A 555934-nucleotide genomic window follows, 5' to 3' on the forward strand; every position below is an offset into this window, starting at 1 on the left:
ATAACAAAGCAAAAGAGAAAAAATTCAGAATTATCTGGCTTTTAAAATATGAGTTCAAAAAGCTAAAATTGACCTTAACCCCACTGACACCCAGTTAGGAAATACCAAGAAAATATGAAGGGACAAAAAAATCAAGATCTGTTGCCCTCGTCGCCCCATCCCTAGATCTTAAATCCAAACTCTAAAAGGTGATGACATAACTGCCCCTAGGGAGGAGGCCAATGACCCAGGTTAGGATACTGCCCCTCTGGGGCCACTTTTGTCTAGAGATCACAATATTGTTCCAATTAGAAGCATATTGTAATGTTCTCAGCTATTCGCGTTTAATTTTAGCCAAAACGATGGACCTGGGGGCGATGTGGTTGTACACTGTCACAGGTGATTTCAACTAGAACTGAATGGCTGAGCAGGTGTCCTTCCCTACACGGTATGAGTCCCACTGTGGAACGTGGCCAACTTTTCATACCCAGAAGGGCCCTTGCTCACGCAGAGGTGTTCAGGTTAACCAGAATCAGAACCGGGTGTCACATTCTTCGAAAACAGACACTGCCCTCAGGGTAGTGTGGGTCTGCCCGTGTACGTAGCTAATACTGATTGCTCCAACTGAATTTCCATCTGTAATTGAATGTCTTTATCTTCTCTGACTACTCTTGGATGAGTTTGTGGTTACCAAGTCTACCAGACCCATGTTTACTTTCTTATTTCCCTAGTGTTGCTTGAGAATTCCACTCGTCACTTGGCTATTTTCCAGGTGCGTCTCTTCTAAGATGCTTTATTCAAGTGCTTTGGTGCATCTGGCTATGGGTATTCACTTATACCAGGTAGTATTTCCAACAGTCTAGTTGTTGCAACCTAATACTTTCTGATTTCCTTGCAAAAAAAAAAGGTTTATAATGAAATAATTTGGAGGTAAATTTTATGATACTTTTTTTGGTATTATTTATAGTACTCTGACATATAACAAAAGCAGTACTGAAAATAAACGTGTCATTTTTTCTGCCAGAAAATATCTACTTGTTTTGTTTAATGTATATAAAACTCTGGGAAAAAATTATGAAATATCAAAGGTAATAAAAGGATTCCGACTAACCTCTTGCTGAGATCTTTTTTTTCAAATAATAATTTACCTCAGAAAAGTTATACTTGAGATAATAGTGTCTACATATGTTATCTTCCAATCTAAAATACAATGTTTGGTTTCTGCTACCAAGAGTGGATACAGCTTTATATCAATATACTTTTGGCGATATCATTTGCTACTCAGCTAGTGGCAATTATCCAAAACAATATATGATTTTTAAATTCAAATTCTATGAATACAGCTATCTAACAGTTTGTGTGAAAACATGGTCTTCCTATAAAGCTAGCAATAGCAACTTCAATTTTAAAATATTTTAAATATAGGTGGAAAGTAAAAAACCATACTTCAATTATTTTCAAATAATTATATATTTCCCAAATGTACATTTCTATAGCAAATATAGAAAATGAAAAGGTTTTTTTTTTTTTTAATTGCAAGGATTCTTTTTTCTAGGAATTCAGTCACCTGATATCTGTAGCTGACTGAGTGGATCCTTTAATCATAATTTTACTGACATACATATATTAAATTATCTTGAAAAAAAGTGAACATTTTCATGCTTTTTAATGTGTAGTCATGTGATCACTTTAGTACAGCTTTCAGTTTGCCCAAGAGTACTGCTCTGGTTTTTCCCATAATTGGATCTCATCCAGTTAATGTATGACCCCTTTTAGCCCTTGTAATATCTGTTCCATAATGAGCACGGGGAAGAAAAAAGAAACTGTTGAAACTATCACGTAGTAACTGTACCAAGAAGAGGAGGTGGTTAAATTTAATATGTAGCATTACTAACCAGTGATGTGAAACATTCACTGTGAGCTTGCACTTGTGGGGTGCCGCTTCCCTTACCTCTTGCAACTATGGAAGAAAATAAATCTCAGGCTTTCATTATGTGGAGGATGGGAAAGGGTCATAAATTACAGATTGATATGTATTTCATAGCCTTTCCCCTTTTCGTCTGTTAATGGTATACAGTTGAGGCCATGCAAATATGGATTAACTTAAACTACTTGAAAATCTGGTTATGCCTTTTATGAAATCATACACTTGTTTCTGGAGAGAGAACAATGTATAATAATGGGATCAGCTTTACTTGGAATATGGCAGCTTTCTTGTGTAATTTTCATGCAGAACAAATTAGCAAAACAACTTATAAAATAATAGAAAAAATGATTGTCTGGATATTTTACATTTCATTCAGCTGAGCAAAAGGCATGTAGACAGTGATCCTGTCGAAAGGTTTGGGCTGTGCGTGTGTGTGTGTGTGTGTGTGTGTGTTTTGTTTCAGTGTGCATTTTCAGATTTTCATCCATCTAAACTTAGTCTTTAATCTGGAGAGGACTGATGAATATCATTAAAGGTCAATTGGAACTAGCATTATGACAGAAGAAATTTCTTCTTGTCTGAAACAAGTTAAAATGTTTATGATCTAAAGGATTATACACAAAGGCATTGAAATAACTTTCAAACATGACTCCATAAACTTCAGAAAAAATTAGAGAAGGTGGAAATATTTCTATACAAATGAAGAAATGTAATTGAACAGATTTTTTTAATATTTTTTTAAGTTTATTTATTTTGAGAAAGAGCACAAGCAAGGAAGGATCAGAGAGAGGGCTGGGGAGAGAGAGAGAATCCCAAACAGGCTTTGCATTGTCAGCGCAAATCCCTATGCAGAGCTAAAACCCACAAACCGTGAGATCAGGACCTGAGCTGAAATCAAGAGTCACATGCTTAACCAATTGAGCCACCCAGGCGCCCCTGTACAATTTTTTGAAGGGTAGATCATGAAAGGATTCTGGAAACTGTAGACTTGCAAATTTGATATGAATTTCTTATAGTAGTCAAGAATAAATATCTAGAAAATGTTGAACACAGTGATGAAGAATCATAGGAGGAATGATTGAAAAAAAGCTCAAAAACTTATGTTGAAGTAAAAAAGTTGCACAATAGGACACAGAATAAGAGCTTTCCTCAAAAGAGTTCATGTGTTGGGGTGCGTAGGGTGGCTCAGTCGGTTGAGTGTCCGACTTCGGCTCAGGTCGTGATCTCGTGGTTTGCGGGTTCAAGCCCCATGTTGGGCTTTGCGCTGACAGCTCTGAGCCTGGAGCCTTCTTCAGATTCTGTGTCTCCCTCTCTCTCTGCCCCTCCCTTACTCATGCTCTCTCTATATCAAAAATAAATAAACATTAAAGAAAAAGAGAGAGATCATGTGAAAGAGAAATCAGATTGCAACATGGCTCTAAAGGGCAGGTCAGTGGCCAAACTCTTTGGGGGGGAAAGAGTGATAGATTTTCCCGTAATCTGAATGATTTGTAAATGTAATGGATTATAACAGTAATGATTATCAAGTCACTTGGAGTTGAAGCAGAAGTTCGAAAACTACTGCACATGTTTTAAAATAATAATAAAACAACCTCCACCCCCAGGGGAAACAAACAAACAAACAAACAAACAACTTCCTGTATTGTGTCAGATGAGGGAGATGACTTCTAAAGTTCTTCTTATTTGAATGCATGTCTGTTTCTTCTATCTCCATAAAACACTCCTATTATCTCATTTTTAATCAAATATAATTTGTTCCTTAAAATTTTATTTACAATAATGTAGCTTTGATGGCAAGATTTTAAGTTTATTAGGCTTAGATTATGACTTAACAGGTAAAGAATAAATAATTGGATTTCTGTATCTTCACAAATAATGCCTCCAGATAAATGTATCTTTTTTTGTTGATGTTGGCTATTTATCTAGAGATTCACGTTGTTCATGCAAACTATGAACATAGGAAATGAAAATACCCAACTTTATCACTCTCTGCTCTGAAAATACACAAAAATGTAACAAACGTGAGAATTGAAATGCAATAATTATAAGGATATTTTTATGCTCAGGCTTGAAACTCTTTCAGCCAGTATTGGATAGACTCAAGGAAAAAATAAAAGTAAAAGTGTTTATATGTTCATAGGCTCACAGGATGTCTGGCCACATGGTTGAAATTTCAAGTTTGGCTCCTTGTGGCTCCTTCCTTTCTGAATTAATTATAGCATTGAATACATTTTGAATCAACTAAAGGAAAGCATTACATGTAAATAGAAATCCTGCTGTGTTTGATTGCTTATGCCTCTGGAGATCAGGCACCATAGGTAAGTTCTCTTCTTTGGTTTATAAGAGGGAAGCAACTGTGTAATCAGGTAAATCAATTAGTAAGTTACTGTGACAAAGTAAGATTCCATGGAAGATTATGGGGACAGTAGTGTAAGAAGGATAAAAATGGACAAATTCTAGATCATTTGTGACAATACTACCAAAAGATTTTTCAGATTTTTCTTTGATGGATCTGAAGGTGAATAAGAGTCAGAACTGACTTCCGAACCTCCAGGCTTGTGTTGATGTCATTTCTGAAACAGAACATTCAGGAGGGAGCAAGTGGGTGCTTTTTTAGTGGTAGACTGGAGGGAGAGAAAGATCAAATATAAACATGTGAATTTTTAGATGCTTATGAGGCATTTATGAGGATATGTCAAGTGAGATGCATGAGTCTGGCACTTAGAATTATCTCGGCTGGAGATAACAAATTGAAAAATCTATATTTATGTGTTATTTAAAGCTACAGAAAAGTATAAAATCATCAAGGAGAGTTTAGAGAGAAAATGAGAGAAATGGAGACTGACCTATAAACAGATAGATAGACAAGGCTAGTTTACGTTTTCTTTAAAGGGGTCTAATCACAGAAAGGAGCACAAATGTGCCCAAGCATTCAATGGCAACAGCTGAACTTCTTACCCAGATGCTTCTGAATGGATCCAGGAAAACATGTGAATTCTAATATTTAGGACCGAGTTTAGCAAGGGTTAAGAAGACTAGGCTGGGATGGACTTGGAACTGGGAGACATGACTCAGCTGCAGGAAGCAAGATCTGCAGTGGAGGAGGCACACATATCCATGCACACAAACAAGAACAGGCCAACAAATCAGAGTCAGGGACGTCACTAACGGAAGTCAGTAATAGATTGTAACTGGTGCAGCACAGTAAGAGAATGTTACATTTGACGGTCCATGTGCAGCTACAGATGAATAAGAGGAACCAAACCTTGAGTGATTCTCCCTTCTCGCGAGGATGCAAGCTGTACCCAGGAACTCAGCACAGGGTCACTGTCACCAGTTCTGAGTTCAACAACTTTAGAATCGTCCCTATTAAAATCACACTGGCATGTGGAGCTCAACATTGACCCAAGTGCACATCACATAGCGCTATAATCCACGGTCCCCTTTTTCCTCACTATGGACATGCTTGTTACACTTCTTGATTACTCCTACAACGCACTCCAGTTAATGAGGTAAAGGTAAATCAGTTCATATCATACTCCTTATGAAACCCCTCCAAGGGATTCCTTTTGAACATATAATAAAATCCATGACTCCAAGGGTTCTTAATGTTCAGTTTCTTGACCCACTTTCCCTTCTACCTCTTACCTATTGTCCTCTGGCCAACTGGCCTTTCGTACTTGTAGATGCACTAAAATCTAACCTCAGTAATTTTACTTGGTTCTGATGTGCACAGAATGCACTTCACCCTACTGGTAAGGCAGGTGCTATCCTTTCCTCAGGTTTCAGCATAAGTGTAAATGTCTCTTTCTCAGAGGGGTATTACCGACCATCCTATTTAAATTGTTCCCCTCTTTTATTCTCTCAGCTCATTTTGTTCCTTTTTTCCCCACATGAGTTAGAAACAATATATTTCCTACTATATATTTGCTTGCTAGACATCTGTCTATCCTTCAGTGCATTAACTCCCTTAAGGGAAAGAATTGCAGATTTTTAAGAAATTATTGTATCTCCAGTATTTAGCATACGGGATGTTAACATTAGCAATACTTACTAAAGGAATGAATAAATACATGAATAAATGAGTGAATTAGTGAGTGAGCAAGTGAATGAATTAATAAACAGAGGAAGAAACTTTCTATTAACATTTGGTTTTTTAGTGCGTGAACACAAACCACTAGCAACAATAGTAGGGTTCAGGCAATCAACTTCTTTCTGACGTATGTGAAGCTATAAAATTTAATAGTCTTACTCCAGTAAGTAAAATGTCATTACAACATCTGTTCCTGGATTTTGATGTTTTGATACTTGATTTAGGCTTTTGGTTTTAAATTATGTTTGGAAGTATGGTTAATACATTTATACTTTAATTGATTTAGAAATTTGCTTTTATTTTAAACAATTTATGTCCAACTAATAAAGAATAGCTAATTGGCTTAATCTAGTCTGAATGTGATTCTAATTTCACAACGTACTAAATTTCTCTGCTCCATTCAGAATTTAGAAAACAATTGTTCTCTGGGTTTTAGTGAGTGACTTGGGAATTCCAACTTTAGTTGGGTTTATTATCATTCAGGAACAGAATAAAGTATGATTGGAGAGTAAATCCTAAACTACCTCCAATTTTCACATCTAGTTTCCACATAAAATTTATATTAATGTCCAAAACAAGGATTGAGGAAATGAGGCCAGTCTTTCGTTCTGGGGTTAAAAATATTTGTTGGAATAGCTGTTGTATAGCCTGCTAAAATATCTGGTTGGAGTAAGGAAAAAGGTATTAATTAGTTTTCATTTCAGAACAAATTTTCTCTGAAATCACAAATCATTGTGACTTTTGTACCAAACTAGATCCAGTAGGTAATAGGACATCAACAGTGTTAAATAATGAAAAAGAGTCTTCTCATATCAAAATTCAAACACTGATGTAGGCAGTCCTCATTCCTCAAGGTTCCGCTCTGCACCGGTCTCAGTTACCATGGTTTAGTTATGTTACACCCACCTCCAAATGACATGGTTTAAACTTCAGTTGCCACAGCATATTCGCTGTGAATGATTGCATAAATAAAGTACACTCTTTGCTGCTGGCTCTTTAGTTCACAAATATCCCCGTGTAAACAATGGATGCGAATCATGTCCAGTGACCAAACCTGCTACCTCTTCCAGAGTCTGTCAGTGATGGGTCACTGTGCGCTTGTTATTCTGTTCACACACAGACAGGAAAGTGTGAAGTGGTGTTGCCTCCTTGTCTCCTAGTGATAAACCTAGGTGACATTTTACAAAACAAATAAGCAATAAAGGGAATTGGACAACAAAGATGGAATTTCAGTAAAAAAGAAAAAGAAAGAAAGAAAAAAGAAAACTGATAATGCTTGCGGTGAAATTTGAATAGATGGAAGAATACAAGAAATACCTGACTATGGGAAGAGACTCCACCCATGCATCCAGAGGAGCTTCATGAAGATGAATTTATCAACATAATTGAAAAGGATGAGAAGGATGGCAAAAGAAGATAAAGATGTCCCAAGGAAGCCACAACAGCAAAATAAAGGGATTCTTGGAGGTAGTTCATGACTTTGAACATGCAAAAGATAAAATGCAGGAGGTGGATCCAAACTTAGGAAGGAATATGACAAATCACTAAGTCATAGAAAAGATGCTCACTCTGTATATTATGTTATGTGATACATTACATTATAAGAAAGAGGCACGCACTATCTAAACTACTCTTCATAAGATGTTTACAACAAAGCTAAACACTTTATCAATATTTCTAATGTTTTGCATCACAGTGTTCTAAATAAATATTGAGTTTACTATTTTCATTTCCCCATATGTTAATCACTAATAGTAAGAGGTCTTAATGTTTTAGAAAAAAGAAACTTTAAATATCATGGAAAAGTCACAATTATCCAATTGGTTATTAGGATCATTTTGTGCATTTTGTTTGTGTGTCCTATTTATAGTCCCACACTACCATGAAAAGCAAGGACTGACTGTATTAATTTCTTTCCTTATCTAAGTGATCAAAAACCAAGTTCAGTACATTTTATCAGGTCATAGGTACTGAGTGGTTTCCAAATGATCACTAATCCCACTTATTTGAAAGAAAGTACAGTTAAAGAAAGTACAGTTTTGATGTGCTCTGGAAATTATTAATATTCTAAAATTAAAGACAGTTACTGGTATAAACCTTTAAACATGAATATTAACTGACCCTGCTACTGATCAGCATCAACAAGGGTAATAGAGCATATACAGTTTTCACTGATCATGTTTAATTGGAAAATATGTCATAATTGAACACTGAAAAAAAAGTAATTTAGGAAGCATAATTTAAGCTTTGAAGGATATATTCTAAAGTTATGATTTATTATTTTGAAAAAAGCCTCATCTACATTTTCGCCTATCCCGAGAAAGATGTCATGATTTTTTGGGGAAGAGTTATAAATTATTTTCATATCTCCCCAGGTCATAAATAAATTAATTGCATTAAGATTTGCTCCCATTTTAGGAGCAAAGAGATAAATTAATAATGTGTTTTAGTGTTAAAGAAGTACAAGTAAAGGCTTATATTAGCCTTTCTATTAGCCTAAGCTGAACCACAAACCAGTAAGCAGACTGGCAACTCTGTCAGTGAGAGCTTACGCTAGAAACAGAACATAACTAAAATTGTTTAAAAAGACTCTAATAAATGATATGAGCAGAATTAAAACAACCAACAATATTTGTTGAAGCAGCCAGAGATTAGCAAAAGTGAGAAGACTTCATCACCCTTGGCCTCAAGGGTTAAAGAGAAGACATTATGTTAACATCCCAGAGAACTTTGATGTGGAGGGGTAAAGGCTACTGGACAAGAGCTGTAATCTTGGAGGATCCAGCCACTGCTGGAATGTGGCCTAGATCAGGAAGAGAGAGGGCAAGAAAACACCCCGATTTCTGCTCCTGTTTCCAATCTCTGCCCAGTGGACCCCATTGGCTAAATCCCACAGGGAGCAGCCAACAAGGGGAGAGAAACATGTGCTATCCCACACAAAGCAACAAAGCCTCTATGCATTACAGAGAGGCCAACTTCCCGAAGCCCTCCACGGAAAAAGGAGTCTGGCTCTGGGGCTATGCCAAACAGAGTAACCATCATAATAAAAAGACATTACCAACATTCTTGTGCGCTACTGAATTAGATTTCAGAAGTGACTAAAACACATCTCAGAATTTGAAAGTAAGCAGAAGTTAAATAAGCTCTACTTGAATTTAAAAAAAATATGTTTATTGTAATAATGCTAAAATCTCACAAAGGTGTAATCCTCATTTTCTTATTTAATTTTACTTAATCCTTATTTACCCACTTCCTTTAAGCCATTTCCTTCTATACCTATATTTTGAGTGCACTATAGGCACTTACCTGGGAGAGATCAAAGATATAAACAAAATAATTGAAATACAGCATGGCATTACCTAAAAGGAGTGTGTTCAATGCTGCTTGCCTATTAAAAGGTGGTCAGGGGATGTCATTATGTAAGATTATTAAAGGTGAGCAGGCATCCACCATCCCAAGAGAGCTGAGGCAGCATATTCAAAGGTAAGGAAGCAGGAAGCAGCATGATACTTTCCTAAATCAGCAAGTATGCACTGGAGCACAGGGTAAGAATGTGATGTAATGGAGATTTGGAGAAGGACGGCCTTCTCTAAATGACACAAACTCATGTGTCTTAAAAGTGAAGTTGGATTTTATATTTTAAAATAAGATGAAGAAAAGAGTGAGAGTTAAGGGAGAAGTAGCTACTTTGAAAGCTTGTTCTGCGGGTCAGAAAGATTCTGCTTTCTGAGCAAGAAAAGGCTGCAGCAATTTAACTCAGGATTAAACCGTTTGTTACACCAGGGGTGATAAAAACATGAAGAAAACTAGAAATGGTGATTATACTGTTTATATAGTGATGAATAATGGGTTCTAAAATGCCTTACAGCGACAAGGTCAAATATTTAATTGATAACTATAAAGAGGAAGCTATAAATGTTGCATCAGACCGTGTATTTGGCAGTGGCTACAGCATCAGTCCTTAGGTTTCAAGACAAAGCACATAAAACAGTGTGCATAAACATGGTTGCCATTTATAGCTACATATTTGTGTGAATCTGGGGGTTTTGATAAACCATGACTTGAAGACCTAGAAGAACTTGGATGGATACTAAAGCAGACAGGCAATGCCAGATCTCCAGCTCTTCTTGGAAAAACACGCAAGAATTTGCTGATTTATATAGGGAAATCTTAGAGGAATACATGTGAGAATGAATTCTTAGTTGACAGAGTAAAGAAGGGAGAAATAATTTTAAAGGAGGCTGCATTTAAAAACTTTGATATACTTACCAGGGAATCTATTTATAATAGCACAAGCAGTTGTGACCAGTTTGAATTGTTTGCTAGTTTGGTTTGATTCAAAAGCGGACCAACACAGTTGAGATGCCAGAAACTTCCTGAATAATGTAGAAAAGAAACCCAAGATTTTAGAAGGTATTCCTTCTTAAGAGACCTAGATACCCTTTCCTTCATCCAGACACTAAAAAGAAAGAGAGAAAGAAAGAAAGAAGAGAAAAGAGGGGTGTATTGTCATGTTAGAAAAATAATTTAGTGGAGATTTTTTACATACCAAAGATGTTGACAGTAGAGTCCATAGTTGATTTCAACATGAAGACAGAGGTTAATCATGCCAAGTAGCGACAGTGAAACACTAACACCAGGTGAGATTGGTAACCAGGATAGGCATCAGGATGAGCCTACTCACCAAAGTGGTCTCACTGGCATAGAATAACTGATTAGAGGGCCTTTTGGGTTGAAAGAAATAGGCAATCCACAAAAATATTCTTTTTTTTATTAGGGAAAAATTAGCTTGGTAAAAGAGCCTGGGATCAGATGCCAAAACAAAGAATTGTTGACCCCTCACCCCATTTCCAGATCAATTCATGGTTCCTTCAATTAAATACCCTGAAGAAAGACCCAGAAATAATATTCAAAGTGCATATTCTAAATTTTCCACCAACTATCCCCCAAATAAACTGTCTTTTGTCACCACACAATTTTGCACTGGGAAAACAAAAATATTAAAAATTTCAGATATTATAAGACCCTGAATTTGAGGTAGTTTTGATTCCTGAGGATCCAGAATGTCTCCGTGGGCTCTCAGTCAGATGTCAGTGTTTCTGAAGGTCCTTTAATAATGGCCTTTTTATTTGAGCTCACATTATAGTAGCTCATTGGGTCCTGAAACTCATTTCATAGCCCCATCCTCAGTTCCTCAGTGTTTAGTTGAAATAGATATTTTCAGCAATTGGCAGAATCCTCATGTTGGCTCTCCAACCAATAGATTGATTATGCAAGTCTAAAGGGAAGCTTCTGGAACTCCCACTCTTCACCAAACTATTAAACCAACAGTAGTTTTATGCAGCTAGGGAAATCACAGGGATTAGTGACACTATCAGAGACTTGCAAAATGCACAGGTGGGGATTCCTGTCACATTGGCTTTGAATGCTCCAATTTAACCAACACAAAAGGCAGATGAGTTTTGGAAAATGGCAATGGGTCATGGACTATTTTAAATTTAATCAGATGGCAACCTCAATTGCTGTTGCCATGTCGGATGTTGGCCTTAGACATATTAAAACAGGAGTTCGGTAAAGATTATCACATGAGCCAGAGAGGAGGCCCTACATGATAAGAAACAAAAGAGAAAGGGAAAGAAGGGAAAATAAAAACTATTACACTCTCTGGCAATTCTTTATCCACAATAACTAGAGGGGGAAGCTTTCTATTGAGGGGGAGGGGAGGCAATATTCCAAGAAAAATGGACAGAACCAGAGAGGAAGTGGTAAGTGACTTTTATTGCAACTACTATTCCAAAAGTGGAATATTTTATATATTTTGAATTTTTCTGCCCCAGTCTCTCTTCTCTTTCCTTTTGTGAATTCAATTTCATATACGTTAAACTGCTTGTTATTGTCCCACAGGTTATTAAGGCTCTGCTCATTTTCTTTTTTTAGCCTTTTTTTCTCACTGAGTTTCAATTTGAATAATTACTACTGCACTGCATAATTACTATTGTGATCTCTTCTTCTGTAGTGTCAATCTGCTGTTAAGCACACCTAGTGAATTTTTCATTTCAGTCATTGTGTTTTTCAGTGCTAGGATTTGCATTTGGCTCATTTTTATAGTTTCCATGACTATACTTAGAGTCCTCATCTTTTCACTTGTTATGTATATCTTCTTCTTTATATTTTAAACTTATTTTAATAAAAGGTTTAAAGCCATTGCCTGCTAGAGACTCACATTTTACCATTTCTTCTCGTGTCTAGTAATTTCAAACTGTTTGCAGCTATTATGGATACACTGTTAAAGTCTGACTATTATTGTCTTCTTTTCAAGACACCAAGAATTTAGTTCTGGAAGGCAGGTACTATACTTGCAGATAAGCTTGATCTTTTTGAGGCTTGCCAGTTGTTTTTGTATAGTAGACTTCATCCTAGGACTACAGTAGCCTTATTTCCAATATGTAACTATTCTGGGAACCCAGTTAAATGCTTGGATGGTTCCATGTGTCCTCTACACTCTGGATCATTGGAAATCTTACACCTCCCAACATGGTGAGGTCCCTAAGGTCTCTGTTCAGCTCACAGCTCACTTGTCTTTTGTCAGACCTTACATTATCTCCCTCTGCTCCCGCACAGTTAACATGTGGACCAAAACAACAGAAACTCCTAGGCAGATTTCTAGATCACTTCTAACAGCTTTCTTCTATTGTGTCTCCTGCCCTGCATTCTCAATCCATCTCATAGCTTGTTTTTTCTCACTCTATTGAGATGCTCTTTCAATATTCCACAAAATAAATACAGAATTATAAAGGCAATCACCATCAGGGCAGTAAGAAAATATTGGTAAGAAAAATTATAAGTAATATAAAGAAAACTGTGAATGGATAAAGAAACACAATAAAGGATAAGAAACAAGAAATTAATTAAAATATATACATGTAAACAAAGAAGAAAGAACAGATAGGTTATAAAGGTTGGGGAAGCATTAAAGCTATATTGTTAGTTCTTCTAGGTGAGAGCATTCAGTATCTGTAGAAATAATTTTTCCCCTCACCAGTTAGCCTAGAAATAATTGAATATAGTACAACTGAGGGTGTTAATTTTTGGCAATAAAATATTAAAAGAAAAAATCTAAACATGTTCTTATGTATTTATACCATTTTAGAATTTTCAACCTATTGTTATAACAAGTCAAACTTGTGGTATCAGTTTCAAAGGTATCATTGAATATTGGTTTAGACTTAGGATTTTAAAATTAAATTATGTTAGTGCATATTTAATATAAAAACATTTAAGAAAACATAAGGTTCACTGCATTTATAGGCTCTTTTAATTATATTTAAAAAATATTCACTGCTTGTAGATTTTGTTTGTGGTTTGCTGGTTATACAACAAATACTTTAAAGATTTTTTATTTAATTATAAAGAGAGATTGTGTGTGTGAAAGGAGAAGAAGGGGAGGGAGAGTGAGAGAGAGAGAGAGAGAGAGAGAGAGAGAGACAAAAAGACAGAGAGACAGAATCTTAAGCAGGCTCCACCCTCAGCATGGAGCCTGATTCAGGGCTCAATCCCACAACCCTGGGATCATAACCTGAGCCGAAACCAAGAGTCAGATGCTCAACTGACTGAGCCACCCAGGCACTCCACAATTGAAATACTTTATTATTTTTTAATGTTTATTTATTTTGAGAGAGAGAGAGAGAGAGAGGGAACAGGGGAGGGCCAGACAGAGAGGGAAAGAGAGAGAGAGAGGGAGAGAGAGAGAGAGAGAGAGAGAGAATCCCAAGTAGGTTCTGTGCTGTTAGTGCAGAGCCCATATGGGGCTCAAATCTGACTCTGATGAACCATGAGATCATGACCTGAGATGAAATCAAGAGTCAGGAGCTTAATTGACTGAGCTACCCAGGTGTCCTTGAAATACTTTAAAAGAAAATAGAATATAATAAACATAAATGGAGCTTAAAATGTTTAGATGAGTGCAATTAATTAAGACTAAAAATTAAACCAAACAATTGAGGCCCTATTTAAATTACTCTTCAAATTAGCTAGATATAGAAATAGGAGTAAAATTTGAAAGATGAACTTAAAAAGCTTAAGTAATAACTAATAGCAAATTATATTCTTAAACAGCATTAATCACATTAATACTCTTTGGTGCACAGAATCTGCCACCAAGGATGTTTAAAATTCGATCCACAATGCTTTTTTTTTGTTTTACTTTTTTTACTTTTTTACTTTTTTTTAATGTTTACTTATATTTGAGATAGACAGAGAGAGAGAGAAACCATGCATGAGCAGGGGAGGGGCAGAGAAAGAGACAGAGACAGAATCCGAAGCAGGTTCCAGGCTCTGAGCTGTCAGCACAGAGCCCCATGTGGGGCTCAAACTCACAAGCGTGATATCATGACCTGAACCAAGTCAGACGTTCAACCAACTGAGCCACTCAGGTGTCCCGATCTACAATGCTTTTATAGCATTGTGCATAGCACTTCGTGTACTTACAAATGTAATTTTGCATGTGTATACTTAGCTAATTTCTGCCCCCACTATTGACTGTAAACTTCATGAAGGCAAAGACCATGTTGGATTTTGCTATTTAATCTCCAGTGGAGTGTTCAAAATTGGTTCTCAAAATATATCTTAAGACATGATGAATAATATTAACAGCATTTTTCTATTCTATAACAAGTATGAATCATCTTTGTAGTTAAGTAAACATAGATACCTGTGCAAATATGATGCAAAAGTTCCATTTATTTCTCAGGTGAAATATAAAGCAAGAGCTTTCTACCTTACAGGAAGACAGCGTCAGGTACTGTCTTCTAATACTGGGGATACCTGCGCACTTATGCTTTCCACCATGTGGGAAAGAGAGAAGGCCCCTGGAGCAGATCATTGTTGACATTGGTAAGATCTGTTACGGGGGGCGCCTGGGTGGCGCAGTCGGTTAAGCGTCCGACTTCAGCCAGGTCACGATCTCGCGGTCCGGGAGTTCGAGCCCCGCGTCGGGCTCTGGGCTGATGATAGCTCAGAGCCTGGAGCCTGTTTCCGATTCTGTGTCTCCCTCTCTCTCTGCCCCTCCCCCGTTCATGCTCTGTCTCTCTCTGTCCCAAAAATAAATAAACGTTGAAAAAAAAAATTAAAAAAAAAAAAAGATCTGTTACGGAAGATTGGCTGTAAAAGGAATATACGGAGAATAGAAGTATAGACAGTATTGACATTTTCCTGGTTTTATGTGATATTTTTAAAAAAGATGATAGTGATTTGGTTACATTTCTTTTCTTGTTTTTATAATGTTTATTTTTGAGAAAGACAGGCAGAGCACGAGTGTGGGAGGGGCAGAGAGAGAGAGAGAGAGAGACAGAATCTGAAGCAGGCTCCAGGCTCTGAGCTGTCAGCACAGAGCCCATCGCGGGGCTCAAACTCATGAACCGCGAGATCATGACCTGAGTCGAAGTCAGACGCTTAACCGACTGAGCCACCTGGGCGCCCCTACATTTATTTTCTTATAGAGGAGGAGAATGGCCCGTGCAAGGAGGAAATGTTAATGGAGGGGCTGGCCAGCATGGCATGAACACTAAGAGGACTTGACCGTGAGTAGGGGGAGAGGAAATGTTTCCTCTCAGACAAGAGGGAAAGATGAGCATGGATGCAGATATATGCAGGTGACATAAGGGATACTTCGGCAATAAATTTCAGACAATCTTATTGCCCTCTCCCTTTCTCCAAATGCTCTTAAGTTGAAAGTTGCCTGAAATTTTGATTTTTAGATAAAAAATGATTTTATTACTCAAAGTTTGGAAAATTTTCTGTATTAGTCATTTTTATCTTAAGTTGAATATTTATTAGAAATATTCCTAGTAAAATTTTTGAATATGACTGGTTTGACTAATGACCATCAGAACCAAGTAGCATGAGTAATTTATTTCCAAAATTTGACTCCACAAAAAAGTATGGGGTCAAGTGGCAGTACAAAGAAATATATAGAAAGAGCAAATGTGTGGTGAAAAGAAAGTGCAAAAGACATACAAAAAGGTAGAAACACGCAAAGACCATTTGTTTTACCTATAATCCTTAGCAATAGTACCTAAGAACTTTTAACAAATGCTCCATCCTTTACTTCCCAATTTAAAGATTCCACAATGGAGCAAGTGACCCTAAGGCACCTTAGTAACAAGGTGGTGATTAGTACCTGAGTTTCCACTTTGCTCTTAGCCATTGATTCAGGCTGCCTCCCTGAGGACATACAAGACATTTCTAGGCAAACCACAACCAACATTTAACTACTTTATTGATCATTAATCTTCCATTTTAAGTGTACGAATCTGAAAGTAAATACTAATCACCTTTCCTGGAAAGACTAAAACTTTAAAGGTTCACATAGAAGGGGATAGAATGACAGGGGAAATACTATAAGTTATGAAAATGACTCTGAAGGCTGAACCCCCAAGGATCCTAGAACATGATGCTCTTTTCGTAAGCCTCATATTCTACATCCTGCTCTTATCCCAGTTCGTCACTCCCTAGGATTCAATGGTATGCAACATTCCTACTCCTTTCCATTGGTAAAGAGACTTATGTTAACGTAAATCCATCAGAAAATTTCAAATATGAGTTTAAAAAAGTGATAAAATCCTGTATTTTAAAAATGGAATATTTCCCACTTCATGTAAAGTTCAACAAAAGCAGAGTGCTTTTCTTTTATTCACAGATTTATCCTCAGCACCTAGCATAGTACTTCATTCACTTTATTGACAGATGAACTGTCAATAAATATTTGATGGCTAAATGAATGAATGAGCTATATTTTATCAAATCTAACCAATATCATAGGCATGCAACTGTGCTAAGTACTAAAAGGTAGACAAAAATGAGTATTCCATTTACTCGATGGTATACTAGAAAGAACATTCTTATGAAAATGGACAGTTGGAGACCCTGGCATTTAGGAAGCCACTAAACATACTTGAGACTCTGTTCCTTAATCTCTTATTAAGTCTCACCGGCTTCTGTGAATATTAAACAATGTATGTTATGACTTCCAAAAATTTTCCTCCTAAGTACCTGTAGGAGATTGAATTGTTTTTCCCAACTTTTCACTCCCTCCTCTCCTTACAAGAGAATTATGCATCTCTTTCCCACCAGTGTTGGTGGCTTGTTTTGGCCAATGAATGGGAGTGGGTGGGATATTCTCCTCATACACAGGCACTGGCTGCAGGAGTTTATCAAAGCAGAGTAAGTCACATACCTCTACCATGTGCTAAGCAAAGCTACTCCTGCAGCCTAATTACCAAAGCAGAAAGTGAAGGGAAAAGCAAACCTGAACCTTACTCACAGCCAGAAGCAAAAACACAGCAGCCTACCTGCAGCTGCCAGTGTCTAATGTGAACAATAAAGAGCTACTGCGGAAAAGCACTGAGTTTTTGAGCTTGTTTGTAATGCAGCGTGAGCTTGTGAAATCTGACTAATTCAGTGCTTAACCATGAAGGCAATTGAGTGGGTACCCCTTTCTCTCCAGGTCATAAAATCAACTGGGTAGTCAGAAGTCCAGAAGTTCTTTAGAGTCTTGTGCTCTCAAATATATATTAATTTTGCATTCCAGGTCATAATACTTGCATTTTGGTATGAACAGTGTTTTAAAATATTTACAATGAAGTCATACTCCCTTCTTGGAAGATTTCAAATTATACGTATGTGTGGCACATCACAGCCCTTGTGATATTCACAACTCTGAAACTGTGTTGCACAAAATTGGGTGTTTTTTTCTCCTTGAAGTAGAGTAAGTCTAAACTTATACATTTTTAAATAACTTTTTAAAATGTAAAATTTAAACATTTTATACTGCAAGACTTATAAGATAGCTTGACTTTAAAAGTATATAAACAAAATACATAATTTACAAACATGAATGGGGCTGAGCAGGGCTGGTAGGCATGCATGTTTATGGGCATGCATGTTAATGTTAATTAATTGGCAGATATTTTTTAAATTAAGTATTATTTATTATTATTATTAATTTTAGGATTTGTCATCAAATCATTTTCATAAACAAAAGAGCATCAGGCATCCCTTGAGCTTAGAGTCAGCTGAGCCTGTGTAGAATACTGACTCTGCCTTGTTGGTTAGCATTTTGACTATGTGCAGTTTCCTTTTGTAAGCCTCAATTTCCTCACCTATCAAAATGCAACAACTCAAACATATCCAACAGAGTTGTTTTGAGGATTAAAAAATTAACTTAAGTTTCTCAAGACAATTTTTTTTATACCACAGGCTCACAAATGAATGTAGTTTTTTTTTTTCCCTTTTCCTTCCCTTGACATAAAAACCCTATTTTGTGGTTCTTCTATCCATTTCTAGGGGCTCTCTTATATATTATCTCATTTTGCCTTCACAGTAACACTTAAGTGTAAAAAACATCATGCCAGTTTGCAGATGAGGGAATTGAGACATAGAGGAGACCAAAACTTGTTTCAGTTCCTCAGACTCTGAACGACTGAGAACAATCTGATGGTTACTAGGGGCAGGGGGGTGGGTGAAACAGTGAAGGAATGCACATGTTGTGACAAGCACAGGGTGACGTGCTGAAGTGCTGAATTACTATATGGTACACTTGAAACTAATATAACACTGTATGTTAACTAACTGAATGGGACTGAAATAATTTTGTTTTAAAAACTTGCCTTAGTTTCTAAATAAGTTCTGTAAGAACACCTAGACTCTGAGACTCTAGATGATTAAAATGCCTATCACCTGAGAAAATGCAAATGTGAATCACATTCATTCTAGATAAGTCTAGTCCAAAAAGTGAAAAGTTGCATTCATGGAAGAAGATTAACATTTTTATTCCTGCCCTGTGATCTCAGCAAGTTCCGTCAATACACCAAGCCTCAATTTCTTCACTAGCGAAACAAGAATAATCAAGGACAGCTACTTCATGGGTTAATTATAAGGATTAAAGGGAAACATGTTTGTAGAGCATTTAGCACAATGCCTGCTATAACAAGCATTTAATAAAGTTACTTATCTTAGTAAATATTGGCTACTTAAAATGGATGAAATGAAACTTATCTTTCATCATTTGTGTCTTCCTTGCTTTTTTGACAGATATTCTAGATAGGCATGAGCATTTATTAATCAATTTGAAGTCATCTCATTTTTGTAAAATGTACTTAAAGTATATGTGTGAGGACAATAATGTTTGATGGAAGTTATCTCTAGATGGTGAGATTATAGGTGATTTTTAGTTTATTCTATTTACCAATATTTTTATATTTCTGGTAAACATGCATGAATTTTATGATGAATTTTATGATAAATGTACATATATATACACACACACATGTATATACATAGATATATTAATTATTAAGAAAACAATAGAAAATCAGGCTTATACTTTCAGCTGTGGGTATTTCATATTAGAAAATACTGTGATGGGGGCCCCTGGGTGTCTCAGTTCTTTAAGCATTTGACACTTGATTTTGGCTCAGGTCAGGATTTCAGTTTTGTGAGTTCAAGCCCCATGGTGGGCTCTGCATTGATAGCGTGGTACCTGCTTGAGATTCTCTTTCTCTCCCCGGCCCTCCCCTACTCATGCCCTCTCAAAATAAATCAAGAAACTTAAAAAGAGAAAAACTGTGGTAAATAATTATTGAGTTGTTGCTCTGTTCTAGCTGCTATGATAGACACTAGGGATAAATGATGAAAGATTAATATTATGCAGTTGTCCATATGCACTTATAAAGTCAGATGAGGAAACTAGATGCTGAACAGTTAAGCAGAAAGAAATAAAAGAATATAATAATGGGACGGAAACTAATTTAAACAAGAAGGTCAAGAAAGTTCTCAAAGAGGAGCTAGTGTTAAGGTTGGGCCCTGAAAGATTAGATGCCATAAGTCAAGGGAACAGAAGGAGTTGGAAAAGAGAAGGATGCATTTTAAGGAACTTTCCAAGTCCAATGTGACTGTGATGTAGAGAAAAAGAAGAGTAGACTGAGAAGGCATGAGAGAGATAGGCAAAGTTGGATTATACCAGGCTTCGAAGACCATTTAATGGATTTTAAGTTTAATGTTCATGTAGGGGCAAGGGCTTTGCAATGGCTGCATGGAGAATGGTTTGGAGGGATCAAAAGCAGAAAATGGAAAACACGTTTGGAGGCCATTTCTTTAGATCATGGGGTAAATGATGAATGCTTAGAAGAAGGCATAGAATTGGGGATGATGAAGGGATTTGAAGTATATTCTGGAGATAGAACATTCTGGATGTGCAGATGGATTGGATGTGTGATATAAGAAAAAGAGAGGTGTCAGGGATGACTCCTAAGCTTTTGACCTGAGCAATCAAACATATGTAGTTGGCTCTACATTCATTGTGGTGAGGAAAATTTGGGGAAAAGTATGTTTCGAATAGTAAATCAAGAGTACCCTTTAGCCAGATGAGGATAGTGTATTGGTGATGAGTTTAATGTAGTGTATAAGAGAGAAATTCAGGTTTCTGTCTTTTGCAATTGAATGGAAGGGGGTACCATTTACTGAGATGGTTACTGGGATGAAAGGAATAGGTCTGGTTCTTACCCTAAATTGGTGAGATTATCAGATCTTTATTTTCAGGGCATGACTATGACATAAGAAGAAATGCTGAATATGACTTGGGCCTGTACATTTGATATGCAAAGGAGAGATCTGGGATGGAGATATTAATTTTGGAATCAAAATATATAAATGTTATTTCAAGCAAGGGGAATAAACGGGGAGACAGAAGAGAACCTGGCAGCAAGACAGTCGTATATTTTGTAGTTAAAACAAAATAAAAGATCTTATTTCCATTCTAACATTTATGTATAATAGAAAAATCTTCAAATAAATTCTAAAGGTTTTAAATACATTCCAGCCTATGTATATGAAAGCACACATTCTTCAAATCATATATAATAGTTTAGAAACTTTTGGCTACTTCTCAGAGACTGGGCCATTGAAGGAGCCTGTCTAATTTATAACACTGTTTTTCAATCAGTACACTATTCTAATTAGTGCTATTTAAAAACTATTCCATTCACTACTTAGAAGGATTTACTAGTTACCAGGATCTCTGCTAGATGGGGTTAATTGGTATTCAACACTCCCTCTGTATTTGCCTTTTCTGTAAAGTATGGAATAAAACTTACCCTTCCCATCTCCCTACAAAACAGTATTAGCAGTGAAAATTAGATTCCTCCACTCAGATGTACCAAGAGGCTGAAGTCAACTTACTGATGGTTTTGGCTGTTTTCTGTTGCCAAGTCATGCAGATGCCAATGTCAATTTTGTGGAAGTTGAGAGAGACCACAGTGGTGGTCAGGATTTTTGTCATATCAATCTAGTGCCCATCTTCTTGGGTGTTAATGGTAGTTTAGCAGCAATGACTAGACTCTGTTTCCAAGACCTAAACAGTTGTGGAGGTTGGGACCTGATTCTGGCTTTCTAATCCCCATATCATGGCAAAAAGTCTGTGTATCCTCACATTCAATAGCTGTAGTCCATAGCCTCCTGATTCCCCACCTTCCTGGCTCTGTTGGAAGTAATTCATCCAGTAAATCACAGTATTTTGTCAATCACTTTGGGAAGGCCCCCATAACACCCATTATCCCAATACTTGCAATAGTTTTTAAACCTCTGTCTACACAAAAATACCTACAACCAGTCCTGTCTCCTTCATTGAAACAAGATCCATAGTCCAGTTTGATTCTGGGTTAAGCAGGGTATCAACTGGGATGAAACACTATAAAACTGTTGATAGAGGAGATCCTTAGAAGCAGCAATTTTTCATCATTTAATTTAGCATACTACATCCATTTATTATGGATTTACAGTGAGAAATATAGCTAAACTTAGTAGCCAGTGCCCAATTTCAAAATTTATGAGATAATTCCTAGGTAAAAATAAGTGACATGCAGGCATGATTAACAGTTCACAAGATTGTGCTTAATGTCCTCATCCATTACACACAAATTGAAGTAATTTATTTCTAAAAGCATTTTATTAGCAGAAAAAGGGGGGTAAAGTCATTTATGTAACTAAGCTTATAATAAAATTGTCAGGATCATTCTATTAGAAGAAACAAGCTACCTTCTTATAGACACAAATATATCCCTTTTTATGGCTAAAATATTTGATATAATTGTGATTTATGGCATCACAATTGGGCAACTAGGAATGTAAAATGTACTCTTTAGACTTTGTCATAAATATTCAGAGTATTCTCAAATTATGTTCATTATCTCATATTGCTATATTTCAAAAAATACTGAAAGAACAGGAATTTGCGACCGACAAAAGTTAACTTTAGTATTTTCTTACGGAGAATTAAAAATAGAACGCATTTTCCAAGCCAGAAGAACAGGTCCAGCACAGTGTCTAGCATATATCAGGTGATCAATCATTCATTATGTGTTGAATGAGTAATGTCTTAAGAGAATCTAAACAAGAAAAAAATATGAGGTTTGGAAAAACATCATGGACGAGGTTAGCCTGAAAGACTTAAACACAATAGTTCTTAAGCAGACATATGGAGAAGAAGGCCAAGCATGTGCTTTGAACCCAGTTAAACTGGCTTTGTTTCCTGGAGATGTCCCTTATCTAATGTATTAGATTTGCAAATCATGAAAAATCTTCAAGCTTGAGTTTTTTCATCTGTAAAATAGGAATAGCATTTCCCTTGCACAGTGTTGATTAGGATTACATGACAGGGGCTCAAAAAACAGTAGTTACAAGCAATGCATGGACATTAGAAAACTCAACGATTGTCTTTACTTCTTTAAAAGAAATAAAGCCAAGGGTTTTCTGGAAGGCCTGTAAAGCTCTTTACATGCCTCATTATTCCCTCTTCTTCTATGAGTGCCCTTCACTCCCATTTGCTACATTTAAAAGAAGATTAAATTCAGTATTAATGTGAATCCTTTCTGCAGTTTAATTCTCTGCATATGGATTCTTCCCACTGATAGGAAAACAAGTATTAAAATATAAAGCCATTTCTGCTTCAGGTTCAATATTATGGGAGTATGATTTTTCATGCTTTACAGTTGTGTTCATGAATGTTAAAACTACAGATGTGTCTTTATATGTACATGTAAGTATTCATGCCAAATTTGCCCATACACATAGCATTATGTATGTTTTCCATGGAAGCTGATAAATAATCAGACAGGACATGGGTGCATGCATGTCCTTCAAGGACAATCAGAAAGGACCAAATGTGGCAAATTTGCCTCCAAATGTGGCAAAGCTGGCAATGAGGAAGAGACACAATAGTTTGACTAATTCTCAACATGCTTTTGAAATCAACTCTTCTGTGTAAAAGCTGTGGTTAAGTCCCTGAAATGCTATGTAAAATTTAAGACATTTCTTAATTTATTAATTCTACAAGTTGACACAATCTACCAGATTCTGAAAGACAGTGTCTATTTGCTAGTGTATCATCCAATGGACAGCATCACAATGATAAAAGAAGCAAACATAGTTTTAGTGTTTGGGGTTCAATTCAAAAGATCTCATTGTAGCAGAAATGTCTAGTGTGCATGAGAACCATGGATTAAAGTTAATTTACTCATACTTGTTTTCCAAATGAATTTGTTAAAAATTGATTAGATGTAAGTTATGTCTGCCAATTCTCATAACAGCACACTTTCATAGGCATCAGGATTTGTCCTGAATCTAAATGTTTAAAATACCAGTACCTATTTAAAGGTAAATTTAAGAAATTTTGCTTATGGAATAATCACATGTGGCACAGGACAAAGTAACCAATGAAAGAATAAATAAAATTCATCCAGGAGCCATGATGCAAAATGTTTTTTTTAATAAAATATTTAAAAGAAAGAGGAACTATCAATGCACATATTCTTTATACATAAGACATTTGGAAATAGGGAAATCAACAGCTAAATTGATAATTACTTTGTACTATTACACCTTAATTAAAGAGCTTAGATGAGTTTTATCACTACATAAATATATGGTAAAATTTGGAATGATAGACCCATTAGGCAGTATAATGAATAATTAATACACTCAAGTACAAATGGAGTTATACTTTCACAGAGAATTCAATAAACAAGAACCTGCAAACAATGAGATGTTAATTAGTAGAAGATTAACAACCAGTCACAGGTGACAGTGAGCTCTAGCCAATCAATAGAAAATACTGTGCTATGACCAGGGAACTGCATGACCTAACACAAGATTAGATATACATACAGAGGATTATGAAGAAGGGCATGCTGAATCTACAGTAAGATGTCCCTAAATTGTGTTACTCTATCAGATAAGACCCAATAACATGAAAAATTATTCATCTCTGGACTTTAAGTTAATAGATTAGAATATTAAATTGATAAATTTAAGTTGTTAATTGTTTTAAGATTGTTAAGAATCTTAAATTCATTCATTTTCTTTTTTAATTTTTTTAAGTTTATTTGGATTTTTGAGAGAGAGAGAGAGAGAGAGAGCGCACAAGGGGGTGAGGGACAGAGAACAAGGAGACAGAGAGAGAATCCCATGAGAATTCTCCCATGAGAATCCATGTTCAAGCCCGACATGAGGCTTGAACTCAAGAACCATGAGATTATGACCCGAGCCACAGTCAAGAGTGGGATATTTAACCCACTGAGCCACCCAGGTGCCCCCATTCATTTATTTAAAATTTTGGTTGCCTTTCCTGTTATGTTATTGAGACAGCAGAGGCAGATCTGTTGGTTAAGTTATAAAACATGAGTATCCAAGGAATAAAAATGCATGGGGAGACATCAGGGAACATGGGGTGGTTTGGCTTTCAAGGTTTTTGTAATCCCCCTCCCCTATACTTGTCTTTCTATTTATAGTCAACTAGGATTTGTGATACAACTTAGGGAGCCTGCTAACCTGTTTCTTTAAAGTAAGTGTGTGTGTGTGTGTGTGTGTGTGTGTGCGCGTGTGTGTGTGTGTGTGTTATTCACTGTTGGGAATATATTGTGGAAACACCATAAGCCTCTTGTCTCAAAGATCAGTTATTTGGAAGTTCATAATAATATCTATCCTATGTTATGCATTAATGTTAGCAATCTAAGGCTTTCTCTAGCATAGGGAAATAGAGGGAAAAAAACAGTTTACCAGCTAGGAAAAATATTTTTATTCTAGGTTTAACATTTTTTTTCTTGGTAAAATTATCGAGTGGCATTTTAGTAATACTAGTGAATGTGACAGTTATAAGCTATAATGGAATTTTTTTAAAAGATCACGAATTAATACTCCATTTTCTCTTTTTACTCTAAAGTAACATCCCACAGATGTAAAATTTGTATGTAGATTTTAGAGCTGTGTTATTTGTTGTGCTGATACAAACCATGGCCCTTGAAAATCCCTACCTTTATTCCTTTTCGTTATAAGAAAAATAGTCAAACTTAGTACATAAGAGATCATCTGCAAATAAATAGGAAATGTTCATACTAAGCATTTTCTTTTCTGTTTTATCCAGTATCTAATAAGAAGGTCTTTATTTTATTATTTGTCTGGAAAGCAACTAGCTGAAGATACTCCACTTGAAAACTGTCATAAAATATAGCACAGTATTATTGTAGTCTAGCGTGATAATTAGTTTTGTACTTCTCTTGTTTTTTTTTAATATATATTAACTCCCACAAGGATATATCAACAATTCTGCTGCAAAATTTATTATGAAAACTACTCTTAAGTTTCCTTGATCAGATTTAAAACTTTCTCAGTGCTTCGAAATCCTTTGTTTTTATACCCTCAAACAGTAAAATGACCAAACTACAGAAAACATATAAATTGATATATGTATATATAATTAACATTAATATGTATATTAATATTATACATATCTCTTTTGAGAAATTATTTCATTTCTCTCAAGAGAACCCAGTCAATCTTTGAAACTCTTCTAGTGTATGTCATATTATACACCACAGTGGATGTATGGAGTGGGTTAAGAAAACACACTAGTAGGAAAATAAATGAAAGAATTGTTTTATTCCAGTGTTCCTTTCAGAGTAGCCTCTACTGAACCAAAGGCAAAAAGACTGAAACATGAAATAGTCTTCCTGTAATCCTGTTTCCCACCTAACCAGTGGGAGGCTGAACTGTATATGCTTGTAAAGACTTGAGCTGTGTACAAAAATCTAGATTGTCTATGCTTTTCTTTGTTTGGTTCTAAAGAATTTACATTATGATCTATTTATTAAGAGCTCTGAGGTGGGTCATTGTGAGTTCAAGTGCAAAAGAGGATCTCTATTTGCATTTGAATTGCCATTCTACTCATATAACCAATCAAGAAATGGATCATTTTGAAGGGCAGATGGGTGGGAAGAAAGATTAGTAAATATAATTTATATTCTGCAGGAGGTATCAGATCTTTCCCCCTATACTATTTTTCAAACTAGGAAAAGAATGGAAGAGGTGAGTGATTATTACTGTCCTTGCATTTGGAAGACAAGGAAATAGCCATACCAATCATTTTTCCTACTTCATCTCCCTGAAGGGAAAGATCAATTAGTATGGTTATTTTCTTTGGTGTATGGTAATTTTACAGAAAGTATTAATGATTCATGTCATTTGTCTAAATGTGTACCACATATTATCCCACAAGATTCTGTAGTAATATGCATCATAAAACTACATAATTCTTGTTTAATAAGAAAATATAAAAGACTCTAAGATTTGTTTCTCATCAGATCCCCTAACATTTCAAACATTAAAATTAAAATTCAACATTTAGGGGTGTCTGGGTAGCTCAGTCAGTTAAGCTTCTGTCTCTTGATTTCGGCTTAGGGGATGTTCTCACAGTTTATGAGATTGCACGCTGCATCTGGCTCTGTGCTGACAGCACGGAGCCTGCTTGGGATTCTCTCTCTCTCTCTCTCTCTCTCTCTCTCTCTCTCTCTCTCTCTCCCCTTCCTCCATTCTCTCTCTCTCAAAAATCAATAAATAAACCTAAAAACAATTTTAGCATTAATCATAATCAATGCACTAGAATTAAGTAGGAAAAAAAACCAGACATTTTGTTGTGCTCTGTCAGAATAATTGTTGAAACAAATGTTAAATCATTTTTCATTAATGGTTGAAAAGGAAAAAAAAATTAAAACCATAGTTAATGGAACCCAGAAGAAGCATTTATAAAATTGGCAATTTTCATAATATAAATACACATTTTACATGCATTAAAATTATATTAGTATGCATTACATGATTAGTATACATTAAAATGTATCCACTGCTACCAATGACCATATCAGCATTTACTTAATGGGCTAACTATATTCATATTAGTTATTTTGAAAGTGAGGATGAAATTGAGTTCACTTTGCAGCTTCTTTAAAAAGACTGTATACGTGATATTATGAAGAAGCAGCCTCAATAGCTTCACCAAATTGACCCATTTATGGTTATATTTATGCTATTATAACAGCTAATTAATGAGCAGTTAATAATTGCCATTTGGTCACCATATGGACAAATTAATTTCATTATTTCAAATGGCCAAAATAATATGAGGAGTCATCTCTCCATTTTGTTAATCTGCTAAAACCTTATGTATAAATTTGATCAATAATGCAATCAACTGGATCTTAAACTTCAAATTCAAGCTGGCAATAATACCTATTTCTTGTAAGAAAAATATAAATCTAAATGATGTAAATGTGCTGCTCACTCAATCTGAGAGCCGAACATGGCTCCATTCCATACTTGAGTGCCAAATTTGTTGTCTGGCTGCTCTGGGATTCAGGTACATCCAAATAGAAGCATATGCTTAAAATATATGGAAGTCTACAAATATGCAAAATGCAATTTTCTGTAGTTTTAAAACTGGATGGGACTATCCATAAAGAGAACTACAAAACAGCAGAAGATTTGGAACATCTAGAACTAGCCACCAAGTGAAGAGACATTTTTACCATGCTCCCCTCTTTCATCATGATTGTGTAAATCAGCATTGAAAACCATGTGGGTGATTAAGCTTAGAATCACACCCAAAACTTTCACAATCAGTGCACATATATGGTATTTTGGCTACTTATATTTCTGAACATCTGTCAAAATGGCAAAAGGCCCAATTCAAAGTTGCCAGACCTAGCAAGTGGGCATCAGATGGTTATGGGTTTCAAGGGATGTTTTAAATAATAAGCAATACTCATTTAAGGATTTCTGGCAGTCAATAAAAAGGTAAATAGTAATTATACTTCTTTTTGTTCCAAACTAAATACTGTCTAGAGAAACAATATCAAATTTCCTAGCAAGTGAAGTAAATAAATAGGAGTATCTTAAAACAGTGATTAAAATTATTACTTCCAGATTTTTGCTTTAATCATTGCCTCCTTTATTTTTTTTAAAGTTTATTTATTTTGGGAGAGAGAGAGAGAGCAGGAGCAAGGGAGGAACAGAGGAAGAGGGAGAGAGAGCATCCCAAGCAGGTGTTGCACTGTTTCGAGCCCAAAGTGGAGCTCGAACTCAGGACCCCGAGATCATGACCTGAGCCAAAACCAAGAGTCCAACGTCTACCCAACTGAGCCACCCGGGGAACCCCAATCATTGCCTCCTTTAAGTAGAGATTTTAGTTTAAGTATTTTATTTTTCAATAATGAATGTAAGTTAGTGACCTGAAGTGGACATAGGGGTGGAATTTGTGAAGGAGACACTGATTTGGAAACAGAGTCCTGTATGAAATAGAAAGTCCAGTAACCTGGAAACCAAAACTCCTGGATTCTTACTCCTCTTTGCCTTTTATTTTGATGACTCAGAAAATCACTTAACAGATCCAAGTCTCCATCTTTAAAATGAGGCAATTGAACTAGACAATTGCTAAAACATTTTTGCTAGTAATATTTTATACTCTAGAATGAATAGAATACTCTCCGTTCTTCGATGCCCACACCAAAGTTCTCTGTGCATTTGTTTTAAAACTCTTTCCCCTCTTGCCCAATCAGGATTATTTCCTTAAGGATTATTTCCTCATTTGTGTTCCTATAGAATTTTGTTTATAAATCTATGGTACACTTGGGTGGTTCAGTCGGTTAAGCGGTTAAGCGTCTGACTTCAGCTCAGGTCATGATCTCGCGGTTTGTGAGTTTGAGCCGTGAGTCGGGCTCTATGCTGACAGCTCAGAGCCAGGAGCCTGCTTCAGACTGTGTGTCTCCCCTTCTCTCTGCCCCTCCCATGCTCATGCTCTCTGTTTCCCAATAATAAATAAATGTTAAACAAAATAAAAAAAAAATCTATGAGTACTTAGTATATTATAGTATATGTCTATGTTTGTATGCGAACTCTCTTTCTGCCAAACATAGATTCTCAAGAGCCAATGTTAATGGGCTTTCTCATCCCTATTAATATGGTGTTTGGTGTAGAGTATCGACTGTATGGATATTTATTACAGGAAATATAGTGAACAAGTATGTGAAATATTAACACAATTGTAAAGAACTTTAGAAAAATAAAATAAAACCATATGCACACACATTATACATTTTTTTGTTGCAAATTTTAACACTCTGGGATGAGTATATCTTGCCCCTAATACACAGGAAACAAATTCATTCTATGATAAAAGCTACTGCTTTTTTATTTATGCATCAATAATAGTTCATAAGATTTATCCCTGCCAACCTTTTAATTAGGTGAGAATTCGTACATTGTTTTAGAAGTTGTAACTAATTATTGCTTTTAGACACTTTCTTCACAAAGATGTTTCTATCCATCTGTCTTCCTTGTAGACTTTGTCAATACTTGATTGAGTTCTATTTCAAGACAAGCTTGCTACTTTCTCATCACCTGCTATCAACCCCACTCTCTCAACTACAGTGTTTCGTCAGGATCCCTGCATTCACTTCTCATTTTCTGCATGGCATCCAGAACAGATGGCTCCAGAGTCCTATCATGAGAACCAGCCTCGCTTGACCCTGTCCTCCCTTATAGATTTACTCCACGTGCAGAGTCCCTTTAACAACTTTTACTCTAGTACAGTCTTAAAATGACAATAATTCCTAACACTCCAATATGGGTAAAGGTAGTAAGTAGTGGAGCGGGGACTTGAACCTGGGTCATGTCTTTCTGACTTTATGGACTTCCTTTTTCTGGTTGTTCTTTCAGCTGACCCCTTTGATCTGCTTACTACTCTCTCCATTATTGGCAGCAAGTTCCTGTGCACAGTATTGCCTGGACTTACTCATTTGGTACCTGGGAACCTTGGGTTCAAGATGAGAAATAGGAATCTGCTATCTCTAAGAACCGTGTAGATTATACTTTGAGAACAAGCCTAATGAGTCTGTAGTAACAAAAGCGTTGTGTACCGCATATGGGCATAGTTCAAGATGTGAGATCAAAGAACAGGACTGCTTGGATAAAATAATAAAATTTGAATATTTCCAAATGACTTACTTGAAGAATATAATTAGTAAATTGAACTATCCTTTCATTTCCTAAATAAATATTTCATAAAACAATTGCACAAGCCTTTCTTTGCATTATGTACTACTGAATGTTGGTCAAACATGCTGAATATTCAGCAATAGTAGGATCTGTGATGCAAAATGATAATTTTGCTTGAAGTCGTGTTTCCTTTAAAGTCCATCCTTATTTAAATAAATTTGCTTTACCCACATACTAGCCTTGATTCATTTCATTTTTGCTTTTTAAATGGCATTGACTTAAAGATAATTTTGTAAGTTGAATTATAAAGTTCATATTGTACTGCTTATCTTTCTAGTCTCAACAAAATTTTCTAAACAGACGTAATCTATACCCATATAGAGTTTGTGGGACTTAAAAAAAAGAAGAGAAAATATGAATCTAATTTGAGTTTGGCTCAACATCTGAAATAAAATGTGGGAAAACCAGAAGTATGTCGTTTATGCTAGGACCTGAACTTTAGCTGGAAAGCGTTTTGGTTTCTGAGAAGGAAATATCAAAACTGCAAGTAAGCAGATGTAATTTAATCTAAACACTTTTAGTTTAAACAGATAGCTCTTTCAAAAAATTAAGAATAGAAAAGACCATTAATTACCTTTCCAGAAATTTTACTTCTCCTGGAAGGAAAACACCCCCTTGTCTTATTTCCATGCAGTTAATCATGACATTGCACAACTATTTATTAAGAAAAAATATGCCTTATGGTCTGTGGCATATAATTTTCTAGATAAAATGGAATGTGGGCTATAGACCAATGCATTCATTTATTTCCTAAAATAGTAACAGCCTAAAATCTCTACAGTGAACTTCAGGTTATTTCCAAACAAGGGCCATGTTCAGAGTCATTTAGTAGAGATACTGCTTTGATTCTTGTATCAGAAAACATGTTGGGAATATTAAATGCTTAGCATACAAATATTTAAAATAGGAAAATGCATATCTAGAATTGACCTTTAAGTAAGTATTAATATTTTTATTATGCAAATATGAGAAAAACTCACTCAGGGTTTCTTCTTTTAATAAAATCATGCAAAAGCAAATTACATATAAATGTATTTGAGTGTCCCTAAAGTGATGAAGAATTGTGTAGCTCAACAAAGCTTTCTTTTAAACATGTCCAAGGCATTTCATGAGCTTGTGGAGTGATGCTTAGGATTTGGCTGAAAATGTGTTTCTACAAAGCCGTGGTTCACTTTTCCCAGTGCTTCCCCCCACCGCCCCCCCACCCCAGTGTATTTTCAAAGAGATTTAATCATCAGGAGTCTGATTAATTTACCTTCCTCTCATCAGAATGCTATTTTGCAAGAGTTGGATATTGGATATCCAGTGTATCTATTCTGGACATTTTTCTTTATATGTGGAAAGACATACTTTGCCAGGAGCAAATAGGAATCAACTAGCAAGATGACATGGGTTTGGTATGAGGTTTTGTGGGCTCCAAAGGTATATAAATAAAAGAAACTGGTTCTGAAACTCCCCATCTCATTGCGTCGTGAATGAAGTGGTCTTTTCCATAACATTAATTTTAATAATACTTAAGCCCTTTACCATGGGCCAAATATTGCTCTGAACACTTCATGCTAGCTAATTTAATTTTCCTACCAAATCTGTGATGGGGATACTGTGAAATAACCCTTTTATAGATGAGGAGGTGTTAAGGAACTTGCTCATGGCAGAGCTGTCTCCCGGAGCTGTGATTTTAGTCATTTTGCGGTACCACTGCTGGCTCAAGTTTGCAGATTAGGACAGTGAGGCCCAAAGGTGCTTCTGCAGTGAAGGGGCCACGATGAAAGGCTCATGGATTTTACTCAGCAATCTGAAGGTGCTCATTTGACCTGAGCCATTCTCAAGAGTGGATGGTAATTCCAGGAAAACAAGTAATGTGGATTCAATAAATTCAGGACTCAGGAGTTCCTCTAGGGCTCCTTCTCCCTCCCACTGTCATCTTGCTCTGTGGGTGCCTATTATCAGTACAGACTTCTATATTGCTTTCACAGTTTGGGATGTATAGCAGATATTTCAAATTACCCCAAATTTTGCTCTTCTTAAGAATCCAGGCAATTTTAGGGCTGTCCATTGAGAGTTTGCACCATATTTAAGGCCAGTGAATATAAGTATTTGCCACGTGGGTGGTTTTGGCCAAGTCATTCAACTTTGCTATACCAAAGTTTCTCACCTGTAAAATGGTGATGAGCTAGTGTGGGGTAATGTGTTATAGGGAGGGAAGGACAAGTTATATTCCCTGTAGCTTTAGAATGGGAAGAGCAATTGCAATCCTAGAATGTCTTAGGAATCTCAAAGCTGAGAAACCTGGGAAACACTGGTAGATCATACCCTTGGGATGGACATTGGATTTTCTCATGCGGGCATAGGTTGATGGTAATGGGGAAAACCCCCACCATACAGGAGTGTTTGAGGCAGTGGAGAAATGTGGAGGAAGGGAGGGCAGGGATTCAAGGGCTTGTGAAGACTGCATGATGAACAGAGTAGACCCTTCTCTGACTTTTCTAAAAATGCCAAGATGAAACCTTGAGGAAAGCAAGCTGAGAATTCTACTTTTGGAAAATACATGTACATATGTACAAGTTAGATAGTAACTCTACTAACACCTACTTTGAGGCCAGTAAAGAAAACTCAGGTTATGTTCTTTGTTTTGTCACTCTAACTACATTGTAACATCTTCATAGAAAGCCTTATTGTATGAGAAGGTCCCAGTGTAGAACCCAACATATTATCATCCCACTTTGTCCTCTTCAATGCTTTGCATAAAGACTGACCCTAGAACTTTACGGATCATCTTAGGCCCTGTCAGAGTTTAATGTGCTTTTGTTTTTGTTTTTTTTTTTTGGTTTATTTTATGTACCTCTTATCAAGTGTTGGGGAGTGAATGTCCTCAAGTTCTTCCTCAACCTCTCATTCTCAGCTTCCTAATCTTCTGTTTCTTTATCATTTAGGGACAGTTTGTTTTGCTTCTTCTTTTTGAAATCTTACGAATGTCTTTCCTCTATGATACAACATGTGTTCTAACATAAGCTTCTCTGATGCTGTGTAAAATATCCCTGAAGGCAGTAAATATCTGCAAAGAAAAAAAGAATTAAAAAATATATAAAATATATACACACATATATATACACATATATGTATATATATACACACATATATATGATAGATATATAATTTTTTAAGAGATAAAATAAAACAATAGAAAAACTTGTGAAATGCATTACATTTACACTGGGGGTGGATGGGAACAATGATACAATTAGGGATCATCACCTCCTAAGACTTTTTTCTAAACATTAGGTAACACGATCATATTATCAATTTCAGTGGTAATAAATTTCATACAAAGAATACAATTTTAAAAGTAGAGGAGGAAAAAAAAGGAACAAGAATCAGAGGCTCCAATATACGAAAACTTGTTAGACAGATGCATTTTTTTCCTCACTTCTTTAATGTTGTAGGAATTGTTTTCCAGGACCTCGGATCACTGAAAGAATTCAAACTTTGCTTTTTCTTTTTGGGATTTTATATTAGATTAGTGTATAATTTCACTTTCTTTGCTGGGATTTTCAGACAGTGGAAAAAATGCCAACACTCTTTCCTCAACAGGACTTGTTCATGCCTAATCCATTTTTTCCTATTATTCTTGCATTTCTAGCTGGGATACACCACACCAGAATATGCTCCCCAACACATCCAAGAAATATAGTGAGAATGTCGACTGGCCCATATCATTTATTACTTCCTTTGCCTTAGTTTTCAGTTGTGCCTGCTCCTTTTCCCCTTTGTTGGCAAATAGATCAATTTGAGGTGTCTGCTTTCTGTCTCACGAGCATATGTAAGCATTTATTTATGGGTTTCCTCTTAATGCATTCCATATTAGAAAAGGCCAAGAGTACAACATTTCTTTAAAAATTCAAATTTCTTGAGAAACAAGGAGGTGGTGAAGAGGAGGGAGTGTTAACTTGGCAGACTGTGTTTAAAATATTCTGCACAAGGGGCCCCCTGAGGAGCTGCCCATTAAACTCCCACTATTTTGCTGTGAGAAGTGAATGTTTTTTCTGGCTCTAAATTTATGTGATTCTTAAATGTTCTCACAGGTTGAAATAAAAAATATATAACCATTTAAATGTATACTTGACTATCCATGACTGAATTGTCTCTCGATTATAAAAATAATTTGTTTTTTGCTTGAATTCACACTTCTTTTTTTTTTATTTTTCCTATAGAAAGCATACCATATGGATATATTTTATCAATATTCTAAGAACGCTGAGAAAGAACCTCAGGTTTATGCCACAATTTTTTTCCCCCTTGTTTGCATTTGCTTGATTTTGGAGTGCTTGCTATTCACAGACTCAGTAAAGCAGTTACATCTTTGAAAAGCACAAAAAGCACAAAATAAATTCTGTTCACTGAGTGGGTAATTGTTCAAGGTCATCCATTCGTTGTCTTTGTCTTGATTGTTTGAATTAGTAGCTAATAATGGTACTGAAATGTGAATGAATTATTAGCAATGGGGCATATTTTGGGGAGTGTCAGGAAATATTACAGGGCAATTAATGTTATCCAATAGCAAAGCTGTGTTCCCAGCAGATGTCCTATAATTACTGTGTTTAAAGAGTGTGAGGCTTAAACTAAGATTATAGCTTTTATATTGTCTGCCTTTAGAAGTCATATTTGGAATTTGTTCAGTTTATTCTCCTGCCCTTTCTCTTTTGTTCTGATTCTGTCACTTACATTTTGATTTAAATATAGTCTTTTTATGAATTAAAATAAGTATCAGCAGATGGTACGCAGTATAGATGTTTATAAAATAGGAAATTGTTGCAGAAATATTTAAAATGTCTATTGATAAATAATTTATATTGATATTTACTTGTTATTCATTTCTTAATTTCTGTAATTCAAATGTTTTTACATTTCAAATAGTTCCAAGCTGGTATATATGAAAGTGTTGTCCTAATTTACTCATACGTAGCAAGGAAGTAAAAATCATTTCAGGAATGTTGAGCTACGTATAATCTGTGATGCTCCTAATGTTTAAAACAACACTGGCAGCACATTTAATTTCTCCTTTCAACACTGACCTATCAAAGTTGGCTTTGTTTCCTTATGTTTTCAGGAGAAGATTTTAAAATGAGTGAAGAGAAAATTCTCTCCTCCCCTGTAATAACCATTTTTGATTTGCATTTAAGGCATCGGGAAATGGCCCAGCATGCCTTGGTCGCATCTGTTCTGAGTGCACTTGACACAGAGAAGGTGGGGAACTGCTTTAAAAGCTCATTGCAAAAGACGTTAGGTTTCCTCTTATTGACATGTGCTACATTATAAGGTCAGGTGAACTATTTTGAAAAGTATTCTTACTCAAATCTGAAAGTTGTGTTATTTGGTTAACTGGTAAGTTATTGGAGAACAAAGAGAATGAGTGGATAAGGAAAGAAATGTAGCAAAGTGTCACTATCCTTCCTGAACTACATAGAAAGTTCAAGAGTTAAGAAGACAAAAAAAAAAAAAAAAGAATGAGAGTTAAGACAAAAAATTCAGTGTTAAAATGGAAAGATCTCCAGTTTAGACTTACAAAGGTTGCTCACTGCTGTATCCCTCACTGAATCCAGCAGATGATCTGGCTAATAAAAAGGTTGTTAGCAATATTGCCAATGAGACCTTGCATTTTTTAAATGCACTTAATTTTTCATTCTAATGTATTTGGGAAATTATAATTGGGGATTTCCTAATTATTTTTGAATAAGTTATTCAAAACTAAATTTTATTAGAACTTTGGGATAGTTTTACAAGTAGTTCAAAGCCTTAAACAATCAGTTGGCTGCATCTTGGATTTCTCCTAACAAATGGCAAAACACAAAAAACTCTTCTAGTTAGAATACTGTAGCCACTGCCTTTGATAGATTCATCCTGAGTATTAACAGCAAATAAGCATGTGCGTTTTTACATGTTTTCAAACTTCTGTGTAAAACTCAACAGTTGTTGGGTATCTGCTCTGAGTACACACAGTGATAAACATTCAAGGAAGAGTGAATTCTGGAAAAGACACCCTTTCTCCCCTCAAGGACAAAAGTGCTTTCTTGTGGATCCATTTGTCATGTGTTATGTACGGTGATTCAAGGTAGAATGCTGCCAGTGCTATTATGGGGGTCGAGTATACAGTGGGAGCATAGGAGGAAAAACAGTAATATGTCAATTCAGATGAGTCAAGAAGGTTTCTGGGCCTACGGGATTTTCATGTCTGGGAAAATGGAAAATAAAGGTAGGCGCGTACTCCAGGCCTGGAAACCAGCCTTGAAACTTATAGAAATGTGAAAGGACTGTCTTCTTTAGAGTTGAGAAAATAATCATTTATAACTAGAACAGAGATTTAATACATTGATGAGTAAGAAATAAACGTGGGTGGTTGGGTTGGAGTTAGACTGGTTAGGGACTTAAATGTCACACAGAGGAGTTTAATGTGGTCAGGGAGTAGTTGTTCTGGGCTTTGAGCAAAGGAGTGAATGACCAGATCTGTGATTAGGAGATAATTTTGGAAGTTCTGTGAAGGATGGGATTAAAGGGAAAGATGGATGATAGAGAAATCAACATAAACCACACTAAAATAGTTCAGTTGAGTGATGGAGTCACAGAAACCAGCAATTGTGTACCTCAACATTCTTTGTATCTGCTCATGATATCGTCTCACATAGAAAACCTTCTCCTTTTAGCCCCAATTGTTTTCATAAAAACACAAAACTTTTTCAGTTCTTTTTTTTTTTAATGTTTATTCATTTTTGAGACAGAGAGAGACAGAGCACGAATGGGGGAAGGTCAGAGAGAGGGAGACACAGAATCTGAAACAGGCTCCAGGTTCTGAGCTGTCAGCACACAGCCCAACACGGGGCTCGAACTCACGGACCGGGCGATAGTGACCTGAGCCGAAGTCGGACGCCCAACCGACCGAGCCACCCAGGCGCCCCCGCCTGTTTCAATTCTTAAAAAAAAATTAAACAAATATGTGTTAGAGCTTTTAAAAAATCAAGTAATAACTCAGATTGTAACAAAAAGCTGTAGTCCTCTGAGGTTAAAATAAAAAGAAACACTGAGGTGTGATTTAAATAAAAATTGTGATTGGGGCTCCTGGGTGGCTCAGTCGGTTATGTGTCCGACTTTGGCTCAGGTCATGATCTCACGGTTCATGGGTTCAAGCCCCGCATTGGGCTTGTGCTGACAGCTCACAGCCCGGAGCCTGCTTCGGATTCTGTGTCTCCCTTGCTCTTTGCCCCTCCCCCACTCGCGCTCTGTCTCCCTCTGTCTCAAAAATAAGTAAACATTTAAAAAAAATTAAATAAAAATTGTGATTTGTGATATAATTTTACCAAGAAGAAGCAGAGAGGAGATGTGGGCATTTGGTATCACAGTGCAAAACTGCCTAATTGTGTTACATAATAGGAAATCACTGATAGCAGGAATATATAATATTTAGTAATAAGGAGATTGAAGAAGGAGATAACAGAAAACTTTTATTATTATTCTATCTTCCTTATTTATTTATTCCATTATTTTGGTGAGTATATCTTCCCACAAAAGATTGTATCACAAGTAACATAGTTTGAGATCTCATATACCTGACGTTGGCATCATTTAACTTTTCTGCTCTGATTATTTTTAATAGGGCCTAGAATTTTATATTGAAATTAAATTCCCTTCAGAAGTCTAGATATGGGGCTCCTGGGTGGCTCAGTTGGTTAAGCCTCCGACTTCAACTCAGGGCATGATCTCATGGTTTGTGAGTCCAAGCCCCGCATTGGGCTTTCTGCTGTCAGCCCAGAGCCCGCTTCAGATCATCTGTTCCCCTCTCTCTCTGTCCCTCCCCTGCTCCTGCTCATGCTCTCTCTCTGAGCAAAACAAAACAAAACAAAAAATGAAAAAACATTAAAAAAAAAAAGTCTAGATGTTATGTTCTAGTTCCCATTTATCCAGCTTATCTCCCTAGAAGTTTTTGTATTGTCTCCTTTTTACATTCAATGTCCACAAATTTCACAATAATGTACTTTATTTTTTTTTACTCTATTATGTTGGCTCTTCAGCACACATTTTCATTTGTTTATTCAAAAAATATTCATTGACTGCTGTCAGCATGCTATGTACTATCCTAGATATGGGGAAAATTAGAGATCTGCATTCTTAAATTCTTGGAAATTCCACTCAATTATTCATGGTTTCCTCTCTTGATTGGATCCAATAAAAATCACATTATAAACATGAAAAAAAATTATACTCCCCAATTATATTAATGTTAGTTGTTTCTGGACATATTGCCATTACTTTGCTTATCTGCATATTCTAAGTCCTGACAATGAAAATGAATTACACTTGCGATAAGAAAAATATTCAACATACTCTTCTTAATCCTAAAATCAAATGTTTTGACCCACCTATAAGCAGTAAATAATGACCTGCAATTACCTCCAATTCATTCAGTATGATTTAATGTAGGCTCTTTATACCAAGTTCAAATACTGCATGATAAATTTAAAGATAAATAATCACCAGAAAACGCAGTCTTGGTTGTGTTTTCAGTACAAATTTATGATCCAAAATTAATTATTGATATATTAATGTTCAAGGCATATTGTAACAAATTATTCTCAGAAGTAAAGTAGACACACAGAAAGTTTAGGGTTTCAGCTTTCCTATTACGTGGAATAAAACTAAAACTTTCTGGTCTAAAACTTCATCGGTCTCAATGTCTATACATTCTTTGGGAGGTTTCAGGACAGTTTTAAGCCTTTTGACATCTCCATTTGAATTTTAGTAGGCATGTTATAAAAATCAGAAATTGTACTCATCAGAAATAATCTAATTTGAAAAAAACATCATTTAAAAATTTCATTTCTATTGATGATATTTTTGTAATAGATCATAAGAATTATCTGGGGGCACCTAAGTGGCTCAGTGGGTTAAGCACCCGGCTTTGTCTCAGGTCATGATCTGTGGTTCGTGAGTTTGAGCCCCACTTTGGGCTGTCTGCTATCAGCACAGAGCCCACTTCGGATTCTATGTCTCCCTCTCTCTCAGCCCCTCGCCCGAGCTCGCTCTCTTTTTTTTTTCTCTCTCCCTCAAAAATAAATAAACATTTTAAAAGAAAAAAGAATTCTGAACTGACAAACTCTTACTTCAATAGGTTACCTTAGGAATGTTAGAGGCTAGTGTAAGGGCCAGGAGACATGCAGGGAAACTAAGCTCTTTTAAAGGTTGGTTCAGACCATAAAGTGGTTTTAAAAAATGGTGACTTTCTTCCTCTCAGAAAATACATTACTTTCACCTTTGACTTTACTCTAAATTAACTTGCTTTTGTAGCTTCCACTTTAGTAAAATCCAGTACCACTACAATCTTTAAAGCCCCATCATTTCACTACTAGAAAAACTTAATGAATGCCACATTCTACATTTTCCTTTGTAAGTAAACTGAAAATTGCATTATTTGCATTTGCATGGGTCTTAGACGTAATTGTATCACAATCATTATAGGTGCATCCCTAGTATTAGTAGTTAATTGAACCTTTTCTGATTTAGCCTGGAATTTTCGCCCTGGGAAAGAAAACTGGTAGATCACCTCTGTCCTTGATGGTAGCATTATGAATACAGCAAGAATGTGTTCTGGGATTAAAAAGCAACGCTTTCTTCAATAATTCAAAACTTCAGGCAAAATTTTTAAAATATAGAAAATGCAAATGACCGAATCAATTTTGATCATTGTATAATAAAGCATGTGAAATACATAGCACTGACATGGGTAGCCAGGTGGACAATTCAATTTTTATATTATGAAGTGTTCCAAACATCAGCTGTTCTTAACAATGATGTTAATGTTCAAGGAGTATTGTGACAAATTATTTTCAGAAGTAAAGTAGACACACAATTAGAAAGTTCAGGGTTTCAGCTTTCCTATTATATGGAATAAAACTAAAACTTTCTGGTCTAAAACTTGGAAGAGACTTGGAAAGAACAGGTTTTTTTTTTCTCCCTTTAATTTGATCAGTATTTTCAATATTTTCAACTTTATAACTTACTAGAGAGATCACTGAGAATTTTCCCGAGGATAATTCTGTATTCTGGAATATCAACACATTTCTTTTACGGTTCAACTTTAATTTAATCGTATTTTGTTGTTGGTCTGATTTTCCTAAATGTAGGATAATAACATCTTGCCCTATCTGTTGTCACAATGGGAAAGAATCATTTTATATAGGATTTTGGTTAGCTTCTAGTTGGCTTTGTCAAATTTAGAACCACTTGAACATTGTGGTTTCTAAATTTAGTCAAACCCTTTGAGCTTTAAGTTCCGTTTGGCACTGGCTGAACATGAACTGCTGTTTGAAAAAAATTCCCTTGGTACTATCAGAATCTAGATGTGTGCACAGCACAGACCTCCTCTTATTTAAAAGAAATACATTCACTTTTATTTGAAAGTTGGGAGCTCCAAGGGGATAAATAATAAAATATGAAACTTTTAAAAATGGGCCATATTTCAAAACAGTTCTCAAGAAGAATTGGGCTCTTGGGTTTAGAGCATGATATTCTTAAAAAAAAGAAGAAGGCCCATTTTAGTTATTTTAAAATGTATTTTCTTCAACTTGGCTCCACGTTTTAAAGCAAAATCTGTCTATTAAGCTGCCATTTGTTGGTTTTACTAAAGAGAATCTTGTTGAACTATTTTTTCTTTAGCAATAAACTATTCTCCATAGCATGAGATAATCAGGGCGTACATTCCCCAGTCAGATGGCTTTATTTTTCTCTTGTCATACATTTGCTACAAACGCTGGGTAACGTTAATAAAAAATAACACTTATGTAGGAGGTACATCAGGCAAAGTCCCAAGCTGTTTACATACACTAATTCACTTCATGTAACCATCTTTTAATATCCCCAATTCACAGATCACAAGCCTGAGGCTGAGTGGTGAACTAAGTTTCTAGATGCCATACAGCTAGATCCAGGTTCAGAACCAGAGCCATCTGTCTCCAGATGTAACCACTGTAACCACTACTGTGCAATTACTGTGCAGTATCTCAGAGAGCTAGACTCAGTTTATAGACCACAATGCTTGGGGATCTAAGTTCCCCCCACAGTCTGTCCCCATCAAGCAAATTAGCATGTATTTATATAGCAAAGTTTGTTTTCCCCACTTACGCACCCATTCTTTGGGTGCACGTACTTATGTAAATCCCACCACACCTGACGTTCAAATTGTAATTTAACAAGAGGTTCCAAAATCCTGAAGGTTTTCTGAGGTTTTGCTGGTGTCTGAAACTTTGCATGTTCTGTTCCCCTGCTTGGTACTCCCTGAGAACATACACACACACCCACACACCCACACCCACACACACACACACACACACACACACACACACACACACACTTCACATGATTTCTTGCGTCTTCAGTCTCAGTATCCTTTCCCATCCTTGTTGGTTCAAGCCAGGGTTGGACTTTCTTAATTTATGTGTTAGCCTTAACATTCTCTATTATATTTCCCTATATAACTCTTCTCCCAAAGGCCTCATGCATAGTACATTTCAACAAATACTAGTGTTGAATAAACGAATGAATAGATGAAGGAATTTCTGGGACATAGAGAGTCACATTTCACTGTCCCTGAGATGTCATTCTTTAAATACAAACAGGGGTGAGAAGATATTTTGTGGGCATATGCCTGAAGGCAGATTAACTCTTCTTTAGCCCGAGAATAACCAAAAACTTGAGAGGTGGGATACAGAAAGTTTTTCCTATGTGCCTACTGCCTATCTTGCAAAAAAAAAAAAATCAGAGTGCTCCCCTAGAGAAATAAGAGGATCAAACTGAAATGTCACTGAGATCCCTTCTGAAAACACTTTGGGATAAAAATCCCCACCACTTATGAGCCTCTCATTGGCAGCAAATGAGACAGAACACTTAGCTATGTTTGCTGTTTCAAAGCAGTGTAAAGCTGATATATAAAATTTCCTAAATCATATTTTTGTGTGTTAGTTTACTTTTAGCTTTTGACTCTTATTTTTCCTTTATAAGGATGATGGAAAGCAAAGAGATTTGTTAGCCCTTTGTACAGGAATTAATCAACATCAACCAGCCCTGCCCAGCAAAGAAGTCGTCTCTTGAGCCTTTTTTGATTTAATCTCCCTCTTATAGTACTTACCAGAACTTCCTGAAGTGTAGCCATAATATTGGGTATTCAGTAAATGTTTGTTGAGCTGATATGCATTGAATATTTAAGCACTTAACTTTGATGATCTTGGAACATCATTCTCACAGTAACACACTGAGTAAGAAGTGCACAAATTGTCTCCATTTTATGCTGGATTATACATGACATTTCTAGGAAGTAAAAAATGGAGAAAATTGCATGAGCAGTAATTTTTGGAGTATTGGAGATAGAAATACCAACAAAATGATGTACTTGTAGCTCATCTTCTATTTGACTCTAAGTAGTTGGATTCTATCCTGTATCTTAAAGTTATTGTCACTTCGGTGTCATAAATTATAGCGACATACACCATAGGTATTTCTTACATTCCTCTTTAGCAGAGTAAGCAAAATCACCAATGTCACATACTCTGTGTAGTTTCCTATAGATGGGACTTTAAGGCAGTTTGAATGGGAATAAAGGGTAGAAGGATTACGACAACCCAAAATAAACAAATCTGTAAAGCTCTGTCATCTTGCATCTATTTTTTCCATGCACCCCGATGTACAAATCCCTTTTCAACCACCAGACATAGAGGACAGATAGTGTCACTACCCCAATATAAGGCAAGAGTGAAACTAAGAAGTGTGTATACAACTGCAGCCAGAAGGAAATCCAGAAATTTGCCCACCCACCCTTACATTAGCTGAAATTTCCTGTCTCCTTCTCTTACTTTTCCCTTTCAGAATCCTAATTTCCCCCTTGTTTAACCTGGAAAATTACTGATTTAACAACAGTCTCTATTATTAGTTCTTCTCTACAGGTTTTGTTTGTTCCTAAGAAAATAGGTTTTCATGGAAATATGCTTTGATGAGTGAATAGCATTTAGAACATCATCGTCTTCAAAGTATGCACTCAAAATTTGATGGAATAAATTAATGTGTTTTACTTCATGTAAATGCACCTTTTTCATTCTACAGCTTCAACTAAGAAGATTTTAAGAGAGATTGTAAAGAGAGGGATCATATTTGCAATCCATCCTAGTTCCAGTCTCCTCTGTCATCCGTTTTGGGCCATCTTTGTCTAAAACGTCAAAATTAGTCCCCGAATAGGGCACGAAGCAGCCTTAATCTCTACTTAGCAAACATGAAAAATGTAACTGTCAGGATGTGATAAAATTATCAAAATTCTATTAAATCTGAAAAGCAACTGGCAGAATACACACAAGACTATTGAACGTTTACCTGGGGAGAAGGGTGATAGGGGAAAGTCTGGGGAAAATTTAGTTTCTTTCACTAAATTATAAATTTTATAGTTCAAGAGTCATTACTTATTTGTTTACCACTGTGGACCTAACTTCTACTAGAGGGTGTGAACATGGTATAGGCTCAAGAAATACTCAATGATTGAATGATATTTTATTCATTTTTATTTTCTTTAGGTTTTCACAAAGAGCAAATATACTTTTCTACTCATAAAAATAAACTATAAAGATTGAAAAAAAACCTATGCCACATGGCACATTGTAGAACCTCCATAAATCTTTGTTGAATGACTGAATCCAAGGAAAGAGCATGAAATCAGCCACACGAACTGGGAAACAGGAGTTGTTGTTCAGCAGTATGAAAACCACACATTTTCATCAGGATAAAATTGAAAGCCTAACACGGGAATGCGCTGGTAATCTATGATCCTACCCTTCCCAATATTTTATGTGATTTTCCTGGTACTTAAGAGACCAGAGCTTTCCAGTATGAGCTTATTCACTATATATCTGCCCCAATTCAAATGTATCTCTATCCCCATGCATTCTCTTCTTTCTCTTTCCTCAGAATTAGAGAAAGTGCTGTTTTATGTCTCAAAAGCTAATCTCTCCACCCATGACCCTAATTCCATCTTCCAGCTTCTTATTTCAGGGTCCAGTTTTATCACGCATCCCTTCTCTTTCTGGAATGCAGCTCCTTCCCCATTGCTGCTGTCATTCAGTCCACCACCGTGAATGACTCATGTCTCCTAAAAATAAAAATCCAAACTCCCAGCACACAAATAGTTGATCAAACAATTGTCCACTTAGCAACTTCCCTTCATCTTCCAAAGGTAAACTATTCCCTGATAATCTGGGTGCATGTGAAGACCTAGGGAGACTGGCAAGGTGGGATGAATAGCAAATTTTGAAGTAGCCTACAAACCAGCAAGGAACCACCCACTAGGGTTAGCTGGACTTCTGCTCCCTTGGTACTCCTGCCAATTCATTATTTCAATTCCCAATTCCCAATTCTGACTATTGTATTTGTCTCATGCAGCTCTGAGTCAGCTCTAATTGGAACACTTGGTAATTAGCCTTGTTATTTACTTGTTGTCCAAAACCAGCTATGACCTTCCCTGGCTGCCTTCACAACTACCTGAGACAGTTTTCCCCAGTTTTAGGTTGCCAATAACGTAGGACAAGCTTTTTGTTTCCGGATCACCCACTTTCTTCTTAAATCTTGTACTTTGGGTTCTGCCTTCACTATTTATATACCTTGAAGGACCTCTTATTTGCAAACTCAAGGGTATTCTTCAATTTAATTTTTATTCTCCTCTGTGAATCATTTTTTTTTAAATTCTAGCCCAGAGATCACAAACTGGATTAGTGTAGACCAAATTAAGATTATAAGTGTAATTTTATATATGGGCATTGTTTTAAAAAATCTATTTCTTTTAAAGCAAATGACTTTATGGTGCACCTGGCTCAGTTGGTAGAGCATATGACTCTTAATCTCAGGGTTGTGAGTTCAAGCCCCATAATGGAGGTGGAACCTACTTAAAATAAAGACAAATTTAAAAAAATTGAAAATTTAATATAAGATACATACATTTCATTTGCCTCTGTCCCACCCCTTCCTATTACTTCATACTTGACTTGCTCCAATGAAATTTGCTTGACTTTTCAGTGGAATTAAGTATGCAGATCCTGTTTAGACTATCCTCTCCTCTGAGAAACATTTCCAATTTGGGCACTCTCTTGTATTAGTTTGTTTGTTGAATTACTGTTATGACTATGCTCTCTGTTTCTGCTCCCACAAGTTCTTTCAATTCTGTTTCCTCATTCCATCTTTGAAATATAGAAATTTTATAAAGATGAGTTCCTCGTCCTTCCCTCACTATACCTGCTCCCTTGATGACCTCACTCAATCTTGCACACTCATTGCCACTCTTACCTAGTGACTATGAAGAGTCTACCCGCCTACTCCCAGCTGACTCATGAGTTCTAGCATACATTTCAAAGTGTGCACTATACAGCTTCCCTTATAGTTCTGGAAATCCTTTACATTTATTATGTACAAATTAATTTTTTCTCTTCACCTTAAAACCTAATGCCTTACCAACATTCCTTATCCTTTTGGTTACCACTAATCTCATAATCATCTGGGCTCAAAATATTCATTATTTTTATCTTTCTGTGATGTCCCTTTATTGTCAGGTTCTATTTCCATTTGTCACTCTTCTTTATGCTGATTTCCACTTCTCTCATATGTTGCTCATGAAAAAAATTAGCAATCAGTTTTCCTAATTGATAGTGCTATTTATCAATAGTTAGAGAACAAATTTAAAATCTCTGCAAAATAATACATACCTAGTATTTTCTTAGATGAACTACTGTTAATCTTTTAAAATGTATAGCCTATAGAAGATGCTAACTTACATGTACAAAGTCCATCTTTCCTTCCCTTGTTGAGTATCAGGAGGTCTCATCTCCCACACCTGAGTGTCTCATAGCCCCATCTCTCCTTACAGAGGCATTTCCAAAGAGCCTCTTACACTGCATTCATGGATAAAGGGAAGTCTGTAATTTTGATCTATTCAGGAACTGCTGAGAGACTGATCACCCTTACTTTTTGTAATGCAGTTTAATGACCAAAGTTTTATTTTAAATTCTGAATCTGGTCATTTTTTCTACAACAATACTCATTATTTAATTTGTTCTTTCAACAAGTTAATAAATTATTCACTTTTCCCCTAAACCAATTATTTTCTATCGCTATCCATTTTAGAAGCCATTTCCAGATTAAACTTTCTGAAGCCTACTTCCATTAATTTTCCTCCTCTGTTCAAAAGTATTACAGTGGTCTCCTCTTGTACATAAAATAACGTCCACCTCCAGTCAATTTCATCCATGACCTGAATCCAAGCTTCTTTCCCAACCTGATTGCACTGTCATGTGTCACCCTTCACAACGAAATCAAAACTTCCACCTTTCTACCTTGTGGTGGACAGACTCTAGAGTGTCTTCCCATAATCCCTATCACCTGGTATTCATGGTCTTGTATAATATTGTCCCATGAGCAGGGTCACGACCTATGATCTACTTCTAACAAATAGAATACAACAAATGAGACAAGAGGCCTGTAATTACATGTCTGTGATTGCATATAGAACACCATGTGACCATCTTGTTGGAGCCTATCTTTCCCTGACTGGGTTAAAAGAGCTACACTTCCATGTTGTGGGGTTCACATTGGATAGCCCATATGGCAGGGAACAGAGGGGCATCTCTAGGCTGAATACCAAAAACAAATGGAAGTAATCAGCTCTTCAACTGTAAGGAACTGAATTCTGCCAACAAAAGTGGATCCTTCCCCATTAAAGTCTCAGATAAGACTGCATTCCTGGACAACCCATGGTTGCAATCTTGTGAGACCCTAAACAGCGAACTCAGCTTAGCGATTCCAGGCCGATAGTTCTGTGAAATAACGTGCATTGCTTTAAGCTGCAAATTAGTGGTAATTTCTTAAACAGCAATAAAAAACTAATACTTTATATCTCACACCTGAAAAGTCTTCTTCCATATGACCAAGAGCTTTAATTACACCATATCTTACATCTCAGTGCCACAGATCCTGAGAAATTCCCTCATGTCTTAGAAAGCAATACTTCCCATTTCTCTACTCCAACATCTTATCAAACCTGCTCTAAGGAACATTTTTTCCCACATTTTTATTGTAAATGTATAATTTGTCTTTTAGACCTCAACTTCTTAAAAGACAGAATTTGTGTTTGATTCATCTTTAGTGTCAAGGGACCTAGCACATTGCCTTGCATGTGTTAGTAGCTTAATAAATATTTTTAATAAATTGATAAAACTTTACAAAATATTTGACTTTAAAACTTTAGGTACTGGGAAGATTAAAATATGTGCTTAACTTTGTTTCAAAAAAAATGTGACAAAGTTCAGTGGGTATCTGATTAGACTAGAAAAGATTGCAGAGAAATAGACTCAAATTTCCAAATATTTATTTTTTGTAGATCTGCTCTAGACTGCTTTGCACTGTGAAACATCAGAAGCTTTAAAAAGCATTATAGAAATGGATGGCATTAGAGAAAACATGAGAGTATTCAGAAATTAACTTTTTTTTTAAATTTTTTTTCAACGTTTTTTAAATTTATTTTTGGGACAGAGAGAGACAGAGCATGAACGGGGGAGGGGCAGAGAGAGAGGGAGACACAGAATCGGAAACAGGCTCCAGGCGCTGAGCCATCAGCCCAAAGCCCGATGCAGGGCTCGAACCCACGGACCGCGAGATCGTGACCTGGCTGAAGTTGGACGCTTAACCGACTGCGCCACCCAGGCGCCCCAGAAATTAACTTTTACATAAATGACAGTTTTCCTAAAAGTTTCACAAAGTCTTAGATATTCATGTAAAGCTAAAGAAGCTTAGTTTCATTTCTTTGTGGTCTATGATTTTTCAGTTCTCTATTTATAATGAACTTTCTACCTGTTTTACTCAAAACTGTTGTCTGTATTGGTAATGTGACTTTAATTAGCAACGACAAGAACATAGTTTGGTGAATTTAACCTTTTTAAATTCTGCAAAACAAAATCTGTAAAAGCAGTAAGTCATACGAAAGGAATTTCTATTTAGCATGAAGACAGTCTAGGGTTGTATGTATGTTTTGTAAAACAACCATATCGTATGTGAAAAGGATTTATGCTTTCATAAGAAATGCCAAACATTAAAGAGGATTGTAATAATGTTTAATATTACATATGGTAATGCTATTATAATATAAGGGGATTCAGAATGTATTCCGCTGGGAATGTAACTTCATCTGCTAGCTTACTGAGAATGCATGATTACAATATCTATAGTCTACACAAATTGGCTAATTCTCTAATGGTAGCAAGTGCCAGTATATTCAGAGATATTAAATTGTTCTAAAAACTGTTTAAATGTAATTTAGATTCAGAACACTTTTCAAAATATTCACTGATTTAAAAATTATTCAATTGCAGGACTGTGATTTAACAAAAGAACATTTTCAGATCTCCACTGTATGAACCAAGAAGAAGTAGTATCACAGCAAATCTGTTTTATATACAACCCTAAATTGCCAACAATAGGATGGAAATGATCCTTTGCAGTTAGAGATTTCAAAGTAGCACTCTGTATCTCAAAAACTCTCTAAAATACACAAGATGAATAAAAGCTGCACAACGAATTGATGGCTTAGTCTTTAATATGCTTCTTCTTAGCATGAAAAAAAAAGTTAGCATTAAGAAACTGCTATAAAATCAGTCTACATCAACAACGTGTTCACTTGCTAGGTTTGTGTTGTCATTGTGGAAAATTACTTTAAAGCATGCATCCTATAGCATGTGAAATGCTATTGTCAAAAAAGTCACAACATGTTATTTAAAAGAACATCTTAAATTCTACGTTGTGATAAATATGCTTTTCATAATGCTGTTTGCTAAAATGCTTGTAAAATATCTTCTATTTTATTTTGCAACAGTTTTTCACTGAGAGTTTTTAAAGTGTATATTCTAAAATTGTGCTTTTCTGCAAGGTGACAATTTTGAGATTATCATTATAATAAATACATTCTTTAAAATATAAATGTCGTAAAGTCAATATGCTTATCACTGTTTGTGAATCTGCACATACAAATATATATCCACACATAATCCTTATGAATTGTTTACCTGCTTTCCCTTCCCCTACAATCCATTTTCCTGAAAAACAGCTAGAGGAAACCATTTAAAATGAAATCCAGATTATGCTATTCTACTTAAAATATTCCAAGGTCTTCCACAACACTGAGGATAAATCCAAATGGCTTGGCTGATTAACAACACCCTGTATGATTGGTGCCTCACTGGACCCCTCTCATCTCATTTCCTGTCATTAAGCAATAGTAACAGTAGTCTGTGTTCTGGTCCTTGACTATCCCAAGATTTACCTCTACATTATGGTCACAGCTTCTCCCCCTTTATTTTCTTATGCTTATTTCCTTCTTGACCTGCAAATCTCAATTTAAATGTCACCGCCTCAGAAAAGTCTTGTGGGTCACCAGTCCTAAAGTAGTCGCCATCCCCCAGCCATTGCCCATAATGTCACCATGTTTAATTTGTATCTCAGCTCTGTCCATTTATGAATGTGGGTGTATATGTATTTATTATGAGTCACACCTAACCAGAAATTATCAACATATAGTGCCTGGCATAGAGCGGGCGTTATGAAGGAAGGAATAAAGCATTAGGATAAATAGGAATTGCTCTAGAGTTATACCTGACTTTAAAACTTTGGCTTTCTCTTTCATTTGCTAAGTAACCTTAGACAATTACTCAGATTCTCTAAGCTGTTTCCTCATCAGCAGAAATGAAATCAACTGAGTGGCTCAGTTGGGTAAGCATCCGACTTCAGCTCAGGTCATGATCTCTCTGTGAGTTTGAGCCCCGCATCGGGCTCTGTGCTGACAGCTCAGAGCCTGAAGTCTGCTTTGGATTCTGTGTACCTGCCTCTCTCTGCCCCTCTCCCCACTCGTGCTCTGTCTTGCTCTGTCTCTCAAAAATAAATAAATTTTAGGGGTGCCTGGTGGCTCAGTCAGTTAAGCATCTGACTTCGGCTCAGGTCATGATCTCATGGTTCGTGGGTTCGAGCCCCCTGTCAGGCTCTGTGCTGACAGTTAGGAGCCTGGACCCTGCTTTAGATTCTGTGTCTTCCTCTCTCTCTGTCCTTCCCCTGCTCACACTCTGTCTCTCGCTCTCAAAAATAAATAAACATTAAAAAAATTCTAGAAATAAATAAATGTTAAAAAAAGAAATATCTATTTGATAAGGATTTTTGAGTAATAAATGAGATAACATATATTCAATATTTAACCTGTTGATTGGCACACAGAAAGAAGTAAAAATTGGTAACTATTTAATCATTACATACTACATATGTATACATATATGGATATTATATATATATATATATAGAGAGAGAGAGAGAGGGAGAAAGAGAAAGGCAGAAAGGCAGAAAGAGAGACTCAAAACCAAAACAATAACGTCATCTAAAGCTGAATTTCTGTCATTTATGAATATTTTAAGATTTATAAAATAACATTTATGAAAAAGATAGTTTTGATTAACAAAAGAAACATTAAAAGTTATATTCGAAGTTAAAAGTAATTTTGACTAAATTGTCAAATTTTTTCTCCTTGAACTTTGTATATTTTATTATGAATGTAAAAACAATCAAATGAGAGAGAATTATATAAAATAAATTTTCAAAATTACCTCATTACCACCATAGTTGTATAATTATTAGCTTCATCTTATATTGTCTACATTTTTACAAAGGCATGCCGATTCAAATACTCTATTGCATTAATTAATTGGTGGGTTACTTAAAATTAACATAATTTTTATAATGAAGTGATTGTTGGACAGACAGTAAATGTTATTTATAAAAAGAAATATTTTAAATGTTTTAAAGTATGACTGAGAATTTATATTTTGATAAATGTTCAGTTTTTATTTCTCCAGAAAATTTAATTATGTCAAATTTAGAATTCGTTATGCTTCTAAGAAAAGCCTTCTGTTTTGTAATATTATTGGAAATATATTCTCTTTAAACTTTCATTTAAAATGTCAATTTTGGGGGCGCCTGGGTGGCTCAGTTGGTTAAGCGTCTGACTTAAGCTCAGGTCATGATATCACAAGTCTGTGAGTTCAAGCCCCACGTTGGGCTCTGTGCTAACAGCTCAGAGCCTGGATCCTGCTTCAGATTCTGTGTCTCCCTCTCTCTCTGCCCCTCCCCTCCTCAAGCTCTGTCTCTCTCTGTCTCAAAAATAAATAAAAACATTAAAAAAATTTTATATGTCAGTTTTGGGGGTGCCTGGCTGGTTCAGTCAGTGGGGTATGTGACTCCTGATCTTGAGGTTGTAAGTTTGAGCTCCATGTTAGGTATAGAGGTTACTTAAAAATAAAATCTTTTAAAACTTAAAAAAAAATTAAAAGTACTTAATTTAAAATTTCCAAAATCTAAAAAAAAGAGCTTTTATAAAGACCTGGAGTTGTCAAGAGAAGAAAATTCACAAGAGTAAATGAATTTACAGTATTCTGAGACAGGAAATGACAGGTTACCTCACCAAGATCCAAATTGTGTTGATCTGTTTGGGTCAGTGTCCAAAGGTTGGCTTAGGGGAGAAATACAACAAGGAAACAAGACTCTTACACACTAACCAGCCACTTGGCAGTCTGAACTTTGAAGAGAAGATGGGTGGGGTTTATTGATATTTTTAAAAATCAAAGACCTCCTACTTCCAATATATCATATAGGGCTTTCTTTAGTAAAAATGTAGAATGACAGAGGGCGATGTCACTAAGATACTGACATAGGTTGTGCTTGACTTAGTTCCCCTTCATGAGAAGAAAAAGAACAAGATGCCATGGAGAACACTATGGTGAGGCTGACCTCAGAGACAAAGACAGCCTGCATTAGAAGAGTTAGAGAAGCAGCTACCCTGTGTTGACTGCATTGCCCCTTCCCAGGACAGCACAAAGTCACCTGGAGAGGTACCCTCCCTGTCCCTGCCCCCCACTCCACCCCTCTGGTTCCTCTAGTGGGAAAGAAGAACCCAGAGAGGGGAAACTAGCCTTCCCCAGCTTTGTGAACCACATTGAGGAAGCTCCTACAAGGATCTCACATCACAGGGATTACAGGGGAATCTGAGGGGCCCAGCCACTAAGGATCTGACAGTGACAGAGTCACAACTGGGAGCTGCTTACAACAACTAGCACATGGATCTTGGAAGACCAAATTAATACCTGCAGTATCCAAGTAGTAATCGCAACGAGCAGTTTTATTCATCTGCAGAACAAAGTTGGGAGCACACTTTAATGAGGGAATTCAACAGGGAAAAGATCTGCCTGATGTGAATCCTCAAACAAGGACTTTTGCTGGCCCTATTCTTTAAAGCTACAGTCATCAAGAAAATATGGAATTGGCATCAAAAGACAAATAGACCAACGGAACTGAATTGAGAGCTCAGAAATAAACCCAAGCATACATGATCAACTAATATCTGACAAGGAAGTAAAAAATACTCAATGGGGAAAAGAGAATCTCTTCAATAAATGGTGCTGAGATAATTGAATATTAACACTTAAAAGAATGAAAATGGACTCATATCTTACACTTACAAAAATTAACTCAAACTGGATGCAACTTCAGTGTAAGACCAGAAACTAAACTCCTAAAAGAAAATGTAAGAACAAAGCACCTTAATGTGGATGTTGGTAATGACTTTTTGGACCTAACACTAAAATCACAAGCAACAAAATAAAAAATAAGCCAGTGGGGCTACATAAAAATAAAAAGCTTCTGCATAACAGTAACCAAAAAAAAAAATCAATGAAGTGAAAAGACAACCTATAGAATGGGAAAATATATTTGCAAACCATATAGCTAATAAGTTAGCAAGCTAATACCCAAAACATATATAAAGTTCATACCACTCAATAACAACAACAAAAGTAACCCAATTAAAAATAGGCAAAGGACCTGAACAGACATTTCTACAAAGAATATATACAAAGAAATGAAAATTAAAACCACAATAAGTTATCACCCCATGCCTGTTAGAATGACCATCATAAGAAAGCCAAGACCTGGGGCCTGGTGGCTTACTTGGTTAAGCATCCAACTTCGGCTCAGGTCATGATCTCTCAGTCCTTGGCTCTGAGCCCCGCATCTGGTTCTGTGCTGACAGCTCAGAGCCTGGAGCCTGCTTTGGATTTTGTGTCTCCATCTCTCTGTGTCCCTCCTGTGCTTGCACTCTATTTCTCCTCAAAAATAAATAAACATTAAAAATAAAAGAAACAAAAACAAAAACAAAAAAGACAAGACCTAACAAATGTTGGCGTGAATGTGGAGAAAAGGGAACAATTGTGCAATGTTGGTGAGATTGAAAATGCTACCATCACTATGGAAAATGGTATTAGAGGATTCTCAAAAAATTAGAAATAGAACTATTATATGATCCAGCAATTCCACTTCTGGAAATATACCCAAAGGCAATGAAAACAACCTGAAAATGATTAACCAGGTAGCGATTAACCTGAAAATGTACCTGCACCTTCGTGTTCATAGTAGCATTACTTACAATAGTCAAGGCATGGCAAAAACTTACATGTCCATTGATAGATGAATGGATGGGAAATTGTGATGTATATATGATACATACAACTATATATGTAATGAAATATTATTCAGCTATTAAAAAAAAAACAAGGAAATCCTACCATTTGTGACAACATGGATGAACCTTGAGAGCACTATGCTTAAGTGAAATAAGTCAGACAGAGAAAGACAAATACTCTATGGTCGCACTTACACATGGAGTCTAAAAAAACAAAAACAAGCAAATTCATACAAAAAGAGGTTAGCATTGCAGTTATCAGAGGTGACGATGGGCAGAGGGCAAACTGTAAGAAGGTGGTTAAAAGGTACAAACTTCTAGTCATAAGACAAATAAGTATAGGGGTGTAGGGTACAACATGATGACTAGCTAACACTGCTTTATGATACATAGAAAAGTCAAGAGAACAAATCCTAAGAGTTCTCATCACAAGGAGAATTTTTTTTCCTTTCTTTCTTTTATCGGATCTGTATGAGAAGATGGACGTTAGCTTAAGCTATTGCTGTAATCATTTCACAATACATGTAAATCACACCATTACTCTGTACGCCTTAAACTTATACAGTGATGTATGTCAATTATTTCTCAATAAAACTGGGAAAAATATAGAGTGACAACTATAAAAAGAAAGACTGATACCAATTAACTGACTCTTTTATACTACTCAGAAAAAAGTTCTTAGTTACATTTGTTATTTTAGAAAAGTATATGTTAGACTGAAGAGGTAACCACATGGGTTTTGGCATTCTTCTTTCTCCTCCCGCCAAATGAAACATGAAAGGTTTTATTGAAAAGATCAAAATGAAGAACAAATCCAATTTGTTATAATTTTTGTCAATAATCTCTAATAATTCTGTTTCTTCTCACAAAGTTTAAAGAATAGTGTTCAGTTTATAACATTTGGATGACAGCAAACTATTTCAAAAGTATCAAGTTAGATGAGGGTAGTAGAGCTAAATTCCACAATATAGAATTTTTCACATTCAAACTTGCATTCCATCAGTGTTATGCTAAAATATTAACTTATAAAATAAAAACATAGGATAGTCTCTATATTTGCTTATATACATATTCAAGAAGGAGATTTATTGCTTGTTAGTAATAAAATTATGGAAATTGGATTTTGGTCCATTTTGGAAACAAATTTGAATAGCAAATATGAGAAATATTTTGGAGAGTTTTTCTTTTAAATGACAGGCTATTGTTCTATTATGGATATGGCAAGGCTAAAGAAGTTCTGTATGGCTGGCGGAGTAGTAACACCACCGATAATTAGAGGCTGTACAGTGTCTACTTAGCTATGGTACTGTAACCATAATTATTTTAGGACTGAAAAGAACTATAGTTTTTCTCCAGTCCAACCCTATTATTTAACAGTTGAAGAAACTGAGGCTCAATTAGATGAATTTGTTCGCCCAAGGCCACTTGGCAAGTTGGCAGCGGAAAAGGGAATGAAATCCACATGTCCTGCCTCTCAGAAGAGTATCCTTGCCCTCAACTGCTTGACCTCTTCTTATAATGCAATGGCATATTTTTTTTCTTTTTTTTTTGGTGCTCAATAAAAATTTGTTGAGTGGGACATAGCGGAGGGGCAAGATGAGGGAGGCATGCAGGCCGCCCACTGTGCCCACAGCCTGGGGGGTGCCCAACCCTGCTCACTTGGAGAGGTGGCAGGGTGACTTGGTGAGGGGCTGCTGGGCCACCCTGAGCTGGGAAGCCAGGCCAAGGCCTCAGAAGAAGGGTAGTCCAGTGAGCAGGGAGCGGGGGGTGGGGGGGGGCAGGGGTCATATGAGCAGGTGAGAACAAGATGCGGTCAGAAGTTACCCCAGAAGTTACTATTTCTTTCTTTTCTTCAGAATAGTAGCTCTTAAGAATTACAGTGAGAGGAGCCATAATGATTATTGGGATTAATTTTTGCTTTCACATGTACCCTTGGACTGTAAAAATTCATCTTTTCTCCCCTGCCCCCTGAAAATCCACTACAATTTTTTGCTTTCACTTAAAAGTTATAGTAGATAATAAACAAGTATCTCAGAAATATACATTGGCTGTATTTCCATCTTACATTTTTGTAACACTTCAAATTTTTTAAGTAAAATTCATAACTAAAATCATGTGAGTAATACACCAAGTATCACTTTCTTCCTATCTCTCCCCATAGATATCCGGCAACGACATATTTTAAATATGGTTTTTGATAATTAACATAAAAGGAAATATATCCATTTTACTTAAACACACTATCTAATAAAGTAGCCATAATAGAAGTTGTTCTATCCATCCATCTATCTATCTATCTATCTATCTATCTATCTGCCTATCATCTATCCATCTACCCCACCAGTCAATTGTATGTTCCAAATAAATTATTTTGGTTTTCTTTTCCATTTTTAATCCTCATGGTTTTAAGAACAAAGTTAATTAGTAAATCATGGCTCAAATCAAGCAATTAACTGAATGGATGAAGACTGTTTTGTTATAATGAGGTTCACTCTAAAGAAGAAAAAGAATTGATGCTTCCTCTTCAGTTCAAATAGGTTAGCTTTATGTTGAGGTAAAAAGACAATTGCATTTATACTATATTGTCCAACTATTGTAAGAATTAGGATAAGTTAGCACTCTAAATAATGAATTAATCAGATTAGCATCCATTCTCACTGAAGTTTTTAATAGATAGAATGAAGACAAGGTTATTTTCAGAATGGCATTCAGAAAGCCCCGGGGGTGACCTTTTGAGGTGGTGGTTTACTGGGCACCTGAGTGGGGGGTAAAAATACAGAACGCAGGAGGCAGATGTGACAGCAAAAGAAAAAATTTTGCCAGTTCTACTATTTTGCCTGAGGCTGGCCCTTAACATGAGTGAATGGTCTTCCTTCTTAGATTTTTAGGATACATTTCTTTGGGCATGCTTCCATCAGACATGCATAAACAGGATTTTTCTAACACATGTTTTTATTCCATGGTTGTGTGCAGCCAGTGAGCAGACCAGTTAGAGTAACTTATTTTGCTGTCTTGAACATTTCATCAAGGCAGCTGGCGCTCCTATCCCATCAAGACAGGGAGTTTGCTCTGCTTATGCCCAAGACCTGCTCTATAATGCTTCATCATGAATGTTGGCTAAGACTTCTTTGTTCATGCTGTTCCAGAATCTGCTGCTCACTGTTTTCCATCATCATTAAAATTTTTTTGCATATAGTATCTTTTGCCGTTATATAATTTCCCTCCTTGAATCATATGTTTCCTTTAGCCTTTGACACTTTTTCCAACATTAACATTGAGTCTTTTACTTTGTTTAGCTTGTTATTTGTTCTTTTTTTGGTGTTGGTTTACTCTTTTACTACACTCAAACTTCCTATATCAATTTTTTTAAGTGTATCCTTTATAGACACTATGTATTCTGGTATTATTATTATTTTTTTTTTACTCAGTGTGGTAATTTGCCTTTAGTGAAAAAATTCATTCCATTCACATTTAGAGATAAGATCAGTATATTTCATGTTTATTACTTATTTTAAATTATTCTTTCCTTTTTTTCACTTTCTCTTATTTTTTTAATTTGGCCAAATTACTGCAAGTTATTTCATTTTTCCTTTTATTAGTTTCTATTTAAATCATATTTTGCATGCTGTTAATATTTTATTATTTTTTCCTGTTCTTCTATGTAGATATCTATGACCCTACTATTATTTGAAAAAGACAACCAATTATCCTCTCAGTCAAGATGTGCTGTCATACTAGCACAACAATCACTTTTTGCTGAACTCTCCTGCATTCTTCACAACAATAAAAATATTCAAACTGTAGAAGAGTTATATTAGGTCTTTTTACTTCCTGAAAATACATCCTTTCAATTTACTTAGCATTAAATCACCCACTACTAGACTGTTATCTATTAAGATATAAAGATATATTGATAAAGAGATACATGAGCAGACAGATGGGTCAATGGATAGGTACATAGATCACCACCCTCTTCTTTCCTCTTCATCTTCCTATTGAATTCTCTTTTGACTGGTTAGAGTCTCTTTTCAAGTATCTTCTTTATATAGAATATTTGGGTAATATGTTTTTTAAATTCTTGTGTATTTCCAAGCAAATAACACTGCAGCTGATTACAGGATTCTTGAGTTCTAGCCTTTTTTCTCTCTTTTCTAGCTGCTTCAACTATTACTAAAAAATATGATGTCAAACATACCACCCCTCCCTTTGTAGGTAACTTTTATTTTTGCTGCGAGGCTAGTGTATTTTTCAGTCCTTTGACTTTCGAAATTTTAGCAGGATATACTAGATGTGTTTCTTTATTCATCAGTTTGGTTTAGAATCATGACAATTTTTCATTCTATAGACTAGATTCTTCATGTCAAAAGAATTCTCTACTATAAATTAATTGTTGCCTCTCCTTTTTTTGTTCTTTTTCTCTCTCTGGAAATTCTATTATTTATATAATATCTCCTGAGTCTATCCTTAAATTCTTCATCTTTTCCCTCATGATTGCCCTCTCTATATATATTTTTGCTTTGTTATTTCATATGGTAATTGTACTTGATCTCATAGACCACTTAATCCAGTTTCTATTCTGGCCAGCATCTTTTTCAATTCGGCTAATCTGTTGCTTACTCTGAAATGATGGTTTTTTGTTTAATTTTTCTTTTGTTATTGTTTCAGCAACAAAACTTTTGAATATCAAGGGCTCTGAATATTAATTTTATTCTTTTGTAATTTCATCTGTCCCGACCAGCTGTGCTAACTTGCTGTAAATGTGTCCTGATTATTCTGCCTGATCATCTTCTCTCTAGCTGCTGGGAAACAGAAGATAGGTTGTTTTTGTTTCTTGCTATGTCATGGATCTCGGAACTACAGGTTGGAGTTTCCTAAATGGTTAGAATCTCATTGGGAAGAAAAGCAGAAGAGCTTTGGCATCCAGTCTAGAGGCACAGGTTACCTGTTCCTTGCCAAAGCACTGGAACAAGCTTCTTCGCTCTGCAGTTTCACAAAACTCTTCTGGCCTCCAGGAACAGGAGGACTCATTCATTTCCCTCTCAGTCTTCTAAGGGTCTGGGGCATCTCACATATTCATTTGGAATGATGTCAATCTTCTCCTTATGGGTTCCAAATTATAAAAAGATACAAATCATGAGAGAAACAAATAAATGAATGGCAGGATAAGTCCAGAAGTTATAATGTTGTCAGCCTTCTTCTTGTGGGTTCACAGATACCTGAAAGCTAGCGTCATTCTAGGATCTACTTCCTATGCTCTTTTCTCCCAGGCAGCAATCATTTTCCCCAGTAACTTACCCTGCCCTAGTTCTTCCTGCTGTGATCCTAACAGGTGCCAGATTCCAGTTATGCCAGTTGTCCATGTGTTCCAAAATCCTTTGAATCAACGGATTCCAATAGCTTGGAATGAGAGTTGGTAGAAAAGAGAGGGTAGTCTTTCTGCCAGAATTCCTGCTCATAGCATCCATTTTCTGTAACACTTACATAATGAGTTGGTCAAACACTGTGTTAAGTCATTCAAGAAACTTTTGACTATCTGCTATGATACGAGGAAACTATGCCACTGAATTCTTTCCCTCAACTAACATGTATATTCAGGGAAGGCAGGTACAAGAGTCTATATTTTGTTCATACCATATGTAGTACTTTTGTGAGTGTTGAGTGGTGGAGTAGAAAGTAGTTGAGCTGCTCTAATCATTGTTCTAAATGCATTTGTCTTGTGTGCAGATTTATAGTGAAGCCAGTGAACTGAAGATGCAGTCATCTACAATGATTAAAGAGGAAGCAATTATAACACAGTCCAGAACCATAAGAATGTGATTCTACAGTGCAGTCACTCATGGGCAAAGACCCAGTTTGTACCAGTGTTTCTGAACGCTTATAACCTACATACACACAAAAATAAACATTTTATGCAACTTCATAAAAGTTTCCAATATACTACCCATTGAGAATTTATCCCCACAATTTTTTCTTGAGCTTGTTTGAAGTTTGCTTTTTAATTTTTTTCAAAATAAAAAATAATGATATGGAATACATCTTTCAGATTCAGTTTCTGTTCTTTATACACCACAATATGTTAAGAATCAGTGAATTACATTATGATAATTTTTTTAGCTTGTTATTAACCAGCTATGTCATTCATAAATACAGAGCTGTGGTGACCAAATTTATGAACTCTATTCCACTGAAATTAGAGCATTCAAACACATTATGGTTTCAAGTTATTATAGAGTTGGAAAGACATCTTTGATAGCACACAATGAGATCCCAAACATAAAACCATATAACCGTTCTCACCTCTATTCAGTTCAACTTTTTAACAGTGGCTTAATATATGAGTTATAAGGGAACTTTCAGGTGTGGCTTTGAAGCATAAACCTTTCTGGAGTTGAGGGCACTGGTGGAAATTAAAGACATGGGAACTCGAATCAATGATGTCACTGGCTATCAGACAAACAATCCAACAAAGTACCTGGATTTCTTGGGTTGCATGGTAAAGGCAAATCTCTACATTGAGAGATGATAGCAGTTTTCACATTAAAGAAGCATATCCTTAAGTTTTCAACCAGTATACAGAAACACTCAATTCCAAGTCAAATGAGAAATGCCTGACAAACCTGGCATGATTTAGCCAATTCAAGCAATGACTCAGCTGGGTCTGTCAAATGGAAGAGAAATCAGATTTACACATTAGGCCAGGAAGGCAAGAACCAGCACCAGTAGGTTTAACCATAGACACTATCCAAAACTTAAATGGGAGATCCTCAGAAGATAGTGAATTGCCTGTCACTCAAAGTGTTCCAGTCAGTAACTAAATGATATGATATACGATCCCAGTGTGGTCTGGACTTCTGATTAGAGAAGGAATTTAAGCACCAGAAGTGCTGTTAGAGTTGAAGTCTCTCAAATGTACTCTCAATTTCAAAAGTTTGTAATCATGTAAGTAGTGTTTTTAAATCTTTATCTTCTATCCTTATCAAATATTTATATAGTTAAGTTTGGTTGGGTACTAGGAATTTAATGATATTTTACTATTTTCACCTACAAAAAAATGTCATGACTCAACTAAACATTATTTCATAACAAACAGAAGTAGAAAATACATAATTAATTTTGTGGTTGCTATTATGTCTACCTTAGGTTTTTTAACACCAACAAATTCTACCTCATTCCTAAAAAGAGTAGAATATGGGTCTCTTCTCCATTAACCATGCCTTCCTCATCCCTCACATCTGCCCTCTCTCTTCTCCTCGTTCCATTAACATTGTGGCATGCTATGAATTTAAATTTCACACTGAAGTTATCCCAGATAATATTTCATGAGAGAAACACCTAAAATGTAGGCCATGCCTCAGTCCACTTCACCTTTATTTAGCTTGACAAACTCCCTAAAGACGTTTTGAAAAGAATCATAATAATTCATTTTGGAAATTACCATCTTGTACCAGAATACAGCATCCCATGGGAAAGTGTGGTCTAAACTTTAGCAATTTTGAAATTTATAACCCAAAAAAAGTCTAGTCCAAAAGGCAGTCAGTATTACTATTGGTTACTCGCAATGATATCTCAGGGCCACAGTTCAGAAAGTTTTCAGTTGAGATATAGTATTTAAAGGTGTATGTACTCTGTATATAGACCTAAATATCCCAGACTTTCAATTCACCACTTGTTCCAAGATCATGAAAGACTTAAGAATAATCATTTAGTACCTTTTAAGGTAGTAACTCTGTGTTTCATAAATCTGTAACAGATTTAATTAAATAGTAAATGATTATTACATAATGGCTCATCTTCCTAAGATAAAAATAGAGCACAAACACCATTAACAATGGATAAAGTGTGTCACATTTTAATAATGCTAAATTTATGCTAAATATAAAAAATGTTTAGGAGGCTTTTAAGAGATTTTTTTAAATCAAGTTAATCATATTCCCATCAATTCAACAAATTGTAGCCAATTATGGAAACATTTTTGTGCTAAGTTACTTGAGAGAAAAGATATGAGAAAGAAAAATTTCTTGTCCTCAAGAGACTTGAAATCTGCTGAAATCTAAGGAAATACTGGATAAAATAACTGCAGAAATTAGAGAAATCAATTATATGGCTGATGTCTCTGATGCATGTTTAGTATACTGTTCCAACTTTTCATCAGGCCACCAGCTTCTGAGTGGCACAGCATATTATAGGAACAGCGAATCATGGCATGCACTCTTTGGCAGACCTCCTTTTCTATAATGTAGCGTTATATGGGATCTTCTATTGATGAATCTGTCTATAAGCTTTTAGTAGTGCTGGCTGAGGCCCTTCAGGTATGAAAGGCAACCCACACTCAGAATATGTATCAGTTCCAGCCAAGAAAATATGCTCTCCAATGCATGGACATGGAAAATGCATGGTGGAAGAGGTCCAATGTGATCCATCTGCTACCAAGTAACTGGCGTCCTTCAAAGGTGATGTTGTATGAGAGTTCTGCATTGTTTCTGTTAGTGCCAGGTTGGGCAGAAGCAGTTGCTAGATCATCCCTAGTGAGTAAGCATCCATGCTGTCGGGCCAATGAATAAGCTTCTTCATTATCAACACAGCTATTCCGTTTATGAACCTATGTGTTAGCACCAAGGTGGCTGGTGACAATGGCTGGCTGAAGTCAAGTGGCTGAGACATTCTGTTTTGTTTTCTAGTGCCTCTGATCCCAAATGTTCCACTTCTATCTTAAGATATATTGCTGTGGATTTTCCAGACTTTATGAAATTATGGATCTGTCAGGAATGAGCTCACGGTGGACATCTCCGCCCTGATCATTTGATGTTCCGTGTTCGGGTACATGCCTAGAGCTATCTCTCACAAGACTGTGTGGTTTTGCTCCAGAACTGTAGGAATTTACAATGTGATTCTCCATTTAGGGATTCCCATAAATTTTTCCAAAGTATATTTTTATAGAGCAGTTTCCTCCAAAATAGTAAGGTCTACCAGGTCTAATGGTAGCTCTAATGGTCTATTGCACTGGTACAGAATCATTTATTCTGAGCCCTGTTCAAAACCTTTAGTGCCATTCCGAGTTGTGCGGATTGAGTAACACTTCCAAGTGTGGAATTTGCTCCTTGGTAAAGGGATAGTAGGTGCTACATACAATAATCTTCCTTTAACCTTAAGAAAATGTCCTGAAATGATTTATGAACGTCACTGGTGTGGAAGTCTCCTCAATTTTTATAGATTTTATCTCCACCTTTTGAATATCACGTATATATGTTAGAAATTCTTCTGATGTACTTGCTCTTCCATGTGCATCTTATCAAATTAACATGATGCCATTAACATGGGAAAGCAACGTAATGTTCTGAAGAAAATCAAGATGGCTCAGGTTCTAAGCCATGATTTTGGACTACCTTTGGACTATGACATGACAGTGGGTCACAATAAATGTATATTGTTTTCTGTCCCAGGTGAATGCAAACTGTAGAAATGAAGAAGATTGCATTTGTCAAATCAGTGACTACATACGCTTGTGCCTGAGGCCTTGCTAATCTGCTCTAGCAAAGATATTATACATTGCACACTGTCTGCAATTGAGTCATAAACATACTAAATTGAGTAGTCCACGGTTGTGCTCAAAGATCCACCGGATGTTTGCAGGTTGGAAAAAAATAAACAAATAAAAGAAGATATCATGGGACTACTTTCTATACATTCTTAGGTCTTTAATAGTGGCAATAAAGAGCGCTTGGGTGGCTTAGTTGGTTGAGCCTCTGACTCTTGGTTTCTCTTCAGGTCATGATCTCACAGTTAGTGGGACTGAGCCCCTGCCTCAGGCTCCATGCTAACAGCACTGAGCCTACTTGGAATTCTCTCTGTCTCCTTCTCTCTCCGCCCCTTTCCCTTTCCTGTGCATATTCTCTCTCTCTGTGTCTCTGTCTCTCTCTCTGAAAATAAGTAAATAAAACTTTAAAATTTTTTTTAAAAACAGTAGCAATACTTGTTGTCATTTCCCAGGATGAAGTAATATTTTGGATATACCATCTTAACTACAGGGTAGTGGGATTTTTCACAGGTTTTCATTTAGTCTTCCTCTTATAATATTATCACCCAATAGACCAAAGAACCAATGTAGAATTTCTTCCAAAGTGTGTCTACTCTAATGTATTCAACACCAAGGAAACGTCACAAGGTGAGTCTGTGAGCCTAGAACACACTGTGACCTGAAGCCGATGCCTAACGTTACATTTGGCACCCAGTCCTCACTGGCCTTGCCCTCTAACCAAAGGGCCAAGACATTGCTTCCCATCCCTATTTATCTGTGTCAACTCAGGTCCTGTGTCCATCAGTCCTTGAAATATTTGGATGTTCCCTTTTTCCCATTGAATGATTACTTGAGAAAATGGTCACAGACATTTTGGGGAAGGACTGCCAAGGTAGGGCAGGGTACTTCCTTCGGAGGCCCTGGCTTCTCATTTAGTCAGTGAATTCCAGGCCTGAAAATTGCTTCAAGTCTCACAATAGGCAAGAGACTGTGACTCTTCACGGAGACAGGTGCCCGTATGGTCCTGATCTTTCCTCCTTGAATTTTGTTTTGTACAGATTGAGTTAGACTGTGTATCAGGTGAATATCATAGGTATGATTTTAAAAAATGGGAATATGTGACTTCATCAGTGTCTTTATCTGTTGTGTGGTTAAGACTTAGCTAGCTCTTCTGAGTCTGAGCTATAAAAATTCATCTTTCCCACCTGGAAGTGAGAATATCAGAAGGTTTGCGCTTGTAGCCACTGTACCCCCTTCTTATCTGCTAGGTATACTTGCTCTGGCATTGGGCTTGAGAGTCTCTCCTCTCTTAGATTGCTTTCTAATGTGATACGTTTCTACTTTGCTTAGTTCTCACCAATTTCATATTCCACTACATAAGACACAGTATCTCTTGCTCTCAGTTATTTCATCTCTCCACGAACTGGCTCATTGATATAGGTTGTGACTATATCTGCATCAGGAGTAAGAATAACAGAAGTGTGTATGTGTGTGTGTTGTATATGTTGTGGAAGTGTGTGTTTCCGGGTGGAACAAGAGAGGATGCGGTGGAAAAATCTCCCTCAAATATCTGTTTTTCCTTCTATACAGCTCCATCTGGCTCCCTAGTTCATTATAATCCAGGACTGAGACAAATAAAACATAACTCTCTGGGTTTCCTTCAAGGTTAACTTACAGAGATCTGATACAATGCATACTGAACTTAGCTATCAGAATATATATTGATTTCCAAAGGCATTTACATTTTTTAAAAAAAATTTAGCATTTATTCATTTTTGAAAGAGAGAGATAGAGCACGAGTGGGGAGGGGCAGAGAGAAAGAGGGAGACACAGAATTCAAAGCAGGCTCCAGGCTCTGAGCTGTTACAACAGAGATCATGACCTGAGTTGAAGTCAGACCCTTAACCAATTGAGCCACCCAGGCGCCCCAATTTCCAAAAGGCATTTAATAGGTTTCTCATTATATTCTTGCAGATAAAATGAGCGCATGTTGGATGAATGATAATAAACTTACCATAGTGGTTTTCAGTAACTATTCCCAAAGTTTATCGAGCTCTGAATCACTGCCAGCCTAGAGTTAGGTTTCTTGTGACATGCACTGAGTACTGTCTTATTCAACATTTTAATCAATGTCTTGGATAAAAATCAAGGTACACTTATTAAAGCAGAGGCAGATGAAAAATACTCAGATCTAAAAATAGATTTAAATCATGGTACAAATGATTAAGAGAAGTACACTATGTTAGAATTATAATTCAGCTAAAAGACCATGTAGTTCAAACCACGGATTTTATGGAGAAAGAAACTACTGCCCAGAGAGAGGAAGTGATTTACCCAAAGTCACTCAGCTTGCTTGTAAAAGAGTCAGGCTTGAATTCTGAATTGTTTTCCAAGTTCTATCTACACTATGTTTAATTTTTCTCAATAATGTCCTTAGCCATCCTCAAAATTATCCTCAAAAATTGATTTTTAATTTGCTGAATTCCAAATAGATATCAGAAACTGTTCTTATCAGTGTGGAGTCCTATATTTTGTCCAAAACAAACAAAAATTGCTTACATTGTTAGCACAGGAGAGACTAAACAGATGTGAAAAAGACATGATTTTTTTTTGCCACAGTAAGTCTATAAAATGTGATTTGACTTCATAAAAAGTTAATTCAGTCCTAGACTGCATCAGTAGACACAAAGCATTCAGACTGAGAGTGGCTTTTTCTTGCACTCTGTCCTGCAAGGATCAGACCTCTACTGTAACACACGAGCCAGTTTGGGGCTGCACCTTAACCAAATAGAGAACAGTCACCACAGGACCATCTGTGGGGAGAGAATCTGAAAATCATGACAGAAACTGAGTATTTGTTAAAACTGACAATGAGATATTTCACCTAGGGGAGACAGGCATTTTAGTTATGTATGTGTTTGTTTGTTTGCTTGGTACAAGAAGGCATTAAGAAATAGCCATAAAATGAATGAGCGATTTCTTTTAATCGTGTTCAGTTCTGTCTAAAATGACCCAAATTTTCTATAGAAAAGAGACTCTGCTAAGGCTGAATTTTCTGATTAAAAAAACCATTAATCCTCTTTGCTTTTATTAATCTAAAACGATCCCATGCCTTTTTTTTCCTTCTTCTTCTTCTCTCTCTCTTTTTTTTTTAGAAACCACAAAGAGTTCGATTTCTTTGTTTAGTACCTGAATAAGTTACCCACTGAGCCAAAAGATATAAACCCCAGAAGCACTTTTATTCCTTTGGCTGTTAGGCTGTCTAAGCAATCTGCAGTAGAAATTTTATTTGAATATTTCTCAGTTAACCCAGCCTGAATGTCTATAGATTTATGAGTTGCCCTATTGTAGTCACAGGCTTGTTTTATATCTGTGAAAGTATTTTATTTCAAAGCATAATTTATTTAATTGATAAGTAATATCTTATTTCTATGTGGTGTTAGAAGGTAGCTCAAAAAGACATTGAAAATAAAGTGTACATTTTATCTTTATTCTCTTGAAATGTCCTTTCTTTCACATTTTAGGCCTTTAAAAAATATGAGTTGAAAATATTTTCAAAGACTATGATTTGATATAAAGAAAGCTTTAATCAGTCTTTCCGTAAGTGGGAAACTTAAAATATTTTTATGAAATAAATTTCTCTGATACAACTTATACTGAAAAAATAAAATAACTTACCCTGATTTTTGTTGGTTAATTAAAAGAGTTAATTTTTTAAAAAGCCACAGCATAAACACTGATGAATGGCTTTTGACTCTGTTATCTAAACTTTAATAACAATACTCTGTATGGGAACTGTGCCCAGTGCTTTATATTTGCAACATGGGCAATATACCCAATGAAGCGTTTAGGCATAAAAAAAGTAAATTTCATCATTGTTATACACTTCAACCAAATTTCTGTTTTAAGACCCTATTTAATTTACATCAGAAAGGGTAATAATTGGGGCGCCTGGGTGGCTCAGTTGGTTAAGCGTCCGACTTCAGCTCAGGTCATGATCTCACAGTTCGTGAGTTCAAGCCCCACGTTAGGCTCTGTGCTGACAGTTCAGAGCCTGGAGTCTGCTTCGGATTCTGTGTCTGCCTCTCTTTCTCTGCCCCTCCCCTGCCCGCACTCTGTCTCTCTCTCTTAAAAATAAATAAACATTTAAAAAAATTTTTTTTAAAGGAAGTGTAATAATTGTTGATTTTGAGTAAATTTAGTAAACTTTAAACCCAGTCATTTCAGGTTTTCCTTAAACCCTCTTTCTCTCTTGGGTGTAACTAATTTAGGGAAATTGGAGTCCTAAGACCTTGAGGGTGTTGTTGAGAGATGAGTAGGAGAAATTCGGTCCTGCCTGGGTCACCAAATATCCGCTGGTGTCCATGGGATTGGTGGGCTCTCTGGGGCTCCTCAGCATCCCTTCCCTTCCTGCATCCACTGAGTTAGCAAAGTTGTTGTTACTCCACACTTTCTCTCTCCTCCTCAGTCTGATTTCTTTTTCCTTGCTCTTTCTCATTCTTCTCAGAAGCAGAGGAAATTTGGGGGTGCTCTCCCTCGGCACTCTGCAAAATGAAGTCCAGGGAGCTGGATCAGATCTTATCTAACTAGGTTCAGCATGCTGACATTTCAGATCTACTGTTGCTGTTTCTATCTAGAACTTTCCCCACATCCCTGGACCCACCCAGAAAATGGCAAAGTCTTCTCTTTGAATTGTCTAGCTCTCTTGTGGCATTCTACCATTTAATCCCTGGGCCCGGTGTTGGAGCTCATTGAAGAGATCCTCACCAGAGTCTGACTCTCGTCTTTCCTCCTCTCATTCTTTATTTTCCCAACCCTTCAAAGATTTAGACATTTTACTTTAATTTCTTCTCCATTTGGAGCAAAAGAAATGCCTTAGTATTTTTCCAGATCTTTCTCTCCTAAACTTTGACGAAGCCTAGTTTGCTACCACTCTCATTTTCTGGTCCTGTTATAATACTCTCTCTGGGAGAATAGGAATGTCAAACCCCTAAAACAGGAAAGAGGGGAGAGGCATCACCACACTCAAATAATATGGGTATGTGAAGGGGGAGGATCGAGAGGTTGCATTATACTTCATAATATTGTTTGCTATGTTCATTGTAGTGCTTACTGATTTATTAAAGAAAAACAGGTGCCCATGTGGAGAGAAAGACTGATGTCTCTCACAAAAATGTAGCTCCTTAAGGGCAGGGATTTTGTTTTCTTTACTTGTAAAATTCTGAAGCAGCGCCTGACACATAGCAGGTGCTCAATAAATACTAGTTGGATGTCTGGAGGAATGTGCATGCCATATGTAGATTGAAAGTATTCTCCGGTTCAGCACTGTGGTTCATAGTGGGGCTGGAAATAAATCAAATGATTTACAACTCTATCTTAAAACAGAACTAAAGCTTTCATAATTTAAAAATGAGGAATAGGTTCATTTTTAGACTGCATCTTTGAAATGTTAGATACAATGAGTGAGTCACTCTATGGTTGAACTCTGACAAATATCTAAAATGTGAGTGCTGTGTTGGAAGAATGGAGATTAATGGAACTCTGAGCCATGTTCCCTGGCACACTGGCTCACATTGAATGGGTCCATGACTGCCAAACACTGATCCCCTTAGTGCTGCAGGTGGCAGGGGCCTTTTGACTATCACCTCCATCTAAGAATAGCCTCCTTCTTTTGTCCAACATGTCACGCAACTCCACAGAGCAGGTAGAGCAGGTGGGCTGGGCCTAATGTAAAAAGTCCAACCTTTACTCAAGTTATCTAACTTCTTTGATCCTGTTTCTCTAAATGTTAATTACCAAAGATTTAAAGCAATGTATACAGCATATGAAATTACCAAGTATTTAAAGCAATGAATACATGTTATTATATATATTTGTATGTATATATATATATATATATATATATATATATACATATAATATATTCAGTGTTGACTGCCACATAGGTGCTATTCAGTAATACCAGTTGTTATTATTATCTGGTATGTAGAAAGGCTGATTTTGAACCAAGCTCTGTATATTACGTATACTAGCTACGAAGTGCATGTCAATTTTTAAACAGCAAAGAATTCCTCCCTGTTTTAAAATATTGATTATGTAAGAAATGTATCATTTTCTTTTTTTGAAATGTATCATTTTCTTAAGATCACTTTCTAGAAACCGAAAAAGAACTGTGTTAATAAATAGGCAAATTCATATTCTTTTAGTTCATCTCATCTAATGTAATTGGCATAGCAAATAAATTAGAAGTAAAAAAATGTAAGTCCCAGGGTAATATATTATTTTATATTATTTAAATTGAAGTACGTTCATTCTGAATTGTTCTTATTCACTCTGATTTGGGCAGTACGTTTTGACATATGACTTGAAGCAATACTAATAATCTGGAGCCTAAAATTAAAAGAGTAGCTTAAACCAAAGGCAGATCCTAACTATGGAATTATATATTAGTGAGAGATTTATAAAGACTTTGAAAATACATATTCATTCATCATTTATTCCTTTTCTTAGTTAGATTGCAATAGTTTCTTCTTTCTTTCTTTCTTTCTTTCTTTCTTTCTTTCTTTCTTTCTTGAATTCACATGTACACGAGTGGGAGAGGGGCAGAGGGAGAAGGAAGGAGAGAATCTTCAGCAGGCTCAGCATGGAGCCCCACAGGGGCTCTATCTCAGTCCATGAGATCATGACCTGAGCCGAAATCAAGAGTCGGTCGCTTAACCAACTGAGCCACCCAGGTGCCCCTCAGTAGTTTATTTCTACAAAAAACTTATCCATTTCTTTTATAAGATGGTAAATTAAGAGTCTTGGGCAGCAATTTCTTTTGAAAGCTAAAACACAGTATTTGAGGGATAGCAAAAGAAGGCTATAATTTGGATTTCTGTTTTGGAAGATTGAATAGATAATATTAAGAGTTTATTGTAGGAGATTATCTAAAATTTTAATTTAGTAAATAACTTGGCATAAAAAGAGAAGCCATTCAATGATAACATCTAAGTAATTTTGGCAGCTAGAGGTCTTTCATCAGTATTACATTTATTTTTTAAATGATTAGCTGTGTTATAGGAGGTTGCTATAACAGGATCACCCCCACCAAACAAAAACAAAAAATACTGTATATTCCATACTGTGGATTTTTCACAAGACCCAACTCAAATAAGCTGTTCAGTAATCAATAGATTTATGCTCCCATAATTATTCTTACAGAAGCCTAATGGTATTTACAAATTTTTCAGTTATAGTTACCTCTGACAGCTGAAAGAAACACCATTTTTGAGAGCCACTATTTCTTTGACCCCCAAGTCATTTGCATTTTCTAAATTTTAAAATGAATGCTTAAAAGTTTTTTAATAAAATTAATGATTATCCATTTTTTAATCAAAATTCCATTTGATATTTTTAACTCATTTATTTTATCACTATTATTTTTCTTTCTGACTTCTTATAAAACATAGAAGTTAAATGACATTTAGTTATCCAAAGATGAAATAGGCTTGCTTGTCACCCTTCTGTAATCTGTTAAGGTTGTAATAGAGAGGCAAAAGTTCTCTTTGCAATCTTTGGACACAGTGCTATAAATGTTTTAACTTTTTATTAAATTAGAGCCTGCCTTAACCATCTCATTCCAGATTTTGTCTTTTAATTGTTATAATGTCCAAATCACTCAGGGCAGTAATAGTGAAAGACAGAGTATGTTTAAAAAGAAAGAAATCACTTATAACCCATTTTAAAACATTTGCCTCAAGACAAGGCATAAGTAAGAGAGGACAGATTTTAAACAATAACACTGGCCCCTTCATTAGAGAAATAAAGTAAATGCTCCTTAGATTTCCCATAGGCTGCCATTTACCATTATCCAGTTTTGATAATGAGCTTGACCAGGTATTTTTCTCTTTGATTCAAACTGTTCTCCCTGGAGAAATAGCCCATAGGGAAGTAATCTTCTCAATCCAAATTTCCTATGCCAGGAACATTGACAATCCTGGCATCCGAAACCACTAAAATCATTAAGTCAGATAATGGCTATTTATGTAAAGTTCAGAAGGTTGTTAAATTGATTCCAGATGTCTAAATAATCTGCATTCACATTAGCAGAAGGTACATCAAATATATATGTATGCTGTATATACATTAACCTACCACCTGCCAATTATATCAGAAGAGTATAACAGGATCAGGAGTAATAACATCTTAATAGCTGTAATCTATAGCTCTGAAGCCAATTTTCTAATATGAGCCAAAATCCATATAGTTAACTCACCTTTACTTTTATCAAAATTGCTTTGAACTAAGGAAAGGAGAAAAACCTTGGACATGAACACATTAATTCCATTAAAATCATGTCTATTATTAACTTAAGGTAAGGTCTGAAAGGTATATTAAAAAGTGAGTTTTTGCTTTCTTTCAATTATTCGTTCCAAGAGAGGATTTTAACTGTTGGGAACCTTGTGTAATGCATTTTCTCAATGTTTCTCAAGAATAACTTGGGGATGTTCCTAGCAGGTCTATGTCTCTACTTACCTTTTGAATGGAGTATGGATTGTTTTGAAGATTTGGCCCACAGCATAAAGTATAATGTGTTGGAAATCTTGATTTGTGTTTGTGGATTACCCACTCCCCCCCCCCACACACACACACACTCTAATGACAAATGATCTTAGAGGCAAGCTAGTCTTCCAGTTCTAGTAGGGTCCCATAGTTTGCTGGAGTTAACAGTGTCATGGAGAAAATTTTAAATCACAGTAAGAGCTAATGGTCATAAGTAGAGATTTCTAGATGTAAAACACTCAAATGCTCTCCCAGAAGTTGTCTTTAAGGTTAAGGTACATGAGGCATCTAAGTGGTTCAACTGGTTGAATGTCTGACTTGATTTCAGCTCAGATCCTGATCCTAGGGTTGTGGGATTGACCACATTGGGCATGGAGCCTGCTTAAGATTCTCTCTTTGCCTGTGCCCCTCTCCCCACTCATGCTCGCTCTCTCTCTCTCTCTCTCTCTCTCTCAAATTAAAAAAAAATAAGGTACATATCTGGGGCTAGGATGATTTAGCACTAATTAAAGAAAAAAGGGAATATATGATCCTTTAGGGCATAGGATTTTTTCCTATTTTCCATTTAAAAATTGAAAAAAGAAGAAATATAAAGATACATAAAATATTTGAAAATACACACTCTAAAATTTGGCTTATTGTAACAAAACATAAGAGACTAAAATGATACAAGCTGCTCTGCTGAAGAAAATATGTGCATGTGTGAGCATGTTATGATTCTTCCCCTAAGGCAGTGATTCTGAATTTTTGGTACTGTGGTCACTGAGGATTTCATCATAGTGATGAACTCTCTCACCAGATAAATGCCCCTGAACCCATTTCACATGTAATTGACGACTGCCTAAAGCCAATCTATGAGCTCCCTAGAAGAAACCTCTCAATGCTACAGTCCTCATCCTAAAATATTTTACAGTTAGTTAAGCAGTTGAGGCAACCCCACACAAATGTGACACATGCCTCAAAAGGTTTGCAAGGAACTGTTATGGCTGTTAAGGTGAGGGGATGGTTATATATTGATGGATGGGTCTGAAAGTTTCATGCTAGAGATTTTATTTAAATTAGAAACAGGGAGGGACACCTGGGCAACTCAGTAGGTTAAGTGCCTGACTTCAGCTTAAGTCATGATCTCATGGTTCCCGAGTTAGAGTCCTGCATCAGGCTCTGTGCTGTCAGCTCAGAGCCTGGAGCCTGGAGCCTGCTTTAGATTCTGTGTTTCCCTCTCTCTCTGCCCCTTCCCTGCTCGTGCTCTGTCTCTCTGTCTCTCTGTCTCTCTGTCTCTCTCTCAAAAATAAATAAACATTAAAAAAAAGAAGAAGAAAGAAACAGGGAATATACTGGATTTGAGAAGAAACAGACTAGTTGAGTATACCCCAGAGGGGAAATGTAAGGACAAGATCAGAGAAAAGAAATCTCTGGCCTGTTTGGTGATTGGCTCAATTCCTCAAAGAGATTGGCTGAAAAATAGTCATTTGAAAAATTGTTGAAAACTTGATTAGGAAGTTAATCAACTCAGGTTGATTAGTTGATTGCATATTAGATTACAGTTAAAAAAATTATTGTTGGTAAAGGAAGCCCATGGCAAATATTAAAAAAAAAAAGTGACTTTCTTAGAGGTGCAATGGAAAGATTAATATGATGAAATTCATAGGATGCAACAAGAAGAAAAGCTAGAGGTGTGCAGAGAAAGATGAAAGTCCAAACTAGGGTGGTAATATTAAGAAAGGAAAGGAGGCAGCAAATTGTAAAAGAAAAATGCAATTTGCAGTTGTTTAGATGCGTACAAATATAAATATAAGCAGATCCTTAATTCACAACTTGAAGTTGTTTGCTTTACATATCAATAGAACACAGTGTGTGTTTCATAGTTTTAGAAGGAGTTTCAAGGGATCTGAACTATATTCTGCTCTGGAATGCTCACGGTATTAACAAATTAAAGCCTAGGAGAAGCTCCACTTAATTTTAGCAATGGTGTGTGAAGCCTCTATTAATATTCCAAAACAATTAAGTATTCCGTAGTACACACTTTCTAATTCTTCTGTCAGTAATGGATAGTATCTCACAGTTCTGACTTTTGTTGTGACAAGCCATATTTGCTTATCATTTTTATTTTACATATATCATTGCTTATCAGTGTGTGCGTATCAGGGAGAGGAGGTAATTTTGAGCCATACTGATTTTTGAATCATCTAATATTTTTAAATAGAAGATTTTCTACTATTGCTTCATTCAGATGAAAACGATCTACTTGCAAATATCTTGGAAACTCCAAGTGAAAGTCCTAAAAGCAAAGACTATAAAACAAGAAAAAACTATAAAGAGCAAAGCTTTTATAATGACTAGAGTTATGAAAAGTAATTCAAATAAATTTAGCATTTTAAAAGTGAGCAAAAACAGGTAAAATAATTATGGATCCTAAGCACTGTATTAAAACACTCCTTATAAAAAACATAGTCATGATGCTAGTTATTTGTTTTTTCAGTTAACTAATATGGGGTAATTTTATTTGTAGATAAAAATTTGGGGCATGTAAAAGACGCTTTGCAATGACTTGTTTTGCTAGAATAAAGATATCAGAATTCTCTCTTTTCTTATAAAACCTATAAATCTATATCTTCATGTTTGTGATTTTAATTTTATTTTCTATTCTCGGTCTACAGTTGCTGCTGAGACAATGAATGATTGGGAATCTAATTATATTACCATTTTACAGAAGGTAACAAATAGATAAGCAATGAAATGTCTTCATTTTGAGTTTTAGAAAAATGTAAAAAGTTATATTTTTCAACACAGCAAAACAAATAAGTATCACATCGTGACTTCGAGACAGAAAAGAATTTGTTTTCATTTTTGGTATTATCTACTGATGTGTGACAGTTGCATTTTTTTTTTCCAGATGAGAGTTGTGCATCAAAGTTCAAGTCCCAAGAGATGCTATCAGTCTGAACAGCCCAGTGAACAAATATTTGTGAACCTTCCTTCCAAATGAAATGTTCTATAGAAAGGTGGAAGTGGTAAGAAACCGTTGAAACAGTGGTTAAGAAGGTAGGTCTTTGTGGGTACTGATGGGAAATAGTCGTTAGGGGAAAGCTGCTTCACCACACAGGAAACAGAAAAACTCTTGAAAGCCTCTTGTCCAGCTGTGGCAGAGGAATTTACATAGATAACATTTTAAAGCCAGAGAGCTTGTATGTACTCAACTGGTGACCAAGAGAGGAGGAGGCGAAGTTCCGCAGGGGGAGAGTGGAACAAAAAAATTTTCAAGTTGCAAAACCTATTCACTGCGCATTTTACATATCACGTAGCTACATGTCTTCCCAGAAGAAGATGTTCAAACTAAAGACCTATAGGTCTTCAGGTTGGAAAAAATGACATGAGTTTCAACAGAGGTTGGAGCAAACAAACAACTTTTAAAACAAAACTCACAGAATCATGCTATATTAATATAACTATTCTTGAAGCCCTTGGAATTGGAATATTTACATTTTCTGTTTATAGGTGTTTAACATATAATAAATACGCATATTTCCAGTAAGTATTTAAAATGATAATAACGACAAAGTTTGTCATTTTTTTTTTTTTTTTTTGCTCACTTCTTAGGAGCTGCTTTGCTTTCGTGAGTTCACTTAATTGTTTTGAAAAGTGTGTGAGCTTGGAACTACTCTTCGCATACAGGTGAGCGAATGGAGATACAGAGTCGATGAGGCTCTTGACCAAGAACATAGGACGCAGAGTTTGAACACTGGTGTGTTGAACTTCAAAGCTTGTGCTTCTCAAGCACGCTGGGCTGCTGCCACCGTACTCTTTTGAACCATAATTGAAATAATTACTTTCCACTTTTTTTTTTAGTTCTCTCTTCTATTTTCAAGTAATTCTTTTCTCTTCTATATATCTCCATATATATCCACATAGTTTATCCTTAGATAAAACTTTGGAAATGATTTTTTTGGAAAGGTGTCTTTATGGCTGCTGTTTTTCAATTATTATTCTTCCCCAATATTTTGACATATTTATCAGAGTTATTTCATTTAAACACTTTGAGATTAAACATGCTTCAGCAATAATATTGTGGCTGTAACTCAAATTCTCACTCACATGTAAATAATTATGTGCATTTGCTATGAAATATATGTGGAGAAAAGAAGCATAAAGCAGAAAATGACCTGGAAATTAAACTCTTTAACAGCTTGATTCAGTGGTCTTTCATAATGTTCTACTCATCCAGTGAATTTATAATAGCTCAAATACGTTGGTAATTTGTTTAAGCAACTTGGGTATCATTATTGGGGGGAAATCTCAAAGACAAACACCCTGATACAGTAATCTCTAATTTGAGACCATCTTCACATTACAAATAGCTGCTCTGCGTATTCTTTCCATCTTCTTACCTACCTATTTCATGCATCCCCTTTTCATAGGTGATCTAGTCTAGCAAGAAAGCTACCTCAGGTTGCCTGTTCACCTGGCATCCAAAATCTAAACAAAAATGTTGTATACTATCCTCTTTCTTCTTTTCCCTGATCTAAGTGCTTCAGGGAGGTGAGATTGGATCTGTACAATTGTTTTTCTTTATCCACGATTCCATGCTTCACTTACATAAAGCCTAGTTCATCCCATTTCTAAGTGCCACTCGAATGTTCATCACTCTTCCAATTACTCCTTGAACATATAAAAAATCAATCTCTCTCCTTTTTAAAGTATGTAGAAGACTTCTTCAGGACTTTCTCTTCCTAATATCACTATATATTTCTGTATCATACTCTAATTGAACTTACATCAGCCTAAAATATAATTACCATATGATTTCACTAATTTTTTTATTTTGCTTAATGCCTAGTTTCTAGTAACCCATACCTGTGTGTTTTACAAGTGTTTACAATTCACTGATGATGCTTAGCTAGGCTTGTTTGGGGCTATCCTGAGAACCAAGACAGGCCAAAGAGTGATTGACTATAAATCACCCTCTGAGACACAACTTTTTTATGCTGGAAAATGGCTATAATTGTACATGTGTAATAGGAAAACTCTTTACAGGGTCCAGAGTTGTATTGTTGTTCATTTTTTTAATACAGCTCTTTTGGATTTTGAAATAGATTGTTGAAATTAAAGTATTTACATGAGGAGACCGTTTAGGGTAATGTAGTACAATCCTCTCATTTCACAGTTGAGGAAGGTGAGATTCAGTCTTTTGTGTTCATTGAAGATCGGATCAAGGATCCAGTTATGCTCTGATTCCCAATGCTGTGTATTTAATTTAGTATAATTACTATCAGTTAGTTTCAGCTAATAAGGCATGCAGCCAAGGGTTCTGGCCAGGTTAAACATAAATATTCAAAATAATCTGGATGCCTTTTAAATGCCCAAACATTCCTATTTTAGAGGGAAAATGTGATGACATTAGTATATTCAGTCAGGCCCGAGATATATATTTGGATGCCCTCGTGGCCACTGATTTACACACTTTGAGATTTTGAAGGCACGAGTCTTGAATAGCATTTAGTGATAATACTCTTAAGATCCAATTGGATCCTTAAGGCAATTTCTTTTAGAGTGAACCACGTGAAATCACTAAAATGGAAATAACCTAAGTCACTAGGTCTGAGCATAAATAGCTGTGAATGAGTAAATATAAATTCTATGACTAATGACTTTGAGGACTTCTACTTGACTTCAGTAACAGCATTTGAGTTTCTTTCATCAGAAACATTGCTCCTGCTACACTTTAAATGCAGTTCTTTGGTCTTGAAGAAGAGCTGGCAAAGAGCCTTTAGTCGTATATTTCACATTGTTTAAGCATCTTTAATCTTCTCTGTAGGTTAAATTCCTTCAATCAAATATCTTTACTTTGTTCAAAAGGTAATGATAATTCATAGTCTTTGAATCTTCAATACTGTCTACTGTCTGGCTCTTGCTCTGCAGTTGTTTTTGTGTCTTTCATTAAGGCCAGGATGAAACTCAAAAATCACAAGCAGGGGGAGCTGGGCTGTGTTTGTAAAGATAGTGCATTTTGATATTTTTATTTTCATGTTCTTTCTCTGCATTACCATATCACAGGTAGATGTTTTGGTTTTCACTGTATATATTATTTATCTTGATCCAGTCTGAATAAATATCTAGTCTTCTCCCAGTAATTTTAATTAAGTCCTTGTTAAATTAAAATGGGGCACACTCAAATACACACACACACACACACAAATTTACAGTCGCAATCATGATTGTATTTGATTGTATTTTTATTCATTTGCACAACTAACAACCTTTGTACTATGCCTTCTCAGGCATACATTCTTGGGTCTATATGAATTCTGACAAGCTATGCTGAATTTACTATTGTTCCCTGGTCTTCTAGGTACCGTTGCTGAGACCAGCAACATTGGAGTATAAAAGCTAAAATGTGATGGAAATGAGTTTGATCAGTCAGCTCTTGAGAATAGTAGGGCAGATTGGCACAGGGCAAAGAGAAAGAATTTTATTGAAATTTTTAAATAAGATTTTATAATTTAAGAAAGAATTTGAAATGTGTTAAAAATGTAAGAGAAGTAGGCTGAGAGAAGACTAAATAAGAGAAAGAAGAAAAAGCATATATAAATAAGTGTAAGTCTGTTAGGCAAAATGTAAAAATATTGGAAAAAAAGATAAGTTAAACAGACTGTTTTAATTTTTTTTTTCAACGTTTATTTATTTTTGGGACAGAGAAAGACAGAGCATGAATGGGGGAGGGGCAGAGAGAGAGGGAGACACAGAATCGGAAACAGGCTCCAGGCTCAGAGCCATCAGCCCAGAGCCCGACGCGGGGCTCGAACTCACGGACCGCGAGATCGTGACCTGGCTGAAGTCGGACGCTTAACCGACTGCGCCACCCAGGCGCCCCTAAACAGACTGTTTTAAGATAGGCAAATTATCTCTATACACCAATATCTATATTGGAAGAGAAAACAAACCACAAGTCAGAAATACTGCACAAATGAGAAATAATCATCATTGCCATTGCTATTTCTTTTACTTTCGTTCATACTAAACACAAATAACTTCCTATAAACTAAGTATGGTATTATTGTATCATTCGAAGTAATTTGCACTGAATTCTACATCTTTTCTTCACTCTCATTTTTATGATGCTTATATCACATTATTGTTCAGTCACCTTATTGCATAATGTCATTCATTAATCCCAATCATGTTAACCCTTCAGACACCTTTAAAAGTGCAGAATGTTTTATTCCTTTGTAATGTTTGTTAGGATTAAATAAAGGTCACTTTCAAGAAAATGCCTAGAACACCTACCAAAATATCTAGAATATTTATCAAAAAAACACATCAATTGGGTTTTTTTTTATCCCAGCTTTACCTCACAGACCTTCTTCTTTGTAAATGAAAAAGAATTTTTAGCATTTACTTTAATATTTTAAATGTTTAAATTATCTAAATTCATTTTAGTTTCCATTTCTTTGGCCAGCTGGCTCTTTTTCATGATCTGAATGGTGATGGTGATGATGACGATGATGGAGAAGAGAAAGGAAGGAGGTGGAGAGAAGAGAAGATTTTCTAAAACACTTCCACTCATAGTGGACCTCATTTCTAAAATAATAAACTTACTAAATAGTCTCTAAACTCATCCACTGGTCTAAAATAATGAAACTTGTTATACTGAGGTTTTAATTTTTGGTTTTTATTCAATATGATCTAATTTCAGAAATTAACTTACAGATGGACCTAAGTGTTAACGGCTCAACAGGACTTGCTCACATTCAAAAACAATTTTTTTTGATCTGTGCTTTTTTTCCTCTATGGTTATTTTTGAGGTATTTCAGTTTTAAAAAAAAAACCACTACATTAAATGATTATTTGAGCTGGCCGATTTTATTTATATGGTAGATATTGTGGTTAGTTACTCATCGGGAGACTGTAGCTGATATCCACAGTCCCTTATTATCTCCAACAATTTGAGAAAGTTTACTTATGAACAACACTGAGCGCCTGTTTAAAAGTTTTGAAAGGGAAGTTATAATATCAACTTTGCAATATTTTGGCTGACTAAATAAAAGTATGTATGTAATTCATCTAGCACTCATAAAAGATAAATAATAGATACTCTAAGTAAAAATCTCTATTTTTCTGTTCTCACTTGTCTTCATATTACTAAAACTTATTAAAAACTGTATTATTTTATTTATTTATTTATTTTTAAACGTTTATTTATTTTGGGGACAGAGAGAGATAGAGCATGAACGGGGGAGGGGCAGATAGAGAGGGAGACACAGAATCGGAAACAGGCTCCAGGCTCTGAGCCATCAGCCCAGAGCCTGACGCGGGGCTCGAACTCACGGAGCGCGAGATCGTGACCTGGCTGAAGTCGGACACTTAACCGACTTCGCCACCCAGACGCCCATGGCATTATTTTAAAATGCCATGTTCTTAAAATCCTGAATCTGTCTCCCTTTTACATTTAGCTTGGGTTTGCATGCTACTTAAGGGATGGTGTTACATTTCAAATACTGCCAAGTGTTCATATGATTTTACTATATCAATTACTTTTAATATTTGGGTTTTTTTTTAATGTTTATTTATTTTTGAGAGACCATGCATGAGCAGGAGAGGAGCAGAGAGAGAGAAAGACACAGAATCCGAAGCAGGCTCCAGGCTCTGAGCTGTCAGCACAGAGCCCGACACGAGGCTCAAACCCACAAACTGTGAGATCATGACCTAAGCCGAAGTCAGACTCAACTGACTGAGCCACCCAGGCGCCCCATAAACTTTTAACATCTGCAAGAAAAAAACTATTTTAATAGTTGAAAATTATCATTTTCAAAAAGATTTTTTTATTTGAAAAGGTGGACTCCTATTTTGTTCATGCTTCTAATTAACATGAATAACCAGTTCATTTACATTGAGATATGAATGAATTTTCATCTACTGGTAGAGATAGGAAATGTGACTGTGTCTTTGAGAGGAAGTACATGATGTGGTTTGAGATTATAGTAACTGATTTTGAGTCTATTATATCCCAGAATGCACAAATGAATACACTGATTAAGCAGATCTTTATCAAGAAATTAATAGATATGATTCTAATTGCCTTGAGGTCCGATATAAAATATGACTGAATGTAATTATGTAATTTTGTATACATTTTGGTTATACCATTGTTACCCTTTTTGATGATGATGATGATTCCAGGTTTTTAAATTACCTGGCCAAGAAGAAATATATGACTAATTTTCTTTAGAGAGAAGGCTGTACTGAACTCAATTTTCATTTGTCAGTCAAAACACTTCAAATTTAAACTTTTTGGTAACATGAGGTGAGGGTACTGAACTAGACAGAAGAAATTCTACACTTAGAGACACTTACCATAGAAATGAATGTCATTGCATGTACATCATTAGAAAATAGAATTGATGGATCATCCACATGGCTGAGGTGGACACTAATGGAAAGTCCTGTGAATCTGTTGAGATCATTTGAATATGCCACTGTAGAGAGAAGCATTGAAACAGCATAGGTGAGCCAAATCATTCCAGGATTTCTGGTTTGGATAGTGTGATGAATGGTTTTCTGGAAAGGGAGAGAGAGAGAGAGAGAGAGAGAGAGAGAAGAATTCAAAAAATATATTCTGTTCATTGCCAAAGATTTACAGATAAATTACAGAAAGATTGGAACCTCATTTTCAGAATGCCAAATTATAACACATGGGGCATTTCCTGAATGCTCAATCCAACACTTGATAATAACATTAGAAAAGTTTACATCACTTCTGGGATAATAGCAGGATTCACTTGAGAAACATGTGAATGACAGACTATGCTCTAGTTCATCATTTGGCCAACTGCTGAGTCACCAACTGTCACTCCAGCCAGTTCACATGGGGGCTGATGAGTGTGCCTTGAGTTATCACAACAAGAACAGCATGAACAGGCAACAAAAGAAACTGAGTCTTTCACAATGGCATCCACTATGAAAATCATTTGATCTTTTAGGATAATAAAGATGGAAATAATTTGGATAACACTCATATATTTAGCCATTCATTATTTTTAATGACACTTTAATCAATGTGCAATGAGGAAAGCAGTATAAAAGGAGATTGAACTCCCCACACTTAAATTATTCAGTTATCTGGTGAGTAGTCTATCTTTTTCAGTTAATTTTCCTACAGAGCTGCCCCCAGAAAGCCTACTCATGGCTAAAAGGTTCTTGAAGGTTACTTTTCATTTCCACTGTCGATGACACTACTTTTGGCAGTCAAAGACTTCCTATAGTTAAAGACCTAAAGGCACTCTTAAATATACAAAAATGCTTCATGGCAGTAACTATAAATACCGTTAAGCATTTGTGTATTTGGGGAGGGATGAGATAATGTGAGAAAGTTAGGATAGCCTTCGTGTACATATGCTTAAATTAATATTTTTCATTATACTTACCTGTGTATAAAAATTTATTACATGTATATAGTATATTTGTTATCCCATAGGATGTGTTTCAAATATTTGGGAATACTGAAGAAATACACATAAATACATTATAAAATCTAAAGTATTACTCCACATTCAAATTTCATATTCTGGCTTTTCTGTGATGTTTACATCAATTATCAATAAATATATGTGCATACATATGTTAATGGAAAAATGTCTAAATATCTATCTCTTAGCTATAGTTTCCTCTAAAGACTTTATAAATATTCTGAAGTTATATTGTGTAAAATGTTTATGCAAAGAATTATTTCCTTTTTTAAGATGATGAAAATTAGTAATTGATTTTATCCTGTTAAAATAATGCCGTAGCACTTTCTTATTGCTGAGTTTCTCAGAATGCATTTTCCCCCTTTGTAAAGAGCTTGGTAATTGTTGCCTCTTAGTCATTTAAATACAATGAAACATTGTTTCGATGTTTCATCATCTAAAAATAGAAACAATGAGGGAGAATTTTAGTCCCCTATAATTGCTAAAAAACATACTTTGTAATAATAAAATTAAAAATTGGAATCTAGAAAATTCATAATTTTTAGACTTTTTTCAATATTTCTTTCAAAGCCACAATTTGTAGGACGGACAAGTTCACTGTGTTGTTGATATCAGGATGATAAAGAGCTTAGATTAACAGTTTATTTTTTTCCTTAATGTTTATTTATTTTTGAGAGAGAGAGAGCATGAGCGAGCAAGCACAAGTGGGGGAGGGAAAGAGAGAAAGGGAGACACAGAATCTGAAGCCAACTCCAGGCTCCAAGCTGTCAGCACATAGCTCAATGTGGGGCTCGAACCCACGAACCTTGAGATCATGACCTGAGCCAAAGTCGGCCGCCTAACTGACTGCCACCCAGGCGTCCCTTAGATTAACAGTTTAGATTAACTGATTATTGATTTAGAGTCAAGTGTGTGTGTATGTGTGTGTGTGTGCATGTGCGTGTGCGTGTGTGTGTGTGTCACTTAAGTAGCTAATCAGAGATGGGAAGACCAGGTCGGTTAATATATTGGCTGGTCGTTTGTCTCTGATATCACTCAATCACAGAAAATATCTCATATGGGAAAGCATCTACATAGTAAATAGAATCATTAAATCCACCCAGAAATTGTTCACAGGAAACCTTCTCCGCATTTCTTATGCCTGGGTGCCCCTTCTATGTCAAGGGGACTGGGGAACACCATCCTCTGTTTCCCACATCATGCTAAATTAATTTCCTGTAAATTTGTCTGTTTCATATCACTAAATTATTTGTTGAGTGTCTACTGTCTACACAAAACTATCCTTGATGCCAGAGCCTATATCCCACATTGTATCCCCTAGTACTTAGGAGTACATAGAACTCAAAAATAATGTTTTCTGAAAAAAGTATACACAAATAAGAGATGAAATAAGAAATTAGACAGAATGAACAGACATGCTTTCTGAATTCTGAGTTATCTAATTATGTGTCCTGGGTTTCAGAGTTGGAAAATGATTGCTGCTCATCCGCTGGTAACAAATGACTTTGGACTTCAAGAGAACTTGTGCACAGCTGCATGTGCCTCTCAACCCACCTCTGGATGGCATGGAGAGAGAGGCTGGGCTCTGTATATGTCTCTGCCTCTCATTTAAAAGAATTTTCTTTTTCTAAGTTGCGACAGAGACCATGCTGCAAGGACCATAACAAGCATTTTTTCTTTCTGAATTTTGGTACTAGTTAGGAATATCAACCAACATTTATTTCTTGATCCTCTCACAGTCCAATGCATGTCACTGGGGTGGGAGGCTCTCTGCATACTGCTATCCAGGACCCAGACTTCTCTGTATTTCTCCCCTAAAGCTTCTGAAGTTCTTACTGGCATCTTCTCCACCTAGGTGAGTAGTAAGCAAAGATAACAAACATGGGACATGGCATGAAAGTGTTTAGGAGTCAGATCTGGAAATGGGTACATCAGTTTCACTCTTCTATTGGCCAGCAGGCCCCACACACTTGCAAAGGCTCTTGACAAATGACTAGCAGTGTGCCCGGGAAGATGAGGAAGAACATGGCCACTGGTGAGCACTAACATTCTCTGCTATTAAACCTTCATGGTGTTTAGGAGTTTATTTTAATGATATTTGTCACTACTAAGCATTAAAAAAAAAAGGATAGGAAAAAATAAGAAGAAAAAAATGTACAAACTGTCTATTAGCAAATGATAGTTCTGTTTTTCTCTTCCCAAACAAAATAGACATTGGTCTTAAGTGTTTGGGAAAGGATAGAAATTAGACTTCTGCCAGGAAGTTTTCCATAGGTGAACTTCCCATAGCTATGGGAAAATGACCTAAAGTAATTTGTAATAGGCAAGTATTTTTAATCAGTCATATATATGGGTATATGTGTGTGAATCTGTATCTGTATTTATATGGCAATCTCTATATGAATCCACACACATCCATATACTTCCTCCCAGGAGTTGTATACTTCTTGCCTTGCTTAAGAAATAAAGGTATAAGGGGTATTTTCTAGATTAGAAATCAGCAGTTAGAGTGAGAGCACAAAAACATTCTTTATTCCCTTCCATTGTGGTGTAAGCTCTCCCCCAAAGTCTAACATTTCTCTTTGAATTATTTTTCCTTTTTACAACGGAAGGGAAAAATGTGTCCCCTGGAGGCATTTCACAGGGTTAGAGTAACAGCCAGAATTTCTCACATTGCCTTCTATAGGACCTTGAAATCTCAAAGGCAAGCAAAGTCAATAGGGAGGTTCTGTTGCTTATGGTTCAGTGATCTCATCCTTGCTTTGGGCAGGCTATGGTGATAGTAAGAGTTTAAGAAATGCAGGTTATATTAAAAGTTTCCTAGGCATCTGCACAGCTAGGACAGAATTAAGTAGAATGTCATCTGCAAATAAATCAACTCAACATTTGCATGATATATATCTCTCTTTATAAAGGTTTTCTTACACATTGTATGGTTTTACAGAAATTTCACTTTATAATTTTTGTTAATTTTATTTTTCCCCTTATAGATTTCTGGATATTTTATTTATTATAATTTAACTTGTAAACAATAAGATATTTAATATCAAAATTATTCAGATAACATTTTTAATTAGCTTGCAGGGTGTTTGCTCTCTTTTTCTTCTTTCCATTATACCAAATTTAAATGTTTAACTTTAATAAAATTTCATGTGAAATAAAATAAATATGCCAAAAAGTGTTTATTCATCAGGTATGTTTTCATATACTTGAAGTCAAGAAAAGCTATTAATATTGGATACTGTAGTAAAAACCCAAACATCTGTCTTAGATCAAAGCTTTTCAGTATTATCCTGCTGATCTGAAATTATCTTACTGTAAAATTTAATGCAAAAGAAGTACTTTAGGTATATCATAAATACTTAAAACAACATTTGCAAATATAGTCAATGAAATGAAAATAGCCTCCTACTATATGATCTAGTGAAAAATAAATTTATAGTTTATTTAATACAGAATAATTATAAGCTGGTTACTAAATTCCCTATAAAAACCACTTTCTCACCTTTTATTTTTATAGTTTGAATGACATATCTATTTATATAATATTAAATATAATTACTAAAAGAGCTATTATAGATTTATCACATTTATTTATTTGTGACATATAATATTGATAGCCTATTATGTTCCAAGTATTATACAGCAATAATTTAGAAAATGACATGTTGATAACTACCACGTAGTATAACTGTATTTTATATCATTCAGAGCATTTTCACATATAGTATCTTATTTGAGTCTCAGAAAAAAGTGAATTTTCTTAAAAAAATTTCTGGTACCCAAATCTTTGATATTTTTCTCTAGTACACCATGCAGACTTTCTATTGAAACATGAAAGTTTCTAGAATATTTCATATAGGTAATCTTCTAGCTAGACAATATTATTTAGGTCATACTTTCTTCCTTTACTTGCCTACACAATAAGAAATTTCATAGATTTGAGAAAGGGTAGAGCTAAATACTATCATCCCTAGGAGCTGGGTTTAAATTAATTGCAAACTTTACCTTCTACTATATTCTACATGGTATCAAAGTTTCATTAGATGAAAAAAAGATGAAAAAAGTATTTTTACAGTTCATTTACTGCTTCAATATCCATACACCATTAGTTGCAACAACACTAAACTTGAAATCATGTGACCTGAATCTGAGCTCTCCTACACTTACCAGCCACACCACTGAGCAAGTCCTTCAGCCAGTTTCCACCTCTGTGACAATGGTTTTTGTTGCTGCTGTTGCTGCTGGTGGTGATGATGACAGGAAAATAATTATTCAGAGCTTACTCTCTGAAGTCCTTCACCTTGATGCTTAAAACGTATCCTATTTAATAAAACTTACTTCATAGTGAGATTGTGAAGTTATTTATTATATACATATGTAAGTATATGTTCACATACGTAGATCCAATGTCTCCACATTCAATGCTGTGGTAAAAAAAAAGTATCACTTTCTAAAATTTATATGAAAAAACAAAAAATCCACAATAGTTAGCACAACATTGAAGGCGTTGGAGGCAAAGTTGGAAGACTAACACTTATTAAGACTTATTTATTTATTCATTTATTTATTTATTTGTTTATTTATTTATCTTTTATAAACAATCTTTTTTTAATGTTTATTTATTTTGAGAGATAGTGTGAGCAGGGCAGGGGCAGAGAGACACAGAGAAAGAGAGAGAGTGAGAGAGAGAGAGAGAGAGAGAGAGAGAGAGAGAATCCCAAGCAGGTTCCATGCTGTCAGCAGTTTGTGAGATCATGACCTGAGCCAAAATCAAGAGTTGGACACTTAGCAGATTGGGTTGGACACTTAGCTGACTGAGCCACCCAGGTGCTCCAAGCCTTATTTTAAAAATTTTTTAATGTTTATTTATTTTTGAGAGAGAGAGACAGAGAACGAGTGGGAGAGGGGTGGGGGGGGGGGCAGGATACACAGAATCAGAAGCAGGATCCAGGCATCTGAACCAACAAACCATGAGATCATGACCTGAGCCAAAGTTGGATGCTTAACTGACTGAGCCACCCAGGTGCCCCCCCCCAAGACTTATTTTAAAGCCCCAGTCATCAAGATGGGGAGGTACTGGTGAAATAATAGACAAGTAAACCAATGGGACAGAATACAAGGACATAGATCCACGTAAACATAGTCAACTGATCTTCAACAAAGGAACACAGTAATATAATGGAGCAAAAATAGTCTTTTTTAAAGAAAAATTTTAATGTTATTTATTTATTTCTGAGAGAGAGAGAGAGAGAGACAGACAGACAGACAGACTGTGAGCAGGGGAGGGGCAGAGAGACAGAGAGACACAGAATCAGAAGCAGGCTCCAGGCTCTAAGCTGTCAGCACAAAGCCTGATGTGGGGCTCAAAGTCATGAGCCATGAGATCATAATCCTGAGCCAAAGTTGTATGCTCAACGGACTGAGCCACCCAGGTGCCCTTAAAAAATAGTCTTTGTAACAAATGGTACTGGAACAACTAGACGTGCATATGCAAAAAAAAAAAAAAAAAAAAAAAAATTGAATGTAGATATGGAGCTTAAAACCTTCCCCAAAATTAACTCAAAATGAATCATATATCTAAATGTAGAATCTAGAACCCAAAAATTAACTCAAAATGAATCATATATCTAAATGTAAAATCTAGAAACATAAAACTCCTAGAAGCTAACATAGGAGAAAACCTAGTTGACCTTGGGTATAATAATGACTTTTTAGATACAATACTAAAAGCAAGATCCATGAAAGAAATAATAGGTAAACTGGATTTCATTAAAGTTTAAAACCTCTGTTTTGGGAAAGACATTGTCAAGAGAATAAGAAGACAAGCCACAGACAGTGAGAAAATATTTGCAAAAGAAATATCCAAAGGCCACACTGACTTTTTCCCTGATAAAGTGCTGCTATCCAATAAATACAAATAATACTTATTAAACCTCAACAATAAGAAAATGAACAACCTAATTTGAAAAATGGGGAAAAGGCCTGAGCATACATCTCATGAAAAAGATAAAAAGAGATATACAGATGGCAAATAGAAATATTAAAAGATACTCTACGTCGTATGTTAATAAAGCATTATATATTAAAATAACAAGATATCATCACACACCTCTCAGAATCACCAAAATCTGGATTTCTGATAACAACGAATGCTGGTATGGATGTGAAGCAACAGGGACTCTTGTTTATTCGTGATGAGAATGCAAAATGGTAGAGCCACTTTGGGAGACAGTTTGAGTGTTTATTTACAGAATCAAACATACTTTTACCATACAATACGACAATCATGCTCCTTGATGTTTACTCAAAGGAGCCGAAAACTTGGGTCCACACAAAAACCTCCTCGAGAACATTTATAGAAGTTTTATTTATAACTGCCCAAATTTGGAGGCAACCATGATGTCCTTCAGTAGGTGAATGGATGAATAAACTGTGGTTCTCAGGCAATGGGATATTATTCAGCACTAAAAAGAAATGATTTATGAAACCATGAAAAGACACGGAAGAACCTTAAATGCACATTACTAAGTGAAAGAGGCCAATGTGAAAAGTCTACATACACGATGATCCCAAATATATGATTTTCTGGAAAGGCAAACTATGGATATGGTAAAAGATGAGTAAATGCTAGAGGTAGGGAGGGTGGTGTGGGGACGATGGATGGGTTGAGCACAGAGGATTTTTAGAGCAGTGAAAATGCTTTGCATGATCCTGTAATGATAATTATATGTCATTACACATTTGTCCAAATCCTTAGAATATACAAGAATAAACCCTAATGTAAAGCATGCACTTCGGGCGATTGTAATGTGTCAGTGTAGTTTCACAAATTGTAACCAATATACTACTCCGGTGGGGGATATTGATTACAGAGGATGCTATGGATGTATGGGGATAGGGGGATGATGGGAAATCTATATACCCTTCAGTCAGTTTTGCTGTCAAACTAAAACTTCTCTGAAAAAATAAAGCCTTAAAAAAAAAAAAAAACAACTCAAGCTGGCTGCCATGTGTAAAATGAGGACAAAGACATGATGCCAGAAAACAATTAAGAAGCTACTACGTTGGTCAAAAGGAGAACTAACCAAGGGTTGGATATTAAAGTTGTGACAGTGGAAATCAAGAATTGAATATATTTTAAAAATCTGTTGGAAGTAGAGTGAACAGGACTTTTTGCAGATTACATGTAAAGGGTACTGGCAGGGGAAATATCAAAGGTAATGGTTTGGTATTTGTTAAGTAGGCAGTTGGATATAAGTCTGGTTCAGGCACAAGAATGTCAACATATAGATCCGTGGTTATATTGCCATCCTAGAGTGCTTGGAAATTTTATGGGAGCATGTCTTGGATGCTGCAATGTTTGGGAGATGCTACTGATATGTGATTGGCAACGTCTGGGAATGCTAGATGGTCTGCAGTCGGTATGACAGTTTGGCAAAACAAATTATTGTCCCATATCCTGCACAACTTTTCAATGTTCCCCTCAACCAAATACTCTAAAAAGATAAATTGGTAGTAATTAAGCACAGGATAATCCTATTTTTTTTTTTACAAGAAGTTACATGAAAGGCCCAGGAATTTGTGAGAAGGTTGTTAGGGTGAGGGAAATTTAAATAAATACACTGTATCTGAGAATCAGAGAATATGCTTACTCACCTGTTTTTCTGTCTACTCAATGTGTTATTGTATTTCCAAGCACACATCTGATGGTAAAGGGTTTCAGTGCTGCAGCGTAGCTGTTTAAAATCAATGAGGCTGAGGTGCCTGGGTGGCTCAGTTGGTTAAGCACCTCACTTTTGGTTTTGGCTCGGGTCATGATCTCATGGTTCACGGGTTTGAGCCCCATGTCGGGTTCTGCACTGAGCCATGCAGAGCCTTCTTGGGATTCTCTGTTTCTGTCTCTGTCTCTCTCTGCCCCTCCCCAACTCGTGCTTGCTCTCTCTCTCTCTCTCTCTCTCTCCCTCAAAATAAATAAACTAAAAAAAAATAATAAAATCAATGAGACCAATTTCATCTATGTAACAGATGATTGAATATTATTTGAGTGAAATTGTATTAAGGAATTAAGTTAATAAAAAAATTTTAAAGACAATTCATATCACTGACTAGATGACCTCCTATAGCAAAAATTATATGTGGAAGTGTTACATTTGTTTTGGGTTGTTTTCCAGCTTTGCTGCGATTCTGTCCCCAGAGGTCTAACACACAAGTTCTCTATCGCCTCTTATATTACTGCTTCTTTTTCCAATCTTTCCCCTAGTCCCTGTTGCCTATTGAAGTAGAGCTCAGGGTTTTTTTTTTTTTTTTTTAGTATTAGAGACGAAGTGTATGCCTCCATTTGTGATAGAATTTCAAGATAGAAAATATATTTGAGATCTTGAGATGCTTTATCATTACGTCATTTCATGCAATAACATAGGAATTATTTTGATACTATACTTAGAAAAAAGGCACAGCTCCTTCATAGAATATCTAACTATTTTGTTGCTTTCACCTCAACGTCTGAAATTTATCTTGGCTGGCTTTCTTACTTCCACTGGACTCACTTCCCTCTTCTTATAATTTACAAATGAATTGTATTTATTATAACTTATTCTGAACTAGTTTTTACTCTTATGCTCATTTCTACCTCTCTGTACTTTTATTTTCTTCTGCTTCTTATATGGAATGGGTTCTGATTTCAAAAATCCTGCTAAATCCAAATATGTTTATTACACATAGGCACAAGCGTTACCTAGGTTATGTCTTCCAATAAAGACATTCTCGACATTTCCACATTAAGGTGAATTATTTTATTTTAAATCAATTTCCTTCTACTTTGTCTTTGAGTTAGTTGGTTTATCATTTTTTTTCTAATCATATCTGTGGGTCATTTATATTATCTATAAGTTTTATGTGGGCATAGTAGAGAAGGCAGTGTTATATAAGATTTCATCAAATAGAAAGCAATAGGTTCAATAGGAATGAGATCCACTGATATAAATGTTATGTTAGTCATACTACTAGAGAAGACCATCCAGGAATAGCACAGCCAGAAAGAGGAGGGCCCAGGACACTGCTCTAAGATATGCTAACACATAGATTTAGGTAGAAGAGGAGCAGTAAAAATGATGGGGAGGGAAAAAACAGGAGATATCAGTGCCATGGAAGCCAAGAAAAAGGAGTGTCTCAAAACGGAAAGCGGGTTCGCTCTGTTAAAGGTTGCTGTGAATTTGGGGCACCTGGGTGGCTCAGTCGGTTGAGCATCTGCTTCGGCTCAGGTCATGATCTCGCGGTCCACGAGTTCAAGCCCCACATCGGGCTCTGTGCTGACAGCTCAAAGCCTGCAGCCTGCTTGGGATTCTGTGTCTCCCTCTCTCTGCCCCTCCCCCACTCATTCTCTCTCTCTCTGTCTCTCTGTCTCTCTCTCTCTCTCTCTGTCAAAAATAAAGAAACTGAAAAAAAAAAGGTTGCTGTGAATTCGAAGATGGAGAAGTGTTCTTAGGATTTGGCAAGATCGTGGTAATTGCCTTTAAGAGCAGTTTCAAAGGAAATCCAGGAAATCCAGGTTAGAGTCATTTGAATAGTTAATTGGAGGTAGAAGCAGAGAAAAAAAATTTCTTGCAATGAAAATAAAACTTGTATCTAGTGAGGATTTTAAATTTTTTTAATGTTTATTTTTGAGAGAGAGACACAGAGTGTGAGCGGGGGAGGGTCAGAGAGAGAGGGAGACACAGGGTCCTAAGCAGGCTCCAGGCTCTCAGCTGTCAGCACAGAGCCCGACATGGGGCTCAAACTCACAAACTATGAGATCATGACCTGAGCTGAAGTTGGATGCTCAACCAACTGAGCTACTCAGGCACCCCTCCTAGTGAGGATTTTAGAACAAGGGTAAAATCTTTTAGGATAAGATATGTTAGAACCAGGTAAAAAATGATTACATTTTAGCAGCTGAGTCTTCTGATTCTTTGGATCACAAATTTAGCTTATACAGGAGAATATGCTTGTTACACATGGTCACTAAAATTTTCAAGATAACATAATTTCGAATTCTGGCAAAATAGGCATAAATATTAAAATGGAAAACTTGACATTGAAATCAGAAAAAAAATATTCTTGGCACAAAAAAAGGTACTCAGAATTAATTTTTGGATGAATAAATAGATCATTTGTAAATGATGTTCTTGGAAAGGATGTACATCCGAAAGCTACTTTAGATATTCCCAGACTTGCTGTTGAGAATGTATTTATCCTTACCACTTAAAAGAAAGAAAATAAAGTCTCCCTCATCTTTTTCCTCCAAAGAACAGCGTAGAGACTTGATGAATATTTGTTTGGCCATCTGTGTAAACATTATAGCTTAAATATTAAAACTACATAGAAAATCATCTATTGACACTGGAAGTGAGAAAAAATAGCTGGTGACATTTCTTGTGTTTTGAAGCACTTCACTAACATTTTGTGCAACACCTTTTAAGTTCTTGTTACAACAACATAAAATACACAATTCCAGTAGAATTTTTGCCCAATGCAATTTTCTCTTTAACAGAATAACTCAAAATAAAATGATAAAAACCGTTTTACCTGGCAAAACATTTCTGTTGATCATCATAAAGCAACTTCAGGAAGAATGGCTTTTTAAGACATACGTATGCTTGAAGACATTTTAATATGTGAAGCCAGGCCGGCCTGGAAAATGAAGGCTAAACTAAAAATTGACTGGAGGGGGGAAATTCTCCAAATGATTTTTTAATATTTTGGAGACAACAATTCAAAAGCTAACTTAGTAGGGAAATATAGAAGTAATTAAATAGGTAGATTTGTATGAACAGAAGGGTTTCCCCTAATGCTAATTATTGGAACATAAACATCACAAGTCACTTACCCCTAATACAAAGTAGCTTATCAATAGAAAAACTTCAGTTAGGTCACACTGAAACACTTGTGCCCAATTTCAAATTGTTTGTGTCACTTATCTTGGCCTCATCATATTTATTGCTGGCTGGGGGTCAAGGCAAGTGGTGGTGAAAATGGAGGTGGATTCGTGGTTCTAATGAAATTGTGAATATTGCATTCTTATGAGGAGACCTCTAATATGAATCACACTAAGGATCTTTCAATTAAAATCATAGAATCAGTTTACTATTTGCCACACACTCCCCAGGAATTCTCCACATGGAGATGGCTGATTTATTTCTTTTTGTAATGTTTATTTATTTATTTTGAAAGAGAGATAGAGAGCACACCTGCACACATGAGCAAGCCTGGGGAGAAGAAAAGAGGGAGGGAGAGAGAATCCCAAGTAGGCTCCATGCTGTCAGCACAGAGCCCAAGGATGAGGGGCTCCATCTTAGGAACCATGAGATCATGACCTGAGCCATAATCAAGAGTCCAATGCTTAACCAACTGAGCCACCCAGGCGCCCCTGACCAATTTATTTCTAAAAGAAATTTGACTTAGACTGTGTTTGTGTTAGTCCAGTGAACCTGTGAAAGATCTAATTACTTTTGTGGAGAAGATTATACACCCACACAGAGGGGAATACTTTCAATGGCTAATTTGAAAAACTGTAATGAAAAAGAGTTAAATTTTTAAATAATAGTAATATCCTATTATGTATAGTTCCTATAATAATAATTCAATTTTACTTTTTGCTGAACTGCCACCCTTAAAAACATTTCTTAAAATGTGTATTCTTTCTTCTAATATTGACATTTCACATATGTCTTCTCTCACCTCTGGGATCACAGAGATGTCATCCATCATTAGACATTCTTTGATCTTAAGTTCTCTGTCTGTCTGTCTGTCTCTGAGGGTTACTATATACTTTGGCACATAATGTAAAGTCCTTAATTTCAAGATCTCACATAATTTAAAATAAATGACTTCCTGTACTCAGCAATTTTTAAATTTCAATATTATGAATTTAAGTTTGCTTATAATGAGTAATAGCTGTATTTATGAACACTCTGGAGAATATAATCCATTCTATTTAGAATGCTCAATTATTTATAAATTTATTGTAAACAATGAATTGATTTCTTTTCTGTAAATAATCAAGCTCTGGGACAGAAGCATAGCACCCCTTGCTCCTTATGCTAGTGTTTGCAGTTTATGTTTAGATTTTCAATTTTGGCCTTCAGGGATTATTTTTTTTGATTTTCCATGTTTGAAAAAGTGGTGATTTTTTCCCCCTATCCATAAAAATGAAATTTCATCATCATTCAGTTTGCAATTTTCCCTAGCGATCTCTACTGTTTTTGCAAAATATAGAAGGCACTTTGTGAATCCAGGTCTATGCAGTACTTGGAAAGACATAAATCACCTGCTCAATCTTCTCACTTGATGGATGAGAAAACTAAGGTTCTGACAGGTGAAATTATTTCTTCAAGATCATAAAACTGGTTAATAGAAAGGGAATTGCTCAAAATTAATTTCTAAAAAGAGTGTTTTATCATCTGAAAAAAAAAACCCTGAAAATCTGCTAAGTGAAACAAAAACATTTTAAACAAAATGAAAGTCATTTTATTGTAGAAACATAAACTATTTAGAAAGTAAAATTATCATTATTTCAAACACACACACACACACAAACACACAAAAGCTTGACATTTTCATTGCAATTAATAGCTCCAACATTCTTTTCCTTCTAAAATTTTATTGGAGGAGTAGGCTAGTTGTGTTCTTAGATATGCCCTTGGCTAGTTCTGAAGCAGAATCATTACATAATGATCCTACTCCAGCTGTGATCATATGAATGATCTTTGTACACTTGTGTTACACTTAGAAAATATGTTTATGCTGAGTTGCTATGTTGCAGGACATTGATGACAAATCTAGATGAAGCTCAGAATAGCACTTTAATGGATTTGCTGCTGGCTATGAAAAAATAGCCTTGAATTAAATCAAACATATTTTTGGTCTTACTGTGCATCAAGAAAAGAAAATTCTCATATGGGTGTTCACAGTTTAATTTAGTTTGAAAAAGAATAAATCTCTAGGCACTGTCTGTATTATAAATTCCCATTGCTACCTTTTTATTTCCATGTAACATGTAAATCGTTTTGTTCTATGAAATAAATGCTTTCGTATATGAATATTTCAAGTCTTGCTAGAGTATGTCAGATTACTCTTAAATGTAGAATTTCATAGACCACTAACAAAGCTGTGATTTAATCTTTAATAACAGTGTAACATAAATTGAATTCATCTGGTTGCTGCGTGGCTCAGTGCATGCTTATATAGCTTTGGTATTCGGTGAGTAGCTATGTGAATTTTATTAAGCAAATCATCTCTGGGATACAGAGTGGTCTCCATTATGGAAGCAACATAAATCTGATAGCTACATGGACCAAGGGCAGAATCAGCAATGAAATCTATGTATCAAGCGCTAAATCACTTTTTGAAATAAAATGTGAGAAGTTTTCAGCTTTATTCATGACTGGGAAATTTTAATGTATTAAGTTCAATGGACAAAGTGCGAAGGGAGTAATAATAAGCTACATTACAGACGCATTTTGAACAGTAAAAGTTCGAAAGAAAAAAAAGAACAGGAAACTCTAATGCTGGTCTACTACTGCTGATGTACATCTTTTTTTTTTTTCTTTTAACAAACAGGAAAGATTGTACTCAGTTTATTTGGCCTGTCTTTTATGTAAGACCACGCTTCTTAACTGCCTCATTTCCAGTTTTACTCAAAGGTTATTTTCCATTGCCCTACCCAACTTTCCACATATATCAATTAGATGGCTTGATTTATCATATTTTCACAACTCCTGATTATTTCTGTTATCTAGATCTTAAACATAAATATCATTATCATTTTTAATTATCCATTTACTTATTAGATACTGGAAACACACATTTAAATGCACTCAAAATATACACACAAAACTACAGTATTTAATGGTACATAACAATACTTAGGTTGATATATAGACTACATCTTACCACTCTAATCTTTTTATAAATTAAAAAAAAAAAACTTTAGAACTTTCCAGCCATTTTTTTCAATTGTATTTGGATATTTATTAAAATCACAAACCAATCTTTTTTTTTTTTAACAGCAACTTTGATGACGTACATAAAGTGAACGCCAATGTTTATCAAATGTGCCTATTTCTAGTCTCGGTTTGGTTGATCTGTAGTGTACTTCCCTTGGCAGCCATTACCAGAAGTGGCTTCCCAGTGCACCTTATTCTTTGTCATTTGTGATGCTGGGTCACTACGTGTGAGATTAAGCCATTATATTATCCTATCTTCACATAGTAATACCTGGTGAGAATTAACATTTTATAGAAATAGTTTAAAAATTTCACCTTTTCCATGTAGTTTTCATTAAAACTTTGTCAATCCTGCCCATATATCAAATGTAAAATGTAATGAGTAAGTTAAGCTTGTCTAGTTTAATTTTTAATCATAGATAAGTAAAAAATATATGGAAGAATAAGCATATTTATGATTAGCAATATTAACTATAGGCAAATCGAAACACTTTTTAATTTTTTTTTGATTTGTTAATACATCACTTTGAATTGACATTCTCATATGTATATAAATTAAACTGACTTTCCAAAAGCAATCACTCATGCTGGATTATTAAACTTGTAGACTTGGTCATTTGTTCCAAATATGACTATAATGTGAAGAGCTTAACCAACAGTTTCTTGGAGAGTTAGAAAGAACTCCAAGAGACAGCTTATCTCCTAATTCAGAATGTCCTGCCTTGTAAGGAAGATTATCTATTTTCTTTGTACATACACTGAATACATTTATCTCAGCTTTCACGTAAGAACTTTGGGAATAATCAATAGTAGTTATTATATCCATCCCAAATATTTAAGGTTGAAAAATCCTGATTCTTTTTTTTCTAATCAATTTTTTTTCTTTTGAACAATCCTGATTCTTTAAGTTTTCTTTCCTCTATGACATTTTTTCCTAGGATAGCTTCATTCTTGTCATCCTTCTCTAGATACATGATAGTTCAAATTATATCTCAAAGTCCTTTAGAGAAGACTATATTGTAGATGAATATAAAATTTAGCATTTTCCTCTAGTTATGGAATATAGCTCTTCATTTAACTGAACACCTTGTTAAAGTATTTGAATTTTTCATTAATGTCCCTATTGTATTAAAAAACAATGCTCCTAAGACACTTGAATCCTAGTGTGGCAAGACATATTATTTGATGTCATAGCATATGTATCTCTCCCATGTCACTTAGTCAAAGGATTATAATCAAAGTGTGGAATGGTGAACAAGATCACCCAAATTATTTAAAGTTTATTTTTCTACCCATCAAAAATTGAATGAGATTCCAATAAATGTCTGAATGCATGTTTCCTACCAAATGAGACATCCTGAGATGCTGTTATTAAAACAATGCACTCAATGTTTAAAACAAAACCAAAATGCTTACACAGTGTATGTGGTCCTTCTCCAGTTTTTAGTGAGGTAGTTTCTGTATATTTTCTATACTTCTCCATAAGAATGTATCTTCCTAGTACTTCCCTTAGTTCCCTGAAAAATAAGATGTGTTAACACCCTATTGCTCCTCAGGGCTCCTTCAAGCTATTATTCCAGTGTAATAAAGCAAAAAAGAGAGGGATTCTCTTTTTTAAATGTGATTTTTCTGAATCTACATTTTCAAACTTAAACCATTGTTTCTATCTCATGGCTTGCATACTATTTATCTTAACTCCTAATTAATTGTATTTATCTTTAACACCTAGTTGTTTTATTTTATTTATTTTATTTTTGATTTTATATAAAAAATAAAGCAAAGTAATTAATTGTTTTACCTTCTACTATGTCTATCTTCTGACACTGATTTTGGGTGTTAAATATATATATGAAATATCTAGCCGAGGGGTAATGAGAATGAATTAAAAACAATCTGTTTTATTTTCCCTTCAAAAATCTTTAAAAAATAAAAGGCATCTTAATGTGTGAATTTATAAGAACAAAGGTAATGGGACTAGAGATGTAACCAAAATATAACCATAATTATATTTTGGAAGACATATGGACAGTTAACAATGGGCATAATAATGTGGGAAAACTGAATCCTAGATCTGTGGTGGAAAAGCCAAGAAACAATCTATATTACAGAATATCCCTGAAAAATTATGAATTTGTGGTAGTAGTCTTCTGTAGAGGTAAGGATAAGGTTGACTAAAAGGAGGATGATTAGTTGAAAACGTTCAGAAAGAGTTAAAACCAGTCATTAGAATAGTGAAAATATAAATACAGATAACACTAAATGTCGGCAGGATGTAGGGCACACATAAAATGGCATAACCACTTTGGAAAACTGTTTGACAGTTTCTTAGAAAGGCAAGCATACAGGTAGATATTCATCCATGAGAAATGAAAGCGTATGTCCATACAAAGACTGTACAGAGCTTTATTCATAATGCCCCTAATTCAGAAATAGCCCCAGTGTCCATGAGTAGGAGAATGGACAAACTAAAGGAAGTACATTTATATAATGGAATTCTATTCAGCACTAAAAAGAAAAAAAAAAACTACTGTAAATGCAAAAATATTGATGAATCTCAAAATCATTATTCTGATAAAAACAAGCATGAGACAAAAGACTACAAACCACATCTCATCTCATTTTATAAACTGCAAAATCATCTAGAGTAGTTGTCTGGGGTAAGGTAAGGACTAACGAGGGACTGCCTGCAAAGTGCCATGAGGAATCTTCCATAAATGACTGATGTATCATGTATTGCGACTGTGGTGGTGTAATCATGGGTGAGTGCAACTGCCAAAACTCATTGGATTGCACGCTTTAGATAGATGTGGTATCTCATGTACCTGTTATTCCTCAATAAAATCAATAAGTAAAAAGTTATTTAGAAAATAACAAGGAAACAATTAGAATCTCAGCTATCAGTTATTACATGTTGCCAGAGGACTTGTTTCCTTTTTTGTCAGCAGAAGACTGAAGGTTTCTGGACTGGGGGATGCCAGTCATATTTAGGAGTGGGGTATGTGTTTGAAAATAGGATGATTAAATGAACATTTACAATACTGAATACTAATCCCATACCTTTTTCCTATTTTAGCTTCCAGAATGACAGAAACTAGGACCACGCCCTTTAGACAAGGTATTAGAAGATCTATAGAAGGGGAATCTGCTCAGCCAAGAGAAACAACATAATGGATTAACAATATACTGTTGTTCCTGAACCAAGAGGAACAATGAATGAATATACTTACATTCTCCTCCCCCCCAAGAAGGAAATGACATAACTTATAATGAAGACCACTGTAACAAGCCTCATTTAGGGATTCAATGTTTCCAATCAGGTTTGGAGGGGAAAGTGGGTGATGGGCATTGAGGAGGGCACCTGTTGGGATGAGCACTGGGTGTTTTATGGAAACCAATTTGACAATAAATTTCATATTAAAATACATACATACATACATACATGCATAAAAATAAAATTGCAAAAAAAATAAGCTAAATAATCCTGGGAAATATTTAAATACTATAGCTATATTAATATAATGCAAGGTGCATGGTTATTAATGTGAATAAAATGCATCAATATTTTACTTCAAAAAATAATAATAAATGTCCCACTTTTAAATACTAGCAGACATTCAAAAATCCTTAGCCATCTGTAAAAAGCCTCCAACTTAAAAGACAGACCTCAAAATAAACAGAGAAAGAAACGAGATAAATTTTTAAAAATAAAACCAAAGCAGGAGGCATCACAATCCCAGACTTCAAGCTATACTACAAAGCTATAATCATCAAGACAGTACGGTACTGGCACAAGAACAGACACTCAGATCAATGGAACAGGATAGAGAACCCAGAAATGGACCCACAAATGTATGGCCAACTAATCTTTGACAAAGCAAGAAAGGATATCCAAGGGAATAAGGACAATCTCTTCAGCAAGTAGTGCTGGGAAAACTGGACAGCGACATGCAGAAGAATGAACCTGGACCACTTTCTTACACCATACACAAAAATAAACTCAAAATGGATGAAAGACCTCAATGTAAGACAGGAAGCCATCAAAATCCTTGAGAAGAAAGCAGGAAAAAGCCTCTTTGATCTTGGCCACAGCAACTTCTTACTCAACACGTCTCCAGAGGCAAGGGAAACAAAAGCAAAAATGAACTAATGGGACCTCATTAAAATAAAAAGCTTCTGCACAGCAAAGGAAACAATCAGCAAAACTAAAAGGCAATGGGCAGAATGGGAGAAGATATTTGCAAATGACATATCAGATAAAGGGTTAGTATCCAAAATCTATAAAGAACTTATCAAACTCAACACCCAAAAAACAAATAATCCAGTGAAGTAATGGGAAAAAGACATGAATACACACTTCACCAAAGAAGACATCCAGATGGCCAGCCGACACATGAAAAAATGCTCAACATCACTCATCATCAAGGAAATACAAATCAAAACCACAATGAGATATCACCTTACACCTGTCAGAATGGCTAACATAAACGACTCAGGCAACAACAGATGTTGGTGAGGATGTGGAGAGAGAGGAACTCTTTTTCATTCCTGGTGGGAATGCAAGCTGGTGCAGCCACTCTGGAAAACAGTATGAAGATTCCTCAAAAAACTAAAAATAGAACTATGCTGTGACCCAGCAATTTCACTACTAGGCATTTATCCACAGGATACAGGTGTGCTGTTTCGAAGGGACAAATGCATCCCCATGTTTATAGCAGCACTATCAACAATAGCCAAAGTATGGACGAATGGATAAAGAAGATGTGGTATATATATACAATGGAGTATTACTCAGCAATCAAAAAGAATGAAATATTGCCATTTGCAACTATGTGGATAGAACTGGAAGGTATTATGCTAAGTGAAATTAGTTAGTCAGAGAAAGACAAAAAATCATATGACTTCACTCATATGAGGACTTTAAGAGACAAAACAGATGAACATAAGGTAAGGAAAACAAAAATAATATAAAAACAGGGAGAGGGACAAAACAGAAGAGACTCATAAATATGGAGAACAAACTGAGGGCTACTGGAGGGGTTGTGGGAAGGGGGAATGGGCTAGATGGGTAAGAGGCACTAAGGAATCTACTCCTGAAATCATTGTTGCATGATATGCTAACTAATTTGGATGTAAATTTCAAAAAAAAAAATAAAATTAAAAAAAATAAAGACTGCACAGAAAAAAATAGAAATATTTTATTGATGTCAGAGAAGTAAGATTTTTTTAATTTTTTAAAATTTATTATTTTTTAAATTTTTTAAATAAGATATTTCTCATGAGAAAAGAACAAAAGGTACTATGAAAAGACTTAGCAAAATTGAAAATTTCTACAGCAATTTTTAAAGATACAGTTGAGGAGATCCCCCACAAAGCAGAAAAAATGAAACAAGGACTATAAAAAGAGATGCAAAATTAAGACAAAAAAGATAAGGGGCACTGGGGTGGCACCTTGGTTAAGCATCCAACTCTTGATTTTGGCTCAAGTCATGATCTTGCAGTCCATGAGATTGAGCTCCACATCAGGCTCTGTGCTGACAGCATGGAACCTGCTTGGGATTCTCTCTCTCTGCCCCATCCCCCACTTGTGTGCGCTCTCTCTCTCTCTCTCTCTCTCAAAATTAATAAATAAACATGAAAAAAAGATAAGAAAATGAGAGGAACAGTCAAGGAGGTACAACATCTAAATAACAGAAATGCCAGAAAAAGACCATATAAAAACTGAAGGGAGAAACCCATTAATTAAATAATTCATGAATGTTTCTCATAACTGAAGGACATGAGCCACCAGAATGAAAATGGCCCATGTGTGCTTATTAGCATAATACATAAAAGCTTACCCATATCAGGGTACATTAACATGACATTTTAGAACACTGGAGGCAAAGATAAGATTCTCCGTGCTTCCAGGGGGGTTAAAAAAAAGTAAGTAAATGGGTCACATGAAAAAGATCAGGCTTCAAGCTGCTTAAGCACAACTCTGGAAGCTAGACAATGGAACAATGTCTACAAGATTCTCGGGGGAAATTATTTCAAACCTCAGGCTTGATACCCAGCCAAACCATAAATCAAGGGTGACGGTAGAGATATTCAATGTCTCCAGGATAATCTATCTTGTACTCTTTCTGAAGAACCTGCTATCAGATATACTTCATTAAAACAAGGGTATGCACCATTGAAGATGGAGGCATGGTACACAGGAAGTACAGGGGAAAAGAAAGGGTATCTGTGGGGTCATGATCAAGTAGAAATTCCAGGCAGATAAACTATATACAAATAGTCCAGCTCTATCATGGAAGATGTTAGACCCACAGAGCTGTGAGCTAATAAATGAGCATTGTTTTGAGCTAAATTTGTGATAATTTTTTAGATATCAATAGAAAACTAATACTATATAATTCTATTCTTTCTACTTTATTCTAAAATTTGCTTTATGAACCATCCTTGTCTGATGTGTTTACATATTTAAACCCTATTTCTCTCTGTGAGCTCCTTTTTCTTCTCCCTATGATTATATTTTGATATATTGAAAACAAACCAATAAAACCAGTAAAATCATTTTGGTATCCTATTCTATCAGTCTATTATTCTGTATCCTAATTTTACTACCAAGCTTCTTGCAAAAATAAGCTACAACAAATATCAATATTTTGTCCTTAGTTCTGAGAAATACAGAGCCAACGTCCTGAGGAACACAAGCAATATTTTAATTAGCAAATCTTATTCTCTTTCTTCACTCTATTTCTCTGTAGCATTAGTTACTGGCTGACTTCTCTATTCATCTTATCCCACATGATTCTCTCCCTCTTCTGGCAACATGGAAATTTATTTCCTGCAAACGATCTTTCAATAGTGAGGATCAAATAAAAACATTTCATATACAAAAAAAAACCCCAAAACGTAACAACAAAAAAAAGACAATTCATTGCTAGCAAAAACCACGATAAATGTTGAGAGCTATTTTTCAGACAGAAAGAATATGATATCAATTGAAAATGCAGATTCCCACAAAGGAGTTAAGAGACCTGGAAATTATAAAAATGTAGGTTAAGTATAAAAGAGGTTTCTTTTCATTATTTTTAATAACATTAATTAATAATTGTTTAAAGCAAAACTAGTGAGTTTTAAAGCAAAACTCATCAATTGGTGAGTAGATAAACAAATTGTGGTACATCCATACAGTGGAATACTACTCAGCAATAAGATACAAACTACTTCTACATGCAACAACATGAATGGGTTTCAAAAGCATTATACTAACTTACAGAAGCCAAACATAAAAGGCTACATACAGTATGGTTCCATTTATATGACATTCTCGAAAAGTCTAGTAGAAAACTCTACAAACAGAAAACAGATCAAGGAGCTGGAGGTAAGGGAACAGAGTATTAGTTGTAAGGATTGAAAGGGGTAATAGAAATGTTCTATGTTTTAATGGTAGTGAACATTTGTCTAAGTTCACAGAATTGTATATTTTTGAAAGGTGAATTTTATTATACATAAATTACACCTCAATAAAGTTGACTTTTAAAAATCATTTAAAAAAATTTTTTTTATGTTATTTATTTTTGAGAGAGAAAGAGCATGAGCTGGGGAGGGGCAGAGAGTGGGGGAGACACAGAATCCGAAGAAGGCTCCAGGCTCTGAGCTGTCAGCACAGAGCCCGACACGGGACTCGAATCCACGAACCGTGAGTTCATGATCTGAGCTGGAGTTGGACCCTTAACCGATTCAGCCACCAGGTGCCCCTAAAAATCATTTAATATATTCAGAAAGTTCACAATTCACCGTTATAGACTGGGTCAGTACCTGTGACCATCTCAGCATTATTACACTGGTCTAATTTTTTTACTGAAATTAAAAATGCAAAATCTTGAAATGAAGCAGTATTCAGATAATTGTTTTTTCTAGATTTTTTGAACGAGGAGCTATTAGAAGTGTCCAAATGTCATATGACAGCTGTCAAAAGTGTCATATGCTAACATTATTACCAATATTGAATGAGGTATCATACAGACCCCATGACTTAATTTTTAGAGTTCTAATTTCCAATACCTTTATAAATATTGTGGCTTTTTAAATATATTTTTAAATTTAAAATTTAGATTTTTAAAATTTAAGATTATATATATGTTTATATATATGTAATATATTTAATTGCATGAAGTAATAGCCTACTTCTCTCCTATAAATTTCAGCTTTAGGTCTCCCCATCTTTGAAATATTTCCCAATTCATCCAATTTGAGGGTATTTTAAAATTATATCTATTCACTTTCATCCCACTCTCCACTCATAATTTATTGTCCATTCTGAATCTAAAAACTGAATTCTAGCTGTATTTGTTAACTTTTTGGTGGCGATACTGCGTTAGACTCACTCTATTTTTTAATATATATATTCCCAGTGATCTAGGACTGCATTTTGTATATGGAATGCTGACAACTGTGACTTTTTAAAACTATCATTATCTGGCTTAGAAATTCTAAAATAAAATGTTTCCCCACTTAACCTTTCTCACTTACCAAACCAGCAACACTCAAACACATTGCCTTCATGTAAACAAGATTTTCATTAGTGTTTAGCTGTCAAGTTTCTATTCATTTTTCGACACAAGACTCATTGACTTGATTCAATCATTTGTGCATTCAAAGACCTCATTATTCTGTCTTTAACATCTATAACTTTTCTCTATTACATCGCAGAAATATGACAATAAACTACCATCACATGGTGCTGAATTTTCAGATCAACTGCCTCCTTGATTTGAATATTCAGTTTATGGTTAAGCCCTTATCTTGCACATGATCCTTTTATTAATATTTTAAAAATTTATAGTAACTGACTCTCACCTTACTATCACTTTACTGCAAAGGAGAAGTTCCACATACACAGCTTTCTAGCATTAACATCCGACATTCTTTCATGAAGGTTTAAACAAAACTGAAATCCTCCATACAGAAAATAGCTGTTTAATTAAAGAGGATTTCTGCAGTTGATTCAGCTACTCTTTATGCAGTGGCAGAAGACACATATCTCTCCATGATATCCATTCTCTCTTTCCTCTAGAATTGTTGTCTTGGGGCTCTTCCTCTAGCAATTCTATGTATGGATACTTAATGTTAGCTGATTGTGACCTTACCAGTGTAACTAGTTTCGGTGACATCTTGCTTCTCAGAATTAGAACTGTTTCCCTGGAGAGCTTCTGTGGCCCGTTCATTTTGATTGCCACCCAATGTTCCCTCCTACTCCTTAATCATCCCCATCTCTCAGTACCGAGTGGTCTCTGAAGTCAATGAGATTTTGCCTTTTGCATAGGAAAGTGAGTTTTTGCACATGGTTCTCTTCTTTCTTGCTGTCAGACTGGCATTAAAACAGATACATGAAAAGGAAATGAAAGCAGCACTTCTAAAAGCAATGGCGGTGGTTGTTTTTCTTCAACTATTACATTGTATTGCTTTTTTTCTTCTTTTTTTCATAGAGTTGCTTTGACCTATTCTCAGAAGACAGTCTCCTGGGACATCTCCTGGAATACATTATTTTTTCGTCATTTTAGACACGTCTAGATTCAAACTTCATAAAACTTCCTTTTATAGTCTTCAAGGTTTATAATCTGACTTTTGAAATAAGCTCCAATTCTAGTTTATAATTTTGTGCATCATCGCACTGAAATAGATCAAAATATTCTCTTTAAAATAGATAAGGGAATAAATTATTCTCAATCTGTCACTATTACTAGTAAAAATTCAAGAAACTGCTTCTATGCAAAGCACTATACAGCCTACAAAGAATTTTAAATGGTGCCAGACTAGTTAGAAAATAAGATATGTACAAATAAAAGAAAACAAGCAGGAACTAAGGGAAAATTTGATAATAGTAAAATGTGTACAGACCAGATTCTGGCTGCCAAATTCTTACCATACTTTTTTTCAGGACTTGAGCGTTTTCCTCTTCAAAAACAAAATCTATCCATATTTTGTATGCAAGTCATGAGAAATAAGTTTATTATGGCTAAGGAACAGCCACATGACTATAACTGTTTTTTAAAATCTACTGAGATTCACAATGCCTACCCTCTCAGAGGCAAAGTGTGGACAAAATTCATGACCCTTTTCACCGGCCACATTTCTATAATAGAAGCCCATGCCAATTAGAAGCATCAAATTAGTAGGAGGAATAACCAGAAAGGACTCAGCAAGTCATACCTAACAATTTCAAATCCATTCCCAAACTATTTTTAAAATGTTTACAAGTAATTAGGGTCCCAGTTTCACCACATTTTACTCAACACAACTCAAGACTAAATGTTCCAATTTCCATTTACAAACAAGTATTAACAGATAATAACAGCAATTTTGCTAAATGTATAAGATTTTAGACAAAGTCTCCAGTAAAAGCCCTGGAGGCTTTTACTGTAAGACAACTACCAGTTTTAGAGTTTACCTCACAGTTTAATGTTTTTATTTTATTTTTGAGACAGAGAGAGACAGGGGGAGGGCCAGAGAGAGAGAGGAAGACACAGAATCTGAAACAGGCTCCAGGCTCTGAGCTGTCAGCACAGAGCCTGATGTGGGGCTCGAACTCACGGGCTGTGAGATCATGACCTGAGCCGAAGTCAGACACTTAACCGACTGAGCCACCCAGGCACTACCTCACAGTTTAAAGGGCACATATGCAACATCTATGTCCCAGGGGGAGCAGTGGGGTTTTCCTGAGGATTACACGAGCAGTTAAATTTTCTGAAGGGTCCTGGTTTAGGATGCCATACTTTGAATTCGTTTTCCCCCTCAACATTCTGCCAACTCTTTCCAATTTCAAATTCAAACTCTTGTAAATTCCCATCATTGCTTTTCCCTCACTCTTCGTTTGGGGATATTTTTGACACTCTTCATAATAATTCTGATATTACTCCTTCTTCTACAATTGAACTCAAATGTCCCTTTTCATTTCTTACACTCCAAGTTCCTTTTTATATTTCTTATGTTGATCTATATATCTGTGGCTTTTGACAAGTTATTAAACTTTACTGAGTTTTTTTCCATTATGAAAAATAAACTATATATATGTATATATATATACATATATATACATATATATATACATAAACAAGATTTGATAAAGATTTTAAAGTTAAATGAGATAATAAACTAAAAAGCACTAAGCAAAAAACTAGGAATGTCTCTTTCAAGCCAAGCAACATTTTCTTAGTATCCTCTTCCTACTTTCTTTTATTTTTTTTATTAATTATGTTATTCTTTTTTGCAAGATAATTTAAATTTACATTTCTCATTGGTGCAAAATGGAATCAAATTGGGGTGCCTGGGTGGCTCAGTCAGTTAAGCATACAACTTCAGCTCAGGTCATGATCTCACAGTTAGTGAGTTTCAAGCCTCGTGTTGGGCTCTGTGCTGACAGCTCAGAGCCTGGAGCCTGCTTCGGATTCTGTGTCTCCCTCTCTTCTCCCCTGCTCATGCTCTCTGTCTCTGTCTCTCAAAAATAGATAAATGTTAAAAAAAAAATTTAATGGAATCAAATCAACTAGGTTTGCACTCAGGGTTCCTATTTTATGTTTCTTATATTTCTTTATATGCCGGTAGCTTATTTATTTTACCTCCAACAACTAGAAATTCCAGAAAACCACTATATTTAAAATAGACTTGGTCATAGCCAGGGCTGGTCAGTGGCCACAGTCCTGGCTCCATCTGTTTCAAAAGGCCTTTGGTAGAGCTGGGTGTTGACGACCTTTCCACTTCCCAGTGGGAAGGGAGGCAGTGAGGGAGCATCTGGTATAGTTGTGGTAGCATGGTCCAAGCAAATTTCAGTCTCCGCTGATCATGCCTGACCTATTAGTCCTTCATAAGTCTGATTATTGCTAAATCGCTACCTCAAGATCACCTCCTCCTGTCTCAGCAGTAGTTCCTAGCTACTAAGCCACTGATTTCAGCTGCTCGGGGAGAAAACGTGACCACATCTTCGTTCTGCAATAGATCAAAACTTACATGAGCCACACTGCTGTGCAGTTGCCCTCGCTTTTACTTTCATGAGAAAGATTAAGAAAGAAGCAAACCAATGTGCTGTGTGCATGCGTTTAACCTCAACATTTCCAAAGCTCTCTTTCGAGTAAGAAAGAATAAAAGCTCAAATATTTTTTTTCTCTAAAGAGGTACCATCTCATCCCATTAGCTCAAGAATATTTGGTTTTATAGATTGAATCTAAAAATATGAATGCTTGCGAAGCATGAACCTATTTACACTGGTTGAAGGATGGGATGCCGCTGCAAATGAAGTGGTATTGTGTAAAGTTTTTGCTGGATGGTTGTTTTATTTATTTTATTTTGCATGAAGCTTCTGAGAAGTTTGAACAGTAGCAGTTTGTGATGTGGCAGTCACTCTTTCCAACAATACGAAGAATTAGTCTTTTGTCCACACACACTGACTGCAATGCAGTCTCTGTTCTAGTACACAGTGATGCTGTTGCCTATTTTCAGCTGGGTTGATGACTACATTCCAGACTCATGAAAACTGAGCACTGCTGTTATGGTACAAACTCTGGGTTTTCCTCTTGGCTGACACTAAAAATAACCCACCAAATTTGTAATTTTCAAGATAATTTTGGCTTGGGTTTTGGAAGTGATGGCATGCGTTTGGACTATGCCTTCTAACCTTGACATCGTTTCAAGCACTATCTGTGAAGACATCATCTTAGATTGGACTGAATAAATTCACTTTAAATTCTTTTGGTTTACTAGCTATGTGAAAACAATACAAGTACAAATATTTTGAAGACTACTCAGCATATATCTTACCTAACACTCATTTCATTCAAGAAATAATATCTGTATGAGTAGATTATATGCATTTACTAAGGCTTATGCATTTTGTGCTATAAATCAATGCAATATTTTATTTCTAGCTACTTTTGTTTTGGACATAGAAAAAAGAAGTATTGGGGCGTCTGGGTGGCTCAGTCAGTTAGGTGTCCAACTTTGGCTCAGGTCATGATCTCACGGTTCTGTGAGTTTGAGCCCTGCAACAGGCTCTGTGCTGATGGCTTAGAGCCTGGAACCTGCTTCAGATTCTGTCTCTCCCTCTCTCTCTGCCCTTCCCCTGCTTATGCTCTGTCTCACTCTCAAAAATAAATAAGCATTAAAAAAATAAAAAAGGAATAAATAAGTATGGTTGAAAAGCAACTTAAGACATTTTCAGGCTCTGCCAAATTTTCAAACTTTCATTCTTGTGGAAAGCTAATTATATTCACAGAAGGGTGAACAGTTTACCTTTGCTATCCTCGGGATCCTGTGACAACTAGGAAAAGTGATTTCTAGCATTCCTGAAGCTTCTGTCGGGCAGGGCAGGAGGATAGCACATTGTTTTACAAGAAAGTTGGGGCTTTTCCTTGGAAGCGGGGGAGGCAGCCGGTGCAACCACCATCTGTCCCCGTGACCACAGACTCTACGCGGATATGCTCCTACCAGGTCGTGTATTTAGACTGTGTGGTCATGTATTTAGACTATGTGATTAGACACGCTGAGGACAGAAGGGAAGGGCTAGACAGTGACGGTCTCTCCCTCAAGCCCTTACAAAAAAAGCCTGTTCCTACTTTTGTTTGCCTAATGTTGATCAGGAACTTCTCAAGCTATCCCTTTCATGCAATAGATACCTGTCATGTCATTAACAAGGAAGGTCAAACTACGTACAAAATGAATATGGAATTTCAACTTAGAATGTGTCATTAAGGACAGAGTGCTTTATTCCGACTAAAGAAAAGATTTGTTTACTACAGAGAAATCTTTAGCAAGACTGAGAATTTCCTTCTTTGATAACTTTTGTCTCTCAATGAACTGGTGAAATCATATAAAACGATCTTTCAGCATTTTATGAAATATGTTACCATTTTATTTTGAGTATCCCTGGTAGAGAATTACAAATCTGTGAGTAGGTTTATCAGTGTTTTTTCCCCCCCAAGTTATAATGATAAGTAACAAATCCGTGATAGGGACCCTCTGTTAGCAACTGATCTCATCACTAAGTCAGAGAGAGATTGGTTAGAAAACTTTAACGTCAAGATGAAGGTGAGAAGTGGGAATAAAAGGGAATGGAAGAAAGCAGAGAAGACAAGAAAAAAATACGCACAATGTGGGAAGGATCTCCCTGGTGACATTTCACTGAATAGATACACTTCTCACAGTGGATGGAAAGAAAAAAGAACATGCATTTTGCACTGGCTCCCTAAAGAGGAGGACAGCTAGTAGTAATTTGCTCTTTTTGCAACTTGACTAGAGAGAAAGTTTGATTGTGCCCTTAAGTATGATGCGTATTTCTCAGATGAACTAACATAAACTTGTTCATGTTAAGAACAGGAGAGCCCTGGGACTCCTGAGAATCAGTCAGGCGGCTCCGGCCCTCTGGATCAGATGTCTCAGCAGTGGTTATAGGCACCTCAGCACTACTGACTGCACACAGGAGAGCAAATGGATGAAAATAAGCTGCACCTCCCTTTGAAGTGACTGCACTGCTCATAAACCTACAGATAAAAGGCTGTCTACTGTTTATTATAAAATGACTGGGAAAAATTCGAAGACTTCAGGGCATTTTTGGATCCTTCAAACAGGCTCAAGTATGTTTTCTCAGCACTGCCTCCCACACCATGGTGGGCAGCACAAAAAAACCTGACCAGGATGATCTCAGTGGTCATCTAGATGATATCTGATTAAAAAGGAAAAGGAAGGAAGGAAGGGAAAGGATAAATAGAGTGGAAGAACAATAGGAGTGACAAGAGAAGGGAAAAAGAATAGCAAGAAATAAAGCTGGAGCGTTTTCTCTTCTGACAACAACCAAAAAGGAAAAGGCGATTAAATTACCTCAAATCTCACTGAATTGATGTCTTTCCATTGAAAATGTCCCAGTACGAAAGAGAATTACACACAGTATTTTTCCTTTAAAAAAAAGAATTCAATTAAATTGTTCAAGACAGCAATCTGATGATTTTTTTGGCAGGGAAAGTGACCTGGGCTTTGCTCTTTCTAGAAACGCCAGGAAGGTGTGTGCTACCATGGATGGCTTTCAGAATTGTGGATATGTCACCAGGGCTATTCTCAGTCAGAATATTAGTGATGGAGTAGTTTGACATCAGAAGCCAATATAGTCCAACCACTCTTATAAATATCTGCCCAATCAGAAGAATATATAAGATTCATGATTTCTTAAAACTAATACGCACCAAGTAGTATACACAGAGGGAGACAATTCTAGGCGCTCAACTCCATAGATTCTATGCATCCATCTAAAGTAATACTCCCCATACCAGGAAAGAATTACGATTTTTTTCTGGGCCTAGAATCTTCTTCCATACTTCTTCTCCAGGTAAGAAGTCTTGTCTAAGACAAAATGGAAGCACCATTTACCAAAACCAAAGCAAAGACTTTTGCTTCCTCTGTGAGTCTTATGTGGAGGCACCATTACAACCTGATATTTTTGCACAGAAATTATTTTGTTAACTGTCTCTCCTCTGGGCTTCTCCGGCGCAGGACCTATACCCTATTTATCTTCTTAACAATTATTTGTTGTGATTAGGCAGTATTTGTCTCAAAAATAATATGGTGGAAAATGATTATAGAAGCTTAAAAGATGCAGAGAGGAAAATATCAAGAGATGCTCAGAGATGATCAGATAAAATTTTATTAGAATAGCAAGAAAGGGGCAGATACAAATTAAAAGGGTAAAGTGGGAGTGTGTTTAGGGAGGGGGTAGGAGTGGAGGTAAATGGAGTTGAAATAGGGAGGTTGAATGTGGGAAATACAGAAAAGAGCAATGTGTGTGAAGCTGAGAGAAGGCTGTAACTTGAAACTGTGGGAATTAAGTCAAGAGGAAAAGTAGGTTATTTTGCATGAGCAGGAAAGGAGGAATTCATGGGAAAATATTGAAGGCTACACAAAAATGTTAGGTTTGAAATGAAAGAGTCAAAAGCAATGCACTGAACAAGACACTGGCTGGATACATTGTGGTAGTACCAATAAACATAAGACCTAAAAATATCTAACATTTCTACCAGGACTTCACAAAGTCATCAAAAGGATTTTTTGTTTAGGATTACTTCATTTGGTCCTCATAACGACCTTATAAACAAGGCAGACCATAAATGTTTTGTATGTTCACAACTAGGGGGCTGCTCCTGGCATCTAGTATAAGGAGGCCAGAGATACAGCTAATCATCCTACACAGTACAGAACGGCCCCCACTATAAAATGTCCAGCCTAACAGCTAGAAGGTTCGCACATTGCTGGCACTGCTAAAATGTCAGTAGTGCCATGGTGGAGAAATATGGGTAGATAATAACCCACTAAAGATATTTATTTAGACAAATTTTTTATAAAACTAGATACCTTAAGAACAGAAGCATTAGGTATTATTTGCACACATTTCAACTAATATCCTTTGTTTGGGTGATAGGGAGGTAGCTTGCTTTGTTTCACTGCCTAGAAATCAGTAAATTTTTTAAAAGTCTTATTCTCAACAGGAAGTAACCATTGCTTACAGTAACAAAATTGAAACTCCACAGAACAAATGAAACATTTTCTTCCCACAAATACCTCATAAGGCAAATACATTTAAAGGAGAGGGAGGCAAAACCCATTGTTGAGAAGCAACTGAGGAGACAGATCAACCAACTACAATGTATAAATTTTCTTTAAATTCCAATTTGAACAAAAGCTCCCTTAAACATTTATAAGACCATCAGAGAAACTGAACACTAAATGGACATTTGATAAATATAAGGGAATTGTTTTTTAGGTGTGATAATAATATAATCATATGATAGTATGTTGTAAAAAGAAACCTTATCTTTTAGGAAGTATACTGAAATACTGATGGATAAAATGATATACGGATATACTCATGGAAAAGAAAAATATTCATAAAACCCTTGTTCCACACACACACACACACACACACACACACACACACACACACAAATACCTAGACTTATGTAAAGAACATCCACACATCACTAAGGAAAACAGAAAACTTAAGGTCAAATAAGCAAAACACATCAATAAGCAATTCATGTACAAGTATATCCAAGTAACTAAAAAGTGCAGCAAAAGGTACTCATACTTGTTATTTACTGACAAAATGCAAATTAAAACCACAGTGTACTATCTCTACTACTTCACCAGAATTGTTAAGATGAAAAGACAGTCTTACAATAATAGCAAGTGTTGGTGAGAATCTGTAGCAACTTGAAGTTGTATACATTGCTGGCTTGCGATATAAATTTGTCCTACCTCTTAGGAAAGGTATTTGTCAGTGTTCCCTAAAACTGAATAAAGGCATACTTTAGGACTCAGCAATTCGTTTAGGGATGTATCCAACAGAAATGCATTCACATGCTTCCCAAAAGTCCTGTTCTAGAATGTTCAAAATTCTAGTGAAACTCTATGCATCAATAAAAATGAACTAATTAAAACTATAGCCAAAAACAGTTATAAATATCCCAAGCATCAAACACACAAACGCAAATTCATTTTGATGAAGTTTGAAGATGGGCAAAACCATGCTATGGTTTTAGAATTTGCTAGGTGTCAGCCTTGGGGAGGGGAAGAGTAACCAGAAGTAGCTTAAGGGGGCGGTTTCTGAGATTCTGGCTGATGCCCTCTTTTTTGGTTTAGGTGATGGCTACATAAGTGCATTCAGCTTTCTAAAATTATGAACGATACATCTAAGATGCATGCATGTTTATTTAAATATGCTATATGTGGGGTGCCTGGGTGACTCAGTCAGTTGAGTGTCCAACTTCAGTTCAGGTCATGATCTCACAGTTCATGAGTTTGAGCCCGTGTTGGGTTCTGTGCAGAGCTTGGAGCCTGCTTCAGATTCTATGTCTCCCTCTCTCTCTGACCCTCACCCACTCACGCTCTCTCTGTCTCAAAAATAAATAAATACTAAAAACAATTGAAAAAATAAAATATGCTACACTTTAATAAACACATTGCCTTAAAACCGCTATTAACTTTATTTTATGTGAAACGTAGAACTTGCCTTGGAATAACTAAATATCTTAGAGGAAATACTTGGTCAGTCAGTTCTCAATAATATTTCTTATGACACTTCTGACAATGTGATGTGATGATAGAATAACTGTGTCCTTAAAAAACGAAATGCTAAATCATGATAAAAAAAATCAAATATTGCACAGACTGATGACGGATATTGGATTTGATAAAATATCAAAGAAACTGCAATGAGAATTATTGTATTTTCATGATTTTAAAGTAATATTTTAAAATGAAATAAATCAATCAGATGCACAGAGATGTACCTGATTAAACTTATGTAATATCCCATGTAATTTGAAATTGTAAAACTTGGAATGTTTTTTTCTTAACAAGTCCATGCTAAGAACAAAACAGGTAAGAAAATATTTCAGTTGAAGTGGCATTATCCGTTTAGGTCATTATTTACAAACTATGAATTGCTCTTTTGGGGAAAGGTAACACTTTGATATCTATCAGTTGGTTCTCATTAATATTTTTAATAACAACACTATGCTATTATAGTGCAAAAATAAAGAAGTACATATTAAAAAGTACATATTAAGAGTAACATGAATAAATAATTTCTCTCCAGCAAAAGACCGATTCTCATAAAACTATGACAATGGGAGGCACTATCAATAGAAAGGAAAAGATTAAAATATATTGAGTATTATGTTCTAGGTTTAATTCTTGGTTCCATCTACACTTTCACCTTTAATCCTTAAAATAGTCCACTGTGGAGAACAACACTGTTCTATTTTACGGGTTAGGAAATTCAAGTTGCCTAAACATGAAAAGAGAGTAAATGTTTGGAATTTTAACCGAGGTCCAAATCATGTAGGAGGGCATGATCAGTGTGGACCAGGATGACCAAGGATATTTTCCCAACTAACTGATTCTGAATTGGACCCTGAAGTACAGGTAACATTTAATTAAAATGGTCCCCAAAGATATCTAGCCCTAATCCCTGGAACTTGTTAATGTTACTCTATATGGAAAAAGTGTCTTTGCAGATATGAGTTACAGATCTTGAGATGGGGAAGTTATCCTGGATGATCTGGGTAGACGTGAAATGTGATCACAAGTATCCTTACAAGAGGGAAGCAGAGAGAGATTTCACATAGAAGAGAAGGCAACGTGATCACCAAGGGTAGAGCTCTGAGTAATGTAGCCACAAGTCCAAGAATGTCAGCAGCCTCCAGAAATTGGAAGAGGTAAGGAGTGGATTCTCCCTTAGAACTTCCAGAGAAAGCATGACACCACAACACAGTGGCTTTAGCTGATCAAAAATATTTTGAACTTCTGGCTTCCAGAACTGTAAGAGAATAAATGTGTGTTGTTTTGTCACCAGGTTTGTGGTAATTTGTTTACAGTCACCATAGGAAATAATACAAATCTTCAATAAAATTAGTTTGATCCCAGCAATAGATACAGAATGTCTATGTTGTAGAAGCTGATCACAACAATCTGATTGGAATAGGGCCCTAGAGATTCTCCTTAAGCTGTGTCCCACAGCAGATACACCATTTCCACTTGGGTTACAGGATTAAGGGAGGGGAAGTGGCTTGGTGAGAATTTTTGTAGATTATGGAGGTATTAAAGAACCCCTCTACTTCTCGGAACCTGTTGAACTTTAATCCTAGCCCCCAAATACAAATTGCTTTCTTTCTTGATTTCCCTCAGACACCCCTCGTGTGAGGCAGTTGTGAAGAAAGAGCAAGGGGAATGCAACAGTAACAACCAAAACGACACAAAAGCCACATGACAGCTACACCTTCGAGGGATCTCTCTTCTCACCCTGACTGCAAGTAGAGGAAAAGGTAGAGTAGCAGACTAGCCCAGGGGAAGGCGAACACATCTATCACCATCTCGGTTCACACCTGTACAGTTCTCTAGCCTGAGGCTGGCAGGAATTAGCATGGCAGGAAAGGCTGTAAACTGGTTGAGAGATTGAACCTTTAGGATGATCTTTCTTAACACCTGAAAGTCTATGCAATTTGTCCAGGATTTAATCCCAGGAGGGGAAAAAAAAACAAAAAACAAAACAAAACAAAACAAAACAAAAACCTGACAGTGTTTGTGTAAAGAAGCAATAGAGAAAGAATGATGTTTGTTTATTACATGTGCTCAGTTTAACCTACTATGAAAAAAAATTACTTCTGGTGTACCTCATTTAATCTGTACCATACAGTTTAGAAAGTTGGCAATGTTAAGTAACTCCCTCAGGGCCACACAGAAAGGAGAAATACTAAAAGACATATGTTTCTTTAAAGCTATTCTGTTCTTTGTCAAGCAGAGTGCTAAGTGAATAGTGTACATTATCTCATTTAATCATCATATAACCTCACAAGTTCTGTAGTTTATCTCCAGTCTTAGATGAAGAAACGGCCTTAAAGAAATTAAGTCATTTCTGAATGTACCAGAGCAAGGATTTATCCTGCATCTATCTAATTACAAAGAATATGTGCATTCTGCTTTGAAATGCATAGAAAATAACCAAATTTGGACTTTCGGCAGAGCATGGACATCCTTTGTCAATGGGTGAGCTTGATTCAATTCAGAAAAGGAAAAGATGAAGACTTGTGAAAGACTGCTCTGGAGAAGAATGTGCTTCGTGACTGTCAAATAAAGGCAAAGCCAATTTTCATCTGCTTCCATTTTAAAAGGAAGACAACAAATTTCTTTCTTTAAGGGAAGTTTATTTAAAGTCTTTTCATGGATGGCTGTGTTACTGCTACAGAGGTTTTTATTACTGATGCAGTACACATCCACAATTTACCAAAGTAAAAGCATGAATGTTTCAGCAACAAAAAAGTGGTGGGAATTGGATGGTCAATTCTGAATAAATACCCTCCCTCTCAGATCCAGGTCAATGCATCAATGCACAGGACGAGGATTCTGTACACAATCTGCAAGCCCCTGGGTCCTTGCTGTGCCAGCTGTAACATGCTCAAAGAGCTGGGTTCCAGCCTTTTTGGAAGCCCACAGCAGTTAAGGATTGAAGCACTTGGCAGTGAAGACCTTGGAGAAACTATTCCATATGAAAGGCACAAGCCGTCTTCCATGTGGACACAGTGCTTGCTGCTTGTATAGGGAGCAGATGGAAGTTTAGAGAAAAAAGATTTGCCGCAACACTGTCTACTTCAAATGAAGCAAAGCCTTGTAGCAATACTAGAGATAGATTCATCCATTTTTATGATCAAGCAGTATCGCAATAAATTTGCCCAAAGATACGTTAGTGTGGAGTAATAATTCCAGACATGGCATCAGAAGACACAGTGGATGATTTTGCTTCTCCTATTTCTTAACTGGATGATTTTGCAAGCATTCTATGTTTTAGTTTTAATCTTCCAAACCGAGTATGAATACTGTGTATTTTTCTACAACTGTGAATAATTGCCAAATAATGTACAGAACATAGTATTTTTTTTTCAGTGATGACATAGCTGTGAGACTGGAGATTCCGTCTCTTTCTGCAGAATGCCATTTTTCTATGTCATAAGACATGAGAAGAAGAATGTAAATGCGACAAGATAAAGGAAAAGAAATGCCCTTGATGCATCAACGAAATGTGAATTCCGCCGGGGATATGATCATGCCTGAGGTAATTACAAGCTGCCTTGCTAAATACTAAATTCTGCTGATGGGTAGCTCAGTTAATGTTGACTTCCTTTCTCTGCATTTGCACTACTTTTTAAATAGAAATTACTATACATATTAGCATAAATTTTCATCCAATATGTCATACATGCCAGTTCTCTCTTTCTAACTAGATCATTAAATCTTTGAGGCGATGTACCTTGTGTTAGGCTTCTCTCTTCCTGCTATATGCTGAATGCAGTGCTAGGCACATAGAGGTATGCAATAAATTTGTCATTGTCTATAAGAAATAACATTTGAGGAGAAACATTATATACAGAGGGTAAGGACACAAGCTTTGGCATTAGATAAATCTGACTTTAAATTACGCCTCGTATCGCTTCTGCATGTTAGGCGACATACATAGTCTCTCTAACTCAATTTTCTCATCAGAAACATGAGGGTAATAATATTATCTAACTACCACTTTTACAATAAGTAGTAAATAAGGTAATGTGTGTCAAATGCTTAACCAAGTGCCTGGCATACATGTGCATATACATGCCCAGTTGATGTTTGATACTATTTGTCTTGTTTCTGCCAGATTTGGCAATGACAAATGAATGGTCATGTAAGACAGGGAGAGCTTTTACAATAGCATCAACAAGGCTGTCGTTTCCCACTCTAACTTCACTTTATCTTACTGCATTCTTTTTTTTTCCCATCATCTGTCTCATATTCTTTTAAAAAATGCATAAGGTTTAAGTAAATAAAGTCCAGGAAAAATATGAAGAGCTATTTTAAATAATTAGTTAATTTTAGGCAGAAGTATATTAATGTTGTAAATTTTGGCATATTTTGGAGTTTTCAGGTAAGAAATGAAGAGAATGAAGACAAAGGAATGAAGAGAAAACCTTTAAATTTTTACTTTCAGGTCTCTGTTGAATGGGTAATATTTTTGACCACATTAAAAAATCAATAATATTTCTAACAGGTGATCAATGTATGAAAAAATAAACTTGTTGAAAAACTTTTATAGCTAGAAATCCAATCAGTGTTGCAAATCCTAGTAAAATTTATATATGTAACATATGATATATGGGTTACATTCCTCTAACCCATAATTTATGCATGTTTTGTTAATGTTCCATTATATTAATATTCAGAATAACACGAAAATTGGCACTGGTAGTGACATTAGATACATCAAATTCAGTCTCATTTTGTAGGAAAGAAAATTGAGAAAAAATATGGCTGAGATCCACCAAGATCAGATTGGAAATTGGAAGCAGTTCTAGGGCTATCATCTCTTCTAATTCATGTTGTGTTCATTTGTCAATGATTTATTCACAATGACAGTCATAAAGACAAATGTTAACATTCAATTAAACTAGTACTTTTTAACTCCCAATTTGTCTAGCGGTCCCATATAATGAACAAGAAGATTGACAACAAATTATTTATTGTTGTTTGAGTCTATTTATTGACAAGTAAGGAACCATCAAAGAGTCCTTGCCAAAGAAGTACCTTTCTACAAGCCATACTTCCTGAAATTTTGTTATTATAGGATTATTTATTTGAATTAAGTGATCAAACACTTGAAATAGCTATTAAGAGGCAAGAAATGATTAGAAGAGAAATAGCTAGATGTTCAGGGGTTATCTGTCATTTATGTTTGAAAGAATGAAGTGATAAAATTGGATCCATCAACAATATGGTCATTGCTGTTACACCTATATCTCTAAAACTAACCAATTGACATTTTTCACATTATTTTTAATGCTTATTTATTTTTTTGAGAGAGAGAGACAGAGACAGAGAGAGAGAGAGAAAATGAGAAGTGGAGGGGTAGAGAGAGAGGCAGACACAGAATCCAAAGTAGGCTCCAGGCTCTGAGCTGTCAGCACAGAACCCAACATGGGGCTCGAACCCATGAATCACTAGATCATGACCTGAGCTAAAGTAGGGCGCCCAACCTACTGAGCTATCCTGGTGACCCGAGCAATGGACATTTTTGAGAACAGGGATCAAACCTTATTTATCTTTGTACAATTCCTAACTTCTAGTGCCTGGTACTAAGTAAAGGGTTAATTTTTGGAGGAATTTTTAAGTGTATTATTAGGCATCTGTTATACACAATTCACAGTGCTTAGTACTTTTCAGTATGTCATCTTTTTATATTTCACAATATTTTGAAGTAGTTGTTATTTTTCCCCATTTACACATGAGCAACCTGAGGAAAAGAGATAATAGACACCTTGTCTAAACTCATACAATTATCAAATAGAGATGCTGGAATTTGAACTCTAGTCTTTCTCTTAAGAGGCCATTCTATCTCTAAACCAAGAAAGGCCACAAAGTCCAGAGAACCACAGACTAAGAGCTTGAAGAGATCCTCAAATTATCTAGACACTCAAAACTAGTTATATTTTTGATTGAAATTAGTTTTCCTCATTCCTTGGCCTTTTGTTTATTCCCAATACTAGTATAAATGAAGTGATTAAATTGACTCTTTTCTGATAATTAATCAAAAACACAGTAAGTAGGTTAATGATAATTCTGGAAGGGAAGAAAGAAAGGGGAATAATAGTAACAGGTCACCACTTATTGTGCAATTCATATGTGTGAGGAATATTTGTTACTTCATTCCATCACCACAGCAACCCTACAGGTAGACACTATTATCATCCTCACTTTCCACAGAAAGAAACCCAAGCTTAAAGAGAAAGAACATAAATTCGTATGTATGTAATAAAGAATTTAGCCTCACTTAAAGAGAGCCCTTTTCTGTTGATTGCTAAGAGGTAACCTCTAAACCCTTGGGATTTCCCAAGTGATAAGAGAGGCTTTGTTATCCTTTGCACCAAAATTAATAGTTTATTCCAATGAGGTGACTCAAGTGGAGAGGGGGCAACTAGAGATTAAGATGAAGTTCAACCATGTGGGCAATTGGCAATCAGTTAAGAGAAATGCAAATCAAAACTACATTGAGAAACCACCTCACATTGGTTATAATGGCTATCATCAAAAAGATAAGAAATAACAGATGCTGGTGAGGATGTTCTGCACAAGAACCCTTGTGCAGAAAAGAGAACCCTTGTACACTGTTGGTGGGAATGTAAATTGGTGCAGCCACCATGGAAAACAATACGGTGGTTCCTCAAAAAAGTTAAAAATAGAACTATCATATGATCTAGGAATACCACTTTTGGTAATATCCAAAAGAAAAAAGCCTCAAACACTATGTCAAAGAAATATCTGCACCCTCCACGTTCACAGCAACATTACCTAAAATAACCAAGACATGAAAACAACCTAAGTGTCTATTGATGAATGAATGGATAAAGAAGTTACACACACACACACACACACACACACACACACACACACACACAGGGTATTATATTTAGTTATAAAAAAGAAGGAAACACTGCTATTTTTAGCCATATAAATAGACCTAGAAGGCATGACGCTAAGTGACATAACAGAGAAAGAGAAATACTGTATGATCTTATTATGTGGAATCTATAAACAAAGGCAACAACAAAAATGAAACTCACAGAAAAAGAGATCAGATTATCAGATTTATGGCTCTGAGAGGTGGGGATGGTGGCGGAGGTGAAGGGATTGGACAAAGGTGGTCAAAAGGCACAAACTTTCAGTTAGAATATAAATAAGAGCTGCACAACCTGTGATGTACAAATGACAACTGCAGTTAACACTGTTGTGTGCTATATTTTAAAGTTGTTACGAGAATAAATACTAAGAGTCTTGCTCACAAGGGAAAAAATGTTCTTTTCTTTTTGTATCTATATAAGATCATGTTAACTAAATGTATTGTAATCACATCAATAAATGTAAGTCATTATGCCGTACACCTTAAACTTATATAATGTATGTCAAATTTATCTTAGTAAAACTGAAAAAAATCAATCAGTCATATCTACATAAGGAAGCCCCAATAAAAACGTTTAACACTGAAACTCAAATGAGCTTCCCTGGTAATATTCTGTGTGTACTGCCACACATCCATACCAGGAGGGTACCTTTTCTTTTGAACAATGAAAGCTTCACACTGGGAACCTTCTTAGACTCCACCCTCTGTGTCTCTTCCTTTGGCTTGTTCTAATTTGTATCCTTTTCCCTGAAATAAACATGACTGAGTGTAATAGCTTTTAAAGAATTCTATCAGTTTTGTTAGGGAGTTGTTATTCCTGAGGGCAATTTTTTGGATACTATTAAACTTGCAATTCTCTGAGGTTTGACCTCAGACTGGAAAAATATGCCACAATACTGCATTTGGCTTACTGGTTCCACCAGACATCAGCACCAGCCAGGGAAGCTCCTGCTGTCTGCTGGTATACACTTGGGCTGTGGCTGCAATGGCTTAACTAGATGCACTTGCCAGGTACTGTTATGAATTCCCACCCTAAATTCAGAACTTAAAAGCTCCCTGAGTTGTATTGTGGGCTGAATTAACTGCCTAGATTCTAGATGATACTCTTGGGAGGCACCCCTTCATGTTAATTAGTAATTGGTTTAGCTTATGATAGGATCCTCCAAAGGGATTGAGATGTGACTTCCCTCCAAATGCCATGGGACAGTCTTCATCAGTTGACCGGGCAACACTAACAAGTGAACTGAGTTGCTATTTTTCCATACATTTCAGCCTACACCTTTGTGTAGAAGAAGAATACTCTTGGGAGGTACTCATGTGTTGTAAGCCATACATGGAGTCAGTGTGAGAGCATTCACCTCAGGGAACAAGGCATAGCATCTCACAAAAGGTGTTGCTCTGAACGCAAACTCTTATGTTGTTGCTTGCTGTGTTGCTTTCCAAATTTGTCCCCTGACCAAGTGGGGTACAAGGGATCATATAAGGGAGATTAGTGGCACAATGCTAATGAAAAAGGAAAGGGGGAGAGAAGAGGTCGTGCAATTGATTCAGGAATATAAAACATCCGGATAATGCATGAGGGTGTTATTAACCCTTGATGTTTACCAATATGCCAGGGGTCTTATGCTCAAAACTTAGAGCCTCAAAAATACATATGAGGCCTGGAAGTGGATCCAGACCCCACATATGTCAATTGGTATACCCTAGACAAAAAGGTTGCCATTTATGGACAGAGACTCTTATGGCCATGAAGAGGTTATCTGATAACGACCCAACATGTAAAAACAGAAATAGGAAACTTTTAAAACTTAAAAAAATAAGAAAAAGAAAAAGAAAACCTGGGAAATGCAGTCAGTGGTTAACTATTGGTCTCATTATGATTGGTCTGAGTATTTCCATTGATCTGTATTGCTGGAGACCAAATCCTCCAGGTAAGCCATTGCTTCAAAAAGACACGGCAAATACTGAGGCCTGCATGCAACTGGGCTTGGCTTATATAAGCCGTATAACCCAAAGACCTCATCAGCTTGCCCATCACCAACCAAATTAACAACTGAGGAAAAAGGCCTATAGTCATTGGCTACAGACTAATGCGGGACCTCCAAACTCAAGCACAGATATTTTAATTGACAAACCACCTGACACTCTATTAACATACACCCGAATCAGGCCATATAATTTGAACCTTGTAACAAAAACCCTCTCATCATCCATCTAAATAAACCTTGTACTGCTGGGAATTTTTAGATTGTCCATCCTTAATGGGGGCTCTAATGGTGCCAGTCGGTTCTCTTTTTTTTTTTTTTTTTAATTTTTTTTCAACTTTTTAAATTTATTTTTGGGACAGAGAGAGACAGAGCATGAACGGGGGAGGGCCAGAGAGAGGGAGACACAGAATCGGAAACAGGCTCCAGGCTCTGAGCCATCAGCCCAGAGCCTGACGCGGGGCTCGAACTCACGGATGGCGAGATTGTGACCTGGCTGAAGTCGGACGCTTAACCGACTGCGCCACCCAGGCGCCCCAGTGCCAGTCGGTTCTAACAGTCTTAACAATCATGGATGCCAACATCATCATCACTAGCTGTGCAGGCATGTATCCCTTATTTAAAAGATATTTACAAGTCAATGAGGTGCCTAAATGGCTCAGTCAGTTAAGCATCCGACTGTTGATTTCAACTCAGGTCACAATCTCATGGTTCATGAGATCAAGCCTTGTGTCAGGCTCCACGCTGACAGCGCAGAGCCTGTTTGGGATTTTCTCTCTCTCATGCTCTCTCTCTCTCTACCTCTGCCCCTTCCCCCTCAAAATAAAAAAACACTTTTAAAAATACAATAATAATATAAAAGATATTTACAAGCCAAGCTCCCAGGCCCACTGTTACCTTAAAATTACACCAGTGGGCCAGCCTTGCTATACTACCATAGAGCTACTAAAACAAGACCCACATTAACCCAGTAGATATTTACTTGAAAAGGTTTCCCAGTTCCACATTCCACACGACATTACCCCAGCCCAAGACCTTCCTGTTGGAGATGACTTTGCTCTCTGCTCCAGAGATGATATCATTCTAAAACCTCTGCCCCAGTGACACCCATAGACTCCCTCTCCTAAGGCAGCAATAAACTGGACTCAGACATTTGTTGTTGTTTTCTTCCTGTGATATCAAGGATTCTATTTCCTGAGCTCACTGCCTAGCTCATGATCCTGATTTCTTCCTTGTACCTTGAAAAACATATACCCTTACACTATTCTAACTTGAAGGGAATCTGGTAGAGCTTAAAACCATTCATGCCATTCTAAAAATTAATGGATATTTTTTATTTTTCCCAGGAGGCAATTGACTCTTAATAGTCAAACTCTAGGCTTATTGAGAAGAGGACAGGTCACTTCAGTAAATTCTACTCTTCCTTCTAGCTTTCCACTACAGCCTCCAGCTCATTGTCTATGAACATGACCACTACAACCACCCCTTTCCCTTGGTCATACCCAAAAAGCACTAATCTTTATGTATACTTAACTAAACGACTTCCCTCTAACCACATAACTGCTGGACCTCCAATGTTAATTCCATTAAAAATCACCAAGATATTGGGGCACCTGGGTGGCTCAGTCAGTTGAGCATCCAACTTCAGCTCAGGTCATGATCTCGCAGTTGACGAGTTCGAGCCCCATGTCGGGCTCTGTGCTGACAGCTCAGAGCCTGGAGCCTGCTTCCGATTCAGTGTCTCCCTCTCTCTCTGCCTCTCCCTGCTCATGCTCTGTCTCTCTTTGTCTCAAAAATAGAGATAAACATTAAAAAATTAAAAAAAAAATCACCAAGATATTGTGTGTATATGTGTCTGTCTATCTATATACACATTATACAATTTCATTATGACATCATTAGAGATCTCAGAAATTTCAGATCTATTTTTTTTGGCTAATGCTGTATCAATGGGAAAAAGTTATGGGCCAGCCTACAAGGACTCTCTAGACTTCTACTTATGTTCTTCCTTTCTATTCTCATATTAAAATGTTTTATATTATGTTTAGAGCAATATATGTGCCACTCTCCAAAGGTCTTTTTTATCATCATTTCAAGGGTTTCTCACAGGGCCAACTGCAATACTCTTTCTTATTTTCTATATTCTGATGCTTTGACATCTGGGGTGTTACTGACCCTGGAAAGTCTCTATCTCCACAGGATTATGCCTTCAAAGGCAAACAAACCAGTTCAAAACCCATTCCCCCACACCACCTCCTTTAGTGGGTTATCACACTCTAAGCCATTATTAACCTCACTTCATCACTCCAGGGCTAGGTACCAAACAACTTGGCGCAGCTCCTATGTGCCACAGCTCACTGCAATTATTCAAAATAGCCAACCCTAAACCTGCCTACCCTGCCTCACCTATTTCTTCCCAGAGAAACCACACTGAAGGCTCTTGCCCACAGTTTCCCCTACTCTCTTGGCCTCCTGATCAAGTAGCTATTCCAGGAAAAATGTGGAAGGTTATGACAAAGGTGTTAACTGGGGTAACTGTCATAAGTATAGAGGAAAAAGTCTGACAGAACTAGACTCTTCTTTCAGTAAACTTTTTGGAGATGTATTGGATAGAGATGGCCAGAGTAAAAGTAAGATGCTGGGCAACTTTTTTCTTTCCTGGGTGAGAATCGGGTGTTTATAACTGTGGAGTAAAATTTTCAGTAGAGAAGAAAAAGTTGGGAATACAATGAGAGAAGGGATGAAGCTGTGGGAAATGAGAAGTTCAGGGAGAAGTCAAGAGTATAGACTGGGCATTCTGAGCAGGAGCATTTTCTCCCTCCAGAGGACACATTTCTTATTGGTGGGGTGGACACAGGCATGGGCTATTTTTAACAAGCTCCCCAGGTGGTCTGAATGTGCAGCCAGACTGAGAACCACTAGTGTAGTTTCAATAGTTATTTTATTATTTACTGTGTGCAAAGTACTGTGCAAAGTCATTTGCATAAATTGAACCTCTGGCTCACACAATACTTTAGCTTTATTTTGCTTCAGTTCCAACAGCGATGTGTTACCTTAAAGAAAACACTGCTTAGTAATCAGAGTGACACTCTCCACATTAGGACTTTCCATTTCTGCTCCGGGATTTTTTTCTGCAAAATTACTAAGTAAATACCTGTAGGGGAATCACTTAACTTCCTAATATGCTTCTTCGTGTCCTTATGAAACAGACACATGAACTTGTATTTCAGCAAAGGTTTTGAAATTTTCAGCAGTGTTTCAGCATTCTTGAATAAATAAAAACTTTTAAAATGGATGGCATCTCAAGACTCCTGTTCTTTTCTTACTAATGCTTATTTATTTACTTATTTCAAGAGAGAAAGACTGAGAGGGGAAGGGACAGAGAGAGAGGGAGAGAGAACAAGCAAGCTCTGTGCTCATAGCAGAGCCCAATGCAGGGCTTGATCCCAGGACTGTGACATCATGACCTGAGCTGAAATCAAGAGTCAGCACTTAACTGACTGAACCACCCAGGTGCCTCTTGTAAGCCTCTTGTTCTTAAACATAAACCACTCATAATTATTTTTCTTTAATTGCAAAGTAAGGAATAATGCTACCGGTGATAAGAGACACCAGAAACAACATCCAAGGACCAAAAGACCAAAGCAAACACCAGATTTATGTTATTTCTCTGTAGAACAGACTCCATTGTTCCAAAGTCGCCTTCTCGACTTGGGGTGTCCTGCAGCTGTGGCTATAGAGTTAATCTCTATTATCTTCACGGCTGTTGCACCTGCTAGAGTTTTGTTGTGATTTAGTGAATTAACTGAACAACATGTAGCAAAACTTTTCAAAGATAGTGGTGGCACCACAGCAGGATGTAGAGGTATTCCTATGATCATAAATGAAACAGATAAAGTTGGTATCACAGAGACCTATCGTTGGACAATTTAAGAGTTTTGGTAATGCCTGTACTATGCTGTTTATGTCATTGTAGTAGTTAATGTCTATGGCAGACCAAGGGATGACCCGAGTTATACCAGGATAATCGCTTCCAGAGCCCAGGTAAATAAAACCTTCTCTGGGTATGGAGTGTTTAGTTGTACTTTAGTAATACAGCCGTTTATTTCTATTAAGCACACATATCAATTTCACAAGGATGACTGTTTCACGATCATGACATAATATGACAGGAAACCAAGACTGAATGTCATTAAAGTGTGCATACTGTCTAACTACTACAGTAAATAAATACTAGTGAACTTCAAAAATTACCAGTTGGATGATAATTTTCATTATTTTCCTTTCTCTCCTTTAAGATGTCAATTGAGTTTCATTTGATCAACCTATTAACTACATTTGTCAAAACTTCACATGGGTGTATAGAGATAGAAGAAGATGAAGTAATCAAACCAAGATAGTTTAGGGACTAAAGCAGAATTCCAACCCAAGTGTCTGGCTCTAAAAACAAATACTTTTTCATTATGCTGCATCCTTGAAAAAGGTATTTGAAAGCATCATGAATATATCAGGGGTAAAATAAAAGTCATATTTCTTTATTCTTTAAAAAATCATTTAAGCAGGGACTTACAACCTACCCTATGGGATCCTAGTCTTTATCCTGGATCCTAATGGCTCTACTTTACTGTTTGTTACCAATTCAAGCTGACATTCATTGAAACCATTCTTTCCAGTCTAAATAAGATTATACACATACTTATTTAAAAAGTAGAGAGGGAGCAGGGAAGATGGCGGCAAAGGAGGACGCTGGGCTCACCGCGCGTCCTGCTGATCACTTAGATTCCACCTACACCTGCCTAAATAACCCAGAAAACCGCCAGAGGATTAGCAGAACGGAGTTGCCGGAGCCAAGCGCAGACGAGAGGCCCACGGAAGAGGGTAGGAAGGGCGGCGAGGCGGTGCGCGCTCCACGGACTGGCGGGAGGGAGCCGGGGTGGAGGGGCGGCTCGCCGGCCAAGCAGAGCCCCCGAGTCTGGCTGGCAAAAGCGGAGGGGCCTGACGGACTGTGTTCCGACAGCAAGCTCGACTTAGTGTCTAGGAGGTCATAAGTTAACAGCTCTGCTCGGAAAGCGGGAAGGCTGGAGGACAAAGGGAGGGAGAGCTGCTGAGCCCCCTGACGACAGAGCTCAGTTTGGCGGGGAACAAAGGCACTCGCCAGCGCCATCTCCCCCGCCCATCCCCCAGCCAAAATCCCAAAGAGAACCAGTTCCTGCCAGGGAACTTGCTCGCTCCGCGCAAACACCCAACTCTGCTCTTCTGCGGAGCCAAACCCCCGGCAGCGGATCTGACTCCCTCCCGCTGCCACAGGGCCCCTCCTGAAGTGGATCACCTAAGGAGAAGCGAGCTAAGCCTGCCCCTCCTGCCCCTGTGCACCTTGCCTACCCACCCCAGCTCATACGCCAGATCCCCAGCATCACAAGCCTGGCAGTGTGCAAGTAGCCCAGACAGGCCACGCCACCCCACAGTGAATCCTGCCCCTAGGAGAGGGGAAGAGAAGGCACACACCAGTCTGAATGTGGCCCCAGCGGTGGGCTGGGAGCAGACATCAGGTCTGACTGCGGCTCCGCCCACCAACTCCAGTTATACAACACAGCACAGGGGAAGTGCCCTGCAGGTCCTCACCACACCAGGGACTATCCAAAATGACCAAGCGGAAGAATTCCCCTCAGAATAATCTCCAGGAAATAACAACAGCTAATGAGCTGATCAAAAAGGATTTAAATAATATAACAGAAAGTGAATTTAGAATAATAGTCATAAAATTAATTGCTGGGCTTGAAAACAGTATACAGGACAGCAGAGAATCTCTTGCTACAGAGATCAAGGGACTAAGGAGCAGTCATGAGGAGCTGAAAAACGCTTTAAACGAAATGCATAACAAAATGGAAACCACCACGGCTCGGATTGAAGAGGCAGAGGAGAGAATAGGTGAACTAGAAGATAAAGTTATGGAAAAAGAGGAAGCTGAGAAAAAGAGAGATAAAAAAATCCAGGAGCATGAGGGGAAAATTAGAGAACTAAGTGATACACTAAAAAGAAATAATATACGCATAATTGGTATCCCAGAGGAGGAAGAGAGAGGGAAAGGTGCTGAAGGGGTGCTTGAAGAAATAATAGCTGAGAACTTCCCTGAACTGGGGAAGGAAAAAGGCATTGAAATCCAAGAGGCACAGAGAACTCCCTTCAGACGTAACTTGAATCGATCTTCTGCACGACATATCATAGTGAAACTGGCAAAATACAAGGATAAAGAGAAAATTCTGAAAGCAGCAAGGGGTAAACGTGTCCTCACATATAAAGGGAGACCTATAAGACTCGTGACTGATCTCTCTTTTGAAACTTGGCAGGCCAGAAAGAATTGGCACGAGATTTTCAGGGTGCTAGACAGAAAAAATATGCAGCCAAGAATCCTTTATCCAGCAAGTCTGTCATTTAGAATAGAAGGAGAGATAAAGGTCTTCCCAAACAAACAAAAACTGAAGGAATTTGTCACCACTAAACCAGCCCTACAAGAGATCCTAAGGGGGACCCTGTGAGACAAAGTCCCAGAGACATCACTACAAGCATAAAACATACAGACATCACAATGACTCTAAACCCGTATCTTTCTATAATAACACTGAATGTAAATGGATTAAATGCGCCAACCAAAAGACATAGGGTATCAGAATGGATAAAAAAATAAGACCCATCTATTTGCTGTCTACAAGAGACTCATTTTAGACCTGAGGACACCTTTAGATTGAGAGTGAGGGGATGGAGAACTATTTATTATGCTACTGGAAGCCAAAAGAAAGCTGGAGTAGCCATACTTATATCAGACAAACTAGACTTTAAATTAAAGGCTATAACAAGAGATGAAGAAGGACATTATATAATAGTTACAGGGTCTATCCATCAGGAAGAGCTAACAATTATAAATGTCTATGCGCCGAATACCGGAGCCCCCAAATATATAAAATAATTACTCATAAACATAAGCAACCTTATTGATAAGAATGTGGTAATTGCAGGGGACTTTAATACCCCACTTACAGAAATGGATAGATCATCTAGACACACGGTCAATAAAGAAACAAGGGCCCTGAATGAGACATTGGATCAGATGGACTTGACAGATATATTTAGAACTCTGCATCCCAAAGCAACAGAATATACTTTCTTCTCAAGTGCACATGGAACATTCTCCAAGATAGATCATATGCTGGATCACAAAACAGCCCTTCATAAGTTTACAAGAATTGAAATTATACCATGCATACTTTCAGACCACAATGCTATGAAGCTTGAAATCAACCACAGGAAAAAGTCTGGAAAACCTCCAAAAGCATGGAGGTTAAAGAACACCCTATTAACGAATGAGTGGGTCAACCAGGCAATTAGAGAAGAAATTTAAAAATATATGGAAACAAACGAAAATGAAAATACAACAATCCAAACGCTTTGGGACGCAGCGAAGGCAGTCCTGAGAGGAAAATACATTGCAATCCAGGCCTATCTCAAGAAACAAGAAAAATCCCAAATACAAAACCTAACAGCACACCTAAAAGAAATAGAAGCAGAACAGCAAAGGCAGCCTAAACCCAGCAGAAGAAGAGAAATAATAAAGATCAGAGCAGAAATAAACAATATAGAATCTAAAAAAACCGTAGAGCAGATCAACGAAACCAAGAGTTGGTTTTTTGAAAAAATAAACAAAATTGACAAACCTCTAGCCAGGCTTCTCAAAAAGAAAAGGGAGATGACCCTAATAGATAAAATCATGAATGAAAATGGAATTATTACAACCAATCCCTCAGAGATACAAACAATTATCAGGGACTACTATGAAAAATTATATGCCAACAAATTGGACAACCTGGAAGAAATGGACAAATTCCTGAACACCCACACTCTTCCAAAACTCAATCAGGAGGAAATAGAAAGCTTGAACAGACCCATAACCAGCAAAGAAATTGAATCGGTTATCAAAAATCTCCCAACAAATAAGAGTCCAGGACCAGATGGCTTCCCAGGGGAGTTCTACCAGACGTTTAAAGCAGAGATAATACCTATCCTTCTCAAGCTATTCCAAGAAATAGAAAGGGAAGGAAAACTTCCAGACTCATTCTATGAAGCCAGTATTACTTTGATTCCTAAACCAGACAGAGACCCAGTAAAAAAAGAGAACTACAGGCCAATATCCCTGATGAATATGGATGCAAAAATTCTCAATAAGATACTAGCAAATCGAATTCAACGGCATATAAAAAGAATTATTCACCATGATCAAGTGGGATTCATTCCTGGGATGCAGGGCTGGTTCAACATTCGCAAATCAATCAACGTGATACATCACATTAACAAAAAAAAAAGAGAAGAACCATAAGATCCTGTCAATCGACGCAGAAAAGGCCTTTGACAAAATCCAGCACCCTTTCTTAATAAAAACCCTTGAGAAAGTCGGGATAGAAGGAACATACTTAAAGATCATAAAAGCCATTTATGAAAAGCCCACAGCTAACATTATCCTCAACGGGGAAAAACTGAGAGCTTTTTCCCTGAGATCAGGAACACGACAGGGATGCCCACTCTCACCGCTGCTGTTTAACATAGTGCTGGAAGTTCTAGCATCAGCAATCAGACAACAAAAGGAAATCAAAGGCATCAAAATTGGCAAAGATGAAGTCAAGCTTTCGCTTTTTGCAGATGACATGATATTATACATGGAAAATCCGACAGACTCCACCAAAAGTCTGCTAGAACTGATATAGGAATTCAGCAAAGTTGCAGGATACAAAATCAATGTACAGAAATCAGTTGCATTCTTATACACTAACAATGAAGCAACAGAAAGACAAATAAAGAAACTCATCCCATTCACAATTGCACCAAGAAGCATAAAATACCTAGGAATAAATCTAACCAAAGATGTAAAGGATCTGTATGCTGAAAACTATAGAAAGCTTATGAAGGTAATTGAAGAAGATTTAAAGAAATGGAAAGACATTCCCTGCTCATGGATTGGAAGAATAAATATTGTCAAAATGTCAATACTACCCAAAGCTATCTACACATTCAATGCAATCCCAATCAAAATTGCACCAGCATTCTTCTTGAAACTAGAACAAGCAATCCTAAAATTCATATGGAACCACAAAAGGCCCCGAATAGCCAAAGGAATTTTGAAGAAGAAGACCAAAGCAGGAGGCATCACAATCCCAGACTTCAGCCTCTACTACAAAGCTGTCATCATCAAGACAGCATGGTATTGGCACAAAAACAGACACATAGACCAATGGCATAAAATAGAAACCCCAGAACTAGACCCACAAACGTATGGCCAACTCATCTTTGACAAAGCAGGAAAGAACATCCAATGGAAAAAAGACAGCCTCTTTAACAAATAGTGCTGGGAGAACTGGACAGCAACATGCAGAAGGTTGAAACTAGACCACTTTCTCACACCAGTCACAAAAATAAACTCAAAATGGATAAAGGACCTGAATGTGAGACAGGAAACCATCAAACCTTAGAGGAGAAAGCAGGAAAAGACCTCTCTGACCTCAGCCGTAGCAATCTGTTACTCGACACATCCCCAAAGGCAAGGGAATTAAAAGCAAAAGTGAATTACTGGGACCTTATGAAGATAAAAAGCTTCTGCACAGCAAAGGAAACAACCAACAAAACTAAAAGGCAACCAACGGAATGGGAAAAGATATTTGCAAATGACATATCGGACAAAGGGCTAGTATCCAAAATCTATAAAGAGCTCACCAAACTCCACACCCGAAAAACAAATAACCCAGTGAAGAAATGGGCAGAAAACATGAATAGACACTTCTCTAAAGAAGACATCCGGATGGCCAACAGGCACATGAAAAGATGTTCAGCGTCGCTCCTTATCAGGGAAATACAAATCAAAACCACACTCAGGTATCACCTCACGCCAGTCAGAGTGGCCAAAATGAACAAATCAGGAGACTATAGATGCTGGAGAGGATGTGGAGAAACGGGAACCCTCTTGCACTGTTGGTGGGAATGCAAATTGGTGCAGCCGCTCTGGAAAGCAGTGTGGAGGTTCCTCAGAAAATTAAAAATAGACCTACCCTATGACCCAGCAATAGCACTGCTAGGAATTTATCCAAGGGATACAGGAGTACTGATGCATAGGGCCACTTGTACCCCAATGTTCATAGCAGCACTCTCAACAATAGCCAAATTATGGAAAGAGCCTAAATGTCCATCAACTGATGAATGGATAAAGAAATTGTGGTTTATATACACAATGGAATATTACGTGGCAATGAGAAAAAATGAAATATGGCCTTTTGTAGCAACGTGGATGGAACTGGAGAGTGTGATGCTAAGTGAAATAAGCCATACAGAGAAAGACAGATACCATATGGTTTCACTCTTATGTGGATCCTGAGAAACTTAACAGGAACCCATGGGGGAGGGGAAGGAAAAAAAAAAAGAGGTTAGAGTGGGAGACAGCCAAAGCATAAGAGACTGTTAAAAAACTGAGAACAAACTGAGGGTTGATGGGGGATGGGAGGGAGGAGAGGGCGGGTGATGGGTATTGAGGAGGGCACCTTTTGGGATGAGCACTGGGTGTTGTATGGAAACCAATTTGACAATAAATTTCATATATAAAAAAAAATTAAAAAAATAAAAAATAAAAAATAAATAAATAAATAAATAAATAAAATAAAAATAAATAAAAAGTAGAAATGGACTCCTCTCATTCCTAAAAATCTCATGGTTCTGTATAAACAGTAGCTATGGAATTTTTACATAGATTATTCATGTACAAGACAAAATATATGGGTTTTTGCTTTGATTAAATAAACTGTCTGTTTTTACTATGATAGTGGATCAAAAGCATTATGTTGATAATACTGACATGGACAGAGTAAATCATGGGTTAAGTGGATGAGATTAAAGATGGTGGTATGGTGTTTTAGACTAATTGGTACCTAGATTCTGTGGACCTACGTTTTTAATGGTAATACTGCTAAAATTCTGCCAAAGGGTTCCAAAGTTAAGATACTGGATTGAAACTATGTTATTTCCTTTTCTAAATTGCCTGCTCTGCTTCTCAAAACAGAAGCTAATAAAAGCTAAGAACATCCTAGTGGGATACCTATACTAGCTTTTTTTTTCTTTTCTTTCTTTTTTTTTTTTTTTTTTTTTTTGGCCTGTACCTACTCAGTAGTACATTAGAACAAAAACAAGTATTTCAGTCAACATTAGTAATATACGAATGTTAAACTTCAAGCTTTACATAAGTTCAAATGTACAGGAATACCATGTTTTATTGTACTTCACTTTATTGTACTTTGCAGATATTGCATTTTACTCAAATTGAAAGTTTGCGGCAACCCTGCTTTAAGCAAGTCTATCAGCATCATTTTCCAGCAGCATGCGCTCAGGTTGTGTCTCTGTGTCACATTTTGGTAATTCTTGCAATGTTTCCAACATTTTTATTAGTATTATATCTATTATGGCGACGTGTGATCAGTGATCTTTGATGTTATTGTAATTGTTTGGGAACTCTATAAACTTTTCCACTGCCTGGCTGTTTCTGTCTCTCTCCCTCTCCTCAGCCTGTCTGTTCCTTGAGACACAACAATACTGAAATTAGGCTAATCAATAATCCTACAATGGTCTCTAAGTATTCAAGTGAAATGAGGAGTTGCCTATCCTTCACATTAAATCGAAAACTAAAAACGATTAAGCTTGGAGAGGAGGGCATGTCAAAAGCGGAAAGCTAGGCTTCTTGTGCCAAACAGTTAGCCAAGTTGTGAGTGCAAAGGAAAACTTCTTGAGGGAAATCAGAAGTGCTACTCCAGTGAACACGTGCATGATAAGAAAGCAAAAAAAAGCTTTATTGCTGATATGGAGAAAGTTCTAGTGGTCTGGATAGACCAGCCATAACACTTCTTTAATCCAAAACCTAATCCAAAGCAAGGCCCTAATTCTCCTCAATTCTATGAAGGCTGAGAGCTAAGGAAGCTGCAGAAGAAAAGCTTAAAGGTAGTTCATGAGGTTTAAGGAAATAAACTGTCTCCATAACATAAAAGCCTAAGGTAAAAAGAGCAAAAATTGATGTAGAAGCTGTAGCAAGCTATCCAGGAGGTCTAGCTAAAAAAATGAATGAAGATAGCTGCATTAAACAATAGATTTTCAGGGTAGACAAAGTAACCTTATATTGGAAGACAAGATCATCTAGAACTTTCATAGCTAGAGAGGAAAAATCAAGGCCTGGTTCCAAAGCCTCAAGCCTCTCTTGTTAGGGGCTAGTGCAGTTGGTGACTGCAAGTTGAGACCTGTGCTCATTTACCATTCAAAAAAATCCTGTGCCCTTAAGAATTATGCTAAATCTATTTTTCTATAGATAGGACAACAAAGCCTGGATGACAATGTATCTGTTTACAACATGGTTTACTGAATATTTTAAGCCACTGTTGAGACCTACTGCTCAGAAAAATTATTCCTTTCAAAATATTGCTGTTTGTTGACAATGAATGCACCTAATCACCCAAGAACTCTGACAGAGATGTATAAAAAGAGTTACATTGTTTTCAAACCTGCTAACACAATATCCATTCTGTGGCTCATGGATCAAAGAGCCATTTCAACTTTCAAGTCTTATTATTTAAGAAATACATTTTGTAAAGGTATGGCAGCCACAGATAGTGATTCCTCTGATGGATCCAGACAAAGTAAATGGAAAACCTTCTGAAAATGATTCATTATTCTACATGCCATTAAGAACATTGTCGTTAACTGAAAGAGGTCAAAATATCAACATTAATAAGAGTTTGGAAGAAGTTGATTCCAACCCTCATGGATGACTTTGAGAATTTCAAGACTACAGTGGGGGAAGTAACTGTAGATGTGGTATAAAAATGACAAGAGAACTAGAATTAAAAGTGGAGCCTGAAGATGGGGCTGAATTGCTGCGATCTCATTATGAAACATCAACAGATGAGGAGCTGCTTCTTATAGATGAGCAAAGAAAGCAGTTTCTTGAGATGAAATCTACCCCTGGTAAAGATGCTATAAAGATCACTGAAATGACAATAAAGGATTTACGATATTATATAAACTTAGTGAAAAGCAGTGGCAGAGCTTGAGAAGACAGACTCCAATTTTGAAAGAAGTTGTATTGGGGGTAATACACCATCAAACAGCATCGCATGCTACAAAGAAATTGTGAAAGGAAGAATCAATCAATGTGGTAAACTTCACTGTTGTCTTATTTAAAGAAATTGCCACAGCCACCCTGACCATTCAGCAGCCATCAACAGAGGCCAAAACCCTCTACTAGCAAAAAGATTATGACTCACTGAAAGCTCAGATGATGCTTAACATTTTTTTGGCAATAAAGTATTTAATTAAGGTATGTACATTGTTTTGGGGACATAACGCTATTATTGCATACTTAGTGGACAATAATATAGTATAAACATAACTTTTATATGCACTGGGAAACCAAAAAATTAATCTGATTCACTTTATTGCAATATCTGCTTTATTGCAATTGTCTGGAACCAAATCTTCAATATCTCTGAAATATGCCTATAAAAAGGTAATCAGAAAGCAATAACTCTGGTAAAACTGTAGTTGAAGGGTACTATTGTCCTGCAGCATTCCATATAATTGCCCAAACTGCTACAATTTTAGTCTGTCAAGTGATTGCTTTTTTATAATTATCCAAAATCTGGATTCTTACGTGAAACCTAAGGAAAGTTGTACATTAGCAGCTAAAAATAGACCTTGATGGAAAAATTAGTTGTGTTGGTAGTTCTCATTTTGGAATTAACAAAAATTATTTTTATATTTCCACATGGACTTTATATTTTGAAATTCCATTAATCTGATCAATCATGGTAGATTATTAATTCCAAAGCATCTCCATGAAAGAGCCAGCTCATCTCCATGTGAGCCTGCACCTTCTCTCTTAATCACGCTCCTCAATCTCGCAAAAGGACACCTACTCCTAAATCCAAACAACTCTAAGTAAGTGTTAAAACAAAACAAAATAAAACAAAGTTTCAACTAAATACCAGACTAATTGGAGCGTAACTTTCTGATTAGTTTACATCAATATTTATTTGTTTTTATAGTACATAAAATCTTTCATAAGAACATTACTTTATGCATTAACATGCTAATTTGGAACCAGAGACTTATCACATTTTTAAGAAGTAAATTTAATAAATAACTTTTCTTGGTGCACACCTTGATATTTTTGTAATATGTTTTTTTATTAAGTAAACTCCATGCCAATGTGGGCTTTGAGCTCACAACTCCAAGATCAAAAGTAAGATGCTCTACCTACAGAGCCAGCAGGTGCCCCAGACTGCATTGCAAGTTGCTTTCACTTTTATTGTTCAAAATTAGATTTATTATTTGTGTTATGCCCAAAGTGGCTTTTAGAGAACACGTGAAACAATCAATCTGAAAATGAGCCAACTCCTTTAAATACTAAAATCCCAAACGGCCATAGGAGTCTTTGCTCTCTATGGGCACCTTGCAAGCAATCTTTGACAGCAGGTAGATTTGACTCTGGCCATAGAAAATCGTAAGCAAATCCAGTGTCTGAAAATCAAGAAAAATGAGAAAGATAATTTTTCACATTTTACATGATATATAAAAAACTATTTACTCCTTTTTCTCTACTTGGATGACAGACACTTGTTTACCTCTCTTTCAGTCCATTGGCAGATTTCTCACTAATCAATATTTTTTAATGGATGAAAATCACTGTGGTCATTGGGTTAGTAATTTGAGATTGTCTGTCAGGTGTGTTGAAACAAGTACATTCTATTTTTTTAATTAATTGGAAAAATCAGAAAAATTTCTATAACTTTATATATATATATATTTATATTTATATATATAAATTGACTAAAAACTAATCACAAAAATCATTAAAAACAAAAAAACAACAACAAAAAACAAAAACATGGGTTAGAAAAATAAAAACCTGTTTTTTTTCCAACATAATGAATTCCTGGGTGACATCCCAAACTCTTAAGAACCTGTTACAACATTCATATAAAGACTGGCTAAAATACCTGAGCTATTGGGGTTACAAACACTGTGGACACAATTCCTAGTTATTTGACCCCTGCAGATTCCCATTCCCAAATAGAGGTGGCCACGTTCTCCAAGGTAAATGTTCTTATTGAGATAAAAACTGAAAACTAAACTACTAGCAAAATGGAACCCTCAAGTATTCTCATTAATAATCATCCTTTGCTTTGAAACTCTTAGAACTCTGTTAAAATACTATGGATGATAACAATAAGAATCATTTTCTAATCTACTCACTAGCTTACTTGACCATAAGCAAATCACTCATCTTCATGGTTCTCAGATTCTCCAACTGTGATATGTGGAATTCTGAATTAGAAAGCCATCAGGGTCTTTTTATTTCTTAAAACTACTAGAAATACATAATTCTAAAATTTGCTATTCAATTTACTCTCTATATAAGCTTTTTGAGTACTTATTATGAGCATCTACTTTTCTAAATGTTTTATATGCATCAGGTCATAACTTCCTCACAAAATCCTTATCAGGCAAGTTATATTTTTATACCCATTATAAAATAATCTTAAGTATATAAAGATTAAGTATCATGTCTGAAGTCACAGTAAGTTTGTGGTAAAAATGGGATTTGGACTTAGGCAGTTAAGTCTGTGAATTAACTACTCCATTATACTTTCTTTAGATTTCCCCCAAATATTCTGTGAAACACTACTTCTCCAAAATTATTGTGGAAAAAAAATAGGATTTATCATCTATTAGGTATGACTGTCTCAGTTTTCAGTGACAAAAATGTTAATTCAAACCTACTTAAACAAAAAGGAAATTAGCTCAAGAAGCCAAATGTGTGGGGTGGACTGTGACTCTGGTTTCAGGAACCTTAATTCAGATTATACACTATGGCTTAATTGCCCTGTGTTTACCTTTGGTAGTTCCAGATAATATAAACATGGTGGCAGGAATACTGGTCCTCCCATCATCCTCAACCCCACTCACATCAGAGTGATAGATTCTTCCCTAAGTCCCAATAAACATATAATTGTGCCATATTATCTTTGATTGGTTCACATCTCTATCTCCAAATCAATCATGTGGCTAAGAAAATTTAATGTTTTGATAGCCTTTAATCCTTTATCTCACTCTCCACTTTGGGGTTCTTGGTGGAATGATCATCACCAAAACCATATGAATAAAGAGTGGGAGTGGGAGTTTTCCCAGACATAAATCAGGGTATGTTTACTAAAATTGGTTGAGAGGTGTCAATACATGTCCAAGACATGCAGTTAAGCTTATTTTAAAGATATTTAAAAAGATTTCATAATATATCTCTATCTCAGAAATTATCAATGTAGCCAAGCATCTTAAAACCTTCTAGAAGTTCTACAATAAAGAACTGATTTCAACTCATCATTTCCCAAATTTATTTGGTGTGAAACAAGTTATTCAAGTAAAACTAACATCTCTTTGAACTATTCTGCAGAACATATTTTAGGTATTGCCACTGAAGACCCAACTTCTGACATTTAGAACTAACTTAATACAAGCCATGCAAATAATCTCTTGTTTCAGGTTTTCTACATAATCAACCTACTCTGACTCACATAACCTGCCTTATATTGCTCAGTATTAAAAAAATAACACTCAGCCAGCAATATTTTTAACAATATAATGCATTAAACACTTCTAAGATGTGCCTATATGATTATGAAGATACTCTGTGGAAACAGAACCACAAATTTGAATGTCTGCATAATTTATAAGGAGTTTGCATTAGCTTTTGCAAAATTTTATCAAAATTTAGTGGTATAGAATTACAAATATTATTTGTTATGATTTTATAGGTCGGGTAGGGAGTTCTTCTGGATTGGGTCAAGTAAGTGAGCACTGGACATCTAGAATGGTCTCATCCTCTTGTCTGTCTGGTATTTGGCGGATTGGCTGATTTGCAATGGCTTATTTTTGCTTCATGTGGTCTCTTTTGCCCAAATAAGCAAGCCACGGCTTCTTAATAGGCAGTTTCATATTTCAAAAGATCAATAAGTGAGGGCAAACATCAAAGTGCAAGCATTTTTCAAACCTCTGCTTTCATCATCTTTATCATCTTTGTTAATATCCCAATTGCTAAAGTAAGTGACATGACCAAATCCACCTCTTGATGAGAAAAGCTGCAGTGGTGCATTGCAAAGTATCACGCAGAGCACACATATAAAGACAGGATGAATCAATGGCCATTTTTATAATCTACCAAAGCGCTCCTAAATCTGCTTATATATTCCCAGAGTTAGTTTATCAAATGGGTTAACTGCTTAAAAGAACTTCAAATACCAAGTTATGTGTAGAAAATGAAGAAACAACCTTAGAAATGCCCTAAATATTTAGAGAATATTGAGGAGGCTGGGTATCCATCCTGGAATAATGTCCACTGACAAATGAGGGGGGATTATATGCTTAAATGATTGGACCTATCAAACAAGATCCCAATATGTACATGTAGGAGAATGGCAGTGGGTTTGCTTAAGTAAACCCTAAAAATAGACTATCCCTAAAAATAGACTCTGAGATGTAGATTTGCATGCAGGAGATTCAGTGAGGAATATAAGGGGAAAACATAAGGAGTAAGGAGAGCAGGAATGAACAAAAGGAGAAGTTGAATTGTGAAGAGGTTGCAAAATAAGATTCCACAGGGATCTCAGAAATGAGATGGGCTTTCTGAGATGTCCAGAAGGAGGCAAAGGGCTGGTGGTTTATAGCATCTCCTGCCCTCAGTTGAACAATCATTGGGTGAGGACATCCCCTGGGAAGAAAAATAAGTTTGAACAAGATGGATCCCTTTAGCTCTGAGTAATTTCTGGAGAGAGGCTTAGCAGTGAGCCAGCAGCAGCCAATTTAAAAATCACTAAAACATTTAGTGATTATTTTTGTAGAAACAAATCATGGGAGTTTTGACTACTTGATATTAAGATCTCTCTTCAAACCATGAGATTTTATGATTTTTTAAATTTTTTTGCAAAATGAGTTTTAAAATAGTGTCAGAACCGTTAATAAAAGAAAAAAAATCTGTAGTAAATGTATTGGAATGTATATAAAGTGTCTTTTTAAAAAACTGTTAAAAGGCATGGATGTTCGGGCGCCTGGATGGCTCAGTCGGTTAAGCGTCCGACTTCAGCTCAGGTCATGATCCCAAGGCTTGTGGGTTCGGGACTTGTGTCAGGCTCTTTGCTGACAGCTTAGAGCCTGGAGCTTTCTTCAGATTCTGTGTCTCCCTCTCTCTCTTTGCCCTTCCCCCACTCACACTCTTGTCTCTCTCCCTCCAGTATAAATAAACATTTTTTTTAAAATGCATGGATATTAATTATTGAAGAGGAGTGGAGTATATCATTTGTTTAGTTCTATTCAATTGAATTTTAAGAGACTATCCAGTTAAACACAGCTCACATATCCTGGGTACATTTCATTGACAGGTACACAGAGACTTTTCCCCCTAAAACAGTCGAATGTGGGATTGAGGAAACATTACTCTAAAGACATCATTGCTTACAAGTGTGCCTGGTGACAACAGTGAAAAAACATACCTTTAGAATCCTTAAGGGAAATCTGCAAATTACAGAGCTGTGTATGCACTCTGAAATATTGAATACACAGAGTTTATGCCCGTATGCAATTATGTGTAGCCAATCAAGCCTTATGTGAAATTATTGAGGGGAAGTTTCCATTTAAAGAAACACTGCATATTTTGTAATACTTTTGAAAGTTGAAAATACTCAAAATATCTCTTTTAGAAATACCTATTTGTAATACTTGGTTTACTTTATATAAAATATGGTATATCAATTCCTTGTAATTTGGGGATTTTATTTGATTTTTCTATAAATTTTAAAAACTATATATCACAAACTTTTTTGAAAAAAAAATGCTTTTAAATATCACCTTAGTCTAGGGGCACCTGGGTGGCTCAATCGGTTAAACGTCTGACTTCGGCTCAGGTCATGATCTCATGGCTCATGCATTCAAGGCCCACATCAGGTTCTGGGCTGACAGTTCCGAAAGTCATTACTTTCATTTCATCAAAGCCCAGAGCCTGCTTTGGATTCTGTGTCTCGTCTCTCTCCCTTGCTAGCTTGCTCTCTCTCTCTCTCTCTCTCTCTCTCTCAAAAATAAGTAAACTTTAAAAAATAATTAAAAAATAATAAGTATCACCTTAGTGTCTACATAAGAGTTAAAATGTTCTAAACCGCCCAATGCTTCATTGGAGAATGCATCCCCCAGTGTGGCTTTCAACCCAGAAGTGGCTCAACATAACTACTCTCAAATAAATCAGATATTCTATTTCTTTACTTGAAATATATGTATGTGACTCAATTTCAAAACTTAAAATACTTCCAAAAGTATTAACTCCTTTGCTTTATTTATTTAAAAATTTTTATCTTTCATAACCTAGAAATGTTCAAATAACTTTTGCCCACCTAAACCGTCATATGCACATCAAGTCTTCATTGCAATACATTAGGTTATGATGTGAAACATTATAATGTGAAACAACTTTTCTGGTTTCTGTCTTTGGTAAGTAAGATGTAAGTGCAATAAATATCATGCATTATAATTTACCTATTCAATTGTCACTTGAGTGGCATTAAGAATTGGGATTAGTTCATGGCACCCAGAACCATTAGTTTTAGAATATATTGAATGCCATGACCAATATAATAAATCAAAGTTAAGGATTAAAATAAGCTACAAAACCCTGTTAAGCTTCAGTATCTTCTTAATTGTTTACTTCAAAGTGGATTTAGTGTTGAGAAACATCTCTACTGCATGCAACTCCAATTTCAGAGGAATTGTCACAAAATTAATGTCACAGAAATAATTTTTAATGTATTCTCATAACTTGAACATTTCTAAAATACTTGACACTTAAAAGTAGCAAGCTTATTCTTACCATAAAATTTAACTTAAATGTTATAGCAAAGAAGACTCCAAATTATGTATATAGCTTTAAAATGTTTCTTGGTGGGGCGCCTGGGTGGCTCGGTGGGTTAAGCGTCCGACTTCGGCTCAGGTCATGATCTCACGGTCCGTGGGTTTGAGCCCCAAGTCGGGCTCTGTGCTGACAGCTCAGAGCCTGGAGCCTGTTTCAGATTCCGTGTCTCCCTCTCTCTGACCATTCCCTGTTCATGCTCTGTCTCTCTCTGTCTCAAAAATAAATAAACGTTAAAAAAAAATGTTTCTTGGTAAACTTATTTCATTACAGTTATGACATGAATTGGGGAAATTTTAAATCCTGTAAATTAAGGCACGTGACAGAGTAGAAGAAGATTCATGAAGATAAAGAGCTCCAGAGGTTCATCTTGTCCCTCATATGTTCATTTTCATTCCATTCTTTCTAGAAAAAAAAAAAACCTCCCTCTTTGGATGCATGCAAAGAAACGTTAAAATTACTGTGACTTGCTTTATTTATTTTCTCACATGTTTCTTGGATTTGGAGAAATACATTAATCTATAAAATAATAACTAGGTAATTATAATAATCATATTATCTCCACAATTTTATTATCCAAGTATGAAATGAGTAAAAACATATTCATGAAAAATTGCATTTAGATAATTTATAAATAATGCAGTAAGATTCTATGTTGGCAAAAAAGCAAAAATCACATATTGAATAATGTCAATATTATTTACAAATAATTTATTTAAAAAAGAAATAAAAATGAATGTATAATAATATGCTCAGAGTGGCACCTGGGTGGCTCAGTTGGTTAAGCATCCAACTCTTCATTTCAGCTCAGGTCATGATCTCAAGGTTTGTGAGATCGAGCCCCCAAGCTGGACTCTGCATTGACAGCATAGAGCCTGCTTGGGATTCTCTCTCCCTCTCTCTCTCCTCCTCTCCCACTTGTGCTCTCTCTGTCTCTCTGTCTCTCTGTCTCTCTCTCTCAAAATAAATAAACATTTTTTAAAAAATATGGTCAAATTTATAAACACCCTAAAAGTAAAGTCACATATCAATTTATCCATGAGATTGGCAAATATTAAAAGATCAATAGAATGTATAGTGTATACATGTTAGAAAATGGACACACATATGCTGGTGATGACAATGTGAACAATTTTGTGAGGAGCAACTTACTAGTACTTACCAGAAATTAAAAATGTGCATATATTTCTACCCAGCAATTCTACTTCTAGGGATCTATCTTTTTGCAATCCACAATATTCAAAATGATTTGAGTATGCCTTACAATGCTTATTGCAGTATTATTTATCATAGCAAAAACTGGGGAAAACCAAATAAAGAGACTAGAAGTACTGGACTTTCAGATTCTATAGACTTCTATTAAACTCTCAATTCTAACTCTTCCAAGCTTCATAACACTTGGAAATGTACTAACCTTTTTTAAAACTCAGTTTATATACCTAGGTATAATAACAATACCTACCAAATAAGATTGAATGTTAATTAAATGAGATACTACAAATAAAATATTCAGAATATTTAAATAATCAATGTCTATAAATAGGAGATTTACTAAAGTATGGTATATCCATCTGTACAATGGACGGATAACCAGAGTACTGTAATTACAACTTTGTGTTCTGTCATGGAAAGATACTGTTAGACGAAACAAACAAACAAACAAAAAGTACCATTTAGTAGTACTAGTTTCCATAATGATTTTATATATACACACATCCATTTTTAAAAGATTGAAAAAAAGAAACATAATATAATTGCATGTTATTGAATGAAGTTGGAGAGATTCTAGTCTTTATACGATCTACCCCTCTAGCTGATGCTTTAGTTTCTCTATAGCACTCTCTCAACAGAATCATACAACCTATTATTGATCGCCAAATTTTCAAGGAAAAGTGTTCCCACTGTAGGTGAGATTCAGAGGCTGGACAGTAGCTATCAAGCTGATGCTCAATTTTCACTTGATTTATTGATTCCATTGAGATAAACAGTATTCCAAAATAGTGGCTATTTGAGCACCCCACATTAACTTGCCAAGCATCAGGGGGCCTGATATACCATACTTCAGCCATATGAAAACTCTGAGCACATTTTTGTTTTCTATTTAATTTTTCCCATTTAAATTCTGTGATGAAGTCATTACTTTCATTTATTTTCAAAATATTTGAAGAGGAATTAAAATGATTATTTGTGTAATTCAAAATAGGGTATTTCTGCTTACAGTATTATAAGTAGCAAAAAATAAATTAAGTAAACACCTAAGATAGAGCATATTATTTTCTTGCCATTTTTTGATGGAGAGTATGAATGGGTTCAACAAGAAACCTGATCTAGAATGGATAAAGAAATTGTGGTTTATATACACAATGGAGTACTACGTGGCAATGAGAAAGAATGAAATATGGCCCTTTGTAGCAACGTGGATGGAACTGGAGAGTGTTATGCTAAGTGAAATAAGCCATACAGAGAAAGACAGATACCATATGTTTTCACTCTTATGTGGATCCCGAGAAACTTAGCAGAAACCCATGGCGGGGGGGGGGGGGGGAAGGAAAAAAAAAGAAAAAGAAAGAGGTTAGAGTGGGAGAGAGAGCCAAAGCATAAGAGACTCTTAAAAACTGAGAACAAACTGAGGGTTGGCGGGGGTGGCAGGGAGGGAGAGTGGGTGATGGGTATTGAGGAGGGCACCTTTTGGGATGAGCACTGGGTGTTGTATGGAAACAAATTTGACAATAAACTTCATATATTGGGGAAAAAACAAAACAAAAAACCTGATCTAATGAAGTAAATGTTCAGTGATAGATGATAGAGAAAATAAAGATAGATGATAAATGATAGATGATAGAGAGAGAGAGATGATAGATGGATATGTTCAAATACATAAATGTATAGGCCTGTATGTTTAGTCCAGGGATAAGAAAGTAGGATGGTTCAGCTGGACTTTAGGATGAGGGGACAGAGGGAGGGACAGGCAATTAGACTGAAAGAGGGAGATTTCAGAGAAAGAACTGACAAAATTAAAAAAAACAAACAGAAGACTAAATTCTGGTTAACTTAGGACGATCCCTGTGTTTATAAGCCAAACCATGGGTGGATAACACAAAAAAGATAAAGAGTCTGGGAAATCATCTATAAGCTGACATTTATGATATAAGTTTGAAATACCTATGAATCATGCAGGTGAAGATGTTCAATACAAAGATGGATGGATGACCCTGGGACTCAGGAAAGATTTATGTTGAAGATAAGGTTTGGGAATCATTAATGCTAAAGGGATTATACACTCCCCCAAAGTATGTGAGAAGTAAAAGAAGACTGAGGATAAAACCCAAAGATTACTATTTCCACTTTCTTTCTTGTATAGGTTCTTACACAATAAATCTTTTCATAACCTCTGAAAAATACCAGAATTCTCATCCACTTGGTGGTGGGGTGGGCAGCTCTTTTACAATCTCTCTCTCTCTTTCTCCTCTTTTCACTGAGTTGGCACTGTCTCCAAGAATCACATCATTTAGGAAGACAGAAAATCACAATTATTTCTCACTATATTTTTACCCATTCGGTTTTGATAATTTGCAACTGGACAACCGGGACACCATGAGAATCCAATATTTACGTTTTAACAAAACAAAACATATATGCACAATATATGCTCCATTTTTGAACTGCTTGTTTATAATTTAATGACAAAAACAATAAAATGTACTTGTGTGCTAATAATGGGTCCTAATTTCTATTTGTTATCCTGGAGAATTTTAACATCTCACCTGGACATGAGACAAAATAAAAACCCTTCTATGGATTATCTTGCTAGCAAAATCTATGCCTAGGAAACCATGATGAGTCACAATACACTGATATAAAACACTGGATTCAATCCTACCCCTAGGGATATGTTCTTCCTGTCAGGTTCTGTTGAATTCTATGTAGGGCCACCTTTACTAATGCCACATCGTCCTACCCTGTATTGCTATGTACCAGACCGCTTACCCGATGCTAGGTGGGGACCAAGTAATCTGCATCATTATTCATCATAAGCCAGTAAGCACCTATCTGGCTTCTAGACTGGAATCCGTGGTAACTAGAGTGTGCTGATTTTGCAAATAATAAAACATTTTTCTGTATTAAGTAGCAAAAAATTATGTTCCTCTTGAATTGATACAGGTGGATGACCTAACATGCCAAATGGAGAAGAGTTACAGCAAAAACTGTTGGATTTTTGCTTTCCTCTGTAAACAGCTAAATTATGAGTAATGTGCTTGAATTCATTTATTCTTTATTATAAATAAATTTATTTACTTACTATTTTTGACTATTTATATCACCTAATTCATTGCTAGTTACATCACTATTGATTAAACCATTAGCTTTCCAAAAATTGTATTACTCCAGGAATGGGGACGCAATCATAAATTTTGATAGCAAACATGAAGCAGAAACAATAAAACCTATTAATTAAACTTAGAGGTATTCTTTCATTTATTTTCAGAAAGTATTTATTAAGCAAATATTTGTATTTTTTCTTGTGCTCATTTTCAGGCAGAAAGCTACCATAACTAGACTGGTCTTCATTGATTTGCTGCATGGATATGATCAATTTGTAGCTAAAGCGGTCATTTTGTACAATATCACCACTAAGTATTTAGTCATCAATATAAGGTTGAATAGTTCATCTGATAGTTTTGTCTTAATGACTAAAATGTCTATTTGGCCAATTCAATTTTACCATTTATAAGGTAGTCAATTATTTTAATTATTGATCTGTAAATGACATATCCAGGAAATCACATAAGCCTAGTCTCAGGTTCTTTAGAATATAATTCAAATGTACTTTTAGTCAACTATGCCTCTGATTGCATAATGTACTGATGTAGATTTGGGTCACATGAATAAAAAAAAATAAATAAAAGTTTTAGTTCTTTACTTTGACTGTTAAGGTTGAAAGTACAATTGTAAGACTTTTCCCCTTTAAATGCTTACAAAAGAATTTGAATGGACACTCCAGGGACACAAGTTCATATTGTTCTGGTTTGGCATAGTAACTCAAAATTACCTCCAAAACTAAAAAAATGCATGTCCATCTCTATCTAGGTTTGCAGCAGAAGTTTAATGTTTAATTATAGATCATTTATTCACCATTTTTAAATTAAATGCTAAATTAAATTAAATTAAGTGCATTTGACTGTAATTGATCAAAAAATAAAGAAGAAAATGTATTTTTCCATTTAACTAATTAACTTAAATTTTTCTTTATTACATATCAAATTATATTTTGGGGAAATGGGAAATTATAAAAAGAATAAAGGCAATAAAAATCTAAAAGTTGCAGCATCTAGTGGCTCAGTCTGTTAAGAGTCCAACTCTTGATAGAGGTTTGGGTTATGATCTCCGCGGTCGTGAGACGGAGCCCCATGTCGGACTCTTCGCTGAGCATGAAGTCTGCTTGCGATTTTCTCCCTCTCTCTGCCCCTCTTCCTCACTCGTGCTCTCTCTCTCTCTCTCTCAAAATAAATAAATAAATAAAGATTTTTTTAAATATGCCTAAATGTTTTTCTTAATATCTTCTTTATATCTTAATGTTCTTTTTAGAAGACATTTTCCTTTAAGAACATTCTTCTAAGGTAGCCAATTAAAACTCTAGCCAGTATTTAAATTTTTTTCTGCTATAATGGGAAAAAGGAAAGTTCTGGATAGATACACATGAAAATATTTTTTAAAGTTTATGTTTTTTATTTTTTTAGTGTTTATTTTTGAGAGACGGAGTGAGAGCAGGAGAGGGGCAGAGAGAGAGGGAGGGAGACAGAATCCGAAGCAGGCTCCAGGCTCCAAACTGTCAGCACAGAGCCCAATGAAGGGCTCAAACTCACCACCGGGAGACAATGACCAAAGCTGAAGTCAGAGGTTTAACCGACTGAGCCACCCAGGTGCCCCTAAAGTTTAAAAGTTTACTTCTAGGAGGGGGAGAGGTTATGGGTGTTCTTTATGTATTGCCTCTTTGTTTTGTATTCTCTGAATTTCTTTTGCAATGAACATGTATTGATATGAAATCAGAAAAGGGAACTATTAAAGTACAAGCAAATATTGGATAAATGACACATTTGAAAGAAAATTCACATTTTCATAATAACTTGCATTCTCTTTTCTCAAAATTGCTTGATGTTTTTCTTTGCAATTTCCCTGTGGTACTGATAGGGTAGATATTATCAATCTTTTTTAATTTGTCAAGACATAGGCAGAGCAGTACAATGGAATAAAGGTGAACTTGAGGTAGAACTGAAGTATTCAGTGTTTTTTCACTCCCCAAACATCGAGTTGAGAATTATAACTGCTACTTTACCTTATTATGATCTGTTTCTTCAGTGATATTATCTCTCTTTTAATACATTTTTTCCCTTTTTCTTTTTGGTCATTTGTAGAAATTTTAGTTATAAAAAACAAATTGAGAAGGTTTGTGAGACTTCATTAAATTCTAGGCACACCACATCCACTCAGTTAAATAATTCAGAGGGTATAATTTGATATGTTTTTACTCCCTTCCTCTATTTATAGCTTTCTCAGAGGGTTGCAGTATTAAGGCCAGATAATTCACTTTAAAATATTGCAATTACTTTTGAGAAGATGAGAATTACTGAGACATGAGTATTTTTTATAACATGTAAGAGAAAACTGCCAACTCTATTATTAAATAAGAGTAGCAATCAATATTTTTTCAATAACTTGTTACTTGTATTTAATATACAGGAAACAAATAGAACCTAGTAACTACTGTATCTTAAGTACTGATCTTATCAGGTGTAAGTCTCTAACACCATCATAATGGCAAATCCTCCTAGTCTAATTTTCAAATTTATTACCTCCAAGACTCAAAATTTGATGAGATAAATAATTAAAATAATAAAGATCATTTCAGTCTGAGTTGAGATCACATTTTTAGCCACCTTTATACCTCCTCAGTCTTCTTGATACAACTACATAGCTTGTGACCAACAATTCCACTATTTTCTACCAGTGGCTGAACTATCAATCTAACTACAGTCCTGAATCTTGGGTTTGTGAGTGGTAAGAGAAGAGAAGAAAACAAAACTTTAATTAGTGCCTTTAATGTACCCAGTATTTTATATTCATTATCTTGATTAAATCTTAATTTGAAACTATAAAGTAGGTATTGAAATCCTAATTTTTCAGATGAGGAAACTGATGCTCAGAGAGGCTAATTAGCTTGTCTTAAGTCTTGTTTACAAATGGTAGGACTGGACTATGGAACCAGTTCATTCGTCTTTGAAGCTGGGGACATTTTCAATATATCAGTGTTTCTCAAAATGGGGGATACCCCGGTATTTGCATCACAAATTCTAGGAAAACATGTGAATTTACAATTTCCAATTAATCAGCCTAAACTAACTGATTCAGTCCCTGGATGTAGTCCAGAAAATTCCAGTTGAAATAATCACCCAATTGATGCTTACATATCTTTGACACATGAGCCTTCTTTTGAGTCATGGCACATACCCTTCCTTAAGCCCTAATGTAAATGCATCTATCAGTAGACAATTAGATGTTCCTGGGATTTTTTTTTCATAGTATTTGGTCACTTTTTCATTTTTAATGATAAAGATCAAGAATTTGCTAGTGGAGAGAGTATGGTCATTTATTGGGTGAAGATACAAACAACATGCTGATCAAACCAACTGCTGGCACCAAACTAAGAGCGAAAATCAACGTGTTGGATGACAGTTGATTACAAAATCAAAATGGTCTTGAAAAGAGAGAACAGTCAAACAAATCAAGCATGAGAAAATGTAAGAGAACTAAATGTAGGAGAAATAAATTGTATATACTTCAAAGAGGGCCAAAAAACAGACTACAGATGAGCGGTAGGAAGAAGAGGCTTAGCCTAAAGCCATATGGAAGAGAAGATTCCTCTTCTCAATAACATAGAAAAAAAACTCTCATAAGTTAAAAAAATAATAAAATCCAACAGAATCTTAGGCTTTATTTATACATTTAACAAAATAAGGGAAGGTGTAGTTTTCCCTCCCTTTCATTTTGTGCTAGTCAGACTGCTCCTGGAGATGGGCAGAAGATTCTGAACACCACACAGTCGAATAATCACATTAACAAATTGCACTGTATACTGCCTGAGGTTACTTCAAAAGATGAGGAAATGTGATGCCATGTCACATGAGGAATGGATACAGACAAAGGGTATGTTTAACCTGAGAAAGAGAAGTTAGTAGATGTATGATAGCTATCTTTTTAAATTTGAAAATCTGCCCCATATAAAAGAGATAGATTTGTTCTATGGGGCTATAGAGTCTGAACTGCAAACAAGAAGTGGACACATTAAAGATTTCAGGTCAACATGAAGAAGGATTTTTTTAAATAATTAGAAGGACTATTAAACACAAGAAATAGCCATCTCAATACAGATATACTTGTTCAGGATACTATAAGAGAGAGTCAAGCACTGTCTCTGGTCACTTTTGCTCCCTCGTGGCCCAAATCTTGCCTATCTTGATTGCCATTTTATCCCCAGCACTTGGCATAAAGTCATCACTTAAAAAAATATTTTTCGGGGCACCTGGGTGGCTCAGTCAGTTGAGCATCCGACTTCGGCTCGGGTCATGATCTCGCGGTTTGTGAGTTCGAGCCCCGCGTCGGGCTCTGTGCTGACAGCTCAGAGCCTGGAGCCTGCTTCAGATTCTGTGTATGTGTCTCTCTCTCTGCCCGTCCCCCCCTCTCTCTCTCTCTCTCTCTCTCTCTCTCTGCCCCTCCTCCACTCACACTCTCCCTCTCCTTCGGAAATAAACATTAAAAAAATTTTTTAGAATATTTTTCAATGAATCAGGGCACAAAAATTCTATGATTCTGAATTGTCAAATGCCTATTCCACATCTACTCATACTGTAAAGGAAGAATTAAATTCATTTTTCAGCCAATTCCATCACACTGTCTGATGCTTAACTTCCATCCACTTCTAGCCAACCTACAGAAAACCTGCCTCAGTCTGATTAACAGTGATAGATGGTGAGAAATTCATTTTTACCAGTAAAACTATGCTAGCTAGAAATCTCAAGTTTTTATAATTTCAGCAAACAAACCACTGAGTGGTCTGAATGGGCTGGTTACTTGACAACTTCAAAAAGCTACTGGTAAGAAAAAGTAAAAAAAAAAAAAAAAGGCAGATTTCAAAAAGGAAAAAAAATGATATGCTTATAAATAAGTCTTCCCTAGCTGTGATGAGAAGTTTGAAATATGTGGCTTGCAAAGGTATATGTGAATAAATTAAAAAGGATATTCAAGACCATTGAAAAACTATACATAAGAATAAAAAACAATGAAACCTCCTCAGTCAAATGAGGTAGAAAGCTGCACCATTAGAGTTTAATTTACTTATTATATTTTTAATCTGTGTTAATATTTTGTGCAGGAGAAAAGATTCGTGCTAAAACCTATATAAAATATTTACCTTTTTTTAAGTTTATATATTTATGTTGGAGATTGAGAGAGAGAGAGAGAGAGAGAGACAGAGAGAAAGCGTGCACTAGTCGGGGAGGGGTAGACAGAAGGAAGAGACAGAGGATACCAAGCAGGCTGCATGCTGTCAGTGGAGCCGATGCAGGGCTCAAATCCACAAACAGTGAGATCATGACCTGAGCCGAAATCAAGAGTCGGATGCTTCATAGACTGAGCCACCCAGGCCTTCAAATATTTACCTTTTTATATAAAATGCAGCACTGCCTCAGTCAATACAGAGCAATAGGTTATTTCAGTCAACACTAAGTTCCAAAAATATTGCGATACCTCATGGTAAATGTGCATTAGACTTACCTAATAGGTAACTGATTTGGAAGCACATAATACTGATTAAGCTACATATTAATTTAGATTTGTTTCTTTTCAGTAGATGCTATGTTTTTATTCAATTCTCTACAACACTGATGTAAGGTTTTAGGATTTAGATTCAAGCTATAGTACTTATTAAGCACTCACTGGAGGTGGTACTTCCTCTCTGCCCCTCCCTCATCTTGGAAGGAATGGCTCTGATTGGTATTCTTCTCAAATTAAATTCTTTTAGCTGTTATGCATCACAAGTTTCTCAGTTTCTGCTATTTATAAGCTCTGTTTAACTTTCCTTAGGCATACGGTAGTATAAATATACACAAGATCTTTGTGAGTGTTGTATTCCAATGATTTATCTTCTGTAATATGGTTGTGGTTGGAAAGTAATAATGGTAACTACATAGCAAATTATAAATCTTCTGTAAACATCAATATACCTTAAACCATAAGACATTCCTGAATGCAATACATATTGAAAACAGGTAAATTATCCAGTAATAATCTGATATTCCCTGACTTTAAAAAAAAAGATTTTCCAATTATTTTATCATGTAGAGTTTGTCACACACATTAGAACAGTTTGGGGAAACATGAGTAAAAGCATTTTCCCTTCTATTCAAGAATTAGAGAAATTAAGGAAATGAATACTTCATCTTTAGACATGCTTCATGTTCAACATTAAAAACATATTATTACTATACATAAAAAATAGTTGGTAGTATGTAATTCAGTATTTCTTTCAACAAGCTTTATGTCATTGGACATTTATTTTATTAGCTTGTGAACCAAGAATGTTTGTTAGTTGGTTCACACAATTTTAAATATCCCTGCTGCCTGACTACATTGGCTTCCAACTGGAACTCTACTTTTGTGTTGGGTCTCATGGATTATAGGAACTTGGGTCAGTGATGTGAAGTCTCTAGATTTCAAGTGCTACAAGGGTTTCTGTTTCCTAATTCACACCAACTTTATGGTTGCCTTTGTATTGTGATTTTTGAAGAAGACCCTGCCCTTGCACACACATGCACAGACACACATGCACAGTCATATGCACACACCCCAGCTGCCCAGGTGAGTAGTTGGGGTATCAGATTCAGTGTTCTGCATTCATGGCAGCATGTGAGAGAGACACGAGAGAAGCAGAGCAACAGGGGAGAGACGCAAAAGGGAAAGAAGAATTTCTTCAAATCAGGAAGGATTTACTTTGTGGGGCCAAAAAATAATGGTATGAAAGTGAGTTGGGGGTTGTCACAATGGTTTAAGCAAATAGTGTGGTGAGGAATTGAACCAAGGCAGTAGCAATAAGTAGGAGAAAATTAACTTGAGAATTACATAAGTGAGGGGCACCTAGGTGGCTCAGTCAGTTACACGTCCGACTTCAGCCCAGGTCATGATCTCATGGTTTGTGGGTTCAAGCCCCGTGTAGGGCTCTCTGCTGACAACGCAGAGACTGGAGGCTGCTTCAGATTCTGTGTCTCCCTCTCTCTCTGCCCCTCTCCCATTCATGCTCTCTCAAAAATAAATAAACATTAATAAAAATTTTTAAAAAATAAGAATTACATAGGTGGTACATTGGCTTATTACCCTCTTTCTCCATCTCAAATTTCTTTCCCCTGATTATTCGTTCCTAGAATCTCTATAATATTTTGAACTATCCCTTATACATTTCTTTTAATTAATTATAGTACTCTGTTTATCCTTTAAGCACTGATATTTTCCATGGGTTATTTTTCAGTCTAAGTCATTCACTTCTGTATTCATTCATTCATTCACTCATTATCCACAGTTACAGATTACACATAATCTACTTTTTAAGACACTTGAAATATAAAAAGTTATAATATTTACTCTACACCCTGAAAACAAGTATCCAGTCTCATAGGCAATAAAATCAAGCAAAAAATAAGGTACTCAGTAAACATGAACTTGTTCCCCAAATGCATCTCTGCTCCTGCTTTTCCATGTGTCACTGATAGCAAGGTTTACATATTATTTTTCTTTTTAGCCTAAATGTTAACATCATGCCTGACTTATGTAAGAAACTAAACTTTTTCTGAATTCTTTATAATTTAATAATTTATTCTAACTAAATTACTTTTAACTTCTCATCCCAAATAATCTGTGACTTTCTTAAGTACTAGTAAAGCTAAATGTCATTTGTCTTTATTAACTATTCATGTTTATTGGGCCACTTTAATCAATATAAACCTGACAGAAAAACAAGATGTCCATTGGATGTTTTTCTATTAAATCATCTGATGTTAATATCTGTATTTTCCAAATAAAATCATGATTATTATAATTATTTATGAAGTTATTTACATATTTCATCACTACATCATCTTAGGGTTGTTTTCTTAAATATTGAATTGATTCTCAGAAACCAGTGAAAGAGGCTATTAAGTGGACATGGCTACTTGCCCAGTGGCTTCGTATTAGTGTGCACTTGATAAGTGAAAATGAAAAAAGGAGCATGGTTTACTGATGGTTAGTTGATTTATTTTCTATTCCTGCCCCTTATCCTTAGTACTTTAAGTGTGGATACTAATGATCAACATGCTTTGACTGACAAATGGTACACTGAATAATGCGGTTTGAAAAGAAACAACTTTTTTAGCATCTATCATGTCAGAGACACTGCATTGGGCACTGCAGAGACTTAAAACAAAGATACATATTGTATATGTCCTGCAAGTTAATGTTATACAGAGATACAATCTTAAATACTTCTGAGGTCTCAGCAAAAGATCTTCTAGCCCCACCATGGATTTCGTCTTTGCTCTGAAGCCTTTTCTCAATTTGAAAATCTCTGAGAGACTAATAATGAGACTCTTTTGTTTATAACCCAGCAAGCCCTGGATCTTTTATATTTAAATTTCTTCCTTTGGCCTACCTTTATTCTTCCATATTTTACTATAAGCAGCAAGAAGAAGCCAGGGGGCAACTTCAATACTCTGCCTGAAAATCTTCGCTAGACCATCCCATCCATTAGGTTTATTTTCACTTTCCTTATAGCCACAGGGCATAGTATTGCTGAATTTTTGCTACTATGCAACAAAAGATTCTCTTTCCTTCAGCTCCCAATAGTATTTTCTTCACTTTTTTTTTTTCAGTCCTCACTAGCAGCTTCCTTGAGAGCCATCAGACTTTTACTAACAGTCTCTTCATGACCCTTTTACATTTTTTCTCACACTTTCTTCAAGGTCCCTCCAGCTTTTTTTGCACCCACCTCCTGATCATGAAGCTACATGTTTTCGGCTGTGCTATCTTAGGACCTCACTCCTAATATAAAAATCTAGACATTATTACTGCATAACAAATTGACACAAAGCTTAGCATAAGGGAGAATATAGGATCTAAAGCAACCCTATATTATGGTCCAGATTTCTCTGGGTCAGGATTTCAGAAGGACACAGAAAAAGGCTCCTCTGCTTCACTCAGCTTTAGCTAGGGCTGCTCAAAGACTAGACGTGACATCATCTGAAGGCTCACTCACATATCTGTCAAGAGATGCTGGGAAGACTCAAACAGCTGAAAGCTAGCAAAGTTGGGCTGCTCAGGCACCCCTCTTTATCTCCATTTACCCTCTCCTTGTGAGCACTTCAGCATGGTGGCTTCAGGGAAGCCTCTCTGCTTATGTGTCAGCCGCAGACTCCCACAGCACGTTTTGAAAGAGAGGCAGGCAAAAGCTGTGTCACTTTTCCCAAACTAGACTAAGGAGTCACAAAGCATGACTTCCGCTGCGTTCTACTTATTAGAAGTGAGTCACTGTGTTGGGCCCATAGTTATAGAAAAGAGAATTAGATTCCACATCTTGTGGCAGAAATGTCAAAGAATTTGGAAACAATCAGAAAACCAAGACATATAGGTATAATAGGGAAAAAATTAAAAAGAACATGTAAGAGAGAGAGTGCAGAATTATAGGACACAGCATGGAAAATCATGGCCATTATGTGGAACAATGACATCACAGTTTGGCTGCACGTTGTTTGCCCTTTGAGAAGTCTTAAGAGACGTGATCAGAAATTCTAGTGGTATTATGCAGTGTCTCTCTTACCAATCTCACTATCTCTCATTCCCCAGAACTTACCCTATTTTTCTCTTCATCAGTGAGGTCACACTTATACATGTTCACAAATCAAGCCTGCCACACGGAAGGAGGGACTTAGACCCTGGAGTGTGAGCCTCTATCTCTCCGAACTGCTTCACTCCTGAGTTTTGAGTTCTTGAGACTGATTCCCTGACCCTTGAGTCTCAGTTCTTGTACATAGAGCCCTGCTTTTATTTCTATTGCATTATTTTCTGGTAATTTTTTAATTCTGAATTATGTCACTTATAGCCACGCTAGACCCTCAAATTAGACTTCTAATGCAGAGAGTAGTTTCAGTAGGGAGTATAGGAGGAAAAGTAGTTAATGCTTATTAAGTTCATTCTCTAGAGTAGACACAGTTAGACACTATGCATGGGTTAGGTTCCTTTACCTAGGCTGAACAACAAGAATAAGTCCATCTGCCTGCATATGTCCTGGCAGGATTGGGATACCAAAGAGCAGGTTGGATTCACAGAAATTGCTGATGTCTCTGCAAGGATCATGTCTAAATGAGAGCTAGGAGAGACTCTTGGACACAAATACTGGATAAAATGGGGAGAGGTTTAGACTAGGGGTGTGTGTGTATGTGTGTGTGTGTGTGTGTGTGTGTGTGTGTGTGTGTGTAGTTTACTGAACTTTGAATTCCATAAACATTGCCGGTCTCATATTCGCATCCCCAGTGCCTCGTTCTAGGTTTCAATAAATGTTTGCGAAATTGGAAAAGAAATGAGTTATTGGGCACATATGTAGGGAAGCCAGACACAAGACGATGTTAAACTTTAAATCTTATCTGCTGTGAGAATTGGGTCCCTATTGTTAGGATTGCTTCCAAAGTCAGAACCATGACTGTAGTTTGCAGAGCTGTCCTACAAGCAAGCAGGGGAAGGATCAGAGTCCTTGACTTTTTCTTGTTATTCTCCTTAAAAACTAACTTCTCTTAGTTCATGTTTCTTATGGACGGAACCAAACACAAGTAGAGCAGGACATTACTCTTTCCAACTTTTTGCTGTAATTATGTGATTAGAAGATAAGATCCCTTTACCTATCAGTTGCATTCCTCTATTCTACTATTGATCTAGACTGAATTCAGAGATTGCAATAATTCTTAGGCACTCAAAGAGGTCTGAGCTCTTTCCTCAGCTTAAAAAATCGAATCATCAAGGTAAGTTATAGAAAGATGTGACACTTAAGACAAAGGAGCAATCATATCATGGCAGATATGACAGAAATGGCAAGCTGTTATGATTTGCCTTCTACAGGATGCACAACAAGATTCCATTTCCCAGCCTCCTTTGAAGTAAGATGTGCCCATGTGACTTGGTCTAGCCAACAGAATGTGAGCTGTCATTTGTAATAAAGATCCTCCCAGCTTGATTTTGTCTGACACATTGATTTTAGGAGGCTACTGAAGACGGAAGGTTACTGGGATGCTATACTGTCACCAGGAAGAGTGTTGCCTAAGTATTCAAATCCCTTTTTCAGAGATTTGAAAATGAAATATAAGCTTATATTAGGTGCAGTTTCTGAGATTTGGGGTATATCTTTTATATCAGTTCCCATACCCTTAAATAATAAAGTAAATGTTCTTGGGTTAGTAAAGCCAACTACGTAACTTCTAACCTCACTGAGCTTTTCATATATTCTGGGAAGATAAGCATGACCATCTGACAAGTTAACTAACACCTAAGGGTGTTAATGTATAAGAATGAGCCTAGTATAAGTTCTGTGGATAAATAACACTGTATGATTAACAAGTTCTTTGGAAGATGAAATATTAACTGCATTTTGAAAAAGTGGTAGTTATTTTATAGTAAGAAAGAAGGTAAGGAAGAGTATTTGAGGATATGATACTGAGGAAGGCAACTAACAAGAAGGGATATGTGGTTCAGACCACCATAAACAGACAAGGCTGGCTAGAGCGTATAGAGTGTGCAAGACATTAAAGAGGAGTATGGATATAAAGGTATATTAAGAGCAGACTTCAGAGATGCTTTAATACAATAGAATATTTGTAATTTATCTGTAATAAAAACACATTTTTAGATAGGACTGAAATGGTGAAGGCAACATTTTGGAAAAGGTGAGGCATGGGATAACTGATATTTAGAATATCAGTGAGAAAAATATTGAAATACTTGTCATATTGGCAAGAAGTGTCTAAACTAAGATGGTGACAATGAGAATAAAAACACGGGACACTTCTTCTTTTGGCTATGTGTAGTAATCTGTATGAAACTAAGTCTCCCACCATCAGCAACTACAAAACTTGGGGAAGAAACATGGGAATCAACTAATTCAGGCATCAGACAACAGACAGAACAAGATGGTGGTTGCTGTAAGAATGGAAACTTGTGCTCCATTCTGTGCCATGGCTCTCTGCCTGAAAATATTTCATCAACTATGGCATAGCAAGGGGAATCCAAGAAGAATAAAGTAATACAGCTAAGAGAGCAGAGGCCGAAATCAGAGAATGGAGCTGCTGATGTGGATGCAATCTGTGGAACAAAGCGTAGGAAATGAGGGAGCTATCCAGAGGAAAGACTTAACAAGTCTGTGTGGAAGTTTCTTGAAAACCATGACTTACTAACATTAATTCAAAAAGAAAGACAAAAATCTGAATAGCTATCTGTCTACAGAGAAATAAAACTCATTACCAAACCTTCCCACAAAAATAACTCCAGTTCCAGGTGATTTAATTGGTGAATTCTATCAACATTAGAAAGGCAATAATACCAGACACATAAATTCTTTCAGAAGCTAGAGAAGGAGGAAACTAATTTAGTAAAGAGCACAATCCTGATGATAAAACATGAGAAAGGTACTATAACAAAAGAAAACTGCAAACTAATATCCATCAAGAACATGGATTTTGCCAAGATCTTCAGCCAGATATTAGCCGGAGTCCAGTAACATAAAAAAGGATAATACATAATAAACAGGTAGAATTTATCCAGGAATACTAGGTTGGTTCATTTGAAAGTCAGTAAAATTCACCGAAGTATCAGAATAAAGGGGGTAAATCATATAGATCAATGAGAGAAGTAATGTTGATCAGTACAGTCCATTAATGTACCCACATATAGAAAGTCAATTGATTTTTGACAGAAGTGCCAGAATTTCAGTGCTAGATATCTTGTCTTTTTCAGTAAATAATGTTGGAAAACCTGAATATTCATCTGGAAAAATATAAGTTTTGACTACTACCTTACAACATATGAAAAATTAATTTGAAATGGGTCATTTACTACTTTTAAAAGTGAAAGCTATAAGGCTTATGAAAGAAAACAAAAGAAAATCTTTGATCTGGTGGTAGACAAAGATTTCTTAGATTAAGAAAAAAAAAAGCAGCATGAACCCTCTGTGGTGTATCAAAGTTAGACTGGTAGCAGTGGATGCCCCTGAAGTTAGAAGTTGTATTATGTGTAGAAATTTTAAAATTAAAAAAAAACTGGATAAATTTAGTCTGCTTTTAATTATCACTATGTATTCACAATTCGAATAAATATCTGTGATAAAATATTCCTCTTGGGTGGGGAGGGGATCCTTTTCTATGGTTTAAGTTCTACATAACCACTATGAGGGTGCCTTGGTGGCTCAGTCAGTTAAGCATCCTACTTCGGCTCAGGTCATGATCTCATAGTTTATGGGTTTTAGCCCCATGTTGGGCTCTGTGATGACAGCTCAGAGCCTGGAGCCTGCTTCAGATTCTGTCTCCCTCTGTCTCTGCCCCTCCCCTGCTCATGCTCTGTCTCTCTCTCTCTCTCTGTCTCTTTCTCTCTCTCTCTCTCTCAAAAATAAATAAAAGCATATATATATTTTAAAAGCATATATATTTTTTAAATATAAAAAATAAGTAAATAATCACTATGATTACTTTGAATTTTTATAATGCATATATAAACTTCATATTAGCTATTAATTATGTATCTTTTAGCAAACCTTATATTCTACATGCAAGTTAATTCATGCAATTCCCCATTATTCAGTGTGCTCTCAACAGCAATTCCCAGTTATCCAGTGTGCTCTCAACTGCCCCAAATCAGCTGCACTGTTCATGTCTGGAGTAATTTTGTTCTCTTTTGGAATTGCTCAAACTTGCATTGGGGCTCAGATCATGCCCCTGTTTCCTTTGATAGTACATATGCCTGTGTCTAAACAGCCTTGAAAAAAAATGATAGCAAAGTGACTGTAAGATCAAGAAATAACCTGAGCTAATTCAATTCTGTCTTTTCTTATGAAATTTTGAACTTTTGTGATAAAAATTTATAACAGTTAAACAGATTTTGAATTGTATTATATTTTTGCTTTTAAGTTAATATGTTAGTTCATAAATGAGACATTTTTGAATTTGAAAAACATTTAAAATAAAAAATTTCTCCCTTTAGTTGATAATTATTTGCAATAAAACTAAACAGTGAATTAAGAAAACAGAGATTTTAATATTATTATTAATTTCTGTGAAAGACCAATAGGTTGATATAAGGTATTTTTCTTTTGTAGAAAACCTACATTTATATAGGTAAAAACTATTGAGGCATTAATCCTTCTCTTTTTTTACTTTATTATTTGTTTCATACCTTATTTCTAATTAATTATTTTATGGTATATATTGATACATATCAATATATGCCAATAAATGTATATTATTTATACCTAAATGTATGTATACACGTACATACGCACACTTTGTGGTACTATGCTAAGAGAACATTAAAATAAAGAAAATGTGGTCTTTGCTTATAAAAGAAGACTGTGTCTATACTCTTAAAAAGATAGACGTTCTTTTTACCTTCCCCAAGCAGACAAGTCATATCATACCTTCTTTAAATGTGACTTCTCTTGTGGTTTACATATAAATATATTACCCTGCACTTAACCTCTTCCTTTACCCAGTGGAATTTGTGTTCAGAAATTAGTTACCAGGCAAACGAACAACTAAGGCTTGGCAAAAGACATATAAACGAAGTTTTTACGAGTACAAAACAATCATGTTCAATAGAAAATGCTTTAAAATATTTGTTCTCAATTTAGCCTATCGGTAAACTTGGTATATCAGATATTGTCCACACTCACAGTCTCTTGGCACAGCTTTTTCCAACAGATGCTCAGCACCTCAGCTGTTCTGACCATTGAGTAGACCTGGAAAAGAGAGAGAGCAAATATCCCAAGGTCAGCAATGTGCCAGACACAGGACCTGGTGACACTCCTATCCTTTTGGAGTGGCAACTCATGGGCATCTTCTGCTTGGCTCCTGGAAAGGTCTCCAGTGTGACTGGACTCCAGTTGTCCATGGTAGAGAACAACTCAGACAACAACTTTGAACAATACCACCTTATACTGATTCTTACCCTTTCCCCATTCTTAGCACTTCAGTCTTATTCCTCTTATCACCTCCCCATATAGATTACCTTCATGCAACCTCTTGGTTCATGTTCTACTTGTTTGGTAGACCCAGGCTAAGTCATTTAGCTAAAAAAAAAAAAAAATAGCAATTTTTTTTCTTATTTTAGAGACTCTGAACCAAGCTGTTCTCTATACTTCTATTTTTGTCTTATATCACAGAGACCATTTCCTTTATGTCTCCTGCTCACCAAACACTAACAATACAAATATATGTTTGCCTGTGTTTATGTGTGTCTACACACATGTCATGAAAAAATTACATTTGTCATCCTGGTACTGAAGATCATCTATATTTAGGTCCCATTTACCTGTGCAATTCCATTGGCCATTTTACCCTGATACAAAGAGTTAATTAAATTCGAACTTTTTACTTGCCTCCCTCAAATCTAAATTTGTTTTGCTTCTAAATATTTCTATTTCAATGTCTTCATTTTATCCAGTCGTATCTGTTTCTCACCACTTAACTGTATACAAAGCTTTAATATTTATTAGATATTGCATTGTATTATTTCCAGAATAAGCAAATGTCTTTACAAATAAGTAAGAATTTACTTACAAAGGCAAAGAAGGAGGAAAGAAGTCAAAGCCATTCTAGACAGAAGAATCTGCTTACGTGTGCGCGCACACACATACACACACAAGAAAGAAATATTTAAGAATATATTGATGTGTAAGAATCTGCTTAAACAAGGAAGGAAAAGAAAGAAAAAGGTGTGTTCAGTGAATTTCATTTTTAATAAAATGTTAAGGAATAAAGGTCCAAGAGAGTCTTGGGCTAATCAATTTTAAGATCTTTTACTGTGACCCACACTAAAGAATGCATTTTATTTTGCCATCCATTATGAGGACCAACATATAATTTCTCATCTAACCTGGGACATTGTTGAATGTGAATGAGATCACTAGAGAAATGGGGCTGGGGCACAGACATAAATGAGGCTTATCCTAGGCAAACCAGAATGCATACTTCCTCTAAAAACCAGTATGTGCTCAAGTGTCATCAGCTTTACGGTGAGTGATGCACACTGAAATTTCTCTTCTCTTCTAACCCACATTTTTTAAAGTGATATTGTGGCCGATTTTATTGATGTCATACTCACTAAGGATTAAAAAGCACTGGCTTAGAGGGAAACAGAGATATACTTGGAGGCCCCTACATTTATTCCCCGCCAAGGACTGTAGATGCAGGTGAGGGGGAACCTTTGAAAGAATGTGAACACTGGAATGACCTGACTCTATTTATATCTTACAAACGCTGTTCTTAGAGGATGCAGGCTTTGAAGTTGACAAAACCAGGGGTTAAACTGGAGCAGTCTTTTACCTTAATTCCCACTCTATTTAAGTAATTAAGCAGATCACTTGTGGAAGAATATTTATTCTGCTCAATCTGGACAAATTAGAATTTTCTGTAAGTGAAAATGTAAATATATATATGAAAAAATATACTAAATTCATTGTAGTTTAAATGGATCAAATATTTCTCCCCCGCAGTCCATTTTCTTCTCTCGGTATTAAATGAAACTGCATATATCTTGGTCTCTTCAGATCGTTTCAAGGTATAACATTTCAGAGCTAATATATTCTACTTTCTTCAGCTTCCGAATTCAGTTTAGGTTTTGGTGTATAAAGTTTCCATTTCATCCTATGTAAACCAGAATTAGAGAGTAAGCAACAAGAGAATTCATATTTTTTGAAATTGTGTTTCACTTGTTCCCAGGGAAAATGATAAAGATTGATTTAAAGACTTTAAACTTTATTTGCACAAACAGGACAATTGCAGCTAAGGTGCAAGACGGTGTATAATAATGTACCCAATTATGTGATTTACTTCATGATTTGCATAAAGGAATCAGAGAAAAAGACAAGTGTGAGCTCAGGTATTCTAGGAAATCTTTGGGATTCTGACATTCCTTGGATGTACACCTTCAGAGTAAGATGTGAAGGTAATCACTGCTGGTAAATAATTCAGGAACATGCTTGATCAACATTGATTCAACAGGATTATCCATGTCTTAATTCATTACAGAAACTCTAACACGCAATAGATCTTATTTTTTCACACAGTTTTATTTCCTATAGCAGTTCTTTGACTCATGATACATTGACACTGTGTAGCTGTATTTAGGCTAGTAATTAGAACCAATAATTTTATAAAACACTATTTATGAACAATATAAAAAGCAAACAATCACGGTTACAGTCTAAATAGCAATCAACAATTGGCTGAAAAATAAATGTTAAATTTCGATCGTGTGGAGAAAAATTTAGCCAGAATTTTTCTGAGCTGGATTCTGGGGACAGTGTTCATTAGAATTCATTACATCACCAATACTTGTTTCCATGGGTTTTAATATGATTTTAAATAATAATTAACCTATTTATCTGAATATGTTTTCAAAAGACTGGAAGGCCTGTAAGAGCAACCTAGTTACAAGAGCAACCAATAGGGGTGCCTGGGTGGCTCAGTGGGTTAAGTGTCTGACTTTGGCTGAGGTCATGACCTCAGGGTTCCTGTGTTTGAGCCCCACATCAGGCTCTGTGCTGACAGCTGAGAACCTGAACCCTGCTTTGGATTCTGTGTCTTCCTTTATCTCTGACCCTCCCCTGCTCGTGCTCTCTGTCTCTCTCAAAAATAAACAGCCATATATATATATATATATATATATATATATATATATATATATAATATATACATACATACATATATACAAATATATATATATTTAAAGAGCATATGTATACATACATACATATACACAAATATATATATATATATATAGAGAGAGAGAGAGAGAGAGAGAGAGAGATCACCCAATATGTCATAATTTAGAGCTAAAAGTGAAATGTTATATTTACAGTGGTTGTAGCCCCAAATGGCTATAATGGAAGTAAAAAATGTCATATTTAATTAAACTGGGAAATATTACTAGCCTTAAAGCTATAAGGTAGGAAGACAGAAGATGGACAAAATGGGAGAATACGATCCCTTAATAAAACTGCAGAGGAAAACAATAAGTAGCATTTATGGGCATAAAAATTTAATCTTACTATTACAGGAACTCCATACACAATGCCCAAAATTAATGTATCAAAAAGTAACAGAAACTTTTCTGGTTACACATGTTAGGAGTTTGGAAGTGGTTACTCTGTCAGAACAAAGAAAAAGCTGACCAGACTGAAAAATCAACAACTCTCCTTGGATCTTTAAGACAGAAGAGGGCATAGGAGAAAATACCACCCCTAAGATTGGAAAGACATCACAGGCAAAGACAGGGAGCAACAGCTTACCAGATCAGAGACTTGTTATTAAATATGTATTTATTTTGAGAGAGAGAGAGAGAGAGAGCATGCATGAGCGGGGGAGGGGCAGAAAGAGAGACTCCTAATTAGGGTCCCACTGCCAGCTCAGAGCCCGACCTGGAATTCAGTCTCACAAGCCAGGATATCATGACCTGAGCCAAAACCTACAGTCTGATGCTTAACCTACTGAGCCACCCAGGTGCTCCCAGAGCAGAGACTTAAGAGTAGAAACCTCTGTGAGAACCAGGGTGGGAGTAGGAAAACAGTAATTAAAGAATTTCTGGAGGCTCAGGGCAGACAACTCAGAGTTAATAACTCCAGAAAGACCCAGGCATATGCAGGCCCTCACAATATTGTGAGATTTACCTCCAGGAGCTCAAACAAGTTCCTACAGTAAATATCAGAGAACCCCCCCCCGCCCCGTGCTTCCAGCGGGAGGAAGATAAAGGGAACCATTTTGAAATACGCCAGAATACTCTGTTCTTAACCAGGTCTGCCCACAAGGGAAACCAGAGCCTAACCTGCTGGCATATTATCAGGGCTTAACCTGGTAGAGGGAAACACTAACTGGAACCAGCTCTAGCCTTCCACTTGAGAAAAGAGCCTACCCAACTCCAGCCCTTTCTAGCCATCTTGTTCCAACTAAACTGTGAGGGAAAAACAAACAAACAAACAAACAAAAAACAGAAAATCTTACTAAGTTCACAGTTCAAGGCATAGGTTCAGGAGAAGACAGAGATCTTATCATAGGACTATAGAATACAACCTTTTCCCCCAACACTTCACCATCACATTACCAAAGGACTATTAATAGCAGTTACTTTTACCCAGTACATCATGTTTAGCTATCAAGAAAAAATTACAAGGCACACAAAAACAGAAAGAGAGAGAGAGTGAGAGAGAGAAAGAAAGAAGAAAAGAAAGAAAGAAAGAAACCACAATTTAAAAAGACAAAGCAAGTTTCAGTACCAGACATGGAGGGGATATTGGAATTATCAGACTGGCAATTTAAAACAACTACAATTCATATGCTAAGGGTACTACTGTATAAAGCAGAGGCATGCACAGATGGTCGATGTAACCAGAGGCACGGAACTCTTAAGAAATAACCAAAAAGAAGTGCTAAAGAAGTCTGTAACAGAAAGAATGCTTTTGCTGGGCTCATTAGTAGACTAGACAGAGCTGAGGAAAGCATCTCTGAGCTGGAGAATATAACAATAGAATCCTTGAAAACTGAAAAGCTAAAAGAACAAAGACTAAAAAAAGGAAAAACAAAATCCCAGAATATTCAAGGACTGTGGGAAAATTACAAAAGGTGTAATATACATATAATGGAATTATCAAAAGGAGAAGAAAGAGAGAAAGAAACAGAAGAAATATTTGAAACAATAATGACTGAGAATTTTCCCAAATTATGTCAGATACCAAACCACAGATGTAGAAAGTTCAGAGAACATAAAGCAGTATAAATGTCAAAAAGAAATACACTATGAAATATCATCTTCAAACTACAGAAAGTCAAAGATAAGGAAAAAACTCTAGAAGAAATCAGAGGAAAAACATCTTACCTATAGCAGAACAAAGATAAGAATTACAAGCAACTTATCCTCAGAAACTTTGCAGGCAAGAAGAGAGTGGAGAGAAATATTTAGTGTTGAGAGAAAAGAAACCCACCAATGTAGGATTCTGTACCCTGCAAAATTATCCTTCAAAAGTGATAAAAGAATGATTTCTCAGATAAACAAAAATTGAGAGAATTTGTTGCCAGTTGCCCTCCTTTGTAAGAAATGTTTAAAGAAGTTCTTTATAGAAAAGGAAAAATATTATAGGGCAGTCACTCAGATCTATCTAAAGAAAAGAAAAGCATAAAAAAGGAATAAGTGAAGACAAAATTAAAAACTTTTATTTTTCTTAATATTAATAGGTCTAACAGATAACAGTTTGTTCAATGTAACAATACGAAAAATGTATCCTATCACATATATTTATGTATGTATCATGTTTTATGCTTATGTGTTTATACAAGCTTATATATAAGTGAAATGAATGACATCAATGATACAAGGGATGGGAAGGAGTAATTAAAATTGTTTCATTATTATACGGTATTCAGGCTACATAGAAATGCTATACTGTTATTTAAAAGTAAGTTTGAATTATCTGTAAATGTATACTTCAAACATTAAAGCAACCAAAATTTTTTTTGAAGTATAATCACATCACTAAGAAAGAAAGAAAATGGAATCATATAAAGTGCCCAATAAAGACCACAAAAGGAAGAACAGTGGAAGATAAAAATAAGAACAAAAAACAAGGCAATGAATAGAAAACAGTTACAAATGTGGTAAATATTAATTCACATATATCAATAATCACTTTGAATGTCAATGGCCCAAATGTACCAATTAAAAGACAAATTGTCATAGTGGATCAAAAACAAAACTCAACTATGTGTTGTCTACAAAAACCTGCTTTAAATATAAAGACACATATAGATTAAAAGTAAATGGACACATGAAAATATACCATGGTAACAGTAATTAAAAAAAAAAAAAAGCAAGAGAAGCTGTATTAATTTCAGAGAGAAGACCTCAAAGCAAGGAAAGTTATCAGGAATAAAAAAAAAGGCATTAGATAACGATAAAGAGGTTAATTCTCTAAGAAAACATAACAGTCTTTAACATGCATGTGCCTAAAAACAGTGCCAAACTATGTGAGCTAAAAACTAAGAAAATTTCAAAGAGAGGTGGAGACTTCAACACCCATCCATCAGAAACAGACAGATTCAAAAGGCAGAAAATCAGTAGGACATAATTGGACTCAACAACACCACCAATCAACTGGACATTATTGATATCTATAGACTACTTCATGCAACAACAAAATAAAGCACATTTGTCTCAAGCTCTTATGGGACACTTACCAAAATAAACCACAATCTGAGCCATAAAACACACATTAACAAATTTAAAAGAATATATATCACTCAATGTCTGCTCTCAGACCATAGTGGGATTAAACTAGAAATCAATAAAAAAAGACAACTGGAAAATTTCAAAATGTAGAGATTAAACAATATGCTTCTAAATAACACATAGTCAAAGAAGAAATCTTAAGAAAATTTTAAAAATATTTCAATCTAATGGAAATGAAAATGCAACTTATAATTTGTGGGATGCAGTGAAACGGTGCTTAGAAGCAAATTTATAGCGTTAAATGCATATATTAGAAAAGTTGAAATATTAAAATCAATTGTAATCTAAGCTTCTACCTTAGAAATCTAGGAGGAGAAGAACAAAGTAAGTCCACAGTAGGCAGAAAAAAAAGCAATAATAGAAATTAGCACAAATCAATTAAATTGAAAATAGGAAATCAATGTGGAAAGTCAATAAAATTGAAAGTTGGTTCTTTAAGATCAAATTGATAAGCCTTTAGCCACGCTAACAGGAAAAAAGAGAGACAGAGAGAGAGAAGAAACAAATTATTAATAGAATAAATTAAAGGGTCATCACAATGTGTTCCATGAACATTAAAAGGATAATAAAGGAATATTATGAACAACTCTATGTCCACAAAATTGGTAACTAGAAGAAATGGAAAAATCCTTTCAAAAATACAATCTGTCAAAACTCACATAAGTTTTTATATATTATATATTATATATATTATATTATATTATATTATATTATTGTACTATAGTATGCAAGTTTGCATGGTACAAGGTTAATAAAAAAGCCAATTCATTTCCTATATACCAGAAATGAAAGGTAAACTTTGAAAGTAAAAAACAATATCATTTACATTAACATCCAAAAACCCTGAAATAATTAGGTATATATTTAACCTAATATGTACAAAATCTATTTGGGAAAAACTGCAAAACTCTGATAAAAAAAATTAAAAAGGGCTAACTAAGTAGAGAGATAGTCCATTTTCACGTATAGAACAACTCAATATTGTCAAGATGCCAATTCTTCCCAAATTAATCTATAGAGTGAATGCAATTCAAATCCAAATCTTAGAAAGTAATTTTGTGGATACTGGGGCAAATATAAGTATATAAAAGGTACTACTATACACCTATTAAAATGGTCAAAATCTGAAACACTGACAACACCAAATGTTGGTGAGGAGGTGGAGCAACTGGAACTCTCCTTCAATGCTGGTGGGAATTCAAAATGCTACAGCTATTTTGGAATGTAATAGGTAGTTTCTTACAAGATTGAACATATTCTTACTATATGATCCAGGAACTGGGCTCCTTGGCATTTTACTCAAAGGGGTTGACAACTTATGTCCACATAAAAACCTGCACACAGATGTCTATAGCAACTTTATTCAGAATTGTCAAAACTTGCTATAAACCAAGATGATCTTCAGTAGGTGAATGGAAAATATATTGTGGTACATCAAGACAATGGAATATTATTTAGCACTAAAGAAAAATGAGCTATGAAGCCATATAAGGACAAGGAGGAACCTAAAATGCATATTACTAGGTGAAAGAAGCCAATGTGAAAGGGCTACATATTGTATGACTCCAACTATATAAAATTCTGGAAAAGGCGAAAAACATGGGGACATGAAAAAGATCAATGATTGATAGGGGCTGGCAGTAGGGGCAGGGTGGGATGAAAAAGTGAAATACAAAGGATTTTTGGGGCAGTGAAAATACTCTGTGTGACACTCTAATGATGAGTAGAAGTCATTACACATTTTTCCAGATCCATAGAATGTACATCACTAAGTGTGAACCCTAATGTAAACTCTGGATTTTGGGTGATTATGATGTGTCAATGTAGGTTCACCTTTTGTAACAAATGTGAACAAATGTAGCAGAGGCTATATGGGAAATCTCTGTACCTTCCTGTCCATGTTGCCATAAATTTTAAACTGCTCTTAAAAAATAAAGTGTTAAAAGAAAGTAACAGAAATCAATCTTTTCTGTAAATACAAAGATGATAACAGAATAAAGATCCTAAAGAAAATACTCATGTCTGGGGATTGAAATGACTGAGGCTCAGAAGAATAGGGGCAACTATTTTCATTATCAGCTTTAGAGCATAATTTGACTGTTTTAAATTAAATGTACATATTACTTTGATTAAACCAAAAAGTTTTGGAAGATTATGTGAATTTAAATAGAATATAGTTATAGACATTTAAAACACTTCTCATAATTCAATAGGCTGTCATACGATGAAGAAGTTTAAAAAATCAGGTCTGATACATTTATCTCATTCATCATTCTATTATACAACTTTTTAAAAATCTTTCATAATTTGGAGACAATATTTGTAATCACAGTGAAAGACAGCATAGTTGGTCTTAGATGCACAATTCTTTCACAAGTTAGAACAAGGCAATCTTTAACTAATTTAAGAATTAATGTTTAACAAACAATAGTTTATATATTTCACTTAAGGGCAATAAATTATTTTGAGATAGGTTTCGTTAACTTTAAAAAAATAAATATGCATTTTTACAAATCAAATATTTAACCAGGGTTTTACTACAGAGAGGAAGTAACCTTTCTGGCTAGATATGCTTTGGATTTGGTCAGGTTAAACTTAATACATACAAAACACAATAATCTAGAGAATGTTCTGCTTTATACATTTTTTAAAAATTAGGATCCATGAATGACTAGTCAACAAAAATTTTGTATTAAAGGAAATTCTGATATAAATGGAATTATTTTATTATAAGCATCTAGAGAACAATGAAAACACAGCAAAATTGTACATCCTAGCTAAAGGTGAGTGTGTGCATCTTATTTGGCAGACTTCAGCTGACAAAAACTCCTAATTCTATTAAATTATATTGGTTCATGTCCATACAGGAAAGGTTTATGGGAAATAAGAAAGATTATAGAGAAAACTATTAATATTTTCTGATAGCATGTAACACTGCTACAGGGTAAAGGATAATGCCTGGATTCTTCTCCTTTCCTGGCAAAAAGGCTCTGCCTCAGAATATTCATCGGCAGTAGGAACAAAGCTTACTTTGTGAAACAAATAAATTCAGTCTATTTTTGTTTGTTTGTTTGTTTGTTTGTTTGTTTTACTTCAGTGGATTCCTCACCAAAGAAGATTCCTTCCTACTACTTCAACATAACAAATTTCTGATTATGAGGAGTAAGAAGTACTAGCCTTTTATGCCCTTAGATTGAGAAACATTATTATGGTTAGCTGTAATGTTGGTTTATACTGAATTTTATTTTTTCCTATGCAAATTAAGTTGCAAGATTTTGCTTTAAGTCCAAATCAGATGAACTGAGCCTAGCTGTATCTAATACATCTAGCTAACTCTAATTAAATATTACCTAAGGACTTACTGTATAATGGTAAATTAGTTTTGTAATATCTAGCAATCACTCTTTTACTATTCTTTCTCTAAAAATAGTATAGAAAACATTTTTCTGTTGCTGGATATATCATTTATTTACAGAAGGCTTTCACTGGGGATTTTATAAATGGGGCGGGGGGGGCAAAAAAAGCATAAATTAGGAGTTAATTCCTATATTTCTACTGTGAAGCCTAAAGTTAATTTCCCTGTATCATAAATACCACACTGGTTTTGAGGCTGTAAATAATTCTGTGATCACTCCTCACATACTTTCCTCTCGGATATATATTTTTTTTCTACTTCGTATCCATTGCTCAGATTAGCTCTTTTCTTTGAATTTTATTATAATAGACACATTGGGGTTGGCTCGTGCTTGTTCTATCCTTTCTTGTTAAGAACCTTGTCATCCTGGTCCAATGGCTTTGTATACAATTCAAATGTTTCGTTTCACAGAAGCAACTTTTAACCTGCAATGCAAAACATCATCATAATGGGAGGGATGAGAACAAATGACAGCAAGATACCGCTGTCCCCTGAACTGTGGTCTTACTGACCTATTTACCAATTACAGCTATCTCATTTTAACATTATATATTATGGGTACACATAAAGAACAGTAGATAACTCTTACACAAGTAGAATCCATACTAGTATGAGGGGAAGGTAACTCTATTTCTTATAAAATTTACTAACAGGTAAGCATTCAGGACACAAATATAAGATTGAAGATCTGAATTAATCCGTAACTGTTTCAGCAGTATTATGGTAGATTTGATGGACTAGTTAGCATTTCAGTAGGCATTAATAAAACTATTAATATTCTATGTATACTAGGGTGATGCTGTGAAATGAAGAATGCTTTTACTTTTCTTCTCAGCAGTTAACTGAATAGGATTCCAGAGGTATCACAAATATTTCAGAGCAATGTTACAGGAGTCATTTCCTACCGGCAGGTTCCATTTTAGCAATGTGAGTGGTAAGGAAACCATGTCAATCTACAGTGTCACATCTTTGCCATTTCAAATAAGGCAAGTGCAAATAATTGTGTGTGTGTGTGTGTGTGTGTGTGTATTTGTCAAAACGGATTAAATGCTCTTTACACAATTAAGCTCAGTGAGGTCATCAGATGATTCGAATAAGGATTAGAACCAAACCCCGTAATTCTCAAAGTTTAAAGTTATATTGATAGGAACCAATTTTAATTATCTTTCCTTAGAAAGTGTCAATAATATCCTAAATTAGCTCAGAATTGTTTATACTGTAAAGATATTTTGACTCATAGAGTCATTTTTTAAAATTCTTCTCAGAGGCCTAGAATTGATGGAAATAACTTGTGAAATATATATTAGATATAGATAGTGTGTCTCAATAAGAGAAATGTGGACAATTCATTTTTGTTATGAATATATAAAAATATTCCAGAAGTAAAAGTTAGCTTTATGAACTTGTTAACTAAACTATTAATAATTCTCAGGCAAGAAAAACATCTACCATCAAGAAAAAATATACCTTTCATTTTTGCCTAGAAAGGTTAGTAGTCATTGAAAAAGTAGGTCAGTGAAATATAACTGGATTACTGAAAATAATCAGAACTGACAAGTCGACTACCAGAAGTCTATAGGCTATAGATTTTTGGTTTGAGTGTCTTTATAAAGATGGCATTTCTTGGGAAATAGATGAAAATTAATAAGATTATGCTAATTTACAGCATAAATTAAAATGTTTTATAAGACTAATACCATTGAAGACTTTTACTGGGCACTGTTACAAAGTTAAGTAAAATTTAATCATTCTAATTATGGATTCAGTTTGTACTTCTCAAAATCAGTAACTTTCCAAGTCAGTTACCTTAATGCAAGTATACTTTGGATGAGATATTTTATAACACATAAACTCAAAATGATCACAAAATTTCAAATACTATGGCATATTCTGAAGTTCACGCAAGAAGACAAGGGTAATCTAAGGAAATGTAAACACAATGTTTTGTTTTTAGAACAATAGGTCTATATAGTTTTAATACTCCTGTGTAATTACACTTTACAAGTTTAGCATATTTAAAAATGTATTTGAAGGCTAGAACTTTAGAGAAGAGTAATAATGGATTTACTTATGCAGGTCAAGTTTTAAATTTTGTATTATTCGGAAATGGCTTCTTATGTTACTTGATGTGTCATTACATTCTCTGGATTTCAAATTGATGGTAAATGTCTTTGCCCCCAATTGAAGATCCCATGTCAAATATGCTGTCTGCAAGAAAATGCGTCACTCTAAAGTGTATTTTAAATCTATTAATAAAGGCACTTTCCACCCTGGTAATTTGCATAGAACACAGTGAAGCAAAAAAGCATGCAATGCCTTCCAGCTAGATGCTAATAAGGCCACAGGGAAAAAAAAAAGTTATTTCAAATATATTCTGCATAATACCCCATGTCTGTCTCTAAAATAGGCTGAAGATTCCTCTATTGCTTATACTGCAAAACTTTAGAACACTTTCAAATAAAATAATCTTTACCACTTTTCTGAAGGAAATTATTACATGGTGCTCTTAACTGATCTATTTTTAGGAGCCAAAAGCAGCAGGGTATGTCAGAAAGGGCTGCTTCATGAATTATGTATCTGTCCTTCTTCCACTTGGCTACATTCCCTTTATTTTATGAATCCTTGAAATCCTGAAAATGGTAAGATTTAGGCTGAAATTTTCAAAATTTCCTAGCCACGTGCTTAGTTGTCTAGCCACATCTTTCTGCTGGTCACTCGCTCCTAAGAGAGACATTCCAGACCTTTTCTTCAGTAAGTATACTAAATAGAATCATTTTCTTAAGTGAAGGCTGTAGATCAGTTGAATTGCTTTTGTTCACATCACAGAGTTATTAATTACCATGTTATCATTTTCACTTTCCTAAAGTTGTACTTACAGGTTCATTCAAATTGTATGAGATTCTCAAGGCTTGCGTTGTATTACATAACCGATATTTTGTGGTCGGCTTACTGCTTTACCAGAAAATGACAACAAATTGTTGAAACTGAGTAAAAATGGAGAGTAAACTGGTTGTACAAATCCTACAACTCCTATTAGTAAAATTTTCTAGCTACAAAATTATAAACCCACATGCACAAAATTCTTCTATAAAACTTTGATTAAAAAAATAATCCTGCTAAAATCTGTGACTAATACTCTAGAAATGAGAGTCTTTTTTTCCCGACCCCAAGCTGAATATTGAACATAAAAATATTGATTTGCTCTTCACTCTCCCAAGAACATTGACTCAGATGTGAATAGGAGGAACCGTCTTACTGAAAGAACCTCTCCCTGTGCCCCCTGCATCCTTTTGTCTTTATCTAATTCCATCATCTCAGATACCAAAGACTCCCTTTCACAGAGGTTTGCAGTTGCTTGTCATGCGTGACCTTCTGTATTTTACCTTCTCCTTTCTTTGGCCCTGGAAGAGCTGAAAAGGAAAAAAAAAAAAAGTAATAGTTTTCCTGCCTTTCCCAAAGTCTGTTCATGCTCAGTGTTCTCACTGGAGCAGGTCAAAGAAGGTGAAACTCCTTTTCCATAGACTGTTTTCTTAACCTTAGAAGTTCACATTGTGCTTAAATAGTATATCAAATGTAATTTTAGCTTTTTAGCCATAAGTTCAGGCAACAACAAAACAAAATTTAAAGAAGCTAGTTCCGATTTATTATGAACCATTTTAAATGAAAGTGTTATAAAGTTAATGTGGTTGTAAGACTTTTTACAATCACCTTTTTAAAGACTGAGGATTATTTTCATTGACAATTTATTAGAAATATAATATTAACTAAAATAAAAGTGTACTCTTTAAAACATATTTTTTCTTGCAGAATGATTTTTCTCTTGTCAAAGCCATTTAATTTGCAACAAGTAATTCTCAAATTTCTAATAAATTTTCTGAAAATGTTTCCAAGAAAAGTAAAATTGGTACTTTTTTTCTATGCAAAATGTTAAAATTTTAGTAATTTCTGGTGATGTTAAAACATAGAAATAATACATCAAAACAAGTATTAAAATGAGCAGAAGTCAGTGATGTGAAAGGATAAGCCAGAGTGGGTAAAAAGGAAATTTACAAATTATGCACTTTTGTAATTTCAAACTTGTTGAAGAAAAGGAAGTTATCACTTGTTCACATTTACTTTATCTGTTAACTAATCTTTTGTGCTTTTAGAATTTCTTCAGTATTTCTGTATTCGAAGTCCACATATAGTTCCTTGTAGATATCCATTTTTTAAAGTTAAAACAAAACTTCAAACTAGGATGAACCATTTTTCAGATATTATAAAGTAAATGATTTGTCATGAGCACTTAACTGATGGTTTTAGAAACTTTCATCTTCTTTCATTTCTCAGGAAAAAAAAAGTGTAATCTGTACAAGACAGAAAGTGTCCCTTTTGGTCCCAACCAATCTCTTATCCTTAGAGTGGTTACCTTTAGTGCATATAGTAAGGTATCTGTTATGAGACATTTACATATTATTTATGAACTCCAAACCAGTTACTAACCTGATGTCCAATGATTCATGTCATACAACCTATATTCCAACAATGCTTACCTATTCTAGAAGAAAGAACATTAAAGTTTTCCAAATCAACCTAATATCAACATAAGTATTCATATCTGTTGATAAATATAAGTTGGGTTGGGGCACCTGGGTGGCTCAGTCGGCTGAGCATCTGACTTCGGCTCAGGTCATGATCTCAGAGTTTGTGGGTTCGAGGCCTGTGTCGGGGTCTGTGCTGACAGCTCAGAGACTGGAGTCTGCTTCAGATTCTGTGTCTCCCTCTCTCTCTCTGCCCCTCCCCCCCAATCACACTCTGTCTCTCTCTCCCTCAGATATAAACACTCAAAAAAATATTTTTTAATTATTAAGTTGGAATTATTTTCAAACTGATTTGTAAATTATATATTATGCATTGCCTAAGGGACTCATATTTCTAAAACAATAAAGTACCTGTGGTTTATTAGATTACAAGAATTCATTATGTACTGATAGTATGTACCTCCTTCTCTACCTTAATTTTTGCTAAATTAAAATGAACCAAAGAAAGAAAAGCAGAGATTTGTAAAAATGTTTTATAAAGAAAAAAAAAAAAGAACACACACACTGCAGCACATTAAAAGGATTAGTCACCATGATCAAGTGGGATTTATCCTTGGGATACAAGGATTCCTCAACATATGCAAAATGACCAATCTGATAATCATATTAAGGCAGAAAAAAAATAATATGATTATTTCAATGTATGCAAAAGAAGCCATTTGACAAAACAACATCCACTTATGATTTTAAAAAACGTCTTAAAAATTGGATATAGAAGAAATGAACCTCAACTTAATAAAGACCACACATGACGAGCTCATACCTAACATCATGCTTAATGGTGAAAGCTTTTCCTCTAAGATCAGGAACAAGACAAGAGTGCCCACTTTCACCGCTCCTATTTAACATAGTGCTGGGAGTCTGAGCCAGAGCAGTCAGGCAGGAAAAAGAAATAAAAGATATCTGGATTGGAAAGGAAGAAGTAAAATTGGCTCTCTTTGCAGATGACATGGTATTACATATAATAAATCCTAACAACTCCACCAAAAATTTTTAGATATAATCAATGTATTCAGTCAAGTTGCAGGATAGAAAATTAACATAAAACATCAATAAAATTTCTATACACTAACAAGTTATCTGTAAAAGAAATAAGAAAAATGATACCATTTACAATAACATCAAAAACAATAAAAACTTAGGAATTAATTTGACTAAGACGGTGAAAGATCTCTACACTAAAAAACACAAAACACTGGTGAAAATAATCAAAAAAGACACAGATAAATGGAAAGAATCTTGTGTTCATGAACTGAAAGACTTAACACTGTTAAAATGTCCCTGCTACCCAAAGCCATCTATAAATCAAGGCAATTCCTATCATGATTCCAATGGTATTTTTTACAGAAGCGGAAAAAAAAAACAATCATAAAATTTATATGAAACCACAGAAGACCCCAAATAGCCAAAGAAATCCTGAGAAAGAAGAACAAAGTGGGAGAAATCACAATTCTTGATTTCAAGCTGTATTATAAATCTACAGTACTCAAAACAGCATGTTACTGGCATAACAATAGACATATAGACCTTTGGAATAGAACTGAGATCCCAGAAATAATTCCATGTATATATAGTCAACTAATATTTGACAAGAGAGCTAATATTTCTCCAATGGAGAAAAGGAGAAAAGACAGTCTCTTCAATAAATGGTGTTGGGAAAATTGGATATTCATATGCAGAAGAATGAACCTAGACCTCTATCTTACACCACTTACAAAAATTAATGTAAAATGGATTAAAGACATACATGTAAGACGAGAAATCAAAAAATTCCTAGAAGGACACAACAGGAAAAAAAGCTCTTTGACATGCGTCTTGGCAAAGATTCTTTGGATAAGACATCTAAAGCAAAAGTAACAAAAGCAAAAATAAAAAAAGCGGAACCGGTTCAAACTGCAAAGCTTCTGCACAGCGAAAGAAACAATCAACTAAGTGAAAAGACAACCCATGGGATAGAAAAAAAGTTGTAAATCATGTATCTGATAAGGGCTTAACATCCAAAAATATGTAAGGAACTCATACAGCTGCATAGCAAAAAAAAAAAAAAAAAAAAAAAAAAAAAAAAAAAAAGTTAATCGACTTTTAAAAATGAGCAAAAGTCCTGAATAGACATTTTTCCAAAGAAGATATACAGATAGCCAACAGGTACATAAAAAAGGTACTCAACGTCACTAATCATCAAGGAAATGCAATCAAAACCACAATGAGATGTCACCTCATGCCTGTTAGAATGTCCATTATCAAAAAGACATGAGATTTAAAAAAAAAAAAAAAGCTGGTAAGGATGTGGAGAAAAGGAAACCCTTGTGCACCATTGGTGGGATTTTAAATGGTACAGCCACTATGGAAAACAGAATGGTGGTTCCTCAAAAAAATTAAGAAAAGAAAAGAAAAAAAAAACAACTTCCATATGATTCAGCAATTCCATTTCTGGGTATATTTCCAAAAGAAACAAAAACACTATGTTGGAGAGATTTCTACACTCCCCATGTTTGTTGCCACATTATTTATATTAGATAAGACATGAAAATAACCTAAGTGCTTATCAATGGATGAATGGATAAAACAGATGTAAGATAAATATATATACTGGAATATTATTTGGCCATAAAAATGGGAATAAATCCTGCCATTTGTGACAACATGCATGGGCTTTGAGGGCATTATGCTAAGTGAAATAAGTCAGACATAAACAAATACTGTGTGATCACACTTACAAGTGGAATCTAAAAGCAACAGAAAAAGAGATCATATTTGTGGTTACTAGAGGTAGGGGTAGAAGGGTGAAGAAATTAAATGAAGGCAGTCAAAAGGTACAGACCTCCAGTTACAAGATAAATAAGTATTAAGGATGTAAGTACAACATGATAACTATAGTTAACACTGATGCACGGTGTATATAAAAGTTGTTAAGAGAGTAAATAGTAAAAGTTCTCATCACAAGAAAAAAACCATTTTTTTTCTTTTTTTTTTTGTATCCATGTTAGATGATAGATGTTAACTAAAGTTGCGGTAGTCACTTAACATTATATGTAAGTCAGGTCATTATGGTGTACACCTTAAACTTATACGGTGTTGTATATCAATTATATCACAATAAAACTTGGGGGGGGGGAGAACAAAAGCCACAGTAACCAGAAAGAACAATATGCATTTGAGTGGAAAGTTCAAGATTCTCTAATGTTCAGACTGTTGCTTAATCTAAGGCTAAGCGGGATGTAAATGTGATAGAAATAGGTGAGTTTGCAGTAACTTTGCTATCAGCCAAAACAGAGAGCCCTCTTTTTCTTAATTTCCTAATGATATTCTCTGTTACTAATCATCAAACGAAAAATAAGATTCTTTTTTGATATGCTATTTTCAAGTTGTAGTTTCTCTCCATTTGCTTATACAATCCATTTCTATATATTAGCTATTGCACTATGTTCCCTATTATGGAAATATAATGACAAAGCTGCTTATTATGCCCAAAGAATCTATGTTTCAAAGATTACATGGATTGTTATTTAAAGCCATTCAACAAGTTTATAAGGGAATAGAAACATTGTCCCTACAGTAAAAGCTATCAGCTTTGTATTTCTTACTATTAATCATAACAAGAGTATATTATATGTGTGTATAATTCAAAATCAGTTACCAAAAAAAGCCAAAACCAAGTGAAAAAGTAGAGTTTAAATGTTGAGTTCAATTCTCAATAAATTTTTGATGAATCAGCACAAAATAGGTAGAGACAATGAAACCAGCAGTTTGGGAATCAAGCTCTATTCTTTTTTTTTTAATTAACCATATATATGAATGGACACTCAGCTTCTTGCTAGGTCACCATCTCCCTCCATGACTGGCAACTGGGATCATGACAACTGTCCAAACATAAGAAACTGATAAAGGAATTATTCGTACAAAACAGCCCAAATCCTGATGTGGAAGGTGTTCTTCAGTGTAACACTGCATACCCTTCAGGGTGTGATCTTGCCCTGTCTTTTCAGTATGAGGCACTAGCCATGTTCTTTGCATTCCAGGTGAACAGGCATTCCGGGGCGGGAGGGCGGGGGGGATGCGGGTTGCTTCCAGAGGCCTTTGCTCATGTTGTTTCCTCATCCTCCCATTCCTCACAGGTCCCATCTAACCTCCACTCACAATGAAGGGCCAATTCACATGGTATCTTCTGTGTGATTTTTTTCTAGTCTCCACATTCCAATCACTCACCTGATCATACTTAGCCCTTTATGCTAATACTGTGCTAAGTGTGCATATCTCCTCCATTAATTTGTTAGCTTCTCAAAGGACTATGTATTAGTCTTCTCTGTCCCTTTCAGTACCTAGCATAGTGTAATGCAGTGCTCATAAATGTATAACAGTAGATTTGAATTAAAAAGGTATTGTTATCAACTATTCATTTGAGCATGGGAAAATTTACCACTCTTGCGTCTTGCCCAAAGATCCATTTTAAAATTAATGATTTTTCGCCATTCTATCAGAAATAGTAATTTAACTATTGCAAATTTTTTTGGTCATGAAACAACTTCTTTGCAAACTGGTTTATAGACTGTAAGGAAATTTGGTTGATTTGATACCATTTTACATAAGGACAGCTTCCTTCATGGCGACATTGAAAAAAATTCCACAGAAAAGTCATGAAATCAGCCGCTTTCACCCCCGTGCCAGTGGCTCATGGTGTTTCTAACACGAGAGGAAGGAAATAGTTATCTCTAATTATGTCTTGTTCAGTTGTGTCATTTAAAGCATTAACCTGTTTTTAGCAAGGCTGTTTTTAGACATTCTATCTTTACTAAGCAAATGCTACTCTTTTTGCAGTCTCTTTTCCCTGTGGAAACGAGTTTGGATTATTTGCAAATCATTAACCTTAGGAAAAATTAAAATATATATTAGCCTCAATTTCCAAGAACTAGAAATTGTTTGAGATTATTATTTATGGATAAACTCAGCAAATCTGGTGCTTCTAGAAGAGTGTATATAGAATGTGCATCTTAGAACTCCAGTGTTGTCAAACACGTATATTTGGAAAATATTGCTCACGCTAGCCTGCTCTCGATCTTTCACTAAACCAACAGCATATTAATGCCTGAGTGGTAATACAGTAACAAAATATGTTTTATATTGTTTTATTCTGGATTTCTCAACCTTGACACTATTGGCATTTAGGGCTTGACTGTTCATTGTTGGCAGATGTTTGGGGGATGGCTACCTGTGCACTACATGTTTAGAGCATCCTTGACTTCTACCCATATGTGTAATGAGCACTGTCCCCTTTCCCCCAGTTTTAATGTCTCTAACGATTGGCAAATCACTCCTGGTTGAGAACTGCTAACTTAATCCAAGCCTTTTCCAAAGGCTTTAACCCAAGTATAAAATTTGTATTAACACCAAAATAAGGCAATTGGGGAAATGTTACTGGAAAGTACCTTAACTCTTTTTGCACTAACAATAGTCACTAGCTCTCATATATACCACTAAGTATGAGACATACACTCTTCTGAGAACTTTTTGCTACAATTCATAAAATTAACATCATAGTAACTCAACTATTTTAATACATGTTGCTTTTGGATAATTGTCTTACACATAAAGATAGACACAGAAATGCTGGTCTCTTTTTCAGTTTGCCTTAGGCATTAAAAGTAGGGGGATCAAGAGAATAAGACAAGCCACAGGCTAAGAAAAAATATTTGCAAAAACCACAGCTGATACAGAAGGGTTATCCAAAATATATAAAGAACTCTTAAAACTCAACATTAAAAAAAATCAACAACCTCATTTAAAAGTGAGCAAAATGAGACAGGAACAGACACTTCACCAAAGAAAATACATGGATGGCAAATAAGTATATTGTATGTCTAGATTATATGTCATTAGGAAATTGCAAATTAAGACAATGAGATAACACTTCACACCTATTAAAATAACCCAAATCTGGAACACTAACAACACCAAATACTAACGAATAGGTAGAGTAACTGGAACTTTCATTCATTGCTGGTAGAAATGCAAAACGGTATAGCCACCTTGGAAAACAGCTTGGCAGTTTCTTAGAAAATTAAACATACTCTTACCATACAATCCAGCATTCGGCCTCCTTGGCATTTACTCAAAGGAGTTGAAAACTTACATATACACAAATAGCAGCTTTATTTATAATTATACAAACTCAGAAGCAACCAAGATATCCTCTAATAGGTGAATAAATAAATATCCAAACAATGGAATATTATTCAGTGCTACAGAGAAACAAACTATGAAAAAAACCTAAAATGCATATTACTAAATGAAAAAAGCCAACCTAAAAAGCCTGCATACTATATTATTCCAACTATATGATATTCTGTAAAAGGCAAACAATAGAGATAGTAAAAAGATCAGTGGTTCTTGGGGTTGAGGAGAGTCGAGATGAACAGGTGGAGCACACAGGGTTTCTAGGACAGTAAAACTACTCGGCACAATACAATAATAGTGGCTATATATCATTATACACTTTCCAAGCCATAGGATGTACAATACCCAGAGTGAAACCTAACCCAGAATGAACTGTGAACTTTGGGTGATTATAATGTGTCAGTGCAGGTTCACTGATTATAATAAATGTACCACTCTAGTGTGGGGTGTTGATAATGGGAAAAGCTGTATATGCGAGGTCAGGGAGCATAAGGGAACTCTGTACTTTCTGCTCAGTATTGCTGTGAACCTACAACTTCTCTAAAAAATAAGGTCTATCTGAAAAAAAAGATGGAGAGGGGGTAATAATTTAAGCATGAAATCTTCAGGGATAACTATTGCGCATCATGGTAAAGCAGCCTGACTGCACAGAAGTTGTACTAAGTCTGCTTTCCATTTACAGGAGCTCAGAAGGGGCAGGTGGCAACTCTCAGTTCACACACGGAGGCCCACGCACATAATGGCTAGATGGCCTCATACTCTTCAGTCAGAAAGGTCAATAATAAATCATAGTGAAAAAAAGACAGAGACAGAACTAACACTCTCTCCCAGGGAACTCTCTGGATCATCCCAAATATCTTTAAAACGTCACCTTTCTTTCCTTTATTATTTTTCTTCACATATTTCTCTCAAATACTGAAAAGGAGAAGGATGACTGTAGGCCTCAGAAACTGCAAGAAGAAGGAAGAACTTTATTGCTGGGAAAATGATGATAGGTGTAGTTGAAATCTGGAGTGCTGTTAAATTTTTAACTCAATCTCCTAATTATAGCCCTCCTGACACTTTCTGTTTCTGAGCTCCATCAATGTATGGTGGAAATGACCTCAATACATTTAGTTAACTAGATCTCAGGGTTTTTTTTCTTCATTCTTTAGTCACTTAAGTAAAGCATCTCTCCACCCTGTCTTTCCTGTAAAAGGTGAGATCTCCTTCTTGAATCTGAATGACTCCCTTGGGGTTTGAGGGTCATTTACCTTTGGTTAGTACAGCAGATGGAATGTTGCATGCTTGGCTCAGGGCTCCTGGCTCAGTGCCCTGGGCTGTGAGGCCAGTTGCTTAACTCAGAGGGTGGCTTCAGATTCAAGCCTATACCATCTTTCCAAGGCCTGAGGCTACTTGAGAAAGCTATGGATTACTGTTATTAAAATGTAGCTACAGAATCCTAGACCTGGTGTGTATTCTAGCAAGATGTAAGAGACTGGGGGTCTCAGGGGAACGAAGAGTAAGTTCTAATTGGCCATAGAAAAAATAAAGAAATTACATTCCTCCATACAGTCTGGTTAAGTATGGATAAATTTGCACGTCTCTAAGAGAATCTCTCTTCCCACCCTCCCCAATTCCATCTCCCCCCACCATTCCGTCTTTTATATGTTTTTTGAACCAACTATATATTTTAATAGAAATATTTTATGTAGGTATCTACTGAGTAGTATTTTGACTGGTAGTGGATGATAATTTGAAAGAACTAGAATGGCTGGGTTATTTAATATTTTAATTATTTCATGCTTCCTTCACTTTTTTCTTCCCTTTCTTTTATTCCCATTCAGTATGTAGTCAGTTCTGTGCTCAATGACTCAGCGAGGGATGTGGTAGAAAACAGAAAACAAAAATAGCTGCCATAGCTTTGTTCTTTTTAAAAAAAAATTTAATTCACTCATTTATTCCTTCAATATATGGAACTCCTGAGAGAATTCTAAAACGGCAGCATCTTTTCCCCCTAAAATATGTTAGGAAAGTCCTGTCAGCTCCTAATATACCCTTATATTCATTTATTCAATCAAGAAATGTGTGTGTGGGTATGTTTCTGTTATATGCCAGAGCATTGCTGATGCTGGATGCTAAAGATAAAACAGCAAGGAGAAAAAAATCCTCTTTCATGGGTAGGGAGAGCCAGACAGTAAAAATAAAAGCAAATAGATATATGATAAATTATGAATACTGAATAAGGGATTACCTTGATCAATTTTCCTTACACTAAACCCCAGGAAAGGAAAGTTGGGACACAAACATGAAGACAGAAAAACCAGAAAAGAAAAAGCTTTTCCTTAGAGAATGTTCTTTCTTCAGATTAAGAGAAAAAGGAAATTGATGAAAGAGTTGATCTTTTCTTTTTTGAATGTACCACAGTTTATTTTATTTCATTTTTAGATTTAATTTTATTTAAAAAGCTTTTTTATTTGAGTATAGTTAACATGCAATGTTACACTACTTTCAGGTGTACAACAGTGATTTGACAACTATACACATTAGCTCACCACAAGTGTAGCAACCATCTGTCACCATACTATTGTATGATTGTATTGTATGACTACAATATCATTTACTATCTTCCTTATGCTGGGCCTTTTATTCCCATGACTTATTCATTCCACAACTGGAAACCTATATCTCATACTCGCCTTCACCCATTTTTCCCATTTTCCCACCCCCAAGAGAGCTGGTCTTGATGGCAGAAGGCATCTCATCTCCTATTACCTAGAATAGTATATCAAAAAAGAGAAAATGGCTTCACGTTGCTTCTAAGTGGAGAATAAGCCCTCTCTCCAAAATTCTGCTGATGAACCAGGCATATAGGCCAAAATGATGTGGGATGCAGCAGCTACCTGTGTGGCCTGATGACCAACAACCAAATGGGTTATCCCCAACTCCTTGATGCTAAATAAGATCTCAAAACTATAGCACAATCCTAAATAGATGGATCTGAAGAAGGAATGGGATTATGGAGCTGAGGCATTTTGTTCCTCCAACAGTCTAATGGAACTGGGGACTGAAGTCAGAAATTAATTTATAAAAATAAAGTTATAAATCAGTGCTTGTGATTTCACAGACTGAGATTCATATCTATTATACCAGTACTATGCCTGGTTAATCTGTCTTGACATCTTTCTACCTCTTAACGTCACATTAAAGCATTGTCGAGTTCTGTGTATGTAAGTATTTCTCACAGTTATTGTTGCCTATCTTATTTACTGTTTCCTTGGTTTATCTCTGTGATTTTCTCCACAAACTCCTTGGTCAATGTTCCTGTATCCAGTGTTAATGTACTTCAATCAATATAATACCTGGAATATTTTATTTAAAATCCATATCTCACAATGTTACTCCCCTATTTCACCCCTTCCGTGATTTCTATTTGCCACAGAATCAAGAACATGACCCAAGAGCCCTCCATGGATTCTATTCTCCAGTCTTCTCTAGTTTTACCTTCCTCTCCATCTTTCATTGTGGTTTCTTCTCCAGCAACATTGAATGACCGCATATTTTTCCTAGCTTCAGTTTCTTTGTATATGCTCCCCTCTTTGCTTGGAATAACCCCCCCCAACTCATGCACTCATTTTGTCTACTCCTACTTAGCTTTTAACATTCAATTCAAGCATTCCTTCCATCAGGAAAGTCTCTGATCTCACATAGCCCACCTCCTGGAGTATGACTATAATTTATGCACATAAATCCATTTCATATTCTACGAACGTCTAATTATGTACATGTCTCTGACCATAAACTGTGAGCTCTCTGAAGACAGGAACCAGGCTCACCGAGCGAGTCTCCATTGCCTGGAACAATGCCTGGCCTATAATAGGCATTCAATTCATGTTTGTCAAACTAAATAAAATTATCTACACAGAAATCTGGCAACACTTCAGAAATCTTTCATCAGGAATCTAATTTTAGAGAATCCAGATGTTTCCAGACAAGCAAATTAATGTTCCAGTAATTCTTCAGGGACCATCAATGTATATACTTTGTCTGATCAGTTTAAGGACTTATCAGATGCGGCCTCACAGATGGGAACATGTAGAGCTGTTCCTGAGGCAAGACACTTTAATTATGTGGATATGCCCTTCAGATCTATAGTTGTGCGATCAAATCATGATCATAATAATAGCAAGAGTCCCTTGCATTTATATAGTATCTCATGGTGTGCAAAGAATTTCCTTACGTATAATAGCCCCAAGAGATAAACGGGGTAGGCATTATTATCACCACTTTATACATGAGTAACTGAGGTTCAAAGAGATTAAGTGTGTAGCTTAAGATCTCACACCTATTAAATTGCAGAGCCAGGATTGAACAGACTTGTTAATCTTTGATTCATGCTAACTTTAGAAATTTAAGTCAACAACCACGTCTTCCAGAGAAACTAGGAATTTCCAATGGAACTGACTTTTTCTAATTTTATTTATTTTTTATTTTTTTTAACGTTTATTTATTGTTGAGACAGAGAGAGACAGAGCATGAACGGGGGAGGGGCAGAAAGAGAGGGGGAGACACAGAATCGGAAACAGGCTCCAAGCTCTGAGTTGTCAGCCCAGAGCCCGACGCGGGGCTCAAACTCACGGACCGCGAGATCGTGACCTGGCTGAAGTCGGATGCTTAACCGACTGAGCCACCCAGGCACCCCTGACTTTTTCTAATTTTAAAACTAGATGTAGGATAAACCTACAGAAAAATAAAAAATAGGTAAAGATTTCTGTTACATACTGCTGCTTTGAAGTTCTCCAAATCAATCAGTTAAACTCAGGTCAACTTATAGTAAATAAGTAAGTAATAGATGGTAACGGCTACTGGACATGTGATGGCAATGTAATGGATAGCTAGCTGTTTTCAAACCTGAACACAGAAATTTCACAGTTAAATCAGGACAGAAAACTCAAAGTCTTTGGGGAGTTTCTCAATCTCATTTTTTGTGTCTTCTCTCTGACACTATAAATTTAAAGCAACTAATCACCTGGTAAATCTGTTCTGTGCCCATGTCTTATTTCTTTTCTTAGCTGTCAAATGCCATAAAAGTAGCATTAGTATCTTACTCAGTCTTATTAATTTATTCAACAAACATAAATTAAATGTCAATGATGTGCCAAGATTCCGAGTTATTCTGGCATTACCAATATGAGTAAAACCTAAATAGTTTCAGCTCTTTGTGTAGAGCATATAATCCACTGGGGGAAACAGATGATAATAAAAGCAGTGTCCTTGCAGGTTATAGAAGTGTGTGATATCATAGCTATTGCCCAAAGAAGGAAATAATCAGCTCAGCTTGGAGAATTCCAGTAACACGGCAGAGAATATCCATGTCACTCTTGAGCTTCAATTTCACATGTCACCAAGAACATGGCATAAAGTAGGTGTCAATAAATATATGCTGGTTGATTAATGGCATAACTTGGTCCCAGTTATTTATCAAATCATTATATTCCCTCTCCTAGAGAAATTAACCTTATAGCTTCATATGAGTTTGTAAAATTAAGTTTATATATTAGAGAAAATTCAAGCATCTCAAAAGAGTGGGTATGATGCTCAAGGCAAGACATCCTTCCAGCTACATTTGGGAATCACCTGCATGCCTGTGAAAATGGAAGTAAGCTTAGTTTCACAAGTTCTTCAGTCTGAGTAAATGTTTAGTCTCTTTTCAGGGGACTGAGTCCCTCCTACACAGAGAGGTTTGTCTCTTGCCTGACTTAGGTCTTTTCTCTACTCTATGTTCTAAGATCAAAAGTGTAGCAAATAGAGCTTCTTCCCACCTACCCATTTCTAAGTCAGATGAGTCAATGTGAAACAACAGAAGATTGATGATTATTTAAAATATTCTGTAATATCTTAGAGTTAACCACAAAATTAAAATCTTTAGGCCTCCTTAATTGGCTTCTTTAGGTGAAGTCTAGTAAACCAAATTAACTATCTCTTATACTTTTCCCCTTTATTAACAATCCATGATCATCTACTTTAAAATACATCTTTTTGGTAATATTTTTAAAAAGATGTTAAAAGAACAAAAGCAATTCTCATTTTTTAAAGCTTCATGTTTCCCAAAATGGAGTCAAAATCTTCTGACAACCTATATTTGTGGTTCCAGGAAGTTTAAATAGAAATATTTGTGTTTAAAGTCTTTAATAAATCCCCAGTGGAGCTATAGTCCTCTGGAACAAATGTGAAATATTTTCTGCCCTTTGGGTATATTTGTTTTGTACAATCCCTATTTTCAGCATTTCATAGTGAGACTGATTCTAGTGCTATATACTAGCTGCCTAGTATCCATAAGTCCGCAAACCCAGCTCACATATAAACACTGCGTTGGATGCCTAGAGGTTAAAAGTGTTCATCCTTTTCCTTTATCCTCCCTCTCACTTCTTGTCCCACCTCCCAACCCAAGTTTCACAGCCTGAATAACAGAGATCAAAAGACTGAAATATTAGTGATATTTTGGAAGGAAGAATAGATGGAATCCAAAAGAATAAAAACCTTTATCTTATTCTGGCAAACATGACCAATTTTAACTTTTAGTTTGATGATTCCTGTCAAAATATTTTTCAAAAAATGGGTGTAAATTATTGTAAAATAATTAGTTACTACTTATATAGAAAAAGCTTCATAAAACACTTGTTCCCCCAAAAGTCTATGTGAAAATCTAAAATACAAATTTGCTGAATATTACTCTAAGCCAGTGAAGTAATAGTAGATAACATAACACTGTTTTCAATTTTTATCTAAGTCAGGTGAAAGCTAAAATGATTTGCTTCAAATCAAAATGCAAGTCAGTAATGTGACAGCTAGAATGTTCTTTATTTTCTTCTTTTCTTATGTGACTAAGCATTCATTTGGCATTATTATTCTATGATGAGTAAATTCAGAAGCAATATACCTGTGTTTTCATCAATTTAAATAAAGATGATTAGTTATAACATTACCTTAAAATAAATTCTCCAGTACAAATATAAGAATTTAACCTTAAGGACTTAATGTTTCAGTCATCAAAAGTAATATATAACATACAACATAGTGGAAATAATATTAAATGACAAATCAGAAAAATCAAGATTTTAGTCATAGGTCTGCCACTTATTACTTCATGACCTAAGAAAATAACTAAATATTCACTTAAAAACAAAAAATAAAACAGGTGTATAAATTACAATTCCCTAAATATCTCATTGGTTTTTCATGGGATGCTAGTGTGACAATGTATGAAAAATTTCTGTTGTATACACTTTACACGTAATGAAAAGCAAATCTACGTTGATTTGTAACACTTGTGACTGATAGAATCAGAATGGGACAAAGAAATGGGACATAGAAAAAATGGTTAAAACTTACTGAACTCTCACTATATGCCAAGTATTAAGCACTTTACATCTACTACACTATTATTCCTCAGGACAACCTTAATTGTCATTAACAGATGAGAAAACTGATGTTAACAGTTCTTTTGTTCTTCCAACTTTTCCTTCTGTTTCTACACATGAGTATAGGTGACAGATTTTTAGTCATTCACACGTTAACACCAAGGTCTTCCTACAAAATAGTTTCTAGCTGAATGAGGCTAAATTTCAGGTAACAATATGCTACATTTTATTTGTAAATTTTATTACATGCTACTTCTAGACATCTATTTCTCTCTCTGCATCACTTTCCCTATATACATGTGTATTAGGTAAGTGACTCGATTTCTTTCAAGCTAAAAGTGAATTCATATGCATAATGGACTGCTGTATAATCTACAAATGTTTTTTATAGAAACTTTCCGAAATTATTATTTCTATAATTTATGAAACAAGAAAAATAAGAAGTATAACATTTTTCATTAAAAATACAATGTGATTAGATAGTTTACATCATCGGATACATTTTTCCTTGTTGAAAAATGAACAAATTATTTATAGTAAAAACAAAAGATGCCATTGGCTTTGGTTAATACATTAGTATAGTTGGCATTAAAATTCTGAATATAAAAATGCTTCTCTGTACTGATTTTAAAGTTTCTAATTTTGTGCTATTTAAATAAAAGCCAGCTACTCAGAAATTTTGAAATGAATAAGTCATGTTCTTAAATACCTATGCTGAGTAGTGAAAGGACAATTGAAGTAACCACTTAGTATGTTTTAAATATTATCTTAATTTGAATAAGTAAACACTTCAATTTTTACTCAGATGTCTCAGTTACAAGGAGTCCAAACTTAAAGTGAATACATCAGTTTTAATAAACTTTACCATATTATTTGCAGAGCATTAAATCTCTACATAGTCCAATTAAAAAATATGTTCAAAATTTTATGATCTTATATATTCAATATTTATAGTATGTATTATAATATCAATACAATAACAACATCAACTTGCTGAGAATCTTACATAAAATGTTCATTCAACTAACCTATATGAATTCAATAGCAACTTGAATGAGCCCAGTACTGTGCCAGAGCCATAAGGACTATACAAAAACTTTAAAAGGCCCCCGCCCTTCTGAGCTTATGGTGAAAGAAGAAAACATTAAGAACATGAAAGGCTTCAGAACTGTACTAAAGTGTATACAATTAAGTATAATCCCTAAAGGAGCTGTCCATAAATAGAATATAAAGACAAGAATCTGGGATGGAATAGCTTTCCAGAAACAAGTAAAATTTATGCCATCTAATTCTACAGAGCTTCCAGCAGAAACGAATTATAAATTCCAACATTTTCCATCTGAATTCATTCATTCATAAACATTTTTTAAAGATCTATTATATGCTAAGCTTTTAAAAATTTTTTTTCTTTAAATATATTTCTTTATATATATATTTATTTCTTTAAATATATTTCTTTATATATATTATATATTATTTTTATATTTTATATTTATATTAAATATATTTATATTTATATGAAATATAATATATATTATAATATATAATATATAGCAATATTATATATAAATAAAATATAAAATATAATAAAATATAAATGTATTTATACTATTTTTATATTGTATTTTTATATAAAATTTTATATTATATATAACATTAATATAATATATTAATGTTATATATAATACTATAATATAATATTTTATATTATATTATAAAAATATATATATATTTTTTAAATTTAGAGACAGAGAACATGAGCAAGCAGGACAGAGGCAGGAAGAGAGAGAGAGAAAGAGAGAGAATCCCAAGCAGGCTTCGTGCTGTAAGCACAGAGACCGATGTAGGGCTCAAACAGAGTGAGATCATGACCTGAGCCAAAACCAAGAGTTGGATGCTTAACCAACTGAGCCACCCAGGCATCCCTTATGTGCTAAGCTCTTTTAATGCACTGCGGGGAATACAAAGATAATTAGCTAACTAGGTATTTGAGGAGGAAAAAAAAAATGAACTGCAGCAAGTATCACACAAGTCAGAATGTCTCAATTGGGAGAGGCATCCACTTTTAATTGAAGTAAAAGAAAGAAATTTCCAAGGGCATTTGGCTAAAAATTAGTTGCAATGGAAAATATGTTTTGAGAGCAAGCAGGCAAGGATATACCAGGAAGGAAGAATAAGAGCCAGATAGGAAGAAAACATAAACTTATTTACCGGATGTGAAAGAGGTGAGATTAAGATGGCTTTTAATCAGGTAACTACGGACCACAGAATTCTGTCCTTTGCTAACCAACTTCTGATTCTCACAAGGAACAGAAAACATGTATGCACAGAGGCAATGACCAACCAAAACGCACCCTTATTTCTATAAAGCTGTGACTGCAAACAGTAATACAATGTCTTAGTGAACGAACTTGACCTAGGTTGAGAAATCCTTCCCCTAGGCAAAAATCAGCCTGGACCCCAGGGCCAAAGTATGCAGAATGATGGATTCTTAGCCTTTCCCCAGTAAAATCATGCTCAGGACTTTCAATGACAGACAGAAATGAATATACAGAATACACCTGTGGAGTAAAGAATTATGAGAGTATAACCATCAGAGGGAAAGTGTGAACCAGTGCTTATGGCAATCTGTCTCAGGCTTTCTCAGACCAGGGAAGTTCTAAAAAGGAAGCATAAAACCTGGCCTTTTGGTTTTTCAGGACCATAAGAATCCAGAGAGCAAAGACAGAGACAAAGAGAAAGAGAGCTGGCTTTTCTGAAAAGATTACTGGCTCAAAAAAGTCTTTTTCAAACGACTTTACTAAGGCTCCATTCCCAGAAAATAAAGTTCAGTGGATATACTTTACCTTGACCAATTCATTTATTCAGCAAATACTTATCAAACATTCACTATTCAGCAGACATTCTTACAGGTCCTTGGGATACATAAGTAAAGGAAACAAAGATCCTTAAAACATATTGCAAGGAATTTAAAATTTCTTTTTTTGTTGTTGAAAACTAGATTGTATCATTGTTTTACATCCTCTACAACAAGCAGGACAGTTTTGAATACACATCAAAAATTATTTTCTTCCACATTATTCATTCATTTTTATATTATTGGGCATATGCCAGAGAAATGTGATCTTTGTGACTTTTTAAAAGGCTAAGGTTTACAAATTCCTAATGGTGCATTCATTTGTCATATGATAACATCTTAGGACTTAGAATCATCTCCACATATAATAAAGAATTCCTATACTCCTGAAACTAATATTACACTATATGTTAACTAACTGGAATTTAAATAAAAACTTGAAACTATATATAAAAAAAGAATTTTTCTTTTGTTTTTTAAAATTTACTTTATTTACTTTTTAATTAAGTTTTTAGGTTTTTTAAATTAAAATCCAAGTTAGTTAACATATAGTGTAATAATGATTTCAGGAATAGAATTTAGTGATTCATCACTTACATTTAACACCCAGTGCTCATCCCAACAAGTGCCCTCCTTAATGCCCATCACCCATTTGGCCCATCCCTCCACCCAACACCCATCTAGCAACCCTCAGTTTGTTCTCTGTATTTAATATCCTCTATGGTTTGTCTCTCTCTCTGTTTTTATCTTATTTTTCATCTATTTGCAATGTAGGCATGCACACATAAGTTTCTTTCTCTCTATAACTGAACTAATCCATGAACTCCCATGCTCTAACCTTCCTGATCCAAGATATTTATTCAATTCTCCAACTACAACGGAACTACTCAGAGAGATGATCCTGCAGTTAGAGAGAAATTGAGACCTCAATCTCATTCCAGCCTGGGAAAACTAAATTAACCAGCAGGGATGGGCCAGCCAGTTGCTTCAACAGAAGAGTAAAAAGAAATCACTACTTTTGTGGTTTTGGCCGGAACTCCAAGAGACTGTCTAGGCAAAGTATACATGAGTGTTTCCCAAGGACAAAATGTAGGCTATTCCAGAAAGAGAGTTGACCCTAAAGCCATTTTTCTTTCTTCTTGTTAGACTGAACGGAAGAGTAACAAGATTATAAAGAAGAAAGTCTGTTAGAAGGGATCACTGGAAAACAATCAAGGGTTAATTGAGAAAAATGCATCACCTGTGTCATGGGAGGTACCTGAAAGTTCTAAGTGAAAGAAAGATCTTTTAAAAAATCTTTATAAAGACACCCAGGAGAGAAAATATCAGCTTTAAGTACCTGCAGGAACAGATGAAGTCTGTTCATCCCATGACAGAACCGTATTTACCTGCCTCTCTACTTCCCTACCCCCAAATCTTGGGTTGATCCCAATAGGACTCAGAATCTATGGTTAGCCAGATAACCATGGTTATCTGGACACAATTAATGGTACTGTACACAATTAATAATGAGCTTTTATTTAAACTGACCATAACACTTATTACCTAGATATGATCACAGAAGTAATAAGCTTGTCAGAGTTTTCATGTAGGGGCAAAGAACCCCTGAATCACTAGTCACTGGAAAGTGTGTGTGGAGGGAATATAGAACTGTTCCTTTTTACTTCCCACAAGTCTTGCTTCATTCAAACTACAAGGATACAACTTAATACCAGATGGAATTCAGAATTAAGAGAGACTTATAATAAAATCAAGGCTTCTGGATTTACACTGTCCTCTAGGCCTTGCTAGACTCCATTGAGGTGTCTTACTTTGTTCACTTCTGGATTGGTGAGGAACTCTGCTGAAGTAGCTGCTGAAGTAACTCACTACCTTCTCTCTCAACATGGGAAGTGCACATTAATCACTTCAGGAAGAGCTTAGTGGCCTCTGCCTATTTAGCTAACATTCTAAAAACAAATGGAGGAAGCCTCATTAGTGGAAGACCTCTTGGCTCTTGAAGATTATAGGAATTCCTAAGAAATGGTGTGACTCCCATTCAGTGACCGAGTGGTATTGTCCACTCTGTAGCTCTGTGCAGCAGCGTCATTTTTCTCCTTATTTCAGTTCCCATTCATATGCCTCACTGGGACAATTAACACATCAAGATCTTCTTCACACGTCATTGGACCACTGGGAGATGGGCAAAATCAATCAATCTCTCCCTCTTTGTCTCTCTAGCTCTATCTATCTCTATCTCTATCATCTCACTGGTGTAGAACAGTCTTTTATACCACTCCAACCAGGTAAAAGTATCTTTTCTAGAAGAATAGGCATGAACAAGAGAGTACAAAGATTGAAATTGTCCAGTATGTACTATGTACATATGTATGTACTATGAATTGGAGATAGAGACGAAAAAAGATTCAGATTAAGTATTTTTTAAACGTCTTCTCCATGAGAAGTAATACAATAGGAGACAGATAAACTAAGGCACTGGCAAAGAAACAAGGGCATGGCTGGGAAGGCTTCATCTGAGGCAAAACTAGTGGGACCTGGGTAGCTATTAGATGTAGGGGGAAAAAAGAATCAGATGACTCGGAGTTTCTTACCTAGTAATTGGGAGAAGGATCATGCCATTAGCAGAAACATAAAACCAGGAGGACAAGCAGATTTAAGTTCTGTTTTGAAGTGCAGAGTAGGAGGTATCAGAAGGGTAGCCAGCAGGCATTGGAAATCAGGCTCTGAGCTTGAGAGTGAGGTCAGAACTAGCAATCCACATTTGGCAGTTACACCTAGAGCAGTGTCATTTGAAGCTGTGGGAGCAGATGTGATCACTAAGGGAAGAGAGAGTTGAAAGATACGGCCAAAGTCAGAACGTTTGGTAGCTCCTATATGAAGGGGAACAGAAGGAATAATAACAAGTTAACAAAAAAGCAGCATAGAGATAGAGCAATTTTTATGGAAGATATGCTTGAATGCTCCTTCAGAGACCTTTTCCTCAGACTTATACAAGCTGTACTGCATTCTGCAAACCGATTTTTAATAGACACGTTAAACACAAAATACATACCAATGAAATGCCCTGTTCTTGTTAAACAATAAAATGTATTTATGTAAATTTAATACACATCTTTATGACAAATAACAGGGACTTTTTTTCAATAGTTGTCTTAAGTCAATGTGTTATTTCTTTCCATTTTTTCTAGGAATATGAAGTTAGCTCATTTCATTATCAACATTACTGGAAAATAGGATAAAGTAGGAAAAATGGAGGAGCCTAATTTATTATTTATAGCTTGTGGTACTGTGTGGTGAAATAATAGTTCTCCCATCTCTCAAAGTTATCCTAGGATCTGGCAGAGGAGTGGACAGGAATGTAAAATGACTCATATGATTTAAAGACATGTTAAGTAACTTTACTCTTTCTTGTTTACTTATGTCAAATAAGTAAAATAATATTAATGGAGAACAGAAGGTGATGCTACATTTAGAATTGTCACCCTCACTACATCCCAATCTCTGAGTAACATGATAAAATATCAAAGAAATTGAAAGAGAATATAAATATCAATAAGATTGGTATAAATATTGCATCGAGAGCCACAAAGATAAATGTAAGCACTTCAAATGATTTCCTTTTTTTAAATTTACAAATTATTGGAAATCCTCAAAAATTATATTCTCTAGATTTGAGGGTATAAGTCAGAATAAGATAGAATTAAGTAGTGAATGGGGATAGAGGAAATGGAGGCAGAATGTCTGGACTTTCCTTTTATGAGGTGCAATACTACAATAAAGGAAAGACCTGGGGATTTTAACTTAATGAGGTGATAGGGTTGAGAAAAGGTCCCCTTCCTTCTTTCTTTCTCTCTTTTTTTTTAACCATCATAAAGGTTTTTTAATGTTTGTTGAATGAATGTCTTACTGAATGGATGATGTGAGTAACCATGATAGAGACGTTCGTGTCCACAGAGAATTACATGCACTTCCCTATTTCTCTAAGCCTCCCCTGAGGTTAGACTTAGTTCACATGACTTGTTCTACACAATAGACTCTGAGGAGAAATGATGTGTGTCAATTCAGGAGTGGATTCTCTATGATCTCTTTCCCAAAGCCAGGGTAATTTTGAAGTCTCATATTGATATGGTGGTATCACAAGATGGAAATTCAATGGATCCTCAAGCGCTGGATATATTATTTATCTATTTCTGCATAACAAATTACCCTCAGACAAACATTTTTATGTCGCAGTTCCTATGGGTTAGAACCCATAGGCACAGCGTGGCTGGGTACCTCTTGCTTAAGTTCTCACATGAGACTGCTGTTAGGCTGTTCTCTGGGTTTGTAGTTTACTCTCAAGGCTCAACTGTGGTAGAGAAGGACCTATTTCCAAGTGCATTCATGTTTCCTGACAGCCTTTGCCATGTGGGCCTCTATGTAGGGTTCACTTATAACATGGCATTTGGCTTTCCTCAGGGATAAGTGTTCCAAGAGAAAGACACAACACCCAAGATTAGAAACATGGTATATTTATAACCCAATTTTGGAAGTGATACTCTATACATCCGCAGTGTTTTACTCATTGAAATGAGTCAATAATTTCAATCCATACTGAAGAATAGGAGACAACTCAAGGAGATACAGAGGGGATAAATATAAGGAGGCAGAAATCACTGGAGACTATCTTTAAAACTACCTACTACACCAGATGAAAGAAAATACCCAATTCTATGGTCTAAATATTTGTGTCCTCCCAAAATTCAGATGTTGAAATCCTAACCTCTAAGGTATTAAGTGGTATTAAGTGGGGTCTTTGGGAGGTGATTTAGACACTAGGATGGAGTCCTCACGAATGGGGTTATTGCTCTGACAAGAATATGACCGAGAGAGCTCCCTCACCTCTTTTGACCTATGTAAAATTACAGAGAAAAGACAATGGACCATTAGTGAGGAAAGGGCTCTCACCAGACACAAAATATGCCAGAGCCATCTTAGACTTCCCAGCCTCTGGAACTGGAAGAAATAAATTTCAGTGGTTTATAAGCCACCCAACTTGTAGTACTTTGTTATAGCAGCCTAAAATGAAGAAGACAACCACCAGCATACAACTTTGCATGAATAAGAAAAAAAAGTTTATTTTATGCTATTAAGATTCTTGAGGTTGTTTGTTACTACAGTATAGCTTCACCTGTCATGACCAATAAAAGCTCTAATGGAAGACAGAACTGAATTGAACCACACAAAAGCAAATCACGAAAGGAGATGGAAATGATAGAGCATAATAATGCATCAAAGTTGTATTCAAATATTATGTTCGTAAGAAACTTTTAAAAAATAATTTGGTATACTACTTTAGATAGAATCTTTAGTGTGATAGAATCTTTTTCCATGGTGATTATCTATGGCTGCCTATATGACTGTTAAAACATGTTTAGAGACTTTATAAACAGATGGTTCTTTGGATCTTTCTACAGACTGTCAGCATGATAGTTCAAGTAACAGCTTTCTGTGATCTTCTCTACCTCTACTTCCTCTTTTTAGTTACCAAAATTGATTTTAATTTTTTCTCACACCTCAAGTTTTGATAATCTAAAGTAGGTCACTCTGTAGCATCTAAAAACTCACAGTAGCTCTGTTCAGAGAGGGTGTGAAGTCAGACACTTTTAAAGCATTCAAAGTGAAAGCCAGCACTGGGAACAGAAACATAAAATGTGTTCAAGTATTTCTCTAACAAAGCAAGATACAATCCAGTTCCTTTCGTAGGGTATAATATGATAATAAATTTCAATGGGATTTCTATACAGCTTAGGATATATATTGGGTTTGTAAGCTGTCTTAGCATTTTCTTATTGTGGTTAGCTGTTTTCCTGCACCTGTCATATTTCTGAGGGCTGGAACTTAGAGTCTGAGCCTCAAAAGTCATGTGAAAGAGAAATATTGGGTCAAATAGTATTCCTCCAATATTCACCACCAGTTGGAACCTATACATTTGGCCTTATTTGGAAACATAACCCTTGCAGATATAGTGAAGTTAAGATTAGGTCATGCTGGAATAGGATGGGCCCTAAAGATATGAATGCTTATAAGAAGTAGGAAACTTGGAAACAGATATGCACAGACTCAGAGGGAAGGTACCATGTGAAGACAGAGGTAGAGATTGAAGTTACCAACAAGCTAAGAAATGCCAAAGAATGTCAGCTACTGCCAGAAGCTGAGAGAGGCATGGGAGATTCTCCTGCAAAGCTCCAGAAGGAAGCAATCCGGATGATACATTGATTTCAGACTTCTAGACTCCAGAACTATGAAAGAATAAACTTCTGTAATTATAAGCTACCAAATTGGTGGTACTTTGTAATGGCACCCTTAAGAAACTAATTGTATTAGTTAGAGGAAGAGACATATGCTTGGGGAAGTTTAGCCGCTTGGCCTCACCCCAGCCCTGAATTCAGCCCCGCCCTGCACCAGCTCCAGCCTAGCCTCAGATTCAGCCCGTGTCAGAATCCCCTCTAGCTCCAGTCTTACCCCAGCCTCAGCTCCAGCCCCAGGGGCCAGAACTAGATGTAGTTCCGGCAGCCTCCCTCCCAGATTCAGAAGGTTGGCAGGAAGAACAATAAGGAAAAAAGCTCCAGGCACAGCCCTTCTCTAAAAGTTCTCTGAGCCTTTTAAAGCAAATTAGTTGTTGTTCTATGGAAAGTCCCATCAGTTAAATAGTTTCAAAATAGTCATGTGAAAATTTTTTTTTCTTTCATTCAAAAGGCCTATAATGTCTTTCTTTCCTTCTTTTTCCTATGTCTTGTCTTTACTTTTAGGATTTCTCATCCTTTCCTTTCAAAGATCCTTTTTTACTTCATCTTTGATTTTAAAGTAAAATCAAGAGATTACAAATCTTAGAAGAACACACAGGAATAAATTATTGTGACCTTGGGTTAGGCAATGTTTTCTTAGCTATGACCCAAAAAACATAACTGACAACGAAAAGAATAAGTTGAGCTTCATCAAAGTTAAAAAATTTTGTCTGCAAACTATGCCATCAAGAATGTGAGAAAACAATCCATAGAATGGGAGAAAATATTTGCAAATCATCTATTTGTTAAGGAACTTGCATCTAGAACATATAAAGTATTCTTACAACTCAATAATCAAACAATAACTCAACTAAAAATGGGCAAAGGATCTAAATACATATTTCTGCAAAGAATATATGTAAATGGACAATAAAGCACATAAAAAGTTGCTGAACATCATTAGATAGACATTAAGAAAAATGCGAACTGAAATCTCACTGAGATACCACGTAGCACAGAATAGGATGACTCTAATCAAAAAGACAGACAACATCCTGTTGACAAGGATGTGAAGAAATCAGAACTCTCATACATTGCTGGTGGGAATTTAAAGTGGTGCAGCCATTTTGGAAAACAATTTGGCAGTCCTCAAAATATTAACTATACAGTGGCCATATGACTTAACAATTCCTCTTATGGGTATATATCTATGAGAAGTGAAAAATATGTCCACACAAAATATACACATGACTATTCCTATCAATGTTACTTATTATGACACTCAAAAAGTGGAAACCACTGAATGTATATCCACTGATAAATGGATATATGTGATGTGGTAAATTCATACAATTGGAAGTTTTGAGAACATAGAGAGGAACAGGAATGAAGTACTAATGTATGCTACAGCACAAGTGAACCTTGAAAATATACTAAATGAAAGAAGCCAACTGCAAAACACTACGTATTTATTGTATGATTCCACTCATATGAAATGTCCAAAACAGGCAAATCCGTAGAAAGATCTAGTCGAATGGTACTGTCTAAAGGCTACAAACGGTAGGGTTTGGGAGAATGGGGAGTAACCGTTAGCAGGCACAGGATTTCTTGTGGAGATAATGAAAGTATTCTAGAAATTGGATCGTGAGAATGGTCCAATTCTATCAATATACTAAAAACCACTAAATTGTTTAAAAAATCAAAAGATTATAGTTGAAGTTCTGTATTACTTACAATTTAAACACTACAGAGCAAAATACTTTGTGAATAACATTTGAATTAAAAGTTTTGTGCTAAGGGCACCTGAGTGGCTCAGTTGATTAAGCATTGAACTCTTTGTTTCAGCTCAGGTCATGATCTCATGGTTTCTGAGATGAAGACCCATCTTGGGGCACTGAGCTTACTTGGGATTTTCTCTCTCCTTCTCTCTCTGCCCCTCCCTGCGTCAAAGTAAATAAATAAACTTTAAATAAATAAATAAATAAATAAATAAATAAATAAATAAATAAAAGTTTTGTGCAGCTCATGATATTTTAATATACTATCAAAAAGAAATTATCTAGAGGGGCTCATATTAAGCACTCTTTGGAATTAAAAATGAAAATAAGTAATTTTAACCAATACATTTAATGGGGTGAAAATAAGTGTTTTGAAGTGAAAATATTTTTTATAAAAATTATCTTTGTTCAATTTAAATTTCAAGATCAAATTTTTCCTTGCACTTATCTCTTTGGCTTAACCCAACGACCAGTTCGTACATCAGCAGATTTCTGCACACCAGCCTTCTCAGATTCATACACACCTATGTGTGAAAGTTCATCCCAGCTTTCCTTCTCTTGTCTTTCTTACTTTACTTTTGCTCTGAGGTAGTAAGTGTAGAACAGAGAAAAAACTATTTGCTTTCTCTTGTTTAGCAATGCTTAAATAAGAGCAGTCCTGTAGTAATGAGTTAATATTTCATTCAGAGTGATGCCACACTTTTCTAGGGGCTTCTGTGGTTTTATGCTTGACATGGGAATCTGGAGACTAAAGAGCCTTTTATAGTATCCCCACATTAAAAAAATGTGATGCAATGTAACTTTATTTCAGGGTATTGGTTTGCTCAAGTCACCTTAATTTAAGCATTTTTGCATCCTTGAGTTTTGTTTTAATATGCCCCTCCAACTTGAAGAACACTCTGGCTAAGGATTCATGAATTTTCTTGGTAACAGTAAATATGAATTGAAAGGAATTATTCTTTTAAAAATCAAGGGCAGTCTCACTGTCTTGTATGATTTTAAATGTACACACAATTTAATGACATCCACAGAGAGTAACATTCGTCATGCACTTGTGGCTGAAGACCATATATACCACATGCTAGAATTACTGTCCCATGGTGAATGGGGGCTGCAAGTATTCATTCACATGTAGTGAAAAGAGAAAAGGAAAAAAAAAACAAAGTATTCTTTAATAGAGATAAAGAAAGAGGTTAATGGTACTGAGTATTATGAGCTCTCAAATTCCATAAAAAACATACAAACAAATTATTTTCCTTTCCCTAAGAATATGTGAAACATTTCCTCCTCAATTCTTCTGAAGTGCTATTGTGGAATTTTCCCTTTGAGGCTTAAGTGCCTAAATTTTCCAGCAAGAGAAATCTCTTTGAAGTCAGTATGAAGCAGTGTCAAAACATATGGGAAACAACCTAAAACATTTAAAACTCTCTTTTAAAGGTATAGAAAATGCCTCTTTAAAATAGTAAGTTGAAAGGCAGTAAGATGCTCATATTACAAATGTTGGTATTGTTTTGTTTTGTTTTGTTTTGTTTTGTTTTGTTTTGTTTGATTATGGGGGAGACAGGGCACAGGGTGGGGGACAATTACAACCTGTATTACTTTTCTTCTTAACTAGAACCAAAGTAGTAATCTTGTTTAGCTCCAGTTTAGACAGAAGCATTTTCATATTTATGCTGTGTGTTTGTTCCTTATTATAACTTTTTCATTCTGAAGGCTGATGATCTCAGGAAGTGTTTAATTTTTGTACACATATGAAGATTCCATATTTGACTTACACATTATTTTATGTAATATATCTCTAAATATTCTAGAAAAGAGAAAGATTAACAGCTGTTTAAATAAGTTAGAGCCTACATGAGGTCTACTAATAAATGAATGGTCATCTGACTTGGTTGAAAAGAAGTATCTAGGAATTAATAATCATAAACTCTGCTTTTGTTTGGAATAATCACATTCTTATTAATTCCTATGAAATCTCCTGTTAATTATTTGGGACAGGGTCATTCTATAATCACTACGTGCAAATTTGGAAAGGCAACTGATTAAAAAACGCAGAAGGCTAAAGAATTGTGTAATATATCATTATCAACAGACACATCTAAGTCCTGTTGAGTACTGTCCAAATTACACTGGCATCTGAAATTCAAAAGATCCCAACTTCCTAGATTTTATATACTTCTCATTCCTAATCCCCGATCTATCTAGTCTAGTCTTTACCTCAGTGAATGCTGCATTTTTTCTCTAAAGCGGCAACTCTAGAAACTTTGAATCATCAATTCTTCTTTCAGTCTCACCCAATCGTTCAGCAAGTTCTACATATTGTACTTCTGTGCATGTTTTATATGCATATCCATCTACACATTCCCACTGCCATAAATTATGTTTTCTTCAGACTATTTCCAATCTCTCTTCCCAATCAAAACTGGCATTTGTCTTCTTCCCAAATATAAGTCAGAGGGTTCTGCTTAAAAAATAGTAATTCAAATAAATTGTTTAATTTGAAACACAATGCTTTCACTCTTTGTTTTCATTGTACTATTTAACCAGAATGATTCATACCAGAAAATTCAATCCACTTTGAGCCTATATTGCACTTGTATGTTTTTGTGTATTTGTTCATGGTGTTCTCAGATCCTGGAAGTCTCTGCTTTAACACCCATATTAGATAAGATGCTTTCGTATGTTGAAGCCCTAACCGCCAATGCAATATTTGGAGACGGAGAATATTTATTTGCTATATGGAATTCTTATATTTGATATTAAGAATTCATATACTGAAGCCTAAGCCCTCAGTGTGATGCTCTTTGGAGATGGGGGCCTTTGGGAAGTAACTGGGGTTAGAGGAGGTCATGAGAGTGGGGGCCTTATGATGTAATTAGTGGCTTCAGAAGACAGAGGAGGACAGAGAGGAAAAGGCCAAGTAAGGACAGACCAAGAAGTCCAATGTCTGCAGGCCATGAAGAGAACTTTCCCCAGGAACCAAATCAGCTTGCACCTTAATCTTCTTGGGATTTCCAGCCTCCAGAACCATTTAAGTAAATTTCTGTTGTTTAAGTCACCTAACCAATGCTATTTTGTTATGGTTAGCCTGAGCAGACTAAGACATACACATACACATATATTCATAAAATTATGTACAGTTGCATTGATTTATAAACATTTAATATTTTTATTACAACTCAATCATTTGAAATAAGTAGAGCAAATAGAATAAGCTATATTATTTTTTACAGCTGAAAAAAATCAGAGCTCTGAGAAGCTAGATGACAGAGCTAGTTAATGACAGGAATAAGAGTCACAATCATAATTGAATTGAGTCCTAATTGAAAAGTGACATCTTCTCACCCAGACTTCCATGTTTTCTAAAATACTATTCCTTAATTTAAAATGATATTGCATCTGAAAGCAGTGAATATCTGAACTATGCATTATGGATGGTAAACTAAAAGGCTTAATTAGGAACAGAAGTGGTCTTTTTAATAGCATCTTCATATCCATCACAAGATCTAGCAAAATGTAAATACTCAGAAACGTTTAGTGACTGGATTTCAACTACCAGAAAATCCCCTTTTCTAACTTCTTTTAGTCCCATGTTAATTCATACTTCCTTCAGTTAGTTGCACTGGATCAGGCAAGGCTCAGAGGTCAGACAGTCCTGGGCTCTAACTAGATAGACTATCACCACTGATAGCTGTGTGACCACAGATGTTATGCAACTGTTATGTCAGCCATAAAGGACATTTGGAGTGCAATCATAAAAGCACCTCGTTTTTATCTCCTCCTCTCCCATCAAGCTTCTTCTGTGGGGCTAGAACATGTCTTGCCTCTTGGAAAAAATTTAGAGCAAGTTCTGTGGCCTTTCACTTCACTCTCCGTCCAGTAATATAATGCCCTACCCCATACAATAGTGAAAGTTTCCAAGCTCATTTGAAGAAAAAGCCTCTCCCTTTCCTCTACCTTGGTTGTTTTTCAGTCGGGCTGCCTGCAATGGGACAGGTGGCATGGTCACCCTCCTCTCAGTCCTTCCTAGTGTTTCTGCTCCTCCCCACTCACTGGGCCACCACTAGCTGCTCCAGGGTTGAGTAGCTGAGTAGAGGTGAGTAGCAGGCTAATGCTGTCTGTGCAGCTGCCACAGTCACTGGGGAACTTGCACACGAAATCCCCTTCACAGGTAAAACCTGTCACTTAAGACTCCTTTCACCCCTAGGCTTTCATCAGTACACCTAAAACTCCTTTTGTTCATCTAAACAGGAATCAGGGAAAAGCATCATTCTCTGAATTTTTAAAATTTAAATTATGAGTTTTTTAGAAAGACTGAAACTTTGTTCACAACGTTTAAAATCTAATAACGCAGGGTTGGTTACACCTGCTGACTCTTTGAAAACATTGCAATTGGTGGCATTGAAAATGTTGTAAGAAGGGGCGCCTGGGTGGCTCAGTCGGTCGAGCATCGACTTCAGCTCAGGTCACGATCTCGCGGTCCGTGAGTTGGAGACCCGCGTCAGGCTCTGGGCTGATGGCTCAGAGCCTGGAGCCTGCTTCCGATTCTGTGTCTCCCTCTCTCTCTGCCCCTCCCCCATTCATGCTCTATCTCCCTCTGTCTCAAAAATAAATAAATGTTAAAAAAAAAAAAAAAGAAAATGTTGTAAGAAAATGATAGTGGATCTGTGGGCATATGAATACACCAGTTCAAATTAAGACATAGCTTTCTTGGGGGAAGGCTTTTTAAAAATAATTTTTTTAACATTTATTCATTTTTGAGAGACAGAGCATGAGTGGGGGAGAGGCAGAGAGAGAGGGAGACACAGAATCTGAAGCCGGCCCCAGGCTCTGATCTGTTAGCACAGAGCCCAATGTGGGGCTCAAACTCACGAACTGTGAGATCACGACCAGAGCCGAAGTCGGATGCTTAACCAACTGAGTCATCCAGGCACCCTGGGCTAAGGCCTCTTTTAGTACACTAGCTTGTTAACAACAAATCCTGTTCACCTTACACCTTGAAGAACTGGCACCACAATTCTTTAGACGTTAAGATTTTACTATGCAAAATGTATTATAAAAGTGCTTACAAAAAGAACAAAAACCAGAAAGGTCAAAGGGCATTCTATATTGTTGATATGCTCCTCCTGTACCTTGGGTTTAATTACCTCCTCAGCAACGGATGATTATAACAAAATCACAGAATTATTTTAAAACAATTGCTCCTAGGTGAGAGTCTTCTCATCTAAAACAACGGTGAGAAAGCAAAAAGTATTTAGAAGCTTTTTATTGACAATACTGAACGTATTTCTCAGATGTGAGGTCGGGTAAAAACACGTATTTCAAAGAATATAGCCTCAACGTATTCCTAAGAACTATTCTCGAGAATGGAAAGAACAAGATGAAGCAGAGTTCTCTGAGGTGTGTGTCAGACACAAAGACTCTTGACCCCTGAAATCTTTACACCTTTGTTTATGAATCTGGCCTGTGAAACCAGTCCTGAAGCTCAGTCTCAGGTTTGCCATACTTCCTTATTACTTGAAACATGTAAAATTAGAATAAAACAAATTCACAGATGTTTGTACTAACAAAACTAAATAATAATAATAATAATAATAATAATAATAATAAAATTAAAAAGAGATAGAAAGAGATGACACACAGTAAAAGTAAAGAACACAGAATCTTTCGTCCAGACTCTTGAGTGTTCACCTATGGCACATTTAAACCCTTGCTAGTCAGTGCTTCTGCATCAATCATTTGTTGGTGTATTTTAGTCCTTAACACACTGCATTGCTCTCCTTTTAGTTTATCTCCTCACTAGGCTATGGACGAACCAGTGCATGGCAGCACGCCAGTGTGTCAGTCAAATGTTAAGGTTACAAATATTTTATAATGACAAAATAGGTTACTTCTAAAAATATATAATAAATGCATGTGATCTCATGAAGTCGTTAAAGAGAACTATAGTCCTTTACATTGTCAGATTACAGACTCTTTAAATGTTTGACCATGCATGAATGAAAAAGTAGTTTACATTTAAATCTATATATTTCAGAAAGATATTTATTTTCCAACAATAATAACAAATTTTTGATTAAAGGTGGAGAGTCATCAGATTCACAAGACAGACATGGTAATCTAAATGAAAAAAGTTAAACTCACTAAATCAACAACCTAATGGATTTGATAAAGTTTGGATTTATGTGCCTGGTAAATATTATCTTCCTTAGACAAAATATCTTATTTTCTTAGTTAATGGGACCAAAAGTTATATCCACATTACATAGAAAATGATGACAAGATTTTTTGAAAGCTGGAAAATGCAAAATATGAAGCAAAGTTATTTTCTGAGCTTAGTTATTTATAACGCTTTTGGAATGAACTCAAGAAATTAGATACAGTTCACTCAGTATCTGAAGTCAAAATGCCTCACTCAGTTGCAGAATGGTTATTTTACAAGCCTGCTAGGAAACAGTCAACACTGTGATATGGGACAAATAAAACAAAGGAAACAGAATGGAGGATGCTCAGTTAATAGTACAGTAAGTATAAGTTTCTCATATAAATTTTTTGAAGGGTTTCATTTAGATTTGCTATACAAATTCAATATTTAATATATAAATATTTGAATATTAGGTTCATTTAAAAAATTGTTATTTAAATAAAATATAATACTTTCCCCAAGCTTCATGTAGATGTTCCAATCTACCACAATTTACTCCCGGTGTGCCACAGAAAAACTACTATTTTCTATATGGCATGATATGGAAAAAAGTTCATGCATCACTGGACAGGTACTTCTGAATGGTAAGAATGTAGTTTATTACTTAATCCATGCCTAAACCATCCATAACTCTTGAAACATAGTAAATAGTCAATAAATATTTGATAAGTAAATGCAATGAATAAATGAATGAAAACAACACCTCATTTTATTTCTGTGCAAAACGTATTTCCAATGACCATCAGCTGTGGATAGGTAGGGTTCTTTACTTTTTTGAAACTTTTTATTATGAAAATTTTCAAACATATAGTAAAGTAGAAAGTAAAGTAAAATAAACACCCATATGTTCACCACCTAGATTCAACATTTGATAACAATTTGAAAGATAATTTTCTTATGTGTGTGTATATTTAATTAACTACTTAAAGCAAATTACATGAAACTTTGACACTATCTCCCCTACCCCACCAAACACCAAATATTTCTGGGTAAGTCACAGATAGGTGAAAGGAACATCAGAATCAGAACTAAAGAGTTTTATTTCCTTCACTTTTACCATATGTATGTCATCACATCTCTCTGTGTTTAATTATTTGACTTTTTCTCAGTACAAACATCTGCACATTTGTTTTATTCTAATTTTACATGTTTCAGATGACAGGGAAACATGACAAGCCTGAGTTTAGAATTTTATGCACATATCCCCCCAAAATAAGGACTTTTTCTTCCATAATGACAATATCATTTTCAAATTTGACAAAATAGTAATTCTGAGAATGATTTTGTATGTATAATCCATATTGAAATATGCCAGTTATATCAAATATGAATTTTATGGATGGCTATTCAAGTCAAGATCCAATCAATGACCTAAAATATTTCCTTAAGTTCCCAAAGTCTTTTTTTTTAATTTCAGCTTTAAAAGAGACAGAATTGACATATAAAACTGCAAGCTATTTAAAGTATGTATCATGTTGATTTCATATATGTGTACATTGTAAAAGAATTCCTCCCACTGAGTTAATTAATAACTGTTACCTCACATATTTATCCTTTTTTGGGGTTTTTTTGTGAAAACTTTTAAGTTCTACTCTCTTGGCAATTTCAATTATATGATACGGTGTTATCAGCTATAGTCACTGTGTTCACATTACATCTTCAGAAGTTGTTCATCTTATACTTGAAAGTTTGTACCCTTTTACCAACCTCTCTATTTTCTCTACTCCCTAGCCCCTGGAAAACACTTTTCTACTCTTTCTTCTGGTAAGTATTTTTTTTCCTTTTAGATTCCACATATAAGTGATACCATACAGTATTTGTCTTTTTCTGTCTAGCTTATTTTGCTAAGTATAATGCCTTCAAGATCCATTCATGTTGTTGCAGATGTCAGGACTTCCTTTTCTCTCATGACTGCCATTGTATTTTTGTATTTTGTATTCAGATTTTGGTATTTTTACATATATATATTTAAACTATAGATACAGTTGTGTGTGTGTGTATATATATTTATATATATACATATAAAAATATATATATTTATTTAAACTATATATATTTAAACTATAGATACAGTTGTACATATATATAACATATATATAACTATATATGTGTGTATATACGCACACACACACACACACACACACACACACACACATATATATATATGTATAAACTATAGTGTTTTTATTTCCTTTGCATATATACCCAGAAGCAGGATTGCTGAATTATATGATAGTTTTATATTTAAATTTTTGAAGAATGTCCATATTATTTCTCATAGTAGTTTAATTAATTTCCATTCCCAGTAAGAATGCACATGGATTACCTTTTTTCCACATCCTCACCAAAACTTATCTCTCTCTTTTTTTTTAAATAACGATCCCAAGAGATGTGAGGTGGTATATCATTGTGGCTTAAATTCTCATTTCCCTGAAGATCAGCGATGTTGAGCATCTTTCCATGTACCTATTGGCTTTTTGCATTGGAAGTGTCTATTCAGTTTCCCTGCCCATTTTTTTAAATTGGATTGATTGTTTTTGTTGTTGTTGTTGCTGTTGTTGCTGCCACTATCGTTGTTTTGTTTGGTTTGGTATTGAGTTGTAGAAGTTATTTGTGTATTACGAATATTAACCCCACATGAGATAAGTGATTTGCAAATATTTTCTCCTGTTCTGTAGGTTGCCCTTTTATTGTATTGATGGTTTCCTTTCCTGTACAGAAGCCTTTTAGTTTGATACAGTCCCACTTACTCACTTTTTCTTTTGTTATCTTTGCATTTGGTGCCAAAAAAACCCCAAAACACAAAATAAAAAGTAAAAAGATAAATACATAATTGTCAAGACTAATGTCAAAGAGCTTAGCCCCCCCCCCCCCACATTTCTTCTAGGAGTTTTATGATTTCAACTCATGTGTTCAAGTCTTCAATCAATTGTGAGTTGATATTTACATATCATATAAAAAAGAGATCCAGTTTCATTGTTTTACATGTGGCTGTCCACTATTTGCAATATCATTTATTAAAGAGATGATCTTTCCACACTGTATATTCATGGATTCCTTGTAATGCATTAATTGGCTATATGTGCTAGAGTTATTTGTATGCTCTCTATTCTGTTCCATTGATCTCAGTGTCTGTTATGTCAATACCATATGGTTTTAATTAGTATAACTTTGTGTTATAGTTTGAAATCAGAAAGTGTGATGCCTCCATCCTTGTTCTTCTTTCTCAAGATTGCTTTGGCTATTTGAGGTTTCTTATGGTTTTTTACAAATTTTAGGATTTTTTTCTATGAAACCAGAGTGGGCATTCTTGTCTCTTCCTCATCTTAGAGAAAAGCTTTCTACTTCTTACAATTAAGTATGATGTAAGCTGTGGGCTGTCACATATGGTTTTTATTATGTTGAGTTATATTCCCTTTTTACCCATTTTGTTTACACTTTTTATCACAAATGAATGTTCAGTTTTGTCAAATGCTTATTCTGAATCTATAGAGATGATCACATTTTTATTCTTCATCTTGTTAACATGATGTATCACATTGATTGATTTTTTGATTTTGAATCACCCTTGCATCCCTGGAATAAATCCCATTTGATTATGGTGTATGATCCTTCTAATGTATTGTTGAATTAGTTTGCTAATCTTTTTATCCATGTTCATCGGAGATATTCGTCCATAATTTTCTTCTCTTGCAGTACCCTTGTCTGGTTTGGTAGCAGGTCACACTGACTTTGTAAAATGAGTCTGAAAGGGTTCCCTCCTCTTCTATTTCTTGGAAAATTAATTCTTCATACAATGTTTGGTGTAATTCACAAGTGAAGTCATCTGGTCCTGTATTCTGTGTGTGTGTGTGTGTGTGTGTGTGTGTGTGTGTGTGTGAGGCTTTTGATTACTGATTTAATCTCCTTACTAGTACAGGTTTGTTCAAATCTTCTATTTCTTCATTGTTCAGTCTTAGAAGATTGAATGTTTCTAGTAATTTGTCCATTTCTTCATGGTTGTCCAATTTGTTGTTGTACAATTGTTCATAGTAGTCTCTTATGATCCTTTGTGTTTGTATGGTATCTATTATGTCTCCTCTTTAACATTTCCTATAAGGTCAATCTAGTGATGATGAACTCCTTTAGCTTTTGCTTGTGCAAAACCCTTCATTTCTCCTTCAGTTCTGAACAACAACTTTGCTAGGTAGAATATTCTTGCTTGGCAGATTTTTTTTTTCTTTCAGCACTTTGAATATAATATGCCACTAGCTTCTGGCTTGCAAAGTTTCTGCTGAAAAATTAGCTGATAGTTATGTGGGTTCCCTTTAAGTAATAAGTTGTTTTCCCCTTTCTGCCTTTAAGAATCTTTCCTTTAACTTTTGACAATTCAGTTATAATGTGCCTTAATGTGGGCCTATTGGATTTATTTAATTGGAACTCTCTGGGCTTCTTGGACCTAGGTATCTGTTTCTTTCTTCAGGTAATGAAATTTTTCAGCCATTATTTCTTTGCATAAGCATTCTGCTCCTTTCTCTCCCTCTTTCCCTTCTGCAAATCCTATCATGTGTATATTGGTCTGCTTGACGGTATAAGACCCTAAGTTATCATCACTCTTTTTCATTTATTTCTCTTTCTTGTTATTGCTCTGATTGGTTGAATTCCACTACCTGTCTTCTGCTTGATCCAGTCATCTGCTGAGCTTCTTTCTGCATTTTCCAGCTCAGTTATTATATTTTTCTGATCTGTGCTTTTTGTTTGCTACTTTCTTATAAAGTACTTTGTTGAAATTCTTACTTTGTTCATGCATTGTTCTCCTGACTTCAGCAAGCATCTTTTTTCACTGTTATTTTGATTTCTTTATCAGCTGTATCACTTATCTCTATTTCATTGTGTTCCACTTCTGAATTTTTATCTTGTTCTTTTGTTTGGAACATATTCCTCTGTTTTTTTTTTTTTATTATTATTATTTTCCTTGACTCTCTGTTGGTTTCTATGCATTAGGTAAAACAGTCACCTCTCCCATTTTTCACAGAATGGTCCCCTGTAGAATATAAATATTAGTCAGCCTAGCCTAAGTTCTTGGTTGTGTTTCAGAACCGTGTGATTATCCAAGCTGCCTTCTTTGTTCTCAGTGGTTTCCAGTAGTTGAGGGTGTGCCAAGACCTGTCAGTGTCCCAGAGAAGAGAATCTCAGTCAGCACCTAGATGCAGACTGATTAATAGCCAAACCCTCAGGCAGCAGCTTTTAAAATATGCAAATAGATCTCTTTTAGGAAAAGACTGGGAGCTGGGTGTTTCTGTCTGTTCCATTTTGAGCCCTGGGGGATAACCACAGCAAGTTTCTGTGAGCTCCTTAAGAACTATTTCTTTGTTATAGTTTTGTGGGTGTCATGGATGCAAACCCCATTGGCTTTCAAAGCTAAGTGTTTTGGAGGCCTGCCCATCAGGTGAAAGTCTTAAAAATTGGGGTTTAGATTTTGGGTCCAAATATTTTGCTCCTCAGAGAGAAGCCAGGAGTTGGACGTTCATTCCTTATTGTATGTCACTGTGCCAGGGGTGGGGTTCATGGTGAGAGTATATCTCAGTCTTTCCCATCCATTTCAATGTGGACATTTTCTCATCCACCCAATGTGTAGGAGACACTTAGCTTCTGATTTATTTCAGAGATAATTGTTCCATGTGTAGTTGTGGGTGTGGTGTGTCCAAGGGAGGAGGTATATTTGGGAGCCTCCTATGCCGCCATATTGGAGTGGAGCCTACGACCTCAACGAAGTGAAGTTTTAAAGGTGTTTGAACTTTATTAAAAATAATAACATTTATAGCATATTTAATTCTATAAATCCTGTTCATTTTCTAGAGCCAGTTATTAATATTTCTGGGTATGTGTGTCACTCTTAAAGATCATGGCTATTATATCAAATCACATTAAGCTTTCATTTCTTATTTTTCTACTAAACAAAGGATAAACCTAATAAATCTTAATATTTTCACAAACATAATTCAAAGAATATTAGCATATGTACTTTGAATGCAAGTAATTTTACTGCGTATATACTGTGCAATCAGATTTGAAATGTACTGTTCTACAACACATATGATGTCATATAAAAGTACTCTATTGGGCAAACTATCATATAACAAAGCATAATAAACTCAGGTCCTTCAAGTGAATGAATTGAATTCAACATAAAAAAGAAAAGCAATATTATGCTTTACCAAATAAATAATACACTTGATGTTAAAGCTCCAAATACTCAAAATATTGTTTAAACCACTAAATCTAGGGTATGGATTTAACTGACACTTTTAGCACAACTAGTTTTTTATGGTTTGCTATGAAATGATATTCAACCTGGGGGACCTTATTCTCTACCTAAAATGTAAAGAAGAAGCTTTGAAGGTAAGTCAAAAAAGTAAATTTCAATGACTATAAGTGAAGTGCCTGCAATGAAAAGAGGAAACAGTAAGTTATAAGAGGTTAAGTCCAAAGAAAAAGTTACCAAGTGACTTTATGCTGTGAACTTTGCAAGTTAGATTTACAATGAGATGGATAAGAATAGGTAAACCAGAAAGCAAATTTCTTTGTCCTGTCTAAAATCCATCACTGGTTGAAGAACTATTTAGAAGAAGTCAATATAAAGTATGAAGAATTTTTTTTCTTTTTTAATGCTACGGATACTTAAGTCGGGAAAGCTTTTTGAAGGAATTAACTGAATTAACTCCTGATCAAGGACTCTTTTTGAGTAAAATTTTGCTTAGAGACCTAAAATGTCAGCCATTTAGCAGCTTTCAAGATAAAGCATTCTTAGTGATCTGGCATAACTCACCAACACAGGCGACCTGAACCTGCAAGGAAAACAAGAAAAGGGCATTGTTGACCTGTATAAGAAAGTGCACGTATTCATATTCAAATGACATGGTAGATTAAACAGATGTCACTGAATCACGGATTTTGTAGAATGTCAATCTATTTTAGTGGAAATGAGGTCAGAGTTTCAGAATAGATTCAGAGTTTCATGAGTATAATCATGCTTCAGGGTTCTGAGCCCGCATCTGGAATAAACCTTTAGGATATTTCTGCATTATCATTACCTACATTGTCAGTATGATCTAGTTTCAAATTAAGTACATAAATTAAAAGCAAAATATTGTCTTAAGCAAAACCAAAACAAAACATGAAGCCTCAGTTGAATTTGGGAAATGACATTATGAATTGCAATGTGATCTGACTGAACATGCCCATTTGTATTTTAAAACGAATTAAATCTCTTCTGTATTATCTTGAGAACGATTCTGTTCATTCACTGCTACCATAGCACCTGCCATAGTTCCTGACACCAGTATGTTCTCATGAAACGCCTTTGGAGTGAGAGTGAATAAATAAAGTAATTAATATTAAATATATGTTTTCCCTAACTAGATAAAAATTATTCAGTGACCAACTATCTTCCCTTAACTTTGCATTAAAGTATAAAGTTGATTTATTATTTTATTCATATTTTGAATAGCTTAAAAGCTATATTTCACTGTTATAAGCAAAATATGCATCTGACAAACATAATGTAAGTTTACACTCATATGACCAAGTAAAAAACATGGAATTCCTTATGGAATTATTTACTTAAAAAAAACTTAACAGCACAAACTGGCTTTAAATTGGTCTATAATGAAAATGACACAGATATTTTTTAATTTCAAGTTTTGTTTTTGGTTTGGTGATTTAAATGAATGATTAGTATCTACTTTATTCTCTGTTTCTATGAGAGAGAATCCACAGAAAAGAATATATGTAGGAAGCCACAAATAGATTAAATGAAATAATTATCACCATAAATGTAATATTTTCATTTTTTCTATTTTGATTCATTATGTATCTTTCTTCCTAATCCTGGATTTCTAAAATGAAGTATCTCTCTTTAGTGTGTATATATGTGTATATGTATGTGTGTGTGTATTTACATGTAGGTATAAGTATATATAAGTATGAGTGTATCTACATCCCTATGTGTGTGTGTACACATACATATATACACACATATATATAAAAGATCCTTTCTATCTAAGACCTCAGAGTAGGTCCTTTCGAACCAGGAAGACAATATGTAAGCTGATGGAAAGGGAATGTTCTTTTTAAACGCTCAAAAATTTAAATAAAATTTAGCAGTTCCACACACATAATAAAATTCTGATCAGTATATTGGCTTAGGCTGGGAATGAGTCTGTATAACTTTCCACTAATAGATTATGTTAGAGTGTTAAACATTCCAAAAATGTTAAATGATTCTAATTTATCACCACTGCATCTGCTCCACCTGGACCTTATAATGGGATTAGAATCCGACTTAGAAATTTTTTTTTTTTGTAAGAGTCAACTGTAAGTTAAATCACAGCAACCCCTGAGTGCTGAGATATATTTTTAATGGGGGTAAGCATGAGATATTTAATAAAGAAAGAGCATGAAACAGTTGTGGGGGGGTAGGCCAGAACCAAAGAATTTTTAGCAGGAATAAACTGCCTCAGCCACATGCAAATAACTCGACAGCAACAGGCTTCCACTGAAACCAAGAAATTATTTTTCTTTGTGTGACATTTTTTTAAATAATACAACTTTTGCACAGAATAGTAACAACCCAGAAAAATATGAATTAATTCATCTTTGTCACATTATAGCTGTCTGTAGAGAATGAAAGAAAGAAAGGGTAAAGCCTCAAAACAATGAAAGCCTGGTAAAGTAAGATACAATAAGAATTAGTTTATGTTAAACTAATGTGCTTCGAAAACTCTCCTGTAAGTCATTTGTCAGCACCCTTTCCCCTTTCCAAAATATGCACTTAAAAATGAAAAATGAGAGGTGTTTACTGTATTGGGAGCATACTGGGACAAAAACAGTTACAAAAATTTACTGAAAGAGAATACACTTTCTAAAGAGAATAACACACATTTACCTCAGTGTTTAAGGGATTTCCCATTACTCAAAATGAAATCCTAGAGGAATTATAACGAAGAGGATATGAAGGCTGACTTTGTATCCTACCAATGTGAGTTCTAGATCAACCAATTTAATAACTTGGACAAGTAACTTAACTTCTCAGTGTGCAGTGTCCTTATCCGCTAAATGAAGATACTAGTAATCCTACTGTAGACTCTTGGAAGGATTGAATAAGATAATTACCATCATAAGCTGAGTATAGTGCCTGGCATATAACAAGTAATTAGTAAGTGTTGTTTTTATTATTATGGAAAACAGAAGAGAAGTGATGGGTTTTCTTTACTGAATACATTATAGTCACTTCTCTTACTAGCTGGGCACCATACACAAATCTATGATCTTCTCTTTTTCTTAGTTTTTGCCTTTGTAAAATAGAAGCATTTTATACAAACTAGAGTTATTGAGATAATCAAATGAGATGATGTATCAAAAATTTCAAGTGACCTACTACACATGCCATTATCTCACACTCAATGTACACTCACTGCCCCGAAATTTAAGTCACCTCAAGGATTAAACCGAAGGAATAGCAATTGACAAAATAGAGAGTGACTCTTTAAAGAGAAATATGAGAAAAGACTCCAGGTAAATACTGGGTTATACTTGTTTTATTTCTCCAAAGATCTTTTCCTTTAATTCCACCTAAATGACTATTTTTGTTTGAAATGAAATTCATTTGGAATGCACAGACATTTTTCCCCATATATCCTGACTTATGCTTTTCTTGAGGTTATAGAAAATATGTTAGATTCCATATAACTAATAGGCTGATGTTTTCCTTCTCAGATCAATTTATGCAGTTTTCCTGTTTTCTAAGGTAATGAGGAGAAGAGCATGAATTATTTCACATCTGTAGGTAACATTAAGTTGCTGAATTATTTTCAATCTCCTTCCCACCAAGCCCCTTATCAGACTTGTACACAAGTAAAAACTGAGATTAAATTGAGGTTTGTTTCCTTTCATTCTCTTTTTATGAAGGATGCTAAGAGGCAATGTAAGAATCAAGTGAAGGGGTAAAATACTAGTGCTCAAATATTTCTGAAACCGAACAATTAGCCCCTGAATAATTTAGAACGTATCGTCTTTATTTATTGTTTTATTTTATTGCATTTTATTTTGCGTTTACATTACAAAAGGTTTAAAAATTATAAAGACCTAATCTCAGTACAAAGAATATGACATACTTAGATAATTACTTATTGTTTTCTCAAGTGCTCAAGTAAAAGCGATTGATGCTTGAATCAGCCATATTTCTGTATTATGGATATTTATATAGCTTAGTGCTGTGTTCTTTATAAGAAAAGGAATTAAAACTTCAAAAGAAGCTTGATCTGGGAGCTTGTAACTCAAGCTTCTTGGGACAAAAAGTTTGCACTCTGTGCCCATTTTTTATTTTAAATGAAAATACATATTTTCCCAACATGCCATTTCAGTTCCACAAAAAGAAGCACTCAGGACACTTTATGGTGAAATATTTAAAAAGAACCTTGAACATTAGCCAAAAAAATGCCTTTAAGCTCTCTTAAAACAACTCAGATCTAGGACTTTATTTGCTCATTAGGCTTGTAAGGGGCTCAGGCAGACTTTTATAAAGACAGAAAAATTCCTTTCTAGGTTATGACTCTAATAGCTTTGTGAATGATTTTAAAACAAAAGCTAAGGCAAGAGGGATACATGGTTTTGAAAATACCCCTAGAAAGACAGGTAGCATACTTTGAAAGAGAGAATTCAGCAAGAGTATGGAAAGAGAATTTAAATTTGACATAAATAAACTATCCTGAAATTTAAAAAATGCTTTTTCCAGTCAGTGAACTAAAAATAAATTCCCCAAGACTCTGTATGACCAGAACTATACAAGAGTTGCATATAGATCTGGAGAACCAGAATTGGGACAGACCCAGTTAGTTCTTGACAGGAGTCATTAGCACTGACCATTCCTTGAGGTCAACATCCTGTTCCAAGTAATGAAAACAAAGGGATTCCATGGTTGCTCTGAGATGAAGACGACCGCATGAGCTGGGTGCAGTACCAGAGCTTTGCTCATTCTTGATTCAGTGCCTCAACTCTACACACTCAAATTCTTTCTATGTCAAGGCTAACTTAGATGTTACTTCACTCATGGAAACTTCACTATTTTCCTTACAAAGCATTCTTCCTTCAATATGCTTCTATCTCTATATAGCATACTTCATTAAACTGTCAATGCTTCTATGCCCTGGGCCTATGTCTTCATGTTTTAATCATTTTCTCCTCACAGAGAGTCTAATATATCAATGTGCATAGAATAGATGCACAGTAAGTTTTGGTCTGATGACATTAAATAAATTTAGCCCAAATTTAGATATAATAGAATGTCACATAATCAAGTATTTAATACAAGCCCCTTGAGGATGGACTTCTGTGCCTTATCCAATTCTGTATCCCCAGTTCTTAAAGCTATGTCTGGCCTATAGGAGGAATTCTATAAGTGGCTTTGGTTTTCTGTTTATTTGTTTTGTTTTTTGTTTTTTTTTTGTATGAATGTCATTAAATGTGTGAATAATATTTACCTAACTTTTCCTGTGTGTGGTCAGAACATGGTCCTATTAGGAGATCCTGTAGCAACGGAATATGGTGCTTGTTCTCAAGAAGCTTAATAGTCCAAGAGTTGATACACATAGCAACCAGCATAAATAATATGGTGAAGGAAGATAATAAATACTGTAAATCAAATGCTGAGGTATATGCCATGAAAAGAAAGAGTGTCTGGTAGATAATAATGCATGATTTTCTAAAGGGAGTCCCGCCATGTCCTAACCCCACACTCCAGAGCTTAAAGAAAATGAAAGATAATTGAAGGAAAGAAAAAGAACAAAAGCCAGGAAGAGAAAAGAATATGATCAAAACTACAGGATGAAAACCTAGAATACCATCACTATGTAGATGGTTTGAGTAAATTAAGATATATAAAGAACACATGTGCTTGAGTAATTTTTTTTATACTGATAAAAAGATGGAAGGATTGAAGTCTGTTGTTTGGTTAACTGAAAGCCTGGAGAGAAGCTGAAAGCAATATTTAAGAATTATTATTTCAGCAATTTTATCTGAACTCTAAAACACTCTGTAAAACAATCAAAATGGCCGCTCTGCATAAAAGAGTCTACTAAATTTGTTGAACAGTGGTAACAGTTAGTGAAAAAAGGATGGCAAACCCACACAAGTGGGAGCATTAAGGGCTCAGATATTTTAAAAAATGAAGGATTGAGGGTGCCTGTGTGGCTCAGTGGGTTGAATGTAGGACTCTTAATTTCAGCTCAGCTCATGATCTTACGGTCATGAGATTGAGCCCCATGTCAGGCATCCAGCATGGAGCCTACTTGGGATTCTCTGTCTCCCTCTACTCCTCCCCCATTCATGTGTGTGTGTGTGTGTATGTGTGTGTGTGTGTGTGTGTGTGTGCCTGTTCTCTCTCTCTCAAAACAAAAGAAGAAAAAGAAGGAGGAGGAGGGGGAGGGGCAGGAGGGGGGGAGGAGAAGAAGGAAAAGAAGGAGAAGAAGGAGAAGAAGAATTGGATCATCTCTCCAGATAAAGAATGCCTACAACTTGTGGGGTACCTGGGTGGCTCAGTCGGTTAAGCGTCTGACTTTGGCTCAGGTCATGATCTTGCAGTTTGTGAGTTCTAGCTCCAAGTCAGGCTCTGTGCTGTCAGCTTGGAGCTTGGAGCCTGGTTCAAATTCTGTGTATCTCTCTCTGCCCCTTCTCTGCTTGTTCTCTGTCTGTCTGTCTCTCTCTCAAAAATAAACAAACATTAAAAAAAAAAGAATACTTACAACTTGAGAGTTATTTTGAAGGCAAATGGATCATGAAGCCAGTGAAGAAAGGAAGTATAAAGATCAGCTATAGCCTTTTGACAATTGTAGAAATGAAGACTGTAGTATCTACCCAAGAAATGAATTCATTTCTTGATAACAATAATGGGAAACTCAAGTCACTTGAAAATATTAGATCAACACAGAGATAAAAACACAAATTTTTCAATGGAAATAGCTCTCTGGGTGCTAAGTGGAATGTCATTATAAAATTTTAAAATGGGAATAAAAAAGAGAAGGTCCTAAAGCCTCCAGAGGAAGCAAGAACAGAGAAAGGTCACCTTTAAAGGGACAAGAATCAGACTGACATTAGCCTTTTCATCAGCACTATGAGAACCACCACGAGAATGCAAAAAACACGACTACCAATGACAACAAAATAGTCTTCAAGTTGCAAAAGGTAAATGATCATGGGCACAGAATTCTATTCCTTGGCAATGTATGAATCAATTTCTGAGGACCATAAGAAGACATTTTAAAACAATCAAGGGCTCTGTAAAGTTACATCCCACACATTATGTTTTAAGAAATTACTTACAAATATATTCAGGAAAATTATAAAATGTGGAAAGAAAAATATTTGAGATATAAAAATAGGAGAAAGTACTTGGGCAATAAGTTAGTGAGTCGTAAGATTTTAAGGAAGAAGAACTGAGTAAATTTTAGGAAAAAAAGAAAATAATCAAGGTTCTAAATAATATTAGAAGCACAGTGAAAAAAGTATAATGTCTTATATCAACCAACAGGAAAAAAGTAAAAAAAAAACCTAGAAAGGAAAGAAAATTTAAAGTCCTATAAAAGAGCTAAAATATGGAATTAACTGCGAGAAGAAGAGAATTCCTTTGCACTGAACACTAGAAAGAATCTTTCAGTTGGCACAGGGGTGGTGGCATTAGACAGAGAAGGTGTTGTGTTCCTGGCACGCTACCTGACTTTGCAGTGAACAGTATTTATCTAGACATAATATTATGTCTAGGCAATATATATCTAGTCATAAAAATATAAACACTATTTTTATTTTCAGCATTTAACTTCTAGAGTCAGCACACAGCCAAGAGATGGTAAACTCAAGTGTAGTATCAGACAGAATGAAAGTTTTAACTTCCTTAAAAATGTGGAAAAAAATATAGCTGCCTGAAAATGGGAAGTGAAATGTAGGGAGGTGCAGTGGGCTGAATGGTGGCTTCTAAAATGATATGTCCATGTCATGTTTCCTGGAACCTCTGAACATTACCTTATATAGAAAAAGATGTGATTACGTTAAGGATTCTGAGAGGGGAAGAATATACTAGATTATGTGAATGGGCCCTACATGCCATCACATGTATCCTTATAAGAGGGAGACAAAGAAAGTTAAGAGACAGAATAAAGGAGAATCTGACCATGGAGACAAAGACAGGACTGATGCACCACAGCTAAGGGACACTCAGAGCCACTAGAAAGCAAGACATGGATTCTCCAGTGGAACTTTCAGAGGGAGTTCGGCTATGTTGATACTTTGATTTCAGAGTTCTAGCCTCCAAACTATGAGAGAACAATTTTCTGTTGTTTTAATGCACAAAGTTTGTGCTAGTTTGTTACAGCAACCAGAGAAAACAAATATAGGTAGAGAAACTCGTACTTTGATACAAATCAGACCTAAATGTCAATGAAATCAAGAAAATAAGATACACACATGTGTACACACATGTACACACCAAACAACATTGAAAGTGAGAAAGGTTCCATAATGATCGTTATGTAAAATATTTTAAATAAGATAATACTATGTATAAACTTTATTATTAATAGCTTTGAAAATTAGGAGGGAATAAGTAACTTCAATGAAACCTGTATATTCCCCAAGATTAACCAACAAGCCCTCAGCTAATGTCAACTCAGCATTGAAAAGCTAAAAGCTTTTCCTCTGAGATCAGGAAAAAGACAAGGATGCCCATTCTCATCACTTTTATTCGACATAATATTTGAAGTCCTAGCCAGAGCAATTAGACAAGGAAACTAAATAAAAGGCATCCAAATTGAAAAGGAAGATGTAACATTGTCACTATTTGCTGATGACATGATATGATATGTGAAAACCCTAAATACTCCATCAAAAACTTTTAGAATAAACAAACAGCAAAGTTACCACACAAAAAATCAATACACAAAAATCTATTGCATTTCTATAGCCTAATAATGAATTATTAGGAAAAAAATTCAAGAAAACAATCCCATTTACAATTGCATCAAAAAAATATTTAGGAATAAATTTAACCAAGGAGGTGAAAGACCTGTATATTGAAAACTATAAGACATTAATGAAAGAAATCGAAGAAGACACAGATAGATGAAAAATATCCCATGCTCATGGACTGGAAGATTTAACATTGTTAAAATGTCCATACTACCAACCAAAGCAATATTGAATTTCATGCAATCTCTATCAAACTCCTAATGCCAATCTTCATGGAAATAAAACAAACAATCCTAACATTTTTATGGAACCACAAAATATCCAAATAGCCAAAGCAATCTTGACAAAGAAAAACAGAGCTAGAGGCATTATGCTTCCTGCTTTCAAACTGTATTACAAAACTATAACAATTAAAACAATATGATATTGGAATGAAAACAGAAATACATATCAATGAAACAGAATAGAAAGCCCAAAAATAAACCTACAAATATGTGGTCAATTAATTTATGACACAGAAGCCAATATACAAAGGGGAAAGACAATCTTTTTAATGAATGATGCTGGGAAAATTACACAGTCACATGCAAAAGAATGAAACTGGACCCCTATCCTACACCATACACAAAAATTAACTCAAAAAGGATTAATAATTTAAATGTAAGACTTAAAACCATAAACTCCTAGAAGAAAACATAGGTGGTAAGTTTCTTGACATAGGTCTTGACAATATTTTGAATCTGATAGCAAAAGCAAATGCAACAGAAGCAAAAATAAACATGTAGGATTATATCAATAAAAGCTTCTACACAATAAAGGAAACTATCAACAAAATGAAAAGGCAGTGTACTGAATGGGAGAAGATATTTGGAAATCATATATTTGATAAGAAGCTACTATCCAAAATATATAAAGAGCACATACAATGCAATAACAAAAAATCCATTAAAAAATAGAGGATGTGAATAGACATTTTTCTAAAGAAAAAATACAGATATCCAATGGGTACATGAAAAGATGCTCTACATCATTAACCATAAGGAAAATGCAAATCTAAACCACAATGAGATTATCACCTCACATTTGTTAGAATGACTATTACGAAAAAGACTAGAAATTTCTAAATAAGTACTGGCAAGGGAATGGAGAAAAGAGAACTCTTCAGTACTACTGCTAGAAATGTAAATTGGTACAGCCACTATACAAAGCACTATGAAGGTTTCTAAAAAAATTAAAAACAGAACTACCATATGCTCCAGCAATTCTACTGGGTATGTGTCCAAAGAAAATTCAAACACTAACTTAAAAAGATATATGCAACCCCACGTTCATTGCAGCATTATTTACAATAGTCAAGCAATGGACACAACCGAAGTGTCCACCAATGGATGAGTGGATAAACTGTGGTTATAAAGACATACACAATGGAATATTATTCAACCATTGAAAAGAATAAAATCTTGCCATTTGTGACAACATGAATATACTTAGGGGACATAATGTTAAGTAAAATAAGTCAGATGGAGAAAGACAAATACCATATAATCTATCTCATTTGTGGAATCTAAATAAATAAATAGATTTTAAAAACTAATCTAGGGGAGCCTGGGTGGCTTAGTCAGTTGAACGTCCAACTCTTGATTTTGGCTCAAGTCATGATCCCAGGGTTGTGGGATCAAGTCCCATGTTGGGCTCCACGCTCAGGGTGGAGCCTGCTTAAGATTCTCTCTCCCTCTTTATCACTTTCACCTGCTCATGTTCTCTGTCTTTAAAATATAAATAAATACATAAATAAATAAATAAATAAATAAATAAATAAATAAATAAAAATTTTTAAAGCCAAGCTCAAATATACAATGAACTGAATGGTGGTTGCCAGAGGTGGGGGATGGGGAAATGGGAAAAAATGGGAAAGCTATTTTGTTTTTCTTTGTCTAAATAAACTGATCTGTCTCAAAAATAAAATAAACATTAAAAAAACTGAATTTTTAAAAAGGCAAAAAAGTTAATGTACTTAAATATGTAGGATTATATGACCTAACATAAAGTCTGTAAAGAAAATCCATGTAATAAGATTTCATTTCATTTATAATTAAATGTCAAATTAGAAAATGTGTAAAACACATATCTAAATTAATAGAAAAATATTCTGTAAAAATGTACCCCAAACTATAAAGTTTGTTTGTGCAGTGACACAGGGTGGCACAGCTAGGGTGAAATAATGGATGATTTCCAAGATTTTAACCAAATTTAATACTCCTTAAATGCTTTATGTAAATGCATTACTTTGTTGTTTGTGGGGAAAAAACACATAAAGATCATAGCTAAAACTAGATCAAGAAATATAAATTAAGGAGACAGATATCAACTTTCTAATTTTGACCTGAGCCTACCACTGGTGAGAGGACCCCTTTGACAAGATCACCTCTAATGACATCAGCTACCATTTGTTAAGCACTAACACCAAACCAAGCACAAATATGCCTTATATTGGTTAATTCTCATAAAACACTACATAAATGGTTTAACCCTCACTTTACAGGTGAGAAAATTGAGTTTTAGAAAAGTTAGGTCAATTATTCAGGCTCATACATACACCTTGTAAGTGGAAGAAAGGTATGAAAATCCAGACCTGCTGAAAACCTCTTTCCTTTTCATTGTGTTGTGTTGCAGAACATAATAATCACTTGCGGAGGGTATGTATGTGAAGCAGACTTCACTTCAGAAAATTTTGTTCTTTTCTTTAGCTTCAAAAACTTAGGGGACAATAGGTACTGGTACTGCTGCAACATAAGCACTAACAAACGTACAGTTAAGGACAGAAGGGAAAATGGGTTAAGAATTTATATTTTGCTAAAGATCATGATGTATATCCCAACATTCAAGAAGTGAAACTCAAAAATTGTTTTATTTTTTTGTCTGACCATTTACTTATGATCCTGGGAGTACTTTTATAGTTTTATTAATACTAATACAAGAAAATGTCATGTCTGGGGCGCCTGGGTGGCTCAGTCAGTTAAGCGTCCGACTTCGGCTTAGGTCATGATCTCACAGGTCATGGTTTCCAGTCCCGCGTCGGGCTCTGTGCTGACAGCTCAGAGCCTGGAACCTGCTTCAGATTCTGTGTCTCCCTCTCTCTCTGCCCCTCCCCCCCCCCCCCCCCCCCCGCTCATGCTCTGTGTCTCTCTCTGTGTCAAAAATAAATAAACATTAAAAAAAAAGTCATGTCTGACACATTACATATTCAAAAATGTCATTTACTGTTATTCTTATTATCATTGATTAAAAAGTAGCAAATATAGTAAGAATTAATTTTTTTAAGAATCTGGAAAAATATGTTCTACCGTAAATCCAGAAACAGTAAGAAATAGAACCAGATCAATAAATAGAATTTACTAAGAGTTTATTGTGCATATAAGAACAGGTCACAAACTGGGAACTTTCAAACCCAAAACTGATACGAAGCTCAGAGGCTACAGGATGGCTTATGAAGTGAAAACGAGGAGGTTATTTAGCCTTTACAATAACTGGTTATTACAATGGGGTTTTCAGACGGCAGGGGATTGCTTAAAAGTGATTATCTTATACCATTTTGGGAAATGACTTAAGTTTTTTTTTTATGATTATCAGAGGCATTTGTGAGAACTAATCTAAGTTAAATTTTGCTTATGTTCATGAAATAAACTAGATTTAGTTTTGCTTATGTGGCTTAAATGGTCTTGTCTGCTCAGGAATTCTCAAATCTGGTCTCCATTTTGTATGTAATTTTAACAAAACTATTAGTTACCGTAAATATCAATTCAATATTATTTTTTATTTTACTTGATAACTATCCATAGTCAATCAGTCTATCCACAAAATTCTTGGAAATTATCACAATTAATAGATAATCTTTTTTTAAAATTCTCTTAAAGATCGGCCAGTTACTGGATCACTAATTTGGTTTTCTTTCATACCTATGTGAACCTCAGTAATAAGCCATTTTCTGCTTATTTTCATTTCTTATATCTCAAGCCCTAAACCCACAGGAGGTAAATGAGTCTTAAGACTTTTGGTGCACAGTACGCATAAAGCTATGTGTGATTATTCCTGGATTTGCAAAAACCTCTGAATTCAGAGTCTCTAATCATCTTGAGTTTGAGATGATTTTCCTTAATACTAGAATTCTGCCTCTAATAAAAACATTTGTAAACATAGAATAGAAATTAGGGTAAAATTCTCCCTGATCACTTACCTAAGTATAGAAAACATATTATATGTACTTCTATTACTTAGGGAAGGTGTGCACTAGGACAGTTATCTCTATCTGATTCCTTTGGCCGGTGCTTACTGAGTGGTAAGTGCAGGACATTTAGGGATATTGAAATTTTAAAAAGTATTTTTTAAAATAGCAAATCAATAATCACAAATTTCAAAATGTCACTAAAGAATCGAGTGCAACATATTATTGTTTAAAAGGTCACATTTGCAATTCCCCAGACACATCTACATTTTATTTTATTACAAATATTAGAATAAAGTGAAAAAGGATATTTTAGATTTGATTTATATTAGCAATGGTAGCTAACACTCTGCCAAGAACATAGAACACACTGAAAATACGGTTAATTTAAATTTTCAGTATAATTAGATCCTTTTGGGTCTCTTCAGAATTGCCTGCATGAGAAGTACTTAATGTTTTTGAAGGGGGTCAGGGAGGACTAACAATGTGCATTAGTAACTAAGAGTTACTGACAGAAGGAGTAGATGAGGTTTGTGTATAAGCATTTGTGGCTTAGTATTTTCAACTAAGCCAGGAAAGAAATCTCTTTGATTTAACCTCAAACAGAAGTTTTGATTTTTAATTATGATAATGATGTTATTTAAATTAGCTTCAAATATATTAACACATATGCACCCTGTAAAACTTCCAGGAACTATAGACACAAATGCTGATAACCTTTTCCATGATGTGAGATGCCTTTCTGCTTCTCATTCAAGGAGAATCTTCCACAGCAGAGTAATAGCCTGAGCAGATTGCTCAGTTGTGAGCACATTTCTAGAAACAGCCAAACATGGGTACATATTTCCTGGAGCAGATATGTATTCATACACTGAATGAGTTTCAAAAATGCCAAGTTTTAGGCAGCAAAAGACATCACTTTGTATTCAGAAAAAGGGGAGGAAATTTAAAATAAAGGAGATTTAGGCACTAATGTAATGCAAAATTTGAACATGTGCAGACTTTGTTATAGACCGGGTCTGCACTTCATGGTATGTTTAATTAAAGAGAGGAAACTTTAAAGGCTGAGAAGTTAAAATTCCCTGAAAGTATAAATGTCTCTTTACTGCTTCTCTGACCCATGAATGGTTTTATATAAGAACATTAAACATTTTTAGGAGCACTTACACATTATTTACTTCTAGAAAGTTCCTAGATTCCAAGTTAATAACATCCCATCCATTTATATATGTGTGTGTGTGTGTGTGTGTGTGTGTATAATTAACATATATATATATATTTTTTATTTAAAGAATTGGACCAAGGGCCAGCCTGTGGCTAAATCTAAATAATGTGACATATCAAAGAATCCATTCAATCCTGGTAAAGTTGTGTGACACAGTCAATTGCCCTAAGTAGGCTGCTGTTACCCCCAGTTGCTTCCCCCCACAAGGAGCTCCTCAGAGGAGTGAGGATATTGGCAAAAACAAAACAAAACAAAACAAAAACAAAAAAAAACCTGTTTGGCAAGGTAAAAGGAAGTCAGAAATGAAGGAAACCATAAAGCAAATACGTTAACTCCTTGAGTCTTATCAACACCCAGGAAAGTTTATTCATTAATTCAAAGGATCTGTCAAGACCCTGCATTGCCTATGTTAGGAAGTTCCAGCTCCTTGGCATGGTATTCAAAGCACTTCAGCATTGTCATGTCAAGCTAACTGTACATACTTATTCCTCATCACTCCTCTCTTTAGACCCCCCCACTTCTCAACTTTTGGATGTGGTGGGACGCAGTATGTCAGTTCACACACCTGTGAGATTTTTTTCCCATTCGCTGGCCTCTTCCTGAAATGTTGTTCCCACCCGGACATCTCTGCCACCTACTCTACACTCTTATAAGCCAAGATCAAATTTTACCACTTGATGAAAGTTTCCTTGAAATTTAAGTAACATTAATCATTTAGTTTTTTTGTGTAGTATTTAATATAGCACTCGTTACCCTTTTCTATATTTATATTTTTTCTAGCCTTTTCTGTAGAGGGCAAGGATATTATATTAATCATCTTCGAATCCTTCAAATGTGGCCAAGTATTTATCAAAGTGCTCTGAAAGGTATCATTAAATTGCATATAAAAATAACACAAAATATGTTTGAAAAACATTCTATTAAACAATGTTAAGCAGGTTTATTTACTACAGGACTTTTTAGAATCCCTAACATGCTAACTTAAATTAGTCTATCCCTAGTGTACTTGGTAGCATAATATACTGAATATCACAGTTATGTGGTTATGGAATCCTATGTAGAAGATATTTTTCCCTATAGAACATATTTTTGTAGTCTTCTTAGCACATGGCAGATACTCCAATCATGTTTGTTAAATAAATGAACAATTATTTTTACATATAAGCCATCTACTTTATCATAGAGTTCAGATTTCTCTATGGAAATAAAATGGCTCAGTGGTTAACCTATTCACTTAGAAAATTACTATTTCTGCCTTTTCTGGGAAATGGGATATATGGCAAATCATATAACCTGTCTACATCCTTATTTCCCTATGTTTGAAGCAGGTAATAATCACCTTAATGCTGTTTGGGAATAGTTTAGAAGCACTCTACTCTGTTGAAGTACAACTCGTAGTGAAGACATATGATTATTGAGTGAAGCCATTATAAAAAAAATAACAGCTTGCTTTGGTATGGATAAAAAGACCTGGTCTGTGTCATTTCGTCTGAGATATAGTCAGTATTTTTGGCCATAATGAATAAGCCTTTCATTTTGGTTTAGCGGTAGTTCTTATATAGAGCAAACCATTTCCTTGGGGGGAAAAAAAAAGTCTCCTTACCCTAAACTGTCTACCATAACTAATTCTTTCAAAGTCACTGGAAAAAATAGACATATTTTCTGACTTTTGGTTTCTGGCTCAAGATCTCTCTAAGTTCCCTGAATATATTTAATTAAAACCTTCATATAAAAATCACATGAAACAGATTTTTGAAGCCCTATAATCTGGGCTATTTGTAGGAGCCGTCACCTTGCTATAGACAGACTTCTTTTGGTGGAAAAATCCTCTTAACCAATTGCCAACCAAGGGTCACTTAGAGCTATGCTGTGCTTAGTGTTTCTCCAGGCCCAGTTTTACATTACTTCTTGTCTCACTGTTGGTTTTTCTTAGACTTTTAAGCTAGCCATTAACCCTGTAATTAAAATGCCTTTTAAATAAGGAAAACCAAACCATCTTATTGAATCTTTTTGTATTTCTCACTCTACTACAAATTAAATGCATATTTCTTTGTGTTGTTGTTTATAGAAATGTAATATTTTATTACTTCTTAAATGTATATTTCTAACTAGAAAGATTAAGCCAAGTATGACTATTTCACACAAAGGCAGCTTGTTGACAAGAATACCTGACCTTGGGATATTTCAATTCCCCACCTGGAGGCTAAACTTCTAAGTTGTTGACCTGCTGTCATGACCTTTGTTCTCTGCATTTCCTGGCAAATGGTATCCGTGGGGAATAAATGTTGCAACAAAATAATATAACTTTATTATATTTGGTGAATGTGAGGGGAGGACATGTGAAACCAACATATTTCATCCATAGTTACTTAGCAAAAATTATTGGATTTGGGTTCATTGATTTATTCAATAACTATTTACTGAGGGCTTATCCTGTGCCTGGCACTACTGAAGGCACTCGGGATACAACAATGAACCAAACTGATCCAATCTCTTCTCTGAGGAAACTTATATCCTACTCTTTTAGCTCAGTAAAATATGCTTCCTCTTCTCTTCCTCCTCTAGACCTAAGTATCCCTATCCAACTTTTTGTTACTGTTCTCCCATAAAATTCTTCAATTTTCTGTTTGCTTTGAATAAATTCAACTCTGGAATGAGAAAAATATTAATGCTAAATTCCATGCAAATGAGCAAAGACTCAGGTGATGACTTAATGGGGGGAAATAAAATGAGTTCACTTCACTTACAATGGCTTAAAGTTAACCTGTATATATAGTAAACTCATATACCCGAGCATGATCACTAAAATAAATATAGCTTATACCCAGCCATCCAAATATTCCACAAAAGATGACCCTTTCTGACACTTTCATTCAAAACTATTTCCGATGCTTGCTTTAACTGATTACTCATGTATAAAAATACACAGGAAATTAGGAGTTCATACGGTATAATTTTGCCTCAGATAAATCCCTCTAGTATTGGCTCTGAACCTTGCTACCTCACAACAGAAACTGTGTTAAAGGAGATTTTAACAACTTGTAGATTTAGATTCGTAATTTTAGAGCTGGAAGAGACAGTAAGGATCCTTTATTTCCCATCTCAGTTATCTTTCCACACATGTCCAAGCTGTTTCATCTTTATTCTGAACTGTTCTCTATCAACATAGAAAATAATGTCAATAAAACTAACAATTCTGACTCCTCTGTGAATCTCTGCAGCAGCCTATTATGATCAACCACTGGATCACTTACATTAGATCAAACATATTTTTTATTTTTGAAAATATGTGGAAATCTAATTCCACAGAAAGATAATGAAGTTTATTTTCCCCACATCTGACAGTGATTTCTTCAATCTACTAATTACATAAGCTGTTCAGTTATTTAGAATTATATCTTGAGATCAATCCAAAGCTTTCACTTTTTTTTCTTGTAAAGGAATCTCTCCCTATCTTCCCAAACTCTTCTCTTTAACCCCCCTAGAGGGTCTAATTCGCCTTCTTTACAAGTATCTTCCCCACTAGTCTTCTCCAACCTCAAGGATGTCTGCCTAACCAATTACCCCCACTTCTCAACTACTTGACAGCGATAAATAAATGCTTTGATCTATCTGCCTTTGTATTTGCTAGGAAACTATCACACTTCCTTTAGAAAGTATAATTAAAGACTTGTTCCAGTCAAAATAAAAGATTCCATAACAGTTAGTGAAAGGAATGTAGGGGAATCCATAATTGGCTGGCTAGTAATGGAAGGAGTGAGTCTGGGTTGCATGTGTGTGTGTGTGCACGTGCGCGTGCATATGTAAACGTTAGCACCTTGCAAGTTGCTTAAACATTCTATTACAGATGGATGGAAAGGTAAATGGCCTTTGGAGACCTATATATGTGCCACTTACCTCTGCACTGCAGAGGTAGACAACACTGCAGGCCTGCAATTTTCTAAGGCCGGCCTCTAAGTAAACAAAAGCAGCGGTGACAGAAGTGCCTAGATTTTGGATTGAAGATGTGCCAGAGGAAGAATGGATGGGAAGAGTGTCACGTGTTCATCACTCTTGTGTGATCAGTTCTTACTGTGGTACAGCTGTCTCAGGTTGGGTTCTCTGGAAGCAGATGCTGAGTTTGGGATGCACAGTGTTTATTACAAACATATGTGACAAGAAGGTAGAAAACCAGGATCCGGCAGGGAGAGAAATCAAACTATTCTAACTACAATGTGGGCTCAACAAAGCCTCTTCCAAACCTACCCAGTGCACCCACCCTCTGTTGTAAGAATTGTGTGTTAGAATTTCCATGTTGGACTGGAATGGCTATGCCTTTATATTCATGGCCCTCTTACCCAGTCGCTAGATTCTGACAGCCCTGGGGAGGAAAAAAGCTAAAAAAAAATGGAGGCTGTGTGCTGGCAGCAACTGGGCAGCACAGTCCTTCTTTGAAGGGAAATCTGAATGGTACATTTCTGTGTCTTCCACAACATCTAAGAGAAACTGGGTCTAAATCTAGACTTACATGCAAATAATTTCAAATAAAGAATGTGTCTCCAAGCTTGTCTCCACAAGTGGATCCAGTGATCATTCCCTAATGAAGAACTCTTCTGCACAGCCAGTTAAACAGTATAAGTAACTGATTCAATGGCAGGATCCGAAGGACCATGATCTCTCCTGCACATCCTTAAAGCTTGCAGCTTCTACATATATCCAATAATTTTGCTGCAGGAGCACAATGGGCTGTCAACCTTAACCTAGAGTTCTCTTGACTCTTAAGTATGTCTAAGGGAAGCAGTCTTCCTATTTGTTTCTTATTCATTTATGCAATAACTCCCTTATTTATTTATTTTTTAAATAATTCATTTGTTCACTCTTCTTTTTGCCTATTTCAAGAGTGCATCGGAAAAACCTGGAGATCAACCTCTTTATTTATAGATGCCAGAAATAAAAATTATGCAAATTTACCCAAGGTCTCAAAACTAATAACTATCTAAATTATTACCAGAAGGTTTTGTGTTTTGACTCTTAATCCATTGTTACCGGAACTAATTCCTTCCAGAGTCTAAAACACTACTAAACTAAAATACCTTAAATTGAAAATATAATCAAATTCACTCTATTCGACATTATCTTCAAAAAATTCCTTACCATACGCAGTTTAAATCAAAGCCATAATTTATCTTCATATCAAGTTATTTGCTGTAATAGAACAAATATACTTAAACATACACAGAGACTTATTCAATGTGTACAATACAGCAGTTAAATGCATTATTAAATCAACCCTCTTAATTTACTATGAATATATCCAAACAAATATACTGAAGAGCATTATGTCATATTTTCAACCATCTTGACTACTACCATAAATTGCCATGGCCAAAGTGCTTGACAATGACTTGGACAAACATAACAGTAACTGAATTGATTGTCTTGGCCACTTACCAGTCTATCTTTTTGGAACATCCAGCTCCCTGTAAATGTGGTCTATATACTTGATAGTTTAATTGCATCGGTTCGTTCTAGGAAGAAAGGTATGTTTGACCTTAGTTCTATTTATTCATATATCCTAAGTAAACTAAAAATATTAGTACTACTAATTTTTGTACTACTATTTTTGAACTTTCACTATATGCTAAAAGTTGCACCAGATTATATATATATGTGTGTATGTATATATATATATATATATATATATATATATATATATATACACACACATATATATATACTTATATATATAAGTAATAGTACATTTAATGTATATTTATATGTGCATATATAGTACATTGGGATCCTCACTCACATCTTGGAGATGATTAACTGAATTTGATATGATATTTTGCCTTAGGGAGCACATCATCCAAAGTAGAGTTATTAAAGAAACTTATGTTCTTGGATATCCTGAGTACTCAGTTCATAGCCATATATGGCTTTTCCTGCCATAGAAAAGATAAAATATTTTTGAAATAATAAGTCAACTTGGGAAAATAGGTCTTATAAAAATAGTACTCCTCCATGACTATTTCTTTAAATGAAAAGTATTGCATTAACTTGCAAGCTAATTGTTAGAGTCATCTATAGCTTGATCCCAGGAATGTGACATAGCTTCGTGTGTGGACAGTGTAGGAATTACCTCTATTGATTTTATTTTTCAAACTTAAAATATTAAAATCTCATTGTACAGATAAGACATAAACAAATGAACATTTTGCTAAATAAATAGCAATAGCAATCAAAATAAGAATAAAGAAACTAGTGTTCAGATATGGGTGGGATGGACACGAGTGGCGAGCAGAGACAGTTCAAAGGAAAGGAATGAGTATAGAGTGAAAGAGAGAGAAATCATTGGAATAAACTGGTCTCAAAATTTTAAGAAAAATTTGAAGGTGTGGATAAAATTTTGATAGGCAAAGAGGACAAGAAAGGTGGAATGAGGCCAGAATAAAGAGTCTTTTCAATATGAGGAGAACTTTTGACTTCACCCTCCCTAAACTAGGAGATATTAAATGAATCTAAGTCGGACTAAAATTATCAAAGTAATAGAGTAGGAAGTTTATTTTGGTAACAGTGTGAAGGATTGTCAAAATGGAAGAAACAGGAAATTTAAGTTAGAGTGGAAATACTAGACTGGGTATAAGAAATGATGGGGCCTCTCCAAAGTGAGTTCTGGGGCAAGGGTACAGGTTTGTGAGACCTACAGATAAAATTACTTCTCTAAATGTTAACCTTTTGAAATGCAAAGTACTATTGCCTTAGTGGTTCTCAAGCAAGGACAACTGGCAATATCTGGAAAAATTTGGGTTTGTCACATCTCAGAGGCCACTACTGGCATCTAGTGGGTAGAGGCCAGAGATGCTGCTAAACATCCTATAATGCACAGTACAGCCCCCGCCGCCCCCACCTGCCCAACATCAAATTATTTTCTGGCCCAGAATGTCAAGAGTGTTGAGGTAGAGAAACCCTGACTTAGAGTGAGATGGTTTACATTGCTGTCCTTTGAACTGACTCTATTTGCTGTGTACTTTTTCTTCTCAAGAAGTTCATACTTCAGTAGAAGCATAAAATTATCTTGCTTAATAGGTAAACATTTCATAATAAATTCTAATAGAAGGAGAGTGCTTTTTAAATAAGGAATTACTGAGTGACATAAAGAAAGAATGACTTTTCTGGTCATCTTATGATGGTCACTTCTCATACTAAAACATCTCAATGACATTATGTAGGGAAAAGGCATAAAGAAGAGGAAATCTCAGCTATGTTTGTTCTGTAGGAACTGATCCATCCTCTATTTTTAACACCAAATCAAATGCCTTTAGCAATTCCACCTTAAACATTACCCAAGAGCCTTGATAGCTAAGGAAAGAATAAGTATATTGATGGCATTACACAGGTTTTTGGTGCAACGTGAGACAAAATGATGCACTGGACCAAAGGTTTATTTATTTCTCCAAAGTCAGTCCCATTCATAGATCTCTCGTTTGCCCTTGTATCTTCTCTTTCCACCCTCCCACAAAAATTTCCTAGATAAAGTACAAGAAAGAAATTAAGAAAGATCTCGGTTAGTAGAGGTTGTGTTTCTCATAGGTCAAGAAAGTCCCAGGTCCCTTCCATTTTTCTGAAACCTCTGCTATATTAATGAAATGAAATGAAATGAAATGAAATGAAATGAAATGAAATGAAATGAAATAACAAATGCCAAGACACGACTACTAAAAAATATTTGTCTTTTAATTTAATAATTTAACAAATTGCTACTTTTTGCTAAAATAATATAATATTGTTCACAGGAAAATTAGATTTATGAAAGTATTAATTAATAGTCTATCTCAAATAGTATGACTTAATAATAATGAGACCCACTAATTATGTCCCCTAATAATGAGACAATGAGACCCACTGTTAAAGTTGTACAATGAAAAAATTCTTCTTTCAAACCTGACAATATGTCTCTGGAATGTGTGTATATCACTTGGAGATAATATCGAAATGTCATTAGTTAATATTCTTCCTACCCAAACCCTCATGGGCTCTGAAAGAAAGAGAAAAGATGAAATAAGAACTGGGAAATGGCAAATGGGAAAAGAGAGAATGTGTGGCTGTATACTAGACTTGAAATGTGTGGTAAAAGCATAAGAAAATCATGTTACAAAAAAAAAAAAAAGGTAGATATCAATCATCACCAAAGTGGGTGTGGATGGTTTAATTATATAAGGAGAGGGAAATTCCAAATTGGAAAAAAAAATCAATTTGATTATTAGTATAAATAGTATTGCTCTTTTATTCACTTAAACTGTTTTCCTTTTCTGAATTACTGTTTTATTTTCTGGATTACTATGAATGGTGACTTAAGTACTAATAAGACTTGTGAGCTTTCCCATTTTCATAATATTTTTCTAGTTCTAAGACCATCTTTCAGTCCTAGGCATTCAAAGTATAAAAATCTTCCTTCCCACTGTAAGCTATGGCTGACTGGAGGCTAATTTTCATAGTATCGATTTGAAGCCTGGCTCCCTAAACCTACTGATTTGAACAGGCTATTTTGCTCCTTGTCCAAGAAGAGCTTCTGCCAAAAACTACAGAACCTCTACTGTTGCTGTTGTCCAAGTTTCCAATGATTGATTGGTTCATTCATAGATTTGCGCATTCATTCACTCATGACAAGTATTTACTGAGCACCTACTATATGTGTCAGACAATATGCTATTTCAGGACACAAAGATAAATGTGTCACAAAACATTTTGCAACATAAGTCACACAAAAATAAGATATCAAAATACAGTCCTTGTTAAGTGTTGGCCTGAGTAGACATTAGTAACATCAGTGGATCTCTATTCACCATCTTTGGATGTGGGTCATTTGTAACAAACTTTCAATGGGTCATAGTGAAAAGTAATGAGATTTTCATAAGGCTAAATACATTAAATTTAAAAGATTGTCCTTTATTTCGAGATTATTAGGTACATTGTTTCTCTTTTGGAACATTAAATTTATTTCATTTATTAAATAATGGTGACAAGAGATAGTAGCATTTTTTCCATTGTTTTCTTTATTTATAAATACTTGTACTTGACAAAATAAAAGTTGATACTTTCTGTTGAATGGCATTTTCTGTTGTTTTTTTATAATTGTGTGGGGCATGAACTCTTAGTCTGGGAAGTACTGATTTATACATCAAGGTCAGGCCCCAAGGCTTACATAAACTCTGGGAACTTATCTGTTGTATCCAGCTGACACAGTAGATATTTACTATTCCTGAGCACTGACACACTAAGTCCTGTCCACAAGTGTGATTACACCTTTTGGTTCTCCTGGGTTTTCAGAATATAAGCACATCTTTTGTCCTTCTAATTTACTTCCTGTAGGTTTATTTCCAATTCTTGTAGGCAGGGACTGTGTTTATACTCTATATAGTAAACATCTAAATTAGAAAAATGACCAATGAGATTTATTATAAGGAGAATGTAATATATGCAGGATCAGCAAATTAAAAGTAAAATAGGAGATGATATTAAATTACCCCATTTTACAGTCTCTGAGCTGTTGATGCCAGTAGCTGTACATTTTACCTGAGATTCAAAGAGATTTAAACAATTTGTCTGGGGTTTGAAGTCTAATTACTGGAAAATTAAAAGCCGGTTATGGTGATTGTTTTCTTTCTTCCATCCAATCACGTATAAAGCCCTGGTAACCGATCTTCTCAAATGTTCCCCCTTGCTTACCTATCTTACTCTACTCCACCGTCAATACTCACACTGGCACCTTCACCCTCGGGGCCTCACACTGTGTACTGACTGTCTCTCTCCTATTTGCCACCAGCCATGTCTATGTAGTCTGTATATCCTTCCTCCAACTTTCTTTTAGATATCTGTAAACGTGTCTCCCGCCTCTTCAGAGACTTTAAGGACTCTCCATTGCTGCCCAGATGACATTTAATCTCCATTGCCTATCATTTAAAGCCCTCCCCAGTCTACACACGTTTCTGAACCTCCACCTCCAACTAAAACTTCTCTCTGTCTCTCTGTCTCTGTCTCTCTCTCATATATATATATGTGTGTGTGTGTGTGTGTGTGTGTGTGTGTGTGTGTGTGTGTGTGTGTATGTTCATTGAAAGAAGAGTGGAAAAGAAAATAATATTTGTTGAATGTCTACTAGGTGCTAGACCAGTTTATACACATTGAAACATTTATTCCTCACCAGAAATCCATGATATGGCTATTACTACCATTTTGCTAGCAGATGAGGAATCTGGGGCTCAGAGACTTTCCAGAATATGTGAAAGTTTTAAAAATAATGAGTAGTTGGAGCTGAGATTCAAGTCTGTCTGCCCCTCAAACTTCTGCTCTTTCCACTATTCAGTACACTGTTCTTTTAATTTAGGAAATAAAAGTTTGTTCCAGCCTGAAGTAATTACTAGCACCAGTTGGTGAACAGGGACCACTTAGAAAAGGAACTGAAAGTTTCCCTGCAGCCTCTAAAATCACAGCAAATAATTGGCTATTCATCTGCCACTGTTGGGGGCAGCAGCTCAGAAATTCTAATACTTGACTGGGGAATCTTCGCAAGACACAGAGATCTGTTACCATTTCTCATATTGTTTTAATGTGACATTTTGGTACCAGATGAAAGGAGCCTCACCAATCGCATTTTCAATTGCTGGAAGCTCACAGCCTAGAGTGTGAAAGCACCTAACAGCCACTTATTTAACCCTTCTCTAAACAAATGAAGCCAATGGGATCTGGTGAGGTGAAGTAAATTTCGTAAGGTCACACAGCTAAGAGCTGACCTAAGACCATGTCAATATGAAACTTTCCTGAAACAGAGACTAATGAATGACCACCAGATTGCCTTGTATTATGTAGAACATAAGTGTATGTTAAAGTTTTCTAATCATTTTATTATTTGAAAGTTTAAAGTGGTAAATACGCTGAGTGTTGACAAAGATGAAAAGCTGTAATACTGAAGAAAATTAATTAAATGCATTTGGAAAACTAAGACTGTTACTTGAACAGGATCTTAAAGAAGTATAGGACATGTGTAGAACAAGAAGAAAAAATATCTGCATGGTGCCAAATATCCCTCCTCCATCCATGGTGACAGCATTAATTTTGACCCTCTTTTTCTGTTGAGATCTCATATGGTTTTTGTGCCCTCTTTAGCACAGACAGCACTCCAGGTAGCCAGTTATAAGTGAAGTGACTTGGCATGTAAGATGAAATCTATTTTCATCACTGGGCTACCCATGAGAGAAAATGGGCCAAAAAGACATCAGCTTGGGAATACGTGGGCCATTCAATGGGAGAATGTCAACCAGGGTTCCTGAGGATAGACCACAATTAGCATAGTATGGACTTAACAGGAGGGAGGCTTTGACAAAAGGCTTAATTGAACTTTTATTCTTTGATAATGTCTTTCCCTTATTCTAAGTCATCTCTCCTAAAATCTCCTAACATATTTTTGAGGAATGTTTGAATTCTTGGACCATTACCCTTTTTCCCTCAGTGAAGATTTGGTTTCATCTTTCCCACTTTTTGAATGAGGCAGTTCTAACCATTTGAACATGTGCTGAATGATCTAGGTGGCTCTTGGAATCACTTACAAATTGAAGCACTCAAACAATTTTACATCAATCTATTTCTCAGTGTCTGCACATGCCCAGATGTCTGAACACAAGTAAAAGGCTCTTTTTTTTTTTTAAAGAGCATTTTCAGCAGCTTCAAATTTCTATGCATTATACATTCTGGAACCCTAATAACTTCCAAATTGAAGTACTCTGGAAAATTTGAAGAGGTTGAATAATTTCAAATTGCCCTGTACATGACTCAGAGCTTATATACTTCACAAACTGGAGAACCCTCTCAATTTTGAAGCATTTCAATAATTTTAAATCAAAGCATGTGTATCTCAATTTAATTTTGTATTTGAATTTTGACTTAGAGCTACTTCACATAGGCCAACTGAAAAATAAAGACAATCTTCATTCCGAGACATTTTTAGTAATTCATTTTGATTCTGAAGGATGTTTTTAGTTGTGTTTCTCTTTTCTGTTTGTGATTGAATCAACATAGCAAAAGTATCACAGTTTGAAGAGGTATGTTTGCTCCCCAAACAACTTAACCTTGACTATGTTTGCTACACTTGAATACGAAAATGTTAATACAACAATGTGACTTGTTCAAAAAAATTAAAGCCATGTTACCATTAAGGCTAACATTTGGCTGTTGCACTAAATATCACAACTGGCAAGATTTGACAGGAACAAAAAAGCTGAGCCTTGTTCTTAAATTGAACTAGCTATGATAACTAGAGATGGAGAATAGGAAAATTCAAAATGTGTGGCACTAGACAAGCTTTTATTTTTAAAAGTAAAAATTGTTGAATTTAGGGTAAAAAGGAGCCCCTGAGGTTACTTATCAAGTCTGCAGGGTTATACCCCATGCCTAAATGAGTGAATAAAAGCTCTGTACATTGTAATTTGGAATGCACTAAATTAGCCAACCTCTCACTCCCTCCACCCCCTAAAAAGTAAAGATGTTTCAAGTAAAAGCAAAAGAGTCTGCCATCAAATCTCACAGAATAACTCCATGGGAATTCTCCACATGAAAGATTACAGGATATGACCTGTACGATACATCGCCCTACACAGTCATAAATTAAATTTACTGTAACAACCATACAAACAGAGAGAAAAGAATCACAGAGCCAAAGAATAAAAGCAAGACTAAAATTAAGAGTATTGATCATGTGCCTCAGAAGTGAGAGCACAAAACCATAAAGTGATTAATAGTATTATTATTAGAGGAGCTCACTCAGTCTCCTATATTCCCAGCAGAAAATTAACATTGGTAAATGTTCTACCAACAACAATTTTTAATATATCTTCCAAATGTTTTGGCTCATCTCATTGCTAAAGCATAACCAGAAATAAGACTTAATTCAATATAAGGATTTATTTAAAATAAATACGTGTTTAAATTTCATGCACAGTAGAGGAAAAGCCCACCACAATTCATCAAATTCTGTAATTTTTTTTTTGGTTGTTTTCCTTTTATATGGAATTTGTAGACGACATAGTGGAGTTTTGTCTAAGTAAACAAGAGTAAATCAAACCCAGACCCCATTCCCCAAACTGAGAAGATTGGAAAATGTCCTTTCCCACCCTGAGCTCTCAAATGAATGGTCATGGGTGCTTCTTAGCAGCTGGGACAAGGGGAAAAAAAGATACATGGAAAGTATACTTCTGTTTTAAAATAAAAGTAAAGACTTGATTTTAAGTAGAGGTTAGGGTCAGGCCAGGTCAGACATTTGATTCCCTGGGTCAGGCCTCTTCAGTCTGTGACCTACCAAGAGAGGCATCATGTTCTAACTCTTCTCTGACAAAGGCAGCAAAAACAAAGCATTTTAATACAATCTGGACTAATTAGGCTTCCAAGTTAGAATAAAAGGACACGTTAAAAAAAAAAAGGACATAAAGCCTTTCTTATTTTATGGCAATTAAAAAGTACATTGTGATCAAATAATGGCAAATGTGAAAAGTGGCATGAAGCAAATTACCCTGTTTTCCAAATATCAGGAAAATCATTTTTCCAAGCTAATAGAATTACCCATCACAAAGAATGCTTGAAACTCTGCTATTTTATATGCCAACAAATCTAACCATGGAAAAAAGAAAACAGAATGAACAGCCTCAAGAAGAAACATAATGGAAGAGGCTCATGGGGGGTTGTATTTGGCCCATTATTTACAAGAGAAAAATTCCTTTGTTAGCTGTGTGTCTTGAACAGACTTTATGGCAAACCTGACAGACCAGTCTCTGACCAAACAAAATCCCCCTGTGTTTGCAGGAATTTGACTTGTGTACATTTAGAGAGTTTGGTTGCAAGCCACATTATTCGCAAAAAAGAAGCTCTGTGTACATTATAAATAAAAATTGTGCATAATTGATATATAGTAAATATTCTAACATAAGATGTATGCACTCCCATTTTGAAATTGGAGAATTTCATGCCACAGAATCTTTCTCATGCCTTTGAGGCATATTTAATACATGTGAATTCAAGAAATGTTTTGTCCCTTTATTGTGAAATTCCTATTATGCTAATTATTTTTTAGTAAATGAAGACAGTATTATCTTCATTATCATATTATCACTGAGTAAAATAATAGAGGAAATAGACTTTTTTTAGAAAATACTCAAAATAAAACTGTTGAAGAAATAACATATCCTACTACCCATATGCATCTTTATACATAATGCCACTGCAAATATTTTCAAGAAATGGACAAAAAAAATTTAAAGGTTTATTTCTCTGGTTTCATTATTTCTTTTCATATTCAAGGTCTGAATACTTATTAAAAGAAATTGGTTCTTTTATTTCTTCATTTGTCTGAGCTGAACTACAATTTTAGTTAAACCTACCAAAAGTTAAACCTCACTCACTATGTGATAGTCTTCAACAAATGTGTTGGTGTGAAGGGGCAAGCTATCATTTCCTCATCATGTGGTTCAGTTAACAACACAGAAAGAGCTCACAACTCAATGAGCTAACACAGACTCTCATTTTTTTTTCCACACGTGACAGAGTTATTTGTAAATACAGTTGACACAACATAAAAATTAGCCAATGTAGTAATGATCCCCTTTCTGTAAAATGCATACCTGTTCTTATATTTATATGCTGGGCATAGATAAAAACAGTAAGTGATTATAAAGAGGAAAAAGATAGGCTAAAGGAACATTTGGAAGGCAGAAATACAGGTCTTTGATATGAAGTGAACACCTGTGAGAAATAAATGAAGAAGTCAATATTTAATCAAAAAATTTCATAGATAGATGGTTGATATTAAAACAAAAGAATGAACTACAAGTGAGGCCTGCGCTATAACAATATAAGCAAAGTGTTATGTATGTGTGTGTATTTATATTTCATTTCCTTTTAAGATGGAGAGTTAGAGATACAGCTGAAAACCAAGAAAATAAGGCAGTGGACACAAAGAAAGACTGAGTGAGGCCAACCAAAAATCCAGAGAACATTTTCTTGGATTCTTTACAGACAACAATAGTCAAATCACAGTCTCAGGTGATGTTTTGATTCCTAGTTCAGCATTTCCCTTTCAACTGTTGGGCAAAAGTTTCCAAGAACAGGCAGGAAAATGTCTGGCATCTGTTTGGAAATCCTCACTATGAAAAACTGCTTGGATGGTCCATGGACCTACTGGAATATTATCTTGCCATACCCTATAAAATATTTGTGTGATACAAATTACTTGGCTTGTGTATCCTTGCTTTGGGAGGTCACATATATATTGCATTTTGCTTAGGTATAAAGAAGAAATTTTATTAACATTTTGTCAACACAGTTTGCAGTCAGGTTGGAATACCTAGCTCTGGTGCAGAGATGACTATAAGTAACATGAATAATTCATGAGTCTATTATATGCTGTGTCAAGAAAGAAGAAACAAAAACCACTTCCAATTTAGCTACCATTGGTTCAGTGGTTTAGTGGAAGTTCACAATTTAGAATTTCAGCTCAATTAGTTTTGACAATCAGATTAACATTAGCATTAGCTTATATACATTAGCTTTCCTAATATAACTAAGCCTAGAGAGTTGATTTAAACTTCATCACATGGAAGCCTATACAATGACAATAATATCTTGAAATAATTAGGTTGATTTTAATAAAAGAAATTTGTAATTCTTTGCAAACATTTACTCCATCAATTACATTTTCCAATGAAGAAACAACAACAAAATGAAATGCCATCATGCTACTTATTTTAGCCACTCAGGGATAAAAGAAAGAATGGGCCATGGGAAGAGACAACATAGTGTGATTTTTTCAAGCACTGAACATTTTGCAACATTCTACATCTCTTTCTTCAGCTCTGAAAAATATTTTCTTCAAAGGATCGTCACTTTACCCACAATCCAAACAATTAGTCAACCTATTATGAATATCAATTTAGAGCAGTTTAAAAGATATTAAAATGCCTGTCTAGAAAGAGAAACATATTAAGATATTGTGAAAATGTGTTAAGGAAATCTAATTCAAATTGGAGTTGGGAAGTCATGCAGGGAGGGCTCTTATGCGCATACCATTCATCACAGCTTGTATAGTCCAGCAAGAAGAAGGAAGATTTCCTCTGCCTGGCAACAGCAAACTTCGGGAACCCGGCAACAAGCAGCTACCCTCGCCTGCAGCCAATGAGAGATCACTACCCTCCAATCATCTACAGCCAATGAGGAGCCACCAACACTTCCAGCTCTCATTTTCCTCCAATGAACTTTTGTTTAAACAGCCCCTCCCAATTCCTATCTTCCTCTACAAAACCATACTCTCCCTCTTTTGTTCTGGACTTGCCTATCATTCACCATCCTTTGCTTGTCCTTCATGCAATTCCTCTGCTGTTCCCAAATAAACTTGATTTTGCTGGCTGAACTGCTTACTTTTTCCTTTTAGAAGCTTTACATTTTTGGGGCGACTGGGTGGCTCAGTCGGTTAAACGTCAGACTTCGGCTCCGGTCATGATCTCGCAGCTCCTGAGCCCCCCCCCCCCCCCCCCCGCCCCGTGTTGGGTTCTGAGCTGACAGCTCAGTCTGGAGCCTGCTTCAGATTCTGTGTCTCCCTCTCTCTGCCCCTCCCACATTCACACTCGATCTCTCTCTCAAAAATAAAGATTAAAAAAATTTTTTTAATAAAAATGAAATAATTTACATTTCCAATAACCATGAAGTCTTTAGGGTAAATTAGTTTACTAGATTAGTCAGTTATCTTGCAAGTTCCAGAGATTGATCCATTTTAGTGTATGTGAGGAAGTCTAAGAATGATGTAGGTAGAGGGAAATTAAGAAGTCAAGACTTCATGGAGGACAACATATTGTCCCTCTATTAAGAAGGAAAGCCATTTCAAAGCAGAAAATGGAAATTACCATAAAAAAGTATAGGACAAAGAAAGCATCTTAGTAAACTTTATTCTGGTTATCTACTGCTGCATAACAAATCACTCTATAACATAGTGGCATAAAACAACCACATTCATTTTATTTTGTCTCACAGTTGCTGATCAGAAATTTGGGAAGAACTTGAAAGTGTGGTATTGTAAAATTATTGTGAGAATATTACCATTATATCTATTGTAAAAATGTTACTATTATATCTTGTTTTGATGGTATGATGCATTAGATTCTTCTAATTTTCTTTATCCTAATTCCAAGCTCACGAAACAGGTTTCTGGTTTTTAGTTTCTCAGATCCAATAATAGAGAATGTCATTAGAGGAGATATACCATGAAAGTCCATTCACTGTGATGACTTCTCATTTCAGATTTATAAAACTAGAATTCTGATTCTAACCTGACTCCCAAGTTAACATGATTAATGGGAATGAAAACATTAACCACGTCATTTCAAATATTCTGTTTTCTTTAATCATATTAGTTCTTATTTTAAAGCAGAAAATTGTTCTGCTTCATACGTAAAATCTCCTGAGCTTGGATATTTCCATTCAATAATTATTTACTACTATGTGCCCACACAGTTCTATAACGTAGGGATACATCAGCATATTAAGATGATGAGTTCCTATTTTCATGAATCCCACACTCTGAGCAAGGAGACAAAAGTAAACAATGCTTTTAAAAAAGTCAGATGACAATAAGAAATATGCAGAAAATTAAAACATGATGATGTAATAGATCATCGGGACTACTTTAGATTAGGTGGGTAGAGAGGTACCTCTGGGAAGGTGACCTTAAAGCCGATCCCTGAATGACAAGAAAAAGTCAGTCATGCCAAAATTAGGAGGAGGAAAAAAAAAACATTTCAAGCAGACAGAATGCATCAATACAAAAGGCTCAAGGTGAGAATGGGCTAGACGTGCCAAATATAAAGATTATATTGAGGTGTTCAAGAAACGAAAACAATGCTACTATGTCGTACAATACAAGAGATGAAGGACAAGTTCATCTAGGGCTGGGTAGTGGAAGTCAGGAATGTTTCTGAATGGGATAGAAGCTATTGAAGGGTTTTACGACATGAATGTGTTTCTATTTTGAAAATCTTATTCAACCTATTAGAGAATAGATCATAAAAATATGAGTGAAAGTAAGAAGACTAGGGAAGAAACTGTTAACAAAAATACAACAAACGATAAACAAGAAATCATGTGTAGTAGGACAAGAGGTGATAGAAAATGAAACAATTCAGAAAATATTTTGATGGTACATCAACAGAACTAGTGGATTGAGATCTAAAGGATTGAATACAGAGAGAGAGTTGAGGGAAAAAAGGAATCAAGATTTTTAACTGGAAAAAATCCTAGGTTTTTCACTGAAAAACTTGAGTAGATGGTGGTGTCATTTACCAGGATAGGGGAAGTTGGGCAGAAGCACATTTACAATGTGAAGTTGAGAGAAATAAATACTTTTCTTTGAATATGTTAGATTTTAGATGTGAAAGTAGAGAAGTTAAATCAGTAACTCTATTTGTGACTGAAATTTCCTAGAGAGGGAAAATTTCAGGAAGAAAGTCTTGGGAATACATGAAGGAACTGGATACAGAACACAATTAGGCGTGCTGGCTTGTAACTAAAGCAAGACCCTTGCTGCTCAGTAACAGGAGAAAAGAGAAGACAGAGTAGGTGTATAAGCAGATTAGTTGGTAGGTGATTAGAAGGTGGGAAAATATGAGAGTTAGTGAGTTAGTGAGACTAACTGGCCTGTTTACATGTTTTCCATTTCAGTGTTCAACTGCTCTGGTGCAGAAACAGGATAGGCAGAGAAGGTAGATTTAAGTAGGTTTGGGGTTTTATCAGGTGATTATGACAAAAAGATAAGAGCAAGGTCAACAAAGGGATAATTAAAAGAGGAAGGTAATGCACTCAAGAGAACACAAAGTGCTGGGAGGGCAGGGAAGGGTAAAAGTTTGGATCAATTTCAGAGAGACTCAGGGTAATATGGGGATGTGAATGAATTCATGGAATTATATGGTAGTGCTTGAGTTTCTAGAGAAAAGTAAGATAAAGAGGAATGAGAAGACTTATGTTAATCTGAAGTTTCATTATTATTAACATATGAAAATACCATGTCCCTAAGAGATATAATTTCTTTCCCTTGTTGGAATATTGACTATAATTAAGGTATCATTGGAGAGGCTCAGTTAGTTAAGCTTTCGACTTGATATTGGCTCAAGTCGTGATCTCTCAGTTGTGAGATGCAGCCTCATGTCAGGCTCTGCACTGGGATTCTACACAGGATCTGCATTGGAATTCTCTCTCTCCCTCTCTCTCTGCTCACCCCCCTCAAAATAAATAAATGGACTTTTTTTTTTTTTTAAGTATCATGGAATTCTTGGAATGTAGGATGAACCTTTAGATGTCATGTAGCCTAATTCAATGGCTTCTAAAAGGACTATATCTAAAATAAGTATAAAAATAAATTATAAATCTCTCCAGTCTGGTAAATCCTATAATTAATTCTGGCACTCAACAGACTTTAATGTCAGCAAGTACTTTTTAGGGGCTAATCTTAATTCTCTGCTGTCATGAGGAGCTCACTTCTCTTGTATTTTACTGGAGATTAAATCAATCTTGCTGCTGCCATCCACCAGTCCTCATGCCTAAGTTGCTCTAACCATTTAGTTGTTTAAAATTTATATCCCAGAAAGGGTTTTTATGGAAGCAATATTCTCTGAGTTCTTGCATGCTCAAAATAGTTTTCCAGGAGCCTTTATACTTTAAGTTCAGTTAAGATGGAAATAAAATCTTTTATATATATATAAAAATATATTTATATATTTACATATATAAATCTTATGCATATGTTTATATATATAAATCATATATATATTTATATCCAATATATCCATATATATCCACACACATATATATGTCATATATATTGTTTATTTTAATGTAGTAAAAATACATAACATACAGTCTTCCATTTTAATCATTTCTAACTATATAATTGAGTAGCACCAAGTACATTCACATTTTTGTACAACTCTCATCACTCTTCATCTCCAGGACTTTTTCATCATTGCAAACAGAAACTCTTAACCCAATAACTCCCCATTCCTTCTCTACTCCCCAGCCTCTGTTCTGCTTTAATCTACCTTCTGCCTCTATGAATTTGCCAAGTTCAGTTGCCTCATCTAAGTGAAATTTTACAATACTTGTTCAGCTTTTTTCACTTAAAAAAGTGTCTTCAAAGTTTATTCATGTCATATCATGTATCAGATATCCATTCTTTCTTAAGACTGAATAATATTCTAATATATGCCTATACCACAATTTGAATCAATTTTTAACCATTCATCTGTTAAACAGTAGGGTTGCTTCCATTTTTTGTCTATTGTGAATAATGCTGCTGTGAATATTAGTGTATAAACATCTGTATAAGTCCCTGGTTTTAATTCTCAGGAGTATGTATTCAAAAGCAGAATTGCTGGAGGGGCGCCTGGGTGGCGCAGTCGGTTAAGCGTCCGACTTCAGCCAGGTCACGATCTCGCAGTCCGTGAGTTCGAGCCCCGCATCGGGCTCTGGGCTGATGGCTCGGAGCCTGGAGCCTGTTTCGGATTCTGTGTCTCCCACTCTCTCTGCCCCTCCCCCGTTCATGCTCTGTCTCTCTCTGTCCCAAAAATAAATAAAAAACGTTGAAAAAAAAATTAAAAAAAAAAAAAAGCAGAATTGCTGGATCATATAGTAATTCTATGCTTAACCTTTTTGAGGAATTAGCCAAACCATTTTCCATAGCAACTGCACCATTTTACATTCCCATCAATAATGTACAAGGGTTCTAATTTCTCCACATTCTCATCAATACATGTTATTTTCCATTTTCTAAAAAATAGCCATCCTAATCATTGTGAAGTGGTATCTCATCATGGTTTTAATTTGAATTTTTCTAATGACTACTCATTTTTCATGCATATTGAAAAATGAAAATACGCTTACTATGAAAATAAGCATATTTTCATGTGCTTATTAGCCATTCATATATCTTCTCTCAATCTATCTATATATCAATATATATATTGATATAACAATTTATATATATATATATATATCAATATATCTTCTACTCAATCCCTGAGCACATTTTTTTTATTCTGGATATACACTGATGTATTTTATTTATTTTTTTTCAATATATGAAGTTTATTGTCAAATTGGTTTCCATACAACACCCAGTGCTCATCCCAAAAGGTGCACTCCTCAATACCCATCACCCACCCTCCCCTCCCTCCCACCCCCCATCAACCCTCAGTTTGTTCTCAGTTTTTAACAGTCTCTTATGCTTTGGCTGTCTTCCACTCTAACCTCTTTTTCTTTTTTTCCTTCCTCTCCCCCATGGGTTTCTGTTAAGTTTCTCAGGATCCACATAAGAGTGAAACCATATGGTATCTGTCCTTTTCTGTATGGCTTATTTCACTTAGCATAACACTCTCCAGTTCCATCCATGTTGCTACAAAAGGCCATATTTCATTCTTTCTCATTGCCACGTAGTACTCCATTGTGTATATAAACCACAATTTCTTTATCCATTCATCAGTTGATGGACATTTAGGCTCTTTCCATAATTTGGCTATTGTTGACAGCCTGAGCACATTTTTAAATTGTGTTGTTTATTTTTTCTTGTTATTGAGTTATAGACATTCTTTATATATTCTGGATAATCCTCATCTGATATGTGACTTGAAAATATTTTCTGCCCATTCTGTCAGTTGTCTGTTCAGTTGATCATGTCCCTTGATGTACAAAAGTATTTTAGTTTGATGAATTCCAACTTATCTATTTTATATATCATTATCTGTGCTTTTGGTATCATCAAGAATTCAACACTGAATCCAATATCATGAAGATTTTCCACTATGTTTTGTTCTAAGAGTTTTGTAATGTTAGGTCTTATGTGTAGATCTTTTGTCCATTCTGAGTTAAATTTTGCATATGGTGCAAAATAAGGATCTAACTTAATTCTTTGCATGTAGATATCCAGTTTCTCAGCACCATTTGTTGAAAAGACTGTCCTTTCCCCATGGAATAGACCTAGGATCCTTGCTGAAAATCAACTGACCACATATGAAAGGGTTTAATTCTGGGTTCTGAATTCTATTGCATTGATCAATATGTCTGTCTTTATGTCAGTACCATACTGTTTTGATTCCTGCAGCTTTGTAATGAGTTTTGATATAAGGAAGATAAGTTCCCCAAATTTATTCTTCAAAATTGTTTTGGTGATTTGGGTCCATTAAGATTCCATATGAATTTTAGGCTAGGTTTTTCTATTTCTAAAAAAAAAACAAAAAACAAAAAACAAACAACAACAACAACAACAACAAAACAAAAAACAAACAAACAAACAAAAAAACAACCTGTCATTGGGACTTTGATACAGATTGCACAGAATCTACTGATCACTTTGGGTAGCACTGTTATCTTAACAACATTAAGTCTCAGTCCATGAACATGAGATGCCTTTCCATTTATTTATGTCTTCTTTAATTTCATTCTTTCATTCTGCAATGTTTTTTATTTTTCTGTGTGCAAAATATATATATATATATATATATATATATATATATATATATATTTGCCATATATATTACATTTGGTTACATTTATTGGTAGTTTTGATTCTTCTTTATTTTCAACAAAACACTGAGTTATAATTTTAGTACTGATGCTATTCCACTGTGTGGGAATTGTGGGTATTGTTCTTTGTGACTCTTTTCTTTTTAAATATTTATTTATTTATTTTGAGAGAGAGTGCAAGAGGGGTAAGGGTCAGAGAGAGACAGAGAGAGAAATCCCAAGCAGGTCCCACACTGTCAGCACACAGCCTGACATGGGGTTCAAATTCACAAACAGTGAAATCATGACCTGCACCCAAATCAAGAGTCGGACGCTTAATTGAATGAGCCATGCAGGTGCCTTGTGTTCCTTGTGACTCTTACCATACATTTAGTGAATCTTTTTTTCCCATTTTTAAATCTACCACTTCCTTCCAGTTTTTAGTAATTAAAACAAGTTATGCTCTAACACATCTCTTATTTATTTTCAGGCATACTCAATGGTGTTTACTTTCTCTGATGCTCCTTTTTATTTAGTATCCATTACCAAAATGATCTTTTTCTTTATTTCCAATTATTTCCAACATCCCGTTAGCTTTCTTTTTAAATCTCCTTTTTCTCCAATCATCTATGAGTTTTCTAATTTCCATTGATGCTATTATTTTATATTTCTATCAGTTTCTTAATTTTTAGTACATTTTATAATATTAGTTAAACTTTTTAAACATTATGGCCATCTTTTTCTCTATATATGTTTATCTATATATTTCTCTCTATTATATATAATTATTTTATATATATTATATTTATATATATTATATATAATATATATAATATATATAATTATAAAGAAGATTTGACCACAGAAATTTTCCACTATTCATAGATAACTGGGATGAGCTTTCCTGTATTTGTAGGAAGGGAGAGTTGACAATTTCAGCTCAAACAACTGCATGGTGCTACTGAACCTTCCTTCTAATGCTTATATTTCTCAGAGATGTTAAAAATATAATTGCATACTTTCTGCAGTCTGCTGGCTCTCTTCCCCTCTTCCCTTATATCGGGGCCAACTCTCCTTTGCCTATATTGTCCTTATCCTAATAGATGTGTCTTCTGGTTCTAGTAGTTTCACCTCCACACAGGGCTTTCACCTTGAAGCGACAGATCCTACCAAGTTAATTTCAAGAGCTCATATAACCCAGCCCCTTCCAGCACCATCCAAACTTAACCACAATCCCTTGTAGTCACCTGCTAATTTGAGCCTGCAAAACTCCATCCCAATTTTAACTGCTCTTCTCTTAGTGGCTCCTTTAGAATTCCAATAAGTACTCATTGACTCATTTGGTGCTCTCTAACAATCAAGGCCATCTGAAGTCCCTCTTTGCCTTATCGCTGCTTCACTCTGCACCCAGTTGTTAATATGTGGGTCTTTTTGCCGTCAATGGTTTATCCCCTGCATTTGTATTTTAAGGTTTGTAGGATACCGTATTTTTGTTTCAGATTTGTGGTACGTTTTCCAAGTGCTTTTGTTTTGCTATCCTATTTTAGTAGCTCTGTTTATTTTAATGGGGATATTTCAAAGGATACATAAACACTGCTCTTGCCATCTTGCTCTAATCTGCAAATTAGTTTTTAAAGAAACATTTTAACTTTTTGTCATTTATATAGGTCAATGAAAGATATACAAAAACAGCATTTAGAAAGCTTTGAAAGAGCTGTTATGTTGTGGAGGTATTGTATTCCACGGTCCTTTCTTCTTTTCTTAGTTGTATTATAAAATACAGGATGGGGCACCTGGGTGGCTCAGTTGGTTAAGCATCCAACTTCTGGTTCAGGTCATGACCCTGGGGTTCAGTTCATGAGTTCGAGCCCCTCATCAGGTTCTGTGCTGACAGTTCAGAGCCTGGAGCCTGCTTCAGATTCTGTGTCTCCTTCTCTCTCCGCACCTCCCTCGCTCACTCTCTCTCTCTCTTTCTCTTTTCTCTTTTTTCCCTCTTTGCACTGCTTTTATACTTTGAATGTCTTTTTGTATACATAAACTACTTGAGGGAAATCACCCTGTCTCATGTTTGTACACCCCATAAGCATAATGCCTACAATGAATAAAGGTATATAAATGTTTCCTGTTATTGATAATAATGGTGTGGCTGTCTGTTATGCATACTCAATTTTAATTATTCCAACGTGAAGATTTTTAAAGTTCCTTTTTGTGCAATACAGAGGAAAACTATGATAAAATTATTATTTTGAGTTGAACAGAATAGGAAAAAATGGTAGAATTTACCTAAATCTCAACTTTCTTGAATTATTGGGTGTACCATATTTTTCAAATTGAGAAATTTAGCCTTTTTTTTCACAAGTGAAACAGAAAATAAGTTGTCTACTCTAATACCTAAAACAGCTAATTAAGTCCAACTTCTCCTTGGGATCCTGTTTTATTCACTGACCCATAAGCTTATGCTGATAATGAATGCAAGGTGACTATTTCACATATGCCATTTAAAAATATTTATGTTGAATGTATAATAAAAAATAATCTTCAATGCAGCTGTATTAGAAAACTCTCAGTTCTTTGGGCCCCCAGTTGGTTCAGTCAGTTAAGTGTCCAACTTTTGATCTTGGCTCAGGTTATGCTCTCACAGTTCGTGAGTTCAAGCCCCAAGTTGGGCTCTGTGCTGACAGTGCAGAGCCCACTTGGGATTCTCTATCTCCCTTTCTCTCTTCACCTCCCCAGCTCATGCTTGCTCTCACTCTCTCTCTCTCTCAAAATAAATAAACTGAGAAAACTCCCAATTCTTAAGTCAGCACTCAGAACAAAAAAGGAAGAAAAATTGAGCAGCATTTAAAGTACACGTACAACTCCAGACACTGTAATAGGTATTAATTACATTTACTATATTTCATGTAGATGTGGATAAACTTGGTAACATGAGAAAAAGGAAGAGAGGTCCAGAGACCTAGTTGTTGGGCTTTGCTGTGCTACTAAGTTGTGTTGCTCCAAGCTATTCATTGAAATTGCTAAATGACTCAGTTATTCTTAGAAAGATATTTGCTTCAACATACAACTGCATCCCCAAGTTGTTATGAAATGGTTAACCAACATTCAAGCACTTCCTACTTTGATAGGAACTTCCAAATTGTGTTCAGGCAGGTTTCCACACTGGAAACAAAATGGAATCAGATGATTCTCTCTATTCTCTGTCAATTAACGGACAGGTATGTGGCTTAGGATCTTGATCAAACATACCTCTGAATCTTAAGGGAAGGCTGTAGATGAAGAGACACCCAAATTGTATTTGTGGGACAATGGTGAATTGGAAGAAATAAGGCAGTAATAGTCCAGTGGTGACATCTGCTGATTTCTTGGCTGCCTAGCCTCAATTATTTCTAATACAAATTTCTGTAATGTGTTTCCTTGCCTTTCCATTGGTTCTGTGAGCTAATATAAATCATATCAATGTATTTTCTTTTACGACTTCCCATAAGCAGCATTGGTTTTTGCCATTTGCAACCAAGAACCTCGGTATGGAAAACAAAACACTGTGGCATTCAACTCAGAATTGAATTTGATAGAACTAACCATTTAAATGAAAAGTTACAATATATCAAGAGTTAAGAGTCTAATATCTAAAAAAAATGAATGTAGATTACTTTCAGATGTTTGCATTCTTATTTAACGATAATGATATATTACCAAGTACCAACTTATTTTTTCAAATATTTTCACAAAATCAATGTCAACCAGCAAGCTACTAAGACACGTAGATCTTAGCACATACAATATATGTAGCTTCTTAATTTTTAAAGAAAATCTAAAAACAACAAAATGTCATTCAGATACAAAATCTCATTTCCCAAAACCAAGTTCTAGCACTTAGTAGATTGTAACTTTAGAAAAATAGCTTATCAGCCCTAAAACTTAATTTTCCTGATCATTAAAGGGGACGTACTAATAATTTAATATTGACAATGATAATACCTATTATGAATATTAAATATGAATTTGAAAATCAAAGTCTAAAAAGTAGAAAGTCACTAAAAACAATGATAGTGATGATGATTTTCCAAAGCAGTTGTGACTTTTTTTATACTAAGAATGGACTCACAACCTGGCTTTGAAATTAATAGCTGAACATAACCTCTTAGCCTCTGGAGTTCATCACTCCAAAGTCCCCAATATACATCCCCTCTGCTCTAATTTGCACTTCTTTTCTCCAAAAGAAACTTCATTTTATTTCTGTTTATAAACCCTCAAAAGATCAGTCCTCACATACTCTTATTAAGATACAGTCCCTTCCCCCAATACAAGCACAAAACATCGATTTCCTCCTAGAACTGAAATGAACACCTTGTTCCCAACTATGTACATCCTCAGCCTTGACCCTTCCTCTCCATCTGCCTGTATATCCATCTTTTCTGTGAACTTCACCACCTTTGGCAAAAGGCAGTTCCCCAAGGTCATTTGGCTTACTTTTTTTTTAGTTATTTATTTTCTATGGGTCCCATCTGTAGGACCCTTCCTGACTTACATATGCAGCCAGAATACCTGTCCTAATTTCACAGCAATTCTGCCTAGCTTCCTGTGCCTACTTCCTGGTTCTATCCCATGGCCACTCTAGAACCTACCAATAACAACTTGCAAGAAACCACTGCTTTGAAATTCAAGAGACCAGCTTTCCAAGCCCAGCCCTGCTCCCTGAATTCTCTGTGGCTCATTCCTCAGCTATTCCTTGAGGGATGTAGATGTTACAATTTTAGATTCTGAAAAAGGGAAGCAGAACCAAATTCAGAAATGGGCAGGAGAAGGGGCAAGGATAAACCAGAGAGAGAGGACAGAGAAAGAGAATTTGAAACAAAGCTAGTGGCAGGGGCCTGACGGAGGGATCCCTCCCACCTCATCTCCAAAACAAGTGAGCCAGATCTGAAGTCAGCTCCTCCTACAACCCAAAGCCCTGACCCTCTAAGCTGTTACATGTCCTCTGGTGTCAAGCCTTGCACACTCGATCCTTGACTTACTGTACGTTCCACTTCACCAACTCAGCCCTGTCCCTCAGCTCCTGACTCCAGTCCACGGCACTCGCACTCTCTGCCTGCTTCCTCTGTCCTGGTCTCTCTTCTTTTGCTTGTGGAACCCTCCGGGCTGTGGCAGGATTAGGGTAGGGGGCGAGATGAGAGGGCAGAGGTGGAGACAAGGGTGGGAACAGGGGCATCAACCTTGTATCCCCCTGCTCCTGCCTGGCATCGCTGCCTCAGCTAGTCGAGGGTCTCCAAGGCCTGCAGGGGGCCGGGCTCGGTTAAAGGTGAAGAGGCAGAAGGGGATTGCAGGTGGCGGTGGTAGTGGGGGAAGGGGTAGTGGAAGGAATGGGACACCCTGGAAGCAGTCTTCCACCCGCTCCAGCTCCTTCTCGAGGAAGGTCGTGGCTGCCACATCTGGCTAGGGCCAGGAAAGGGGCGGGGGGGGGGGGTCATACCCGAGGGCACGGGGCGGAACTCCATGGGGAAGCGGGCAGTAAAGTAGGCCACCCAGTAGGAGCAGCTGAGCAGCCACCATCTGCGGGGTCGGGGAGGCTTTCCTCATGCTCGCCCCGGAAGCCCGTTCTCCCTGGGGTTGCCCAAGGGCTGTGTGGGGCCGGGAGGGGCAGTACTGGAGACAGCACAGCCCACTGGCTGGGAGCAGGGTCTTCTGCTCCCAGCCTCAAGGTCCCCAGAAATGACACCGCTGCAAACAGGAGCCGGGTACCGGAACTGGGAGAAGGCTCTGGAGATTGCTTCAGAAAGTGGAGGACAATGCAGCAGCAGAAAGGAGAGGAAGTGACAGCCTGGCCTTCCCTTACATATAGTTATACATATATATGCATATACATGTACATTTTTAAAGTTAATTAGAAAATAGTTACAGTGATATAATCTAGAGTTTCTAACTGGTCCAATTCTGGACAAATAGTGAATTGATGAGATTTGCTTTAAGTGCCTGGAACTTCTAACCATGCTAAATCTTCATATTTTTTATAACCCCCTGTAAAATCCTATTCGTATGTGCTTTGGCATCCAGGATCAGTTACTGGCATCAGCTCAAATTAATGGACATCTTTCCATTAGAATTTCTAGGTGAATATATTTGTATTCCCAGCAAAGTTCCTGGTTTTCATTGAATGAGCAAATGGAGGAATAAAAGTATAAGTGAAAAATAAATGACTGGAAGACAGGCATAGAGGAAAAAGAAACAAAGAAAATGAATAGAAAGAAAGACAAAGTAAGGGGGAAAATAAAGGGAGAGTCTAACATTGAGCTTGCTGGCATTAACCATTGAGTGAAGCAAGTCATGGGGGTCGATATTGATGTCCTCAAATATCTAGTGAAATTATACCATATGCATGACCACTGATAGTGTTGATGGTTAAGTCATGCATAAGAATAATATACTACTTTATAATAAGGTATGCAATGAGTAGTCCCATGGTTTTAGCTGTTTCATTTTTTTTTTTTTTTGGTGTGTAAGGTAACTTTCTGCATGATACTGTAAAACAAGTCATCACCTAAAATTAGATGGCAGTATCATTGATGCTGTTGTATTTATGTACATATACCATCTATGTATCGTACATAAATACAATAGGAAGCAAATGGTTGAATTTAATAAGGGAACTAGACATTTTGCAACAGTTGAAAGTCATTATTAGAAGTCATTAGAATTCAAGGGGGGAAAATCTCCTTTACTTAATTCCATCAGTAAGAAAAAAATTCTGAATGTAGAAACATTTTCTGAAACTACATGTATGTGATCATTAATAATAACAGTGGGATATAGAAGTATCCTTTTATCCACTTCATAGTGCAGATGACTAAATAACAAAGCCAACTAAACAGTATGGAAACTTTTCTTCTGCTGTCTGACTTAAATTCATCTAAAGACTTGTGTAGACTGGAAAAGCTATTCTTTGTTGTTGTTGTTGTTTGTTTGTTTGTTTTAAAGCTTTCCTCCTCATGTCTTATTCAACATACATTTTAAGGACAGCTGGAGAAGCCTATAATGAGCTACATTAATAACTGAAGAGGAAGAATGATGGGCATCCTGAAAGGGAGGGGGAGAGAAAAATATGAGAATATGCAGATGTTTGTGTATAGCCATGAGTGAATTAGTAATGAGTGTAAGATCAGAGATGAAGATATGTTGAAAAGGATGTGAATGTGACTTTTAGCACCATAGCAACATCTGACATCCTGGGACTCCACTGCCTTGAAGCTACCCAGCACATCAATTCAATTACTCCACCTGGAGAAGAATGCGAGGGAAAATGCACTCAAATTTACTCTTTTTTTTTTTTTATTATTTCTAGGAGAATTTTGGTCAATTCTGTTTTTATTTGAAGCCTGTTTTTATTTGAAATTTCAGCCAATCTAGAAGTCAGTGTTTCATTATCTAAGAGGGCAGACATAGATGGTAAAATAATTTGAAAGGAAAATGAATTTAATTTTCCATGGAAATTGGGATGGGAGGGCATTAGTGTAAGAATTTCTTTTAGGTTTTCCACTCTAAATCAATATTTAATAAGAAAATGATGATTCCTTGTTAAGTGATATGAAAATTTACACAAAAATTAGACTTTTATAAAATTATCTTAAAAGATTTTCAACAAGTAAGCTTTGATAAAGCATGTTATTTTCTATGATTTTTAATATTTTACTTTCAACATTGCTATTTTCTGTAATGTATTTGTACCCTCAAATCCAATAATATCCATCCTGATTTTATCTATTCTACCTTAAATTATATTCCTTTCCAGTGCTCTATTTTTTTTTTTTTTAATCCCAGGTATTTCTTGGTTCAGTAAGATTTTGCCTATGTCAGGACATTGATCTCCTGGTGCTCATTTAAGTCTCATAACTTACAGACCAGAGGTGAGCAGAGTTGGAAATAGATTAAAATATTTATTTAAATGTATCTTTTTGTGAGTAGAACATCAAATTACCATATTAAAAAAATCTATTTCAACTGTACCTTTAGGCATTTTGCAGAGCTAAAGCGTAGGAGGAAGTGTTGTGCAAAGTGTATCAGCTTATGTATCCAAGAAATGCCAATTTTAAGTTCATAGCACGCTGTAAGAGATGTGCTTTGTTTATGTCCCTAACTGAATTAATCACTAATTATATCCACTACAAATGCAAGAGTGTATTTAGAACGGAAAAGCTCTGATTGATATCCCTTTGTTCTGGTTCATTAAGGAGGATAAAGTAATACACTGAGACCAAATGAAAAAAAAAATCTAAGAGGAAGCTCAGAAAGCAAACATTATCAATGACTGAAGAACACATGAAAGAACATGACGTGGCAGAGAATAATAGGCAGATACTGGGATAATAAAATAGATCTGGAAATTTACCTATGAACTGTTATCTGGGGCTTTCTGAAGGACCTTCATCTTGCCCTCTAAGGCAGTCAGTCAGCTTCTAACCTGTTCCTGCACATTATATAAAATCACTCTCAAATCTTGAGCAAAGACAACATGTGATACACAGTTATCACCTGGCTATCTACCTCCAAGACTCCTTTTTTCATAGCTTTACTAAACACACTGGAGCATTATGACATTCTGGTTGAATTCCAATCGTTTATAATAATATACCAGATTCACAAAACCTACTTATAAGAGGGAAGAATCTTGCTATTTCCTGAAAATGAAGAAAAGTCAGGATAATTTAGTGTCAAATATGAAAGCAATCACAATTAAGTAGGCATTATTCTTGAGGAGGATGTCTAACATGTGGTGGCTGGCCTGCCTACATGCATCTAACAAATTACTATCCACTTCTGCCATTCCACATAGGGAATGAATAGTAGATCTACTACTAAAGTACAAATCTAAATATGTATCTTAAAAATTTTACATTTTTTTAGAGAATTGAAGTGAAAGGCTGCCTACATACATAGTGGGGCAGAGCTGGATGTAATGTTTTACACAAACCATAAAAATACTGTTAGCATAGACCACTGGCAAAAGGTGCATTAGTGCATCTCAGGAAGCCTGCAAAAAATGGATTTGACAAATTCTCTCATGTGCTGGCTTGATGGAGAGCTAAAGTGAATTTAGGTGTGGAGCTTTGCAATACCCAGATAAAAATTCAAATAGGGACAATAAGAATAGTTATAGAAAAAGTCATTTGGCGAAGGAGAGATTCAGGAATTCTGATGAGAATTAAAAGGATGAAATTTGGGAAAAAGAAAAATGTTATTGCAGGTCTATAGACAAATATAGCCAGGTCAGATAACTGAGTAAACAGAAGAGGAAAGGAAATGAATCTCATTAGATGCCACTGGAGAGGTGCAATTTAGATTTGATTAAAATAGATTCAGAACTGGAATTCATCAATAAGGAAATATGCAGTGTTTAAAAGTAAAAACAGGTTTCATTATAGAGAAAAGAATTTTATTTATATAAGTAAATATTCATAAAACTGAACATGAGAATATGGTGAAAATCATTTGTTTACAGACAAAAATACAGAGTAACAGTAGTTACTCTGTAGTTTAAGGAAGTAAACTATACCTCCCCACCCCCCACTTCCCTATCCTGCCAGGTAGAATCAAAGGTATGGATAATGTTTTTTTAGTATAGACCACAGAATGGACACAGAAATTGTGGTAGGAAGCTTTAAGAATTTATCAGAAAACATCTGGTTTAAAGACAGTGGATCACATATTGACTTTTCCTCTTCTTCTTGTAGAAAACGCCTAAAATCAATTTGGGGTAAAAAAATTTAATTTTTAAATTTTGTTAAAAATTTTTAAAAAATTTAAAAGCCCTCCATCTTTGATCAAATTAGCAGATACCTTAATCTCAAATCACAGTATATGAAATATATAAAAACATGTTCCTAGATGGGAAAAAATAGGCTGCCAAACTTAGTAATAGGCAAACAGAAGTGTAGGAAGATTCTTAGAGGATGCAGATGTTACATATCTCTGACACAGCTGGTAAGACACAGATCTCTCAAGTGGCACATAGTGAGGGCCAATACTTTCTTTTTTAAAGGAAGAGAATGCATGCAGTGTCTGGATCTAGTTGGAATGACAAGGAAGCTGATAGGGAGGGGTAAGTAAGAATAATACATAGAAGTCCTATGTGTAGAAGCAATCAGGAAGCAAGCAGGATGAAAATGAGAGAATCCGCAGTGTGAGTAGCTCCAGTCTCTGTTGGCCGAGACCAGAAAGCCTAAGAGAACTTGCTGTTGCAAGGTAAACCGCTTTCAAAATAACTATTAATCTGTGAAGATCTATGCACAGTGACTAAAAAATAAGGAAGGAAGATGCCATGATACAATATAGAAATGATAGCAAATAAATAAATAGAAAAACACTTTGTTGAAGGAATTGCCACTTTTGGAAAACAAGAAAGAGATACAAGATTCAAAGTAGATACAGCAGAAGGATCTGGTGGGGCTCAAGAAAGAAATGTGAAATAGAAAAAATCAATATATTGCAGAATTGAACACCATTGTTGAAAGCAACACAACGAGGTATAAATCTAGCTGAAAACATAGTAAGGCATATACAGTGATGAAACCAAACAAGATACAAAGCAAAAGACCTATGACTGAAAAATGATTCAAGAGAAAATATAAATATTCAATACGGATAAATGAGATTTGGCACTGTCTCCCCTGGATACTTCATGATTGGGACTTCCAACCTTAGCTTTTGTGGTTCTCTTTCTTCTCCATATCCAATGTCTGGCCAAAATAATTCCAGATCAATGCATTTCTTAGATATAATAGCTTATTCATTTGGTTTATAATCTAGTGTTGCACATCTGGGAGTCATTATGCCTTTCTAAAATTATTGCACTTTTTTTCCTGCTCTAAGCCATATACTTGACTCTAAATTTTATCTCAGGATTCAGTCCTACTTTCCTCATTTCAAAATTATTGAGGAGCTCCACATGATATTTTCCAATTCTTCTTTCTCTCTCTTGAAGTTTTTCTCCCTCTTCTGTTATGCCCTTTGGCATCAAACATGCCATTATTTCTCACATCTTAAAAAACTAAAATCCAAACCAAAAACCTCTCCTGGTTCCATGTCTCCTTCCTTCTACTGCCCCATTTTTTTCAACTCCTCATTACAGCAAAAATCCTATATTTCCTGTCTCCAAGTTCTCTCGTCCTAATTTTCCTTGATACAAATCTAAGCTGGTTTCCATCTGCACACAATAATGCCTGCCCTACACTGTAAATCTGGTGAGCAATCCTCAATCCTCATCTAATTTGATTGGCGAGCAGCATTTGACAGTTAATCTCTCTTTACTTTGTAAAATACTTTCTATCCCTGGCTTTCAGGACACTACTTGCTTACCTCTTTTCTTAGTTCACTGGCACTCCTTCTCAACCTTCTTTGCTATTTTTTTCTCATCCCCCTGACTTTTTAAAAGATGTTTATTCATTTATTTTGAGAGAGAGAGGGAGAGCCTGCAAGCAGGGGAAGGGGGAGAGAGAGAGAGAAGAAAGAGAAGAAAGAGAATCCCAAGCAGGCTCCACACCGACAACATAGGACTTGAACCCATGAATCATGAGATCATGATCTGTGTGGAAATCAAGAGTCAGATGCTTAACCGACTGAGCTACCCAGTGCCCCTAATCCCCTTGACTTTTAAACCTTGGAGAGTCCTAAGTTTCAGTCCTCTGATATCTTCTCTAGCTATACTCACTCCCCAGTGATCTCATCAAGTCCTGTGGACTTCAATATCATCTATTTATATCTCACACTTAAATTTCTCCCTTAAACTCTGGACTTATAGTTCTTACTACCTACCTGACATCTTCTATTAACTATCTAAATAAGAATCTCAAATTTAACATGTTCGAAACCAAACTTCTGATTGCCACCAAACCTAGTTCTCCTAAAGACTCCCTATCCTATGAATTCCTCATGACAAGAACTATGGAGTCATCAATGACTCCTCGTTTTCTCTCAAAACCTACATGTGGTACATCATAAAATTCTGATAGCTCTATTTTCCAAATTTATGTGGAATTAAACCTATCACCCCTATCAAAGCTATTACCTTGGTTCAACCTGTTATGCCAGGATTATTGTTGCCTTATAATTACTTTCCTTTCCTCTCCCTTTAACCCACTCTCATCTATTCTCAATATTGTAGTCACAGAGATCCTATTTATATTCTAATTCAGAGCACTGTTATTCTCCTACTTAAGACCTTCTCATCTTACTGTAAAATCTAAAACCCATACAATGGTTCGTAATCTAGCCTCCCCCTAAAGTTCTACAGAATGCCTTTCATCACTTATCTCTCCATTCCAGTGTTTGCCATTCTGCCATTCAATCACACCAAGTGGTTTCCACCTCAGGGACTTGGTTCTCCTGGTTCTCTTTGCCAAGAGTGCTCTTTCTCAGCTTCATGGCACAGTCCTTCATGCCCTCCAAGTCTCTGCTTAGATTGTCAGTAAGGGAGTCTTCCTAAAAACCTTAAATAAAATAGTAACCTTCCCTGGCACTATTTCCATGCCTTAACTTCTCTCATCCTGATCGTTTGCCTATACATGGCATATTGTATTTTTAATTGTTTACTCATTAGCTTTTTACTAGATTACAAACTCCATGAAAACAAACGTACATGTGAACACCTCATAAAACAGTACCTGGTGCTTAACAACTATTTATTGAATGACTAGATGAAATACTAACGACAGAATCTAATCAGAGCTGAGCCATGTCAGTGCTCAATAATTTTCAGTAGCTGCCCTTGGTCTCTATCTCCTCCTCTTCTCTTGGGCTCAGAGTCTTTCTTGCAACTTACTCTCATCACAGATACGACCGTTCTGTTATACAGGGTGAGCTGTGGTTCCCAAGACAACAGAGACCACATTTCTCAAGAGGAGGGTTCTGGCAGGATGCAGCTCCAGAGCATTCCTGATCCTGCACCATCACCTCACTCTTTCTTGTGAGTGCCCCTCAAATCTGCATCGTGCTGGATGTTTACTGTTTTGCTGATGATACCAGTGGTAAATAAGTCTCCTCTAGTCACCAAATTCGTAAAACAATCCTTCTCTTTCCTATGGATTAGGGCTGGCACAAACCATATACTGAGGTTCAATCTCCTTCTCAGCCTTAACACAGGAGTCAAGATACAATACTCAAATTCAGCAGCATGCTTAGTCATGTGGCCTAGGACAATGTACAGGAGACTGCAGAGACTGCTTCACACGGACACAAATAATTTATTTGTACTGTTATGTAAGTATTAACCTAATTCTTATGGGCTGGGGATATATCACAGCTGTTGCTTAGGAGTCTATCACGTCAGGAGGGGAATGTCATTATCATAGAATATTTTCCTCTTCTCCTTAAAGAAATGGTGCCATATCATTTCTCAGAAGGCTGTCTTATCTCACCTCTGTGTGTCCTTGTACATCCTCAGGCTGTAGCCCTTATCTCCCTGAACCTGAGGGAGAGCAACCCTGCCCACCTCAATCCAATTCATGTCTTACATTTTAGGAGTTCCGTTCTCTGTGCACTTGTTATGGGTTGAATTGTGTCTCCCAAAAAGAGGGTTGGTGTCTTAGGACCCAGCCTATAAACATGACCTTACTTGGAAACAAAGTGTTTGCAATGATCAAGGGCAATATGACTGGTGTCCTTGTAAAAAGTAGAATTTGGGGATGAGAGATAGACGTGCACGCAGAGAGAACACCATGTGAACATGAAAGCAGAGATTGGGATAATGCATTTATAAGACAAGGGATGCCAAAGACTGCCAGAAAACTACCAGAAGCTAGAAGACAGACATGGAACAGATTCTCCCTCACAGCCTTCAGAAGGCATCAACCTTGCTACCACCTTGATTGGGCACTTCCAGCCTTTAGAATTGTGAGACCATAAATTTCTGTTATTTAATTCATTATTGTGGTCTTCTGTTACAACAGCCCTAGGAAACTAAGATAGCATTACAAATGGCTTTCTCTCTTAAAACACTAGGCCTGGTACATTCAGATTTAATTTGCCTGGAGTTGGTTTTTTGAAGACTGTCCAGCCCCACCCAACTTTATTTACTCTTGCTTTGAATTCTTACATTTTTTTCCTTCAGAGACCAGATGTTCCTCAATCTCTTATACTGAGATTTGAAAATACTGTAATTTCAACAAACACAGAAAACTTGTCTTAAGACTCTTTGATAGCATTATTTGTAGAAGTCACTGTGGCAAAAATAATATATATATTATATATTATATACATATATATATATAGTAATACAAAAATTGAAATTGTATTGGTAAAAGTCTACCATGCACAACATATTTGATGTTACAGGAGCCAATGCATTTAGCTATGATTTTTCAAAATGCCTGGTCCTATTAAAACTGTTAGAAAAGCAATGGATTATATTAAATATATATTTATATAAACATATTTATATTATCCAGATTATCTAGATACTACTGAAGAAATTCTCTTTTAAATAAAAGTATTCTGGAAAGCCTTGCAGAAAAAAAATCTATTGGTTATAGTTTTGGTGTTTAAAGCTTCATTGTTTTTTGTTCTCTACTTAAAAAAATGTTTTTCTAATGTTTATTTCTTTCTGAGACAGAGACAGACAGAGCATGAGTGGGGGAGGGGAGGGAGAGAGGAAGACACAGAATCAGAGCAGACTCCAGGCTCTGAGCTGTCAGCACAGAGCCCGACATGGGGCTCGAACTCACAAACCATGAGATCATGACCTGAGCCGAAGTCAGTCGATCAACTAACTGAGCCACCCAGGCGCCCCTGTTCTCTACTTTTAATTCCATTGATTCTGTTTTTGTTTGTTTGTTTGTTTTTCTTTTTACTCCACAGAATATAGATTGCTTTGCAGGTTTCATTCAAAACCATATAAAGCAATATAAATAAATGATTACATAATTAAAGATGGTTTCAGAGAGAAGAAATCCTGTGATCTTTAATTACATTTAGTACAGAAGGGATTTCTACCCAAATCTGAGTTTCTCCTTTAAAATCACTGAGGAAGGGGTGCCTGGGTGGCTCAGTCAGTTAAGCACCAGACTTCAGCTCAGGTCCTGATCTCACAGTTCATGGGTTCAAGCCCCAAGCCCCACATCGGGCTCTGTACTTACAGCTCAGAGTCTGGAGCCTGTTTCGAATTCTGTCTCTCTCTCTCTCTCTGCTCCTCCCCCATTCATGCTCTGTCTCTGAAAAATAAATGTTAAAAAAAAAAAAAATTAAATCACTGGAGGCCACAGTCTAACTACCAGACTATAGTAACAGATTAAAAGCAAAATGGGTGTGTTTATTCAGTTCAGTGCATATCCTGGCTCTCTCTCTCTCTGATCTTCTCATGCACTGAGGGTCTGGGGCATAAGCATAAAGCCCAATAGTGACAATCCCACTGTCTTACCCCAGCTGACCCTCTGCATTAAAGAGGCCACTCACTTATTAGGGGCGCCTGGGTAGCTCAGTCGGTTAAGTGTCTGACCCTTGATTTCGCTTAGGTCATGATCTCATGGTTCTTGGGATCGAGCCCCATGCCGGGGCTCGGGATTCCCTCTCTACCTCTCTCTCTTTGCTCTTCCTCCACTTGTTCTCCCTGTCTCCCTTAAAATAAATAAGTAAACTTAAAAGAATAAAATAAAATCTTAAAAAAAGAAAAAGAGACCACTCAGCTGGCTGTGTGTGCTGGTTGAGGAGGCAGGACTTCAAGGCCTGGGATTAGAGTCATGTATCTGCCAATATACTACTTGCATGAGCTAACTCAAGTCGCTTAACATCTGCAATGTGAGGATAGTATGGTATATAATGATTAGCACACTGCCTGGAACATAGGAAACACTGAAATATATCAGTCAACTTATTTATTCAATATTTGCTAAACTCTCAGCGTGTCAGCACTATGCTGGACTTCAGGGATCCAAAATCAATTAGTAACTGTCATCAATTAATCACCAGCCCAGCCTTTACACTTTGCACTTAACACATTTGTTTGTAACTATTTTTGCACATATAGTTACAAACCAAAAGTCAAGTACTATCACAGATGTAGACTAATAGAAGTATGTTTGTAGGAAAATGAGTGGCAGGACAGTACAGTGGTTGAAAGCTTGAACTCTGGGACCACACTCACTGGGCTTGAATCTCAGCCCTTTTGCTACTGACTGTGTGATCTTCGGGAGCTTATTTAACTTCTCTATACTTTGGTTCCCTCACTTATAAAATAGGAGATGATAAGAGTACCAAATCAAAGAGCTATTTAAGTGAATAGAGATACAAACAAGTGAATTTATGTAAAACACTAAGTACAATCCTGGCACATGTAAAATGTGTTATAGAAGTGTTTGTTGGCATTATTATGGATGAAAGCTAAGGCTACACAGAAGACAAATACAATTTAGTAATTACAGGCAGTTAAGTAAGAACTTCTGAAAGAGGTTTCAGAAAGGCCTTGAAGAATAATTAGGAAATGGACAGGGGCAGATTTAGAAGAGGATAGAATGCATTGTAGGTGGAAGACAGTGTATAAGCAAAGGCAGAATTTAAATAATACAGTGTAAAGCAGTAGCAAATAATCCAAAGTCTTTGCAACACAGAAAGTTCAGTGAAAGGGGAAGGAGAGCAGGAAATTATGTTGAGAAGCAGATAGCAGGTAGAGTGTATGATGTACGACAGCCTAGGGAGTGCAGGTTTTATTTATCGGTAATAGGGGCCATTGAATGTGTTTGAAAAGAGAAATAAAGGCATGTTGATTCAGTATTCAATAAATATTTCCTGAGTGTCTTTTATTTCAAGTAGTGAGGATACAATGATTAATAAATGAGATCTGGTCCTTTCTGTTCAGAAATTTGTACTGTAGTAATGGGAGGCAGGCAGTAAACAATGTGCTCATACTTTAAGATTGTTTTAGATTGTGTAATTAAAGAGGATGATATGATGGAGTCACAGGGGATTGGGACTTTTTGTATTGAGTGGTCAAGAAAAGATTCTCTGAGAATATAACATTTGAGCTAACACCAGAAGAAAGAACAAGAACCAGCCACACAGGGAGAAAAAAAGGATAAAGCCAGGCAGAGAACAGCAAGTATGTAGGCCCTAAAATAGTAAAGTGTTCAGCGTATTCAAGGAGCAAAGTGTTCTTCCACTATGGCTGAAAGTAAGTGAGGGAGAGGGTGTAGTAGTGACAAATAATGATTTGCACTTTCCCTTCTATGGTGCAGGGTCGTTAGGAAGTCATTGTCCAGCCAGTCACCTCACTTCCTTCTTGCAGCTTGATGGGGTCATGTGACTAGTTCCATTTGTCAGCTGGGTATTTGTCCCCAGGGCAACCTTGGAAGCTTCTTGTTAAAGATGGAAAAGGTTTGTCTGGCTGGGTGCCTAAATGGGTAGAACATAGTCCTCTCCCACCCACCCACCCTATTATCCTACCTTAGACTAAGTAAGTAGGAAATTAGCTTATGTTTTAGCAAGTCACTGAAGTGTTAAGATTTGCTTGTTATAGAAGCCAGCCGTACCTTAAGCAGTACATGGAGTGCATAGAATAAAATGAGATCAGAGAAGGACCAGATTATGTGAGACTTTACAAAAAACAATGGCAAGAAATTTAGAGTTGTATTTTCAAATTTCTCTGCAGATAGCATCCTATAAAAAAAATCCTCAAACTCGGGGTGCCTGGTGGCTCAGTTGGTTAAGTGTCTCACTCTTGATCTCGGCTCAGGTCATGAACTCACGATTCACGAGATCAAGTCCCACGTCAGGCTCTGTGCTGACAGTGCGGCACTTGCTTGGGATTCTCTCTCTCCCTCTCTGTCTCTGCCCCTACCTGCTCGCTTTCACTCACTTTCTCTCTCTCTCTCTCTCTCTCTCTCTCTCTCTCTCTCTCTCTCAATAAATAAATTAAAAAAAAAACCCTCAAACTCACATAATAACTGAACTCATCATTTTTCCTAACTCCCACTAGCTTCCCCTCTGTACTCCCTCTTCACCATGAATACAAAGTTATTGAAACCTACCAATTCCCAACAGAAGAGAAAAATTAAAGGAATAAAATGGCAGTGGATAAAATAAATGCATAGTTAGGAAGCATTCCCACTACAGAAGAATTGCAGTGTGGTATACTGAAAATTACTTTGACCTTATCTTTATTAGTAGGTGTTCTTGTCTTGCAGTCCTGGTTCTGCTACTTACTGGCTGAAGACTGGTGAGCCACTTCCTTAGCCTCTGCACATCATTCATATTATATGTACACCAGTGGCCTCTATGTCTAGCCATGATGAAAACACAAGTCATAAATTGTGAATTGACTGCTCTGACTTAATGGGTCAATCTCAAAATATCTAATCATTTCTTAAAAATCCAGAATTTTCAAAATACTTTAAATATGCCAGGGATTCTTCTTTCACTTTACTTTGTTTGATTTATATATATATATGTATATATATATGTATATATATAGAATTATATTATATTAATATATTTATTATATATTATACTTATTATATATTTAATTATATTTATAATTAAAATATTATATTATATAAAATATAAAATAATTATATAATTAATTATATTATAAAAATAAATATATATGTTTTAGATTAATATATATTAATTATATATAATCTAAAAAAGTAAATATATATGTATATGTATGTATATACATATATATACATACATGTACATATATATATGTATATACATCTGGAGAATTACTAACTGCATTTTGTCCTGACCTCACATGGTGAGTCACTCAGTTGACCTCAGAGCTACGTGAATTTAGGTCTTAATAGAAAGATTTCAATGTAAAACTTGTAAAGGAAGCATTCTGTCCTTTTCTGCTATGTAGTAATCTGTGTAAATACTTCATCCATGTGATGATCATTCAGTTCCTTGCATTGTTCAGAGGCCTGTCAGGTGCACAAGAAGGCTTTCTAACGATTCTGAGCTGAAGGTAAAGGATTTTGCTTTTTTGTGGATTATTTTGCGGAGCCTGGAATTTAAATGTTTACCGTCTTTCACCTTCTTCTTTTATCCTAGTCCAGTGTTGTTACTAGGGAGACAACTGTTTAGCCAAAAATGCATGATAAATAACTTGTCTTTAATATCAAGTAAAAAGCAAAATACTTCAGGAGGTAATTCCATCAATAGTTGTTCTACATAATAAGCAGAAAGTTGTGTATACTTCACACTTCTGACTTTTGTTTACGTGCATTTTATTATCTTGTGAACGGTTACGGCAGTGAAGTGCACAAAATTACTTAAGTAGTCTTGATTCTGGTTTCCTAATACTCATTAGGTTTCCCTTTCTTTCTTTTTACCTCCTTCCCCTTTTACCATCCCTGCTCAAGTTAGTGTAAAGAAATCTTGGTTTCCTTTGTGGCTTTTCTACTAAATAGTTACGCAAATGTGACCAGTTATTTTAAATTTCTGGACCTTGGTTTCCTCATCTACTGTATATAAGGTCTTTCCAAACCATAATTTTTTTTATTAATTTTGAGTATGTCCATAATGGGCAAATGATCACAGAGTCAGTAGAGCAGAGTATTTAAGAGCATGTGTTTTTCGAATCAAATGCAGGAAGTTCAAATCCTACCTTTGCCAAGAACAAGTGTGTGACCTTGGTACAATTACTTAAACTGCCTAAGCCTCATTTCCATCAACTGTAGAATGTGGATACAGACCTAACCTAACTCATGTTTGTTAAGTAGTACACATAATCTAGTGCCTGACATAAAGTAAGACACTTAAATATTGGTTTTTACCAATATTAACAGAGATATCCCTCTGGGTAGATGACTTGGAAAAAAAGAAAAAGTTTCCACTGTTAAGCAGGTTTAGTCTCCAGAGTATAGGTTAGCCAGAGGATGGCACCTTTGTGCCAAGAAATGGGCATCCCTCTCCATACAGTCTAGTGGGGGATCCCGATCATGAGGGGTAGTGATGAAGCAGACAGGCTCCAGAGAGCTGAAGCTTCTGTGTGAGGAGGAATATTTGGAGAGAAGACCCTGAACGTGCATTTCTCTGGAGACCAGACTGAAAAAAGACTCTTTGCTATTTGGAACACTTTGTCTTAAAATTTAGAAAGAGAAAGCAGTTATTTTATACAATTCTCTCATCTAATTGAATCCCCTTAGAGGTGTTATCTTTTAATCTGAACAGAAGGTTAGAGTAAAGAAAATAAGGGTAAGAGCAATTCTTCTATTGTTGATGGACCTAATGAACCAGAAATATTGCTGGTGTTGCAAACTGTAACTATTTTGAACTCAGAAAAAAAAGTCTTTCTGAATTATACTGTTTTCTTAATAGGAATACTAAAATTAAAATGATGCATAAGATATGCATTGCTTATGTTAATTCCCCTGTGAAACAGCATTGCCAAAGGCACCCCAACTCTTTTTTTCTGTAAAGAAAACATTTTTTCCTGTTTCCCAAAGATGCAGAGGTAGGCAGAATTTCTAAAATGAACTCCTAAAGATGCACCATCTTAACTCCAGGAATCTGTGAATATGATGAGACAGCTCTCCCATGATGATGCTATGCAATAATGGTACAGTGACCTTAAACATGGAGAAAACTGGGTGGGCTTGATATAATCACATGAACCCTTGAAAGCAGAGAGCTTTCTCCCACTGATGGCAAAAGAAGTCAGAGCATATAAGAGGTTCGAAGATGGAAGAGGCCACATGACAAGAAATATGAGCAGTCTTTAGGAGCTCAAATTGGACCCAGGCTAACAACAAGTAAGGGCACATGGAGCTCAGTAGTAGAGGGCAAGGAACTCCATTTGGCCAATGATTGAACAAGGTTGAAAGTAAAATCTTCCCTATACCCTACAGGTAAGAGACCAGTCCCACCCAGACCTGGATTACTGTCTTGAGAGACCTTCAGTAGAGAATCCAGCCATGGGGTGTCCAACCTCTGATTTGCAGAAACCATAGGATAATAAACCAGTGTTGTTTAAGTTGCTACATTTATGGCAGTTTGCTATGCTGCATTCTCATCCAGAAGGTTGATGAGAGAAAAGTCCGCTTCCAAGATCATCTGGCTGTTGCCAGAATTCATTTCCTAGAGATTGTATGACTGAAGATCCTAGCTTTGAGTTGGCTGTCAGCAGGAGACTGCCCTCAGTTCCTTTGGACAGCCTTTTATTCCTCAGTATGGCTGCTACTTTCATCATGCCAGCAAGGAGAGTCTTTTATCCCAGTCTGCTAAAACAGAGTCTTATATAACAGAATATAATCACAGGAATAGCATCTCATCACCTTTGCCATATTCTGTTAGTTAGAAGAAAGTCACAAGTCCTGCCTACACTCAACGGTAAGGGGTTATACAGGGTATGAACATGGGGGCCGCCCTAGGGGTAATCTGCCATAGGCCCTATGGCAGCAACTATTTATATCCTTCCCGCAGGCAAAATACATACACTACTCCTAAGATCCAAGAGTCTCTTATGCATCAGCATAAAGCCCTAAATCTTACCTTCTAAATCACGTGCAGGCGGAATAAGATCCCTGGTTGTAGGAATTTTCAAGTCATCAAATCTTGGTTCCTTTTTGTTTAACAGTTCTTCCCTCAATTTCTTTTTCTCCTCTTGCATTTTACTATAAGCAGCGAAGAGAGACCATCCCTCATCCCTTTGCTTGTAAATCTAATTTTAGTATTTTCAAGGTCTGCCATCCCTGCAACAGCAGGAGACAATTTCACTAAGTTTTCTACTATATAACAAGGATCTCCATTCTTGCAATAACATGTTCCCCACTGCCTTCTGAGCCCCACACTGTCAGCATTCTAAAGTCTAAGTTTCTGTAAACAATCTCTTCAAGGTGAATTAGGGTTCTCTATCATGCTCCTCAGGATTCTACCTATATATAGGTATTTGTCATAATAACACTCCACTTCCAGAAGTCCAAATCTGTATTTGTTTTCTATCGCTGTGTGACAAATTACAACAAATAGAACAGCTTAAAACACCCACACATTTATTATTTCACAGTGTCCATGAACCAACCACTTAACTGGGTCCCCTGCTCAGTCTCACAGGTTGCAATCAATGTGTCAGCTGGGCTTTATTTTATCTGAAGGCTCCACTGGAAAAGAATCCACTTCCAAACTCATTCAGGTTGTTAGTAGAATCTACCTCCTTGCTGTCATATGACAGAGAGACAGACTGTCAGCTGCAGGCCACCATCAGGTTTGAAGACATTTGCTACTGCAGGGGCTATTTGCAGTCCCATGCCACATGAGCTTCCTCAACATAGCCGCTTATTTCATCAACCTAAGAGGAATCTCTTGCTCCGGTCAGCTAAGACAGAATCTTCTATAACCTAATGTGATCACAGGAATCATAACGCATCACCACTTTCTGATTCTCTTGATTAGAAGCAAGTCACAGGTCCTCTCAACACTCACGGGTAGGGACCCCTCTGGGTCTGTCACAGCACACTTCTCCTTCATTCTTTTACTGTCATTGTTGGTACTCTGTTACTAGGGAACAAGTACTTTGCATAAGTAAAAAAAGTTATCTCAGTCCATTCAAGGTACTGTAACAGTTTACCATAGACTGAGTAACTCATAAACAAAAGAAATGTATTTCTCACAATTCTGGATGCTGTAAGTCCAAGATCAGGATGCCAGCATGGTTGGGTTGTAATGAGAAACTGCTTCCTGGTTCACAGCTGTCTTCTTGCTATGTCCTGACATGGCAGGAAGGAGGAGTTCTCTGGGGTCTCTTTTAGAAGGGCGCTCATCCCTTTCATAAGGTCTCTACCCTAATCATCTAATCACCTCCCAAAAGCTCTACCTCCTAATACCATCATATTGGGGTTAGGATTGCAACATATGAAATTTGGAGAAACACAAACATTGTCTCTAGCAGAAAGCATAAAGAAGGGAATTGAAATTGGAATCTCCTTTTTCTTCCTTGAAATCTCTAGAGATAAAGTTAAAACTACAAGAAAAATATGTTTATTGTCTGAAGTATGATAGCTCTCTGTGTTGTCCGTATGTCCCATCACCGCAGGCAGCAGAGTCAACTACATTCAGTTTCAAGAAGTTGAATAAAAGACATCATAATCAGTACAGGTTGTGAGTCACACCGTTCAAAGTATCATTAGGACGTTGCATATATATCCTCCATAAAGAAGAGAAAGCAGCTTTATTGGCTAAGGATTCAGTTTCCTATGTTTACCATAAAAATTATCTGGGTAGAAATAGATATACTGTTAAAGCACAACTAATGACTATAAAGAATCAAATATGTTTGGGGTCCAATTATGTTTCTCAAAGGTACTACCCAAAATAAAATGCCCATTAGAAACCAAGAAATTGAATTTCAGTTCTTGAACATCAATGATAATTTAGGTGTTAGCTTAACTTTTGGAGTGCCTGGGTGGCTCAGTAGGTTGAGCGGCCGACTTTGGCTCAGGTCATGAACTCACCGATAGTGGGTTCAAGCCCTGCATCAGGCTCTGTGCTGACAGCTGAGGGCCTGGAGCCTGCTTTGGATTCTGTGTCCCTCTCTCTCTGTTGCTTCCCCACTTGATCTCCTTCTCTCTCTCTCTCTCTCTTTCTCTCTCTCAAAAATAAATAAAGATTACAAAAAAAAAAAAGAAGAAGGAGCTAGCTTAACTTTTAACATTTGTTTAAAAGCCCAAGGTAAGACTTATTTTAGAACTGTTCTTTGCTTTTGGAAGATAAAGCATAAAGCATCAAGATGATAGCAGAATAGCCTTTCAGGGCGGACTTCCTTTCTGCTGTTTACATGGTTAACTTCCTGTCTAGAACCTGATAAAGGGCAGGTCTGGGTGGTTGGTAATTGTTAGCACACTCTTTCCCCAATTCCTTCTCCCTTTCTTCATTCATCTAACATTTATTGGGCAAATTTTATTCCTGGTGACATCTAGTAAAACATTTTCCACAAAGAATATCTGAAATTGGTGCCCTCAGCTGTCCCTCCAGGTGTCATTGTATGGTAGTTTCTGTGCCATATCCTAAGTTTTCTTAGCAGAAAAGTTTCATATCACCAATAGTTTCTGTTTTAGCATTTTATTGTTTTGCGAAGAAACACCTGCCATCCTAGCTCTTGAGTGGAACACTGATATCAGGGTTAGATGTTCTCAAATATCATTGCTGATTACTTGATCGTATTGAAATATCTGGTCTAAGTTCAAAAGACTTTGGTAAGTAATTTTTAAAGTACAAAATTGTCAACACAAAATCGTGCATGTGATAGTTCTTTCACTGTTTTGTGCCACATAATTTTTTTCTAACAAGACTGCAAATGCCAAATGTCTTTGTAGGCACAGGCCACGTCTTATTCTTATTTGAGCAATGATAGGCACTTAGTAGGCCCTCAAAAATGCATCTATTGATAGAATGAATCTCTAACGTTCACTCACTTGTTTCTACTCTTAATTGTAGAACTAAATCCACAGTCACATTGGAAATTCTTTGAAATATATAACATTCTTTTTTTGACAGAGTGATCACTTCAGTGGTTGATTGACTTCAAAGTAGAATAATGAAGTACAGTACAAATCTCCTAATCCAGCCTTGCAATTATAGTGTTTCATATAGTATTAACACTCTATCACTAGAAAATCCCCAGGCAATAATGACTAATAAGGAAGGCATTTCCTGGCAGCTAATGATCAGCATGGAGGAGCTTGCTCTTGACACAAAGCCAGCAGCCCTCAACCCAGCTGGCTACTACCTAAACCGGACATGCCAGGCCTCCCTCTGAGGTTACTGTGTATTTATTTATAAACTGTTAGTATGGTAACAAGAAATGGAAAATGAAGTAATGTTTAGGTGCTGTAAGTTGAAAGTATCTGTGGGTATATGGCACATTCTTAGGACACATTTTTCTCCCTCTGCATGAATAATATGATATATAGTCAATATTTAGGACTTTGAACATTAAATTAAGTACACTTTGGGAAGTATACAGGAGGTTTAAAGGAGATACCAACAACAACAATATAGCTAGCACGCACTGAGCATTTCAAGGTGCCAAAGTCTATGATAAGCACTTTATATGCATTAATTGATTGAATCCTTAGAGTGGCTCTACAAAGTAGGTACTATTATTGCAAAAGAAGAAACTGAGGCACAGAGAGAAGAAGGCAACTTATTCCAAATCCATAAGTAGTAAACAGTAAAGTTTGGATTTAAGGCAATGAGGTCCAATCAGATCTCTTGATGCTAACTGCCATTTTATATTATTACAACTCCAACAATAGCAAAACAAAACAAAAACACTTAAGCCATTATTAACAAATTGTGAAAAACGAAAAATCTTGAATGCACTATATTATATTATTTACATATAAGATGGCCTCAAATTTTTCAATAGGAAAATATCTGGAAGTGATGAAAATGTAATTCATTTAACTTATATATCACCCAACAAATGAGACAAAATAAACACTTTTTTATTTAAGAAAAAAACTGTCATTTTGCTATATTAATTTTTCCAGAAACATACAATTAAAATTTCTAAGAAAGAATAAAGAGAAATTATATTAGGAGGTATAAAGGAAGTTTTTATTTCCAGAAACATATCCCTTACTGTCTGGAAACCTTCTTTAACCTTCTTACTGCAATACTGTCCACTAATTGGAAATTCACTTGAGTTACCAAATTTCCATTATTGAAATGCAAGTGTCCCTAGAGAGTCAAGATAGTCTCCTCATTAGTTACTCACACCAAGGTAAAAATTATTTCAATGAGCTTTCTCTTAATATCTAGCTTAATGTCTAGCCCGGGGTAATTTGAGTTGTAAATGGTAATTGGAATGGGGAGTGGGGAGCTCAGTCATATTGGAACCTGAGAATTTGAGTTGTAGAGGCTTTGAACTCGAGTTGTAGGTACCCCATCCCAGCAGAGCGTCAAGCAGGAATTAGAAAATAGATACAAATCAAAACCTGGAGATTAGAGGGAAGGCTTTTTTTTTTTCATATCTGCAGCATTGTGACTTCCAAATACATTTAAAAGCAAGGGTTTATACATACTCCAGACTCTAAGCATTGGGAAACAGGTGACAGCAGTGTCACTGGACTGAAAAGGTCTCCTACAACTTGGCCTGGCACTGCTGGAGTCGAGCCAAAGCCCAGGTCCGCATTCTCTCCAGGCCCCTCCACAGTGCCCTCTGCCACCTGCCACCTGCTACCACCTGTCAGGTGTTCTCAGCTGAGCTGCTTTCAGGTCCATAATAGTTGGCATTTGAGTTCAGTATCTAAGGAACTATGTTGACCTTTCTCTGTGTCTGGGGTGCATTTTATTGCATAAAAAAATTTCAAAACAGTCTTACCTTGACTCAGAGCATTCTACACGTATGGCACAGGGATTTTTTTTTTTTACCTAAATAGGGCATGGGGCATAGGGTATAATGCAAATACATTCGGGTCTCTGTGTTTACTGGTGTGGTGTAGCACAGAGAAGGACCAGTCTCCTGACATTAATAATGTTTTAGCTACAGGGCTACTACTTGCTGGTTCTTAACCTTTCCTCTGCAACCACATACCTAATGGATGAGGCTCACATGCACATCACTGGCCTGTGGGCATACTGGACTTAAAAATAAATAAACTGAGCAAACACTTTTATATTAGAGGTAAAATGTAATGACTATACAACAGTTATCGGTACACTGGTATTGATAAGTCTGTGCTGTGGCAGAGCAGAGAGAAGCTGATTGCAGGCTGTGGGGAGCTCCTTGACAACACTACAGTGACATCATTCTTTTAAGAAGAAAATACTCACCGCATGTGGGTAGGTTATAGGATCAACTTCAAACTCTGTTATATTTTTTACAAGTCGATATGACATATTTTTATATTATGTTAGTCATTTGAATACTGTATTAAGAAGTAACAAATTAGGAAAATATAGAAATATACCCTTCGCAAGCGATTGCGACTCAACAGCATATTATGCCCCATCATTTTAAATCACTGTGCCAACAAGTTTAAAGACCAGCACCAAATCCAATGTGGATTACTTCTTTATCTCAGAAAGTGTAAAGTAATCCAGAATTAATCAGTTTGGGGTTGGTAATTGTTTTAGGCTACATTGCACCTCTCCCAAAAATGAATGTTAAAATCCTAATGCCCCAGTACCTCAGAATGTGGCTGTATCTAGGGCCTTTATTAAAGATGTAATTAAGGTAAATAGGTCATATGCGGAGGGGGCCCCTAGTTCAGGATGACTGAATGAAGTGTTCTTATGAGAAGAGAAGGTTAGAACACAGACACAGAGGGAAAGCTATGTGAAGACACAGGGAGAAGATGACCGTCGACAAGTCAAGAAGAGAGGCCTCAGAGGAGAGCAACCGGGCTGACACTTTGATCTTGAACTTCCAGCCTACAGAACTGTGAGGGAAAAAAAAAATTCTGTTGTTTAAGCTACGCAGTCTGTGGTGCTTTGTTACGGCAGCCCTAGCCCACAAATATAGTTATTGAATCTAATTGACTTAATTTTCCTATTTTCAGATTCCTGCTCTAGATCTAACACAGTTTACTAATGAAATGTCTAGATTGGGAATCAAATAGCGTGTGCTTTTACTTATCATTTTATTAATTACCTTTGGTAAACTAAAAACTTCTCTGGGTGTAAATCACGTCTTCTGCAAAATCACAGTTTGACTAGATTTTGTCTCCCTTTCCAGCTTCAATCAGAACAACCCTACTTGTATTAATATTTTATATCATGATCTTATGTAAGACTTCACTTGAAAAAGATGACTTAAATTACTTAAGACATTTCTGAAAGCCACTGAACGAAAAGATCCTTAAGACCACAGCCAAATTCTACAGTTCCATGTGCCAACCATCTACTCTCATTTCATTGTCATATGGTAATTGCCAGTAATATATTCTGAAACATACAATATATACTTTGTGAATCTATGATAGGGCTGTATAAAGTCATTACTTTAGTTACTTGAGCCCTTTATATCCACTCAGGACTTTATTTCTGAGTTGGGCAATAGGTATTTTATAATTCGCCAATAAGTAGAAATTAGATTTTATAGCAGTCCTTCTCATCCTCATGACTAATTCAAGATATATCTGCAGGACTGCCTACTTTTTGTCAGATGCAAAAAATAATGTAGGCAAGGCAGGCCTTATAGGAGCACCTTACATTTAGGAAAATTGTTTACTCCGTTGTTTTCTGGATTTCATGGCTTTCAAGCAAAATGCAAAAGTTTGCCCCCTTCTCCAAGATTCTCATCAATTTCCTAAAGCTGTTAATAGTCATAAAATCTAATAAATGTTGCTAGTGGCCTTTTGAATCTCACTCAGTAAAGTTTAGATGTGTCTAGGGATGCTTTGTCTTTTTTTTAACCCATTTATCAAGAAGCTCAGCTATGGGGTGAGGACTGGTTTTGAGGAACCACTTTGTTTCACAAAGATGGTAATGGGGTGAGGATGGGGAGGTTAGGTAGGCCAGATAAGTGAAGGAACAGAAAAACACTTTATCCTGGGGTGAGGCTGGAAGCAGTGAGACATGGAAAGGAAAGTGAGGAGGGATAAAAATAGTACTGTGTAGAAATAATCCATAAGGTTATTCAACATCTCAATCTGAATTGTTTTGATGTATGAGTCTATTTGTGTAAAGAACAACTCTCCAAAGAATAATGACTACATAGATTCAAGTGATGATTCAACATAAAGATCTCTCCTTGAAAAAATCTTCCTTAAAACAAATCACTATCGAAAAAAGCTGATTTTTAGAGGTTTTAAAGTTGCTGCTTTGGCTGTGACTCTCACCATCAAAGATTGCCAAGATGCAAATACAGAGTATCCTATTAAGCACACAAGAGATGTTTTTAATAATTAACGTGCACATATATTTTCTTTTAATTTCTTTTCTAATCTTTCAAAATGTCAAACATCTGACAATCCTAGAATAAATCAAAATTCATTTTTTTGTGTGTGGAGATACACTACTTACTGATGAGTGTGAGTTGGAAAAGTATCCCCTGTTGCACATGGAAAGGTGGGTGACAGGGCACTTCCTCTGTAGCACTGTTGACATCCCCCACTGCAGCCCGGATCAGCAAAATTACTATTTAACACTTTATTTTACTTTACGTTTATTTATTTTTGAGAGATAGAGTGAGACAGAGCATGAGCAGCGGAGGGGCATAGAGACAGGGAAGGAGACACAGAATCCGAAGCAGCCTCCAGGCTCTGAGCTGTCAGCACGGAGCCCACGCGGGGCTCAAACCCACCAACCGAACCATGAGATCACCACCTGAGCCAAAGTCGGACACTCAAACGACTGAGCCACTCAGGCGCCCCAACTATTTAACATTTATACCCACCATCCATCACATGGGATACAAGCATATAAGTTTAAAGGAAGGGATAAATTCTTGCCTCCTTTCTGCCAGGCATTCACATCCAGATCAATTACACATATTTCCATTTCTCTTCTTAGCTCTGTTCCTCTTCTTTTATACATTTTGTCCATATTTTTCTCACCCATAATTGTAGTCTTCTATTACCTGGCTGAGAAACCCTACCAATAAACAGAGCTGCCTCTGGAGAATTCTGCATTTTGGGGTAAACTCCATGCTTTTCCCCAAGAGTTACACCAGTTTACCCGTGGAGCGTTCACAACAAACTTCAGTGACTCTAAAGGGAAGGCTAAGGACCTCTAACTTCCTCCATCCCCAACCCCCAAACCTGCCTGGCTATGTCCTGCCCATAATTTTTGGATTGTTATCAGACAGTAAGTCTCTAGAAAGAGGGATCCAGGGTTTGGTGGCCCCTAGCACAATAGGAACCAAAAAGAGTAACTGGCAACAAATATCACAGTATTGACAATTAGCAAAAGCTCTTGTTTTCCCATAATGCAAAAGCTACTATTATGAGAGATTTTTATTTTTTTAACCAAATATTTTTAATCCACAGGCCAGCACTCTGATGGTTGGACATACTAGATTCTACTTCGTGTAAGTCACACTTGTGTCTTTACATATTTAAATATGTGTTCAAGTCTCCACTTTGTCATAATTTAGTAGTACTTCTGCCAGACTCTGAAGAACTGTGATCACATTACACTGGAATCAGAAGTATGAATGGGTTGCAATTCATTATTTTCTAGTTACCAGGTTTCATATTTCTTCTTAGGCAGTCTCTAAATAATTGTGTATTCTTTTAAATTCAATATTTAGTCTGGTACTCCCTAATCCTGCCTTGTTGGAAGGTGCATTGGCGGGGGGTGTGGGTGAGGGGGGAAGTTGATCATATTATGTCTCAGACCATTTGAAAAAGTAGAAGACATCACTTCCATTTAGGATACATCCACCATATGCTGCCTGATAACATTTTTTAATTACTTAATCCCCTTTCAGAAACAGTGAGCTTAACTTCTCAATTTGCAAAATTAGAGGCTTTGCATTCCAATTAGGAATTAAACCAGTTATTCCTTTATTTACTTACTGGCATGTTTTGATTTCAAACTAATTTAGACTACACTATTTTTGATTGATTACTAGTATCACATATAAATTAAAATGCTTACAGAAGAATAAGGGGAAATAGGAAATGTGTTATCTCCCAAGTTGAGTTATAAAACTATATATAGCTCTATTCCATCTCTCTATATCTATCTACTCATGGTCTAATTAATTATCAAAAGTAAGATGCAATTACTGTATCTTGGTTTTTTCATATATTACAAAAGGCATCATTAACTCAGAATTTTGTTCATTAAAACTAAGTACATATATCTTACCAAATAAAATTTTGAAATATTTTTTCAAAACTCAATTGTAAAAACCACAGCCTATAGTTGAATGCAATGTTTGCAATCAAAGATTCAATATAGTAATTATTTCCTAAATGTTGTTCCTGTGATTTGTGTTGCTTCTTGAAAATTTGAAGAAAATAATATCTTATATAATGTATATCTATGAAACAGATGTTCAATAACTGATTTAAATTTGTTAGTACATATTTTGTAGTTTAAGCTAAATAATATTCTTGGAAATTATAAAATACATTTCATTAAATATATTCCCTTATCCATCCTTATCTGCATAGTCCACTGTCAATCTTCTAAATCAGTGTGATTTTATTAGAGTTATACACCAAAGACATTCGCTTTCATAACATAGTGAACTCTGAGCTGTAGAATTTTGTCTTAAAGTTAACCTTCTGAAAATATCATGTAGTTCCTATGCTCCAGTCTTTCTATCCACTTTTTCATTTATTCATCCAACTATTATTTGCCCAGTTTCCATTATATACACAACTCTACTAATTTTGGGAAGTATCCACAGAAAAAAAGTTGATGATCTTGGTCAATGTTCTTGTAACTTGGCAGGAAAGATGTGTTCATACCTAATCATAATACAAATTAGATAGTAACTGGTATCAGTAAGGTTCTGTATGAATTTAGATGAGCTCCAAAGGTCGAGGCTCAGAAGGAAATGAAGAAAGGCTTGGCAGAGGAGGTAGTATCTGAAGTGAGACTTCCGATCTGTACAGGCAGAAGTAGCGATAAGAAAACAGTTCAGGAAAGACATGAGCAACATCAAAAAGAGAGGAAACTTGTGTCACATGGAGAAAATAAAAAGCCATTCATTTGGCTGTGGTTCATGAAGAAGAGGCATGGAAAGTACACCTGGAAAGTTTGGAATGGATGGTTCAGGGTCCTTCATGCCTGTCTAAGGTACCTGGACTTTTATGACTACCCACACCAGACACAAGCTCCTACCTTTGGCTTTGAGTGTCCTACAAGACTTAGTCTTGACCAACTTTTCCAACAGTGCTTATAGTTGCTCAATTGATGCCTACTGATTTACATTGAAAGTAAATCCCCAACTGTGCATTCCCACGTTCTCTCCAGATGCTGTGTGTTACTTAGCTTTCTACACACGTAGCTTGAGATCTCTAGTTCTGTGTGTTTGCTCACACAGTTTACTCCATTTGTTGCTTCCTGTCCATCCTGTGTGTTAACATGCTCTTTTCCTCATCATTCATAGTTCATTCTATATCCCCCAACTAGAAATAAACCTTATCTTCTTTGTATTCTCAATCATTTTTCCAACAGCATTTGTGAAATCCTGCAATATGAATATATTTCTAACTTCTCTATGATTATAAATCCTTAAAAATGCAAAGAGGAAGAGATTTGTCATGCTGTCACTGAGTTTCAATGAAATTGCACCAATGGCTAACGATTAAACACCAGAGAATAAAAAAAAAAAAAAAGATTGGTCTATAGCTACTATGAAATGAACAGCACAGAGACTACGAGCACCAGGGAGGAGAACAAATGTCTCAACCACTCACATGGTTGGCAGACTCAATAAGTGTACAAGGAAAGCTCTGTGCCATGTTTTAAACCTTCTAGGGAAATTAAAAGCTGCACTATGGAAACATAAGAACTTTATAAAAGAATCCTGAAACTATCAGCTAGCTCCTCCTGGAAGGAGGAGCAAAAAGTAATCAAAGAAGTCAAAGAAATTCTACAATTCTGCAACTTAAATTCATCTGAAGCTAGTGGGTGAGTAGTTTCTTGCAAGTCTGCTCTATGAACTCTATCTTTCTTGAGATATTTTTTCATTGCCTGTGCCAGGAAACTGGAAAAACGTTTAACTTACTACAACTGATTGATCCAAAAGTGTGGCAAGGGTCCTGCTATCCAAAAATACCAGGTGAAATAGCAGACTGCCAGATACGCACAGCTGGATATGTTTCGCCTCTTCTGGGTCGTCCAAGTTTACCACATGTCAGTTCAGCAATTTAGGGTGGATTGGAGATAATCCAGTAGAAAGAAAGGGAAAGTTGTGTTGGTTGCTGTCTGCAGAAGTTCTCCTTGTGTTCTTAATTCATCTCTTTCTCAGATGTTTGTGGTTTGTTTGTCTTTTCAGCTGTGGCAGTGGTTAATACTGTTGATGGGAAAATAATTTGTCCAACCTGGGCAGATCTTTTAAAGTTGTAAGTTTACTGAATGTTAATCTGCAGGTGCCCAAATATTAGCTATTTGAAAATCTGTGTCACCATTGCATAAACTCTTAAGATTTGCATCTATCAATGAGATTTGCCAGGTTTTTTTTTAATCCTTTACTACCCACTCAGAGTGGCTAAATTTAGATTTGTTCCACTGTCTGCTCTACTCATTTAAATAACTGCGATTGCAAGTTAACCTGCAAACTAAAGATCCATAATAGGGTGCTTATTTAGATCAAGCTGTTTTAAATGTGTATAAGAAATATGGGTATTCTAAGAGTCCCTCAGAAGATAACGGCAAGGCCAAATTTGGAGAACAAGGGAAAACTACCTTGTTTACTCCTGCCCCAGGCCTGGATGGTTCCATTTGCTTATAGTTCCTGGATGGAAATATTAATCTATTTCACAGGATATTCAATCTCTTTATCCAATCAAAACTAACCGAAAATGTTTTGCCGCATTCCTATCTAACACTTACCCTTCCTGCCTCGAGAAAATCTAACATTGCCTCTTTCTAGTCTTTCAGAGTTGTAAGCATCAAATAATAATGCTAGTGTTTAGTTGTGTATCTAAAGCTTACAGTAGCTTATTTGCTGTTCTGACATAAGGGATATAGAAACGGGTTGGGGCTTGAGACGAGCACTGGACTAGGAGTCAACTTACTTTGCTGTCTTGCCATGAGCCAACTGTACACACTTGGGCAAGATATTTCATCTGTATAGGGTTAAAGATCTCTCAGATCTAACCACTTTCCTTCATTGTCCCTGACAACAGGCACAGAGAAGTATAGTCCTCTTCTGTTTTTGAAGCTTCCCACATAAAAAAGTGAAGACACATCCAAAGAGTTATAAACATTTTAAAACAGTTTAATGTTTATACTTAAATAAATAAACCTAACACACCTAAAACAATGTACTGACTCTTTGTATGACTTCATTTAAAAATAACATCAAGGGGCTCTAGATGGCTCAGTTGGTTAAGCGTCTGACTTTGGCTCAGGTCATGCTCTCATAGCTCGTGGGTTCCAGCCCGGCATCAGGCTCTGTGCTGATAGCTCAGAGCCTGGAGCCTGTTTCAGATTCTGTCTCTCTGCCTGTTCCTGCTCACATTCTGTCTCTTTCTCTCACTCAGAAATAAATAAACATTTAAAAAATTAAAAATAACACTTAAAGTCTAAAAATGTAGGCTCTTTGTGAATGTGACTTTGGCAAGTGGCTACTCCACTTGGACCTCAGTTTTGGCCTTACCTCTGCTGACTCCTTTGTCTTCACCTGGGTTGCTAATTTGTAATTGTACTGCCTGAATCTAGTCTTTTCTCCATGTTAGATCCATCCCTGATTGTGACACAATCAGCCTAATATAAATGTGTTTGACATTCTCCATTTTATACCCTAGTACTCAATCAATATAAACACTGTTAGGATGTCCCTGGAAAGGGATGACCCTCTCGCCAGCGCACCGAAGAAACATTGCCAGCACCCCGGAACAAACTGAAGGTCAACCAATCACCCAGCGCCAGCACCATCCAACGGAAAGCCCCAAGCGGCTCTCCAGAACGAACTGAAGGTCAACCAATTACTGAGCAACAGCACAACGTGGCACGAGAGAAGGTCCCACCGGAGCCCAAACCCGGAACTGCTACAGCTTAAAAACCCTACCCCACCATACCCGGGCGCGAATTCCCTGACTCTCTCCTTGAGTCACGGAACCTCGCCTGGAACCTTAGTTCCCAATAAAGCCTTAAACTGCAAAAATTCTTTTTGACTCAAACTCCTATCTTTACCCCGCACAACGCCTGACACTAACACCTTCTGTAGTTTTTTTGAACGTCTCATTCTCTCATACATATGTTTTTGAAAAAGTTGTTTTCTTTTCCTAGAATTTTCTTCATCAGATATCGCCTTCTATTGGAGGTTCAAGACATGGGGACTAGAGGACGCCTTCCTTGACACACTATCCTTAGCATGGACGTGTGTATCTGTCCTCCAAAGTAATCTAAAAACACCGTGAATACAAATATCATTATACTTATCATTCTGAATGGTGATGACCAGCCACTTGTTTGTCTTCACACTATACTGTAAACTCCTTAAGGAGACACGTTGTCTTCAATTTCTCTAGCCCTATGAGAATATTGTTTCCCATGAATGGAGATGATGAGTAAATGTCTGTTAATGATTTACTGTAATCTTGAGATACCCCATGAATGTACTTGACTCCTACTAGCCCCAACATACCTTTGGGATAAAAGAGATTTGGAAGGTGTATAGTATAGGGCATAGTTATGGCATAAATTCATGAAATAAACTTCCATTCCAATTTTCTCAGCCTTCCCCCAGGCCAACTACCTTTTTATTAGAAAAAAAAATGGAGGGGTTCATAGTTTAAATGCTATGTTTAAAATTAAATCTCATTTCTGGGGGACCTGGGTGGCTCAGTTAAGATTAAGTGTCTGACTTTGGCTTAGGTCACGATCTCGTGCTGACAGCAAGGAACCTGCTGTGGATTCTCTGCCTCCCTCTCTCTGCCCCTCCCCCACTCTCTATATCTTTCTTTTTCTCTCAAAAATAAATAAAATGAAAATTAAAAAGTAAATCTCATTTCCTTTTATTATGCACATTCTGAAAAGAACTGAAGGCATCTGAAGCCTGACTTTACACATCACATACTTCACATAATTTTAGGTGTTTGTGATTAGTACAGGAGTCTTATGTTCCAGAAAAAAATAACGATCTAATCAAATAATATGAAAAAATATTTGGGATTTCAACGATCAAATTGTTCACCTTTTACCAGATTTAAGCCATAACCAATATACTTTTTGCTACAGGTATTCACTAAAATGATTTGGTGGCTAAGGAGAAAAATCAAATTAGATAAACAGTAATAGGATAGAATGATGATTATTCACAAGTGAAATTATAAGAACCTTGCTGACCCATCTCATTTTCCCAAACCTGATTCATAGACAGGTTTGGGGGACTTGTTCAACTGTAGTAAAGTCCATCTACACCAGAAGCTATTTCTGGAGATCAGAAATTCATTCCAGGGGCAAGTAAGGGAATGATGCCAGTGTAAACTGTTTACTCCTCTCCTGAAGGAGTTCACATTTCAATAGGGCTCAAAGTCCTAAGCTAAACTGAGGAATCCAGGACTAAAGGGTAGCATTTTAAGCATTAAAGAATCAAGAAGGAAATGTGTGTATGTGTGTGTGTGTGTGTGTGTGTGTGAGTGTGCAAGCCCACACACACCATTCTCAGTCTACAATGATTTAAGTAAATTTAAAATTTTACCTATGTGTAATTATGGATATGTGAGGCTTCTCTTTTGATAAATTATAATTGAATCTCTTTGAGGACCTAGACGAAGTCTCCGGATTCCCTTGAATTCTCCATTATTGCTTGGCACATAAACATCTAATAAAATTATTGAATGAGCTAATTTATTAATTATTCCTGCCTACTGCAACAGCACTGGTAAACAAAAAGGTTATATGCTAATGCTGCAAAGTTGTTTCCCCAAATTATGAGCTCCATTTTTTTTCTCTTACTGAGGAAAGACTTAAAATCTAAAGATTGAATCACATGAAATTTCAAGGTTTCTTCTCAGTTTTTCAGCACTATAGATTGGAGTACCCCACTGCTGTGATTTGACCATGACCCTCAGTATTGGCTCATCTCAGGATCCTCAAAAGCAGTGCCTGCCGATTTGCAGTGCACAGGATCAAGTACATTTAAAGTCCCCTCAATCAAACACAAATAGGATTGACTACCTTAAAAATTCAGGTTTTGATGTCAATAACCAAAAAATTATTTCTGGCTCCATTTTCAAGGAAAACCAAGAAGTTAAAAAGAAAGAGAGTGTTAGAATATAAACATTTTAAAATATATTTATAAGCTATAACATTGCATTTTGGCAGAACTTTTCTTTTACAACAGCATGAGATGTTTTGTAGTATTCCAAGTTGACTCTGTAACAATATATTCTCAATATTAATATGTCATTTGGGAATGTCTGAGTTGATGTTTCTCACATTGGTTCTCATGTCATTTACCCATGCTTCCATGCCTACGAAATAATCTAATGTGCACAGGGAAAGAGAAAACAGCAACAGAAGTTTCAGATACCATGACCAAAATGAAAAAACCACACTAAACTTGGGTAAAAACAGCAGCAGACTGACACTTGTCTAGAATAACTCTGACCATGACCAGAAGAGAGAGGGTGTTATATGCAACAGGAGCCAATGGCGTGCAAAGAACTTGAGAGATGGAGGTAAATGCCAGGAAAAATACAAGTGCAGGATACTACTTTGTACTTTATGGAGCCATAAAAGCTTTATTCTGGAAAGTTCAAAGCCCTTGACAGACATTTCATTAGCCCTCCCTCTCTCCTTTGAGGTACACAGGTGGCAAGTGTAATTATTGTCATTTTTATGAATGGGAAAAAATGAGGCATGGAAGGTTAAGAACACATTCAAAGTTACATAAAATCACATACACAGAAGGCTACACCACCCCCCTCCCTGATGCTTCCTTAAATGCCTTATGACCTTTTTCACTGTGTTGGTCTTGTATCATGCTTTTCATGAAGGAAACTTCCTTAAAAGATCTCTTCTACTCATTAATGTATGCTGTTTCTAAAATTTTAAAAAGGAAGGGTAGGTAAAAACAAAAACAAAAACATCAACAACGACAACAAAACCAAGGTATTGGCGTATGTCTCAAATAGTCAAATCATTCTTTCAATGCTACTGATATACATCATATATCAAGCTTATTATACTTTGAAGAAAATTTAAGTTTGGTTTCTTAGTGCCACTACTTCCTCTAAAAGTCTCCTTACATCCATATTGCTCAGCCACATACTCTGATTTTAAAACCTATAAGTTAAAATGAACTCTTCACAACACTGCTAAGCATCTTAGAAAAGATGAGTCACACAACTGGTGGTAAGTGCCAAGAAAAGAGAATGAACTCCCCTTTTTGACAACTGGCAGGGAAACACCAAGTGGCGATGTTGGAACCATGCACTGGCACTCCACCTCCATGTCCTGAAAAGACATCTTTGCTTGGCGGCTCTTCCAGTTGAAACATAAGAAAAATAAATGGTAATAGCAACCAAATGGAAAAAGCTGGAAATTACTAGAGAAGAGGAAAATTTTAACTTCTAAGAAGATATTAGAAAGTGGAAACTTTACAAAAACCCTTTTTGCCAATGAGGTTGTCCAAAAAATCAACCAAATTTATTATAGAATAATAACCAAATTTGTGCATGAATCAGTGATGATGTAAAACTGTACAGTATAAGCATTATTAAATATTTTTCTGTTTAAAGTAAAGCTTCGAGATGAGGCTCTCCACTGCACTTCATTATGTAATGCCATGTTGACTTGGTATATTACCTCAGATATGAATCTAATATAGTTTGATTTGTTAAGAGACTAAAATGAAACATACCACTTTTTTAATGCCTCTTTCCTATAAGCACAAGGTACAACAAATAACCAATTTAAATACGGTAAGAGTGCTGAGTTAGAGTTTCAAAGATTACCTGTGGGAAGATTATTTTTATCTACTATATGCAATTTAGTTCGGAGAAATATTATGTAGCTAAACCTCCATCTCTATCAGTGCTAAAATATGAATTGAAGACTAAACACTTGGTTACCTCATGAGGATAATTTAATGGACTTACATTGTATACTAATATGGACTGCTTTTTTTCACCTGCCTTTATAAATGTACAAAATGGAAACCATTAGACAAAAACAATTGGTTTAGCTTTATCCCATAGGTTACTAGTTGCTCTCATATCAATATATGTACACATTTCTATGTACAAATACCACATTTCCCCTTTGTATTTTGATATACTAAAATAAATACAGATTTCTAAAAATTCTGACTTTGAAGCTGCTCTTGGACTATGAGAATGGCTGTTAAATGTGATATTGATTTATTAATAACTCCCATATGTTAAAAAACAATCCTTCACAGACCTTTAACATCTTCCAACTGTTGCAGCTAATTGTTGTGTTGAAATAATTTTCTTGATCATTCTTACCTAATTCCTCTGTCTAAGATTGTATTTACTTACTTATTTCACTTCCTAACAATTCACATTGCTTTGGAGTTCATTTTTTTCTGCAAGAAAATACTATATTCCTGTGGGAGGGAAACACAGTACTTATGTATAATGCAGCTGTGAAACAAATGTAATGCTTTATGCTCTGTTGTAAAAAGACCATCTAAAATCTAATTTCCTAGGGCAGTAGTGAATAATATCTATTTGTATGCTTAACAGTCTTTCAAAAACTTTCTTTTTCCTAACAAAAATGTCCACCAATATTGGTACATGTTATGAAACACCTAGCATGTTTTCAGTTTCCAGTACATGATCTATAGCGGTAGTAATATTTGCTGTATATTTGTTATCACTACAAGTATTACTACTATTTATAATTTAAAAACCCTTTTATTTCATAAATGGTACAACTTAGAAATTTAACTTAAGATGACTGACAGGTGGAAATATTTAATCATTTAAAAAAATTTTTTTTAATGTTTATTTATTCTTGAGACAGAGACAGAGTGTGAACAGGGGTGGGGCAGAGAGAGAGGGAGACACAGAATCCGAAACAGGCTCCAGGCTCTGCACTGTCAGCACAGAGCCCGATGCGGAGCTCGAAACCATGAGCTGTGAGATCATGACCTGAGCTGAAGTCGGACGCTTAACCAACTGAGCCACCCAGGCGCTCCGGAAATATTTAATCATTTTAACTCAACCTCAACATTGTGAAAAATAGTATTTTGATTTTTCTTCTGTGCTTTCTTTTCTTTCTAGTATTCTTAAATATAAAGCCTTAAAGTAGTTTTTTCCCTGGCTCTCCATTTCTCTCTCTGTCTCTCTCTCTCTCATAATATATTAAAATACCTGCCCAGTTTAAGGCTCTTCTATAACACATCACTTCCTACATCAGGGGCATGTCCTCCTCCTTCCAAGATACTATTGCTCAGAAAGACACAATTTTGTGTCCTCATCTCCCATCTCCTTGACCTGTCTAAATTCCTGAAATTAATTTTCTACTGCTCATGCCAGGTTTATTCTTCATTCACTTCTTATGTAATGTTCCTAATAATGTGAAAACTTATTAGAGGAACCCAAATTTATTTCAAAATTTACTAGATTTTGAGCTCTAGAATGGAAGAAGATATATTTTATTTATCTTGATAATCTAATACCTCATGCACTACCTGTCACATTTTAAGTTTGCAAGAAAATAGCAATAATGATAATAATGATAGTATCTAACTCTTAAAATACCTAATATGTGTTTTACACTTTGCAAAGTGTTTTTCATGGAACCTTTACAAGGTCCTTACAGTAGTACTTGATTTTGGAATAGGTAATATTGTTCTCACATCTTAGATATAGAAACTGAATTTTAGAGTAGATAAGTAATTTACCAAGGTGGCAGAACTTGGTCATAAACCTAAGTACCCTGATCCTGATCCTGTGTTCTAATCATTATACATTTTTCTCAGAGATCATCTTTAATTATTTAGCACACTTCTCTTGAGTCCTGCACAAACCCTACCCTATTTGCTTTGTCTACTGGTTCTCATGATTAACATTAATCCAGAAGTAAATGATTTAAAGAAAGTATGGCAAGTACATTTTTTTTTTGCCAAATGTACTAGATAGCAAAAGATGCTTATAAAATTTTATTTACAAGAACTTTGAGGTTATGTAGAATGTCTGAGGAAAAGGCACCTATCAACATAGAAAAAGGAAGGGCCAACTATTTGCCTCCCTAACCAAGACATATCTTTATTTCTTGATAGAAAAACACGTATCTCTGTCCTCAATGGAAGTTGGATTCCAATATATGCTGAATTGCAACCAGATTGAACCTGCCAAGATAAAACTAGTGTCACATTAACATCTCTACTAGATTGTCAGATTAAATGTATTTTCCTAAGGTAAAATTGATAGCTGAGATGAGCAATAGGAACATATATTGATCACTTAATCTATATGTGAAGAAGTATTGAGATACATTTTTAATTCAGTTTCTATTCTTTAAGTGTCCAAGGGCACATGTACTTTTGTACTTGATAATGAACATGTGAAGCATCAGAACAGATGCTGAATGTGGACATTTTCTATTATAACTCTAATAAAACGTGACTAACAATCTGGTTCACTGGTAGATAACTCAAAACCTAAAGCACATCAACTATGATGTTGAAAGCATATTAAACATAACTTATCCTCTGATTCAGGATGCCCTTTGTGACTTCACAGTGCCACCTGGTCACGTTTAGGAACACTGATTATAAACTACAGTCCTGAAACTCAACAGAGGTATATGCATTGTAGTGAAGAGCTGGACCCATAATCCCTGAGTTGGTCTCTTTGTTCTACAATCTTTACCAGCTCTGTGCCTCAGCTTTCTCATCTGAAAAATGGAGATGATAATATTACCTATGATTCTTAAAGCACCACTAGCAAACAGAAGCACTCTATAAACATTAGTTATTACTGTCATGCTTATGTTATAAAGTAAAAAAATAACTTGAATTCCTTTTGTAACTGGAAGACAAACATTGAAGTTTGGTTTGTATGTGTGCATATGTTCACGTGACAGTTTATGTGTGCATATGTGTTTATTTTATTTTGACAAATCCGTAATTTTGCCTATTATAACTAAAAAATTGCTTTTTTTGTTTTCTTTAAGTTCTTATTTAAATTCCAATTAGTTAACATACAGTGTAATATTATTTTCAGGTGTACAATATAGTGATACAACACCCAGTACTCATCACAAGAGGTGTATTCCTTAATCTCCATTACCTATTTTACCCATTCCCTCACCTATCTCCCCTCTGGAAATCATCAGCTTGTTCTCTATAGTTAAGAGTCAGTTTCTTCGTTTGCCTCTATCCCTAATTTTTTTTTCTCCTTCACTTGTTTTCTTTCTAAAATTCTACATATGGTATTTGTCTTTTTCTGACTGACTTATTTCGCTTAGCATAACACTCTCTAGCTCCATCCATGTCATTGCAAATGGAAGATTTCATTCTTTTTTATGGCTAATATTCCAGTGTGTGTGTGTGTGTGTGTGTGTGTGTGTGTGTGTGTGTGTGTGCCCGTGTGTCTCTTCTTTATCCATTCATCAGTCAATGGACACTTGGGCTGTTTCCATAATTTGGCTATTACAGAAAATGCTGCTATAAACACTGGGGTGCACGTATCCCTTTGAATTAGTATTTTTGTATTCTTTGGGTAAATACCTAGTGGCACAATTGCTGGATCATAGTGTACTTCTATTTTTAACTTTTTGAGAAACCTCCATACTGTTTTCCACAGTGGCTGTACCACTTTGCATTCCCACCAACTGTGCAAAAGGGTTTCTTTTCTCCACATCCTCACCAACACCTGTTATTTCTTGTGTTTTTTTATTTTACCCACTCTGACAGATGTAAGGTGATATATCATTGTAGTTTTTTTATAATTTTTTTTACATTTATTTATTTTTGATAGAGACAGAGCACAAGTGGGGGAGGGGCAGAGAGAGAAGGAGACACGGAATCCGAAACAGGCTCCAGGCTCTGAGCTGTCAGCACAAAGCCCGACGCAGGGCTCGAACTCACAAACTGTGAGATCATGACCTGAGCCGAAGTCAGACACTTAACCGACTGAGCCACCCGGTCCCTCTCATTGTAGTTTTAATTTATATTTCCCTGATGAGGAGTCATGTTGAACATTTTTTCATGTGTCTATTGGTCATATCTATGTCTTCTTTGGAAAAAATGTCGATTAATGTCTTCTGCCCATCTTTTAATTTGATTGTTTTTGAGTGTAAGCACTTTGTATATTTTGCGTATTAACCCTTAACTGGATATGTCATTTGTAAATGTCCTCTCCCATCCCGAAGGTTGCCTTTTAGATTTGTTGAGTATTTCCTTTGCTATGCAGAGGCTTTTAATTTTGATGAAGTCTCAATAGTTTATTTTTGCTTTTGTTTCCCTTGCCTCAGGAGACATATCTAGTAAGAAGTTGCTATGGCTGATGTCAAAGAGGTTACTGCCTGGGTTCTTCTCTCAGATTTTTATGGTTTCAGGCCTCACATTTAGGTCTTTAACCCATTTCGAATTTACTTTTGTGTATGGTTTAAGAAAGTGGTCTATTTAATTTTTTGGTATGTTGCTGTCCAGTTTTCCTAACACCATTTATTGAAGAGACATTCTTTTTCCCACTGCATATTCTTTCCTGCTTTGTGGAAGGTTAATTGACCATATAGTTATGGATTTATTTCTGGGCTTTCTATTCTGTTCCATGGATTTATGTGTCTATTTTTGTGTCAGTACCATACTGTTTTCATCACTACAGCTTTGTAATATAACTTGAAGTCCAGAATTATGATGTCTCCAGGTTTGCTTTCCTTTTTCAAAGGTTTCTTTGGCCATTTGGGGTCTTTTGCGGTTCCATACAAATTTTAGGATTGTTTGCTCTAGCTCTGTGAAAAATGTTGTTGGTATTTTGATAGAGATTTCATTGAATGTGTAGATTGCTTTGGGTAATATAGACTTTTTTCCAACAAAGTTTTTTTTTCATATTAATTAATTTATTTTTTAATTTATATCCAAATTAGTTAGCATATAGTGCAACAATGATTTCAGGAGTAGATTCCTTAATGCCCCATACACATTTAGACTATCCCCCCTCCCACAACCCCTCCAGCAACCCTGTTTGTTCTCTATCTTTAAGAGTCTTATGTTTTGTCCCCCTCCCTGTTTTTGTATTATTTTTGCTTCCCTTCCCTATGTTCATCTATTTTGCATCTTCAATTCCTCATATAAGTGAAATCATATGATATTTGTCTTTCTCTTACCAACTCATTTCAGTTAGCACAATACCCTCTAGTTCCATCCACATAGTTGCAAATGGCAAGATTTCATTCGTTTTGATTGCCGACTAATAATCCATTGTATATATACGACATCTTCTTTATCCATTCCATTCATTTGTCGATGGACGTTTAGGCTCTTTCGATACTTTGGCTATTTTTGATAGTGCTGCTATGAACATTGGGGTGTATGTGCCCCTTCGAAACAGCACACCCGTATCCCTTGGAGAAAAACCTAGTAGTGCAATTGCTGGGTCATAGGGTAGTTCTATTTTTAACTTTCTGAGGAACCTCCATACTTTTTTCCAGAGTGGCTACACCAGTTTGCATTCCCACCAGCAGTGCAAAAGAGATCCTCTTTCTCCACATCTTTGCCAATATCTGTTGTCACCTGAGTTGTTAATGTTAGCCATTCTGACAGGTGTGAGGTGGTCATCTCATTGTGGTTTTGATTTGTATTTCCCTGATGATGAGTGATGTTGAGCATTTTTTTCATGTGTCGGTTGGCCATCTGGATGTCTTCTTTGGAGAAGTGTCCATTTCATGTCTTTTGCCCATTTCGCTGGATTATTTGTTTTTTGGGTGTTGAGTTTGATAAGTTCTTTATACATTTTGGATACTAACCCTTTATCTGATATGTCACTTGCAAATATCTTCTCCCATTCCGTCAGCTGCCTTTTAGTTTTGCTGATAGTTTCCTTCACTGTGCAGAAGATTTTTATTTTGATGAGGTCCCAATAGTTCATTTTTGCTTTAGCTTCCCTTACCTCCAGACATGTGTTGAGTAAGAAAGAAGTTGCTGCGGCCAAGGTCAAAAAGATTTTTGTCTGCTTTCTCCTCCAGGATTTTGACAGTTTCCTATCTTACATTTAGGTCTTTCATCCATTTTGAGTTTATTTTTGTGTATGGTGTAAGAAAGTGGTCCAGGTTCATTTTTCTGCATGTTGCTGTCCAATTTTCCAGTACCATTTGCTGAAGAGACTGTCTTTATTCCATTGGCTATTCTTTCCTGCTTTGTCAAAAATTAGTTGACCATACTCTTGTGGGTTCATTTCTGAGTTCTCTATTCTGTTCCATTGATCTGAGTGTCTGTTTTTGTGCCAGTACCATGCTGTCTTGATGATTACAGCTTTATAATACATCTTGAAGTCCAAGACTGTGATGCCTCCAGCTTTGGTTTTCTTTTTCAAGATTGCTTTGGCTATTGGGGTCTTTTTTGGTTCTATACAAATTTTAGGATTGCTTGTTCTAGCTCTGTGAAGAATTCTGGTGTTATTTTGAAAGGGATTGTGGGTATTATAGACATTGTAGCAATATTTGTTCTTATCGAGGAGCATGAAATGTCTTTCCAGTTCTTTGTGTGGTCTTCAATTTCTTTCATCAGTGTTTTATAGTTTTCAGAGTAGAAATCTTTAAACCAGTTGTTTAGGTTTATTCCTAGTTATCTTTTTGCTTTGGGTGCAGTTGTAAATGAGACTGATCCCTTAATTTCTCTTTCTGCTGCTTCTTTATTGGGGTGTAGAAATGCAACAGATACCTGTATGTTGATTTTGCACCTGAGACTTTACTGAATTTATTTAACACTTCTAGCAGTTTTTGGGTGGAGTATTCTGGGTTTTCTATATAGGATATTATATCATGGTGAAAGTTTTACTTCTTCCTTACTGATTTGGATGCTTTTTATTTCTTTTTGTTGTCTGATTGCTGCGGCTAGTACTTCTAGTACTATGTTAAGTAACAGTGGTGAGAGTGGACATCTCTGTCTTGTTCTGGACCATAGAGTAAAAGTTCTCAGTTTTTCCCCATTGAGGATGATATTAGCTGTGGGCTTTTTAAGATGGCCTTTATTATATTGAAGAATGTTCCCTCTAAACCTACTTTGTTGAGGAACAAGAATAGTCTTTCATGTACCAAATGTAGATATTTGTACTTCCTGATATTTGAGCTGTTCTAGATATCTTACTGTTTAATTCAATTTGCCATGGAATGGTCTGAATTTTTGTGGTCCTCAGAACTTACATGTTGAAACCTACCCCCCCCCATTGTAATAGTGCTAGGAAGTGGGACTTTGGGGCAATTAATACAATTAGATGAAGTCAGGAGAGCAGGGCCCTCATGAATAGGTTTAATGCCATTATGTAAGTTACAAGAAAGCTTGGTTCCCATTGCTGCTCTCCACCATGGGAAGATGGAATAAGAAATGGGCAATCTGTAAGGTGGAAGTGTGCTCTCATCAGAACCTGACAGGCTGGCACTCTGATCTCAGACTTCTAGAACTATTAGAAACAAAATTCGTCTTGTTTATAAGCCACCCAGTCTATAGTACTTTGTTATAGCAGCACAAACTAAGATATCACACCTTTATACTATCAGGAGACAAATACTTATTAAATAATATCATTCCTTTTGCATAAACTATCCACCATTAACAAAATAAGCAGGAAGTTTTCTAATGATATTCACTGATTTTTACAAAGAAATTCTTTCAAAAAGTCAAATGATGGCCAACAAGTACATGAAAAGATGCTCAATTTCATTACTTATCAGGGAAATGCAAATCAAAATTTGGAGATAACACTCCTACTTGTTGGAATTACTATTATCAAAATAGAATTACTATTATAGTAATAGATAATTACTATTATCAAAATAGAAATAACAATTGTTGGTGAGGATGTGGAGGAAAGGGAACTCCTGTGCACTGTTGGTGGGGATATAAATTGGTGCAACCACTATGGAAAACAGTATGGAGACTCCTCAGAACATTAAAAATAGAACTACCGTATGGTCTTGCTATTATTCCACTTTTGTGTTTTTTATCCAAAGAAAACAAAAACACTTGCTCTTATAGATGTCTGCAAACCCATGTTCATTGAGAATTATTTATAATGGCCAAGACATGGAAACAACCTAAGTGTCCCTCAATGGGTGAATGGATAAGACATTGCAGTATATATGTACAATGGAATATTCTTCAACCATAAAAAAGAATGAAATCTTGCAATTTGCAACAACATGGATGGATAGACTGCCAAGGCCTTGTGCTAAGTGAAATAAGTCATACAGGGAAAGACAAATACCATATGGTATTTCTTACATGTGGAATCAAAAAAAAAAAAAACACAAAAAACAAAGCAACGCTATAGATACAGAGAGCAGATTGGTGGTCAGGGAGGGTATGCAAGAAAAGGATGAAGGGTAAAAAGATAACAAGAAAAAAAATTGGGGGAGGTTAAGAGATGGTAATACATAAAATGAGACTAGTTGTGAATTAATTATTAAGGCTGAATAATAATTAAGTTGGAATCATTATGCTATTCTTAAAAAAAAAAGAATGAGTTGCTCTCCTTTCTAAAACTCTAAAGGACATACTATTTTCATACTTTTTTCTCTAATCCAGTGAGATATTGTTTTATATGTTCTGCTTCAAGAGGAGAGGACTTTTATTTTAAATTTCGTGGTTGAGCAATGCATATGTAAGCTAAATGGAAATTTTTTTCCCTGCTTGGGCTCTTTGCTGATGGGTGCTGAAAATGAGATTAGAACTGAATCCTGAATGCCTAATGAGGAGCAGATTTTGATATAAAAACAGAATTCTGTATTTGGTTATCTTTGATCTAAGACCACTAAAAGGAATAATAATTGTGGTTATAGACAAATGTCTGTTAAAGATGGGCAAATTAGACATAAAAAGTAATCATGGACTCCAAATATCTAAACCAATTTCTTAAAGAAATACATTAAGTGTGAAAATATTTGACTTTTTTTTTTTTTTTTTTGCTTGCCAGTGGTTTTTCTCCTATCTGTCAGCACTAAAAGCCCTGACATGCTATAAAAGCCTGTTTTGTCAGTCTCCAATCCCACAGGAAAGAATGCAAGGGACCCTATGGATACTAAATTTATAACTCCAGATATGTAGGCTTAGATAAGGTTTTGATAAGCATTCAAGCATTTTGTTGACTAACCACATCAAATCAAAACTGTGAATTTCGCCAATCACTAATGATTTCAAGGAACTTGGATGAGATCATTGCCTACAAATCTCCAGGGGTTTAAGGCTTAACCTAGGTCCCTTGAAGGTAAAAGGCAAACCCCCTCTTGGCTGAGTCCGCTGGTTGGTTTTGTGTAATTATCAAACAGGCCTTGGGAATCTGTCCAGTAGTGGTCCAAAGGGGAAACATATGCACTTCACTTACAGTTAGCACTGCAGCTACCTTGGAGCAGGAGAAAATCAGTAGGTTCGTGCTTATGTAAAATGCTTTCAGACCTTAACTCTCAACCAGTCCAAAAACCTTTGGCATTGGGGTTGGTGAGATGTCTAAGGGCACTTCATCTCCAAGTGCTGGTTCTAGGAATGGCACAGGAAATTAGTTAAATGAGGCAGTGGAACTCTCAGAAACACTCCTCTGGATACTGCGTTCATGGAAGTGGGAGCTAAATTATATCTAAGGGATGGGAAATGTGGCTCTGCTGCTGTAACTCAGCAGAGAGCCATCAGGAGTCTCTGGAACTAAAGGCTCTCAGAATTCCACAATTTCAGGTGGCAGGTAGCTTGCAAATGTGCACTGGTCTTATGTATAACAAACTCCTACTTCTGTAATCAAATAATTGGAAAGCTTTGTATGAAAAATAATGAATCATAGATGCAGAAGTTTTCATTTGTACTTTAAATGTTTTATTGATGCAATATAAAGGTACCTTCTCTTGACTTTAATCCTATTAGAAGCCTGTAAAGAATGGACAGCTGTGAAGGCAAAGTAACCTTGCCCTCCTCATGTGTTGTAATACCTGTGCCCGGGTCTCGTGATCATTATCCTTGCTGTGTTTGAAACCAGTTATTAATATTATTCAAATATCACTTCAGATGAACTTACTGAATTTGATTTTAAAAAGTACTTCTTAAAATATATTTTGAAAGTTTTTTTGCCACAAATTGAGGAAGAAATTGGTATTAAGAACTCAAGTTACGTGATATATATTAGTAAAGTAATGTGTCAATTGAGAACATTTATGAAGAATTAGTTCTTGGTGTATTAGAGATACAGAATATAAGTAAAGCATATCCCCAGGTTTGTGGTTTATTCTGAACTCCAGGGGAAAAAAAGGGCTAAAGACTGCAGAGGTGTCAGGATATTACAGATTTTCCTTAATCCAACAGTTTTCAAAAGTCTTGGTTTGTTTTAAAGAAAGCAGCACCACCACAAGTGCCTTTTATTCCTCAAGTTTGGAAAGAAATTCTGTGCTTTCCCACTAAACAACCCCCAATCCTGAGTGTGCACTCTTCCTGCTAGGACATGAGATTTCTCCCTGAAATATCTGAAAGACATAAGTGCTTTGGAACTTTTTAGCAGAAATAAATCTCTGTCTGTCATAAAAATATCATGAGCTCAGCCAAGCCAGGATCAATAGCAGTGCCTAGGGACAGGTGGATTAATCAGAACCACGAACCCTTCCTTCTACACCTCCAAGAGTACCTTCCATTTCTGTCAAATTTAAACAATTTGCCTATAATGTGAAAGCATCTACACAGAATATCCTTAACATTCAAAAAGGTGTTCCTTTTACCAAGATAATCCTTTTTTTTTGGTTGTGTGCATAAATATTCTTATTTTAATCACCTATTAAATTTTCCCTTCCATTCTTCAACTAAATTATTTAGTAGATACATTAATCTGAGCTTTTGTTTGTGCTCTAATGCTTTTCTGATGGGCTTGGCCTCCACAGATACCCTTTTAAAAGTTGCATTTTGTGCACCTCTTTTAGATAGCTCTTGATATAACCAGAGACAGGTATGGCTGGAATCAGCTGGAGATGTTTACCATCTAAGTGCAATAGAACTAGGTTCAGTATTAACTCCTGTGCTTTCCCTGCCACTAATGTTAATACTTTAGGAATATGTGAAGGTGACAGTGACATTCGGTAGCCCAAACTCCTCCTCATTCAAAAGGCTACCAATAACAACTGATATACCCTCTGTTGAACTCATTTTATTCATATATTCTTGCTTCTTCCTATTATTGTTCTCTGGCTAAGAATCTCACTGCTCCTTCTTTCCCTTTTCAATCTTAGTTCCTTCTATTTGGTTAACTTGACCCAAAGAAGCTTAGGGTGAAACAAATTCTATGTTAGGCTGGAAATTATGGGAAACAACTTTGGATAATTTTCCAACCTCCCAGACAATGGTAAGGGACATCATACTTGCAGCTATTTCTAGGTTGTGGATGTAGACAATAATGTTTAAAAGTATAACAGACATTTAGCAAACAAAACCAGCTATTGAGGTCCAGTTCCTATTCCTGGGATTTGGGCAGATAGTACGTACATACTCTTCTATATCCAGCCAGCTGGCAATCATGAAACTATTTTTACAATTTCACTTATTAGATTCATTCTAAGGATATATCCTATGATCCTTTCTAATCAGAGATCTTACTGGTTTATGTCACTAATGGAAAACCCCAAACTGTATATTTGCTCTAGATTGCATACCTGCCCTTTTCCTCCCATTGGCACAAAGCTGAATCCATTTTTTTCTGTTTATCACAACCTTTTCTTGTCCTTTCTTTCTAGTTATTCATTTTGTTTTCCTCCTCAGGTCAAATCTAAAACCTATTCTATCTACAAATTTCTTAATTTCTGAGTACTTTGTTACCTTAGTATCTCACATGGTCTTCTTAATTTTCCTCACTTGTGCCCTGGAATCTTATTTTTCAAGCTTACCACCATATGGATTGTTCCCCTATTAATCTTTCCAGTAACTTCAGTACAGTATTTTGTTTGCCTACTACCAGTGTTATCTGGTGATTCACATTTTTAAGTCTCCGCCTAGCCAGATTCCGTACCTCAGTAGATGCAGATTTTTTTTTTTGTAGACATATAATCATGACATTGTCCGGGAGGTTCCTCTCTAGAAAATCCAAGAAACCATTTTTACTGGACATCCTGGGGCAGGTGCACAATTGCCACTAGAATTATCCAAGCTTGTCAGGACATGTGCAGTACACAAATCCTTGGTACACAGATAGACCACCCAAGTTATTACTAGCATAGAGGGTTGTCTTTCTTCTATGAAAATTATGGTATTCTTCCCCTCTGGGGATCGGGTGGTTTTGTCTTTTTGCTTGCAGGTGACCAACCCCCACCTGAAAAAAATCCCACATATCTCTGGTTTACAAATAGATGTTTCTTTGCTTAGACAGTAATTACTGTTTCCTTGCTATTCAAAATAATACTGCTCAGAGGTCTTTGGTGTGTCTTTTTAGCCTTGATTTGGTCTTTGTTTTTCCCATTTTGAGACACACCTGTTTGCTTTTTAAGCCATATTTACATGTGCGTTCCAGCAACATTGAATTGTTGACAGTATTACAGCAAGGTTGGTGGACTGGTTGCATTCCACAGCTTTGTTGTGGGTGGTCCTGTCTTGTCATTGGCTGTTGAACATGACATTAAGATTATATTCAGAAAACTACTTAAGAAGCATTGAGTGTTTTCCATGGCAGGTCCAAACAGTATTTTGTAGAACATCAGTTAGATGGCCAGTTAATGTTCACTGGTATCTACTCTCCTGCAAGCTGGCTCTTATGATGTGGTTTCCAAATCCTTTGTGCATATTTATAAGTATTCTTCTAACTGTAAAATCAATGTAGCTACGATTGATACTCATCTTTAAGTCAAGTGTGTGTCAGGTGCTGGGGCAGCAGCAGAACAGGGATGTAATGAGATCCTTGCATGGATCTCACCTTGGTGAATCCAGGAGGGTTTCACAGAGAAGATAACTGAACTGAATCATGAAAAATGGGAGGTTTGAGGGAGATGGAAGTGGAGAAGGTGAAGGGAAATCTAGTCACCAGGAACAAGTGTAAAAACTCAGATATCTGATTCAGCATAACATGTGTGAGGAAATACAAACAGCAATGGTGATTCTATTTGTTTACTATGTGTCAGGCTCTGTTATAATTATATTATCAACATTATTCAGTGGCCTAAAATTCTTTGTGGTATAAGTTAGAATGTTGACAGATGGAGTGGATATTGATCGATAGTGAATGTATACTTAACTCTTACAATATCCTTACAATAAAATCATCTCCATTTTATAGACAATAAAACTAAGAATCAGAGATAGAGACACACATCTAGTACATATTAAAACTATCTCCAATGTCCATGTTCTTATTCCTATCGGACACTATGCTTCTGTCAAATCCTATTAATATGACAAATTACATTCACAAGTCATTAAAACAAATTGTAGCTTCTTCAAAGTCAGTAACTATATCTTGTAATCCCTTTCAATTCTCTTAGTGATTAAAACCGAACACATTTAATAATGATATTATTATAAAAACTGCTTTTTAGCTCTGGGTCAAATACAGTGGCTTAAAAGTTTTAAGTAAGTCTTTTTTAAAAATTATTTTTAATGTTTATTTTTGAGAGAGAGAGTGGGGTAGGGGCAAAGAGAGAGGGAGGCACAAAATCTGAAACAGGCTCTAAATGTCAGTACAGAGCCCAACACAGAGCGCAAACTCACTAACTGGGAGATCATGACCTGAGCTGAAGTGAAACAACCGAATGAGCCACCCAGGCGCCCCTTAAGTAAGTCTTTTGATTTCAAGTAGTTTTGCTGATCTATTGATCTCACCCCACCCCACCCTAATACACAGAAACTACAATCAACAACTTTTATAGACATATCAAATCTGGAAAATGAGGTAACAAGGTAAGAAAATTATGATGGTACTAAAAAACATACCGCAAACATGTAATAAGTGAATTCCCTGGGCTAGACTTTTTTTTTAATGTTTATTTTTGAGAGAGCACAAGCAGGGGAGGGGCAGAGAGAGGAGGACAGAGGATCCAAAGCAGGCTCCACGTTGACAGCAGTGATCCCAATGTCTGGCTGGAACTCACTAAACCATAAGATCATGACCTGAGCTGAAGCTGGATGCTCAATTGACTGAGCCATCCAAGTGCCCCCCACCCCTGGGCTAGATTTAAAAAAATACTAATTGGAATAATATATTGCTATTATAGAAAAAAACACTTTATAATTTTCTGTCCCTTTTCCTGATTCATATTTTTTTTCTACAAAACACTCATCACTATCTATCCTTTTATTACATATGTATTTATTTATTGTCTTGGTCCAGTATAAAAATGTAAGCTGTATGAGAACAGAATTTTGGAACTTGCATTCCCTGCTGTATGTCCAGTTTCTAGAGTAGCGCCTGGAATGTAGTGAGTATTAAATAAATATTGTTGAATAAATGAATGATTGGTTTAACCAGATGACAGAATATTTTGCAACCATTAGGAAGTTTGAAGATGAAGCGAAAACATGTATAATACTTGTATCACTTTATTTGAAAACATTTAAAATTACTGGGATCATATTGCAAGTAATTTGAACATCTTATGCTTGCACAAATCAATATACATAAAAATGCAAAAAGAAAATTTTTGGAAGAATAGAAGTGATTCCCATTGTCTATTTCCTAAACTTCCTTTTTCATATTGTTATAGGATTTTGTTTCAATACTTTTAGAAAATCATTATATAATGCTATTATATAATGACAAAGAAGAATAAAATGCCCATACTAAAGCTTCACATTCAAGTTTTTCTTCTTATTTCTTTCCTTCTGTGTTCTTTGGTTTGGATGCCTCAGGCTATCTGTGCCTAACATCCAGGATGGCCCTTGGCAAAACTGTGAATCAGGGTCAGCTTCTTTACCCTCTTTCCTTCTTTTTCCCATTCATAACCCCCCTTTCCTTGATGCTATGCAAGAGATATTTTTCCCTGCTCTTACTAAAGGTCTGCATTCTGGTAATACTAAACCCATAATTTATCATGTTTCCTAGTGGTATATTTACTTAAAAGAAAAAACTCTAAATTTTAAGACAAAGTTTTGACTTTAAAAATGTAGAATTTGAGAACTTTGGGGCTTATTAATTAAAGAGAAAGCTTGATCTTCAGGCTATACTTCAAGGACAGTACCCTGGCACCTGTACCAAGGTCAGACTCTTCTCTTTTGCTGAGAGCCAATCACACGGGCTTTCTCTGGACTATAAGCACATAACCTGAATTGTCACTTTAGTCTCAAAATCAGTTGAGAAGGGAGCAAGCTGAGCATTTTTTAGCAGCCATGGATAGTCTCTCAATTTGTGATCCACATGGAAGTTACACTTGAGGCATGCAAGCATGTCAAAATATTTCATCTTTGACAAGCAATGCTTTCCAGAATGATGCCTAGTTCTAGCCAGTCAGTGTGGTCTGAACTGTAGTGTCATTTCTGGCAAGAACTTTCAAGCCTGCTTAATGTTAACATCAGTTGCCATAATACACTTTGACACTATTTGGGATTTTCCACTAGGTAATCTGACCTCTCTCAAGTCAAAAATGAAGCATCCAAGAATACCTTAGAAATTGAAAAGTTCAATTATAATCTTGAGTCTACTTGACCCATACTTCGGTCCTATATATGCTACAATCAGTACTATGAAGAAAATCTACAGCTGAAATATTTTCAAACCCAAATTTTGTGGGGAGGAGCTGATTTTTAAAAAAAGATTTTGGGTTGTTTATTCCATTGTATCCACTTAGTAAATTATCCCACATTCTTGCTTATAATAAAATGGGATATAAATAAATACATATTCTCCTTTTTATTTCTTTTCTATATATTTTTCTTATATTCATTTACCCCATTTTTTTTATAAATCTAAGGGTGAAGAGATTCATGGAAACCTTATTCTGCTCTGCTCTTATTTTAAAAATATGAGTTATTAGTCTCTGTGAGGATATGTGTTTTCTCAATGAAATGGTTACTGATTCTAAGAACACCCCTTATACAGGTGATGAGAAACTTGATAAAATAATTGACTTGATAAAACAATCGAAAAATAAAGCTTTTCTTTCCGTAAGACAATTTTAGGTGAGGGGTGGGGGTATGTGGGATAGAGTATGAGTAAAACAGTCAGATCTGTTATTTGACTGATTTATATATCCCCTATATTTTTAAATATTTTTTTTAATATTTGTATATTTTTGAGAGAGAGAGAGTAGGGGAGGGGCAGAGAGAGAGGGAGACACAGAATCTGAAGCAGGCTCCAGGCTCTGAGTTGTCAGCCCGATAAGGAGCTCGAACTCATGAACTGTGAGATCATGACCTGAGCTGAAGTCAGTTGCTTAAACGACTGAGCCACCCAATTGCCCCTATACCCCCTATTTTTTATGAAAAAAGTCCACTTGACTCACACAACCTAAAAGCAGCCTAAATAAGCCAACTATTTGTTGTACTAAAGCCCAACTCCACCCCAAATGCACGAAGATAAATCTTATGGCCTAACGTCCTTTCCACCTTTATGAATAAGTAATTCTAAGATTTAACGAATATTTCTTGAATCCACCAAATTCAACAAGAAGGAACTGGACTCTATTTGGGGGAAACTGCTTCTAATTTCCATAATTCAACACCCGAGTGAGTAAAAACGGCCTCTGAACAACTTCCATCCCCTGCCCCCCCACCTCCACTGCCTCTGGTACATTCCAGTCACATTCACTTTCCAGTCCTCAATCCAGGATGGTCAATTTCCAGGCAGGTACGTGTGGTTGACAGGATGGGGAGAAAGAGTGGTGAGAAACTGCAGAACAATTTCAATGCCTACCTGTTTCCTGATCGGTATTCCATTGTATTCTCCTGGAACATATGGAATTATACGTTGAGATTTAGGGGCTAGTTTTATAGCCCCATCTGGCCTTCATTCTGCATAAACAATTGTACATCATGAATCGGTCTACAATTTCGGTTTATGTCCCTCTGTTTCTGTTTGATCTGAAAATGAAATTTTACTCTGCACTAAATAGAGAAGTGGGCTACAAGGAGTCTTCATATTATTTTGAAATGAAACAGATAAAATGTTAAATCTTTAAGATTATATATGAAATAAAAGAAGATTATCTTTGGAAACAATGAATCATATCTTCCAACATGTATCCAACCACAAGATTTTCTCAAAATCAGTTTTTCCTTTTTCATTTATTATTAAACTTAGCAGTATTAATATTTATTAAACACCTATGGGGTGCCAGTAACAATTCAGAGTACATAAAAGAGGTGGTCCCTAATGTCAAAAATCTTAAAAAGCTGTTATATGCTATTGTGCTTAATCACATGCTGGCCAGAGAGGAAACATTTTTATCATCACCCGTCAGGACTGTTGCTTTTGTTTTCTTTTGTCAAGATGCATCCAACCTACAAGGGTAATTCTAGTTAAATGCTACAAAATCGGTAGTAAATGATTTTGAGGGTGCATATCTACATCCCAAGAGTCATTTTTTCTCAAAATGAAATGAAATTTAAAAGAAAAGAAAAGAAAGGAAAGAAGCTGAAAGCTGGATAAAACAATGGCTAGAAAGGAATGAATTGCAAGGATTGGTGGAACAGACGCTTCCTGCTATGGAAATGACACATAGGATATAATTAAAGTGCACAGAATCCTAAGTGTAGATAATGTAGGTTATTTCTTTCTTTCAACTTATATAGCACAAAGAGACTTTAATGAAAGTTAAAGGAAAATAAATTCAGCACAGGCATAAGGAAGCAGTTTTTCATTCTGCAAGTAATAAATGTTTGGAATGGCCTTCTGCAAAAGGTCTTTGAGGTAAAGGACACTGGGGTTATTCAACAATTGTTGCCTTGCTATAGTAAATTCTAATCTGCTAAATAGTTTTTTCCTATTTCTTATGTTAGATTAGTGTGTCCAATTGAACAACAATTTTCAGTCCCTAATTAGAACCACATCTACACAAACGATGTTCACAAAAAAGTATGTGGCGTGAAATGGCAGGAAATAAAAGGAACAGTCAATGCACACCTCAAGTCAAATCTATGCTCTTCAAATCTCAGTTATTAGGAAGAAAATATACTAATTCATTAATTTTAAGTACCATTAGAGGAATTACAAGTGTATTGACTTTTCATCCTTCGATTTTGAATACAATACAATTTTTAGGTCTTGGTAATTTGCTAAGTGTCTTGACACTAAGATCTATCTATCTCCGTATTTATTGAATTATATGTATATATATATATATATATATACACATATATATATACACATATAATATACACATATACACATATATGTATATATACATCCGAATTAACAACAGCCACAACAAACAACTCAAATGCCGGCAGAAAAGGAATTAATGAGACAATAGAGTTGTAACAAGTCCCCAGAGGTCATATTTGCTATGCAATGTCCCCATCCCTCACCCCAACACACATACACACACATACACACAGCAAGACTTCATTATACAGCCTAAATAATGTTTACTTTTGTTTAAAAATGAAAATAGAAAAGTTTTAATCCCCACACTTCTGCATAGGCAAGTCTACACTACATGTAATAGCATGTAATGTTTACCCACAGCGCCCTGATGGTGCAGCTTAGTTTCATTTGTTTCTGGAAATTTCTTCTAGGCCCAAGTAGAAAAGTTTTCTTTCTTTCTTTCTTTCTTTCTTTCTTTCTTTCTTTCTTTCTTTCTTTCATTTATTCATTCTTTCTTCTTTCCACTCATACTTCATGAACATTGCCAAGCTAGACAGTAAGGATATAAAGATGATCAAACACCATCATTGACCTTTAGAATTTAATTGGCAATATACACAAATAAAACAGTATACAGAGATAACTAATAAGAATGATAGTGCAGCAAGATAGTACAGCATGATGAAACTAGGAAAGAGATCTGCACACAGCATCATAGGAGCACTAAGGAGAGGCACCTAAATCACACAGGAAGTTCATAAAAGGATTCCTAGCAGAAAAAAAATGCTTATGCTGAGTCTCACAGGACAAGCGGACATTAACTGAACAGAGACTGTAGCCAGGATATTCAAAGCAGAGGGAACAATATGTGAAAGAAACACCATGGCGTATTTGGCAAACAGTATTCAGAACAGCAGATGCAAAGAATGCACATAGGGTGGTGGAAGGAGACTGGGTGGGAGGTATACATACACAGTGTCTGACAGTGAAGGACATGATATGATACTATTTAACTGACCTTTCTCCTGGAGACTCTGGGATTCAAGGAAGGACATGAGGCATGCCCAGATAGGAATTTTCCTAGGATATAAAGGATGGCTTAGAGGAATTTTAGCCGAAGTCAGGGTGGTTATATCTATGAGCAACAGAGTAGTAATGAAGAACAGAGGTGATACAGGGAACAGAGAAGACTAGACCAGATAGATCTCCTGAGCTATAATCTATAAAACCTGGTGACTAATTGCTTCTGTGGATTACATGAGAAGAGGAGATATGATATTACTCTTCATCTTCTTAGATGAGAAATATAGAAACAAGAATAGCTTTGGGAAAAGAATTACACATCTTCTGTTCCATTTAATATTTCTGTGCCATATCCAGATAGAGATTACCAATGAGCTAGGTAAATGTGAAGCATACTAAAGATTTGGGAGTCAGTGATAGTTAACACCATGGCTTTGGATAGGAGAGAATATAAAATGAGATAAATTGAGGGCTAAACATGGATGATTGTGGGTAAGATTACAATATATCAATATGGTGGACCATTTCACAGTAAGAAAAGAAACATTTATACACAGTGCATCCCAAAATTGAAGACCATAGACAAAGGAGAGGTTTCTGCAATATCTAAAATGAAAAAAAGTCCCTGATTAAAGTAAGTCACACTAATCCTAACTGAGTTTCTAACTAGGTGGAAACTATTCATGATCCCTTGGAAGGAACAAACTTTAAGAGGTTTATAATTCTTAAGGATTAAGGATGCTTACCAAGGGCAACCATTTTCTTGTTTTCATATTTCTATGAAATGAAGTCCCTCTGTGGTTCAAGACTTCAAAAATACTGTATCTAGAACATTACTGAGACACCTAAGCTCTCTCTGTAGAATTATGTATAGACCATAAATAGACCATTATTTAGACCAGATATTTATTGAGAGCCCTTTAGAGCCAGGCACTGTTTTCAGTGCTAGAGATTGGCAGTGATAAAACCCAACACTAACCCCTGACCTCATGTAGTTTGTGTTCTAGGAAAGAGTATAAAGAAAGGGTGCAGATTTTTGAGAAGGAGGAGATAGCTTTTGTAGAGAAGGCTGTCAAGGATGGTCTTTGTAATGAGATGACTTTAAAATGAAAGACTGTTATTTTTTTTAAGTTTATTTATTTATTTTTGGGAGGAAGAGAGAGACAGAAACAGAGAATGAGCAAGGGAGGGGCAGAGAGAGAGAGGGAGAGAGATCATCCCAAGCAGGATCCACTGTCAGCATGAGCCCAACATGGGGCTAGATCCCACAAACCATGGAATCATGACCTGAGCTGAAATTAAGAGTTGGGCACTTAAATTACTGAGCCACCCAGGTGCCCCAAAGGAAAGACCTTTCAAATGAGACCTAAATAAAGTGAGAGAGACCTAAATGAAGCACTCAAATACATGGAGCAAGACCATTCCAGGCTGAAGGAACAGCAAGGGCAACATCTCTGAGTGGAGGACATTCGTGCTGTTTTTGGGAAATATCAAGAAGTCAGTGGAATGAGAATTCAGCAATCAGTGGGGAGGATGCCATGAAGATGCTGGCCCAAATCCATACCATGTAAGTCTTTAGGAGATGTGGGGAAGACTTTAAACTTACCAAGAAGATAAGATATCTTTGGAGATAAGGGTTCAAGAGAACTGATATTAATTACATCACTCTTTCTGTTATGTGCAGAATAGACTGCAGATAGCCATGAGAAGAAACAAGAGAAGTAGTTAGGAATCTATTATAGCAATCTATACAAGAGATAAAATGTTCTGAACTTGGATGGTAGCAGGTGTAATTAGCAAGAAGAAGGTGGGATCAAGATATATTGTGAGGAAGAAAAGACTGGTTATAAGATGAGTTGGTTGTCCAGTACAAGAGAGAGTTAAGAAAGATATGAATAGAGTTTATTAATTTAGATTTTTAAAATTATATGACTCAGTCGGAGCCTAGAGGAAAGGATATGGGCTATGATATAAATGAAGTAATTCTCTATCATAGCAGACATAGATAATGACTAATAGTTGATAAATCAAATAAGGGGAGTACAAGTATTTTTTAATAATGGAAATAATTCCCAGAAGAAACAGCTGGAAAAAAATTAAAATATTTGTGGGGCACCTAGGTGGCTCAGTCATTTAAACATCCGACTTCGGCTCAGGTCATGATCTCATGCTTTGTGAGTTCGAGCTCCGTGTCAGGCTCTGTGCTGACAGCTCAGAGCCTGGAGCCTGCTTCAGATTCTGTGTCTCCCTCTCTCTCTCTGCCCCTCCCGCACTTGTGCTCTGTCTCTCTTTCTCTCAAAAATAAATAAAACGTAAAAAAAAAAATTGTCTCTGTCAAGTGGGAATATATAAAGATGGCAGGGGGAATAGAGGTAAAGTTTTTATAAATAAAGGTATAAAACTTTATAGATTTATGAATCTTTTAATGTTAGATGGTTTTAAAAATTCATGAGTATGTATTCATTTAGGAAAATAAATGATTATATATGCACATATAATGACACAGTCTATATTTGTATTGATATTAAATTAATAAATGATCAATGGAAGCAGCAAGTATAGACTACATGTTTTAAGAAGTTTTATAGAGATGAGGGGAAAGATTGGATGACAACAATATAAAGAAGTTAGGTGGACCCAGAATATTCAACACACTATTGAAGAAGAACAAAGTTGGAGGACTCACATTACCCAACTTCAAGACTTACTATAGAGCTACAGTCATCAAGACAGTGTGATGTTGGTGAAAGAACAGATCAATAGAACAAAATAGAGAGCCCAGAAATAGACTTCTATAAAAATAGTCAACTGGTCTTTGAAAAAGGAGCAAATATATTCTCTTCAACATATAATGCTGGAGCAACTGGCCATCCAGAAAGAAAGAAAGAAAGAAAGAAAGAAAGAAAGAAAGAAAGAAAGAAAGAAAGAAAGAAAAAAATGAATCTGGACAGAACCTATACCCTTCACAAAAATTAACCCCAAATGGATCATAGACATAAACATAAAACACAAAACTATAAAACTCTTAGAAGATAACATAGGAGAAAATTTGGATGATGATGCCTTTTCATTTATATTTTTAAAGTTTTTTTATTTATTTTGAGAGAGAGATTGGGAAAGAGAGAGAGAGAGCACAAGCAGGGGAGAGGCAGAGAGAGAGAGAGAGAGAGGGAGAGAGAGAGAATCCCAAGGAGGCTCTGCACTGTCAGCACAGAGCCTGATGCAAGGCTTGAACTCATGAAGCTGAGATCATGACACGAGCTTAAATCAAGAGCTGGACACTTAACCCACTGAGCCACCCAGGCACCCAGGCATGATGCCTTTTTAGATACAGTAACAAAGACACAGTCTATAAATAAATAATAGATTATCTGAACTTCATTAAAAGTAAAATTTTCTGCTCTTTGAAGTATAATATCAAGAAAATTAGAAGACAAGTCACCGACTAAGAGAAAATACTTGCACAAGATACATCTGATAAAGGATCGTTATTTAAAAGACATGAAGAACTCTTAAAACTCAATAATAGAAAATAAACAACCTTGTTAAAAAAAATGGACAAAGGATCTTAACAGAAACCTCATCAAAGAAAGTACATAGATGGCAAAAAAGCATATGAAAAGATGTTCCACATCATTTGTCATCAGGGAATACAAATGAAAGCAAAAATGAGTTACTGCTACACACCTATGGCCAAAATTCAGAACATAGGAAACACCAAATGCTGGCAAGGATGTGGAACATACACTGCTGCTGAGAATGCAAAATGGTACAGCCACTTTGCAAGACAGTGTGGTGGTTTTATTGTACAATCCAGCAGTTATGTTTCTCAGTATTTACTCAAACGAGTTGAAAGCTCCACACAAACACCTGAACACAGATGTTTACAGCATGTTTATGCATAATTGCCAAAACATAGATACAGCCAAGATGCTCTTCAGTTAGTAAATGGATAAACTGTGGTGCATCCAGACCAGGGAATATTATTCAGCACTAAAAAGAAATGAGCTAGCAAGCCATGAAAAGACAAGGAGGAATCTTAAATGTGTACTACTAAGTGAAAGAAGCCAGTCTGAAAAGGCTACATCCTATATGATTCCAACTATATGACTTTCTGGAAAATGCAAAACTATGGAGACAGTAAAAAGATTAGCTGCTAGGATGGAAGAGGCAGGGATGAACAGACAGATCACAGAGGATTTTTTAGAGCACTGAAAATATTGTTTGATATTATTATATTTTTTCGACAAAGAAAACATGTGCATACACACACAAATGTGCCTATGCACACACACATGTGTATGTGCATGTGAGCAGGGGACTGGCAGAAGGAGAGAGAGAATCTTAAGCAACCTCCACAGGACCTTAAGCAGGATCGAGCCCAATGTGGACCTCAATCCCATGACCATGAGATCACGACCTGAGCCAAAATCAAGTCAGATGTTTAACAGACTAAGCCACCCAGGTGCCCCACTTTGATTTTATTTGATTTGATTTTACAATGATTGATAGATATATTTTTTCCAAACCCATAAAATGTACAGCACCAAGAGCGAACCTTAAAGTAAACTATGAGCTTTGGGTGATTATGATGTGTGAACATAGATTCATGATTGGTAAAAAACAAAACAACAACAACAAAAAAAACTGTAGCATTCTAGTGAGTGATGTAGATAATGGGGAAGGCTACGCATGTGTGGGGCAGGGGTATATGGGAAATCTCTGTACCCCTCTCTCTCTCTCAATTTTGCTGTAAAACTAAAACTACTCTAAAACTTTTTTCTTAAAAGAAAAGCTAGGATGAACATACCATACTTGTTTGCATTAAATATAAAGTCTTAGAGTTTTAAGATAGGGTTTTCTATCGGCCATGCTCTTCTGAATTTAAAATGGACACAAAGTAAGTTTAGAATAGACAAGCAATCAGAGTGATAAAGTTTAAACTGTCCACTTTATCATTGGTTAAAGCTGGATTATAAAATGTGTTTTGACCATACTTAATCCTCTATTAACACTGTCCTCATGTCTAAATGCTGACAGAAACCATCCATTGCCCTATATCTGTTAAGCTCTAATGGAGGATACTGAAAGAGTTTGGCCTCTCAACCTGACTTTATAAGGTATGCTTTGCCCTGACTCTTGCTTGCTTCCCATTTGGAACCTATTAGATAAGAACTCAAGCATACCCATTCTGTAGGCAGGCAGATAATAGAAAACTCAGAAAAAAGAAAGGCACACATCACCATTTCCTTTTCCCAAGCTTAACCAAAGCATCAGAGAGAAGAGTAGAACATTCTTGAAAGAAAGGAAAGAACAAGTGGATCTCCCTATATAAGGAAATCCTAAGAAAATCTGAAGGAAATTTGACCTCAAAGAGGTTAAGGTGAAGAGAAGGAATCAGAATCTGATCCTAGAGGATCCTAGAAGATCTCAAGGTAATGTCATACAGTATACTATTAAAAGTATTGCTCGGAGAGAAGAGATGTTTATCTTCCTACAGTTTGGAGAAAGGATAGACAAATGGATAATAAAGTGCAGAGAGGAAGCCCTATCAGAAGCTTCTACAAGACGTTCTTAGGTTTCTCTCCAGCAAAGGGAAAGCAATCTCTGCTGTTTTGGTGGAGAAGTTTTGGTGGGGCTGGAAGAGAAAGGTCTTAGAGAAGATATGTATGTATGAAACAATGGAAACAAGATGTATTTCAATTAATTTTTGCATGAAATAAAAATGGCAGTGACATATTTTTACCAAAAAAAAAAATGATTGTAAGACACAATGAAAATAACACACACATTGAAGAAACCATTTAATATTTCCTTTGTGAGTGAGTATGCCTCTGGGCACATCTTCTGTATCTAATTCTTCCACATGAACCAGTCAAGAAAGCTCTTCATACAGAAAAATCAGTCTTAACAATAGTCACATGTTAAGGAATAATTTAGTTCCTAAAACGTGTCACACGATTGTCTCCCCTCTCAGTGTGCTCAAAGCCTCCATTAAACTCGGGGAGTCACACTGTCTCCTACTCTCAGCTGTTTAGAGCCTCATGGAGGCTAGACAAAACTGAAAGATGTCCTGCTTTGCTCAGCACTTGGGTCCTTCAGTTCTCTAGAAATGACTGCACTCATTATCTTATGAGCTGTGTCATGTGAATGTCATCTTCAATAAAAGAAGGAAACTCTGCATTTAACTGACTTCACATTATTCAAGAACTCATTAGAGCTACCTTAGCTAAACATTTATAGGTGTCTACTGACCTCAAAGGAAAGCTCTAAAATGTATTCTTCAAGTCTAGGATTTGTGTAATTTCTTTGATATTTGGCTTTGGCTTATTATGTGACGAACTAATGTACATTATCTTGGTATATTAACTAAGTTATGGGTTTAGTTGATTAAATAAGTTAGTTAACCTGTACACCAAAAAAAAAAAAAATCTGATCAAGTAAAGGAGCAACTGGAATAGACTAGAATTAGGGAAGTTTTCCCAGGAAAGAAAAATGTTGAGCAGGATTGAAAGACACCTGCATGGTCAGGGAGAAAGCAGGAAGGCTGGGAAGTCAGGTAGCCAACTGTAGCAGGTAGCGGCTATTAACGTTTGTATGAATTGTGGACACCTTGGAGTCTGATAAAAAAATGAAATCCCTTTCAGAAAAAAATGTATAATCATCTCTACATAAAATTTTGCATATTGACTCATAACTGGAAGTTGGGAATGCCATATCTAGGACACAGCCATAAGGTATACCTTTTAAAGACAAAGCTTGGGCCAAAACATATAGGAAACACAGTAGTGTTTTAAAGGCATATTCAAGGATGCAGAGATAAAACTGAGGTTTTTTTTCAATCCAAGGGTAAAAGGTGGTGAAAAATACACAGTCTCACTCCCCTAAAGAAAAATAAACCTGAATGTGATGCTTCTGGACAAGTGCCTAAAGGCTAGACAGGTTTCCCATTCCTAGAAACTGAACAAGTTATTTGAAAAGTTCTGCCAAACCCAATCCCATTTACTTCTCCTTCTTTACAAAAGTTCCCTGAGGTAGTAAGAGTCCTCTGGAAACACAAGCTTAGTAGAAAGACTTCGCATGGCTGCTCATGGTCCACTTGCACAATTTGGCATTGCTCCTGGTGACTGACTCAAGAATTGTTATAACTTGTTATTTTCCTAATCTTTCTATCTTTCCTGTGACTGACTCAAGAATTGTTATAACTTGTTGTTATTTTCCTAATCTTTCTATCTTTAGATAAATGTTATTATAAACCCAGAGTGACCTGTTTCTAGGTTAATGAACAAGCAGGCATACATAGATAGTCACAAATAGATGACGATTTTTATTTAAGTAACAACTATAAATTTAAGAGCCATTTATGGTCCTGAACACTAAGGATTTACAACCTCCTTTTTCTTAGTGAACATCTTCTCTGTACTGTCTAGTAGAAATTATATACAAATTGTAAAGTCACTCCTTAGTAAATTTATGTGCATCTTGTAAGGATATCACACTTTGACTTTTACAGCGAGCTGTAGAATGTTGAGGTATAGGCAGTCTGTTCAGAAAACCTGTTGTCAAGGAAACTGCACCTCCAACCAATGAAAAACCAAAGGGACCTTCCAACATCTTGGGGAGGAAATATTTAATCATTTACTACCCCCATGCACGTTTTTCTTTGATCCATAGATGGTGATATTAGTATCTTTATTAATGTTACGTAAGAAATCAGTAAAACATGTTTTCCCCATTTAATTGTAAATAGGAGACACAACTAATGTGGTTACAGGTAAAAATACTCATTTTATATTTAATGATTTTTTTTCAGAGCATTCTTAGCATGTATTAGAAAAAGGTGACAAGAATTAAACACAAAAAAAAGATCTAAATCTTTTATCTTAAATGGAAAGCATTATGACTATTTGATTTTCTAACTATCAAAGTATAAAATTATAGCACACTGTTCCCCTACTATCTTTTCTTCTTGACTAACTGATGTATGTATACAAAGACTAGATATATACAGACTCAATAAGGGAAGCAACACAGAGTGAAACAACTCTATAGACATCCTGAACTCAAGTTCTTGAGACAACATTAAGTATCCCTTTATGTGTTTAAGCCTCCTTTTATATCTGAAAAAAAATGAGTATTTCATCCAGGTAATGGAGGAAATCAAGTGAGATAGCATAATGTGATAGTGTTTCATAAACCATAGGAGACAAAAGGCAGTTATGATAAGGGGTACATGAAAAAGAGAGTGGTATAGTGATTGAGCGTGCGTGCAGGGGTCGGACAGACCTGTGTCATAACCCTGATTCATCTACTCCTTGACTAGATAGCCTAAGGCAAGTTTTTCTCTGTGCCTCAATGATCTCACCCATAAAATGGGTATAATAATGTATACAGCTACTTCACATGAGTGTTGAGAGGGTTTAATGAGATAACATATGTAAAGACATTAGCAATGACTAATGTATCTATTACTATTAGAAACACAAAAATGCATTAGTCTTCCCACCCACATAGGTTTGAAATAGCTCTGTGCTACTGGAAAGAGCAACGGTGCATCTTGTAAAGGCAATGAGAAATAAGTTGGTTCATTTGAGAGATAAATTTGAGTCTGAGTAGGAGTCATAAAAGGTGAAAGTTCTTCAAGCGGTAGCTAAAGTCTTGAAGCGGTGGTTTTCCCCTTTTATTTGGTAGGTTGGAAAAGACTAGTGGCATGGTCTTCAAGAGCAACAGTTGCAACATGATGGCATTGCTGATAGTTATATATGAATTTTAAAAGATAATTTGTGTATTACACTTCTTAGCAATTTTCCCTGCCACCGCCCAATTTCAAATAAAGGATTATTGTATTATTTCCCTGGTTCTCTCCCCTCTCATTGATCTTATGAATGATTATATTAATATTTTAAATCATGAGACATCCTAGGAAAACAAGGGGGTTCTGTCATGCGTCCCATAGTCAAAGCCGCTGCAGCCACATCTGGACCCATCTTCATAACCCTGCCTCCTGCTTTTATGCTACGTGAACCCCTGCTTCAGCTGGGTTATCCCAGCCTGCCGTTAGCATTCCTTGGCAGCCTTACCCATTTGTCTCATTTATTCAAACACCACTTAATCTTTTAAAACTTTGCTCAGGTTCCATCTTTTTATCAAATGTTTCCCTGACCACACCAGTCCCTTCATGATTTTGCCATCCTCTGACTCCTTTAGCATTTATTATTTCCCTTTCATCTGGCACTATGTCATATATTTCCTTTCTTCTTTTAAAAGGAAATATTTTTGCTTAATCTCTCCAGCTAGAGACAGTAATCATTTATTAAATGTAAAAAATCCTCTCTGCTGGCACATAATACGTATTCAAAATACATTAGTGGAAATATACAAGCTTTAGAAAACAGCCTTTGCATTGTTTACATTCCAACTACATTACATTTTCAAATAAATAGAATTCTCTCTCCACCCACACTAAAATTAACTGAAGTATTCTAAATAAGTGTCTGAACAACAGACACTATGCTTTAAGATTCAGCTGTCAACTCTTATTTTGGGGTAGCTAAATAAGCAAATGATCTGACATTTCTAAAATTTCAGTACATATCCTACTTTCTCTAGTACAAGAAAAGGTCTGTTAACCTAAAATTCCTAGCTGTGAAATTCCCCTCTTTGCCTTTCAGCTCAAGTTTTCCTTGAATGAAATGTTGTCTCCCACACATTTAACCTAAGAATAAAATAGCAACACATTAGAAGCAAGGCAAACAGGCTATCTTTTTATTAATGAGAGCAAAAGGCAAATTTAAGATCTTTTGCAGAAAGCATGATTTATGGTAAAATTGCCAAAATAGAAATTCTTAGTTCCTAACATAGGCCTTGGTTGATCAGTATCTTCTCCCACCTCCTCACATATGAAATGGCAGCAATCATAATCTTAAATCTGTTTTTTCCAACTTCTATTAGGTGAATTCTGGAGGAGATCATCGTGAGGCTTTTTTTTAACTTTGCAGAAAATTAGATTTATAGTCAATGTTTACTAAGTTTCTATACAGTTCTTTCATATTTTTGACACAATGTAAAATGTGGGCTTTCAAAGAGCTATTGGTCCAACATGGGCACAAATTAAATGAGATTAAGCAATACGTTGGGTAAAAAAGAAAGAAAAAGCAAGCTGGTGTGGACCAAAACTCTCTTACTATGAATCTCATGTAATATTTGCATAAACTATGTGATCTACAGAGTACTTTTATTTATATCATTTTGATCCTCATAAAGACCTTGTCAAGTAAGCTTTGGCTATATCCATATTTTCCCTACCCCCTACTCCCAGTTTTTTTAAAGCATCCAAGGAAAATTGTGGTAACAGAGAAGTTAGATGGTTTTTCTAGAATCGTAGCATTATTTGTAGCTGAGGCAGGATGCCAGCTCATGAATGGTGATCCATGTGCTTTCCATGACTGAAGTCTTTCTCAAGACATTGCTATCAATTCAGACTGACTAAAAAGCAAATACTGCCCCCTCTAAAGAAAGCCCTTGCTTCCATCACTGTGCCTCCTCCAACAGTTTACTATTGACAAGAGGCTTGGTGTATACATGAAGGGCAGATGTGATTCTCTAGCCTTTCTACCTTGAAATTCCCAGAAGTGGGGAGAAAAACAAACTTCATAAGAATTCTATAAAATGCTATGTTTGCATCTAGACACTTCTACAAGTTTTATGCAACAAAGTTATGATTCTAGAACAGAAACTATAAAAAAAAGAAAGGGCAGAATTTATATGTTCAAGAGATTAGAAAAGTCCTGTTACAGATCTAGCCTCCAGACAGAGAAGAACATCCTCCCCCTCCTCCCCTTTCTCATGCCAACATACAGGAGCAGCACAGAAGGTTGCTGGGAGCCAACAGTGCCCAAATAAAGAAACTTTTTATTCATAAGAGGGGGAGGACATTTGAAGGGAAGTTAGCCTTCAGGGACTTTATAAACCTAAGTCAACCAATGGAAGGTTTATGTGGATGCTTTTTAGTAGCATCCAAGAATTAGGCTGCTGGCTTCTGTTTCTAGTTGGAATTGATTTTCACTGCTGGTGAAATTTAGAAGCTCACCATTAAAAAAAAAAAAAACACTCTGAAGACATCCTTCTGTAACAGGAAACAGGACTTGCCAAATCAGCATAACAACTGGAAGGTAATATTTTAAAGAAAGTATTTGTGAATTCTGTCTTCAGAATTCACAGAGAACCACTGGGTTCTCTGCAATGGAGAGATGCCGTTGTGGCCACGGTAAGCAAGTGATCAATAGCTAACATTGCATCATAAGCACATGTAGGTACCAGGCACAGCTCTAGGCAAATCCTTCTCAGGTGTTAGTGCGTTTATGCCCACCAGGCAACAAGAAAAGAACTAGAAAGTGGCCCCGGTCACTTTCCAGTTCCAATTCAGGCAGTGTTTTCTCCAGAGACAATGCTCTCTAACCCTGACCATTTTTTTTTCATCAGTTAGACTTTTATAGTACCACTTTCTCTCTCTGAAGATTTTGTTGAGATAGTAGGAGACAGAAGGAGATGAGGAAAAAATAGAAGACCTACCAATAGCAATCTCCCATGGACGATTTCAGTCTATTTCTGCTATTTTCACTAAAGGCCAAGAAAGCACTGAGGAATCGGACTGATGACCTAAAAAACCAGCTCAGATTAGGAAATGTCAAATCAGTGGAACTTGTTGAAGGTGTGGAGATGAAAGCAAATGGGATTCTCTCCCACCCCTTTCATTTAATTTTTTTTTAATTTTATAAAAGGAAATAAAAGGAAGGGGATGATATCTACTTTTCTGTAACAAACCATGCATTGTTGTACATCCAGCAAGGCCAATCACTCACACCCTCTGTGTTGTACGAATTGCAATCCTCATAGAAAAAAAAAAAAGTAAGGAACTCTCAGACTATAGCCAGTATTTTGCAAAGATATTTGTAATACAAGTACATCGGAGTCACTAATTCATATTTCACTATGCTATGAACCTGAAAATTCTCATTACAAATAGCATTTCCTAAAGTGTCACCAGGATATATTGACTGTAAAAGTGGCACTTCCTGATTGTCTACTGAGGCCCAAGAAAAGTATTTATTATGCTTCTACATTATTTTTTCACAGTATAATGAAAATACATTAGTCTGCAGTAGCAGCCTTGATTCTTTCCCATTATATTTGTTCATATAATCACTAATCTGCCAAGTTTAATAGTTTGCTAGTCACTACAAAAATGTATTCTGAATTTAAGTTGGAATAGGGATAAGTCGGCTATTCACGTTTCAGAAGGATGGATAGATGTGTGTGTAAATTTCAAGAAAGACTTTGTGGTGTTTATATGTTTTTGTAATTTAATGCAAGACCCTCTCCAGGATAATCTACTTTAAAATAATAACCACAGCTAACTTTTACTGAGCATTCACCATGTGCCAGGTACTGTTCTAAGTGTTTTATATGTATTAATTCATTTAATATTCATATTTATCCTATTTAATCAGTACTATTGTCATCCCCATTTCATAGACACAACCTGTAGATTACCCAGTAAGTGGCACGCCTAACATTCAAATTCAAGCTGTCTCTTCAGATGGTAGCTACAATTGTGGTGAGCAATGCATAATGCATAGAGTTGATGAATCACAATATTGTACACCTGAAACTAATGGAACATTGTGTGTCAACTATACTCAAAAAATAAAATAAAATAAAATAAAGTCTGCCTCATGAGTGGGTTTCTCACCCTCAGCACTGTTAACACTTTGAACCAGATATTTCTTTATGTCAGGGATCTATCCCGTACAATGTAAGGTGTTGAGCAGCATTCCTGGTCTCTACACACTCACTGCCCATAGTGTTCCTCTTTGTACCCCTCCCTGTAGTTATGACAATTAAAAATGTTTTCAGACTTTGCAAAATTTTCCCTGGGGGATAAAAATGCCCCAGTTGGGAATCACTGCTCTGGAGTATACATTCTCAAAAGGGGGCAATATCGCCCTCAAGAGGGCAAAATTTGGCTCTGGGGGTGTATACACACACACACACACACACACACACACACACACACACACACATACACACACATATATATATATACACACACACTTTTGTGTAATACATAAGCAGATGAGGAGAAAAAAAGTCTAAAAAGTCTCCTTAGGAGAGAAATAATGAGAAGTAGGTTGAGAAACAATGGACTACTAGTGCTTGACTATTAATCTCTGTACAGTAACAGATCACATGGCAAGTCTGAAATTTTGAGATGAATGCTTATTTGAATGACTCCTCCCAAATGATCAAACAGATACTCTCTTGGACTCCATCCTAGAATGAGACCATTACCTTCACCTTCCTAAAAGTTCAACATTATCACCTTAGCCCTATAGATTGGAAAATTTGTAACTTTGAGATTTGGGTTCAACAAAACACTTCAGACTATTTTTCAAACATTCCCATTCCAGCAAAAACTACAAAACTATATTTGCCAAGAGCTATTTTTCTTAAACTTTTTAATCCTGGGTGTATTTCAAAGGAAATTTATCCATATGGTTCTCATTCATTTACTCTTAATTCATCAAGATGGTGTTTTGTAAAAGCCAGTTGACAACCAAGGGGCCGTATGCATGTTTTTTTAACTTGAACCAGGAAGTAGGGCTTTGGTTGTGCTAAATAGAATTTAAAACCCCTTAAGTTTTTCTATAGTTGGTTAAATGTAATGTTCCTTCTTTACTAATCATTAATTTGGAGTCTACTTTTTTGATGTAAAATGTTTTATGGTAGAAGAAGCAAGAGAGCAAAAAAAAAAAAAAAGCACTTTACTACTTTACTAAGAGAGAGACTTTAAAAACTGGAACATAAGAACAAGGATGTGGCCAGAAAATTGTATGTTTGCAGAATACTTTGCTTCTGTAATCTGACTTGCACTAGGTTATACTTAGTAATACAGGAATTACATACCTCTTTTAGAAGGTGGGGTTGTAATTGCCAAGTATTTTCTGTTTGGGGATAATACTGTATATTTAGGAGCCTTGCTAGAAGCCCCTTGTCCTTCTCCCCCAATTCCTACCCTCTGACAACCTTCTAGCTTTGCAGCACCCTTTCTTTTCTTTGAACATAGCCCCATCATCATCACCAAGAATAAACAACAGGCTTCATCAAGAAGTACTAAATATAATTGTATGAAAGAAACAATAAAAATCATACATGCATCTTTAAAAGATGCTTGATTTTTTGAATGGAATGAATTGTACAACATTAACTCTAAATGTAAATTTTAAACTTTTAGACATACCATAAAAACAGAAATAGTTTGGAGAAAGTAAAAAACTTCAATAACTTAACTTTCAATTAACACTTTTATGAAGAGAGAGGCACTATTTCTACATGATAGACAATGGGATCATTTCTCTCTTTCTACTCCCATCACTAAACAACCTTCTGTGTGTTAGGCAAAAGCACTAAAATAAACAAAAACAACAAACTCAAGGAATAAATCATAAAACATGGAAGATATTTTTAATGCAATAGAAAGACGTATTAAGCCAACATAAGACTTATTTAGAGATATTTCCAAATCATTTTGTTACTTACACATTTAAGACCATTATCTTATGTATGGATCCCGTCTCCAAATCAACTGAATCAAAATCTCTACGAGAGGTGTCCAGAAATCTGTATTTTATAAGCTTCCCAGTTAATGCTTATGCATGGCGTTAAGAACTACTGATTTAGATAATAGTAGTAACTGATACGGGGCTTAACACAAAGACTGGATTATTAAATCAAACTTATATGAGGCAAAGATTTTGCTTAGTTTCAGTTTTACTGAATTATTACAAAGACACAGGCATTCAAAAACTTAGAGCAGAGAAAGGCCTGGGCATGAAGCATACCTCCGAAGATCCTTTCCCACACACCAGACATGTCTCTATGACCCTGAACAAATGAAAGCTTCAAGTAAGGTCCAGCGGGTTGCTTACACAATGGGAGCACATCAACTATAAAGCATCTCCACTCTATCTTCATAGAGCTGTAGAGACGACATGACTTTCTCCAGAAGCCATGTCTGGATTTTACTTATTCTCTGTAATTCTTAGCCAAGGTCATTTTCAGAGACAGAGTCTTTCTCCTAGCAAATATTATTAGTCCACTCACCCAGACTCCAGGCGAAAAGGAGAAATGGTTCTTTCATTTTCCCTGAGGGTATACTCTGGGAAAAGGAGTATGTGGATCACAGGCTGACTGCTTTAGCTTTCTCCTCCCAAATAGAAATGTAATGAGTATTCTACCACGCTGGGTAATCAAGCCTTAGTTATACAGTGACATGGGAGCAGGTCCACAGGAGCCATATGACAGGGTGGGTGTTTTTGCAGGCTCCTGGGTTTGGACTTTCTCTATCTTTTCTACCCTGGTTTCCATATCCAACATTCATTCAAAGTTTTTTAGAACTAAAATTTATGATGTAATGAAGTTCTCTCTCTGATATTATTTCTAATATTTAGTTATGGGTTAATTTTTTTCACCTAGAGGCTAATTGTTTCTGATCAATGACTGCTTTCATTTATTGATATAACATCCAAGTGGATAGAAAGAGAAATACATAAGAATTAAATTAATCACCATTTTAAGATTTTGGTTATAAAAGGTAAATACTGTTGCTCTTTCCAGAGTTTAAATTAATTCAAGACATGATAGAGGTTCTTGGTATGTTTGTAAGATAATTAAAGGCAAATAAAACTTTTAAATAATTTTAATACTTTCATCCTGAAACTAAAACACCATACTTCCCTTTCACTGAATATGTGAGATTAGATTAATATGGTATAATTCCAAATTGTTCATTATTAAAAGAGTTTAGGTTTTAAGCTTGGAAAAGCTGCACTTCAACATTACATTTTAAAGATTCAAAATGGCAAAACTCATTGATTTTAAGGCTGATAAAGTATATCTGTGGTCACAGTACCTATAGAAAGTTGTTGGAAACCATCATGACGATTATAATCAATTTTTCAGTGGCAAGCACTAACCCTGTATTTTACTACACAGGAAGATATCCAAAGGATCCTCTGTCAGTGCAAATGACAAGAGGACTATCCAGATGTTTGTTGCAGCAGCAACAGCTTAGTGACAGCTTAGAAAAGTTAATGGCTCAGTTATTTGCATCATATAGAAAGCTCACAACATAGAGTACCTTCAGTCAAACATAAGATAACAGTTCAGTCAAATATTTAAAGTAGCATTTACAAAAAATCAGAAGGTAGTATGTTAAAGCACAAAAGTTTATGGTAGAGACTTGTTATAGAAGATAGAAGAAGGGTGAATTGAGGGCTGCTCGGGGAGAAGAATTAGGGAAGGTTGCATGAAGGTTAGGTTATGCTAGGCCACTCAGACATTGTGCTGGATATTTTTTCTCACATATCAATACATGTTTCTTATAGCCTAATGATATGAGATAAAATTATTTTGCATATCTACCCAAATATCTTTTGAGTTTTCTGCTTCAACATTCACCATAAGGAGTTTTTCCTAGAGAAATATATAGACATCTTCAGGTCAGGTTTCTGAATGTAATGATTCATATAACTTAAGCTTTCTATTAGAGATGTGGCTGGTACACAAGGGAACCATTGACTACAAACTTCTAGCTCCCACAGGACCTAGAAAGGGAAATTTAAAAAGTAATGACAAATGTTTAAAAGGTAATGACAAAAAGCTGTTTTCCAGTTTTTATCTCAAAAACATTCACTGCCAGGGAGACTTATGATCAAGAAGCAGAAATTACAGATATTTACTAGTCCTGATAGAGTTACATGACCAGAATATCTTAGTGTTGCTTCTATAAGAATTGGAACTGCCATTTATAGAGCAGAGCTGAGATATGATTTCTCTGCTCTGTTTCTGGATCTTGTCTTTCTACTTGAGAAAAAAAGAGAACTGAGATACAATTCATCATTATTTCTATAAAGGAAACCACACAGGGGCTTTCATTCCAAATGAATCCAAAGATGAATCTTGAATAAAAGGAAATTTTTTGATACTGCATTGAATAGAAAAAGTATTAATGATTTTTCTCTTTATAACTGTTGAGTCATGGAAAGTTATGAATATTTGAAGCATAGGAAGACAATGTGTTTTTTTCAATGTGTTTTTCTTTCAATCTTGCTTGTATGTATATCAAAATATAGTAAAGAAGACTTGTTTGAAAGCTATTGAAGCCATCTAGGTAAGAAATGGTAGTGGCTTAGATCAGGTTGATAGTAATGGTGAGAAGGATTGATCAGTCTGGATAGATTTTGCTTTTATTTCTGCCCCATACAGTCTCTTCTCAACACAGTAGTCTAAGTGATTTTGTTAAAATTAAATCAGATCATTACCACAATGTTGAAAGCCCTCTGATGGCTTTGCATTTATCCAAGCAAAAGCTCAAGTCTTTACAAAAAGTAGAGTGAGTATATATTTTATTACCCAAACCAGAGACCTACTGAATGTTAAAGACTCACTACTATTAATTATACCAGGACAATGAGTTTAAATTTGGACTAGTCCAGACAAAAATGATATGGCTCTATAGAATCTGGACTTTCACTACCTCTCTGACTTTGTCCACTGCTTTATCCCTTGACAGTAATAACTACACTTGGCCTCTTGGAGTTGCCAAGTATGTTCTTCCTTCACAGATCCAAATGGCTAACTACTCATTTCCTCAGACTTTGTTTCAAAGTCACCTTCTCAATGAATATTTCCCTGGCCAACTCATCGAATATATTGATTCTAAGTTTTTAGATCTTCCTTATTGCTTATTTCTCCCAATAGTACTTATCCACCTGTTAACACTTCTCTTCTAAATCCCATTAGATTTCTATATTTCAGCAGAAAAATAATGTTTATTAACACATTGCACAATTTGACCAGTATACATAATTATACAGAAAATAAATACCCTTATAGAAAACAAGCTGTATAGGAAACACAAGAAACTGCTTAATTTCCAAACCACACATGCCCCTCAATACATTCTGATGGATTCTCCTGGGTAGGAAGGGACATTTCCCTCTGTCAAGTCTTGAATAGACTACAGGATGATGATAACATTAACAACTAAAAATCTCTGGGACATGAGGTAAAATGACCATAAAAACTTTAAATTGCAGTAGGTTACCTGGTCAAACACACTTTTCTTGTATCTGATACACACATTTAAGTTAATAAGTTTCCTTTTCAATATCACTTTAGCTACATTCTACAAATTTGAATATGTATTTCTTTAGCTTTTAGATTTAACATATATTCATAATACTTACATTATTTAGTTTTCCATTCTTTATTTTTCAAATATTCATTTTGGGCTATATTTTCATCACCGGCTTCCAATTTTATTGCTTTTGTCACATAAAATAGCTTATCTATATTGATTAGTTTTATAATTGTTGGAACTTTTTTGTGGTCTATGTCCAATTTTCTAAAATATTCCACAAGCTGGAAAGAATTCATGTTGATGTTTCTTTTTTTTAAATTTTTTAAAGTTTTATTTTAAGAGAGACAAAGAGTGCAAGTGGGGTTGGGGCAGAGAGAGAGGGAAAGAGAGAATCCTAAGCAGGCTTCATACTACCAGCACAGAGCCCAACGTGGGGCTCAAACTCACGAAACTGCAAGATCATGACCTGAGCCGAAACCAAGAGTCGGACACTTAACTGACTGTACTGAGGGACACCCAGATGCCCCTCATGTTCATGTTTCTAAATACTTGTTACTTTAAACTTGCTAACTTTATCGGTCAATATTCTATATTGTAATTGATTTTTGTCTGCTCTATCAATTTCTGACAAAGCTGCATAAAATAAGTCTTCATGATTTATTAATGTACAAATATCTTCTTGTCTGTCAATATTTCTTTTAAATTTTTGAAGCTTTCTGGTTAGGTGCTGTGCTGGTTATCAATTTACTGACGCTCAACTCCAAACCTACCCTTCACTGTTGACTTGTGATTCTAGAATTTTCTCCCTTGCCAGATGACATGATGTGGAGCTTTATTAGTAGAGGGCACTGGAGGAATATCAGAGATTTTTTTTTCTTGGTCCCCTGTGCTTTGCTTCTTTTTGCTCCTGTGGCATGGGGCTGGTGTGCAGGATACTTGGTGAAGCTTACTCCCCAACTCTGGTGAGTCCTGTCTCACCACCACATGGGGGTTCCCAGCAGCAACTGGCATAGAGAACAGTTTCTAGAGAGTTCTGTGGGTACCTAGACAAGTTTTATAGTGATAGCTTCCCACTGAGCTTAATAGCACCCACTACCCCCACTGTTGGCAGCTTCTTGGCACCTTTCCTTAGAATATAGCTATTACCTCAGTTGACTTCCCTCCCAGCAAATTTAACAGTACCCCTCCACAGGCAGCTTCCCATATTTGCACACCCATGTTTATTGCACTACTCTCAATAGCCAAGAAGTGGAGCAGTCTAAATGTTCATCAACAGATGAATGAATAAAGAAAATGTTCTATTTACAATATGATACAATATTATTCAAACTTAAAATGGTGGTTGGGGAAAAGGGGGAGGTGTTCAATGAATACAAAGTTTCAATTTTGTAAGATGAAAAAGTTCTAGAAGTCTGTTGCATAACAGTGTGCATATAGCTAATATTTCAGTACAGTATATTTAAAAATGGTTAGGATGGTAAATTTTATGTTGCATGTTTTTGATAACAATACAAAATCCATAATAATTCTTTTATCTCAAGGAGTGTTCACTATAATGAATCTAGGTAAAGATTTTTTTTTAATTTTTTTTTTAATGTTTATTTATTTTTGAGACAGAGAGAGACAGAGCATGACTGGGAGAGGGTCAGAGAGAGAGGGAGACACAGAATCTGAAGCAGGCTCCAGGCTCTGAGCTGTCAGCACAGAGCCTGACGTGGGGCTCGAACTCACGGACCGTGAGATCATGACCTGAGCCAACGTCGGATGCTTAACCGACTGAGCCACCCAGGCGCCCCAAAAATTTTTTTTCTAACCTCTCAGAATGCATTGTACTTCAATCTGAAGACCCATTATCTTTCTTCAAGTCTGAACAACTCTCAGCCATTTTTCCTTCAAATATTACCTCCTCGAAAATATTTTCATTATCTTCTTCTGAAATACCTTTTAAAAATACATTATTTACTCTGTTATCTCTGTTAGTGTTTCATTCAGCTTTTTCTGACCTTCATCTCACTGTACTTAAATCTGGGCGATTCTTTTGCAGACTTACTCTCTAATTCAGTAATATTTAAGGTATTGTTAATCTTTATGTTCTTAAATAGAACCAGCGTGTTTTCATGTTAGTAACTATATTTTTCTTTTCTATAAACTCTATTTTTCTTATTTTCATTCTATTCAATTTTGTAGTTATATTTTCAGAGCTTTGTTTGATCTCTTTAATTACTTTAAGCATTATAATTGCATTTTATAATCTAAGTTTGTTCCATTATTTAAAATTCTTGGGACCCTAATAAATATGCTGACTCTTCCTTATAGGTTGCTTATTTCTACATAGAAGGCTTGTAAATTGTTTCATGTGCACTCATATTAAACACATCTTTAGTTTGTTTTTTGTTTCATCTTCTTTTGCTTTTTCTGCTGGAGTGTCTTGTGTCATACATTTCTCCTATGTCTTTGCTCTTACCAAGGGGTTTTGAAAGCCCTAAATGAGTTTTTATTTTCAGGTTCCACTTAAAATTCCTATACTTTAGTAACAGGATGCCACAAAGGGAGTGTGCATTTAGACCCCACATTCATGCAGTTCTAAGGCTATTTTTTTCACAGGTGATGTTTTTTGTTGTTCCAATGCCCCAATTTCTATGAACTAAACAGATTCTCCTATACTCCTTCCCCAGGCAGAAGATAAAACTTCCCTCACCCCTTTTTGAGAATTTGGGCAGCACTTGATTCCAACTTTAAAGAGGGGCATAAGTTACAGATTCCCACAAGCCTAAACTCAAAGTCAGGTTTCCCAAACCCAGCTCTCAGCCCAGAAGGTCTAAATCCCCCACTAAATATTCATGGGCTACTGTGATATCAGCTTCTGTTTACCAAAATTCTGGCTTTCAGTTACTTTTTTTTTTAGTTACTTTTAATTCAACTAGGAATTTTTCTGTTTGTAATAGATACAGAGGTATACGTATACATATAGCTAACTACCTAGATATTCCACCATATCTGTATATTTGGAAGTAGAGAATTCCTTATGCATAAACTTCATCTTGCAGGTTGCTGAAAGTAAACCCAACATATCCATCTGTAGTTGCAAAAGCTTAGGCACAGAATTATTAAGAGAATTGTGCTTAGTTACTGGCAAAATTTGATTTTGGACCCCACATTCCTCACTGTTGACAGAGTTCCCCTTTGTTATTACCACATAATGGTGGGTGAGACAAACTTTTCACAATGTGCCAAAACAAAAGTAGATGGGATCTTATCCTTGAAGTTTTAAAATGTGGGCTATATAGACCCCAAAATGTACATAAAAATAAGACAGGAAATGTTTCCTGAGAATCCAAATTTTTGTTTTTAATGATCAAAAATCTTTATCAATGCATATCTTTGTATACATATAAAATTATCTATGTATATGCAAATACATTTATGACATAAATAGCTAACATTTGAATATTAACCACATGTCAGACATTTTTCAAGTTGCTTAACCTACATAGTTCTCATATTATTCTCACACGGATTTTTGGTAATCAATGATAAGCATGATTTGAAAGGAAAATAATTGATTCTACACTGATGCAGTTTTGAAATGACATGAACCCTAGTCTTATCTCCAACTCTGGGGTTAATATGGCCCACAAAAGAGATCTCTCCTAATGTTGTCAAACATAAAGAAGAAGAAAAAAAAGAAAAATCATGGAAAGAAAAATCATCCTACTATAAAGGAGAAAATCCAGTTTTTTCAACACCCATTCAGCTTTGGCTCCTAGAGTAGAAAAGGGACAAGATTTGGCCTGACTCCAGTGTGCTTGTTGCATCATCCAAGCCAAAAAAAAAAAAAAAAAACCACCATATATATATAGTTTTTCACCCTTCATGTGTTTCTCCAAAGCTGCTGGATTTCTAGAAAGTTTAATTATCTTAAAAATAATTCCATATATCTAAGCAGTAATGCTTAACATCTTTCAATGTCTGCTAAGGTTTATATCTCATCTTTTTCATTTGAAAATGTTTAACTCACAGGACTACATAGTTTCCCAGTTAACCTTATTAAGCCCAATCTTAATTATGGAAGGTGTTACTTGAAAGTGAGTGAAGAATTTTGGCAAACAACCTGAGTTTCATGGCTATACTTCCAAATAGTCTTACTGACTACCAAAGGAAATTTGTGCAATGGAAGAATATTTCTCATTATATAGTACATGGAATAATATGAACTGTAAAATCTAACACTTCCATTACTGTTCTTAGGCATCAAAATCATATTCAGGTATAAAAGCTTAAGGTCTGGAACACTATATAAAAATAACACAAGAATGACTATGTATTGTACTTATTAGAGTATACGCGTCTGATTTTTTTTTTGAGTAAAATAGTAGTCTTTCCTATTACTATTTATTGAGTTATTACCATTTTCCAAAGCTTCCTTCCTACTGTATGTATTTTACCTTCTTACTCTATGTCAGTCACTTTATTTAATTTTATAATTTTATAAGGCTGAGTAATGACTTTTTCCTGCATTACAGATGAGAAAACTGTTAAAAAAAATTAGAAGTTCATATAAGTCCACATGGCTTATAAGTGATAGAATCAAGATTTGATTCTATCAGTCTGGCTTTAAAGGCTCAATGATGCAGCATGCCTAGGTGACTCAGTCGATTAAGCATCAGACTCTCGATTTCAGCTCAGGTCATGATCGCAGGGCTGTGGGACCCTGCATCAGGCTCCACACTGCGTGGAGACTGCTTGGGATTCTCTGTCTCTCTCCCTGTCTCTGTCCCTCTCTCTCTCCCCCTCTCCCACTCTCTTTCTCAGAATAAATAAACATTAAAAACATAAATTCAATTTGGCAGACTTTTTTTTTTTTCTTTGCAGCCATCTGCCCATCTGCCTGGCTCCAGGATTTCATTTTATTATTTTTTTAATATGAAATTTATTGTCAAATTAGTTTCCATACAACACCCAGTGCTCATCCCAACAGATGCCCTCCTCAATACCCATCACCCACCCCCACCTCCCTCCCACCCCCCAACAACCCTCAGTTTTTAAGAGTCTCTTATGTTCTGGCTCCCTCCCTCTGTTTTTTTTTTCCTTCCCCTCCCCCATCTTCTGTTAAGTTTCTCAGGATCCACATAAAGGTGAAAACATATGGTATCTGTCTTTCTCTGTATGACTTATTTCACTTAGTGTAACACTCTCCAGTTCCATCCACGTTGCTACAAAAGGCCATATTTCATTCTTCCTCATTGCCACGTAGTATTCCATTGTGATATAAATCACAATTTCTTTATCCATTCATCAGTTGATGGACACTTAGGCTCTTTCCATAATTTGGCTATTGTTGAAACTATCATGCCAAATTCTTCTGAATATGAAGACATTTAATTTTTTAAATTGTTGAATACATTTATTTTCTGATTGACTTAATAAACTTTGTCCACTGAAAGAGATCTCTTTAAAAATCTGGGCGCTTGGGTGGTTCAGTGAGTTAAGCGCCAACTCTTGATTTCGGCTCAGGTCATGATCACACGGTCATGAGATTGAGCCCCACGATGGTCAGAGTGGAGCATGGAGCCTGCTTGGGATTCTCCCTGTCTCCATCTATCTCTGCCCCTCCTCCATTCACTCTCTCCCTCACAAGCTCTCTCTCTCAAAATAAATAAGTGAAAACTTTTTTTAAAAGGCTAAATGATGCATAATGTTAACCAATCAGATAAATTAAGTATACATATTTCATGATTTCATCAGGATATATGATAGAACATTTTGTGAAAACCTTATATACTCCATAGAGTCCATAGCACAACATTGCTACCACAATACCACTTGTTACTTACTGTTAGCCAGAAAATAATAGCCAAGACAAAAATAATAGAAGAAAATAAGATGATAGATTAAATTAAATGAATAGTCAAAATACTATAAATCCTGCTTCCTCCTCTTACTAGCTGTGTAAACTTGGGAAAATTGTCTCTTTATCTCAGTTTCCTCATCTGTATCATGAAAATAATAATAATAATACCTACTTCAAAAGGCTGTTGTAAGGATTGACATAATCTACATGAAGCCCTTAGACTAGTGTTTTGCAGATAGAAAACAATCAGTAAATGTTCACATGCACTGCCACTATTTGGTAGTTTCAGTATGTTTTAAAAAATACCACAAGACGTGAATAAAAACTGAAATATAATAAAAAGGCAGATAAACAAATAAACAAATAAAGCTAGAGAAAGAAAATAGGTTTTAAAAATATACAAAAAATAAACAATAACATGAAAGCAAAAATGAAAGAAGCTAAGAAAAAATTAAGAGACAAACTAAAAGATATGAAGACGAGGTAATTTTATGGAAAAACCCTTTTAAAATGCAAAAATGTAAGATTAAAACTGCATTAAGCTAAAAGCAGATTAAAATAAGCAAAAGTACTCTTTCAACATTTCAAACCTTTCTCCAGAACTCTTTAAGCTGGGATGTCTCAAGCAGCTTGCAGTCCCTCTTTTAAATAAGTGATTTGACTTTATATGCTTGAAAATCCTTCCATCATCATCATCACCATCATCATCACGGCAGCTAATGTTTATTAAGTTCTTACTATATGACAGGCAGTATTCTAAATTCACATTCATTTACCTCACCTAATTCTCACCATAACACTATGAAGTTTGTATTCTTAATATCTCTGTCTTACAGATATGGAAACTGAGGAAATTAATGAACTTGCCAAGGTTAGACCTCTTGTACAGGATAGAACCAGGATTTCAACAGTCAAGTTCAAGATAAAGTAAAAAAGGGCATGTTGATAAGGGAGTGCTGAAAACTATAACTTTAAAGGAAAGAGACAGGTATTTACAGAGAAATTTTGAAATCTTTATGATTTGTCAGGTAAACACCCTTATCATCACTCCAAGAAACCTACTGTAAAGATCAATGTCACTTTTCAAGGGCTTAACATCAGATTTGTGGTTTCAGTTTGATATGATGCGGTTTGGGATGAATGGGAATGTTCAGATTGGTCTTTAAATAACAGCATGACGACTCCACAAGACCTATTACATGAGGTCACATAAAGATTAATGAAGGTTGTCAGAGCATAACCACATATTAAAACCAACATGTTTGCACACATTTTCCACCTCTCCTTCTTTATAAATTAATCTCTATTTTAGAGTGAATAAAATTATGCAAGTAAACATGATATGTTCTGTGGTTTCACGCATAATATAAAGGAAATCCTTTTGCTATATATTAAGCTCTAACAAAGAAGAAAAAAGGTCAAGCAGAGAAGTTGCAGAATTGATTTCTTTCCTTTCTGGAATGAATCATGGACAGGAGTTAGCAAAGATAGGTGAGAAAGAGTTGTGTCAAAGCTTTTCTGCACATCTTCAGCCTCCCTGCCACATTTGTGCAACAGTGAAGAACAATGATGACAATGGTTCTCACATTTAGTAAACAAATGTAAAACAAAACAAAAACAAAAAAAAGTCTCCAAATTAAAATGTAGGATATTTCCTTCTAGGAACAGGTTATTCATCCATTAACTGAGTGAGTTTTGTATTGTCATGTAATCAGAATGTTTTTGGTAAGGTAAATTATATTCTTAGATAAGATTATATTCTCTACTTTGTCAAGAGTTGAGTTTTGGAAAGTAATTTGCTTTGCCTTAATCAAGACAGAGTCATGCAATTAATAATATTACTTAGAAAAGGGATATAATGTTTCCCCTCCTTAAATTTTTCTTCATAATTACTTCTTATTTCTTTTTTGAAGTCAGTATTTGAAAGACAAAATGAAAAGAAAGATAATAAGATCATCTGATTTCTTGGATCTGTCATGTAAATGAATCTTTTCCAAATTTCAAAATAATGTCTATTACTGTAATTAGGGCTTGGAAAGCTAATTTAGAGAATAACATTAAACTTAACCTTTTCCTGAACTGAACTGAACCTTTTGGGGTTCATAGAAATTCAGTACACCTCTTCTTGGAACCTTGAAAAAAGATGCTGTTTTTAATCATAATGACTATCAGAAATAGTTCACTGTCATCATTCTATATTAAGCAGTCATGTGTCAGACTAGCACAGTTCAACGCAATACTTCACGTTTCTTGCCTTTTGACCTCCATCATTTTCCTCATTTTTAGTGTCTATAAGCAATTAATTGATACAAAATAGGATTGATCACTATAAATAACAACAATAAGATACTAAAGGTTAAGAACTTAAAACAATGTTAAAATTTTAGGGAAAACATGAGTTTATATAACCTAACTAAAAGAGGCCAGGAATTCTCAAAATAGCTGATATGCTTCTCCACCCCCTGGGGTAGTTGGGTGTATTGAGGCATACTCACTGTGCGACTGTTCATTTTGGACTGGATGATTTTAATGGCTTTCATTCCAATTTAGAATTTTACCCCTAGGGCCACATTCTGAGAATTTTATTCAAAATAACCCGACTCCTGAAATCCCCCTTATGATTTCAACTCCTTCCTGTCCACTTTTCCCATGTCTCTCTCACATAAAAATTGTTGTTTAATCTTATCATTATCTCTTACTGTTTGACCTTGCTCGTAGAATGATGATTTTTAGGATGAATTTTATATATACTTTCTCATTTAATATTCGAGCATAGGTATTTTAATTTCCCCCATTTGACAAATGAAAGACTACTGCTTAGAGAGGCAAAATTGATCAGTGATGTTCTCCCTATGCAATAGTCCACTTAACTACAAAGCTCATGTTCTTAATCACCACAAAATATGCTCTCTGTCTTCTTTACTTTCATCCTTATCCATACCCCTGTAAAATCAGGTTATCAATACAGTCTACAATATTTTCTGATTTCTTTCTCCTTTTTGGAAGCCCCAATATTCCTTTCAAATCCTACTTTCAAGTCCTAGAGCAACTCATTTGTTTTCTCTGCTTTTGCTCTCAGCTTGAGAAATGTTAAAGAAAATTAAGTTCTTGTGCTCAAAGGCTATATTATAAAAACATTATTTCAAACTGCAATTAGAGCCTTAAATGTACACAACATTTTCACTATTTAAAAAAAATGTTTATTTACTTTTGAGAGACAGCAAGCAAGCAGGGGAGGGGAAGAGAGAGAGGGAGACAGAGGATCTGAAGTGGGCTTTGCACTGACAGCAGAGAGCCTAGTGTGGGGCTTGAACACACAAACCATGAGATCGTGACCTGAGTCAAAGTCAGACACTTAACCAACTGAGCCACCCAGGTGCCCACATTTTCAGCATTTTTTAACTTACTTCCTTTTCTCACACTTCACTCAAGCTGCCCAGATTCCATACAAGTATTTGAGACCTCCAATTCTGCCCCAAATTTTGTACCCTTTGAAGAACTTGGGTTGCGAAAGAAAGAAAGAAAGAAAGAAAGAAAGAGAGAGAGAGAGAAAGAAAGAAAGAAAGAACGAAAGAAAAGGAAAAGAACATAATTAAATTAAAAAGTCTATAAACCTTTCTTTCTCTAAATTTCAAAAGAGAGGACATCAAGAATTCTTAACCCCTGCCTCAGGGACTTCTTCAACTTAATTTTAAGCAGAAATTTGGGTTCATGAGCAGCTTTTTTCTTTGAGAAAAGGACAATAATATTTATTAGATTCTCCAAAGGAGTCTGTGATCCAAAAAAGGTTATACAGAATTGACCTGTATCTTCACACTGTTCAACCTGCTTCTCTTCAGTGTGAGGAACACATGAACTTCTTCCAAATTTAGAATTATGGTATCTTCCTGGTAAATTGATGCACACACACACACACACACACACACACACACACACACACACAACACACACACACTCACACTAATGTATGTGCTTTGTCAGTACTATAGTTGAGTTTTAAATTTTTGACAGTCTCAAGCTCTGCCTTCAACTGAAGTATTCACAGAATTTTTAGAACATTTAGGCTTAAATCTGCCACTTACTTTTTGTTTGTCCCATCTGTTTTTATGTCTTTCCTCTTTCTTGCCTTCTTTAGGAGTATATATTTATTATTCTAATTTTCTTCTCTTATTACACATTTTTAAAATATTTTTTATTATCATGGAGATTTAATTACGCATTCTTTACTCACTAAAGTCCACTATAAGTTAGTACATTTCCACTTCTCAGACAATGCAAAGATCTGAGAATAATCATTTAACTCTCTTCCAACTTTCATACTGTTGTTTTCTTAAAACTCTTCAGACATTTTTATATTGATTTAGATGTACTCATTTGTTGAGTAGATGTACTCACACTTCTTTCAGTGTCTTTAAGCCTTCCTATATCTCTGTATCTTCATGTGAGATTGTTTTCTTCTGCCTTTATATACTTTTCAGTATTTCTACATTGCATGTCTGGTGGCAACAATTTTTTTTCTTTTTATTTATTGTCTGAAAATGCTTTTCTTTTATGTTCTTTAAAAAAATTTTATATTTATTTTTTGGGGGGGGAGGGAGAGAGCATGAGCAGTGGAGGCACAGAGAGAACAACAGAGAATCCCAAGCAGGCTTGGTGCTATGAGCACAGAGCCTAACACAGGGTTCAAACTCACAAACCATGAGATCATGACCTGAGCCGAACTCAAGAGCTGGACATGAACAAATTGAGCCACCCAGGCACTCCTCTTTTATGTTCATTTTTGAGATATATCTTTACATAGAATTAAGAATTCTATGTTGATAGTTACGTCCTTTTCAGCCCTTTAAAAATAATTCCATTATTCACTGGTTTCCATTGATCCTGGTGAGAAGTCAACTATTTCGAAGATCATATGCCATTGTTTCTCTGTCAGCTTTTACCTCTTTTTCTTTTTCTTTAGATTTTAACAACTGTATGATGAAGTTGTGGTTTTCCAAAACTGATGACAGATATCAAGCCACAGATGTAGAAAGTGCTATGACCCCTAATAGTATGAATACAAAGAGCATCATGTTATCACTCATGCAGCTTGCCCAGTTGTTTTTGGCAGGAAGTTTGTTCTAAACTCCTAGATCACCATTACAGGAAGTACTGTGAATTTCTTCCAAAATTAACCCTGCCATCTATTCTTCTCATTCATTCATGATTCTGACATTTTTTTCCTATACTTCATTATCTACTCAGGCATCTTCTACTATTGCATTTATCTGATAGGTAAAATATTCTAAAAGTCCTACCTCATCAAAATCTACAGTCATTTTGTCATAATTGCTGAGCCAATGGCTTTGCTTCAGTCTACAATCAAGTGGACTTACTTGCATGATTTGATGCTATTGACTTATTTCTTATTGGTTAAACCCATTTACCTCTTGGTTCTGAGACTCTGCTTGTTCTTATTTCTCTTCTTACATCTCTAAATACCCTTTGTAAACTCCTCTTCCTATGCTTATCTCTAAAATTTGGTTTTATTATGGTTCCTCCTTCAGTCACCTTTACTTCTTCCGATATCCTTCTTCACTAAATGGCTACATTATCACATATAACTTTTAAATGAATAATTTTTTATCTGCTCTTCAATTCTTTCTTCTGTCTTACAACTCTCAGTTTCGAACTAATTCATGAAAATTTCAGTTTTATCATTAACTACTTCATCTTAAAATGTCCCCAAAAGAACAATCTTTCCTCTGTTCCTTCCATCAAACAATTCATATTTACGATACATGAAATGTCCTGTATCTCATTTCATGATATAAAACAGGAAGTTCCCCCAGTGTGGGTTCATTTTTAACCTCTCCCTTTTCTTTATTTTTTCCTGTCAGTACCTGTTTTTGCACACTACTCAAATCTCAATTTTAACTTTCAAAGTCATATCCTAATTTCCTTTCCTACTTTCTTCAGAGATAAGAAAAAAAAGTGGTTTACCTTTACTGAATGCTTGTAGAGTTGCAAACCCTACAATTAAAACCTCATTTAATTCTCATAACAAACCAATGAAATAAATGGTTTCATCCTTACTTTAGAGATGGGAAAATTAATATTAACAAAGGTGAAGTAATCTACTGAGGCTGAATAATTGAAAAACAGAACAGTTGGGTTTGAACACAGGGAGTTTGGGCTGTTAGCAACTATGAATATTACCCACACTTTGTGACTTGATTCTTGAAATAGCTTCATAAGTAGTTCTCCAGCTCCACACAGTCCTTTTTAAAAAACATTTTATTTTGTTTTTTTTTTTTTGAGAGAGAGCAAGAGTGTATATGTGAGTAGGGGAGGGGCAGAGAGAGAGAGAGAGAGAGAGAGAGAGAGAGAGAGAGAGAGAATCCCAAGCAGGATCCACGTAGGGCTTGATCACACAACTGTGGAATCATGACCTGAATTGAAATCAAGAGTTAGACACAACTGACAGAACCACCCAGATACCCTCACACGGACCTTTTTAATAATACCTCCTGATTCTCACAAGTTATTTTTCTGAAGATAAACCTTATCATATTCCACCCTTGTTTAAAACTTGTTTTAATGTCTCTTCCTTGCTCTCAGGATAGAATGACATTCTAATACCATCAAAACTTGCCCAGTTTAACTCCCTATTTTGTTGTCACTCCTCCCCCTGCCAACATACCCAATAATCACTTGTATCAGTTGTATCAGTCTCCTTTCTTAACTTTCATCTATACTTTATTCACTGGTGACCTTACCCTTTTTTCCCAACCTATCTCCTAATTATGTGTCTTTGCTCACATATCGATTCCTCTGGGAAGATCTCCCCCATATTTTCTTCACATTTCTCAAAACTTTATTAATTAACATATTCTAGTTTGTTTCGTGCACATACTAGTCTGTTTCGTGCCACCTCTATATAGTATAATGACACTATGTGTTTTTTTTAATTAATATACCTATTAAGGAGCAATGAATATATGCCAAGAAGAATTCAGAGTAGACTTTTTAGTATATTCTGAGCCAGTGAACATTACTGGACCCCAGGGCAAATGCAGTACTCTGTCCCACAACGGCTAAGTGTGTTCTGTACCTGGCATGTTTTGTTACACTGAGACCTCTCTTTATGCCGATTGTTTTCTGTTCTTATGGAGAGTTTTGATTCACTATGTTTTAAAAAAGCTGTACAGATAATAATGCTGGTCCTGCCAAAAAGAAACAAAGGAAAAGGGTCATGTTGTATATTAAAATGAGATTTTTATACAAGTTGTGCTTTCCTCAAAGATACAGTCAAAGAAATATAGAGTAAGTAACAGCAGCATCTAAAGAGCAGTGAGAGTCTTTGATATTATGCAGAGTATTATAAATATAACTCCATTCTGAAAGGATACAAAATAATTATGTGAATGGTAGTCAGAAAAATGATGGGTAGACATATGTTTAGACTTCAGAATATTGAGAGACTTATAAAAATGACTGACAATTCTTAATGCCAAGAATACATCTCCATAGGGACAGGACAATTATGACTCTATAGTATTAGGGGAAAACCCATGCTTTGTTCATGTTTATTTTTTCAACATTTAGCACAGTATCTGGCACTGTGTGTGAGCTGAACAAATTTTTTAATTCAATCTGAATTCGGTCTCTTGCTATGCAAGGGGGTAAGATCACATACGGATATGAGAAAAGAAGAGGGAGGGTAGGGAAGCACAGTGGTACACATGTGGTTTCTGGATTTAGAGTACCTGCTCTATGTCCCAGATCTATCATTTACTCATTCTGTTCCTACATTTTCTTTCCTTCAATAGCCTCTTTTAGACATTAGACAGTTCACAGTTACTATTGTACCTATTCACAGGGTTGTTGTTACAACTGAATGATTTCATACACATAAAAGTGTTTAGGGTAGTTCTTGACACAAAATAATCACTTGTTGTGATGAGCGCTGGGTGTTGTATGTACTGAATTCTACTTCTGAAACCAATATTGCACTGTATGTTAACTAAAATTTAAATTTAAAAAAGCATTTATTAAATGTTGTTGTCTTCCACTATTATTAAGACAACTTCCCAAGGAAATAAATATTTAAAAGACTGGTAAAAGAGGAAGTGGTGTGGAAAAGAAGCCTGCAAAAGAAACTGAAGATAAGTGGCTAGAGGGCTAGAGAGGTGGGAGCATACACACACACACACACACACACACACACACACACACGTGTATGCACACATAATACACGATCATGGAACCCAAGGGAAAGGTGTTTCCAAAAGGAAATGAGTCCATGGTATTGAATGTGGCTAAGAAGTCAAGAAAGATAAGCAATGGAAATTGCTCCCTATATTTAGAGAAAAGAAGGTTTTTTGTTGATCTTGGAAATAGCAGTATAAAACCAACTGCAGTAAGTGAATGAAAAAAAGGGAAGAAGGAGAGTTAGGCATTATAGACAATTCTTTCAAAAGTTCTAGTTTGAAAGAGGAGGAATAGAGTGACAGCTGAAGGAACATGGTAGACAGAGAGTTTTGTTCAGTTTTTAAATAGAAGACACTATCAATACATAGAATATATTTATGAAATGAATGGTTGACAAAATTGTCTTGTAAAGTATAATAAAACATTTGCCTTTCCATACACACACACACACACACACACACACACGTACATGTATATATACACACACAGGTCCTGGTTTATATTTATATTTATCATTTGAATAGGTGGTTTAAACATATATACTCACAAATATGTATTTGAAACATTCAAAGAACACAGGATATGGAAAGGCTATAGAGGCAGAAAACTGAAGAATTCTGAGAACACGTATTTTCATATTTTACATTTCCACAAAAGGGTATTTTAGTGGGAGCCACTTGCACATTAAAAAAAAAGGACTACACTAAATAAGAACAAATAGGCCACTGGCCAATGTGTAAATAGTGCAAATACTGTCACATTTGTTTTATTCTCCTCTTTCACACCTTTGGAAAGCAGTGGAAAACATGAGCAACAATACCATCAAAACACCATAAGCTCCTCAAATTGAGAAAAGTTCTATCAGAGACTTCAAAAATCACAGCAATAGAAACTGTAGGCATTAACATTGATAGTAATAGTAAATATTAATACTATTTTAATATTAAAATTGATAGCATTTGTATTAATAATGGCAACATAAGTGTCAGTAACATTAATACTAATAGTAACAAACTTAAAGCTTTGCCTGGTAATAGTCATATCTTGTCTTCTGAGGATATACAGCTAGAGCATGTAGAATGGGCACGTGATATGGGAGGCAGGGGCATCTGGCAAGACAGATATATCTTATAACACAAGAACCAGTCTAGAACAGACAGCATCTCAAAAACATTTTGAGTCCTTTACTTATCTAAAGGCTCACTAAATGGAAGCCTTTCCCAATTCAACTTGTATAAACCCAGTGAAGTGGTGAAGGTAGCAGGGGCAGCAGGCACAGGGATTTATTCTTATGAATAAATAGCCAAAGTTCTCTGTTTGCTTGTCCCTCTTTCTACACATGCTGAATGATAGAATGGATGAGTGCTACTTACAACAATAAATTTACAACTCATTTTTTAGCCATGTATGCAGCTAATGATATATCCAAAAGATTAATGTTTACACTGCTTTCCTTAAATCAATTCACAAATGTTGTTGGGACATTTAGAAAAATTAGGAACTGTAGGGTTTGGCTGGTTTTGCAGAGCTATACGCTTTGGAGTGGATCCCACTGCTGTGTTCAGGTTTTATGAGAAACCAGCCAGATTTGGGGTGAGTCCTGAAGGTTGATCCATTACAAAATTTACTCCCACCTCCCTCCCTCCGAGAAAAGCTTACTGGAGAAAAGCTTAACTAAGAAGGAAGCTGGAAGGTGGGGGTGGGCAGAGGGTAGAGGTGGTGGGGGAACTAGTACAGCTGTGGGTCATTAACAATAATCACAGCCCGCCAGCATGAAAGGAAGCAGAGCGTGAGTATCCCCTTTTTCCCTTTCCCTGTAAGAAGCCATCTGGACAAGTCAGTTTAGAATAAACGCTAGTAAGGGAATTTTATTCTATTTGACTTTATTTAAAGTCCTGGTGTAGACCACGCCTTTGCTTTGGCTTTGGCTTTGAAATTTGGGCCTGAGAAAACCCCAAAATAAAAGCACACCTCTGGGTTTGCAGCACGACAGTGTTGTCCTAAATGAAAGTTCACGGCAGAATGGGGAGCTTATTCTCTGCACTGGGTGATGGGGAGGAGAGCGCCTCATTGCAGTGGCCCGGGGCTCAGTGCCAAGCTGCATTCTGTTTGGGGTTGGCTGGCCAGCACTATCTTTGCTGTCTGGTAGAAATGTTAATGTGCTTATAATTGCCTCTTTACTTAAAAATCCAGGCCTAGTATTTATTTTGAAATAAAAGAAACTGAGGGTAATATTTTCAAGGAAAAAAAAAAAAAGGAAGAAAGAGCAAACTCCTAAATTTCTTTTGGAGTATAAAATCTACTGGTGGCTTTACTTTTGCTCTTTTGTCTAAAAAGTTTTCTTTGTCCCATTCATCAAGGTCATTCTATGTGAAACTATAAGTCAAAAATATCCTAGTGATTATATTTACTCACTTAATGCATGGAGCAGCACCCCACTACTTTAAATTTATTTACCACCTTTGAAATTTGTATTACAGCTTGATGAAGTTATAGAAATATATTCAGCCAAAACAATCTATTTATTTGAAGATACTGATTTTAATTGGCCACTTTCTTCTTTTAGAAGAGTGATGTGTTCCTTTTTGAAAATCATACAAAATAATACTTTATAATGAAATCACATAAGATTTTTGGGAGCCTCTTATTACCAATTGAGTTGCTCTCTTATTATATTTCAGAATTATTTGTGAGTTTAACATTGAGGACTTAATGATGTGGTGGAGATTGTTTAAATAATATAAGGATAAATGTGAACACTCACAATTAGTCCTTCAACTTCTCATTGGTTACATACTGGCACAAAGTTGTTAACCATAAAGCAACATCTTCGAGCAAATGGATAAAGGGCAGGATGCTCTATTATGGCATAGATGCCCGCAAATAGTCAGACTTGGGAAGTCCAGCTGGCAAATGTATAATATTAGTCCAAAACTTAGGCATTCTTATTCAGAAGGAATAATTTCAGTCCCCAAAAGATTTCCATCTGTCTTAAAAAAAAAAAAAAAAGAATTCCATGTCTTTTTCTTGAGCATATAATATACAGTTGAGGTTAGAAAAGTAGGATCAAAGATGAGTAACGACTGTGACATTAAGAAAAATGATATTTTATATATTTTTACCCAGGAAGCAGAGTTTCTTTCTAGCATCATCTGCTTTATGTTATTATACAGCATATTTATTGTATAATCTAGCATTAAAAAAAATACCCATCTGTAGACAGACATAATATACATTTGGTAGAGGAAAAATAAAGTGAATAAAATTTTATGTTTTGGTTTTTTTTTTAGATGTTACTTGGATAGATTTTTATTGTTGTTTTCATTTTAGCAGTAAAGAACACTTAAAATGTTATTTTCTCTCCTCTTACTTGATCTATTTATAAGGTTATATATTTAGCCCTGTTTAAACTGATCAATCAAGACACGAGGCTAGAAAACTGCTAATGCTGCCTTGATGTTCAAAACCTTTTTGTGAAAAGGTTGACTCAGTGAATTATGTCAGTTAGATTTTTTTCCTCAAGATCTAACTGGAGCTTGGTTTACAAAACTCAAAATGAATCCAACAAAAATAAGCTGAAAAAAGACTAGCTGTCCTCATTTGTCCTGCTGTCCTCTTTTCAAGCTATTTTTTTCCTTTGGTGGTAAAGTTTTTACTTTGGGGTTTCTAAAATGCCATAGCTGGCTGTATTTACATTTTGAATACCTAGTCATGTGGAAGTTTTAATTCTCTATTGACACAGCTTTGAGTGACGTGTTTCTTTGAGAATGGTCCAAATAGAATGTTCTGGATTCACAAACAGCTGATGCTACCCCTTATGTGTAAAATGGAAAGAAAAAAAAGAAAGAAAGAAAAGTCTTCACAGAAACAGGATGATTCCATTGCTACTAGAATAATTCATGTAACTAAAGTTACAGGCTCATTTTAAAGACATTGTTAGAATCATTTATTCAGTTCCTGTTGTGGTGGATGCTCTACCAGAGGGAGGACCCTGACAGAAACAAATTGTAATAGTCAAGAGATGTTGCAGCAGCATGACACAATAAAAGGAAAGGACATCACCTTAGAATCACCTAGGGAAGTTTTCCTTGGGAGGAAAGGCCACCGGGAGGCCACTGAAGGGGCTTTGGTAATAAAGTAAATACAGTACTAGAAGCTCTGTCCAGAAAAACAAAAACAACACCTGAGAATCTGGAGGTTACTAGTGAATTTAAAGGGGTGGCCTGAATTTAGGAGGTACCTGTTAACAGACTCATCTGTATCACTGCTTCTTGTTTCTTTTTTCAATTTTTTTTTACATTTATTTATTTTTGAGAGGCAGAGAGAGACAGAGCACAAGTGGGGGAGGGGCAGAGAGAAAGAGGGGGAGACACAGAATCTGACAGGCTCCAGCCTCTGAGCTGTCAGCACAGAGCTCAATGCAGGCCTTGAATTCACGCAGGAAACCATGAGATCATGACCTGAACCGAAATCAGACGCTTAACCGAGTGAGCCATCCAGGCGCCCCACTGCTTCTTGTTTCCAACAAGAGCAATAGCTGTATCTAAACCGAAATAGCTGATTGCTACATGCAGCTGAAAAAATTTTGTTCAACTATGTATTGAACCAGACGCTAGAGATTCGCTTTTCCCAGAAAAACTGCTGTCAAAGAGGTCTATCCTCCATTCTGAATTCTATGCCCAATCTTCATGGACATTCTCACCTTCCCTGCCTTTCATTTCTGCTGACTGAAATTCATACCCCACCCACTGTTTCTGTGACTTCTTTCAGGAAGACTCAGAATTCCAGCTTCCATGTTTTGAACAGGTAATATTTATCTTAAATCTTCCTTGGATGTTTTAAAAATCACCTCAAAATATCCAAAACAGAGTTTTTGATTTTCTTCCTCTGAGTTGCTTCTGATCCTAATCTTTCTCATCTCAACAAACTACCAGCCCTCTACTGTCATTTCAAGAAGTCACCCTTGATTTTTTATCTTCTCTCAGGCCTTACATCCAATTCTTCACCAATTCTTATTGGCTCTACTCCAGAATATATCTTGAGTTCACCCATCTCTACCGCTACCACTTTAGTTAAACCCATCATCATAGACAACAGTAGTAGCCTCCTTCCTGGTCTCTCTGCTTCCTCTCTTGCCTCTCTACAACTTATTCATTATACAGCATTCAGAGTGATTACATAAAAATATGTACTATATAATTACCTCCTTTTCTCCCTTTGCTTAAAACCCCTCAATGTCTACCCACTGCTCTTGGGATAATCCAGCCCCTCCACTATCCCCTGCAAGACTCTACATGAAATGCCTCTAAACTTACCTCTTCAACTTCATTCCTTACTCTTCTCCCTCTTGCTCATTCGTCATAGCCACAATGGTCTTCCATTCCTATAACAGTGCCAAATGTGTTGCTTCCTTAGATCCTATGCTCTTCCAGGAACTGAAAACAATCAGACCAAGAGACCAATCAGAATTTGTGGGCTACCACGATCTTTTTTTTTTTTTTTGGCTATCTTCTGAGCACACTGTTGTTAGGCATTGCTCTCTCTAATGTCACTAGTGCTTGCATTTTCATCATATTTAATGTCCTTTTTTCAGTTTTCATCATCCTTTGGCCTTGCTGAAGCAATGGATGTTCTCGTATACTTCCATCCTTCAGAATTATTTCTATGAGTTTTGAGGGAACTTGATGGCTATTGATATCAGAAGTAAGTTACCATGATACGAATTATGCTGCCAGAGCTGCTGGGTTTTATTTCGAGTTCTGTCACTTATTAAATATATGACCTTGAGAAAGCTCTTTAAAATCTCGAAGACTCAATTCTCTCACTGATAAAATGAAGCAGCTACTTGGTGGCATAATGCACATAATGTGCTCTGCACAGTTCCTGGCACAGAGTGAGCACTAAATAAATATAACTTATAATTGTAATATGGTTCAACAGGCAACTTTAGAAGAAAAAAAGTAATATTGTGTATAATCACAAGAAAGCCTGAAATCATTACTATTTGGAATGGGAGGAATGAAGACTAAACCTTTCCAAGGCAATCAAAACCCATTTATTTAGTCATTGTGTTTTATTGTCTTTTACACTTGAACTCCGGGTTGAGTACAATTTGTTCTCAAAATAATGACTTAAACTAGCGAATGCCAAAAAGCCAAATTTTCCCCAGGCTATCATTGTGATAAATTTAAAATGTGCTCTGAGAGGGTGATACATTGACCCAAATTCATTGAAGTAGGTTCTAATTATGCCATTGTTTATTACTGTGACAAGTGTTTTGACCATAGGACTGATACTAGAAACAAACAGAGACGTTATTAACTTGCCATAAAATTTTTTAAACTATGTGGGTTGTGTTAAACATGCAGCTCTAATAATAGCAGGCTCATTTTTAAAAAGCTCCAAGAAATACATAGATAGGCAATCATTTTTATTTTAAAAGTATAAAAGGATAAAAAGGTTTAAAAGGATAAAAATATTTTTGTCTTTCTCATTTTGGATGGTTGTTTTTTATAATGAAGAGAGACAGGGTTAACTGTTCAGAGGCTGAGATAAGCAGTGTGCCTATAGGCTTCCAGCAACCCTGAGAGAATGGCAAATGGCCTCCAGAAAGCAGATGGCAGAATTCTAGTGCATTGAAAAAGATGGGAGGGGATTCAAGGTAAGCAAGTAAAAAGGTGCCAGCACTCCAAAAGGCAAAAGCAAAAACAAAAACAAAAACACAACCAAAACCAAAAATACTTTTTTTGATGACTTCCTTGGAGCACTTACCACTTGGTAATGCTACACAGGATTCTCTCAGGGGTTCAGGAAAGAAAGAAAGAAAGAAAGAAAGAAAGAAAGAAAGAAAGAAAGAAAGAAAGAAAGAAAGAAAGAAAGAAAGAAAGAAAGAAAAAGGAAGGGAGAGAGAAAAAGGGAAAGAGGGAGGGAGAGAAAAAAGGAAGAAGGAAGGAGGGGGGAAGGGAGGAAGGGAGGGAGGAACAGAGGGAGGAAGGGAGGGAAGGAAGAAAGAGAGAAAGGGAGGGAGAGAAAGAAAGGGAAGGAGAGAGGGAGAGAAAGAGAGGAGAGAGGGAGGGAGGGAAGGAAAGAAGGAAGGAAGGGAGGGAGGGAGGGAGGGAGGGAGGGAGGGAGGGAGGGAGGAGTATATACTAACTGAATACATTTCCTTGATCCTTTTAAAGATAGGAGGGGGGAAGGGACTGACAGACTATTTTGCTACTCACAGAAGTGTGGGGAGTGCTAGCTGAGGCTCAGCCAGGACTAAGAGGCAACAGTTCTCAAGGAAGAACCTTCCCTAAGACACTACTTGCTCTGCAAGTTGGTGAAGCTGATGCTGACTGCAGCTCACATTATTTGTCTGAAATTTCATCTTTTAATCTAGACTTGAGCCTTCATTCACATTTCATTAAATGTGCTAAAAAAAAAAAAAACTACCTAATTTAAAATGATAACATAAACACAGCTTTTATAACATTCTTCTATTTTTCCCTTTGTAATTTCTTTCCTTCCACAAGGTCTTGTTTTTAGCTACAAATAACCATTCATACCTGTTAAAGAAATGTTTCTCAAGGTGGGATTCAATAATCAGTAACATCAGAATCACCATGGGAACTGGCTAAACAAGCAGATTCTTGGGCCCTGAATCTAATTAAGCTCCCTCTACAATTTGAGAACTACGGACTTAAAAAAAAAAAAAAAAAAAAAAAAAACTTAAAAGATTTGAAGTTTCAGAAAAGAACAGCAGGGTCTATGTCCTGTTCATTTTTAAGCTCTCAAAATGCTGAGCAGAGTGGCTGGTATAAAAGAGCCAAGCAATAAATGTTGGTTAAATAAAATGAATGAACAGTAGTTGAATTTCAGGCACCCGTATCCATCACTTGGTTTTCCCTGTGGTTCAGAAACATTCTCCAGTCTAACCTTTCTACCAAGTAGTTCTAGAGACATGGAGGTCTGCAAGTGGGGGCAGCTACTTTACAGTAATGCTCCAGAGTCCCAGTTAAGTAATAACCATGAGGCCTTACTTTCTCATGACTTGCAACATGAATACTGCAGTAACTCCCCTAAGCACACTCCTACAGAAAGGATGAGAGCTGCTTGCAAGGGGAGACATATTCAGTTTCAAATTTGAACAGTTGATTGGGGAATTCTTATTTGATCTCAGAGGAATTAGCTAAGTACTTAGTTGTACATTTCCGTCAACTGCTGCTTCCTATGGGAGGATTTCTATATGGCTTTCTTTTTATAACTTTCATCTAAGGAATTTTGTCAGTTACTTTTGGCCCCAGATATATGCAGTTTTAACATCCAGTATAGTATTACCTAACAGGAAAATGTTTCAATCTGCGACTGATTTACCAATAGAAATGTTAGCACAGACCCAATGGCTGATCTTACATGTGTGTAGAACTTTATAGATTTTTTCAAGTGGGCTCATAAATAAGAGAGTTACCATTTCAAGGTAGAATCACTGACATATAGTCAGGGCAGTTCGGACACAATTGGTATCATTTATCTTCCTCTCTGCCATTATCCATTCTAATTTCCCCCTGCCTCAGCTATACCTTCTATTGTTCTTAGTGGTTTCCTTGGCGGTGTGGGCCAAATCCTCAGTCTTTTTATTATTATTATTTTAATGTTTATTTATTTTTGAGAGAGGGAGAGAGAGCACAAGTCAAGGAGGGGCAGAGAGAGTCAAAGACAGAATCTGAAGCAGGCTCCAGGCTCCAAGCTGTCAGCACAGAGGCCAACATGGGACTTGAACTCATGGACCGTGAGATCATGACCTGAGCCTTGGTCAGTACCTCAACCAACTAAGCTCCCAGGCACAAGTTAAATCCCCATTCCTCAAGTCACTAGGACCAGATCAATATTCTTATGTACAGAACATGTTGTCTCATATACCAAAAAGAGGCCTACCAGACATTATATTTCTTTTTCTGCGATATGGAATGCAAGATTTAACAATTTGCCTTTTACTTTGGAGGGACATTCCAACACACTCCAAACACTGAAGCCCTAAAAAAACTTACTGTTATAGCAAACCCCAGGATTTTCGTAGGGTTTATTTTCCACTTTTAAGCTTGTTGTATCTTACCCGTCACCTCTTACTCCTCTTGCTGGATCAGCATGATGTCATTGATTTAGTGAATCAAGGAGATATTCTGTGGGACATCTAGATTGTCTAGATCTATTTAGACTATACCAGGACAGAGAACAGAAAAAACACTGTGAATGTATATTGTTGTCTATTCCATATGGGAGTGAATTGTTTCGGATCCTTTTTTGCTAATTAAGTAGAAAAGAACACATTTACCCAGTGAATGAATGCCTACTATGTACCTGAGGTCAGATTAATCTGCTTTAGCAAAAATATTACCTTTGGCACAGCAGACTCCTACCAACGTATCTACCCACTTACCAAAATATATAAATAATGGTAATAGTAGGTAATTGACACTGATTTCAAGTAATTGACATCACCATATAAGTTTAAGTCATACAGCATGATGGTTCGATCTACATATATTGTGAAATGATTACCACAAGAAGTTCGGCAAACATTCATCATCTCATATAGATACAATAAGAAGAAAAGAAATAATAGAGAAAGAAAAAAATTCTCTGTGATGAGAACTCAGGATTAACTCTCTTGCTTCTTAATGGGTTTATTGCTATGAAATTCCCTCTAAGAACTGCTTTTGCTGCATCCCAAACGTTGATATATTTCCAATATCATTCCTCTCAATAAATTTTTAATTTCCCCTTCAATTTCTTATTTTATCCACTGGTTGTTCAGGGGAGTGTTATTTGATTTCCATGTGTTTGTGAATTTTCCAGTTTTCTTCTTGTTATTGATTTCTAACCATTGTGTTTAGAGAAGATACTTGGTATGATTTCAATCTTCTTGAATTTGCTAGAACTTTTTTGTGTGTGTATGTGGCCTAACATATAGTCTATCCAGAAAATTTTCCATGTATGTTTGAGAAGAATATATGTTCTGCTGTTGTTAGATAGAATGTTCAGTAAACGTCTGTTAGGTCCATTTGGTCTAAAGCATTGTTCATTCTCACTTCTTCCTTATTGATTCTCTGTCTGGATGATTTATTTCTCCTTTTAACTCTGTTAGATTATGCTTTATATATTTAAGTGCTTAATGTTAGGTGCATAAATACTTATAATTGTTGTATCTTCTTGATGGATTGACCCTTTATCGTTATATAATGACCACCTTTGTCTTTGTCTCTTTTTACCATTTTTAGTTTAAATCTATTTTGTCTGATGTAAGTATAGCTACTCTGCTCTTTTTGTTATTATCACCATTTGCTTGAATGACTTTTTCTTTCCCTTGGCTCTCAGCCTGTGTGTGCCTTGAAAGCTAAATTGAATCTCTTGTAGCAGCATATTGTTAGATCTTGGTTTTTTGTTGTTATTGTTGTTGTTGTTTGGTTTTTTGTTTGTTTCTTTTTTATCTATTGAGCCATTCTGTGTCTTTTGCGTGGAAAAGTTAATCTATTTACATTAAAAAAATATTGATAGGTAACAACTTACTATTGCCATTTTGTTAATTGGTTTCTGGTTGTTTTGTAGCTCCACTGTTCCTTGTTCCTTATCTTGCTGTCTTTTTTTATGTTTTGATGTTTTTTGATATTAGTATGCTATGGCTTCTTTATCATGTTCTTTTGCATAATTGCTATAGGTTTTCCTTTGTGGTTACCATGAGACTTACATAAAATAGCTTAAAATTATAACCCTAGTTTATAAGTTTGTAATAACTTCATATTAATAGAATTCCTAAACCTTACACTTTTACTTCTACTCTTCACATTTTAGGTTATTGTTGTCCCAGTTTACATATTTTTTATCTTGTGTAACTAATAACAGATTATTGCAGTTATTGCTTTTTTACTATGTTGATTTTTATTTAGTTCATTTTTTAAACTTTTAAGTTAGAGCCATTAGTGAATTATGCACCACCATTACAAAACTACAGAATCTAACTTTGACTATATATTTAGTATTACCAGTAAGTTTTATGCTACCTTTTATATGTTTTACGATGTTAATTATTATCTTTTTATTTTCACTCAAGGAACTCCTTTTATCGTTTCTTGTAAGGCAAGTCTAGTGGTAATGAATTCCCTCCAGCTTTTGTTTGTTTGGGAAAGTCTTTACCCCTCCTTTCATTTCTGAAGGACAGCTTCATTAGGTATAGTATTCTTGGTTGATAGTTGTTCTTCTTTCAATATTTTGAATATGTTATCTCATTCTCTCCTGGCCTGAATTTGATATTGATTGATTTGTATTGATAAATCCACTGATAGTCTTATGGGGAGGGGGGGTTTCCCTTGTACGTAACTTTTCTCTCTTGTTGCTTTTAAAATTCTTCCTTTGTTGGGGCACCTGGGTGGTGCAGTCGGTTAAGCATCCGACTTCAGCCAGGTCACGATCTCGTGGTCCATGAGTTCGAGCCCCACGTCAGGCTCTGGGCTGATGGCTCAGAGCCTGGAGCCTGTTTCTGATTCTGTGTCTCCCTCTCTCTCTGCCCCTCCCCCGTTCATGCTCTGTCTCTCTCTGTCCCAAAAATAAATAAACCGTTGAAAGAAAAAAAAAAATTAAAAAAAAAATTCTTCCTTTGTCTTTGATGTTTCAAAATTTAATTATACTGTATGTTGGTACAGCCTTATGCAAGTTCAACTAATTTGGGGTCCTTTGGGCCTCATGGATCTGGATATCCATTTTTCTCTTGAGCTTCAGGAAGTTTTTATCCATTATTGTTTTAAATATATTTCTCTATTATTTTCCCTTTCTCTTCTCCTCCTGGAATTTGCAGAATGTAAAAATTGCTTCATTTTATTGTGTCCTATAAGTCTCATAGCCTTTCTTTGCTCCTTTTCATTCTTTTTTTTTTCTTTTTGCTCCTCTGACTGGATAATTGCTAATGTTCTATCCTGTGGGTCACTGGTTCTTTCTTTTGCAGGGTTGAGTCTGCTTTTGAAACTCTATTGAATTCTTCAATTCAGTTATTGTACTTTTCAATTCTAGTATTTCTGGGTTTTTTTTCTTAATTCTTTTTTTTTTGCTTTATTAAACTATTTGTTTATTAGTGCATTGTTTATCTAATTGTGATTAGTTGTCTGTATATTCTTATAGTTCACTAAATTTCTTCAAGAAGATGATTCTGAATTTTTTTGTCAGTTCATACATATCCATTTCTTTTTATTTTTCTTAAGCTTTATTTATTTATTTATTTTGAGAGAGAAAGAGAGCACACATGGGGAAGGGGCAGAGAGGTGGAGGGGACCGCCAACATGGAGCTCAGCCCAATGTAGTGTTCAAAGTCACAACCTCTGAGATCATGACCTGAACCAAAGTTGGATGCTCAACCAACTGAGACACCAAGGTGCCCCCAGATCTCCAATTCTTTAAGATCAATTATTAGAGCTTTATTAATTTTCTTTGATGGTGTCACATTTATCTGTTTTTTTATTATCCTTAATTCCTTATATTGGTATCTGCACATTTGAGTAATCAGGCTTCTTTTCCAGACTTACAGATTTGCTTTGGCAGAGATAGATCTTCACCAGTCTGCTCAGTTTTGGTCTCTGAGCATGTCTGCTTAGAATGTCTTGGGCAGGTGGGGTCTGCTATTATGGTCTATTTTGAGGTAAGGCAACTCTGAAGTTAAGGATGCAGAATTGTGCCACTGGCTGAAAACAGTTGAACAGAACTGTTGACTTGGTTTCCTACCCAAGTGAGGCTTTGGGATGGCCTCTACATTTACCTTGATTCTCTGGTCAGGCTTATTAGATGGTTGGGGCTGGGTACTATATTCAGTAATAGATGGGGCTATTAATTAGCTTCCTTGGTCTAGCAGGGCATTGGGATGGGACCAAGGGCCTATACAGCCCTTGGGGGACTCATATCAGATAAGAGTGCACACTGATTTCCCTGTTCAGATGAGGCTACTGGTTTTGCTCTGCAGATGGGGAACGCCATGGACCATGCTCTCTGTTTAAGTGCCACTATAAGTAGGGATGTGGGATGGGCTACATAGCTTTTCTGTGTTCTGGTTAGGTTCCCTTCTCAAGCAGGCTAATGGCTGTATTCAGCATTGAGGATTACTATGAATTAGTTTTCCTTCCCAGGACCAGTGGGAAAAGCAGTTCTAAAGCAGGTAATGCTCTTTGGTTGTTGTCTTAACTCAAGCTGACCCATGCCCCCAGTTCCCTGGTTAAACAGGTCTACTGGCTTTGCTTTACAAACTACCGGCTCTGTCTGCCCTTCCTTCAGCTTAAGCACCACTGGGCTGCAGAGCTTCCAGGTGCTCTTGCCATCCCATCAGATGGGGCTGGAAGCCACAGCAGGTAGGGCTATAGCTAAATTCCCTTGCCTGTACAGGAAGGGGAGGGGCCACTCCTGGCAACTCTCAATTTCCCAAACAGGTTGTCTAGTTGGAAAGGACCTGGCGGTACCCTCAGCCTTGATTTTGAACCAATTGCCCTGCATATGTGTAGCAGGAGAACTCTCCTGCTAGGTTTACTCTGGGGGCTATCAGCACTGCCAACTCATTTCTTGGCTTTAGCATTGCCAGGCTGCACAGCTTCCAGGAGTTCACCAGCCCTTCTGGTTAAATGTGGCTGGGAGAGATTCTCCACAGTGGGTGGGACTGTGACCCGACTCCATAGTGAGGCATGGGCATACCAGGCTGTAGTGCTGGCAAAACTCCTTGTTTGAGGATCTGAACCAGAAAGATCTGCCCACCGAGTTCCCTGGTCAGAGTGCACCCCTGATTTGTTTCTGCAGATAAGCTAAGCTGCTGGTTTGGAATACTACTTGCTCACTACAGGTATAAACTTGGTCTGCCCAGATTATGTGCTGGTTGTTACAAGTCCCTCCCCACCTTCTTCACAGTCAGATTCTCATTAATTGAGTCCCACAGATTTCCTTGAAATACCTATGGGGTGAGATCAGGGTAGGGCTACCACAAAGCAACCCACAACGCTGGGTGTGGGGCAGTGCTGGTTGTATCCTTTGGTTTCTCTTTCCCCACTGGAGGAACTAGAGGGTGAGTAGAAACCTCTCTATGTGGTGCTGTGCTGACCTAGGGGCAGGGCAATGTTTTTCTCTCTTAAACACATCCCTAACATACCTTTACCATCACCAGTCTACCAAAACTTCTCTTTTCAAAGTGACAAATCTCCCAACTAGATCTAAAGACCAGGTTTCAATTTTCATCTTAATTAACCTAGTAGAAGCATCTGACACAAATGATCACTCTCTTTCTTAACATTTTTATTCATCACCTTGTTTTTCCTACCCACTGGTTCTTCCTTCCTGATACCTTTTGCTAGCTATTTCTCTTCTCCCTAGTCCTTAGGCTTTTTCTTCTTCTTTTCTTACATATATTTTCAGTCTCTTATTTACTATACCCAGTCTCATGGCTTACATATCATATATATGCCAATAGCCTCACAGTTTGTATCCCTAGACCAAGCCTCTACTTTATATTCTATATTTGTATATCTACCTTCCTAGTAAATATATCCACAAGGGTCTCTAATATTTATTTAGAAGTCAGTAAGTCCAAAAGCAGCTTCTGATCATCTTACCTGCAGCCTGCCACATCTCAATAAGTAGTGACTTCTTCTTTTAGGCAAAAAGCCTTGGTGTCCTCTTGGCTTTTTTCTTTCATTTATAACCCACAGGCAATCCTCATGCTTCTGCCTTCAAATTATACATAGAATCCACTCATCCCTTCTGCCCTCTTCCTGGTTTGAGCTATACCTGGATTCCTAAAATAGACTCAAAACAAGCCTTGCTGCTCCTACTTTTACTTTCTTTAGTCCTTTCTCAATACATCAGCCAAATATTATTATATTCCTCTATTAAAAAACTTACAAAGCTCTTCATCTCCCAAGATAAAAGCAAAGTTCCTTGGGATCTCAGAAAACCCTATGTGATGTGGCCACCATTACTCTCTGACTTACTTTCCAACTCATTCATTCCTCTCAAAACTTCCTTGCCATTCTGGAATACTTCAGGAAGGATCCCACCACAGGGTGTTTGCCTGGCTGTTCACACTGTCTGGAATACTCTTCCATCAAGTCCTGCAAGTATTTTCTCAATTAGGTCTATTCTGACTGCTTACCCTATTTAAATGAAAATCTACTGCCTTTGTTCTGTGACTCCTGCAATGCTGATCTTCATTAATCTGCCTTAGTATTTCTCATTCTCCTTTAGTACTTGCTATCTTTTATCACTGTATGTAAATTATTTATATATTATACATATTATTTGATCTAGTTAGAATCTAAACTTTATTTTGTCAGTGATGACAAACCTCCTAGAACAATACCTGGCATAAGAGAGGTTCAAAACATATTTGATGCATAAATTTTATTGAAGTTACCAAAGAAGACTAAAATCAATAGATATACCACGAAAAGATAGGATATCATAATAATATCAATTATCCCCAAGTTTATAAAAAGCTTAAAAAGAATTTATTTTAAATCATATACTAGAGTAAAATCAAGAATATACAAAATAATTATAGATAAGAAGTAATGTTGAGGAGTGACACTGCCACTAGGCACACAAATAGGTCAATGGAACCAAATAAAGAAGCCATATATGTATAATGTGACAATTTAGAATATCACAGCAATTAACTTGCAGTTCATAAGTAAAAGAAATAAAAATTATATAAAAGAAAATTATATTCCCCTTTCACAAAAGTTAATTATAGGTATAATAAAGGTTTAAATATGAAAAATAAAAGCTTAACACATTTAGAAGAAAAAGGAGATTTTTTTATGACACTGATGTAGGAAAATATTTCTTAATCAAGAATACAAAGATGCAAACACAAAGGACAGGATTAATAAATGTGATATCACTATGACAAAAGGTAAGTAAAATGTCATCTACTTAGAGATAATATTAGGAAAATATTTGACTGGTAAAAAATTAGTATTTATAATATATATTTTTGAAGCTTATAAATCTATAAGAAAAATAAAAATCTCACATAGAAAAACATGAACAAAGGTTATGAGCATGAACTTTACAAAAAAGTAAACAGTCCCTGCAAATGTAGAAAGACAAAAATTACAGTGGTATAATATTTACAACCACCTGAATGATAAATATTAAGAAGTCCAATAATATTCTGAGATGACAGGAGTGAAGCTGGCACTATTTTGGAGAACAACCCAAAATATCTAATGAGAATGAAAATTTGCATACCTATAGCACAGGAACTCCATTAGGCACATCCCCTTGAGAAACAGTTAACCTCTGTAGTCAAAGAAATATAAAACCATATTCCCTGTGGAATTGTTCCAAATAGCAGTGATACCAAAACAGGAATTCATAGATGAAGAATATAACTACATAACTTAAGATATTTAAGCTGAGCCATTTTTAGAGGTGATGGAAAATATGGTGTCTGGTTGGAGTAGATTTTATAAGAATGAAGGAAATTGTCAAATCGGGATGTGAGAAACATTTTTAGTGAGGCTAGAGGCAAAAAAGATGGAGTGGAGATAAAGGCTGTATCCCCATTACTAGAATTACTGAGAAATATAGAGGGTTTTGTAGAAGATACTAGACTATAGAAAAGAAGATATTAAAGAGGATCAGATAATTGGGAAGCATGTACTTTAAAAGAGAAGTCTGATGTGGTTGCAAAATAATAACATGGAAATTGCCTTTTGAGTCAGGATAAGGGGGGAAAGACTCAGTAAAGAGAAACAATTAAAGTTAATGGAAGAAGAAGGAATATCAATATGCATGTCACTTATACACCACTCTTCATTTATTCCCTGTTTCTTTATTTTCAAGTATAAATATAAAGATTTTTATAATGTTGCAAAACATCCAGAATCATATTTCCAATCTTTTCTAATGCTTTGATCAAAAACCTTGATGTCAGAAGCATAAAATACCTAGGGATAAATCTAACCAAAGATGTAAAAGATCTCTATGCTGAAAACTATAGAAAGCTTATGAAGGAAATTGAAGAAGATATAAAGAAATGGAAAAACATTCCGTGCTCATGGATTGGAAGAATAAATATTGTCAAAATGTCAATACTACCCAAAGCTATCTACACACTCAATGCAATCCCAAGCAAAATTGCACCAGCATTCTTCTCGAAACTAGAACAAGCGATCCTAAAATTCATATGGAACCACAAAAGGCCCCGAATAGCCAAAGTAATTTTGAAGAAGAAGACCAAAGCAGGAGGCATCACAATCCCAGACTTTAGCCTCTACAACAAAGCTGTAATCATCAAGACAGCATGGTATTGGCACAAAAACAGACACATAGACCAATGGAATAGAATAGAAACCCCAGAACTAGACCCACAAATGTATGGCCAACTAATCTTTGACAAAGCAGGAAAGAACATCCAATGGAAAAAAGACAGTCTCTTTAACACATGGTGCTGGGAGAACCGGACAGCAACATGCAGAAGATTGAAACTAGACCACTTTCTCACACCATTCACAAAAACAAACTCAAAATGGATAAAGGACCTGAATGTGAGACAGGAAACCATCAAAACCCTAGAGGAGACAGCAGGAAAAGACCTCTCTGACCTTAGCCGCAGCAATTTCTTACTTGACACATCTCCAAAGGCAAGGGAATTAAAAGCAAAAATGAACTATTGGGACCTCATGAAGATAAAATGCTTCTGCACAGCAAAGGGAACAACCAACAAAACTAAAAGGCAACTGACGGAATGGGAAAAGATATTTGCAAATGGCATATCAGACAACGAGCTAGTATCCAAAATGTACAAAGAGCTCACCAAACTCCACACCCAAAAAACAAATAATCCAGTGAAGAAATGGGTGGAAAACATGAATAGACACTTCTCTAAAGAAGACATCCGGATGGCCAACAGGCACATGAAAAGATGTTCAACGTCGCTCCTCATCAGGGAAATACAAATCAAAACCACACTCAGATATCACCTCACGCCAGTCAGAGTGGCCAAAATGAACAAATCAGGAAACAATAGATGCTGGCGAGGATGTGGAGAAACAGGAACTCTCTTGCACTGTTGGTGGGAATGCAAACTGGTGCAGCCACTCTGGAAAACAATGTGGAGGTTCCTCAAAAAATTAAAAACAGATCTACCCTATGACCCAGCAATAGCACTGCTAGGAATTTATCCAAGGAATACAGGAGTGCTGATGCATAGGGGCACTTGTACCCCAATGTTCATAGCAGCACTCTCAACAATAGCCAAATTATGGAAAGAGCCTAAATGTCCATCAACTGATGAATGGATAAAGAAATTGTGGTTTATATACACAATGGAGTACTATGTGGCAATGAGAAAGAATGAAATCTGGCCTTTTGTAGCAACGTGGATGGAACTGGAAAGTGTGATGCTAAGTGAAATAAGCCATACAGAGAAAGACAGATACCATATGTTTTCACTCTTATGTGGATCCTGAGAAACTTAACAGAAACCCATGGGGGAGGGGAAGGAAAAAAAAAAGAGGTTAGAGTGGGAGAGAGCCCAAGCATAAGAGACTGTTAAAAACTGAGAACAAACTGAGGGCTGATGGGGCGTGGGAAGGAGGGGAGGGTGGGTGATGGGTATTGAGGAGGGCACCTTTTGGGATGAGCACTGGGTGTTGTATGGAAACCAATTTGATAATAAATTTCATATATTGAAAAAAAAACCTTGATGTCATCAAGAGTAATTACAAACACCAGGCCCAGCAGTCAGGCAGGTGCACAGCTTTTTTGTCACTTGCATAGATATTTTCAATAGGAAGGTGTAGCTTGATTGATCACTTTCGGTTGGTTGAATTTGAAGGTGCTGTAAAATAAATGAAGCCCGTGTGGAGAAGAAAGAACCAAAATCATTTTTCTCTTCCTCAATTCTTAATTTGCTATCGTTTTCGGATATCAGATTTAGATAATAATTAAACATTCTTTTAGTCTGGAATGCTGGAAAGGGAAAAAAAGGAGAAAAGGAAAGAAAAAAGTATGAATTTCAATAAGTCTGTTACCATTTGGAATGGCTCCAACCTTTCAACTGAAGCCATGGTAAAACAGAAAGAAGCCTTAATTATCAAAAAGTCTAATTAAAAACAGGAAAAAGAAATGCATTGAGTGGAAAAGCAAGTAGGGGCCGGTCTGTAAGAACCCCTTTGGTATTCCAGTCCCCATATAGGCCCTGTCCTCTAAACTGTCATGTACTACAAAAGCACCTCTCCTTCTTTTTCCCTCACCTGCCATTCCTGACTTTTTATATGTAATTTAATGAATAAATAGTAAACAGATTAAATATATTGACTTTACATATATTTACTTAAGTAAATTGACTATGAATATTTTGAATTAAAAATTTTTGAGATATCTTATTTCTTGAGATTGGTTTACATTTTTTTTAAAGTTTGAAGGAACTATTTTTGAGCTCAGGTGCCAAAACAAGGATTGGGCTGCAGGCCCATCACCTCCTTATCTGGGATCTGCCTCACTCTTCCATACACAGGTGCAGATCTCAGAGCAGCCACATCCTGACCATGTGATCCCGTCTTCTGCCCACAGTTGACTGGGACTGGGGTAGTCACCCCATCATGCAGAGCCAGAGTCTCTTTAGCCAGAATTTGGAATTGGAACTGAGAGGGCAATTCAGTTCCTCTTCAGGAAGGAATTTAGAAATGTCCTCTATAAGGACCTGAGAAACACAGGAAGTCAACATGTAGAGGAGAAGAACAAAGCAAATGTGAGGGGAGGAGTAGGAGGGCTCATAGAAGAAAGCAGCAAGATGAGGAGAGAATTCTTGACCACATGAGGACCCCTGGTTTCAAGGGACTAGCTGCATTTCAACTGTAATATTGAATGAAATAGACAATGGAATAGTCTTCATATAATAAGTTCTTTTTTTCTCTTTATGCTGGCTTGCATGGATTTTCTGTTACTTGAAAACAAAATTCCTAGCTACTATAATCACTTTCTAGTAATCACCGATCCTGTGATTAGGCAGGTCTTTAATATTATAAATTCTGCAAGTGTAAATTTTACTTTGTAATCACATTAGTGTCCTGGTCTCATCAGCCTTCTCTCTATGCTTCACCCCAAAGCACTACTCTATCAATTTAGTGATTGAGCCTCTAAGAAATGTTTATAGAATAAATGGATTCAATGATCGATAGAGGCTTCACTCTTTAGAGACTTGTAAGAGTGCTGTATTCTTGTCTTCCCTCCTCCTTTCTGCCCTCCCCCTCATGTTCACCACCCTGACACATACTTCTCCATATTTCCTAGTGACTTTGAAATAAAAGAAAGAATGTGGGTTGATGTAGGATATTTTGAAACTCCAAATGGTAACTTCTTTTAACTGTTATGGCCTCTGAAGCTCAGGATTATTTATGTACATTTATGAATAAAAGTTCTAGTTAATGAAGATATTAGTAGTTCCTCAAAAACAGTGGAGTATATTCATCATAACAAAGCACATCTAGGAACTGTCTTTGGAACTGGAGCTCCTGTGCTGGTTATTCTTTGTCTCCATATTTCGTCTTCTGCTTCTGCTCTTCTCTGTGGCACAGAAGCTGACCACTCTGAAATACACCAGCAGGTTTCCTTATAAACTGGCTTCCAACTGGGTTCAAACCCAGCAGTGGTGGCAGGAAACTGAAGAGCAGAATCAGAAAGAAGTCAGGGTATTTCTTCTCTGATCCTTTTCTGTTTGGCACGGTGTCTCAGAGAGTAGGTAATTTCTCCATGACGACAGCTCCTACGGGAAAGCCTCCTAAATAGTTCAAACTCTCACTGGGTCTCTGTAAACCTAATTTCCCCTTTTGCTATTCCAGGCCTAAATTAATATCAATCGTAAGTAGGGTGATAACTTCTCACTGTTGCTGTTCTACAATTGTCTCAGTATCCATTCTTTTCTCCCTTACTTCTCCTCATACCTCTGAAAGCCCCAGTATTAAAATTCCTTTATTTGAACCATTTGAGACAAATGCCAGGACTGTGACTTATTCAGCAGCTACTGCTCTCAGGCATAAAAAGTACACTAAAGTGTAAATGACAAGTTACTATCTAGGGTTATCTAAACCTACATCTACTGAAACAGTCTATTACAAGCAAAATACATTCAGTGTGTTCTCCAATTCTGAGTCAATTTGATTATGTGGGAAATTGTCCTAAAGTCAGATTTCCTGGGTTATGTCCTCTAAACATAAACTTTAAAAGGGTTTTGTTTTGTTTTTTGTTTTGTTTTGTTTTGTGATATGAAACAAATTAACAAATTAGGTCTTGCCTTTTTCATACGTAAAATAAGGAAGTTGAACTATCTCCAAGGTGTCTTCCAAGTTTGAACATTCTTTGATTAAATTCTTTATAGAAGGATTGACATTATAAACTGCCAACAGCTACTGATAACAATTTTGTTGAATTCCAACAGATGGAACAACCACAGCAAAGCACGAATTGCCTTTAATGACAACTAAATGGGATATATGCACATATATAAAAGGTACTTTCCTCTCCACAGATGAACTTCTTTTTTGTGTTTGTTTTCAGTACATTTTGCCTTGCATGTAATGATGATATTCTTTATATGTCCTTTCTACACGCTTTCTTTTCCAGAAATGATTTTAATCCTAATAAATGAGGTCCTAAAATGTATTTATGTTTTTTTGTCTGTCAATCCTACTTTTCTCACAATGATCATAATCAATCTGAAAATAAATTTCATTAATATTTTTTAATGTCTCTAAGAAACAGAAAACAAGCAAGTTGAGCCCTAAACTTTCTCTAGTTTACTACTATGTTGAAAGAGTTTCTAAGCCACGGACAGGGAGAAGAAACAAAATAGGGCACACTGGTCTCCCTGAATTGAGGAAAGAGTTGAAAGTATAAGGGACTAAAGCAACTGGAGTTGCAGAGGAGAGTACTAGAGGGGAGAGAGTCACATAGAAATAGAATTCTGGATGTTTGCAGAGCACTCCACTTTTAGTCTTCAGCTGGTTACTGGTAAGAACATGCATACAAGGAAACAATCTGAGACCAAGTAAAGAACAATTAGAAAGGAACAGGCAGATCAGTCTCCAGAGCACATGTAGAACTTATATTATTATTTAATAGTCCCACCAGCCAGAGGGGGAGAACACTTCCAGTACATAAGGAATGGGGTAGAGTACTCAGACAATATGACCTCAATTAGGGAACAAAATGATCCCAAGACTAAAGGCTCCTCTGGTCCTGCCAAAGAAAGCTTAAAAGCAAGTCTTGAAAAAATAAAATTGTTTTTGAGTAACTTAACTGTGCCCTAGAAAAATAAAACAAAATAATAAAGCAATAATAAAGTGTGGGACAACTTCAGAAAGTCTAATTTGCATGTAATTGGAAGGCATGCAGAAGAGGAGACAGTTATGGGTACAGAAAATTTTTTGAAGAAATAATGGCTAATTTTTTCCCAAATTTGATGAAAATTCTAAACCTGCAGATTAAAGATTAGTGAGGCACGAGTTTAAGAATCATTAGAGAAACCACACAAAGGCACATTAAAATCAAATTAATTAAAACCAGTGATAAAGAAAAATATTGAAAGCAGAATAAAGAAAAGAGTCTCATACAGAGGAACAAAGATAAGAATGAAGTAATTCTTTTCAAACTGAATCATGGTTAAACAACATCTTTAAAGTTTTAAAAGAAACAGTTGTCAGCTCAAAATTCTATGCTATATAAAAATATCTATCAAAAAAGAAAGTGAAATAAAGACTTTTATCAGGCATATAAAATCTGAAAGTATTAACTAACATACAAGAAACATTAAGGAAAATTCTTCAGGCAGAGGAAAATAATACCTTATGGAAATCTGTAGCAACAGAAAGAAGTGAGGAACATCAGAAATGGAAAAGATATGGACAAATTTTCAGTTTTTATTATGTTTTAAATAACTCTACAAGATAACTGACTGTTTAGTTCATTGATTTTTGACTAGGTGTAAAGGCCGTTTACCAGGGGAAAGGATTTCCTGTTCAACCAATGATGCTGGAACAACTGCATATCCACATGCAAAACAAAGACAAAAAAAACTTAGATCCATACTTCATGCCATATACAGAGATGAACTCAGAATGGAACACAGACTCAAATGGAAGAGGGAAGATAATAAAACTTGGAATAAGACATGGGATAAAAAATGGTTTCTTAATTATAACAAAAGCACAGTCTATAAAGGAAAAAGTTAATAAATTGGACCTCATCAAAATTCAAAACTTCTACACTTCAATCTCAAGCAACAAACTGAAAAGAATACTAGCAAAACACATATCTAATAAAAGACTTGTATCCATAATATATAAAGAATTCTTACAAGTCAATAATTTAGAAGACTGATTTGTTTTTAAAAATAAGTAAAATATATGAATAGATATTTCACAAAAGAAGATATATGAATGACCACAAGAACATAAAAATGTGTTCAACACCATTGCTCATTAGAGAAATGCAAATTAAAAACACAATGAGATACCTTTTCACACTAACTTGGTATAATATTTCTTATTATAAGAAATAAAACAGGGGCACCTGAGTGGCTCAGTCAGTTGAGCATTTGACTTTGGATTTCGGCCCAGGTCATGATCTCAGCGTTGTGGGATTGAGACCCCCATCAGGTTCCACGCTAAGGAGCCTGCTTAGGATTCTCTGTCTCTCCCTCTCTCTGCCCCTCCCCTCACTTGTGCTTTCTCTCTCTCTCAAAAATAAATAAACTCAATTTAAAAAAAATTTAAAGAAAGAACATAGTAACAAATATTGATGAGGATGTGAAGAAAATGGAACCCACAAACACTGCTGGTGGAAATATAAAATGGTGTGGTCATTTTGGAAAATAGTTTCACAGCTTCTTTAAAAATTAAACATAGACTTCTAATTTCTAGTTCCAAATTTAAGTATTTGAAGTTCCTAGTGTGTCCTAACAACGAGTAAGAAGCTGAAAAGTCAAGATTGAAAAATCAAGAACACTTCTTGGATCCACAAGTAAGGTAAGAATACAAGGCAAACCACTGCCTCCCAAATAAGAGAGACAAATAAGCAAGTATAGGGAGCCACAACTTACCAGAGCAGAGACTCATTAACAAACCCACCACAGAAATAAGTGGCAGGGTAGGAAAACCTGAACTGTAATTGATGAATTGCTGGAGGCTCAGAACCAGACATGGAAAAAGTAAAAACAATGCAAGAATAGATTAGCAGGGTAAGCAGAGACATGAAAATCCTAAGAATGAGGGAAAAAGAAATACCAGAGACAAAAACACTATAACTGACTATAACTGACTATAACTGACTATAACTATAACAAATAACACTATAAATGAAGAATGCCTTTGGTGGGCTTCTTAGTAGACTGAACATGACTGAAGAAAGAATCTCTAAGTTTGAGAATATCTCAATAGAAACCTCAACAACTGAAAAGCAAAAGGAACAAAGACTGAAAAACAAAGGACTATGGGACAACTACAGATGATGTAATATACACATAATGGGAATACCAGAAGAAGAAAGAGATAAAAGAAGAAATATATGAAACAATAATGAATGAGAACTTCCCCAAATTAATGTCAGACAACAAGTCACGGATCAAGGAAGCTCAGAGAACACTATGCAGAAAAAAGAAATGCAAACAACAAACCAAACAAAAACAAAAAGCACCTAAGCAAATCATTTTCCAACTTAAAAAAAAAATGAAAAATAAAGAAAAAAATCCTGCAAGAAGCCCAAAATGCGGGGCGGGGGGAGGACCCACCTTACCTACAAAGGAATAAAGATAACAATTGTATCCCATGTCTCTCTAGAAACCATGAAAGCAAAAGAGAGGGCAGTGAAATATTTAAGGTGTTAAAAGAAAAACAAAACATCAACCAAGAAGTCTAGGTTCTAGGATTATATATTCTGAGAAATAATTCCTCAAAAGTAAAGGCAAAATAAGACTTTTTTGGACAAACAAAAATTGATCAACTTTGTTGCTAGTTGGGTGGCCTCGCAAGAAATGCCAAAAGAACATCCTTAGAAAGAAGGAAAGTAATCTAGGCCAGGAACTCAGATTTGTGTAAAGAAAGGAAGAGCACCAAAGAAAGAATAAGTGAAGGTAACATTAATATGTTTATTTTTCTTATTTTTACTTGATCTAAGTTTCCCTCAAAAATAATAATAGAAACAATGTATCTGATGATGTATTCCTATTTTTATATATTAAGTGTGTATACCAGTGTGTATACCTGTATATAAGTGAAATGAATTATAGCAATGACACAAGGGATGGGAGGGAGGAATTAGGATTATTTTGTTATTATAAGGTATTCACACTACCCATTAAGAGGTATGGTGTTATTTGAAAGTGAGCCTAGATTTGTTGTAAACATATATTGCAAAGTCTAGAGCAACCACTAAGAAATTTGAAAAAAAGAAGTATAACTGATGCTAAAATAAGATAAAATTGAATCATATAAGATGCTCAATTGAAACTATAAAAGGCAAAAAACAAAGAATGAAAGACAAAAACAGAAACAAAGAACAAGGGCAACAAACAGAAAAGTTAAAATATGGTAGATTTTAATCCAACAGTATCAATAATCACTTTGTATGCCAGTGGTCTAAATTCAGCAATTAAAACAAATAGCATCAGAGTGGATCAAAAAACATGCCCCAACTGTAAGTTGCCTACAAGAAATCCACTTTTATTTTTTTCCCTTTTTTTAAATTTAAATTTTAGTTACCATACAGTGCAATATTGTTTTCAATAGTAGAATTCAGTGATTCATCACTTACATAAAACACCCATTGCTCATCACAACAAATGCCTTCCTTAGTACCCATCAGCCATCTAGCCCATCTCCTACCCACTTTTCTCCCTCAACCCTCAGTTTGTTCTCTATCATAAAGAGTCTCTTGTGGTCTGTTTCCCTCTCTTATCTCCCTCTCTCATGTTCATCTGTATTGTTTCTTAAATTCCACGTATGAGTGAAATCATATGGTATTTGTCTTTCTCTGATGACTTATTTCTTTTAGCCTAATACACTCTAGCTCCATCCACATCATTGCAAATGGCAAGATTTCATTTTTGATGGCTTAGTAATATTCCGTTATATGTGTATGTGTGTGTGTGTGTGTGTGTATATATACACACACACAATATTTTCTTTACCCATTCATCAGTTGATTGACATTTTGACTCTTTCCATAGTTTGGCTATTGTTGATAATGCTGCTATATACATTGGGGTGCATGTACCCCTTCGAATCTGTATTTTTGTATCCTTTGTGTAAATACCTAATAGTACAATTGCTGGATCATAGGCTACTTCTATTTTTAGTTCTTGAGGAAGCTCTATACTGTTCTCCAGTGTGGTTGCACCAGTTTGCATTCCCACAAACAGTGCAAGAGGGTTTCCCTTTCTCTACATCATCGCCAACATGTGCTGTTTCCTATGTTATTCATTTTAGCCATTCTAACAGGTGTAAGGTAGTATCTCATTGTGGTTTTGTATTGATTTGTATTTCCTTGATGATGAGTGATGTTGAGCATCTTTGATGTGTCTGTTAGCCATCTGGATGTCTTTTGAAAAATGTCTATTCATGTCTTTGGCCAATTTCTTAACTGGGTTGTTTGGTTTTGGGGGTGTTGAGTTTGATAAGTTCTAAATAGATTTTGGATACTAACCCTTTATCAGATATGTTGGTTGCAAATATCTTCTCCCATCATACAGGCTGCCTTTTAGTTTTGTTGTTGTTTTTCTGTGCAGAGTTTTTTATTTTGATGAAGTCCCAATAGTTCATGTTTGCTTTTGTTTCCCTTGACTTCGGCAACATGTCTAGTAAGAAGTTTCTCTGGCTGAAGTCAAAGAGGTTTCTGCTTGTTTTCTCCTCTAGGATTGGATTCCTGTCTCACATTTAGAACTTTCATCCATTTTGAGTTAATTTTTGTGTATGGTGTAAGAAAGTGATCCAGTCTCACTCTTCTGCGTGCTGCCGTCCAGTTATTCTAACACCATTTGTTAAAGAGACTCTTTTTTTCCATTGGATAGTTTTCCTACTATATCGAAGATTAGTTGACCATATACTTGTGGGTTTGTTTCTGGGTTTTCTGTTCCTTGCCATTAATCTCAGTGTCTGTTTTTGTGCCAGTACCATATTGTCTTGATGACTACAGCTCTGTAATACGGCTTGAAATCTGGAATCATAATGCTTCCAGCTTTGTTTTTCTTTTTAAGGTTTTTTTTGGCTATTTGGGGCCTTGTGTGGCCCCAATTTTAGGATTGTTTATTCCAGCTCTGTGAAAAATGCTGGTGGTGTTTTTATAGGGTTTGCATTAAATGTGTAGTTTGTTTTGGGTCATATAGACATTTTAACAATGTTTCTTCTTCTAACCCATAAGCATGGAACCCTTTTCCAATTTTTTGTGTCTTCCTCAATTTCTTTCATAGGGTTTCTATAGTTTTCAGAGTACAGATATTAGGTTTATTCCCAGATATCTTGTGGTTTTTGGTACAATTGCAAATGGGATTGATTCCTTGATTTCTTTTTCTACTGCTTCACTATTGGTGTATAGAAATGCAACAGATTTCTGTACATTGATTTTATATCTTGCAACTTTGCTGAATTCATGTATTAGTTCTAACAGTTTTTTAGTGGAGTCTTTCAGGTGTTCTACATAAAGTATCCTGTTGTCTTAAAACAGGGTAAGTTTGACTTCTTCTTTGCCAATTTGGATGTCTTCTATTTCTTTTTCTTGCCTGACCGCTGAGGCTAAGACCTCCAGTACTATGTTAAATAGTAATTGTGAGAGTGCACATCCTTGTCTTGTTCCTGACCATAGGGAAAAGGCTCTCAGTTTTTCCCACTGAGGATGGTATTAGCTGTGAGTTTTTTGCATATGGCCTTTATGATGTTCAGGTATGTTCCATCTATCTCTACTTTTTGAGAGTTTTTATTAAGAATGAATGCTGTATTTTGTCAAATACTTTTCCTGCATCTATTGACAGGATCATATGGTTCTTATCTTTTTATTGTTGTGGTATTTCATGTTGACTAACTTGTGAATACTGAACAAGTCCTGCAGCCCAGGAATAAATCCCACTTGATCTTGGTGAATAATTCTTTTAATGTACTGTTGGATTCGATTTGCTAGTATCTTGTTGAGAAATTTTGCATCCAGGTTCACAGGGATATTAGTCTGTAATTCTCATTTGTAGTGGTTTTGGAATCAAGGTAGTGCTGGCTCATAGAATGAGACTGGAAGTTTTCCTTCCATTTCTATTTTTTGGAGTTTGAGAAGAATAGGTATTAACTCTTCTTTAAATGTCTGGTAGAATTTCCCTGGGAAGCCATCTGGTCCAGGAATCTTGTTTGTTGGGAGATTTTGGGTAAATGATTCCATTTCTTTGCTGATTATGGGTCTGTTCAAATTTTCTATTTCTTCTTGTTTCAGTTTTGATAGTGTGTGTGTTTAGAATTTTAGTGTGTGTTTTGTCCATTTTTTCCAGATTGCCCAGTTGGCATGTAGTTTTTCATAGTATTCTCTTATAACTGTTTGCATTTCTGTGGTGCTGATTGTGATCGCTTCTCTTTCATTCATGATTTTATCTATCTGGGGCCTTACTCTTTTCTTTTAGATAAGTCTGGCAGGGGGTTATCAATTTTGTTAATTCTTTCAAAGAACCAGCTCCTGGTTTTGTTGATCAGTTCTACTGTTTTTGTTTGTTTGTTTCTATATCATTTATTTCTGCTCTAATCTTTATTGTTTTTCTTCTGCTTCTGGCTTTAGGTTTATTTGCTCTTCCTTTTCTATAACCTTTAGATATAAGGTTAGATTGTGTATTTGGGACCTTTCTTGCTTCTTGAGATAGGCCTGAATTACAATATACTTCCCTCCTAGGACTGCCTATGCTGCATCAAAAGGTTTTGGATGGTCATGTTTTCATTTTCATTTGCTTCTGTGTATTTTTTTTTTCATTTCTTCTTTAATTTCCAGTTTAACCAATTCGTTTTTAGGGGATGTTCTTTAACCTCTATGTATTTGAGGGTTTTCCAAATTTTCCTATGTGGTTGACTTCAAGTTTCATAGCAGTGTGATCTGATTATACGCAAGGCATAATTGTGACCTTTTTGAACCTGTTGAGGGCTGATTTGTGACACAGTATGTGATCTATTCTGGAGAATGTTCCATGTGCACTTGAGAAGAATGTGTATTCTGCTTCTTTAGGAAGTAATGTTCTGAATATATCTGTTAAGTCCATCTGGCCCAGTGTGTCATTCAAAGCCATTGTTTCCTTGTTGATTTTCTGCTTAGGTGATCTATCCATTGTTGTAAGTGAAGTGTTAGAGTCCACTCATTATTGTATTATTATCAATGAATTTCTTTATGTTGGTGATTGATTTATATATTTGGGTGTTCCAAGTTGAGGACATAAGTATTTATAATTGTTGGATCCTGATGGGTAGACTCCTTAATTACGATATAATGCCCTTCTTCATCCATCGTTACAGTCTGTTTTAAAATCTAGTTTGTCTGATATAAGTATGGTACTCCACCTATACTTTGACATCCATTAACATGATAGATGCTTCTCTATCCCCTCACTTTCAATCTGCAGGTGTCCCAAGATCTAAAATGAGTCTATTGCTAAGCATCATATAGATGGGTCTTTTCTTTTTAAACTTTCTGATACACTACATCCTTTGACTGGCGCACTTTGTTCATTTACATTTAGAGTGATTATTGAAAGATATTTAGTGCCACTGTGTTACCTGTAGAGTTGGTGTTTCTGGTGATGTTTTCTGGTCTTTTCTAGGTTGTTGTTTTTGGTCATTTTTTTCACTTCTACTCAAAGAGTTCCCCTTAAAATTTCTTATAGGGCTGGTTTAGTGGTCATGCTTCTTGGATTTTGATGTATGTGTCCTTCCCCAGTTTAGGGAAGCTTTCAGCTGTGATTTGCTCACATAAACCTTCTGCCCCTTTTTTTCTCTCTTCATCTTCTGGGACTCCTCTGATATGAAAGCTATTATGTCTTAATAAATCACTGAGTTCCCTAAGTCTCCATTCATGATCCCTGACCTTTGTTTCCCTCATCTTTTAAGTTTCATTATTTTTCTTCATTTTATCTTCTATATCCTTAATTCACTCCTCTGCCTCATTCATCCTCATTTCTTAATTTCCATTTGGGTTTGCATCTCAGTTATACCACTTTTAATTCTGGCCTGACTAGATTTTAGTTCTTTTATCTCTGCAGAAAGAGAGAGATTCTCTGGTGTCTTCTATGCTTTCTTTCAAGCCCAGTTAATATCCTTATAAACATTGTTATAAATTCTAGTTCAGACATCCTACTTTTATCTGCATTGACTAAATACCTAGCCATCATTTCTTCCTGTTCTTTTTTTAAAGATGAATTCCTCAATCTTGTCATTTTGGAGGAAGAAAAAACAAGAGTAATAATAGAATGAAACAAAAATTAAAAGAAATTTTTTTAACCAAATAAAGGTAGCTAGATCCTAGGTGTGTTTTGGTCTGCTTGTTAAGAGAAGCTTGATTTAAAAAAAGAAAGAAAAGAAAAAAGAAGAGAGGAAAAAAAATAAAATGAAGTAATAAAAAATTTGCTCTTTCTGTATCCAAGAAACAAAAGAAAATAAAAACACAACAGCAACAGCAAAAACAAAAAATAAAAGCAACAATAACAACAACAAAATGAAAAAACAAATAAGCAAAAAAACCCCAAATGAAGTTAGATACATTTTTTCCTAGAGCTGAAACACTGCAGCAGTCTAAGGTCGGTAAATGAAGTTTGTTGAAGGGATTTGTACTAGTCTTCTGAGGGAGGGGTCCTGCTGCTCTTATTCTCAGGCTGACTTGCTCTAGTGGAGATATGTCTGGGGGGCACAAGAATGCGGGGTTTGGTGTAATGGCTCCATTCTCCACTTGGTGGTGCTGTTTACCTTACCGGGGTCAAATAGTTTTGATGCAAAAATGGTGCAAATAATTTCACCCTGCTCTCTAGACTCCAGAACAGGAAGTTCATGTCCACACAGACACATCATCAGTCAACCCTCCTATGTCTCCCACTTCTGTCAGTTCCCCACCTTCCCCCTGTGTCCAAGCTTTCCACCTACCAGGTGGTACCTCTCCCCAAAGTTTTATATCAGGCTCTGGTGTGTTTCAAAACCCTATACTTAAGAGACTGCCTGCAGTTCAACCCACAATGATCTTTTGGAGGAAGATCTCACTGCACTGTGGCCAGGGCTCGCTTGACCCAGGAAACAGTCATGCCACCACACAGTGGCAGTGGCTCAGAGTTTACGGTAAATCACAACACACAGCTGGCGCCAGGGTTTGCTGCCATCGGTTGGCAACTTTGTTCTTATATGAGTGAATATGGTGGCTTGATGACACCCTCCAGGTTGGCCCATGGAGAGTCTGTATCACCTCTACCAAATATACTCCAAGCAGGGGAATTGCTTCTCTCCATGCGACTCAGAGGATCTTAAGATTGTGCTGCCATTCCTAGGGCTCCACTTTGCTTCCTTGCCTGAACACCACCAGGGACTGACACCTGAAACTTTGGAATCTGCACTCTGCTGTTTACAAAAAAACTGGTGGTGAAAAAGATGGCAGGGTCGGAGGTTTGTTGGGCTCACCTCATCCTGCTGATCACTTAGATTCCACCCACATCAGCCTAAATACACCAGAAAACCGCTGGAAGACTAGCAGAACAGACTCTCTGGAGCCAAGCATAGACAAGAGGCTCACGGAAGAGGGTAGGAAGGGCAGAGAGGCAGTGTGTGCTACACAGACTGGCAGGAGGGAGCTGGGCAAGTGGAGGGGGAGCCCACCCATCAATGCAGAGCCCCCGAAGTCTGTCTTGCAAAAGCAGAGGGGCTGGACTCTGTGAGTTCTAACAGCCAGTGGGACTTAACATCTGGAATGTTAAAAGTCAACAGCTCTGCTCTTGGAGAGCAGGGAGGGCAAGAGGACACCGGGAGGAAGAATTGTTGAGTCCCTGCAGGACAGAAATAAGCAGGGGAACAAAGGCACTGGCAAGCGCCATTTCCCTCTCCCATCCCCCAGTTGAAATTCCAAAGGGAACCAGTTCCCATCACCGAACATACTTGCACCACACAAACGCCCAATGCTGTGCTTCTGTGAATCCATCCCTCTGACGGGGGTGCCTCCCTCCCGGGGCTACAGGGCCCCTCCCACAGGGGACCACCAATGGCAAACCTAGCTAAGCCTGCCTCTCCCAAACCTGAGCACCTTGCGGATCCACCCTGTCTAATATGCCCTTGGCCAGATCCCATCAAAGCAGCACCACAAGCCTGGAAGTGTGCAAGTAGCCCAGACAGGTGCCACACCACTCCACAGTGAGTCCTACCCCTGGGAGAGGAAAGATAAGGTACACCAGTCTGACTGTGGCTCCAGCGGTGGGTTGGGGGCGAACATCGGGTCTGACTGCACCCCACCCACCAACACATGTTACTCCGGACAGGACAGAGGAAGTGCCTTGCAGTTTGGAGCTACCACAGGGACTAACCAAAATGATGAAACAGAAGAATTCTCCTTAAAAGAAACTCCAGGAAGTAGCAACAGCTAACGAATTGATCAAAACTGACTTAAGCAATATAACAGAACATGATTTAGAATACTAGTCAGAAAATTAATTGCTGGGCTTGAAAAAAGCATAGAGGACTGCAGAGAATCTATTGCTACAGAGATCGAGACTAAAAAATAGTCATGAGGAATTAAAAAATGCTATACATGAGGTGCAAAATAAAATGGAGGCAGCCATAGCACGGATTGAAGAGGCAGAGGAGAGAATAGGTGAACTAGAAGATAAAATTATGGAAAAAGAGGAAGCTGAGAAAAATAGAGATAAAAAAATCTAGGAGTATGAGGGGAGAATTAGAGAACTAAGCGATGCAATCAAACAGAACAATATCCGTATCATAGGAATTCCAGAAGAAGAAGGAGAGAGAAAACGGGGCTGAAGGTGTATTTGAACAAATTATAGCTGAGAACCTCCCTGATCTGGGGAAGGAAACAGGTATTGAAATCCAAGAGGCACAGACTACTGCCTTTAGACGTCACTTGAATTGATCTGCACAACATACCATAGTGAAACTGGAAAAATACAAGGATAGAGAATTCTGAAAGCAGCTAGGGATAAAAGGGCCCTAACATACAAAGGTAGACACATAAGGCTAGTAGCAGACCTATCTACTGAAACTTGGCAGGCCAGAAAGGAATGGCAGGAAATCTTCAATGTGATGAACAGAAAAAATATGCAGCCAAGAATCCTTCATCCAGCAAGTCTGTCGTTCAGAATAGAAGGAGAGATAAAGGTTTCCCCAAACAAACAAAAACTGAAGGAATTCATCACCACTAAACCAGCCCTACAAGAAATCCTCAGGGGGACTCTGAGTGAAATGTTGCAAGGACCACAAAGTACCAGAGACATCACTACAAGCCTGAAACCTACAGACATCACAATGACTCTAAACCCGTATCTTTCAGTCAGTTAAGTGGCCGACTTTGGCTCAGGTCATGATCTCACAGTCAGTGAGTTCAAGCTCCGCGTCGGGCTCTGTGCTGACAGCTCAGAGCCTGGAGCCTATTTCAGATTCTGTGTCTCCCTCTCTCTGAACCTCCCCCGTTCATGCTCTGTCTCTCTCTGTCTCAAAAATAAATAAACGTTAAAAAAACTTTTTTTAATAAAAAAAAAATAAACCCATATCTTTCAATAATAACACTGAATGTAAATGGACTAAATGCTCCAACCAAAAGACATAGGGTATCTGAATGCATAAAAAAAAACAAGACCCATCTATTTGCTGTCTACAAGAGACTCATTTTAGACCTGAAGACACCTTCAGATTGAAAGTGAGAGGATGGAGAAATATCTATCATGCTACTGGAAGTCAAAAGAAAGCTGGAGTAGCCATACTTATATCAGACAAACTCAACTTTAAATTAAAGGCTGTAACAAGAGATGAAGAAGGGCATTATATAATAATTACAGGCTCTATCCATCAGGAAGAGCTAACAATTATAACTGTCTATGCACCAAATACGGGAGCCCCCAAATATATAAAACAATTAATCACAAGATAAGCAACCTTATTGATAAGAACGTGGAAACTGCAGGGGACTTTAATACCCCATTTACAACAATGCATAGATCATCTAGACACACGGTCAATAAACAAGGGCCCTGAATGATACATTGGATCAGATGGACTTGACAGATATATTTAGAACTCTGCATCCCAAAGCAACAGAATATACTTTCTTCTCGAGTGCACATGGAACATTCTCCAAGATAGATCACCTACTGGGTCACAAAACAGCCCTTCATAAGTATAAAAGAATTGAGATCGTACCATGCACACTTTCAGACCACAATACTATGAAACTTGAAATCAACCACAGGAAAAAGTCTGGAAAACCTCCAAAAGCATGGAGGTTGAAGAACTCCCTACTAAAGAATGAATGGGTCAACCAGGCAATTAGAGAAGAAATTAAAAATATATATGGAAACAACAAAAATGAAAATACAACAATCCAAACACTTTGGGATGCAGCAAAGGGAGTCCTCAGAGGAAAATACACTGCAATCCAGGCCTGTCTTAAGAAACAAGAAAAATCCCAAATACACAGTCTAACAGAACACCTAAAGGAAATAGAAGCAGAAGAGCAAAGACACCCCAAACCCAGCAGAAGAAGAGAAATAATAAAGGTTAGAGTAGAAATAAACAATATAGAAACTAAAAAAACTATAGAGCAGATCAATGAAACCAAGAGTTGGTTTTTTGAAAAAATAAACGAATTGATAAACCTCTAGCCAGGCTGCTCAAAAAGAAAAGGGAGATGACCCAAATAGATAAAATCATGAATGAAAATGGGATCATTACAACTAATCCCTCAGAAATACAAGCAATTATCAGGGAATACTATGAAAAATTATATGCCAACAAACTGGACAACCTGGAAGAAATGGGCAAATTCCTAAGCACCCACACACTTCCAAAACTCAAACAGGAAGAAATAGAAAGCTTGAACAAACCCGTAACCAGTGAAGAAACAGAATCAGTTATCAAAAATCTCCCAACAAATAAGAGTCCAGGACCAGATGGCTTCCAGGGGGAATTCTAACAAACATTTAAAGCAGAGATAATACCTATCCTTCTCAAGCTGTTCCAAAAAATGGAAAGGGAAGGAAAACATCCAGACCCATTCTATGAAGCCAGCATTACTTTGATTCCCAAACCAGACAGAGGCCCAGCAAGAAAAGAGAACTACAGGCCAATATCCCTGATGAATATGGATGCAAAAACTCTCAACAGGATACTAGCAAATGGAATTCAACAGCATATAAAAAGAATTATTCACCATGATCAAGTGGGATTCATTCCTGGGATGCAGGGCTGGTTCAACATTTGCAAATCAATCAATGTGATACATCACATTAATAAAAGAAAAGATAAGAACCATATGATCCTGTCAATCGATGGAGAAAAAGCATTTGACAAAATTCAGCATTCTTTCTTAATAAAAACCCTCAAGAAAGTCGGGATAGAAGGAACATACTTAAACATCATAAAAGCCATTTATGAAAAGCCCACAGCTAATATCATCCTCAATGGGGAAAAACTGAAGAGCTTTCCCCGAGATCAGGAACATGACGGGGATATCCATTCTCATTGCTGTTGTTTAACATAGTGTTGGAAGTGGTAGCATCAGCAAGCTGACAACAAAAGGAAATCAAAGGCATCAAAATTGGCAAAGATGAAGTCAAGCTCTCACTTTTTGCAGATGACATGATATTATACATGGAAAACCCGACAGACTCCACCAAAAGTCTGCTAGAACTGATACATGAAGTCAGTGAAGTTGCAGGATACAAAATCAATGTACAGAAATCAGCTGCATTCTTATACACTAATAATGAAGCAACAGAAAGACAAATAAAGAAACTGATCCCATTCACAACTGCACCAAGAACCATAAAATACCTAGGAATAAATCTAACCAAAGATGTGCAAGATCTGTATGCTGAAAACTATAGAAAGCTTATGAAGAAAATTGAAGAAGATACAAAGAAATGGAAAAACATTCTGTGCTCATGGATTGGAAGAATAAATATTGTTAAAATGTCAATATTACCCAAAGCAATCTACACATTCAATGCAATCCAAATCAAAATTGCACCAGCATTCTTCTCAAAACTAGAACAAGCAATCCTAAAATTTGTATGGAACCACAAAAGACCCCGAATAGCCAAAGTAATTTTGAAGAAGAAGACCAAAGCGGGAGGCATCACAATCCCAGACTTTATGCTCTACTACAAAGCTGTAATCATCAAGACAGCTTGGTACTGGCACAAAAACAGACACATAGACCAATGGAATAGAGTAGAAACCCCAGAACTAGACCCACCAAAAGTATGGCCAACTCATCTTTGACAAAGCAGGAAAGAATATTCAATGGAAAAAGACAGTCTCTTTAACAAATGGTGCTGGGAGAACTGGACAGCAACATGCAGAAGATTGAAACTAGACCACTTTCTCACACCATTCACAAAAACAAACTCAAAATGGATAAAGGACCTGAATGTGAGACAGGAAACCATTAAAACCCTAGAGGAGAAAACAGGAAAAAACCTCTCTGACCTCAGCCACAGCAATCTCTTACTTGACACATCCCCAAAGGCAAGGGAATTAAAAGCAAAAATGAACTATTGGGACCTCATGGAGTTAAAATGCTTCTGCACTGCAAAGGAAACAATCAAGAAAACTAAAGGGCAACTGACGGAATGGGAAAAGATATTTGCAAATGACATATCGGACAAAGGGCTGGTATCCAAAATCTATAAAGAGCTCACCAAACTCCACACCCAAAACAAATAATCCAGTGAAGAAATGGGCAGAAAACATGAATAGACACTTCTCTAAATAAGACATCTGGATGGCCAACAGGCACATGAAAAGATGTTCAATGTTGCTCCTCATCAGGGAAATACAAACCAAAACCATACTCAGATATCATCTCATGCCAGTCAGAGTGGCCAAAATGAACAAATCAGGAAACAATAGATGCTGGCGAGGATGTGGAGAATTAGGAACTCTCTTGCACTATTGGTGGGAATGCAAATTGGTGCAGCCACTCTGGAAAACAGTGTGCAGGTTCCTCAAAAAATTAAAAATAGATCTACCCTGTGACCCAGCAATAGCACTGTTAGGAATTTACCCAAAGGATACAGGAGTGCTGATGCATAGGGACACTTGTACCCCAATGTTTATAGCAGCACTTTCAACAATAGCTAAATTACGAAAAGAACCTAAATGTCCATCAACTGATGAATGGATAAAGAAGTTGTGGTTTACATATACAATGGAATACTACTTGGCAATGAGAAATAATGAAATATGGCCTTTTGTAGCAATGTGGATGGAACTGGAAAGTGTTATGCTAAGTGAAATAAGCCATACAGAGAAAGACAGATACCATATGTTTTCACTCTTATGTGGATCCTAAGAAAATTAACAGAAGACCATGGGGAGGGGAAGGGGAAAAAATTACAGAGAAGGAAGGAGGCAAACCATAAGAGACTCTTAAAAACTGAGATTAACTGAGGGTTGATGGTGGGGTGGGAGGGAGGGGAAAGTGGGTGATGGGCATTGAGGAGGGCACCTTTTGGGATGAGCACTGGGTGTTGTATGGAAACCAATTTGACAATAAATTTCATATTAAAAAAAACTGGTGGTACTGAAACTCTCTCCTTTGCCCACCATCAATGGGTTTGCAGAACAGTTTTCTTGTGCAGTCCCCTATACATGTTTTCACCATTTATCTCTAGCTGCTTTCAGGGGGAGTGCTTTGTTGCCCAAAACTGATGTACTGCTCTTTTTTCCCCTTTCTCCTCTCCACAATAATGGTTCCATCCCCCCTGTGGCACTGTGGTTCTTCTCTCCCCCCAATTCACCTCTGCACACCATGCACCTGCTATGTTCTCTACCTCAAAATATGCAGATTGTTCTATTAATCCTCAGATCAATTTCCTAGGTTTTCAAAATGGTTTCATGGAATGTTCAAGGAATGAGACAAGCTGTGTTCAAGGAATGGGACAAGCCTATGGTCCCCTTACCACTCCACCATCTTAACCTATTTCTCCAAAAATCTGCTTTAAATGAAAAGACATGTAGATTAAAAGTACGTAGATAGAGAAATATATACCATGTTAAACTCATCAAAAAAAAGCAGGAGAAGCTATATTTATTTCAGACAGAACAAACTTCAAAGCAAGGAAAGTTATCAGGGATTAACAAAAAGGACATTACATTATGATAAAGGGCTCAAATCTCCAAGAACACATGATAATCCTTAATGTTTATGTGTCAAACTACATGAGGCAAAAACTGATAAAAATATAAGGAGATATAGATAAGTCCACTGTTAATAGTTGGAGACTTTAACAGCCATCTATTAGAAATGGACAGATCCAACAGTCAGTAAATCAGTGAAGACATTGCTGAACTCAACAATACCATCAATCAACTGGATATAAGGCACACTTATACACTACTTCATCCAACATATTGACAAACTGATTCTGAAGTTTGTATGGAGAGCCAAAAGACCCAGAATAGCCAACACAATATTGAAAGTAAGAGCAAAGTTGGAGGACAGATACTATCTGACTTCAAGTGTTTCTATACAACTACAGTTATTAAGACAATATGGTATTAGTGAAAGAATAAATAAAAGGAACAATAGAACAGAATAGGGAGCCCAGAAATAGACCCTTCAAATATAGTCAACTGAACTTTAACAAAGGAACTACAGAAATACTATGGAGCAAAACCTCCATACTATGGAGCTACAGCAACTAGACATCTACATGCGAAAGAATAAATTAAGACACAGACCTTCCACCTTTCACAAAAATTAACTCAAAATGGATCATAGACCTAAATAAATGTAAAACACAAAATTATAAAACTCCTAGAAAATGACATAGGAAAAAATCAAGATGATTTTGGGTATGGTGATGCCTTTTTAGATATAACACTGAAGACACAACCATAAAAGAAATAAATGATAAATAGGACTTAATTAAAATTTAAACCTTCTCTTTGAAAGGCAATGTCAAGAGAATGAGAAAACAAGACACTGGCTGGGAGAAAAAAAAACCAACAACAAAAAAACACATCTGACAAACAAATGGCATCAAAAATATACAAAGAACCCTTAAAACTCAATGATAAAAATACAACCCAATTAAAAAATGGACCAAACCTTAACAGACCCCTCACCAAAGAAGATGTACAGATGGCAACAAGCATAGGAAAAGATGCTCCACATCGAATGTCACAGAAGATATGTAATTTCAAAACAACAGTGAGATACCACTACACATCTATTAGAATGGCCAGGATCCAGAACACCGACAACACCAAATGCATATGAGAACGTGAAGCAACAGGAACTCTTACACACTGCTGGCCGATATGCAAAATAGTGATGGTGGAAGACAATTTGGCAGTTTCTTCCAAAACTAAACACACTCTTACCATACAATCCAGTAATTGTTCTCCTTGATATATACCTAAATGGGTTGAAAACTATGCCCGGAAATCTATGTAGGCATGCTACAGTAGCTTTATTTGTAATTGCCAAGACTTGAAAGCAACCAAGATGTTCTTCAGTAAATGAATGAATAAATAAACTTTTGTACATGCAGACATTGGAATATTATTCAGTGCTAAGTAGAAATGAGCTATTAAGCTGTTAAAAGTAATGTAGGGACCTTAAATGCATATTACTAGGTAAAAGAGGCCAAGATGAAAAGACCTTATGCTGTATGATTCCAACTATATGACATTCTGGAAAAGAAAAAGCTATAGAGATAGTAAAAAAAACCCAAAAATAGTGGTTGTTAAGGTTTGGGGTGGGAGGGGGATAAATAGGTGGAATGTAGAGGATTTTAGGGCAGTGAAAATATTCAGTGTGATACTATGATGATAGATACATATCATACATTTTTCTAAACCCATAGAAGGTATAATACCAAAAGTGAATCCTAATGTAAACTATGGACTTTGGGTGATAATGATGTGTCAGTATAGGTTTATCAATTGTTACAAATGCACCACTCTGACTGGGGATGTTGAAAATGGAGGAGGTTACGCATGTGTGAGGGTGGAGGTATATGGGTAGTCTATATACCTTCCTCTCAACTTTGCTATGATCTTAAAACTTCTCTAAAAAAATAAAGCCTTAAAAACTATTAAACATAAACTTACTACAAAACCCAGAAATTCCACTCCAGTTACCTACCAAAGAGGAAGGAAAACATACGTCCATATAAAGACTTCCAAATGAGTATTTACAACATCAGTATTCAAAACAGGTAAAAAGCGAAAGCAATGCCTATCAACCGGTGAACAGACAAAATATAGCATATTTATACCATGGGATACTATTCAGCAATAACAAAACCAAACTATGTCATGGATGAGAAACCAAATATTGTATGACTCCATTTAGATGAAATGTTCAGAAAAGATAGATTTATATCTACAGAAAACAAGCTATTGGTTGCTAGGGCTGTGAGTGGAGCAGGAATTAACTGTAAAATGGTACAAGTGATATTACTGGAGAATAAAGTGTTCTAAAATTTATTTTAATGGTTCTACTACTGGGTAACGTTACTAAAAATTATTGAATTATACATTTGAGATGGTTGGATTTGTGATATGTAAAATATATATCAATACATTTGTTAAAGAAAGTTAATTACCAATTTAAAGCAAAAAAAAATACAACAACATTTTAATTATAACATATGTAGAAGTAAAATATATGACAATAGCACAAAAACCTGGAATGGGAAAATGAATGTGTACTGTTGTGAGGTTCTTACACTACACATGATGTAACATAAGATGCACAAAGGTGAACTGTGATAAATTAACCATGAATACTTCAAATACTAAAATAACTACAAAACAAAACATTAAGTTAATAAACCAGTAATGGAGATAAAAATTAATGTAAAAAATTGTTAATTCAAAATAACAGAGGTAACATGGGCGAAAAGTGAGAAATATATAAAACAAGTAGCAAATGTTAGGTTTAAAAACAACCATAGTATATAAATATTAAATACAAAGGGTCCAAATACCCCAATTAAAAGGCAGAGATGGTCAGATGTATAAAAAATAGCAAGACCCAAATACATGCTGTTTACAATCTGTGAAAAATACAAACACACAATTTAAATTTAAAAGATGCAAAATTATATATTATGCTAATATTAATACAGAAAACCTAGAGTGGCTATATTAATATCAGAAATAATTGAGTTCAGATCAGAGAATATTACCAGAGATAAAGAGGGACATTTCAATGAAGAAGTCAGTTTGGGAAAAGGACATAACAACTCTAAACGTTTATGTACTTTATAAACAAGCTTCAACAATATATGAACAAAATCCATCATGGAACAAATATAGAACTAAGGAGATATAGAACAATCAACAATTACAGTCAATTAGTTAACATCCTTCTCTTAGTAATTGATAAGACAAGTAGATATAAAATCAGTTAAGGCATAGAAGACTTAAGCAATATTATCAATCGACTTGACCTGAGATCTATAGAACATTCTACATAAAAATGGCATAATACAGACTGATTTCTAACATACATGAAACATTTACATAGGAAGACTATATTCTGGCCCATTAAAAAATTCTGTAAATTCAGAAGAACATAAATCATAAAATGTATTATCCGACTACAATGAAGTTGGAAATTAGTAAATGAAAGCTATCTAGAAAATTCTTGAATATTTGAAGACTAAACAACATGGGTCAAAGAACAAAGCAAAAGGAAAACTGAATAAAATTATTTGTGGAATTAAATCTGTATTTTGATGAAAGTTTATCACACTAAACACCTATATTGGGGGAAAAAAGGTCTAAAATTAATTACCTATGATGCCACACACATTTAAAAAAGAGAGCAAATCAAACACAAAATAAGCAGAAATAAGGAAACAATTAAGATAATTATAATAATTATATATAATTATATAACATAATTATATATCAATTAGTTACATAATATATAGTTATATATAATTATTCTAATTATGTATATTTAAATAATTACAAAATAATGAGAACAAATTTAATAAAATATAAAAAATAATGTTGTTTATAGAGAAACATCAATAAAATAAACCACAATTCCTCCTTTGCAAAGATCAATAACATTGATAAACCCCCAGCAAGACTTCTTTGAAAATAAAAAAAGACACAAATGACCAATATCAGAAAATATCATTACTAGAAATCCTTGTAATTGTTAAAGTAATTTAATCTGTAGTTAAAATCTTCCCAAAATGGAAACCTCAGGTCCATATGGTTTCACTAGTGAATTCCACTAAACATCTAAGGAATAATACCAATTATATCCAAACTCTTCCACAACACTGAGATAATACTTTTCAAGTCATTCACTAGGAAGAGAATTAACTCTATACCAAAAATGAGACAAAGAAAATATAAACAAATAAGACTACTGATCATTATCCCTCATGAAGGTATATATAAAACTTCCAAAGCAAAATTTAGCAAATTGGATCCAGCAATATATCAAAAAGATATTATGTCTGACCCAGTGGGGTTTATCTTAGCATATAAGACAAGTCCAACATTCGTACTAATAAAAGAAAGAATAAGAACAACATGAGACTCTCAATAGATGCAGAAAAAGCATTTAACGAAATACAACATCATTTCTTGATAAAAACCCTCAAGACAGTAGGGAAAAAAGGAATATACCTCAAGATCATAAAGGCCATATACAAGAGACTTACAACCAGTATGATCCTCAATGGGTAAAAAACTAAGGGCTTTCCCCCTGAGGTCAAGAACGTGACAGGGATGCCCACTCTCACCACTGTTGTTCAACATACTGTTGGAAGTCCTAGCCTCAGCAACCAGACAACAAAAAGAAATAGGAATCATCCAAATCACCAAGGAAGAAGGAAAACTTTCACTCTTCTCAGACAACATGATATACTATGTGGAAAACTTGAAATACTCCACCGAATAACTACTAGAGCTGATACATGAATTCAGCAAAGTCACAGGATATAAAATCAATGTACAGAAATCTATGGGATTTCTATACACCAAAAATGAAGCAGCAGAAAGGGAAATCAAGGAACGGATCCCATTCACAATTGTACAAAAACCCATAAAATACCTAGGAATAAACCTAACCAAAGAGGTATAAGTTCTGTATGCTGAAAACTATAGAAAGCTTGTGAAATAAATTGAAGAAGATACAAAGAAAGGGAAAAACATTCCGTGTTCATAGATAAGAAAAAATATTGTTAAAACAGCAACACTACCCAAAGCAATCTACACATTCGATGCAATCCCTATCAAAATAAGACCAGTCTTCTTCAATAGAGCTAGAACAAACAACCCTAAAATTTGTATGGAATCAGGAAAGACCCTGACTAGCCAAAGCAATCCTGAAAAAGAAAACCAAAGCTGGAGGCTTCATAATTCCAGACTTCAAGCTGTATTACAAAGCTGTAATCATCAAGACAGTATGGTACCAGCACAGATCAATGGAACAGAATAGAGAACCCAGAAATGGACCCACAAATGTATGGCCAGCTAATCTTCGATAAAGCAGGAAATAATATTCGATGGAAAAAAGACAATCTCTTCAGCAAATGGTGCTGGGAAAGCAGGCCAGTGATATGCAGAAGAATGAACCTGGACCACTTTCTTACACCATACACAAAAATAAATTCAAAATGGATTAAAGACCTAATGGGACACAGGAAACCATCAAAATCCTATAGGAGAAAACTGGCAGCAACCTGGAGCAACTTCTTACTAGCCATGTCTCCAGAGGCCAGAGAAATAAAAGCAAAAATGAACTATTGGGACCTCATCAAGATAAAAAGTTTCTGCACAGTCAAGGAAACAGTCAACAAAGGTAAAAGACAGCCTACAGAATGGAAGAAAATATTTATTTCCAAATGACATACAGATAATCAGAGAGTATTCAAAATCTACTTTAAAAAAACCATCAAACTCAACACCCCAAAAGACAAATAATCCAGTAAAGAAATGGGCAAGAGACACGAACAGACACTTTTCCAAAGAAGACATCCAGATGGCTAACAGACACATAAAAAGATACTCAATATCACTCATCATCAGGGAAATACAAATCAAAACCACAATGAGACACCACCTCACACCTATCAAAACGCTAAAATTAACAACTCAGGAATCAATAGATGTTGGCAAGGATGTGGAGAAAGGGGAACCCTCTTGTGCTGTTTGTGGGAATACAAACTGGTGCAGCCGCTCTGGAAAACAGTATGGAGGTTCCCCCCAAATTAAAAGTGAGCTATCCTATGACCCAAAAATTGCACTACTAGGTTTTATCCAAAGGATGCAAAAAATGCTGATTTGAAGGTGCACAGTTTATAGCAGCACTATCAACAATAGCCAAATTATGGAAAGAGCCCAAATATCCATCAACTGACAAATGGATAAAGAAGATGGGAGATATATATACACAATGGAATACTACTTAGCAATGAAAATGAATGAAATCTTGCCATGAAACAACATGAATGGAATCAGAGGGTATTATGCTATGTGAAATAAGTCAGTCAGAGTATATGGAATTTGAGAAACTTACCATATAAACACAGGAAAAGGGGAGGAAAAAATAAGAAAAAAAGACAGGGAGGCAAACCATAAGAGACTCTTAAATACAGAGAACAAACTGAGGTTTTCTGGAGAAGGGGATGATTGGGGGAATGGGTTAAATGGGTGATGGGAATTAAAGAGGGCACTTTTTGGGAAGAGCACTGGGTGTCATATGTAAGAGATGAATCACTGGGTTCTACTCCTGAAGCCAAGACTGCACTGTATGCTAACTAACTTAAATTTAAATGTAAAAAACGGGGAGGGAGGGGCACTGTTGGGATGAGCATTGGGTGTTATATGTAAGTGATGAATCACTAAATTCTACTCTTGAAAACATTATTATTACACTATATGCTAACTAACTTGGATTTAAATAAAATTTAAAAACAAACAAAACAAAATAAACATTTTAAATTGATGAATATAATTCACCATATCAACAGTCTAAAGATAAAGAAACATTCAACTAAATAGAACAGGAAAAAACATTTGACAAAATTCACCATCCACTGATGAAAAACAGGGCTTCCTCAATTTGATAAAGAGCATTTATAAAAACCTACAGCTAATATCATATTTAATGGTGAAAGACTGAATTATTTCCCAATAAGATCAGGAAAAAATGAAAAATGTCCTCTTTCACTGTGATTGTTCAATATTGTACTGGAAAACTAGGCAGCACAGTCTGGCAAAAAAATTAAATAGGCATACAAATTGGAAAGAAAGAAAACTACCTCCATTTGCAGAGGAATAACTGTCTACATAAAATTTTTTAACAAAAGAATTATAAAAATGCTGATGGACTTACTAAGTGTGTTTACAAGTTTGCAGGATAAAAATGTCAAGAAAAAAGTCAATATTATTTCTATGTACCAGCCATGAAAAATTGAAAATTAAAATTAAAATGTAGTATTTATAAAACTAGCAAAATATATGACATACTTAGGAATAAATTTAAGAAATTCAGTGCAAAACTTATACACGGAAAACCACAAAACACCGATGAAAGCAATCAAAGAAGTTCCAAATAAATGCAAAGATATACTATGTTCATGAATCAGAAAACCTAATATCATTAATATGCCAATTCTTCCCATAGTTATCTACAGATTCAATGTAAGCCCAATCAAATTCCCAATTTTTTTTGGTGGAAATTGATGAGTTAATTCAAATATTTATATGGACAAGCAAAGGAACAAGAATATCCCAAAAAAATTTGTAAAAATTTGAGAATCCACACTACCTCCAACCTTCAATCTTCAAGATAGACTACAACATTGTAGTAAGCAAGAGAGATCATTTATAGATCAATGATTTATAGATCAATGAAACAGAACACAATCCAGAAATAGATCCACATATATATGATAAGTTGAATTTCAACAAAGTGCAAAGGAAATTCAATAAAGGAAGGATAGTCTCTTCAATAAATTGTGCTATATCAATTGGATATGCTACATCAATTGGATGTTTTTTAAAAGTAAGATTCATTTCATACCTTCTACCATACACATACCTCAAGTTAATGTGGATCACAGCTCTAAACTGAAAATCAAAAAAAAAAAAAAACAATAAAACTACTAGGAAAAAATATAAGGGAAAATCTTTAAGACCTTAAGGTAGATAAAACTTTCTTAGATATAATAATAAAAGCACAAACCATAAAGAAAGATGGGTAAATTGGACTTTATCAAAATTTAAAACTTTCTGTTCTTCAAAAGACATTATTAAGAAATAAGAAAAAGATGAGCCATAGATTGGGAGAGAATATTTGCAATTCACATATCTGATAAAGAACTTGTATCTAGAATATATAAATATTCTAAACACAATAATAATAAAATATCTTGATTTTTTAAATGGGAAAATGATTTGTACAGATACTTCAAGAAAGATGATATATCAATGGCAAAATCTCATGAAAAAATGAGTGTAAAAAATACATGAAAAAAATCTCAATATTAATAATCACTAAAGAAATACGAATCAAATCCACAATGAGATATCACAACACATCTATTAAAATGGAAATAATTAAAAACAGACATAAACTGGCAATGTCAAAAGCTGGACAACTGAAACTTTTCATACATTGCTGGTAGAAATACAAAAAGATACAGCCACTATGAAAACAATTTGGGAGTTTCTGGTAAAATTAACATGCCCTTAATCATATGATCCAACAATCCTATTCCTTAGTATCTACTCTAGAGAAATGAAAACTCACACTTAAACAAATACATGCATATTAATATTCATAAAAGCACTGTCCAAATAGCCAAAAACTGGAAACTATAATTTCCTTCATGTGAAGAATGGAAGAACAAATTGCAGCCCTTTATACAATGGAATATTACTCAGAAAAAGAAGAAACAAACTATATGTGTAAGCATGTGGATTAATCACAAGTGCATTAATGCTAAATGAAAGCAGACTCAAAAGGCTTCATATTATATTATTTCATTCATATGACATTTTAGAAAAGACAACATTTTGGTAAAAAAAAGTTACCAAAGACAGGGTTGAGGAAGAGAGTGACTATACAAGAACATATGGAAAGTTTTGAGAAGTGGTATTCTATGTCTTGATTTTGTCTGCATATTCTTGTGAAACTCACAGAAACATACTCTTAAAAAGGGGAAAGTGTTACATTTTGATAAAATAAGAGAAAAAGAAAAAAACCCAGCTGCATTTTTCAAATATGCATATGAAGTCATTTCCTTGAAAATAAAGGTCTGTTAAGTCTATTAAAAAATCTAAAGTAAGATAACTTTGTGGAAGGTTATGTCATTATTACCAAATGATGCAGCCCACCCTAAGGGAGAACAATATACAGTTGATCTTCATTATTAATGCATTTTATATGTGGGTATTTGCCTACTCACTAAAATTTATTTACAACCCCAAAATCTATAATCATGGCACTTTCATGGTCATTTGTAGCCATACATAGGGCAATGAAAACTTTGAGTTGCCCAATGAAACGTTCTCAGCTGAGGTCAAAGAAGGCAATGCTCTGCCTTCCTGTTTTAGCTGCCATATTGTAAACAAGTGTCTCTTTCCTGGTCAGTTTAGTAAGACATTTTCTTCTTATTTTTGTACTTTTTGGGGAGTTATTTTCTTATTTAAATAGACACAATCATAGTGCCAAAGCTCTGTGTAGCATTCCTAAATACAAGAAGGCTGTGGCATGCCTTTTGGTACAATCTACTTATATCCAATTTAAAGAACACTTCTGGGGTGCCCAGGTGGCTCAGTCGGTTAAGCATCTGACTTCGGCTCAGGTCCTGATTTCACAGTTCATGGGTTTGGGCTCTGCATCAGGCTCTGTGCTAACAGCTCAGAGCCTCAGGCCTGCTTCAGATTCTGTGTCTCCTTCTCTCTGTCCCTCCCCTGCTTGCACTCTGTCTCTCCTTCTCTCTCTCAAATAAACATTAAAAAAAATTTTTTTAAAGAGCATCTCTACCTATAAGTCAATTCTTGAATACATATATAATATGTAGGGGGAGGAGCCAAGATGGCGAACAGAATGGAAGCTTTTTGTGTGTCTCACATCCATGAAATACAGCCAGACCAACACTAAACCATCCTACATACCTAGAAAACTGATTGGAGGATTAACACAACAACCTGTACAACCTGAACCACAGAATTCAGCAGGTACACAGTACGGAGAGCTAAACTTGGGGAGCAAGAAGCCGCAAAAGGTAAGCAACCACTTTTGTGGGCAGAGAGAGGATGGAGACTGTGGAGGGGGGTAGAATACGGGAAAATCACCCCTCCCCAAAAGCAGCTGGAGAGAAAGTGGAAAATTGGAAACAGCCGCAGGGACTAAACTAAAAAGGGAGAAAGGAGAGGGTTTAAATTCCATTAAGACTGTAAACAAGAGGAGCACAAAGGCTGCAACTCCACAGCTCGATACCTGGTGGTGCTCTGGTAGGAAGGGCGAATCTCCAGGAACAGGGTGGGGTCCGGGAGGTTCTCAGGCCACATGGGGAAAAGCGGTTCCACTGCTGGAAGGACATTTGGTAGAAACTGTTGAAGCCATCTGGTCCCAGCAGACCCCAGAAGGAGGCCACATTGGCTGGTGCTGGGGCAAGGTCGTTAAGGGTGAAGGCTGGTACCAGATGTGTGTTGTGATTTTCCATAATCCCTGAGACGCTGCTGCTACACTGTCTCTTGAACATTTTCTAGCACCTGGCCACAGTCTCAGGGCACCAGCAACAACAGGGTCCAGCGGGCATACCTGGGTGCAGCTGATATTTGGCCATTGCTCATTCAGCTATTGCTTGGTGAGACCCTCCCACAGAGGGGCAGAACGGGTCAAAGCCGCAGTCCTTCGGAAGTAAGGGGCTGGGGAAAACAGCCACATCTGAGACAAAACTTGGGAGAGAGGTACTGCCTGGGGACTGGTTATGGAGAGTGAAGAAGCAGGGAGTGGACGAGAGCTGAAGACGGAGGACAGGTGTGTGATTGCTGATCCAGGAGAACAGACTAGGTAGCTGCGTGGCACCATTTTCACCACTCCCACGCATGTGCATATGCACCTACGAGCCCCGCAGCAATCCACCCCAGTAGGCTAGCAGCGCCACCTAGTGGAGAGCAGAGCCATTACACTGAGCCCCGCCCAACTGGGCCAACGTCGCTATTCAAGAACACGTGTCTCCCCGCAGGCTTAATTTATGGACTATAAAGAGCTACATAGACTGCTAGGGGAAAATGAAGCAATTTCAGTCCTACTTTAGTCTGTTAGCAGGATCATCCATTCAATTTTCTTTTCTTTTTTTTTTTTTTTACTTTTTCAGTTTTTTTTACAATTCTTTTCTTTTTCTTGAATACAGAAAATTAAAAAATTAATTTTTATTTTCAATTTTTATTAAAACTATCCTTCTTTAATTTTTATTACTAAATTTTTTACTTTTGTGTAATTTTTTTCAAATTCTACTTTACTCCCATCATTTTATATTAGTCTACTTCAGTGTACTCACCTTTTCAAATTTTCAAACAATTTTTTTTCTTTTTCTTTTTTCTCTTTTTCATTTCTTTTCTTTTTGTTGAATGCAGAAAGAGAAAAACTTCATTTTTATTTTCAATTTCTATTAAAAATATTTTTATTTAATTTTTATTACTATATTTTTTTCTGTTATGTAAATTTTTTCAAATTCTATTCTACTTCCATCATTTTATTTTAGTCTACTACAGTGTATTCACTTTTTCAAATTTTCAAACGATTTTTTTCTTTTTTTAATCTTTTTCATTTATTTTTTCTTAAATACATAAAATGAAAAAACTCATTTAATTTTTATTAAAAATATTTTTCTTTAATTTCTTCTACTATTTTCTTTACTTTTATGTATATTTTTTCAAATTCTATTTTACCCTAATCATCTCATTTTAGTCTGCTTCAGTTTATTCAGTTTTTCAAATTCTCAAACGATTTCCTTCCCCCCCACCCCGCTTTTTTTTTCCCTCTAATCTGCCAAACCACTTTCAACACCCAGACCAAAACACACCTAGGATCTAGCATCATCTATTCAATTTTTGTGTGTGTGTTTTTAATGTTTAATTTTAATATTTTTTTTAATTTTAATTTTTTTAATTTCAATTTTTGTACCTTATTAATTCCTTTTCTCCCTTCAAAATGACAAAACGAAGGAATTCACCCCAAAATAAAGAGCACAAAGAAACGACAGCCAGGGCCTTAACCAACACAGATACAAGCAAGATGTCTGAACTAGAATTTAGAATCATGATAATAATACTAGATGACGTCAATAATAGATTAGAATTCCTTTCTGCAGAGAAAAAAAAGAAGTAAAAAATAGCCATAATGAAATTAAGAATTCTATAACTGATCTGCAATCATGGATGGATGCAGCGGCAGCAAGGATGGACGAGGAGAACAGAGCATCAGCGATACAGAGGACAAACTTATAGAGAATAACAAAGCAGAAAAAAAGAGGGAGATTAAGGCAAAAGAGCACAATTTAAGAATTAGAGAAATCACTGACTCATTAAAAAAGGAACAACACCATAATCATAGGGGTCCCAGAAGAGGAAGAGAAAGAAATAGGGGTAGAAGTGTTATGTGAGCAAATCATAGTGGAAAACTTTCCTAACCTGGGGAAACACACAGACATCAAAATCCAGGAAGCACAGAGGACCCCCATTAGATTCAACAAAAACCAACCATCAACAAGGCATATCATAGTCAAATTCACAAAATACTCAGGCAAGGAGAGAATCATGAAAACAGCAAGGGAAAAAAGTCATTAAACTACAAGGGAAGACAGATCAGGTTTGCAGCAGATCTATCCACAGAAACCTGGCAGGTCAAAAGGGAGTGGCAGGATATATTCAGTGTACTGAATCAGAAAATATGCAGCCAAGAATTCTTTATTCAGCAAGGCTGTCATTCAAAATAGGAGAGATAAAAAGTTTTCCAGACAAACAAAAATTAAAGGAGTTTGTGACCACTAAACCAGGCCTGCAAGAAATTTTAAGGGGGACATTCTGAGGGGAGAAAAGATGAAAAAATATATATACATTTATATATATATACACATATATATATATATATACACATACATATATACATATACATATATATATATATATATATATATATATATACCAAAAGCAACAAAAGATTAGAAAGGACCAGAGAGCATCACCAGAAACTCCAACTCTACAAGCATCATAATGGCAATAAATTCACATCTTTCAGTACTCATTCTAAACATCAATGGACTCAATGCTCCAATCAAAAGACATAGGGTAACAGAATGGATAAGAAAACAAGATCCATCTATATGCTGTTTACAAGAGACACACTTTAGACCTAAAGACACCTTCAGATTGAAAATAAGGGGATGGAGAACCATCTATCATGCTAATGGTCAACAAAAGAAAGCCAGAGTAGCCATACTTAAATCAGGCAATCTAGACTTTAAAATACTGTATCAAGGGATGCAGAAGGGCATTAAATCATAATCAAGGGGTCTATAGACCAAGAAGACCTAACAATTGTAAACATTTATGCACCAAATGTGACAGCACCCTAATATATAAATCAATCACAAACATAAAGAAACTCATCGATAGTAATACCGTAATAGTAGGAGACTTCAACACCCCACTCACAGCAACGGACAGATCATCTAATCAAAAAATCAACAAGGAAACAATGGCTTTGAATGACACACTGGACCAGATGGACTTAACAGATATAATCAGAACATTTCATCCTAAAACAACAGAATATACATTCTTCTCCAGTGCACATGGAACATTCTCCAGAATAGACCATATACTGGGACACAAATCAGCCCTAAGTACAAAAAGATTGAGATCATACTGTGCATATTTTCAGACAACAATGTTATGAAACTCAAAATCAACCACAAGAAAAAATTTGGAAAGGTAACAAATACTTGGGGACTAAAGAACATCCTACTAAAGAATGAATGGGCTAACCAAGCAGTTAAAGAGGAAATTAAAAAGTATATGGAAGTCAATGAAAATGATAACACCACAACCCAAAACCTCTGGGATGCAGCAAAGACAGACATAAGAGGAAAGTATATAGCAATCCAGGCCTTCCTAAAGAAGGAAGAAAGATCTCAGACACACAACCTAACCTTATGCCTTAAAAAGCTGGAAAAATAACAGCAAATAAAACTCAAAACCAGCAGAAGACAGGAAATAATAAAGATTAGAGCAGAAATTAGTGCTATTGAAACCGAACCAAACCAAACCAAACAAACAAACAAACAAAAACCAGATCAATGAAACCAGATGCTGGTTCTTTGAAAGAATTAACAAAATTGACAAACCACTAGCCAGTTTGATCAAGAAGAAAAAGGAAAGGACCCAAATAAATAAAATCAATAGTGAAAGAGAAGAGATCACAACCAACACAACGGAAATAAAAACAGTAACAAGAGAATATTATGAGCAATTATATGCCAGTAAAATGGGTAATCTGGAAGAAATGGACAAATTCCTAAAAACATATACACTACAAAAACTGAAACAGGAAGATATAGAAAATTTGAACAGACCCATAACCAGTAAGGAAATCGAATTAGTAATCAAAAATCTGCCAAAAAAACAAGAGTCCAAGGCCAGATGGCTTTCCAGGAGAATTCTACCAAACATTTAAGGAAGAGTCAACACCTATTCTCTTGAAGCTGTTCCAAAAAATAGAAATGGAAGGAAAACTTCCAAACTCTTCTACGAAGCCAGTATTACTTTGATTCTAAAACCAGAGACCACACTAAAAAGGAGAACTATAGACCAATTTCCCTGATGAACATGGATGCAAAAATCCTCAACAAGATATTAGCCAACCGGATCCAACAATACATTTAAAAAATTATTCACCACGACCAAGTGGGATTTATACCTGGGATGCAGGGCTGCTTCAATATCCACAAAACAATTCACATGATTCATCACTTCAGTAAAAGAAAGGACAAGAACATATGATCCTCTCAATAGATTCAGAGAGAGCATTTGACAAAATAAAGCATCCTTTCTTGATAAAAACCCTCAGGAAAGTAGGGATAGAAGGAGCATACCTCGATATCATAAAATCCATATATGAACGACCCAACGCTAATATCATCCTCAATGGGGAAAAACTAAGAGCTTTCCCCCTAAGGTCAGGAACAAGACAGGGATGTCCACTCTCGCCACTGTTATTCAACATAGTATTGGAAGTCTTAGGCTCTGCAATCAGACAACACAAAGAAATAAAAGGCATTCAAATCAGCCAGGAGGAGGTCAAACTTTCACTCTTCGCAGATGACATGATACTCTATATGGAAAACCCAAAAGATTCCACCAAAAAACTGCTAGAATTGATCCATGAAATCAGCAAAGTTGCAGGATATAAAATCAATGCGCAGAAACCGGTTGCATTCCTATACACCAACAATGAAGCAACAGAAAGAGAAATCAAGGAATCGAACCCATTTACAGTTGCACAAAAAAACCCATAAAATACCTAGGAATAAATCTAACCAAAGAGGTGAAAAATCTATACACTGAGAACTATAGAAAGCGTATGAAAGAAATTGAAGAAGACACAAAAAAATGGAAAAAGATTCCATGCTCCTGGATAGGAAGAACAAATATTATTAAAATGTCAATACTACCCAAAGCAATCTACATATTCAATGCAATACCTATCAAAATGACACCAGCATTCTTCACAGAGCTAGAACAAATAATCCTAAAATTTTTATGGAACCAGGAAGACCCCGAATAGCCAAAGCAATCTTGAAAAAGAAAACCAAAGCAGGAGGCATCACAATCCCAGACTTCAAGCTATACTACAAAGCTGTAATCATCAAGACAGTATGGTACTGGCACAAGAACAGACACTCAGATCAATGGAACAGAATAGAGAACCCAGAAATGGACCCACAAACGTATGGCCAACTAATCTTTGACAAAGCAGGAAAGAATATCCAATGGAATAAAGACAGTCTCTTCAGCAAGTGGTGCTGGGAAAACTGGACAGCGAAACGCAGAAGAATGAATCTGGACCACTTTCTCACACCACACACAAAAATAAACTCAAAATGGATGAAAGACCTCAATGTAAGACAGGAAGCCATCAAAATGCTAGAGGAGAAAGTAGGCAAAAACCTCTTTGATCTTGGCCGCAGCAACTTCTTACTCAACACGTCTCCAAAGGCAAGCGAAACAAAAGCAAAAATAAACTACTGGGACCTCATCAAAATAAAAAGCTTCTGCACAGAAAAGGAAACAATCAGCAAAACTAAAACGTAACCGACACAATGGGAGAAGATATTTGCAAATGTCATATCAGATAAAGGGTTAGTATCCAAAATCTATAAAGAACTTATCAAACTCAACACCCGAAAACCAAATAGTCCAGTGAAGAAATGGGCAAAAGACATGAATAGACACTTCTCCAAGGAAGACATCCAGATGGCCAACCGACATATGAAAAAATGCTCAATTTCACTCATCATCAGGGAAATACAAATCAAAACCACAATGAGATACCACCTTACACCTGTCAGAATGGTTAACATTAACAACTCAGGCAACAACAGATGTTGGCGAGGATGTGGAGAAAGATCTCTTTTGCATTGTTGGTGGGAATGCAAGCTGGTGTAGCCACTCTGGAAAACAGTATGGAGGTTCCTCAAAAAACTAAAAATAGAACTACCCTATGACCCAGCAATTGCACTACTAGGCATTTATCCATGGGATACAGGTGTACTGTTTTTAAGGGACACATGCACCCCCATGTTTATAGCAGCACTATCAACAATAGCCAAAGTATGGAAAGAGCCCAAATGTCCACCGATGGATGAATGGATAAAGATGTGGTATATATACATACACACACACACACACACACACACACACACACACACACATATATATACACACACACACACACACACACATATATATATATACACTCAATGGAGTATTGGCAATCAAAAAGAATGAAATCTTGCCATTTGCAACTATGTGGATGGAACTGGAGGGTATTTTGCTAAGTGAAATTAGTCAGAGAAAGACAAAAATCATATGACTTCACTCATATGAGGACTTTAGGAGACAAAACAGATGAACATAAGGGAAGGGAAACAAAATACAAAAACAGGGAGGGGGACAAAACAGAAGAGACTCATAAATATGGAGAATAAACTGAAGGTTACTGGAGGGGTTGTGGGAGGGGGGATGTACTAAATGGGTAAGGGCCATTAAGGAATCTACTCCTGAAATCATTGTTTCACTATATGCTAATTTGGATGTAAATTTTAAAAAATAAAAAATTAAATAAAAAAAATATATAACATGTATACCCTAATAAAGTTAATTACTATAAGCTTTTCATCTTATGGAAAATTAAATAGCATCTATCTAATGTAGTTTTCATTTGACTTCCCTTTGAGATCACTGCATATAGTTGTACAAATAATATAAAATTAGTAAATGCTGTTAATGATATTTATATGAATGCTTTTCACAGAATATAGTAATAATTAAAATCATTAAAGGTTTTTTTAAAATTTCATTCTTAAAACTGTTTTATGAAGAAGGTAATTATTATTTTTCAGTTTTAGAGATGAAGCATCTAGGTTCACAAGTTACACTAACATCTTCAAGGTGAAAGAGTGCCTTGTTTTATAAATGAACATTTATTTTTAAAAATAGTCCAGAATTTTAAAGGCCAAACTTCTTATTTATTACAGTTTGTATCAATTTGCTTTACAGTCAACAAATTTAGTTGGGGACAGGTATATATCAGAAAGTCATTCCTATGATATAATTATGTCGAAAATTAGGTAATTCATTCTGTTTATTCTATTGATTGAGAAACACCTGCATATGTTGTTTTTCTAACTATTATGTGTATTTTCTTTCTATACAAAAATTTCCAAAATGCATTTTCTTCATGGGAAGGGAGATGGTGACAGAAATTGTATCTTGGGGCACCTGGCTGGCTCAGTCAGAAGAGCATGTGACTCTTGATCTCAGGATCATGAGTTCATGTCCCACATATGGTGTAGAGATTACTTAAATAAATAAAAAAAATTTTTTTAAGAAATTATTTCTTGATGTGTAGTCATCTAAATATGTAATGTGTTTTCTTTTTTTTTTTTATTTAAATTTTTTTTCCACGTTTTTTATTTATTTTTGGGACAGAGAGAGATAGAGCATGAACGGGGGAGGGGCAGAGAGAGAGGGAGACACAGAAACGGAAACAGGCTCCAGGCTCTGAGCCATCAGCCCAGAGCCCGACGCGGGGCTCGAACTCCCGGACCGCGAGATCGTGACCTGGCTGAAGTCGGACGCTTAACCGACTGCGCCACCCAGGCGCCCCTGTAATGTGTTTTCCAGTTTACACAAGAAACAAATAGGAAACCTGTTGGTCCAAGTTCTATTGATTGTATATATAAATCTAGTTATCTTTGATTAAAAAATAGACCCTGCTAGGGGCACCTGGTTGGCTCAGTCAATTTAGTGTCTGACTTTGGCTTAGGTCATGATCTCAGAGTGTGTCAGTTGGGGCCCCGTGTCGGGCTCTGTGCTGACAGCTCAGAACCTAAAACCTGCCTCAGATTCTGTCTCCCTCTATCTTTGCTCCTTCCCCACTCATACCCCCGCTTCTCTCTCTCAAAAATAAATAAACATTAAAAAAATGGACCCTGCCTTCTAGAAAATACCTGTGTTAATACTGTAGCTAGTATTGTGAAACTTCTCCTAGAGGGTGCTTCCTTTTCAAACACAAGCCACCCTCTATTAAACTATGCAAATACAAACATAAAAAGGGAAAAATGTATCTGTTCTCCTTGTTTTTGTTTGGTTTTAATTCCAGTTAGTTAACATAAAATTTTATATTAGTTTCAGGTGTACAATAAAGTAATTCAATATTTCCATACAACCCAGTATTCATCACAAGTGCATATTTAATCCCCATCATCTATTTAAACTATCCCCCAACCCACCTCCCTTCTGGTAATGATCAGTTTGCACTCTATAATTAAAAGTCTGTTTCTTGATTTGTCTCTCCCTTTGTTTCTCTTTGCTCCTTTGTTTTGTTTCTTAAATTCCACATATGAGTGAAATCATATGGTATTTGTTTTTCTATGACTGACTTATTTCACTTAGCATTATACTCTCTAGCTCCATCCATGTCATTGCAAATGGGAACATTTCCTTTTTTAATGGCTGAATAATATTCCACTGTGTGTGTGTGTGTGTGTGTGTGTGTGTGTGTGTGTGTGTGTGTGTGTATACCACTTCTTTATCTATTCATCTATTAATGGACATGAGCTGCTTCCATACCTTGGCTATTATAAATAATGCAACTATAAACATAGGAGTGCATGTATCCCTTCGAATTAGTGTTTTTGTATGTTTTTATTAAATACCCAGTAGTACAATTGCTGGGTCATAGGGTAGTTCTAGATTTGCCATTTTGAGGAACCTCCATACTGTCTTCCACAGTGGCTGCACCAGTTTTCATTCCTACCAACAGTCTATGGGGGTTCCTTTTTCTTTAATTCCTTGCCAACACCTGTTGTTTTAGCCATTCTGGCAGGTGTGAGGTGACATCCCATTGTAGTTTTGATTTGCATTTCCCTGATGGTAAGTGATGATGAGTATCTTTTCATGTGTCTGTTGGCCATCTGTAGGTCTCCTTTGAAGAAATGTCTGCTCATGTCTTCTTCCTATTTTTAATTGGATTATTTGTTTTGGGGGTCTTGAGTTTTAGAAACATGTATATATTTTGGATACTAGCCCTTTATTGGATATGTCATTTGCAAATATCTTCTCCTATTCTGTAGATTCCCTTTTAGTTTTGTTGATCAGTTATTTCACTGTGCATTTTTTTTTCTTTTTGATGTAGTCCTAATAGTTTATTTTTGCTTTTGTTCCATTGCCTTTAGATAGAACACCTATGTAGAAAATGTTGCTACAGCTGATGTCAAAGAAGTTATTGCCTGTGTTCTAGAATTTTTATGGTTTCAGGTCTCACATTTAGGTCTTTAGCCCATTTTGAGTGTATCTTTAAGTATCATGTAAGAAAGTCCTCCTTTCATCCTTTTGCATGTTGCTATCCAGTTTCCCCAATGCCATTTATTGAAGAGACTGTATTTTTCCCATTGGATATCCTTTCTTGCTTTCTTGAAGATTAACTGACCATATAGTTGTGGGTGTATTTCTGGGTTTTCTATTTTGCTCTACTGATCTGTGTGTCTATTTTTGTGCTAGTACCACACTGTTTTGATGACAATGGATTTGTAATATAACTTGAAGTCCAGAATTGTGATTCCTCCACTTTGCTTTTCTTTTTTCAAGATTGCTTTGGCTGAGGTCTTTTGTGCTTCCACACAAATTTTAGTATTGTCTGTCCTAATTCTGTGAAAAATGCTTCTGGTATTTTGATAGGAATTGCATTAAATGTGTAGATTGCTTTGGGTAGTATAGACATTTTAACAATATTTTTTTCTTTCCAATCCATGAGCATGGAATGTATTTCCAGTTCTTTGTGTCATCTTCAATTTCTTTCACAATTGTTTTATAGTTTTCAGGGTACAGGTCTTTTATCTCTTTGGTTAGGAGGTTTATTCCTAGGTATCTTATGGTTTTTGGTGCAATTGTAAATGGTATCTTTTTCTCAATTTCTCTTTCTGCTGCTTCATTATTAGTATGTAGAAATGCAACAGATTTCTGTACATTGATTTTGTATCCTATGACTTTACTGAATTGATATATCAGTTCTAGTAGTTTTTTGGTGGAGTCTTTTTGCATTTTCTATATACAATATCATGTCATCAGCAAATAATGAAAATTGTATTTCTTCCTTACTGATTTTGATGGCTTTTATTCCTTTTTCTTGTCTGATTGCTGTGGCTAGGACTTCCAGTACTATGTTTAATAATAGTGGTGACAGTGGACATCCTTGTCTTGTTCCTGACCTTATGGGAAAAACTCTCAGGATAATGTTATCATGGTTTTTTCTTATTTGGACTTTATTACTTTGAGATATATTCCCTCTAAACCTACTTTGTTGATGGTTTTTATCATGAATGAATGTTGTATTTTGTCAAATGCTTGTTCTGCATCTACTGAAATGGTCATATGGTTCTTATCCTTTCATTTACCAATGTGATGTATCATCAGGTCAATTGATTTGTACATATTGAACTACACTTGCAACTGAGAAATAAATCTCACTTGATCATGGTGAATGATTTTTTAAATATGTTGTCGAATTCAGTTTGCTAATATTTTGTTGAGGATTTTTGCGTCTGTGTTCATGGGATATTGATTGAGCTGTAGGTCTCTTTTTCAGTGGTGTATTTATCTGATTTTTGTATTAGGGTAATGCTGAACTCATAAAATAAATTTGTAAGTTTTCCTTCCTTTTCTATTTTTTTGGAATAGTTTGAGAAGGATAGATATAAACTCTTCTGTAAATGTTCGGTTGAACTTTTCTGGGAAGTCATCTGGTCCTGGACTTTTGTTTGTTGGGAGTTTTTTGATTACTGATTCAGTCTCATTGCTAGTTAACAGCTATTCAAATTTTCTATTTCTTCCTATTTCAGTTTTGGTAGGTTATATGTTTCTAGAAATTTATCCATTCCTTCTAGGTTGTCCAATTTGTTGGCTTATAGTTTTTCATAATATTCTCTTATGATTGTTCATATTTCTGTTGTGTTGGTTGTTATTTTTCCTCTCTCATTTGTGATTTATTTGAGTCCTTTCTCTTTTTTTTCTTGATAAGTCTAGCTAGAGGTTTGTCAATTTTATGGATTTTTTTTCAAAGAAACATCCCGTGGTTTCATTGATTTCTTCTATTGTTTTTGTCTTCTTTTGTTTTAGTTTATCATTTATTTCTACTCTGACTTTTATTATTTCCTTCCTTCTATCAGTTGTGGGTTTTGTTGGCTGTTCTTTTTCTAGGCCCTTGAGGTGTAAGGTTAGTTTGTTTATTTGAGATTTTTCTTGCTTCTTGAGGTAAGCAGGAATTCTATATAGGTCCCTCTTAGAAATATTTTTGCTATATCCCAAAAGTTTGGACCACTGGGTTTTCATGTTCATTTGTTTCCATGTATTTTTTAAAATTTATTTGATTTCCTTCAATGTTTAGTAGCATGTTATTTAACCTCTTTGTATTTATGGTCTTTCCAGATTTTTTATTGTTGTTGACTTCCAGTTTAATAGTGTTGTGGTCAGAAAAGATGCATGGTATGACTTTGATCTTGAATTTGTTGAGGCTTGCTTTGTGGGCTAATACATGATCTATTCTGAAGAATGTTCCATGTGCACTTAAAAAGAATGTCAACTGTTTTAGGATGGAATGTTCTGAAAATATCTGTTAAATCCATCTGTTCCTGTATGCCATTCAAAGCCACTGTTTTCTTGTTGATTTTCTGTTTACATGATCTGTCCACTTATGTAAGTGTGGTGTTAAAGTCCCCTACTATTATTGTATTATTATCAATTAGTTCCTTTGTGTTTGTTATTAAATGTACTATGTATTCAGGTGTTCCTATTTTGGGCACATAAATATTTACCATTGTTATATCTCCTTGTTGGATTGTCCCCTTTAATAATTACATAGTGTCCTTTTTTTGTCTCTTGTTACAGTCTGTTTTAAAGTCTATCTATTTTGTTTGATATAAGTACTACTACTCTGGCTTTCTTTGACATCCATTTGCATGAGAGTTGTTTCTCCATACCCTCACTTTCAATCTTGAGTTGTCTTTAGCTGTAAAACAAGTTTCTTATAAACATCATATGGATAGGTCCTGTGTTTTTGTTTTTTTTTTCCCATTTGGTCACCCTATGTCTTTTGACTGGAGTATTTAGTTCGTTTATATTCAAAGTATTTATTGACAGATATGTATTTATTGTCATTCTATTATTTTTTTTGTGGTTGTTTCTGAAGACTTTTTTCTGATCCTTTCTTGTCTTTCTTTCATGGCTTGCTGGTTTCCTTTAATGATATATTTGGATTTTTTCTCTTTATTCTTTGCATATTTATTAGTGGTTTTTGATATATGGTTACGATTAGATTTGTATATAACCTCTTCTACATATTGCAGTCTATACTAAATTGATTGTCATTTACATTTGAACACATTCTTTACTCCTCTCCTTCCTACATTTTGATTGTCATTTACATTTGAACCTATTCTTTACTCCTCTCCTTCCTACATTTTAGGTATATGTTGTTATATCTTATATCCTTTAATTTTGTGCATTCTTTGACTGATTTTTTTACAGAAATATTCCTTTTTACTGATATTTTATTTCCTACCTTTATACTATAACTTTTGTTTTCTTCTTTCCATTTTAGAAACCCCTTTAATATTTCCTATAGGGCTGGTTTAGTGGTCATGAACTTCTTTAGTTTTTGTTTGTCTGGGAACCTCTTTATCTCTCCTTCTATTCTGAATAATAGTCTTGCTGGATAGAGTATTCTTGGCTGCAGATTTTTCCCATTCAGCACATTGAATATATCATGCCATTCCCTTCTGGCTTGGAAAGTTTTTGCTGAAAAATACCCCATTAACCTTGTGTGTTTTTTCATTGTAAGTTACTATCTTCTTTTGCTTGCTGCTTTAATTTTTTTTTCTCTTTATAACTATATTTTGCCAATTTAATTACAATGTGTCTTGGTGTGGGTCTACTTTGGTTGATTTTAATAGGAGATCTCTCTGCCTCCTAGATATAGAGATATTTGTTTCCTTCCCCATATTAGGTGAGTTTTCAGCTATTATTTCTTCAAATAAATTTTCTGCCCCTTTTCTCTCTCTTCTTCTTCTGGGATTCCTATAATATGAATGTTATGATGTTTGATGCTGTCACTTAGTTCTCTAAGTCTTCTCATTTTGCATAATTCTTTTTTCTTTTGTTCAACTTGATCCCTGTCTCTTAGGTCACTAATTCATTCTTCTGTTTCTTCCATCTTGTTCTTCTTTCCATTAAGCATTTTTCTCTTTTATTGTATCCTTTATTATTATGTTATTCCTTATCTCTGTGTTAAGGGTCTCATTAATGCCTTCAACTTTTTTTTTTCAAGTCCATTGATTAACTTTATGATCATTCCTTTAAATTCCCTATCAGGCATATTACTTGTATCTGTTTTGCTTAGATCTCTGGTTGTGGCATTGTCCTGTTTTTTGATTTGGGATACATTTCTCTGTCTTCTCTATTGGTCTATGTCTCTGTGCCTGTTTCTGTGTTTTAAAGTACCCATGTAGTGTCCTGCCATCTAGTATACCCTCTTTCCTAGGGCCTGGAGTTTCCAGGAGTGTCATCAATGGCTCCAGCCAGTTCCTTTGTTCTCCAGGAGTCTCTCAATAAATACTGCCTCTCTAGGACATACTCCAAGATGAGCAAATAACGTTCCCACAGTGGGCCCCAGAAGCTCTTCCCATCACTGTTTCCATGCTGCATGTCCATGGGCTGTTTGCTCTACCTTCTCTCCATGAACAGCTCCAATGCTGGTGGGCTTTCTCTGAGCCAAGCCTGCTGACCTTAAAACTCCAAACTTTAAGCCCCACCAGTTGCAAGAACTCACAGAATTCAGACCCTCTTACTTTCCAAGCCAATAGCTATGGGTTTTTCCCCCCATGTGTTACCCTGTGTGCTGGCTAGTCTGTCTCTTGTCCTTTTCCATGACCATGCCTCCCTCCCCACTGCAGTAGCCATGATCTATTTTTCTCCCAAGATGCATCTCTGAACTTCCTACCTTTTTTTGCAGTGGCCTCTCTATCTTCTTTTGTGGCGCTTGTTCTGCCAGTCTTCAGGTAGATTTCTGGGGTATTTATGATGATTTGATAGTTTTCTAGTTATATTCATGGGAGAAGGGAAGCCTAGGGTCCTCCTACTCTGTTGCCATCTTCCCTTCCTATTTTTCCATTATATTTGGACTTTATATGGTTAGTTTTTCACAGATACAGAAAATTCTGGATAGAAAATTAAGGTAATTTTGAGAAGTCTGGCTAACATTAAAGAAACAAAATTGTTACTGATCTCATCCTCCCTTCATCAAACTAAATCCAAATCTAAAGTTAGTGGTATAGTAGGAGGAAGAGCACTCTTACTGTTTCTCCCTGCATGTATGTCCAGTTATAAATTCTTGCATTTTCTTATCTCACTTTAAGTCTAAAATTGTTAGTAATTGTCAAATGGGGAAAAGCTACTTAAAAAAATAATACTAGTAATCAGAATACATAATAAAAATTAACTCACAGCACTTAGAAACAGGGCATTAATGCCTTGCAGGGAGCCCTTGGTCACTGTCTGCCTTCATTTTCCCACTTCCTTCTTCTACAATATTTCCATCTTCTAATCAACCCAATCTGTTTACTAGTCACTAAATATTCCACCATATAAAGGAAATAAACCCTTTAACTTTACAAAAGCATCATCAGTAGTAGTAGTACATCAATAGCCAATAAGATCCCTCTCTTTTTCCTTTCTTTTTCTTTCTTTATTTCTTTACTTGCTTTCTTTCTTTCCTTTTTCCTTTTTTTTTTTTGTAGTTGCAGAAGACATATAACAGCTGTGTTTTCTAATGGCATGAAAATTGGGTCTTAGGTGGCAAGGCTGAGAATTGCAGATGTACAATATCATTCAGACACTGGATGTTTACAGTCCATTTCCAAGGGAACATGCTATTTATTATTTCCTTTGCTGTCATTAATCACTTTCCAAGATGTATTTCTATATCCCATCTTGTCCTCCCAAATCGATTTATCTTGGAAGTCCAATTAATGACTCTTCAAATCCACTTCAAAAACAAAATTGTATTTGGATAATAGTTATTTTTCTTAGAGAAATACAAATTATAGTGATGTCTAATTATGCAAAGTATTGTAACATATAAAAACTGGAATCTATAACAGAGGAGCAAGTAACTTGTTTTAGATGCAAAATGCATTTGGCTCACACTATTATATTTTGAAGTAAAAAGTAAAAAGTGGAGCTGGGGTTCTGGCCATGACTGGCTGCAGCTCAGCTGGGAGATGAGTGCAGCACTGATGCCACCCCTAAATGTGGCCGCAAGAAGCAGGAGGGTGGGGCCAGTGATCCAAGTCACTAGAAGCATCAACTCCTAGAAGACCAGTGTTCTCATGATTATGGAGGCCTCTCTGTCTTTCCTGTGACTGAAGCAATGCAGAACTGTTTCTTGGACCCATTCCTACTCAAGGATACTTCAACAAACAAATCAAAACACACCTGGTAGAGGGTCCAAAACATTACTATGAGTAGAGACATAAAGCAACCAGAGTCACAACAACATAGAGCAAGTAACACACTCCAAAAAACACCCCGTGAAGGGCCAGACCCTAGGCAGTGTATGACCCCTCTTTAATATAGTAATGCTCACAGGTGCAGGACACATAACAAGCTTTTAAAACACATAAGGGACAGAAGACTAGCCCAAATGATAAAATGGAAGAATTCTCTCAAAAGAAATTCCAGGAAGAAATAACAGCTAAAGAAATGATCAAAACAGGAACACCTGGGTGGCTCAGTTGGTTAAGCATCTGACTTCAGCTTGGGTCATGATCTCACAGTTTGTGAGTTCAAGCCCCACATCAGGCTCTGTGCTGACAGCTCAGAGCCTGAGGCCTTCTTCAGATTCTGTGTCTCCCTCTCTCTCTGCCCCTACCTCGCTCTCTCTCTCTCTCAAAAATAAATAAACATTAAAAAATTAAAATAAAAAGAATTGATCAAAACAGATATAAACAGTATAACTGAACAAGAATTTAGAATAATAGTCTCAAGATTTATTGCCAGGCTTGAAAAAACATAGAAGACAGCAAGAGAATCTATTGCTGCAGAGATCAAGGAACTAAAAAATAATCACGATGAATTTTAAAGTGTTGTAAATGTGGTGCAAAATAAACTAGAGGCAGTGCGAGCAAGGACTGAAGAGGCAGAGGGGAGAATAAGTGAAATAGAAGATGACTCTAAATCCATAATTTTCAATAATAACACTGAATGTAAATGGACTAAATGCTCCAATCAAAAGACATAGGCCAATCACAATGAATTAAAAAAACAAGACCCATCTATTTGCTGTCTACAAGAGACCCATTTTAAACCTGAGAACACCTTCAGATTGAAAGTGAGGGGATGTAGGACCATCTATCATGCTATTTGAAGTCAAAAGAAAGCTGGAGTAGCCATACTTATATCAGACAAACTAGATATGAAACTAAAGGCTGTAACAAGAGATGAAGAAGGGCCTTATAATTATGGGGCCTATCCATCAAGAAGTGCTAACAATTTGGGGCGCCTGGGTGGCTCAGTTGGTTAAGCGGCCGACTTCAGCTCAGGCCATGATCTCGCGGTCCGTGAGTTCGAGCCCCACGTCAGGCTCTGTGCTGACAGCTCAGAGCCTGGAGCCTGTTTCAGATTCTGTGTCTCCCTCTCTCTGACCCTCCCCCATTCATGCTCTGTCTCTCTGTCTCAAAAATAAATAAACGTTAAAAAAATTAAAAAAAAAGAAGTGCTAACAATTATAAATGTTTATGCACCCGATTTAGAGTACCCAAATATATATAACAACTAATCGCAAACATAAGCAATCTTATTGGTAAGAATGTGGTAATTGCAGAAGACTTTAATATTCCACTTACAACAATGGATAGATCATCTATACAGAAAATCAATAAAGAAACAATGGCCCTGAATGAAACACTGGATCAGATGGACTTGACAGATATATTCAGAACTTTTCATTCTAAAGCAGCAGAATATATATTCTTCTTGAGTGCACATGGACCAAGACAGATCACATAGTGGGTCACAAAATAGCCCTCAATAAATATGAAAGAATTGAGATCCTACCATGCACATTTTCAGATCACAATGCTATGAAACTTGAAATCAACCACAGGAAAAAGTTTGGAAAACCTCCAAATGCATGGAGGTTAAAGAACATCCTACTAAAGCATGAATGGGTTAACCAAGAAATTAAAGAAGAAAGTTAAAAATATATGGAAACAAATGAAAATGAAAACACAACAGTCCAAACCTTTTTGGATGAAGAAAAGGCAGTCCTAAGAGGAAAATACATTGCACAGGCATTGCAGGCCTATCTCAAGAAATAAGAAAAATCCCAAATAAAAAAATCTAACAACACACCTAGAGTAACTAGAAGCAGAACAACAAAGAAACCCCAAGGCCAGCAGAAGAAGAGAAATAATAAAGATCAGAGCAGAAATAAACAATACAGAATCAAAAAAACAAACAGTAGAACAGATCAATGAAACTAAGATGGCTTTTTGAAAAAATAAAATTTATAAACCGCTAGCCAGATTTCTCATAAATAAAAGAAAGAGAACCCAAAATCATGAATGAAAATGGATTTATCAAAACTAATCCCTCAGAAACACAAGTAATTATCAGAGCATACTATGAAAAATTATATGCCAACAAACTGGACAACGTGGAAGAAATGGACAAATTCCTAGACACCCACACACTACCAAAACTCAAACAGGAAGAAATAGAAAATTTGAATAGACCCATAATTGTGAAGAAATTAAATCAGTTATCAAAAATCTCCCAACAAATAAGAGTCCTGGCGGGATGGTTTCCCTGGGGAATTCTACCAGGGATTTAAAGTAGTTAGAAAGTATCCTTCAAAAGCTGTTCCAAAAAAAACAGAAAGGGAAGGAAAGCTTCCAGAGTCATTTTATGAAGCCAGCATTACTTTGATTCCCAAACCAGACAGAGACCCCACAAAAAAGGAGAATTATAGGACAATATCCCTGATGAACATGAATGAAAAAATTCTCAACAAGTAAATTGAATTCAACAGCATATAAAAAAATATTCACCATGATCAAATGGGATTCATTCCTGGGCTGCAGGGCTGGTTCAATATTCACAAATCAATCAATGTGATACATCACATTAATAAAATAAAGAATAAGAACTGTATGGTCCTATCAATAGATGCAGAAAAAAACATTTGACAAAATATGGCATCCTTTCTTAATAAAAACCCTCAAGAAAGTCAGGATAGAAGAAACATACCTAAACACCATAAAAGCCGTAATGAAAAGCCCACAGCTAATATCATCCTCAGTGGGGAAAAACTGAACATGATAGGGATGTCCACTCTCACCACTGTTGTTTAACACAGTGTTAGAAGTCCTACCATCAGCAATCAGACAACAAAATGAAATAAAAGGCATCAAAATTGGCAAAGAAGAAGTCAAACTTTCACTTTTCACAGATGACATGACACTCTACATGGAAAACCCGAAAGACTCCACCAAAAGGCTGCAAGAACTGATACATGAATTCACCTAAGTCACGGGGTACAAAATCAATGTACAGAAATTGGTTGAATTTTTATACACCAATAATAAAGCAACAGAAAGAGAAATCAAGAATTTGACTCTCTTGACAATTTCATGAAGAACCATAAAATACTTAGAAATAAACCTACCCAAAGATACAATAGATCTGTATGCTGAAAACTATAGAAAACTTATGAAAGAAATTGAAGAAGACAAAAAGAAATGGAAAAACATTCCGTGCTCATGGATTGGAAGAATGAATATTGTTAAAATGCCAATACTGCCAAAGCAATCTACACATTCAATGCAATCCCAATCAAAACTTCACCGGCATTCTTCCCAAAGCTAGAACAAACAATTGTAAAATTGGTATGAAACCACAAAAGACCATGAATAGCCAAAGTAATATTGAAAAAGAAAACCAAAGCTGGAGACATCACAATCCCAGACTTTAGCCTCTACTACAAAACTGTAATCACACTCGATCTTAGCCAAAAGGCCAAGAAGCGATACAACAAAACTGTAATCATCATAACAGCATGGTATTGCACAAAAACAGACACATAGACCAGTGGAATAGAATAGAGAACCCAGAATTGGACCCACAAATGTATGGCCAACTAATCTTTGACAAAGCAGGAAAGAGTAACCAATGGAAAAAGGTCAGTCTCTTTAGCAAATGGTGCTGAGAGAACTGGACAGCAACATGCAAAAAAGTGAAACTAGACCACTTTCTTATACCATACACAAAAACAAACTCAAAATGGATGAAAGATCTAAATGTGAGACAGGAAACCATCAAAACCCTAGAGGACAAAGCAGGCAACAACCTCTTTGACCTCAGTCACAGCCATTTCTTGCTTGACATGTCTCCAAAGGCAAGGGAATTAAAAGTAAAAATGAACTACTGGGACTTCACCAAGAGAAAAAGCTTCTGCACTGCAAAGGAAACAATCAACAAAACTAAAAGGCAACCAATGGAATGGGAAAAGGTATTTGCAAGTAACATGTTGGATAAAGGGTTAGTATCCAAAATCTATAAAGAACTTACCAAACTCAATATCAGAAAAACAAATAATCCAGTGAAGAAATGGGCAGAAGACATGAATAGACACTTCTCCAAAGAAGACATCCAGATGGCCAACAGACTCATGAAAAGATGCTCAATGTCATTCATCATCAAGGAAATACAAGTCAAAACCATACTGAGATACCACCTCACACCAGACTGGCTAAAATTAACTCAGGAAACAACAGATGCTGGCAAGGATATGGAGAAAAAGGGACCCTCTTGAACTGTTGATGGGAATGCTAACTGGTGCAACCACTCTGGAAAACAGTGTGGAGGTTCCTCAAAAATTTTAAAATAGAAGTACCTTACAACCCAGCAATAGCAGTACTCGGAATTTACCCAAAGGATACAGGAGTGCTGATTCATGGGAGCACATGTACCCTAATGTTTATAGCCACACTTTCAACAATAGCCAAATTACAGAAAGAGACTAAATGTCCATCAACTGATGAATGGATAAAGAAGATGTGGTTTATATATAACTACTTGGCAATGAGAAAGAATGAAATCCTGCCATTTGCAGCAATGTTGATGGAACTGGAAGGTATTATGCTCAGTGAAATAATTCAGTCAGAGAAAGACAGATATCATGTGTTTTCATTCTTATGTGGATCTTGAGAAACCTAACAGAAGACCATGGGGGAAGGGAAGGGGGGAAAATAGTTACAAACACAGTGGGAGGAAGGCAAACCATAAGAGACTCTTAAATACAGAAAACAAACTGAGGGTTGATGGGGGAGGGGGTGGGGGAGAGGGGAAAATGGGTGATGGGCAACGAGGAGGGCACTTGTTAGGACGAGTGTTGGGTGTTATATGTAAGCTATGAACCACAGAAATCTATCCCCAAAACCAAGATTATATAATTGGGGATTATATAATTTACATATTTCATAGAATTTCCTTTTTTTTACCTTCATGTGGACATTTCTTATCTAAAACTACGTTAAAAGCTGCCCTTCCTCTGGGAAAATCAATGAGGTGGCATTACACCAGGGAGCAAAGAACTCTAGGCTTGCAATGCCTCTCCTTTGGCCTTGTATAATGAGACTAAACAGAGGGTGTTTTCTTGGCATTGGCAGTCTAGCAACTTCTGGAGTAAGATCAGTGAGTAAATTTCATTTTAAAACTTACCACTACTTCTCTTTGACTTTTATAGGCAGAGGCAGATGTGAACTTGTAATAAATCTGAAAGCATAATTCCATTCTCACAGCCATGAACCAAATCTGAATTTTCCATTGCTGTTCTGTACTCGGCCATAATTTTTTGGTATTTAGTGCAATCCAGTCTGATAATCTACTAGAATTCTTCCAATTCAAATTAGTTTAAATACTGCAATTCCATATTTTTAACTTTATTGATATATAATTTAAATACCATAGAATTCACCTGTTAAAATTTTACAATACAATGTTTTTAGTATATTCACAGAATTGTACAGCCATCACTACAATCTAATTTTAGATTTAGATTGTGATATTCTTTATCACCTCCAAAAGAAGCCTCATACACTTTAGCAGTTATTTTCATTCTATACTCCCACCCTAAGCAACCACTTCCTAGTTTCTAGAAATTTGCCTATTCTGGATATTTTACATAGTGGAATTATAAAATTTGTAGTCCTTACTGCCACATTTTTTATACTTAGCATAATGTTTTGAAGGTTCACCTATGTTGTAGTATGAATCAGTACTTTGTTTTTTTATGACTGAATAATATCACATTATATGGATACACCATATTTTATGTGTCCATTCTTAAATTAATGAAAATTTGGATTGTTTCGCTTTTGGCAATTATGAATAGTAGTACTATAAACACTCAAATACAAAGTTTTAACTGAATGTCAGTTTTCAACATTTCAACTAATGATGTCAACATTTTCAACTAATGATGCTAAACATCTTCTCAGGTGCTTACATTTAAAATTGTGTTATTTGTCTTTTTATTATTGACTTGTAGTTGTTCCAAATTTATTCTAGGTACAAGTACCTTATCAAATAAGTAATTTACATTTTTCCTTATTCTATGATTTTTTTACACTTTCTTCTATTTTCACTATTATGATGTTTTTGGCACTAAATTTTTTTAGTTTGATAAAATCCAATTTATTTTTTCCCCTTCAGTTCTGTTTTAGTGGTTTGTTTAAAAAGCAATTACCTAACTTGAGGTCATGAAGATTTATTCCTATTTTTTCTAAATATTTTATATTTTTACCTGTTGCATGTAGGCCAATGATCAATTTTGAGTGAATTGTATATATCGTATATGGAACAGGTTCATCTTCATTCTTCTGCATGTGGATATTCGGTAGTTCCAGCATCATTTGTTGAAAATATTATTTTTCCTTCATTGAATAATTTGATACCTTTGTTGAAAATAAATTGCCCATGAAGATAACAGTGTATTTCTGGACTCTAAATTTTGTTCCATTGATCTGTAAGTCTGTCCTTATGCTAGTACCACTCTGCTTTGATTTTTCTAGATTTGTTAAGAGTTTTGAAATCATGAAGTGTAGTGGCTTTACAATTTTGTTCTTTTTCTAGATTGTTTTGAATACTGTGTACCCCTTGTAATTCCATATGGCTTTTAGGACTATGTTGTAAATTTATACAAAAAGGAAGCTGAGATTTTGATAACAGTGAGTTGAATCTATAGACCCAATTGGTGAGTATTGTCATCTTAACATATTAAGTCTTCTGATCTATGAATATGGGATGTTTTCCCATTCTTTTAAAATTTTTAAATTTCTTTCAACAATTTCCTGAAGTTTTTTTAGTATAAGCTTTGCATTTCTTTGGTTAAATTTATTCCTAAGTATTTTATTCCTTTTGATGCTATTGAAAATAAATTTTTTTTTATTTTTTCAGATTGCTTATTGCTAATTTGTAGAAATATAATTAATTTTTATATATTTATATTGTATCCCCAAACCTTGCTTAATATGTTTTTTATTTCTAAAAGTGTGTGTGTGTGTGTGTGTGTGTGTGTGTGTATTCTCTCAATTTTTATATATGCCATCATGTCACCTGCAAGTATAGAGATAGTTTACTTCTTCCTTCCCAACCTTGGTCTTTTCATTTTATTGCTAGCTTAATTGCCTTGGCTAGAACTTCCAGTAAAATATTGAATAGAAGTGCTATGAGTGAACATACTTATTTTGTTCCTGATCTTAGGGAAAAAACATTCAGTCTTTCCCTATTAGGTATTATCTGTCAGTTTTTAGATATTCTTCATTCACTTGAGAAAACTCTATTCCTAGTTTATTGAAAATTTTTATCATGAAAGTATATTGTATTTTCTCAGTTTTTTTCTGTATCTACTAACAATGATTATGTTGTTTGGCCCATTATTCTATTAATATGACATATTACATTAATTTTCACATTTTTAACCAGCTTGGGATAAGTCTCACTTGGTTATGGTGTGTGTGTGTGTGTGTGTGTGTGTGTGTGTGTGTGTGTATTCTTTTTATGTTGCTAGATTCAGTTTGAAAATATTTTGTTGAGAATTTTTGTCTCAACAAACAAGAGATATTGGTGTATAGCTTTCTTTTCTCTGATTGTGGTATCAAAATAATATTGGCCTCACAGAATGAGTGTAGAAGTGTTCCCTCCTCTCTTACTTTTCAGAGAGGCTTAGGAAGGATTGACATTGATTTTTAAATTTTTTGATAGAAATTACCAGTGAGGTCATTTTGGACTAGAATTTTCTTTATAGGAGTTTGAAAATTAATTTTTATGTTTTTATTTAAATTCTAGTTAGCATACAGTATAATATTAGTTTCAGGTGTACAATTCAGGGATTCAATAGCTAGGAGTTTTAAAATTCCTAATACAACTTCTTCATATTCAGATTATAGGTCTGTTTAAATGGTCTAATTCTTATTAAGTCAGTTTTGGTTGTTCTAGGAACTTGGTCATTTCATCCAAGTTACTAAACTTAATGGCATATAGCTGTTCATAGTTTTTCCTTGTAATTATACTTATTTCTGTAAAGGCACTACTAATATCTACTCTTTCATTCCTGGGCTTAGTAGTTTGAGTCCTCTCTTTTTAGCATGGTCATACTATGCTAAAGGTATGTCAATTTGTTGATTTTTTAAAAAAACACCTTTTTATCTTATTTTCTCTATTGCTTTTATTCACATTTTTTGGCATGCTGTATTTCATTTTCATTTACTTAAAAGTATTCGTGTGTGTGTGTGTGTGTGTGTGTGTGTGTGTGTGTGTGTGTGTGATTTCACCTTTGACTGATTGGTTATGTAGGAATGCATTGTTTAATTTTCACATATTTGTGAGTTTCCCAAATTTTCTGTCATTGATTTCCAATTTTATCCCATTGTGTAGAGAGAACATACTTTGTATGATTTCAATACTGTTAAATTTATTCATACTTGTTTTAAAGCCCAGCATGTGGTCTCTTTGGTGAATGTTTCATATGTGCTGAGAAGAATGCATATTCTACAGAGTGGAGTGTTCCATATATGTCTGTTAGTTCTAATTGGTTTCTGGCATTTCTAAATTTTGTATTGTCATTGATGTTCTAAAGAATTGTTTTGTCTGTTATTGATAGTGGGCTATTAAAGTCTCCAGCTAGGGGGATGAGTTAAGATGACAGAGTAGTAGAAGTATTCTATGCTTGCCTCAACCTTCGAACATAGGTAGATAATTATCAAATCATTCTGGACACCCAGGAAATTGATCTGAGAGAACAAACTGCACAACTAGAGGGAGAAAAGAGATCAAATAATGGAAGTAGAAGGTGCAGTGATCTGATTTTGGAGAGAAAAGAACCACCAATGCTGTGGAGGGGAGGGATCCGTGATCATAGAGAGAGGAGAGAAAGAAAGAGAGAAAGAGAGGAATAAGTCAGCATGCAGGGGATTGCACAAGAAAAACACGCACAAAACCACTGAATGGGAAAATAAGAGGGGCTGATTATCCCAAGTTTTTACAAGTAGCAGAACTGAAAGTCTGAAGTTTTAGAAGTCCACGCCATTGCTAGGGTCAAACCTGGCAGGTGTAGCAATGCTCCTGTGCAGAAGGATGGCAGAGGTACAAGAGAAGACCCTGTGCTCTGAGGATCCCATGGGTTATGCTGGGAGAGACAGTTCATCTTGGAGTGAATTTGGGAGACGTGGCACTGCCTCTCAGGGGACAAGAGCCAGAAGGTTCTATTGAGCTGACCCATTCATTAGCATGAGAGCAGAGATATCTCCTGATGGCAGCTAACCTGGATGCTGGCTTTTTCCTATGCTTTAGCAAAAAATCCAAGCCCCTGAATGGTCATACTACTGCTTTCGTGGGACAAGCTGGTAAAAGCCACAGCATGGCAAGACCCTCCCCCAAAGGATCAGCATGGGTCCACACCAGGTCAATTTGGAGTTTTGATACCAGCCATGTGTCTGAGATTTAAAATAATAAGAAAAAGAAAAAGAAAAAAAAACAGGAGCACTACACTGCTGGGAGGGCAGGGAAGATTGCTTAGACACAGACAGGGTGAAGACGAGGATCTGATAGAAACCTGGGACACAAGAAGGGATCGTGTCCTCTTCCGCGAGGCTTCCTGAACAGCAGCAGGCATGAATTGCCCTCTCTGACATTTTTCACCCCTTCCATCAGTATGAATGGACTTCAGGGAGCTGCACAGTGCTCATAGTGGACGCTGCTTACACCAAGTTCCACTCCCCTGCAATCTGCAGGTGCTTTTTTTTTACTAGGGAAAGTAGGATTGAGAGCCAGAGCAACACAGGCCTTTCCCCAAGAAGACCAGAACAACTCCCCCTCCCCATGCATACACCAGGTCTACTGATCATAGCTAGTGGAAACAACACCAGGCACAAGCTTTCCTATCACACAAAAGACAGAGACCTAAAAAAAAATGCCAATGGAGGAATGCATCTGCAAAGAAAGAATAAGAAGAGGTCATTGCAAGGCGCTAATCAAAATAGATATGGGTAATATGCCTGAACCAGAATTTAAAACAGCAATCATAAGGATACTAGCTGGACTTGAGAAAAGTCTAGAAGAAACCAGAGAGGCCCTTGCTGCAGAAATAAAAGACCTAAAAACTAGTCAGGCTGAAATAAAAAAAATGCTATAACCAAGATGCAACTGACTGGATGTGATGATCACAAGGATGGAAGAAGCAGAGGAACAAATAAGTGATATAGAAGATACAATTATGGAAAATAATGAAGCTGCAAAGAAGGTGAAATGAAATATTGATAACAAGTGTAGACTCAGGGAACTCAGCGACTCCATAAGGCATAATAACATTTGTATCATAGCAGTCTCAGAAGAAGAACAGAGGGAAAAAGGGACAGAAGGTTTATTCAGCCAATTATAACTGAAACTTCCTTAATCTGGGGAAGGAAATAGACATCCATATCCAGGAAGCACACATAACTCTCATCAAAATCAACAAAAGCTGGACAATACCAAGACATATCATAGTAAGTTTTACAAAATGCAGAGATAAGGAAAGAATCGTGAAAGCAGCAAAGAAAAAGAAATCCCTAATCTACAAGAGAAGACAAATCAGGTTACCAGCAGACCTTTCCATAGAAACTGGGCAGGAAAGAAAGGAGTGGCATGATATATTCAACATGCTGAATCGAAAAAATATGCAGCAAAGAATACTCTACCCAGCAAGCCTTTCCTTCAAAATAGAAAGACAGATAAAGAGTTTCCCAAACAAAAACTAAAGAAGTCTGTGACCACTAAACCAGCCCTACCAGGTACATTATTTTTTTTTAATATATGAAATTTATTGTCAAACTGGTTTCCATACAACACCCAGTGCTCATCCCAAAAGATGCCCTCTCCAAAACCCATCACCCACCCTCCCCTCCTTCCCATGCCCCATCAGCCCTCAGTTTGTTCTCAGTTTTTAAGAGTCTCTTATGCTTTGGCTCTCTCCCACTCTAACCTCGATTTTTTTTCTTCCCTTCCCCCAGGGATTCCTGTTAAGTTTCTCAGGATCCACATAAGAGTGAAAATATATGGTATCTGTCTTTCTCTGTATGGCTTATTTCACTTAGCATCACACTCTCCAGTTCCATCCACGTTGCTACAAAAGGCCAGATTTCATTCTTTCTCATTGCCACATAGTACTCCATTGGGTATATAAACCACAATTTCTTCATCCATTCATCAGTTGATGGACATTTAGGCTTTTTCCATAATTTGGCTATTGTTGAGAGTGCTGCTATAAACACTGGGGTAAAAGTGCCCCTATGCATCAGCACTCCTGTATCCCTTGGGTAAATTACTGGCAGTGCTATTGCTGGGTCATAGGGTAGGTCTATTTTTAATTTTTTGAGGAACCTCCACACTGTTTTCCGGAGCGGCTGCACCAGTTTGCATTCGCACCAACAGTGCAAGAGGGTTCCCGTTTCTCCACGTCCTCGCCAACATCTATTGTCTCCTGATTTGTTCATTTTGGCCACTCTGACTGGCGTGAGGTGATATCTGAGTGTGGTTTTGATTTGTATTTCCCTGATGAGGAGCGACGTTGAGCATCTTTTCATGTGCCTGTTGGCCATCCGAATGTCTTCTTTAGAGAAGTGTCTATTCATGTTTTCTACCCATTTCTTCACTGGATTATTTGTTTTTTGGGTGTGGAGTTTGGTGAGCTCTTTATACATTTTGGATACTAGCCCTTTGTCCGATATGTCATTTGCAAATATCCTTTCCCATTCTGTTGGTTGCCTTTTAGTTTTGGTTGTTTCCTTTGCTGTGCAGAAGCTTTTTATCTTCATAAGGTCCCAGTAGTTCATTTTTGCTTTTAATTCCCTTGCCTTTGGGGATGTGTTAAGTAAGAGATTGCTGCAGCTGAGGTCAGAGAGGTCTTTTCCTGCTTTCTCTAGGGTTTTGATGGTTTCCTGTCTCACACTCAGGTCCTTTATCCATTTTGAGTTTATTTTTGTGAATGGTCTAAGAAAGTGGTCTAGTTTCATCCTTCTTCATGTTGCTGTCCAGTTCTCCCAGCACCATTTGTTAAAGAGACTGTCTTTTTCCATTAGATATTCTTTCCTGCTTTGTCAAAGATTAGTTGGCCATAATTTTTGTGGGTCTAGTTCTGGGGTTTCTATTCTATTATATTGGTCTATGTGTCTGTTTTGTGCCAATACCATGGTGTCTTGATGATTACAGCTTTGTAGTAGAGCATAAAGTCTGGGATTATGATGCCTCCTGCTTTGGTCTTCTTCTTCAAAATTACTTTGGCTATTTCGGGTTCTTTGTGGTTCCATACAAATTTTAGGATTGCTTCTTCTAGCTTCGAGAAGAATGCTGGTGCAATTTTGATTGGGATTGCATTCAATGTGTAGATAGCTTTGGGTAGTATTGACATTTTGACAATATTTATTCTTCCAATCCTTGAGCACGGAATGTTTTTCCATTTCTTTTTTGTTTGTTTGTTTGTTTTTGTTTTTCCATTTCTTTGTATCTTCTTCAATTTCCTTCATAAGCTTTCTATAGTTTTCAGCAGACAGATCTTTTACATCTTTGGTTAGATTTATTCCTAGGTATTTATGCTTCTTGGTGCAATTGTGAACGGGATCAGTTTCTTTAATTGTCTTTCTGTTATTTCATTATTAGTGTATAAGAATGCAACTGATTTCTGTACATTGATTTTGTATCCTGCAACTTCACTGAATTCATGTATCAGTTCTAGCAGACTTTTCGGTGGAGTCTATCGGATTTTTCATGTATAATATCATGCCATCTGCAAAAAGTGAAAGCTTAACTTCATCTTTGCCAATTTTGATGCCTTTGATTTCCTTTTGTTGTCTGATTGCTGATGCTAGAACTTCCAACACTATGTTAAACAACAGCGGTACGAGTGGACATCCCTGTCGTGTTCCTGATCTCAGGGAAAAAGCTCTCAGTTTTTCCCCATTGAGGATGATGTTAGCTGTGGGCTTTTCATAAACGGCTTTTATGATATTTAAGTATGTTCCTTCTATCCTGACTTTCGTGAGGGTTTTTATTATGAAATGTTGGGGCGCCTGGGTGGCGCAGTCGGTTAAGCGTCCGACTTCAGCCAGGTCACGATCTCGCGGTCCGGGAGTTCGAGCCCCGTGTCGGGCTCTGGGCTGATGGCTCAGAGCCTGGAGCCTGTTTCTGATTCTGTGTCTCCCTCTCTCTCTGCCCCTCCCCCGTTCATGCTCTGTCTCTCTCTGTCCCAAAAATAAATAAACGTTGAAAAAAAAATTAAAAAAAAAAAAGAAATGTTGCTGAATTTTGTCAAAGGCCTTTTCTGCATCGATTGACAGGATCATATGGTTCTTATCTTTTGTTTTATTAGTGTGATGTATCACGTTGATTGATTTGCGAATGTTGAACCAGCCCTTCATCCCAGCAATGAATCCCACTTGATCACGGTGAATAATTCTTTTTATACGCTGTTGAAATTGATTTGCTAGTATCTTATTGAGAATTTTTGCATCCATATTCATCAGGGATATTGGCCTGTAGTTCTCTTTTTTTACTGGGTCTCTGTCTGATTCAGGAATCAAAGTAATACTGGCTTCATAGAATGAAGCTGGAAGTTTTCCTTCCCTTTCTATTTTTTGGAATAGCTTGAGAAGGATAGGTACTATCTCTGCTTTAAACGTCTGGTAGAACTCCCCTGCGAAGCCATCTGGTCCTGGACTCTTATTTTTTGGGAGATTTTTGATAACTGATTCAATTTCTTCACTGGTTATGGGTCTGTTCAAGCATTCTTTTTCCTCCTGAGTTTTGGAAGTGTGTGGGTGCTTAGGAATTTGTCCATTTCTTCCAGGTTGTCCAGTTTGTTGGCATATAGTTTTTCATAGTATTCCCTGATAATTGCTTGTATTTTTCAGGGATTGGTTGTAATAATTCCATTTTCATTCGTGATTTTATCTATTTGGGTCATCTCCCTTTTGTTTTTGAGAAGCCTGGCTAGAGGTTTATCAATTTTGTTTATTTTTTCAAAAAACCAACTCTTGGTTTCATTGATCTGCTCTACAGTTTTTTTAGATTCTATGTTGTTTTTTTCTGCTCTGATCTTTATTTCTCTTCTTCTGATAGGATTGGGGTGTCTTTGCTGTTCTGTTTCTATTTCCTTTAGGTGTGCTGTTAGATTCTGTATTTGGGATTTTTCTTGTTTCTTGAGATAGGCCTGGATTGCAATGTATTTTCCTCTCAGGACTGCCTTCGCTGCATCCCAAAGCGTTTGGATTGTGTATTTTCATTTTCGTTTGTTTCCATATATTTTTTTTAATTTCTTCTCTAATTGCCTGGTTGACCCATTCATTCTTTAGTAGGGAGTTCTTTAACCTCCATGCTTTTGGAGGTTTTCCAGACTTTTTCCTGTGGTTGATTTCAAGCTTCATAGCATTGTGGTCTGAAAGTATGCATGATATGATCTCAATTCTTACATACTTATGAAGGGTTGTTTTGTGACCCAGTATGTGATCTATCTTGGAGAATGTTCCATGTGCACTCGAGAAGAAAGTATATTCTGTTGCTTTGGGATGCAGAGTTCTAAAAATATCTGTCAAGTCCATCTGATCCAATGTATCATTCAGGGCCCTTGTTTCTTTATTGATCCTGTGTCTACATGATCTATCCATGGTTGTAAGCAGGGTATTAAAGTCACTTGCAATTACCACATTCTTATCAATAAGGTTGCTTATGTTTGTGATTGTTTTATATATTTGGGGGTTCCCATATTCGGTGCATAGATATTTCTAATTGTTAGCTCTTCCTGATGGACAGAGCCTGTAATTATTATATAATGCCCTTCTTCATCTCTTGTTACAGCCTTTAATTTAAAGTCTAGTTTGTCTGATATAAGTATGGCTACTCCAGCTTTCTTTTGACTTCTAGTAGCATGATAAATAGTTCTCCATCCTCTCACTTTCAATCTGAAGGTGTCCTCAGGTCTAAAATGAGTCTCTTGTAGACAGCAAGTAGATGGGTCTTTTTTTTTTATCCATTCTGATACCCTAAGTCCTTTGGTGGCGCATTTAGTCCATTTACATTCAGTGCTATTATAGAAAGATATGGGTTTAGAGTCATTGTGATGTCTGTAGGTTTCATGCTTATAGCGATGTCTCTGGTACTTTGTCTCATAGGACCCCCCTTAGGATCTCTTGTAGGGCTGGTTTAGTGGTGGTGAACTCCTCCAGCCTTTGTTTGTTTGGGAAGACCTTTATCTCTCCTTCTATTCTAAACGACAGACTTGCTGGATAAAGGATTCTCGGCTGCATATTTTTTCTGTTCATCACATTGAAGATTTCCTGCCATTCCTTTCTGGCCTCTCAAGTTTCAGTAGAGAGATCCGTCACGAGTCTTATCAGTCTCCCTTTATGTGTTAGAGCACGTTTATCCCTAGCAGCCTTCAGAATTTTCTCTTCATCCTTGTATTTTGCCAGTTTCACTCTGATATGTCGTGCAGAAGATCGATTCAAGTTATGTCTGAAGGGAGTTCTCTGCCTCTTGGATTTCAATGCCTTTTTCCTTCCCCAGATCAGGGAAGTTCTCAGCTATTATTTCTTCAAGTACCCCTTCAGCACCTTTCCCTCTCTCTTCCTCCTCTGGAATACCAATTATGCATAGATTATTTCTCTTTAGTGCATCACTTAGTTCTCTAATTTTCCCCTCATACTTCTGGATTTTTTTATCTCTCTTTTCTCAGCTTCCTCTTTTTCCATAATTTTATCTTCTAGTTCACATATTCTCTCCTCTGCCTCATCAATCCGAGCTATGGTTGTCTCCATTTTATTTTGCAGCTCATTTATAGCATTTTTTAGCTCCTCCTGGCTGTTCCTTAGTCCCTTGATCTCTGTAGCAACAGATTCTCTGCTGTCCTCTCTACTGTTTTCAAGTCCAGCAATTAATTTTATGACTATTATTCTAAATTCACTTTCTCTTATATTGTTTAAATTGTTTTTGAACAGTTTGTTAGCTGTCATTATTTCCTGGAGATTCTTTTGAGGGGAATTCTTCCGTTTCGTCATTTTGTATAGTCCCTGGAGTGGTGCGGAACTGCAGGCACTTCCTCTGTGCTGTCTTGAATAACTTGCATTGGTGGGCGGGGCCACAGCCAGACGTGATATCTGCCCCCAGCCCTCTACTGGGGCCACATTCAGAATTGTGTGTACCTTCTCTTCCCCTCTCCTAGGGGCGGGATTAACTGTGAGGTGTCATGGCCCATCTGGGCTACTTGCAAACTGCCAGGCTTGTGGTGCTGGGGATCTGGCATATTAGCTGGGGTGGATTGGCATGGTGCATGGGGGCGGGAGGGGCAGGCTCAGCTCGCTTTTCCTTCAGTGATCTGCTTCAGCAGGGGCCCTGTGGCACCAGGAGGGAGTCAGACCCGCCGAAGGGGTGGATCCACAGAAGCACAGCATTGGGTGTTTGCGAGGTGCAAGCAAGTTCCCTGACAGGAACTGCTTCCCTTTGGGATTTTGGCTGGGGGGTGGGTGAGGGAGATGGCGCTGGAGAGTGCCTTTGTTCCCTGCCAAGCTGAGCTCTGTCATCTGGGGCTCAACAACTCTCCCTCCCATTGTCCTCCAGCCCTCCCATTCTCTGAGCAGAGCTGTTAACTTATAACCTTCCAGATGTTAAGTCCCACTTGCTGTCCGAACACACTCCATCCAGCCCCTTTGCTTTTGCAAGCCAGACTTGGGGGCTCTGCTTTGCCAGCAGGCTGCCCCTCCATCCCAGGTCTCTCCTGCCAGTCTGTGTAGTGCGCACTGCCTCTCTGCCCTTCCTACCCTCTTCTGCGGGCCTCTCGTTATGCTTGGCTCTGGAGAATCCATTCTGCTAGTCTTCTGGTGGTTTTCTGGGTTATTTAGGCAGGTGTGGGTGGAATCTAAGTGATCAGCAGGACGCGGTAAGCCCAGTGTCCTCCTAGCTGCCATCTTCCTCTCTCATTCCCTACCAGGTACATTAAAGGGGATTCTTTGAGTGGAAAAGAAAGACTAAAAGCAACAAAGACTAGAAGGGAAGAGAGAAAATCTCCAGAAACATCAACTTTACAGGTAATACATTGGCACTAAATTCATACCTATCAATAATCACTCTGAATGTAAGTGGACTAAATGCTCCAATCAAAAGACATAAAGTATCAGAAAGGATTAAGAAGAAGAAGAAGAAGAAGAAGAAGAACAACAACAACAACAACAACAACAACCATCTGTATATAGCCTACAAGACACTCATTTTAGATATCTAAAGACACCTTAAGATTAAATGTAAAGGGAACGGAGAGCCATCTATCATGCTATTTGATGTTAAAGAAAGCTGCAGTACCATACTTATATCAGACAAACTAGATTTTGAACCAAAACTGTAATAAGAGATGGAAGGGAACTATAACATAATAAAGGGGTCTTTCCAAATAGAAGATCTAACAATTGTAAATATTTATGACCTCTACTCGTAAACACCCAAATAAATAAACTAATTAATAATAAACATAAAGAAACTCATTGACAATAAGACAATAATAGTAGGGGAATTTAACACCCCACTCACAGCAATGGACAGATACTTAAGCAGAAAATCAACAAGGAGACAATGGCTTTGAATGGCACACTGGACTGAATGGACTTAACAGATATATTCAAAACATTTAATCGTAAAGCAGAATACACATTCTTCTTGAGTGCACATGAACTATTGTCCAGAATAGATCCCATACTAGGTCACAAATCAGCCCTCAACAAATACTAAAAGATTGATATCATACCATGAATACTTTCAAACCACAATGCTATCAAACTTGAAATCAATGACAAGAAAAAATTTGGAAAAACCACAGATGTATAAGGTTCAAGAACATCATACTAAAGAATGAATGGATTAACCAGGAAATTAAAGAATAAATTTAAAAATACGGTAAGAAATGAATATGAAAATACAATGGTCAAGAAATTTTGGATTTGAGCAAAAGAGGTCATTAGATAGAAGTATATAGAAATACAGGCCTACCCCAAGAAGCAAAAAAATTCTTAAATACACAGCCTAAATCTACACCTCAAGGAGCTAGAAAAGGAAGAGCAAATAAAGTCCAAACCAGCAAAAAAAGGGAAATAATAAAAATTAGAGCAGAAATACATGATATAGAAACAAACCAACAGCAACAAAAACAACAACAAAAACCCATTAGAACAGATTAACAAAACCAGGAGCTTGTCCTTTGAAGGAATTAATAAAATTTATAAACCCTTGGCCAGAGTTATGAAAAAGGAAAGAAGGACCCAAATAAATGAAATCATGATGGAGGAGGAGAGATCACAACCAACACCTCAGAAGTACAAATAATAATAAGAGAATGTTATGAGCAATTATATGCCAACAAATTGGGCAATCTCGAAAAAAAATGGACAAATTCCTAGAAACATAAAAACTACCAAATCTGAACAAGAAGAAATAGAAAATTTGAACAGATCCATAATCAGCAAAGAAATTGTATCATTAACCAAAAGTCTCCCCACAATCAAAACTCCAGGACCAGATGGCTTCCCAGCGAAGTTCTACTAGACATTTAAGGAAGAATTAATACCTATTCTTCTCAAACTGTTCCAAAAAATAGAACTGGAAGGAAAACTTCCAAACTCATTCTCTGAGGCCAGCGTTACCTTGATTCCAAAACCAAAGACCCCAATAAAAAGGAAAATTGCAGGACAATATCCCTAATAAACAAGGTGGTAAAAATTCTCAACAAGATACTAGCAAATCAAGTCCAACAGTACATTAAAAGAATTATTCATCACGATCAAGTGGATTTATTCCTAGGCTGCAGGGGTGCTTCAATATTTGCAAATAAGTCAATGTGATATACCACATTAAGAAAAGTAAGGATAAGAACCATATGATCTTCACAATAGATGCAGAAAACCCATTTGACAAAATACAGCATCCATTCTTGATAAAAACCCACAAGAAAGTAGGTATAGAAGAAATATACCTTAACATCATAAAGGCCATATACAGCTAATATCATCCTCGATGGGGAAAAGCTGAGAGATTTTCCTCTATGGTCAAGAACAAGACAAGGATGTTGAATCTCATGAGCATAGCACTGGAGGTCCTAACCTCAGCAATCAGACAACAACAACAAAAAAATAAAATAAAAAACATCCAAATCAGTAAGGAGGAAGTAAAGCTTTCACTCTTAGCAGATAACAATATACTTTATGTAGAAAATGGAAGGCTCTACCAACAAATTGCTGGAAATGATACATGAATTCAGCAAAGTCGCAGGATATAAAATCAATGCACAGAAATGTACCACGTGTCTATACACCAATAATGAAGTAGCAGAAACAGAAATCAAGGAATTGATCCCATTTACAATTACACCAAAACCCAGAAGATACCTAGGAATAAACCTAACCAAAGAGGTATAAGTTCTGTATACTGAAAACTATACAAAGTTTATAAGAGAAATTGAAGACACAAAGAAATAGAAAAATATTCCATGCTTATAGATCAGAAGAACAAATATTGTTAAAATAGCAACACTACCCAAAGCAATCTACACATTCAATGCAATCTCTATCAAAATAAGACTAGCCTCCTTCAACAGAGCTAGAACAACAGTCCTAAAATTGGTATGGAACCAGAAAAGACCCTGACTAGCCAAAGCAATCCTGAAAAAGAAAACCAAAGCTGGAGGCATCATAATTCCAGACTTCAAGCTGTATTACAACATTGTAATCATCAAGAAAGTATGGTACCAACACAAAAACAGACACATAGATCAATGGAACCGAATAGAGAACCCAGAAATGGACCCACAAATGTATGTCCAGCTAATCTTTGACAAAGCAGGGAAGAATATTCAATGGAAAAAAGACAATCTCTTCAGCAAACGGTGCTGGGGAAAACAGGCCAGTGACATGCAGAAGAATGAACCTGGACCACTTTCTTACACCATACACAAAAATAAATTCAAAATGGATTGAAGACCTAATGGGACACAGGAAACCATCAAAATCCTACAGGAGAAAACAGCCAGCAACCTCTTTGACCTCTTTGAGCAACTTCTTACTTGCCATGTCTCCAGAGGCCAGGTAACCAAATCGCAAAAATGAACTATTGGGACCTCATTAAAAAACTTCTGTATGGTAAGAGAAACAATCAGCAAAACTAAAAGGCAACCAATGCAATGGGAGAAGATATTTGCAAATGACATATTGGATAAAGGTTTAGTTTCCAAAATCTATAAAGAATTTATCAAACTCAACATCCAAAAAACAAATAATCCAGTGATGAAATGGGCAGAAGTCATGAATAGACACTGAATTTAAATTAAAAAAATAAATGAATAAAAACTGAAAACTAATGTGTACTTTAAGTTTCAGTTCCTACATATAAAGTGCTTTAAAGTTGCCACCCCAAATGTTACAACATTAAAAAAATTTGGCGGCTGAGGAAAATAACTTTCTTGAGGTCATAGGGCACACTGGCATCCAAAAATCTGGAGACACAGGCAAACAGAAGGAAGCACAGCTGAGTTTAGCTTACCGGGAGCAAAAACTGCTAGAGCCATAAATTTAAATGGTAAATGTACATTTCAATTGTAATTTTGATGAATTGATGAACGCGGACTTCCTTGAGAGTGAAAAAACTTCTCAGGACTGTAATCTTAGGGGATTCTCAATACTTTCATTGTTTTTACCTCCAGGAAACCCACCTTTTTGAAGAGCCAACACATATCACCTCCTATCTCGGCAGGGGGATGGGAAAAATAACCATTTTGAAGTATGACCAGTTTGGAGTATGCATACTCCATAACAAAGGCCTACTCTCCAATGAAAAAGACCTTACCAGAACCTTATCTCACATAGGCAAAAAGGTGACTTCAACTCTCTCTAGCTTTCCTGTCTCACCTAAGGGGTAAGGAGTAGGGTAAACAAAAATAAGAAACACTTGAGAAGGTCACAGCTTTGGGACTTATTACAAAGAGGTTCCATGACTCACTTGCTCATGGTCATAGAGCCAGTCAATGCCCAAACTAAGGTGTCAAAGAATTTTTAATAGCTGCAAAAGGGATATTATTGAGACTTTTAATAGAGAATCAAGTTTCAAATAAAAATATTTAAGGTTTGTAAAATAAAAATTTAAAAATTCCATTTATCAGTGTAACTAATAATAGCTCAAAATACTTAACTATATTTTGAAACACAGCAGCAAGTATTTGTAGATTGGCAGAGGTCCCAGGAGCCAAGTCTTCTGGAAGGTGTGGTTGATCAAACTATTTTTATTTGGTCAATGGCCAAAGGTAGCTATAAAGTAGGGCAAGAAATTTTCAAATGTGTGCTATAAATTAGTTGCAAAGGAATATAAATTTTAAAAGTAAGTTAGGTTTCTAATCTGATTGGTATCATTCCATACTGCATTAACCTAGAAGATTGATAAAGGTAAAAACAATGGAACTAATAAGGTCATTGTGATGGAAATAAACTATTCTCATTGGCTCAGCTTTCATCTCCAGAATTGCTGTCCCCATGGACACTCCTACCCTCTGTTCCATTCTTACTAAAAGAGTCTGGAAATCCCAAAAGATGTCTCATATAGTGTCCATCATAGACCTCCAGGCTACTTTCTCTTCAGTATGCTCCTATCTGACCCCCAGGAAAGGCTCCAACGATACCAGGTCACTTCTCACAGTGGCCCCAGTACTGACCCAAGGGGAAATGCCTGTCTACAAAGTTGAAGTGCCCATTTCTTACTCAGAAACCTTAATAATGGTGGTATTATTTAAACAGCCACTACTCCTCTCCAAGACACTTGGCCAATATCTCAAATTGTGGGTGACAAATAGAAGAGATGAAAAAGATCAAGACGAAATCTGAGTAATGCACATTGTGATCATCCCATATCTTTCCATCTGTCCTTGGATCAGGCTGCATTTGTCTTGCTTACAATGAATTTCTTCCCATGAAAAGTTTAGCCTTTCCTACAAATAGAGCTGAAACAGTCTTGTAAATATGGCTAGTTATAAAGCTGTATTTTTAGCAGGTTATATGTTGGATCTGGAACTTTTTGATATACCAATACCAATCAAACCGTAAGATCAAAGGTTTTTGGATTTTTTCTATCATGAAATGTGTGCTATTATTTTCTTAATAGAAATATTTATATTTAAAATGTGTAAAAACCTGTACAAACAGAAAGGAAATAAAGAAGTTGGTTTTGCTTTAGAAGTTTCTGACTTATCAGCACATACCATGAAAAACATTTTTTTTTCAGAGCAGGGTAGAAATGATTTGAGGTTTTGAAGATTGTCTTCACAAAGCTTTTTACAAATCATAAATTAATACCCTTCATTAAAATTTTTCTAATGTTTCTTTGCCCAATATTAAATACCAAACACTCATCTCTTGAAATGAGACATATTCCTTCAGTCCTAGATTAACCTATAATGTTTACACTTCTTAGGAGACATTTATACTATGACCTCAACCTCAGTCTTCTTTAAAGAGCACACACTGCTTCAAATTTTGTTCCATATCATCTCTGTTGGACATGAATTCACGATGGCTATTAGGTACGAAAAAGCACTTATAGATTCCTCCCATCTCTGAAATTTTGTGTTCCATGACCTGAAGTAAATTTCCTTTGATCAACGAATGCTTTTTGTGTTGCTTCTTCAGTTCTATTTAGTTTAAAACATTTATTCAGCACATATGCTGGGGTCAAATTATTTTTTAAAAAATGTAAAAACTTGGAGATATTATAGTCAATTTGGAAATAAAAATTCACATGTAGGTAAAATCATTTGAGGCATTGTATCACAATGGGGGGGGGGGAATGGCCTTTTATTAAGAAATAATAATACCATACACAAATGGGTGGTGAAAATCATACTAAAGTTTCTTTAACAATTATGGTGATGTAATAGAGCATATTTCATTTCAAAGGTCAGATTTCTCACTCACATTTTTTGTAAACAATATTTAAAAAGTCCTATTTTTTTAAATATAATTTATTGTCAAGTTACCTAACATACAGTGTATACAGTGTGCTCTTGGCTTTGGGAGTAGATTACCATGATTCATTGCTCACATACAACACCCAGTGCTCATCCCAACAAGTGCCCTCCTCAATGCACATCACCCATTTTCCCTTCTCCCCAGTTCCCCCCATCAACCTTCAGTTTGAAATTTCATGGAAAATAAATATTACTTCTATTTCCTTTTCATTTTTATCTGTAGTTATTTGCTTGAGAATAGTATCTCATTATCAATTGTTAAGATTAGGTTAACTTTATTGTACATATAGAAATAAAAAAGCTTAATAGTATCTTAGCTTTAATACTGTGAATGAGACTTTCTTTATGCCTCTTATTATTAAAGGTATATCTGTTGCTTTAGCAGTACTGCTCTCCCAATATGGAACCAATTGTTTAGACTGAATATGTGAAGGTCAAATTTTGACCATACTGAAGGTACGTGTCAGAATATGGAATATTCCTCCCTTCTCCTTATTTCTCTAAGTACAGATAAAAACCTTGGGTATTATATATAAAAGAAACATAATAAGACTCTGAAAGTAGAGAGAAGACTAAAGACATGGAAACTAAGAAATTAATAACATGGTGGTGAGTTTCCAGAATTTTCTTTTTACTTCATATATTCTGGATTGGATGCTAGGGAATCCAGCAACCCAGAAATGCCATCGGATATAGACAAAAGATGTCACAAGAAAAGCATGCTCCCTCTAACCAAAGGACCAGAAAAGAGGCCTAGCAAAACAGGACACTTTTAGACAACAACCACACAATTCCACTCAAACATCAAAAAACTGACAAACAAAAAATCCTGCAGCCTCACCCCCAACTAATCAGCAAAGGCTAAGAAGGGAGCCTAAACTCTTGGACTATAATAAAGTGTCCCAATTCCACAATCATGGTCATGTCAGAGAAGGCTGAGTGTCAAGGAGTTGGGAATTTTATTCCAGCCCCAAAATAGCATCCCCACCCCTCTGTGGTGTCAGTGGATACCATGTGGAGAGTCTGGACTTACATTCTGACCTGGGAGTCATGGCATACCCAATTCCCTCCTCGCTTAGTGTCAGAAAAGAATGGATAGGGATTAAGGACTTTTGCAACCTCTCAGAATTAATGAGGACTGCTCCCCCTATCCCTGTATCAGTAGAGACAACATGGGAAGCAGTAAAGAAGCACCTCTCCTCCTTCCAGACAGGGTGGTATCATCAGGGGCCAGTGGGAACCTCAACTCCTATTCCTGTTGACTGGTAATAAGGCACCCTTCCCCCTTGAAGTGTCAATGAAGGCCAGATGGTGAACCACTCCCACCCAGCACTAATGATGTAGTGCTACCTTTCTTCTGTCAGGGTGGTGTCAGAGAAAACTTGCTAAAACAGAAGATTTAAATAAGACCTAGATCTTCATAGCGTAATACCCCAAATATCCAGAACACAATAGAAAATTATTTTCATACCAAGAACCAGGAAAATCTCAACTTGAATGAGCAAAGGCAATCATTGCCCAAATGAACAGAATCTCAGGGATATGTGAAACTGCAGCAAAAGGTTGAACACCTTTGTTATTAAACAGAGTCCCAGAAGGAGAAAGAAAAAAAAGTGGGACTTAAAATGTACTTAAAGAAATAATGGCCACAAATTTACCAAATTTGGCAAAAGCTATAAATTACAGATTCAAGAAGCATAGAGGAACCTAAACCCCCCCAAATTCTGTGCCAAGACATACCATAATCATACTTATTAAAACTAAAAAGAAAGAAAAAATATTGAAAGCAGCAAGAATACCTACACTTTAGCTATAGGGGAAAAATTTGAATAACAGATTTCTCATCAGAAATCATAGAGGACAGGGGCGCCTGGGTGGCGCAGTCGGTTAAGCATCCGACTTCAGCCAGGTCACGATCTCGCGGTCCGTGGGTTCAAGCCCCGCATCGGGCTCTGGGCTGATGGCTCAGAGCCTGGAGCCTGCTTCCGAGTCTGTGTCTCCCTCTCTCTCTGCCCCTCCCCCGTTCATGCTCTGTCTCTCTCTGCCTCAAAAATAAATAAACGTTAAAAAAAAAAATTTTTTTTTTAAAAGAAATCATAGAGGACAGAAGAAAGTGGTACAATTTCCAAGTGCTAACAGAAAAACTATTGTCAACCAGAAACCAATATCCAGTAAAAATATCTTTCAGGAAATAAAGAGAAATCAAGACTTTCATAGATAAAGTAAAACTAAGAGAATTTGGTGCCATCAGTGGTATCTGGAAAAAAATTGCTAAAGGAAAAAAAAACTTATTTTTCAAGTTTTAAATAGTAGGGCAACAAAAAGAACAAAAATATGGGTAATAAATGTAATACCCTTTCCTTTTCTTCCTAACTTTTCTAAATAATGTTTGATGTTTGAAGCAAACATTGTAACACTGCATGAAGTGGTTCTCAGTGCATGTAGTGGAAATGTTTAAGGCAATTTTATCACAATCGGAAAAAAATAAAGGAAGATAAAGTTATCGTACTTCACTTTAACTGGTGAAATGTCAATATTAGTAGATGGATAAATTACTTATATACCATGTAATATATCAAAAACAATCACATATATGTATAAATCCATATCTTTTATATTTATATACATATATATTTATCTATACACACAAAGATATAATAAAAAACATAGTCTAAAGAAAAGTTCAAATCATCCACAGGAAGGAAGAAAAAAGAAAATAGAGAAGTGAAAAACAGAGGGAGCAAGCAGAACACAAGAAAATAAAATGTCAGATGTAACCCCTAACAGATCAATAATTACATCAAATGTAAATTGTCTAATTACATCAATTAAAAGACAGAGATTTGCAAAGTGGATTACTACTGATACAAACAACCATTTGGATGGATTTCAAGGGCATTATGTACCTCAACAGAATGCCAGTGAATGCAGCTGTCACAGTGCCTCAACCACCTGTCCCAGGAAACAGCAGCCTTGGCAATGTCATCAGGAGTCTCACAGAAACCATCAACAGCAGTAGCAGTGATGAAGAATGGCACTCAAATGTCCTCCTAAGTGGTGGACACTAACAAGGGGGCAGAAAAAATAACAAAAATGAGTGAACATAACTGAGACCTTCATGGCTTTCCGTATAATGACTGGGATGGAGTCAACATTAATTAAGTTAATGAGGCACAGAAAATCTATGATGAGATGATACTTTACATGTTATCAATACTATTTTTCACTTACCTCTATTAACATTTTTACTGCAAAGGAAAATTCAGAAGAAAAATGCTCAGATAAACATGCCCACACTGGAATCTGAAAACATTTTTTTTAATGCAGAAAAATAACACCTCAATTCAGGAGGTGTTAGCTTACAGACCAATGCTATCCATAAACTAACATATATGCTAGGAAAAATAAATTGAAAATGTTAATAAGCAAGTTGATTAAAATAAGTTGAGCTTTAGTTCAGCACAATAATAAACTTCAGAGAGTTCACTGTAACTTGATGTTTGGTTAGACTCCTAATCCATGTGAAATGATAGTAACATAACTAAGCTCAAACAAGCATAATGAATGGTAGGTGAAACATTATAGTTGCCCAATTAAAGAAATTATGAGTCTATAGTTGAAACCCATGAACCTAAGGGTAGATGAATTTTGCCTGACATTTATGAGGGGAAAAAAAAGAAAAGATGAATAAGACTAATATGCTTCAGGCATATATTATAAACTGAAAATCCAGATTCAGAGAATGAAGGGTATTTTCTGGATGCAATGCACTAAATTGACAAACAAATACAATGTTGTAGAGATTCAAAACTAGCTGGAAGATTCTTTTTAGAAAACAATTCAGAACATTTAAAAAATCATTTCCTTGTCTTGCTGAAAATTATAACTACTATGAATTACATTTTAGTGAGGAATGAAGGCAACAGACAGGTAAACAAATTTTTAAAAAAAACTATAGTTAATGATAAGTGTCTCTGAAGAGAATAAAGGCATGGTGATGCAAAAAAAAAAAAAAAAGATATAGCTGCCATCCGTCACTGACAAAAGATGATATAATCTTTTGCTTCCAACTTCTGTGTCGAATAAAATCATTTTTCATAACAAAAAGAACAAAATATTTTGATAGAAGGAATTTATGTCTAAGATTGGTAAGATGATTTTTAAAAATGCAGTTTGATTCTCTTTTAAACCTCCAAAACATATTATGAATGGAATGGGATATATTGTATACCAGATAAGTATGTTGTCATCAGGGTAGACTGATGATCAGTTAAACATAACATGATGTAATCTGATATCAATAAACATAAAAATTTTCACTACCTGCCAAAAAACACAACTGTAAAAGTACAAAATAGGGAAAATATGCTGCTTTTTATATCCAATTTCATCACTAGACAAGGTCATCATAATATTTTGAGTGATGAAAGGCTAAGAGCAAAGATGAAAATAGCAACTGTTATGTTGGATCATGGAGAATGGGGTGATGTGGACCTTGATAAGAAGCCAAAATGTTGTCAATGATGAAGCAGAGATTGGTTAGGTCAGATACTGTGGTTACTTAAAAATACATAGCAAACTGAAGCATGGATACACCAGAATCAGAATCGCTAGGAAAATCAATGATCAAACTACAAGAAGACAAAACAGAAGACCCTAAGCAGGCATGCAAATAAATAATCCAGACACATAGTTATGGACAGCATTTCTGTTATGTAAACATCTTCCTTAAGGACACATAGATTTACCCCTGTACCTAAAATTTAATATTACATCAGGTAGATTAGCATGAACGGAATCAAATGTTTATTCTGGAGTAGAGAAACCTCAGCGAAAACAAGGTAGCTGTGTTCAAATACATGCTGATTTGTCATATGTAATCTCAAAGAGAGGATCTAAGACTAGTGGTTGATCTAAAAGAGATGCATATCTTAAATATAAAAATAAACCCTTTGAGAGTTTCCTTTCAAAAGTTGAATAAGTTAGATCAGTACATATGAGTTGAAACTATACATTGTAATAAAAACCTTATTGGTAAAAAACTCAAATCCTGAATAAAGTGATCAGTCACTTCAAGTAGATGACTAAGACTTTTTTGACCCAAAGATCCATAATCTTAGTCATTAAGTGTCAAAGTGACTAGTTTGATTTTTTTTTATTTCATTGTCCTTAACTCAGCATTTGAAGAAGTATAGAGTGAGAGACTAAAAAGAAAGTACATGAAAGTCAAAAGTAATTCCAAGAAAAATCACTTCTGTTCTTTTTATCTTATCCATCATTATCACTATTATAATCATGTAATTCTCCTTACAATTCTTCAATGATTCTTGACTTCTCATTCAGCGTAGTTCTCAGCCCGGTGTTCCAATGTTTCTAATAAGTATCTACAACAACTCTCCAATCCAAGCTTTTAATTCAATTCAAATTCATGTTGATCTTTCAAAACTTATTTCCCTTCTGTGCCTCTATTTCTAATTTGTTCCCATTAAAATACATAGCAAAATACCAGTCAGAGAGCAGATTCTCAGCAAATAATTTTTGAGTTGTCAATAGCTGACTATACAGCTTATGGCTCCTTAAAGCTTCAATTTTTTTCCTCCAGCTTTAAGAATCCCTAAATAAATATCTACTTAGTTGTGGCATCACTGATGAAGTTATAATGTACTTTTCTAACAGTTGGTACCTGAAGATTCAAGTTTCAATCACAGAAACAAATATTTAGTGAATATCTTAATACCAGACATACAACAGCACAGGCTCTAAAGGAATGCATAATCAAAGACAGAAGAAAAGAAAACAGAATTTGAAGTGCCTCAACATAAGAAGGTGAACATGCACTGGGGGAGCTCTTAACAGCAGTGCTTAAGCACATTGTTGTGAGAATCAGTCAAGAACTTGTAACAGGAAATAAACCTAAGTTAGTTTGAAGCAAATCTAAGTAAAAATATGTTAACAGGGCAATGAAGTATGGTAAGAGTCTGGAAGAAAATGAAACTGTACGTACAAAGAGCCAGAAGAAAGAAGAAGAGGCATGCTCAGTGATTTGAAAAGTTTTCAGTATATAGGGGAGAAATGAGAGAGAAAACTGAAAAGGTAAAAAGGAGATCATGTAAGATCTTTGATGCCATACTTAAAAGTTTTTTCTTCTGTAAGTGATAACCCACAAGATAGTATTAATGTAAGAAGAAATGTTTGAGCCATAGAGCAACATGCTGTCTTGGTGTCTTGCTACGAGAGATCTGTGCTTTTAGATCTTTAATATTTTAGTTTAGCCTTTCATATCATGGTGTCACTAGCACTACGCCAATACAGGTAAAACTTCGCCCAGTGACTAACGTGGCTGCGAATAAGGCCATGTGGCAACACAACTCAGACCATGTTCCTAGGGGTAATTGATAGCTCTTCCTAAGAGAAATAGGTTAATGAAAGGAAAAATGCATGGATCCATCCTAGATAAAAAGGTATTAATATACTTCTGGTCCCCAAAACAGAAAGAGTGTTGTTCTTAAGCTATTTATACATCATTAGTTGAAACCCATGAAGCATTTCCCCATAGAAACATTGTGGCAAATGGTTAGATCTTCTTCTTATCTTTCAGCCAACAGGAGCCAGGAACTCTGACTTCCCTGACACAGAGTGAGGCTTCATCAATAAAGACAGATAATAACATAGATGGAGGATATGGAGATAGTAGGGTAAGAAATAGAAGACAGAAGACAGAACAAGTATTCCAGGGAGATATATCTGAAAGCATCCAGAATGTGCTTCTTGTGTAATTATCTGGAAAACCTCTCTTTCCATCCTGCTCCCATCTTTGGCTTCTGATCAACCATACTTTCCCATCCAAGCCAATGCAGTAACTGAAACAGTCATCTAGCTTTGTGTGCATCTGAGTGTAGGTGTGTGTGTGTGTGTGATTTTCTAAGGGTATTGCTATTGTTATCATTCTGCTGTCAGAGAATGAGATAAGGCTAATTCAATAGGCTAAGTCACAGAACATCAACCCTATTCTGTTCCAAGGGTTTTAACCTAAGAAGGAAGTGATGCAAGACATGAATCCTAGGGATGTAAGCAGGGAAATGGTGTGAGGGACATAACTTTGTCATAACTAATCTTCCCCTAGTTCCCTGGCCTGAGTCCTCACCTTGTGGTGAAGTGAGAAATTGGAACTATACTTCTATGAAGGGCAGAATTAGAGAATTGTGCAAACACAGATAGCTAAATAATTAAAAGCAGATTTAACAAAATAGGTACATAGATCAATGGAACAGAATAGAAAACCCAGAAATGGACCCACAACTATATGGTCAACTCATCTTCAACAAAGCAGGTAAGAATATCCAATGGAAAAAAGTCTCTTCAATAAATGGGGCTGGGAAAACTGGACAGCAACATGCAGAAGAACGAAACTAGACCACTTTCCTACAATACACAAAAATAAACTCAAACTGGATTAAAGACCTAAATGTGAGATTGGAGGGGCCCCTGGGTGGCTCAATTAAGTGTTTGACTTTTGATTTCAGCTCAGGTCATGACCTCACAATTCATGAGTTTGAGCCCCGTATCAGGTTCCATGATAACACTGTGGAGCCTACTTGGGATTCTTTCTCCCTTTCTCACAGACCCTACCCCACTCATTTGTGAGCTTTCCCACTCTCCCAAAAATAAATAAATAAACTTTAAATGTGAGACAGGAAACCACCAAAATCCTAGAAGAGAACACAGGCAGAAAGCTCTTTGACTTTGGCCATAACAACTTCTTACTAAACACATCTCCAGAGTCAAGAGAAACAAAAGCAAAAATGAACTATCGGGGCCTCATCAAGATAAAAAGTTTCTGCACAGCAAAAAAAAAAAATTAATAAAATTAAAAGGCAGCCTACAGAAATGGAGAAGATATTTGCAAATGGAATATCTGATAAAGTGTTAGTATCCAAAATCTACAAAGAACTTATCAAATTCAACACCCAAAAAATAAATAACCCAATTAAAAAATGGGCAGAAGACATGAACATTTTTCCAAAGAAGACATCCAGATGACAAACAGACAAATGAAAAGATGCTCAACATCACTTATCATCAGGGAAATACAAATCAAAACCACAATGCAATACCACTTCACACCTGTCAGAATATCTAAAATTAGCAACATAGGAGACAACAGATATTGATGAGGATGTGGAGAAAGGGGAATCCTCCTATACTGTTGGTGGGAATACAAACTTGTGCAGCTACTCTGGAAAACTGTATGGAGGTTCCTCAAAAAGTTAAAAATAGAACTACCCTACGACTCAACAACTGCACTACTAGATATTCACCCAAAAGATACAAAAATACTCACTTGAAGGGGCACATTCACTCTAATATTTATAGCAGCATTATCGACAATAGCCAAACTATGGAAAGAGCCCAAATGTCCATCAACTGACGAAGGGATAAAGAAGATAAGAAGGAATAAGAAGGAATATTATTCAGCCATCAAAAAGAATGAAATCTTGCCATTTACAATGATGTGGATAGAGCTAGAGTATAGTATGCTAAGCAAATAAGTCAGTCAGAGAAAGACAAATACCATATGATTTCACTGATATGTGGAATTTAAGAGACAGAGCAGATGAACATACAGGAAAGGGAAAAAAAAGAGAGAGAGATGGAAGCAAACCATAAGAGACTCTTAAGCATAGAGAACAAACTGAGGGTTGCTGGAGGGGAGGTGGGTGGGGGACAGGCTAAATTCTTGGTGGGTATTAAGGAGGGTAGTTGTGATGAGCAATGGGTGTTATATGCAAGTGATAAACCATTGCATATATGCCTGAAAACAATTTTACCATATGCGTTAGGTAGCTAGAATTTAAATAAAAACTTGAAAACAACAGCTGTAAATATTTAATATTTTGTTTACTTTAAAGAATTATTTTAAATATATTTAATTTTAAAATCATTCTGTTTTAAAGACAAGTACAATATAAAGACAAAAGTCAAGATTAAAAAACTAATTCATGGTTTATAATAATGTTCAAGTTATTTTCCTTGCATAATTAGACCTTATATATTTATAGTTTTGGTTAACTCTTACTAACTGGAATATAAGCTCTTATTTTTGGTTACAACTTCCTCAATAAAAATGCCTTTTTAGTAGGGGAAAGTATCTTCCTGTCTGACAAATGCATAATGCATAAAATATTAAAGATCTTAAAATAGCAAAGTGATATGATCCCTGAGAGAGGACATCTTTATGCACATAGTAACTCCCTCATCAAAACAGATATGTTCTGTCATCTCTGAAATCTAAGCTGGGATTTGGGTCTCCTTGACCTTAACCAACCTGCACAATAAACCAACAATTTTTTAAGTAGTGTTTCCAGTAGCTACAACATTTAACATGCAGGAAATCAAATCCCAGCTCCAATTAATAAAATGTAACTTTAATATTGAACTATTAAACAAATTTTCTAAAAACCCCATTGAATCCAATGAAAAAGAAATTTTCTTAATCAAAACATCATTAGTGTGAATTAACTAATTCTAGCCAAGGGAGCATAAGCTCTTTAAAAACACAGTTTTTAAATATTATGGTAAAACATTGATTTAAAAGATATATATTATTAATCACAAATATCAGCTGTTAAGGTGGTGTTAAGGGAAGCTAAATGCTTGAAACTACAAATTCACACCATTTAGAATCTGGCACAGTAAAATTAAATGTTTAAGAAGCAAGTTGATATCCTTGAAAATTTAGGATAGAAGTAAGATGTTAATAATTTTATCTTTTAACACCTCTCTTATATGACAATTAGGTTCTTCTTTTCTGTTTTGTAATAATGTATGTGTTTAATTTTTTCTGGAAAAAAAAGGGATTGAGAACGGGAAAAACACACATGCATTCAGCTCAATGTATGACAAACAATTTTGTGACAATTCAATCATATGCCACTCTTCAAAGATGGGTAATAGTCAAGAACCATTATCCCTGGTGTCTATTTTGTTGTGCTCTATACACTGTGTCTTGTCTATGATAAATTGCTACAGGTCTTTAGAGATTTTAACTATTTGGTTTTGACTTCCACATCACATTTCTTGATTTAAAGGCTTTACCAGGTATATGGCAAGCCAAGTTTCCCACTGCAGTGCTATGACCCAAATTACTACTCAGCTGCCATAATTGATAGTTGCATTCCTATTCTCTGAAGACAGTATCGTATTCTCCTTGTCTTGGTGGTATTGAATAAGTATGTTTATCACCACTTGATTAAATAGTTCAGTACTCCTGGGATTTCTACTCCCATATTTTCTATGATATGGGCATATCAAGAGCTGAATCGCTCTATTTGATAAAAAAGAGATCACCTCTGGCAGTAGAAATCAAAGCTACCATTCAGCAAAATGACATATTAAATATACTTCCTGGAAAGATTTTTCACATGTTGGAAGAATAAAATCAGATCCAGTAGTTAGGATTCTGCCAATATTTACAATCTACTTATTCCTTCGCAATGCCTGATACCCACAAATGAAGAAATCCCTCTTTATGAGGTGCTTGCCTAATCTATAAATAATACTCACTTAGCAGAAAATAATTTGTGCATGCTGTAAATGTGGCAGGTAGAATGAAATTAATTTGGGAAGACTGACAATAATAGAGCACTTCTATAATACTTGAACTGAGGAAGAGACATTAGATTAATATTTATTTAGTTCTAACTATGTGCCAAGCACTTTCACATACAATATTTCATGAAAACTTCTCATCTGCCCTAGGGAAATTGTATTTAATCCTATTTTTAGGAACTAAACCCCACAGAATGCAAGTAATTTCCCTAAGATCACAACTGCTAGTAAGTGGCAGAGCTGGGATATGAATAAACTCTACCTAAACTTAAAGTCCTATCATCTTTCCTCTGTACCAATAAGGAAAACTCTGTCTCTACTGGCTTTGCAACATTGAGCGCAATGCATAGTGCTCCACAGAGGAAATAATGGCTGGATCCCCAAAACAGACTATAGTATTACAAGGCTTATTGTAACAGGGTTTTTAACTTTTAAAGTCTATAAATCTCCCAGTTTGAGGCTAGATGCATAGACTATCTCTATGGTCTCACAGGGAAAGTGACAAAGGATCCTTCCAGGGAGATTTCCACTTGTCCTTTTAGGCAGAGATCTGCCAACTATGTCAAGCAAGTCTAGAAAATACAGAATTGCCTAAAATTTGCTTTCCTGAAATATACTCCTTTGATAGGGTTAAAATCAAAATCAAAGTACCTGCATTTTATCTTGAAATAGTTATAAATGCCTTCAAGAAATGGAAAGGAACCACTGCAGTCTTCACATTTAGTGCTATTTGAAATTTTTCCCCGGCAATCCTGTGTTCTAGCGTACAACACAGCATATTCAAAATAGTTGTGGGAGAACAGCTGTACTGATCAGACACAGATTTTAAAAGTGGATGAAATAGCAGTATTGTGTCATCAAATCTTCCAGCCCCAGGAGCAAGTGATAAGACATGTTCTTTTTTTTCTTTCCCTTTGCAGGTGCAATCATTTACAACTAAATGGAAGGAATGTCTCTCACACAAGCAATTAATACACACTAGAATTTTCCCAGTAACCAGATGGCATGCATTTCATACCAAGCTTTTTGAAATAAGAACTAAAATCATCTGCCAATAAGTTGCATGGAAGTTTTCCACAGTCTCCTTAGGTGACCTCCTTTAAGATTTTGAATTTTTTGAGGTCAGAAAGCTTATAAATATTCATTTCTTGGTGACTCACTTTCAGGGCTGTGGTGGAGTAATTATAGAATAATTCTAGTTAGCCATCATTGAAAACATTCTGACTTTAGCTCATGTTAGGTTATGCTTTTTTTTTTTTTTTTTACTTTCTGCTTGTTTTCAACATAGCTCTTACTCAGAGTGCCACATAAAGAAATGTAGATAAATCTAAAAGGCTATGGACAATGTTATTCTCTTTGACTAGAGACATTATTGCTTTGAGTCCAAAACTTTAGAGAATGTATGAGAGAATTGAAATTATACTTCAAAATTTTTCAATATACGTAAGCATTATTTTGGTCTAAATAGCATCTGTTGCCTTCTCATCTGCAACTGATGCTCTAATTTTCTTTTGGATGATATCCCTACCTTCTTTCTACCAGTCCCTTATTGAAGGGAGGATATGTGATCTGGATCTGCCTGGAGGGGTACACCACAGGATTCATTCAGAATGGTCACATGTCCCAAGTCAGGCAATCAGAGCCATAAAACACATCTGTGGGATTTTTGTTGAAACAGGAAGAAATAGCTTTTTCTTTAGACTTAAAACTTATAGAATATAAACATAGACATGCTGGTGGACATCTTGTTACCATATAAGGGAGCTTATTTAGGAATAGAGCCAGAAAAGTAGAAAGATCTCAGAAATGGAGTAAGAAAGAGGGAGAGAGAGATGGAGATGGAAACAGAGACAGAGACAGACAGACAGAGACGGAGGGAGGGAAAGGGAGGAGGGAGGGAGGGAAAGGGGGGAGGGAGAGAGGGGGAGGGAGAGAGATGCTGCTGGAACCTAATTCTATATATTTTAGATATATTTTATATATACACATATATAAATACACATGTGCATGTATATGCATATGTGTGTGCGTGTGTGTATGTGTGTGTATTTATATTTATATATATTTATATATATATATATATATATATATATATATATATATATATATATAGCAAATTACATTTGTGCTCTCTCTGACTCTGGAAAAACAATAGTGTGCTCCCAGGCATTGATTATACTATTCTATGGGAACGTTCTCCTCAGATTTGGAATAAATTCATTTCCTTAGAAATATGCGTCAAAATTCTCATTCTATCTAAATTAACCAAGATACGGATTGTTTGCTTGTCCAGTCTCATATTAAGAGATGGTCTAGTGAAGATGAGTGTGGCCCTGGAGGAAAATTCTCTTACTCATGAATTATTCTTTATCTTTGCAACATTTATACACATGGATAGTGGTATCATAAACTGCAGAATGGTTGTTGTTTTCTATACATGAAGGAAACCACATAACTTTAAAATACCATTTTTTTCCTAAGGACAAAAAAGGGAGTAAAACCCTATTTCAGATGCCATCTCGACTTATGATTTCCTTTGTCATTTTGGGCTCAGCTTTCAGCTTCATTTGTTCAGTACGGTACTGACTGGATTTATGAGGCATAACTGGACCATTCTAGTCTATTTCCCACAGTAAATGTTTCAGGCTTTCCCTCCCTTTTCTCTCCAGCATTTCTTTCTCTCTATGTCTCACTCTCAAAATTATCAGACTCTCAGAGGATTTGTCCATTCTCAAGTTGTTCCCTTTTCCATGTTCTTTATCATGTTCCTTTCCACCTCTCTAAAACTTTGCTCTGTCACTTCTACATGTGTTTTATATTTACAGTCTTTCCCATTTCAATCAACTGGCTCTTGCTTTTTTTCCTTCAAGTATAAAAAAATATATATCAAACTTGCCTTGGGAAAAGAAAAATCCCCTGTATTATCACCCCATTCAGGTCCCATACTATGGGGAGTCATTAGTATAATCTGCCTGCCCATGTCTGGTTTGGGTTTCCTAATGGGAGTCTTATGATTAGGTGGACCTGTGTGACTAGATCTGGCCAAAGAGTTGTGAGTAGAAGGGACATATGCCACTTCTAAGCCAAAATACATAATCGTCAATGCAAGGCTGTCCAGAGGTCCCTTTCTATGTGCTGATACGTGTCAGTACTTGAAATAATGGATGTTCCATCAACTTGAGACCCAAAGCAAGAAGATGTGGAATATAACATCAGCCAAAGGACGTGTAGTGAGTGAAAACTTGTGTTAATCCATTAAGATCTGTGGTTACTGTGGTTTAAATTGGCTTATTCTGATTGATACACTTACTATTCTGTTTCTTTGTCAGTTTATTTATTTAACTTCTAATCTAAACAGAAGGGTTTTTTTTTTACGTGTTTCCACTATTTTCTGAATGTCCCATCATTTCTAAAGGTAAATGTGGCTTCCAAAATAATGAAGGTGACAAACTCTTGCAGCCCTAGTCTGTTGCTCTGCCTTTATTCTGTGATATTTGACTTTCTGCTGCATCTCATACCACAGATCATGACTTCCATCTTGAAATTCCCACAGCTTCCATTGCCCTCAATTTGTCTGCCTCTCCTATTTCCTCTCAGATTCCCATTTCCTACATCGATTCTTCTTCCTTTGCCCACCATTCAGTCCTGGCAGGTTAGTGTGATGAAAAAGACAAGACTCTGGAATGAAACGAACTGGGTTTAAATTTCATCTTCACCACTTATTAGTTATGAGACCCTGAGAAGGTCACTTAACCTCTTTAAGTCTCAATTTCCGTTTCAGGAAATAGGGATGATAATTGCTAACTAACAGCATTGGCATAAGGATTAGCCATATGATGAATGTAAAACACCCAGTTCATAGTAGGGACTAAACAATGAGGATGCTGATTTTTATGTAATTCAAGTGTCTCTACTCTCTGCAATTCAGAGTGTGACATTTTTCTTTAAACATGGTGGCTGCAGTACAGAATCCTAGAGGGCACCACTCACATTATGTTTAAATATTGGTTCTCTCTAAAGAACAAGTCCAATGTGAATGTTGCCTCTGTTACTTTCCTTTTCTCATATAGTTTCTCAGAATACTTGCTACATTTGCTACATCAATGTTGAATATGTTCATAATCTGTGATGGCTGTTACTTTGATGGTCTGAACAACTATGGCCACAGAATCTTGCAGACCCTTCTTCACCATCTCATAACTGGCTACTTTAGACTGATGTTGCTTGGCTTATACTTATATCATTCTCCCAAGTACAGCTAAGGCATGCTGAAATGTTTAATTCACTCCTCCAGAAGTTCAGATGACTAAAGTACATCACAAAGAGTAATGATGGAATTGGCTCTAAGAAGAGACTAGACTTAGGGCCCATTGTTCCAAACCTAGCGCTTGGGAGGCTTTCACATAGCTCAGCATCTAATAATGGGAAAGCCCCATCTTGGAATCTGGAACCAACTCTCTTAGGACCCAGAGGGTAAAAAAAATAATTCTCTATCCCATGTCAAGGCCTCTTTCCCGTAGGAGGATGATTAGCAGAGGACAACAGAATTAGGGTGCAGTATCAATCAGATGGGATGGGTTTGAATCCCAGATCTATCACCTATTAATTGTGACTTGGGGAAGTCACTGTAACTTCCTATACCTCAGATTCTTCATAATGAAAATAAGGATAATAATATTATATATACCATAGAGTTTTACAGAGATTGAATAAGAATGCACATGAAATACTTAGTATATGGACTGCTTATTATAAGTACTCCCTCCATATCAGGTATTATTATAATTATTAATCAAAATCTAACACTTGCAGAGTGCCTATTCTGTGACAGGGTAGGGTTAAGAACTTTACATATGTTGGACACTATGAGGTAAATACCATTATTTATTTATATCAGAGAAAAAGTTAAGTGGTTTTTGCAAGGTCAGAGTTGAGGCTGAGAAACAAAACCATCTATTTAGGTTCTCCCCGTTGTCCTGAGAATGCAATCACAAAGCCCAGGAGTCCATCCCAAATTTACAGTGTACTGGGGGCACAAACAAATCATCTAGAAGTTTCCAGCACTGTTTGTCCAGCCTCTTGCTACCAGAATAAGAAGATACACCTTTCACCTTTCTAGGTGGTCTGTAAGCCTGATTTCCTGTTCAGGACACACACACACACACACACACACACACACACACACACACACACATACACACACACACACACCTCTTCCCAAACTGCAATTTTTAGGAATATGAAATATAAGTTCACAGTTAAGAAGTGTATCACTGCTAAACAACCCAATATATGTTACCAAGCAGAGGACTCAGTAAATCAAGTCTATAGGAAGCATTCCAAAACCATTATGTACTTAACTTATAGCCATTTGACTAAAACACTCTTCCAGAAAGGAAAAAAAAAATCAACATCTACCCTAAAATGTAGAAACTTCCCGCACCCTCTAAAATGGCAATGTTTTAAATATCTTCATATCCAGTCTCCACTAATGTGTTTCTCCCACTTACTTGAAAGTATAATCCACACTTTTAACATCAAGTATTACTACCATATTGCTAACTCCTGAAGGAAAACAAACTTGTCTAAGCCCTTCAGCCAAGTTCTAGTTCCATACACCTTTTCTAGGGCATCTCCATTTGGATGCCCAGCTATCAACTAAGAATCACAGGTAAAGGGGAGAAAAGTATCACAAACTGATTCAAAGTGTGGCTTTAGAATCATCCAGCCTGGTTTGAATCCAAGTCTTATCATATATAGCTCTGTGACCTTGGGCAGCTTATGAAACCTCAAGACTGTTTCCTCAGCTGTAAAACGGGACTAGTAATAGACACTATATTACAGGCATGTGAGATAGAGATAATGTAAGTTAAGAATAGCAGGATGAGTGCCATGTTTGTACTTCTCTAATAAATATTTTTCTATTGTTTTTTACCTTACTATCATTATGCACAAATTAAATTTATCTCTCCTTATTATTCACATGTAAATTTCTATTCAACACAATTGTATCTGTTCCTCAGGATCAAAATCTTAGAGCTTTCTTTAACTTATTTTCTCTTGTTTGTATGTTACTTAAGTTCTTCATAGAATGATATGACAAAACTAATGAATAAATTGAATCATATGAAAAAATGAAAAAATAAAATATGATCACCAAGTGCTAATTTCTTTTAAAAAATTACCTCACTCTCATTTCTGCCTTCAGGATCCCAGTTTGGACTTGTACCTTCCAATGCATAATTACTCTATGAAGCCCCCAAACTGAACACTCAGCCTCTAGGCTTTTGCCCTACAATTCATTGTCTAATCAAGTTTTCTAAGACATGGTTTTCATTGCCCTATAAAGGCTCTTAGTTTTCCTACCTGACTTTAGTCCAAACTGCTCACTTTGGCATTGAAAGACCACCATCAGCAGGACTTCCCCCCAATCTGATCTCTAACTGCTCCCAGCATTGACCTGTTCCTGAACCTGGGGTCCTCACCCCTAACCCATGCCAAATACATTAGACATCATCCTGCCTCTGTCTTAGCCACCTGGAATCCTTTAAGCCTTTGAAAACATAAATCTAATTATGCCACCCCTCTTTACTTTATCCTGCAATATCTCTTGCCTTCAGAATAAAATACAATTTCTTTATCAGCATGTTTATATAGAGTCAACCATGTTTCAAGCATTGGGCTGAGCAACGGCGAGCAGGATTCAGTTCTGGCTCCTAAGGTCCTCACAGTCTTACAACAAGATGTAAAAATGTCCTGTGAATTTGGTCCCTGCCTAACTCTGGCACACTTGCCACTCTTTGCTTGAATCTCATGTTTCAGCCTTAATTAATTACCAGCAGTTTTCCACATGGGTCCTGCTCCCTCACCTTCCCAGATCTCCCAATATCCACCCCCACCCTTGTCTAGTTTGGTATTCCTCTTCTGCATTCCTATAGCACTCACTTTGTAATGGGTTCTTCCACAGTATTACAATTCCATATGGAAGGTCTTCCTAACCAGACAGTCAACAGGAACTGTGCTAGTTAACTGCTGTGGTAGCTAGTACATATCATTACGTGATGGCATGTTGCTCTATTCTGATTATTGATGTTTATGGAATGACAGTCTGATTCTCTCCAGAAAGAAAAAGGTCGACGTGTTTGAAAATTATTATGAGCTATCCCTTCACTGGCTTCCTTTCTTAAAGAAATTTACCTTCCCTTGTAGGCCCCTCACTGCTCTTCCCACAGAGCTTGTGTTCCTACCCCTGAGTGTTCTTATTACTCTCCTCTGGGCTCCTTCCTTATAATAGTTTGTGCTTCTCTCCTATTTAGGATTTGCTACTCTGGATCATGTTTTCTGGGCATATTATTAAATGACAAATGGGCTCAGGAGTCAAACAAACCTGCTTTCAAATTCTAGCTCTGCTGTGGTGAAGTGCAGGTTACTTCCCCTTCTTATCCACAGAGCTTTCATGTAGAAGGTGGGATAATAAAATAAAATACTGTCATACAGAATTCTTTGGAGTATTAAAGAAATACTCCATCTAAAATGCCACAGTAGCCACGACTTTTGGGAAATCTAAGTCTGTTTATCTATTTATCCATCTATCCAATAATGCTGTTTTTTGTTCAGCTCTTACTTTCTATCATAGTCATTATTATAAAGACCACAGAGCTTGGTTTTTAATTCCTTTTAGTTTTAGACAGACATCCTTTTTTTTTGTTTTAGAGACTTTCCAATCACTGAGCACATGAATAAATTATCAGAGCATTCAACTTCCTCCTGTACTCTCAGCAGAGACCTTGGTCTCCTGCTTCCCAGAGAAAATAATAGCATCAAACAGGTACTGCCTCAACATCTCACTCCAAAACCTCTGGGTCTGCAGTGAGAGAACATGCCTCCAATCAAGCACAGGATTTTACCTCCCCCCAGCATTCTCAGAAACATCTGCCATCAAGTTAACCTTCACACTCTCTCTCTAATAACTTTAACCATCCACTCCACTGATTCCTTCTCATTCATGGGGAACTGTCACTTAGCTCTATATCCTGAGTCCTCATACTTAGTACCTGGTAAACTAGTAGTGGCTTGGTAAGCATTTGTGGTGTGAATAAATAAATCAGGATCCCTGTCTGCTGGAAATTGATCTCCTCCACAAAGTTGGCCCAGTTGGTGCTATTCCTCCCTATCTATGAGGTCCTGCTGCATTTGTGTGACCACATCATCCCAAATCAAACTTTCCAAAAGCTTCTCATTTCTTTCAAAGTAAACACCAACATCCTGACAGTGGCCTATGAAAAGGTGCTCCTGCCTCAGGGCACTTGTACTTGCTCTTCCCTCTACCTGGATCCTCTCCCCAAATACCTGCTTAACTACCCCCTCATTTGCTCCTAATTCTTGCTCTCTTCTAATGTCATCATCTCAATGAGGTCCACCACCAACATTATGACTCTCTTCCTATCCCTCTTGCTTTATTTTCCATAATGATGCTTCTCACTATCTAAGCTATCATCTCTTTTATTAATTTGTTTTATTTATTGTCTGTCCCACACATGCACAAACATAAGCTTTATAAACAGTTATGTTTGCCTATTTTATTTTTTGCTTCATCTCCAGCACTTAGAATAGTGCCTGACACATAGCTGATGATCAATATATATTTGTTGAATGAAGGAATGACCCTGTGATTGGTCGTTTTACTTCATTAACTCATTCCACAAATACTTACTGAAGTTTTGCTATGTACAAAGCACAGTTCTAAATAAACTCTGGGAAAGATTAATGGAACATGAAGGGCAAGGGCCTCAAAGTTATGAAATTTACATTATCTTTAGCTATTTTATATATATATATATATATATACATATATATATATATATATATAGTGTGTGTGTGTGTGTGTGTGTGTGTGTGTGGTTGTGTGGGTCTGTGTGTGTGTGTGTGTGTGTGTATAGTAAGATTTCTGAAAGAAAGGAGCCAAGACTCCTATTTCTTTTGTGTAGCCAGCAAAGTCCTGCTGAGAGCAAGTTTACGGGGAAAATCCCATAAACTTAGTGACTATTTGAGATCTTTTGGTCCTAAAGTCCACAAAAGTACAAATATGAAAATATCTGTGGGATAGATTTTGGGGGATAGAGGATCATACGGAGACTAGTTAGGAGCCCATTGCAGTTGCCACACGGAGAAGACTATTGCTTGAACCAAGAGCAGGGAGTTGAAAGCAGACTCTGTAACAAGATTAGACATGTAGAAATTGTATTAGGAGAAATACTGTGTGAGACAAAATAGAAAGAGTCAGGAGAGGCTGGAAGGTAAGTCAGTCTACAATGCAAGTGTGACTCTCAAGTGAAAGAGAGGGGAAAGGGAGGTTGGTAGAAGTACCCTAGACAGCCATGCAGTCTAAAAAAAGTAGTTCAGCAAGGCTGTTAAGGAGACCTCAAGCTAAAGTCAGCTGTCAGAGACATTGAGCCTGCTTACTGTATATTACAGCACTTATTATTTGCTGGAAGCAACCCATGGAAAGCATGGACCCAGAATAAACCTTTTCATGCACTGAGGATTTTGGAACCAAACTATGCCATTCTTTGGAGTTAATTTTTTAGATACAGTTTCTGACTTAACACTGGATCCTACTAAAGACTGAGCACTTGATCACAGACTACCAAGTAGTCAGGTCATATGAGCTGCCCATGCATATGAGGTGTTGGCGCACCAAGCCATAAAGCTGGGCATGCATCACTGAACTTCATCATCAAGAAATATTGCATATGGAATCAGGCATGACCAGATCCTGAACACACAGATAAGTTTCTGAGAAAGTAACCTAGATTTTCATGTCTCCTACTCTCACAAGATTACCTTCTCTCTCTTTCATAATAATGAATAAAATGTCAGCTTTAATTTATAGATGGTTCCACATGATATGTCAAAAGTAAACAACTGCATCACTATAGCCTTACTCAGGAGTAATCCTTAAGGACAATTGTTAAGGGAAATTGTTCCAGTGGGCAGAAATTCAAGCAGTGCAGCTATCTGTTAATTTGCCTCAAAGAAGAGATGTCTGAGGTAGTCTATACTTATTCATGTCCAGTGGCTAAACGTTTGAATAGTCAAGAATTTGCAAAGAGCATTATTGGAAAATTGGTGGTAATGGTGTCTGGGACAGGCATACAATTGAATACTTCTCAGCAATAAATAAAAAAAAAAAGAACAAACTACTGACCCATACAACAATGTGGACAAACCCCCAAATCATTAGGTTAAGAAAATCATGCAGAATCAAAAAGCAACATATTCTATGATTCCATTTGTAGAATATTATAGAAAAGGCAAATTCTAGAGACAGAAAACAGATGAGTTGTCACTAGGAGCTAGTGGAAGGAAGAATTACCCATAAAGGGACATGGGGAAATTTTGGGGGGTGATAAACTATTCAATATCTTGATTACAGTGGAAATATACAAGTATATATACTTGCAAAATTATGAAACTACATAGTAAGATGGGAGAATTTTTCTGTGGACGCATTTTACTGAGTGGAAGAAAAGATACCTAGATGACTATATCAATATCTGACAAAGTAGACTTTGCATGAAGATTATTACAAAAAGGAAACATTTCACAAGAACAAGTATCAATGCATCAAGAAGACATAGCAAGCCTACACATACCTGAGCTTTAGTACACATGAAGCAAAAAATAATAAAACTAAAAGGAAAAAAATTTAAATCCACAATTATGGTAGAAAATTTCAGTATTCCTTTTTCAATAATAGTTATGAGAAGTTGGTGAAAATTCCATCAAATATATATAAAAGAACTGAACAACCACTCTTAGGCAAATTTACCTAATTGAAATGTATACGATACTCCCCTGACAACAACAGAATATATACTCTTTTGAAGCATACATGGAACAGTCACCAAATAGACCACATTATGGGCCATTAAAATTTTTTAAATAAGTTAAAAAAATTTAAAGCATGAAGAATTAATTCTTAGACCACATGGACAAGAACAAATTAATGAACTAAGATACAGAAAAAAGAACTGATAAAATCAATGAAACCAAAAACTGATTCTTTGATAAGATCAATAAAGTTAATGAACCTCAAGTCAGACTGATCAGGAAAAAAAGAGAAGACACAATTAACCAATATGAGAATGAAAGAGGGACATCACCATAGATCCTTCAAACTTTCAGAACATAATAAGGTACTATTGTAAACAATTTTATACCAACAATTTTGACAACTTAACTATTGGACAAATTTCCTTAATAAGGTACAAACTACCAAAGCTCAGTCAAGAAGAAATAGATAAGCTGGATAGCTATCTATCTATTAGAAAACTTAAATTCATAGTTAAAAAGAAACCTCCCAACAAAGACAACTTTAGGTCTCACAAGTGAATTTTACTACAGTTTTAAATAAGAAGTAGTGCCATTTTTACACAAATGCTTTCAGGAAACCGAAGAAGGCTAGTATTACCCGAGTATGAAAACTAGATAGACCTCACAAGAAAGGAAATGACAGACATGTTTCTCATGAATATACTTGCACACATCTGTAACAAAACATCAACAATCAAATCCAACGTTGTCTAAAATTATAATATTTAATGACTATGATGGTTAATTTTATGTGTCAACTTAACTGGGCCACAGGATGCCCAGATATCTGGTTAAATATTATTTCTAAATGAGTTTAAAAGGGTGTTTCCAGAAGAGACAAGCATTTGAATTGGACTGAGTAAAGCAGATTGTCCTTTCCAATGTGGGTGGGCATTGTCCAACCTGTTGAAGGCCTGAATTTAAAAAAAGGTGGGGAAAGGTTAGAAGGTTGAATCCTCGGGGCGCCTGGGTGGCTCAGTCGGTCAAGTGTCCAACTTCAGCTCAGGTCATGATCTCACAGTCCGTGAGTTCAAGCCCCGCGTTGGGCTCTGTGCTGATGCTCAGAGCCTGGAGTCTGTTTCAGATTCTGTGTCTCCCTCTCTCTCTGATCCTCCCCTGTTCATGCTCTCTCTCTGTCTCAAAAATGAATAAACGTTAAAAAAAAAATTAAAAAAAAAAAAGTTGAATCCTCTCTCTCTTTCTGCCTGACTGGTTGAGCTGAAACATCAGTCTTCCCTTGCCCTCAGCTGGGACCTACACCATCAATCCTTATAAACTACACCACCAGTTTCCTACATCTCCAGCTCATAAACAGCAGACTGTGGGACTTCTCAGCCTACACAATCATGTAAGTCAATTCCTTTTAATAATATATAAAATTATTAAGATAATAATTATACATATTTATTTTTATTGTTTATATATATTACATTTATTTACATATAAATTTACATTTATTACATTACATGTAAATACTAATACATACAACCATTAATATCACTTGTGATTTGGAAAAAAAAACATTTAGAAATATAGGAATAGAATTAAACTTTCTAAAAAGTTCATCTAAGAAAAATCCAGAGCTAACATCATATTTAATGTTGAAAGTCTGAATGCTTTCTCCCTAATATTAGGAACAAAGCAATCTATTCTCATCAGTTCTATTCAACATTGTACTGAAAAACTTAGCTACTGCAATAAGGCAAAACAAAAATTCCATGTTCATACTAGAAAGGAAGAAGTGAGACTATCTTTAGTCACAAACAGTATTTTAATCTATTAGAAAAACTTAAGAATTCTAAAAAAAGTCTCCTATATCTCATAAGTGTATTTATCAAGGTCTCAGAAAACAAGGTCAACATACTAAAATTAAATGTACTTTACACAGTAACAATTAACAAGTAGAAATGAAATTTGAAACCTAGAATCACCTGAAATAACATCAAAAAGATCAAATACCTAAGAGTAAACAGCAAAGATTTTCAAGAACTCTATCCTAGCAATTATAAAGCATTATTAAAGAAATTAAAGACCCCAGAAAATTATAGTTTATTACTATATTTATGCATTAGAAGACTCAAAACAGAACAGTTCTCTTCAAATTGTTGTATTTAATGTAATCCATGTCAAAGTCACAGTGGTTGTTATTTATTTTTGTTTGTTTTCTGTAACAATCCACAAACTAGTTCTAAAATCTATATGGAAAGGCAAAGGACCTAGAGCAGTAAAAGCAGTATCAAAGAAAACAAGAAATGGAAGATTTATATTACTAGATATCAAGACTTATCATATATCTATATGATATATGATATATCTTACTATATATCTATAGTAATTAAAACAACATTGTCTGGCACAAATATAGACCAGCACATGGGGAGGTCAGAAACACCCACACAAATACAATTATCTGATTTATAACAAGAATTTGAAATTCACTGGGGGAAAGAATGAATATTATATTTATACTAAATAGTGCTATGTCAATTATATACCCACATGGAAAATGATGAACCTTGACTCTTACCTCACCCCCACCTCAGACACACACAAGTGTGATAACTCATAGACCTACATCTGACAGCTTCTAAAGTAAACCATAGGATAATATTTTTATGACCTTGGGAAAGGCAAAAGTTTTTAAAGCAGGATAAATAAATAAAAAGCACTGATCATAAAAGAAATAATCAGTACACCAGACTTCATTGAAAGTAAGAATTTCTATTAATCAAAAGACACTATGAAGACAGTAAAAGGCCACAGACTGGAAAATGGTACTTCAAATACATAAAATACATAAAGCATTTTAGGATTTCTAAAAAGTAACTTTCAAGTTAATAATAAAAAAAACATTCAAAAAAAATAGAAGCAAAGACTTAAAAAGACACCTCTCGAGGGAAGATATAAAAATGGACATTAAACAAATTAAAAGATTCTCAATATCATTAGCCATTAGGAAAAAAATCCAAATTAACATTATGAGATACCATCTACAATCCCTATGGCTAAAATTAAAAATCACTATAAAATTCTAGTGAAAATTTAGATTAAAGAAAAGTCTCTCATGTTGATCATGAGTACAACTTGATACAAACATTTTAGAACTTTCTGGTGGTACCTACAAAAAACTAAATATGCCTATATCCAAGAGTGGAATCCTTGGATATGAATAAATGAATAAACGCCTATATCCAAGAATTCCACTCTAATGTATAAGTGCTTATATCCAACAAAAGACCTGATAAAGAATATTTATAACATCTTTATCCATAATATCCCCAAACCATGAACAACCCAAATTTCCATCAGCAATAGACAGAGAATAAAAATTGTAGAATAGTCATACAATGGAATACTGCACAACAGTGTTAAAGAGCAAACCACTAATACATGCAACAATAGCATGCATGATTCCCAATGCTACAAAGATAAGCGAAAGAAGTCAGGCATATCTAGTATTAATATTCTGGTGATAGCTGTGAGAATAGTGCATGTCCTTATGTGGGGAGGCATAAAAAAAGACACAGGGTTGAATAAAACCACCAAGGAAGCGTGAGTAGATAGAGAAAGGGAGGAATATACGTACGTACACACACACACACACACACACACACACACACACACGGAGAGAGAGAGGGAGAGAGAGAAAGAGAGAGAGAGTATGAGCATTTAGTCAAGTCAAAGAATAAAAGTCAAAGTAGAAGTCAAGTCAAAGAATAAAAGTCAAAGTAGAAGTCAAAGATAAAAACCAGCACTTGTTTATGGAAGACTAATGCTGAGAAGTTAGGGCATAAAATGTCAGTGAAAGAAATGACAGAAAATTCAACACTAGGTTGGAGAACATAGATATCATTTGTGAACTTGACTAGTGGTGTTAAAAGGAACTGAAGTAGGATTGGTATGTTAAAGAGGCTATGGATGAAAAGAATTGGATGCGGGGAATATGGATAACGTTTTTTTAAAATAAATTTTGCTATAAAGGGGAACAGAAAAATGGAGCACAAACTAGATTAGAATGAGAGGTCAAGAGACTTTGTTTTGATAGAAATATTATAAGATTACATGTTGATTCAGTTAGAAAGGAAATTTTAAATTGTATGGAGGCAAAGATGGAACAGTGTCAGAAGCAAAGTCCTTATAGATTTAACAGAATACAACCCTGGTTATTTCCAATTGGAGTTCTTTTCTGATGAAACCTCGATTCAGTCACAATTATTTATGATTCCTGTCACCATTGACATAACTCTAAATGAGCATTAGGTCATTCTCAAAGAACTTTCATTGGGCTTTAGGTTGCTGCCTTCACGTGAATTATCATGCTGACCAGCTGATAAGTTGTGCATACATTCTTTGCTGTTGTTGTTGTTGTTGTTGTTGTTGTTGTTGTTCCTGTTCTTCAAGCTAACTGTTTGGAAATTAGAAAGTATTCATGCCAAAACTCTTCTTGGTGACAGGCAAACTATTACAGTAAGAAAATAAGAGTCAGCATAACTAAAGTGTATTCCTTATAGACATTTTTTGGATGGTGGGCTTTAGTGGGGACATTTTACTCTGGGATTAAAAAAACAGGCAAGAATCCCTTCAGCATGATTTCGGGTTCTCGTGTCTTTTTAATTTGATAATTTGTGCCTTCAGCTTATTTGTAGATGACACAATGGGGCATGATTTTAGGTTTTAAGCTGTATACTGACAACATCATTGTCATACAATTTGGGGATCCAATTTATACTTATTTTGTGTCTTATATTTATGTTCCTTCCTATAATATATTTTGCTAAAATCATAACACACACCTTATTATAACATAATAATTAATATTCAGCAGACATAATTTAAAAATTGGTATATATATATATATCTATATATATATATATAATCAATAAAGTCCAGTTTTATTCAACACCCATATTTGTGTTAACCATACACATAACTGATGGAATTTGCATTAGGGCAACCCCCACACACAATTCCTATTTTTCTCATGTTTTCTCATGTTTGTAAAATAGAGAATTGGACTCCAAAGATATGGTATTACTGCAAATTAAATTTTAAATAATGCATAACTAGATTTGTATTTGCTTTATAAATTAAAGTTATATTCTTGGCAACAGGAACCAGGGATTTGGCTGGTGGTAAGAAATAACAAATTCTTCCTTCCCTTGTTTTGTCTGAATTCCTTCCTTTCTCTGTCAAAAATCACAATGCCCTCTTCAAAAAGAACACACCATGAGTCAGAGAGATCCTGACTCTCTTGCTTTCATTCTGAGTATACCAGCATCAACAAATGACACAGTTCAATGCCAGGGCCCTGCCTGCTTGTCTATTAACCTAATTGACAGTGCCTGTGACACGTGTCGGAAAGACTCCTCTCTGAACAGCTCACAGATTTGAGCAAATAGGAAGGGATGGGGAGGGAAAACCTAATCACTCCTGCTCCTTCATCTCTGGGAGAATAAAGTGCCAGCCTGACAGTTCAGGATGATGTCAAAAACTCAAAAAATTATTTGCAAGAAACATATATGCGATGAGGGGAACTTCCCAGGATGGAAAATAGGAGCTGTGAAAGAGTATGTTATTAAGGGCCTTCAACTTGGTCTTAGGATCAGGATACAGCTGTGTAACTGATCAACAAAAGAATTTTCAAAGGCTTCCTGGACAGTGATGAGTAAAATTATTCATCTAAAGGCAGGTGTATTAAAAAGGAGAAACACTGTTAACTCCTAATATGGAGAATAAATATAAGGGCCCAAGAGCATGAGAGCAGGAGAATTATACAAAGCAAGCTCAGATATGCATGGTAAGGTTGATAAATTAGTAATATAGCCTCGGGGTTTTTGCCAAGAAAACTTCCAACACCATGGCTCAAACTGTCGTGAGACATGTTTAGTAGTATGTCAAAAAAGTCAAATTTCACTCTCCTTATCTAGCAGAGAACAAGAATATGTATATATTTTAAATGTCCCATTGCAGCCTAGCCCATAGGTTATATGAAACTTGTGATTTTCATGCCTTATATTTTCCAGTATACTACTAAGCTTTTTCTTGTTTATCGAGACGGAGAAATTAATTTTTTGTAAAAATCTACTAATCAATTCTTCTTTGAAAGGGGTCATGGAATGTCCCCAAATTAAAATGAGAGAATCCCAGCTAAGTTGGTTATTACTTTTGGATCCTTCTCCCACACATTTTCAAATAGCAAGACAGACCATGCCAAACACTAGTCAGTCTAACCAGGAATTCTTGTAGAAAAACACCTCATGAACACTGTAGGTATTAATGGTTCTTATCAGTTTAAGCTCTGAAAATACTGTGACCGTTTCTTAGAAATAATGATTGTATTCCTTTGCTTCCAACTTCCATTACAGGCATTTTACAAACTATTCATTAGTTTATCCAACTAACATTTATTGAGTGTTTATTATGTGCCAGACCCTCTGAGAGAGGCTTGTTATTGCTACTCAGTATAAATGTAAACTCTTTATGAACCCAAACGTTGCAATTTTTTAATATGTAGAAGCCATTGAATTAATCCCACCATTAGGATAAGAATTTTAAGGATGATTATTGTTTTTTAATTTGTTTCTTCTAAAATTATAAGCTTTGGGACACAAGTATTGAATCACACAAGTATTGAATACTTGAACACAAGTATTGTTCTCATTTTTTCTCCTAGACATCACCTCACATAGAAGACCTTCAATATTTTCTACAGACATTGAGTTTACAAATTGATAAGTATATAAAATATAATATAATCATCATTTTTCAAAGAAAAGTGCAAAATGTTGGTTGACAGAGTATAATTAAGTAGAAAATGCCCATTGTTTATATTTACCTATTTTATTCATCCATCCATCTACCCATCCATTCATCCATCTATCCATCCATTCATCCCTCCATTTATTTCTTCAACACTTTATATTGAGATTCTACCATGTGTCAAAAATAATGCCAGATGCTAAGGACAAAATAGTACATAAAACATAGGTGTCTGGGTGGCTCAGTCATTTAAGCATCCAACTCTTGGTTTTAGCTCAGGTCATGATCCCATGGTCATGAGATCAAGCCTTGTGTCACACTACTCCACACACTGGGTGTGAAGCCTGCTTGAGATTCTCCCTCTCCATCTCCCTCTGCCCCTCCCTCACACTTTCTCACTCTCTCTCTCTCAAAAAAAAAGTACAAGGGTTCTACAATCTCAGGAAGATTGTATTCTTCTAAAGGAAAAGAAACAAATAATCACATGTTGTAGTAAATTCAAAGAAGGAAACCAAAAGACATACTATAGAAAATAATGAGGACTTCAAGCTATATTACAAAGCTGTAATCATCAAGACAGTATGGTACCGGCACAAGAACAGACACCCAGATCAATGGAACAGAATAGAGAACCCAGAAATGGACCCACAAACGTATGGCCAACTAATCTTTGACAAAGCAGGAAAGAATATCCAATGGAATAAAGATAGTCTCTTCAGCAAGCGGAGCTGCGAAAACTGGACAGCAACATGCAGAAGAATGAACCTGGACCGCTTTCTCACACCATACACAAAAATAAACTCAAAATGGATGAAAGACCTCAATGTAAGACAGGAAGCCATCAAAATCCTTGAGGAGAAAGCAGGAAAAAACCTCTTTGATCTTGCCGGCAGCAACTTCTTACTCAACACGTCTCTAGAGGCAAGGGAAACAAAAGCAAAAATGAACTACTGGGACCTCATCAAATAAAAAGCTTATGAATGGTGAAGGAAACAATCAGCAAAACTAAAAGGTAACCGACACAATGGGAGAAGATATTTGCAAATGACATATCAGATAAAGGGTTAGTATCCAAAATCTATAAAGAACTTACCAAACTCAACACCCAAAAACCAAATAATCCAGTGAAGAAATGGGCAAAAGACATGAATAGACACTTCTCCAAAGAAGACATCCAGATGGCCAACCGACACATGAAAAAATGCTCAACGTCACTCATCATCAGGGAAATACAAATCGAAACCACAATGAGATACCACCTTACACCTGTCAGAATGGTTAACATTAACAACTCAGGCAACAACAGATGTTGGTGAGGATGAGGAGAAAGAGGATCTCTTTTGCATTGTTGGTGGGAATGCAAGCTGGTGCAGCCACTGTGGAAAACAGTATGGAGGGTCCTCAAAAAACTAAAAATAGAACTACCCTATGACCCAGCAATTGCACTACTAGGTATTTATTCAAGGGATACAGGTGTGCTGTTTCAAAGGGACACATGCACCCCCATGTTTATAGCAGCACTATCAACAATAGCCAAAGTATGGAAAGAGCCCAAATGTCCATCTATGGATGAATGGATAAAGAAAAGATGTGGTGTATAGATATACAATGGAGTATTACTCAGCAATCAAAAAGAATGAAATCTTGCCATTTGCAACTATGTGGATGGAACTGGAGGGTATTATGCTAAGTGAAATTAGTCAGTGAGAGAAAGACAAAAATCATATGACTTCACTCATATGAGGACTTTAGGAGACAAAGCAGATGAATATAAGGGAAGTGAGACAAAAATAATATAAAAACAGGGAGGGGGACAAAGCATAAGAGACTCATAAATATGGAGAACAAACAGAGGGTTACTGGAGGGTTGTGGGAGGGGGGAAAGGCTAAATGGGTAAGGGCCATCAAGGAATCTACTCCTGAAATCATGTTTTCACTATATGTTAACTAATTTGGATGTAAATTAAAAAAATAAAATTAAAAAAAAGAAAGAAAATAATAAGAAGAGATTACCTTAGATTATACTCCTCTTTCAGGGAGTGGCATTTAATCTAAGAAGTAATAAGAGTTAGAGAATTTTAGTTATATTTGCAAGTGCAAAGGCTCTACGAAGAGAAAGAACTTGATGATGCCTGATGCCTGGGTTGAATAGAGTTCCCCCAAAATTCATGTTTGCTCAGAATGTTGGGATATAACCTTATTTGGAAATTAAGTCCAAATGAGGTTATTCTCTGTTAGGTTGGGCTCTTATCCAATGACTGCTATTTTTATAAGAGAGAAAATTGAACATAGACACAGGGAATAAGGCCATCTGACAACAGAGGCAGAGATTGGAGCTTTGTTGTCATAAGCCAAGGAACACCAATAGCTAGACAAGGCAAGGAAGGATTCTACCCGAGACCATTCAGAGGCAGCATGTCTCTGCCAACACCTTGATTTTGGACTTCTAGCCTCCTAAACTGTGACATTTCTATTTATTTTATTTTAATTTCTATTATTTTAAGCCAGGTACTTTGTAGTAATTTGTTATGGTAGCTCTAGGAAACTAATACACCTAGAAAATGTCGGGAGGCTTTGGCTAGAACCAGTGAGAATGAAAACTTTTCTTAGCTGAAGCTGCTAATCTGGGTGATTCAAGCCAGAGTACTTGCCATGGCTAGGGGGACACCTTTCCAAAGAATAAAGGCATCATAGACAAAACTGAAGCAATAGGTAGAGAAAGCCTTCACTGGACATCTGGATTCAGCCTAAGGCCTTTTCTTATGTAAGTCAGTTTGAGTTGAAATTCTCTCATTTATGTCTTAAAAAAAAAAAAACACCTAAATGATACAGAAATCAGTACTTGGAAATAGAATATTATACATGACAGATCCTAAATTATGGGCTTGTCTACATCAAGATGGGAGTTCTGAGCAGTGAGTTCTCTGTTTCAAACTGAGAAATTTGAAGCTCCTGTGGATGGCAAGAAAGCAACTGATTCAGCTGATGCCTGTTGTCTCTGAAGACAAAAACACTATGTTTCACCGAGCCTGGATATGAGTGACGTCATAAAAAGTATCAGGTTGTAATTATAATTTCTTGAAGATTTGGCAAAATCCAAGGCAAAGGCAAAACTTAGATTGAAGGAGGCAGAAATGGAAGAAAATAGGTTTTTACTAGACTGCATCTACCTTTGGCCAGAAATTTATAGTCAGTGAACACCTAGAAAGTTGTGCATCTGACCTTAACTGAAGGACAGGGGAGCCAAGATAAGAAGGCTCGAAACAAAGGGGGTGGGGACCTGGGAGGAGTTACTTACTGATTCCCCATGCCCTTCATAAGTACCTCTGATCATCACTCCTTGCCTGTCCACAGCAACAATTACCCTCATCGTAAAGGGTCATTCCTGGAATGCAGCCTATAAGCAGTAATGAATCATGCCTTCCTCCCCAGCAGGCTTTCCATTGACCCAAGATATTGGCTAACATGGAAACAATTCATCTAAGGACTTGAAGTTTGGCCAGAGAGCACTGAGTCTAATTTTTAAGAGATGGACAATCCCAAGTCATGGTTTAATTTTAAGGACAACAGTGTGACAAGATCTGACTTTGGGTATTAGACCATGCATTAACAAAAATTGACTAAATCCCCAGATAAAACCCAGCCTGAAAAACAAAGACTTGCAGTTACTTAAATGCTAAGATACTCCTTAGATTTCCAGATCTGCACCAAATGAGCACAAACTTCAAATGAGTGTCTTCCTAGTAACTCACCCCCAGTGTGGTCAGAGAGAATAATGAACAATGGACAAGAAGAAAAAACAGGAAAATGCAGGTTGGTAAATTTTTGCTCCTTATTTTTGCAGAATATGCTATATTCTGTGAAGTTGTAAACTTCAGATGTGAGTTTATATTTGAATTTGTTTGTTTTCCTGCTACTGGGAAGTTGAGTGGTTTGACAGTAGTTGCAGTGAGCATTTTATTTACAGGTCTCTAGACTATGAGAAGCTCTGTTGAATCTACTCAAGGTGAGTGAACCTTATCTTGAGTTGACTTGGAGTTCAATGCCACTGGATATGATTTTGGTTTTCTCCTGCCTAGGAGGGATTGATGGTCTCTTGTTGATGGCATAATGGCATAACATTCAGTGGAAAAGATTTTGAAATTCTATATATCAAAAGAAAAATTTATGTGGATCATAAAAACCTAGAAGTTACAGCCTGTTGGGCATATTGGACATATTCTCTTTGCCTTTCTAACATCCACTTCTACTTTTTCTGGTTCTTTATTTATCACAGAGTCGTTTTATCCCTATTTGTAGTCCATGCCATTTAGTGGTGGGACCTGCCCTACCCCAGATCAAGACATCAGCGTAAGAACCACACTCAAGTCTTCAGAGTGACTAGCTCAGAGATGGCACATGGTCCAAGGGGAATCATTAAAATTTGATAAGTTTGAGCTCCAAGCTTGTTTATAATATTCTGTTAGCTTATCAACTTAGAAACTTCCTTTCTTGATTTATTGTCCTGGAAAATTCCTAATCTTGTGCAACCAAATGTAAATGTCACCTCTTCAAAAACCTTCTCTGCTTCCTTTTCACAATGCTAATCACTCCTTTTTGCTAGTTTTTCTTACCTACTTTTTAAATGTATTATTTATTAAGTACCTACAATGAAGCACAAAGCCACACACTAGAGATTCAAGGAAAAATAAGTTATGGTTGGTGTTCTTGGAGAATTTGTAAACAATTTAGAAAGAAAAAGTAAACTCATACTTGCAATATAGCATAAAACATGGTATGATGGAGTGGGTATTTTCAAAAAAAAATTACTCAACTGGTTTCAGGTTGGCAATTGACAGCAAGAACCACATTGTTGATAAAAGTATAATTTTTCATATGATGAATGTACATGTCATGAGAAATAAGCCACATTTGCATGAACCAGTGAGTCAGAGAGACTGAGCAGAGAAGTCAGGTAAGATGAGGTATCAGAACTAAGGAGGAAAAGAAAATGATTACATATATGAAGGCCACATTAGAATCAGCACAAAGGAGAAGACACTGCCAAAACATCTTTCATGTCTTTCTTAAGAAGAAAATGGAAATGAACAAGAAGTTTCAAATGAGTAGAGAAAAATACCAATATATATGGAAAATATAAGAAGGAAATTCTAATATATAAAATTGTTATCCTTTAGGAAGAACAAAACCCCCACATATATGTCATATTTTCTGAGACAGAAAACATATTTCAAGAAAAATAAAAATCACTGAATAACTGACACATATACATACCTAACAGAATTATCAGACCACAAAGAGATAGGAAGGAAAACAGAGAAAGAAAGAGGGGGAAGGAGGAAGAGGGAGGGCATCCATACTCCCTGCTCTCCTCCATTTGCTTCTTCAGAATTGAAGAAATAGTGGTAGCTACTAGAGAATCTCTCAAAGTGACATCGCACCTGGTTGAAATGATGCTAATAATGGGTATGTAAGATTAGGACCTTGCACTCTAAATACAATTGGTGTTGCATGTGCATATATTACCAATGCAACTATGAACACCATTCCCTCATTGTATGAGTAAATAATAATTAACAACATTTTTCTGGACAGTCTTTTAAGAAAATCCCTGCACTCCAAGAAGATCAGCAGCATGAAGTGACTTACCTGGGCATCTCAATCTGCAGTCATACAACAGATTTTTCTTGATACTTTCAAAATAAGAAAATCAAGTTTGTCATCCCCTCACCAGTAAAATTACCAGTATGATTACTTGAGTACATTCGAAAAGCTTCTCCTGAATACTGGGAGATGGTAAGAGGATAACTGGTTCAGTTTAGGTGGGACATTTTGAAATTGTCAGCCACATACTATCACTGCCTAATGAAAACCACTTCTACCACCTCCTAGGAGAAATGCTGTCCCCAGTAGTTCTTCCTGCAAAAAGCAGGGCCAATGCCGTGCATGAAAGGAGAAACCAACATTGCATCTCTGTGAAAACTGATGGAGAGGGATTCACAGTAAATCCAAAGGTAGTAAAAAACAAGGATAAGCAAACATTTTTGTGTAGAGCCATTCAAATATGAAGTTTCTGAAATAAGAACGATAATAAATACAAGCAAAATAAAGTTATTATTTCCCCTTCTCCTACAACCCTCTCCAAATCTCAAAAGGAAAAAAAAATGAATCTAGCAAAACTCAGGTTCATCCAAAATAATTTTACTCCAAAGGGTGTAAATGAAAGTTCAGTTGAGCAAGTGGTCCTTCTGACTTTTTGTGCTATGGGTCACTGGAGAAAATCACGAAGTTTGAGCAATAAAAGTAAAGTTCTGACTTCAGATTGCCACGGAATATTAAAACTGAATTAACAGGAAACTCAGCACTGCATACTATATACTGAATCAATGTGGCCGGTTAATATTTTCACTAGTAAGGGGAAATTCAATACAGAAAAATCTCTCAGGAGACTTTAATTGAAATGAGGTGCATAGAATTAGATCACAATCCACAGGAACACGGAGGAGGCATATCCAAGTCAGCTTGAGGTTTTCAGAAAGTTTTCCTGAATGAGAAAACTTCTCATGAACTGAGTTCTTTAGGACAGAGTAACAAGATGTTGGATGAGGGAAAGACTATTTCATACTAAGAAAGTAAAAATAGCAAGGAATGGTGACATAAATAGCCTGGCATTTTTGAAAAACCACAAGTTATTTGGGAAGATGATACCCAAAGGATAAGTAAGACTTAGCTAGGGAAAACGTGAGGGGAAGAGTATTTTAGGCAGAGAAAACAGTGTGTGGGAAGACCCTGGGGAAAGAAAGAACTAGGCACATTTGCAGACCTGAACAAAAGCCACTGTGGTTAATGCACACTGAGGAAGGGCGAGAGCAAATCGAGGTCAGGTTGGGCAGATAGGAGGGGCCAGCTCATGCAGTGTCCCATGGGTATGTTAAAGACTATACTTTGTTTTTAGTTCACAGAGAAACTATTAAGAGTTTTACAGAGGAGTGATATTTTTAATGATTACACTGGATACCATGTGGAGAATAGATTATGAGGAGACAAGAGAGAGAACAATAGCAAGACTTAATTTGTCCAGAAAGATATGACATGATTTGGACCAGGTTTGTGGTCTTGGGGTTGAAGAAAGACAGATAAATGAATATAAATGATAAAACATAAGAGAAGATAGAAACACAAGAGAGAAATGATAAAACATAAGATGGAAATGATTGATTTATTCTATAGCTAGAGGGAAACATTAAGAAATTTTAAGATTTTAAGCAGGAATGTGACTTGATTTTGCTATTCTATGACAACAGTGTAGAAGACTAGAAGAGGAAAGGCAGACTAGAATTGTTTTTAAAAATATCAGTCAATGAAAAGAAAAAGAGAGAAATAGAGGATATAATGACAGAAGATACATTAAGGAGATAGAATATTTAGTTCTTGATAAGTTGCTATAAGGATGATGGAGAATGGAATGTAAAATGAACAGATCTTTCGCTGAGTTTCTAGATAGACAGTTGTGACTTCAACTGATGTATAAGCTATAAAAGAAGACAAGAAATTTGGAGAATAAATAATAAATCATTTTCCAGATTGCTCAGTTTGTGGGACATCCAAGAATGTGTAGAAATGGTTCTGGGTTTTGGAAGGAAGGTCTGGATGAGTCAGAGAGAATCAATGTCATCAATGTAAAGGTGGTATTTGAAGTTATAGATTTGCACGATTGTCTAGGAAGAATGTTTCAAACAATTAAACCTCATTTTGGTGTGTTGTTTTTCCCAATATATCGAAAGCTTAAGGCATATACATCTCATTACAAGTGATTTTGACCATGTTAACAAGCTCACTCACATAAATGTAGGAGGGTTAACAACAACAAACAAAAGGAAAATAAACTCATATTTTTCATACTTTCCATCTTACTCCCAAATTATTGAAAGCCAATAATACAGATTTATAGATGCAGGCATCCCTGAGGAACATCAAAGTTGCCTAAGATAGTGGCCCTCACATAGTAGGCTCTCAAAAATTATGTGTTAAATGTTGACCAGAACAATGAAAGATCCCAAATGGGACAAAGAAAGTAAATGGTTGAAGAGGAAGAAGGAAAGATGGTGCTAAAGAAGCCAAAGGAAGAGATAAAAACTGTCAAAAATATGTGGTGACTTTATCACACTCTATTTTTCTTTCTCCAAATTTAAATGACACATTTCAGCCTGTTGTCCACCAAAACTAATAATACTCACTTAGACAACCATCTCTAAGCTGCATGATAAACAAGGCAAAATTGAGGATGAGCTGTACTTTTGCTCAGTACATTAGCCTTCCCTTAATGCTTCCCTTTTATCTATCAGCCAAAACAATCACCAGAATGCTAGTGAATGAGAATGATTTCATTTCAGGGATAAGCTACTGATAATAGCGAACATTAAAACACACACACACACACACACACACACACACACACACACACACACACACACAAACCAAGTAACAAATCGTGTGAGATAAACTCCAGAAATGATCACAGTATCAGGACAGAAGTGTGGGGAGGTGTTGAAATTGAGAGTTGCTGGACTTGACTGTGACCTCCTTTGGATTTTTGTATTCTTAGTACCTGGAATATGATAGGCACTAAATAAATGTTCAATGATGTAGAGTGAATTAAATTTCCAAACTGAGAAGTCATGGTTTTCTTTTCCTTGTACCTTCAAGAATGCCTTCTGATGTGGTCTGTATTGCCTCTGGCTGGCTACTACCTGCTCATTCTCAGAAACTATGCTCATACATCTCCAAAAACCTTCCTTCAGCCACTTCCTCTTACCCCCCTACAGTGTCCCCTCCCCACCATTACCTCAGGGCTGAGTTGAGGTGCCCTTTTGCATACCCCAACTGTGATACTTAGCAATGTCTGGGGACATTTTTGGTTGTCAAAACTTGGCTGGAAGTGGTACCATTAGCATCCAGTAGGCAGAGGCCAAAGATGTTGCTAAACATCCTACAATGCACAGGACAGCCCCTCACAACTAAAAATCATCCAGCTTAAAAATTTTAATGTCTATAATGCTAACGTACAGAAGCCCTGTGCTAAAGCATTTTGCGTGTGTATCTCTCCTTGTACTTTTTGCATTGTATTACACTATATACTCTTTAAAGGAAGGAACTTTTATCCATTTTATTCAAATTATCTGGCACCACAGATCACAACACTGCACTTATAAACCAAGGATCGTGAATTAATTTGTTGCTGGAGCCTTCTGTTTATTTCTAGTGTCTGGCCTCAAACTAAAAAGTGGTAGATGGTCAATGAATGATTGAATATGTTACTTAATTCTTGACCACTTCAAGTTCATTTTTCATCTCCTAGCCCATTCACATGACCTTGAAGGATTGTTATGTTAGTATTTCAAATTAGAATGTGTTGTGTGTAAATGTGGAGTTTTTATTCTTTAAGACTATGTATAAAAATTTAAAAGTAAACTTTTTCCAAGCATTAATCCTTGGGGTACCATACCACTCACATCTCTCCATTATATAAAGTATCTCTTTCTTTCCTTCATTGGCTTTCTATCTTTCTTATAGTTCCCTAGACATGCTAAAACAGGCTACAAAACTTATGGTAATTATATTGCCCAATGGCTTTCACTAGGGAAAGATTATTGAAAGCCTAAATCCATCTTCAGTTACAGCCACTGCTTCTTCCTTCTCTGCATGTTTATTTACCTACTCCAAGAACTTGCATAGGTTAGTTAGGCATAATTTCCTTTTACAGAGTGCCATGATGCCTATCCCTCCATTAGTTTTGTGTTTAAATGTTCAATAGATTTGTTTTCCATTCCTTTTATAGCTGGAACTTGTGAGGCCCCCTCAAGGGATGATATTAGCTCCTCTGAACAATCTGGACAAGAGATTACAACCCACTGGGCAGAGAATGCTGGCAGTGTAGCTCCTGGGAAATGAGCATCTGTCTGACTTCCTACCGAGCTCATCTAATGCTGTGTCCCAAGGTACGTATTTCCCCCTAACCTCAGTGGCTCCACTGTTAAAGCAAGCATGATATTTACTACTACTCTGTAGGAAAAGGAAGATCATGGCATAGTAGCACAAACAAGGCCTTTGGAGTCCAGAAGACCTGCCTTTGAAACTCAGAGCTGCTATTCTTTAGCTGTGTGACCAGGAACATTCTTTTTTGTTTTTGTTTTTTTCTTTTCCAAGTCTATAGTTTATTGCAGGAAAAGGATTCAATACAGAAAAAAAAATTAAAGTAAGGATATGCATCACAAACAACAGCAAGGGGTCCAGATGGACCAGAGTCAGGCTCTAAATGTTTTCTCTCTGTTAAGGACTATACTGGACACAATTTTTCTCTCCAATTAGGAACCAGTGTATACATGGAACACTTTAGAACCAGGAGCATGAAATGGAATCTCAGATGTTAATTTTTACAATTTGCTGGTCAAGTAAGCATATTCCTGCTTTGTAACCAGTTTCTGATAGTCTCAATAAATGAGGTGTGAATCATCAGCATCACTCTTATCAATAATAATGCTGATAAACTGAGTACAAACTACTTCAAAACTTCTTAGACTTCTGACTACAAAGGAACACTTGGCAAATCAATAGGTTTCATGGCTTGATGGGGGGGTCACTGTGATGCAGAAATTTCAGCAGAACAATTTAGTGATAATTCTAGGCCTGCTGGAATTAGCCCTGATAGCACTATTGCTGTGAACAGTCACATTGCTATCTTTTGATAGACATGTGCACATTTCTCTTGGGTGAAATTGTGCTGGATTACAGGGTATGAATATATTCAACTTCAATATATAATCCCAAACATTTTTCAAGTGGTTGTACCAACTTAACGGTTATACGGACAATGTAAGAGGATTCTCATTGCTCTATAAGATTATATTATTGTTCCCTTGAGGTTTAGTCATTCTGGTAAGTGTACAGACATTCATTGTATTTTTATTAGAAGCAGGAGATAATATCTACTTCAGATGCTTAATGAACTAACACATACAAATATTTAGCAAAGGATTGGACCAAAGTTAAGTAAATTAGAGCTCCTTTTTCCGGTAACTTTGTTACATGTTAGCCAATAGCAGTGAATTAGAGAGTTCAAGAGTAAGATCTAATTTTAAATCCTTTTTTTTTTAAATGAGAGCAATGAGTGCACTGAATCACACCAACAAATTTTATCCTCTGTAGGAAGAAATATAAAATGTAGCAATAAAGCACAGTGTGGATTTTCTTGGTGGGGCTTCGCATCTGGTAATAGAGCTCAATGAGCCCCTCTGATAAAGTATTCCCAGGTAACTCTCTTTTGGATTAGTAGCCTGCAAGATTTTTATTCTTTCTAATTTTCATGTGGCTGCCTCTTCTCTCTCAATCACAAGGACCAGAGATTCCAGCTGGCTAATATGTTGCATACTGTGAAGTGGATGCTATTTTAAATTAAGGCACTATATGAGAACATGTAAAAAGCATATAAAAATCATTTGACTTTTTTTGACATTCCCATATTTTTTGCATAAATACATAGAGGACACCTTCCAAATCTCCCCAATGGTCTGTCACAGTTCATCTCAAGGGGAATACAAATCACAGCAGCCAAATCCCAAGGAATACTCTAAAAGCAAGTGAGTGACTCAAAATCTCAAGTGGCTCCATCTTGTTCATTTGCTTTTCCACAGACTAGATTTTGTGCCTGGGTGATCACTTTTCCTTTAGCAAGAAGTAAATTGTATTTCAGCTGCTGCTCTTGCATATTTGGGACTTCACAGATCTTTGATTGCTGAGACGTTGCATATTGCATATAGAGCTGGCTTTAATGACGTGTTCATGGGAAATTAATGTGCCTCGTCAGGAACTGACATTCATCTCAACTGCTCTGGTAATGGGAGTTGCTGATCTGTTTGCCAAGTGGATGGCTTCTCTGAGATCAATATTCAAAGGCAGCATTATTACTAATAATAATATATTAAAGTCCATGCTATAAAGCTCTTCAAGTACTCAAATTTATTTTTCTCTTTAAGCCTGGCAAATGCCTTCAGTATTCAATAATCTGTATTTTGACCAGGACCTTAGCTCTGGTAAGTTTTCTTGAAAATTTTTAAGTGATGGCCACTTAAGAACTACCATCTTGGTAAGTCGCGGACCATTTTTATATAAAGTAAATGCCTAAAACTCATTTAAGAAGAAACCATTCAGAGAAACTTTGCTTTCCAGTATCCATTCTTGTGTGTTTCTTTGTCAAGAATATTAATTATTTCTCAGGTACCACTAATGAAAATGGAGGCTTAAAAATATAATGAATCAGCCAAATTGAGAAAAAAAAAAAACCTTACTATGGTTTGTAGTCAATGCCAAAGAGACTATTATACTTTTGAATTTGTAACAAATAGGCCTTACAACCTTTTAGAAATTTGCTATAATACTATAGTATAATAAATATAGCAAAAACCATTCTTAACCCACTAACTCAAAAGTGTAAGAAGTAAACTTCCTTCCTATCATTGAATCTATGTTTCTATTTTTAACCCCAATTTCCCTCCGTTTTCATTTTGGTCGTGGCTCTCTAACAGGAGATCAAAGCTGGTGGGAGGGGAAGGTCTGATCTGGACCTTGGTTTCAAGATTGCTTATGATGATACCCACTGCAACATCCTCATTCCCTCTGGTCCCATGTAAGTTTGAGCTGAAGTGTCCCTCATTCCTAAACTCAAGGCCTCATAGGATTTTGCCCCCATTACTTTGATGCCTTTCCTCTGTTTGGCATCATTTTATTGCCCCTAGATAACACTACCCATGAAAATTCTATAGAATGAAAACCCTCTTGATCTCTAGGTCACCCTTAAGCATATTTATGACTGACAGTGTTCTCTCTTTTATAGGTTGCTGGGGCACAGGTTTCTGCTAATATTGACTTTGAAAAAATATCCAGGATTTGTATCTAGGATTCCTGCATAAAGTGCAGGACTGATGAGGGAGAATGGTGTTTCTCACAAACCCAGCAGTTTAAGCTCTCCGGGCTTCCCTTCTAAGGAGCTTCCCACTCCAATCTGGGAAAAGTGAAATTAGTCTCTAGACAGCAAGCCCTACTCGAGTTCTTCACACATGTTTTGAATCTGTTCTTTGGGCCTCATGTCCCCTGAGGCTTCTGCTTATGCAAATGAAAGGCAGAAATGGCTCTTTTCACTCCACTTTGTATTATAAAACTCCTTCCCTAAAGCACTGAAAGCTCAATGGCCTCAGTACTTACATTTGAGAAGGGTTAAGTAGTATAAGGAAACATAGGAATAAAACCTCAGTTCATATTTCAAGTATTGCCACATTTCACTAAATATTATTTAATTCCAACTCTGTGTCATGCACAGTGATGAGGAAGTGTGGGGCAAGCTGAGGGCAAAGTACAGGCTAACAACACCCTCCCTCCAGGTGGGATACTTGTGATATTCCTCAGACACTCCTAGCTACCCAAGAACAAAGGAAAGGGGTTTAAGTACTTGCCAGGGTAATGTGGGAAACTAAGGCAAATGAAAAATTAAATTCCCTTACTGCGTACAGCCCATTGACAGGTCCTTGAAACAGGCAGGGCGACCTCCCTCTAGGAGCTCAGCTGCCTGGATGATAACACTTTGCTAGGGGCATAAGGGAATTAACATTATCCTGACCCTCTCTAGGATCCTGTAAGTCTACTTTAACTTAGAAAAATTCCTTTGGAAACTTCCTTTACCTCAATTCCCCCAAGATGTATGCTGGCAATCATATTATAAGCTTAAGGACCCCTGATATACATCTGAAGGGTCTCATGACTGAGGTTTTACTAGACGGTAACAAATGGCATTTTCCTAACAGCAGCTACCCCCTCAAGGTCCTGTAAGTAAACCTGTTCCAAAATTTCTTAGAGACTTATGCTCTTCCTGACACCCTCCCAACCTGAGGGTATATAATCAGCTACCCATCACAACCCCAGTGCAGCTCTTTCTGCCCACGGATCCTGTCCCTGAAAGGGCGGACCTACGCCGGCCGACCCCATCTTGTTCTGTGTCCTCCACCTTGAGTGACTATGTCCCCGACATGCCCCCTTTCCGGGAAAATTGCAGAAACCTCAGACCACGCCTCCTCCCCTTGAGTAACCTCCTGCTCACCAGTTCAAACTTCCCGATCAAAACATGCCTGGTGACCTGCGTAACAGGACTCCGACCCTTCCCCAGCCAATCGGCTGAGGCCACAGCCATAACCTCACCAACTGCCCCTAGACCCCTATAAAACCTTTGTGCTTTTGAAACTCGCTCTCTCTCTCCGGTATCTCACCACTGCGTCAGTGCAGGTAGGGGATTGAGCTCGAGCTAGCTCAAATAAAGACTCTTTTGCTTTTGCATCGGACTCGGCTTCCTGGTGATCTTTGCGGATCACGAATTCGGGGTATAACAGTCCCCATGCTTTAATAAAATCTTTGCACCAAAGACATCTTCAAGAATTCTTTCTTGGCCATCAGCTCCAAATCTCCCACCATCTAAGTTTCTACATGTCTTTTTTTTTTTTTTTTTTTACCATGCATTACTGATGCCTATCGTAGCATTTGAATGCTCATTAAATGTTAAGTATAGAGGAAAAAGAGAGTCAGATGAGAGTAAACAGTGTCCTGGTAGAGCTGGACTTTAAAGTTTATTTATTCATTCAGTTATTCAATCAATCATCCAAAAATACTTATCCAGGGAGGCCTGGCTGGCATCTGACTCTTGATTTTGGCTCAGGTAAATTTTCAAAAAATACTTATTGAGCACCTAATATATGCTAAGCACTGTTTAGGCATTAGTTTTAGTACAGTGACCAAAATGAACAAAATCCCTAATGAGTTTGCCTTCTAAAAAGGGATGAAGACAATAAACAAACAAATAAGTATGCAGAACATCACAATATGATCAGTGATGTGAAGAAAATAAAACAAAGAAGATATATAGAGTGCAGCCCAGATTGGGAGTTTATTTTCTTTTCAAGAGAGCAGGTCCAAAATGTCTACCTCAAATAAGGTTATATTTGGGCAAAGACCTAAAGGACATGCGAAAATGAATGATGTAGATGTTAGGGCTGGAGGGAGGAGGGACTATTCTATGCAGAGGGAACTATAAGTGCAAAGATACTGAGTAAAATGATACTCATTGTGTTTAAGGAACAGTAATGAGGCAGTGTAGGTAAAGCAAGAAGGAGGGTAGGTAATTAGGTCTGAAAAGTCTTTTATGTAGGTATTTTTAGTCTGTGACAAAGATTATGGATTTTATTTAGAGTGTGATGGGAATTCATTAGAGGGTTTTAGAACATAAGATTGACACACTCTTAAATCTTGATTGACATAAGTTAAGTTTTAAAAAGTATCATTCTGAATGTTGCAGTAGAAAAGCCTATATAGGATCAAAGGTGAATGCAACAATACTAGTTAGGAGGTTATTGGAATTATGGTGCTTAAACCTGGGCTCTGGGAAGTAGAATGACTCCAGATGTATTTAGAAGGCACAGCTCATAGAATTTCCTCATGGAATGATATGGATTCTTAGAAAAATATCTGAATTAAGGATTACTCAGGATTTGGGCCTGGGCAACTTGGTAAATGGTGATACAATATCCTAAGAGAAGATATACTGCAGACAGAGCTATGTGGGGGGAGTAAGGGAGCAGAAGAATCAAGAGCTTTGCTCTGGACATTGTAGGAAAGGAAAAAGTTTTCTTCGCCTTTCTTAGGATCCTTGGCTGGGTCTGAAAATTAAATTGACAAAGACAGATTAACAAGTGAAAAGAATATAAACTTTATTAAATTTTTCATGTACATTGGAACCTTCACAGGAGAATGAAGACCTGAAGAAGTGACTCGAGCAGGAAGCTTTTAGACAAATAAACAATAAATATGTGAAGAATTGACAAGACCAATGAGTTTGGGCTAGGGGTAATAACTGGTAAAAAAAAAAAAAAAGTAACTAGGGAGATAAGAGTTAATTCAACAAGGTTTATTTGAACTGATTTCTTGGCCCCCAGTTCCGCATCTGTGGTGATAAGAACATCTTCCCTCCTCCCAGTTACTGGGATGGTAACTTTCACATAGAAGATTTTTTTTTAAGCTTATTTATTTATTTTGAGAATGAGAAAAAGCATGAGCAGGGGAGGGGCAGAGAGAGAGAGAGAGGGAGAGAAAGAATCGCAAGAAGGCTCCATGCTGTCAGCACAGAGCCCTATGTGGGACTTCATCTTATGAACAGTGAGATCATGACCCGAACAGAAATCAACAGTTGGACACTCAACTGACTGAGCCACCCAGGTACCCCCACATGAAGGTTTCATTATCTATTTCAGGGAAGAAGGGTGAGGGAAGGGTAGTCAAAGTGTCCTCCTTACTTCTGTTATTTTAATTTTCTTTAGCTTAAGATATTTAATATATCAACATGATGTATTTGGGGATAGCCTATCCTGAACCCCATCAACATGTTTACTTTGAGATATCTATCTGACATGCAGGTGGAAATTTAGAGTAGGGTGATAAAAATAAGAGCCAGCAGTGCAGGGGGAGAATGTGAGACGAGACACATGAATCTGGGAGTCATTTGCCTATAGGAAGCTTTTCAAATTGTGGAAATGGGTGAGATTAAATAGTGAGTGTATGTATAGAGACATCAGAGGACTGAGGCCTGGACACTCTAATGTTTAGTCAAAATTATTCAAAAAGAAAAGAGTAGAGAAAAAGAAGGGCTCCTCTACCTCTAATGTCCAGGCAGCCAAAGTATGAAGGAGTTATGGGGTAGTATGGTCTGCTGGGGCAGAGGCTGCTGAAAGGCAAGTTAGGGTAAAAACTGAGAATTATGGATTAAATTTGGCAATGAAGTGGTCATTGAAGACACTGATATGATCAGTTTCAAGAGTAGTGAGGACTAGGGGCACCTGGGTGGCTTAGTCAGTTAAGCGACCAGTTTAAGCTCAGATCATGATCTTGCCCTCCATGAGCTTGAGCCCCACGTCGGACTCTGTGCTGACAGCTCAGAGCCGGGAGCCTGCTTCAGATTCTGTGTCTCCCTCTCCCTCTGCCCCTCATCCATTCATGCTCTGTTTCTCTCTGTCTCTCAAAAATGAATAAATGTTAATTTTTTTAAAGAGTAGTGAGGACTAAAATCTGACTGTTTATTCAAGAGAGAATTGAAGGAATAGTGGACCATAATTATATAGTTCTTTATAGGAAATTTACTATAAAAAATAGATAAGGTGCAGACAGACATGGATTTGGGAAAAAGGAAAGATTATTATACTTTTAACTTTTTTTAAAAAAAAAGTTTTATTTATTGGGGTGTCTGCATGGCTCAGTTGGTTGAGTGTCCAACTCTTGGTTTCAGCTCAGGTCATGATCCCAGTTTGTGAGTTCAAGCCCCACACTGGGCTCTGCGCTGATAATGCAGAGATTGTTTGGGACCCTGTATCTCTTTCTCTCTCCTTCTCTCTCTGTCCCTCCCCCACTCACTTAAACTTTTAAAAAATTAAAATTTTTTATTTATTTTTGAGAGACAGAGCATGACTGGGAGAGGGACAAAAAGAGAGAGGGACAGAGGATATGAAGCAGGTTCCGTACTAACAGCAGCAAGCCTGATGAGGGGCTGAGATCATGATCTGAGCCGAAGTCCAAGACTCAACCAACTGAGCCACCCCTATACTTTTAATGTTTAATCTTGAAATGATAGTAGATGCACAAGATGTTGCCAAGGTATTACAGAGATCCTGTGTACTCTCCACCCAGCCTCATATACATGAAAAATTAAAAAATAAGACATATTTTTTTGTTCTTATAAGAATTATCCAATATTGGGGAAAATGGATGATATAGAATAAATGGAGGTAAGTGTAGTGGTAAAAGCTCTTTAGTCGGTGAAGGGGTAAAATCTAGTACACAAGTAGAAATCTGAGATCTGGAAATCTGAGAAATCTGGATCTGAGCAGGGCATTGTTACTAGTGGAAAGATATCCTATACATGGTTTATATGTTTATTGGTGGGAATACATATGAATTTTCATCAAATTGCTCCCATTTCTTCAGGAGTATGCGGAAGTATGATGAGGTGTTGCTAGGTTGGGGATAATGTGTGTCATCTAGAAGAGGGGTAGGAATCTCTGGACTAAGAAAATGCAGTAGGGTTGTTGTTAGCAGTAAGGCCTCTATAAGGTTTGTGGTCGTGATTTTAAAGTGAAACTAATCAGTCTTACAGCTTCTTTTTATTCAGTCACATTCAATTGTTTGGGTGAAGGTGTAAACGGAGAGTCAGATTTTCTCCAGGGATGACATTTCAACCAGAAAGTAGGACAACGAGAAACTGCAATAAGAGAATTGGAAATATATACTCAGGAGTGATTTCTATGATGGGCCATAGGATGTAAACCAAGTAAGGAGGGAAGAGAGGACATACATTGGAGAATGGTCAATGGATTGTAACTCCCAGCAGAGACAAACATTTCTGGAGCTTACACATTGAAGCAAATGAGCTTGAAATGTAGGAAGTGATGGTAAGAGATGGATATTTAGAGTTTGTGGAGTCAGTGCAATTGTTGGTAATGAATAGGTCTGGCTAATGACCATGGGAGGAAACGAATGAGATGAAAAATTACCAAGATTATGGTGGCAGTAGTTTTGGAGAGAATAGCAATAAGCCAGATAGTAAAAGATTTGAGGAATAAGGGGAAGTGACAGACATCAGTGGATGACAAGCCAGAACCACAAGCCCATAGGATGCCCATAAGCAAATTAGAAAGAAGAAAACAAAACAAAACAAAACAAAACCCAGTATCCCCACTGGGGAGACACTGCTTCACAAAAGGTTAACTAGGAAGTGAATGGTTCCTTCGAACACCTTTAGACAAGGAGCCTCATCCATGACATGGATGCATCCCTGAGCCAGGTCTCATGACTTAGGAAGAACTCTATGAACCCTTTAGATTATAAATCATTGTGTAGGCACCATTTTGTCCCTGTACAATCATATGGGACAGCCGTGGCTATAATAAATGATTGATATTGAAATAATCTGGGCATGTATAATGAAGGAAGAAGCAACCTTCTGGGAGCAGCAACTAAGAATAAGAATGCTAACTCCCTTCCCCTCAGTCTCACCAGCATCTGAGTGTGAAAGGGAGAATTTCTACAGAATCGATGTTCTCAGAAAATAGCCAAGCTTTAGTAGAAGAAGGTAATGTTACTTTCAGAAGAAGGTGAGGATATCAGGAATTACTCAGGAAAAGTAATGTGTTTCATAGATGCAGTGGAGGGAGGGGTTCAGGGATTTAAGAGGCTTTGAGAATGAATCTTGAACTTCGTGAGAAGATGTAACTAACTTTGGATGAAGAAAATAACAGGATTAATCTTCATTGCATTTTAAGAAAGATAGAAATCAATTCTAATTACTGCCTCCTTCCGAAGACTAAATTCTTTGGCATTCTTGATGAAATGGAAATGCTGATAGAGTAAAACTGGGGTTGGCCCAAAGAGGCTGCCTTTACCCATCTTTGCCTAACTTTGCCAAGGTTAGTGTGGAAGCTATGTGAGGGATTTACAAAGAGAATTAAGTACATGCCGAAATACAAATCTCTACTACCCTTAATAAAACCTCATTCATTCTGAATAAATTGATTTAGAATTTGTCTTATTTTGACCTGAGCTGAGCTAAAGCTTACTATTCTGTGGTATTTGAAGATAAGGTTTGCTCAGCAAAGTATTACTACAAATAATATTGCAGATGTTTAACTTACTTGGAAGTACTCGTTCAGTGACATTTACACATGAATGTGTTAAATTGATCCTGTTAATTTACAAGTGAGTCATTTAATTTGTTATAAATATATATGAGTGCATTTTCACACAGTAAAATCCTATTTATGATAAATACCCTGCCAAAAGTATGCCTCTATAAATATATAAATGCATGGTTATTCTAGTAGGGAGTATGTTCCCAATTTTGTCTCAACAACAGAAAACTTAATTCTGTGCCCAGTTATACAATTTTAGATAGCTATTGCATTTATTTCTTCATCCTTTATTGTTTTAATTCTGTTGAATACCTAAACGTTTAATTTTGAAATAGCTTATTAACCTATAAGCTACCTCCAGACCTCTTCAAAGGACACAGCATTGTGTAGTATCAAAAAAACCCTACAATGGGACTTTAATCCAATGTTAATAAGGCTTATTAAAAAGTGAATTGTATACAAAGACCATATGATAGGCCACATATTACCATATTCTATACTGAAAAAAGCTTTTAGAATAACATCTAACTAAAAAAAGGGGCAAACTTATGTGATTAAAAATTTGCAAAAACAAAGCTAAAGATGACAGAAAATTCACTACTAATTCCTACAGCCATCTTGTATTATATACATTTGTCTCCTTTCTATGAATATATATTAATAAGTTGTTATCCAAATGAATATATGTTTTGTAGGTTGTTTTGCTTTCCATATAATAGGTATCACTAAAAGTATATATTTTAAAGGGATAATTTTAACTTTCACCTATAGTCATGATGGAGTAACTGTTATCAGATTTGCCTGATAGGAAAAGATTTAAAAACTGCACTAAATATGAAACGGTTGTTTACAGGCACTGAATGACAAGCAACACAAATCTGTGATTACTAAGGAGGGCAGGGGAAACATAAGCCCTAAGATAGCCCTAGCTTTCCAGCTGGAGGCACTTTCCAGACTGCAATGCATGAAAATATACCCAAGCAGAGCATGTCTCATACAGCAGAGAACATACAAATGGAAATTTGGGGAAGCCAATATGAATGGAATTTAAAAAGCAAAGTACCAGAAACGAAATACATATAAGAAGAAAGAGAAGAAGGAGGAGGAGGAAGGGAGGGAGGGAGTAAGGAAAAAAGGAATGAAGGGAAGAAAGAAGGAAGGGGAGAAGGAAGGGAAGGAGGAAGAAAAGGAGCCCTTGAATTTTTGACTCAATACTAAGCTGAGTATTTGTAGGAAGATTCCATGAAGTTAAACAAAATACTATCCAGGAAGAAACAACTATTGGGAGTTGTAGCTAAATGATTCCCAGAGCTGAATAAAAAAGGACTGAGAATTGTTTGAGCTCTGACCAGGGTAAAGATTACTTGTTCAAATCCCAGTGCATTCAGTAGAGACTCTAAAGGGTAAATTTAGTAGAACTAAACTATCTTTAAAGACTGCTATAGGACCTTTTTAAGAGAGTTTAAAAATAAGCCTCCCAAAATTAGGTTGACCCACAAGTTACTTACCTGCCTAACAAACCAACAAACAAATCTATACTTTTAAAGAACATCCAGACCTTAAATACATATCATTCATAATGTTAACCATCTGATTGAGAAATGCTAGATATATGAAGTAAATAGGAGCCATTTTAGCCAGGAGAAAAACCAGTCACTAAAAACAGACCCAAATATAATGGAAGTGAATAACTTTTATAAATTTAAAGAATTTAAAGGAAAATATTATCATAATAAAGAGGCAAATGAAAGATTTAAAAAGAACCAGATGGAATATTAGTGCTAAAAAAATTAATATCTAAAATAAAAAAATATACTGATGGGCCTAATAGAAGATTGGACATTTTAGAGGAAAAAGTCAATTAACTTGAAGATTTTACAATACAAATTATCCAAATTGAGGCACAGAAGGAAAAAAGTGAATGAGAAAAAAGAATGAATAGACCTCTGATGAGGTATGGAACACTATCAAGTGGTTTAACATGTGTTATTAACCCATATGAGAAATAAAAGAAAGGACGTCACAATAGATCCTATAGACATTTAAAGGATAAGAGACCTTGTGAACAAATTTATCCCAATAAATTTGACAACTTAGATAAAATAAATGGGTTTCTGAAAGATGGAAATTACCAAAATTGAACGGTAAGAAATAGAAATTCTGCATAGCTTCATACCTAAAGAAAAAAAATGAATTTGTAATACAACCCTCAAGATAACTCCTGGTCTAGGTGGATTCACTGGTTATTTTTATCAAATGGTTAAGCAATAAATTATATAGATCTTTCATCAACCCCCTCAGAAACTAGCAAAGAAGGAAACAATTCTCAACTCATATACTCTAATAATAAAGCCAGAGGAAAACATTAGAAGAGAAGAAAATTAGAAGGCAACATCCTTCCTGAACACAGATGCATAAATCCTTCATAAAATATTTGTAATACTTTGATATATAAACAGTATCATGACTAAATGGGATTTATCCCATTAATGCAAAACAAGTCAGTATAAGCCACTATAATCAATAATCAATGTATTTCATCACATTATGAGAATAAAAAGGGAAAAAGAAAGAAAGAAAGAATGCAATTCATTGTATTAACAGATTAGGAGGAAACAAATACCCATTTCAATGGTTGTAAGGGCATTTGACAAAATTTAACACTGGTTTAAGACAAAAATCTTTCAGTAAACTAGATATAGAAAGGCATTTCGTTAGTCTCATAAGGAGTGTCTACCAAAACATATAGATAATCCATACTTAAAGATGAAACTTTAAGATTAAGAAAAATAAGAAGAATGTTTTTCCCTCACCGCCACTATTCAGCATTCTACTGGATGCCCCAGATAGCAGGAGAAGAAAAAGCAGCAGCTTTCAGTCTGGAAAGAAAGAAGTATATACAGCATGACCACATATGTAAAAAATTCTAAGAAATCTGCATAACAGCTGTTACAACTAGTAAGTGAATTCAGCAAGGTCACAGTATATACGGCCAATAAACAAAAGCCATTTTTTATAACTTATCAAAAAACAAATGGAAAATGAAACTTATTAAATAGTTCAATTATAATAGAATCAAAAGCAAAATTCTTAAGGATAAGTTAAGAAAGAAGTGTAAGAATTATACACTAAAGACTACAAAACATTGCTGAGACAAATTAAAGAAACCCTAAAGGAATAGTAAGCTATATTATGGTTAGATTAGAAGATTATATCATTAAGGTACTATTTCTCTAGATTAATCCTTAGATTTAATATAATTGTAGGCTTTTTTTTTTTGTAGAATCAATTGAAATGCTGATTCTACAATTTATATGGAAGTGTTAGAGACCTCAAATAGCTAAAGCAATTTTGAAAAAGAAAAGGAACTAATTCAGAGGATTTATACTACTGATTTCATGATTTATTATCAAGTACACTAATCTAGACGGTGTTATATTGGTATAAGGATAATACATAGATCAGTAGATCTTTTCAACAAATTATGCTTGAATAACTGCTAATTCAAAGGAAAAAATAAATTAAACTTGCTCTTACCTCACACCTTACACACAAACTAACTAGAAATAAACCATAGACCTTAACATAAAAGCCAAAACTATAAAAACTTCTGAGAAGAAACATAGGAGAAAATCTTTATAACTTTGGAATACACACAAATTTCTTAGGATAAAAAACTATTACTATAAATTTCAAAAAATTGAAAAGTTGGACATCATCACAATGAAAAACTGGAGTAACAATACTAAATATTGACAAAGGTATGCAGGAACTAGAACACAATTACATTATTTTGCTAGTGAGACTCTAAAATGTCACAGCTATTTCAGGCAACTATTTGGCAATTTATCATAAACTTAAACATGCATCTACCCTATACTCTACAATTCTACTCTAAAGATAAATGAGAATATATGTCTACAAAAAGACTTCAAGAATATTCATAACAGCTTTATCCATAATATCAAAAAAGGGGAAACAATCTAAATGTCTATCAATAGGAGAATGGACAAACTGAGATATTCACAATGCAATCATTACTCGGCAATAAATATAAACAAATACTGAGATATGCAACAACATTATGAATCTCAAAAACATAATGCTGAGCAAAGAACCTAGAGTACATACTATATAATTTATTTTATATGAAATTCTAAAATAGACAAAACTAATCTATACTGACAGAAAGCAGGTATGTAGTTGCCCAGGCCCAATGACTGGGGAAGACTAACTGCAAAGGGCATGAGAGAACTTTTTAGGGAGATGGAAATGTTTTATATTTTGACTGATTTGGTGGTTACTTGGTTATGTCAAAAATCATTGAAGTTTATACCTAAATGTGTTCATTTTACTGAATGAAAATTATACTTCAAAAAAGTTGATATTTGGGTGAACTTGGATAGCTTACAGCATAGTTGGGGATGAAGGGAAAAGGAGGTTATAAATATTATCTATATTGCAGGTAAATTTTCAATCAATGTACTCAAAATTTAATGGTAACCACTATAGCTAGTACTATTCCTGTACTAGTATAGCTAGTACAGGAATAAACTTTTTACACCACTACAGGAAAAAAAAATCTATTATTGTAACCATAGACAGAAAACAGCAGGAGAGAGATGGAAAACAATAGGAAAAAGCATATTTGTGAGATAAAATATTTAAAAGACACTTAAAAAAAAAGACAGATCCCGCTATATATTATTAACAAGAAAAACACCAAGTAACAATAGAACTTAGAAATAAAGGAACAAGCAGGGATAGAAGGAACATAGCTCTAGATTATAAAGGCCATATACAAAAGACCCACAGCTAATATCATCCTCAATGGTGAAAAACTGAGAGCTTCCCCCCTCAGGTCAGGAACACAACAGAGATGTCCACTCTTACCACTGTTGTTCAACATAGTGTTAGAAGTCCTATCTTCAGCAATTAGACAACAAAAAGAAAGAAAAGGCATTCAGATCAGCAAGGAAGAAGTCAAACTTTCACTGTTCACAGATGACATGATACTCTAAGGTGAAAATCCAAAAGATTCCACCAAAACACTGCTAGAACTGATACATGAATTCAGCAAAGTCACAGGATACAAAATGAATGTCCAGAAATCTGTGGCATCTCTATACACCAAAAATGAAGCAGCAGAAAGAAAAATCAAGGAATTGATCCCATTTACAATTGCACTGAAAACATAAAGTACGTAGGAATAAACTTAACCCAAGAGGTAAAAGATCAATATGCTGAAAACTATAGAAAGCTTATGAAAGAAATTGGAGAAGACACAAAGAAATGGAAAAATATTTCATGCTCATGGATTGGAAGAACAAATATTATTAAAATGTCTATACTACCCAAAGCAATCTACACATTGAAGGCAATCCCTATCAAAATAACACCAGCATTATTCACAGTGCTAGAACAAACAATTCTAAATTTTTATGGAATCAGAAAAGACCCCAAATCTATTTAGCCAACGTAATGTTGGAATAGAAAACCAAACCTGGAGGCAACACAATTCCAGACTTCAAGCTGTATTACAAAGCTGTGATCATCAAGACAGTATGGTAACTGGCACAAAAACAGACACAGATTGATGGAGCAGAATAGGGAACCCAGAAATGGACCCACAAATGTATGGCCAACTAATCTTTGACAAAGCAGGAAAGAATATTCAATGGAAAAAAGAAGATCTCTTCAGCAAATGGTGTTGGGAAAACTGGACAGCAACATGCAGAAGAATGAACCTGGACCACTTTCTACACCATACACAAAAATAAACTCAAAATGGATAAAAGACCTAAATGTAAGACAGGAAACCATCAAAATCCTAGAGGAGAAAACAGGCAACAACCTCTTTGACCTCAGCCACAGCAGCTTCTTACTAGCCATATCTCCAGAGGCAAGTTAAACAAAAGCAAAAGTGAACTAGTGGGATCTCATCAAGCTAAAAAGCTTCTGTACAGCGAAAGAAACAACAAACTAAAAGGCAACCAACAGAATGGGAGAAGATATTTGTAAATGACATATCAGGTAAAGGGTTAGTATCTAAAATCTATAAAGAACTTATCAAACTCAACACCTGGAAACAAATAATCCAGTGGAGAAACAGACAAAAGACCTGAATAGACACTTTTCCAAAGAAGACACCCAGATGGTGAACAGACACATGAAAAGATGCTCACGTCACTCACATCACTCATCACATCACTCACATTACTCATTATCAGAGAAATACAAATTAAAACTATAATGAGGGGGTGCTTAGGTGGCTCAGTGGATTAAGTATCTGACTTTGACTCAGGTCATGATCTCACAGCTTGTGGGTTTGATGCCCACATTGGGCTCTGTGCTGATAGCTCAGAGCCTGGAAGCTGCTTCAGATACTGTGTCTCCATCTCTTTCTGCTCCTCTCCCACTTGCATTCTGTCTCTTTCTCTCTCTCTCTCAAAAATAAATAAACATTAATAAAATAAAATAAAATAAAATAAAATAAAATGTAAGGATGGTTAAAAAAAAAGAAACCACAGTTAGATACCAGCTCACACTAGTCAGAATATCTAAAATTAACAACTCAGGAAACAATAGATGTTGGTGAGGATGCAGAGAAAGGGGAACCATTTTGCACTGTTGGTGGGAATACAAGCTGGTGCAGCCACTCGGGAAAGCCATATGGAGATTTCTCAAAAAATTAAAAATAGAACTACCCTACAAGCCAGCAATTGCACTACTAGGTATTTATCCAAAGGACACAAAAATGCTGATTCAAAGGGGCACATGCACCTCAATGTTTATAGCAGCACTATAAACAATAGCCAAATTATGGAAAGAGCCCAAATGTCCATCAACTGATGAATGGATAAAGAAGTTGTGTGTGTGTGTGTGTGTAGAGAGAGAGAGTCAGAGAGAGTGAGAGATCTGATTCTCACTCTCACTCTCTCTCTCTCTATGTGTATATACACACACAACTTCTTTATCCATTCATCAGTCGATGGACATTTGGGCTCTCTCTCTCTCAGATCTCTCAGAGATCTCTCACTCTATCTCTCTCTCACTCTCACTCTTTCTCTATAGATATATATCTAGTTGTGTATGTATATATATAAAGTTGTGTATATACATACACATATATACATATATATATAAAGTTGTATATATACATACACAACTAGATATATATCTATATCTATATAGACATATATATGCAATGGAATATTACTAAGCAATCAAAAAGAATGAAATCTTGCCATTTGCAACAACGTGGATGGAACTAGACTGTATTATGCTAAGTGAAATAAGTAAGTCAGTCAGAGAAGATAAATATTATATGATTTCAGTCATATATGGATTTAAGAAACAGTTGATCATAGGGGAAGAGAAGAAAAAAATAAGATAAAAAGAGAGAAGGAGGCAAATTATCAGAGACTCTTAAATACAAAGGACAAACTGAGGGTTGCTGGAGGCTGGAGGGGTATTTGGATGAAGGTATAGGCTAAATGGGTGATGGGCATTAAGGGGCACTTGTTGGAATGAGCACTGGGTGTTATACATAGGTGATAAATCACTAAATTCTACCCCTGAAATCATTATTACACTATATGTTAACTAAATTGTATTTAAATAAAATTTTAAAAATAAAAAAAGAAAGGAACAGAAAAAATATATACCAGAAAATGGAAATAAAAGAAAGCATATATAACACTACTAATATTATATGAAATAAAACCAATTCAGAAAGCTGAATCTTATCCCAAGAAAGATATTTAGCAAATGTTATTGTTTATCACAATGTGTATCTTAAATCTTTGTTTTCCTTTGAATATGCCTCATATTCTTTTTAAAAACTAATTCTATTAAATAAAGTAAAAAAGAATAAAGCATATCATATAAAGATAATAAACTAGTATAATAGTTCACAATATATTTCACAATATATTTCCCTAAATATATAGTTATATATAGTTATATATAGTTATATATAGTTCACAATATATTTCCCTTATATATAGTTCACAATATATTTCCCTAAATCTCATTCTGCCTTAAAATTCCAGTTGGAGGATATCAACATTCCAGTTTAAATCTTGACTTTTCATGACAACTATTCTTCTCTTTCTTGAGGGAAATACATAGATAAAGACATGCCTTGTTTGATCCCCAGCTGACCTCCTGGCCCTTCAGTCTGCAGCATTTGCAGAAAAGATTTTTTTCACAGTTTTCTCTAAGAACAATAGGTAGTTAACTATAGTTTTATTAAATATATAACAGAGCTCCTGCTCATGTAATACAAACTTCTCCAAAAACTCATTTTCTGAAAAATTTCACACTAAAAGGAGTATCATTTTAAAGGAAAAACAGGTTTGAGAAAGATGAGTCAAAGCTTCTGAAACTTTTTGTTCAGAGCACTAACATAAACAACTGCAACCCCCAAAATGTTCAAGCACAGTTAAAAAAATAAAACATGCTAAATCCCTAAAAAATATCATTTAATATAGGACTTTTACATTGAGTGAGAAAAATAAAGGCCAAACTAGGGATAACTGTAGGGAAAGATTAAAGCTACAATTTTATGGACACAGGGAAAATGCACTTGCAGGACAGAACATCTCACCTAGCTGAAGCGAGAGAAAGAATATGGGGGTACATCCAGTACCACATCCTGGTTAGGTGCAGGGCTTGAGGTTCAGCTGCTGGTAGGACAGAAGCATTTATGTGTTGAAGTGAACCTATGAGCCAGTGAGCCTTCTGTCACAACATCATCCCGTTTATGAATCATATTAACCAATTTGCATCAGGGAAATATTTGCTATGGCAAAACAGAATGTAACTTAAAAAACACACCCAGGTCGGGGTGCCTGGGTGTTTCAGTCATGTCAAGCAGCCAACTTTGGCTCAGATCATGATCTTGTTATTTGTGACTTTGATCCCCAAGTCGGGCTCTGTGAGGACAGCTCAGAGCCTGGAGCCTGCTTTGGATTCTGTGTCTCCCTCTCTCTCTGCTCCTCCCCTGCTCACTCTCTGTCTCTCTCTCTCAAAAGTAAATAAACATTAAAAAAAAAAAAAAAAACCCACACACCCAAGTGAATTTTCCAAAGCAATAATGAGGCAGAACTGATGAGGGAGTGTAAGGCAAGCTGAGGGCAAAGTACAAGCTAACACACTGCCCCCAGCCCAGGTGAGATGTGTGTGATATTCCTCAGGCCCTCCAACCCAAGAACAAAGGAAAGGAAAGAAAACAAATGGTTAATTGATAGAGATCACAGTCATACAAGACATGAATCTCCATCAGTTTACAATTATCTTTGTAAATTACGAGAAAAAGGCAATCTTATCAATAGCCTAATCTCCAGAAAATCTATAGACTCCGTTTCCTAGAGCCCTAACATCACCCTCCCCTCCATAGTGATGGGGAACAAAGGCAAGAAGGCAATGGCAGATAAAATTGAATTTCCTTATAACCCGCAGCCCATTGACAAATACTTGAGGCAGGCATAATTCCATGCTTTGCTAAAGGGAAAAACAACTTAGCTTGACAACAGCTAAACCTCCAGTAATCTGTGAGTCCTTAGCATATGGAAAATCCCTTTAAGAAACTTCCTCTTGACTTTACCTCCCCCAGCCCCATAGTATGTAAGGAGTCACTCTTCACAACCCCAGCGAAGCTCTTTCTTCCAGGACAGGGTCCTGTCCCTGTGCTTTACTAAAATCACCTTTTTGCGCCAAAGACATCTTTAAGAATTCTTTCTTGGCCATCTGCTCCAAACCCTCCATCACCCCAAAACTTCATCAGAACTATTAACTGCTACTCCCTAAAGAATAAAATTTAAAAACAAATAATCAAAAGAACAAAAATCATTTTTAGAAAAGCATCTTTTTTCATCATGCATCTTGCTAGTCAACAAATTATAACTGAAAAAGGATAGGTCCCAAAACCTGATAATAGCCTATGGAAAAATAAAAACTACTAATTCATACCAAAAGAAGATATATGATGAGAATATTGAATTCTTATGAAGCTAAATCAACATTATTTTAAAAGTTTTTTTAGTGTTTATTTTTGAGAGAGAAAGAGTACGAGGGGGGAAGGGGCGGAGAGAGGTGGGGACAGAGGATCCGAACCAGGCTCTGAACTGACAGTGGCAAGCCCAATGTAAATTGACATTATTTACATCCTTTGTATGTCAGGTAACCAGACACAATTTACCTCAAATTACCATTTGTTGCCACTTTTTAAAGTATCTTGGTTTTATTATATGGTAATCCTATTTATAGCATTTTTTACTTTTTTGTACAATATTGTGGTCTATTGTTTCTTCTTAAAATAGATCAGCACAAACAGTATGTATAGGTATATAAATTATCTCTAATCTGCACCCTAGCCGAGGACCCACAGAGGCTGTTAGCATATAAAGTCCCTTAATCAAGAATCTACACTACAAGTGTGCTTAGTTTGCACTTGACACATGCTAATCAAGAACCAAACCACAGAAATGGCTAAGACAATTGTTTTAAATGTGAAGGACTGAACTAGAGGGCTTTTTAATTAGATAAGGGGTATTAGAAATAATTGGTAAACTGAGTAATATTCAAGACACGTGATTGGCCAGAAAGATTGTATCTAAGTCTTTGCATGAACAAAATATAAGAATACCAATTTCAATAACCAACACCTTTATTTTATTTTGAGAGCGTCCATGAGTGGGGGCGAGGGGCAGATAGAATCTTTTTTTTTAATGTTTATTTATCTTTGAGAGAGACAAAGAATGTGAGCAGAGGAGGCATGGAGAGAGAGGGAGACAGAATCCAAAGCAGGCTCCAGGCTCTGGACTGTCAGCACAGAGCCCGACGTGGGGCTTGAACTCACAACCGTGAGATCATGACCTGAGCCGAAGTCAGACGCTTAACCAACTAAGCCCCCCAGGGGCCAAGAGAGAGAGAGACAGAGAGACAGAGACAGAGACAGAGAAAGAGAATCTTAAGCAGTCTCCAGACTCTAAGCTGTCAGCACAGAGCCCATCACGGGGCTCAATTCCATGGCCCTGGGATCAAGACCTGAGCTGAAATTAAGAGTTGGATGTTCACCTGACTGAGCCATCCAGGCTCATCAACAACCAGCACCTGACTGAACTAGAAAATGTCCACTGGTCTCGCCAAAAGCATTGTGTTGCTTCCATCTTGAAGTGACTTTTTATGTCAAGTGCTTATTAGATGCCTGAGGGCCATAAAGAAAGGTCTTTGCCCACTGCCTGGAATAGGCTTTGGGATTGTTTTGGTGCCTGCTTGCTAATAAATTCTTGCATTCATAGAAAATTCATCCTCAGGCTTTTGATTCATCATAATATCACAACAGGTGGTGAGGTTGTAGGCACAGAATCACATAGTCCCCACCTGCTTCTAATTGTCACAGACTATTGGCATTTAACAACAAAACCTGACAGACTGTGACAGGTCAAACTGGCTTAGGGTTTTCAACGTGAGTTGTTGGTTTTTTAAATGAAAGAAGTGTAAAAGTAAATATCAGCATTTGTTTCGTTTTGTTTTACTTATTTTGTGTTGCTTGTCTTATTCTACACCTCAAAACAAAAAGTAGCAAAATGCTACAATTTATCTGTATTTTACTTCGTTATACTTGTTACTTATTCATAAATGGATGGACCTCATCCTTTTGGACTAAAGGAATAGAAACTATTGATCTAAAATGTGCATAGGGGGGTGGTGCCTGGGTGTCTCAGTCAGTTAAGCATCCAACTCTTGGTTTTGGCTCAGGTCACGATCTCACAGTTTGATGAGTTCGAGCCCTGTGTCAGGCTCTGTGCTGATGGTGCCCTGACTGCTTGGGATTCTCTGTCTCATGTCTCCCTCTCTCTCTGCTCCTCCCCTGCTCACACTGTCTCTGTCTCTCTCAAAAATAAATAAATAGACTTAAATTTTTTTTTAAATTTAAAGATTAAAACATTAAAAATTAAATGCTCACAAAACTAGAGAGGATGGTGAATCAAGCAAGATTTGGTGAATGAAAGGATGTGGACAAAAGTAAAATTTATGTGATGAATTAAATACTAATCTGGGGTTTTACAGACTATACGATTGTGTCATTGGAGGAGATGGTAAATTGAGGAAGAGAAACTGGATTGGGGAGGGACAAGAATTCATTAATTACATTTTTAATATATTGTACTTAAGGCCACATCAGGTCATTCAACTGAAAATATAGTCTAGGGGTGCCTGGGTGGCTCAGTCGGTAAAGTGTCCAGCTTTGGCTCAGGTCATGAGGCAAATTCTCATGAGTTTGAGCCCCGCTTCAGGCTCTGTGCTTACAGCTCAGAGCCTGGCACCTGCTTCATATTCTGTGTCTCCCTCTCTCTCTCTCTCTCTCTGCCCCTCCCTGAGTCATGCTCTCCCTCTCTCCCCGCCCCCTCAGAAATAAATAAACATTAAAAAAAACTTTTTTTGAGAAGTATAGCCTAGAGCAAAAGTGAGTGTTGAGGCTGCATTTTATTTATTAAGCAATTATTACTGTGACTTTGCCAGATGTTAAAGTAAGAAACTGGGTATACATACATGGTGAAAAGGCAGATTTAGTTCTCACCTTCACAGAGGTTATAATTTGAAATTAATGGTCTAGGATAAGCACTTGCTGATCACTATTTCAAGAATGTATCAAATGTCACAGAAAAGTCAAAGTAAAAATTAAAATGGAGAATGGCACCAAATTTGGCAATAATAAAGTCATCAATAATCACTGAGAAAACAGTTTCATCAGAATGATGAGAATAGAAGTTAGATTATAGAGGGTTGTCGAAGGGGTAGAAAAGAACAGCTTAATAGATGGCATCACTACTGTCCTCAAAATTAAGAAGAGTTTTTATGAAATGATCACTTGTTCTCTTTGGCTCATGCAGAACCAAATTGGAAAAATAAAAGTTGGCTTTAACTAAACCAGGAAGACTTTAAATCCTTATAAGAAATAATTAGCATAACAATAGCATTCTCAAATGTCCAAAATAAAATTTGTAAAATGTAGAAATGGTTGCCTTTCAGGTTTTCACAGATACAAAATTGTCTTAAAATATTCTAAAAAAAAAAACATCCTTCAACACCGTGATCATATACCTCTCAAAGTGTCTTGCAAGCTGCATATAGAGAAGTCAAGAAGACCCAATTTTGAGCCTGGAAATGGAAAATAATGGTCCCTTCAGAGACGTGGGGAACCCTGAAGAGAAGGAGTTGGGGGAGCCTCATCAAGGCAAGTCAATGAGTTGGAGTTAAAAGACTGAGCTGAAGTACAGATGTCCTGTTCACATTGGTTTCTTTTGAGAAAAGCTTCTCTTTGGTCATTTTCCAAAGTCATACCAATCTTCCCTAAATTTTTTTCTGCAATATTTCTTAAGATCAGCAACCTATTCCTGGCTTGTCATTTTCTAAATTCACCTATTCTTTTCTTGAAGGATGTATTCCAATGGCCCTTTTAGAGTCTTCTGGAAACTCTCTCATTTTCCACATTACGTCTATAAATGGTGGTTTTGCAATCCTATCTCCAGGTTCTTTCAGGATCCTGATGTACAATCTGTGTGGGCTTAGAGTCTTGAAGTCATTTAAAACAAATGTGTCTCTTTTCATCTACCCGCCTACTTTGAGCTTTAATTCCCTATTAATGATGTTCATTTATTTAAAAAGATTGCAAATTCATACTAATTCAGTTTAGCCTTTGCCCTTTGTCATTTAGCAACACTAGTTAATAACATTGTTGCATTTCATTTTAGACTCTATTTTCATTTGGCCCTGCAGATTATTAGATAGGATTTTGAATGGTCTTGTTATGGGAGGGTTTACTTTAAAAGACTTTCTTTGTGAATTGCAACTTAATGTCACTGAATCATTATTTTAACTAACAAACCAGCAATGGAGTGTTTTCACAGCCACTGGTTACCCAAAAAATGAGCCAACCTATGGCCTTTTCTGGGTGGGAGGAATCCACACTGATAGTATCATCCTTGTTTTCTGTAATTAAAAGAATAAAGACGTCTTATTATAAGAAAACACAAGATGTCTTTGAAACACCTAACTTCTAGTGTTTCTAGAAATTCAATCCATTGAGATGCTTTTCTCCAAATTGAAGAAAAATAGAACCGCTCCTAGGCTGAGGTTTTGGTGTGTCAAGTTTCAGCCTACAGTAGATTTTTTATGGCAAACCTATGAATCTCTGAAAATAAGAATGCATGTGGAACTGCTGACATAGCTTCCTTAATGGAGCTACTCCCTCCTGGCACTGATAGGATTTTATCCAAGAGCCAGAGATGATGGGCCTAAATTGCTTGTCTCAGAGGAAGCAAGATGAACATTTGAATAAAAAAGTGCCTTTTGTCAGTTAATACTTTCTCAATTTGTCAGTAAATTTGTTAGTGAATACAGCATCCTCCAAAAAAAATCACTTCTTAACATCTAAGGGATTCCTAAATGAGTTTTTGTGTTCAAATCTGGATTTTTTTCATGTAATTGTGATATTTTTAAACCATGAGTTTGAAAAAAAAAATAACCAAACAAATTCATCCTTGTCTGTTTTGTCTAGGAATGAAACAATAGTTCAGAAATGGAATTCTTATCTTAATCATTTCATTGCAAAGTTTTCCTTGCCTCATTTTCCATGCGTAGAAAGGTAGGTGAATTAGCTCCGAAAACAGTAAGTAAGAATTACTATTACTGGGGGTGCCTGGGTGGCTAGGTCAGCTAGGTGTCTGACTCTTGATTTCAGCTCAGGTCATGATCTCACTGTCATGAGTTCGAGCCCTGCACTGGGCTGACAGTGCAGAGCCTGCTTGGGATTCTCTCTCCCTCTCTCTGCCCTTCCCCACCCCTCAAAATAAGTAAACATTAAAAAAAGAATTACTATTACTAGGAGAGTAATACAAGCTTTGATCTGAACAATGTTTTTCATTTTACCAAATAATATTGCCGGTAATAAAAGGATATAAGATTTGGAAATATCACTCTCTATGAAATGAAAGAAGAGTACAGAGTACTGAACTACAGAATGCACAAAACTTTTAAAAAAATAAATAAAATAAAAAAGTCCAAGTATGATAAGCATGGACCTCTTGATTTTGGCTCAGGTCATGATCTCATGTTTTGTAAGACAGAGCCTGGAGTGCCGGGCTCTGTGCTGTTAGTGTGGAAACTGGGAGTCTCTCTTTCTCTCTTTCTCTCTCTCTGCCCCTCCCCTGCCTCAAATAAATAAATAAACAATAATGCCATTTTAAATATCATGCATTATGTTAGTTTTCTTTCGCTACTGTTACACATTACTACAAAGTTAGCTGCTTAAAAAAACCACATTTATTACCTTAAAATCTGGAGGTCAGAAATCTGAAATGGGTCTCATTCGGCTACAGTCAAGGTGTTGCTGGACTGTATTCCATTCTCGAATTCTAAGAGAGATTCTGTTTACTTGCTCTTTCCAGTTTCTTGGAGCTGCCTTTGGCTCTTGCCGCCTTCCATCATCAAAACCAGCAACAGTAGGTTAAGTTCTTCTCCTGTGCCATCCCTCTGACCTCTTTCTTCTTTTGCATACTTCTTCCACATTTAGGGACCTTTGTGCTTACGCTGGGCCCAGGTGGCTAACCCAGTATAATCTATCTGTCTTAGAGTCAGCTGATTAGATCTTAATGCCATCTGCTATCTCAATCCCCCTCTGCCATGGAACATAAATTCACACCCCAAGGGATTAGGACATAGATATCTTTGGAGGGCCATTATTCTGTCTACCAAACATACACAGATTTTAGTTTGCATAAATCAGAAAAAAAAACACATTCATAAGAATTTTAGCGACCAAAATTGCCTTTCATCATACAATGTTTGCTTTTTTTTTTTTCTAGAAACTTTAGGTTAGAAAATTTTCATAATCTTTATCTAAAAGATCTTTTGGTAGAACTTCAAGATTGAACAAAAATGGGATAAATACTGTCATAAAGGTATCTGTATTATTGATATCAGTGATTTAATCATAAATCAAAAAGGGAAGAAATATATCTATATTGATAGCCTTTCTCTATTGTGTATGTTTTGCTTTCACAGTGTGTTAAGTAGGCCTGATTCCATCAGTTTCCTTCCAGGACATTAAAAGTATTTAATTCAACAGATTATATATGTAAGTAAAATGAAAATATTAAAATGCAAAATGGCACCAAAATATAATACAGAGGTAATAATTAATAATATCACTGTATTATTAGCTTGGCTTTTACACTCTAAAAACATTAAAAAGCCAAATGAGTCCCAGATTTTTCACTTTACAATCAGACTTTAGTTTTGTAATACTCAGGTTTTATTAAGGGTCCCAAGAGCTTACAATGGCAGACAGTTCCCCAAATGCTCACAGTGCTGCCTGAACTCTGCTATATCACCTCCAAACTGCTAGCTCTTTCCCACTGATGCTCTCCACACACTCTCAGGGGTTCTTCCAACCCCCCCCCAACTAAATATTCTCCCTTTTCTTTGCCAGTGGGGCACAATGTCTTTTAAATCCAGTATTTCCTAGCTCCATTAAAGTCATGGCCTTAAGAATTAAGAATTGAATCCGTGTCATACATAAATTTCAAAGGCAGAGAAGGGAATTGTCTATGAAAATCCATCTTGGGGAGCCTGGGTGGCTCAGTTGGCTCAGTGTCCCACTTCAGCTCAGGTCATGATCTCAAAGTTCATGGGTTTGAGCCCCACATAAGGCTCTGTGCTGAAAGCTCAGAGCCTGGAGCCTGCTTCAGATTCTGTATCTCCCTCTCTCTCTGCCCTTCCCCCGCTCATGCTCCATCTCTCCCTCTCTCTCTCTCTCTCTCAAAAATTAACATTTAAAAAATTGTTTAAAAAATAAATAAAAATTAAAAATGCTGTATTATTTAAAAAGAAAATCCATCTTAACCCCTCTTTTTTCTGTTTTACATGCCATTGTTTAACATTCTAGCTTTCTATTTGGTTAGTGTTAGGAACTCAGGAGTTGCTATAACAGGACGAAGAGCGAGTTAATCATCATTTTACATTATACATCACAACACTCTCTTTTAGTAAGTCAGGTATTCATTTACTGACTTCTGTTTGGCCTGAATTCCTTTAAGCTCTTTGTTCCTCAATTTTTTTGGCTGCAAATAGGAGTGCTATTTATGCATTGCTCCAATGTGTACATTGTAAGGAATGCTACCTCTGAATTTGATCATATTGTCCTTATTTTCTACACTGATAAGTATATCTTTTTGTAACATTATTTCAATAGGAAAGAGGAAAATACTGGACTAAGCATGGCTTAAGTGTTACAAAGAGCAGGAAAATTACATAAAAAGCAAATCAGCATCTCATGGCTAAAGAAGATGGAGCCTCATCCTGGAAAAATAGTAGGACTTCCTCTTTTAGACAAAATTAAAAATAGGAAAGAGAGGGTATTAAGGAGATAGACAGAAAATGCCGATAGAGCACCCAATATCACACAATCTCCTGTTTTAGACTTTATTCCTTTCTTTATCACTAATTTATTTACTTCAGAGATCTATGAAGAGAAAAAATAGCTGTCATCAATTTAAGTTTGAAGACTAGAAATGTGAATGAACCAATTCTCAACTGATTCCTCATATTTCAAAGTCCTGCTAATATTAGCTATCATGTATACTTGAAAGCCAATTGCACTCCAGGGATTGAGGAAGTCAGGTAAGGACTTTACAATGGTTATTTGCTAGATAGGTGCACTAATACTGGGACTGCACTTAGGACAGGAAGGTAAGACCCAAAATGGCATTTCCCAAAGTGCATATCTTACAAATTAATCTTAAGTGGCTTCATGTTAAAATCGTTCTATGGTCAAAATGTTTAGAAAAGATTACACAGCACATCCCTCTCATGGAAGCTACCTCTAACCTGCTCGTACAGCAATCTTCTTATCTTAGTAAATGGCTACTCCACTCCTCTGTTGCTCAAGCAAAAATCATTGTAACTATTTCAAATCTTCACTTTTGTTTATGCCCCACATCCAAACCAACGGCAAATACTGTCAATCTATTCTGAAAATATATTCAAAATTTAACTAATTCTTTGGTTTATAATACTACTACTCTGATACAAGCCATCATCACCTCTCAAGTGGATTATTTCATAGACTCCTAACTGGTCTACTTGCTTTCACCTTGTGATCTGTTAAATTTTAGTCTTGTGTCCATACCCTTCCAATGGCTTCTAATTATTTGTTATTTCTATTTATTTGCAATCCAGTGTGATTGGTTTTTTGCTGGACTTCTGACCCTTCCTTTGTTCAATCCATTCGCACTGGTTTCTACTTTGTTTCTCAAACATGTCAATTATATTCCTAATTCGGGGCTATGGGAAATGTTTTCCTCTTCCTTGAGACCTTTTTTTCTGCAGAGAGACACATGGCTCACTTCCTAACTGTATTTAGGACTGTGCTCTAATAAAACATGATCAGAGAGATCTCCCTTCCTAACTGTATTTAGGACTGTGCTCTAATAAAACATGATCAGAGAGATCTCCCCAAACAAATCCATTAAAAAAGCACCCCTCCCCAGCTATATTGCTTTGATCTATTTTATTCACTATTACACTTCTAGTGTCTAGAAGAGTAGATACTCAGTAAATAAATATTTATGATTTGAAACAAAAATAGCCTAAAGTTAATTCCAAAATTAAAAGAATTGGGAAGAAATATAACTCATGTGTTACCCAGCATAACCTGCCCAAATCACTCAATTTTCACTGGGGAGAGACAAAGAATATCTGCTCAATAATCTAGAAAACACTAGACGGAAGAACTTCCTCAGTATGGCAGAATAATTCAAAGTTGTCATACCTTCTTAAGCCTCTGGTTTTAATTCCTGCTCTACCATTTAATAACTCTGTGGCTTTGGTCAAGTGGCTGAGTTAAAATCCCTGAGACTCACTACCTTCTTAGTGATAGCCCATCATCCTCCAGAATAGCAGAAAGAGGCCCCTTGGGGGACAAGCAATGTTACATGTGCTGTTGAGGCACAGTGGACATTGAGAGGCAGGGGTTTCAAATATAAGTCAGCAAGTGAAAAATAAATTTGGGCCTACTGGCTTATTTCCTGAAATCAGTGCTTATTAATTCTAACACATGTGGGGGGAAAAGTTATAAAATAGAGGTATGTATGTATGTGTTTGATGCTAAGGGGAATACACAAATATAATTTTATATAGTCCAACATTTAAATTTAGGAGGGTATCTTTGAACCAGAGGGAATATTTATTAACAACATGTCTCTTGGGCCTAAATCCGCATTTCTGGTATCTTTCCTAGTACCAGCGCATATTAAACTCTAGAGTTGAGGTCAGCATTGAACACACTTCCAAAGCTCTGTGTCTTCTGTTACTAATTTTAATGAACACTAAGGGCTTATATGTATTTAGTGTTTAAAAATGCCACACTGTTTTGAGGGTCTGGAAATTCTCACTTCTGAAAGTACTGGTGCCAAAGAATGCCTCCATAACCTTCACATTTTAGGAGAAATATTTGCTTGTGTCATTCTTTTGTTTCCACACCCACAAAATCATCAGAGATGTTACACTATTCAGCTCTCAGACAAAAAAAAACTAAACTCAGAGCACTATTGAGCAAAGGTGGGAGAAAGGTCAAAAATCAGGAATGGTCCTAATTGCAATATTTTAAAAATGGATATTCCATAAGTACACAGTATGTTATTTGCTTTTTCATAACGAAAACATTTTTTAAAAACTGTATAATTCTAGCTGTTCTTAGAATTCTGGCCGAAATGGAGAGATCTTAAAACACATTTTGTAGCAGAAAACAGAAATAAAGGCTGGAAAAGTAACATTAAAACTTTTTACAAATCATGGTTCAAAGCTCCTAGGGTTCCAGATTCCATTTTGATGTCCTCTGTCTCTAATATCTCTTTCTCTTCCTCTCTCCCTCCTTCACTTCTTCCCCTTCTCTCATACATACATACCAACACACACACACACACACACACACACACACACACACACACCCCGACCCCTCACAGGGAACAGAGTCCAAATATGGCACTCTATCTGCAATCTTGACCTTTTTTAAGGTCAAGAAACAATGAATAAATTGTACTTTGGAACCTCAGTTTTCTCATCTGTAAATATATAATTACTATTCTACATATCTCAGAAAAACTGGTAAAATTTAAAGAAATGAATATAAGGCATTTTTCAAATGGTAAAGAACTATACAAAGGCAAACTGTTACCATTCTCCAGTGTTGTAACAGTGTCAATATCATTATCAAGAGAAAGAGCATATTTCAGTTGAATTAATTAGGGTATAGGTTGTGAATAAGGATCACAGAATCTTGGTGCTAGAAGAGAATTCAAACAAACATTATGTTATCTAATCTTCCAACCCATTTAAGGAATTGCCCTCTACTACATCCCTGACAAAAGGCCACTGAGCTTCTACTTAAATAATTCCATTGATGGGCAATTTGATGGGGTTTTTTTAGACTGTTTATTCCACTAATGGAAATAGAAATTTTCTTCTTATGTTGAATTGAAATCTTCTCCATAATTTCTAATATAACCAGACACATAGCTTGAAAACTTATATCCCTCTTCTCTCTGGCAGTTCTCCAAATGCTTTATAAAAATTATTATGCCTCACCTTTTGCATTTATCCAGCAATGCTATGTGTCAAGCACTGAGTTAAGTGCAAAGACTTAAAGATTAATCAGAGCTAATGCCTGTCCTTGAGTAGTGTGCCAGTCAGGGTCTAGCCTCCCAAAATAAAAACCAGACTCATAAATAAATAGAACAAACCCGTGGTAGCCAGAGAGGGGGGGTTGGGTGGATGGGTGAAATGGGTAAAGGGATTAAGAGGTACAAATTTTCAGTTATAAAATACATGAGTCATGGGGATGTGAAATACAGCATTGGGAATATAGTCAATAATGTTGTAATAACTTTGCACGGCGACTGATAGTGACTACACTTACAATGGGCAGAATATGGTAATATATATGAATGTTGAATCACTATGGTAAACACCTGAAACTAATATAATACTATATGTCAACTATATGTCAATGGAAAAAGTTAATTGAGACAGTACAGGAGAGATTTCAAACAAATAGAATTTAATAGAGGGAATTAATTAGTAAGAGTTGGAATGCTTAGGTAACTAGTTATTGTCTACAGGAAGCAATGACTACCCAGTGGCTGAGCAGGAAGCAGTGGTCACCATTTTGAAGAGGTGGAGCTAACAGAACCTAGCAACTTGGCAGAGGAACCACTTCATGGTTGGTGCTTAGATCTATAAGGGCAGCATAGCATACCTGGTGCTCAGCTTTCCCTGGGAGCAAGCATGCTGTGTAGCAATGCATGGACCACCAAAAGTAGAATAGTCAGCTAGCTTCAAAACTCTGAGGAGGCCTAGCACAATTGGTAATGAAGGTGCAAAGAAAAGCTGGACACTGAAGCCATAGCTGTCCTTGATTGCCTGTGGAAAGCTGACAGTTCAGAAAAGGATATAAATCCTTCTCCCTGTCTTTTTTCCCTCCTGTCTGCCATCAGTGACTACCATTTGCAAAACCAATTGCAAAGAAATTTACATGGTAGTCTGGAAAATGTACCCTGAAGAATCCCAATCCTAGCAACACAGAGTAAAGTGTGTAGAGCAAGCTTGATGCTAAGACACAGTAGGTAGATTAATAGCAAAATCTGTATTTTTGGCCACTCAACATCCCTATGCATTCTCCCATCTTTATTTCAAACTCCATAGAGCAACAATAGCATCACATATCTTTCTAATAAGATTGAAGTATCCTTCATAAAAATAATTCTCTCATCTCCCCAGAAAGGGCAAATACAAGTTTTAAGAGTGGCCACACCCATCTCTTGATGATGTTATTCCTCTTCTAACTCACTCAACCTCCATCTGAATATTCTCTAACACAAAGACTAAAGTTTACCACTAAAAACCACCAGTACTTAAGAGGATAGGGGAAAGATGTAAGAAAGGAAAATTTAGTTAATATATATATAAAGTATCTATGTTCAGCTGCTACAGTCGTCAATTGTAAATCTACTCTCAAGAACATAGATGCTATTTATATCTTCCTTATTCTCTACCTATTCCATTACCCCCTTGTCCTCAGCTGATCAGCGTTCTATAACCTATTAGAATCACACACAACTTCATTTGGGAAGGTTATGAGTTATCAAAAGCACTGTTTTTATTTTGTTGCTCTAGTTTTTGGTTAAATTTTACTATGGATAAAAAGGGGGATAATGGGAAGACTAAGAAGCCCCTACCCCAGATCTCCTAGAATCCAGATATAGAGCCTCCCTACCCCCATTTTGCTTCAATCACCCAGTTTCTCCTCAATAGTCAGGGTCAGTAATACTATCCAGCAGAGACACTGCCTCCTTTGCCAGTAATTTCAGTGGCATGAAGAGCCCTCTATGGTCAGGTGGAAATCTTAACTCCCAACTCAACGGGACTGAAGTTTTGAGTTCCCTGCTAGAAGTTTTTCTCTCCTAAAGATGAATGTACCTAAATTATTAGAGCCTAAAGTTGAAGTTTTAGGAAACCCAAGTTATTCAAATGGTTCATCTTTTTAATAATAAGAGATGCTTCTCCAACTCTATTTGCTTTTCACACCCAAGTATTCTTTACTAGTTGCTTGTTAAAATCATGTCTTATGGGATAATGCCCTAACCTTGCAAGTATTCCTTCCAATTAACATATTAACTGAATCTTCTATTAGTTACCTATTGCTGGTTGAGTGGGTATGGACATTAATACATTTCTTAAGAGTTAATCTTTTGCTATACTTCTTTTTCTGTTAAAAGAGTTTCTTGGTTAGAAGCAGTGTTGTATAGAAGGAGACTTCTGGGGAAGATGGTGGAGTAGGAGGACCTTAAGCTCGCCTTGTCGCACAGATACAACTAGATAACATTCACATTAAATAACCCAGAAAACAACCTGAAGACTGGCAGAACAAACTCCACAACTAAAGGTAGAGAAGAGGTCACATAAAAGAGGGTAGGAAAGGCAGAGCCATAGTCAGGAGCTAAATGGGCCCTCGAATCTGTCTGTAGGAGGGAAGGAGTCACTGGTACAGAGAGAGGAAGAAAACAGACTATCCTACCAGGGAGCCAGCCACACAGGGAAGACAAATCCCCACAACATTTGGTTTTGAAAACCAGAGAGGCCGAATTTCTTAGTTCTTACAACCAGTGAGACTGGTTTTAAAGCCTAGAACTTTAAAAATCAGTAGGCTCAGTTCTGCAAGAGCCTAGAGGGTAAGAAGAAACTGAGTCTCCACCCTTAAAGTGACAGAACAATAATCAGCCCACAAAGATACAACATAGAAGCAGCAGCTTGAAAAATGCCCAGAGCATACAAGAGAAAGAGTGATTTACTAATGTCAGAGCATGTGCCAGAGAAACAGAGGTCAGTGGGAGAGTCCTCTGGGAACAAAGGAGCTGACATGTGCCATTTATTTCCCCTACCCCAAGCATAAACACACAGCCACCTATAGGAGCCAGCACAGCACTGGTATTTACTACCTAACTTGCTTACACAATGCCCCGGCCCCTCCAGCCAGACCTGCCTCAGTCCCTGTGTTGCAGATTCCCTCCCCTAGAAGACCAACACAAACTTTGCAAGCACCGTGTCTCCCAACCAGGCACTTTATGGGGCCTCAGTCCAGCAGCAGTGGTGGTGGCCAGTCAATCACCTCCCATGGAGGAGGCACACACCTTTTTAAAACTGAATGTCCTGCCTGCATGCTTTGCAGAACTACCTGGCCAACCCTAGTCTCAGTGTTGGAAGCATGTCCCTTTGGAAGAGGCCCATGATACACCCTGTTAAAACTGTGCACCTGGCCTATTATTTTCAAGAGAAAGAGATGTAGCTAACTTTTCTAACAGAGAAACAGACACAGGGAGTTAGACAAAATGAGAGGACAGAGGAGTATACCCCAAATAGAAGAACAGGACAACACCACAGTAAGAGACCTAAGTGAAAGGGAAATAAGTAATATGCCTGATAAGGAATTTAAAGTAATGATCATAAAGATACTCAATGGACTTGAGAAGAGTGAAGGACATCAGTGAGACCCTTAACAGAGAGATAGAAAAGAACCAATCTGAGAAGAACACAATAATTAAAATAAAAAATACACTAGATAGAATAAGTAGAACAGAGGAAAAAGAACAAACCAGTAACCCAGAAGACAGCAAAATGGAAAATAGTCAAGGTGAGAGGGAGAGAAAAAAATTATGCAAAATGAGAATAGACTTAGGGAATTCAGTGACTCCATCAAGCATCACAATAGTCACAGTATATGGATCCCAGAAGAAGAGGTGAGACAAAAGGGGGAAGAAAATTTATTTAGCTGAAAACTCCCCAAATCTGGGGAAAGGAATATAAATTCAGATCAAGGAGGCACAGAGATCCCCACAAGACACAAAGTAATTAAAATAACAAAATAAAATAGTGATGAATAGAGATTTTAAAAGCAGTATGAAAAAGGGGGAGGAGTTAAGATGGAGTGGTAGAAGGACCCTGGACTTACCTCATCCCATGAGCATAAATATTTGATCATCAAATCATTTCGAACACCTAAGAAATCGTTCTGAGGATTAACAGAAAAATATGTATAATTTGAGGAAGAGAACATGGCGTGTACAAGATGCAGAGACACGAATTTGGGGAAAGAAAAGCTGTGGTGCCATGGAGGGGTGGGAGCCCTTTTCAAGGAGAGAAGATAGAGGAGAAAGGAGGAGAGAGAGAGCAGGTTCACGCCAAGAAAAGCACTCCTCCCAAATCATTGATGGGTAAATTGGGAGGAACTGACTATGGCAAGTTTTTGCAAGCAGTGGAGCTCAAATTCTTAGGTTTTGGAAGTCTAAGCCATTTGCTGGAGTCGATATGGGTGGGTGGCAGTATTGCTGGGAAGGAGGGTGGAGGCTCAGGAAAGGACAGCAGATAGCGTGGTGTGGGGATCAAGAGAATGTTCCCCTTCCTGGAGTGCATTTGGAAGAAGGTATATTGCCTCTCCAAGGACAAAAGACCCTGTAGGCACCACTGAGTGACCATTCAACAGCAGGAGACAGAGGCACACACAGAGGGTGGATAACCTAATCACAGATTTTTGCTATGCTTCACCATAAACTCCAGGCACCTGTGTGGCCCTCTGACTGCTTTTCTGGGACAGAACAACACCAGGTGCAGAGCTGTGAGACTCTCCTCAGAAGTAGGGGAGTGGATCCATGCCTTACTAGGTCCTTTAAGATTTGGAGTTTGAGTCCTGGCCATGTGCCAGGGATAAAATATGGGAAAGCTGTGGTACTAGGCATGACAATGGCCTCAGTCACAGATGGGTTGAGGGCAGGGATCTAACAGAATCCTGGGACACAGGAGGGGAGGGCTTCCTAAACAGCAATGGCTGAGAACTCCCCTCCCCAGGGATGAGAGCAGGGTGATGGCATACCCTCTCACATACACCTCCCATCAGCACAGTCAGCTCTCAGAGAGCAACATAGCACCCCCAGGTGGGACTGGAGCTGCCTACACCAAACCCCTCCCCCTTGGGCTTACAGGGCATCTTTATCAGGACAGGTTTGACTGTAAGCCAGCACAGCAAGCTTCTCCCTCAGAGGACTAACACAGGCCCCTACATGCACCAAATCTATTGATCACAGAATGTTCCAAAGCATCAATTTCATGTCCAGTGGAAATAAGACCAGAATCAGGCTCATAGTTTTTTGTTCACTTGGGGTTTTTGTTTGTTTGTTTTTGTGTCTCATTTTTTGAAACTACCTTTTTTTTTCTTTCTTTTTCTTTGGAATCAGTCTTATAGTTTTTTTGTTTGTGGGTATTTTTGTTATTGTTATTGTTGTTTTTGTTATTATTTTTCCCTTTCTCTTTTTTTGAATCAGGTTTTTTTTATTATTTAAAACAGGCTTATTTTAACCAACAAATCAAAGCACACCTAGTTAAAGGTTCAAACACTGCCCACTGCAACCAAAAACAACTCTGCAGAGGAATGACCTGGGGGAAGAGCAGCCAAATCACAACAATATAGTGCACACAGCATACACCAGAAACACTTCCTGAAATGCCAAGCCCTGGACAGTGTATGACCCCTAATATAGTAATACTTTCAGGAGCAGGAAATATAACAAACTTTTATAACACACACACACACACACACACACACACACACACACACACAAATAGAAACCCAGAAAAAAATGACAAGATATGGGGAAATTCTTCCCAAAAGGAAGATCAAAAAGAAGCCACAGCCAGGGATTTTCTCAAAATGGATATAAGCAATATATCTGAACAAGAATTTAGAACAAGTCATAAGAATACTAGCTGGGCTTGAAACAAAGGATAGGAGACACCAGAAAAACCCTTGCTGTAGAGATTAAAGACCTAAAAAATAGTCAAGCTGAAATAAAAAAATGCTATAACTGAGGTGCAAAACTGACTGAATGTAATCACAACAAGGATTGAAGAACCAGAGGAAAGAATAGGTGATATAGAAGATAAAATTATGGAAAATAATGAAGCTGAAAAAAGAAGGAAAAAAACTATTAGCTCATGAATGTAGGCTTAGGGAATCAATGACTCCATAAAGTACAATAATACCCATATCATAGGAGGCCCAGAAGAAGACCAGGAAAGGGGATCAGAAGGTTTATTTAAACAAATTATAGGTGAGAACTTCCCTAACCTGGGGAAGGAAATAGGCAGTCAAGTCCAAGAGGCACAGAGAACTCCTCTCAAAATCAACAAAAACAGGACAACACCAAGACATATCATAGTGAAACTTGTAAATTACACAGATAAAGACAGAATTTTGAAAGCAGCAAGAGACAAAAAGTCCCTAATCTACAAAGGTAGATACATAAGGTTCACAGCAGACCTGTCCAAAGAAACTTGGCAGGCCAGAAGAGAGTGACATGATGTAGTCAACATGCTAAACAGGAAAAATATGCAGCCAAGAATTCTTTATTAAGCAAGGTTGTCATTCAGAATAGACGGAGAAATAAAGAGTTTCCAAGAGAAGCAAAAACTAAAGGAGTTTGTGAACACTAAACCAGCTCAGCAGAAATATTAACGGGGACCCTTTTTGGAAAAGAAAAGCCAAAAACAACAAAGACTAATAAGGAACAGAGACAATCTATAGGAACAGCAACTTTATAGGTAATACAATGGCACTAAATTCATATTTATCAATAATTACTCTAAACAACAATGGACAATGCTCTAATCAAAAGAAGTAGAGTATCAGAATGGATTAAAAACAAAACAAAACAAAAAACAAACAAAACAACACCCATCAATATGCTGCTTACAAGAGTTTCATTTTAAACCCAAAGTAACCTCCAGATTGAAAGTGTAGTTACATGCAAAAAAATGAAACTGGACCACTTTCTTACACCACACACAACAATAAACTCAAGGGGTGCCTGGGGGGCTCAGATGGTTAAGTGTCTGACTCTTGGTTTCAGCTCATGATCTCATAGTTTCATGGGTTTGAGACCCCCATCAGTCTCTGCACTGACAGCATGGAGCCTACTAGGCATTCTCTGTCTCCCTCTCTCTGCCCCTCCCCAACTCATTCTGTCTCTGTGTGTCTCTCAAAATAAATGAATAAACTTAAAAAAAATAAATTCAAAATGAATTAAGGACCGAAATGTGACACCTGAAACCATTAAAATCCTAGGAGAGAGCCAAGACAGTAATTTCTCTGACATCAGCAATAACAGCATCTTTTCAGATATGTCTCCTGAGGAAAGGGAAACAAAAGCAAAAGTAAACTATTGGGACTTCATCAAAATAAAAGCTTACGCACAGCAAAGGAAAGAATCAACAAAACTCAAAGGCAGCCTCCTAAATGGGAGAAGATATTTGCAAATGACATCTCCAATAAAGGGTTAATATCCAAACTATAAAGAGAACTGATACAACTCAACACCAAAACAATAAATTGTCCAATTTAAAAAATGGGCAGAAGACATAAACAGACATTTCTCCAAAGAAGACATACAGATGGTCAGCAGACACATGAAAAGATGCTCAACATTACTCATCATCAGGGAAATGCAAATCAAAACTACAATGAGATATCACCTCATATCTATCAGAATGATAAAAATCAAAAACACAAGAAACAGTGAGTGTTCATGAGGATGTGGAGAAAAAGGAAACCTCTTGTACTGTTGGTGGGAATGCAAACTGGTTCAGCCACTGTAGAAGACAGTATGGAGGTTCCTCAAAAAACTAAATATAGAATTACCATATGATCCAGCAATCACACTATTGGGTATTTATCCAAAGAATACAAAACATTGATTCAAAGGGATATATTCGCCCTTATGTTTATGGCAGAATTATTTATAATAGCCAAATTACGGAAGCATCTCAAGTGTCCACCGATAGATGAATGGATAAAGAAGAGGTGGTATAGATAGATAGATAGATAGATAGATAGATAGATAGTGTATTTAGCATTTCTGAGCACAAGATTCAAGGTTCAGTTTCTCATCATCCTTACTCCAGGATGTAAATCTAGACCAGAGTCGACAAATAGCCCATGAGCCTAAAGTTTTATTGAAACATAGCCACACTCTTTCATTTACATATCTTCTATGGCAGTTAATATATATATATATATATATATATATATATATATATATATATTAACTGCCATATTCCATATATAGCAGAATATTATTCAGCTATTAAAAATAATGAAATCTTACCATTTGCAACAACACGGATGGATCTGGAGAGTATAATGCTAAGTGAAATAAACCAGTCAGAGAAAGACAAATACCATGTGATTTCACCCATATGTGGAATTTAAGAAACGAAACAAAGGGAAGGGGGAAAAGAGACAAACCAAAAAAAAAGCTGACTTCTAACTATAAAGAACAAAGAGATACATAATTACCAGAAGGGTGGGGGAGGGAGTATGGGTGAAATAGGTGAAGGGGATTAAGAGAACACTTATCTTGGGGCACCTGGGCAGCTCAGTGGGTTAAGCATCAGACTCTTGGTTTCAGTTCACATCATGATCTCATGGTTTCATGAGTTTGAGCCCCGCATTGAGCTCTATGCTGGTGGTGCACAGCGTGCTTGTGATTCTCTGTTTCTCTCTCTCTGTCCCTCACCCACTTGCGCTGTCTCTGTCTCTCTCAAAATAAATAAACTTAAAAAAAATTTAATAAAAAAAGGGTACACTTCTCATGATGATCACTGAGTAATATATGGAGTTGCTGAACCATTACATTTTACACCTGAAACTAATATAACAGCATATGTTAACTATATTGGAATAAAAATGAAATAAATTTTTAAAAAGCAATGTTGTGTAGAAAACCAAGATGGTGAATCAGAGCTGCATTAAGTTCCTGGGTAGTTGCACTGGTAAAAGTACTGCTAACACAAAGGAAAACTCTATATTCAAAATAAATGTTCATTGTAGTAAGGAATCGCTTCCCTTATATAATGGAAGGTGCCCAACCTGCCAACAGTTGGCTGCTTGCTTTCCTCAGAGAATGGTCCATATCAAGAATTGAGTATTGGTCTCTTGTAGGCTAGTTAGGCACTTGGCAGTGATAGTATTTATATCAAGCTTTTGTGAGGGAATGCCTTCATTGTTAAATACACATGTAAGCTGTACCCCTCCTACAAAGAATAATTTGTACTTGAGTCCTTTGAGCAACACTGGGGATTCTGAGGGAAAGGGCTTACTGACATCTACAGAATGGGTTACAAGTCTGTAGAGAAACTATAATCAACTATCCAATGTGAAAGAACTCTGAAGGTCAAAAACCCTGATTACCATTGCATCCCTGCTTCACTTTATGCTCAGTGTGCCACCTTGTTTCTGGCAATTAAATGCTGTTGCATTGGTTTTGGGCTCTCCAGGACCCCATGATCCCCACTGAAGTTAAAAGACCTATTCCAAAAGCAGTTTCTCTCTCTACAGAGAATAATCACTACAGAGCCTTTCAAAGATGCTGGAGACAGCTCCCTGGTGGCTTTCTTGACTTTGTTAAATATCCTCTGGACCCTCTCAGGGAATTTGTTCAGGGCAGAGAATGAGGGTGATGAGTAGAATGAGTAAGGATGAGGTTATATGTGATAAATATACTCCAACATTCTTATCATGGATTCCTTCTGGCAGATTGTGTATTTAGCATTTACGAGCATAAGCTTCAAGGTTCAGTTTCTCGTCATCCTTACTCCAGGATGTAACAGTCTAGACCAGAGTTGGCAAACCAATAGCCCATGAGCCTACTTAAAGTTTTAATGAAACATAACCACACTCTTTCATTTACATATTTTCTACGGCAGTTTTCATGTTAGTACTGCAGAATTGAGTAGTTGTGACAAAGACCTTATTCTAGGCTGGCAATACTAGAATCTATGTAGCCCTTTAGAAAAAATTCTGATCCCTGGCTTAGATTGCCTTCAGTCTTGCCTCTGCCTATTTGAACTCTCTGTGTTTGTTTTTTTTTTGTCTGCTGTTTGCTTATCCATGTTTTCTATTTTGTCTTTAGTAAACATCCCAATTAGTCAATCAGGAAAACATAGTCATTAAGCTTTTGACACATGCAAGGTATGTATTAACCATAGAGTAATGGTGAACAAAACAGATATGAGCCTCATGGAGCTTAGAGCCTACATCATACTTTATTTCATGCATTAAAACACTAAAAGTAAATTATATATATAACATATATACATTATATATATGTAATATAATATATAATATATATGTATACATATATATAATATCTCTAGCCATGTGATGTAAAGGAAACCAGTAAACCAGTATGTTTTCACCTACTGCTGAGAAGACCCAGGGACTAACTCCTGTTATATCATGGGGTGATGAGACCCTGACAGCCTGATTTATGAGCATAGAAACATACACAAGATGGGCTCAGACATCAGAATGCTAACTTACTGATTTACAATGAAAAATTCCTGTCACAGAGACCAGAAATATGTGATGGCCATATGCTCAGCACATGCTCTCCTACAGTCAAGCTGTAGGGAAAGCCAAAACCTAATCAGAAACCACTTTATTGATTTCTCAGGAAAAATTATTGCAAAGCAGGACAAAAATACCCATAACTATATGATTAGTGCATTTTCCATGTTGGTAAAATTGCATGGGGTTTAGAAGACTGTTTGTTGAACACAGAAACAGAATAAGGAGGTACGATTAATGGCATCAAGCCATTACAGAAATTTGGATGCACTCATCAAATGTAAAGGTGATTTTGTAAGTGGGAGCAGAAACAGTTGAAGGCTAATGCTGACAAATCCCTACATTATCTCTGCCTCAAAGAGAGCCTTAGCAGTTGGCCTTATCAGAATATGCAAGGCTTCCTCATTTTTATAATATTTCTTTACCTACACCTCTACAAATGATCAAGCTTTCTTGGTATTGAAATTGCATCTCTTTAAGTGTGCTAATTATAAGACCCATATAACTTTCAACCTCTTTCAGATTATTTTGCCTATTTCAGTTCTAGTGTGTTATGTGATGATCTTATATTTGTATACTCAGAAACATCCATCCATAGTTAATCACTTATGATACTTTCCAAATAAGTTTGCTGTGGGAATTGAATACGATAATTTTTGTAAAGTGCTATTACTAAGTGAAACACATAGCAGGTGCTTAGTAATGAAAAACAGTATTATACTGGAGGAGGCAGATACCACAATGTATGGTATGTCATGAACACTAGTGGTAGGAACCATGTGCTATGGGAACATATAGAGGAAATACTCCCAGGACCTTTAACTATTCAACATATGCGACTGTAAATTGCTTCCTTACTGTCTGTCACTTTTCTCTGGCTGTATTCCAGAGCATAAATACCAGATTCCATGTGGGGCCCAGAGTTTGACACTGTACATAGAATGTAGTTCAGCTCAGGCTGAGTACAGGATAAACATCACTTCTTTATTAACTCAGACTAAGGAAAGCTTCACTGATGCTCACATTAATCTTGTGGTCACCCAACCACTGTGGGTTTTGTTATGTTAATTATTTTCACATCAAGTCTCTCCAATCCTGCTCTTATAGGACTGATTAAAAAAACACACACACACACCTAAAACAGTATTTTAAACTAACTTATTTTCCTTCCTCTAAACCATGGCTTTTTTTCTCATGTCATGGTGTCATAATCTACACTTACTTGAAGCTAGAAAATTCAGTCATAGCCATGTCTGCAAAATCTATATACACTGTCAGTTCTTCTGAAATTGCCCCATATTGATCTTCACTTCTATCTACTGCCTTGTTTGCTTAGTTTTATTTATTTTTATTTAAAAAATTCTTACTGAGTGCCAGGTACTGTTCTAAGCACTTTAAAAATACTAACTCATTTTATCCTCCTAACAACTCTATGAGGAACAAAGTATTATTACCCTTAAGGCACAGAAAGGCTCCATGATTCTCCCAATGTCACAAATCCAATGTATGGATATTAACCCAGGCAGTCTGACTCCTGAGAATGAGTCTTATCCATTCTGTTCCATGCACTTTTAGTTTAGTTTTTTATTATCCTTACTCTAAGCTAATTGTCTGAGTATTAATCTCCCTGTCTCCAGGTTGGCCTCTTCCCATTTGAACTTGTCATCCTCATTGTAGACAGAGCTACATCTTGAAATAACAGATATATTTATACTATCGCTGGGCTTAAAAACTTGAGAAGTCTCCCTAGAGATGCAAGGTAAAATCTTTAACATAAAGAATGATCTGTAATAATTGCCAGGGCACTCATGTCTTTTCATAATCTGCCTTCAATCATCCTGTCTAGCTTTATCTACTATTTTCCCACTATCCCCTCAATAGACTCTCTTAGAGCCATACTAGACACTGCATGCTGTTTCCTGAATATATCCTAAATGTTTCTACCTCTATATTACTCACTTTCACTGAACGTCTTCATCCCTCCAACTGCTTACCATATGTGCACGTGCATACACACACACACACACACACACACACACACACACACAAATGCAATACCCATATCCATACTCATGGAATTCTAATGACACATCAAAGCTCTAACGAAATGTCCTTGAGACAGTTTATATAACCATAGTATATACATAATAACTACTCTCACCTTTAACCTCTCATGCCAATTTATTTCTTCTGCAAAATTGGCACTTCAAAAATTGTCATATACGTTGTTGAATACATATCCATCTCTCCTACACGACTGCAAAATCCTAGAAGTTAGGAGCTGGGTTTTGCATATGTTTCTATTTTTACTACTTAGCATTTTTGGTACTTAAAAATATTAAATTAAAATAAATTAGGCTGACCTAAACTTTAATAAGTAATTTTTTTTAATTGTAAGCATATTATCCCAATTTTTATAAACATTTAGGTGTAGGTATCTGAGTGTGTTATGTATTATACATACATATTAAAATACTAAGAATGATTTATTTAACAAAATGAGATTCTGGATTGTTTCAAGTTTACTCTGTAGTTCTATGTTTTATAAATTTTCAATTAAAACTTTTAATCGGAGCACCTGGGTGGCTTAGTCACTTAAGTGTCTGATTCTTTATTTCAGCGCAGGTATCATCTCACAGTTCATAGATCACGCCCCACGTTGGGCTCTGAGCTGACAGCATGGAGCCTGCTTGGGATTTTCTCTCTCCCTGTCTCTCTGCCCCTCCCTTGCATGTGCATTCTCGCTGTCCCACTCTCTTTCTTAAAATAAGTAAACTTAAAAAAAAACTTTTAATAACAAAAAAGTTGTCTTCATATATAAAATTTTATTTTGGTGATTTTAGCCATATTTGAAGCTCGATCTGACTTGTAAAAATCTTTATACTGTTTATCAAACTTCCATTTCCAGTAAGGATGTGGAATGTGAAATTGCTGTGGTCCCAAAGCAATCACAAGGAAAGTCTGAACAAAACAAAACAATACTTTCCTATGAAGAAAGCCAATAGGATTCAAAGAATCCTTGTTAAACTGAATTCTAGAAGGAAATGAGCCCTTCATAGTAAGAGGAGACCCTTGGCATCTTCTAAACTCGAGAGCAGACTCCTGGTCTCAGAACAGGTGAATGAGTGGTGAAATAAGTCTCATATAAACAACGAAACTTCGCAGGAAATAAGCTGAACCTCAGGTGGCAGTGCAGTCTGGGGGGAGATTTTGGAATCTGGAAGAGTGGCAAATGTAAACACAAATCGTGTGATGCCCAAACAATCTCTTTCCCTGACCAACCACTGAATTTTGCTATGAAAGGAGCAATGGAAACAGGCCTAAAAGTAGAGGGAAACAGCAATCTCCCACACGTTCTCACAATCAGATTGTGGAGACACACTGGAGTTGAATCCAGAAATAAACCAGAAATAAAACGTTTGTTTTGTTTGTAGCAAAACAAAACAAAACAAACGACGACGACAACAAAAACAGAGGAAACTGATGAACCAGTTCCCTCTCAGATCAAATACTGACTTGTTGAAAAGGTGGAGGTGGTGCTTGCAGGAGATTAGCAAAGGCCATCTAAGTGAATCTAAATGAGCAAAGGCTAATGTAAATGAGCTCAATCTAAATGAATCTCAGACCCAGGCCCCAAAATACTTACTCTCACCCTAACCACTAGACAGAAGAAAAGAGCTTGCTTCTCTTATGAAATGAATAAAACAATCTCTACTATCATTTTATACACAATATAACAAAAAAATATATATGAAACATACAAAGAACAGGCAAAAGTGACTCATAATCAAAAGAACATAACTATTAGAAGAGAAACCTTAGATCAACACCAATTAACTGAAGCAGAGAGACAAAGAAAAGATTAAGGAAAACTAAGGGAGGATTACTGACATGTGAGATAATGTAAAGCCACCTAACATACTTGTAATTGCCATCCCAGAAGGAGAGGAGAGACAAAATGAGGAAGGGGAAGAAGGACTTGAAGAAATATTAGTCAAAAGTTTTCAAAAGTTAATTTATCAACCCAGAAGTACAAGAAATGTGATTATGATTAATGCAAAGAAAGCTTCATTTAGGCACATCGTTATCAGGTTTCTGAAAATAAGATATAAAAAGAAAGTCTTAAAACAATTCAGAGAAAAGACTACCTCCAGGTGAACAATGATAAACATGATTAACTTCTCACCAGAAAAATGCAAGTTATAAGAAAATGAAACATCATCTATGAAGTACCAAAGAAAGCAAGACATATCAACCTAGAATTCTACATCCAGCATAAATATCCTTCAAAAATAAAGACATTTTGGGGTGCCTGTATGGCTCAGTCAGTTAAGTGACCAACTTTGGCTCAGGTCATAGTTTCACGGTTAGTGAGTTTGAGCCCCGAATCGGGCTCCACACTGATGGTGCAGCTCAGTATGGAGCCTTCTTGGGATTCAATCTCTCTCTCTCTCTCTCTCTCTCTCTCTCTCTCTCTCTCTGTCTCTCTCTTTCTCTGCTCCTCCCCTACTCTTGCACTCTCTCTCTCTCTCAAAAATAAACTTTTAAAAAATCTTTTAAAAAAGGCATTTTAAAATCGGTGAAACTATAAAAAAATCATTGCCAGCAAAAAAAAATGTATAATATAAATATTTAATAGAGAATTTATATCATATCCAAAATAAATAACTCCTGAGCAAATGGTCAAAGCACTCAAGCAGATGCTTATCAAGGACAAAATAAGACATAAAATAGCTACTGAGTACATAATAAGGTATATTATAGCATTAGTTATCAGGGAAATGTAAATTCAAATCAAAATGAGATACTTCACACCCACTAGAATAGCTAAATAGGTTTTAAGAAAACTGATAATGCAAAATGCTGGTGAGGATATGGAGTAACTGGATTTTTTATATATTGCTGGTGGGGATGCAATCACTTTGGAAAACTGTAGGAAAATTTCTTATAAGGTTAAACATGCACATGTCTTAGCAATTTCTTTCCTGGAGAAACAAAAACATATGTCCACAAAAAGATTTATACAAGAAGTATTATTCTTCAAAAATAAAAACTTCTACATGAGTGGACAACTGATACAAAGAATAGCATGGAAAAATCTCAAAAACATTACATTGAAAGAAATAATGCGATCACAAAAGAGTACGTACACATAATTTCATTTATGTGCAATTCAGGAACAGGCAAAATTAATCTAAAAGATGGAAACTGTAATAGTTGTTACCTCTCAGTAATGGAACTGAATGGAAAGTGGTACATGGGAACGCTTTCTGGGTGATGAAATCTGTATTTTGAAATGTATGCTACAACTGTCAAAACTAATCAACCTGTACCTTTAAGGTATGTCAATCTCTACTGATGGACGTAAAAATAAACACTACTGTCTACAAGCACACTACTTATGCCCCTCAAGGTTTCTGCCATATGCAAATTATTATTATTATTATTATTATTATTATTATTCAAATACTCTTATTAATTCCATTGTAGTTGGTGAAGTAGAATCACAGGTGGCTAATCACTACATCATTTTGTTCATACTAGAACTTAACTTTCAGCAGGTAATCAATTGAAATCAATACTTTTTTTTTGTTATTTTATTTTTTTTAATTTTATATATGAAATTTATTGTCAAATTGGTTTCCATACAACACCCAGTGCTCATCCCAAAAGGTGCCCTCTTCAATACCCATCACCCACCCTCTCCTCCCTCCCACCCCCCATCAACCCTCAGTTTGTTCTCAGTTTTTAACAGTCTCTTATGCTTTGGCTCTCTCCCACTCTAACCTCTTTTTTTTTTTCCTTCCCCTCCCCCATGGGTTCCTGTTAAGTTTCTCAGGATCCACATAAGAGTGAAACCATATGGTATCTGTCTTTCTCTTTATGGCTTATTTCACTTAGCATCACACTCTCCAGTTCCATCCACGTTGCTACAAAGGGCCATATTTCATTTTTTCTCATTGCCACGTAGTACTCCATTGTGTATATAAACCACAATTTCTTTATCCATTCATCAGTTGATGGACATTTAGGCTCTTTCCATAATTTGGCTATTGTTGAGAGTGCTGCTATGAACATTGGGGTACAAGTGGCCCTATGCATCAGTACCCCTGTATCCCTTGGATAAATTCCTAGCAGTGCTATTGCTGGGTCAGAGGGTAGGTCTATTTTTAATTTTCTGAGGAACCTCCACACTGCTTTCCAGAGCGGCTGCACCAATTTGCATTCCCACCAACAGTGCAAGAGGGTTCCCGTTTCTCCACATCCTCTCCAGCATCTATAGTCTCCTGATTTGTTCATTTTGGCCACTCTGACTGGCGTGAGGTGATACCTGAGTGTGGTTTTGATTTGTATTTCCCTGATAAGGAGCGACGCTGAACATCTTTTCATGTGCCTGTTGGCCATCGGGATGTCTTCTTTAGAGAAGTGTCTATTCATGTTTTCTGCCCATTTCTTCACTGGGTTATTTGTTTTTCGGGTGTGGAGTTTGGCGAGCTCTTTATAGATTTTGGATACTAGCCCTTTGTCCGATATGTCATTTGCAAATATCTTTTCCCATTCCGTTGGTTGCCTTTTAGTTTTGTTGGTTGTTTCCTTTGCTGTGCAGAAGCTTTTTATCTTCATAAGGTCCCAGTAATTCACTTTTGCTTTTACTTCCCTTGCCTTTGGGGATGTGTCGAGTAAGAGATTGCTACGGCTGAGGTTAGAGATGTCTTTTCCTGCTTTCTCCTCTAAGGTTTTGATGGTTTCCTGTCTCACATTCAGGTCCTTTATCCATTTTGAGTTTATTTTTGTGCATGGTGTGAGAAAGTGGTCTAGTTTCAACCTTCTGCATGTTGCTGTCCAGTTCTCCCAGCACCATTTGTTAAAGAGGCTGTCCTTTTTCCATTGGATGTTCTTTCCTGCTTTGTCAAAGATGAGTTGGCCATACGTTTGTGGGTCTAGTTCTGGGGTTTCTATTCTATTCCATTGGTCTATGTGTTTGTTTTTGTGCCAATACCATGCTGTCTTGATGATGACAGCTTTGTAGTAGAGGCTAAAGTCTGGGATTGTGATGCCTCCTGCTTTGGTCTTCTTCTTCAAAATTACTTTGGCTATTTGGGGCCTTTTGTGGTTCCATATGAATTTTAGGATTGCTTGTTCTAGTTTCGAGAAGAATGCTGGTGCAATTTTGATTGGGATTGCATTGAATGTGTAGATAGCTTTGGGTACTATTGACATTTTGACAATATTTATTCTTCCAATCCATGAGCAGGGAATGTCTTTCCATTTCTTTAAATCTTCTTCAATTTCCTTCATAAGCTTTCTATAGTTTTCAGCATACAGATCCTTTACATCTTTGGTTAGATTTATTCCTAGGTATTTTATGCTTCTTGGTGCAACTGTGAATGGGATCAGTTTCTTTATTTGTCTTTCTGTTGCTTCATTGTTAGTGTATAAGAATGCAACTGATTTCTGTACATTGATTTTGTATCCTGCAACTTTGCTGAATTCCTGTATCAGTTCTCGCAGACTTTTGGTGGAGTCTATCGGATTTTCCTTGTATAATATCATGTCATCTGCAAAAAGCGAAAGCTTCACTTCATCTTTGCCAATTTTGATGCCTTTGATTTCCTTTTGTTGTCTGATTGCTGATGCTAGAACTTCCAGCACTATGTTAAACAGCAGCGGTGAGAGTGGGCATCCCTGTCGTGTTCCTGATCTCAGGGAGAAAGCTCTCAGTTTTTCCCCGTTGAGGATGATGTTAGCTGTGGGCTTTTCATAAATGGCTTTTATGATCTTTAAGAATGTTCCTTCTATCCCGACTTTCTCAAGGGTTTTTATTAAGAAAGGGTGCTGTGAAATCAATACTTTTAATGTACAATTATTATATTAATCTCAAATTAATAATTTTTAATTATTGGCTAAACCACAATCAGGGTGAGTTCCATCCGGAAATTGTTTCCGTCCAAAATCTGGCCCTCTCCTTCTCTAGCTTTGGTACTAAGTGGACCTGTAATAACTGTCTTCCACAGCTCACAGTTGTGTCACAGATCCAGATCTAATCAAAGCACTTAGTTTCTGTGTCCACTGATCGCTCCAGCATGAGCAGGTGACTCAATCTAGGCCAACAGAGTTCTTTCTCAGGACTATTTTATTTAGAGTTAAATGAAAAGGGACTTTCTCTTTTTTGAGTATTTTCCTAGAAAAATGCAAATTGGGGACTATTAGCAGTCTACTCTTCCACTAGATAAGGAATGCTCATAGTGAGAAAGTGTAAAGTCAAGTAAAGACAAACATACAAAAGAGGAAGAGTTCTATTGTTTGCACTGAGGATCCAATTTTCTTCTGTAAGATTCCTATAAGGACCTAGTTAACTATAAGAAAAACCATCTTGGTTTCCTGAGCCAAAAAATTTCCTCTTTGTTAATGTTAGCTTGATGTTAAATTGATGTTAATGTTAAATTTCTGTTGCTTCCAATATAAAAAAAAAATTGGACTACTATATCATACTATCACTGAGATAATGAAACAACACCAAAATAAAAAGCTTCTGCAAAGTAAAGGAAACAATCAACAAAACTGAAAGGCAACCTACAGAATGGGAAAAGATATTTGCAAATCACATCTCCGATAAAGGGTTAGTATCCAAAATATATGAAGAACTGATACAACTCAAGACCCAAAAAACAAATCCAATAAAAATGAGCAGAAGAGGGGTACCTGGGTGGCTCAGTCGGTTGAGCATCCAAGTCTTGATTTTGGCTCAGGTCATGACCCCAGGATTGTGGGATTGAGCCCCATACCAGTCTCTACACTCAGCGTGGATTCTCTCAAAAAAAAGGGGGGGGGCAGAAGACATGAATAGACATTACTCCAAAGAAGACATACAGATGACCAACAGACACATGAAAAGATGCTCATCATCAGTTATCAGAGAAATGCAAATCAAAATTATGATATGCTACCACCTCACACCTGTCAGAATAGCTAAAATTAACACAAGAAACACAAAAAACACAACTTGCATTGTTGGTGGGAATGCAACCTGGTGTAGCCATCTGGAAAACAGTATAAAGATTCCTCAAAGGTTAAAAATAGAACTACCCTATGATCCAGCAATCACACTATTGTGTATTTACCCACAGCTTCCTTCTTGCTGTGTCCTCACATGGCCTTTTGTCTGTGCACACATAGAGAGAAAAATATTTCCCTGATGTGTCTCTCATGATTTAAGAATACCAGTCCTAGAGGAGTAGCATCGCACTCTTATGGCCTCACTAATTATTACTTCCTGATAGCCCCTATCTCCAAATGCAGTCATATTGGAGATTAGGGCTTCAAATATATGAATTGGCAAGATGGGGGCACAATTTAGTGTATAACAAGGGGTCAAAGGAAATAGAAGTTCTAGATAAAAACTGGAAAGAAGAACAAAGACAGGAAATCTCAAGAAGTCCATGACTATATATTATTTAATACTTCACAAAAATAACAAAACACAGAACTTTAGAGTCACAAAGTTAAACTGCTGTCCTGACCTACTTTCTCCCTTTTAAAAGTTTAGAAAACAAAAATGTACAACAGAAATGATTGTGATTGAATCCCAAATAATGTCACTATAATAAAAAGGATAATAAGGAACAAGCTAATACCCTTACAAGAAGAGAAAAATGACAGAAATTCAGGATCACAAAATAGACAAAAAGTGTAACCTAATATTTCAAAATCAGGTTAAGGAAATTAAGAAAATAATATAAGATATAACATAAAAACAAATCAGAATTAAACATAAATAAGAGAAGACCTCTGGTTTCTGTTCTGACATGCAAAGATCTTAGAATTTATCAATCCTTCATAAAAATTTTAAAAATGCGGAACAAGCTGAAAATCAATGATTTGTCTTAAGTTCCTTAGAGAATTGAGATCACATCGCTGCCAACCCAAAATCCGAGGGAAAATGTGAATACAGAGAATCAAGACAAGATCAGCCTACCTAAAGCAAAGCTTTTGGAGACTGTAACTGGACAAGGAGGGAAGGAGGAACTAACCACAGACAAATTAATGAACAAACAAATGAAGAGGTTAATGTTTCCCAAAATTAATTACAGACACAAAACCACAAATTTAGGAAATTCAGAGAACACCAAGCAGGATAAGTACCAAAATATTTAAACCTAGCCTCACATTCAAACAGCAGAAATTCAATGATAAAAAATCTTGAAAGAAGCCAGGTGGATGATGGCTTAAATAGGTGATGGATATTAAGGAGGGCATTTATTGTGATGAGCAATGGGTGTTGTATGTAAGTGATGAATCACTAAATTCTACACCTGGAATTAATGTAACAGTGTATGTTGAACTAACTGGAATTTAAATAAAAACATGAAGGAAAAAAAGAGCCAGAGGATAAAATAACTTACCTGTTGTTATAGATGAGTTGTGTCCCCCCAAAATTCATATGCAAAGTTCTAACACCTAATGTGGCTGTATTTGGAGATAAGGTCTTTAGGGAGGTGATTACAATTAAATGAGATCATAAGGGTGGGACCTAATTCAACATGACTGGTGCCCTTAGAAGAGAAAGAGAGACACCAGGGAAGTGGATGCAGAAAGGAAAAGCCTTCTGATAACACAGAAAGAAAATGGCCATATGGAAGCCAAAGAGAGAGGCTTCAGGAGAAATCAAATCTTCTAACACCTTGATCTTAAACTTTTAGCTTCCAGAATTGTGAGAAAACAAATTTCTGTTATTAAAGCTCCCTACTCTGTGATATTTTGTTACAGCAGCCATAGTAGACTAATACACTTATACAGAAAAAGGGATACTAATTGCATCAGACTTCGCATTAGAAACTATGCAGCAAACTGGAGTTTTTAAAAAGTGAACTTAGATTATTTATAAATGTATATTACAAACTCTAGGGCAACACTAAATAAAATTAAAAGAAGTATAATTACAATGCTAAGGAAAGAAAGCAATGGAATTATATTAAATGTTCAAATAACAGAGAAGGCAGACAATGAGAGAAAGACAAAGGAAAAAAAAGGACAAAAATAATGAAAAAATCATCACAAATATGGTAGATATCAATCCAACTATACCAATAAGAACTTTAAATGTGAATGGCCCAAATACACTAATTAAAAGACAGAGACTATCAGAGTGGATTTTAAAAAGTGGGTATTTGCTAAAAGAAATCCACTTTAAATATAAACCTAGGGATAGTTTAAATGTAAAGAGATGAATAAAGCTATACCATGCTAACACTAATCAAAAGAAAGCTGGATGTTAACTAACTTGGATTTAAATAAAATCTTGGGGGAAGAAAAGAAAGCTGGAATAGCTATATTAATTTCAGATAAAGCAGACTTCAGAAAAGGGAAAATTATTAAGGATAAAGAGAGGCATTACCAAATGTTAAAGGGGTCAATTCTCAAAGAGGTCATAATAATCCCAAATATACATATACCTAATAACAGAGCACCACATACATGAAACAAAAACTGATAAAACAGCATGGAGAAATGGACAAACTTACTAGTTATAGTTGGAGACTTCAATAGCCTTCTTTCAATTTTGATAGGCCCAGTAAGCAGAAAATCATTGAGAACATAGTTGATCTTAACAACACCATCAATCAATTAGATCCAGCAACAGTGGAATATATATTCTTCTCAAGGTCACATGAAACATTTTCCAAGATAGGCCACATTCTGGGCCATAAAACACACCTTAACAAAATAAAATGAATAGAAACAATGTAAAGTATGCTCTCAGACTTCAATGGAATCAAACTCGAAAACAATAACAGAAACATATTTGGAAAATCCAAAATATTTGGAGATTAAATAACACATTTCTAAATAAAACATGGGTGGAAAAAGTTTAAAATTTTTAAAAATATTTTGAGCTAAATAAAAATGAAAAGAAAACTTGCCTAAATTTGTGATATGCATTGAAATCAGTGCCTACAGAAAAATTAACAGCATTGAATGCGTATGTTACAAAAGAAGATAAATCTAAAATCAGTAATATAAACTTCCACCTTAGGAAACTAGAAAAAGAAAAGCAATATAAACCTAAGCAAGCAGAAAAGAAACAATATATATTTAAAGAGAAAAATCAATGAAATTGAAAACAGGAAATCAATAGAAGAAATCAACTAAACCAAAAGTTGGTACTTTGAAAAGATAAATAAAATTTATAAACGTCTAGCCAGATTAAGAAGAGAGAATACATAAATTATAAAAATCAGAAGTGAAAGTGAGGATATCACTATTGATCCCAGGGACACTAAAAGAATACTGAAGGAATATTGTGTACAAGTCTGTGCCCACAAATTGAATAACTTAGGTGAAATGGACCTATCTTTGGGAGGCACAAGCTACTTAAACTTACAAAGGAGAGACAGAAAATCTAAATATGTATATATCTATGAAATAAAGTAAATAAATAATTAATAACCTTCCAAAAAAAGAGTACCAGGCCCAGATGGTTTCACTGATGACTTCTACCAAACATTTAAGAAAGCAATGACATTGCAGTGCCTGAGTGCCTCAGTCAGTTGAGTGGCCAACTCTTCATTTTGGCTCAGGTCATGATTCCAGGGTCATGGGATTGAGCCCTGCATCAGGCTCTATGCTGCATGGAGCCTGCTTAAAATTCTCTCTCTCTCTCTCTCTCTCTCTCTCTCTCTCTCTCTCTCTCTCTCCCTCTGGCCCTCTTCCCCGTAGTGCTCTCTCTCTCTAAAGAGAAAGAAAGACGGAAAGAAAGACAGACAGAAAGAAAGAGAAAGAAAGAAAGAAAGAAAGAAAGAAAGAAAGAGGAGGGAGTGAAGGAGGGAGGGAGGGAGAGAGGGAAGGAGAGAGGAAGGAAGGAAGGAAGGAAGGAAGGAAGGAAGGAAGGAAGGACATCAATTCTCTATAATCTCTTCTGAAGAGGGAAATAGAGGGATTACTTCCTAACTTATTTTATGAGGCCACTATTACCAAAATACCTAAACCAGGTCAAGACATTATGAGAAAGAAAGACAAAAGGCCAGTCTCTCATGATAGCTGTGAAAATCCTCAACAAAATATCAACAAATTGAATCAAATTATGTATAAAAGGGTTATACAGCATGACCAAGGGATACTTATTCCAGGTATGAAAAGCTGGGGTCATAAAAACTATACCAGTTAATGTAATCCATCACATCAATGGATAAAGAAGAAAACTCATAATCATATCAATAGATACCAAAAAAGAAAAGCATCTGACAAAACCTAATACCCACTACTGATAAAAACTTTCAGCTAAATGGAATAGAGGAGCACTTCCCTCAACTTGACCAGGAATACCTGCAAATAACCCATAACAAGCATCATTCTGAATGGTGAGAAATCAGATGCTTCCCCACTAAGTTTGAGCACAAGACAAAAATGATCCCTGTCACAACTCCTTTTCAACATCATATGAGAAGTTCTAGCTAATGCAGTATAACATAAAGAAAATAAAAGATATACACATTGGAAAGGAAGACATAAAGCTGCCTTAGCTGTCTTTGCAGATGACATGATTGCCCTATGAAGAAAAACCCAAAGATAAAAAAAACAAAACAAAGCCTCTTGGAACTAATAAGCAATTATGTAAAAGTTGCAGGACTTATGATTAATATACAAAATTGAATTTCTTTCTTATATACCTGTAATAAACAATTGAAATTTGAAATTTAAATCACAATATTATTTAAGTAGCATAAACATAATGAATACTTAGGTATGAACCTAATAATACATGTACAGATTTACATGAAGAAAACTAAAACATTAATATATATCAAAGAAATTCTAAAAAAATGGACAAATATCCCATGTTCATTGGTAGAAAGGCTCAATTATCATTAGGATATCAATTCTTCCCAACTTGATCTATAGATCCTATGCAACACCAATCAAAAATCTCATTTTGTGGATATTGATAAACTGATTCTAAAGCTTATATGGAAAGGTAAAATTCCCAGAATGGCCAAAATAATGTTGACCAAAAAAAAAAAAAAAAATTGGAGAACTAACTTCAATACTTACTATAAACTAAATTAATCAAAGCAACATAGTGTTTGCAAAAGATTAATGTATGATAATGTAGTGTAAGAATATTCAGTGGAACAGAACAGAGTCCAGAAATACACACACAAATATACTCATAAAATACAGTCATATAAGCTGATCTTTTACAAATGAACAAAGACAACTCAATGGAGAAAGTATAGTCTTTTTAACAAATGGTGCTGGAACAATGGGACATGTGCAAAAAATAAAATTGAGACAGATACTATACCTTTCACAAAAATTAACTCAAAATTTTTCATAGACCTAAATGTAAAAGATAAGACTAAAACTTCTAGAAAGTAATACAGGAAAAAAATCTAGATGACCTTGGATTTGGCAATAAGTTTTTACATACATACTGAAAGCACTCTCCTTGAAAAAATTCTGATATTTTGTACTTTATTAAAATTAAAAACTTCTGCCCAACCTAAAGACACTCAAGTAAACAAAAAGACAAGCCACAAAATGGGTGAAAGTATTTGCAAAACATACACATGATAAAGTACTTACATCCAAAACAAAAACTCTTAAAATTCAATAATAAAAAAGCCATACAATCCAAATGAACAATAAGCAAAAGAACTAAACAAACACTTCACTAAAGAAGAGGTAGAGATGATAAACTGATACATAAGAAAAGATAGTCAACATCATATCCTATTAGAGAATTTCAAATTAAAACAATAATGTACTAATACACGCCTTTTAGAGTGGCTAAAATCCGAAAAACTGAAAAGGGGGGTGATGACGTGTAATATCAGGAACTTTCATCAATGCTGGTGCAAATGCACAATGGTACTACCACTTTGGAAGACTAGTTTGCAGTTTTTTTTTAGAAAGCTAAATATGACTTTGTTGCCTAGCAATTATATTCCTAAGTATGTACCCAGTGGAGTTGAAATGTGTAAACACAAAAGCCTGCACCTAAATGTTTATAGCAGGTTTACTGATGCTTATCAAGAACCGAAGCCGCCAAGAGGTCCTTCAGTAACCGAATGGATATACAAACTGTGGTATATACATACAATGGAATATCACTCAATGATTTTTTAAAATGAGCTGTGAAGGCATAAGAACACATGGAGGAACTTTAAATGCATATTCTTATGTGAACAAAGTTATCTGAGAAGACTACATACTCTTCAATTCCAACTATGTGACATTCTGGTAAAAACAAAATTATAGAGAAAGTAAAAAAGATGAATGGTGTTTCTAGAGACTTAGGGGAGGGGAAGAGGGATGAATAAGTGAAACACCAGTTCATAGGGGATTTTTACGACAGTGAGGCTACTTTGTAGGATATTATGATGAAGCATATATGATATTATGCATGTATTAAAACCCAAGACCAATATAGCACAAAGAATAAACCTTAATGTAAATGGTGGTCATTAATCATAATGTATCAATATTGGCTAATTAATTCAATAGATATACCACACTAATGCATGATGCTAATAAAAGGAGAAACTGTGTTGTGGGGTGGGGAGCATATCTATTCAATTTTTCTATTAATCTAAAACTGTTTAAAAAAAACCTGTAAAACAAATAAACCTAGAAGGGAATTAAAAATAAAAGAAAAATGCATTTAAAAAATAAAGACTAAACCAAAAGAAACACAAGAGCAAATAAACCCAGTACATAGTAACTTCAGAGAAATAGAAGGTGAAAAGAAAAATAAATAAAGAAAAGAGAAATAAAGAAAAAAAGTAAAAAGGATTAGAGAGAAACTGATAAATTAGAAGCTGGTAAAGAAACTCCAGCATACATAACAGAAGTCCCTGGAAAAGTAAAGTAATGCAATGGAATAGAATAGCACCAACAAAAACCTGTAATTCAAGAAAATGCTTCAAACAGAAGGATAAAGTTTGAAACTTCATATTGAAATGATCTACTGTGTTCCTGGGAAATTGGCCCAGAACAAACAATATCAAGAGTGCTAGGCAGAGTTATGACCACCCTACAAGATTGCTGCACCCTAATCTTCAGAACTCTGAATGCGCTCCCTTGCATGACAGAGGGACTTTACATGTGTAGTTAATGTTAAGGACCTTGAGATGAGATAATCCTGTGTCATGTGAGTGGGCCCAATCTAACCACATGAATCCTTAAAAGAGTAGAACATTTCCTGACTGAGGTCAGAGGGAGATGTGACTACTGAAGAACTATCAGAGGAAGATACAGTGATGCTGGCTTTAGAGATGAAGAAAGGGCTCCACATGAGCCAACAAAAGACAAGGAAATGGATTCTCCCTCAGAGCTTCCAGAAAGAAATGCATCTTTGCTAATACTGTGATTTTAGCCTAGTGAGACCGACCCATTTTAAATATCTGACATAGAGACCTGTAAGAAGATAAATTTGTGTTTTTTTAAGCCATTGGGTTAATACATTACCCATTGGGTTAATGTACCAAAAAATAATAAAATCACTCAACCTTAAAAATAAAAATTCTAGGCAAGAAAGAAATTCAGACTGCAATTAGGCTTTTCAGTAGCAGTGCTATTGGATGCAGCAAAGACGGAAAATGATGGAGTAACTTTTTTAAGATAATCCAAAGAAAAAAGTGAGATAGATTTTATATCCAGTTACCAATAAATTAACAACATGCAAGTTCACAGTGACTGCCCTCAAACCTTTCCTAAGGAATCTTCTACAAAATGAGCTTCAGAGAACAAAGATGACCTGAGAGACACTGACATAAAAACTATTATGTCACTAAAACTGAGATTGATAGCATGGGAGAAAGAAAATATAAATGTAAAAATCTGAATTTAATAAGAAAATATCAACATAAGGCATGAAATATTTTATCTTTATTTTTTAAATGTTTATTTTTGAGAGAGAGAGAAAGAGAGAGAGAGAGAGCACAAGCAGGGGAGGAGCAGAGAGAGAGGGAGACAGAATCCAAAGCAGGCTCCAGGCTCTGCCTTGTCAGTGCCCAGCCCAATGCAGGGTCAAACTCACAAACCGTGAGATCATGACCTGAGCGAGCCAAAGCCAGATGCTTAACCGACTGAGCCACCCAGTTGCCCAATATTCTATCTTTAAAAAGCAAGAACTTATAGGGGTGCCTGTGTGGCTCAGTTGGTGGGGCAACCAACTTCGGCTCAGGTCATGATCTCAGTTTGTTGAGTTCGAGCCCTGATTCAGGCTCTGTGCTGACAGCTTGGAGCCTGGAGTCTGCTTCAGATTCTATGTCTCCCTCTCTCTCTGCCCCTCTCCTGCTCATGCTCTGTGTCTCTCTGTCTCTCAATAATAGATAAATGTTAAAAAAAAATTAAAAATCAAGAACTTATATCTAGTTTTGTCTACTGAAAGGAAATAGTGACTAACCTAGGTGCAATGTATGCAGCTGGTATGTAAAACCCAAGCTGTGGTCTCTAAGTACTATTTCCTACTGAAAAAGAACCCAAGGATTCTTAGCAGAAGGGTTGTCCAGGTTTGGGGAAGGAAACATACAAGAAGGCTGAAATATCTTATAATACAAGATAGCCATGACTCTATCAAAAACTATTCAAATAGTTTGAAAGATCTCAGGAGTCAAATTGAAGAGGCTCCTGCTGGCCAAAATGATTTAATTTGAATATCATTGAAAATTATAGGTGCAATTGCTGAAATATATCAAACATGTTTATTTACATGACTTTATTATAATACCAAAAAAAAGACTTGATCATCATCAGAACATGGAAGAAACTGAACATAGTATTTTAGAAATGGGTGAAGAGAAATAATCAAACATTTATCCTGCTTTTCCAATACTATTGTACCATTGAGTTACCTAACAGCAGATCAGATGAAGTTTCACTTTATAATAGTATTCTAGCTAAGAAATGCAGAAGGAAGGACAGAAGTAGAATGTCACCATTTTCTCCCTTAATCAAGTATTCAATCTAAGCACTGAGCATCAGTGCCTGTTAATATCATAAAAGGAGAGAGAACCAGACATAATTTGCCTTGTGATGGAACACACCCCCACCTATGAAATTGCCTTGGGAAAAAAAACCTAACCAAATATGATCAAAACTCTAGATCCACTACCAATTTTCAGGATATTTAGAAGACAGAGCAACCTGTTCAAGTACAAAAAAAACCAGCCAGCTTTTCTTTAACAATGACAACAACAAAAGCAAGAAATAAAAGAAGTAGAGACAGAGAAAGAAACCAAAGATTAAAAGAAACAAAAAAAACCCATTGCCACATATTGCGCTTATTTGGATTTTGATTCAAACAAAATGTAAAATAAATTGACTTATTGAATTTATGAGACAATGGGAAGTTTGTATGTTTACTGGATATAGGATCATATTTTAAAATATTGTTTAATTTTCAGTTAGGGCATTGATATTTTCATTACATTAATAAGTAAATTCTTTTAGAGATACTGAAATACAAAGAGATGAAATTGGATGGTTGAAATTGGATTCAAAATTTAAATTTTTTTTTACATTTATTTATTTTTTGATAGAGAGAGACAGAGCACAAGTGGCGGAGGGGCAGAAAGAGAGGGAGACACAGAATCCAAAGCAGGCTCCAGGCTCTGAGCTGTCAGCACAGAGCCCGATGCGGGGCTCCGACCCACAAACTGTGAGATCATGACCTGAGCCGAAGTCAGACCCTTAACCGACTGAACCACCCAGGCACCCCTGGATTCAAAATTTTATAGGCTGAGAGAAAGTAGATATATTATGGGCAACAGAATATAGTATAAGAGTTGGTAATTATTGAAGTTGTATAATAAGTTTAGAAATTTTATTATATTATTCTATTCTCAAATATGTTTGACATTCTCAACAATAAAAAGTTTCTTTAAAAAAATCAAGATAATTTGACTTTTTCTAGACTTGTGATGACTATTTTGTTTTTTCTCTTCAAGATTACTACACAACACTTATCATGATGAGCACTGAGTAATATATAGAATTACTGAATCACCAGAAAGTGTTGTATACCTGAAACTGATATAATGCAGCATGGTAACTATACTGGAATCAAAATTAAAAACTTAATAAAAAGTTAAGGAATCTAAAAAGATTATTATATATGTTATGAGAACAGCATTATGAAGCACTTTAAGTAGTTTGGAATATAATGTATATGGAAGTGGAGACTTGAATACATGTAAAGCATCTCAGTTCCCTCTTACATTTCCTTCACTCTTTCCAGATTGATTAGTTGTATGGACAAATAACATGGAAACAAAGGACTGAGGCAGGAACAGCTTAGCCTTGACTAAGTCAAAGGAAGAGTTGTCATAACCCAAGAGCCCGCCAGGCATTTCTCTTTTAAGACAGGTAAAGTCTTGAGTCTAAATTTGAAATATATGTGATTCACTTTCTTTTTACATTAAGTAAACCCAACTCTCACTTGGGCCAAGAGGGAAGCTACAGATAGACACTGCAATTATTATAGATTTGAAGTTTTTAGTAACGGAGTTCATTGCTCTGTAAATGGGACAACATCATTTGTTTTCTTCATGTTGAATTAAAAAATGTACGATGCTTACTTTTCTAATTTTCACTCATATTATTTCCCAATAATTTTAAAAGACACTCGACACTTTCTGCTTATACTCTCCAGTCTCTGTGAATGATATTTATTATGTGACCTTTGTGAATAGAGAAATGTTAAAATTTATTAAAAGTTATATTCTATTATTCCCTAACTTGAATTTAAGAGCTTAATACGAAACTATTTGAATTTCTAATTTCTCCCCTCACAGTACAGCAGTAGCATACATCCAGCTGCAGGATAATATTGGCAAGCACAGCAATGAATTTTCATGAAAACCCCAAACACTGAATGCTTCATTTTTCTTTTTCATTCTTCTTTTTTTTTCAAGAAATTCCCTATCGTATGAGATATGTAATGCCATTTGTGCCAGACTGCTTTGCATGATAATGGTCTCCTTCAGTTTTCCAGGCTTACACAGAAGAATCACTAAGGAAACTAGGCTGTAACACCAACAACAAAAAAGAAAATTGCCCATTTTTCACTGAAACTGCTCTTATTCTTCTCCTAATTTTTTTTAGCAATTTTATCTTTTTACATGTAAATACTTGTAAGAGTTCAGAAAAAGATATCCAGTTATTAACATTTCAGGTATAATTATTACTCTTCCTAATCTCCACCTTCTCCATGGAGCAGTTTTCTTTAGAAGAAGTATTATTACCTTCCTACTTGTGTGGGCCCTCAGACATCTTCAAATAAATGTCTGTAGGTGGGACTCTGATTATAAAGGCTGAGTGAAATTAATGTTATTAATGTACCAAGGTGTGAAGTATGAACTTCAACTGGATTTCCATAAAGAACTCTGTTGATTATGTGTTTTAAACTACAGAAGATCTGTCTAAAATGTCGCTATTGAGGCCTTTCACTAGCTCTTGTGCTAATCAGGGAGGAAAGCCTGAAGCTTTTCTATACTGTGGAGTCAGAGTGCTGACAAGCAGCTTATCAGTGCTAATGATAACTTCTGTGTTTCAGCAGCCAGGATCAGAAGATGCATTTCACATTTGAGCTCTTTTTTTTCCAAAATTGAATACTTGAGAAATCAGTAGAATGTTGCCAGGAGCCTGGCCTACAAGCTGCTGCCTTTGAGAATTTTTGCAAGCCTTTAAAAGAGTACCCAGAATATATTCTGTAACTCGTGAATTTCTTAGTCTATGGGAAAAGCAGAAGTGTAAGGTATCCTCCTATGGACTGTTAGACATATCTAATATTCTAATCATTTTCTGCATGTCTGAAATCTCTTAAGACTTATATTTTGAAATATTTCAAAAGATGCAACTGTCAGGATATTGATGTAAACTGTATTTGATAATGACAAGGGGGATTCTGAGTCAAAATTCTATGGGTTTCTCCTAATCCTCCAGCTTCTAAATCCTTGCCAAACTTAGAAATCTTGACTTGGTGAACTACCTTCAACCCACATCATTGGTCTCAAACATTCACTTATTAATTCATTCATCCATTTACTCATGGATCAGTCAATAAATATTTGCTGAGCACTTACTGTGTACTCATAGAAAAGAGGATAAAATTATCCTGAAAGAACTCATGATCTATAGAGGATGCATAAAAACATGAGCTTTCATTGAGTACCTCTGGCGGCTAGGGAAGGAATAAAGAATGCTCCTTGGGCAGTGAGGCAGGCTTCATAGAGGAGGTAACTGTTATCCTAGGCCTTAAAGAATAAGGACTGTGAAAATGAGTATCGGTACATTTTATAATGTGTTCTTTATAGTACCAGTGGGACATCTTCCTTGCCTCGTGGGGGAAGGGGGGGGGGAGGGAATATCATGATTATAAGCTAGTAACAATGCTTTGATCTTTGGTGTCAAGAAATCTATCTCCAGAAAGTCCCTGTTAAAATGTGAAGGATGCTTGCTCATTAACTCTTTCATAGGATTTCTAATAACTCTGTTGTCACATCACATACTGATATGAGGTTCAAATGAAAAGATATTTGAGAAATCACATTCTTTGTAAATTGCAAAGTACAACGCAAATGTTAGTTATTTGTGCTATTACTATTATCACAGTAATAACATTATTACTTTAATAAGGATTATTTTATCAATTTTCTGGACTCTGGCAATATAACTTGGAGAAAACTGAAAAATATCAAATGTCTTTAAAATATTTTTATGTAATATCATGGTGGATACTTTCAAAAAAACTTATTAGGGGAAACTAACTTGGAGCTTTGTCATGAAGAAAAATCCCTTTGTGCTACCAGACAGACAAAACAGCAAATAGGCTAGATTATCAGATCTAGTTTAGAAATTATGATGACTTCCAACTAGTCGTCACACTGTGGAATCCAGGGCTCCATCTCACACATCTACCTTAGCTGCAGCACCTTATTTCAGTAAAGCTGGCTTTATCCTTCATCTGCTTTCCCAGTCCATCTATGGATAATCCATGTCAGCTACCATGCAAAAAGTTACCTAGTGGATAGCCTAAACCCATAATCGGGTGCCAACAAATCAGAGACCCCACAAGGAATATATCAGAAGGAATATACTTGATATTTCAACTAGATGTATCAAAGAACTTAATCCTAAAAAAAACTCTTCTGTATTACCTAGTCTTCTTTTATCATTTAGAACTGTTTTTATTTTTAATACATGTGGAAGAGGCACCACAGATTTTCAGTGTTTAAGGCTCACTAAAGGTCTTAATATGTCCCCACTTGGGATTTTAAAAATGTTTCATAGTTTTCCTGCAACTCTAAATGACTGAAAGGAGTGACAGCATGGTTTTGTAAACTGAGGGAAAAACTGAACGTCACATTCTCTGAGCACCCCCTCTCCGCAAACAGCCAATGAATGGTGCTTGGCAAATGAGAAAGGATATTCTTAAACCAGGTGATATTCTTGGGTGCAGACTGAAGGTAGCCAGCACTAGCAACAAGAATGACTGTTAATGACTCCCAGTAAAATTCCCCACATCTAAAAGGGGCTCGCCTCAAGCCTTCCTGTCTCCTCCATGCTACACACAAGAATTAAAAGCTGTTCCCACAGTTTGATTTGAGGTATACCATAGGTACCCAGGGTGCATACAACTTCTCCTTAGTTATTTCCTCCTGGTCTGAACTAGTTCCCTATGAAGTCACATTAGACATGTGGTGCATTAGGCAACAAAGCCTCCCATCCATCGGAACATGTGTGACCACAGGTGAGGTGAGAGGTCTCCACTCAAGAAGCACATTCTCCATGAACATGTTTGCATGGATTAGTGCCCCAGAATGTGCTGAGTTTGTAAACCTCACTAAGAAATGACTGTGGTGTTTAACATTAATGTGGTGGTATAATCAAAAACACACTCCAGAAAATAGAACAGGAAATTCAAAATAGTAAGTTTTTTTCCTTACATTTTTAGAACATTGTTCACTGCAACCTTTCTTAAAATTCCCCTTTCCTTTCACGTCCCCTTCTTATGCTCCTAACCTTTGCCTGAAAAATTCTCCCACTGTCTTTCTATAAATTCCCCTTTCCCTCTACTTACCACCGTGTGGAGTCCCCATTTGGTCCCCTCCTTAATTATAATATCATATCAGAAAAGCCCAGGATGAAAGAATTGGCTTGGAAACAGCAGACTTTTCCTTAGTGTGTGCAACAGAGGAAAGCCCTTAGTGGTAAAATCTAAACATTTGATTTTTAAAAAAAAATTATTTTTCCCCAGCACAGTTGTCATTTGAGAAAGCTGAACATAAGGTCCTTAAGTAAATGAGATGAGACAGGCAAGTTTTATTTGGGTGTGGGTGATCCTGATAATCTATAATACCATTCAGGAAAGGCACCCACAGAATAGTCACAATCATAAGAGCCACTGATTTGAAACCTTCTGTGTACTAGGGAGTTTCATGCGCTTTATTTTTCTTCAGAGTAATAGGGTGGGATAGATTTAATTATCCCTGTCTTACAAATGAAGAAATAGAGAAAATCGAGGAAATAATATGCAGCTAATTATAACAGGCAGCATGAGAACCCAGTTCCTGGTTAGCTTTTAGGCCAAAATATTTCCCCTTAAGTCACATTATTTCCATGGTGAGAGGAGACAGCATTAGGGCTGTGGGAGCTCCTGGAATACGTAGAATTTTACCAAAGACGACATTCATCCACCTGCCCCTTGGCCCAGCATCTCTACAGATTTGAAGGCTGTGTTCATATCAAGCACACTTTGACCTGCCCCTTGTAGGATGAGAGCTCTCCACTATCATTCCAGTCATAGGTGTCTGATTTCCACTGGGAGCTGCAAAGAGGAAATACCCATGGAGGGGAGGAGGGAGGGGAAGAGGGCAGCCACTCAGCTTTGGGGTAGTTCATGCTAAGTGATAGAAAGTAATCTTTTTCTTCCTGCCTCCTCCCCTTCCCTGTGATTCAGATGGGAAGGTTCTCAGTGTTCTTAGGGGTGAAGGGGGTTAAATCTCCATAGGCCATTTTCAGAGCTTTAAAACAAAACAATAAAAAGGCTCTGTAAGCCCTAACACCTTTTATATATTTTGTTGTTAAAAGAAGAAAGAGAACAGTGTGCCCCTAGCAAGACAGTTATATACTTTCCATTTCAACTTCTTTCCATTCTAGCCCTGTTTTCTCTATATAGCCTGCTGGCAATATTCTTAATTAGGGGTCAATATTTCTTCCCTTTTAAAATAAGAAATAGTATAAAACCTCCCATGTTCCACTTTAATGGGAAGGACCCAGAAACACATTGGTTAAAGGCAGTTTGCATTCAGTTTCCACACTGAAGTGATCCTTATAAAACCCAGTTCACTGTATAATTAATGACCCTTTTCTCATGCTTTAGGGCATAAGCCGATCACCAGTCCTGGTCAGAGAAAACACTTCCCAGGTACAGGATTGCACAATTAAACATGTGGTGAGGAATTTGTGCTTTCCTTTGATTCTTTGGTCTTTGCCGTGGTGGGGGGCAGGATACTGGGCAGGACAGGGAGGCAGTTGTGGTACAATGCCATATCATCTGTTTCCCCAAACATACTGGAAAACAAATTGAGACCACCTGAAACACTTATTCCACTGGTTCCTTTGGTGCCCCCATGTGGAGAGGGGGTGTCTGCATGCCAATAGTCTGGATGCAGCCAACTGAAGCAATTTTTAACACTAGGTGAAAATTTATCTTTCTGGAAAGACAAAAAAGACCCCCTCCCGACTCGATTTGCTTTCACTCAGAAGTTGCTGACCTATCATTTTTTGTACACATTAACACTAGTGTTTTTCATTTTAACCCAAGCAAAAGAAAATCGTGTGTTCTCTAAAACAGAAAAAAACTGTAAGAACGGTACACATAATATAGGAATTTAAATAATTCAAATGGATATGGTTTGCTATAAGTTTGGCCAAAATTTATTTTCTAGAGCAGTACCATCTAACAGAGCTTTCTGTGATGATAAAAATGTTCTATATCCTTGCTGTTCAAGGTGGGAGCCACTGAAATATGGCTAGTATGACTGAGGAGATGAAATTTTAATTAAATTTAAATTTATCTAGTCACATGTGGTTAGTGACTACCATATTTGACAGTGCAGTCTTAAAGTGTATGCTGTGACTATTTAGCATTTGATATAATGAGCATATTAAAATAATATTAGCAATTCAATGTGGTTTCTCTACCATTCATTGAAAATATTTTGTCTCACACATGGGGATAGCAAGCATAGGATATGTGCTTGATCTCCATCTATGGCCCAGCTTTAAGGTGATAAAAACAAGCCCCCAAAATGTTAAGAAACCCTGCTACACTGACTCTTTCACTCATCCTCACTTCTGACTTGCCTCATTAAACTATGAAAGTAAGAGAGATCTGTTATAAGGAAACAGATGAACATTTGTAGTTGAGGAAAGTCTCCAATGAACATTTCTACTAGCCCCATTATCTTTTGAAAGACCAATGTAATCCAAAAAAGACATATAACCAATTTCCAAGATAAAATAATTATCTTTCATTATTTCTCTCACTTTTCTTATCTTCATATTCCCTTTCCAAGCCTAATTTCTTCTTTCTGGCTTGATAATCATATTAGTTTTCTAGGGCTGCTATGACAAAATATCATAAACCAGGTGGCTTAAACAACAGAAATTTATTTTCTCACAGTTCTGGAAGCTGGAAGTCCAAGAAACCCTCTTGCACTATCAGTGGGAATGCAAAGTGGTACAGCCACTATGGAAAACAGCATGGAATTTCCTCAAAAAGCTAAAAATAAAACTACACTAAGATTCATAATCACACTACTGGGTATTTACCTACAGAATGCAAAAGTACTAATTCAAAGGGATACATACAGCCCTATGTTTATAGCAGCACTATTTACAATAGCCAAATTATGGAAGTAGCCCAAGTGTCATCAATAGATGAATGGAGAAAGAAGAGGTGGTATATCTATATACAGTGGAATATTATTCAGCCATAAAAAAGAATGAAATCTTGCCATTTGCAATGACACGGATGGAGTTAGAGAGTTTTATGCTAAGTGAAATAAGTCAATCAGAGAAAGGCAAATACCATATGATCTCACTCATATGTGAAATTTAAGAAACAAAACAAATGAACAAAGTGAATGAAAAAAAGAGACAAGCCAGGAAATAGACTCTCAACTATAAAGAACAAACTGATAATTACCATAGGGCAGTTAGGTGGGGGGGGATGAGGGAAATAGGGGATGGGGATTAAAGAGTACACTTATCATGATATTAATACAATAAAATAAAATAAAATAAAACAGTAAATAAGTGAAATAAAATAAGCAAAAAAATGAAAATGAAGGGGTTCTCAACTTTACCTAATGCCATATTTTAGCTGTTTACCTAATTAAGAATTTTTAGCTGTTTATCTAATTAAGAATAGATAATTCAGAAACACATTTTGCTATGTTACTAACTACAGCTCTTGGTTTTTCATAGCTTGCCATCTCATCAGAAATGAAATGCTAATTATCTAAAATCAAAGTCAGTCAAATGAATTTTTGCAGTTATTATAACTGAAAACTTGGTTTACACTATTCTTTCTAGAAATAGGCTTCTAAGGCAAAATGTACCAAAGCAAGGAAATGTAAAAAGAATTATCAAGTCAGAGATGAAATCTCCTAAAAACAACTCTGAATAATTCACAATGAAAACTCAATTTTATTTATCAGACTATGTATCACCATAATTAATAAATCTGATTTATTTCTACAATTAATTAAAAATTAATTTGCTATAATTCTTTTGTCTTGATGTACATTGAAACATGTTAAAAATAAGAAGGGCACTTGGGATGAGGACTGGCTGTTATATATATATGCGATGAACCACTAAATGATGTAAATCATTATTACACTATATGTTAACTAACTTGGATTTAAATAAATTAAAAATATAATACTAATAAATAAAAGCAAATATGGTTTATGACTTCTCAAACCTTTTGATTTTATATTGCATCCATTAAAACTTTTACAGTAATGATACTTAGATGTAAGTACATTTATATAAGGTGCCAATCTTTTGCCACAAGTGTGCCAATCAATGTTCCAGTAACATTATCTCCATCCTAGAACATGCTAAGACATTCCTAATTCCAAATTCTTAGGACTGAACATTTTGAAATTTAAAGTATTCCTGATTGTAGAAAGGTAGAATAGCATATATACCACATATGATGTAAAACCTTCTCTCGGTTCTGATATAATACCTTGTAATTAAATGCATTAATATTTTTACAATGAAAAATATGCATATTGATACTAAGTGGCATAACTAAATTTATTCAAATATATCTTAAAATGTTCAGTTTTGGGGAGCACCTGGGTGGCTCAGTCAGTTAAGCATCCGACTTCTGCTCAGGTCATGATCTCACAGTTCATGAGTTCAAGCCCCACATCAGGCTCTGTGCTGACAGCTCAGAGCCTGGAGCCTGCTTCAGATTCTGTGTCTCCCTCTCTCTCTGCCCCCTGACCTGCTCACACTCTGTCTCTGTCTCTCAAAAAGTGAATAAACATTAAAAAAATTTTTTTAGTGTTCAGTTTATAACTAATAGGCAAACCACAGACTGTGGGAAAACAGTATTTGCAATACATGTCTCGGACAGGAGGTACACATCCAAAATATATAAAGAATTCTAAAAAAAAAAAAAAAGAATACTAACAATCAACATTTTTAAAATCTTATTTAAAAAAGGGAAAAAATTGTAAATCTCTTAATAAAATGGGACATACAAATGGCCAGTAAACTGTAAAAATGCTCAATACTTATCATCATAAAATATAAATTAAACCTGCAATGTTATACCATTTCATATCCACTAGAATGCTTCAAGTCCAAAACACCAAGACCAACAATGCCAAATATTGATGAGAATAAAAGCACCCAGTATCTTCATACTTTCATAGTGGGAATACAAGAGTAAAACTACTTTAGAAAGTATTTTGGGGGCGCCTGGGTGGCGCAGTCGGTTGAGCGTCCGACTTCAGCCAGGTCACGATCTCGCGGTCCAGGAGTTCGAGCCCCGCGTCAGGCTCTGGGCTGATGGCTCAGAGCCTGGAGCCTGTTTCCGATTCTGTGTCTCCCTCTCTCTCTGCCCCTCCCCCGTTCATGCTCTGTCTCTCTCTGTCCCAAAAATAAAAATAAAAAAAATAAAATAAAAAAAAAGAAAGTATTTTGCATTTTCTTATTAAGTTAAATATCTAGCTCACGACCCAGAGACTCCATTCTTAGATATTTACCCAAGAAAAATAAAAATACATATCCACAAAAAAGATTTCTATGAGGATAGTCATATCAGCATTATTCATAAGCCAATAACTAGAAGAAACCCAAATGTTCATCAACAGAAGGATACACAAAGTGTGTTATATTTATATAAGAGAATGAAACTCAGGAAAAAGAGAACATATTTCAAATAAAATAAGGATGAATCTCAAAAGTTTTTGAATGAAATAATTCAGGCAGAAAAGATAATATGCTATATGACTGTTTATGTGAAGCCTATAAACAAGCAAAACTAATCTGTGCTGATAGAAAAATTAGAAATGTTTTCTGGGAAGATTATGGAGAAAATGGAGCAGGCTGCAAGAAGGAAACTTTGTGGGGCATGGAAATAGTTTATATCTTTTTTTTTTTTTGAAAGTGTGGGAAGTTGCACAGGTGTATACAGCTGTCAAAACTCATCTAACTGAACATTAGGATCTGTTATTTTATGTAAATTTGACATCTTTTTTTAAAACTGTTTTCAAAATTGTTCTAAGTTTGGAATTGCAGGTAAAGCACTGTGGATCTGTATTAAATGCTTATTTTCTAACAAATCTTACCACTGATGGAAGAAGTTAAGTACATTCTATGGTACAGAAAAATTCTGCTGCTAAGGACTGCTGACCTGCAGTTTCAATACTTAGTGATTGACTTTTCACAGATAAACCTTACACAGATTGGTTTGGTAAACCGATTAGGTTTACTTCAAAGATAGAAAATGTGGTTTTGCATTTAAATCCTCAACATACACCTCAACATAATACACCTATTATCTAATATTTAAATCTTAAAGAAAAGGTGTGGGGCCCTTTCTAGCTACCTCACTCATCTGTACTCCAAAATGTTAATTTTCCAACGACAAGGAGAGTGAAACTGAGAGATGAGACTTCACTTGTTTGTACTCATTATGGAGGGGTCTGCAGATGGAGCACCTGCTGTTCACTTACCTTCTGCAATCCTATTGGATTTCAATATGTCCAGTCACATGGCAGTGCTAGGCCTTGAACTTCCTTTTCAAATTATGTTCCATATTGTAGAATAAACACACAGCTCCAATGGGAAAACCCTTCCAATTGGCAGGCAGAGCATTTGCTACAATTAAGACTCTTTGGGGAATGACCTGATAAAGATTTTCAAACCAGATTTTGCTGTCTTCATTTAAATGTTGGCTTTGAAGAAGGTGAAAAGCTATAATTATCTTTTATACAACCGTCAAAAGTCAAATGATTGTACCTGTATGCTTCTATTCTAAAGGAAAATCAAAATTAGAGTGATGTTAAATCTTTAAATTGTGCTATATGTTTCCATAAATTACAGTTCATTGAGAAGAATCTTTTTGTTTACTTTATGATATTCTTGCATTTATTTAGATTGTGGTCTACTGGGTGAATGGTAGAAAACAAATTTAATACATATATATGCTATTTATACATATAATGTTATAAATTATGTTGGTTATGCAAATCTTAAGACAATTCACTGTTTATTCCTGAAAGTAAAAGGCACTGTGGAAAGGAACCCACAGAAGTTGGGTGGCATGCCAGTGTGTATTCAAATGCAGTTATCTTTCCTAGCCATGGAACCAGAGATACTTTCCTGATACTACTTAAGTTCTAGTTTCCTCATCTATAAAGTGAGAATGATAATATTTATTTCAGTAACTACTCTGAAGAGCTACTGAAACAACTGATAAAAGACACTTTTGAAATGTCTAGCAGAGAAGCACCATATTTAACTTCTCTTCACAAATTATTGAGTAAATCAAATAATTTCTCTTTGCCTCAATTTTCTCATCTGTAAAATAGAAATAACATCAGTACCTGACTTATAGGGTAAAATTAATATATGTAAAGGTTTTAAAAATTGGCTGGCCAAATCAAAATAATAAAAGGCACCTAATATTAACATTATTTCTCTCCATTCCTACCGTTTATTGTGACATGAACAGTCTCATGTCACTTCTTTCTACACCACCTTTATTTTGGATCTTCACCTGTCATTGAAAATTAAGTTCCAGAACTGTTCAAGGCCTGAATAAGTATTGAACTGACACTTCAGTCTTTGCAACGTAGAAACATAATAACAGTTGACATTTATTGCAAGTTTATCATGTGTAAGACACTATACTGTTTTACATACATGATGCCATTTAATACTAACAACAATAACAAAAAAAAACACAGTGATATCAGTAGCATTATTATCCTCATTAAAAAGAGGTGAAAGTTTAAAATGTTAAACTATCCATGAATATATAGGAAAGAATTAAGATCTAACCCAAGTCTAATGATTCAGGAAGCGAAAAAGCATAACCAAAATGCAGCAAGGCCTCCACAGGAAAGAGATGAGTTAAACTGGGGGTTGGGTTAGGAGATGGGAGGATGGGGCCTCAGAGTAAAATGTCTCCTTGATTAGAGGAGAAGCACAGTACTTCTCTGAAGTATAATTCACTGGAGCAAAACTGCCTTTTTCATTTCTGATGATCTCCAATGCCTAACAGAGCCCTTGGTACATAGTATGGGTTCAAGAAACGCATGCTGAGCTAAATAAACTGTTAAAACTCGCCTGACCTAAAAAGAGTTTCCCTGAATCTCCCTGATAGGGCAGGATTAAATACACATAAACACAGTACAATTTAGTGATTTGCATTAAGACTTTTAATGATATTCTTACATTTTAATAGAATAAGTTCTCTTCTCAGAGTACATTCTAAAGAGATAATTGGTGTGGGAAACAAAGGCAAATGAAAAATTAAATTTCCTTACAACTTAGAGCCCATTGACAAGGCAGAGTGACATTCCTCTAGGAACTCAGCTGCCTCGATGATGACACTTTGCTGAGGGCAAAAGGCAATCTCAGTCTGACCCCCCAGGATCCTCTAAGTCTACTTTAACATATAAAAATTCCTTTGGAAACTTCCTTTAACTCTACCCCCACCACAGATAAATGGTGGTAATCATACTCCAAGCTGATGGCCCACTAATATATATCTGAAGGGTTTCATGACTGAGTTTTTACTAAACGGTAATAAATGACCTTTCCTAACAACAGCTAGCCCCTTCAAAGTCATGGAAACCTTGCTTCCAAAATTCCTTAGAGACCTACACTATCCCTAACCCCCTCCCAACTTGAAGATATATAACCAGTCACCCATCACAACCCCAGTGCAACTCTTTCTGCCCACAGGTGCTGTCCCTGTGTTTTAATAAAACCACATTTTCACATCAAAGACACCTCAATAATTCTTTCTTGGCCATCAGCTCTGAACCCCAACATTTTCTACATCAATAATCAGTTGTTAAATAAGTCTTGTACAATGATATTTTATGCAGAATTGCTTATAATAGTATAAAATTGAAAACATAAAACCAAAGGAAAAGAGTTACATATGTTGTGGAAAACCTTTACATACAATATTATAGAAATTTTAATATTGATGTTTTCAAAGTTAATTTGATGACTGGAAAATACTTATGAAAAACATAAAGTGAAAAAGCATATATAAAGATAGAGATAAATTTTTCTAAAATGTGAATGGTACTATCTCTGGCAAGCTCTCAGATAATTTTTATTTGCTTCTCTTTTATTTTTATGTTTTTTTCTAATTTTCTCTGCTGTTTTACTTTAATGAATAAAGAGAAAACATTCAAGATCACAAACTATAATAAAGACCTAAAAAAAGAATAATTTATACTGTGAACTCCTCTGCACCTCTATTGCCAAGCAGAGGGGTGCCTGGGTGGCTCAATCAGTTAAGCATCTGACTCTTGGTTTCAGCTTAGGTCATGATCTCACCATTCATGGACTTAAGCCTCACACTGGGCTCTGTGCTGAGAGTGCAGAGCCTGCTTGGGATTCTCTCTCTCTCTCTCTCTCTCTCTCTCTCTCTCTCTCTCTCTCTCCCACTCTCTCTGCACCTCCCACTTCTCTCTCTCTCAAAATGAATAAAATTTAAAAACAAATTTTAAAGCAGAGAAATACAACAAAAGCACAAAGAAATGAACAAGGGTATCCCATGTTCTTACTCCATTTATTTTAGTTACTTGGGCCCTCTCTCTTTTTATCTTTATTGCTAAAGGTTTATCAATTTTGTTTATCTTTTCAAAGAGCAAGCTCTTAGTTTTGTTGATCTTTTCTATTTTTTTTAAATGTTGGTCTATTTCATGTATTTCCATTCTAATCATTATTATGTCCTTCCTCCTCCTAACTATAGGCTTTGTTTGTTGTTATTTTTATAGATCCTTCAGGTATAAGGTTAGATTATTTGAGATTTTCCTTGTTTCCTGAAGTAAGTCTATATTACCATAAACTTCACTCTTAGAGCTGTTTTTGCTGTGTCCCATAGATTTTGGACCACTGCATTTCCATTTTCATTTGTCTTAAGGTATTATTTTTTTTTATTTTTTACGTTATTTAAATACTAGTTAGTTAACATGCACTGTAATATTAGTTTCAGGTGTACAATATAGCGATTCAACATTTCCATACAAGTGCTCATCACAACAAGTGCACTCCTTAATCCCCATCACTTATTTAACCCATCCCCCCTACCCATTTCCCCTCTGGTAACCATCAGTTGTTCTCTAGAGTTAAGAGTCTGTTTCTCAGTTTACCTCTCTCTCTCTCTCTCTCTCTCTCTCTCTCTCTCTCTCTCTCTGTTTAATAGATCACATCTCTACCCCCTTTTCCCATTTCAATGTAGCTTTTTCTTTATATCCTTAGTTATATAAGATCTGTTCTGCTAGTCCTCAGTTCATTCTCAGAGATAGTTGTCCTACTAATTGAAGATTTTGGTGTGTCCACGAGAGAAGATGAGCTACCTTTATCTACTTGTATTTAAATTCCCTTATTAGAAGACCCCTGATTGGGGCGCCTGGATGGCTCAGTTGGTTAAGCATCTGACTTCGGCTCAGGTCATGATCTCACGGTTTGTGAGTTCGAGCCCTGCATCAGGCTCTGTGCTGACAGCTTACAGCCTGGAGCCTGTTTCAGATTCTGTCTCCCTCTCTCTGTCCCTCCCCTGCTCACACTCTGCCTGGCTGTCTCTGTCTCTCAAAAATAAATAAATTAAAAAAAATTTTTAGAAGACCCGTGATCTTGCTCTACATTCTAGTCTCATATTATCAACTTCCTTTTGAAGTCTCTGCTCCAGTCCTTTGTTCATTTCCTCCCTCACACTTTTATGTTCTCTCTTACCACAAATAGTGTTCAACCTTGTTTTCAGTGCCTCAAATGCATTGCATCCTCCCTTTGCCTTCTTAACTTCTCCTCATCATACCAGTCTCAGCTTAAATGTCACTCTTTCAAGAAGTCCACTAGATATTTCTGAACTAATGAAATTCCCCTACTGTATTTTAGCAATGTACCAAGTAACTCTTCTTCACTGATACCATCACATGTTTATTTTTTTAACCACATGATGCCTATTAGCCGCTCAACAAACAACTAGCAAGAATGATGAAGAAGAAGCTCTTTACAGGCCTGAGTCAGATTAGCCTTAGGATCAAAAACAAGCTCCAAGATCTCGCTAACTCCAGTGTCACTACATCAAGCAGTACGCTATGTTATTAGCTATGTGACTCTGGGGAAAGTATTTAACTTCCTTTGTTTGTTCTCTCAAGAGACTTTTGGTTATATTAGGAACTATCTTGAAGTGGTGTAAGTCAAATTCATTGGCTCAAGAACCTAGAAAGAGAAGTTCCTCAGACTCTAACCTCCTATATTTAACCCATAACAGTATCTGTTTCCATAGACTCTTTCTTCCTATTACTATAGATGGACTATTTTCTTGTAAAATACTTCTGCATTAAAAAAAATCCTTCTGCATTTGCCCCCTTAATTCCATTTTCCTCTCCCCTGCTCAGGGAATGTGATCCAGAAATTTTTCCTCTTACTTATCCATCATCAATTTTTCTTTTCCTCCTAGATCATTCCCATTGAGCCACAAATATTTTCTCTTAAAAAAGAAAATATGTTTTTAAAAGAGCACTCCTTCTTTGCAGCCAAATGCCGCCTTATGTATTTGTTTCCCTTCACAGCAAAAATCTACAACAAAGTTGCCTATCCTCACTGTCCACCAATCATTCTTCTCTTGTAATTTCTTAGAAGCATTCTAGTCAAGTTTTACTCCAGCTATTGCACTGAAACTACTTCCAGGAAACTTCTCCTAACAAGGCCATCAGTGGCTTCCGTGCTGACCCATCTGACACAGTTGATCATGCCTTCCTCCTGGATCCATTTTCTTCACTTGCCTGACAAAACACCACCCTCTACTGATTTCTCTCACACTTTAGAATTCACTTCTTGGAGGGATTCCTCTGCAGTTCTTACGACCTCTAAATATTGGATTGCCCCAGTACTCTGTACTTAGATTTTCTCTACCTTCATATATTGTTTTGGCAAACTCCTCCCTTTTCAGGTCATTAATGCCAAATTCATATCTTTCACAGACCCATTTTCTTAACTCCATATTTACATATTCAATCCCTTATTATCATAAGCACACAGATGTCTAACAGATGTCTTAAATCCAACATGTCCAAAACTAAACTCCTGCTCCACCTACCACCCACAAAATCTCAGCTGATAACAGTTGCTCAGGGGGAAAAAATGATATCATCACTGATCTTTCTCATTTTCTCCTAATATCATCCAATACCTCAGGAAATCCATCTGACCTTGTATTCAAATCCATAACCCAATCATTTCTCATAGTCTTGTCCAAGTCACCAGTAATTATCTCCTCCTTCAATTATTAAAATAGCTTCCTTCCTAGTTATTTCTACTTCCTTTGTTGCTCATCCGTACAGTCCTTCTCAATAAATCTTTTATTTTTTAAATTTTAATAAAATATTTTATTTAACCTGATGTGTCTAAGATATTCTCACTTCAACATATAATCACCATAAAAGTATTGAGATACTTTACATTCTGTACATTCGTCTTTTTTTTTTTTAATTGTACTAAGCCTCAAACTCTGGTTTGTATTTTACACTTCTCATATCTCAGTTTGGACTAGCCACATTTCAAGTGCTTAGTAGCCATATGTCGCCCAGGGCTACTGTTTTAGACAGTGCAATGCTAGATTTCTGGCAGTGGTAATTTCAAGTATGCCCAAGCACACTTTGTCCAGCACTATGGAGGAATTCTAACACACTGAATAAAGAGTCAAATATTCTGTTTCTAGTCTTCACACAACTATCAATCTTCTTTCCCCTCAGCTAATTCATCCTCAAAACTGAGATAACACCTTCCTTACCACTGCCATTTAGTTTTCTTTTTCTTTCTTTCTTTTTTTAAATTTAAATCCAAGTTAGCTAACACATAGTGTAATAATGGTTTCAGGAGTAGAAGTTACTGATTAATCACTTACATATAATACCCAGTGCTCATCACAACAAGTGCCCTTTTAATGCCTATCACACTTAGCCCATATCCTCACTCAACACCCCTCCAGCAACCCTAAGTTTGATCTCTGTACTTAAGAGTTTCTTATGATTTGCCTTCCTGTTTTTAAGTTATTTTTCCTTCCCTTCCCCTATGTTTACCTGTTGTGTGTCTCAAATTCCACATGAGTGAAATCATATGATATTTGTATTTCATTTAGCATAATACACTCTAGTTCCATCCATGTAGTTGCAAATGGCAAGCTTTCATTCTTTTTGATCCCCAAGTAATATATTCCATTACACACAAACACACACACACACACACACACACACACACACACATCTTTTCTTTATCCATTCATCAGTAGATGGACATTTGAATTTTTCATAATTTGGTTATTGTTGATACAGTTGCTATAACCATTGAGGTGCATGTGCCCCTTCTAACCAGAATTTTTGTATCCTTTGGATAAATACCTAGCAGTACAATTACTGGGTCATAGGGTACTTCTATTTTTAACTTGTTTAGGAACTTCCATATTGTTTTCCAGAGTGAGTGCATTCCAGTTTGCATTCTCACCAGCAGTTCAAAGGGGTTCCCTTTTCTCCACATCCTTGTCAACATCTGTTGTTTCCTGAGTTGTATTTTAGATATTCTAATAGGTGTGAAGTGGTATCTCATTGTGGTTTTGATTTGTATTTCCCTGATGATGAGTGATGTGGAGCATCTTTTCATGGGTCTGTTAGTCATCTGTTAGCCACTTTTCTTTGGAAAAAAATGTCTGTGCATGTCTTTTGCCCATTTCTTCACTAGATTATGTGTTTTGGGGGCATTGAGTTGAATAAAGTCTTATAGAATTTGGATACTAACCCTTTATCTGATCTGTCATTTGCAAATATCTTTTTCCATTCTATCAGTTGCTGTTTAATTTTGTTGATCGTTTACTTTGCTGTGCAGAAGCTTTTTATCTTGATGAGGTCCCAAGAGTTCATTTCTGCTTTTGTTTACCTTGCCTACAGAGACATGTCTAGTAAGAAGTTGCTGTGGCTGAGGTCAAAGAAGTTGTTGCCTGTGTTCTTCTATAGGATTTTGATGGTTTCCTGTCTCACATTTAGGTCTTTAATCCATTTTTGAGTTAATTTTTGTGTGTGGTATAAAAAAGTGGTCTAGTTTCATTCATCTGTATGTTGCTGTCCAGTTTTCCCAGCACCATTTGCTGAAAAGACTGTCTTTTTTTCCATTGGATATTCTTTCCTGCTTTGTCAAAAATTAGTTTGCCATAAACTTGTGAATTCATTTCTGGGTTCTCTATTATGTTCCATTGATCTATATGTCTGTTTTTTTGCCAGTATCATATTGTCTTGATGAACATAGCTTTGTAATACAGCTTGAAGTCTGGAATTGTGATGTCTCCAGGTTTGGGGTTTTTTTTAACATTACTTTGGCTATTCAGGGACTTTTCAATTTCCGTACAAATTTTAGAATTGTTTGTTCTAGCTCTGTGAAGAATTCTAGTGGCATTTTGATAGGGATTGCATTCAATCTGTAGATTGCCTTGGGTAGAATAGACATTTTAACAATATTTGTTCTTCCAATCCATGAACATGGAATGTTTTTCCATTTCTTTGTGTCTTCTTCAATTTCTTTCATAAGGTTTCTACAGATTTCAGTGTACAGAACTTTTGCCTCTTTGGTTAGGTTTACTCCTAGGTATTTTATGGTTTTTCATGTAATTGAAAATGGGATCAATTCCTTGATTTTTCTTTCTGCAGCTTCATTATTGGTGTATAGAAATGCCACAGATTTCTGTACACTGATTTTATATCTTGAGATTTTGCACAATTTATGTACCAGTTATAGCAGTTTTTGGTGGAGCCTTTTGGGTCTTCCAAGTAGAGTATCATGTCATCTGTGAAGAGTGAAAGTTTGACTTCCTCCTTGCCAATCTGAATGCCTTTTATTTCTTTTTTCTTTTTTTTTTTTGTCTGATTGCCAAGGTTAGGACTTCCAGTACCATATTAAACAACAGTGGTGGGGGTAGACATCCTGTCATGTACCTAACCTTAGGGGGAAAGCTCTCAGTTTTTCCCCATTGAGGATGATATTAGCTGTGTGTCTTTCATATACAGCCTTTAGGATCTGGAGGTATGTTCCTTCTATCCCTACTTTCCTGAGGGTTTTTATTCAAGAAAGGATATTTTAAATGTATTTTTTCAAATGCTTTTCCTGCATCTATTGAGAGAATCATATGGTTCTTATCCTTTCTTCTATTAAGGTGATATATCACGTTGATTGAATTGCAAATATTGAAACTCTGCTGCCCCCAAAGAATAAATACCACTTGATTGTGGTGAATAATTCTTTTAAAATATTGTTGGATTCAATTTTCTAGTATTTTGTTGAGAATTCTTGCATCCATGTTCATCAGTGAAATTGTTCTGTAATTCTCCTTTTTAGTGGGGTCTTTGTCTGCTTTTGGAATCAAGGTAATGCAGACTTCATAAAGTGAGTTTAGAAGTTTTCCTTCCATTTTTATTTTTTGCAACACTTCAAAAGAATAGGTATTAACTCTTCTTTAAATGGTTGATAGAATTCCCCTGGGAAATCATCCAGTCCTGGACTCCTGTTTGTTGGGAGATTTTTGATTACTGATTCAATTCCTTTACTGGCTATGGGTCTGTTCAAATTTTCTATTTCTTCCTGTTTCTGTTTTGGTACTTTATATGTTTCCAGGAATTTATCCATTTCTTCCAGATTGCCCAATTTGTTGGTGTATAATTTCTCATAATATTCTATTATTGTTTATATTTCTGCAGTGTTGGTTGTGAATCTTTCCTCTTTTTTGTGATTTTATTTATTTGGGTCCTTTCCTTTTTCTTTTTGATCAATCTGGCTAGGGGTTTATCAGTTTTGTTAATTCTTTCAAAGAAGCACCTGCTAGTTTCATTGATCAGTTCTACTGTGTTGTGCTTTTTTACCATAACATTAATGTCTGCTTTAGTCTTTATTATTTCCCTTCTTCTGTTGGTTTTGAGCTATATTTTCTGTTCTTTTTCCAGCCCTTTTAGGTGTAAGGTTAGGTTGAAACCTTAATTCCTTCTTCAGGATGGCCTGGATTGCTATATACTTCCCTCTATGACCTCTTTTGCTACATTCCAAAGTTTCTGTACTGTCGTGTTTTCATTTTCATTGGCCTCCATGTACTTTTTATTTCCTCTTTAATTTCTTGGTTAACCCATTCATTCCTTAATAGGATGTTCTTTAATCTCCAAAGATTTGTGGTCTTTCCAAATTTTTTCCTGTCATTGACTTCAAGTTTCATAGCATTGTGGTCTGATAGTATGCATGATATGATATTGATCTTTTTGTACTTGTTGAGGGCTGATTTGTGACCCAGTATGTGATCGATTCTAGACAATGTTCATGTGCACTTGAGAAGAATGTGTGTTCTGCTGCTTTAGGATGAAATGTTCTGAATATATCTATTAAGTCCATCCAGTCCAGTGTGTCATTCAAAGTCATCATTTCCTGTTGATTTTCTGATTAGATGATCTGTCCATTGCTGTAAGTGGGGTGTTAAAGTGTCCTGTTATTATTGTATTATTATCAATGAGTTTCTTTATGGCTGTGATTAAAAGATTTATATTCTGGTGCTCCAAGTTGGGGGCATAAATATTTATAATTATTAGATCTTTTGGATACATCCCTTATAATGTCCTTCTTCATCTCTTGTCACACAGTCTTTGATTCAAAATCTAGTTTGTCAAATGTAAGTATGGCTACTCAGGCTTTTTTTTTTTTGATGTCCATTAGCATGATAGATGTTTCTCTATTCCCTTACTTTCACTCTGAACAACATGTCTCTAGGTCTAAAATGAATCTCTTGTAGGCAGCACATAGATGAGATGATTTTTTCATCCATTCTTATGTGCTATGTCTTTGGATTGGAGCATTTAGTCCATTTACATTGAGAGTGATTATTGAAAGATATTAATTTAGTGCCATTGTGTTGCATTCACAGTTGGTGTTTCTGGTGACATTCTCTAGTCCTTTCTAATATTTGTTGCTTTGGTGTTTTTTGTTTTGTTTTGTTTCTCCAAAGGGTCTCCCTTAAAATTTCTTCCAGGGCTCGTTTAGTGATCACAAACTCCTTTAGTTTTTGTTTGTCTGGGAAACCCTTTATCTCTCCTTCTATTCTTAAAGACAATCTTTCTGATTAATGAATTTGTGGTTCATATTTTTCTGACTCAGCATGTTTAATATATCCTGCCACTTCATTCTGGCCTGACAAGTTTCTATGGATAGATCTGCTGCAACCTGATCTGTCTTCCCTTGTAGGTTAAGGACTTTTTTCTCTTTGCTGCTTTCAGGATTCATTCCTTAACTGTGTATTTTGTGAATTTAACTATGATATGCCTTGGTGATGGTCAGGTTTTTTTGATCTAATGGAAGTTCTCTGTGCTTCTTGGATTTTGACATCTGTGTCTTTCCCCAGAGTAGGAAAGTTTTCAGCTACAATTTGCGCACATAAACATTCTGCCCCCTTTTCTCTTTCTTCATCTTCTGGGTCTCCTATGATATGAATGTTATTCCTCTTTAATAAGTTGCTGAGTTCTCTAAGTCTTGTATCATGATCTTTTGTTTTTGTTTTCCTTTTTTTTGCCTCATTATTTTCCATTTTATCTTCTATATCACTGATTCACTGCTCTGTTTCATCTATTCTTGCTGTTATAGCACCCATTAGAGATTGCATTTAATTTATGGCATTTTTAATTTCAGCCTGACTAGATTTTATTCTTTATCTCTGCAGAAAGGGGTTCTCTGGTGTCTTCTATGCTTTTTTCAACCCCAGCTAGTATTCTTATAACTTTGGTTTAAATTGTAGTTCAGACATCTTGTGTTGATTAAATCATTGGCCATCATCTTTCTTTTGGGGTGAATTCCTCTGTGTTGTCATTTTGGAAGAAGAAAAAATAATAAAATTAAAAATTAAAATTAAAAACAAAACAAAAATATCAAATAAAGGAAGCTAGATTCTAGGTGTGTTTGATCTGCTTGTTGAGAGAAGCTTGATAGAAAACAGGAAAAAGAGAAAGGAAAAAAATTAATTTAAAAAGTAAAAAAAAAGTCAAATAATCTAAAAAAATAGAGATAATAAAATAGAATAAAAAAATTAAAAAAAAATCTTTCTGTATCTAAGAGGAAGAAAAGAAAGAAAAACGAAAGCAACATGAGCAGAAACAGCAGCAAACACAACAAACAAACAAAATGAACAAACAGAATGAAACTCAAATGAAGTTACATCCAGGTTCCCCCAAACTGAAACTCTGCAGCACACCATAGTCCATAGACTAACCTGGTGGAAGAAATTTGTGCTGGTCTTCTGGGGAATGTGCCCGGAGGGTGCAGGTGGGCAGGGTTTGGTGTAACTGCTTCATTCTCCACATGGTGGCATTGTTTAGCTCACTGGAATAACCCCATGGGTGTGTGCATGCACACTATCGGTGAAAACAGCTTCACACAGTTCTCTAGTCTCTGGCACAGCAATTTCATGCCCTCACAGACACATGATCAAGCAACCCTCCTTTGTCTCAGGTTTCCATCTGTTCCCTGCCTTTACCTTGTCTATGTCCAAGCTGTCTGCCTGCCAGGTTTGTCTCCCTCCAGAGTTTTAGCTCAGATGGGGCTGGGTTTCAAAGCCCCCACACTTCAGAGACCCCCATGGCTTGGACCTGCACTGATTCTTTGTCGGATATCCTCTCAGAGCAATGGCCCAGTATCAGTTTGTTCCCAAAAACATCCCCATGATTGCTCAGTGGCAGAGACTCAAAGTTTATGGTAAGTCACACACACAGCTGGCTCCAGGTTTTTCTGCTCTTTGACATCTTTGTTCCAATATCAGTAAATATGGCAGCTCTCCAGGTCCACAGGGACTTTTGCCCACAGGGAGGGTATATGGCCTCTACCAAATGCACTACAAGCAGGGAAACTGCTTCTCCCCATGTGGCCCATGGACCCCTCAGACCACGCTGCCTGCTCCTGGGTATTCACCCTACTTCCTCACCAGAGCACTTGTAGGCACTGAGCTCTGAAACTTCAGACTCTGTGCCCCACTGTTTATAGAATCCTGGTGGTATTGAAACTCTCACCTTTCTCCCCATCAATGGTTTTGGGGAATAGATTCCTTGTACAGTCCCCTGTGAGAGTTTCCATCCTTTCTCTCTCTCTTTCTCTCCAGCTCAGCTATTCAGGCAAGTGCGTTTCTTGCACAATCCTGATGTGCTGCACTCTCCCCCTTTCTTTCTTTCTCTCTCTCTCTCTCTCTCTCTCTCTCTCTCTCTCTCTCTCTCTCTCTCCCTGCCCCGTCTTCTCACCACAAAAATGGGTCCCTAACCTCCGAGCCACTGTTGCTTTTCTCTCTCCCAATTCACTTCTCCACACTGCATACCTGCCAAGTTCTCTGGCTCAAATTATGCAGATTGTTGAATCCTCAGATCAATTTCCTAAATGTCCAAAATTTGATCCTGATCTAGCTGTGTTTCAGGGATGAGACAAGCTCAGGGCCCTCCATACTACTTTGCCATCTTGACTCCTCCCCTCTACTCTCAACAAATCCTTTAAATGTATAACCCAGATCACTTCACTCTGATGCTTAAAATTTGATAGTGGCTTCATATTTCACAGAGATAAAAACAAAAACTCTCACATATGGCTATCCAGCTCCATATAATCTGGACCCATCCTTTTTTGCCTCTCTGACTTTACCTCCTTCAATTTTCCCTTCAGTTTCAGCCACACTGGCTATCTTATCATTGGCATATACTTGGCTTGTTTTTGCTGGAGGTTGCTGCACTTGCTGTTTCAGCTCCTTGGATCACTCTTCCCAGATACCTATTTGGCTCACTCTCTACTTCTTTCACATATGTGTGTAAATGCCGGCCGTAACTCTCTTATTTAAATCAAAACCTGCCTACTTCCTTACTCCTATGCTTTCCTACTTGTTGTTTCACCCTACTCAATCCCTTGTACCTCATAGGATTTATCATTCCCTAACATACTATGTAATTTACTTAGCATTTTATTGTCTGCCTCTTCCTACTAGAATGTAAATCCCACCAGGCAAGTATTTTTAAGTGTTCTTAAATCCCCCAAACCTACAATAGTGCTCAGCAGTAGACTTGGTAGGAACTCAGTAAGTATCCACTGACTGAATGAGAAAATTACAAGTGGATTGGGCCTCAGGGACAGCTAGCTGCAAACACAGGACCATATTACCCATGAAGGTTTTCTACACCCATTGTCTCTGTTTCATTTTCTCTGTGTTTTAGCCACATTCTCTCCTAGTACAGGTATATTTCTTCTACAGTATGGTGGGGGTGGGGTTGGTAATATGATCACAGACAGTCCTACATTTATGTTGTCCCAGCTATTGATACAAAAGTGAAAAGACAGCTTTTCTCTTTTAAAAGTCAACAAAATTCCAGGGAAGAATTCTGGTTCAGTTTGTCAATGAATAAAACAATTGCCCAAGTCTAGGTCATAAGGCTACCCCTCTGGGAGTACAATTCTGTGACTGACAGCCTCACAGGAACCATATGCAGGAGCTAAGTTGTATTACCAAAATATAATAGAATATTATGGAATCTAATAAGCTGGAAATATCAAAAGATGATCACTACACTGTTTTGTTTCTCTAAACTTTTCCTTTTCTGTTATCCTTTTCCTAATTTCATTTTATTTCTTCTTCTATTAGTCAATATGTTGTTTTAAAAAAATGTCTCTAATTGGAGTACAAAAAATCTGGAAAATATTACCTCAAGCCTTAAAATGCAGGGGGGAAAAAGACCGTGAAACTGAAAACTGGAGAAGGGAGTATCACACATTCATTGGCAAGGCATGTCTAATAAATACTTCCATAACAATCACAATAATAACTTATCTGCATATAATGCCTAAAGTGTATAAAACTAATTAACATACAGACCTTTAAGATAAATTATTATTATTAACTGATTTTATAAATGATAAATCTGAGGGATAAATATTTATTTTCCCAGGGTCCTGAGACAATGAAATGGTATATTCTGAATTCAAATTCTGACTTTGTGTCCAGGTATCACAAATTTCTTACTAAACAACACTACTTGCATATAAAAATTTTGCTAGAAAGTAACGTTTTATCACTTAAAAGTTTTCACAGTGGCCACATTCTTATCCAGCACCCCAATGACATCATCAAGAGTAGATACATAACTAGAATCCTTTTTATTCCAGACCAAGTCCAATTCTAAGGAACATGGCCAAAAGTATGTTTTTGTTTCTTCCATATCTATGAGGAGGTAATTATATGTAAGAAATTTATGCATATTCTATGCTTTCCACCCAATCTTTAAAGATTGATATTCCTGCCATAGCAACTTCTTTATAGCGATGCCTCCTGAACCAAGAGGGAATAAAAACTAAAACTATTGAAACTTCATCAAAATAAAAAGTTTCTGCACGATGAAGGAAACAATCAACAACAACAACAAAGGCAATCTATGGGATGGGAGAAGATAATTACAAATGACATATCTGATATGGGGTTAGTATCCAAAATATATAAAGAACTTATATAACTCAACACTCCAAAAATGAATAATCCATGGGCAGAAGACGTGAATAGGCATTTTCCCAAAGAAGGTATAAAGACGGCCAACAGACACATGAAAAGTGAAAAGATGCTCATCATCACTGATCATCAGAGAACTACAAATCAAAACTACAATGCAACATTATTTCATACCTGTCAGAATGGCTAAAATCAACACCATAACAAACAAAAGGTGTTAGCAAAGATGTGGAGAAAAAGGAACCTTCTTGCCCTGGTGATGGGAATGAAAATTGGGGCAGCCACTATGGGAAACAGTATGGAAGCTCCACAAAAAGTTAAAAATAGAACTACTCTATGAGCTAGCAACTGCACTACTAGGCATTTACCCAACAAATACAAAAATACTAATTCAAAGGGGTACATGCACCCTGATGTTTATAGCCAAATTATGGAAACAGCCCAAGTGTCTACCAACTGGTGAATGGATAAAGAAGAGGAGGTGTGTGTGTGTGTGTGTGTGTGTGTGTGTGTGTGTGTATGCAAAGACATATTACTCAGCCATAAAAATAAAAATGAAATCTTATCATTTGCAATGACATGGATGGAGCTACAGAGTATTATGCTAAGTGAAAAAAGTTACTCATAGAAAGACAAGTATCATGACTTCACTCATATGTGGAATTAAAACAAAACAAAACAAAACAAAACAAAACAAAACAAAACAAATGAGCAAGGGGGAAAAAAGAGAAAGAGGCAAACCAAGATCCAGACTCTTAACTATAGGGATCAAACTGATGGTTACCAGAATGGAGCTGGTGGGGAAGGGATGAGTTAAATAGGTGATGGGGATCAAGGAGGTCATTTGCTGTGACAAGCACTGCATGTTGTATGTAAGTGTTGAATCACTATATTGTACACCTAAAATTAATATCATGCTGTATGCAAGATTACTGGAATTTAAATAAAAACTTTAAAAACAAGATTGATATCCCTAGGAAATATCTTATCTACTATGAGTGAATCAGTCTCAAACCATTAAGAAATGGAAATTCTTTCTAAGATGAATTAAGGATGGGAATGTTCAGCTCAATTGTCCTATTTTTGTCCTCTCCTCTTCACTGATTCATCATTGCAGTTTCAAGAAACTACTTTATAAAAGACTTTTAAAAACAGATTCATACTGGCTTGGTGTATGAATATTATACCTCCTACTGATTCTGGGCAATAAAACAAATTTTATACAAAATTAGGTACTAGTTTCTAGATAACATTTCCCCTTGCTACATAACAGTAAAAATATAGTCACTAAAGTACTCAAAGAAGTATAGGATAACAATTAGATCATGGATCCTAACGCCAGAATACCCCATTGAAAATTTCAGCTCTGTCACTTACTAGCTATGTGACTGGGTAAGTTGCCTCTTTCCACTGCCTTTCTCCATCTATAAAAAAAATGGAATTGATAATAGATCACACTTCATAAGATCACTGTGAGTATTCAGTGAATTATATAAAAAGCACTTAGAACAGTGCCAGGAATAGAATAAATGCTATATAAGGGTATGATTTTAGGATGTTATTCAACCTTGTCATTTTACAGATGAGGAAACTGAGGCAAAAAGAGGTTAAGGAAATTGCCCAATGTCATAAATCTAGTGTATAAACATCTGTTAAGTCTTAATCCCTTTGCTTTTATTTGCATCATCTTGCCTTTTGTATACATCTTTTTAACACACAAAAAATTTCCATTCATTAAGAGTAAATGTTTAAAAAACTCTCAAAACTGAACATTACCTGTAAAATAACTTTGGCCACCTGAATACATACCATAGTTTAGGTAGTAAATAGTTTCAGGTATATAACTGAAGGACATTGAGAATGACACACAAGTCAAGCCATATTTTAAAACTCTGTTAGCCATTTGATAAGGGCAATGAGGAGCACATGTTTTGTGTTTCTGTGATTATAATATTGCTTTGCATGAATAAAGACCTATTCCTTTCTTATTTACTTTGGTTAATTTGCTGTGCAGATGGACACCAGCAGAGATACACTTAATAAAGTGTGAAACATAAAAATGGACAACTTATTATTTGTTCCAACAAAGTATAGGGGAGACAAACAATGCACTGGCTATGCATTCATCAAGGTGTAGTGTCAAAGTCAATGTATGTTACAGAGAAGGATGTTGCATTCAAAGGCTGGCCTTGTCATATAAAACAGGACATATGAAATCCCAATATACTATCTAGGCTATGAATTATCATCCCCTTTTCTACTCACTTTCTTCTTCCTTTTTATTTTAATGATAATGAAACCCTGAGTTAGGTATTACATGTCAACCTGAAGCATATGTCTTCAGTGCCCTTGCATTTATTGCCAAACACAGCATCCTCCACCTCAATATACACTTTCAGTATACAGTGCTTTCTTGCCTGGGAAGGTGAACAAGGACAGAGCAGACAAATCAGAGGTTGACAATAAGGCACACTGATGTAATGTATATAATGTGTCACATTGACAAGTCACTCCAGGAAACACTAAAGGGCATAGTCTACACTGTTTTCATTAGAGTGCTTATTAGAGGGAATTTATGTTTAGACAGAGATTAATTTCTAGATGGTCTGAATGTAAAATTGTTGGTATCACTTCTGAAGAAAGCCAGTACTTGATCCTTTCATTCTTAAGTATTTAGTTATGCTTTGAATATATAATTTTTCTTAGGATATCGGCTTAACTCTGTTTCATAATAGTAAGTAAGTTATATGATGGAATGTAAACAATCATGAGTTAAGAAAGTTGACCTGGATATCTACAGCCTAAGAATGTATCTGAATTGACCAAAATATCCTTTAGCTACATTAAATCTCTCCTTTCATTTGCATGTGCTCATTCATCTATTTGCCAAGTGTTTATTTAGATCTCCTAGTCACTGTGTGAGGCCCTAGGGATACAAAGTCCATCATTTTCCCCATGGGGCTTAATGACTAGTGAAGGAAGTAAGCATATTCAGAAAATTACAGTGCATAGCTCCTGAACACAGTGAGTTCACTCAAGCATGTGTTTGAGTGAATAACTACCCATAAATTGTTAATACAGCTTTATATTTGATATAATATAGATATAAATATAGTTCTGAGAGGGAAGAGACTACCTCTGTCCCCCTGGAGTGTGAGAAGGTGTCAGAGAAGGGATGACATATGCAATGGGTCTTAAAGGATTAATAGGGAGTCAAAAGGAAAAGATAGAACACATTTCACACATAGGGATAAGCCTGTGCAAAGGCACAAAAACTTGACAGAGAGTGATGTGTTTGGGCCTGGGTAGAAGCTCATTCATTGTTCATCTCAAATCATGGATGTAAGAGTTGCAGGGGGAAACATAGCCAAAGGGATAGGATAGAGTTGGGTTTTATTCCATGGGAAAACTTTTTTAGTTTATCTTACGGTAATTATGGGATCACCAAAAAGTTTATGCAAAACTGTGATTTGTTGTTTTGGAAGAAAGTATCTGGCAACAGTATACAGTCTAAAGGCAAGATGATAGAGTAGTATCAGGAAGCCACTGACAAGACAAATGAAAGAGATGTCCCTAGCCAAAAATGCTCAAAAGTCAAAGTAAAGCAGGGAAAATTGAATATAAAAGTTGAATTCAAAGAAAAAAAAATCCCCTTTCCCAAGATTATTATTTCATTCCTTCAACTGAAGACATCTCTGTGACAGAGTAGCACCTGATCAGGCAGTCTTTGATTAGGAATAAGGAAAAGACAGACATATTTAGAAGGACTAAATGCAAGGCACTTTAGGTAAGATACTAAGTTCGAAAGCATGAAGTAGTAACAGCTGATGAAGAGAGAGGCAAAGATGCATCAGATGCAGAGATGATT

General features: G+C 36.0%; 1 long non-coding RNA gene across 3 annotated transcripts; it reads right to left on the reverse strand.

The window, feature by feature from the left end:
- Positions 1–30559: 30559 nt before the first annotated feature.
- Positions 30560–432050, reverse strand: LOC109495685. 3 transcript variants are annotated; one of them, XR_006591601.1, is made up of 9 exons: positions 431621–432050; positions 346349–346468; positions 233705–233781; positions 162557–162622; positions 86731–86804; positions 84276–84411; positions 81449–81652; positions 42604–42782; positions 30560–33489 (listed from the first exon to the last, which is right to left on the reverse strand). It is a non-coding gene; the product is annotated as an uncharacterized LOC109495685 (long non-coding RNA). The 3 variants fall into 3 exon arrangements; XR_002151291.2 differs by lacking the exon at positions 84276–84411; XR_006591602.1 differs by lacking the exons at positions 84276–84411; positions 86731–86804.
- Between the last annotated feature and the right edge of the window lie 123884 nt (positions 432051–555934).

Source organism: Felis catus, chromosome F1, assembly GCF_018350175.1.
Source record: "Felis catus isolate Fca126 chromosome F1, F.catus_Fca126_mat1.0, whole genome shotgun sequence".
In the NCBI taxonomy this organism is placed as follows: Eukaryota; Metazoa; Chordata; class Mammalia; order Carnivora; family Felidae; genus Felis; species Felis catus.